The sequence below is a fragment of the Heptranchias perlo genome, chromosome 3, assembly GCF_035084215.1.
Source record: "Heptranchias perlo isolate sHepPer1 chromosome 3, sHepPer1.hap1, whole genome shotgun sequence".
NCBI lineage: Eukaryota > Metazoa > Chordata > Chondrichthyes > Hexanchiformes > Hexanchidae > Heptranchias > Heptranchias perlo.
The window spans coordinates 85871135-86361096 of NC_090327.1; the positions used below are offsets into that span (position 1 = coordinate 85871135).

Below are 489962 nucleotides of genomic sequence, written 5' to 3' on the forward strand. Positions count from 1 at the left end.
TCTAAAACAGTACAATACCTAAGCATCCTTTCAAATCAAAAGCACAGTGCCCATAGGAGCTGAGAGGTATCGCTGGTGGAGCGCAGGCGACCATGCCAGACATCTGTGGTAGGCCGGAGGCTGCAGGAATTGAGAAGCATCTATGTGGGGCCAAAGCAGTGAAGTGGGCCAAGGTAGAAATTGATGGTGCGAAGGAAGAATCAGGTAGCAATGGGACACATTGATGGTGGGTTGGGCAAAGCTGGTGTGAAGATTGATGACAGAGCAGAGGATATGGGATGCAATACTGATAGAGCGGTCAAGGCTTCGGATAGCACTGATCAACCAGTGAAAAATTTAAATACACTCATCAAAATCTATTTGTCAAAAATATAGGTGAAATTCTAGATGCAGAAAGTAAAGAAAATTTATACTTGTTTTGGAACTGAAATTGAAGCAGGGAGTGGGAACAGTGGGATTGCTGACAATGACAAAACCGGAGCCAAAAAAAGAGCAAACTCAATTCATTTTAAACAGCAAACATTTGACAGATTCTCAAACTTTATGAGATTTGTACCTAACAATGGATGTTCATGACTTTCCTAAGTTGATTTTGGTGCCCCAAATATGTACCTAGATTTAATCCATTCCTGATTTGAAGCATTAGTATTTTTCAAAGTATTTTATTTAATCTGTGAATGTTGTTTATATATATATATTCATGTTTTATTCATGAGCTTTTCGTATATTTTTGTTTTTTTATTTTGTGCCACTTGTATTCTCTACCTTTATTTTTCTGCTGATTATAATATTCTGTATTTTGTTATATTTATAATATAAGTAAAGGATATAAAAGTCATGATATATAACAAACAGCACAAGTGAGTCTGAGCAGATAACATGACTGACAAAGTTATCGTGAATGCTCTTATCGTGAATGAAGTGATTTTTGTGATTTTCATTGCTACTTCCCCACACAGATGGGTTATGCACTGGGGATGGCAGTATTTCAGAGCTCTAAATACAGTGCCACTCAGTGCTAGGATGTAGGCTTGTACCCATGATCTCAAGTGTGCCACCACAGGGAGGTGCCTTAGTCCCTGCTCCCATCCCCTTTCCTGGATGCCCACTCAAACTCAACATGATGATGCACAACCTGTGTGTCCTGCTCAACCCTAAGCTAAGTTTCAAACCCCACATCCGGTCTATCATCAAGACCATCTACTTCTACCTCCATAAAATCGGTCATCCCCATCCTCACCTCGCCCATCACTGAAACTCTTGTTCATGCTTTCGTCACCTCCAGACTCAATTTTTCCAATGCCTTCCTTACCTGGTTCTAAACTCCAATTCATTCAGATCTCCACTACCTGCATTCTACCTGCAGAAAGTTCTGCTCAGCTGTTACCCCTGTCCTTGCCAAGTCCATTCTTCTGTGTACTGACTTCAAAAATGTCATCCTTGTCTACAAATCTCTCCATGGCGTTGCTTCTTTCTACCTCTGCAAAGTTCTCTAGCCTTGCATCCCTGATTGATTGTGTGTTCCCCTTCCTACTTTCTACCATCGGTGGTAGAACCTTTAATCATCTTGCTCCACATCTAGAAGTCCCTCCTTAAACCCCTCTACCTTGCTACAACCCTCCTCTTCAAAAGTCTCCTTAAAACCTACTTCTTTGACCATATCGCCTCCGTTAACCTCAATCCTACCCCTGCTTGGGTCTGATCCCCAACTATGAAGCACTTTGGGACGTTTGGCTACATTAAAGACACTGTAGAAATTTCAGTTATTGTTGCTATAGCCTGCCAAGCAATAGTGAATAGTGAAGTTAAATGTTTGCCGTTCAAAAAAGGATTCTACTGATCTTTTGTGAATAGTATGAAAATACATCATTGAATAATACAGTGGATCAATACACTGCCCTACACTGCTCTATATGCCATTTAGCTTATGCCTGTTCTGTACAGCATGCTCTGCCAAAGTTGATTTACTTAGAGGTCAATAAATCTGCTTTGGCTGAACGTGCAATGTGGAAAAGACAGGATCCAAAATAGCACGAAGCAAGATGGATGATTAGCTCTGGACATAAGAGCAACAGTGACTCAGCAGAAAAACCACTGAAATATGGATTCGCCAGAATGTAGTCAGTCGGAAAGATGGTGGTCACCTTGGTATAATTTGGAATTTTGTCCTCAACAAAACTGCATCCCTGAGGTTGTCTTATTCATTTATATAAATTTTTTAAAATTTAAATTTACTATCTGACCAATTGGCTTCTTGCAAGGTTAGGTATAAACCAATTGAACTTTAGATAGGTAGTTACTGATTTTGATACTTAGGGATAGTTAATATCAGTTTTTACTGATTTCCACCAATAAATTCACAGGTCTTTTTGTCAGGTGGTGCATCAACGGCTCACCATCAGGCTCGCACCTAACCCCTAGGTAGTTTAAAAAAAATTAAAAGTAAATTGAAGAACCTGGCACCAAATATTTCGTTAATTTTAAATAATATTACGTGCCTCTACTTTCAGAATCATTTACACACCCTTTTTGTTATCTAGCATCGTTAATGACTTGCCATCAGGTTACAGAAAAATAGTACAATAGAGTGAATAATCAGAAATGAAGGTGCATGGAAGAGATGAGGAATGGTGCAGAGGCACATTTTCCTATCTCCTCACTTGTGCTGATTTCTTCTCTTTACAGATACTGACTGACTTGTTGTGTATTAACCAGTTTTTAGTTTGTCAGAATTAGAAATGGCTAAAAATGTGATCTCTGCACTTCAAAATTAAAAATTGAGATTGTGAAAATATAAACAAATCATTCAAATATGAATAACCTAATTTAAAAGGCATAAGCTCTAATTTGAAATCATTCTCAAGTAAAATTGTGAATCTTACAGACATTACACAACTGTCCCTAGTGTGCTAAAAAAAACTTTTGTGAATCATGAGCTCGCTCTTGACTAATCAGGAGCATTTGTTGTCTCAAATTACTGGGAAATAGAAGTAATGACTTGATTCAAATTGCTTTGTTCAACAGTATACGGAAGGGAGCTTGCAGAAACAGGCTTGATTATGTCCACTGCAAAGTGATCTGCAGCATAATATGTGCCCTGGGCTACATTCACTGATAAATTCCTTTTCCTTATCTCTCTAAACTGCTTCTGCTTGTATCCAACTGTGTACAGCATTATTTCAAACCTGATTACAAAATTTGAGTCAATTTACCCTGGATAGAAGTTGTGGTAGAGACTAGGTGGACTGCTTCCCTCCCCCGTCACCTCAATGCAATTTAGGAAAAGGATTCTCCCCCCTTCTCCACACCCAATTATAATTATCATGGGAGGAAAAGGGAAGACAAAAAAACTTTATGACATTGGTTGGAGGGTGTTCTCTCCCTATTGAGAGTACATGATAATCTCTTGACTTTGTCATAAACTATAGGACTGCCCACTAACTGCTAAATTCTAGTACAAGTGACAGAATCTCCCATTGAGACTAGCCTGTTGATATGGTGATAATTTTCTCCAAATCAATGTTACATGATAAACATGTAACTTTTCATTCTTTAGTCCTTGATATATAAGTAGGTATATTTCATATAGATGATCCTACATATTAAAGCTTTAGATTTGATTGTTTTACGTTACATGTAATCCTAACTACAAAACTTAGTACTGAGCAATGAAGTATTTTTATAATTTATATAAATCAAGATTTTAATTAAATTATCAGCATATGGAAGGAATGTTGTGATTCACTGATATCACCACAATTAACCAGCAGCAAATTGGACCAGAGGCAAAAGTTTTATTTTATATTAATAAAAGTCAAATTCATTTTGTTTTAAATTACACAACTGTGCAAGAATGGGAACATACAATGACAAAATTTCTCTCCACACTCCTAGTGTAGATGTAAATTTAGGCAGAAGAGAATTACACATTTGTATATTGGTCTGAGTTTATCATGGGCCAGTATATGCATGAGGCCCATACAGCTGCAACTCATCCCTGATGCAATAAGTACTTTTATCTTTTATTTCCATCAGTGGTTGACTGAATAGGTGAGGAGTTTTTAGTAATGAAAACACTGAATGTGTGATGTCACAGACACAAGGTGACAATGGATGTCTGACAGAGCATTAACACAAAAATAATTTATAAATTCTGATTTATGAACATGCAGTTGACAGAGGTTTTCAGAAAGCACAAAGGGATAAAACACACAGGTATATTACAATGAGGATAGCAGAAGGCTGACTACATGTTTCAAGTTGTAACGCACAGCAAGGGGTTCACCTATGTCCAGCATTTTACAGTCATCTAACTTCCAAGGGTGTGTTGTAGCTTTGAACACATTCCCAGTCATCTTTTATGTGTTTACAATATTATAAATACATGTTTTTCCCTTTTCTTTAGTGAAAGTAGTTCACTCTGATTTAGAGATTTTTTTAATATACTAAATAGTAATACAACAAAATAACACAAAAATAAAGTTTGATTGACCATATATGTGACTTGAAACTGTAAATCTTAATTTGGATATTGTATATAAACATGAATAACATTCATAATATTTCTACATTTGCAAGACAGTTTAGTAGTTTCCTTAAGTTTTAATTACTATCTTAATTTAAAATGCAAAAGGTTTATACTATCTGCAGACTAGCGCCACTAATTATATTTTTTTGTTGTTGAAACATCAAGATCTACCTTTCCCCATTTTATTGATGACATCTGAAGCAGCTGGCTAAGTCTCTCCGGTCTATGGATTACTGTGTCTTTAATAATTTCAAATAAATATTTTTTAAAAATAAAGGCTTAAAAACCTCAGAGCATGTAATGGAAAATATAATTTTGATTTTGGCTTTTGTGGTCATTTCTAACATCATTTTAATAAATCTATGTAAAATAGATTTAGAGGGAGCAGCAGCTGTTGAGTTGATGATCCCTAAAAACGATGGGGACAGACATGGAAAAAGAGAGCGTAAACTGGGTCCACACACAGGCAACAAATGCAGTGGTGTTAGTTTTGCTTGTTATTTCTATTTTTGCCACTTTTAAATTCTCTTCCACTGTTTTTCTTGCCTCCAGGCCTTAGCTGCTATATCAATTAACCAGCAGAAAGTTAGGTCCACAGGCAAAAATGTTATTTTAATTTTTTTTAAGCCTGATAGAATACCACTAATTATGCTTCCAAATATGCTTTCCATCACTAAGATGCAGTAATGTTACTTCAGTTGGCTTTCCTTTCTTTACATCCACCTTATAGTCTTTCTACCTGTCTCTAAGATGTTTATGGCTTGCATGCCTTCAGTACACACACAGCAGGCAATGTGCAAGCGAGTTGATGAACTTTACCTTTATTTTCCCAAAGCTGTGAACTCTTGAGATGGGTGGTCGAATTTCAAGTACACTGTAAGCGGAATTATTTCTGGGTGAGACTCAATATTACACTATCATTTGTTTCCTAGTGATAAATTTGTATATGCATAACTAAAAATATACACACATATACATATTAGATTTATGGACCCTCAGGCACATGCACAGATTATATACTTAGAATGGGTGCATGTTTCACACTGAGTATATTCAACACTAGGTCACTCAGTGAAGAACAAGATAGTTTTATTTTCAAGAAATTAGGGACGTTTGAGTTTGCATAATTTTTGAAAAGGGAACTAATGCTAATACCAAATCATTGTTGATATTTATAATACCACCTAGAAGGACAAGAGCAGCAGGTACATGGGAACAACACCACCTGCACGTTCCCCTCCAAGTCACACACCATCCCAACTTGGAAATATATCGCCGGTCCTTCATCGTCGCTGGGTCAAAATCCTGGAACTCCCTTCCTAACAGCACTGTGGGAGAACCTTCACCACACGGACTGCAGCGGTTCAAGGCGGCGGCTCACCACCACCTTCTCAAGGGCGATTAGGGATGGGCAATAAATGCTGGCCTCGCCAGCGACGCCCAATCCCATGAACGAATAAAAAAATGCATCATTACCTTCAGTGGGGGTAAACAAACTGTCCTGACAACAAAATTCTGGCTGTCAATTAAGTGAGAGCCTGTGGCTTTGCAATGAATTAGTAAGCAGTTTCTAGCCTCTTCTACGTGCTGCAAAATAGCAGACATTTGAATAAATGCAGAATGCTGTATTTCAAGTGCATACTCTGTAAAAATGCAGACTTTAAACAGAAAATAATTACTTTGTGTTTTACATTCTCTTCTAATAAATTGGGTCAGTAGAAATTTTCAAACCTCTGATAACAACTCGATTTGGTCTTTAAAAGATAATCCAATGAATATAGAGATATGTTTTCTATCTCAGTTTATCAACATAGATATCAAGCAGATCCAACTCCTGTTTATGTCTGGTCAAGCACATTTACATAAAATTATATTTATTATAAAAACAAATTGATAAATAATAGGATTTTTTTTCCAAAAATCACTTTCTTAGTTAAGTTTTAGATTTAGATTCTAGTTTGTTTGTACGTTTATGTCTGCTGTGCCTTTTAAACGTTGAACGACGACACTGGGGACATCAGTTACAGATGCATTTGGCACGTATGTTATGTTTACCGTTTGTTGACTTGTTTTAAATCTTTTATTTGAAAGCGTATGGTAAAACAGCAACAATTTTAATATGGACTGATGGCAATTAAAACAAATTTGTTACGATGTTACCATTGTAAATAATTTTAGGCAATTTAATGAAAGTGAAAACCTCTACGAATTATCCCCGTACATATTTTAAACAGTAAACACTCCGTAAACGATGATAAAAACAGTTAGAGCACCAAACTCGATCACTTTTTTATGCGTATGCACGATGAAAATATCTGATTTGAAGCTCACCTCCCCCAACACCCCTCTTCCCCCCCCCCCCAAAAAAAAATAATAATATTGTGCTCCTAAATTGTCACATCCAGAAAAGAATTGATTGAACTTTGGAACAGAGAGAAAAAAAACACACATATTAGCAGAGGCTGCTGTCAGTAAACTCACTCTTCAAAATGGAGGCAACCGCGGCCATCAAGGCTCCCACTTACCCGGGAAGACCCAAGGGGTCCAGGTCTCCAGAGTCGAGCGGAGAGGGTCGGAGTGAGCCTCCAGTCGGGGAGATTTGAATGCCTGTCAGAGCCGCACATTGCGATGCATGGTCCTTCCGGCAGAGCTGGCGATCCTCACCGTCTCCTTCACACACCCGCTGGAGCTGAGGCAGGTCTTGGCCAAATCCGGCGGGCTTCCCATCTTTCGGTGGTCAGAAGAGAAATAATTTAAAAGTAGATGTTATCATCTGAGTAGATTTTTTTTTTTCGCATGCTGTCCTTGGTCCAAAAAAAATAAATTTATAATTCTAGGTTGTCACCTTGTGTTCTGTTTTTATTTGGGGGGGTGGGGGGAAGGGTTGTCCCAGCTCAATGACCGTGTGCGGTTGCTGACAGTCTGATGTGGCTGATGTTACCCTGATTCTGCGGTTGCTACGATACCAGCCCGTGTCACGCTCAATTGCTGCAGGATGTGCATAATTGCCTTTTAAACTCTCCTCTTCAGTAACAACCCCCCCCCCCCCCCCCCCCACTCTCTCTATCTGCACATTGCCACCTCGTTCGCCACCACTTGAAAAAGCAGAGGTTTTTTTTTCTTGTTGTACAGGATTAACCAAGCCAGGTAGGGAAATTGCCCACACCATTTTTGATTCGTAGTCATGATGTGGAGATGCCGGTGATGGACTGGGGTTGACAATTGTAAACAATTTTACAACACCAAGTTATAGTCCAGCAATTTAATTTTAAATTCACAAGCTTTCGGAGGCTTCCTCCTTCGTCAGGTGAACGATGTTTCACCTGACGAAGGAGGAAGCCTCCGAAAGCTTGTGAATTTAAAATAAAATTGCTGGACTATAACTTGGTTCACCTGACGAAGGAGGAAGCCTCCGAAAGCTTGTGAATTTAAAATTAAATTGCTGGACTATAACTTGGTGTTGTAAAATTGTTTACATTTTTGATTCAGCAGTTTCAAACAGAAACGCTACACCAGGCAGATCTGTGAGTGTCCCACAAAAATATCCCAAACATAAACACTGTATGACAAACACGCCATCATATGTATTGATGGCAAACTGTCCTATAGATGAACAGGAACTTCATTAAACAAAATATACACCTGAGTTTGTACTGGTAGAGTTACAGTGAATGGCAATATCTTTGGTAAATGGAGAGAAAAAAACATTTGTTAGAAAACCCCATTTCCTAACTCACCGAATTAAAACCATGCTTACACTAAATCTTTCATAGCATTTGTTTATGCCATGGGTCTTACAAAGATAAAATGCATATATATAGCTGCTGCCACAGGCTTTTTGTGTGCTAACTTGTCATACTGTGTCCAGGAAGACACTCATTACCTTCTCATTGCATTAAAAATCCATAATCAGCAAACAGAATGACACCCAAATGCATTAAATCCTTCTCTGATCTGTTTATTCCACGGATGTCATCAGTGCCTAATTTGCACTTTTACTTTCACCACCGTCTGAGCTTCCCAGTGGAAAACGTTACCTTTATCTAAGAAAAATCCCTGTTGTCAAATCATTGTGAATCATTTTCATGCTGTGGTTCAAATGTCTTTCTGTAACATCTGCTAAAAAGCTTCAGATACCTATGCACAGTAGAAAGATCATTTAGCAACTGAGCTTTTGAGCACCTCATAACTTACAAGGGAGCTCATCAAAGCTTTTAGCCTGCAATTCATTCATTTGCCTTGATAATTATTTGAAAAGTTCCTAATTTTATCTTCTCTAATTCCAGAGTTTATTTTATTACTGAAGCCTATCTGTCATTTCATTCATTCTTCATTTTTATTTTATATGGCATCTCAAAACTCATTATTCCAGAACTTACTTCACAAAGCCTGTCAATAATATGCAATGGAAGATACAGTTGGTTTAGGTTACCCATCCCTTCAACAGCAACTGAAAACAGACAAACACAAAAATAAGAGTCAGATTTTTAAAGAAAAAATGTATATTTTTTAATTATTTTGCATTTGGCAAAGCAAATTTTTTTTTCCCCATCCTTAATTGTCGTGACAAAGTGGTGCTGGTCCTTTTCCTCGAACTGCTGCAGTCATTGTACTAATAGTGCTCCCACAATGGTATTAGGTAGGGAATTCCAGGATTTTGACCCAGCGATGATGAAAGAATGGTAGTACATGTCCAAGTCATGATGGTGCATGACTTGGAAGTGGCGGTGTACATATGATCTTGCTGCTGTTGTCCTTTTTGATGGTAAAGGTTGTGGGGCTGTTTAATATCTCATCTGAAAGACGACACTGTCAATAGTGCAGCTCTCCCTTTGTGCTGCAGTGAAATGTCAGACTAGATCTAGACTAGAAGTCCTGGAGTGTGGCTTTAATCCATGCCCTTCTGACTCAGATAGCAAGAGTGCTATCATTGAGCCAAGGCTGACACCCTATTGTAAGTAGCAGGTGGGAAAGCAGTGGTCCCATTGTAAATTCACGTCAGGCAGGTACAGTAAGCCTCACTGCCCGATTTTGGCCCCTTTTCCAGTGGTATCCTGCCTGATTTTGGACAGGATAGGAGAATAATATCCACCACCTAGGATTCTTTATTCATTTAAATAAGGGAATTCACAACATGTCACAGTTTTTAATACATTTGGTAATTTGTCTCTGTATTAATTCCCTTTATGAACATTTCAACTCCACTTGAACTCGTTTAAAAAGATACAGCACCTTCAACATGGTAAGAATGGCATTCCAACCATTTATAACTTACAAGTGTAAAAAAATCACAGAGCTTTGTGTGTTGTGCCTGCTCTATAAGACCTCAGCTACTTGAATCATATTCGTGCTGTTTTCTTAATTCAGTGCTCAATAACCTTGTTGCTTTTGGTGTTTTTGTTGAGATAATTAATAGTTAAGCTCTCAAAACTCAAACATGGCTCAACTGCTGCAGACAAAGCCTGACCTTGAATAAGGTTTTGAGCTTCCTGTAGGTGTTTGAGCATTGGATGGCTATAAAGTGAAATCCCACTTTTGTAAATAAACACTGAAGGTCCTTTTTCTTTTTAACAATAGTTCTTGAAATCTGTACTAATGCACAAAGTTCCATCAGTGTAATGCATCAGTGGAGGCACTGAGAAATTTACAGGATTAGGGATCTCAAAGACCATTACAGTTCCCAGCATATGCAGAATAGTTTTAAAATGGCAGATGATATTAAAGTCCATAATTAAACACAAATGCTCTTATAATTTTTAGTGGTATATTAATAAATGATGGTAACTAGACATAATGAATTATGTTAATTAGAAAATACTTTACCTAATCATTCAACATTTTTAAATCCTATTTTTATTGAAGTTGAAAACATAATTGTCATAATTTAGTGGCACATGTATAAACAATTGTGCTATTTAAATATAATTCACATGGCCGTTCTTTATTCACAGGCTACACAGATTTCATGCAATCAGCAAAGCCCAGTGAATGTGAAAAATATTAAGAGCCTGTACTTGAAATTGTGCACGGGTGTTGCAGGATTTCAGTTGGAGCAGCTGCAGTTTGACTTCAGGTGAGCAATTTGTACACATTATTAAACAGCCACAGAGAATAAATGAAGGTTTCTGTAATTTAATTTCCCCATTGTTTAGCAACAGATCCACTTCTGTTCAGTGTGCCTTTATGGGTTTATTGTACATCTTGGGAAATATGTTTTATATTGAATAATTTAAGAGAAACTTGCTGTCAGTCACTTTCCTTTATCTCCTGTCTAAGAGAAAGATAATATTGATTTATTTTTGCCTTGTTGGTGATATTCAAAGATAAATATTATGGCCTTTTATACAAGGAAATTCACAAGTGTGTCAGTGAAATTTTGCTGATATATTAATGTATATACGTTAGCCTTATGTTCAAATAAAAAAAATTATAAGAATCTAAATGAACACGTTGCTAGGAATTGTGCATAATGAATACATCAACTTTAATTTATTTTATTTTAATTAAGTCATAGGAACACAGGAATTGCTAGATGAAAAAAGACCAAGGTTCATCTAGTTCACCTTCTACCATCCTGGTAGTCACATGATCCAATGATAATGGAGTTGTTGCCTAATCGTAGCAATCAGTCTCTATCAATTAGTCTACAACAGACCCAGAGATGAGGCAAACAAACCCCCAGTGGTGAAGGGCTTTGAGAACCATAGGTTCCAAGTCACCTGTCCATCCCAAGCATTCTACACTAACCATATGTCAAATTACTCATATACTGTATCCCAAAATGTTATTTTCTGAAGGAAATCTATCTAATTTGCATTTAGATTGACCATTCGGTCACTGAAATATTGTTTCCACAGATTAGTTTTGAATTTACCTCCCTTCAAGTACAGGCCATGTCCTCTGGTTCTACTGTTCTGGACAAGGTGAAATGGCTGGTCATGGTCTATACTTTCTAGTCCCTTTTGAATCCTAAAGACAGCCATCATATCACCTCTCAAATTTCTCTTTTCCAATGAAAACTTGCCCAATTTACATAATCACTCCTAATAATCCATTTCTTCCATCCCCTCAATCATTCTGGTTGCTCTCTTCTGTATCCTTTCAATAGCTGCTGTGCACAGTATTCTAAGTGCGGTCCCACCAATGTTTTAAAGTGCCAGGATTACCTCACTATTTTGGCTTAATATTGACTTTTTATACATCCCAACATCTGATTTGCTTTACTCACTGCCACCAAGCATCATTGCAATAGCTTCAATTTATTGTCAATCAAGAGCCCAGATCGCTTTCATTTTCCATGCACATTATTTTCTTTTCATTTAAGTAATAGTCCCTTCCTGGATTTATTGTCCCCATGTGAAGCATTTGCATTTCTCTACGTTGAATTTGATTTGCAACCTGTCTGCCCAATAATCTCAGAAATTTGTCTTTTCCGATCATGTAAACACCATGAAATTGAATTAAAAATTGTTGTAGAGTAAAGAAACAGCCCTACAAATTCATAAATGTTAACTTGGTCAAATGAAAAGCAAACTATTCTGTTGCCTGTTTGGACTGAGAGATTGTGCTCCCTCACCGCACTGCCAAACAAATGGATGAGTTCGGTTGATGGCTCAGTGGATAGATGAGAAGGGCTCTTTCCCACTTTTCTTTCTCCTGCAGGAAAGCATTGAGGGGATAATAGGTACTTTCCCATTTTTACATGGTTATGGCTTAGTGGAGTGGTTATTTTTGCTAGTTTTCTCTCCTCCTCTCCTGAAACCACTGGCATTTCCTGGGATATGGTTCCATGGGTGCTGGCAGCCCTCCTCACCCAAGTGCCCATTTTTTATGTGAGAGCTTAGACAGTCAGTGATGACAGGCTATTCATCTTTGGTAGTATCAAAGTCTAGCCCAATCCTATCCTCACTCAGCATCCATACATGCTCACTTTCCACCAGGAGACACTGGACAGTAATCTAGAGTAGGAACTCTGGTTCACATTTCTCTACCCTAGCCCAGGGACAGAGGCCAGTTGTTCCACCACTACTGCCCCCTTTACCCTGGCATGCAGCCTGACCCACTGGGAGTACATAATGAGAAATTGCAGGTGTGTTCCCCACAATTTTCCATCCATTAAAATTTATGGATGAAACATTATGGAAAGCATGCCCATGATTGCCCAAGTGTGATCCTAGCAAGTGAGGAGAATTGCTCCTAATGGGTTTGTCTGAAATTTCTTTCTTTGCTATTTAGTGAAAGCGCCACTAAAATAGTAGAGAGAGAGGAATTTACAACAAAGGAGCTGACAGTCGCTCACATTTTAGTATCCCCTCAGTATAATTTCAGAGCTTTGGCATTTGAAGCTATGGGTTGTGTTCCAATCAGAAAGTCTATGGTGACCTGTGGAATCACTCATAGAGCTAGTAAGGATGGTAGATATAGGCACAGAACCTACTCTAAGGCCTCTGTAAATGGGGCTCTGTGAATAATTCTGACTCAGTTCCTATGGAGAAGCACCTAGCCCCTGCTCAGTGCTTTCCCTGAACAGCACAGCTGAAATTCACACACAAACCAGTCATCAGGGCCGTCAACTCTGGGAAATCAGTAGTGACATTTATTATTAAGCAAGAGTGACTCAGATCGCAATTACATTTACCATCTAAATATATTGAGCTGTGTTAAATGATAAAGCAAAATAGATCAGAAGGGTAATTCTGATATCTGGTGCTCCAAATGGGGAATGGTGCTTGCATGAAGCACATCTTGGGTAATAGCAGGCTTGCAGCCTGTGATCTTCTGTCTGCTGGATTGCAGACTCACCCCTTGATCCAAAGTGAGTATTGAATAATCCTGGGCAGTCTGCCCACTACTCAATGGCACAGTGCGATGACGTGCAATGCACTATGCCACTGACACATAGAATTTGTTAATCAACATTTAAGGTGCTTTCACCTTTAAAAACAGCAGCCCGATGGCACTTTTACCACCCTGGAGATGCTCTGCTGACCCCAGCCACATTTTTGTCCCTGGGATCATTACCGTATGGGAGGAAGGTTCCCTGGCCTTTGCCTGGGAGTTGTGTCAGTTTGGGGGCAGAAACATACTGCAACAGTCCACAAGGAGCTGCCACAATGAAAGAGGGAGGCCAGAGCAATAAAAAAAAAATTCTAAATCTAACTTTTTCTTGCTAGGGCCTATAAGTGGCAGTGCTCTGAAAATGGTTGCATAGGCCTCTCTTCTACATTTGGACTGAAGCTGCCTCTGAACATATCTGAACACTGGATACTGGGGATCAACAGGAGGCCTCAGCATCCACTGTTGGAACTGTGCAAGTGGAGGGAAACATGGCAGATCTAAATAAGTGTCTTACCCATTACTGCAAGATACTTTTTCTCTGCTACGCAGAAAGGGGTCCGGACTCTATTTTGCACCTCCTCTATTGGCATGGCCAGGATTGAAAACTCACTTGGCAGGGAATTGCTGATATGAATCTGTGACCCACCAATGTGATTCACCATGATTTGGTGTGCTAACACTGTCCCATCAAGAATCGCAGCACCCAAAAACAAGAAAAAAACATAGACATAATATAGAAAGCCATTTCTAGGAATTCTTCAGAATATTTCCATTTCAAAGAAGTCACGCTGGCTCTGACAATCTGCAGTTGTTCTGGTCTCCCACCATAACTTTGGCTGAAAACAACAGTTTCCTTTGGATACTGCCAGTTTCCCGCCAAAAGTTATGGCAGGAAACGAGGAGAACTAAATGGAATTTCAGGAGTAATGTAAATGTTTGCAGTCTTTATGATTCTGTGCCAGCTTTTCGGTCACTGAGCCTCTTGTCATTCCTAACTCTGTTCCTGGCATTGTATGATGGAGAAACACCGTGAACCATTAACATAACATTTGTTGCTGTCAAAATCTTTCATAGTTTAAAGTTCAGCCCACTTGAATTATTCTGTGTTCAAAATTGTAAACAATTTGAACTTTTTGCTTTCAATAAATTATTCATTCCCCTCCCCCCGCATTAAACTACCAATTGTTGGAATGAAGAAAGAAAAATTCAGGATTCTTATATACCACCTTTCTACAAAATAGACAAAGTATTGTTGAGATACCGAACAGAATAGTCAATCTTGGTATTGGCCCTTTGGAAATTCAGAACAGTGCGGAATTTTAAAAAAAAATCTGATTCTTCTTCTAATTTGTGACTGATAAACTTCATAATACCTAACAAATGGCCTTTTCATTTTAAAGAGACTGTTGAATATAAATTATTAGATTGTCCTCAGGTAGAAACTTGCCCATTAACTGCTTGAGCTAGTCGTTTGTATCTATTGCTCTGATTGCATTGCTACATATCGATTAATTTAGTTCAGTGTCATCTCCCTATCAATGTTGTCAGTAGATGGCCTAGTTTCCAATTGGCATTTGAGCTTAGGATTCTGATGAATAATGGAGCAGAAATCGGATGGACCTGCAGCAGAGAGGGTAAAAATTGGGGCAGAACCCATTTCCATTGCATCCTTTACTTGATCCCAGGGTAACTTCTGACTGGGGGAAGGTGCTTCTTTTGCTAGCTCCCCTTCCATCCCAACTTCACTTTTGTGGCATGTCTGGCAGGATCTTAGCCTCATCCACCACTTACATCACCAAATGACCAGCAGTAAGTACACCTGGATGAAGTAAATGTACTTTGACGTACATGACTGTATGTGAGGCTCACAATGCCTTGTTCAAACGGTAATCGATCCCAGTGAGATCGACAGCTGTTTTAACTGGGGCCCTGAAAGTAAAAGAGCAGCAGCAGTGCACGTTTGGGCCCGAAAAATCTTTGGCCAGACCAACCTGTGCAATCACTAATGGAGCGGCAAGTCTCCGCTCCAAGTTCCCAACGGGTCTGTGGGGTGGAAACCGTCATGGTGCTGGCATCCAGCCCTTATATGTAAAGGATCCTGTCCCTGGGATTTGGGACTGGATCGTGCTGAGGATGGGTGGACGTCCCGCCCCAACACACTAATGGCAGCTCAATGGTGCTAGCGGAATTTTTAGGTTTAGTTTATCACTAGTGGAGGCACATTTAAATCATACTCAACATGACTCAGTTGGTTAGTGAAATACTAACTGCGGGAAGTGAGGTATACTGACTTGAAGGCTCCAGTACTGTGTTGAGTTTGCTGATTTCAACTGGAGCAGCTGTAGGGCCATTATAATTGACCTCAGTGACACTGCACAGTGACCCTGGACAGAGATAGGATATCATCCAGGGCTCCCTCTACTGATTGCTATTCAGTGATTCCTGATGGAAAAGTGCACCGTCTGGATACTGGGTGAGGTCAGGATCAGACTCGTCTGTGATACCCTTCCTGGTAAAATAACCTGCTGACATTCACTGTCTCATCCAAAATTCTGCTGCCTGTATGTTAACTCGTACCAAGTCCTGTTCACCTGTCATCCCTGTGCTCGCTGACCTACATTGGCTCCTGGTCTGGCAGCGCCTTGATTTTAAAATTCTCAAATCCTTGTTTTCAAATCCTTTCATGGCCTCGCCCTTCTCTATCTCTGTAACCTCCTCCAACCCTACAAACCCTTGAGATCTCTGCTTTCCTCCAATTCTGGCCTCTTACGCATCCCCAATTTTAATCGCTCCACCATTTGTGGCCGTGCCTTCAGCTGCCTAGGCCCTAAGCTCTGGACTTCCCTCCCTAAATCCCTCCGTCTCTTTATCCTCCTTTAAGACGGTCCTTAAAACCTACCTCTTTGACTAAGCTTTTGGTCACCTGTCCTAATATCTCCATTTGTGGCTCGGTGTCAAATTTTGTTTGATGACGCTCCTCTGAAGCGCCTAAAGATGTTTTACTATGTTAAAGGCGCTATATAAATGCAAGTTTTTGATGTTGTCTAGGCTGCTGCATGAAGGATGGGCACTTGTTTGAGGTACTGGAGGGCGCTGGTGCTCCAGCATGAGTGAGCACTTTCAGGAGAGGAAAGGTGGGAAGAAAATACAGGGGGGAAAAAAAAAATTGGATAGGGCCTATTATTGGGCGGGGGTAGCGGGATCCACTATTACCCTGCACCCAATGGCCCCTGCGCAGGCAGGATGAAAAATTTGCACTTTCCCTACCGGGGGAGGTCCAATCTCTTAAAGGCAGGCTGTCTGTTAAAAATCTCTTACAGGTAGCTGGTACCTGTTATTTGCCGAAAATAACAGTCTGCTGTCTGCACAGAGTGTGAACGGTGATCGGACATTGCACATGCAAAACACAGATGCTGCTCCCGTCCCTTTGTTTACAAACTGATGAGTTATGTTAAAACATTGAATAAAGGTTGTGCACTAATAAATCCCACATCCTCCAATCTGCACGCCAGACCTCACCAATCTGCCGATCTGAGTTTGGACCAGGCCTGCGAGAGTGCATGCATCAAGGTTCTCTGATGATGCACTAGAGACCTTGGTGCAAGAGGTGGACAGAAGGAGGGACATCCTATATCCGCGGGGGGTGGGCAAGAGACCCTCCAGACATATACCCAAAAGACAGTGGGAGGCAGCGGGGACGCAGTCAATGCCAGGAGCATGACATTATGAACATGGATGCAGTGCAGGAAGAAATTCAATGCTTTGACGTGAGTGGTCAAGGTGAGTGAGGTCAATTGTCAAGTGAGGTCAATTGTCAAGTGGCGTCTCCTACCAACTACACCACTAGCCGCATCCACTGCTCCACACACTACACCCCATCACCCACATACCAACAAACTCTTTCCATCAGTACTCAATTCTTCCAATCAGATGCTTCCTCTCACCCTTACACATTACCACTGTTGCAAGCCCCACACCCACAACTCACAGGCCAAACACACTGGCAGCTATTCAACCATGACAGGCGCATCACCCAGACACACGTCCCGCTTTCTTGCAGATGGTGGCGCATATCAGGAGGCAGCAAGCGGCAGTGGCATTTAGCCCCTCGAGCCTGTTCCGCCATTCAATGAGATCATGGTGGACCTGTGACCTAACTCCATATACCCACCTTAGCCCCATATCCCTTAATACCCTTGGTTCACAGAAATCTATCAATCTCAGATTTAGAATTCACAATTAAGCTAGTATCAACTGCCTTTTGCAGAAGAGCGTCCCACCCTTTGTGTGTAGAAGCATTTCCTAACTTCACTCCTGTACGTCCTGGCTCTGAATATTAGGCTATGTCCCCCCTGGTCCTAGTATTCAAGTATAGGAGACCTCCAAAAACAGTTACAAATGTCTCGGCAGCCAGAAGCAATAATCCAGCCACTAACCTGTAAATCCTGCATGGTCACTTCAAATAGCGCTGGCACTCTAAGACACGTTCAGATGGTCGGGTTTAAGACTGTGCGTTGAGTTGAGCGCTAAGTCCCAAAATGGTGTCTTATCACTTTAAATCAGCCTTGCGCACTGATTGTATCCATTTTCTCCTTACTTTACATGCTTCTGCCATTCAGTATTTGCGCATGCGCTAACTCCTATTCCAATATGGCGTCCGCGCATGTCACCCTGGAAACGTGCATGCGCTGCCAAGATGCCATCTTGGATGTTGAAGAGGCCGTGTAGCACTGAAACAACAGGCACTACACGGCCCAATTTAGTGCCCACAGGGGTTCTCGGTCTTTCAGTGGAACCCCAGGAGAAAACGGCACCAACGGCTATTTACATTATTTCTTTCGAGATTCCACTGGTATCCCCTCGAAGTTACGGTGGCAGACTGGAACAACCCTGTGGAATTTCAGGGCCAAAATATTGTTAGCTCAGAGAAATAAACTGTGAAGTTGGACACGCTATACATCAATTCCACTAAGATTTCTTTGTGTTTTATATGTTCAGTTAAAACTAGAACACCATGGAAAGGAGATCAGAGCATAGTAGGACGTCTGAACTTAACAGGACTTTATTTAAAAAAATTACAAGCTCACTTTTGATAAACATCACAGTTAAAAAAAGTATCCAATTGAAGGTAAAATACAGCATGCCAGAATAAGAGAATTTATTTTTAAACATTCCCTGCAAAACAGTTAACTTTTTTAATACTGAATTTCAACATTTAAATATGTAAATAACAAAACACCGTATAACAAATATAACAAATTCTTTCCATGAACTGAGGAGTTTTGGACTTAGTAGTACAGTGTATTAAAGTTTATGGCTCTGTGTTCACTGAATGGGAAAAATGTGGTTTGTTAATAACGACAATTTTACTCAGTCACAGTATAAAAAGCATTCAGTGCCATTTACCATCTCTTCCTAACCATGTAAGTTGAAGCATTTGAGGTTTTTTGTTGAAGCCTTCATTGTCAGCACCAATACTGAAGGGCAATATATAGTCGCTGGTGATGTTAAAGTAGAAGTATCCTCAGGTTGTCACATCAGTTATCGTATTTCATATAAACTTTATAAAAGATGTGCTCTGTCACCGTAAAAAAAACTTCCCTAGGTGTAAACTTCAGCGATGCCTGATTGATAATTTTAGTAAATGAATATTCAATGGTATTTACTGATTGATGATTAAATAGCCAGATCTATGTTTTCTATATCCATCACATTTCTATCTAAAATGTAAGAATTCTTTTGAATTTCCCTATGATTTTTTATAATTGTTACTTTACTTGCCAAATTCCACAGAAAATGCCAAGGCACAAATTCTGAGTCAGAGAAATAACTTTCTCTTCTAGATGATGCGAAGGAAGGAGAAAAGCTAACTTACAAAACTTTTTTCAGAATCACATCCATTTTTGATTTTTTAAAATAAAAACCTTAAAATGAGTTTTCCATAAAAATAGATGTTACTGTTTAAACTGGTCTTTTTTTTTATTCCAACAACTGTATTGTGAAATAGTACAAAATCAAAACTATCCACTAAGCTTCTTCTCATACCTCAGCTCTCTCATAAAGTCCTACATACTTCTGGATAATTTAAACAAACACAACAATAACAATGTTGGCTGTGTCCTACATCATGAGCTATTAACAAACAAACACTGAGACTGAAGGAGAGGTTGTGTAGAGTTGATTCCTGATATAGAAAACCATCAAATTATACCAGAGTTATATATGCACCATATTGCATTCCTGCTCTGTAAGACATTTATTTTTAAAATTAATGTTCCATCTTTGTAAGATACTCTGCAGTTTATAATTAACCATTAGTATTAAGACTAAACATGCCCTAACCCATTATAGATATTGCATATATTACTTATACAATATATAATAAACACCTTATATATCAGAGAAAATCTTTTTAAGGTAAAGTATAACATTTTGGAATGATCAAATTCTGTGCAAACATAAATAACAAACACAATATCAACTGCAATTCACCGTTAACTATACTAAAAATGTAATATACAAAACAGCAAAGCCCTACAACTTGATGATACAAATCATAAAACAACCACTGCAAAAAAGCAAGCAACATGTCACTGTAGCATATTTCCATCACTTCAAAACACAATTATCGTTCTAAAAAAATCACTAATTTATTAATGAGCTGACGGCCTATTTGGAGCACCTATTACTTATGGCAATAGTGCATTTTGTCCCTTCAGGGTTTAGTTTTCAATACCATAGGAATTCATCATGAATAGGTTATGAAAACTGTAATAAAGCTCCATGGAACACTAGAGAACAGCAGAGTTTCATAATTTATCAAATCATAATGGTATAAACTCATTCTGAGTCTCTGCAATATTGCTTTCTTCCAAAGATATGTGCTTTCTTCCAAAGATATGAATTGCAGATGTAGGGAGGGTACAAGCTACAGTCCCAGTGGAAATTATATTTATTCTACAGACAGCACAATGCATAATTAAGGAAAGTTAATTCTTGCATTATCCTGTCAGGTCAGCTTTTTGGCCAAATATTGCATTTGGAACAGCATTCTCTTGTGTTTTTGGTTTGTACCATAGTTCACAGTAATTTTTAAATAAATATTTTAATTTTTTTTGTGTGTGTGGAAGAGATTGGCTTAAGTTTGTATTGTGGGGTGTAAGTGTGGAAGAGGATGTAAGAACTTTTGCAATCTTATGGTAACATGGCTACCCATTGTTCTGTGTGTGTTGGAGTGCCAATACCAGAGGGAAGAGGTGCTCTGTGTAATGCTGGGCTGCAGTCAATGGGGAGGACCAATTTGCTCATCTGGCAGCTCATTTACAAGGTTTTGGTCACATGATCATATGCAGCAGTAAAACGTGCATAAAAAATCTGATCTAAAGATACGAACTATGGTATAAACAATCAACTACATTTGCAACAATATTTCGCTACCGAAACATGTCCGAAGATAAATAATGGTATGCTTAAATATAGTTGTGATTGAAAAGCCTATATTTTAGTTTATTTCAATATATACTTTAACGTGATTACTTTATTGTGCTCTATTTGCAGATTATCTCCCGCCATGCTCAAAGTTTTGGGTAACATCCATATACTCAACACTTTTAAAGTGCGTAGATCCATTTTATACTTTAAACATGTCATCTCACAGGCAGTCAAGTACTTTTGCCCAACTCTATTGTTTTCAATTTTTCAAGTTGTACAATTGTAATTAGATCTCAATTGCATGAGAAATGTATTACATATTTACTGTACAAGTGCAGCTTCCAAATGTATCTTCATGTTCTATTACCTCACAATTTAATGACTTCACCATATTTTATTAACAAGCATTTATAACTGAAATTTCTTTAAATCAACAATATCTCAAAATATCTCCGTATATCCTGTTAATCTTGCTGTTAAATTGATCTACAGTTTAATGTGCCATTCATCATGACTAGAGATTCATCTTATTAGTAGTTGGCAGAAAAGAATAGCATCACTTAGCAGCTGCCCTTTCCAATCCTCAATGTTTATTCCAAATTATCTTCAGAATTCTTAAACATTAGAATGGAGTTGTAAATCTTCAGTGCTGGGCCTAATTTGATGCTCATGATCTTAACTATGTCTGTCTGTGTCAGCAAAAGAAACGCTTCTCCATCAATCTGCTGTAAAACAAAACAAAAGTTGCTGGTGAAAACGACATAACATCTAATTTCATTAAACTCAAAATAGTAGAACTTCATCATCTGCTTTTATCATATTTGTGAGCCATTATTTATAAATATACCCTGATGCACCAAATGTAATTACCACAAGTAAATTATTTGTGATGGGCTGTCTAGCCTGACACTTCAATACAGTACTGAGAGAATTCTTTTTAGCCCCTTATAAAGTGACGCAGGTGTGTGCTATTGACATACTAATGAGGGAAACTGCCCCTAACCAATGAAAGTCTGGAAGGGTCAGCAGCAGACGTTCCAGTGGGCTGATGATCAAAGGCCCATGGATTTGTGGCCCCAGGATAGGTCAATTTCTGAGCATTGTGCTAACATCAATGGATTGAAGCAAACAAAGCTCCTGCCAACTGTGTATGTAGCATGCTCACCTTGCATGATTTCTCAAGATCAGCCAATTTAAGCGTGACTGTGAGCTTCCTGTGCAGATTGGACCAGGCACAGGAAGGTTGCTGATTTTGAGGGTGGGATATACAGTGCAGGAGTTCTTAAAGGGCTGTTGCTGCAATTTAAAGGAGAACAGCATGCAGTGTGGAACTTTAAAATCTTCTCTGCTGAAATGGAACAAAGAAAGGATGTCATAGGATAGCACATTTTTAAGATGCTGCCCTTGAGGTGCTGCTAGACCAGATGCAGCAAAGGAGGATTGCCCCCTTTGGGGCTGAGGGCCACTCCAAACATCTGCCAGCAATGTGTTGAGAGAAGGTGACAGAAAGATTGAAGACCATCTCTCATCTCCAGAGCTTTTGGGAACAAATAAGATTAGCAGCCTCAGGAAGATTGCCAAGGCAACAGTACCTAGCATTTGCCTACACAGTATATGGCTACAGTATGCATGTCACAAAGAGTTTACTCTAAACTTAGTGCAGTTTCACTGGCACAGCATGCAAAGCACTCAGGCAACCTTTCAGCTCTTTTACACAATCACAAGCATTGCTGCAGGACAAATTTTGTAGATGGCACTGAAATATAGAACACCTGTTGCACAGAAATCCTGCAAATTGTGTCCACAAAGCATGTTTCCAACAAAAGATAGCTCACTAACTTATACTAGTTGGGATGTAGGGTGAGCACTTGGCTGTCGCTGTTCCTGCTCCTAATAATTCCAGTATCATTACACTTTCTATCTGCTTGCAGGAGAAAGCAGCACATAACAACATGAGGGGGATAAGGGTAATCTTCCTTTGGTGTCAGGCCTGCCGCTGATCCCTTCTCAGGTCCTTCTCTTGCTCCTCCAACACAAACAGTCAGAGAGGATAAACCAGAAGGAATTCCAATCTTCTAGATTTTGGTTGTTCCAACCAGAATTGCAGCTCTCAAAAAGCCCTCTGGGGTGGGGAATTCCAAAGATTCACAACCCTTTGAGTGAAGAAATTCCTCCTCATCTCAGTCTTAAACGGCCGACCCCCTTATCCTAAGGCTATGCCCCTTAGTTCCAGACTCTCCAGCCAGGGGAAACAACCTCTCAGTATCTACCCTGTCAAGCCCCCTCATAATCTTATATGTTTCAATGAGATCATCTCTCATTCTTCTAAACTCCAGAGAGTATAGGCCCATTCTACTCAATCTCTCCTCTTAGGACAACCCTCTCATCCCAGGAATCAAACTAGTAAACCTTCGTTGCACCGCCTCCATGGCAAGTATATCCTTCCTTAGATAAGGAGACCAAAACTGCACACAGTACTCCAGGTGTGGTCTCACCAAAGCCCTGTATAATTGTAGCAAGCCTTATCTATTCTTATTCTTAATTATTCTTAATTGGGGCTTTTGTAGTCATGAATGCAAAAGTCAATGAACTGAATAGACTCAATCATTTCAGCAACATTAAAGTCAAATAAACAATTCAGTGAAATCCAATAATTTCACAAAAATCTACATTTTATGTTACACATGTTGAACAGATAACCATATCACATTGTCAAAAAAAATACATTATATTTATCTTAATGATTTGTAAACAGTAATTAAGTGGAAAACAGCCATAGTGCTTGTAGTGTTTTTCATTTCATCACTAATTTTTTTCCCTCTACTCTCTTGAAGGCACTAATTCCATGCAGGGGCACAGTTCCACAGGTTGTGGATGCTTTTGAGTCCATTGCTTAAGTGACGATGATTCATGTGTGCACCTAAAAATGAGTGGGATGAAATCTGGCGGGTTCTACAATGGGTGGACAATCCGCTCTGCCAGATTACCGCCCAAAGGGTAAAGTTAAAATTACTCACCGAGTATTTTTCTTGATGGAACACAGAATTCTCTCACTCAGATATCAGGGTTTAATCTCTTTACTATCTATGTTAGCTATCTTACTGTATATGCTATAACCAGGACACAGTTACATTTTAGATGAGAAAAAAAAATTGCTCCGAAATGAAAAATACTGGACATAAAACAATCTTTATTTTTGGCACTTGGAAGGGACATTTCTGTCTGCCAAATTATCCATCCGTTGCCACATCCAATTCCACAATAACACAACAAATTTTAAGTTAAATCATATATATCTTGCAGAAAGTCCTTTTTCTCCTACAAATTTATATGCATAGTAGTAACTAAAATAAATCCAATGATCTGAATTGCACCAGGCATTCGTATGTTCTCACATATTTCCTCACATCCATTTCAGTCATCCTGTTGCCTCTGGCCTTACTGATTCTATTTCCCATGCTTCCAAATTCACCTACGTAAATGAATGTATTAAAAAGCCTAAGAATCTTTGATGAATTCTGAATCATTTACTCACAATTATGACACATGGCATCGCTCCCACTCAAAATGTTTTGAATCAGAAAATCCATCATGGAACATTCACATCCCAGTTCTAATCTTTGATTTAGAGAGTACATTTACCTTGTTGCAAGACAGGTAACTGGAACTCACTTCGGCAAAGTACCAGGTGCTGCCACGATTGTCTGATCCTCACTTGTGGTAGCCACGTATCTTGCCACAAGTGGAGACTTGGAAGATCTACCTTTTTATTTCTTAGTTAAATATCAGATGATGCTACACTATGCATCAGATAATAATATATAGGTTGTATAAATTTATGCTTCTGACCAGCTAGAAGAACCTGTGGTCTGACATTTTGTTTTGTTCCTTTAAACTTTGATTTCCAAGTGCTGATCCCACTGATGCAAGGCTCTTGGCATTAAAATGATTTGATCACAAATTGCAACCAATGCTTAAAATGAAGCTGCAAATAGAAAAATGCAGCCACATTTGCAACTAAAATACATACTTGTTTACACCTTTGCTATAAGTAATATTTTCCATGAGAAAGCCAAATGAAGAGGTATCAACCCCGGAGTTTCAATCTGTCTTATACTGGAACTGCACAATACAGAATATTACAGCAGCCATGCCGGCTCAATATTATGATATATAGTGATGCAATAATTGTTAGAGGATTTCACAGTCTGTGAAATTGTAGGAGATGGAGGTTTCGTTATTTCTTACCTCTTCTTTAAAGATCTTTGCCTGTTCTTCACAACCAGGTAGAGTCTGTACAAAGTTTTCTACCTGAAATATATAACAAAAAAACATTTTTTTTGAAATAAAAGAAAGAACTTGCATTTATATAGCGCCTTTCTCGACTTCAATATGCCCCACAGCAGCTTTATAACCAATTAAGTACTTTTGAAGTGGTCACTATTGTAATGTAGGAAATGTTACAGCCAATTTTCACACAGCAAGGTTTCACAAACAGCAGTGTAATAATTACCAGATAATCTGTTTTTAGGTGTTGGTTAAAGTATAAATATTGGCCGGGACACTGGGGAAAACGGTCTTGCTCTTCTTCGAAATAGTGCCATGGGATCTTCTATGTTCATCAGAGAAGGCAGACAGGCCCTTGGTTTAATGTCTCATCCAAAAGACGGCACCTCCGATAATACAGCACTCCTTCAATATTGAACTGGACTGTCTGCCTAGATTTTGTGCTGATGTGGGACTTAAACCCACAACCTTCTGGCGCAGAGGCGAGAGTGCTACCACTGAGCCACGGCTGACCCCTCTCTCAAGATAACAGCATGTCTTCACCCTTGCTACTCCCTCAACCAATGTCCGCCTTGGTGCCATAAAACCAGCTTGGCTAGACTACCCTGGTAGCTGCTTAGATGCTGCAGACTGCAGCCAAACTATCTCAGGTCTAAGCTCCTAGAAGCTCTGACCACAAGAATCTCATTGGCCCTCATCTGAGCCACAGAAGCCTTCCACCTCCCATGCTGAAGTCTATGACTAGAGTCGGTAAGAGGCTGCTTGAGAAAGGCACTGTGGGTTCACACATGGGTGATAATTAGTCTGTAGGCAATAAAATTATAAACCGTTCAGAAATCTTTATGTGCAGAATGTTCCTGTTGTAGTTAATGGCCCTGCAATGTCATGTAAATTAATGTTGGTCATTAGGCAGTAGTTTATTGGAGGATGGAAGGACTGGGACAGCTGTTTGATATAACTGTTAATGAAAGTGAGGGCAACGGGGACAGTGATTGTTCCGCTGACGCAGTGTTCAATGAACTGCTGACCAAGACCTGTGGCTGCAGGGTGGTGTTGGTGTCCTCGTTATCCTCAATGTCATCTGTTATTTTTTCATCTGGTTAAAGGTCCTCATCCAATGGTTGTTCTTGTTGCAGACCAAAGTTAAGCAGCAAACCACTATGGCACTCTCTTTGAGCAGTATTGGAGGAAGCCATTAAACCTGACCAGGGAGCAGAATGGAGAGGATATACTTACCAGTTAAGGCTGAACAGGCTGGGGCTCTTCTCTCTAGAAAAGAGAAGGCTGAGGGGTGACCTGATAGAGGTCTTTAAGATAATGATAGGGTTTGATAGGGTAGATATAGAGAAAATATTTCCACTTGTGGGGGAGTCCAAAATTAGAGGTCATAAATATAAAATAGTCGCTAATAAATCCAATAGGGAATTCAGAAGAAATTTCTTTACCCAAAGAATGGTAAGAATGTGGAACGTGCTACCACAAGGAGTAGTTGAGGCAAATAGTATAGGTGCATTTGAGGGGAAACTAGATAAGCACGAGGGAGAAAGGAATAGAAGGGAATGCTGATAGGGTTAGATGAAGTAGGGAAGGAGGAGGCTCGTGTGGAGCATAAACGCTGGCATAGACCAGTTGGGCCGAATGGCCTGTTTCTGTGCAGTAGCGTTGATGTAACTTGATGTAATTGTTGCTTGAGTACTCCCATGGTCTGCTCGATGAGGGTTCTTGTCAACCCATGGATCTGATTGTAGCACAGGTTGGCTGGTGAGCATGGGTTTCTGAAATGAGTCATGAGCTAAGTGTGCAGGGAATAGCCTTTGTTCCCAAGCAGCCAGCCTCTCACTGTGCAGGGGCAAAGAGTTGGGTGGTGGAAAACTGACACAATATAACAACTGCCAGGAAAGCTGGTACAGACCTGCATGATATGCTGCTGGCCATCATATATCAGTTGCCCATTAATGGAATGGAAGACAGCGGGCTCGTCTGCAGGAGACTGCATGGTGATATGTGTGCAGTCAACGCTGCCTTGGATATGGGATAGTTTGCAATCCGCATAAACCCCACAGCCCTATCCTGCTGTTTCTGGTTGTCCATGGGGAACATGCTGAAATTGTTGGCATCAGTCACCTGCTTAATGTATGCGCAAACCACATAAGAAAAAGAAGCAGGAGGCGGCCATCTGGCCCCTCGAGCCTGCTCTGCCATTCAACCAGATCATGGCTGATCTTTTACCTCAACGCCATTTTCCTGCACTACCCCCATATCCCTTGATGCCTTTAATATCTAGGAATCTATCGATCTCTGTTTTGAATGTACTCAATGACTGAACCTCCACAGCCGTCTGGGGTCGAGAATTCAAAAGATTCACCACCTTCTGAGTGAAGAAATTTCTCCTCATCTCAGTCCTAAATGGCCTACCCCTTATTCTGTGACTGTGACCCCTGATTCTAGACTCCCCAGCCAGGGGAAACATCCTCCTTGCATCTACCCTGTCGAGCCCTGTAAGAATTTTGTATGTTTCAATGAGATCACCTCTCATTCTTCTAAACTCTAGAGAATACAGGCCTAGTCTACTCAATCTCTCCTCATACGACAATCCTGCCATCCCAGGAATCAGTCTGATGAACCTTTGTTGCACTTCCTCTATGGCAAGTATATCTTTTCTTAGGTAAGGAGACCAAAATTGTACACAATACTCCAGGTGCGGTCTCACCAAGGCCCTATATAATTGCAGTAAGACATCTTTACTCCTGTGCTCAAATCCTCTTGTAATAAAGGGCAACATACCATTTGCCTTCCTAATTGCTTGCTGCATCTGCATGTTGACTTACGTACAAGGACACCCAGGTTCCTTTGAACATCAACATTTCCCAATCTCTCACCATTTAAAAACATTCTACATTTCAGTTTTTCTGAATAATGCTGAATAATGTTGCTGATACCCCCTATTGCAGCCTGGAAAAAGCCAGAGGCAAAGAAGTTTAGGGCTGCAGTGACCTTGACTGCAAAAGGCAATGCTGTGGCAGCTGTGACAGTGGGTTGCAGGTCTTGTTGGTGGAGAAGACAGAACTCTGTGACAGCCTCCCTGGAAAAGCGCAGCCTCCTTATGCAGTGCTCCTTTGAGAAATTTAGGTATGTAACTCTAGGCCTAAACACCCTGTTGGGACAGTGAGGATGCCTGTGAACTCTCCTGCTCTGGCGTCTCCCTGCAGCTATATGTCCATATGGTCCTTCCTCCTTTTGCTGCTGCTGGAATGGAACGGAATCAAGGCCCACTCAGAAACTGAAACGGGCAGGCCTCTAGCTGAAGCCTGACCATACATTTCTATGTAATTCTATGTAAATGAACTGACTGAGCCTTTATTTCTTTAATCTTCTCTGAATAAACATACACAATGCAAAGCTGAGTCTAGGACAAAGGCACTGCAAGCTATATCATGACTGGCAGCTGGGAGAAAGTTTTTCTTGCAGTTGATGTAAATGTTTTATCCAGACCGTGAAAATAAATGAAATTTCTAAGTAAATAATTCAAGAAAATCCTGACACAATCAACATTTTCAAGCCTACAGGACAAAAATGGATATAATTCTAGAGAAATATGTTTTCTGTTTCTCATGGGAGAAGTACAGATGTGACTGATGCCAATGATTGGAGAAAAAAAGAACTGAAGCTGACCTCCAGTTGGGACACTCTATACAGAATACAGAAAGCTCATGTGATTCAGAGTGAAATTAAATGGATAGGCATCCCTAGAGGCTTTCACACCATTGATATGCTGACTTTATACTCATGGTATGTGGAGGGGAAACAACAGAATAAACACTCTTTCAAGGACCTGTGATTCTTATCTGTTGCTGAAAAATTGATTTGTTTTTGTGTCTGGCTTTGCAGTGCTACTGGCACTGCATTAATTCCTGTTGCAAGCACAAAATTGCACTTTGACAGTTAACTAAAATTGAACAGAATGTGTTTGTAGCAGAACATTTCTATCTTAAGGAGTGACATTAACAATAAGTGGCTTTCAGTTTACCACTGACTGTAATTGGGGTTTAGTTCATTTGTATGCTTCTTAATGAACCAAAACTGCAAGAATTAACATGCCAGTTTTATCATTGTTACTGTAATACTGATCAAACAAAGTAATGACCACTGTTGTAAATTTATGAAAAAGTTTGGCTTTCAAAACAAATTCTACATATAATGCTAGCTTATTAAACATATTCTTTAAAAGCAGGGTTACAGTTGTGAACCTGTCAGTGGTCATTCATATTGGTTCAAAAATGTGAGGAAAATATGAACACAGCTCTTAAATTCACTCACCTGCATTATAAATCTCATTCCTAATATTGCTTGATGATGATACTCTCCTATATCTATAGCTCTTGCTTCAAAACATCAGATAGATTGTTTTAGTCTGGCTCCGAACCCTTGCTGTCATTTACACTGTAAGGGGTAGATGGAGGTTCTACCCCTTACAAGGCAAAGAGGAAACTCCTGGAAATGGTGAAGACCCAGCACATCTAACAGGTCTCTTGTTTTCTGGCAAGGCTCTGCCGGTCTCTCGCTTGAGTTATAGATGACCAGCAGAACCAGAGGAATTTCGGCCCCAATATTTTCGAATTTTTAAAAACAAAAGCAACTAGTTGGCCAGCAATAGCAGGTTGGCATTCGATGATAAGTGCAAAACTAACATCAACTGGCTCACTGAGCTCCTTAACCTCCTGTTGTGAATATTTGAATAGAGCAAATACATTTAAAAATCTGATCAGATACTGGGGACCATCTGGGAATACAAGCAGATGACCAGCAGTTTTCCCAGTGGATCTAATAAAGCACTATTTTCAAATATATATATATATTCTGCTCCAACTTTGACTGCAAACTGAATTAGCTACGAAGGCAAACATTAAACATGATCAAATAACCTGTTGCCACTCAGTGTAGGACTTACACAAAAGAATACCCATTAAGCAAGATAATGAAGGGCTGCAGGTGTTCATGAAACCATACTCCCAATGATTCAGTGCCTTCAGGAGAAAAGCAGATTTTAGAAAAGGAGATGGAATACCAATTTTGAACACTTCTTCTTCCCTGTCTTCCCCTTCCCCACATGGTCGCATCTCCATTCTCTCTCTTCTATTTGTATTGTTTTAAGTTTATAATTACTTTATAACTAGTAAAAATTGTTATATTTATTCTACAACTTATTTTTAAAAATTTCCTCCTAGTTCAACTGCCCATTTTAAGTTGGGATCTGTAGGGAAAATATTGACTTCTGATTGGCTGAAGTTAGCTTCGAAGGCTATTTCAATCAATTGAGTGACTAAAGGTCTAAAGATGGACTGGATCACAGTGATTAGATTACCATCTGATGAATGTTTTCTGTATCAAACACATAAAGACTGCTGCTGAACAAGTTAGCCTGGTTTCTCCTCTTCCAGGCAGTTTCAGCAGGATGGCACTTCCACCTGCCCCTGCATGTCCTCCCCAGCCCTGACCTGTTTTCCTAGGTTGGGGCTCATCAGAGATGCAGAGTGGACTTCTGCAAGATTCCTCCTGTCAAGAGGGAGCCCATCAATGAAGAGAGCAGAATCCCAGTGGTGCTGAAGCGGGGACGCCCCTGCAACACCAGAAGATCCAACGAAGGACCTTAAAGGAACAGAAGATATTTGCAGCACCAGAAACCCAATCTAGTGTTCTGGTGGTTAAATAGCTTTAAATGTTTTAGAACGGAGTCCATTGTCTCGCAATTTATTCAGCAGCATATCTGCTATGGCTGTGAAAGAATGGATCCTGGTCCTTACATATAAGTGTGTTAAACACGTTGATCCTGGAGGTGTGAACACATTGTTGGCTAGAGGCTGCAGAAGGTAACCTGAGACGTCAGTTACTGATACACAGTCAGGAACGACTTTTGAACTAAAGTAACCTGAGTTCAGTCCTGGCCTCAGCTGGCTGGAACCGGCTTGAATTAACCATGTTTTGTGAAAGACAAAGGAAATGTGATAAGACACAAGTCCTTATTTAGAAAAGGAGTAATGAGGTAATGCTACCTAAGTCCTTGGGACAGAGCCAATGAGGAGAAGACACAGGCAAAAGCGAGCAGGCCTAAACCAAAGGGAGAGAGACAGCAAGCTTGAAGAGATAAAATTCGGAATAAGAATGAAGGATCTGGGGCGTGGAGGCAGAGCGAAGACTCCAGAGACCAACCATCGCAGAAGTGGAAGACCCTACGTCAGGGACGTAGAGATGACGTCGAAAGAGAGAGAGAGAACGGAACGCCTGGCCAGCGTCAGCTCTCCCTTTTCGGGTATTATCCTTTATATTCTGTGACCACTCAGAGAGTGTCAGAGAAACCTAGTGGGTGTGCGTTTAGATCCTAGTTTGGATATAAGACTGTATAACCTGGTGTAAACTGTATGCCTATATCTAACCAGATGTATAAGCTATATGTATATGATCTAACGGCGTGAATAAAGTGAATTGAGAGTTAAGAGAGAATTGACTCTTCTCCTCTGTGTACTAAGCCAGTAACCGTAACCGGTGACCTCCGGTCAACATATTTGGCGTCCCTGGGTGGGCCTCGAGGATAAATCTCTCTGTTGAGTCAGCGGGAGACTTGAGCCGAACCAAATTGACAAAGAGTGGGCCTCGAGGATAAATCTCTCCATTGAGTCAGCGGGAGACTCGAGCCGAACTGAATTTGGCAGGGGGTGGGTTCGAGGATAAATCTCTCCGTTGAGTCAGCGGGAGACTCGACCCGAACCGAATTGGCAAAGTACACAGAGAACAGGAGTTTGGGTTCATTCATAGCTATTAGCATAAGATGACGAATAAAGGTTTGTCCTTGAATTTACACTGTGCAAATATTAGCTTACAAAGACTTAATTTATTTGCAGGTAATCGTTTTACCTACTATTGGCCACCTCCAGTATGAAGTTTCACACCATTTGCAGTTTGCACGGTGTGCAGTATAATTCCAGCCTGGTGCAAAGTCCCATTTTAAAATTGGTCCACAGGACCTCCTAGAGACGTCATAAACTTATTTTCCCAACTTTCTGATGTTATGAAAAAGTGAGCGTTCCCATCCACGTTCTCCTAACATTAACAATTTGTCGCCCAAGAGCAAAGCTTTGTGCATGAATCTAAACATACACGCACAGAGGTCCTTTGACATAGTTGGCACAGCTGGCACTATAACTCAGTATGACTGAGTCTCAGACTGTTATCTGTAGTATAACTGCACCCTAAGATATTAATGTAGTCTGACAATGTTTGTACAAAAATCCTCAGCTTGACATTAATGAAATTGCCAACTGTACCTTCTACAGAAATTGCCATCAGCCAATGATATGTAGCAATTGAAATATCCCTCGTATCACTGTCAAAATGTCAACCTAATGCCTCAGACTTCTTTTCATTTGCTAATATTGCGAAATATTTCAGAAAACATCAGACACAATGATGCAAGTTGCATACTACCAATGGAAGTCCACATTTGATCCTCAAATGACCAATGTGTTGACATGTACCATTATGTAATACTGAGTAGTGAGATTTTGATGAGATGTTAGCATATTAAAACATTTGAGATTTAGATTTAGCTGCAAGCTTTTACATTAAGCATAAGCTGGCTGCATACTAGGCTTAAAAATGATTATAGAAGCTTTTGATCTCTACATAGGTCTGTACATGCTGTCAATTTGTGGTTGACTGAACTGAGCCTTGAGGGAGATTCATCCATTCATTGTTGACAATGGCTCCGTATTTCTTATCTGTCATGAATCGGGGAACTTAGAACCCTTTTGTAAGTACTGTCCTTTCATCAATCAACACTGAGGGAACTACATACCCGCAGGAACCATGGAGAGCAGCAGTTACTGTTTGCATCCTTCACATTCTTAACTTATTAAATCTATTTTGTACTCCTTCAGATGATCCACTTAATAAATGCACAACATGAGTGTTTTTTACTTTCCAGCGTAAAAAAAATAAACAGTAGGTGTCCATACCTAATGGACACCTGTGGAGACTAGCTGTGTTTTCAAGGCCCACACTACTTCTTGGACTGTTTTGTATGAGAAACAGTACATTCTATCTTAGCTTCGGGTTGTCATTCTCAACTGAGTGAAGGGAGGAACCCAAACAACAGAAATATATTTTGGTACCTCAAACTTGCTGAACATAATAAAATCACCAGAAAATCCAGTCCATGGCAATCAATTATTTGGTGCCATCGGGAATGTATTTTTAGCTTAGGAAACACAGTGTTGTAATCAAATTACAGCCAAAAAGGAAAAAAAAATGTTTTCTTCCATAACAATAACTGTTGCACACCAAATGGATGATTTTCTCCCAGTGCAGAGCCTCGGGAACAGTGAGCGTGGGTCAGAAAATCAGGCTAATGTTGTAGCCCCATCTCCCTACCACACTCACTGCTCGCGAGGCTCTGTACAGGGAATGGAGCCTTGCGGAATTACACCTTAAAAGTAATGCATTGTCACCCGATCTGGATGGGATGCATCCTAGGTTGCTGAGGGAAGTAAGGGTGGAAATTGCGGAGGTACTGGCCATAATCTTCCAACATCTGTAGATACGGGGGTGGTGCCAGAGGACTGGAGAATGCAAATGTTACACCCTTGTTCAAAAAAGGGTGTAAGGATAAACCCAGCAACTATAGGTCAGTCAGCTTAACATCAGTGGTGGGGAAACTTTTAGAAATGATAATCCGGGACAGAATTAACAGTCACTAGGACAAGTGTGGATTGATTAGGGAAAGCCAGCATGGATTAGTTAAAGGCAAATCGTGTTTAACTAAACTGAGAGAGTTTTTGATGAGGTAACAGAGAGGGTAGATGAGGGCAATGCAGTTGATGTGGTTTATATGGACTTTCAAAAGGCTTTTGATAAAGTGCCGCATGGTAGGCTTATCATCAAGATTGCGGCCCATGGAATAAAGGGGGCAGTAGCAACATGATACAGAATTGGCTAAGTGACAGGAAACAGAGAGTAGTGGTAAACGGTTGTTTTTCGGACTGGGGGGAGGTGTACAGTGGTGTTCCCCAGGGGTCAGTGCTGGGACCACTGCATTTCTTGATATATATTAATGACTTGGACTTGGGTGTACAGGGCACAATTTCAAAATCTGCAGATGACACAAAACTTGGAAGGGTAGTAAACAGTGAGGAGGATAGTGATAGACTTCAAGAGGATATAGACAGGCTGATGACATGGGCGGACATGTGGCAGATGAAATTTAACGCAGAAAAATGCGAAGTAATAATATTTCGGTAGGAAGAACGAGGAGAGGCAATATAACTAGAGGGCACAACCCTAAAAGGGGTACAGGAACAAAGAGATCGGGGTATATGTGCACAAATCGTTGAAGGTGGCAGGGCAGGTTGAGAAAGCGGTTAAAAAAGCATACAGGCTCCTGGGCTTTATAAACGGAGTGCAGAAGTATGGAAGTCATGATGAACCTTTATAGAACACTGATTCAGCCACAACTGGAGTATTGTGTCTAGTTCTGGGCACCACACTTTAGGAAAGATGTGAAGGCCTTAAGAGAGGGTGCAGAGGAGATTTAATAGAATGATTCCAGGGATGAGGGACTTTAGTTATGTGGATAGACTGGAAAAGCTGGGGTTGTTCTCCTTGGAACAGAGAAGGTTGGGAGGTGATTTGATAGAGGTATTCAAAATCATGAAGGGTCTGGACAGAGTAGATAGAGAGAAACTGTTCCCATTGGTGGAAGAGTCAAGAACCAGAGGACTTAGATTTACGGTGATTGGCAAAAGAACCAAAGGTGACATGAGGAAAAACTTTTTTACACAGCGAGTGGTTAGGATCTGGAATGCACTGCCCGAGGGGGTGGTGGAGGCCGATTCAATCATGGCTTTCAAAAGGGAACTGGATAAGTGGTTGTTGGAGGCCAATCATCTCAGCCCCAGGGCATTGCTGCAGGAGTTCCTCAGGGCAGTGTCCTAGGCCCAACCATCTTCAGCTGCTTCATCAATGACCTTCCCTCCATCATAAGGTCAGAAATGGGGATGTTCGCTGATGACTGCACAGTGTTCAGTTCCATTCGCAACCCCTCAGATAATGAAGCAGTCCGAGCCTGCATGCAGCAAGACCTGGACAACATCCAGGCTTGGGCTCATAAGTGGCAAGTAACATTCGCGCCAGATAAGTGCCAGGCAATGACCATCTCCAACAAGAGAGAGTCTAACCACCTCCCCTTGACATTCAACGGCATTACCATCGCCGAATCCCCCACCGTCAACATCCTGGGGGTCACCATTGACCAGAAACTTAACTGGACCAGCCATATAAATACCGTGGCTACGAGAGCAGGTCAGAGGCTGGGTATTCTGCGGCGAGTGACTCACCTCCTGACTCCCCAAAGCCTTTCCACCATCTACAAGGCATAAGTCAGGAGTGTGATGGAATACTCTCCACTTGCCTGGATGAGTGCAGCTCCAACAACACTCAAGAAGCTCGACACCATCCAAGATAAAGCAGCCCGCTTGATTGGCACCCCATCCACCACCCTAAACATTCACTCCCTTCACCACCGGCGCACTGTGGCTGCAGTGTGCACCATCCACAGGATGCACTGCAGCAACTCGCCAAGGCTTCTTCGACAGCACCTCCCAAACCCGCGACCTCTACCACCTAGAAGGACAAGGGCAGCAGGCGCATGGGAACAACACCACCTGCACATTCCCCTCCAAGTCACACACCATCCCGACTTGGAAATATATCGCCGTTCCTTCATTGTCGCTGGGTCAAAATCCTGGAACTCCCTTCCTAACAGCACTGTGGGAGAACCGTCACCACACGGACTGCAGCGGTTCAAGAAGGCGGCTCACCACCACCTTCTCGAGGGCAATTAGGGATGGGCAATAAATGCCGGCCTTGCCAGCGACGCCCACATCCCGTGAACGAATAAAAAAAAAAAAAAAAAATTTGCAGGGTTACGGGGATAGGTCGGGGGAGTGGGACTAGCTGAATTGGTGTTGCATAGAGCCAGCGCAGACTCGATGGGCCGAATGGCCTCCTTCCGTGCTGTAACATTTCTATGATTTTATTGTTCCAAGGGCTTTGAGATGCTATATAAATGCAAATGTTATAGGACAAATTCTAAGCGATTAACATGAAATACTCCAGAAATACTCAGTAATTACAAGTCAGTGCAGAGTTTTAAAAGAGCAATAAAAATATTTTATTTTAGGGATTCGGAAATGGATCAATACATTCTCACCTAGCAGTGAGAAATGTACATTTGCATTAATACCACTTTTTCAATTCAGCTGAATTTTTCTCTTATTTATCAATTCTTTATCTGAGATAAATTATTTGTTGACATCTAAACATAGTGCAGGATGTCTTCATATTAATTCAGATTTAGTGCTTAGAAATAAAAGTACATGCTCATTTTTTCTATTAGAATAAACTCCTGTTGAGAATTTACAGATTCCCAATAAATAGCTATATTAATATTTTATGAACCATACATATATCTCAAAGTCTCACTTTCTTCCACTTTTAGAGAATATGATGAATATATTATGTATGTTAAAATTAGCCCAGTACCAGTGTTGTGGTTTACCATTTTTAGTCTGACAGTGGTTTAGAGCATTAATAACTGGGCTGGATGTTTCTGAGATTCTTTCTGTCTACTGCAGGTTGTTCCTTTTTAGTTCCAAAAATGGCATCCTCCTGTATATATCGACATACTCCTCCTCCCCCCTTCATCCCCACTATGTTGTAATAAAAAATTTACTGTACTCTAACTCATTCGGTGGAATGTCTTACCTCCCTCAGTCTTTTCCCTCCTCAAGCAATTTCCAGGCTATTGAAACTCAGCTTGTCATCACCTGATCACTACTTTCTGATTCAAGTTTTTTTCTTTTACTCTTTTCCACCATGGCGGTGTCCTAATTAAAGGCAATGGCCCATCACTGTGGTTTCTTAAGAAAAAAAAAGTATATGCTGAAGTTCACAACATGCCTATCTATATAACAGATACGTACTTCGCTTGATGTTCAATTTTTACTTATTGAGAAATCAAGGAGAACAACCAAGACAGTGGTAAAAAGCAAAGGGTTTGGAAAATTTCTCCCCCCCCCTCCCCATTCCAGGGCATTGGAACATTCCTGTGGGACTTAGCAATGAACCTTAAAATGTGGTAGTGCTACTACTCCAGGGCATACCTGTTAAATGTCCTTGGAACAAAGGGTGGCCAATACCTAGCTCACAATGGGCAGGTGAGAGATACAATACAATCCAGAAGACCATAAATCCGGGGAAGAATTATGGAAGCCCTGACAGTTTACAGTACTACTGATAGTATGGGGGCAATTTGCATCTAGTTACCACCCCATCTGCATTCAAAAACAGAGTCGGGGCAGTAGCAGCCTAAATATAAAGCGATTGTAGCCCAACCCACTTACTGCTGCTGTTATGTGTGGTGTAATATTCGGGCGGATATGAATCTTAGCGGTTCGAGCTCCCATCTGAAATATGCAAGTATGGGTCAAATGATGTCATTTAGGCCTTTTCCAGTTTGCACTGCCAGATTACCTCAATTCCAACTCCTGCCCACCAACCATGAGCAGTATAAGTTGGGATACTCAGCTGCTTTCAGGTAAAGCTGTCCAGAGATTTTGGAGACATTTTTCTCCAGTAGTTTGTGGGTTTTTTCACCTTAAAGGATTTGAAAGTGCTTGTAGCTGCTGCTGTAAATTCTGAACTCATGTTGCCTGCTGCTCCACAATGTTGCTTCTCTGTGTGTCACACACAACATGCACCTCCCCTTTAAGCAATTGCTCCAGGCCTTGAGAAGCAGCCTGCTGCCCGATTTCCCACCTCCAAATCAATGAACTACCTATGGGGAGCAGGTTTTGTGCCTTTCGCATGTTAATGAGGGGCTACCCATAAAGTTACATGGTCTCCCTCCGACTCTTCTGGTAGCCATCGTACTAGCCCTGCTCATTTGTTTACTGTTTGCTCATGAAAATCGCCCCCTATGTGTGGACTTGGGGCTTGCTGTGACTGATGACGCTGGCCTCAAGTGAACCACAGCTAATATGAACAGGACTACTTGAAGCAACATGTGTGTTTTAGTCAGAGCTTCCACTGCTGGTTGCAAGAAGCACTTTTGCTGCCCCATGCCTTCTGGGAAAGGACCTCAGGATGCTGTCCTCTTCCTGGGTTAGTATAGAAGCTGTGGCCAGCCAGACACTGGCAGTTCAGTCACAGCTCCTTCTGACTTTCTGTGAGTAACTTGTTTGCTGCCCCTAGCCTTATGGGAATGGTCCTCAAAGCACTTATTTTCATTCAAGAAAAGAAGATGAAAGAGGACATATTCAAGATGATCTTATAATCGAGCATATCTGACACACAACTGCTTTAGCCATCCATCACCAGATATAGCTTGACCACGTCAAGCTCTACCAGGCCTTGCCTGCCCTCTGCTCTAGGATCATCCTATTGGGCAAAGATAATCCCAGGCTCCTTTTCTCTATTAATAACATCCTCCTTAAACCCCTTTCTCCTGTCCCCTCTACCCTCACCTCTAGCAACAAATGTGAGGAGCTCATGGATTTCTTCATCATTAAGATAAAGACCATCCATTCAGCTGCCTCTGCTGTTTCCTGGCCAGCCTCCCGTCTTGATTACCCCAATGCCCTCCTGGCCAGCCTTCCATCTTTCACACTCCATAAACTTCAGCTCATCCAAAACTTTGTTGTATGTGTTCTATTCCGCACCAAGATTCATTTGCCCATCATCCCCATTCTTGCTGACCTACATTGGCTCCCGGTGCCCCAGCACCTCAAATTTTAAATTCTCACTGTTGTGTTTAAATATCTCAAGTGCTTCCCTGTAACCTCCTCCAGCCGTACAACTCTCCACAAACTCTCCATACCCCCAGCTTCTTGTGCATCTCATTTGCACAACAATTGATGGCCGTGCCTTCAAAGCCTAGGCCTCACTCTCTGGAATTCCCTCTCTCTCCCCTTTTAAGAACTTTCTTAAAAGCCACCTCTTTGACTAAGCTTTTCCTAATCTCTCCTTCTTTGGCTCAGTGTCCTTTGTGAAGTGCCTGGGTACATTTTCTACATTAAAGGCACTATATAAATGCAAGTTGTTTAAAATATTGAGAAGCAAGATTAAGATAAATGTTGACTTAGAATGTAGGATGAACTTAGCTCTGGATGGGAGCATGAGTCAGAGGTAAAGCAAAACACTGTAGCCCTAATTCTCTGACCTGCGATCTCATGTAGCAAGGCTCCACTCCAAGAGCATTTTGAATTTTCCTTCCAAAATTACAGCACTAGAAGATATAAGTACAAAATTAATAAGCCTCAAATAATACTAGTGACTTGAAGAATTTCTCCTCCAATACACAGTATTGTACATGGAGATACATAGAAATTGCAACACCAAACCAGGATATTTTGCCCAACCAGTCTGTGTTGGTGTTTATACTCCACACAAGCAGCAGTCCTAATCCCATGGGCCTGTTCTATTCCCAGGACCTTTTACTGCCTTTTCCTTCAGCTACCTATCTAACCTGCTCTTAAATGTTGACATGGGCTGGGAAATTCCTCAGAGCTGATCCCGCTTCGCTGCCATAAATTCACCAGCAGTGCGGCAGAAACTCCATTTACAATTGCAAGTTTTTGTTGTTGTTGGAGTAGTGCCATGGATCTTTTATGTTTACTTGAACAGGCAGATCGAACTTTGGTTCAACTAAAAGATGTCTCTAACAATGCAGCACTCCCTCAGTCATGCACTGAAGTGTCAGTTTAGATGCAATCTAAATTAAATAAGTATACAATACTGTAGCAGCAACCATTTTGAAAGAAATTGCTTCATGAGTGTGAGATAAATGTAGGTGTTGAAAATGCAAACTTTAGCTTGTGTGAAGGATCCTTCATAATGTACCATTTATGGTATTATGCTTTATTATATGAGTATCTTTGGATAGGGTTTGGGGCATGTCACACAATTTAAACTGATGCGATAATTAATTCCAGTGAGAGGTATCTGTCAGTGCTTTGTCAAATTAAGTCTAGTTTCTAATTCAAATTATATCTTGTCATTTTTTTTTACAGTGAAGAAATTGTATAATTGTCTGAAGGGTGTGTATTTTTTGGATCAGTCGTGGGCAATGAGTGAGGATTGTAATGTCACTTTTGGTTTTTCATGTCATCATCTGTGACTAATTTATCATTCATTTTGAAGTATATGGATGTCTGTTTTCCATGGGTTTCTGTCAGTCGCAGAATTTTGTTGTTCTTCCGTAGTGTTTTACTGTGGAGGTTGGTTGTGTTGCTCCATGTCCAGAGGATTTAATTCCACTTCTTATATCTCGTACCACTGAATTCCATTCTTCAGTGTTAGCAGAAGACTCAAGTAACTCAGACATGTTGATTTGAAAGCTGATACGATTTAGCCATTTGATGTTTTGTAAAGAAAGAACCTACATCTATATAATACCACTCACGTTCTCAGGCAGTCCAAAGTACCTTGCCACCAATGAATTACTTTTGAAAAGTAGTCACTGTTGTTTTGTAGGCAAACATGGCAGTCAATTTGAGCACAGCAAGGTCCCACAAATAGCAATAAGATAAATAATCAGATAATCTGCTATTGATGATGGTGGTTGAGGGATGGATGTTGGTCAGGACAATGGGAGAACTCCCTATTCTTCTGTGAAATGTGCTACAGGATTTTTATATCCTCATGAACTGTTAGACAGGGCTTCAGTTTAATGTCTCATCCAAAAGCCTTCCTCAGTGCTGCATTGAAGTATCAGCCTAGATTATGTCCTGGAGTGGATCTTGAACCCACAACATTCTGACTCAAATCAGAGTGCTACCACTGAGCCAAGCTGATACTTATATATGGACAATAATGTTTCTTCCCCCATCCCATCCCAGGCACCAACCTTGCAGATGTTGCTATACATGCTGTTTCCTATTTCTGAATCAGCATGGAAAATCAAAATGACATCACCAACTTAGAAAAGGGGTGACATTCCAATCCATCCAATTGATTTCCCCATTCCTACAAAATAAGTTTGCATGCAATTGCATATATTGCTTTCTTATGCCAATGTTTGAAGGTTTGATGTTAAATCCTGTTAATCATTTTTTGTGCTTTCTGTTAATGTTTAGGAAATTTATTACAAAGGAATTTCAAGCTTTACAGCTTTTTAAAAACTACGATTTTAAACTGGGTGAGGAATTTCTGAACAATATTTTCATTGGGAGGTAATTTTAACTTTGGGCAATATGGGATCCACTGCCCGTTATACATCTCTCCCGATGGGATGACTTCAATGGAATTGAAAATCGGGAGAGTCAAAATTACCCCAATTGTTTTAAATATTTCAAGAATGTGCAATGTTACTCACATTAAACAAACCAACACTAATGTATTTTGCAGCTATGCCTGTTATCCATCACACTGCTGCACTGTCATAAAGAAGTTCTGTTGGTTGCTCTTGAGAAGTATCAACTGGTGATTTAGAGTTCATGGGGCTGAAAATATATGGCTGTTCTGGTGAACTCCCAGTGTAACTTTTCAAGAGTTTGCTGGAGTGGCCACAAACTAAGCTGGGACTTGGAAACACCTGGTCCAGGCTTTGTGCCAATGTTTCATGTATGGCTTTGGCCACCCACCCCAGCCTCCACCCAACCCCTAAGTCAGGAATTCCTGCAACCCTGTCCTCAGTTGTGACTTGATGTAGGGTTGACACAGGTAGATCTCATTGACAGAAGCCCACTTGGGGTTCCAGGATTAGGGCCCGGATCCCTGAAGATGAAGATCAAAAAGTATTTTATTAAAAGCAGCAAAGGGTACATCAAAGATTTCTTTCAGGGGTGGGAGAAACCTCTGACCAGCATAGTTCCGTCAGACGTTTTAGCCACTTTGGCATGGGAGCACCCCAGATGTGCTGCCAACCTACCAAAGGCCTGCTACTTATGGCCCGTCTGTGAGCTTAAGTGGGGTCAGTGGTGGAGGCTACTGGAAGGTGCATCCTGGCACTAATGCAAGCTTCCCCTTCCCATGGACTTTCGAGGCCCGAACCACTGCATAAAGTACAAAATGTTAGAGTGCTTCATGTATTCCTGAATATTTTTCAGGATTAAATAGTATACTGTTTCTAAATAGTAGCTTAAGTGATATTTCATACGTGCCAACAATTTATTTTTCTTGATATTGTGCAGAGTCTATAATTTTTCCTCATCTTCCTTAGTAAACCCGATTGTGCCAGCTCTTTGTACCTCATCAATACTCCACTTGGACACCTTGCTGGCTTGAAAGTTCACCACACCGGGCAGTAGTTTGCAGTGTTGCTCCCAGCAAAGTGGGAGATCACGAACTGGGTGAGCAGACATGGCTGACATGAAGACGGACTGGTGGAGAGCTTGCTGCATACTGTCAACAGAAAGATCTGGAAAAGAAAGGCAAGAAGGAATGACTCACTTTTCCAGAAGCAATCTTTTTTGCACTTTGAATAAATATATAATAAAATACTTATATTTTCAGCGACACTATCTAAAAAAAAAGAATTTTCTGCCAGAAAGCTCATTTTTGTAATTGAGGTAGCTTGCTGCATAATTGATAAGAATTAGTGTCAAAGATTCAGCCAGTCATTATTTGAAGAGAAATAATTTAGAGAATGGGTCATTTGATGTGATAATGCTGCAGTGCATTTTTATGATCAACTGCCTGGAAGGAAAGAAAACTCATTAATTGCTGATCAGCTGAGTAATATTGTATCCATGTGCCTGAGTGAAAACCACATGAAAAACATTAATTTGAAATTTTAATATACTTGTGGAAGTCAGTCATATGGGCATCTGGGCTTGATTAGATGAACACTATATACTGGATTTTCAGAACACACACACACACACACACTCTATATATATATATAAATATATATATAGATAGAGAGAGAGAGAGAGAGAGAGAGCGAGCGAGAGAAAGCAGATGTTCTGTTGTGTTACCTGGGTGAGTTGGAGGATTCGCTGCTTTACGTTAATCAATGTGCATTATATCATCAGGGCCACTGATTTGCATTGAATGTGTAAAATCCATTTTATTACACAGTATTTTGGGAGTGATGGGTCAAAATTACATGATTATGTCCATTTTTTCTTGTAAATTATATATCAGAGGCCTTGATTATCATTATAAATTTGCTTAGTACTTTATCCTATCTCATCTTTTTTTTAAAGCACATGATACACAGGAAGATAGTAATGAACATATTCCTGGCTGATAGGAGGTATCTTTTCCCCAGCTTCCTCCTCTCCCCCTTTCCTTCACTCCCTCCTCCCATCTTCTCTCCTCTCTCCCCATTATTTGGCCTGGTTCCAGTTATCCCCCCACCCTCTAACCCTGTTTGACCTGAGCATTGCCCTTGGTCTTGACTCCACATATGCAACACCAGTTTGATCAACACTTCTCCACCTTCTTCCAAGACCTCCAATCCTCCTCTACCTTTCAATCCTCCATCCTGCTGTATCTTCCCCTTCTGCTGCCTCACTCTACCATCCGCTGCCTCACACTTGTACCTAACTGACTAAAACTTTATATTCATAAAACAGCAACAAATCACATCAGTACAGGTAGAGAATGTTCCAAACTGCAAATAGTAACAAAAACTACCAATCGTGAAATCCAATAAAAGTGAATAAAAAATGGGCAGTCTGCAAACAGCTACCAATAAAAAAAAGGGAAGGGTAACCAATGAAATTGCTCAAAATATTTTTTTTAAAATTCTTTTTGGCCGCCATCTGTTGCAGCTGCACCCATCCAGGCAAGTGGGGAGTATTCCATCACACTCCTGACTTGTGCCATGTTGGTGGTAGAGAGGCTTTGGGAAGTCAGAAGTGCACCACTCAATGCAGAATACCCAGCCTCTGGCCTGCTATAATAGCCAGATAAATATATTAAACAGATAAATGTAGATATATATATATATAAAAACATTTATGTATATAATAGATGTGAATTTTCTTGAGAAAATTGGCATTTCCTGAACATTCTGCCAATTTGATACTGTAGCTGCCAGCTCTTCGAAACCACCTTCGTGGTTAAATAAAAGTAGTTGGTTTAACCACAGCGGTTGATTCCTGGGTTTAATTTACACACGAGAGAACGAAATAATAAAAGACTTACAGAAACTCAAGTCAAACACCTGGATCTGTAGTGAAAAGTGAAACTGCCATCTCCCTCTGTAAAACACACAGAACCAGACTGATTCCTGGGATGGCAGGACTGACGTATGAGGAGAGATTGGGTTGACTAGGCCTATATTCACTTGAGTTTAGAAGAATGAGAGATGATCTCATCAAAACGTATAAAATTCTAACAGGACTAGACAGACTAGATGCAGGGAGGATGTTCCCGATGGCTGGGGAGTCCAGAACCAGGGGTCACAGTCTCAGGATACGGGGTATGCCATTTAGAACCGAGATGAGGAGAAATTTCTTCACTCAGAGGATGGTGAACCTGTGGAATTCTCTACCATAGAAGGCAGTGGAAGCCAAGTCATTAGATGTATTCAAGAAGGAGATAGATATATTTCTTAATGCTAAAGGGATCTAGGGATATGGGGAAAAAGCGGGAACAGGGTACTGAGTTAGACGATCAGCCATGATCGTTTTGAATGGCGGAGCAGACCTGAAGGGCCAAATGGCCTACTCTTGCTCCTATTTTCTATGTTTCTATATATGTAACTGTGGTGTGTGACGGAAACAAACCTATGGGGTGGAATTTCTGTTGGGGTTCTCACCATTTCCTGTCCTAACTTTGACAGGAGACTGATGAAGCCCCGTAGAAATTCTACCCCCATTTATTTATCTACCTTGCAATAGGTGAGGAAAACACTATGGACCTGAAATTCCAGGGTGCCTGCTACAAGTCTAGTGGGGTTTGATTTAGGAATGCTGACTACCAAGGACATTGACTCCATCCTAAACGCCAGGGATGGGGTCAGTTTAATAATCAGGCAGATGGCTCGCACCTGTTATGGAGTAAGAGAGGCACCCATCCCAAAGAAGTGCTGGAAAATTGGAGCGGCACCCCTCTGGGATTGATTACCTTTGCTGCCTCAGACATTTGGGGCCAAGAGGAAAGTTCAGTATGCACGCCTGCTCTCAGCCTTAGGAGGGTATATTGGGCAGGGTAGCCCAGTAATGTCACCCAGACTCACCCTCAACGTGGAGGGAGGTTGGGGTCAAAAGACTCGTCACTCCGGTTGATCGGGATTTCTAAAGGACCATAAATAGGGTGGAAACCTGACAGATTCAGGTTTTGCCCCAAATTCCTGCCATCCTGCAGGCAATACTAATAACTTGCACCCTCCCCCACTCCAGGAGTTTCCAATTTATTTATTTTCCAAGTGCTGTGTGAAGAAAATAGGAAGCTTCATAGCCATCCATTTCCAGTGGTGCCATAAGAGGCTGGTGGTGGAATCGGCATCTGGTAACGCCTCGGATAGGAGGATCTGAGGTGGCCAGGCAGCAAGGTAATTAAGTACAAACAGGTAAGCGGCCTTCCTTTTCTTACAGGACCTATCAGATTTTTGGGGTTGGAGGTCTTTTAATTGCTGTTCTCCAAAAGCAGCCAAAAGGCCCTGGTGGTCAATCCCACTCCTGCATGCCCATCAGGTGTGCAGCTGCACCTTTCTTTCTGCCCTCAACTTCCAGTGCAAGGCCCTACCAGGGGTCAGACCTGCGTCAGGGAACGATTGGGCCCAAATGATGACCCGGTCCATCAAACCAGGGCGTACCTCGGCCTGCACGGGGGAGTGAACTTCTGAGGTGCTCCACCTATCTAATGCCAGGGCAAGATCGGGGTGGAGGGGGGGGGGGGGGAGGAGGGAAAACCATATCAGGACCATACAATCTTCAGAGCGAGGACACCTTCATTCTATAAACCTGGGCTAGAATGGAACCCAGGTCCCTGTGATGAAAGGGCAATGATTTAACTCATTGTATCAACCAGTCTCCAGACAAAACACCTTTAATTATTCAATGCAGATATGGATACATAAAACTAGATAAGAAAAATAAATAGAAGATGATGGATACACAGAAGTATTCATTAAGCAGTCGTCTCACGGAAGAGTTCAGATGATATAAAGCATAAGTGAAGGTCTAAGAAGAGATTACAGGCATGAAATCACACACTAATATATCTGTCATTTTTCTTATATTTAATATATACTATTTTTATGTGGCAGTTTTATTTAGTTGGAGATCAGTTTTTGTCATATAGCAGCTGTCAGCGTGCTCCATGTTGTTGATGTGAAATTAAGTTTATATTAACAAATTAAAGACTGTGAAGATTGTGGTATAATTTCTGCAGGTTTATTAAGGAATGATTGGTAGTTGGTTATGAGGAAATTTTATGTCCAGCATATATTACATAAATAATTCAAGGGTAAACAAGAGATAATTTCCACATTAATCATAACATTCAATACTCTCTTCAGCCAATCACAATTAAAAATGGGCTTCCATCAGTCCAGTGATTCCAGGAAGCTGACTGTGAACTGGCTCAGCTCTAAATCATATGGCCTGCCTAAGAAATATTTTTCTTGCTGAATGATTATTATGACCCACATTTAGCATGATTGCTCTCTCTGCTGCCAAGTATCCTGTAGAAATTTCAATAAGGTTACCAATTATGTGGCCATGAAACGTGCAATTTAACACAGAGTATTTTCAATGGTTTCTGACAGCCCATTAACTTTTCTAAAAGCCATACAGTTCCACCACGTGAGTCTGTTCCATTATTTTACACATTATGAATCTGTACTGATTATTTGTTCCACAAATAATGTACATCACAATTATATAATGGAGTACTATACAGCAGAATATTGGACTGTAACTTTTAAATAAAAGATTCAGATTTTGTTAAAATTCAGAAGTGCTTCATTTTCTTACAGTACACTGGTTTTATGGAAAGCACACGTGTAGCATAATGATTCTTGTTTCTTAACTGTATTTATTTGTATCTATTACAAATGCTCTTTGCAAGATGCAGAAATTTGTGCTTCAAGTAATAGTACAAGAAATTAGCACATGCTGCTAATTAGCACAACTAGCTACTACAATTATTCAAAATTGACTTTTATTACCTATAAAGCCTCTTTTTAAACAAAATCCTTTTATCAATTATGTTTTTGGATGAAACTCATACTTGTCAAGATTACTCCCAGCAGGGAGACTTGCCTGCTGGGAGCGCATACTAAAAATTTGGATGCACAATGCCTACGATAATCCAACCATTATTTTTAATAAAATTGCCCCCTTCATGGAAATCATGCTGGATCAATGGTGAGGCAGGCTTTGCGTCCGCCCATCTTGGTGAGTGCTGAACCAAAGTCAGGCTTATTTGCATGCTAGCAGTTGGTTCCTAGCAGTACTTGCACTGCTGTGTCTTTCGCCTCAAGCGGGAGTGGGGAGGAGTCAAATGGCTGCAGCGTCATTTTGGGTATTCAACATCCACCGTCACCTCCGGTGGAAGCTCTCCAGAGTGATGATGGATGCTAGCAACCCAAAATTGGTAATAGCAGGACACAAAATCCAGTCCTAGGAGCCCACTTTTAGCAGAAATCAGTCATGTTTTATGCTCTATTACTGTCACAGCCACAATTGGACATATTTTCTGCTATTCATTAATATTGGTATAGTTACAAAGTGGGGAAACTGGCTTCATATTTGTGGAATTTTTTTTGTAAAATTAGTATATGGAAGAAACTGCAATGTCTTTGAAGATGTATTAGGGTGAAAGTAGTTGACAGACAAGCAAACAGAAAGTAGTGCAGGGCATAACATTTATTAGTACTTAGGATCATTTGCATGGCATTGTCATTTGCCTGCGGCAGTCATACTTCATGGTCAATAGCTTGTACAATTTAATGTAATTATCCTCTATACAGTGGTTACCACTGTATTCTATACTACAGGCACTTAGTCCAGCCAATTGTGGACATTCTGTGACAATTCCACTTGTATAGAAGAGTTAATCATCATTAACTGCTCCCATCATTTGCGATTCCTGGTTAATGTAGAGAATGACAGTACCATTGATTTAAAATGTCAGAGCTATCAATCAACGACCCTGTGTTAACAGATTTGTACGTGAACTTTGACCCAGATATGTTCAAGTGGAGGATGGGATAAATTGCCTTATAAAAAAATAGCAGATCAGTAAGAAATGTCACTGTATTGAAATAGTGAACTGGAGGAAGCAATTCATTAAATTATTTAAATCATTCGTGTTGGATCATTACATCAGCTCTCATTACATCAACTGTCAGTCAGACATTCCATCTATACATAGTGGTCACTTGTGAATTACTGCCAATTCAGCCAGTTCAGCCACATACGTGCCAATGTAGAAAACTAACAAACCAATAGCTTCAAAAAAAATTGACACAGCCCCCAAGAAGTTGACAACTCTAGAACAGTCCTCATTATGTACGTATGACACCTGAAAACGACCTTGTAACTTAAGCTGTTGGTGTACCCAATGTTCCTTCAATGTATTGGAAAAATACATAACTACATGAAAACCAGTAGGGGGAAATCCGAATGTGGAAGGCATAAAATGGGTAGTGCATTTCCAGAAGATCCAGGCTCAAGGTCTCCTGAAATATTTGGAATTTTTAAAATTAAAATTGATGCATTCTGGTTACTTTAAGCATTTCTTTTACTTCACAATCAATAGATTTTCGCTCTTAAAAAAAATTAAAAAGTGACATTTTGATTTCAACACAGCAACCAGACCACCACTTGTCCAAAAGTTACTTCAATAGTTACACTCCCACATCTAACATCCAAACAGTTCACAGAGACACTGTGTCCCATCTGACTTCTTAGCCTCCCTTTACACAGTCGCTGGGCCTGAAAGTCCGTGGGCAGTTATGCTGGGATTGGTGCCCGCTGGTGCTCTCCTGCGCTGACTCCACTGGAGGATGCGGGGTCAGTGGGATGCCATCTCATTTGTATGGGGTGAGTAGGTACTTGTACCACAACCGGTCAAACTCAGGCACCTGCCAGCACCACACTGCTGGAAACTGCAGCACTGGTATCTTGCTATCCTGGTGACTGTTTGCTGGACAGCTCTTTTGATTCATATTTGGGAATATGCTTACTGGGGTGAAATCCAGACAAGGGGGTAGATTTTTGTCTTCACCCCCTGGACAGTAATTTGGCAGAGTAGATCACCCACCCATCATAGAATGTGCCTGATTTTAATTCCATTCATTTCAGTTGAATGAAAATCAGGCGGGTTCTATAACGGGCAGGCAAGTGGCTCCACCAGATTACTGCCCAGGCGGTGAAGATGAAAATCTACCCCAAAGATTCACGAGATTATTGTAGGCTGATAAAGAGAATTGTAAAAGGTTATCTAGAACTCTGTGCAATCTATCAAACGTCCGTCAAAGTCATACACATAAAGCAGCACAGTACAGTGAAATCTGTACAAACGGACACCTCCAAAAAAGGGACACCTGCAAAAAAGGGACATTCATTGACAGTCCCAAATAACATATATTGTAAAATATACAAGCTGCACCTTGAAACAACGGACACTCACAAATTACGAACGATGGACAGCCTTCAATACACTGCGTCTGTTTACAACTTGAAACACCGGACACGCATGTAAGTGTTAGGCGGCAGCGGGTGAAAAAAAACAGCTTTTGTGGAATAGAGATCTTTTTACCCTGCATCCATAGTGGCAGAGAAACCACTCACTCTCTGGGAATGAATGCTTGCACAGCTCTATCCCAGGGATGGAGCGGTTTCTCTGCTGCTATGGTAATGAACTCCCCATTACACAAAAGGCAGGCACTGTACTGGACAATGTCAAATCTCACTGGAGGAGTTGGGAATCGGGGGCTCTGAAATCGTTGGGGGTGGGTGGGGTGGGAACCTGAAATTGCGGGACGGGGGAAAGCGGCCTGAAATCAAGGGGGGGGGGGTCAAAAGTTGGGGAGGGGCTCAAAAGTTGGGGAGAGAGGGAGACTGCGGAATGGGGATGAGATGGGGAACGTGGGGGGAAGAGATGGAGACTGGGGGGAGAGAAGGACACTAGGGAATAGGGGAGGGAGAGATGGAGACTGGGGGGAGAGATGGAGAGAATGGTTTCCCCTCTTTGTCTGCTCATGGATGGCCTCCTGGTTCTTGAAACTTCTCACACAATAGTTGCTGGCCGAGATACGCAAATGCAGGGGACCCAACCTTTATACGGTACAGTATATCCAATAACATTTGTAGAAGTCATGTGATCAGATGTCATTTGATCCAATGTCATGTGACCTGATGTCACGCGATCCAACATCACATGGTTAGATGTCGTGGTCAGAACATCAAGTGATCATGCCTCTAACCAGTTGGCAACTCTACTCCACCAGTACATCAAGTATTGATGAGCTGTTAACAGCCCCCTACCCATCTCCTAGCACTTCAAACATTAACAGCTACAGCACACGGAGGGAGGGGGTCCTGGACAGGGGTCTGCAGGACATTAATCCCCCCCCAATTTGGCTGAGATCTCCCAGGCACTGCGGCCCTACAGCTGCCATCTCGCCCTGTGCAGGCTGCCAACATAGCTGATCTCAGGAACAGGACACAATAAATGGTAGGATACTGAGAAGTGTAGAGGAACAGAGGGACCTTGGAGTGCATGTCCACAGATCCCTGAAGGTAGCAGGACAGGTAGGACATTTACTGTGGCACATAACTTAGTGTCGTTAGCAAACTTGGATATTATGGCTCTCTATTTCTTTGGCTAAGTCATCTATAAATATATAAAAAGCTGAGGCCCCAGTACAGATCCCAGGGGGACACCACTAGTAACATCCTGCCAATTGGAGTACATATCCTTACTCTCTGTCTCCTACCTCATAACCATTTCCCTACCTGTGTCAATAGGTTGCCTCTAATTCCATGTGCTCTCATTTTTGTTAATCGTCTCTTATATGGAACCTTATCGAATACCTTCTGGAAGTCCATATAAATTGGGTGAGGAGCAGAGAGATTTAGGGGTCCAAGTACAGGTAGATAAGGTGGTTAAGAAAGCATACGGGATACTTTCCTTTATTAGCTGAGGCATAGAATGTAAGAGCAGGGAGGTTATGCTAGAACTGTATAAAACACTAGTTAGGCCACAGCTAGAGTACTGCGTACAGTTCTGGTCACCACATTACAGGAAAGATGTGATTGCACGAGAGATTGCACAAGGGAGATTTACGAGGATGTTGCCAGGATTGGAGAATTTTAGCCATGAGGTGAGATAGGCTGGGGTTGTTTATTTGGAACAGAGGCGGCTGAGGGGAGATTTAATTGAGGTGTATAAAATTATGATGGGCTTAGATAGATTGGATAGGAAGGACCTATTTCCCTTAGCAGAGTGGTCAATAACCAGGGAGCATAGATTTAAAGTAATTGGTAGAAGGATTAGAGGGGAGTTGAGGAGAATTTTTTTCACCCAGAGGGTGGTGAGGGTCTGGAACTCACTGCCTGAAAGGGTGGTAGAGGCAGAAACCCTCATTGCATTTAAAAAGTACTTCGATATGCACCTGAAGTACCGTAACCTACAAGGCTACGGACCAAGAGCTGGAAAGTGGGATTAGGCTGGATAGCCCTTTTTCGGCTGGCACAGACACGATGGGCCAAATGGCCTCCTTCTGTGCCGTAAATTTCTATGATTCTAGGGTCCCTCCCTCAATGGAAAAGGACCCCGGGATGGCAATGAACTGGGAAACCCAATGAACAGAAAATGAATTGAAATCATATCCTGCTGGCAGGGCTCCAGAATTAGGCACGATCCCAGGTGAGGGCGAAAAAAGTAGGAACGCTGCAGGAGATACAGTCAATCCCGGGATATTTGGCTCATCCAGTTTACTGTACATACAATGACCATTTTGAAAATAGGGATACCTGCAAATAAACGATACCTCATGCAAGTCCCTTAGGTGTCCCTAATTTACAGATTTCACTGTGCAGCTTTTACGACAGCAAAGTCACTTTTTCATCAGCTTAAACACTGTCTGCTGTATTTTCCTTCACTTTATACACATGCTGACTTTTTCACTAAGATTAGCGAGCAGAGGAAAATATTGTTCTTTGAAGTACCAAATATGCTTACCTGCATGTTCTTCTTGCTTCCTGAAATTCAGACTTATTGGGGTAATTTTGACTGTGCGATAGTGTAAAATGGATGATAGCGAACTGGTAGCCCGTTTTACATCTCTCCCGATTTTTATTTCTATTGAAGTCAATGGAAATAAGAATCGGGAAAGATGTAAAACAAGCTACCGAATCGCTGTCACCCATTTTACTCTATCGCACAAAGTCGAGATCTACCCCATCGTCCTGTCTCCTACTTATCCTTTCCCAGAACACCAAAACTGTGCAACTCCTTGGGTTGGATTCTCCTCTTTTGCGTGAAGTTCTGGTGGGATGGCACTTCTGCCCGCCCCTCCGAATCCGCCCCGATCCCAGCCTGTTTCCCTGGGTCGGAGCAAGTTCTCGACAGGATTCCCACCACCAGGTGGAAGCCCTCCAGAAAGGAAATCCCAGGGGTGCCGCTGTAGCACCAGAAGAGGCAGGAGCATCGCTTAAAAGGGAAGAAGAGTCCCAAAGGCTCCATCAAAGCTCCCACTGAAGGCCGCAGCCGAGAGTGAGGCCTTCAGCTGGTTTGCTGAGTCCAAATTGGAGGGAGAGGTGCCCTTTACTAGGTCCTTCCAGTCCCTGACCATAAGACCATTACTGATGCTTCCATATGGCCCCAGGAAACAGCAGTAAGTGGGGCAGATGCCAAGAAAATCTGCTGGGGACCTGGGCCCTGCACCCATGCCGTCATTTGCATGCGGGGGTGGGGGAGGAAAGAGCGGCCTGCGGCGGTCCAGGCAGGAGCGGGAAATCCTGGTCAGGGTGGTGACGTAGGCTTCAACACTAAAATTTTCCCTCATTCTCTCAGCGTCCAGCCTCATATCTCCATCATTCTTCCCTTTCTCCTACAATCTACAAGTTTTTAAAACCGAAAATTTGTGTCACCTAGTTTATCCTGCCTTCTCCAACTCTTTTCAAGCATGGTGACATCCATTACTCTGAGTCTTGCCCTTCCCCTAAGTTTTCCAATAAAGAATTCTAACACATCTCAGATTCAGATTCTATTCATCACTCCTGAGGCACTCGAAACATTTCACTGTGCTCCTTGCCATCACCTACTGTCAATGTACGTTTATTAAAATGAATGAACAGGGAAAAAAAAGCAGTGTCTCAAATTGTAGCATTAAAATAAATTGTTTGGGAAACCAACTCATTTAATTATACATTTAATTACTGAGCTGCATTGCAGAAGCTATTTGTTAAGAGGTAAGGTCTGAACCTGATAGATTCAAATAACATTTATCATGCCCTATTCACCTGTAAGATTGATTGCACTCAAGTATCACAGCAATTTCTCAAAAGGTTTTCTGTGTCTGGCAGAGACAGAACAGCAACCTCTGGAGAAGACACATCTAGTCATTCCGCTTGACTTTGATCAGGCTTTTCTGATTATTTGCTCAAGGTTCCTGAGACATTTCTATACTCATGTTGAAGCCTCAATGCAGAGAAAAAAACGGCAAATTAGTGGGTCATACATTTTTATTGCTCTAGTCTGTTGAGTTGCCAGTTTAAATAACAATATTAAATAGTGTGAAAGTCTTTACTCAGCCATAATATTTCATGGTAGAGATCAAACCCTCATTACGTCGAAATGTTTCTGTAACCATCCCCACTTAACATACCATAGGAAAGAAATTAACACAAGGTTAATTGGTTACATGCTATCTGAGTCTCCGCTAAAATGCTTATATCACTACAAGGTTAAACAATGTCAGAATAGTCAATCATCTATAAATACTCCAAAATTAAGATCTAACATTTATTATAATAAACATCTTCAAAACTATTTTCACTCGATTCTTACATTGTTTAATCCTATGATTTAAGCAGGCATTTCACTACTGTCCAGCAACAAAATATATGACCCTGCTGAAATTCTGATAAAAGGTCTCACTCGAACACCAACCTATCCTTCTCTGTAAGATGCTGACTGACTCGGTGTGCATTTTCCAATACTCTATTTTTATTTATGATTCTCGTAAGTTGTGCTTTTTCTTTTTATCTTTAAAATATACGACCCGATAGCTTGGTTTTTGTTTCCACATTTGAGCTTCCCAACATGAGTAAATTTTAGTTACTTTTAGCTACAGTCACCTTGAGCTAAACAATTAGGAATTAATTTCTCCACTGCTGCAACTGTTGCCACTAATAAGACAAATAATTAGTGACCACCAGCACAACTCAGTTGTGGCCTGACCCCTGTGCTAGACAATAATTAAATCCCTGCATCACTCAGATTAACAGCTAAAAAAAAGCTGATTCAGCATGGGGACTGTAAGACACCTACAAACAGTTTTAATAATTATCATAAAAGAGCTGTGACCATTTAAACAACTGTGAAGAACTGAAGAACAAGAGAAATTATAGGGATAATTTTCTGAATGTATGCTCCCAGCACAATGCCTCATCACCTTTGCACATTGGGAATTTGCAGGGGCACTCTCCACGATTTTCCATAGTTTTGTGGGTGGAAAAGATAGGCACGTGTTGACCCTCACAGACAGCTAGGGCTTTAAATTGGGCCGCATATTGTAATAAACTGGGTAGCCAGGTGGTGAAGTATAGAATACTAGAGCCTGGTCTTCAATTGTTTCCAAGCCTTTATTCACAGAACTCCACATTACACCCACACCACACCCTAGATCAGCTCTCTTATAAATGGATATGAAAATCCCCAATTGATATGCACCACCTGAATACAATTAACACTAACTGATATAAATCATACGGATACAATTAACACGTAGCACCCATTGTGTAGACGCTACGCAAACTACTAAGGACCCAAAATGGTATCCGGAATGTGTGCGCACACTTCTAACGTGACGTTCGCTGGATGCAATCTTGGTTAAGGCGTTCGCACACCCGCAGGTAACGAATGCTGGCACCATGTAAAGTAGGGAGAATATGCGGTAGATCAGTGTGCAACCCTGATCTAAAGGGACAGATGCGATTTTGGATCTCAACACTCCAGCCAACGCACTGTCTTAACCTGGCACAGTCTGAACAGGTCTTAAATGGCATGGAGGACCCTCTCCCACCACCAACGCTATTTTAAGGGATCATCCAGGAGTTACAGGTTTGTTGGTGGATTATTACTTCTGGCTGCTGATGCATTTGTACCTGTTTCTGGAGGTCTCCTATAGTTGAATACGAGGACTAGGGGACATAGCCTAAAAATTAGAGCCAGGACTTGCAGGAGTGAAGTTAGGAAATGCTTCGACATGCAAAGGGTGATAGAAGTTTGGATCTCTCTTCCGCAAACAGCAGTTAATGCCAGCTCGATTGTTAATTTTAAATCTGAGATTGATAGATTTTTGTCATTAAGGGATATGGGGCTAAAGCGGGTATATGGAGTTAGGTCACAGATCAGCCATGATCTCAATGAATGGCGGAAAAAGCTCGAGGGTCTAAATGGCCTACTCCTGTTCCTATCTTCCTATAATAAAGTTTCAATACTCTACAGGGGGTGGGCTGGCTCGCTGACAGGCAACAAGGGCACTGGCGGACTGGCAGGGGTGGGTCAGGAATTCTGTCATCCTGAGAGAGGACAGCAGGTTCATGTTCCATGGAGCCACTGCCACTTGCTGCCTCCTGTTATGCGTCACCTTCTCCTGCACGAAAGCGGGATGTGTGTCAGTGAGTGTCCTGCAAGATGTTTGGGTGATGTGGCTGTCATGATTGAATAGCTGCCAGTATGTGTGGCCTGTGAGTTGTGGGTGTGCAACAGTGGTAATGTGTGAGGGTGAGAGGAAGCATCTGATTGGAAGAGTTGCGTACTGATTGAAAGAGGTTGTTGGTAGGTGGGTGATGGGGGGTGTCGTGTGTGGACACTGTCTTCGATTGGTGGAAAACAGCTGGCAGCTACCTAGTGAAGAACCACAGCTTTGCTACGAATTGCAGGGCGCCATCATTGACCCCATGACATTTCAACAATAACAGCTGCAGCTAAGCTGAAGAATGTGGTAATGATCAGCTGATGCTACTGACTCATGCACATCAGCCACATTGGTCAATCTGTCTTCATCATGCTCATTTATTGAAAGCTGCTGTTTATCAGTCTCCTGCATGTTCACACCTCTCTCGATTATGAAGCAAGCAGCACACCATCACTATTTCGGATGTTTTCTTTGCTGCACATTGCAAGGTGCTCCCTCAACAGAAGGGTGCTTCAAAACACCAAAACACTGCTCACAATCCTGATTTTGGCATGAGCTTCACTGCAGTGCTCCTTTGCCCAGATGATTACCCTCACCTAAGGTCAGAAAAGATAGTTGGAATTCCCCAGAAGGCATCCATCCAGCCTGCTGTCTCCCTGGAACCGATCTTGCATGTTGGAATGTCACAAAATGTAAGAGTCATAGCACCTCCTAGGATACCTTGCATTAACGTGAAATATGCTCAAATTGACATCATACACTGTTGTACATTGTCTGAATAATATTCTTTTCTATTTGTATGGCATGACTTGGCCTGCATGGGGACCTTTGTGCAATCAGTGATGACCTGAACCCTTAAGAAGCTGCCAATATCAAAGAAGCCTTGCTGCTTGTATCCCTGTCTGGTGCAAAAGTGTACATAGTGGGGTGCATGCCTTAGCAAGGTCTCAGTAACATTTTGAATGCAGGGGTGCACTGAGGAATGGATCACCGCTGTCACATCCTCGTGGATTCTTAAGGATAAAATGTTATGCCTGGTCACTTTAGGAGACAGAAGCAGAGCTACGCTCATGGTGGACTGCCCTTCTAGCTGAAAAGCCATTGGGTGGCACAACTGAGTAACTACCTCCCTGGGTAACCGCAGGTATTATGTGCACTGCTCTATAACCATATCCAGGTAGTTGGTGCTGAGGCAGTAGACACATTGCAGTAAAGCCTGGTGTTAGCGTCAGGTTAAACTGTGCAGTGCTTGCTGCATGCTAGTTTTACTCTGGTTCAAAGTAAAGGCAAGCAGTAACTGGAGTATTTAATCAGTATATTTAAATCAGTGGAAGGCATTACTGGTGGAACCAGTAGAGCAACAATACCTTAATAATCTGTGCCCGTAATGCCTGCGGTTATCCAGACAAAAGAAAAAAATCCTGTTAAGAAATTTAGCCTTAAAGTTCTGCAGGGGTTCTCCCGCTGTAACTTCAGTGGGAAAGTGGTAGAATTCCCACAGAAATGGTGTAAATGGCCGTTTCTCTGGTGGTTTGGTCCCTCTCAAACTTTTCTCCACATGAGCCATCTTGTCTAATCCCACTCACTTGTTTCCTTGCCATTTCCTTTAATATTCAGTTTTTTCAAACAACTATCATTACTTTTAAAGGAATTTATGAACTCTGCTTCAACAACAGTTTGTGACAAAGAGTTCCACACACTAAGACCAAAATTCCTCAGGGATTCTGCTGGTCTTCCACCACCAGTTGTGGTGGGAGACCAGTGGAACCTCACTGAAAACAGTTAGAGTTACTTAATGAATACTCTGCTTCAGTATTGGCAGAGGATAGTGAAGGAAGTCTTCAAAGGGATATGGATGAGGGAGTAGAAGGACAAGCAATAGATTTATGCATAAAAGGTAATGGTTATTAAGGGGCTATGGGTGCTGAACATTGATGAGTGTCCAGGACCAGATGACATGCATACCAGAACATTGAAGGAGATGAGTGATGTTGTGAAAGGGCTAGCCATGATTTTTAAAAATATATTAGAGATTGGAGCTACGCCAAAGGACTAGGGAGTGGCAAATGTTGCATTTCTATTCAAAAAGATGAAAGGGTTAAACCAGGGACCTATCAGTGGTAGGAAAATAATTGCAGACCATAATTAGAGACTGATCAGAGATTATGAATGCTAGATTATGTTTGATTAACCTAATGGAATATTTTGAGAGATTGAGAATGGAAAGCATAGACAGGGAGATGCAGTAAATGTAGTTGATAAGCATTTGATAAAGTGCTGGATAAGAAATTGGTTGGGCAAGTTAGGGCCCATGGCATAAAATGGAAAATTGTGGTATGGATAGAAAGGTGGCTGAAGGGTAGACATCAAAGAGTTACAGTAAATAGATATATCTCAGTCCAACAGGTATTGGGTGGTGGAACGTACCAGGGCCAGCGTTGGAATCACTTTTGATCCCCATGTCTATAAATGACCTAGATTTATACATAAAAGGGTGGCTATCAAAGCTAAGAGGAATGCAGGAAGCATAAAGGAGGCCATATATAATTTAGAATAGGCAGCTAAGTGGCATGCAGTTTAGTACAGAAAAATGTGAGGTAATACATTTTGGAAAGAAGAAATAAAGAATGGAAGTATACCTTAAATAGAAAAAATCTCAAAGCAGAGGAGAAGAAAACTGACAAACCGAATTTTTTTTTGCAGCCAATGAACAAAAAATGTGAGTGCAATTGTTACAATTGCTTAAATTCATATTATATACTGTAATTATGACTGCTACATGCTGCCAAAACTTAACTTTTAGATTCCTAGCAGGTCCAGGGAAATTCTAGTCTCCTTGGGCAGATATGTTTCTTAAGTTTTCAGCTTACATATTGTCATGAAAAATGAACAGTAATATTGCAGTAGTGAACCTACTCAAATATTAGCAATAGCATCATTATTGTAATATAAACTATATGCCACGAGTGTTAAAAATTAAATGTAAATAAAAATAAAAAAACACTGACTTCATACCTCATCTTCTCCTTTCCTCATTCTCTCCCATATATTTTTATTATTTTAACTTCAAGTTTATTTTTCCTTATCCAATCGACCTGTTCTTATCCTTTTTTCTCTCAAACGCTATTTTAAAAATTCTTTTCTTACCTTATATTACTCCTTTCCTTGCTCCGAATGACTACATTTGAGGTGGAAGCAAATTGCAAAAAGCTTGGTTCTGGTTTGCTAAAAACGAGCTCTATTGGTCATTTTTTAACCAATCAAAAGACAAAAGATTGACCCGGTCACATTTGAGGTTGTCTACCTTTGATCCATAAAAATGTTCAAAAATAGGAAGGGCTGACAATGACTAGGTAAACTAATTGTTAGCAATTCAGAGGTCATGAGTTCAAAACCCACCAATTTATTGAAACTGAATTCAATAAATTTGGTAATTTGTGGGATAGCATCAGAAAAATAACAATGAAAGTTGCCAGGTTGTCAGTGATTCACTAATTCCTTCAGGTAAGGGAACCTGCCATCCCTACCTGTGATTGCAACGTGATTGCCCTCTTAAGTCGCTTAGGAAGCCATTCAGTCATCAAGCCAACTATGGATGGGAAAAAAAGCAGCGTAGGCCAACAGATAAATAAACAAACAACTCAATTGCATCTGGACAAATAAACTCATCTGTGGCATTGTAATGGTGAGCAAAAGATATTTTTTCACAAAAGATAGACTTTTTCTGTGGAGAACAATAACTGAAAGATGCGGGGTAGGGATAATGGGTAGGTACTCACATTGGCAGGATGTGACTAGTGGAGTCCCGCAGGGATCTATCTTGGGGCCTCAATTATTCACAATATTTATTAACGACTTAGATGAAGGCATAGAAAGTCTCATATCTAAGTTTGCCGATGACACAAAGATTGGTGGCATTGTAAGCAGTGCAGATGAAAACATAAAATTACAAAGGGATATTGATAGATTAGGTGAATGGGCAAAACTGTGGCAAATGGAATTCAATGTAGGTAAATGTGAGGTCATTCACTTTGGATCAAAAAAGGATAGAACAGGGTACTTTCTAAATGGTAAAAAGTTAAAAACTGTGGATGTCCAAAGGGACTTAGGGGTTCAGGTACATAGATCATTGAAATGTCATGAACAGGTGCAGAAAATAATCAAGGCGGCAAATGGAATGCTGGCCTTTATATCTAGAGGACTAGAGTACAAGGGGGCAGAAGTTATGCTGCAGCTATACAAAACACTGGATGGACCGCACCTGGAGTACTGTGAGCAGTTCTGGGCACCGCACCTTCGGCAGGATATATTGGCCTTGGAGGGAGTGCAGCGTAGGTTTACTAGAATGATACCCGGACTTCAAGGGTTAAGTTACGAGGAGAGATTACACAAATTGGGGTTGTATTTTCTAGAGTTTAGAAGGTTAAGGGGTGATCTGATCGAAGTTTATAAGATATTAAGGGGAACAGATAGGGTGGATAGAGAGAAACTATTTCCGCTGGTTGGGGATTCTAAGAGTAGGGGGCACATTCTAAAAATTAGAGCCAGACCTTTCAGGAGTGAGATTAGAAAACATTTCTACACACAAAGAGTGGTAGAAGTTTGGAACTTTCTTCCGCAAACGGCAATTGATGCGAGCTCAATTGCTAAATTTAAATCTGAGATAGATAGCTTTTTGGCAACCAGAAGTATTAAGGGATATGGGCCAAAGGCAGGTATATGGAGTTAGATCACAGATCAGCCATGATCTTATCAAATGGCAGAGCAGGCACGAGGGGCTGAATGGCCTACTCCTGTTCCTATGTTCCTAGAAGGACCATCAAACATTATGTAACTTTCTGATAAATATGTTAACCTCCATATAAAATAATTGTTCAGAATGTTGTAGTAGAAGGAAAATATTTTGAAGATTACTGTGGAAAATCTACTCCAGTTGTTATATTCACAGAAGATCTAGCAGGAGCACTATAATATATACCATGTAATAATAAATCCTGATTAATTATGTACAAGTATATTGCGTTGTTACAAGGCTGTAGCACCTGAGGCGTGGAGATGTCATTAACCCAGTGAGTAAAGATTTATATTTCTGCTTTTTCTAGTGGGGTTGTCATGGTAGACAGTTGTAAACAATTTTACAACACCAAGTTATAGTCCAACAAATTTATTTTAAATTCCACAAGCTTTCGGAGGCTTCCTCCTTCCTCCGGTGAATGGTGTGGAAATGAAATTTTAGAATCCTTCGCATAATGCGAAGGATTCGAAAATTTCATTTCCACACCATTCACCTGAGGAAGGAGGAAGCCTCCGAAAGCTTGTGGAATTTAAAATAAATTTGTTGGACTATAACTTGGTGTTGTAAAATTGTTTACAATTGTCAACCCCAGTCCATCACCGGCATCTCCACATCATGGTAGACAGTGACAGTCATCTTTTACTTATGTACCATGTAATTAGGCTAGAAGTGGCAGTGGGATTTATTTTACTGGCTAATTCAAAGAGTACCATAGCTCTTATAGATAGTAAAACCCTTTTATTGGCCCTACACAAATGGTAACAAATAAGGTGAAGAAATATCTCAGTAATCTGATTCAGGGTTCTGATGGAATCACAACTGCCATTATCAACTCAACTGCCATTTGAAATTAACAGGTTAACACCTCCATTACTATAGTGGACAAAGAAATTTAGAACAAACACATTAAGTGTTTGCATACCAATAAATTAAGAGCCTAAGCTCAAGAAAAAAACATTAGATTGCTGTCTTGAAATCTTTATGACATATTCTGTTTATTTTTATGTTCAGCTTTTGAATCCATTTTGTACCACCTTTGGCTGCCAGCACATTCTGTGCAGCCAATGGGGTACATTGTAACCTTGGACGATGGTGTAAAACAGGTGTTAGTGAATCGACAGCCCATTTTACTTCTCTCCTGATTTTATTTCAATAGAAGCCAGTATATGTTATACATTATAAGGTACTCATTTTGTTTCAAGGACATATACATTTTGCACAGTACTTGTACCCTCCACTCACCCACACCTGGAAATGGTATTTTCATTTCAATCACATTTTAGCTTTTAGCAATTATCTCTTGATAAGATACTTAGTGTCACAGTATTGTATTTGAATTTTAGAGCATAAGGTCTATGTAATTAGAAACAAAAAGATGGAATAAAATCAAGTCAAGGATTATTACTAATAAGAATGTCTGTGGGTAATAATGCAGCCAACACGAATGATAGTCATAGCTTGAATAGTATTTGATAGCATCATTTGAATAGGTAAATTAAAAAGTGTTATCATCAAATATGCAGTAAAATGAGAATTGAAAATATCAGTCCCATTAAACCTTTTAAGCTGTCTTTTAGGGCTCCCATATGAATTGGTACTAGACAGAGGCAGCAACAAACATATTAGTGTGCTTGTCTTTGTAACTTTACATAACTGCATACCATCACACTTGCCTTTAATATGAGTTAAGAACAATTGCAACAGTACTGCTGGAAAAGTGAACTCAGACAATAAAATGGTGGTAGAATATGTGCAATATTTCCAAGTAGGAAATCCTTTCCTGGAATGTTTTGCTGGAATGTGCTCATAAAGGTGAAGAGTGACTGTGTTGGGGAATAAACATAGGATCAGGGGTAGGCCATTCAGCCCCTTGAGCCTGTTCCGCTATTCAAATAGATCATGGCTAATCTGTATCTTAACTTCATTTACCCATCTTGGTTCCATATCCCTAATACCCTTGCCTGACAAAAATCTATCAATCTCATGTACATGGACTCCTAAACCTCTCCATTCCTCCACAATTCCTAGCTTCTCACCATTTATAAAATACTTTGATCTATCTTTCTTAGGTCTAAAGTGTATGGCCTCGCACTTCCCCACGTTGAACTCCATCTCCCAATTCCCTACCCATATCAAAACGTTGCCTCCAATTCCATGCGCTTAGAATTTTGCTAATAGTCTGTTGTGTGGAACCTTATCGATTGTCTTCTGGAAGTCCATGTAAGTTACATCTATAGACACTCCCTTATCTACCATGTTAAAGACCTCCTCAAAAATTCAACTTGGTTAGTTAGACATGACATACCCTTTACAAATCCATGCTGGCTCTCTGATTAGTTTATATATATCAAAGTTCTCAGCCACTCTGTCCCTAATAACAGATTCTAGTAACTTCCCCACAACAGACGTTAGACTAATAGGTCTATAATGTCCTGGTTTATCACTCCCACCCTTCTTAAATAATGGAGTGACATTGGCAATATTCCAATCCAAGGGGACAATTCCTGAATCAAGAGAGTTTTGGAAGATGATGACTAAAGAGTCTATAATTCCCTCATCTACTTCTTTTAATACCCTGGGGTGGAAACCATGAAGTCCTGGAGATTTGTCTATCTTCAGTCTCATTACTTTCTCCATTACCATTTCTAAACTTATATTAAATCTACTAAGTTCCTCCTCTTGATTTATTTTTAGTTTTCCTCGTATCTCTGGTACTTTATCCTCTTCCTCTCCTATGAAGAATGATCCAAAGTAATTATTTAGCAAGTCTGCCATTTCCTTATTTTCAATTACAATATCACCTGCATCTGCCTTTAAGGGGCCCACATTATCCTTAGCCACAATCTTTCTCTTAACATACTTGTAAAAACCTTCAGTATTGTCCATTAATATTCCTTGCAAGTTTTTTCTCGTATTCCCTTTATGCAGCTCTTACTACTTTCTTTGTATCATTTTGTTAAAACTTTATGCAAGTTTTGGTGGTTCTTGCTAGACCATTAAACGACGCAGTGCTACTGTTGTGAAGCATCGGCGTGCTCTATTTCACATTCCACACATGAACGTTTCCTGATTTTACAAAAAAAAGTAATACCGACACATGTAATATGTCCTTATTTTCTGAGGGGTGTGCACCATTTTAAAAATGGCATCTATAGTTGTAATATAAATGGGCAAAAATTGGTGGTGCTGCATTTGCTTTTGTTTTACAATGGTTTTTATGTTCCTGTGTAGGCAAATGAGTTCTGCAGGAAATTTCAGCGTAATTTCTCGTTGGCAAGATCAGCACAGAAACCATTGTAAATTTCAGCACAATTTCTGTGTAACTGAGATCCAGGAAATTTGGGGCCTTTCTGTATTCAATTTAATTCAATACTTTTCCCAGTTTAAGCCAAAGTCAGTCATAAAGTACTAATTAAAAACAGAATGGTACACTATTGTATGTACTTCAGTTGCACGCTGCAGCATCCCTTCTTTTTTTCCTTTTCCACCAAATTCCAACAAACAATTGTTGTCAGGAAAAGATGTGAAATTCTTTACGACCAATGTGTAATGTGAATTAACAACGAACCTCCCCTTTTAAAAGTAACATGAAAACCCAAATACATAAAATTACTGTGATTCAAAAAGAAAAACATATTAAAATGGGCCAAAATGATATCACATAGTCAGTAGCAATACAGACTGCTTTGTAGCAGTTTCAGTTATTCTGATCATCCATTTTAAAGCTAACAGATAAAACTCAAATAGCTACAAACACAGCTCAACGTACATGTAATTCACTGAAAATAGATCACACAAAATTATGTAGCATAAGAAAAACTAATAATAATGCACAAATAAATAATTACTGATACTGAGATGAAGTGTAATTAATATATAAAGACAAATGTCCAGTTATGAGTTTGTTATGAGGTTGTAACACAGCAAAGTTTGAGTGACTAATAACAACAATTAATAAAGTTATCAAAAACAGACACTGTGTGATAGCCTGTAATACCCATTCCCTGATAGCTGTTTTACATAATAACAAAAATCTCCCATAATGTGCTTTTATTTTGCTGTTCACCCTCAGTGACTTTTGCCACATGGATCTGTACCATCTGCAGTTATTGCCTGTTTTATCACTTGGGTTATTGCCTTCCATTGCCACTACTGAGTTTGTTGACTGGGTGAGACAAGCATTGTGTACATAAAAATATCAGGAGAGACAACATAATGCAAGAAGTAAAAAGCACAATACTGCAGCTGCTGCAAATCTGAAACAAAACAGAAAATGCTGGAAACACACAGCAAGATAGTCAGAAACTGTGGCGAGAACAGAAAAGTTAATGTTTCAGGTGCAGACCCCTCTTCAGTTCTGAAAATGGGTCCCCACTGCAACATTAGCTTGTCTGTTATCTCCACAGATGCTGACTAAATGTTTCCAGCATTTTTTGTTTTTATAATGCAAGTACCACCAGGATGCTATTTGTTTATAATGCTTTCCTAAGATTTTAATTATCTTTATTGAGAAAAGGGCCAAGCCCTGTAAAGCATGGAACTACAAAGGTTTCAAAAGAGTTAAAGAAAAGATGCAGTAAATCAGAAAATTGTGATTAGTTGATGCCAAGATTGGGTTTTAAAAGCTTGGTGATGCAGGAGGAAGAGAAGCCTTTTTAATAACTTTGTACGTATTATGCGATATTAATTCCAACCACACTCAAGGTTCAAGGACCATATTCAATTGATTTGGTTATGTTTAAGGTTGTAACTTTGTCAAGGGAATCATAGATGCTGTGATTTTTCACTTTCGCCTGTGATTTTCATTCTCCGTGGTTCTATTTTACTTTCCAAACTCAGCACTTGACAGAGAAGTGTGTGTATATGATAATATGCTCTTCTGCTGTCAATACAAAGCCATGGCTGAGCACTAGCAATGGAAGTGTTCAGCTCTTAAAACCCTGCCAGCAAATTCAATGCTCGGAAATAATGGCTGATTTGCTGAATGAGAAAGAAACCAGGAAGGGAGCAACAAAACCAGTACCTACAGTGGGAATGTACCTGGTGATGCCACTGCTCCTGGCTCCTGCAGTCATCTAGTATCAATATTTTATGTTGCACTGTCTGCTTTCATAAATTATACAAGAAAAAAACTCTTTATATTATTACTCTTTATCTCTTGAATATCTTTCCTTCAATGAATACAAAGTATACATTTGTTCTTCTCTAAAGTGTATTCATGATATTGCTTGGAATCTTTTTTCAGCATTTGAGAGTCATCAACTTACCCCCTCCTTCCCATCTTAAAGCATCCCATCCCTAGCTGACTGCACCAACATCTGGAGAACACTACCGAGGATACACCTGCCCATCTCCCCAAATACAGAACAGCATCTCATCAAGCCCATGGACTAAGCTCCACATCCAACAGCTATCTGAAGCAAACAGGATTTACTGCCACCAAATGCAATGCTCCAGGATGACAAATTATTGCTCTATTTGTATACAACATAGTGCAAAATAAGGGTACTTTGGTTACCATAAAACAAGTCTGTGAATTTGCATATTTTTCATGATTTAATGATCATTGATATTTTTACTGTGATTAATCCATGAGCATTTCAAAACAATTACCATGGCATCATTATGGCTCTAGTCTTCATTATGAATTTTAATAGAAAAAGGGTGTTGATTCGCTCTGGATGTCTTACTTTAAATGTACTCCACATAGAACAAGAATTGTCAGAAATAACAATTTGCAATTTTTTTTCAATCGACAGTGTTCTTTAGTATATTCATAATAATGGTGAGTGGAATGTCAAACTAAGTGAACAGAGACAGCAGTGCATTCCCCAAAGAAAATTTCTATTTTCGTTGTTCTCTCCACTAACGTAAGTCTGAATTTGATTTGTATCTGCCCTTAACAAGATGGCTAGTGGATATCGCATGCAGTTGGATACATTCTTGCCCTCCAACAGTAATATTTTACGTGCTACTTATAACAATGACAGCTAAAATTATTTTTTGTCCTCTCTCTCTATAATACTTTATACTATTAATATAATTTTGTAAGTCCAATATTTTATTAGGGTGCATTATAGAAACATAGAAAATAGGAGCAGGAGTAGGCCATTCGGCCCTTTGAGCCTGCTCTGTCATTCAATATGATCATGGCTGATCCTCTATCTCAATACCATATTCCCACTCTCTCCCCATACCCCTTGATGCCTTTTGTGTCTAGAAATCTATCTAGCTCCTTCTTAAATATATTCAGTGACTTGGCCTCCACAGCCTTCTGTGGTAGAGAATTCCACAGGTTCACCACCCTCTGAGTGAAGAAATTTCTCCTCATCTCAGTTCTAAATGTTCTATCCCGTATCCTGAGACTGTAACCCCTCGTTCTGGACCCCCATCCAGGGGAAACATCCTCCCTGCATCCAGTCTGTCTAGCCCTGTCAGAATTTTATATGTTTCAATGAGATCCCCTCTCATTCTTCTAAACTCGAGTGAATACAGGCCGAGTCGACCCAATCTCTCTTCATACGACAGTCCTGCCATCCCAGGGATCAGTCTGGTGAACCTTCGCTGCACTCCTTCTATGGCAGGTATATCCTTTCTTAGGTAAGAAGAACAAAACTGCACACAATACTCCAGGTGTGGTCTCACCAAGGCCCTGTATAACTGCAGCAAGACATCCTTGCTCCTATACTCAAATCCTCTTGCAATGAAGGCCAACATACCATTTGCCTTCCTAATTGCTTGCTGCACCTGCATGTTTGCTTTCAGTGACTGGTGTACAAGGACACCCAGGTCCCTTTGAACATCAACATTTCCCAATCTGTCACCATTTAAATAATACTCTGCCTTTCTGTTTTTCCTTCCGAAGTGGATAACTTCACATTTATCCACATTATACTGCATCTGCCATGTATTTACCCACTCACTCAACTTGTCTAAATCGCCTTGAAGCTTCTTTGCATCCTCCTCACAACTCACGATCCCACCTAGTTTTGTGTTGTCAGCAAACTTGGAAATATTACATTAGGTTCCCTCATCCAAATCATTGATATATATTGTGAATAGCTGGGGCCCAAGCACTGATCCCTGCGGTACCCCACTAGTCAGTGTCTGCCACCCCGAAAAAGACCCATTTATTCCTACTCTCTGTTTCTTGTTTGTTAACCAATTTTCAATCCATGCCAGTATATCACCACCAATCCCATGTGCTTTAATTTTGCACACTAACCTCTTATGTGGGACTTTATCAAAGGCCTTCTGAAAATCCAAATAAACCACATCCACTGGTTCTCCCTTATCTATTCTACCAGTTACATCCTCAAAAAACTCCAGTAGGTTTGTCAAACATGATTTCCCTTTCATAAATCCATGTTGACTTTGTCTAATCCCGTTGATATTTTCTAAATGTCCTGTTATCACATCCTTTATAATAGACTCTAGCATTTTCCCTACTACTGATGTTAGGCTAACCGGTCTGTAGTTCCCTACAGACCGTAAATGTTTATTTCCCTTCATTATTTTTAAAAAATTATATATTTTCACATATATATCGATTCTTACCTCTTGAACACATCGTGCTTACCAGTTTATTACTTGGAGAATGCCAAAAAGCTTTTAAAAAATCACAAAGTTCCTGTTAATTTCTGTAAATGATATGAATAAAACAATAAAACTATTCTCAGGATAACTTTAGCAGTTCTTAGATCATATAGAAATCTGCATGTCTTTTGCAGTCATGCTCCTAACAGTACAAAACTAAATTAGGTTTTATTGCCAGTTCTGTCTCAAAGTAATTGCTTTGGCTGGTATGTCAAACATGACAATAATTCGTGGCAGTGGACTACTATTTGGCTTGAACAATGTCAGAACCTTTAATCAAGCTGCCACTCAGAAGAGGATTTATATCCAGACTGAAAGTAGGAAACAAACTTAAACACATTAGATTCACTCTACAAAGGCTGTCTTTGTGAGCCAGACAAAATATTGTTATAGTGAGGGCCACAGGTCCTATTCAGTTATTGCTGGCAAGGTACGATCTTCTCAACTTTTTCAGGCTTTTATTCAACATCTTTTTCTCATGTTAATGGCTTGATGATAGTTTCTGTAAGTAGACCAAGTTTACAAATTGGAACATGCATTTTTATTCTCTGCTGCACTATCGCAGGTCAAACAATTAATGCTGATTGTGCCATATTACTTACTGGAGAATATGTAGAATGCCTACTATACCTTCTGTTGATTCAAAGTACAGACTTCTTTCTAGTTAAATTAATTGTCCAGGTTATTTACAAATAAAATGGTGATTCACAAAGCAAATACATATTTTAAAATACTATACAACACAAACGGCAAATTACGCCGTACATAGTTGTGAGTCTGTAGTTCTTCCAGCTTCTCTCTGCAAACTCTTAAAAAGACACTGGAGCAAATTTTCTTGTTGTATTTGGGTGCAAAAGGTTGCCTGGACACAGCGCAGAGAGGTAAACTGGGTGGAGAGGCTCACATATGTGCATTAGAGCTCCGCAATCTTTCGTCCATTAATTTAAGTTGACTGAAAATTGAGCGGGCTCAACTATACACACACAATTCTCCCTGCCCAATTTTCCTCTATGTGATGCACCCAGGTAGTCCTTTACACCCAAGTACAGTAAGAGGAAAATTTGCCCCACAATGAACCGAAACTGATTAGCACTAGAAAATTACTGGTGTTATAAGAATGTTTTCCTTTGAGATTCAAATGATTTCTTTGAAACAGGCAACCAAAAAGTCAGTAGTCTTAACACCATAGTCAATAATGGAATAACGGACTGCAATTGGCTGAATTTCCTCACACAACAGCCTGCTTATTTTAACATCTAACAATAATCAGAAACCACATTGTCATCTGCCCCATCAAGATCCCATTAGATTAGAGAACTCTCTACCAATTAGTCAGATGAAATGTCTCTGGTTGGTCATTTCATTTTTCAATAGTGTTTAGAAACCATTTTAGCACTGGGTTACCGTCACTTTTAAAATACATGTACAGAAAAAATACAGTCTAGCAGGATAAAAGTTATATTTATGTCAGAATGGAATATTCATTTACAATCCCACTAAATAGAGTACAATGAAAAATACTTTCTACTCTTGATTCACTATTGTTCCATATCTGCAGAGTCCTCCAAAGATGTCATCAATTAAGTGGTTATGAACTGCAAATCAATGAGGACTGATTAGCATAGTAAGAACTTCTATACTGAGGAGGTCCACTTTCAATCTTCATTGGAATTAATAAAAAGAGATCACCAATCTGGTTTATAGTGGACCACAAACTAGAATACAAATCTATCCTCAGAATTCTGCACCAACTGATGGGAATTAGGTAGTCTCATTCAGGGAGACGGTAAGGATAGAACGTGTGCAAGGCAGAAGTGTCATGCTGGTCCAAGTCAGAGATCGTAGTTGAAGCATGATATTAATATAAGCTTTTGTTTTCAACTATTACATGACATATCCGACCTATGAGTGCTTGATGCTATGCAAGAATAAATCAGAAAAACCTCCATTTTGTTGCGATAACATCCTTCACCTTGATGAGCACAATACAATCCATGAAACAAAAAGTCAATATTCCCAGAACTATCAAAAAAGAATTTGTTGGTATTATTTATAAATACATTTATTTCATTATAAAATGGTGCATGTATATTAGTGTCAGTAGTGGTAGAGCTCTTGCCCATGAGTCAGAAGGTCATGGGTTCAACTCCTCCTTCAGCGGCCTTAGCACATAATCCAGGTTGATACTTACAGTACAGTGCTGAGGGAGTGTTGCACTGCTGGAGGTGCCATCTTTTGAATGAGACGTTAAACTGAGGCCCTGTCCGTGCTCTCGGGTGGACATCAACGATCCCACGGCATTCAACCCAATTACTGGTGTGTCTGCTAATTCTCTCTTCCTTCCCCTATATATTTTTTCCAACCTTACTAAAATGCCTGTTTATTTTTCATTTCTCATTTCTGATGAAGGGTACACATCCAAAACATCAAATCTGCCTTTTCTCTTTACAGATGCTGACTGACCTATGGTCTATTTCCACCACTTTCTTTTTATTTCAGACTTCCAGCATTTGCAATTTTCTTTTTTTATTAATCTTGTGCAAAGTGTTCTGAATCATACAGGATACTATGTTGAGGAGATTCATTTTTTGTTAACTGCAGTTTTTTTTAAACCAGCAGATGGAATGAAGCTATGTCTTCTTCCTGTAGTGACCTCTGATCAGGATAGCACTATGGCCTGCTGTGCTCTGTAGCTTTTTTAAAGAACTACCATTTTAAATATGGTAGAGAACCTCCTTTGGTGCACTGCTATGAAAACACCATCATTTTAATTTCAATTTTAAAAACCCGTTTCTTCAAAATACATTAAATGGTCCCTCACCTCGGTCACTACATGAGTAATAAGCATTTTCCATTATTCCTTTTACTATGCACTGGACTTTACAATTTTGATCCTATTCTGAATTGCTCCCTATTTCTGCAGGTGTGGCATGAGACAGTAATCTAGCTTTTAATTGTCTTCCCTGATTAACACAATATCAACATGTTCACTCAGCCCTGGGGCCCTACATTTTACATTGCTGTCGACAGGAGAGATTTACAATGTGTTCTCATTAGTTTTATTTTAGCCGTAATAATTCAAATTTATGTTTTCTGTCATAAATATCTGATGGCAATGCTGATGTTATATTGCAAATAGATATAAAATTATGACGAAAACACATAGAAGCAAGAACAACCCAATGTCAATACTGACAGCTTTCTTTATAATCCAATTATGCACATGTTAGGAGCTGCTGGCCAGAACATGAACAGAACAGCAGAGTAGCGTGGTCAAAAATTAATTTAGAAGGAAAACAAAACATTTACTGTCCATTCTTCAAATCAGTTCAAACTGTAATACAATGACAACATGCCAGTTGCTGAACTAAACAGGGCCTGACAATCAACCCCCGAGGAGGAGGATCTGTCAGTACTAATATTGTGCAGCTCACAGACACACAACTTGCTCAAAGAGGTTTCTTTTCTCTATGGAAGAGCAAGACTGATGCTAAGAACTGACAGCTAGGTATATATCAGCCAAAGCAGCAGAATAACACCAAGAGAACGGTAATAACTCCTGCAGTCAAATTTTATTACATGGAAGCCCATGGGAAAAAAAATACCAAACAGCTTGTGCTTCAGACTTTCTGTTATTCTTCCACTACATACATCAGTATCTTCAGAGGCAGCAGTTGTCCTCTTCCGGTTGCTCTAAGGATGCAAAAGGCTAATTTGTGGTGTCCACTGTGAAACCATAGTTTATTATAATTGCCAATCAACTGCCTATGGTGTTTTTAATGTATCAACAGAGCAGGGCATCTTATGAGCATGGAAACTATATAGCTATCTATTGAGTGCACACTTTAAAACTTGACTTGGAAGCATAGGATATCAAGTTATGGTAAGTGGAACTCTGAGCCAGAAATGTAAACAAATTTGATATCAAATGGTTAGGTAGGGGCACGTCTCACTTCAGGTCTTGATTGACTCTCCTTTAAAAAGTAGCCTATGTTAAAAATTTGGCCAATTTACAACAACAACTTGCATTTATAAAGCGCCTTTAACGTAGAAAAATGTCCCAAGGCACTTCACAGAATTGTAATCAGACAAAAATGGATACCAGCCAAAGAAAGAGATATTAGGACGGGTGACCAAAACCTTGCTCAAAGAGGTGAGTTTTAAGGATGATCTTAGAGAGGAGAGAAAGCTGGACAGGTGGAGGGAATTAGGTAGGCAATTCCAGAGCATGGGCCTAGACAACGATGGGGTGAAGGGATGGAGTGATGCACAAGAGGCCAGAGTCGGAGGAACACAGAGTTCTGGGGAGGATGTGGGGCTGGAGGAGGTTACAGAGAAAGAGAGATAAGGCAGGTAAGTAGTGGGATCAGTTGCTGGGCCGTCCCACAGGAGTCCCATGATTGAGGTGGGGGAGGAAGTCTAAGCTTGGCAGGGGGATGTCTTGGTGGAATCATAAATCTTTTACAAATTAGGCCACAGGCCTCAAACGATAACGATACATTAATCCATGGGGCTATTCATAACACATTGACAAAGGCTCGTCTTATTTGACAGATGAACTTACAATTCGTAACTTCACACGATAACATATATCTTAGCATAAATTCACACAAGCTCAAAACTGAATAGATTAGCTTGATTGCATAAATTGTAAAGTTGCAGAATTTAATTTAAGCGATTCTTTAATGAACAAATTAGAGTGTATGTGCAACCTAGTCTGTTCTAGTGCAGGCCTGCAGGCTTAAAATCTTTTTTTAATAAAATTGCAGTGTATGACTATTACAGATTTATTAGTATTAAATCAACCTGAGAAATTATATTAAGCTCTCAAAGAAGATGGGCTGCTCCTAGCTTAGGGCCCCCTCAAGAATTTTGATGATGACTAACCTTTTTATGTTTTCTTGATTTAAAACTCCTAATGAGCCTTTATGATGAGCACACATATGCGAGTGAAAGGAACAGGTGGAAGATGAAGTTCCAACATTCTGAAAGGTGGGGGGGGGTGTGTGTGTGTGTGTGTGTGTGTGTGTGTGTTTGGTAAGGAGGAGGCAGATGGGCAAGTAAACCTTTGATAGAACTTGCTATCGTGGGATTGAAATTGGACCTTGTAGCACCCGGTTTATGGGCGTAAAATGAGAAGAAGGGTCAATTTCGGGGACTAACGTCCTGCACTCCAAGGTCGTCTGAAAGATGACCGACCCGATATTGTGTCGAGCTATTTTTCAGGCGTACGAGACGGCCGGCTAAAACAGGCGTTAGGCACCTTGTATGTGCTAATTATACATACGATACAAAGCTAGATGGGAAAGTAAGCTGTGAGGAGGACGCAAAGAGTCTGCAAAGGGATATAGACAGGTTAAGTGAGTGGGCAAGAAGGTAGCAGACGGTGTATAATGTGGGGAAATGTAAGGTTATTCACTTGGGTAGAAAGAATAGAAAAACAGACTATTTTTTAAATGGTAAGAAACTATTAAATTTGGTGTTCAGAGAGATTTGGGTGTCCTTGTACATGAAACACAGAAAGTTAGCACGCAAGTACAGCAAGCAATTAGAAAGGCAAATGGTACGTTGGCCTTTATTGCAAGGGGGTTGGAGTACAAGAGTAAGGAAGTCTTACTGCAATTGTACAGGGCTTTGGTGAGACCACACCTGGAGTACTGTGAACAGTTTTGATTTCCTTACCAAAGGAAGGATATACTGCCTTAGAGGCGGTGCAATGAAGATTTACTAGATGCAAAGAAGCTTCAAGGCGATTTAGACAAGTTGAGTGAGTGGGCAAATACATGGCAGATGCAGTATAATGTGGATGAATGTGAAGTTATCCACTTCACATTCATCCACGGAAGGAAAAACAGAAAGGCAGAGTATTATTTAAATGGTGATAGATTGGGGAATGTTGATGTACAAAGGGACCTGGTTGTCCTTGTACACCAGTCACTGAAAGCAAACATGCAGATGCAGCAAGCAGTTAGGAAGGCAAATGGTATGTTGGCCTTCAGGAGCAAGGATGTCTTACTACAGTTATACAGGGCCTTGGTGAGACCACTCCTGGAATATTGTGTGCAGTTTTGGTCTCCTTACCTAAGAAAGGATATACTTGCCACAGAAGGAGTGCAGCGAAGGTTCACCAAACTGATTCCTGGGATGGCAGGACTGTCGTATGAGGAGAAATTGGGTCGACTCGGCCTGTATTCACTCGAGTTTAGAAGAATGAGAGGAGATCGCATTGAAACATATAAAATTCTGACAGGGCTAGACAGACTGGATGCAGGGAGGATGTTTCCCCTGGCTGGGGGGGTCCAGAACAAGGGGTCACAGTCTCAGGATACAGGGTAGGACATTTCGGACTGAAATGAGGAGAGATTTCTTCACTCAGAGGGTGGTGAACCTGTGGAATTCTCTACCACAGAAGGCTGTGGAGGCCAAGTCACTGAATATATTTAAGAAGGAGCTAGATAGATTTCTCGACACAAAAGGCATCAAGGGGTATGGGGAGAGAGCGGGAATATGGTATTGAGATAGAGGATCAGCCATGATCATTTTGAATGGTGGAGCAGGCTTGAAGGGACGAATGGCCTACTCCTGCTCCTATTTTCTATGTTTCTATGTTTAGATTAATTCCTGGGATGAGAGGATTGTCCTTTGAGGAGAGATTGAGTAAAATGGGCTTATATTCTCTGGAGTTTAGAAGAATGAGAGGTGATCTCAGTGAAACGTATAAAATTCTTGAAGGGCTTGATAGGGTAGGTGCGAGAGGCTGTTTCCCCTGGCTGGAGAGCCTAGAATTAGGGGGCATAGTCTCAGGATAAGGGGTCGCCCATTTAGGACTGAGCTGAGGAGGAAGTTCTTCACTCAGAGGGTGGTGAATCTTTGGAATTCTCTACCCCAGAGGGCTGTGAATGCTGAGTCGTTGAGTATATTCAAGACTGAGATCGATAGATTTTTGGACTCGAAGGGAATCAAGGGATATGGGATCAGGCGGGAAAGTGGAGTTGAAGTCAAAGATCAGCCATGATCTGATTGAATGGCGGAGAAGGTTCGAGGGACTGTATGGCCTACGCCTGCTCCTTTTTCTTATGTTCTTATTAGGAGTGTAACATCTGTTAGAGCACCCCTCAGGGAAATTGAGCTGCCCTGAGTGGGAAAGGTGTCGGGCCTGCTCTGCTCAGGTTTTCCAGGCGTGGATGCAGCCTACCGAGCAGCCACCACCAAATAAGCTGAGTATTTTTTTAGGTTTGATGTGGAGCCAGAAGAAGCATAAATAACCAGATAATCTGTTTCAGTAATGTTGGTAGAGGGATAAATGCTAACTAGGACACCGGGAAAACTCCCTGCTCTTCTTTCAACGGCGCTATGGGATCTTTTACATAGACTTGAGATGGCAGACAGGGTCTTGGTTTAACATCTCATCTGAAACACAGCACCTCCAAGAATGGAGTACTTCTTCAATACTGCATTGAAGTGTCAGCCTAGATTATGTGTTCAAGTCCTGGAGTAGGGCTTGAACCCACAAACTTCTTTCTCAGGAGCCAAGACTGAAACTGGATATGCTGAGCACAGGTCTTCATTGCCAGTTTCCAGAAGTAGGGTGCCTTGTTTTGGGGCAGAACATGTGTCCACTCCAAACAAGATCATATGCGTCACAGGAATGGAAGTTTCCTTGATCCTGGCCTGGGATCTACTGGCAGCTCTGTACCCTTAGTGGTAATGAAACCCACCTGAGGGTCCAGGTCTGGAATGTAGCCTGGACCCTTGAAGATTTTGGACAAATTTTCATTGAGTTCCTTACAAAGCGATTAGCTGGGGGCTAACATTTGCCCTCTTCTGGACTGATGGTGCGGTGAGCGACTGGCCAGTGCCACAGTTCCCGTCCCTTTCTTCTGGCAGGCACCTGAGATACACAAAGTGGTGTTGGTAACTGCCTTTAAATGCTAATGACAGAACCTCTCCCTGACCCCGGCATCCGATGGAGTCAGTGATGAAGGTTCCCAGCAGGTTCATCCCGGCACTTAGATCGTATGTTGAGCCCATAGACTCTTGGCCCCATTAGATAGGAATTGGTAGCATTGCAATCCTGGCAACTATCCATAGTATGGGGAACTTGTTAAGGGCCCTGGCAAACCTGTGAGAGAGATGTGATGGAGATCAAAAATGGAGTTGTATGGAGCTGGTCACGTGGGATTTGGGTACACTCAGAAGCCACAAAGAAGATCTTTTCCTTCATTTTTGCTGATCTGAGAAAGTGTTTCTGATAAGTTGTCATCTAATCTCCCTTGCAGCTGGTAATGATTGCTCATTTGCCTCTTCATCCTGCTGCTGCTCCTGTTCCTCTGAATGACGTGGCCCCAGTCGTGCCTCACCTTCCTCCTCAGGGCCATAAAGGACCAGCCCTTTCTGCAGGACATAATTGTGAAGAAAATAGCATGATAAGACTATCTTTCAGATTCCACCGGCAGTATACTGCAAAGCTCCTCCAGAATAATCCATGATGTGGAGATGCCGGTGATGGACTGGGGTTGACAATTGTAAACAATTTTACAACACCAAGTTATAGTCCAGCAATTTTATTTTAAATTTACAAGCTTTCGGAGGCTACCTTTCGGAGGTAGCCTCCGAAAGCTTAGAGGCTGAGGCAGAAACTGTGTCAACATTCAAGATTAGATTGTATAGGTGGATGAAGCAAAAGGGGTTGAAGGAATTTTGGAACAGGGTTGGTAAATGTGATTGGAATTTTTTGCTCGCATGGAGGATAAACGCCAACATGGACTGATTGGGCCGAATGGCCTGTTTCCGTGTTGTAACTTCTATGTATTTCTTTGTATACGTGCCCCTTATATCTTGGGAAAGCTAACGATGTGATAAAAGTTTAAAGCTCTCTCATTTTGCTGTAAGGAGGGGAACATCCCAAAATTTATAAACTGGGCAGGCTTGTTAAACAAGACATCGGGTACCTGATGAATGCAACAATGCACAGCAAACTGACTAATATTTCAGTAGTGTCCTGTGGTGGAGGTGGGGTTGGCTGAGGCACAGCTCATTCAGAGGTTCTTTGGTGAGGTGTAGTCTCCTCTTGTGTATCTCCTGACAGGCATCTTGGAAGGAGTGCTGGAGTCTGTAAAGTCTTGCTGTTGGGTAGTGGTGAGTAGGTCTTATCATCCTCCTATGATGCTTTTGTTCTTCCTCCTCTGATATTGTAAACAGAGGGATCTTCCAATATGTTGAAGTTTGCATGAGGGCTAAAAAAAAATTTAAAAAATAGTCCAGGAGACTATACTCACACAGGTTGAAGCCTCTCTTGAGAGCTTCTGAGCAAAAATCAAATCAAATCGTTGCTCACACACTAAGATTATAAGTAGTTGCTTGGGCTTCAAGTTAAAGTACTGTAATCACGTCTGCCTTGATCCACTGCTCAAAGCTGCAACAGTTGCTTTATGCAGGCGAGAGTTAAGTTTTTTTTATTCGTTCATGGGACGTGGGCGCCGCTGGCAAGGCCAGCATTTATTACCCATCCCTAATTGCCCGAGAAGGTGGTGATGAGCCGCCTTCTTGAACCGCTGCAGTCCGTGCGGTGAAGGTTCTCCCACAATGCTATTAGGTGGGGAGTTCCAGGATTTTGACCCAGTGATATATTTCCAAGTCAGGATGTTGTGTGACTTGGAGGGGAACGTGCAGGTGGTGTTGTTCCCATGTGCCTGCTGCTCTTGTCCTTCTAGGTGGTAGAGGGCACGGGTTTGGGAGGTGCTGTCGAAGAAGCCTTGGCAAGTTGCTGCAGTGCATCCTGTAGATGGTACACACTGCAGCCACGGTGTACCAGTGGTGAAGGGAGTGAATGTTTAGGGTGGTGGATGGGGTACCAATCAAGCCGGCTGCTTTGTCCTGGATGGCGTCGAGCTTTTTGAGTGTTGTTGGAGCTGCACTCATCCAGGCAAGTGGAGAGTATTTCATCACACTTCTGACTTGTGCCTTGTAGATGGTGGAAAGACTTTGGGGAGTCAGGAGGTGAGTCACTCGCCGCAGAATACCCAGCCTCTGACCTGCTCTTGTAGCCACAGTATTTATGTGGCTGATCCAGTTAAGTTTCTGGTCAATGGTGACCCCCAGGATGTTGATGGTGGGGGATTCGGCGATGGTAATGCCATTGAATGTCAAGGGGAGGTGATTAGACTCTCTCTTGTTGGAGATGGTCATTGCCTGGCACTTGTCTGGCGTGAATGTTACTTGCCACTTATCAGCCCAAGCCTGGATGTTGTCCAGGTCTTGCTGCACGCAGGCACGGATTGCTTCATCATCTGAGGGGTTACGAATGGAACCGAATACTGTGCAATCATCAGCGAACATCCCCATTTCTGACCTTATGATAAAGGGAAGGTCATCGATGAAGCAGCTGAAGATGGTTGGGCTTAGGACACTGCCCTGAGGAACTCCTGCAGCAATGTACTGGGGCTGAGATGATTGGCCTCCAACAACCACTACCATCTTCCTTTGCGCTAGGTATGACTTCAGCCACTGGAGAGTTTTCCCCGATTCCCATTGATTTCAATTTTACTAGGGCTCCTTGGTGCCACACTCAGTCAAATGCTGCCTTGATGTCAAGAGCAGTCACTCTCACCTCACCTCTGGAATTCAGCTCTTTTGTCCATGTTTGGACCAAGGCTGTAATGAGGTCTGGAGCCGAGTGGTCCTGGCGGAACCCAAACTGAGTTGGCAATCATTGGCAAGGCTTACACATGAAGAATGGCCACTTGGTTGAGCCACCAGAGGGCATATCACCTTCAGCAGAGGAAACATAAGAGGAGAAAAATTGGAAGGAAAAATTGGAGGATTAAAAGAAAGCAATACAATAGGATAAAATCCCCATGATAATCTTTCAAAGAATTAGCAATCTGGCCTCATATTTGATTCTTTGCCTTTACAAATGTTCATCTTGGAGATTAAGGAACTAGCCATGCATTTGAATAAGTTAAGCAATATTGGAAAATAGTGCAAGCAACACTATTCTCTAGGAGATGATTTTCGATGGGATCAGATTGTTCTAAAGATTCTTACAGTTCCCCAATGAACAATGGCCTTGGAAGAAGCCAAACATATTGAGCTTGTGGGGTCAGGCAACAAATGAAAAAACAATGAACTTTTGTCTGCTGCCATTGCAAATCATTTATTCATGAAAGGTGGATGTATTCCACCCAAACTACAAGTTTCCTGACACAAGCAGAATCATTGCAGCCACAAGAACACAAAGACTAAATATCTATGGCAATTCCATTGGTCAAAGGAAACCAAAAGGACTGCTCAACTCCAGTCACCTAGCCCGAGCAATTTATGAAGCCTTCATTGCATGCAGAACAGAGGCAGTGATGAATCTGTTGCATGAAAACAACATTGCTACCATTTCCAGCTGGGTGTACTGGCGATTTCCAACTCCTAGATAATACAATTAATGAGCAGTTCAAAGTTGTGTTAAAGGAAGAATTAATGTATTGATATGCAAGCAAGACACTAATATGCTGACTGGTTGAACACTTTCTGAACTGGAAAGCGATCTATGTTTGTCCATTAAACTGATCACATGGCTGATCGTCATAAAGGGATTTGAAAAGACTGCCATTAAATCTTGTATTGGAAGTATTAAAATTTAGCTTATTTTATGCTTGTAAACTCTCCACTTCCCAAACTCCTTTTAAACAATTGTAAACAATTTTACAACACCAAGTTATAGTCCAACAAATTTATTTTTAATTCCACAAGCTTTCGGAGGCTTCCTCCTTCGTCAGGTGAACCGTTCACCTGACGAAGGAGGAAGCCTCCGAAAGCTTGTGAATTTAAAATAAAATTGTTGGACTATAACTTGGTGTTGTAAAATTGTTTACAATTGTCAACCCCAGTCCATCACCGGCATCTCCACATCCTTTTAAACACACAGCCAGAGTCTTGGCTGAGTAAATGTTGCCCAACCATTAGGCAATATACAGAAAACATTTTTATCTGTTCACTATTTTTGCAAAAAAGTACATGCTAGTATAACGTGGAGAACCTGGTACCTTACTGTTCCGAGGTATCGGTATTTTGCTGCTCTCTCTGCTGTTTGAGATCAGTAAGTGTAAATGAAACATTTTTAAGGAAAGCTGTTGACTAGTCACTTTCTTCAGTGAGAAACCTCATTAATTGCTTGTACATATTACCTATAATCTTCCACTGTAATCCTTTCACCTAAACGTCGATGAATATTCTGAACAAAATACATGAAAATGGAATAAATGCAGGAGAGCTTTTTTAAAATTTTGAAATGCCATGAATTACCCTGGGATCAAAAGTTCTAGGTACATTAATTTCCCTGATAGAAACTGCAATGCCACAGCTTGCTTTAAAATTTAAGCAATTAAATTTCCAAGAGAACACACTCTTCTTGCACAAGAAAAAGTTGCTAAAATAACACTTCTTCATTATAGCAAATCTGAACAGATAATAAGTATGTTAGACAAACCAGAGAAATATTTGTGATGGACATCTACATGAGAGCTTAAAGCAGTAGTGATTGCCCGAGAGCAAAGCCCTAACTACTCCATGCTTCTTCTGATTTTTGTAAACTCTAAATCCACTCTACCATCAGCATACATCTGGTGAGGGCAAATTCATGGGGCACGATTTTAAAAGAGATCTGTGCGTGCATTGGGGGCAAAGAATATTGCGTTTTTGAGGAATGGGCAGAAATCCCATCTCCAACACGTGGAAGAATGTGCACGACCCAGAACCATCTGGGTGCGCACACCATTCCTGAACCCGGAAGTCCCGCTGGCAATTAAAGCTGGTGGGACGATATTTAAAGCATCAATTCAACTAGTTAACATCATTTAAAAATCCAAAAATACAATTAACTATGAAGGCAAGTGATTTCAATGCTGCCTCAGCGTGTTTCCCGTGCTATGTGAAACACGCCGTGGTGAACGAGTCGTGTCTCAGCCGGCAGCCATTTGGACATTTAAATGCCTGTTTGACAGATGGGGATTAAAGGTGAATTATTGCAGCAGGGCACTCAGTTCTCTCAGACAAACTTTTGGCTGGGAGATCTTTGTGTTTAGACTGAAAATTCTTGGTTTCCACTCAGAATTGTTCTGTTTACGCAGATTTACCAACTTTTCGGACCCCCTCAAACTGACACCATCAGGATGGGGGGCGCATTGCTGCATTCACCACGACATCCGAGGATGAGCAACATCATCATCCTTGCCAGGCACGGCGTGCACTTCCGCCACTTGGAGCTCCACAACACAGTGCTGCACCACAGGCACCTGCACAAGAGCACAGAGGGGAACAACAGAGGGAGTGATGTCACAGGAGGTACTACCCTCGTCAGAGGGTCTACAGACCGAGGCTCAGCTTCCTGGACCTCTCTGAGCAGCAGTGCATACGGAGGCTGAGAGTGAGTCGCCAGGTGGTCGCAGACATCTGCAGCCTCCTTCAAGCTGAACTGCTCCCAGCTCGGCCTGGTGGCATCCCATTACCCGTCGCAGTTAAAGTGGCCACTGCCCTCAAATTCTTCACCTCCGGATCATTCCAGGGTGCCACTGGTAACATGGGGTCTCTCAGTTGCCTGCACACAAGTGCATAAGGCAGGTCACCGACGGTTTATTTCGTAGGGCCTCGAAATATGTCAACATCCCCATGGATGACCTTAGCCAGTCGAAGAGGGCAGTGGGATTCCACTCTGTGGCTGGCTTCCCACAGGTACAGGGTGCAATCGATTGTACGCATATAGCAATCCGAGCACCTCCATACGAGCCAGGACTGTTCATCAACAGAAAGGGGTATGACTCCATCAACGCTCAGCTCGCTTGTGACCACCGCAAAAGATTTCTTCATGTGTGCGCCAGATTCCCTGGCAGTTGCCACGATTCCTTCATTCTGAGGGAATCCAACATCCCGCCCCTCTTCCACGCACCGAACACCCTTAAGGTCGAGCTGCTCGGGGACAAGGGATACCCCCTGCACACGTGGCTCATGACACCTCTGAGGAGCCCCATTGGTGAGCAACACCGTCGATACAACGACAGCCACATCACCGCCAGGTCTACAATTAAACATGCTATAGGGCTGCTCAAGATGCGATTTTGGTGATTTGATCGTTCTGGGGGAGCGCTTCAATACGCACCAGCGAGAGTGGGTCGTATTAAAGTAGTGTGTTGTGCCCTGCACAACAGGGTGCAACAGAGAGGGGTACCAGTTGAAGAGGCCCTGTGTCCTCATCCACCATCCACATCTGCCATCCACATTGAGGAGGAGCAGGAGGGGGAGGAGGACGAACCCATTGGCAGAGCAGCGGCTCACCTGGCTGCTTGTGAGGCCAGGGAGTCATTCATATGTGAATGGTTCTCACAAGAAAATGAGAAGAGTCCAGTCCTCACACCACCTGGAGAGACCAGCGCCAACACCAGCACCACCCCCACCACCGCACAAAACAGTCCTGCAACTACACATACACTCACTGTAAAGTGACCCACTGGATGGCATCGACTGTCGCCATTCATGATGAAGCACATGAAAGGGCACTATCACAAAAGCCAGTCACGAATGGGCAAGACGTGGCAGTAGTGGTGAGAATGATAACAGTTAATGTGACTTTAACAGAAACCAAATATAAATGAAAAACATGACAGTCTGTCAGACACCCTTGTGTACACCCTTCGTGAGTACAAATCCTTAGCCTGTCTCTTCCTACCGTTTCTACGTGGTGCATCCCCTGTGCCTGCAGCAGAGGTAGTGGCAGATTGCTCATGTCCATGGCCAGACTGCTTAGATGCTTTCGGCCTACACCCTCTGGGTTTTGGAGCCCGTGAAGGCCCCTCCAAAGACTGCTCCACTTGCAGCTGTGCAGGTGCTGACTTGGCCACCTGGAGAGTAGGCTGCGTTGCGGGTACTGGTTGAGAGGGGGGCAATGGGTGAGATGTGAGAGCGCTTTGAGTGGCATCGCCACTTCCATGTCCCTTTTCGCCATCATCCCTCTCCTAGGCCAGGCCCACATCACTCCTACCACCCTGCTGGAGAACAGTTTGGAGGTCATGTGTGATGCCTTTGAAGCCCAGTTGTAAAGTTTCTGTCTGCCAGTTTAAGGCGGCAGAATGTTGCTCACCGCGAGTCCGAACGGCCACTGTCAGGGGCCTGATTGGACTCATTTGTGAGCAGTGCTTGAAGCTTAACGGAGGCTAGCCTTCTCTCCATCGCTTACATTCCTGCACTTACCTGCGACACTATCTCAGACATTCCCGCACTCCTCCATCCTCTGGCCTATTGCGGAGAGTGTGCGTGGCACCTGTTCCAGTACCTCGCAAATGTGCTGCTGTTTCTCGATCATCCTCCTTTTAAAGGATGGCCCTCGGGGTTCAGCACCTGCGTCCAGCTGAGCAGAGCCTGGAGAGGTGTGTGCCCACCGACACGGACTCTCCACAGCTGCCCCTGCCACGGTGTCTGCTCGTGCTCAATTGTGTGTGGTGACTCACCAGGTGCCAACCAAACTAACTGACTACTAGGACCCACCGAGGTGTGATTATCTGCACTGGTGGATGGCTCACAAAGATGTGATGGTGCACCCTCAGAGGCCGGCAGGTCCTCTGAGGAATCGCCCTCTGCCAACACTGCGGTCGTTGAAGGGCCTTTAAGAGAACAGAAGGCAATATTAAGCATCGTCACAGATGTGTCATGTTGCGATGAGCATAGTGAGGTGTTCAACATGCCAATCATTGTTAACAGCAATTCATGTTGTGTGTGATGAATGTTAAAGTTGTGTCACCAGACCTTTGTGGGGTGCCAGTCTCGGCTTCCCCGACGACAGGCACTCGACAGGGCTGATCTACAGGGCCTCCTCCTCTGCGTCTGTGAGGACCACTATTTCTTGTGGCCCACTCCGGTCCTCGTCCTCTCGTGTGCATTTTGAGCTCTCTTCTCTTAGAAGGGGAGAAAGTACAGACGTGTGAGTGAGCGATGAAGTGGCCAACTGATGAATGCGTTGTTTTGGGTGAGGCTGACTGTGAAAGAGGTGCATCAAAGGGTTAGTATGAGACAGAGGCATCACATTGGATCAGAATTGGGGTGAGTGGTAGTGGTGGGGTTACAAATGGGGAGGTGAGGAAATGCTCAGGAAGTTCAGGTAAGTTGAGGATGAGCCTTAAGTGGGTGTGAGGAGTGATGTGATGGAGTAGTCTTGGCAGTGCAGAATGAGTTGAGGGGGGGGGGTGACGGTGATGTACACACTTTTGCTGACCTAGTTAGGTCATTGAAACGCTCCCTGCACTGGACCCAGGTGCGGGATATGTTGCTCCTGCTGGTGACCTCCTCTGCCACCTCGAGCTAGATCTTCTTGGTGGCAGAAGCAGGGCACTTACTCCTGAAGGCAAGGTAAAATAGTTCCCTCCTCCTCCTCACCCTGGCCAGTAGCACCTGAAGTGAAGCATCGCTGAATCTAGGAGCAGCCTTGCCCCTGTGCTGCTCCATTGGGTCTCCTTGCTCTTTGCTCCAGCAAAATCCATTGCAGCAATGACCCTTTAAATCTAGATGCTCCAGCTGACAGCTTGTCATCTGGGTGCGCAGTCCGCCCAATGCGCAGCTTTCGGACGGCAAACCCGGAAACAAGATTAATGGCCACCAATTAAGTCGCGATCGTGTGGGGAACAGTAAGTTTTTATTGGTCCGGTTTGCCGCGCGCCTATTGACACCCCCTGTTGCCATCCCGCTGCCTTTTTAAAATCGAGCCAATTAAGTTCAACTGTCTCGTGAAATAATCTGCCTGTAATAAGTCGGGACCATCAATATTTATTTCTTCTGCTTTACCCAATCCGACCTCTTGGGGCAGAAGCTGCAGCTATAATTAAATCAGTCAACCATATGAGACCACAATACAAACTCTACTGCTGCAACCTTACATTTCATAACGATTGCATTCCTTTGTGATCCAGTTGGATCTGGAGGAACAGAAATGCTGAAAATACTGCTATAGATCTACATTGCACCATTATCAATATTACAGTGATAATTGGCAAAGGTATCCCTATGTATTCATGAATGATGGAAAATAGTAATCTTTTTGGCTTCAAGTATAGGTTAGTAACAAAACAATGGCCATTTTTATTTCATATACGGATGCTGGATAATATAGGAGGTAAAAAGCAGGGAATTGAAACATTCAAAACCCATGAAATCGACAGCTCAAACAACTAAAATTACTCTATCTTGAAGAAAAATATAAAAGGAAATAGTAAAATATTTTCAGGTACTGCTAAATCCTGTATCTAAATCACACCAATGAATAGGTTCCTCCCACAATTTAATGGAAGCTTTCGTGGTATAAATGATTAAGTAGTCTAAACTTGCTACAGGATTCCTGATAGTCATTACTGAGCTTGTTTAAATAATTTGCATCTGGATCTCCATAGCTGCAAATTGCTCTATGAGGGATGTTTTCCAATTGGGTTCAACTAATCGGAAAAGTGGATGGAGATGCGTTGGGTCTTTACCTACATCACATCACAGGCAAATTTCTGGGCACCAAAATATTGGGGGTAGGAAGCCCTGCCTAAAAAAGGAGGCAAGAGCTTAGTTTAAACTTAAAAATGTGGATGCAGAATGTCCATTCATAATTCTGATCATGTGAAATGATCATCCAGGGTTGCTATGTAATGAGAAGTTTACGGAAGTTTATTTAAAGGACAGGGCAATATAACTTACGTGTATTTCAGGGCCAGCTTGCTGGACAGTGAGGTCGCACACTAGTTCTGCTGTAGACGAGTCAGATGATGACTTTGATGGGCCAGCTACAGAAAAAGGCTGATGGACGTACACAACCAAATGCTTGGTGCACTGGAAAGCCTGCGTACAATGTCAAGGGGCATGGAGGAGTCCAGCTCCAACTTGGCACAGGGCTTTGTGCAGAGCTTGGACCCCATTCTTTCCCACGTGGAACAGGTGGTCACCTCCATCAGCACACCTGTAGCACCCACCATGATGCAGTGTCTCTTGACCCATGTCACAGCTTCCATTGCAGCACACACATCTGCCATCAAAGGCCTGATTGCTGCTTTGGAAGCTCAGACTGCTGCTATTGTGTCTCTGGGTTCCAATATGGAATGGGGCTTCCAGGCCATCACAGCAGTCCAGTAATCTGTTCTCTAGCAGATCACCAGGAGTGCTGAGGCGCCGCCCCGGGAGAGTGGCAGTGGCGCCATGGAAGACGAACCTGCTGTCCTTTCTCAGGATGACAGCATTCCTGCTCCCACCTCTGCCACACCGCCAGTGACCTTGCTGTTGCCTGTCAGCCAGCCAGGCCAGACTGCTGCAGCCTAGGCCGAGATGGTGCAGTCTGAAGCCAGGCCCTCTCCGCCCAGAGCTGCTTGAGGTCGTCCTTCAAGCACATCAGCCTTCCACCACCCATGTTCCAGCCACTGGGGATGCACCTCTTGGAGCACTAGGAAAGATAAAGGCACACGAACAACAGGCATTAAGGGAATGCACAAGGATGAATCTGAATTTTAGAAACAGAAAATAGGAGCAGGAGTACGCCATTCGGCCCTTCGAGCCTGCTCCGCCATTCAATATGATCATGGCTGATCCTCTATCTTAATACCATATTCCTGCTCTCTCCCCATTCCCCTTGATGCCTTTTGTGTCTAGAAATCTATCTAGCTCCTTCTTAAATATATTCATTGACTTGGCCTCCACAGCCTCCTGTGGTAGAGAATTCCACAGGTTCACCACCCTCTGAGTGATGAAATTTCTCGTCTCCTAAATGTCCTACCCCGTATCCTGAGATTGTGAACCCTCGTTCTGGACCCCACAGCCAGGGGAAACATCCTCCCTGCATCCAGTCTGTCTAGCCCTGTCAGAATTTTATACGTTTCAATGAGATCCCCTCTCATTCTTCGAAAATCTAGTGAATACAGGCCGAGTCGACCCAATCTCTCCTCATACGACAGTCCTGCCACCCCAGGAATCAGTTTGGTGAACCTTCGCTGCATTCCCTCTGTGGCAAATATATCCTTTCTTAGGTAAGGAGACCAAAACTGCACACAATACTCCAGGTGTGGTCTCACCAAGGCCCTGTATAACTGCAATAAGACATTCTTGCTCCTGTACTCAAATCCTCTTGCAATGAAGGCCAACACACTATTTGCCTTCCTAACTGCTTGCTGCACCTGCATGTTTGCTTTCAGTGACTGGTGTACAAGGACACCCAGGTCCCTTTGAACATCAACATTCCCCAATCTATCGCCATTTAAATAAATACTCTGCCTTTCTGTTTTTCCTTCCGAAGTGGTTAACTTCACATTTATCCACATTATACTGCATCTGCCATGTATTTACCCACTCACTCAACTTGTCTAAATCGCCTTGAAGCCTCTTTGCATCCTCCTCACAACTCGTGATCCTACCTAGTTTTGTGTCTTCAGCAAATTTGGAAATATTACATTTGGTTCCCTCATCCAAATCATTGATATATATTGTGAATAGCTGGGGCCCAAGCACTGATCCCTGCGGTACCCCACTAGTCACTGCCTGCCACCCCGAAAAAGACCCATTTATTCCTACTCTCTGTTTCTCGTCTGTTAACCAATTTTCAATCCATGCCAGTATATTACCACCAATCCCATGTGCTTTAATTTTGCACACTAATCTCTTATGTGGGACTTTATCAAAGGCCTTCTGAAAATCCAAATAAACCACATCCACTGGTTCTCCCTTATCAATTCGACCAGTTACATCCTCAAAACACTCCAGTAGGTTTGTCAAACATGATTTCCCTTTCATAAATCCATGTTGACTTTGTCTAATCCTGATGTGGAGATGCCGGTGATGGACTGGGGTTGACAATTGTAAACAATTTTACAACACCAAGTTATAGTCCAGCAATTTTATTTTAAATTCACAAGCTTTCGGAGATTTTCTCCTTCCTCAGGCAAATGTTTCAAGAGCTCCTTGAAGCCTACGCATTTATACATATTGAACAATACATGGTGTTTACAGACTGCCCCTGCAACTGCCCGTTGCCAAGGCAATCACCGTGTTCAGACAGAGAGGTGTCACCTGCAGAACCCCCGAATACACATTCAACAAAAAAACAAACAGGGAAAAAAAACAGAGAAAAAAAAACACAGAGAGAGGCAGAAACATCCGGAAGGCAGAGAGAGCCAGCAAATGACCCATTATATTAAAAACAGATAACATTTGTTCGCTGGTGGGGTAACGTGTAGCGTGACATGAACCCAAGATCCCGGTTGAGGCCGTCCTCATGGGTGCGGAACTTGGCTATCAATTTCTGCTCGACGATTTTGCGTTGTCGTGTGTCTCGAAGGCCGCCTTGGGTTCATGTCACGCTACACGTTACCCCACCAGCGAACAAATGTTATCTGTTTTTAATATAATGGGTCATTTGCTGGCTCTCTCTGCCTTCCGGATGTTTCTGCCTCTCTCTGTGTTTTTTTTTCTCTGTTTTTTTTCCCTGTTTGTTTTTTTGTTGAATGTGTATTCGGGGGTTCTGCAGGTGACACCTCTCTGTCTGAACACGGTGATTGCCTTGGCAACGGGCAGTTGCAGGGGCAGTCTGTAAACACCATGTATTGTTCAATATGTATAAATGCGTAGGCTTCAAGGAGCTCTTGAAACATTTGCCTGAGGAAGGAGAAAATCTCCGAAAGCTTGTGAATTTAAAATAAAATTGCTGGACTATAACTTGGTGTTGTAAAATTGTTTACAATTGTCTAATCCTGTTGATATTTTCTAAGTGTCCTGTTATTGAGAATCCCTACGTGGTCAGTTTTCAGTAAAATATTAAAATGCCTATGTGGCAAAGAAGCAGAATGCAAAATGGTTAGAAAGGGTTAATTAGTTAGTAACTGAGATTGGTACAGGTGGCCTGGCCTCCTGCTGGGCCATATGTTTACGTAGTCAGCAGGTTTGCATGGTCTTAGCAATGTAGAGTCTTTGATGTGATTCAAGGACTGGTCTGAATGTCTCCATGTTTATGGCAGATCAATATAGGTAACGAGCTTAGCCAAAGTTGAAAGACATTCCAGGTTGGGAGATAAGGAACAGAAGGGACAGGGAAGAACATTCCAAGTTGGAAGGTGAGGAAGTATCCCCTTTGATGTCTAACAGCAACATGGTCAGCACATGATGATTTATGATTGGCCGGAAATAATGTAACCTCGCATGGCAACCTGTGCCCGGCTTATGATTGGTGTTGACCCTCGTTAAGTATGTTCCAACCCTATTAATTTGTATAAAAACGTGTGGATTTCTGTATGTTTTTGTTCTTGCTCTGCCAGCATAGAGGGACTCTATCAGGAGTCCAAATCAATGCTGCAGACTAAGAACCCTGCTATTAAAGTTGTGCTGAACTTTAAAATGTATTCGACTTCAGTTTTTACTGAACCAGACTGAGGGGAAAGAATCCGGATCGTCATTATCACATCCTTTATAATAGACTCTAGCATTTTCCCTACTACTGATGTTAGGCTAACCGGTCTGTCGTTCCCTGTTTTCTCTCTCCCTCCTTTTTTAAATAGTGGGGTTACATTTGCCACCCTCTAATCTGCAGGAACTGTTCCATAATCTATAGAATTTTGGAATGTGACAACTAATGTATCCACTATTTCCATGGCTACCTCTTTTAGTACTCTGGGATGCAGATTATCAGGTCCTAGGGATTTATCGGCTTTGAGTCCCAATAATTTCTCCAGCACTCTTTTTTTACTATTACTAATTTCCTTTAATTCCCTTCTCACTAGTCCCTTGGTTCCCCAGCATTTCTGGGAAGTTATTTGTGTCCTCTTCCGTGAAGACAGAACCAAAGTATTTGTTTAATTGCTCTTCCATTTTTGTTTGAATTATTTGATGTGTAAATCTCTAAATGTGGTTATGAATTTGTATTTGATGTTGGTTTTCATTTCTGCGATGAGCTGAGGGAGGAACCAATGTGTAATCATAAGGGGGACGATTTGATGGTCACATGGGAGAGGAAAAGTAAGAAGTGTGGGACTGTTGGTGAATGGAGAGGTGTCATTGAGGTTATTGTTATCACTTATTAATTATCTGATCACGCCGAGCCCTTGCAGACAGGGCCTGTCCAACTTGTTGCCTCCCTGCCTCTTCCTCCACTTCCTCCTCCTCCTCCTCCACCTCCACTTCGTCTTCCATCTCTTCCTCCTCCACCTCTTCCTCTGGTTCTCGCCAGACAGGCAGTGGCAAGGGCTGTCCCCTCATAATGGCCAGGTTGTGCAGCATGCAGCATACAATGACAAATCTCGATATCCACTCAGCTGAGTACTGCAGGGCTCCTCCAGAGCGGTCCAGGCAGTGGAAGCGTTGCTTGAGGACGCCTATGGTGTGGTCTCATGTTCCGTGTGGCAGCATGGTTCTCGTTGTACGCCTGCTGTGCACGTGTGCGTGCGTTCCTGACCGGAGTCATGAGCCATTTCATGAGAGGATAACCCTTGTCGCCCAGTAGCCAGCCTTTGACTTGCCGTGCTGGTTGGACTGCCGCAAAATGAAGGAATCATGACTGCTGCCAGGGTAGCGGGCACTGACCTGCATGATGTGCTGCATGTGGTCACACACCAGCTGCACATTGAGGGAATGGAATCCCTTTCATTTCGTGAATATGGCCGAATTCAGATGTGGAGCACACATGGCAATATGCGTGCAGTCAATGGCACCCTGCACCATGGGGAAGCCTGCAATGCGAGCAAACCCTCATGCTCACTCATGCTGCTTGTCTCTGTCAAGAGGGAATGTGATGAATCTGTTTTTGAGTGCGTACAGAGCCTCAGTGACCTCCCTTATACAGCAGTGCACTGCAAACTGAGATGTTGCTGATATCGCCAACAGCAGTCTGAAAGGAGCCAGAGCCGTAAAAATTAACAGCCACGGTTACCTTGACAGCCAGAGGCAATGCTGTCCTAGGCCTGCTCTGAGGCTGCAGTTGTGGCTGCAGCAGTTGAAAATCTCAGTCACGACCTCTTTAGTGAATCGCAGCCGTTGGATGCACTGGTCGTCACTGAAGTTGAGGTAAGAGAATTGGTCCCTGAAGGCCCACGTTGAATATGGTCTTCTGCTGAGTGCCCGCTCCTCCTCCTCTCCCTCTCTAGCAGCTTATCCTGCTCTAAGTGGCCTCTCTGTATGCTCCTAGTCATGTTCAATTCCCAGAGGTAGCCCTAGCAGGCCACCCATGTGTGGAAACAACCTTTTTTTTATTCATTCATGGGATGTGGGCGTCACTGGCGAGGCCGGCATTTATTGCCCATCCCTAATTGCCCTTGAGAAGGTGGTGGTGAGCCGCCTTCTTGAACCGCTGCAGTCTGTGTGGTGACGGTTCGCCCACAGTGCTGTTAGGAAGGGAGTTCCAGGATTTTGACCCAGCGACGATGAAGGAACGGCAATATATTTCCAAGTCGGGATGGTGTGTGACTTGGAGGGGAACGTGCAGGTGGTGTGATTCCCATGTGCCAGCTGCCCTTGTCCTTCTAGGTGGTAGAGGTCGCGGGTTTGGAAGGTGCTGTCGAAGAAGCCTTGGCGAGTTGCTGCAGTGCATCCTGTGGATGGTACGCACTGCAGCCACTGTACGCCGGTGGTGAAGGGAGTGAATGGTAAGATGGTGGATGGGGTGCCAATCAAGCGGGCTGCTTTGTCCTGGATGGTGTCGAGCTTCTTGAGTGTTGTTGGAGCTGCACTCATCCAGGCAAGTGGAGAGTATTCCATCACACTCCTGACTTGTGCCTTGTAGATGGTAGAAAGGCTTTGGGGAGTCAGGAGGTGAAATGCCACAAACAGTACTGCGTGACCACCCAGACCTCTCTCTATATAATATTGCAACTTTCACCAAGTATAGGAAACTTCCATAAACACGCACAAGTGTACCAGCAGCCAGAATAACTAATCTAGCAACTAACCTGTAACTCCTGCATGCGCCCTTTAAATAGCGCTGGTTAGGGGTCCTTCATGCCTTTTAACTCCTGTTCAGCTGTGCGAGGTTAGGATAGTGCGTTGGCTGGAGCGGGGAGTTTGAAAATACCACTGGCTGCTTTAAATCAGTGTTGCAAATCTCCCTACTCTATACGCTTCCGGCGTTCGTTAGGCAACGACCTTTACCAAGAAGGCACCCTGTGCACGTCACGCAGTAAGTGTGCGCGCGCAACCCGGATGCCATTTTCGGGGTTAAGATGTCCATGTAGTGCCTACAAAATGGGCACTACACAGCCCAATTTAACCCCCCTAGTTTCATGCATGCTATTCCTTAATTTGTTATTCATTTCTCCTGTTTTTTTTCCTGACCTTTTCATACTGCAGTCTGGAAGGGAAAAGGAGAGTGATTCTGAGTTTGGGAGGAAGCTGAAAGATTTGCTCTGGGGCCCAAAGGGAAAGGGATGAGAGGGCAATCTTTTGAGCTGTGAAGCAGAGGAAGTGGGAGTGTGGTTTTGAGTCTGGGAGGAAGAGAGAACTTGGCTTTGTGATCCAGAAAAAGAAGAGGCAGCATAGCTTTAGGACCTGCCAGAAGTATCGAGTGCACCAGTCCTTAATTTTACAATAGGCTGCACAGTTCTGTACCATTATATTCTGGACAGCAACCCTCCTCAAAACCCTTCGCTGAGTATGGAAATGGTGCATTTTTCATCACTCTCTTCTAAAACATATCCTTGATTTTCACAGCAAAAACTACATATACTATCATTATACATGATGTGGAGATGCCGGTGATGGACTGGGGTTAACAATTGTAAACAATTTTACAACACCAAGTTATAGTCCAACGATTTTATTTTTAATCCCACAAGTTTTCGGGGGCTTTCCCCTTCCTCAGGCGGTGTGGAAATGACAATTTCGAATCCTTCGCATTTTAAGATCACATAACAATGCCTGGTGATTACTGCCCATTGCCAAGGCAATCACAGTGAGCAGACAGAAAGGTGTCATCTAAAAGGCCACTGAATATACAACCCCCCAAAAAAAGAGAGAGAGAGAGATAAGGAAGACAGTCAATGACCCGTTATATTAAAAACAGATAACATTTGTTCGCTGGTGGGGTTACGTGTAGTGTGACATGAACCCAAGATCCCGGTTGAGGCCGTCCTCATGGGTGCGGAACTTGGCTATTAATTTCTGCTCGACGATTTTGCGTTGTCGTGTGTCTCGAAGGCCGCCTTGGAGTACGCTTACCCGAAGGTCGGTGGCTGAATGTCCATGACTGCTGAAGTGTTCCCCGACAGGGAGAGAACCCTCCTGTTTGGCGATTGTTGCGCGGTGTCCGTTCATCCGTTGTCGCAGCGTCTGCATGGTCTCGCCAATGTACCATGCTCTGGGGCATCCTTTCCTGCAACGTATGAGGTAGACAACGTTTGCAGGAAAGGATGCCCCAGAGCATGGTACATTGGCGAGACCATGCAGACGCTGCGACAACGGATGAACGGACACCGCGCAACAATCGCCAAACAGGAGGGTTCTCTCCCTGTCGGGGAACACTTCAGCAGTCATGGACATTCAGCCACCGACCTTCGGGTAAGCGTACTCCAAGGCGGCCTTCGAGACACACGACAACGCAAAATCGTCGAACAGAAATTAATAGCCAAGTTCCGCACCAATGAGGACGGCCTCAACCGGGATCTTGGGTTCATGTCACACTACACGTAACCCCACCAGCGAACAAATGTTATCTGTTTTTAATATAACGGGTCATTGACTGTCTTCCTTATCTCTCTCTCTCTCTTTTTTTTTGGGGGGTTGTATATTCAGTGGCCTTTTAGATGACACCTTTCTGTCTGCTTACTGTGATTGCCTTGGCAACGGGCAGTAATCACCAGGCATTGTTATGTGATCTTAAAATGCGAAGGATTCGAAATTGTCATTTCCACACCGCCTGAGGAAGGGGAAAGCCCCCGAAAGCTTGTGGGATTAAAAATAAAATCGTTGGACTATAACTTGGTGTTGTAAAATTGTTTACTATCATTATACAGGTAGTTCTGGTGTACCTGTAGTTGCAACGTGTCTGTAATGGAAGAAGTTTTGCAGCTCCCTCAAAATCCCACTGCAAATTTCAGTACTATCCCTACACATGTTCCACAACTGCTTTAATATCTGGAATAAAGAGACCTCAGATAAACCACCTTTCTTTCAGCAAGCAACTTAAATTCTTCCTTAAATCTATTATTTCGGATCTAGCATTTTCTCACAACTGAATCATTATCCTTACAATGACACAAGTACCAAACCCTCTCCAAAAATTTGAAAGACACTAATAAGCATGTTCCTTTCTTGCACACTATTACAATGCCACAAGAGAGGCTCAGGAAAGCGTGGGAGACAAACCTGTATCATCTGCTAGAAGATGAGAAGTCGGAGGCAGTTTGGAAAATAGATTGTTCACGTCTCTACTTACAACAGAATGAAAAAGGGATCAAAATACCATACCAAATACACAGCACACCTGATAACCAACACAAATTCAACAAAGCCATATCATACAAACATATGAATTAAGAGCAGGAATAGGCCATTCGGCCCCTCGAGCCTGCTCTGCCATTATTAAGATCATGGCTGATCTGATTGTGACCTTAACCCTACTTTCCCGTCTACCTACTATAACCTTTGATTCCCTTGTTAATCAGGAATCTATCTAACTCAGCCTTAAAAATATTCAATGACCCTGCCTCCACCGCTCTGGGGAAGGGAGTTCCACAGACTCACAACCCTCAGAGAAAAAATTTCACTTCATCTCCGACTTAAATGGGAGACCCCTTATTTTTAAACTGAGGCCCATAGTTCTAGTCTCTCCCACAAGGGGAAACATCCTCTCAGCATCTACCCCTTCAAGACCCCTGTCGGGCTTAAGCTGGAGAGGATCTGGCCAATTAAACTCTATTACAACAACAACATACATTTATATAGCGCCTTTAACATGGTAAAATGTTCCGAGGTGCTTCACAGGAGCGTTATCAAACAAATTTTGACACTGAGCCACATAAGGAGATATTAGGAAGGTCAACAAGATAGGTTTTAAGGAGCATCTTAAAGGAGGAGAGAGAGGTGGAGAGGTTTAAGGAGGGAATTCCAGAGCTTAGGGCCTAGGCAGCTGAAGGCACGGCCGTCAATGGTGGAGCGATTAAAATCAGGGATACGCAAGAGGCAAGAATTGGAGGAGCGCAGAGATCTTGGAGGGATGTAGGGCTGGAGGAGGTTACAGAGATCGGGAGGGGCGAGGCCATGGAGGGATTTGAAAACAAGAATGAGAATTTTAAAATTATTACATAATTACATAAATTTATTACATGAATTCTGGTCTTGTATAAACTGAAGGCCTTCCAGGCCATAATCCTTTATGTTAAAACAATCCTGACGAGCCTTATAATTTTTAAGATAATTGTACATGCATAATTTTCACGTATTTCCCAAAAATGGTAAGAACTATGTCAGTTATTATGCTGAGAGGTCAAAGCAAAATGATGGAAAGAAACACTGGATTAACCCTAACTAAGCTGACAACTTCAGACCGTAGCTACAGCTCCCATTTTCTCTCTGACAGTAGCTGCTAGTAATGTAGCATGGGGTGTAGCAGTGCTTCCAGGGATAGGTTTGGGAGTGGGTTAGTGCTTGAGACAGGGATCCTCACTACACTGCCAGTGGAGTGATCTGCACCCCTAGTGCGACCTGCCTTTTACTTCCACCAGACTCGTGGACTGCTGAAGCCTGCTCAGCTTTGATGGTTTTTCATGCTTCCCTCTCCACTCAGCTAACCTACTTTAACTATTCACACATTTTCGAGGTCTTGTATATGTGTTTTATTTCTCTAGTTTCTCTCATCGTGCCTGCTTTTGTCTTACGCTATTATCATTTCTGTTACTTAACCATTTCCCCTTCTACACCTAATCACTTCGTTCTTTCTTTTTCTTTTCTTGTGTATGTGGTCTTCCCCTTGCTCTGTTCCTTCTTATAAGCTGTTCATCTGTAATATCTTCCAGTTCTGACGAAGGGTTATACCTGTAACGTTAACTTTTTTCCTTTCTCCACAGATGCTGCCGTACCTGCTTAGTGATTCCAGCATTTTCTGTTTTTGTTACAAACTCAGCTAACTCTTTTTAAAATAAAAACCTAATCGCTTGCAATTATCAGTTGCAGTCAAAAACTGCCTTTTAAAATAAATCAGATTGCACTTAGTTTTGCTAATAAAATTTTACAAAAGTTGCTCTGGCTGCAGTTATAAGGAAATCTCAAGAATTTTTCATTTCTCTTCCAGCATAGCTGCTATTTTTGCCTATCTCACTAGGGTATTCACACTGAGTTGCAATCCCTTTCAATGTATTAAGGGGTGCCTCTTTACAAATCGTGTGATTCAGAGTACCTTCAGCATTTTAGCATTGTAGCTAGGTGTCATTAAAGCTATCAAATATTTCAAGAATCGATATAAAACATTTAAAAAACTGCAACAAAATTGCATTTAAATTTCAGCAATGGTAGAAAGTAAAAAAATCTTTTCTTTAAATAATATTTGAATAAAATCAACATAATGAAAGGATTTTAAACATTTGCAAATTACTAAATTTGTGTGCTACAGTATAATCATTTGGCACAAAAGTAATTCTCACAGGCTTTTCTGACCTCTTCTCCCCCCCACCCCACCCATTAAATACATTTGGACAGAGTGAAAGGAATAAGTCTCTTAGCCTTTTTTCCATTAGTATATTCCTAACGAAACTAGAAATAAATCTAACCAATACCATGATTAATGCAGAAAACTGCAGATTCAGACTGGCACTGTGTATTTCAATGATAGTATTTCTTATAAGGCTATTTTTTGTCATTTCTCTCATGAACATTATCATTCTATTATTGGTTATTCTCATGGTTTGCATGTGCATCATGATGAATGCACATTCAGTTTCTCAGTTGGTTAATCTTTACATGGATAATAAAAGCTAATTTCCCAAAGTAATTTGTTGACATTTTTGGTGTTATCTGTATGCTGTATTTTCAAAAGTTAACCGCAAATGGCGAGAGACTGGAAAGTACTGCAGTACAAAGGGATCTGGGGGTCCTAGTGCAAGAAAATCAAAAAGTTGGTATGCAGGTGCAGCAGGTGATCAAGAAAGCCAACGGAATGTTGGCTTTTATTGCTAGGGGGATAGAATATAAAAACAAGGAGGTATTGCTGCAGTTATATAAGGTATTGGTGAGACCGCACCTGGAATACTGCATACAGTTTTGGTCTCCATACTTAAGAAAAGACATACTTGCTCTCGAGGCAGTACAAAGAAGGTTCACTCGGTTAATCCCGGGGATGAGGGGGCGGACATATGAGGAGAGGTTGAGTAGATTGGGACTCTACTCATTGGAGTTCAGAAGAATGAGAGGCGATCTTATTGAAACATATAAGATTGTGAAGGGTCTTGATCGGGTGGATGCAGTAAGGATGTTCCCAAAGATGGGTGAAACTAGAACTAGGGGGCATAATCTTAGAATAAGGGGCTGCTCTTTCAAAACTGAGATGAGGAGAAACTTCTTCACTCAGAGGGTGGTAGGTCTGTGGAATTTGCTGCCACAGGAAGCTGTGGAAGCTACATCATTAAATAAATTTAAAACAGAAATAGACAGTTTTCTAGAAGTAAAGGGAATTAGGGGTTATGGGGAGCGGGCAGGAAATTGGACATGAAGCTGAGTTCGGATCGGTCAATGCCCTGTGGGTGGCGGAGAGGGCCCAGGGGCTATGTGGCCGGGTCCTGCTCCGACTTCTTGTGTTCTTTAGATTTGTGGTTGGGATCAGATCAGCCATGATCTTATTGAATGGCGGAGCAGGCTCGAGGGGCCGATTGGCCTACTCCTGCTCCAATTTCTTATGTTCTTATGTTCTAAACCAAACTTATTTGAGCAGTGCAATACAGACACAAAAACTGGATTCAATCTAATACTACAAAGCCTTCACTTTCAAAAGCTTTTGGCGCTGCAAAGGATTAATCCACTGAAAATTAATTTATGCTACTGTATGCTTGAAGTTCTTTCAAAGACCCCGAAGGAACAATAAAAAAAAATGTCAAATGCATTTGAAAAAGAATTTATTGAACCTGTCTGAGAAAGTAAGTGAAGTAATTATATTTCCTTTTCCCTGGATCTTTCCTACCATTTCTGCTCCATCCCTTATCTACCATCCTCCCATTTTGTTCCACTGAGAAAAGGCTGGCCTCGCTTCGTTTTTCTTCATAGGTATATGATCTAGGATTTAAAGCCATTCTTCCTGTGTTTCTTTAAATTATTTCCAATGCACCACTTTTTGCAAATACATTGACTAAAAGTGGACATAGTTTTCTGTGTGAATTTTCATTTAATTTCCTTTAGAGAATGTTAGTGTAATTTCTTGGATTTATATTCTATGGATATATTTAAACACTCTGGCTTTCTTTGTCTCAGAAAAGACAACCGTACAGAGTAATGCCATTATTAAAAGTTGGTGTATTATAGCCCAAATCTTTTTCCTGCTCCATTTTATTTAACAATATACCATTCATTGTGTAAACTTGCTTGCCATTTTCAGCACCAATCAGCACTACCTCAGATTTGATTATATGTGCTATTTATCAGTTGACAGGTTGTCCTCCGCTTTACATCTGGGGACAAAGATGAGGAAACAGAGGTAAAGACCTGCAGTGTCAAGTCCTTGTCCCCTTTGCACTACTCATATTTCTGGGGGTTTCCTTGGAGGGGCAGAGCGCTTATGCTGAAGCAGCTGCAAACATGTAAATGTGTTGTTAATGGGGCAGCAGTGACGTCACCACGCCTCCTGCCTCACTTTCCCCTGACATCGCCCACATAAGACCCAGGCCATTCTAACCCTGGGGCTGCATTACAGTATTCCTGGGCTGACTCCAGCTCAAAGCTGGTGGGAATGATGTGGAGGCCGGTGGGTAAGAATAGGATATCACATAGTCACAGGCCGCTGGGGACCAAGGAACCGGACTCCGGCAGTCAGGTAAGTACATCAGGAGGAGGGGGTGTTCCTCCGGGCATTGCGATCGGGAAGCAGGGAAGCCCGGGGTGGGGGAGGTCCAAAAAACTTTTAAGTAACTTACCTTATTAGCCCTTTTCTGGGCATGCTCCTGAGTGGCGCCAGTCTTCCCTGGTGAAGCTGGCACCGGGCACCGAACGCAATACTGCTCATTATAATTAGGACCTCGACTTTTGATTATTTTGTGGCAAGGTCCTCACACACCTCCCGAAACCTAGGATTTAAAATTACAGCCAGCGAGAGTGCGGTGTCAAGCCGGAGGGCAGGACGCTGCATCTGTTTTAACTCCCTGCATGCTCCGTTCTCGTTGCGTTGAAATCATCTCCTCTATGTGATGATTTCTGTAGCTTCGAAACATTTTTTTAAACCCTTTTTTTTTGGATTTATCTCCACAAATGCCTGCACTTGCATCTGACTGCATCTCACAGGGTCAGCCCACTGGAACCCTAGTCAGGACACCTCAGGAGCAGGCATGTCTTTCAGCATACTACCATTATCATGGAGGAGGAGGAGCAGCAGCACAGGCTGGAACAAAGAAGAATCAGGCACCATTTCAAAAGGATGCAGTCCACCAGGTAGTCCCAGCCCCCCAAAATAAAGAATATAATGGCAGCATAGGTCATATCAGGACCTCTCTGAGGAGCTCTGCATAAGAAGTGCCTTGGGTTGTTTTTCTATGTTAAAGACATTATATAAATGCAAGTTGTTGTTGTTGCTGTTCTTTTGCATTTGAATCACATTATTTCATGGTTGAAGTGGTACAAGATGAAAGCAAGTATGTCAAGTAGATCAGCAGGCATCGGAGCCAGATTGCTTTTATGTCACCAACTATATTTCCAGGCACTGGCACACTTGGCTGGCGATTAATTTGCTCTGGGTTAACATAGAGCCATTTGCAGATCTATGCCATTTGTTGCAAAGACACCTGCAACTAACCTGTACCATAAAGGCAGCACTACCAGTGGCAATCAAGGCTACCTCCTCCCTCAACTTTTTTCTGTTACCTCATCAGTCATGCTGCACTTCTGTACTTGGGGAGAGTGCTCTGGAGTGCTACTCAACAGATTAGTTGAAGAGATGGGTCGAACAAATTTTTGACAAACAATACTGAGAGAGATAATGGGGTCCAATTTGTTCTTTAGTTAAACTGGTGTAACATTGGCAGCCTGGATTGGAAATTTGGATGGCAGCCATTTTGCCTTCCTCCCGTCATCACAATGGAAATGAAAATGAGGCAATTTCTTTAACAGGCAGCTGATTCGCAACGCCAGTTTTACCCCTGGGCGGCAAGTTGAAAATTTACCCCACTGTTTCTTGCCTCCACATTTATTTTACCAAATACTTTAAGTGCACCACAGAATCATAGAAAGGTTACAGCATGGAAGGAGGCCATTCGGCCCATCGAGTACGCGCCGGCTCTATGCAAGAGCAATCCAGTTAGTCCAACTCCCCCGCCCTTTCCCCGTAGCCCTGCAAATTCTTTCCTTTCAAGTACCTATCCAGCTCCCTTTTGAAGGCCATGATTGAATCTGCCTCCACCATCCCCTCGGGCAGTGCATTCCAGATCCTAACCACTCGCTGTGTAAAAAAGTTTTTCCTCATATCACCTTTGTTTCTTTTGCCAATCACCTTAAATCTATGTCCTCTGGTTCTTGACCCTTCCGCCAATGAGAATAGTTTCTCTCTATCCACTCTGTCTAGACCCTTCATGATTTTGAATACCTCTATCAAATCTCCTCGCAACTGTCTCTGTTCCAAGGAAAACAACCCCAGCTTCTCCAGTCTGTCCATGTAACTGAAGTCCCTCATCCCTGGAATCATTCTAGTAAATCTCTTCTGCACCCTCTCTAAGGCCTTCACATCCTTCCTAAAGTGTGGTGCCCAGAACTGGACACAATACTCCAGTTGTGGCCGAACCAGTGTTTTATAAAGGTTCATCATGACTTCCATACTTCTGTACTCTATGCCTCTATTTATAAAGCCCAGGATCCCGTATGTTTTTTTTAACCACTTTCTCAACTTGCCCTGCCACCTTCAACGATTTGTGCACATATACCTCCAGATCTCTTTGTTCCTGTACCCCTTTTAGAGTTGTGCCCTTTAGTTTATATTGCCTCTCCTCGTTCTATCTACTGAAATGTATCACTTCGCATTTTTCTGCGTTAAATTTCATCTGCCACGTGTCCACGCATGCCACCAGCCTGTCTATATCCTCTTGAAGTCTATAACTATCCTCCCCACTGTTTACTACCCTTCCAAGTTTTGTGTCATCTGCAAATTTTGAAACTGTGCCCTGTACACCCAAGTCCAAGTCATTAATATATATCAAGAAAAGCAGCACCAAACAGCCTTTGGAAAGGTTGAAATCATTTACAGCCTTTTTAAAAGCTAAGAAGTGTTTTGCACCTATATGCGGCCCAAGGATAAGTGGCTGGATCCTTTTAGTGTTTCCAGCAGATCCAATCCTTTGGTGAGCTTCCAACGCTAGGAACAATAGGGGCCTTGAGCTTGCTGTGAATAAATAATGAGTGCCATCCAGGGAAATTCTGGGACATCAGCTCGGCTAGAAAACGGTGAGCAATGCGCTTGCTGTGCAGATGCTTCACCTATTTGTTTCTTAAAGGAAAAACTGTGCCCATTAAAAAATTTAGAAGAACTTTCAGCAGTCAAACGGTTAATAAGTCTGATACTAATAAAATCTACAGCTTCTGGCAACTCAATTATAAATGCACATTGGCCTAAATTCTAATGCAATCATTTGATAAGTATATACATCCCTTGTTAAAGATATTAGTATATTGTATTTTGATGGCTTTTGATGGCTGTGTCCTTGACTATTAACAATGCAAAACACAGTAATTGTTAAATATAAATAACAAGTACTACACAAGTCAGGCTCTTTTCACAAGATGGGAACCATTACCATAGCAACAGCAGTGGTAGCTGTGTGATCAGTTCAGGATCTTCAAACTAAATATGTAGTGGCAGAGCTGTATTTATAATTAGTGCTTTAATTTGAACTAAAGAATTTGAGTTCATTATGTCGAGAGTATTAAGCTATGTCATTAAGAGTATTAATCAGCCTGCTTTTTCCTCCTCATTCTTCAATGCAATCATCTGAACAAAAAATCTTTCTTTGTTTGCATTTAAATGATGCTCTAAACTTTACTTTATGAATGTTTAGTTCTATAATGGACCATATCTATACATCCTGTGCTAATTTAATGCTCCACAATAGACCTTAACTAAATATTCCATGATAATTTTGTTGCATCTAATAATAGTTTTGTGGAAAAAATCTTGTGGGATTGCAAAAAAATAGCTGGCTCAAAGTTGTGTGGGTGGACAATGAGCTAAGTTGAACTCCTTATTAAACCAGAAGTTTGGTGCTGAATTTATGCATCATGAATAAAGCTTTAAAATCCTGGTATAAAACAGCCAAAACTTGGGGCAAGTATCAAAGTATACAGCAATAGTTATATTGCATTCTGGTCTGGCTGCTCAACGTCTGGTGAGATTATATAAATTAATAGTCATATCCTGTATAACCAATGTAGCCAGTACAGAACCCCAGAAGTAATGTGTCTCATCATAGCACCATATTGCACACTGTGAAACTGCCCCTCCAACTAGACTCATGTTAGTAAGTAATTTTAACCTTGTGCACAAAAGTAAAAGCAGGTTGCATACAGCATTCCAGTTTCCTCTGAATCACATGTATGATTTCACATGCAAATGTGCACATTTGCAGTTTCAGTTGTGAAGAAAACATATGGAGACGATCATCCAATAAACCTTGCCTGTGCAAGTAACGTGTGTTATGTACACTGATTACACAGAATTACATAGAACGTACAGCACACAAGTAGGCCATTCGACCCAACTGGTCCATGATGGAGTTTATACTCCACACAAGGCTCCTTCCACCCTTCTTCATCTAACTTTATCAGCATAACTTTCTATTCCTTTCTCCCTCATGTGTTTAACCAGATTCCCCTTAAATGCATCTATGCAATGTTGCCCTATCTTCGACCCGCGCTATCTGCATGCATTGGAAGCATGGGATCACAGAGTTACCTATTTAGATCAGGACACCCTTACTAATTAATCACTGGTGGCAAGCATTAAGCTTTATTTTCTAGCAAATTAATTTACATTTATAGTATAAAACAACTATTACTGGAACATTCCTTTATTACAATACTAACACCTGTTTAGCTGGAAAGCTGTATCATCCTGATATTTTGCCCTATTTCATTCAATGTGGCAAAATGGAAATCTCTGAAGCAAACCGAGCAGACACAGGAATAACAGAATAAAAAGTGGGGAACACACAGCACGACTTTAGAAGTCATCTGCATGGCTGTTTTAAGTAGCAAATATTACAAAAAAGCCTTATATCATACAGGCTATGGTAAGTACTGGCATGATAGGTCTATTAGTCTAACGTCTGTTACAGGGAAGTTACTAGAATCTATTATTAGTTACAGAGTGACTGAGCACTTGGACAAAAATGAACTGATCAGAGAGAGCCAGAATGGATTTTTATAGGGTAAGTCACGTCTAACGAAACTAGTTCAATTTTTTGAGCAGGTAACTAATGCGGTAGATAAGGGAGTGTCTATGGATGTTATTTCATAGAATCATAGAAATTTATGGCACAGAAGGAGGCCATTCAGCCCATTGTATCTGTGCCGGCCGAAAAAGAGCTATCCAGCCTAATCCCACTTTCTAGCTCTTGGTCCGTAGCTTTGTAGGTTATGAAACTTCAAGTGCATATCCAAGTACATTTTAAATGCGTTGAGGGTTTCTGCCTCTACCACCCTTTCAGGCAGTGGGTTCCAGACCCCCACCACCCTCTGGGTGAAAAAAATTCTCCTCAACTCCCCTCTAATCCTTCTACCACTTACTTTAAATCTATGCCCCCTGGTTATTGACCTCTCTGCCAAGGGAAACAGGTCCTTCCTATCCACTCTATCTAGGCCCCTCATAATTTTATACACCTCAATTAAATCTCCCCTCAGCCGCCTCTGTTCCAAATAAACAACCCCAGTCTATCCAATTCTTCATCCTGGCAACATCCTCGTAAATCTCCTCTATAGTGCAATCACATCTTTCCTGTAATGTGGTGACCAGAACTGTATGCAGTACTCTAGCTGTGGCCTAACTAGTGTTTTATACAGTTCTTGCATAACCTCCCTGCTCTCATATTCTATTGTAAACAATTTTACAACACCAAGTTATAGTCCAGCAATTTTATTTTAAATTCACAAGCTTTCGGAGGCTTCCTCCTTCGTCAGGTGAACGATGTGAAAATGAAAACCTCGAAATGAAATCGCATTTATAATTCACAGAACAATGCTTGGTGAGTACAGACAGTTTTTTCAACTGCCCGTTGCCAAGGCAATCAGTGTGCAGACAGACAGGTGTTACCTGCCAGGTCTCACAGAATATACAAATCACCAAAAAAAAACAACAAACAAAAAAAAGAGATAGAGAGGTAGAAACATAGAAAAGACAGCAACTGACCCGTTATATTAAAAACAGATAACATTTGTTCGCTGGTGGGGTAACGTGTAGCGTGACATGAACCCAAGATCCCGGTTGAGGCCGTCCTCATGGGTGCGGAACTTGGCTATCAATTTCTGCTCGACGATTTTGCGTTGTCGTGTGTCTCGAAGGCCGCCTTGGAGTACGCTTACCCGAAGGTCGGTGGATGAATGTCCATGACTGCTGAAGTGTTCCCCGACTGGGAGGGAACCCTCCTGTTTGGCGATTGTTGCGCGGTGTCCGTTCATCCGTTGTCGCAGCGTCTGCATGGTCTCGCCAATGTACCATGCTCTGGGGCATCCTTTCCTGCAACGTATGAGGTAGACAACGCTGGCCGAGTCACAGGAGTATGAACCATGCACCTGGTGGGTGGTGTCACCATCACACAAGAGGACACCACCCTCCAGGTGCATGGTTCATACTCCTGTGACTCGGCCAACGTTGTCTACCTCATATGTTGCAGGAAAGGATGCCCCAGAGCATGGTACATTGGCGAGACCATGCAGACGCTGCGACAACGGATGAACGGACACCGCGCAACAATCGCCAAACAGGAGGGTTCCCTCCCAGTCGGGGAACACTTCAGCAGTCATGGACATTCATCCACCGACCTTCGGGTAAGCGTTCTCCAAGGCGGCCTTCGAGACACACGACAACGCAAAATCATCGAGCAGAAATTGATAGCCAAGTTCCGCACCCATGAGGACGGCCTCAACCGGGATCTTGGGTTCATGTCACGCTACACGTTACCCCACCAGCGAACAAATGTTATCTGTTTTTAATATAACGGGTCAGTTGCTGTCTTTTCTATGTTTCTACCTCTCTATCTCTGTTTTTTTTTGTTTGTTGTTTTTTTTTGGTGATTTGTATATTCTGAGACCTGGCAGGTAACACCTGTCTGTCTGCACACTGATTGCCTTGGCAACGGGCAGTTGAAAAAACTGTCTGTACTCACCAAGCATTGTTCTGTGAATTATAAATGCGATTTCATTTCAAGGTTTTCATTTTCACATCGTTCACCTGACGAAGGAGGAAGCCTCCGAAAGCTTGTGAATTTAAAATAAAATTGCTGGACTATAACTTGGTGTTGTAAAATTGTTTACAATTGTCAACCCCAGTCCATCACCGGCATCTCCACATCATGACTCATATTCTATGCCTCTGCTAATAAAGGAAAGTACCCCATAAGCCTTATTAACCACCTTATCTACCTGTACTTGGACCCCTAAATCTCTCTGCTCCTCACCCAATTTATATGGACTTCCAGAAGGTATTCGATAATGTTCCATATAAGAGGCTGTTAACAAAAATGAGAGCACATGGAATTGGAGGCAACCTGTTGACACAGGTATGGAAATGGTTATGAGGTAGGAGACGGAGAGTAAGGATAATGGGTATGTACTCCAATTGGCAGGATGTTACTAGTGGTGTCCCCTTGGTATCTGTACTGGGGCCTCAGCTTTTTCTATATTTATAAATGACTTAGCCAAAAGAATAGAGAGCCATAATATCCAAGTTTGCTGATGACACGAAGTTAGGTACCACAGTAAATAGTGTAGATGGGAGCAGAAAATTGCAAAGGGATGTTGACAGATTAAGTGAGCAGGCAAAACTGTGGCAGGTGTAGTTCAATGTGGGGAAATGTGAGGTCATCCACTTTGAACCTAAAAAAGATAGATCTGAGTATTTTCTAAATGGCGAGAAACTGGGAACTGTGGGGGAGCAGAGAGATTTAGGGCCAAGTACAGAAATCACTAAAAGCTAGTGGACAGGTACAAAAAATAATTATAAAAGCTAATGGAATGTTGGCATTTATCTCAAGAGGGCTGGAATACAAAGGGGTGGAAGTTATGTTACAGTTATATAAAGTTCTGGTTAGACCCTATTTAGAGTACTGCCTTTAGTTCTGGGCACTGCATCTCAGGAAGGATATACTGGCCTTGGAGGGGGTGTAACGCAGATTCACCAGAATGATACCGGGGCTAAAAGGTTAAATTATGAGGACAGGTTGCATAGACTAGGCTTGTATTTCCTTGCATATAGAAGATTAAGGGGTGATCTAATTGAGGTGTTTAAAATGATTAAAGGAGTTGATAGGGTGGATGGAGAGAAACTATTTTTTCTGTTGGGAGAGTTCAGAACCAGGGGGCATAACCTTAAAATTAGAGCTAGGCGGTTCAGGGTTGATGTCAGGAAGCACTTCTTCACACAAAGGGTATGGAAATCTGAAACTCTTTCCCCCAAAAAGCTGTTGAGGCTAGGTGAATTGAAAATTTCAGAACTGAGACTGTTAGATTTTTGTTAGGCATGGGTATTAAGGGTTATGGAATCAAGGTGGGCAGATAGAGTTAAGATACAGATCAGCTATGATCTAATTGAATGGCGGTACAGGCTCGAGGGTTTGAATGGCCTAGTCCTGTTCCTATGTTTCGGGGGCACAAGCAATGTCAATTGGCCATTGTGATTACTAGAATTAGGTTCTTTACATTTAGCATCTGCCTAAAATGACTGGAAGGATGACACAGAACCAGTATTTCAGATTTACAGCATTTGTTTAGTCATCCAGATAGCTGATAAATGCAAAAATCGATCACCATGCTCAATAGTCTACTAACTATTGACTCAGCAAGTTGGTTGGAAACGTGCCGCTAGAACTTTGATATTACCACTCACTGGCTGGCAACCATTAGGTGCAGGAAAACAGTGCAGGGTGATCAGACCGCTAATTTTCTTTCTATCCCTGTAGGGAAGTGCATAAACCTTGAAATAACTATTGATAATGTTAGTGGATGAATGCTTAACTTGTTCATGTGACATTCCTTTGACTGCTGTTAAGATAAACATGGAAAGTGTTCTTCTGCTAATATCGCCAATAGCAATTTCTAGGTTATTGTCTCTGCTTAGCACTTCTCCCTGGGGTATTGTTAAGATCAAGAACTTATTTTGCGGGGAATATTAGTCAACTAATTCCCAGGAGTCCATGGCGAAGTGCATAGGAGCCCCAATGTGCTTTTTAAATTATTTCAGATAAATGGTAGTAATTTACAGACTGACAACATCAATCTCAATGTAAAAGTCAGTTTAATTCTAACACATAAAACAAACATGTAATTAGAGTTTAAAAAGGGACATTATAGTGTATAAACAGCTGCAAGTTTCGAGTGCCACTGATGGTGGATGACATGTAAGCCTTCTATTTCTGAACTATTTCAAAGGAACACTGTATAGAAATACTTTTCTGTGAAGTTGTACTTTTGAAACTGTTCAAAAGTGTCTATTTACCATACACATTGCATTGACAGTTAACTCAGGAAAAATTAATAACTTTGATATAATTGAGGTGAAAGTCCTAAAAGGGCTAAGAAACAATTCGGCAATTTTTCTTCTTCACCGCAGGGGCAGTAATCGGGTGTTAATTGCCCACCCGTTATAGAACCCATCTAATTTTCATTCCATTGAAATTAATGAAAAAGAAAATTTGCTCTGTCAGATTATCACCCATGCGATGATGATGGAAATTTACTCCAATAAATCCCCATAAATGGATGGTATTTATCCCAGAGTTCTATAGGAAAGAGATTTGTGAGGCATTTACAATCATTATGAGGGAGTCACTGGATACTGAGGAGGCACCAATGCATTGGAAGCAGGCCAACATGGTGCGCATGTTCAAAAATGGGGACAAATCAGAAGGCACCTGACAAAGTTCCACACGAAAGGCTATTACCCTGTGGATATTTAGGGTAAATCTTGGGTATTGATAAGAAATTGATTGAAGGATAGAAAACAACAGACACTTGTTCAAGGATTAGATGGGAAGAAATACTGAATGAGGTACCTCAGGGATTGGTGTTAGAACCGCTACCATGTCTAGTGGACTCAGAAAACCAATGCAAGCTGGTCAAATCTGCAGCTGATACTAAATGAGGAAGGGCAAGGGAATCAGTTTTACATGATTAACTGGACAAAATATGTAAGTGGGCAGAACAATGGCTGGTAAAATTTAATGCAGGCAAGTGCGCACAGAAGGAAAAATAAGTAACACATGTATTCCACAAAAGGTATTGAAATAGCTGAAGATGAAGTTGAATGAGACCTAGGAGTATTAGTGTTACAGCACGGAAGGAAGCCATTCGGCCCATCGAGTCCATGCCGGCTCTGTGCGAGAGCGATCCAGTTAGTCCCACTCCCCTGTCCTTTCCCCATAGCCCTGCAAATTTTTTCCTTTCAAGTACTTATCCAGTTTCCTTTTGAAGGCCATGATTAAATCTGCCTCCACCACCCCCTCAGGCAGTGCATTCCAGATCCTAACCACTCGCTGTGTAAAAAAGTTTTTCCTCATGTCACCTTTGGTTCTTTTGCCAATCACCTTAAATCTATGTCCTCTGGTCCTTGAACCTTCTGCCACTGGGAAGAGTTTCTCTCTATCTACTCTGTCTAGACCCTTCATGATTTTGAATACCTCTATCAAATCTCCTCACAACGTTTCTGTCCCAAGGAGAACAACCCCAGCTTCTCCAGTCTATCCGCGCAACTGAAGTCCCTCATCCCTGGAATCATTCTAGTGAATCTCTTCTGCACCCTTTCTAAGGCCTTCACATCTTTCCTGAAGCGAAGTGCCCAGAACTGGACACAATACTCCAGTTGTGGCCGAACCAGTGTTTTATAAAGGTTCATCATGACTTCCATACTTTTGTACTCTATGTCTCTATTTATGAAGTCCAGGATCCCATATGCTTTTTTAACCACTTTCTCAACCTGCCCTGCCACCTTCAATGATTTATGCACATATACCCACAGATCTCTCTGTTCCTGCACCCCCTTTTAGAGTTGTGCCCTCTAGTTTATATTGCCTTTCCCCATTCTTCCTACTCAAATGTATCACTTCGCATCTTTCTGCATTAAATTTCATCTGCCACATGTCCGCCCATGCCATCAGTCTGTCTAGATCTTCTTGAAGTCTATCACTATCCTCCTCACTGTTTTCTACTCTTCCAAGTTTTGGGTCATCTGCAATTTTTGAAATTGTGCCCTGTACACCCGAGTCCAAGTCATTAATATATATCAAGAAATGCAGTGGTCCCAGCACTGACCCTGGGGGAACACCACTGTACACCTCCCTCCAGTCCAAAAAACAACCGTTCACCACAACTCTGTGGGGGTAAAATTGGACAGGGGCCGTTTTTGGCCGCAGGTAGAGTGATGCACTATTACCCTGCGCCCAATGGCCCCTGCACAGGCAGGACGCAAGTTTTGGCCCACCCAACGACTTACCTGCAATCAGCGTTCCATTCCAGGACTTGCACGTGGAATCAATGCAATTCCCACTCTCCACCACCAGGGGGAGCTCAATCTCTTAAAGGGAGAATGTTTCTTAGAAATCTCTTAAAGGTCGCTGGTACCTATTATTGGCTGAATATAACAATCTACTGTCTGCACGGAGTCTGAAAGGAGATCAGACATCGCACATGTAAAACACAGATGCTGGTCCCATCCCCATGTTTACACACTGATGAGTTACATTAAAACACTGAATAAAGGTTGCACACTACTACATCCCACGTCCTCCAATCTGCACGCCAGACCTCACCAATCTGCTGATCTGAGTTTGCAACAAGGTTCTCTGCTGATGCGCCAGAGGCCTTGGTGCAAGAGCCGGACAGAGAGAGGGAACATCCTATATCTGCTGTGGGGGGGAGGGGGGGGCAAGAGGCCCTCCAGACATATACCCAAAAGGCAGTGGGGACGAAGTCAATGCCAGGCTCACAGCATCATGAACATGGATGCAGTGCAGGAAGAAGTTCAATGATTTGACACGAGTGGTCAAGGTGAGTGAGGTGAACAGTGAAGTGGTGTCTCATATCAACTGCACCACGCACTACACCCCCCATCACCCACATGCCAACAAACTCTTTACATCAGTACTCAAATCTTCCAACTAAATGTTTCCTCTCACTCTTACACATTACCACTGTTGCAAGCCACCCACCCACAACTCACAGGCCACTCACACTGGCAGCTATTCATACATGACAGGCACATCACCCAGACACACGTCCCGCTTTCTTGCAGGAGATGGTAGCGCATATCAGCAGGCAGCAGGTGGCAGTGGCATTTAGCACCTCGAGCCTGTTCCGCCATTCAAGGAGATCATGGTGGACCTGTGACCTCACTCCATAAACCCGCCTTAGCCCCTTATCCCTTAATATCCTTGGTTCACAGAAATCTATCAATCTCAGATTTAGAATTCACATTTGAGTTAGCATCAACTGTCGTTTGCAGAAGAGCTTCCCAAACTTCTCCCAACCTTTGCATGTAGAAGCATTTCCTAACTTCACTCCTGCATGTCCTGGCTCTAAATGTTAGGCTATGCCCCCTAGACCTAGTATTCAAGTACGGGAGACCTCCAAAAACAGTTACAAATGTCTCGGCAGCCAGAAGCCACTAACCTGTAAATCCTGCATGGTCCCTTTAAATAGCACCGGTGGGGGGTCCTCCAGGCACTCTAAGAGACTTTCAGATGGCCAGGGTTAAGACTGTGCGTTGAGTTGAGCATTACACACCATTTTGGGACTTATCACTTTAAATCAGCGTTGTACACTGATTGAAGCCATCTTCTCCCTACTTTTACATGATTCCAGTGTTCATTATCTATGCCTGTGCTAACTCCTATACCAAGATGGCATCAAGCGCACGTCTATTTCCTGTCCCTTAGCCAATTCTGTATCCATGTTGCTGCTGCCCCCTTTATTCCATGGGCCGCAATCTTGATGATAAGCCTACCATGCGGCATTTTATCAAACGCCTTTTGAAAGTCCATATACACCACATCAACTGCATTGCCTTCATCAACCCTCTCTGTTACCTCATCAAAAAACTCTAAACATGATTTGCCTTTAACAAATCCATGCTGGCTTTCCCTAATCAATCCACACTCGTCCAAGTGACTGTTAATTGTGTCCCGGTTTATCATTTCTAAAAGTTTCCCCACCACGTGGTAGCGGGATGGCAGCTGGGGGGGGGGGGGGGGGGGCAGGTGAAGGTGCGTGTGGCAAATCCAAATAAAAAAAATTACCTTTTCTGATGCGATCGCGATGTAATTGATGGTGATTAAAGTTGTTTTCGGGTTTCGCACCCGGCAGCCAGCCTGATTAACAGATCAGGGGGAGGGGGGAGAGGGGAAGATCGGGGGGGGGGGGGTGGAAATCAGGAGATTGGAGAGGGAGACATCAGGCGGGACAGGGGGACATCAGAGAGGGGGACACAGGTGACATTGGTGGAAAGGTAGGTTTATTTCGTTTTTTTTAAACTTTGTGCAATGGTTTTTTATTTAATTTATTTTGTTTATTTTTCCCTGATCCAGTCCTTCGGATGCTGTGGGAAAGCCGCCCAGGTAAGTTTAAAATTGTTTTAACTATCTACTATGTCATTAATAAAGTACCTTAGGTACTTCAATGAGGTACATTTGGTTCTTTAACTATCATCCTGCTGGCTTTAATTGCCGGCGGTACTTCCACGTTCGGGAAGTGCACGCGCGTACAGGCGCGTCTGTGGGAAACCCGGAAGTTGGTGGATTGGGGCCGGCTTCCTCACCCGCTCAGGATTTTCTGATTTTCGCAGCCCCCACCCCGGCCCCAATGTACCCGTAATTTGATTTGAAAATCGGGGCCAATATGTCCAACCAATGCAGAGCAGCAATCAACAAAGCCAATAGAAAGTTGAATTATATAGCAAAAATAGTGGAAAATAAGTCAGTGTCATGATCAAACTGTACAGTACTCTAGTCAGAGTGCACCTTGAATACTGCATCCAGTTCTGGTTGCCAGGAAACAAGGGGGACATTCAAGCGATGGAGACCGTGCATAGAAGAGCCACAAGGCCAAATGACAATGTCAGAAATATTAATTATTAAGAAAGACTGGAGAGATTCAGGGAGGAGGGAGAGAAATTCAACTCACGGCTGGCACGTTTTTCCGGTGTAAAATTGGCACGAAGCCTCCAAATTTCGCAGCGCGATCTGTTGTGTCGGAACTACACCGCAATTATGCTGGTCACCATATTGACTTGGGCAACTTTTAGTCATTCAGGGCGCCCGCCTGAAACAGGTGTTAGTCCATTTAAATATGCAACTTGGGTTCCTACACCACTTGTAGGATCTCGAAAGCAAATTTTCAGTTTTTATTTTTGTGGAAGCAGGGGTACTGCCGGTGCATTTGAGTCCTCTCCTCCACAGGATAGCCAACCCCCGCACCCAGTCCTGACCTGCCAGACGGCTCAGCGTAGGAAGAGGCTGGTTTCCCACCCTCCCCGACCGACGAGCTGCAGAGGGGCACACATTTCTCAGCCTTGGACTTTTCATCTCTGAAAAGAGGTGTCAGAGAGGTGATCTTATAGAGATATATAATATAGTTAAAGGAATGGAACTAGGTAAATTCTGAAAATTACTTAAAGTTAAATTGCAAGAGTAGAATAAGGGGCCTTAGCTTCAAATAAATATAAGACAAATTTAGGATTGATATCAGTAAGTTCTTCTTTACACAGAGTGATCAACACTTGGAATGGACTCTTGGAAAGAGTATTGGGGGCAAATATGTTAAGAAACAATTGTACGCTGCAATGGGGGGACTTCGGGGGCGCTGGATGAATGAACTAAGAGGGGCCGAATGACCTTTACATCCTTAATTATCTTGTGATCCTGTATTTCATCTGTTGCTAAATTCTAAACTTTTCAATGTTCATAAATGCAAGAACTGTTGGATTGTGTGCTAGAAGTTCTTAATTCAGTACAAATGAGATATTTTTCCCATGTCCTTTTGATTGACAAGCAAGGCTCTGCTGACGTGTTTTATAAAAATATCACCAATATAGTCAAAAGATTTTGCATGCTTTGATTTGAAAGGAAACCACATCATAAAAATCGGGATTATTTTTGCACACAGGAATGAATGATATCTGAACTTATGTAGCTAGCATAGCCTATCTTCAATTTCCAGCAACATATTGGGCCAGAATTTACTGTGAGTGGCGAACGAACGGTTGCTCTTGACCGTATACTCTCCATGAGCTTACGCGCTGGAAGTTACTGTAAATTAGAGACCATTCAGTGCAGTGCCCTCTACAGGGCATCTGGGACGTGAACACGGCAAGCAACTGTGTATCTCCTTAACCAATTAGATTGAAGAATCGTTAATGAGCAGCGCAGAGTCTGAACCAGGAAGTGTAAGTTAGAATAGTGAATTCAATGTCAAATCAGGTACAGAAAGTGAAATAAAGAGAGGGAAAGAAAGATTGGATTAAGTGATAGAGATAAAAGAAACAGAAAGAAAAAGTTACATTTTCTTCTTAAAAAAAATCTCCAACAATTAAAAGCTGAAGGAATGAGACTCCACACTTGTAAAAATTAATTTTCAGCGCCAAAGAGGTTGTTTGGCAGTAATTGAAACTTACCACGTCATTAAAAGGGTGCTTAGACTGGAATGGACAAGCCCTAACTTTTTTGGCGAGTTTAGTCTGTATCTATGAGTTAAGTACAGGAACTTCACGCCGTTCATTGTATTTGAATAGTGAGTCAGATGGTGAGATTCCATTTTTGTGAAGCTGATGGAGGGGCAGTGCCTCTCACACAGCAACGTCCGGATTTTCGTGTTTAACTGCGCATGTGCACTTGCCGGAAGTTGCATGTCCAATTTGGAAATAAATAATGGTGACACTGTTAGCCTCACTGCTATTTTCACAGTAAATTCTTTACTGTGAACTTTACTTAAAAGGGTTAATTTTCTGAGTCTGAGTCCTTGCTCATTGTGAGTATGGATCAGAAAATTGCTGAAGCGCTGCCTAATATATTTTGACCCATGTTCACAGTGGGCTAGGTATCTTGACATGATTTAGGACTTGGACAAACTACCATAAAATCTCTAAATTAGAAGAAACTGCTTTAGGGCAGTTAATTTTTGGTTACTTGTCATGTCCAACAACCAGCTTTAAAACAGATTTTTCAACCTGGAATTAGAGACAACTGACAGCAAAGGGCAGATTTTCTGAATCTTCACCTATGGCAAGGTACCTCGCGCGCACAAGAAAATCATGGGATTTTCCAATGCATGCCTGAGGTACCTCACCACAGGTGATGTCTCAGAAAATCTACTCTTAAGAGTACAATCTTAATTTTTTCATCTCTTCCATCTGTCCAGGATATTTTCCCAATGGCAAAATCAATGATTGTGTCAACCCATGTTACTCTAGCACACCACCTAGCAGCTATTTCAAGAGTAGCAGAAGTCTTGGAGTAAGTTGTCTGTCTTCTCAGTGCGAAGGATCTGAAGAAGGGATAACTTCAAGATGGTGGAACATCATCATACATATTATACACAATATACATTCATAGCAGAACAAAACCAACTGACTGGAGAACTTCACGAGAAACATATAAAATAACCAAGGCTGCAGGTAAAAATGGGATTAGATGGACAATTGGGATGGGCTCCCAGGTAATGTTGTGTTAGTAACACCTTAAAAAAGAACTAAACAAATATCTGATTAGGAAAAGGATTGAGGGTTATAAGAATGGGGCAAGTATGATTGGCACCTCATCGTTTTTTTTTAGTTGCCTAGTCATCTTTTTCAAATTGCTACCAGTTGTCAGTTCTTAACCGAGTGTACTACAACTACGTTGTAGTTTCAATAGCATATGCAAGCAAAGCAGTTCTAGAAAAGTTATTACCTTTGAGTAGACTGTGCAGGTCAATATCATCTGCTTCCTCTTTGATTTTCAAGTATTTTGCTGGTCGAGCTAGCCTAGCAGAAAATAAATTAAGATTCAGACTGATTATCCTGTGCATTGAACCTAAATCACAACAGCAATACTATGGTGACCATCCGTAAGTGTCAACTTGGCTCAGGTGGTAGCATTCTCACCTTTGATTCAAAAGCTTGCAAGTTCAAGGCAGTGACACATAAACTAGGCTCGCACTCCAGGGCAGAACTGAGTGAATTGTGCATTGTCAGAAGTGCTGCTCTCCACATGAAAAACAATTCAGTAAGCTGATGTCCTGGAACAAAGCCTTGCTAGATGGCAGTACGAGTTGCAGATAAACTATGGACGTGATTCTTTGACATGTCTTTCTGTGTGCGAAATGGCTGTTCTGTTCACCTACGTAACAGTAGTGTACTTTATTGTATATGAATGTAAGGAATCTTAAACACCAGGTTATAGTCCAACTGTTTTATTTGAAAATCACAAGCTTTCGGCGGCTTTCTCCTTCGTCAGGTGAGCGAGTGTGGGATTCCATGGAAGGTTACCGCATTTATATTCAGAGAACAATACCTGGTGATTACAGATAATCTTTCCAACTGCCCGTTGTCCAGGCAATCAAAGTGCTCAGACAGAGTGATGTTACCTACAGGACCACCGGATACACAAACGGCCAGAACACAAAACAGAGAGAGGGAGAGAAACATCCGAAAGGAAGAGAAAGACAATGACCCATTGTGTTAAAAAAAGATAACTTTTTTTCGCTGGTGGGGTTACGTGCAGCGTGACATGAACCCAAGATCCCAGTTGAGGCCGTCCTCATGGGTGCGGAACTTGGCTATCAATTTCTGTTCGACAATTTTGCGTTGTTGTGTGTCTCGCGGCCTTGGCGAACGCTTACCCGAAGATCGGTGGCTGAATGTCCTTGACTGCTGAAGTGTTCCCCGACTGGGAGGGAACCCTCCTGTCTGGCGATTGTTGCGCGGTGTCCGTTCATCCGTTGTCGCAGTGTCTGCATGGTCTCGCCAATGTACCATACTCCGGGGCATCCTTTCCTGCAACGTATGAGGTAGACAACGTTGGCCGAGTCACAGGAGTATGAACCATGTACCTGGTGGGTGGTGTCCTCTCGTGTGATGGTGGTGTCTGTGTCGATGATCTGGCATGTCTTGCAGAGGTTGCCGTGGCAGGGTTGTGTGGTGTCGTGGACGCTGTTCTCCTGAAAGTTGGGTAGTTTGCTGCGAACGATGGTCTGTTTGAAGTTGGGTGGCTGTTTGAAGGCGAGTAGTGGAGGTGTGGGGATGGCCTTAGCGAGGTGTTCGTCGTCATCAATGACATGCTGAAGGCTGCGGAGAACATGGCGTAGTTTCTCCGCTCCGGGGAAGTACTGGACGACGAAGGGTACTCTGTTGGTTGCGTCCCGTGTTAGTCTTCTGAGGAGGTCTATGCGATTTTTCGCTGTGGCCCGTCGGAACTGTCGATCGACGAGTCGAGCGTCATATCCCGTTCTTACGAGGGCGTCTTTCAGCGTCTGTAGGTGTCCATCGCGTTCCTCCTCGTCTGAGCAGATCCTGTGTATTCGCAGGGCCTGTCCATAGGGGATGGCCTCTTTGACGTGGTTAGGGTGGGAGCTGGAAAAGTGGAGCATCGTGAGGTTGTCCGTGGGCTTGCGGTAGAGTGAGGTGCTGAGGTGACCGTCTTTGTTGGAGATTCGTGTGTCCAAGAAAGAAACCGATTCTGAGGAGTAGTCCATGGTGAGCTTGATGGTGGGATGGAACTTGTTGATGTTATCGTGTAGTCTCTTCAGTGATTCTTCGCCATGGGTCCATAGGAAGAAAATGTTGTTGATGTATCTGGTGTATAGCATTGGTTGGAGGTCCTGTGCAGTGAAGAAGTCCTGCTCGAACTTGTGCATGAAAATGTTGGCGTATTGGGGTGCGAATTTGGTCCCCATGGCTGTTCCGTGTGTTTGGGTAAAGAACTGGTTGTCGAAGGTGAAGACATTGTGATCTACTCTACACCAGTATCCCCCACGATGACGGCATCGCTGCAACAGCCTCAGTACTCAACACCAACAACAGCCAATCTCCAGACGCCATCCTACAACTCATCCGCTTCATCCTGGATCACAATGTCTTCACCTTCAATAACCAGTTCTTTACCCAAACACACGGAACAGCCATGGGGACCAAATTCGCACCCCAATACGCCAACATTTTCATGCACAAGTTCGAGCAGGACTTCTTCACTGCACAGGACCTCCAACCAACGCTATACACCAGATACATCAACAACATTTTCTTCCTATGGACCCATGGCGAAGAATCACTGAAGAGACTACACGATAACATCAACAAGTTCCATCCCACCATCAAGCTCACCATGGACTACTCCTCAGAATCGGTTTCTTTCTTGGACACACGAATCTCCATCAAAGACGGGCACCTCAGCACCTCACTCTACCGCAAGCCCACGGACAACCTCACGATGCTCCACTTTTCCAGCTCCCACCCTAACCACGTCAAAGAGGCCATCCCCTATGGACAGGCCCTGCGAATACACAAGATCTGCTCAGACGAGGAGGAACGCGATGGACACCTACAGACGCTGAAAGACGCCCTCGTAAGAACGGGATATGACGCTCGACTCGTCGATCGACAGTTCCGACGGGCCACAGCGAAAAATCGCATAGACCTCCTCAGAAGACTAACACGGGACGCAACCAACAGAGTACCCTTCGTCGTCCAGTACTTCCCTGGAGCGGAGAAACTACGCCATGTTCTCCGCAGCCTTCAGCATGTCATCGATGACGACGAACACCTTGCTAAGGCCATCCCCACACCTCCACTACTCGCCTTCAAACAGCCACCCAACCTCAAACAGACCATCGTTCGCAGCAAACTACCCAGCTTTCAGGAGAACAGCGTCCACGACACCACACAACCCTGCCACGGCAACCTCTGCAAGACATGCCAGATCATCGACACAGACACCACCATCACACGAGAGGACACCACCCACCAGGTACATGGTTCATACTCCTGTGACTCGGCCAACGTTGTCTACCTCATACGTTGCAGAAAAGGATGCCCCGGAGTATGGTACATTGGCGAGACCATGCAGACACTGCGACAACGGATGAACGGACACCGCGCAACAATCGCCAGACAAGAGGGTTCCCTCCCAGTCGGGGAACACTTCAGCAGTCAAGGATATTCAGCCACCGATCTTCGGGTCAGCGTTCTCCAAGGCGGCCTTCGAGACACACGACAACGCAAAATCGTCGAACAGAAATTGATAGCCAAGTTCCGCACCCATGAGGACGGCCTCAACCGGGATTTTGGGTTCATGTCACGCTACACGTAACCTCACCAGCGAAAAAAAGTTCTCTGTTTTTAACACAACGGGTCATTCTCTGTCTTTCTCTTCCTTTCGGATGTTTCTCTCCCTCTCTCTCTCTGTTTTGTGTTCTGGCCGTTTGTGTATTTGGTGGTCCTGTAGGTAACATCACTCTGTCTGAGCACTTTGATTGCCTGGACAACGGGCAGTTGGAAAGATTATCTGTAATCACCAGGTATTGTTCTCTGAATATAAATGCGGTAACCTTCCATGGAATCCCACACTCGCTCACCTGACGAAGAAGAAAGCCTCCGAAAGCTTGTGATTTTCAAATAAAACAGTTGGACTATAACCTGGTGTTTAAGATTCCTTACATTTGTCAACCCCAGTCCATCACCGGCATCTCCACATTGTTGTATATGAAGCAGTTTGAGGGTTTATTTAGCAGTATGATAAAGAGGTTTATAAATGTAAATCATTTTTCTTTCAAGTGACAAAGAACAGTGTAATTGGAGGCAGTCTGTTGCACTACTTATCTTCAAGTTGAAAAACTGTAAGAGGACTTTGTCAGAATCATCTGTTAAGATGGTGAACTTGCACAAGATTTTTGCTTGGCCACAGTTGGAGTATTGTGTACAGTTTTGGGCACCCTATTACAGGAAGGATATGAAACCATTTGGAAAACATGAAGCTTGGATCCACCAGGATATTACCAGGGATGAGGAGATAAAGTTATAAAAAAACGTGAAAAATTAGAGCTTTTCTCACCAGAGCTGAGAATGCTAATGCGGAAGAGCTGATAGACAGCTTCAAGATTATGAAGGGTTATGATCATGTAAATAGTGATAGATTGTTTCTACTGCATCAATAAAACAGTACCAATGTGTAAAAAAATTAAAATCATGAACAAGAGGTTAGAAAAAATGTTTTGAAGTTCTTGTACAAGTTCATCTCTTTGTTCTTGTATTTGTTATTCTAGATACAAAAACTAGGATTTTGTTTGTTTTTTTATGACTGTGTATATTTAGAGTTCCGACTTTAATGACGCCATACTAAGGTCCCTTGACTCCTCTAGACTATTAAAAATCTCACCATTTAAAGTGTACTTCTTTTCCCTACTCTTACTTCCAAAATGTATTAATTCTCATATTTCTACATTGAACTGCATCAACTACCTATCTTCACACAGAGGATAGTTAGAATGTGGAATTCTCTGCCACAAACCATTGATTAATGAGTCCATAGTACTTTTAAATAAATCTTAATACTTGCTTGAAAAATAGGAATATTAACGGGAATGGGAAGCTAGCAGGAGAGTGGAATTAGAGGAATTAAGTGACACCTGTGGAGATGAACACTGGCTCAGGCCTGATGGACCATATGCCTGATTCTATGCTGTGACATTCTATGAATCAATGCTCCAAAACAAAGAAACAGTTTGAAGTCTTAGCATTTTTTTCAGTAACTTTTCAACATGACTCTCTAATGAAATACCTTATGTGACAAATGAACCTTATGGAACCCTTATAAGCCCTGAATCATTTAGTGGTACAGCAAATAGGAAACTGAAGGTCTGTCTCACTTTGTTTGATGTCCAAGCCAGCATAAAGAAGATAAAAAAAGCATTCTTCTGAACTAATCAAACCGACCCACGCTGAATTATTTCTTCAAGTGGCAGATCAGAGATTAAAGGGAATCCACAAGAATAATCAACTTCAACCAACAAGATTTGACTTAATTAGATTTATGTATGAGACAGTTTGCTTGTGGTTTTGGTTTTATGATTCAGAAATCAATCACTTCTTTTTAACAATACACCTAACAAGCCCAATTTAAATTTTCGTTAATATACAGATGATGCTAAAGAGGAATATTTGCCCACAATGTTCCCAGAGATGTATATTATGCCTTCCTTGCGGGTTCTGAAGCCAAGACAAAAGGACCAGGATTGTTCTCCCAGCAGTGGTGTTCTTCCTGTCCCTCTGACACCACCAGAACTCCAACCCAGTTTCCTCAGTTTGGAATCGTCAAATATGCATGGCAGGCTCCCAGCAGGATTCCCACTGCCAAGAGATTGTCCAGCATTGCCTGGCCACAAAATCTTGGCGGTGCTATAGAGGAATCAATGTTGCAGTACCAGAAGAGGTGACCAGGAAGCTAAAGGGGCAGAAGCACCCTATGGATCGGAAGATCAGCTGCCTTATACCGAGGCATCTACCAGAAAGTAAGTGGGGCCAGAAGTGAGGGAGGCAAGGCTGCTACAAGAGCCTCGCCCTCCATGGGGGACCTCGAGGCTCTTACTGCCGCTTCCTGCGACCTACTGTCATTTTCCCCATGGTGGTCCTGGGATGTGACAGTAACATTGTCACTAGGGAGGGAAATTCATTCGGGGCCCAGGCTCTGCCTCCCCCACTGCCAGTTACATGTGCTGAACATGGACTGAGAGGCCAGCGGCAATCCCAGGGGTGTGAAGGAAGGGAAATAGAGTTTGACCGGTGAGGCAGCAGTTTGCCTCACTACGTGCACCTTCCACAGGATGCACGTGATTTTGGATGAGATCTTGGAGGAAAATCCCAGGCAAGAACTCTGAGCTATCATAGCAGCAATAGCTTCCATGTGCCTATTCCAGCCCTACAATGTCATATATACCTTGGGTATGCAATTCCAATAGTTTTGCCAGCTTCGCACCTATTGAAGTTAGCAGGGTCAAAGGAAGGGGCCACAAGGAGCATGATTTTAGTGGGTTTGGGTGGGGGGGGGGGGAAGAGGTGGGGGTTGCATCTCCAACAAAGATGTTGGAATTGTCATTCTCGTTAAGGGAACAAAGGGAAGCGTCTGTGCGAGGGTGCCATTTGTAATATTTATTAAAAATAATTTTCTCCTCCGATCTTCAGGGGTCCAGATGGACCCTAATTCTACTGGGTATTGGGGAGCTCTTCTTGGTGAGACCGATGCTTTGTCGGGTCCCTGTCCCTCTCCCTGTCCATGCTTCCATTCTTTAATGGCTTCGTAGGGCAGGGCGGGTTACTGTAAAAAGGGAAATGAAGTGAGGTAGGGGTCGCCTTCGAGGTGTCACTGCAGTCAAGGGGGTTAGGAGAGTGAATGGATTTGCAGCTAGTGGTTGGGTTGGTACAGGAAATGTAGCCAACCCCTCCCTCTCCTCCCTTGTGGCCTGAGCTCCCTTCTCCCTCCCAGTCATGCCCCAAACCAAGCCCATTGCTTGCTTTCAGCACTAGGCCCAAGTCCTTTCCACGTCCTTTCACCCTGCACCATGGTCAACAGCTCCCTTGAGGCCGCAGTTTCTCTGTCACCTGTGTGTGTTGCAGCAGCTTCTAGCTGTCTCAATACCGGTAGAAACTGTGGCTCCAGATCCAACATGAGAACTATAGCGACACGATTCAGTGTTGGGCAAAGGAAACAAGGAAAGTGTCTGAGAGTCATACAGAAAGAGGGAGACAGAAAGAATGCAACACGGAGAGAGATGCAACGAGAATTATGTGGGACACAAACAGATAAACAATTACATAACAAAAGACACACAATTGTTTTAAAAATGTCCATGGACACTACCAAGGAAGATCAAATGGCATTTACGAAGGTTAATACTGAACAGTATTAGAGATAGAGTGACCTGGGTCTCTGACAATGTAGCACTTCCTTGGTACAGCTCTGGAATGTCAGCCTAAATTATGTGCTCAGGTCCTGGGGTGGCATTAGAACTCACAAACTTTTGACTCAGAGGTGAGTGCTACCACTGAGCCAAATTGATACATAAGAAGACACATCTATTTTAAATATACACATATCACTTAGTGTAGTTCATCTACTTGGCTTCTAAACCCAAATACCAATACATGCATATCTTCCCAAAATGTCTGTTTCCTGCACCCATACAATTTTCTCCCCTGAAAACTGCATCTCATATTGGGGTATGGTTCCAAAGATGCTTTGTTTCTTGGTTTCTTGCCCAAGTGATCCCTCTTTTTGTCTAAGTCAAGACAATGAATGTCAGCAGGCAGTCCACAGTCGAGGGCATCAGCTTAATTTGTTCTCATCCCACCCCAAAGTGTCTGCTTGGGCGGAGTGCATAACAAAATTAAAATTGGACCTGAAAGCAAATTCTAATCACAGAGAATTTACCAACATTCCTAAAACATGTATTGATTTTTAAAAATATGTATATTTTAGATGTAAAGGTAAACACTGGAGGCATGGTGTTAATAAATATGTGCATATAATAAAATGTTTATCATAAGGCTTCAAACATAGTTATGTTAAGACATAATCTAGGTATATCAGGTAACAAAGAGTGCATAACAGTTGGACTATTAAACTATGGTACTTTCTTGTGGTCTTCACAGTGCTATTTAGTAAGCAGTATAACCTCAGATTTATGTTAATGATAAGCACTGCTGGAATCTAGCAGTGAGTCAGTTCTATTTTGATATGTACCACAGAAAGTAGGTCACTTAGGTCTTGTACCAAAGTGCTGTGATGAAGTGCCTATACAACAGTTCCAGTTTATTTTATGCTCATTACATTAAAGTTACTTGGGTTGAAGTGGCGATTATATTCAAATTTTTAGAAGCCTATGATATCCTATTGAATTTTATGAGTTAGGCAGCATGGTGGCAGTGCATTTCAGTGCCATGACTTCTTGTCACAAAATGGTGGGTTACGGTACATATTTGATTCTCCACACTCTACTGAGTTCCTCCGATTCAGGGACCATTTCTACTGATTTTCTACTAATCAACCAACAGCAGCACTGGGCAGTTTTGGGGAGCATGGTCATTTGCCTTGCCCCATTGGAAGCGGAAGGTGCTTTGACAAGGAGGGACTAGTGAGGCAAGAAATTTGTGGGAAAGAATGTGGAAGCATGCCCAACAGGAAACAGTTTGCCTACTAATGACTTTACCTTTTTGTTTCCTTTGAAAAACACTTTTACCACTTCAAATCATTTGAGGTAGCAAATTTGTGCAATTGATTCTTCCCATCATTTGAATGAAAAGTTCCACCAATTATGTAAAGGAATTGTAAACTCTGATATAATTTGAGGAACAATGTGAGGCAGCAAATAAGCATGTTTAAAACATTACTGGTGTATAATTCATTGATTATAACATTGCTACAGCCTGGAAATTGCTGTTGGTACGTTATTCAGGGATAAACTGTGGCTTACTAAAAGTTTTTGGGAGTACTAAGGTCTGATGGTATCTTCATGATTTTGGTGTTTTCTGTCTTTGGATTAACTCGTGGACTGGATGAGTAATGGTCCGACTTCACAGCCAGCCAATGAAACGGGAAAAACACTAATCCTGTAAATCAGCAGCGAACTGCAAACAGAAAACTTTTCAGCACCTGAAATTGCATTGGGAAAGCAAAACCAGATGTTTACTTGGTAAAATTACTGTAGAATTGGGTGTTCCAGAGTGAGGAAAGACAGGTTGATAGGCTAGACATTGCAATCTCTACTGCAAGAAGTCAGAGAAATGAGACACACAATTCATGGGACTGATATTCCTTCCCAAAGAACCTGCTATGTCAGGCACGGCTGAAAGCAGGCAGCACCAATCGACCATCACAGTTCCAAATGTGGCTGACTCCCAATCTTTAGTCAACTATACTGATACATTGCAGTGGAAAATCAATGCAGAGATGGTCGATGGACAAAATATCAACATGTCAAGGCAGCTTCCTGGGTATCAGGCACTAATATGCAAAATTATGTAATTGCATCACACACTAGCTGCACGTTAATTGAATGGAACTGCTTCCGGTTTATAAAATTGAGGGGGTGCAATGCTGCATCAGTAACAATCAATAGCACCCTCCACCTGGGGGAATTCCTGCTAGCCTATAAAAGTTGATTGTTTGCTCTCTTTGTTTTTAGAGCCCATTGAGAATGTGATCATTTGAGATGCCTACATGAACAGAGCATTCACAACTTGCTTGATACAATGGTGTATACCTCACTTACTGATGTGACTGAGCTTACTTAAAGCAACATTAAATGACCCATTTGTATAAAAAGGCTGTGGTTACTTTTAAAGCCGCTGATAAGACTGTGCTCCTTGTTGATGTGAGCTGCAAATTTTTGGACAGCAGCTGGCATAACTCCCCAATAGCCTCTAATGGAAACACAGCCTTCTAAATCATAATGGGCAGAAAATTCAACGGCCCTGAAAATCTTCAGGGGAATACATCCTGGCATAAGTGCTGTGATACGCCCACCCACACCCTCTGCCGCTGAGACCACCAAAACTTGCAGGGTTGGGTTGCAGTCCTGAATAGTGGGCCTTTGTCAATTTGCTGGAAACACTTGCCAAAGCTTGCTGGCCAGGGGTTGGGGTGGTGATGCTGTGTTTTCCCCCCTCCCACAAGAGGAAGAGGCTGCCTCTTGTGTTAGGGACTGCGTGTTATATATAAAACATTTAGCTCATCATCTTCAGGGGTCCATACGCCAGTTCCTGCCTGGACCCCCAGGTGGGCCCACGTCCGTCCATCAGCAAGGTATGCCTGGTCTCACCAGATGTACCTGCACCAATCCAACGCTGGGTCACCATAATACTGAGGCCTTTTTTCAGCATAAGTTATGGACCATGCAGCAGACAACAATTATTCTGAACACCCAGGAGAGGGGGGTGTATTGAAAGACTGTCTCCATTTGATCAAGTTCTATCTGTGTTACGCTTCTGTTTTTGGTTGCCACACGCATGCCATGAGTCATGGCTGCATACGGTCTCACTGGAACCATCCTTCTATTCTTCATTCCCCAAAAATAAGGTACATGGGAACTTCTGGGGAAGCTGGTGGTTGCATACTAAGTTCACAATGAGACATTAAAAAATCCTTTTTGGATAATATAGGGTACAGGATTGTGCACAGGCCCAAATGACAGCATAAGTACAGTCAATGATCTTCTGAACTCTGGGAAAGCCAGCAGTTTTCTGTAGAAATTTGCTACCTTCCTATATTGCTCCTTTTGGTCAGTGGTGAAAGTGATAAAGCTTTTTGCCCTGTTGAATAATCTGTCACCTCCTTGATATATCTGTTGGCAGTACAATGGCCAATAATGCAAATGTTCCCAGTGCTGGTCCAGAAAGAGCCCAATGCATAAAAATTGGGGGACATGCTGATGGCCACTGGTAGCAACATAAAGATGTTACACATTGTGAGGAGATCTTCCTTCAGGAAATAGCACAACTCTGTCAATGACATCCCATTAAGTCTCAGCCTCGTTAGGCACATCAATACTGTCATTACCAGGAAGCTGTGCCTAGTAAAGGAAACCTGATGTGTAGTGGTGAGATCTGACAGTATGCCTGATATCACAGGTAGCTCTTAGTCATTCTTGCTGGTCTTCCTCTGCCAAGTCCAGTATTGGTGGAGCACTGAATGCAATCCCTATAGTTCATTAAAACTTTGAAGCAACTCAACTATAAATGAAGATTCAAGCTTTTTCATTGCAGCCTCTTCAGTAATGTCTGTTCCATTTGTGCAAGATGAACACATCATGCTCTCCTAAGTGCTCAATCTGCTGACCTAATTGTCCTAATGCACAAACTGAGTGCATTAGCCCTTGCACTGCAAGATCTTCATTCAGTAATTTTGTTAGTGTTGGGAAATGGACTGTATGTGAGCACTAGACTTAACTCCCAAAATTTCTGGCCACTATCACACAACTGCCACGGCTGTAAAGGTTTACACTAATAACAAGTTCCAAGCTTATAAAACTGAAGTTTTTTTACTCGCCTAGAATCATCCATCTGTAGTCAGGACACGGTTTAAACATTAGTGAGACTGCAACTGGCTGCTTGCTGGCAGTAATAAAATTAGTTCCACCAGGATGTATTTTTTTCTATTTAAACACCTGCTCTGGGATAGCACTGAGTGTGTAACAGTCTTGGATAATATCCCAGAAGTACAGAAAGCATGATTTTGAATAGTACAGCATAATGATAGTAGGTAACATCTGTCAAATTAGTGGTAAGGTTGTGGTGGTGTTAAAAATCAAATACGCCATGAATTTTTATTATCTCTTTCCTCCCCCCTCCCCCAACCACTCCCCCACAACTAACAACTGAACAAAATGATCACAGCAAGGCTCTGCTGTCAACCTTGACAGGGATGCATGGTCCCCAGAATGATCCTACGGTATAAAAGGGCGATTCATTCCAGGTTGAGGATGGCCTGGTCTGATGCTGTGCCTGTCATGGCAGTCCCCAGGCCAGGAGTGGCTCATAGGCTTTGGCTGTGCTGTTTTAAAGTTCTCCATGGTGGCTTCCCCCTTGGTCTCTAAATAAGCTGCTAACAAATGGCAGCTCCACCAGCCTTTTCTGCAAATCTGACAGGATTTTGTCAGTTATGTAAAGAGGTGGAAAACAATACTATGGGCAGCGCTCCTAGGCCCTGTTACCTGACTCGTAGCTTCAGAAGAAGCATGAGTGGTACCCAAGTCAATTGGGGTAGACAAGCTCTGTACAAATTTAAAACCTTGTATAACCTGCCTAAAATATTTTGAGCATTCCCCACGAATAAAGCTTTCTTCTCTATGCACCCAATTGCTACTGCTCCTGCTGTGAAGGAACTGCAGCTTTCCCTTAAGATTTGAAACATTTCATATGTTCTTGGCAGGTGACAGGGGAATCAGCAGGCAGCTGAATGCACAGTAACCCTTTGGAATCAGATTGATCCTGGTCTGACTGCAGAGAAAAAAACTTTCCCAAATAATGTTTTTATGCAATCCACATGGGGGCAGCAGGAGAAACTCTCTGAAAATATGACCAGCAAGAAATGTCTCTATTGTCAATCATGACATCATAGCTCATCCATGGTCTGCACTGAGAAGCAAGTCTTGCACTATGCTCATCAAATTATCCATGTTCAGAACTAGGACCTATGTCCAGGCCCTGTCCATGAGGCCTGGGGGTATTCTTCTATTGGAAGGGCTTCCCTCATACCCTCTCCTCCTTCCTTTTCTTCTTCCATAGTGAAGCTGGCGAAGTCTGTTTGCCCTTCTGCAAACCAACTATTTACCTTGGGTAACTCATTGAAATCATGAGGCACCTTGACTTGGTGATACTGAAGCTGCCATGGTATCTATTGATGCCTGTGCCATCACTGGGAGTTAAGGCTCTACAAGTGCTTGATTGGGTTGATATTGTGACCAGCGTGATGGACCATTTGCTGGGATAGCTTTTCAATGGCAGAGGACATAGCACTAAAAATAAGTCTTTAAGAAAATCCCCCATCACTGGCATTCTTTTTGCAAGACAAAGAATATGGGGGATAAATTGGTATGCGTTACCCCTGTCTATCGGGTATAAAACGGGCGCAAAGCATACCAATTTAGCAGTGGGTTGGCCTGCACCTAATCTTCAAAGGCATTGGTCCCACTGCCAAATTCGTGGGGCCCATTTTTTAGGCATCCCCTGTTGGACCCCTTAAATATGTAAATAAGCTTGTTAAAGAACCCCTTTCAGAAATTAATGGCCGATGAGCGGGGTAAGTGGCCGCCAATCAAAGGTAAGTTTTTAAAATTTTGTTTTTTTGAAAAACACCTTCCTGTGGTGGCAGGAGGACCAGGAGTGCTCCCCCGACTCCACAGGAGTCGCGATCGGCCCTCCCCCGTAGCCCGCTCCAACTCCCTCCCTTGCTTCGGGATGCCTTTGCAGCACCAAGTCTAGGATTGAGAAAGGGGCAAGACGAACTTATACCCATGTATGTTAGCTTCTTGGCTGACACATGTGCCAGCAATTTCTGCGTGGATTCTCCTGCTGTAACTTCAGCAGGAGATTGGTGGAAACACCAAACAGCCACTTACGCTGTTTCTCTGGGGTTTCTGACGATCTTCCGTCGAAGTTGCAGTGAGTAATCAGGAGAACCCTCACAGAAATTCCACCCAATATCTTGCAAGTGTAATGCCAGTGATGGGAGAATGGATTTTGTTTTGTGCAACACCCTGCTGGGGTTTATTATAAAAATTCACTGTGATTAATGTCAGTTCTGCAGATTAGGCTTTGCTGAAATTGTCTGAGTGGCTGTCATTTGTCTGGATGCTTGTTCATTAAACTAGAACCAATGGTAGTTCACATCATGCATATTGGGCCAATTTTATAACCAATGCTGTAGGAGCTTGAGTAGGGCTAAATCTTCTGACATCTTCTCACAGCCATGCCAGCCAAGAAGGAACACAACTTAGCTGGTATAACTTTGTGGGAATGATCCCTGCTCTATCTGACCCTGGGATGCTGGACTGTATCTGTGCTGAGCTGGACCCTAATAAGAATGCACCAGTTTCAATATCTTTGCAATCTGGATTTCCTTCCAGCAAATGACTTAACTACATCCTTATGTCGAGCCTTGAGCAGTCTTTGCACTTCAAAAAAGAACGTGTCAAATGAAACACAGCAGGGAGGTTCATGAGAGTTAGCCATTTGGAAGAATTAGTGATTTTAGCCAATGACTGAGGTGCAGTTAACCAGAGTCATTCTGATTGGGAAAGGCCACTGCGGACCACTATGCAGGATGGCATTCATTTAAAAAAAAATTTTGTGAATTTTGCAAGCTAAGTTACAAATAAAACTGAAGAAACCTGTTTATAATTCAAAGGAAACACCTCTCAAGGACTGCAGGATAAAATTTGGAGAATCACTAAATAGGGAAAGTAAGCTTTTTCTGGCGTGCAAAATAGAACAGGAAGATGCTGCTGACAATTGAAGAAAAAAACTAAGTGCATTTTCCAGAACTTGCAGAGGGTGAAGATCACCTGACCACTCAGATTGTAAACTTCTTCAAAGGGCAGTTCCGTACATGGTATGGGCTGACAGCAATTCCTAATTCTATGAGAAGGTTGATTGAACAAGGAAGAGTTTCTATATCAAAAAATGATCATGCCTGCATGTATCATTAACAAAACTGCTTTCGTTTTCAGAAATTATATTTGCTTAAAGTTCTACGCAAATTAATTTCTAAAAACATGTTTTTTTCATGAGTTCAGGACGATGAACAGCTGCTTCTACACATCAATATCATATTTTCTTGACACGTATCAGGTGGTTGTAATTATTCTGAGATGCCTTAATGTAAGTGGAATTAAAATGTAGTTTAACATTAAGAGTTTAATTATTTTCACAGCCTCTGAAGGATTATTTTGAAATTACTGACAAAATATGCAGATAAATAACCTGAATGGCAGTTTAGGAAGATTTCTGCAGCAATTTATAAATGTGTTAGCTTGTATAAAAGGTTAATCTGTACAAGGATACAGTTCTGTAAAGACCATTAATGGTGCTTTCTCTTTTTTTATTATTCGTTCATGGGATGTGGGCGTCGCTGACAAGGCCAGCACTGATTGCCCATCCCAAATTACCCTTGAGAAGGTGGTGGTGAGTCGCCTTCTTGAACCACTGCAGTCCGTGTGGTGAAGGTTCTCCTACAGTGCTGTTATGTTGGGAGTTCCAGGATTTTGACCCAGCGACGATGAAGGAACGGCGATATATTTCCAAGTCGGGATGGTGTGTGACTTGTGTGCAGGTGGTGTTGTTCCCATGTGCTTGCTGCCCTTGTCCTTTTAGGTGGTAGAGATCGTAGGTTTGGGAGGTGCTGTCGAAGAAGCCTTGGTGAGTTGCTGCAGTGCATCCTGTAGATGGTACACACTGCAGCCACAGTGCGCCAGTGGTGAAGGGAGTGAATGTTTAAGGTGGTGGATGGGGTGCCAATCAAGCGGGCTACTTTGTCCTGGATGGTGTCGAGCTTCCTGTCGGAACTGTACTCATCCAGGCAAGTGGAGAGTATTCCATTACACTCCTGACTTGTGCCTTGTAGATGGTGGAAAGGCTTTGGAGAGTCAGGAGGTGTGTCTCTCGCCGCTGAATATCCAGCCTCTGACCTGCTCTTGTAGCCACAGTATTTATATGGCTGGTCCAGTTAAGTTTCTGGTCAATGGTGACCCCCAGGATGTTGATGGTGGGGGATTCGGTGATGGTCATGCCGTTGAATGTCAAAGGGAGGTGGTTAGACTCTCTCTTGTTGAAAATGGTCATTGCCTGGCACTTGTCTGGCGCGAATGTTACTTGCCACTTATCATCCCAAGTCTAGATGTTGTCCAGGTCTTGCTGCAGCGGGCACGGACTGAGGGGTTGCGAATGGAACTGAACACTGTGCAATCATCAGCGAACATCCCCATTTCTGACCTTATGATGGAGGGAAGGTCATTGATGAAGCAGCTGAAGATGGTTGGGCCTAGGACACTGCCCTGAGGAGCTCCTGCAGCAATGTCCTGGGGCTGAGATGATTGCCCTCCAAAAACCATTACCACCTTCCTTTGTGTTAGGTATGACTCCAGCCACTGGAGAGTTTTCCCCCGATTCCCATTGACTTCAATTTTACTAGGGCTCCTTGGTACCACACTCGGTCAAATGCTGCCTTGATGTCAAGGGCAGTCACTCTCACCTAAGCTCTGGGATTCAGCTCTTTTGTCTATGTTTGGATCAAGGCTGTAATGAGGTCTGGAGTCGAGTGGTCCTGGCGGAACCTAAACTGAGCATCGGTGAGCAGGTTATTGGTGAGCAAGCCACTTGATAGCACTGTTGACGACACCTTCCATCACTTTGCTGATGATTTGTCCTGCTTTTTGTGGGCAATTTTCCACATTGTTGGGTAGCTGCCAGTGTTGTAGCTGTACTGGGACAGTTTGGCTGGAGGCGCGGCTAGTTCTGGAGCACAAGTCTTCAGCACTACTGCCGGGATGTTGTCAGGGCCCATAGCCTTTGTTGTATCCAGTGCACTCAGCTGTTTCTTGATATCATGCGGAGTGAATCGAATTGGCTGAAGACTGGCTTCTGTGATGGTGGGGATATCGGGAGGAGGCCGAGATGGATCATCCACTCAGCACTTCTGGCTGAAGATGGTTGCAAATGCTTCAGCCTTGTCTTTTGCACTCACGTGCTGGACTCTGCCATCATTAAGGATGGGGATGTTTACAGAGCCTCCTCCTCCCGTTAGTTGTTTAATTGTCCACCACCATTCACAACTGGATGTGGCAGGACTACAGAGCTTTGATCGGATCCATTTGTTGTGGAATCGCTTAGCTCTGCCTATAGCATGTTGCTTCCGCTGTTTAGCATGCATTTAGTCTTGTGTTGTAGCTTCACCAGATTGGAACCTCATTTTGAGGTACGCCTGTGCTGCTCCTGGCATGCTCTTTTACACTCCTCATTGAACCAGGGTTGATCCCCTGGCTTGTTGGTAATGGTAGAGTGAGGAATATGCCAGGCCATGAGGTCACAGATTGTGCTGAAATACAATTCTGATGCTGCTGATGGCCCACAGCGCCTCATGGATGCTCAGTTTTGAGCTGCTAGATCTGTTCTGAATCTATCCCATTTAGCACGGTAGTGCCACTCAATACGTTGGATGGTGTCCTCAGTGTGAAGACGGGACTTCATCTCCACAAGGACAGTGCGGTGGTCACTCCTACCAATACTGTCATGGACCAATGCATCTGCGACAGGTAGATTGGTGAGGATGAGGTCAAGTAGGTTTTTTCCTCGTGTTGGTTCGCTCACCACCTGCCGTAGGCCCAGTCTGGCAGCTATGTCCTTCAGGACTCGGCCAGCTCATTCATTAGTGCTGCTACCAAGCCACTCTTGGTGATGGACATTCAAGTCCCCCAACCAGAGTACATTCTGTGCCCTTGCTACCTTCAGTGCTTCTTCCACTGTAGTGGTCAACATGGAGGAGGACTGATTCATCAGCTGAGGGAGGGCGGCAGATCGTAATCAGCAGAAGGTTTCCTTGCCCATGTTTGACCAGATGCTATGAGATTTCATGGGGTCCGGAGTCAATGTTGAGGACTCCCAGGGCCACTCCCTCCTGACTGTATATCACTGTACCGCCACCTCTGTTGGTTCTGTCCTGCTGGTGGGACAGGACATACCCAGGGATGGTGATGGAAGAGTCTGGAACGTTGATAATGTTCACATCATTCTGTCAATCCAAATGCAATGCTGCTACTTGTTATTTGTCCCAATCAAACAGGTAACAACTTTATTATTGACCACATAAATATGATATGATTTTTTTGGTTCCTGTCAATAAAGTGCAGCACCTCGTTACCTATTAAACTGTTAATCTGTTTGCTCACCTGCCTTGTTGCTTTGTCCTTTTGCGCTGAACGAATGATAATACTGATTTATTTTCTGTCGACCCTTCTTCATCCTGTGGCTCTATTTTGACCTTGATCTGGTTTTGTTCAGCAAGAGGGCAACCTGAGAGTCGGTGGTGTGCAGTGTACTTCCCAGTTATGTGACCTGATCCATCACAGCCAGGAGTGGGACATTTTCTATAACATATGATACAGGAAAAGTTCAATGAGATTTCCAACGGAACCTGCCAGGATTATTTTATTTTCTATATATTAAAATGTTTTACTCTACAGGGTGAGTTCAGTAATTACAATGCCCCATTGTGGAGCCTTGCTCAATGGGACAATGAGTCAGCAAACTGTCGCTACATTGTTATAGACCAACCTTCAACCCATACTCCTATTGAGTGAGGCTCTCCACAGGGAGTCCAGAATCACTGAATTTGCTCCGAAATTTCAAATATGCTTTTGCTTCTTTTTATTTTTGAATTTTAACATTATAATAAGCACAGCAGCATTGTTTTTATTGGTAATAATATTATATTAAACTTGATCATTTCACCATAACAAAGACAAATAAATCATGGAACAATAATCATGTACCCTCTATGACGACTGCCCAAAGACATCACCATGCAATGTAGCAGCCTCTTTGCTTTTAAATTCACTTAGTTCACGATTATCAGAAGACTAATCTATAATGAAACAAAAATCTTACATCTTCATGCACTTCCTGTCTACAAAACCTTACTTCCTGTTGTCACACTTTTGCCACATTTTTGTGTTAACTTTTTCCCATTATAAATTTCTATCTCCACAATTATAACGAAAACTGCCTATGTAAACTTGTCACATTGTAATTACACTCTCCCACCAGTGGTGGTGCTCACCACAGTTTTGGCCATCTCCTAGTTCCTCAACCTGTACTGAAGACAAACTCCAATGCGCAAACCAACTCTTTTTCTCTGCTTCCCAAATTGCCATAGGTTTGCTATTTAACTGTAAATAAAAATATAAAATCCAAGCTTTGTATAAAAATAAGGACAGAATGTATGACTTTAAAATGGGGAGTTACGCATGTCTGAGAGCTCTGGTCCAATTATTCCCAGCCCTCTAACCCCCTTCACCTGAAGGCTACACTTGGGGGTTACGTGTAACTTAACCCATCCGGCAGGAAAATTACGGGATCCGATTGACCGCCTATATTACACCATGCCCGATTTTATTTTCCTTTGAAGTTGATGGAAATAAAGTCGGGTGGGGTGCAAAATGCACAGCCAATCCGATCCAGTCAGTTGGCCGCTTGGCAGGTTAGGTTAAAATTACCCCCTTAGTCTTGACTCCCCATGTGCAATGCCACAGGACATCGTCTAGTACTTGGTAGATTGTCACTTCTTGAGTTAAAGAAGGGATCCTCAAATTTCCTGTCTTGTTGCGCCAGTTTACGTGGATGTATGGGGAAAAAAATCATGTCAGGAGCTGGAAGTGGCATGAACATATAATGCATTCGCCCAAATATGGGTAGGTGTATTACAATGGGATGCAAATAGTGAGAATGATGTCATATGAAGTATATTCTGTTATCTGTGCCCTAGCAACACTGAGTATTCATGACGTCCAGCGTTTCTAAGAGCTGCAGGGGCAATTTAAAATTTTCATGGTTGTTCTGACTAAGGTAAAACAACCTACCCTCTAAGTGGTGCTGTAAACGATGCCGTCAATACATTGCTGATCCTGACCCTAGTAAAATGAGCACCTGATGGCAGCTGAAAATCCCAGCTCACTGCACTTCTGGAGGTTTTGCAGTTCAACAGGAGAATCCAGGCAGTGATCTTGAATGTGTATCTTTCTTTATGCTCATTAAGGTGAGGACTGTTAGTACTGGGGAATGGAACTCTTCCCATTTCAGGCACACAGTGTCAGTGCCAAGCAGTCACAAATCAGCCAAATGCAGAGTAAAGCTCCCTCTAATCTGCCCCAGTGTGTTCAGTCTTCAATGTCAGAAGAGTACTCCTTACAGCGCCAGTGTGATGCTTTCTCCATTTCCCACATCAGCCACCTATGAGATTGCCCAAATTAGGAACAGTTTTGTGCTGTCGGCCCATGCCCACTTGGCATTGGGCTGGTTTGGAACCAAGTCACAGAAGTGAAAGCCCAGTGTTTAACCCACTGCATAAAAGAGCAAAGCCAAAGACTTTGAAATAATAATACCCCCTTGGTCACTTATTTAACATTAGCGAATATTTGACTTCTGCGGACAGCTACAGTTAATTTCTTTACACCATAGCACTAGTCTGCACTATTTTTCAACTCAGAATAGATTATACAGTCAAAACCATTTTAATAAATTTTGAAAATACAGACATTCAGTAAATACAAATTTTCTCTCTAGTGTAATTAAAGCTCCATTATAGTCAGTAAAGGAGCTTGAGCCTTGCTAAGGTGATAATAACACTGTTCTGTCAGTCCTGTACAACTATACTTATTTCTGCTGATTTACATAAGTAGCTTTCAAAAGCATTAGCTACAGTATCTAAATTTACAAATGCTGTATTACACCTGTTGCAAAAAAAAAATCACACAAATAAGTCCATCAGAAGAATGATCTTAAAGAAACACCATAATATTATATTACTACTATCACTTACAAGGCACAAATAGAAATGCCAATAACATTCCTTTTATCAGGTATGTCACCTTAAAGGAGCTATTGCATCTTTGTACAGAAATTTACACTTAAATAAAAAGCCCAGAACAGGTTTCAGTTTGTTCCAAACATCTTACAAAAGGCACTGACCTTGTTTCACTAACACACCCCTCTGGCTTTCCACTTGAATCATTACTATCAAGACGTTTAGTTCTTGAAGCAAGAGGAATTGGCACCAGGGTCATTTGTTTCTCTCCTCCCAGTCTGTCCTGAATTGTTGACTCTTTCTTCATGTTGAGCTCTGAATAGGGGCAGCCAAAAGCACTAAATTCACAAGAGAACAAAGAATATTGTGTTATTTTTATGACAAGGGCAGCAGGTACATGGGAACACCACCACCTGCACGTTCCCCTTCAAGTCACACACCATCCCGACTTGGAAATATATCGTTGTTCCTTCATCATCGCTGGGTCAAAATCCTGGAACTCCCTATCTAACAGCACTGAGGGAGAACCTTCACCATCCGAACTGCAGCGGTTCAAGAAGGCGGCTCACCACCACCTTCTCAAGGGCACTTAGGGATGGGCAATAAATGCTGGCCTTGCCAGCGACGCCCACATCCCATGAACGAGTTAAAAAAAAACTTAGACGATAACCTGTCAACCCCCAAAATCACACATCAAATTGTTTTATCTTCCATTCCTCTCAAAAACTAAATACAATTCATACAGGATGGTGCACATGAACAGGCCAATTACAACAAAATCCAAAGCATAAAAAATAACTTATCCATCAATCAAGAAAATGATCAATTGAATGTATTCTGAACTATAGAAGGGACTAATCAAGCCAAGTCTGATGCTGAGATAACTGAAAGCAATAAGTCTAAGTCCATATCAAGAGGTAATTGTTTTCTCGATGGCCTAATAGATTATCTGTATGCTCATCCATCTTTTACTAGTGCTTTTGCAAGCAAATCTCAGAATCCACTCTTACTATATTTTCCTTTCAATTACATTTTGTAACAGACTGAAAAGCGACAAACTGTGAACTTTATTGCAGTTCTTTTTGAAACTTGCCTTTTTCAAATGTGGTTATCACCTAAATATTCCCTTTGACCTGTCTCCTCAAAATTCTCTTCCCTCCTGTCCTCAATCAACTTCTCAGTGGACATTAATTCCTCCAGCTGTACACACGACCTCATTCTTGCAATCACAAGGCCTTGTGACCTCTTGAGTTTTTGATCATTGGCAAAACCATTTCTGATCAGTTGCTTGTCCCTCTCACCATCCACATCTCCCTACCGACCTCCAATCCCACTGCCCTCACCCTCTATCCCTGAAAACAACTTCCGCCCAGCTACCTCACCAGTACACTCCCTAATAAAGAAAGCACAATGGGACCTTTTACAGTCACCTAAACAGCAGATTGAGCAGATGGTTTAACGTCTCAACTGAAATATGGCACTTCTGACAATACAGTACAGCATTGAAGTATCAGCCTAGATTATGTGCTCAAGTCCTGGAGTAAGGCTCAAACTCACAATCTTTTAACTCAGAGGCAAGAGAACTACTGCTGAGCCAATTTTATAGTTAGCATGCACTGTAACGTTATATAAATGAAAATTATAACCATTTAATAAAATCACATAATGGTTTACGCACAATTTTGATTCTCATTTGAAATAGTTGTAAAACTTTGTGGGACATGTTTTCTGCTACTGCTGCCCATGGCAATTGGTGTTAAAAGGGGCAGTAAATTGGAAAACAAATTATAGCAGTGTTGGCTGGGAGATTTAGCACTAGTTCAAGTTTTCTGCCCTATAGTAAAAAATAAATTATTAGCGTTATCTACTCCTAAAAGGATCTCATTGCTATAAACTCAACTCAGTTGATCTTCTGGGTAGAGAGATCTTCCCTTGGAAGCTTCGCAGTTTTGATTCTGGTATTATAACAACAACTTACATTTATACAGTGCCCTTAATGTAGAAGAAAACATCCCAAGGTGCTTCACAAAAGCCACAAGGAAAAAATGGACACCGAGCCAAAGAAGGAATATTAGGAGGGGTGACCAAAGGCTTGGTCAAAAAGGTGGGTTTTAAGGAGAGTCTTAAAGGAGGAGAGGGAAGTATAGAGGTGGAAGAGCTTATGCAGGGAATTCCAGAGCGGCTAAAGGCACAGCAGACAATGGTGGGGTGAAGGGAGGGGGTTGCACAAGGGGCCAGAGTCAGAGGAATGGAGAATTTGGGGGGGGGGGGGGTGGGATTGTGGAGCTGGAGGAGAATACACATAGAGGAAGAGGCAAGGCCACAAATGGATTTAAACATGAGGATGAATGTTTTAAATTTCAGGCATTGGGGGACCAGGAGCCAATGTAGGTTAGCAAGGACAGTGATGAGTGAACGAGATTTGGTACGGTATAGGATACGGGCAGCAGAGTTTTGGATGAGCTGAAAGCTAAGGAAGGTGGTAGATGGGAGGTTGGCCAGGAGAGCCTTGGAATAGTCAAATCTGGAAGTGACAAAGACATGAATGAGGGTTTCAGCAGCAGATGGTACAAGGCCAAGAGTGGAGAAAGGCGATGTTTTAGAGGTGGAAGTAGGGAGTCTTTGTGATAAGGGGATATGAGGTTGGAAACTCGATTCGGGTTTGAATAGGATGCCAAGGCTGTGAACAGTCTGGATCAGCTTGAAACAGGGAGAAATATGGAATGGGTGGCAAGGGTACAGCTTTTGTGGTGGGGCCAAAAATGATGGCTTCAATCTTACCAATGTTTAACTGAAGGAAATTGAGGCTCATCCAACACTGAGTGTTGGACAAGCAATCTGATAACACAGAGTTAGTGGATGGTATTGAGATAGGTGGTGCAGAGGTAGAGCTGGGCATCATCAGCATAAATGCGGAAGCTGACCCCATGTTGTGGATGTTGTTGCCAAGGGACAACGTGCAGATGAAGAAAAGAAGGGGGACTCTGGAGGTAGCAGTGCGGGAATGGGAAGAGGAGACATTGCAGGAGTTGCGCTGGCTACGATCAGATAGGTAAGAATGGAGTAATTTCCAACTTCCTGCTTCTGCCTTGCCTGCCAGCTGTGCACATTGGAAATTCAGGCATAGACTGCGCATAATTTTCTGAATGTTTATTTTAACTGGTGGAAAAATCATGTGAAGCACGCTCAAATTTCTCATACGTACTGTTTGCAGGCAAAACTCCTGACGTGCAAAGACAGAAAATGAGCCCTTATATACTTTTAATCAACAACAAGAGCTTGACCAAGTGTAAGAGCTCTTTGTATGTCACTGCATTTGGTCCCATCAGGGTCAAAATTCCTACCTTTCGAGCAAAAAAGTAAATATAAGTAAAAAGCATTAGACTATTTGCTCATGTTTTGTGTTGTTCTGAGCATTCCTGCCCCAAAATGGATTAATAAACATTCATGGACATTAGGGAAAATAGCATTCCATAGCTACACAGTGAGATCGGAAAGTGAATATTTGACTCCAAGTCAGACCTGACGTCAGTACGTTGAATAAATGAAAAATTTCAAAGGATCACCACATGAGCTGTAGTAGTAAATCGTACATGGGAGTTATTGGGGACGATTTTCGGATGGCGGAACGTGTGCTTTGAGGCTGGGGGGGGGGCTCCTAAAATGGTGGAATCCCAGAGAAAGTTCGGAGCCCGGCTCCAGCATGCTGTTTTCCGGGTTCCCCAGTGACGCGTTTGGGTGCGCGCGCAGCTCCTGAATGCGGGACTCTCACCGGCAATTAAAGACAGCGGGATGCTGCTTTACATAGCTAGATATTTGAGGTACTTGAGAGGCCTCATTGAGTGGAGATTTTGGCAGGGGTGCAATTTTGAAGGATCGTCAGCGTGTTTCCCGTGCTGTGGGAAACACTCCCTGTTGAAGCAGACGTGTTTCAGCCAGCAGCCAGTGGGAGATGCAGAGGATTATTTGACAGGTGGGGACAAAACCTCATTTATTGCAGCAGGGCACTCTGTTGCTTCAGATAAAGTTTTGGCTGCAACACCTTTGTCTTTCCACTCAAAATTCTTAATTTATACCCAAAACTCTGCTGTGCAAACACATTTGCCTACTTTGCGGACCCCCTCAAACTCACTTCGTCAGGATGGGGGACACCATGACTGCATTCATCACTTCATCCGAGGACGAGCAACATCACCAGCCTCGCCAGGCACACCATCCACCTCCACCAGATGGAGCTCCACAACACAGTGCTGCGCCACAGGCACCTGCACAACAGCACGGAGGGCAACAACAGAGACAGCGACGTCGCAGGGGGCACTACCCTCGCAACAGGGTCTACAGACCGAGGCTCAGCTTCCTGGACCTCTCTGAGGAGCAGTGCATACGGAGGCTCAGAGTCAGTTGCCAGGTAGTTGCAGACATCTGCAGCCTCCTTCATGCCGAGCTGCTCCCGGCTGGCCCGCGCAGCATCTCTTTACCTGTCGCTGTCAAAGTCACCACTACCCTCAACTTCTTTGCCTCCGGATCGTTCCGGGTACCACCGGGGACATTGCCGGGGTCTCTCAGTTGTTTGCACACAAGGCAGGTCACCGATGGCTTGTTTCGTAGGGCCTTGCACTACGCCAACTTCCCCATGGACGACCTCAGCCAGACGGAGAGAGCAGTGGGATTCCATGCTGTGGCTGGCTTCCCACGGGTGCAAGGTGTAATCGATTGCACCCATATAGCAATATGAGCACCTCTACATGAGCCAGGACTGTTCTTCAACAGGAAGGGCCATCACTCCATCAACATGCAGTTCATCTGTGACCACCGCAAGAGATTCCTTCACGTGTGCGCCAGATACCCTGGCAGCTGCCACGATTCCTTCATCCTCGGGAAGTGCAACATCCCGCCCCTCTTCCACCTACCGAAAACCCGCAAGGGCTGGCTCCTCGAGGACAAGGGATATCCCCTGCACACGTGGCTCATGACACCTCTGAGGAACCCCACCACTGAGCAATAGCGCCGATATAACGACAGCCACATCGCTATTAGGTCTACAATTGAGCATGCTATAGGGCTGCACAAGATGCGCTTCAGGTGCCTTGATCGTTCTGGGGGGAGCGCTTCAATACACACCAGACAGAGTGGGACGCATTGTGGTACACAACATGGCACAACAGAGAGGGGTGCCACTGGAGGAGGCCCCATCCACATTTACTGCCCACAGCGAGGAGGAGGAGGAGGAGGCGGAGGAGGAGGAGGATGAGGATGAGGAGGCAGAGGAGGAGCAGCAACCCATGGGCAGAACAGCGGCTCACCTGGCTGCTCGTGAGGCCAGGGAGTCACTGATATGTGAACGGTTCTCCTAACATCAGACAGTGTGACGAGTCCAATCCTCGCCCCCTGGACCGAGCAGCGGCCACAGCAGCCCACCCCCCACCCCCCTGCACAAAATAGTCGTGCAACTACACACACACCCACTGTAGAGTGACCCAATGGGTGGCATCAAGTGTCGGCGTTCATGGTGAACCTCATGAAAGGGCCTTATTACACAAGCCAGTCAAGAATGGCCAAGACGTGGCAGTAGTGGTGACAGTAATAATATTTAATGTGCCATTAACAATAATCAAATATAAATAAAAAACATGACCAACCGTCAAACACCCTTGTACATCCCCTTTGTGCTTACAAAACCTTCGCCTTTCGCTTCCGACTACTCCTACATGGTGCATCCCCTGTGGCTGCAGCAGAGGTAGTGGCAGGTTGCTCTTGTTCATGCCCTGATCAATTAGATGCTTTGGGCCTATGCCCTCTGGGTTTCGGTGCCCGTGAGGGCCTCTCCAAAGACTGCTCCACCTGCATCTGTGTAGGGGCAGACTCGGCCACCTGGAGAGGAGGCAGCATTGTGGGTACTGGTTGAGAGGGGGGCAACAGGTGAGACGTGGGAAAGCTTTGAATGGCGTCCCCACTTCCATGTCCCCTTTCGCCATCTTCCCTCCCCTGGGCCAGGTCCACACCACTCCTACCACTCTGCTGGACGACAGTTTGGAGGACATGTGTGAAGCCTTGTAAGGCCAGTGCCAGCGTATCTGCCTGCCTGTTTAAAATGGCAGAATGTTGTTCACCCTGAGTCCAAAGGGCCGTTGTCAGGGCCTCAATGGACTCATTGGTGAGCTGTGCTTGAAGGTCCATGGAGGCTAGCCTTCCCTCCATCGCAGACATTCCCGCACCTACCCGCGACACTATCTCAGAGATGTCCTCACGTCCCTGTGACAGTATCTCAGAGATTCCCTCCTGTACCTGTGCCACCATTCCACTCATGCACGAGTTGGACTCCTTCATCCTCTGGGCGATTGAGGAGAGTGCACGTGGTACCTGTTCCAGCACCTCGCAAATGTGCTGCTGCCCCTCGATCATTATCCTTTTCATGGATGGTTCAGCATCTGTGTCCAGCTGAGCAGAGCCTGGAGAAGAGTGCTCCCACCAACGCAGACTCTCCACAGCTGCCCCTGCCACCAGTGTCTGCTCGTGCTCACGTGTGTGGTGACTCACCATGTGTGACCCCAACTAAGTAAGGACTGGGACCCACCGAGGTGTGTGAATCTGTGCTGGTGGATGGCTCGCTCAGATATGAAGGTGCCCCCTCAGAGGCTGGCAGGTCCTCTGAGGAATCGCCCTTCGCCGTCACAGCGGTCGCTGAAGGCCCTGTAAGAGAACGGAAGGCAATATTAAGCATGATGACAGATGTTGAGGTGCTGAAGATGGCAAGGCATGTTAACATCAATTGATATTGTGTGTGCTGAATGTTAAAGTTCTGTCACCAGACGTTTGTCAGGTGGCAGTCGCTGCGTCCCCGATGGACAGGCACTCAAGGGTGCAGCTCAGTTCCAGAGCCTCCTGCTCCGCATCTGTGAGGACGACTAGATGTTGCGGCCCCCCTCCGGTCCTCGTCCTCCCCCATGCATTCTGGGCTGTCTTCTCCTAGAAGGGGAGAAAGTAGAGAGGCGTGAGTGAGTGATGGTGACGTGGCCAACTGCTGAATGCATTGGTTTGGGGTGAGGCTAACCGTGAAAGAGATGCATCAGAGGGTGAGTATGAGACAGAGCCATGACATTGTATGAGGATTGGGTTGAGTGGTAGTGGTGGGGTGAGTACTGGGGAGGTGAGGAAGTGCAGGTAAGTTGAGGATGAGGTTTCAATGGGTGTGAGGAGTGATGTGATAGAGTAGTGTTGGCAGTGCAGAAGGAGTTGTGGGGTGGGGGCAGTGTAGGAGAATCAGTACGTGTACTCACTTTGGCTGACCTAGTTAGCTCATTAAAGTGCTTCCTGCACTGGATCCAGGTGCGGGAGTCATTGCTGCTGCTGGTGACCTCGTCTGCCGCATCGAGCCAGGCCTTCTTGGTGGCAGAAGCAGGCCGCTTCCTCCCGTCTGCCGGGTAGAATATATCCCTCTTTCTCCTCACCCCATCCAGTAGCACCTGGAGTGAGGCATCAGTAAATCTGGGAGCAGCCTTTCCCCTGGTCTGCTCCATTCTTTCATTTTGGGTGTTTGCTCCAGTAGCAGCATTGGAGGACTGTCCCTTTAAATAGAGCTCCTCCAGCTGACAGCCTGTGATGCGGGTGTGCAGTCCTCCCGTTGCGCAGGTTTACGACGGGAAAGCCAGAAGCCACGTTAAGTGGCTCCAATTTACCCGTGATTACGTGGGGAACGGACGGATTTTACTGGGCGGGTTACCCACGCGCCCAGTGGCCCCCTCCCCCTGCTGCCATCCTGCCTCCCTAGTAATACCGGGGCCATTTTGTCAAATAGTATGGTCACTGCGGGTCTATCAGGAGGAAAGGGTAGGCTGGGAGGGCTGAACGCATAGCATATGCATAATCTGCAGTGGGTACTATCCTATACAGTGGTCTATCACAAGAATTAGCGACATGAGCATGACATGGCAGACTAGCAATGCATGTGGAGGCTCAGTCTGACCAGGGAACCTGACTGTGACGTGCCACCTGCAGATCCACAAAGACCATAGGCACAGTCAGCCCTCTGCAATGCACTACCAATGACAGTCATGGTCACCAGTGCCCTCAACATTAATGTTACAGTGCCTTTCCAGAAGACGTGATGTGGAGATGCCGGTGATGGACTGGGGTTGACAATTGTAAACAATTTTACAACACCAAGTTATAGTCCAGCAATTTTATTTTAAATTTAAAATAAAATTTAAAATAAAATTGCTGGACTATAACTTGGTGTTGTAAAATTGTTTACAATTTCCAGAAGACATGACATGAGTAAGCCATTTTTTTGCATTTTGGACACCATACAGTTTTCTTCAAAATAAAAAAATTAAAGATATGGTGAAATGAATGAACTTTATTAATTTGCACAGTACTGTACATGTTTAATATGTCTCTGGCTGCTCTTAGCCCTTCTATGTCATTAACTTTTCTGTTCTAGTAAACTAGGTTTTTGCCATACTTCCGGAGACGTAATGCTGGCAGAGCTAGATCAGCTCCAAGGAATTTCCCTGCCATAGTTTTGGTTTCAGCAGTAGTTACTTCAAATTTACAATTGCAGATTTAAGGAGCTTTGGATTAAACATCATAAAACTCAGGAAATTGTATCTAGAGGCTCCACCTCAGTGTTTATCTTCTTTTATTATAATGCAGCTCTGACCATCTGTCTAATAAGAAATCAGCTTGCACTGGCTACATAAACAGACAAATAGATGATCTGTCCTTTTGAGCTCCAACAACGACAATCAATTTAATTTCCAATAGTACTTCATAAATACCTCAATAATATAACTTTATATTAATTGTTAGCTTATGTATATTTAATCAAATTCCGCCATTAAACTGTGACATAAATAAATAAGAAATAAATATGATAAATGTTGTTCCAGTTACTTATGCCCAAGAATTAGATTGCATGGAGAAAAGCTGCCACGGTTTACTCTAATGATTATCACTAAGATGAACATTTGACCTGCCCTTCGTAGCATAAAGTGACCGTGGAGTAGCTCAGAGGAGGAGATGACCACCATCTGGGCTGCAAAAGCTCATTGATGCCTGAAGGATGAAATTGTATCATGAAATCCATTTTATATTGGGCTGAAAGCATAGCAACTGTTGTAGTGGAGTTAAAGATGTTTATTTCAGAGAAAAAAATAGCATTCAATCCACGGCTCCATGGGTGAGCATTTTTACCTGTTTTACCTCACTGTGCAACTTCTTCCAAGGTTAATACTCCAGTAACTTCAAATCTATTGTGATTTTATCCAACAAAACAACTTGATTTATATAGCGTCTTTAACATTGTAAAATATCCCAAGACGTTTCACAGGAGCGTAATCAGGTCAAATTATTGAGACCGAATCAAAGAAAGCAACATTCGGACAGGTGACCAAAAGCTTAGTCAAAGAGGTAGATTTTAAGGAGCATCTTATAGGAGGAGAGAAAGGTGGAGAGGTGGAGGGTTTACGAAGGGAATTCCAGAGCTAAGGGCTAATACAGCTGAATGCACAGCCCTAATGGAGGGGTGAAGGAAGTCGGGATGCACAAGAGGCCAGAACTGGAGGCATGCAGAATTCTTGGAGTGCTGTAGGGCTGGAGGTGGTTACAGAGATAGGGATGGACAAGGCCGTGGAGGGATTAGAACACAAGGATGAGAATTTTAAGTTTGAGGCATTGATGGACCGGGAGCCAATGTAAGTCAGTGAGCACTGGGGTGTTGGGTGAACGGGACATGGTGCGAGTTAGGATGCGGGCAGCAGAGTTTTGGATGAGCTCAAGTGTATGGAGGGTGGAAGATGGGAGGCCGGTCAGGCAAGCATTGGAATAGTCGAGTCTGGAGCTAACAAAAGCATGGATGAGGGTTTGAGCGGCAGATGGGCTGAAGAAGGGGCGGATAGAGGCAATACTAAGGAGGTGGAAATAGTCGGTCTTAGTGATGGAAAGGATATGGGGTTGGAAGCTCAGCTCACTGTCAAATAGGACGCCGAGGTTGCGAACAGTCTAGTTCAGCCTGAGACAGCGGCCAGGGAAGGTGGCTAGGGAACAGAGCTTTGTGGCAGGGGCCAAAGACATTGGGCCGGAATTTGCTGGAGCAGGGCATCTCCTGGTTAGTTAGATGTTTTCCTGCGCCCTTCAGCTCGAAAAATTTTTGCCCACAGAGTTGCTGGAAGCGCTGGAGGAGCGGTGAGAGCAACGAGACACCAGGGAGCTTGGTGAACGATCGCACCAACAATGTATCTCCTAACCAATGAGATTAAAGGAATGAGAAATAAACTGAGCACGTTTTATCTCCTGCATTATGTAACATATTCTCACCTAAATTACATGGAAATTTGTTTGTAACTCATTTTGGAAGGTGGGTGAATTAGAGTGGGTGAATTCAATGTTAAATCAGGTACAGAAAGAAATAAAGAGAGGGAAAGAAAGATTGGATTAAGTGAGAGAGAAAAAGAGGAACAAAAAGGAAAAGTAAGAAAAAAATTTAAACATTTTAAATTTGACATTTTTAAAATCTCCAACTACAATTCATTATTCCTGAAGGAATGAGACTCCACACTTTTAATTGTTCACTTTCTGGACCAAAGAAGTTGATTGGCAGTAATTAACAATTACCACGTCGTTAAAAGGGTACTTACGCTATTAAGTACTAGATTTAACTTTCTGTGGGGAGTTTAATAGGCAATTAATGTGCAAATGCAGCAACTTCATGAAGATCACGGGAAGGTTAAGTGCGAAATGCCATTTTCGTGAAGCTAACGGCGGAGTGGCATAAATTGTCCAGCAACTTGTGGCGATTCGCAATTCAAGGGGCATCACTTTCTCGCTACAAATTGCTGGCTGATTTGCGCATTAATAACGGCATGCGTCATTCACACTCTGTTATTTTTCAGCAAATTCCGGCCTGATGGCTTTGGTCTTCCCAATGTTTAATTGGAGGACATTTCTGTTCATCCAGTGGAAATTTGTTTCCAAAACCAAGGATCAGATTTTTCACAAGTTCTGATTTCTAGGATACATCTCTCACAGCTCATGATGTGATTTGATCTTACATAGTATATATTTGCTTTTGAGATATGACAAACTTGTAAAATTCAGAACAATGCTTGAAAACCAAGACAACTAATCAATTATTCCACACTGACACTTCCAAAATGAGTTACAACAGATTTCTATGTAATTTAGGTGAGAACATGTTACATAATACAGGAGATAAAACATACTCTGAATTTCACAGAGGAAAAGCTGTCAATGTATACATGACAATAAACATGATCTCTGAGTAATTAGAGATGTAATAATATAATTACTGAAAACTAGTAGGCAGTGTCAGAAAAAGATGCTCTACTCAGCATCATTCAGCTGTAGGATGATTACTTCATTCTTATACACGTGTCATAACCAAAAAATAACTTTTTTGTGACATGTTTTGTGACAGTCAGATGGGTTACATGCCATTTTTCAGACTCCATATAATTTACAACATTTAATTATGTTACTTCTTGAGCAATAACATAATTAATATCAGGGACAGAAATTATAACACCACACATTTGCTTTCATTCTAATACCATTTATCAATAGATCAAGTTCTTGAATCAGCAGGAAAATAGTGCTGCTTTCTCAAAATAACAGGAAAAATGTCAATTATAATGTATGTGAATTATACCACAATATCATTGGTGAATGCCACTTACCACAGATGGGGAAAATAATGTTGTGGAATAATAAAAAATTGTGAAGTTCCATTCTTTGTTACATTTGCAACAAATTGAACCTGGAGGCAATAATTTGTAGTGAGGAGCCAGATGTGGTAGGAATTACTTAAACATGACTACATAAGGAACATGACTGCAGTTAAATATTACAAGATATAATGTATTTAGAAAGGATAGAGAAGGAAGGAAGGGGGTGAGGTAGTGAGGGACAACATGATGGCAATAGAAAAAAGGGACATAATTAACATTAAGATAGAAACAGAATCCATATGGATTGAGACAAAGGATAAGAAGGGATCGATCATGTTAATAGGTATATTCTACAGACCACCTAATAGTGGAAGGGAAGTGGAGGATGAAATATATCAGCAAATCTGTGAAATGATTAAAAAATATCGAATAATAATCATGGAAGAAATCAACTAACCCCAAATAAACTGGCAAGAGGTAGGGAAAGGACTCCTTTCTTACCCAGTATATGAAAAGCTCAACAAGAGAGGAATAACTGCTGGATCTGGTAATGGGAAATGAATCAGAGCAGATAAGAGAAGTAAGTGTAGGAGAAAATCTAGTCAATAGCAATCATAACATGAAAAGGTTGAAAATAATGATTGAGAAAGACATAAATAAGATAAAGACCAAATTTTAACCTAACCCGCTCGGTGAGAAACTGACACGATCGGATTGGTCACTCGTTTTACACCCTACCCGATTTCACTTTCCACTGCATTTGAGTTAAAATGACACCCTTTGATTTGTAATCAAGCTGATCTTTCACAGTGATTTTTGGCAGGAGGATAGTCACTCCTAAAATTCACATAATGTGCTCCTTCTAAAAAAAATAGACATAAGCCTAGAAATTATCGTTAGTGAAATTAGTAGACTAATGCTCAGCAGATTTAGATGAGGTTTTTCTGTCCGCTATTTTAGTGGAGGCATTATCCCATTTAAAATAAAAACAGAAAATGCTGTAAACACTCAGCAGGTCAGGCAGGATTTGTGGAGGGAGAAGCAGAGCTAATGTTTCAGGGCATCGACCTGAAACATTAACTCTACGGCAGGACCTCATTTAAATTTTTTTGCTCCGTTTCCCAGCTGGCAGCCAGCCAGATTGAGAAGCCTGTGCTGGTAGGCCGCAGCCGGGGAGCGGAGAGGAGGGAGGGAGAGATCGTGGAGGCCGGCGGGGAGATCGGAGGCCAGCGGGGAGATCGCAAAAGCCGGGCGGCGCGATCGCAATGGCCGGGAGGAGGAGATTGGAAAGGCCGAGAGAGGGAGCGGTGGGGAGATTGGAAAAGCCTTGGGGGAGATTGGAAAGACCTTGGGAGAAGATCGGAGGCCGGGCAGGAGGTCGGAAAGGTCGGGAGTGTGGAGATCGGAAAGTCCTGGGGGTGGGAATCAGAAAGGCCTGGGAGAAGGGGGAGGGATCATGGGTCGGGCGAGGAGAGATCATGGATGGAAGGTCGGGGGTGAGATCATGGTAACTGTGATAAAATTTGAGGCACACAGCCTCATTAAAATATTTAAATTACGGACACGCCTCTGGAGAGCAGGTAAGTCGCCCACCCTCCAACCCGCCTCCATTAAGACCGGAAGTGAGCACATTGGAGGTGGGCTGGGGTCGGGTTTCCGATTTTTGAAATTTTAACCACCGCCCGTCCTGGGGGGTTAAAATTCCCTCCTCTGTTTCTCTCTCCACAGATGCTGCCTGACCTGCTGAGTGTCTCCAGCATTTTCTGTTTTTATTTCGGATTTCCAGCATTGTTTTTTTTCTGCATTTAAAATAAATGGTTTAATACCTGTGTTTAAATAGCAGCAAAAGAAATATCATTTAAATGCTTTATATGTTCGCTACTAATATCACTAACAGTAATTTCTAAGTAAGCTCCACATGACAACATTGCTTCATTTAAAAAAAAATTATATTGTAGTCAAAAAACTGCAGCATAGTCAAAAATGAACCACAAGGAGCTGACATGACAAATCTGTTGAAATCAGCCGCAAAGTTTCCACTGTAAATAGAATTAGAGGAATGCAGTGCTCTTGTTTACGTCATAATGAACATTAAACAGTGTGAGTGGAATATACTTCGTGAGTATTTTCATAAAATGTCTTTGTCCTGTGTAAAGATTTGAAATACAAAATATTATTGACGATTTCATGGCAGGTAACCAAACCGCAAGCCTAGTATCAGCCTGTGATAAGTTGGTGGCTCCATGTCTTAATCAATGATCAATCACTTTGACATATGTCTGCCCCACAGCCGTATTGCAGATTTCTACTATCCAGTAAATACAGGAATTCCTGCAGAACATTCTCATAGCTGTGGAGACAGATATACTTAATATTCGTAAACTGTCGATGAACCAGTTGTTTGAACAGAATACTGGAGTTATGAAATTTTATTTTTAATTTCATTATCACTTGATCATCAACACATGCTAAGTGTTATATGCACATGAATAGCTTGATACGTGTGCGAGGAGGTGACGGTTATTATAAGTGTGCACACTAATTGAGAAATTGTACTGGAACTGGGATGTTACGATAGGCTTATTCATGTAATGAAAAGTTAGCAATCCGTTTAATGGAAACATAATTTTGATAACGGCTCTTGAAAAAACAGGCTCATCTATTAGTCCATATTCTTACAATCTGGTTTCAGGGTAAATTATATAAATATTTTGGGTAATTATCTGTGTTCATCACAGTAATAATGTCATTACACGAGAAAGGTATATTTTTCTGCTTCTCTTCCTATTATCACTCCCAGGTTGGTCAGAAGGAAGAACTCTCTTTACTCTGACTCAACAATATGCCTCAATTCCAACCTCCAAAGAACACCCTTCAACCCACAGTGTGATGTTTCTGTTCTGCATGACATGATTGTCAACTCTCTGAATACGACTAGCAATTAAGTACCTGTCACTGACAGTTTATTGGCTGCATCTTCTAGGAACTGTGTTGAGCCTTCCCAAACTAATTCCAGTTCCTGTTGGCAGACGCTTTCATCTGATCAGCCTGGGTTACATTCAAGCACAAGTCCTTGCAATGAAACAATAGCATTTGTTTTCCTTGCCAATTTTCTCCCCCACACCCAAACTCCTTGCTGGTTATAGTAGACTTTATCAAGGCGATTTATGTGGCAAGTCCACCAAAAACTGCACCATGAGAACGTGCATTCTGCAGCTGCTGTCATGGATGCAGAGAGTCCAGTCCTCTTTAAAAAAAAGTAGCAAAAACAATTATTATGACAATGTTACCTGCATGTTCCTAGCTTTTAAATGTATCTCATATTCAATTACATAAGGACAAATTATTTCTTCTATTGTTTTTCAATAGTGTTGAAAATAACTGCTGAAACTCTGTAATTGATCAAGTGGGATTCTATATACAATACAAAATAGAAATGCAGAATTTCCATCCTTCGTCAAGTAAAATGTTTTGTTTGAATTGGCCGAGTTCATTTTAAGATTATAATAAACTGTCCAGTCTTACAAATATAAATGCTGCATTATTTTTCCAAACTCAGAACCTAAGATCACCTCACTTGCGTCAACGGGAAGCAAAAATACATCTTGGGGTTCGGCTCTCACTCTGTGTGCTCGCCAAGTCTTCCTGAGATTGCCAACTGTAATAGTCACAAGTACAGTCGGCAAGTGCAGGCACAGTCAGCATCACAGGTATAGTCAGCAAACACACTAAGCATGACCCAAAGACACAGCAAGTCCCAACCATGGAACCTGCAGCACAATAAGGGGGGAAAAAAACAGGAGAGAACAGCAGTGGAGAAATACTGCAGCAGTTTCTATGGACAGAGAATCGGGTAATACCAGGGGCCTCGGGTATGGTTCCACAGGCACCCACTGGTATCTCTCCCAAATGACCACTTTATTCATGTGTCAGGCTAGACAGTGAACATCAGCGGGTTTTTCAACCTCAGGAGCTAAGCCCAATTCTGTCCTCAACTGAAGAACGTGTACGATTTTTCAGCCAGGATACTGGTTAGCAATCAGGAGTGAGTACCTTGGTTGGTTTTTCCTTCTGTAACCCAGGGACGTTGGGGTCAATTGCAGTACCCCCACCCCGTCTTGACTGAGATCAAGTAATCCGTCACTGAGGATCAAACTCAACACTTTGCTGGTCTGTATAGATCAGTTACTTGGATAAATTCACTGAGCTATCGGGGAGCCCAAGGAAAATGTCCTGATCCATTCTACAACACAGATCCACCAAATGTTCATCAGTTCTTTCACAGAATAACTGATTGTAATGAGGCAATTTCATCAGATCTAAGCAAAAGCCACTTACTTTAACTAACCATAACAAGCTTTGATATGATGTACAAGACAGCACATTTTTATAATCGTGTGATGATACAGCAAAGTTGCAGTAATTCTAATTAATTAGCTATACTATTATCACACTTGAAAATGATGAATGCCTTTTACAGGCCATCTGTTCTGCTTGCTAAATTTGTGCATTCCCTGAAGACATCACTAATGCCTTCCTGTGCCTCAATCACAAAAAAAATCTCTCTTCTGTTTGAATATTTTTAAGCTCTCATGGTTTTGCGAAATCCTTTTTTCAGCTGGCCACTAAGAAATGTTCATGAACACTGTTAGTGTTCATAAGTTAACAGTGAAGTGCATGGGCTAGAAATTGGGCCATATAGCGCCCCTTCTTTCGGCGCTATGCGGCCTCCCGAACATCCAAGATGGCGTCTTGGCTGCACAATCACGTTTCCAGCGTGAAGTGCGCCGGACACTATCTTGGTATAGGTATTAGCGCATGCGCAAATACTGAACGACAGCAGCATGTAAAGTACGGAGAAAATGGATACAATCAGTGTGCAACGCTGATTTAAAGTGGTAGTCATCATTTTGGAACTTAACGCTCAAATCAACGCACAGTCTTAACCATGACCATCTGAACATGTCTTAAGAGTCCGTGGAGGACCCCCACCAGAGCTATTTAAAGGGAGCATGCAGGATTTACAGGTTAGTGGCTGGATTATTGCTTCTGGCTGCAGATACATTTGTAACTGTTTTTGGAGGTGCCTTATACTTGAATACTAGGACTAGGGGACATAGCCTAACGTTTAGACCCAGGGCGTGCAGGAGTGAAATTAGGAAATGCTGCTACTCGCAAAGGGTGGGAGAAATTTTGAACACTCTTCTGCAAACGGCAGCTGATGCTAGCTCAATTGTGAATTCTAAATCTGAGATTGATAGATTTCTGTGAACCAAGCCTATTAGGGGATATGAGGCTAAGGCCGGTATATGGAGTTAGGTCACAGATCCGCCATGATCTCATTAAATGGCAGAACAGGTTTGAGGGGCTAAATGCCACTGTCATTTGCTGCCTCCTGATATGCGCCACCTTCTCCTGCAAGAAAGCGGGACATGTGTATGGGTGATGTGCCTGTCATGGCTGAATAGCTGTCAGTGTGTGTGGCCTGTGAGTTGTGGGTGGGCGGCTTGCAACAGTGGTAATGTGTGAGGGTGACAGGAAGCATCTGATTAGAAGAGTTGATACTGATGGAAAGAGTTTGTTGGCATGTGGGTGATGGGGGGTGTAGTATGTGGAGCAGTAGATGCGGCTAGTGCTGCAGTTGGTAGGAGACGCCATTTGGCAGTTGACCTCACTCACCTTGATCACTCATGTCAAAGCTTCTTCAGAACTTCTTCCTACACTGCATCCATGTTCGTGGTGCTGTGAGCCTGGCATTGACTTCATCCCTCGCTGCCTCCCACTGCCTTTTGGGTATATGCCTGGAGGGCCTCATGCCAGCCGCCCCCCTCACCCCCCTGTGGATATAGGACGTCCCTCCTTCTCTCCACCTCTTGCACCAAGGCATCTAGTGCATCAGTAGAGAACCTTGGTGCACACACTCTCGGAGGCCTGGTGCAAACTCAGATTGGTAGGTTGGGGACGTCTGGCATGCAGATTGGAGGATGTGGGATTTAATAGTGCACAACCTTTATTCAATGTTTTAACATAACTCATCAGTTTGTAAACATAGGGACGGGAGCTGCATTTGTGTTTTGCATGTGCGATGTCTGATCTCCGTTCAGGCTCCGTGCGGACAGCAGACTAGTATTTTCAGCAACTAACAGGTACCAGTTAACTTGAAGACATTTTTAAGAGGCAGCCTGCCTTGAAGAGATTGGGGCTGGTGGAAAGTGCGAATTGCATTGAATCCTCGTGTCAACGCTGATTCGGAATGTTGCTTGAAGGTAAGTCCTCAGGCCTCACGAAAGTCTCATCCTGCCTGTGCAGGGGCCATTGGGCGCGGAGTAATAGCGGATCACGCTATCCGCCCTATCTAATTTATACCCCCATGAGTTCACTTTTGCTCTTACTCTAAGATTCACAAAGATAATTACAGATGCGGGAAGACATTCAGATGATCTAGCCCATCTTCCCACTGAAACCTACAGTTCCAAAACAGCTTCAAACTGCCTCTAACAATTCCACAGTATTGTTTTCTCCACCATCCTACCCAGACGACCATTCCAGGTATTAACCACTCTTTGCACGGAGATTTACTTCCTGACATCAGTCCCTATCTTGCCTTTTAGCAATTTGTACCTATATCCCCCTTGTCCTGCAGCTGTGATTCAACTTGAAGTAGCACCATTGGGATTAACCTTTTCTATCTCACTTAGTATCGTAAACTTTTATAAGGACCTCTCTCATTTAGCTCCTTTTAAGGTTGAAGAGTTTTTACTCGTAACTCAGTCACCCGACTCCAGGGATCAACCGTGTGGCTTTTCTCTGCACCACTTCCAGGGCTTGGGTGTTTCTCTTGTGCCTTGATAATGAAAACTGAATACAGTATTCAAGGTGCAGCCTGAGCAGAGCACTATTCAGGTTCAGCAACATTGAAGCCAATGGAAAGGAAAATCAAGCAGGGTGTAAACAGGCTACCGATTCGCTATCACCCGTTCTGCGCTACCTCCCAAAACCAATTTCACGCCTGTGTCCATACGGAGAGGATGCTCTGTAGGTAACAGGCAGACTGACAGGAGAGGCTGTGAGAGATGGCGAGGATGGAGGAAAGAGAAGGCTGGTAAAGGCTCACGATTGGTAGTGTCAGCTTCACGTGCTTTCTCAAAGTATTACAATGCACTTATAGGGTGCTGTTACTTCTAGGCTGTTCTTGCAATACTTTTCAAAAAGGGGGCCCCTCCGCTCCATAAAGGAGAACTCTTCTCTGCAGCACTTCCTGCAGGAGAAAATTCAAATTTCCATTCTAGAAAGATGCTATGCATCATTCTGGTCTTGCTTTGGTCATTTCTATCCCTCAGTAACTTTAAGAGCTGCTTGCTCCAGTTAATGCACCTCTCTGCTTCAGGTATTGGGAGCACTGCAATATTATTCAAAGGAGCTGATTTCATATTAAAACTCAATCATCTCATAGCACAACAGGCTCACACAGCACACAAAGAGCAGTGCTCCAACTGCCAACATGCATTATCTGGGCATAAGGTTTGTCACTGGTTTCATTATAACTTGATTATCAGCACTGTGCCATATCTCTTGTGACATCAAATTCAAGAAGTATTTTCAGAAAATGCTGGAGAAGCTCAGCAAGTCAGGCACCATCTGTGGACAAGGGGGACCCTATCATGGTTCTGGGAGGGAAGGGAAGGGATGAGGGCAGAAGTGCAGGAAATAGGACGGACACGGTCGAGGGCTCTGTCAACTACAGTGGAGAGGAATCTTTTGTTTCTTGACCTGTCCCATTACCACCTTCTGTGCCTTGTACCATCATCCCTTTTGTTATTTAATGACTCGTGCCCTCTACCCTATCACAGACATTCCCTTTTGTTCTTTCCTCCCCTCCCCTCCCTCCCCCCCTTTCTCTTTTAACATCTTCCAGTTCTGATGAAAGGTCTTCGACCTGAAACATTAACTCTGTTTCTTTCTCCACAGATGCTGCCTCACTTGCTGAGCTTCTCCAGCATTTTCTGTTTTTATTTCAGATTTCCAGCATTCGCAGTATTTTGCTTTTGTTCAAGAAGTATTTTCTTTAATGCACAGAGGTCACCATAATTAATTCCAAACTGCCACATTGCATACATTCATTAACAGTTAGAAGATCAACTGAAAGTACATGCTTTGGTTCTAATTTGCTTAATGTGCTTAATTTTAAATAGAATTCCTGAAACAATAACAAATCAATAATCCATTATCAACAGCCTCATATAATCACATAAAACTATTTTTTATTCTGAGATTGCTTCCAATTCAGATTAACTTGATGCTATCTGAGTACAATCTGTTAGCATATACTTGTGTCTTTCTGCTGTCCCTGTCCATACTCTATGCACAGAAGAGGCTGCCCCAAGATATCAAAAACACTATGCAAAACAAAAAAAGGCATTGAGAATTGGATTACTAACTCCACAATGAAATGAAGTACTTGACATCCAAGAGGAGCCTCTGTTTATGCAAAAGGACTTCAAATGTAGTATGTTGTGATGGAGGTTCTTACTTCCACTTTCATAGTTTTTCTCTATGCTTTTTGAACTAACTTCAGAGCACCAGTCAAGCTATTTATTACAGCTTGGTAGCAAACTGGGGAAAAATTCTCAATAATATCCAAAGATATATAGAAATCAATGCAATAAAAATAGGATGGGTTCTATAATGGGCGGGCAAGCAATCCACTCCGCCAGATTAGCACAAATGGGATGAAGATGAAAATCTACCCCAAATCTTTTTTCTGAATCACCAGCTTCTGCTTAAAAAAATACAATTATACACATGATATTTTACATATCAAATTGATATTGAAATGAAAGGTAATTCTTTCTGGAATTTGTGTTTAATTTACTTTTTGTCACAGTACACTATTAATATGTATGTTAAAAATGTCTTGTGATTAAAAGTCCTGTAGTCCTAGTGGTGAAGCATTAGATTCTCAACTAGAAGGAGTGAGTTTGAATCCCATTGTAAACTGAAATTCCAGCCTGACAGACCTCACTGAGCTTTGTGCTCAGTAACTAGAGGGAATTTTACCAGTTTTGTTGAGCCACTAGATGAAAGGTTCCAAAGCGGGGAAGTGCTCCTTCATGAAAATGGGAGGAGGAGACTTCCACAAGTCTGTTTGAGTGATGATGTTTGGAGCAGAAGGCTGACTACAGTCTGCTCTGAAGAAGATTGTTGTGGTGAAAAACATTATAATACTCTAGATGGTTTGGATAATTGCTCCTGGAGGAAAATGTAATAGTCTACTGGAATGGATAATGGGGAAGGATACCAGAGCCTATTTCCATGATATTCTACTTGGGCTTCTGAGATTACCAGACTCTCCAAAGCTGAAAGTTGAACAGGCACATAATTCACTGGAATTATGGCCAAACCTATAAGAGAGACCAAATGCAATCATCTTTAAAATGCTCAGGTTCGAAGACAAACTGAAGATTCTTGGGGCAATGATGGCAAGTGATCATTTAAAGGCTTTTCTTGAAGCATCCTACAGCTGAAAAACCACTGGGCTCTTTAACAGAATCAAGAGAATTCTTTCTGTTGGTGGTATTCAGTATGAGCATCTCTGCCCCGCCCTTTGGATGGTTGACTGAGCCTTACTATATCACGTGCGTGCATGTACAATATCAGCAGGTTTTCTCTAATTGCTGGATGGTGAAATCAACCCATATAAGTTGGGTGATTTCATTATCCAGCAGGAATACAAATGTTGAATTCCTAAATCAATTCCTATATTTGTGTCCATACTACTGAGTTTTAAACTAGCAATGTAACTACAAATCAGCTGTGTAAATTTACAACAAATACAAATTAACAGCCACAGTGTGAATGGAAAATTATACTCCCGTGGAGCTTTAGTATCCCTCTTTACAGGACAACATCAAGAAATTAAACTACTCTATAAAACATATCCACATTGGCACAAATATGAGACAGAATTTCTAATGTTCTCCCAATAGCTTATCTCACCAAAGATTAAACATAACTAAGGTAATAGCAGCAAATTGTATAAGAACTGAGAGAAAATCAATATTCTATGAGGTATAATTTGTCTCACAAGTGCAGCGTGTCAAATTAAATTGCACAGAATTAACCAGACTTCATCAAACAGAAATTGCTATGAATATTTAAAATGCATGTTAATGAATGACCCAAAGCTGTTATGTTTATTTGTTGACTTGTTGACATCTGGAATCAGGAGCAGAACCAAGAGAAGCCTCCACTAAAACACATTATAATTCAGATCCATGCACAATAAAACACAATTAAATGATTAATAAGCAGCAGACAAGAAATGAATGCACGTTTCAAGTTTCAAGGCCACATCACTTAGGCAAATAGTGCAGGTATGGACATGAACCAGCAACACAAGAGTAATGTCCTAACTGTCCAATGAACTGGTACTAGTCGCTACCAGCGCAGCACAATAGCAATGTTGAATCCATCTATATTAAATGTCTTTTGCACTAGGGTGCACTTCTTGTAAGGTTCTTGTAACACTTTCCCTGTCACAAGTTGTTCATTTTACAGAATAAAATTTGACTTATTCAGCCACCAGAAGTCAGTGGCTTTGATGATAATACATTGTGCGTAACATGACACAGCACTGCTATTGTTATAAATAAGCATCTTCTCTGACTCATTCTCAGTAATATCACAGGAGGTTTATTGCTGGTAATATATTAAAAGCCTTGTATATAGCACGCACTTCCTGTAAGTGTAACATTTCCATCCTGTAACAATTCCTCTCAAGTTTTCCTGTCACACCTTTTTCATCATGTTAGTCTATCACAATAAAACTTGCTATTTCAAAGCCGATGTGATAAGCTCATTCATTCCACATGACTAGTGCCAGCTCTGAGACCTCTGAGTACTTGACTTGCATCTGCAAGGCTGATGGTACTGATCTTCACAGCATCACACATCTAAGGGCGATAAAAATCTGGTCTCTGAAATTGGCACAAACTCCTGCTGCCTGTCCTCACTGCTTCTCCCTGTTCCTGACCCGCCCTCCCTGTCACCTCTTGCTGCTCCCGCCCTGCCTCTATATACCGCCAGCACCCTGGCTTTCCCCCACTTCACTTCCTCTTGTTGCAGGTCTTGCTACACCTGCCCACTGGTGCTCTTTCCCTTCTCTCTGCAGATGAACTGCTCCTACATCATGAAATGGAGCACTGCCATGAGCTTACACACTACCAGAACATCATTCCCAGTAGTTCCAGACCATGGAATCCCTCTCCCACTGTTCCCAGACTCAAGAACCCCTGCATTTCCTTATAGTCCCAGATCCCAACACCCACCCCCCCATCCCGCTCCTTTCACACCTCCCATATCACCCAGACCTGTGGAGTACTGTCCCAAAACTGCTAAACCATGGGATCTCTCTCCTTCTAGAAAAGAGAAATTGGGGGTGATGTTCAACTGCCGGCTGCCCATTTTTCACCCAAAAACGGACGGCCAACAGTTGAAAATGGGGGTGGAGGGGTCACCTCAGCCCCAGTGATGCAATTTTCAGGTGGGCCTGTAAATGGGTAAGCAGCCCCGCTGCCTAATTCCGGCAGGAGGCTGCTTAAATATCCAAATTGGGGTCCTACAACAGTTCATCTCTTTGGTTTATACGGTAAAGGAAATTGGGTCTTGCTGCTCTGCACACATTTTGAAAACATCAAGAAACATTCAAAATGCTGTCCAATGTCTGAAAGAGCTGTAGCATTTATCACTCACCTATGATGACCTGTGTGTCGGGCACCTTTGATGTGGCCAACACCTTTGCATCCAGGTGTTGGACATCCTCCCGGACTCGGAGCTGCAACAAGGTCTTGTGAAGCTGAAAAGGAAAGAAAAAGGCAAAAAAAACTGATGCAAAAATGTTGTAATTTATGTAACAAATATTAATCTCCTGGCAATTCAGGCCATATAATAAACCTGAAGAGCATGTTTTGGAAGGTTTTTAGCTGTCAAGATCAAAGCCTTGAAATTGTTGCCTGATAGCTCTTTTGCTTTTTTTTAAAATATAGATTGTTTTAATTTTCTGTGGGGGATTAATTTGGTTTAGGGCCTGAGTGTAACTTAGGAGTGAATGTCAGTGCTGGCAATGACACGTCATGATGTTGCTACAAGAGGATTAATGATTGTGACATTGATACTGCAGGTTTATCAGGCAGTGAGCTGCAGATTAGGAAATTCCAAAGTTTGTTAAGTAAATGTAAAGCATAATGATGTAAAGCAACTACAGGATGGTAACCACAACAAGGGGTTCTGATGACATCACGAAGTGGAAATAGAGCTGAACACTTTGCTGCCAACATCTGAACTTCGAGATTACAGTCTGAAATCCATCCCATGTATCTATTATTTTTGATAATGTTTAATGGGTATTTTATTGCTTTTTGGTTTATTTTTCTCAAGTACGATGGATGTCATGACAGACAGAGATGGATGGTTTACTATGTTTAGTTGATGCACATTGACGTGCCCACACTAAGCAATTAACGATTGCGATTTAGGCCTGGAAATTCTTGGGTCCCCGACACAGCGGTATAAGTGTGGCGGAGTTGGACTTATGCCCACTGAAATCAGATCAGGCTGACCCCATCAGAAATCCCATGATGGCTGATGGCATGGATAGAGTTACTATCTAATTGGGGAATGTAAGGAGTCAGCAGATGGTGTTTGGCCTGGGAAACAGAAATTGATTGACATCCGGGTACAGGCTTAATGCAGCAGATCTTAATGTTTGATTGTGGGTATATAAGAGTGTAAAACGTATTTGTTAGAATATTCTGACAGCAAAGACTGGGTCACTCAATAATTTATCACAAGGGCCTTCAGGACTGATCAATCCGGAACCTTGTCGATGTAAACCTTTGCCAGGTTGTATTGCAACGTCTTATTTAGTATGTTATACAGTATACTTGTATTTTAACATCTTTACCACTTATCTTGTAACTTCTTAATAAATCCCTTAAACTTTTGGAACAAGACATACTCGCAGCCTCTTAGTACACGAGACTGACCCGTTGAGAGATTACTTACAGATGATCTTAGGTGTCCTGCCATGAAGAGAAGGATGCCAGAAGAGACTCAGACACAGATGGAGATTCTGAATGTCCTCTCCCAAAATATGCAGCAAATGGCTGCGCAGGTGCAGTCCACTGCCCTGCTGTGCATTAACATCCAAGAGAAGTTCAACTCATTTCTGGGCAGCCTGGAGAAAGTGGCAGCTGCAGGAGCATCTACAAATCTTCCCCTGCTTCTTGAGAGATCCAGGTACATCAGTGAACTCCATTTGAAGGCACTGAATAATGGACTGCAGGTCTTGGGGGACCAATCTGGCAAAGTCGCTGTCAACTGGATTGCAAAGTTCACAGGGCAGCTTCACAAAGGATCTAAAGGATATTTGGTTGAATCACTCTCAAAGATTTAATGATATTCATGATTCCGTGAGGTCCGTTCTCCCACTGATCACTGGCACCAGAAAACTGTTCCTTGTCAAAGTGGAGAAACTGGTGTGCATGCCTCAGAGACTGCATACCCTCATGCCAACAGGAAAGGAGAGCAGAAGTCCCCCCAGAAACATAGAAAATAGGAGCAGGGGTAGGCCATTCGGCCCTTCGAGCCTGCTCCGCCATTCAATATGATCATGACTGATCCTCTATCTCAATACCATATTCCCGCTCTCTCCCCATACCCCTTGATGCCTTTTATGTCTAGAAATCTATCTATCTCCTTCTTAAATATATTCAGTGACTTGGCCTCCACAGCCTTCTGTGGTAAAGAATTCCACAGGTTCACCACTCTCTGAGTGAAGAAATTTCTCCTCATCTCAGTCCTAAATGTCCTACCCCGTATCCTGAGACTGTGACCCCTCGTTCTGGACCCCCCAGCCAGGGGAAACATCCTCCCTGCATCCAGTCTGTCTAGCCCTGTCAGAATTTTATATGTTTCAATGAGATCCCCTCTCATTCTTCTAAACTCAAGAGAATACAGGCCGAGTTGACCCAATCTCTCCTCATACGACAGTCCTACCATCCCAGGAATCAGTCTGGTGAACCTTCGCTGCACTCCCTCTATAGCAAGTATATCCTTTCTTAAGTTAGGAGACCAAAACTGCACACAATATTCCAAGTGTGGCCTCACCAAGGCCCTGTATAACTGCAGCAAGACATCCTTGCTTCTGTACTCAAATCCTCTTGCAATGAAGGCCAACATACCATTTGCCTTCCTAACTGATTGCAGCGCCTGCATGTTTGCTTTCAGTGACTGGTGTACAAGGACACCCAGGTCCCTTTGTACATCAATATTTCCCAATCTATCACTATTTAAATAATACTCTGCCTTTCTGTTTTTCCTTCCGAAGTGGATAACTTCACATTTATCAACATTATACTGCATCTGCCATGTATTTGCCCACTCACTCAACTTGTCTAAATCGCCATGAAGCCTCTTTGCATCCTCCTCACAACTCACGATCCCACCTAGTTTTGTGTCGTCAGCAATCTTGGAAATATTACATTTGGTTCCCTCATCCAAATCATTGATATATATTGTGAATAGCTGGGGCCCAGGCACTGATCCCTGTGGTACCCCACTAGTCAATGCCTGCCACCCCGAAAAAGACCCATTGATTCCTACTCTCTGTTTCCTTTCTGTTAACCAATTTTCAATCCAAGCCAGTATATTACCCCCAATCCCATGTGCTTTAATTTTGCACACTAACCTCTTATGTGGGACTTTATCAAAGGCCTTCTGAAAATCCAAATAAACCAAATCCACTGGTTCTCTATTATCTAGTCTACCAGTTACATCCTCAAAAAACTCCAGTAGGTTTGTCAAACATGATTTCCCTTTCATAAATCCATGTTGACTTTGTCTAATCCTGTTGATATTTTCTAAGTGTCCTGTTATCACATCCTTTATAATAGACTCTAGCATTTTCCCTACAATTGATGTTAGATTAACCAGTCTGTAGTTCCCTGTTTTCTCTCTCCCTGCTTTTTTAAATAGTGGGGTTACATTTGCCACCCTCCAATCTGCAGAAACTGTTCCATAATCTATAGAATTTTGGAAGATGAGAACTAATGCATCCACTATTTTCATGGCTACCTCTTTTAGTACTCTGGGATGCAGATCATCAGGTCCTCGGGATTTATCGGCTTTGAGTCCCATTAATTTCACCAGCACTATTTTTTTTACTCATAATAATTTCCTTTAATTCCTCCTTCTCACTAGTCCCTTGGCTCCCTAGCATTTCTGGGAAGTTATTTGTGTCCTCTTCCGTGTAGACAGAACGAAAAGTGATTGTTTAATTGCTCTGCCATTTCCCGTTTCTGACTGTAAGGGACCTACATTTGTCTTCACTTATCTTTTTCTTTTCACATACTTGTAGAAGCTTTTACAGTCCACTTTTATGTTCCTTGCAAGTTTACTCTCATACTCTATTTTTCCCTTCTTAATTAATCTCTTGGTCCTTTTTTGCTTAATTCTAAACTGCTCCCAATCCTCAAGCTTGCTACCTTTTCTAGCAACTTTATATGACTCCTCTTTGGATCTAATACTATACTTAATAAGTCTTCATCTTTACAGAACCAGGATGTCAAGGAGCCCAGGACAAAAAGTCAGCATATCCAGCTTCCATCACAGGATTTGGGGGCCTTGAGAAGGGGGCCACCTCCATCCCAATAGGCTCACAATATGTGACATGTACATCTCAGTCCCTAGGTCCTCAGGTGGCATGTAGATCATAGTAGGTACAGCACAGGAGGAAGTCATTTAGCCCATCATGACTGTGCCGGCTCATCTCACTACTTAACGTGGACTACAAAATTCTGTCCAAGGTCATCGCCAATCGGGTCAAGTCAGCCCTGGAGGTGGTGATCCACCCCGATCAGACCTGCGCCGTACCCGGCAGGAAGATCTCTGATAGCCTGGCGCTACTCAGGGATACAATTGCCTACGTACAGGACAGGGGGGGTGAACACCTGCCTGATCAGCCTGGACCAGGAGAAGGCCTTTGACAGAATATCCCACACGTACATGATGGACGTGCTCTTCAAAATGGGGTTTGGGGAGGGAATCCGCAATTGGATCCAACTGCTCTACACAAACATCAGTAGCGCAGTTTCAATCAACGGGTGGGAATCAGAAAGCTTTCCGATCAAATCTGGAGTCAGGCAGGGCTGTCCTCTCTCCTCCGTCTTGTTCGTGTGTTGCATCGAACCCTTTGCCGAGTCCATCAGGAGGGATGCGGGCATAAGAGGGGTGACGATCCCAGGCAGCGGAGGTACTCAGGTCAAGGCCTCCCTGTACATGGATGAAGTCACCGATTTTGCTCGGATCAGCTCTCGGTCCACAGATTGATGAGCATCTGCGACCAGTTCGAACTGGCCTCGGGGGCCAGGGTAAATCGTAGCAAGAGCGAGGCCATGTTCTTTGGGAACTGGACCGACCGATCCTTTGTCCCCTTCACTGTCAGGTCGGAATGCCTGAAGGTGCTGGGGATCTGGTTCGGGGGGGGCCGGGGCGTGCACCAAAAACTGGGAGGAGCGTATTTCCAAGGTTAAGCAGAAACTGGGACTGTGGAATCGACGATCCCTCTCGATCGTGGGCAAGAGCCTGGTCATCAGGTGCGAGGTGCTCTCGGTGTTGCTGTACGTGGCGCAGGTCTGGCCCATACCTCACTCCTGCGCCGCGACAGTCACCCGAGCCATCTTCCGCTTTGTCTGGAGATCAAAAATGGACCGTGTCCGCAGGGTCACGATGTACAAATCTCCAGAGAAAGGGGGGAAAGGCGTGCCCAACGTGGCCCTCATCCTGATGGCCACCTTTGTGTGTGGCTGCATCAAGCTGTGTGTAGACCCTCGGTACGCAAACACAAAGTGTCACTACGTGCTGAGGTTCTACCTGTCCCCGGTGTTGAGAAGGATGGGCCTGGCCACGCTGCCACGGAACGCTCCGTCCAGTTGGACCGTTCCGCCCCACCTGTCCTTCGTGGAAACGTTTGTGCAGAAAAACACCTTTGACCACAAGGCGATCAGCAAGTGGTCCGCACGTAACGTCCTCGAGACCCTGCGGGAAAAGGAGATGGTGGATCCTGTCGGTTGGTTCCCCGAGCAGACTGTCAATGTCATTTGGCAGAACGCCTCATCGCCAGAGCTTTCAAACAAGCACCAAGACCTAGCTTGGCTGGTGGTGAGAAGGGCCCTTCCCGTCAGATCTTTCATGTACTCCCGGACTCTCAGCGCCACCGTGCGCTGTCCCAGAGGAGGCTGCGGTGGAGACGAGACCGTCACCCATCTCCTTCTGGAATGTGCCTTTGCAAAGAAGGTCTGGAGAGAGACGCAGTGATATCTGTCCAGGTTCGTCCCGAGCAGTTCCGTAACACAGGTTTCTGTGCTCTACGGGCTGTTCCCGGGGACGCACACTGAGACGGACATCAGCTGCTGCTGGATGACCATCAACTCGGTGAAAGACGCCCTTTGGTCTGCCCAAAACCTTCTGGTCTTCCAGTACAAGGAGCTGTCCTCGACCGAGTGTTGCAGACTGGCACATTCCAAGGTCCAGGACTACGTGCTGAGGGGCGCACTGAGGATGGGTGCGTCCGCCGCAAAGGCTCTGTGGGGAAAGGCAACCGTTTAGAGCCTTCCCGCCATTGTATACCGAGGGGCTGCAATCAGGGAAAAACCCCCTCGGGCAGAATGTAAAATTCAAAATTGATGTAATGTACCCACAATAAATCAGCAATGAATCTGTAATGAATCACCTGTATTGAGTGTCATGAACTGTAATGATGTCCAATGTGTTTCATTGAACTGTACTTGATGTAACCTGCAAATTGCATAATCGATATTGTGTATGTTTGGAATGTGATATGAGAACTGTATTGTATGAACTGCTGCAAATTTTATGAATAAAGTATATTTTTTGAAAAAAAGACTGTGCTGGCTCTTTGAAGGAGCTATCCAATTAGTCCCATTCCCCTGCTCTTTCCCCATAGCCCTGTAAATTTCTTCCCTTAAGTATTTCCTTTTGAAAGTTACTATTGAACCTGCTTCCGCCACTCTTTCAGGCAGTGCATTCCAGATCATTACAACTCGCTGCGTAAAAAATGTTTCCTCATGTCGCCTCTGGCTCTTTTGCCAATCAACTTAAATCTGTGTCCTCTGGTTACCGACCCTTCTGCCACTGGAAACAATTGCTCCTTATTTATTCTGTCAAAACCGTTCATAGTTTTGAACATATTTATCAAATCTCCCCTTAATCTTCTCTCTTCTCCAGTCTCTCCACATAACTAAAGTCTCTGAACCCTTGCATCAGGCCTTGACATCGTTCGTAAAGTGTGGTGCTCAGAATTGAACGCAATACTCCAGCTGAGGCCTAACAAGTGTTTTATAAAGGTTTAGCATAACTTACTTGCTTTTGTACTCTATGCCTCTATTAATAAAGCCCAGGTCCCCATATGCTTTCTTAGCAGCCTTCTCAGCTTGTCCTGCCAACTTCAATTATTTGTATATGTGCACCCCCAGGTCTCTCTGCTCCTGCACCCCCTTTAAAATTGTACCATTTAGTTTATATTGCCTCTCCTCATACTTTCTATCAAAATGCATCACTTCACACTTCTCTGCCTTAAATTTCACCTGCCAAATGTCTGCCCTTTTCACCAGTCTGTCTATGTCCTCCTGAAGTCTGTTACTAACCTCCACATTGTTTAATACATTTCCGAGTTTCGTGTCATCTGTAAACTTTGAAATGATACCCTCTATACGCAAGTCCAGGACATTAATATATATCAAAAAGAGCAGTATCCTAATACTGACCCCTGAGGAACACCACTGTATACTTCCCTCCTGTCTGAAAAACAACCGTAAACCATTACTCTCTGCTTTCTGTCTCTTGGCCAATTTTCTATCCGCACTGCCACTTTCCCTTTAATCCCATGGGCTTTAATTTTGCTAACAAGTCTATTATGTGGTACTTTATCAAATGCCTTTTGAAAGTCCATATACACAACATCAACCACACAACCCTTCTTACTTCATCAAAGAACTCAATCAAATTAGTCAAACACGATTTTCCTTTAACAAATCCGTGCTGACTTTCATTTATTAGCCCATACTTTTCCAAGTGGCAATTAATTTTGTCCCGGGTTACTGTCTCCAGAAGTTTCTCCACCACCGACGTTAGGCTGACTGGTCTGTAATTGCCGGGTTTATCCCTCTCCCCTTTTAGCATTAGAATAGGGTGCTCGCAAGGCCGACATTTATTGCCTTTCTGTAGTAATTTGCCACACAATGTCATTTGCTGGTGGTGGTGCCACGGCAGTTAGTGATGCATAGTGATAATGCAAAACATATTTGTTCCTGTAAATATGAAGTGAAATGTAATTTGAAGATATTTTGAAAATCCCCTTACTAAGTGGTGGCTGCAGTGGGTGATTTGTCTTGGCACACCATCCAGCAGGGTGAATATCAGGGTGATCTGCATCAAACCAGTAGTTGTAATTGTGACTCCACCCATCAAAATGGATCTGAAAGGAAACAAGGAAAATGTATTCAATATTTACTTTTATTATACTTTTTAAAACCAACAGTGGAGCCATAAAAGTTTTTAAATCCCTAATTATTTTAAAGAGGCAATCTCACCATTACTAACCCATTTAAAAATCAACAGTTGAAAAGAATAGCAATTCCATTTAATAGGGCTGAAATTCATCGGTACTGTGCCCACCAGTACCCTCCAATGTGGGCAAATTGTTCAATGTACCTCAATTGCAGTTCTGAAGGTATGTGAATGATCAGTTATGTTCTATTATTAAATTGTTTTAGGAGGGAAAGATTTTGTTGACAGAAAGACCTTACTGTTTAGTTGCTCATTCTTCATTTCACAAAAGGAAAACCTAAGCTAGTTTTTACCCTTATATAAATTGTTGTTTGTTTATTTATGAATTCACTAGTTTGAGTTGTTGAGTATCTTTTATGTTCATTCCATTAGGACAATATTTTCCCCTTCACAAAAAAACTCGGGGAGTTTGAACAATGTGCTATACAGATGAAGGAAGTGCAAGGAAGTCGACAGATGTATTGTATATCTTGATTTGAATACAGGCAACTGTTTCAATTCCATGTAGAATAATGGAAACGATTATCAGGAGTAAATGTGAGGATTATCTGTACAACAACAACGGTTGTTAACAGTGATTTAGACGGGGAATAACTTGCCTGACCAGCCTCCTTGATTTCTCTGAGGAAGTGACAACCCAAAACGACTGTGATAAACTCTACAATCTACTGGTTAGAGGGGTAATGTCAGTACGGGGGAGGGATAGGGGTGAGTACTGATTGGGGTGGCCCAGGGCTCAGTGTTAGGACCATTACTGTGTTTACCATTACATCAGCTACTTGCATTCTGAAACAATGCAAATTAGTTACATTTGCAAATGATACCAATCGAGGCGAAGCAATGGAATCAAAGGAGGTAGTCCAGAAACTACAGAATGAAGTAAACAAAATATGCATGTGGACTGAACAATGACAAATGAAATTGAATGCAGACATATTGCACATAGGAAGGAGAAATGGGCAACGTACATACTTGATGAATGGTGTTGAAATAACTAAGCACGAAACTGAAAGGGACCTAGGTGTCTTAGTATACTCAACAATAAACGGGATAGATTTTCACTTTCAGTGGGGGCGGAAAACTGGTGGTAGTGGATCGACCGTCCGTTATACATCCTGTCAATGGAAAGGAAAATCAAGTGGGGTGTATAATGGGCGGATGATCCACTACTGCCAGTTTACTGTCCCCATTGAAAGTGAAAATTACCCCAACATGTCCAACCAATACAAAGCAGCACTCAACAAAACCAACAAAAGTTGAACTACACAGCCAAAACTGTAGAATACAAGTCAGAAGAAGTTGTGATCAAACTGTACTGTGCTCTGAGTACAATGTCCAGTTCTGGTCATTGAGAAACAACGGAGAAATTGAAGTGCTGAGGAGGTACAGAGAAGAGCCACAAGATTAAACGGTGTGGAAAGGAGGCATCGGAGAGATGATCTTTTTGAGGTATGTAAGATATTAAATGGTACGGAAAAGGTTAATCTGGAATACTACTTAAAATTAAACTGTAGGATTAGGACAATAAGGGGAACAAGTTCAAACTAGTACTAGGAAGTTTTTCACACAGAGAGTGGTCACTCCTGCTCCTCGTGGCCCCACTAAAATAATTAAAAACTTCCCTTATTGGGTCTCCTTCGGCTGGATCGCGAGGTAAAACTGGGTGGAATGTCGTGCATGGTGCACGCTCCGCCCAGTTGTGTTCCAAAATGGCAAACAGGGTCCTATGTGCGTCATAGAATCCTAATTTGCATAGTACCGGCTGAATCAGGCGGGCACTCCGGCCCTTCCAAAAATGGCGTAGGCCAGATTGGGAGCGGGAATGCAGCGGTAAGCCTTTCCCTACCATTTTAGGGGTGCTACGGTCCTGTTACCACCCAGTGGAATCTGTGAAAATCTCCCCCCAATCTCTAGAATAAGTAATTTTTAAAAAAGATCAAATAGATAATTAAAAATGTTACATTTGGACACAATTCATTTTAATGGTTTGACTTTTAAACAGGGGAGAGATGATGAGATTATTGTTTCAGATTGACTAATACCAACACGAGGAGCAACATGATAGAACTTGCTAAAGCAACTGAGTTAACTTACTGCTCAAACAGAGTCAGTGATTAAATGGCAGCAGATGGAACTTTACTGCAATTCTCAATTCTCCACTGTAGCAAGGTGAAGCTTTGCAAATTTAATTAACTGTAAAGAAATTAAGTTGTGTTCCTTAGCTTATTTTAGATGAGTTTATTTCAACATGTTTTGTCCAAATATATTAAATTCTAATATTTCAAGATCCAACTCAACTGACAGATTTGAACTCATTAAAACAAATCTACAGAATATTTGGCATGTGGGAGCCACAGTGTCCTGAAATAAACTGAGGCTGAGATCTGACTAAGCTGTGCGATGCCCCGACTGAAGAAACTTCAGAAGTCTTGTGATTTCCAAACAATGGGGGAGAAATTGGCCCAATTTCTGGGTGCTAACAAGTTTGGAGGAGGTATTTCGGATGGCAGCATCTCGTGCCCAATACCCCTCCTGGAAGTGCACCGGCTGCAAAATTGACAGCTGGTGACTTCCGAGTGTCCAGGGCACTCATTTGAAATAGGCGTTAGGTGCCTTGAATGTGCTAATCAGGGGCCTAACACCTGTTTTAGGAACCCACTCCCAAATTTGGCAGAAACTGGGTGAGCATGCGCTTAAACAGACCGCTGGAGGCTGCTGACGAAAAAGTTAGTAATTTTTTTAAACTTACCTTAATGTGGAGCCAGGAAGAGCAGTTTGCCACCCCTCCCTTCCAGGACCTATCTGTGTGCCGCCTCAGTGTCCAAGCCGACTGATTTTGCAAAGGCCTCAACTGGCAAACTGCCCCATTGTCATCTGCAGTTCACCAGTGTTATGGAAATGAAGCCCGAGGAGTATGCCTCGGGCTGGTGTCCCAAAGCGCTTTACAGCCAATGAAGTACTTTTTTTTTGAAGTGTAGTCACTGTTGTAATGTAGGATAGCAAATATTGCTTTTGTTCCCTAGAAGTTTCTCCATGCGTCACATACATTCCATGAGCAAAGTGAGAATGGGTACATGACTTTCCCTGTGAGATAAATTTAATGCATAGGCATCTCCGTGGTAACATTCTAGTCTCTCAGTCAGAAGGTCATGGGTTCAAGCCCCACTCGAGTCCTTGAGCACAAAATCTGGGTGTCCTAGCCAATATTTATCCCTCAACCAACATCTCTAAAACAGATTGTCTGGTCATTAACTCATTGCTGTTTGTGGAACCTTGCTGTGCACAAATTGGCTGCCCCATTTCCTACATTACAACAGTGACTACATTTAAAAAAAAATGTACTTCATTGGCTGTAAAGTGCTTTGGAACGTCCTGAGGTCGTGAAAGGCGCTGTATAAATACAAGTCTTTCTTTCATATGACTTTTCATTTTTCTCTTTATTGATGCAACTTCTAGCTTAAGTTCTGGCAACAACAAATTCAAATTTCATATAAGGGTAAAATTGGATGCAAATAAGCATATGGTAGAATATGGAAGTGCTCTCTGCCAAATTAGAAGCCTGGAGGGTTAAAATAACAATCTTTCTGTATTTTTAAAATAAGCATTTTTGCAAAAAATACACATATTTTAAAACTTAAAGCATGAATCACAGTTTCACACTGGTTTTTATGACCTTCAAACCTTTGGGAAGATTTGTGTATCAGGATAGCATGGGGGACCTTTTCCAGCTCAGCATGCTTAATATGAATATCGTACAAGAATATGACTGATTCTAGCATACTTGTATATCTCGACTCCAGACCAGTGGAACTAGGTGTGCACGTGGTTGGATTAAAAATTGCGGCACTACATAGTGGTATAATGCGCCACCGTATGTAGTGGTAGAAGTTTGTTCCTAAAACTCCACAATTAGCAAGGTCATACTCTCAGCTGCACTGTCAGCGACCCACACTGAACAGAGACTGTACATTTCTTCACAAGAAGTTTAGTATAGCTAATGTTAAGTCACTAATGCTGTGCACCTCCCAGGAGCCAGTTACAGAGCGGCATTGACAGAGGCTGGGACAAGGTTCTCTGACCGTACTTTTAACGAAAGGTGTATATAAATGAGGGTGGGGAGGAGAATAATACATTTCCTGCTTCCTTTATTTTATTTGATCTTTTTCAGCAGTGTACTTTTACTTCCCCAATTCAAGTGTGTTTACCCTATTCAAGAAAAAAGGAAAACAGGATGGAGGGGTATTCAAAGCGTGTAGCAAGTTTGACGTGAACCAACTTACCCCTTTCCCTGTGCCCTGCCTGTCCCTTCTTACTACCAGTACTTAATAGGAGGTTGGTAAAGTGAAATTTTAACCAGACTGCACCAGAACATTTTACATTGGTATAACCAATGCTTCTGCCAGTGTGAGAAAATTCAGTTCCATGTGTAAAGAGAATGGAATTGTATTTTGACTTCAATTTTTAATTGTGGTTAATCTTCTAATTGGACCCACAACTGCAAATAATAGCTGAAGCAACTATGTATTAACAGTGTGGGGTGCAGCAAGTGACATTAAGTACATACATCTTTTTTGTTTCATTACTGATGGTATGCTTTGTTAATGCTTCTGGCTATTATTAAATGTGTCAATTGATTTGCAAAATTTTACTAACAGAGTTCATGCCAATTTGACCTGAAATTACTTTTGCCTTAGACTGCATGAACATTTTGTGTAAAATAATTGAAAGGTTGGTAATTAAAATGCTACATGGGCTACAAAAGCATTCATACAAAAGCTGCATTTTCTATTCCATCTAATTAGGTCAGCTAAAGACTGTTATCATTTACAACAGACTCCCTTCTTATGTCTAGCAATGGGTCTTTTGATCTTGAGTTCTGTACTTTGATTACTGATTTGTGATTCCAATTTTAATGTTTAGTAATACGAACAGGTCAGGTGTCAAAACCTGCTACCGTAGACGGTACTTCCAATGACTGCTCAACACCGAGTGTCGGGTGGCTGTTAAGTAATCAGGCCGCCTCCAGAAAGTGCCAACAGTTTTGGGTGGATGAGTACTTGGAAGAGTACTAATGTTAAGTCACATCGTTCACCTGACGAAGGAGGAAGCCTCCGAAAGCTTGTGAATTTAAAATAAAATTGCTGGACTATAACTTGGTGTTGTAAAATTGTTTACAATTTATACTTGGTAGAGGACAGAGGACGATGGAGGAAATGCCATCAAAAGGCGAATGAGATGACCCATGAATTAGCCAAAGTCATCTCTCCAACCTGCAAACCGTGACGCGGCTGCAGCACAGATCAAATCAATGTTCCCCGTGATGCTGTTCCAGAAATGTGCACAATACTCAAGGTGGGGAGAATCAATGCTTTATACATATTAACTACCATATCCTAGGACCTGTACTCTATCTATCTATGCGATTTTTCGCTGTGGCCCATCGGAACTGTCGATCGATGAGTCGAACGTCATATCCCGTTCTTACTAGGGCGTCTTTCAGCGTCTGTAGGTGTCCATCGCGTTCCTCCTCGTCTGAGCAGACCCTGTGTATTCGCAGGGCCTGTCCATAGGGGATGGCCTCTTTGACGTGGTTAGGTTGGAAGCTGGAAAAGTGGAGCATCGTGAGGTTGTCCGTGGGCTTGCGGTAGAGTGAGGTGCTGAGGTGCCCGTCTTTGATGGAGATTCGTGTGTGCAAGAAAGAAACTGATTCTGAGGAGTAGTCCATGGTGAGCTTGATGGTGGGATGGAACTTGTTGATGTTATCGTGTAGTCTCTTTAGTGATTCCTTGCCGTGGGTCCATAGAAAGAAAATGTCGTCGATGTATCTGGTGTATAGTGTTGGTTGGAGGTCCTGTGCAGTGAAGAAGTCCTGCTTGAACTTGTGCATGAAAATGTTGGCGTATTGGGGTGCGAATTTGGTCCCCATGGCTGTTCCGTGTGTTGGGTAAAGAACTGGTTATCGAAGGTGAAGACATTGTGATCCAGGATGAAGCGGATGAGTTGTAGGATGGCGTCTGGGGATTGGCTGTTGTTGGTGTTGAGTATTGATGCTGTCGCAGCGATGCCGTCATCGTGGGGGATACTGGTGTAGAGTGCCGAGACATCCATCGTGGTGAGAAGTGTTCCTGGTTCAACTGGTCCGTGGGTACTGAGTTTTTGTAGGAAGTCTGTAGTGGCGCGACAGAAGCTGGGGGTTCCCTGTACGATGGGATTCAGGATGCCCTCGATGTAGCCAGAGAGGTTCTCACACAGGGTTCCGTTGCCTGATACGATAGGACGTCCGTGTGTGTTGGCTTTGTGTATCTTTGGGAGGCAGTAGAAGTCTCCCACGCGGGGAGTACGTGGGATGAGAGCGTGTAGGATGCTTTGAAGGTCTGGATCGAAGGTCTTGATCAGTTTGTTGAGCTGGTGGGTGTGTTCTTTGGTCGGATCTGCGGGTAACTGTCTGTAGTGTTCCTGGTTGTCCAGTTGTCGGTATGCTTCTTTGCAATAGTCCGTTCTGTTCTGTACGATGATGGCTCCTCTTTTATCCGCTGGTTTGATGACAAGCTCACCATGGACTACTCCTCAGAATCAGTTTCTTTCTTGGACACACGAATCCCCATCAAAGACGGGCACCTCAGCACCTCACTCTACCGCAAGCCCACGGACAACCTCACGATGCTCCACTTTTCCAGCTTCCAACCTAACCACGTCAAAGAGGCCATCCCCTATGGACAGGCCCTGCGAATACACAGGGTCTGCTCAGACGAGGAGGAACGCGATGGACACCTACAGACGCTGAAAGACGCCCTCGTAAGAACGGGATATGACGCTCGACTCATCAATCGACAGTTCCGACGGGCCACAGCGAAAAATCGCATAGACCTCCTCAGAAGACTAACACGGGACGCAACCAACAGAGTACCCTTCGTCGTCCAGTACTTCCCCGGAGCGGAGAAACTACGCCATGTTCTCCGCAGCCTTTAACATGTCATCAATGACGACGAACACCTCACTATGGCCATCCCCACACCTCCACTACTCGCCTTTAAACAACCACCCAACCTCAAACAGACCATCGTTCGCAGCAAATTACCCAGCTTTCAGGAGAACAGCGTCCACGACACCACACAACCCTGCCACGGTAACCTCTGCAAGACATGCCAGATCATCGACACAGATGCCACCATCACACGAGAGGACACCACCCACCAGGTGCATGGTTCATACTCCTGTGACTCGGCCAACATTGTCTACCTCATACGTTGCAGGAAAGGATGCCCCAGTGCATGGTACATTGGCGAGACCATGCAGACGCTGCAACAACGGATGAACGGACACCGTGCAACAATCGCCAGACAGGAGGGTTCCCTCCCAGTCGGGGAACACTTCAGCAGTCAAGGACATTCAGCCACCGACCTTCGGGTAAGCATACTCCAAGGCGGCCTTCGAGACACACGACAACGCAAAATCGTCGAGCAGAAATTGATAGCCAAGTTCCGCACCCATGAGGACGGCCTCAACCGGGATCTTGGGTTCATGTCACGCTACACGTAACCCCACCAGCGAACAAATGTTATCTGTTTTTAATATAACGGGTCATTTGCTGTCTTTCTCTTCCTTCCGGATGTTTCTATGTTTCTGCCTCTCTCTCTCTGTTTTTTTTTGGTTGTTTGTATATTCGGTGGCCTTGTAGGTAACACCTCTCTGTCTGCACACTGTGATTGCCTTGGCAACGGGCAGTTGGAAAGACTACCTGTAATCACCAGGTATTGTTCTGTGATTTATAAATGCGAAGGGTTCGAGGTTTTCATTTCCACATTCACCTGAGGAAGGAGGAAGACTCCGAAAGCTTGTGAATTTCAAATAAAATTGCTGGACTATAACTTGGTGTTGTAAAATTGTTTACAATTGTCAACCCCAGTCCATCACCGGCATCTCCACATCATAAGATGTGACAGACACAGACTAGATGCACACTAAATGTAAGACTTCTTTACAAGTTGATAAAGGATTATCTGGTCATTGAAATAATACTTTATTCTTTACAGGAAGTGCAGCTGGTCAGTTCCCACCTGCTACTTTTATAAATGTTGCATTCTTTTAGAAACCGATGATGACAGGTCAATAAGTTTGGCAATGAAATTCCAAAAAAAATGTTAGTGACATTTAGGAACAAGATGACAACTCAAAATTCACTGGCACGACGACAGATAAAAGGATGATTCAGAATATAGTTATGGTTTGGTGAAATGAAACAGTTCAAGGTTGGTTAATTTTCAGGAGATTTCTAAGTTAGAAAACTGAGCAGTTAGTCTCTAGGAGTCCACTGACAGTCAAGCTCACAGCATGCCTACTGCACTTTAGAGAAAATCACCTAATTTCTGGTGAAAATTTGATTAATCATTTTTAAAATTACCACAAAGTCAAGGTGGATAAGACAGCACTGTAAAAAACCTCTCTGTGCTTTTTGTGACATGAGGGATAGAAAGAAACACTAAGGCGGTGGAGGAGTGAAATAAAAATTAAGGAGGCTTAGAATTAAACTCGGGCTGCACAGTGGAACAGTGCCGAGGAACACCAATACACTGAAGCATGGGGCTAATTTTAACTCACCAGGACTAAAAATTATAATATGAGCAACCCGACCCCAGTATGCCCACTTCCGGTTTTAACAGAGGTGGGTCGGGGGCGGGCGACCAATCTACTCTCAGGAGGCAGGTTGGTCAGTGAAATCTTTTTAGGCTGCTTGCCTCTGTTTTAAGTAAAGTTTTATTTTTATGTATAGATATATTTTGATATATATCAATGGCCTCGGCTTGGGTATAGAGGCTATAATTTCAAAGTTTGCAGATGACACGAAACTCGGAAATGTAGTAAACAATGTGGAGGATAGTAACAGACTTCAGGAGGACATAGACAGACTGGTGAAAAGGGCAGACACATGGCAGTTAAAATTTAACGCAGAGAAGTGTGAAGTGATGCATTTTGGTAGGAAGAATAAGGAGAGACAATATAAACTAAATGGTACAATTTTAAAGGGGGCGCAGGAACAGAGAGATCTGGGGGTGTATGTACACAAATCTTTGAAGGTGACAGGACAAGTTGAGAAGGCTGTTAAAAAAGCATATGGGGTCCTGGGCTTAATTAATAGATGCATGGAGTACAAAAGCAAAGAAGTTATGCTAGACCTTTATAAAACACTGGTTAGGTCTCAGCTCGAGTATTGTGTTCAATTCTGGGCATTACACTTTAGGAAGGATGTCAAGGCCTTACAGAGGATGCAGAAGAGATTTACTAGAATGGCACCAGGGATGAGAGACTTTAGTTATGTGGAGAGACTGGAGAAACTGGGGTTGTTCTCCTTAGAACAGAGAAGGTTAAGGGGAGATTTGATAGAGGTGTTCAAGATCGTGAACGGTTTTGATAGAGTAAATAAGGAGAAACTGTTTCCAGTGGCAGACGAGTCGGTAACCAGAGGACACAGATTTAAGGTGATCGGCAAAAGAGGCAGAGGCGACATGAGGAAACATTTTTTTATGCAGCGAGTTGTTATGATCTGGAATGCACTGCCTGAAAGGGTGGTGGAAGCAGATTCAATAGTAACTTTCAAAAGGGAATTGGATAAATACTTGGAGGGAAAAAATTTACAGGGTTATGGGGAAAGAGCAGGAGAGTGGGACTAATTGGATAGCTGTTTCAAAGAGCCGGCACAGGCATGATGGGCTGAATGGCCTCTTCCCGTGCTGTACCTACTATCATCCTGTGATAGACACCTGATGGCCAGGTTTCCCGGGCCACGGAAAACCTGACAGAGGAAAGGAGGTGAGAAGGGCCGGATTCTTCAGGTAAGTGCCTTTACAGCACTGCTTGAGGGCAGGAGGAGCAGGAGTACTTCCCCCCGGTCCACTAAGATCCTCCCCCGCAACGAGGCCCCCACGATCAGCCGACTCCCCCACCACGATGTCCAACTATCCCACCCCTGCGACCATTGTCTGACCCCCTCTCCGCCCCAACCCCTGCGATGTCGGACTTACCTCTGATCGCCACCCTGCCTTAAAAATCGGCAGGACCTGCGGGAAATCCTTACTTCCGGGTTTTCTATCCGCAAATCCTCCCTACAACCCCCCCCCCCCCCCAACCCCACTCTCTTCCCACCTCTGAGTTATTATCAGGGTCATGGAGTGGTCCCATACAAGTTTCATCTCTCACTTCACTTAGTTTGCAATCCATTCACATCATTATGTGGAAAGAAGATCAGTGGAAGAACTGTCCCCAGTTTGCTCTTGCACATCTCTTCCCTGTTGCTTTAAAGAGGTTTCAACAAAGGCATGGGTGCTATCTGCCCACAAGCACAACTGCAATTAGTAAGTAGCCCAAGGAGATTGAGACTTATCCCAGTTGAAAAAGAAGAATGAATTCAAAGGAGTTGTGCTTTCCAGTAACAAGTACTCCGACACATAAATGCTTACTCCTATATGTGTGCTGAAGTTTTTTTTAAGAAAGTCAATTCATTTTATCGATATATATATATATATATATATATATATACGCACACATTGTCCTTGATGCTCAGCATCTTTATTTGGCTGAGTTCCTGGTGCACTGTTAATCCATACATTTGAGGTCCTTGTGTGCTCCAGTTTGTTTATTCAATGAAGTTTTATGCTGCTCTATGGAGGTTTATCTTGCTCGTCTACTAGCTGTAATGGAATTCAACTTTGGTTAATCTGAATTTAGGAGGGAAAAGGAGGAGGAAGGAGAAGAGATTCCAAATTCACAACCGAATTTATCGGAAAATTGATCCCTATCACTTATATTACTAAATTTCAACCTAGTTTTGAGAATGTTAGCAAATCAATGAAGTTAATAGCCAAGGTTTCTTACTAAGCTAAACGCCATCACCAAAACTGAAGTTTTGTAAGGATTACAACGCTTAGAGAATGGAATGAGCCTGAAAACGCCAGTGAAGGTTAACAGTGTCAAAGGAATGAATGATCTTAGAAATACAGCAAAAATGTGTGAATGTTCAAATATAGCATGTTAGAATCTGCAAAAAGACAGTACCTTTATCCTTTGATCGTCAATATCTACAGTTGTGGCAACACGAATCAACATTGGGTTACGTTTGTCCACAGCTTCAAGTTTCATATTCACCTGGAACCCATGCGGTGGCCTCTGTGGAATGTAAAATACAAGAGAAATGACAGCTTACCCTCATGAACCTATACACCAAAGTTAGTGGTGAAGATTACATATAGACATGTATTATAAACAGTTATCCCCCAATATAAATTATTTTAGACTATTAAGTACTGGAATACTTAATAGACTATTAAGTACTAGAATAAAGTACTGGATTAATGATCCGAGGAAGCATCAGCTCTATAATAACTTTTTCGTACCCCTACATAAAGCAGAAATAATGAATGTAAATTTATGGATAATCAGTGAACCATCAGTTTTATCATGTGTTTGTTTTCCAAAAATATATTTCACAATTCATTAATTCCTATTACAGTATACTCAAGAGATTTTACCAGCGATTTATGGGCAGATTGAAATGACTCCTACATATACAAATTAGGGGCAACTGATCAAATCGAGATAGTTTGGGATTCAATCAGAAATCTGAAACAGAAGGCAGGAATTTGACCAGAAATATGACTATATATGCGTATGTGTGTATATATAGTATATGTGCACTAGAAGGAAATTAGGTGGGAAGCTGAATAAGTGGGGTCCAGTCTTTACCTTGAAGATTCCAGGGGGCCTTGTAATAGCCAGAGCCTCCGACCACCATTTACATGGGGAGTGACACAGAAGGGTATGGGCTGTGGGCAGGAATGCCCAACACCAGGAGTTCTCGCATCAGCAGCTTCTCATTAGCTTAGCGATTCAAACTGAGGGCCGTGGCCTGGACCCCTGAAGGTTTCCTGGTCGCTATTTTTTTTTTGATTTGTACAGAGGCCAAGGGACCAACTAATGTATCTTTCCAGGGTTCTGGCACCCCCACTGTGGAACCAGAAACGTGCACCACAGCATGTAACATCTGGAGCAAGGTGAGTGCCCTCAATATTCACCAGTGACCTGGGTGCCTGTCACCATTATGATTATTAAGGGTCTTTCCCCTGACCCTGCAAACTTTGGTAGAGTCTATGGCAGGTGTCCTTGGCAGGCACCTAGTATCATAGTAGGTACAGCTCAGGAAAAGGTCATTCGGCCCATCATGCCTGTGCTGACTCTTTGAAAGAGCTATCCAATTAGTCCCATTCCACTGCTCTTTCCCCATAGCTGTACTGATTTTTTCCCTTCAAGTATTTATCTAATTCCCTTTTGAAAGTTACTAATGAATCTGCTTCCACCACCCTTTCAGGCAGTGCATTCCAGATCATAACAACTCGCTGCGTAAAAAAATGTTTCCTCATGTCGCCTCTGGCTCTTTTACCGGTCACCTGAAATCTGTGTCCTCTGGTTGCCAACCCTTCTGCCAGTGGAAACTGTTTCTCCTTATTTACTCTATCAAAACCATTGATGATTTTGAACACCTCTATCAAATCTCCCCTTCTCAGGAGAACAACCCCAGTTTCTCCAGTCTCTCCACATAACTGAAGTCCCTCATCCCTGGTACCATTCTAGTAAATCTCTTCTGCACCCTCTGTAAGGCCTTGACACCCTTCCTAAAGTGTGGTGCCCAGAATGGAACACAATACTCCAGCTGTGGCATAACCATTGTTTTATAAAGGTTTAGCATAACTTCCTTGCTTTTGTACTCTATGCCTCTATTAATAAAGCCCAGGATCCCATATGCTTTTTTAACAAGTCCTGCCACCTTCAAAGATTTGTGTATGTGCACCCCTAGATCTTCCTGTTCCTGCAACCCATTAAAATTGTAGAATTTAGTTTATATTGCGTCTCCTCATTCTTTCTACCAAAATGCATCACTTCACACTTCTCTGCGTTAAATTTCATCTGCCATGTGTCTGCCCATTTCACCAGTCTGTCTATGTCCTCCTGAAGTATGTTACTATATATCAAAATATTAATATATATCAAAAAGAGCAGTGGTCCTAATACTGACCCCTGGAGAACACCACTGTATACTTCCCTCCTGTCTGAAAAACAACCGTTCACCACTACTCTGCTTTCTGTCCCTTAGCCAATTTTCCATCCACGCTGCCACTGTCCCTTTAATCCCATGGGCTTTAATTTTGCTAACAAGTCTATTATGTGGTACTTTATCAAATGCCTTTTGAAAGTCCACATACAAAACATCAACAGCACTACCCTCAGCAACCCTCTCCATTAATTCATCAAAGACCTCAGTCAAGTCAGTCAAACACTATTTTCCTTTCACAAATCCGTGCTGACTTTCATTTATTAGCCCATACTTTTCCAAGTGCCAATTAATTTTGTCCCAGATTATTGTCTCTAAAAGTTTCCCTACCACCAACGTTAGGCTGACTGGCCTGTATTTGCCGGTTTTATCCCTCTCCCCTTTTTTGAACAGGGGTGTAATATTTGCAATCCTCCAATCTTCAGGCACCATGCCCATATCTAAGGAGGTTTGGAAGATTGTGGCCACAGCCTCTGCAATTTCCACCTTTACTTCCCTCAGTAACCTAGGATGCATCCCATCGGGACCAGGTGACTTTTCGACTTTGAGTGCTGCCAATCTTTTAAGTACCTCCTCTTTATGTATTTTTATCCTATCCAGTATCGCTACTACCTCCTCCCTTACAGCTGCTTTTTGACTTTTTCTTGATTTCTGATTCTTCGCGCAGCTCCCTTCATGCTCTGCTCAGTCTTAGTCTTAGTATTTAAAAAAAATATATTTGGTCATGTTTAAAAGTTGATAGATTAGTTTATAGTTCCTTGATTTTTAGTTCCTTGGCTTAAATCACTTAGCACCTACATTAATGACTTGGATATGAATGTAAAAGGTATGATCAGTAAGTTCGCTGATGATACAAAGATTGGTAGGGTGGTAAATAGTGAGGAGGATAGCCTCAGTCTGCAGGACGATATAGATGGGTTGGTCAGATGGGCGGAACAGTGGCAAATGGAATTTAACCCGGAAAAGTGCGAGGTGATGCACTTTGGAGGGACTAACAAGGCAAGGGAATACACAATGAATGGGAGGACCCTAGGCAAGACAGAGGGTCAGAGGGATCTTGGTGTGCAAGTTCACAGATCCCTGAAGGCGGCGGAACAGGTAGATAAGGTGGTAAAGAAGGCATATGGGATACTTGCCTTTATTAGCCGAGGCATAGAATATAAGAGCAAGGAGGTTATGATGGAGCTGTATAAAACACTGGTTAGGCCACAGCTGGAGTACTGTGTGCAGTTCTGGTCGCCACACTACAGGAAGGATGTGATCGCTTTGGAGAGGGTGCAGAGGAGATTCACCAGGATGTTACCAGGGCTGGAGCGCTTCAGCTATGAAGAGAGACTGGGAAGATTGGGTTTGTTTTCCTTGGAGCAGAGGAGGCTGAGGGGGGACATGATTGAGGTGTACAAAATTATGAGGGGCACAGATAGGATGGATACTAAGGAGCTTTTTCCCTTCGTTGAGGGTTCTATAACAAGGGGACATAGATTCAAGGTAAAAGGCGGGAGGTTTAGAGGGGATTTGAGAAAGAACTTTTTCACCCAGAGGGTGGTTGGAGTCTGGAACTCACTGTCTGAAAGGGTTGTGGAGGCAGGAACCCTCACAACATTCAAGAAGCATTTGGATGAGCACTTGAAATGCCATAGCATACAAGGCTACGGACCAAATGCTGGAATATGGGATTAGAGTAGACAGGGCTGATGGCCGGCGCGGACACGATGGGCCGAAGGGCCTCTATCCGTGCTGTATAACTCTATGACTCTATGACACCTCCTTCCCCCTCTGCACCTAATTCTCACACTCACCAAATTCCCAGTTGAAAGTCCTCACTCTGTTAGCAATTCACTGCATTAGAGGTTTACTCTCTGTCTTTGCCAACCTCTGTGCTCAAGCTCTTACGTCTGGATGCCGCCGCACAAATTTTCAGCTGCATTATATATTGTTTATTTCTTTTTATATCTGACTCAAGCATCATTTTGTTTTTCCTATCAAACATAAGGGTGCCGATTTTCCAGTTAGGCTCACATTGGATGGGCGGTGAGCAAAGTGACCACACTGCCAGCCCGAAGGCACCAGCGAGAGGCTCAAACCATTTTCTTGATCATCCCTCTCAAGGGCAATTAGGAATTGGCAATAAATGCTGGCCTTGCCAGCGACGCCCACATCCCATGAATGAATAAAAAAAAATGATTAACATAATTTCGACGAGCTGCCAGCACTCAATGAGTGCTGAGAGACAGCTTGCCGATCGGGGGGACGGAAACCTGGCCAGTGAAGCTGAGCCATGAGTCAAAAATGAAATGGGCAGGAGATAATTCCGGGAGGCCAATGAGCGGCCAGCGGTGGGTGCAAAGATTTATGTACGGCCAGGAGGAACATGAGTGGTCTACCTGGCCCCATTAAAATCACTGAAAAATCATTTTCGGAACGGCCACCAACAATCCTTTTAAGGACTGCTGTTTAGGCCATTCTTATGTCCAGTACCAATAAGCGGAATGTGCACAGTTTTCATGTTTGCACCTAAAAATTACACCGGGGTCCTACAAACTGCATAGGAACCCAATTTAAATATCTTAATAAGGATCTTTTCTCTCTTGGGCAGGAGTGCTGGCTGCCCATTTCAAAGCCCCCTTAAAAAATCGAGTCGGGAAGGCTGCGGGTGGCAGTTTTTAAGAACAATTTTGTTTGCCTACCGCCTCACTGTCCAGTGTAAATGGGGTGGTAGGAAGATGGATATCGCCCCCCGCCCCCAGACCTCTGAACAATAATTCAATAAAACATTTCGACTTATAAAGTTTGTCTGTGCCTACTTTCAGGCGCAAAGGTGGCGATGGGGCCGCAACACATCGTGTTAATATTTGAGCTTAGTGACCATAATAATGGATATATTTGTAGCATCATATATTAAAGACATCAGGCTGAATTTCTGCAGGGTTTATCCCGATCATCCACTGTAACTTTGGTGGAAGATCTGTGGAAATGTTTATGTTGTTTCTCCGGGATTTCCAGAGATATTCTGCCAAAGTTACAATGGACGATCGGGAGAACAGACGCAGAAATTAATGGTGCTCATATTTATTTTACATTTAATCTCAGATGCCTAAGTAAAAGAGGAATTTTGCCCCACTAATTATGTAAATACATTGCATTATTTTGGGGCTACTCTCCTAGCAAATAATAATTTTAGCATCATCTTCATGAAACCAAGTTTACTGGGAAAAAGTAAGTCTCTTAAAAAGGGTGAAATCAGGGGAGAAAGCGTTAATGGACTATTTGGTCATGTTTAACACTTCCCTGATGATTTATGTTAATACATAAAAGAGCTGTTGTGTGTTTATTAAGGCTTCAAGGTTATTAATGAAGAACTCATGCAACTTTCCACTCCTGTACAGTCAAATTCAAAGTATTTTCATCCAGGTAAGATGGGATGCTACCAGTCATTACTCCCCTGTCGTAGTTAATATTTTTTCAAATTTTTTTTTTGCAGGAATCGCCGCCAATCACAAAATTGTGAAATTTTTGTGCAATGTTGTTAAGTGGTTCAGCAACGTCAGGAAAAAGCAGGCCTTGCCTATGTTCCCAGGAAAAGAGGAATTCTAGCCCCCTAAATATGAAAGCACGTTACATTTTTTTGGAGCAACCCTCTTAGCAAGTAATAATTTTGGCATCACCTTCATGAAAGCAGATTTCCGTGATAGAAGAATTTAGATATGCTGCAAATCTTTTCCTAAATACTGAGATCTCAAGCATAATGTAAAATGAGATACAAGTGTACTTTGGAGAGAAGCAGAGATGAAGGGGTAAATTCCTAATTTTTAAAAAAATAATCTAAACATTTACAAAGGTAAGGGCTAGTGCTCAATAAGAAAGGAAAACAAAGCAAAAGCAAGAAGCAGAAACTGAAATAAAAAATAAAAATAAGCAGAAAATGAAAACAAAATCATTACATATACAGCATCTACAAGAGAACAGCAAGCATGGAGCAACATCTCCAAAGGAAGTAATTTGTCTTAAACCTGCAAAGGAAGGAAATACCCCATATAAAACTTTTAGTTGTGTAATCAATTGTTCAATGTTCTCGCAAATTACTAATGCAAATTTTCCATATATTTACCCGTAATGAAAGGGTTTGATTTCTCCCCCTTTTAATCTGCATGGTATGCTATAGGCGCACAACCACAGTGCTGGAGCCCCTACTTTTCCTAATCTTGGATTCAGTAACCCAATGCAAATTGTTATTAAACTAGGCACTAGTTGAACTGGAAGTAGCAGCCAGAGACCTACAAAAGGAGTTAAATAAAATCTTTAAATGGACAGAGGAGTGGCCGATAAAAATTAATGGAGGCAAGTATAAGACACTGCACAATGGGAGGGAAAAATGAGCTTCATACAAACACTATGGATGGTATAGAAGTAACTAAAGGTAAAGTTAAAAGGCATCTGAGGGTGTTAATAGATGCAGCACTTAACAGGTCAAATCACCATGGAGCAGCAATAAACAAAATAAATAACAGGCTGAACTATATTGCTAAATCAGTAATTATAAGTCAGAGAATGTCACGCTAAAACTGTATAGTTCTGTTATCAGACTGCACTTTGAATACTGTGTTCAGTTCTGGTCACCAAGGCACAAATGAAACATTCAGATAATGAAGGTGGTGCAGAGAAGAGCCACACTGATCCTTGGCATCAGACAACTGAAGAAACTGGGGCTGTCCAGCTTTGAAAAGAGGTGACTGGGAGGGGACCTTAATGCAAGATATGAATTGATATAGATGACGTAAATCTGGAGCACTACAAGATAAGCCAAGATATTAAAACAAGGGAACGTGAACTAAAGCTGATGAAAGGACAACTTAGATCACGTCAGGAAGAACTTCTTCACCCAAAGAGTGATAAACACATGAAATGGTCTTCAAGGTAGAATAGAATAAAGTAGAATTATTTAAGATACAGTTAGATGGCATGATAGGGGTACTGCAAGTTGTTTTTCCTTGATGAGTGAACAAAGATAGTCTCCATTATCTATAATTATCTTGTGATCTCTGAGATGGCAAAGGCTTGAAGTATTATGCATTTTGATGCATATTACCTAAAATTATCTCCAGGATTACCCGTGGGACATCTTTCCCTATTCATTGCTACAGACCAGCCCGAAGGTAAATGTAGAAACAAATAGAGGAATGAGCTATGTTGTTTACAATAAATATGAGACATGTTAATAGATGTGTGAGGTCATCCATTTTAGACCTAAGAAAGATAGATCAGAGTATTTTTTAAATGGTGAGAAGCTAGGAACTGAGGATGAGCAGAGAGATTTTGGGGGCCAAGTACAGAAATCACTAAAAGCTATTGGGCAGATACAAAAAATAATTTAAAAGGCCAACATAATGTTGGCCTTTATCTCAAGAGGACTGGAATACAAAGGGTTAGAAGTTATGTTACAGTTGTACAGAGCTCTGGTTAGACCCCATCTGCAATAGAGTCTTCAGCTCTGGGCATCGCACCTCAGGAAGGATATATTGGCCTTGGAGGACATGCAGTGCAGATTGACCAGAATGATACCTGACTAAAAGGGTTAAATTATGAGGACAGGTTGCATCAACTAGACTTGTATTTCTTTGAATATAGAAGATTATGGGGTGATCTAATTGAAATGTATAAGATGATTAAAGGATTTGATAGGGTAGATAGAGAAAAACTATTTCCTCAGGTGGAAGAGTCCAGAACAAGGAGGGCAGAACCTTAAAATTAGAGCCTAGGCTGTTCTTGGGTGATGTCAGAAAGCACGTCTTCACACAAGGGGTATGGAAATCTGGAACTCTCTCCCCCAAAAAGCTGTTGAGGCTAGGTCAATTGAAAATTTCAAAACTGAGATTGATAGATTTTTGTTAGGTAAGGATATCAAGGGTTATGGAACCAAGGTGGGTAGAAGGAGTTAAGATACACATCAGCCATGATCTAACTGAATGGCAGAACAGGCTCAAGGGGCTGAGTGGCCTGCTCCTGTTCCTTTGTTAGGTTTTATATTAGTTAAAGGGCATTTCAGAATGTTCTGCCTCCCACTAGAAAATGTGAACATTTTTAGGTGCAATTAGCAAAATATTCTCACTTATTGTAGCCCCGCATTGTGTTACTGCATGAGATAGTGCAATTGTTGTGGGCGAAATACATATATGTTATACATACAAAGAAAACAAATAGGTAGGAGTGCGTTACAAAGCAAGTGACACATCAAATGACCTCAAACTTCAAAAGCAAGAATAAGAATTGAATTTGTCTGAAATTGAATCTTTTTTTATTCAACGATGTCAGCAAAACTTTGCCAATCAGAAAATACTCATAGCATATGTATTTTTAGATAGAAATTATTAGTGGTTATTTAAAATCACTAGCATTACTTCATACAGACATTATAATTTGCTATTCACTACTATCTGACAAAATCTAGTGCGATTATTTGGAAGAACAATCACGTACCACTTTGAAAGCCCGGGCTGGAGCACAGATAGCGCCCATCTCCTCTAAATATTTCTTCCAGGAGAAATTTTCTGGATCAGAATACCCTAAAATAAAAAAGTTAATAAATTGGATTGAGCTGGACACAGACGAGCTCACAACGTGTGGAAAGTGCAACTACAACTTGCTGTAGAAAACAAAAAGGGTTAAGCTCAGTTTGTAACAAATTTAAACTTGTTAAATCTGAAAGTTGTATTGGACTGTCATGTCCAAACAGATTGAAATGTCCTGAAGTAATTACATTTCAAAAATAGAGACAAGAATGTCTGAAATCACAGAAAATTCCCTTATATCACGAACCTCATCTTATGTACCAGGATGCCTAGATCTCTCTGTTCCTCCACTTTATTGAGACGTATAAGGAGTGAATCTCTGGTGGGGTTCTCTTGCTCGTCCACTGTAACTTGGGCGGAAGAGTTGCAGAAACCCTGGAAAAGCAGCACGTCTTTCCAGGTTTTCCAAATTCACAGCGGATGAGGAGAACACCACCCCACCATGGATATTCACCCCTTACTATTTAAGGTATACTTTCTTTCTTTTGCTCTTTTCCCAACCTGTACTACTTCACCTTTCTCTGAAATGAATTATATCTGCCCATCCACCCATCTGTTCATTCCTGTGTCCTCCTGCAATCTCCTGCATTGTTCTTCAGTTTGTCAAGCTCCTGATTTGATATATTCAGCAAACTTCGATATCATTCCTCTTATGCCTGTGGCCAAATCATACATATAAATGCAAAAAGAAAGAGGTTCCAGCACAAATCCCTGGACAAATCGTTACTTACGTTCTATCAATCCAAAAAAACATTCACATTTACCCCCTATTCTGCTTTTTATCCTCCAGCTATCCATTTATCCATGGGACTACATTCCTTCGAATAAGATGTGCATTCATCTTCATGGCACCGCACCAAGCATCTTCTGAAAATTCACACATACTACATTCACCACATTCCCTTTATTTTTATATTTCTGACTAAGATTACAATATTGTGACTATTTTTCATAAAATCATATCCCTATATATTGACTTTTGCAATTTTAGTACAAGATAATCCGACAATAATCCACACTGTGTATTTACACAAAGAGCACAATCAACATTATACATCCCCAGTTCATTACCAAAAGCCTCCCCATCTGTGCAGTCACTGCCACCAAATCCACCAGGAGTTATTTAGCAGGAAGAGAACAATATGCAAACATATAGTTTTTAAAAATAACAGAATAAGTACATTCAAAGAAAAGAACAGGCTACTTGGGTTCAGGCTCATGTCATTCCCAATTACATCCATTTGATAGAATAATCTCATTTGAACTGGATGTCACATGACTAATTAAACTTTCCTTAGGCTAACTAACAAATACAAACAACTGTAAACCTCTATATCGGCTGTTTGAGTATGCAAAGGATAAACATGCATAACTAGATTCTAAGTTTCGCTTTTGTAGATATGTGCAATTGGAGAATTGGACACATAATGCAAAAGGTGCGAAAGGAATGTCTACATCACTCAATATGAACAAAAAAGAAAAATACTGCATGTGCTGGAAATCTGAAACGAAAACACTGGAGGTACTCAGCAGGTCAGGCAGCATCTGTCGAGAAAGCACAAGGCAGTTGACATTTAAGGAATAAGACATTTCTTCACAACTAGAAGATAATACAGATGAACAGCATTTAAGAAGGAACAAAAAAACCCTATGCTAAAGAGTAATAGGTAGGTAGAATGAGAAGTATGAAAAATTAGCGAACTGCCTCCTTTTGTTTCCTCTGTATCTCATTTCCGCCCTTTAACCATTTCCTGATCCCCACTATAGCATTTTACAAGTCATTCCATGTCTTTTCCTATGTGTATGGTCTTTGTGTGTGCGTGTGCTTTTCCCCCTTCCCCTTGTTGTGTTCCATCTTAAATGCTGTTCAACTGTATGATCTTTCAGTTCTGAGGAAAGATTTTATACCCAAAACTTAGGTTCATAGAAACACAGGCACAGGAGTAGGCCATTCAACCCCTCAAGCCTGTTCTGCCATTCAGTTAGATCATGGCTGCTCTGTACTTCAACTCCATTTACGCATCTTTGTTCCATATCCCTTGATACCCTTACCCAACAAAAATCTATTGATCTTAGGTTTGAACTTCAAACATCTCGTGTTTTCTTAACGGATGCTGCCTGACCTGCTAGCCTAGACCCCCTCTTTACTTAGCTTGCCTGGGACCTGCCCCATGGGTTCCCAGTACGGTTGGCCTCCCGCCCAATTTCCCGCTCCAGCCCACAAGATTTTACATTACTCCCGCTAGCTTCAGGTGGGAAACATTGCAGAGAAATGTAAATGAGGCACGGAAATTAAAATGGCTCAGGCCTCATGCTGAGGAGTCTACAGGGGTTTCTGTCCCGCCCTGCAACCCACCCTCCACGAATACTCCCCGAGTTAAAATCGGGGCTTATATTTCAGCCTTCTCTTAAATCACTTGAACATTCCACTGGGGGACGACCACAGTGCTCTTTTTTTGAAGTCATTAAAGTGGAAGAACAGATAATGGTAATCTATAACTACATTAAACAGATTGTATAAACACGATGTATGAAATGGAAACAACCTGTATATGGAGTAATGGCATGAGGGATTGCTTAGGATTCAGGTCTTTTGGAGGTGACTTTTTTCTCTTAAATACTATGATTTGTGTTGGGAGCCAACAGTAGTATACAATGCAGGGAGAACAATACCCAAAGTGACAAACTGAATAGAGTATTTACACCCAGTAACAATATTCATACAGTATTTACACTAGTGACAAAGTTCACACAGTATTTATACCCAAAGAGAAAACATCCATACAGTGTTTACACCCACAGTGACAAAGTTTATACTAAAAAAAATTGCATTTACATGGCACCTTTCACAACCTTAGAACATCCTAAAGCAGTCCACAGCCAATTACATACTTTTGTGTAGTCATTGCTGTAAAGTAGGGAAACTTGGCGGCCAATTGCATAAAGAAAAATCCCACAAACAGCAATGAGATTAAAGATGAAATAATGGGGTAGATTTTGAGTTTGTGTCATAGTGTAAAGCGGTTGATAGCGAATCGGCAGCCCGTTTTACATCTCTCCCGATTTTTATTTCCATTGAAGATGGAAACCAGGCTGTAAATTCACTATCACTGTTTTACATTATTGTACAAAGTCAACATTTACCCCAATCTGTTTTAGTGATGTTGGCTTAGGGGTAAATGTTGGCCAGGAGAGTGGGAGAACTTCTTCAAATAATGCCATGGGATTTTTTATGACCACAAGAGAGGGCAGACAGGGCCTCAGTGTAATATCTCATCTGAAAGACAGCACCTTTGACAGTGCAGCACTCAAGTTTCAGTTGGATTATGTGCTCAAGTCCCTGGAGTGGGGTTCGGAGGTGAGGGTGCTGAGCTAAGGCGGACACCAAGGATCTACCCAGGAGCCTGAGTGTATGCATCACTAGTGTTTATATTAAGAGAAGGAGATGGAGGCTGAGAGAAAAAATAAAAGAGCAAAAACACCACAAAGACACCCATGGCTTCATAAAGTATTAATAAGGAGAAACAGTATGTTGAAAAGCTGATTACATATACTATGCTACATATAGTATAACAGATAGATATGAATAAGTCACAGTTAAGTCATATAAGAATTCAGTTAGGTTTATAAATTGAGCCAGAAATAGGCTTTTCTAACAGCTAATTTATGCAATGAAACTACTTCTACAAACAACAGAGGGCATTCAATAGTGTTTTAATATCCAAGATAGCGAAACCTATTATTACATTATATAATTTACAATTATCTTTTACTTAAAACAAATAAATATGAAATGTTCTATTATTTAAATTTAGTAATGAGTTACATACAAGGTTTTTCATTAAATAATTGAAACCAGAATTAGGAGAAGTTTAGTGTAGTTCATAGAATCATACAGCACAGAAAGAAGACACTGAATCATAGAAAGGTTACAGCATGGAAGGAGGCCACTCGACCCATCGAGTCTGCGCCGGCTCTATGCAAGAGCAATCCAGCTAGTCCCACTCACCCGCCCTATCCCTGTAGCCCTGCAAATTTTTTCCTTTCTAGTACTTATCCAATTCCCTTTTGAAGGCCATGATTGAATCTGCCTCCACCACCCCCTCAGGCAGTGCATTCCAGATCCTAACCACTCGCTCTGTAAAAAAGTTTTTCCTCATGTCACCTTTGGTTCTTTTGCCAAACACCTTAAATCTAAGTCCTCTGGCTCTTGACTCTTCTGCCAATGGGAACAGTTTCTCTCTATCTAATCTGTCTAGACCCTTCATGATTTTGAATACCTCTATCAAATCTCCTCGCAACCGTCTCTGTTCCAAGAAGAACAACCCCAGCTTCTCCAGTCTATCCACATAACTAAAGTCCCTCATCTCTGGAATCATTCTAGTAAATCTCTTCTGCACCCTTTCACATCTTTCCTAAAGTGCAGTGCCCAGAACTGGACACAATACTCCAGTAGTGGCCGAACCAGTGTTTTATAAAGGTTCATCATGACCTCCATGCTTTTGTACTCTATGCCTCTATTTATAAAGCCCAGGACCCCATATGCTTTCTTAACCGCTTTCTCAAACTGCCCTGCAACCTTCAACGATTTGTGCACATATACCCCCAGATCTCTCTGTTCCTGTCCCCTTTTAGAATTGTGCCCTCTAGTTTATATTGCCTCTCCTCGTTCTTCCTACTGAAATGTATCACATTCGGCCCATCGTGCCTGTGCCGGTTCTTTGACAGAGCTATCCAATTAGTCCCACTCCCTTGCTCTTTCCCCATAGCCCTGCAATTTTCTCCCATTCAAGTATTTACCCAATTCCCTTTTGAAAGTTACTATTGAATCTGCTTCCACTACCCTTTTAAGGCTTTGCATTCCAGATCATAATGGGCTGGAACTTGTTCCGACCAGCATGGCAAGGCTCTCCGCACCTCCTGCGGATAAAAAGTACGAATGTACTTACTGCATGGTCCACAACGTAAATTTGCTGGATTCTGAGATCTTCCTCAGTGGTGCGTTCCAATATCAGTGCAGGCCATTTGCGCATGGAAACACCGTGGGACTGCAAACCCAGCCCACAATCAGGCAAGTTAAACTCATCAATTTAAAGTGACATTCCCTATGTTAGTCTAAATAAAAATTTAACATAACATACCTCCTTATTATAAAAAGGCAAGTAAATGATTTATAATGTACTGAAATATATGGAAATTAAAAGTTAAAAAAAATAAAATTTTTATTTTTTAATAAATTTTGTTAATGATCAAAAAATATTAAAATAGGAATAATTAGACATTCCACATTTTTAAAATTTAATTTTTTGTTGTTTTGCAGTTATTATAAGTCTCCGTGCTTTTAAAAGGTAGTGTAGGGCTGGTATTTTCAAGCGTACCTTCTCGTGGCGTAAGTATTTTCGTTCCAGCTAGGCAGATGGATAAGTTTATGATTGTTTGGTGATTGTGTTTGAGTGTATTGACTATGGAGTAGTTGGCCCTTTAATTAGGGACTGTCAAAACGCCGTTGAACCAATCAGAGCAAGTTCACGATTTCTGGGTTTTAATGCACATGTGCGCATTCGCGAACTTGCTCCGATGGATTTGACGGCGATTGGGATGGACGTCATTACGGAGTGCGTCCAAGTAAGTTCTGGGTCAATAACTCACTGCGTAAAAAAAACTCTCCTTATCTCACCTCTGCCTCCTTAAATCTGTGTCCTCTGATTACCATACCTCCACCACTGAAAACAGTCTCTCCTTATTTACTCTATCAAAACCCTTTGTGATTTTGAACGCCTCTATTAAATCTCCCCTTAACCTTCCAAGGAGAACAATCCCAGATTCTCTAGTCTCTCCACGTAACTGAGGCCCCTCATCCCTGGTACCATTCCAGTAAATCGCCTCTGCCTTAACATCCTTCCTAAAGAGTGGTACCCAGAATTAGACACAATGCTCCAGCTGAGGCATAAAGGTTTAGCATAACTTCCTTGCTTATGCGCTCTATGCCTCTATTTATAAAGTCAAGGATCCCATATGCTTTCTTAACAGCCTTATCAGTTGTCCTCCACCTTCAAAGATTTCTGTACACAAATCCCCAGGTCTTTCTGTTCCTGCAACCCGTTTAAAATTGTACCATTTAGTTATATTGCCTCTCCTCATTCTTCCTTCCAAAATGCATGACTTCACATTTCTCTGCCTTAAATTTCATCTGCCAAGTGTCTACCCATTTCACCAGTCTGTCTATGTCCTCCTGAAGTCTGCTACTATCCTCCTCACTGTTTACTACTTCTCCGAGTTTCGTTCCAATCATCTTCCAAAATTCTATAGACTCTGGAACAGTTCCTACAGATTGGAGGTGGCAAATGTAACCCCATTATTTAAAAAAAGAGGGAGAGAAAAAACAGGGAATTACAGGCCAGTTAGCCTAACATCAGTAGTGGGGAAAATGCTCGAGTCTATTATAAATCATGTGATAACAGAACACTTGGAGGACATTAACGGAATTGGACAAAGTCAGCATGGGTTTATGAAAGGGAAATCATGCTTAACAAATCTACTGGAGTTTTTTGAGGATGTAACGAGTAGAATAGATAGGGGAGAACCAGTGGATGTGGTGTTTTTGGATTTTCAGAAGGCTTTTGATAAGGTACCACACAAGAGGTTAGTGTGCAAAATTCAAGCACATGGGATTGGGGGGAATATACTGGCATGGATTGAGAATTGATTGACAGGCAGGAAACAGAGAGTAGGAATAAATGGGTCTTTTTCCGGGTGGCAGGCAGTGACTAGTGGGGTACCGCAGGCATCAGTGCTTGGGCCCCAGCTATTCACAATATATATCAATGATTTGGATGAGGAAACTAAATGTAACATTTCCAAGTTTGCAGATGACACAAAGCTGGGGTGGAATGTGAGCTGTGAGGAGGATGCAAAGAGGCACCAATGTGATTTAGACAAGTTGGGTGAGTGGGCAAGAACATGGCAGATGCAGTATAACGTGGATAAATGTGAGGTTATCCACTTTGGTTGTAAAAACAGAAAGGCAGATTATCTGAATGGTGATAGATTGGGAAAAGGGGAGGTGCAACGAGACCTGGGTGTCCTTGTACACCAGTCGCTGAAAGCGAGCAGTCAGGTGCAGCAAGCAGTTAGGAAGGCAAATGGTAGGTTGGCGTTCATTGCAAGAGGATTTGAGTACAGGAGCAGGGATGTCTCACCGCAGTAATACAGAGCCTTGGTGAGACCTCTTCTGGAATATTGTGTGCTGTTTTGGTCTCCTTATCTGAGGAAGGATGTCCTTGCCATGGAGGGAGTGCAACAAAAGTTTACCAGACTGATTCCTGGGATGGCAGGACTGACGTATGAGGAGAGATTGGGTCGACTAGGCCTATATTCACTAGAGTTTAGAAGAATGAGAGGTCATCTCATCGAAACATATAAAATTCTAACAGGACTAGACAGACTAGATGCAGGGAGGATGTTCCCAATGGCTGGGGAGTCCAGAACCAGGGGTCACAGTCTCAGGATACGGGGTATGCCATTTAGAACCGAGATGAGGAGAAATTTCTTCACTCAGAGGATGGTGAACCTGTGGAATTCTCTACCACAGAAGGCAGTGGAGGCCAAGTCATTAGATGTATTCAAGAAGGAGACAGAGTTATTTCTTAATGCTAAAGGGATCAAGGGATATGGGGAAAAAGCGGAAACAGGGTACTGAGTTAGATGATTAGCCATGATCATTTTGAATGGCGGAGCAGGCCCAAAGGGCCGAATGGCCTACTCTTGCTCCTATTTTCTCTGTTTCTATGTTCCTGAACAAATATCTTTAAAATTTAGTATAATAGTACTTCTAGACTGTTTTCTACTTAGATATCTTATTCTATCTGTACCTTAAACCAGCAAAAATTGCACAGCTTGTCTCATAATGCACGGCATGAAAGAGGTGTTCATGTCTTTATGCAGTAAAGAGTTATTGTTGTTATGATACCAAATCCCAGGGTAATAGCTGTGTTACACTTTCAGGTTTTTAGAAGAAGCTGTTCTCTCTCTGTCTTTTTTTAATCCATTCTCAGGATGTGACAAGGCTGGCATTTATTGCCCATCCCTAGTTGCCAGGTTTGATACAACTGAGTGGCTTGCTAGGTCACTTCAGAGTCAACAACGTTGGTGTGGGACTGGAGTCACATATAGGCTACACCTGATCAAGACAGAAGGTTTCCTTCCCTAAAGGAAATTAGTGCACCAGTTGGTACCCTACGATAGCTTCAAGCTCATTTTATTTACCCATACCAGCTTTTTATTTCCAGATTTTTAAAAAACTGAATTCAAATTCACAAACTGTTGTGGTGGGGTTTGAACTTACATTCTCTGGATTACTCGTCCAGTAACATAGCTACTACACAGCCGTACCTAACAGTGGTTCTCATAAATGGTTATTATCCCTTACAATCCAGAAATTGTACCTTTTCTATTCTCTGCAGAAGTGTATATGCAAGAGTTAACAATTATCCTACTTTCCGATTTAATGCAGTCTTGTGGCAAACTACTGAGTTCTCTTTCAAATGGCAGATATTATACAGAGCAGCAGGCAATTACAATTCAATAGTGGTATGGAGAACAAAACATTTTTCAAAAACTAGAATATATGATAATAGATACGCCAGATGAGATAGTCTGTCATCGGTCAATTACCCTTTATAAAAATGTCTGCAGATTGAATGTAAAGCTCTCTTTATTTTCAATCAACAAAGTCTGTTCTCTCCACAGATACTGCCTAATCAGCATTTTCTGGTTTTGTTTCATATTTCCAGCATCTGCAGTATTTTACTTTTTGTCCATTTAATCTTGTGATTATTAAATAAATTAAACAAGGAGTTCACACTTTGCAAGTTGTGCAGTCATTGTATTCGCAGAATTTTATGACATTTTAATCACCCCATTTAATGCATTAACTGTGTTGGTGCGTAGCAACTGGATGTTAAAATCAATGGTTTGCTCATTAAGCTAATACATGGAACATAGGAAATATATTCTGGTCATGTCACTATTAAATTGCCTGTTGATCTTTCCTATCTTGGGCATATTCTAAGAAATATTACTATAAATGTTCAAAATCAAAGAAAATAGCTAAATTCTACATGCTGTAAAACTTCTTTTTACATTTTGGAAAGGCACGCAAGTACATAATGGGCATTCTGTAATTGCTTCAATCACTTGTGTTCTCTCCTTTTCCTGAGCTGTTTTTTGCTTACAGTGTAGGTTGATCCAAACTGTGCATGCCTCTGAAGCTGTCACTTCATTGATGCTCCTGAGGCATGTGCTTTCCCCAGCCAGCGGGGATAATTTTGATCTTGGGCGATAGTGTAAATCCGATATCGGATCAGCCCGCTGTTACACCTCTCCCGGTTTCCATTTCCATTGAAGTCTCATTTCTATTTGGCCTCACCATTCAGGCGCAGAGATTGTACCATGCGCCCCCCTCCCTCACCCTCAAAAATGGGCACGCCCAAATTTCTACCACCCCCTCTTCCTGGTTTGACATGTCATGCAGGTAACGTACCCCTCTTTTCTACAGGCTGAAATTAAGTCAGACACAAATCTGGAGTAAATGGCAGTATTCCTAGGAAAACAGGTTTTGTCCTCATAATCCTGTCATTTGCAGACATGCACCACTTTGGGGGTGGTAGCATCTTCGGGCAGCACCCAGTTCCAGCAAAATTTAGGGTGTAACTCTGGCATATCTGACTTACACACCAAATTCCAGCCGCCTATGCAGGAACCACACACTTTTGCCCTCCCAAAAATTGGCAAATTTCAGGCCCATAATTTCTTCATGTCGCACGCAAGTCTAACCAATACCTACTATATCTCAGCTTTGATGGCTCCATCCTCAGTACTTCTTGGCCTTATCATTCTTGGCCTCACTATCTCCTCTGACCTGAAATGGAACTCTCACAGGACCTCCACTTTACTTTGGTAAGGTCACCATGTTCTGGTTAACCCTGAATGTTTTACGCTATCCAAAAACATTTTTCCCATTAGCAGCAACCTTAAATTAGCTTGACACATGGCCTAAAAATTGGTTTGCGCCGGCAGAGGGTGATCCCTGCTCTGGAACAGGTAGGCCCAAGGCACACCCGATATTGGGCCTTGGCCCTCATTTAAATGAGACCGGCGAGCTGTGGACTCATGCTGGGCATCCCCAGGCAGATTGTCCGATTGGATTTCGTGCTGATGCAGCCCTCAGGTAGGTCCTGAGGAAGGGGGGGGGGGCGTGGGGGAGATCAAGAGGGAGGCAGCGATCATGAGGGAGGGGCCGAGTGGAAGCAGGCAACGGTCTTCGGCACTGCAGTGCAGCCGGGAGGAAGAAAGCGTATTGGATAATTAAGCGCTCAATTTACGTCTGGAAAACGGGCGTGGCACCAGTTCATTTGTAGGCCTATCACTTTTGAATATAAAACTGACACGTTAAATGTTTTATACATGCTTTTTAAATAATTAAAGTATCAGGATTCAAACCACAGTAACAGAAGTAGAATTTCTGACTGAATATTCAACCGAATATATCAATAAATCAAATTGATTTTTTTCTGCACTATACATTAATAGGTTCCTGTCAAACAAGTGATGTTCTCATCAGGCACAATGCGACAGAAAGAACAGACAGTGAGATAGCATAGCTATTCAGCAGGGCTGTAATGTTCTTTTCTAAAAGGCACTAATGATTAAATATGTAACAGGTCAGTGATGTTATCAAAAGCTTTGTATAGAGCTTTCACTTAAGAGCTGCAAGAACACTTTTTGTTGACCTCCGTGGGCTTACTTCAAATCCAGTCAAACACTGAAATCTGGGGTTGCTGCATTAAGTCAAGAGACTGATAAACGTTGCACTTCATTGTCACCTTACTTAGAATCCAAGAATTTTGTGGCAAGGCTATTGTCGAACACTGGGAACATGAAGCATTGTCTATTTTTGACAATTCTAAAACTCGGGCTGCATAGATCCACAGCTGGGAATACAAGAGCAATTATCATTAAGGTTTCTCTCCAAGTCTGTCACTCTTCATGATTTGGTGTGTCTCTTCCTTGTTGATTTCCATCTTTTTATTTCATTCTAATTCTTGCTGTTCTGCAAGTCTCTCACAGTCAAGGTACCTGTCTCATCCTTTGTCCTGATTATGCTCTCATTTCTGAAGCTACATAATGTCAACAGTAAGCTGTGGAAACACCAACTCATGCCCAATATTTAACCGATCTTCATTATCATCTTATTACGCTGCCGACAATTATATCTCACCAAAGCAACAGAAAACGCATTGGTCTTCGGCAGGAGCGCCTAACAGGCAATAGTGAATCGGCAGCCCATTTTACAGCCGGCCCAATTTTCTTTTTCACTACCTTCAATGGAAAAGAAAATCAGGCGGGATGTAAAATGAGTTGCCAATTCACTATCGCCCATTTCACATTACCGCCGATGACCAATTTCACTCCGAATTTAACAAAGGGACAAATTTTCATTTAAATTTTGAATTTAAATTGAAGAGTATTGATGTGTAGTATAAATAGAATATATCAGCTGATCTCCATTGGAGTTGCTGATGATGAATTGGGGGATACATTATTTTATAATAGGGATGTTTATGCCACGCAAGGCATTACATCAGGTTCACTGATTATTACATGGTATTCTGTAATTTTTACCAGAATTTTAGGGATCAAATTCTGCAAATCTGTCCATTATTCTGTGAAAAGCATGAATGAGTGCTCATTATTATATATACTTTTACCAATGTATCTAAAAAAAAATCCCTTACTATTTTTAAACCTGAAGGTACATGGCAAGATTGTATGCCAGATAAAACAGTTGGAGGTAGTTATCTGCTATTGAGCAGTAGTGCAAAATTGCAACCATTTCAGACCCGCCCATTTCTGGTTTTCAGCAGGGCGGGACGAAGGGCAGGCCTCCATTTTCCCACAGTTTCCGATTTCAACCCCGGGGGGCCGGGATTCCCGGGCCTTCTCTTTCACGCCACGTGAAAGGAGGCGTGAAGGCCCAAGACTAACAGGTAGGTGCCTTTCTGGCACAGCTTGTGGGTCCGGAGGAGCAGGAGTGCTTCCCCCAGGCCCAACAAGCCTACCTGCAGTGACCCCCCAATGATCGCAGACCCCCAACCCTGATCCCTCCCCCTAACAATCGAGGACCTATGACCCCGACCCCCCACAACGATCGGCGTACCCCCCAACGATCAGGGACCCCCGATCCCGGCACCCCCCACCTGTGACTGACCCCCGATCCCTCCCCCCCCCAATGACTGACTCCCCCCGTGTCAACCCATGCCCCCATGCCAACCCATACCTGTGCCCCATTCCCTATGCCAACCTATGCCCCGTGCCCCATTTCCCCCACACGTACCCACCCCCCCCATCCATACAAACAAAGACTTACCTGAACATGTCCTCTCCCTGGCTGGTCTCCTCTCCGACTGAGGCCAGCCTGTCAATAAGGTTGGTCAGTCGGACAGCAAACCGACAAAAAAAATTAAAAGCCGTCCTTAAGTCAAAATTGTAAGGACATCCAGGAAGCCCGTACTTCTGGGTTTCCTGTCCGTAATTTGACCCCCCCCCCGCCCCCTTCCCAGCTCGGAGTCAAAATCATGTCCACTGTATCAGTTGAGCCAACTAATGCATCCAGTGTAACTGCGCACACTACAAATGATTTGACTTCAGAATCTGCCTTCAGCTAACAGACTCAAGCTCTGGGCAAAATGATTAATTCCAAGCACTTGCTTTTAAGAGAGGACTTCAAGTAAAAACTTTAATGAAGGTATTAGAAGACACAAAAGACAACTCAATGAGTAAGAGTAGTCATGTTGTTGTGAAATATATAAATTTCTGATATTTTATTTTGTTTACAACCTTATTTTAAGCATCACAGCACTAAGGAACAAAAAGAGTGATACTCCTTGAGTCTAATTTTTTAATGCTCTTCTGTCTGCAGAAATATAGTACAAAAGGGTAGATGTTACAAATTTGTGCTCCCAGAGCAGAGCTTCAGGCAGTGGGAATATTTACTGGGAATTTGGGCATAGAGGTCAGGGTATCCCACAAGAATTTCCATACATTCATTTTAAGTGAAAATCCTATGGGGCCCACAGACTTTCATGCCTGATTCTAGGTACTGGGAAAACAACTTCATAGAATCTAAAAACCATGAAGAGGGGCAAAGTATGGATTTATTTAGCTGTCCTTCCATTATGTTTGGCATGAGTCCTGTATGGTAATCTGCTTCAAAAGATCCACTACTGTGTTTTTAATATAAATATTAGGATGCAATAAATAAATGGCAAAAACATCTATCTATCTACACATAAAAACAGTGTGTGTGTGCACTCTTTTTGTCCATCACACTTTGTAACAGATGCAAAACAATATTTATTTAACAAGGAACCCAGTCATTTAATACTGGTGCTCTGACCTGCAGTCTGAAACTGAGAAGTATTTTCCAATCTCCACAGTTCTTTTATCAAACAACAATTCAATTCTGATTAACCTTAAGTTGTATTTATTTAATAACAAAAACAACACAGCTTCATCTCAGCAGCAGAATAATACATTGTGTATTACATGGTATAGCACTCTTGTCCTTATAGAACAACGTATCTTCCAACTTACCATCAGCAATCCCAAGAAGCTCCCCAAATAGTAAAATGAATTTGATTTGTAATACTGTTGAATTTGATGCTGGGACATTTTATAACATGTTGAAATGAATGCTCTGTAGATTTCTGGTAGTTGCTAATGTGTTCTTTAGGATACTAAAGAATGGTTTTTGATTCGATTTGGCTAGCTCTAGGGCTCCTGGGATTGAAGTAATGTGCTAAGATTAGGCAAATATGTTTACGTTAAAAGTAACAAAATTCATGTGTGAGATGTGATTGGCAATTTGTGCCTGAGCCACATCAGAGCCTCAGCAGAATGCTGAATCCATATTTGCAAAATATTGTTAATTTAATTTCTTGTCTAACCTGCACTGCTTTATTAGCAAGCCTATTGTCATAAATTTGTACAAGATTTTGTGAACCGGGAAATTGTTCTTATTTGGTTGTAGTTAAGCACAGCACTGTCTATCAGTGTTCTAAGTTCAACAAGGTATAGTACAAATACAGTCTATAGTCCTGTTACTTGCGTATAAAGCAAGCACGTCTTCCTTAGGGGACAAGCTCAACTAAAGCATTCTTTCAATCATCCTGACAAGTATAAGGTAGTAATGATATATTCATATATATATATTCCACTATGTTGATAAATTAATGTTCCAAAAATTAGTCTCCTTTTATTGTCTTAATGATATTTCAGAGATATACTCTGGTTGTAGGCTGTTTGAACATATTTTAAAACAATGTTGAAAGGGAAAAACCATTAAGATCACAGGCAAGTCACAGGCCAACTATGAACAATTTTTTTTTGCTTCTTTTTCCCAACAGAGGGTTTTTTAAACATTTGTTTTTAAAATATTGGGTAAGTTTTGTGCTCATAAGGCAAAGAATAATAATGTAGAACAAGAACAATTTCCTTCTTACATCCTGCTTGTATTCAGGGATAGTGCTGAGAACTTTCAATTCAAGTACAACATGGGTTAGGCAGAGTTCAAAACTTCCTCTGTACCAGAGCTGTCAACATTGGGAAAACATTAGTGATCAAATTATGATCAGATCAGATCAGATTATGATCAAAGAGCAACATGGATTGTAAGCCATTTATACGTGAAATGCTATTCAATTTTTAAATCACCTCAAATGACTGTTCTATACTGTCCCAATAATTATGCCTCAACCCCAATCTCAGAAGCACTCCCTACTGCATCAGTCTGGTTCTTCTATTTCTAACACCAGCCATCTTTTTAATGTTTGAGAGGTACAGGATAATTAGTGGTAATTACTGCTGAATCACCAGCAGCTTTTGCCTTGTATTAATGTCCATTGGGAACAATAGTAAGACTGCTAAGACTATATATTAAAGCAGATTAACTATTTGAAAGCATCAATATAGCTGGTTTTGCATCAAATTAAAAGAATGATCTAGAATGGCATTTATAGGAGTAATCTGGTGTATAGTTATATCTTCAAATGAACTACAAATCTATGCAAAAATCATTAAAAATACCCTACGAAAAGCACTGGTACTTAGCTTGTGCAAATTATTACCAAAGCAATTGGAATGTAACAAGAAGTACAAACTGACACGCAAACGGAAGTGGCCAGTTTTCACAAATCTAAATAATGTTTCCTGAGCGTCAGTGCTAGCACATTTTGATGTACTTTCCACAGCGAACCAAATCTGATGAATGAAATGTTGACAGCTAATCATACACATACAAATTGAGGGGATCAAACACATCAATTTTTTAAAAATTACAATGTTCAGTCAGAAGTGCTATCTTATAAATTTGGTTAAAACTTAATTAAATCTAAGTTACATAGATTGGAAGGTAATACTTGTAGGTAGTTAAACATACATAAGTACAGCTTCCAGCATTAAAACAAAGCAAGATATTGCACTTATCATTACTAGGAGCAGAGCATTCCATGAAGCTATATTTCTCTAATTTCTGTTGTTATTACTGCTAATCTAATGCCAAATTTAACCAAACATAATTTCCCACTTGGACTATGAACCCAGCATTATCATCACTCTGGATGGCTTATTATCTTCACTTTAGTGGGTGTAACAGCCATAATAGGTTTGATTTTCCTAGGTCAGTGCTCTGGCAGAGGGCACAGTATGTAGCAGGCTATGTACCTGCCTGTGTTTCACACAGCAGTTCCTGCTGCAAATTCTGTGGTCAGGAGTGATTTCTTATGCAAAGAAAGCACATTCCATTCAAACTGCCTACCACTAGAAGGTCCATGATTTAAAGGTGGAACTTCTGGCATTGTTGCAGATATATAAAGGGCTGCAACAGCCATTTAAAGGCAAGTGTACCTGTGGCAGTAAAAATAGTATTGATGCCAAAATTTATTGCTAGTCAACTTATGGAGCAGCACTTGAGAAAAAGACTACACTTTATAGATACAAAAGGAGAGGTGGGGATGTGGAGTGCTGCTTCAGGATGTGGCCAAAAGGAGGGTTGTCATGTGTGACATTCCAGGCCACCCTCAAAATTGGTCTAGAGTCCCTGAGGGGAGGTTGTAGAGAAACTGATCACAGTCTCGAAAACCCAGAATTCATTAGAACAGGTGAGAAAAAAAGTTTGCTGACCTGCAGAAATCTACTGAGGTAAGGCTACCCAACAGTACCATACAACAAAAATAGAAAATGTTGGAAACACAGGTCAATTCTGAAGAAGGGTCTACACCTGAAACGTTCATTTCTCTGTTCTCTCCACAGATGCTGAGTGGCATGTGTATTTCCAGCATTTTCTGTTTTTGTTTCAATTTTCCAGCATCTGTAACATTTTAGTTTTTTTACTAATACCTGACACCAAGTAGATAGGTAAAATATGCAGGTCACAAACATTTTTCTGTTACACATTGACTGGTGCCCATGCAAAAGACTCAGAAAATCTTATAACTTTTTAATTGCTTGACAGACATGGCCATACTACAGCACGGCACACTTTTCAACTGCAACTTACAACTGGAACTTTAGTCATACTTGCATCTTTAAAGTTGTGCACGCAAACAATTCTTCCAACCAAACCTAGCTGTATGATGCATGTTGATTTACCAATACAAATGCTGTGCAGCAGGGTAGGCAATTGAGCGTCAAAAGATAGCACATAACAGGAGAGAGCAAATCACATAGAAGAGACAAACAAATTAAATCAATCTGTTACAAATTCAAGTCTGCCATACATACTTTTGCGGACTCAGTGGCATCACTCGCTCCTGTAAGCAATCTGTGCATGTTACTTTTATGGGAATGACTCACACTGCTCTATTTCTACTTGCACAATCGTATAACCCAAGAACATAACAATAGTATCCGCTTGTGATCTGAAATGGATATTCGAGTCTTTCACATGGATGCTTTTTCCATCTCTTCAGAACACTTGGTAGCACAAGGCTGAATAGGAATCATTAAGCTGCTTTATTTCACACTGAATGAACATATAGATGATTAGATCTACTTAGTTCAATCAGTACAACTAGTCTTTGCCTAATAACTCAAATTAATGAACACGCTACAATTCCCAACACCAGCGAGTCATCAATAGAGAGCTGCAAAAGCTTTGGAGTAGTGATAACTGGGGACTTCAACCACCCTAATATAGACTGGGATAACAATAATAAAAAGGGGCAAAGAGAGGGAGGAATTTTTGAAATGTGTACAGGATAACTTTCTTAACCAGTACTTGGAGGAGTGTGGATTGATTAGGGAAAGCCAGCACGGATTTGTTCAAGACAAATCATGTTTAACTAACCTGATAGAGTTTTTTGATGAGGTAACAGAGAGGGTAAATGAGGGCAATGCAGCAATGCAGTTGATGTGGTGTATATGGACTTTCAAAAGGTGTTTGATAAAGTGCCACATGGTAGGCTTATCATCAAGATTGCGGCTCATGGAATAAAGGGGGCAGTAGCAACATTGATACAGAATTGGCTAAATGACAGAAAACAGAGAGTAATGGTGAACGGTTATTTTTCGGACTGGAGGGAGGTCTACAGTGGTGCTCCCCAGGGGACAGTGCTGGGACCACTGCTTTTTTTGTTATATATTAATGACTTGGACTTGGGTGTACAGGGCACAATTTCCAAATTTCCAGATGACAAAAAACTTGGAAGGGTAGTAAACAGTTAGGAGGATAGTGATAGACTTCAACAGATATAGACAGGCTGGTGGCATGGGCGGACATGTGGCAGATGAAATTTAACACTGAAAAATGCGAAGTGATACATTTCGGTAGGAAAAACAAGGAGAGGCAATATAAACTAGAGGGCACAATTCTAAAAGGAGACAGGAACAGAGAGATCTGGGGATATATGTGCACAAATCGTTGAAGGTGGCAGGGCAGGTTGAGAAAGTGGTTAAAAAAGCATAAAGGGAGACACACGAGGAATCAAAAATCAAGAAAAAGTCAAAAAGTGACGTCACAAGATCAGGAGGAGCATCGAGGGTAAGTCAGTAAGTATTTAGTTCATTGGTTCATGTTTTTACTGGGTAATGTGGTTATTAGGGATAAAAGGAATGAAAGTGGAGTCCCGAGAGCAGAAGGAGCGAGATCAGTGACCGAGAGCAGAGCAGGGATATAAAGCTGAGACCAACTTAAACACAGGCAGAAATTTGAAAGAGTGGCATCAAAGGTCAGCAGGTTGGTGAGCAATACATTTATTTGCTCTCTAAGCTAGGGGAGTGGTTTAAACTAGGAACCTATAACTTGCTAATATATTATTAAATTAATAATTTAAACTAGATATATTAATTAGTTTTAAAAAAAACTAAAAATAAACCAAGCGAATTCATTACATAAAAAACTTTAAGTAAATAAATAAAACAAGGTTAGATAGAGATGGCAGTGCAGGTAGTGTGCCATAACTGCAGCATGTGGGAGTTTGTGGAAAGCAATGTGATCCCAGGCAACCACATCTGCAGCAAGTGTCTGCAACTCGAAGAACTTTGGCTCAGAGTTGTTGAGCTGGAGTCTGAGGTGCAGATATTGCGATGCATCAGGGAGGGGGAGAGTTACCGGGACACTTTGATCCAGGAGGCAGTCACACCCCTTAGGTTAGGTAGTGGTTTAGATTTGGTTAGTTGTCAGGGACAGGAGGATGTGACTGCGAGTCAGGCAGGTAAAGGGGCCCCAGATACAGCGGTGGAGCAGGCTCAGCTTTTGCCCATGTCCAACAGTTACGAGATACTTGCTATCTGTGTGGATGAGGACAAAGACTGCAGGGAGGATGAGCAAATTTTTAAAAAATTTGTCCATGGGATGCGGACGTCGCTGGCGAGGCCGGCATTTAGTGCCCACGGCACCGTGGTTCAGGAGGCCGTTCAAGTGCGGGGAGCGAAAAAGAATGTGGTAGTGTTGGGGATAGTATAGTCAGGGGATAGCTGGGAGTTTCGAAAGCTGTGCTGCCTGCCCAGTGCCAGGGTTAAGGACATCTCCTCGCGGCTGGAGAAGAACTTGAAGCAGGAGTGGGAGGATCCAGTTGTCGTGGTCCATGTAAGAACCAACGACATATATAGAACTAGGAATGAGGTTCTGTTGAGGGAGTTTAAGAAGCTATGGTCCAAATTAAAAAGCAGAACCTCATAGGTAATAATCTCTGGATTACTACCTGAGCCACAAGCAAATTGGCACAAGGACAAACAGATTAGACAGTTAAATGCGTGGCTGAAAGAGTGGTGTGGGAAGCAGGGCTTTCAATTCATGGGGCACTGGCACCAGTACTGGGGGAAGAGGGAGCTGTTCCGGGCTGGGACCACGGTCCTGGCAAATCAAGTAATTAGGTAGACAGGGTTTTAAACTAATAAGAGGAGGGAGGGTTCAGGTAAGTGTAAATTTATAAGTCTAAAGAGAAAAGTCAAGGTTGTAGGGCAGAGTAGTGGTTTGGGTAAAAACAAGTAAGTGTGTTAGGAAGGGACAGAGAGTTTAACAAAGGTAATAGGGCATTGGTGACTAGGATCATATCAGGGAAAAATAGTAAAAAGTTAAAATTAAAGGCGCTATATCTGAATGCATGAAGCATTCGTAACAAGATAGATGAATTAATGGCACAGATAGAGATAAATGGGTTTGATCTCGTAGCCATTACTGAGACGTGATTGCAGGCTGACCAAGGTTGGGAACTAAATATTGCAGGGTACTTGACTTTTAGAAAAGACAGGCAAAATGAAAAAGGTGGGGGGTGGATAGCCCTGATAATAAAGGATGAGGTAAAGACATTAGTGAAAAAAGACCTTAGCTCAGAAAATCAGGATACAGAATCATTATGGGTGGAGTTAAGAAATAACAAGGAGTAGAAAACACTGGTGGGAATAGTTTATAAGCCCCCTAACGGTAGCTATAGTGTTGGACAGAGTATAAATCAGGAAATTAGAGGAGCATGTAACAACGGTAATGCAACAATCTTGGGGGACTTTAATCTTCACATAGGCTGGGCAAACCAAATTGGTAAAAGTAGTTTGGAGGACGAGTTCATGGAATGCATTCGAGACAGTTTTCTAGAACAATATGTCGAGGAAGCAACTAGGGAACAGGCTATTTTAGATCTAGTATTGTGTAATTAGTAATCTTATAGTTAAGGATCCTCTGGGGCAGAGTGATCATAATATGATAGAATTTCATATTGAGTTTGAGAGTGATATAATTAAGTCCGAAACTAGGGTCTTAAATTTAAACAAAGCCAATTATATAGGTATAAGGGGCGAGTTGGCTAAGGTAGTTTGGGATATTAGATTAAAAGATATGACAGTAGATAAGCAATGGCGAACATTTAAAGACATAATTCATAATTCTCAACAAATATACATTCCGTTGAGGAATAAAAACTCCACAGGAAAAGTGATCTAACTGTGGCTAACTAGAGAAGTTAAGGATAGTATTAGGTTCAAAGAAGAGGTTTACAATGTTGCCAAAAAGAGTAGTAAGCCTGAGGATTGGGAGGGTTTTTGAAATCAGCAAATGACGGCCAAGAAATTGATAAAGAGGGAGAAAATTGAATATGAGAGTAAACTAGCAAGAAATATAAAAACAGATTGTAAGAGCTTCTACAAGTATGTAAAAAGGAAGAGATTAGCAAAAGTAAACGTGGGTCCCTTAGAGGCAGAGAAAGGAGAAATTATAATGAGGAATAAGGAAATGGCAGAGATGTTAAACAAATATTTTATATCTGTCTTCACAGTAGAAGACACCAAAAACATACCAGAAATAGTGGGGAACCAAGGGTCTAATGAGAGTGAGGAACTTAAAGTAATTAAGATTAGTGAAGAAAAAGTACTGGAGAAATTAATGGGACTAAAAGCCAACAAATCCCCTGGATCTGATGGCCTACATCTTAGGGTTTTAAAAGAGGTGGTTCCAGAGATAGTAGATGCATTGGTTGTGATCTTCCAGAATTCCCTAGATTCCAGAATGGTCCCCATGGATTGGAAGGTACCAAATGTAGCCCCGCTATCAAGAAAGGAGGGAGAGAGAAAACAGGGAACTATAGGCCAGTTAGCCTGACATCAGTAGTAGGGAAAATGCTAGAATCTATTATTAAGGACGTAGTAACAGGGCACTTAGAAAATCATAATATGATTAGCCAGAGTCAACACTGTTTTATGAAAGGGAAATCGCGTTTGACAAATCTATTAAGAGTTTTTTGAGGGTGTAGCTAGCAGGGTAGATAAGGGGGAATAGGTGGATGTAGTATATTTGGATTTTCAAAAGGCATTCGATAAGGTACCACACAAGAGGTTGTTACACAAGATTAGGGCTGATGGGATTGGGGGTAATATATTAGCACAGATTGAGGATTGGTTAACGGACAGGAAACAGAGAGTAGGAATAACCGGCTCATTTTCAGGTTGTAACTAGCGAGGTGCTGGAAGGATCAGTGCTTGGGCCTCAGCTGTTTACAATTTATATCAATGACTTAGATGAGGGGACCGAGTGTAATGTATCCAAGTTTGCTGACGATACAAAGTTAGGTGAAAAAGTAAGCTGTGAGGTGGATGCAAAGAGGCTGCAAAGGGATATAGACAGTTTAAGTGAGTGAGCAAGGAAGTGGCAGATGGAATATAATGTGGGAAAATGTGAAATTATCCACTTTGGTAGGAAGAATAGAAAAGCAGAATATTTTTTAAAAGGTGAGAGACTAAGAAAGCCAGTTGGTAGCCAGAAGGATTTGGGTGTCTTTGTACACAAATCACAGAAAGTTAACATGCAGGTACAGCAAGGAATTAGGACGGCAAATGGTATGTTAGCCTTTATTGAAAGGTGGTTGGAATATAAGAGTAAAGAGGTCTTGCTGCAATTATATAGGGCTCTGGTGAGACCACACCTGAAGTACTGTGTACAGATTTGGTCTCCTTATCTAAGGAGGGATATATTTGCCTTAGAGGGGGTGCAACAAAGGTTCACTAGATTGATTCCTGGGATGAGAGGGTTGTCCTATGAGGAGAGATTAAGTAGAATGTGCCTATATTCTCTGAAGTTTAGAAGAATGAAAGGTGATCTCATTGAAAAATATAACATTCTTAAAGGGCTTGACAGGGTGGATGCTTCTGAGTATATTCAAGACTGAGATCGATAGATTTTTGGACACTAAGGGAATCAAGGGATATGGTGATAGGGCTGGAAAGTGGAGTTGAGGTAGAAGATCAGCCATGATCTTATTGAATAGCAGAGTAGGTTTGAAGGTCTGTAAGGCCTACTCCTACTCCTATTTCTTATGTTCTTATATCCCAGGGGATCCTTGCACTGCTTCCTGACTCCTGTTCCGATCCGAATGGATGGTTATCCTTTTCCCTATAACATTAACTTCTCCTGCTGGAATGTGCATTCCAGGAACACAAAGTGTCCTGAGCTCCTCCTCAAGCTCAGAAGTTTTGAGTTCAAGCACAAGCAGTCAGAGACACTTCCTACACATGGTCAACCCAGACACATATCGCCTAAATAGCCCAGCTGTCCCGTCTTTTAAACTAAACTGTTTTCTCTTAAAAGTTTAATTAATTGATCCACAGCATCTTAGCGATTTAACCCCTCAAATGTAACTACAGGCCAACTGTATCTCAATGCTGAACTGTGTCTAAGGCTGAACTCTCTTTGAGGCTGAACCCCTGCTGATGCTAAATTCCATGCTCGACTAACTCTTCACACTCTACTGATCACGTGCTGATCAAGTTTAATCTCTTACCAGTATCTCATGTTTCTCCTCACAATTATAGGTTCTCTTTCCTGATATCATCCTTACATACGATGTCATGCTGTCATCACCTCAATTTCATGCGCTCGCCTGTATTTGTGCGGGTGCTTCCAGAATCTGGCAGAAGTGATTCTGGAAAACCAGAACTGAAGCAAAAATGGTCAGGGATCCGGCATAAGGCGTCTCCACCCAATTTACTGTCCCCGCCTGTTCCAGTACGATTGCTAAACTGACAGACACGTTGCAAGTTGAAAATCCGCCCTACATCGTTAATCCTGTTTAAATTCTTGCCGAGCTATTGAGAAGGCTTCATAACGGTCTGAAAGAAAAGCTAGGCTCCGATTTTAACTCCAGGCCAGTTTTCATCGGTGAGTTTTTGTGACAGTTCAAAACTCACCCCCTTCTGCCAATAACAGACCCAGCGTATTTTAATTCCCGAGCCTCATTATAATCTCACAGGCGGATTTTCCATCTGATTCGTTGACCCTCCGGGAAACCCTCCCACTTCCGGAGTACAATTTCAGCCAAATAGCCAAAGGACTATTTAAAGCGAGAAAGCACCTCTTAAAGCAGGTTGCATTCCCTTCTGCAAGATTTTGCTGTTGGAATGGTGCAGCAAGAAACTGAGTTAGCACGGGTCACAGGCAAGTGCCTAAGTGCACCAGGCATGGAGACAGATTGCTGGGTTCGCCAACTCCAAGAGTATCACTTCAGGACCTGGATCCAGTGCAAGAAGTGCTTCAATGACCTCACAAGGGTAGAAAAGGTGAGTACATCTCTTCATTTCTCCAGCTCTCTTGACAACACATGACAACAGTCCTTCCTCTCCACCACTCTCATCAATTCTCTCCCTCCCCTTCGTCACATCCTTCACCACCCAGCAGAAGGCCATATTATACCACTTCTCATTCTCATTACAAACATTCGCCCCTTCCTCGCTTTCTTCACAGCACATACTAGCATCATTCTCCTCAAGCTTGCTAGCCTTTGCACAATCACCAACTTCTCTCATGGCTCCTTCCACACTTCACACTCCACACACCTGCTTTCAATTCAACACCTCCCCCATCTTGATCACCTCTTGCGTCTTCTCCCTCTCAGCATCCCGAACAACAAGCAGAAGACTCATATCTTCACTCTCCATTATACGAGACACTCACTAACTCTTGCTCTTTATCTCTCTACAGGTCAAGACAGCGTACAACAACAGGGAAAGGAGTAAGACTCAAGAAGGACCCCCAACCTCATGGTGTTGTCAGAGCTGGATCAGCAAGTGCTTAAGATCAGTGGCCCTTCAAGAGCTGTCAGGATAGGACAATTCAAAGCTAGGGGCTTTTGTGAACAGGGTCTCTGACAATTACTTGCACTCCTTCATGAATCTCTGAAAAACACACAAGCACGCAGCTTGACTACATTGAGCTGCATTGTGATGCCTGTCATCTGCTAGTCTCTCAGTGCCAACCTAACTCGGCCCTTTTCGCTTTCCTCTAAGTCCTTCTCAACAGCCACAGCACCCTGAAAAAGACACCTCAAAGGAGAAGAATCCTTCTGAGGAGGAATCATCATGTGTTCCATAACTCCCAAGCACCAGAACAGAGATTGACACCCTGGCTGAGTTAGAGAGTGAGGTAGAGGGATCTACATGTGGTGAAACCCCCAGCACTAGTGAGCAGCAACAAGGGCTGGTGGCAGGGACAGCCCAGGAGACAGCTTGCCAGAGAGCGATATCCTTTCTCAGCTATGCTGAGAAGGACAGAGGAGGACTTCAGGGGCCCAGTGATGAGATGAAAACTGCTTGATTCACACAAGCAGTTGTATAAGGTATTAGCATAGCCTGGAAAATGGGCACAATTAGGTCCAATTTTCACTCTCAATTGCTCTACTGAGGGCTTCTTTGTTCTATTTTTATTATAACCATTCATAGTATAGAACAATCCTCTTCTCAATGAATGATAGCTATCTTCTACACAATTGAAGAAATGATGACAAAGTATACAAGGTTTGAATGACTGGTATGATTACACGGTTCTTACAGCCCAGAATTATTCTGATTCCAGAAAACTGCACTGATCTATGAAGCATGTTGACTCACCCACCTTGAGGAGGAGTAAGTGGTTTGCTTTGTTCCAGACACCAGCCCACTGGATGGATGTATGGGCTACTAGCATCACACCTATCAAACAGATAATTATCACATTAATAAATGAAAACATTAAACAATCTGTTAAATACAGCTAGCCTACTAAAATGGTGCATCTACCATAAATGCAGGGAAACCAATTTTGTTAAATTATCCACAGACGGTTTTTCTCATTATTTGAAACAAATTACCGTACACAAACAGGATTATCCATCAGCTCACTGCAAGGGAACCACCTTAGAGCACTGTCCTTCAAAAAATTTGTGCACGCATTTTATCAGGTGATCCTTGCAGAAATACTGTTCAGAAGGCCTTGTTTGAACTGTGCACTTATTTCTTTAACTGAAGGAGGCAGCGAAGAAATATCAAAACTAGATTCATCCAATCATACCAGATCAGTAAGAGAATCCAGTTGTGGACTTGACAGCTTTGCATGTGAAGATTGAACTCTTTCAAAGAATGGGGAAGACCATAATGACTGTTGGTAATCAAATATTCTTCCTCATTCATTCAAACCACACATACATGCAGATTATGACAAGCTGTTGCACCTTGTCCAGAACAGTAGAATCAGAGGACACGGCCTGCGCTAGAAAGGGGTAAATCCAAATTTAATCTGTGGAAACAATACTTCAGTGAGAGAGGGGTCAACCTATGGAACAGAATCCCTATGGAGACAGTGGAAGCAGTTAGTACTGATTCATTCAAATAAAAATTAGATTGATTTCTTTCAGAAAATAACTTTTTGCGATACAGTATATCAGTAATTTGAGACATGAACATATGGTTCCCAAAGCTCTCCACCACTGGGGTTTTCCTCATGTTATGTCTGAGTCTGTTGTAGACTAGTTGATAGAGATTGATTACTATGATTAGTCAACAACTCCATTATTATTGTATCATGCGACTATCAGGATGGTAGACGGAGAACTAGATGGACCTTGGTCTTTTTTCATCTAGCAATTCCTATGTTCCTATGTACACAAAAGATTATAACAAAACTGCAAAAATAAGCAGTGGGTCTCTGAATATCCAAATATCAAGGCTAGCACTGAAATATTTTGTCATCCTGAGCTGTCAGATCAAAGGCAGTAATATTATTGGAAACATGTAAGTTACTCCATGTTGATACCTCACAGATAGCAGTTAGAGCAACCATGCAGTAAATAGTCTTTAAGGTGACCACAGCACAGACATGCTCTACCAGGCAGGGAATAACACCAGGATATACATTCTACTGTCCATTTGCTAATCTCTAATTAATGATGGCTTTTTAAAAGTTATGTCCCCAAAGGAAACAAACAGTTCTTGGTTCTTGTTCAAACACTCTCCCAAACCAGGATTTGAATGCATAATTTAGGCTGGCATTCCAGTGCAGTAATAAAGGAGCACTACACTGCCTGAGGTGCCATCCTTTAATTAAAACACGAAAAAGGAGATTCTCTGTCTTTTAGGGCTCGATTTTCGCACCCGCAATCGGGTGCGTTCGTGGCGGGGGTGGCTGTGAAAATCGGGGATTCCTGGGGTGGGTCCGGAGCCCGGCTCCAACCCACCCCACTTCCGGGTTCCCCACTGACGCGCTCACATGCGCGTGCAGCCCCCGCATGTGGGACTCCCGCCGGCAATTAAAGCCGGCGGGGTGCCACTTAAAGTACTTGAACAGGTACTTCAGGTTGTTTACAGACCTGATTGACCTGTTATTTTAGCAGCTGACTGAGACAGGCTCCCGTACTGGGGGAAACACTCCCCGTTCAAATGGACGTGTTGCAGCCATCAGCCTGTGGCAGCTGCAAAGGTCCATTGGATAGATGGAGGGGGGGGGGGGGGGGAAAGGAGACCCTCACTCATTGCAGGAGGCCACTCTGTCATTTTGGACAAAGTTTGGCTCCACCACCCTCCTCCTAAGAACAAAATTCACCAACTTGCACACTTACCCCGGTGTCCAGACACATTTACCTACCTTGTGGACCCCCTCAGATGTACATCTTCCGGATGGGGGCCGCCGTAGCTGCAGTCATGACCTCCTCGGAGGGCGAACAGCATCACCAGCCTCGCCGTCTACCTCTGACACGTGGAGCTCCACAACACAGTGCTGGGACACATCCACCTGCACAGCAGGAGGGAGGGCAACCTCAGAGAGAGATGCGTCGCAGGGGGCACTACCCTCGCCACAGGGTCCACAGACCGAGGCTCAGCCTCCTGGACCTCTCTGAGCAGCAGTGCACACGGAGGCTCAGAGTCAATCGACATGTAGTCGTGGACATCTGCAGCCTCCTTCATGCCGAGCTGCTCCCGGCTGGCCCGAGCACCATCTTCTTACCTGTCGCTGTCAAAGTCACCACTGCCCTCAACAACTTCTCCTCCGCATCCTTCCAGGGTGCCACCGGGGACATCGCCAACGTCTCTCAGTCGTCTGCATAAAAGAGCCCTGCAAATACACCTACGCCCACTCTGCAGTGACACAATGGGTGGCATCAGTTGTGGGTCTTCAATGTGATCAGTAGTGGTGCCAATATATGTAAAGTGAGCTGATCAGAAATTAAATATAAGTAAAAACCATGACAAACCCTCAAACACCCTTGTGCATCCCCTTCATGCTCACAACATGTTTGCCTTACGCTTCCTACTGCCCTATGGCTGCAGCACAGGTAGTGGCAGGTTGAGTGAGGCTGACTGTGAAAGAGATGCATGAGAGGGTGAGTATGAGATAGAGCCATGAGATTGTATGAGGATTGGGTTGAGTGGTAGTGGCGGGATGAGTATTGGCGAGGTGAGTAAGTGCAGGTAAGATGCGGATGAGCTTTGAGTGGGTACGAGGGGTGATGTGACAGAGTAGTATTGGCAGTGCAGAAGGAGATGTGGGGTGGGGGCGGTGATGTGGCAGACGGAGTGTAGGGGAATGAGTAAGTGTACTCACTTTGGCTGACCCACTTAGGTCATTGCAGCGCCTCCTGCACTGTATGCAGGTGGGCGATATGTTGGTGGTGCAGGTGACCTCCTCTGCCACCTCGAGCCAGGCCTTCTTGGTGGCAGAGGCAGGCAGCTTCCTCCCGCCCGCCGGGGGGGAAGATCTCTGTCCTCCCCCTCCTCCTCACCCCATCCAATGATACCTGGAGTGAGGCATCATTAAACCTGGGAGCAGCCTTCCCCCTGGGCTGCTCCATGCTGTAATTTTTCCTATTTCTTGCAGCATCAGTCAGTGGAGGACTGCCCCTTTAAATAGAACACCTCCAGCTGACAGACCTTACTGTACATGCGCAGTCCGCCCGCCGCGCAGCTTAGCAGCGGGGAACCCGGAAGAACAGGTAAGTGGATCCAATCAGCCTGCAATTTTGTGCGGAGCAGACTGATTTCACCGGGCGCGTTACCCACGCGCCCAATCTACCCTCCACCGTGAACCCGCCGCCATGGTAACATCAGGCCCTTAAAGTGAATTCCAGACAATAGGGTTTATTCTGGATGGATCAGTTCCTGTGGGCTGAAAGGTCTTCTTCATGTGAACTTCTCTTATGACACATAATAAAAATGGTCATTAATGTGCATTGTATATTGGCATATGAAGCCATTGCTAACTAGCCATGGCTCTACCCGACAATGTGGAAAATTGCCCAGGTATGCCCGTCCACAAAAAGCAGGACAAATCCAATCCGGCCAATTAGCGCCCCATCAGTCTACTCTCAATCATCAGCAAAGTGATGGAAGGTGTCGACAGTGCCGTCAAGCGGCACTTACTCACCAATAACCTGCTCACCGATGCTCAGTTTGGGTTCCGCCAGGACCACTCGGCTCCCGACCTCATTACAGCCTTGGTCCAAACATGGACAAAAGAACTGAATTCCAGAGGTGAGGTGAGAGTGACTGCCCTTGACATCAAGGCAGCATTTGACCGAGTGTGGCACCAAGGAGCCTTAGTAAAACTGAAGTCAATGGGAATCAGGGGGAAAACTCTCCAGTGGTTGGAGTCATACCTAGCACAAAGGAAGGTGGTAGTGGTTGTTGGAGGCCAATCGTCTCAGCCCCAGGACATTGCTGCAGGAGTTCCTCAGGGCAGTGTCCTAGGCCCAACCGTCTCTAGCTGCTTCATCAATGACCTTCCCTCCATCATAAGGTCAGAAACGGGGATGTTCGCTGATGATTGCACAGTGTTCAGTTCCATTTGCAACCCCTCAGATAATGAAGCAGTCCGGCTTGGGCTGATAAGTGGCAAGTAACATTCGCGCCAGACAATGACCATCTCCAACAAGAGAGAATCTAACCATCTCCCCTTGACACTCAACGGCATTACCATCGCCAAATCCCCCACCATCAACATCCTGGGGGTCACCATTGACCAGAAACTTAACTGGACCAGCCACATAAATACTGTGGCTACAAGAGTAGGTCAGAGGCTGGGTATTCTGTGGCGAGTGACTCACCTCCTGACTCCTCAAAGCCTTTCCACCATCTACAAGGCACAAGTCAGGAGTGTGATGGAATACGCTCCACTTGCCTGGATGAGTGCAGCTCCAACAACACTCAAGAAGCTCGACACTATCCAGGACAAAACAGCCTGCTTGATTGGCACCCCATCCACCACCCTGAACATTCACGTCCTTCACCACTGGCGCACAGTGACTGCAGTGTGTACCATCCACAGGATGCACTGCAGAAACTCGCCAAGGCTTCTTGAACAGTATCTCCCAAACCCGCAACCTCTACCACCTAGAAGGACAAGGGTAGCAGGCACATGGGAACACCACCACCTGCACGTTCCCCTCCAAGTCACACACCATCCCAACTTGGAAATATATCGCCGTTCCTTCATCATCAATGAGTCAAAATTCTGGAACTCCCCACTTAACAGCGCTGTGGGAGAACCTTCACCACACGGACTACAGCGGTTCAAGGCGGCTCACCACCACCTTCTCAAGGGCAATTAGGGATGGGCAATAAATGCTGGCCTTGCCAGCGACGCCCGCATCCCATGAATGAACAAAAAAAGATTGTTTCCTATGCTATCTATCATAGCCATCTTTCGTTTTGAAGTGACTTTAAATATTATTAGTTCGCAACCAGTGGTCTGATAGGAGTACTAAGAATTGGAAACAACCAACAATAGCATAGAAATCAAAAGAGAAAGTACCCAAAATTCTAATATTTTGGGGAACAGAAATGGTGTAATGTCCAGCATTTATAGAGGACCAGAATTTGGGGTGTGGGTCAAATATGCCGAATTTATATCTGTTCTAAAGTAAACATTAAATTTTGGTGGAATCGGCTGTTGGCAGATGATACACCTGCTCCCCAAGGTGGTGCATAGGATCACAGGATAATGAGGGCCAAAGCTGCAGACACAGAAATACCTATATTTATGCCAGGATTGCACCTGACTTAAGCTAAGATTGCAGAAAAGAACGATAAGTTACCTGCATGACATGTGAAACAGGGAAATCGTTCACAACTTTGGCTGAAACAGCAGCCCCAATTTTAACCTCGGGCAAGTTCGGGGCGAGCAGCATGCAGGGCGGTGGGAGTCGATTTCGGCGTGAGACCCGGGCCATTTTAACTCCCAAACCTGATTTAAATGTGTCTGCATCGTCTCTTGCTTGAAGCTGTAGGATCCTTTCTTAACAGCACAGCTGAGAAAAGATTTTTGTGATAACCTTATTCTGAGGACCGTTCCCTTGGGTCCGCAGCGGCGTCAGCCTCCCGCCCAATTTTCCACTTCTGCCCGTCAGCTCTGACATCATTCCCACAGCTTCGAGAAAGAGACAATGCAGACACATTTAAATCAGGTTTGGGAGTTAAAATGGCCTGGGTCTCATGCCGAAAAGTCCGTTGGGGACTCCCACCGCCCTGTATGTCACTCGCCCCAAAAATTTGCCCTAGGTTAAAATTGGGGCTGCTGTTTCAGCCAAAGTTGTGAACATTCAAAGCCTGTGAGTTCAACCATTTCCCCATTTCACTCATCATCATTCTCTCAAAACATGAACTGACTGATCTGGAGGCCTCACTGTCAGGGGTGATGGATGCAGATGTTCCTGGTGCTATCACTGATTCTAGGTAGTGCTGCATTGCATAGAAACCTTCTCCGATATTGGCACTGAGGATGGCATTGGATTGCTCCATGACCCTGCCATTTATGTCAGGTCCTCCAAAATGGTCCTCAGTGCCCCCAGGCAGGTGTGATGTTCATCCAGCATCCTTCTTTTTAGAGCAGGACCCAGAGAACAGAGTCCGCAGGCCTGGGAGTCAGGGACTGACTTCTGCAAGGCCTCCACTCCCCACTGTTGGATCCCACTTTCATCTCTGACTCCTCTGGCAAAATTGAGGGTAACGAATGGAAGAGCCACACATATAAAGGGATTGCAAGGAATGGTTAGGGGGAGCAAGGCCGCTCAGGTGAGTTCAGTAAACTTCCTCTTGTACTGCAAAAGATACTTGGGGTTCAACAAGGTAACAAAGCCACCTCCCTTCACAAAATGCATACCACATTCTTGGTGGATCTCCCGCCCCTGACCCCAAACACATCGTTCCTCCTGTTCTGTATCTCCATTACAAGGACACAGCAGTTCTGGCTTTGTGTAGTTTGGCATTGTTTCTTTGATCTGACTGCCATCCTTGTCGCCCAGATTCTGTCACTGCCTCTGTAAGCAGCAGCAGGTTTTATATCATACTGTTGCATCAAGTCTCTCCCTCTCCAAATATTTTCCTACCTGCCCATTATCCCTCCCACGTCCTCACCCCTGCCTCATTCCTCCTCCCCATCTCACTCCCTCCATCCCCTACACCCACCTCAAAGTAATTTATTGCCCTCCTCTCTTCATAGTCCATTTGGGGCCTAACCCGCATTATTTTCTGTGCCCCTTCCCCTCATGTAGCTGAAGCAATGCAAATTGTATTTACACAGCCTGTATGCCTCTGCTTATTTAAATGGACTGACCCCACTACCTGCGTTTTTCCAAGATCTCCGTTACCAATGTATCAAAATTCCACATGGTAATACAGTGCTGAGAATGATTATAGAGAACAACTTCTCACCAGTAATCGTATGTGTCATCCCAGTTATCAAAATGCACCAAAAAGCGATTGTCTATTATATCTGTCACTGAAGCAACACAGATCAGGGAAGGATTCTTTCTGTCAACAGCCTCCAGCTTCATACCTACTCGAAATCCTGAAGGAGTAACAGTCTGTGAGAGACAGATAATGGTGTATGTTAAAAGCAATGGAAAATGGCAAAGTTTGATATTGTAAAGTAATTACATATCTTGCCAAAAACATGTTGTACGATATTTAAAAATAGATGTCTGTGGATGTGAATACTTAGCAAGCTGGACAAGAGCCAGTCTGCAGTGAAACTTGTTACTACAGGCCTTATTATTTTACATTTATACTTCTGTTTGAATGTAACTCCATTCTCTCATTTCCTTGCAGAAGTTGCTATTTCCAAACATAAATCATTATAGAACCAATCACCAAATACAGGACATACTGCCATCATTTCACTTCCTCAAACTATTGCTGACCAGCTGTTGCTCCCCTACCACTAAATTAGAGAATTTACTCTACATTTTTAAATATTATAGAAAAAGTTCTTCTCCCAAAATAAATCATAATGCCCCGAATTTCCCTAGGAATGCCGATCTACCGGAAGTATTATCAGGGCAGGCAGATGTTAAAATTGACATGCGATGTGGGATCATTGGGTCTCATCCTCATTCGTCCTGTGCTGGGGGTTGCATTACACAAAATGCGGTGGGTGCTACTTGCTACCACCCCCTTTTCAGGCGACCTAAAAAAAAATGCGGTTCTGGCAGGACGATGTCACTCACCAGAATTCCCGCCAGTCTCTCCTCTGTCCCCAAACGTACAGTTCAGGTGATGCAGGAGTACAGTACTCTTAGCCATTAGTAGTAGCCACCAAAGTGGGAATGGTTCTGGTTTCTTTGTGGTGTATATTCACACAACTGGCTGCTCTAAGGAAATCTGCCTTACAAGCAAGCAAAGGGCTCATTTGTGATAGTGTGTTGTTCTCTGCAGGATCTGCTAACACTTATTCAGCAGATGGCTAGCCTCGCTATTTACGTCCCTCCCCCCACAATCTAGCAGGCACCCCAACTGCACCACTTCTCACATGGGCACCCAGCCTCATTAAGTAGCCAGACCATGGGAATTCTGATATGTACGTCCCTCTCTGCCAACGTTATAGCAGTGGATCAGGATCATGGGTTTTCAGCCCCATGGCCTTTAGTTTCAAATGTTTTTACTAGGTTTGTTTTAATGCATTTCTTTAATATGCGAACAGTACACCACTATGCCACAGCTTATAAATACAGACAAAAGTGACTTAGAAGAGATTCTTTTGAGACTTCACTAAAGGCACCAAAAATCTAGAATATTTTCAGTATATTACATTACTGTGCAGCAAGACAGATCTATCATAATACAGCTTCAAGACTGTAAGCTACTTTATTTCTGTTGAATTGTTGACATTTGCTGTGCCAGTATTCTCTCACATCCAAGTACGTCAGTCATGCAGAAATAATGAAAATCTAGATTTACTTTATGCACAACCTTTTTTTTTATCAACTGAAAGTAATCCAATCCTTTATAATCTTACATGAATATACATATCTTGTAATTTGCTGCAAAATCCTGGCTGAATTACAACAAACTAGGTCAAAATGTGCTTTTTGTAAATATTGCTCTGTTCACAGCAACATGTACTCAAATTAATTTCTATCATGCCAGCAAAAAAAAATCAACTCTATTTCTGAGGTTCATCAAAAGTAATAATAAAGCTGGGTTATGAGAAAGTCATGCTCAAACTGTATAGTGCTCTAGTCAGATCACAACTTGAGTACTGTGCCCAGTTCTGATCTGTAAGGCACAAGGAAGGCAGTTCAAAGAGGCATGAGACTGATTCCGAGTATCATAGCACTGAGTTGTGAGGAAAAACTACAGAATCTTGGGCTTTCCTCTCTTTAAAGGAGGCAACCAAGTGGTAATCTTCTGGAAGTATATAAAATATTAAACGGTATAGGGCAGATAGCTCTGGAACGTGACTTCAAACTAAATCGTGAGTGGGGCAAGATTCAAACTAGTGAAAGGAAAGTTTAGGATTAATGTCAGAAAAGGATAGAGTGGTCGAGCCAAAAATCCTGGAATCATTAAAGAAACAGTTAAATGCTCGGATGGCGGAACTGTGAGGGCCCTCCTGGACAGATGAGTTAAGATGAATCAAATGTCCTTTCTTATCTGTATCTAGCTTATGATTGTATGACTCCTGTTGTAAGCATCTATCATGTCTGAATAATCAGCTATATGATAGATATCTTCCTTCAGTGTGGTGGAAGGAACTACACAGGACAGATGGTGGCAGGCCAACCACACTGATGTTCGAGACATCCAAGTCCATTGCACCAAGCTCACTCATCACCAATTGCTTTGTCTAGACCTTCTTGCAGGGTACTTTTGCAAAAATGGCACACTCTCCATTAGGCTAACTCCACCTCTATGGTGCTCAGTGACAGGTCAGTCTGGATAAAGTCTCCCTTCCTGCACAAACAACCATTCTATATTAATACTTTTTTTGCATTTTTGATGGACAACAATAAAAGGAAAGGGAACAGCACTGAATCCTGGTTTCATCAACATCCACAACTGGGCAACCCAGAGGCACATGGAACAACAAATCTGCCAAAGGCCAAAGGGGAGTCAGGTCACATTACAGCTCAAATGTTCCCACCTGTACCAGAGTGATAGCAGGTAAAGGTTAAATTATGAGTACAGGTTGCCTAAACTTGGCTTGTATTCCCTTGAGTTTAGAAGGTTGAGGGGTGATCTAATTTGTTTAAAATAATAAAGGGATTCATTAAGAACACTTTAGAAAAGATGTGAAGGCTTGAGAGAGGTGCAGAAAAGATTTACTAGAATGGTACCAGGGATGAAGGACTTCAGTTACGTGGATAGACTGGAGAAGCTGGGGTTGTTCTCCTTAGAGCAGAGAAGTTTGAGAGGAGATTTGATAGAAGTGTTCAAAATTATGAAAGGTTTAGATAAAGTAAATAAAGAGAAATTGTTCCCATTGGCGGAAGGATCGAGAATCAGAAGACACAGATTTAAGGTGATTGGCAAAAGAACCAAAGGCGACACGAGGAAAAACTTTTTTACTCAGTGAGTAGTTATGATCTGGTATGCGTTGCCTGAAAGGGTGGTGGAAGCAGATTCAATCGTGGCTTTCGAAAAGGAATTGGATAAATACTTGAAGGGAAAAAATTTGCACGGCTACGGGGAAAGAGCGGGGGAATGGGACTAGCTGGATTGTTCTTACAAAGAGCCGGCATGGGCTCAATGGGCCTAATGGCCTCCTTCTGTGCTGTAACCATTCTATGATTCTAATAGGGTAGATACAGAGAAACTATTTCTTCTGCTGGGGGAAACTAGAACAAGACAGCATAATCTTAAATTTAGAGCTAGACCATTTAGGAATGAAATCAAAAAGCAATTTTCATGTAAAGGATAGTGAAAATGTGGAATTCACTCCCCTAAAAGGTGGTGGATGCTGGGTCAATTGAAATTTTCAAGACTGAGATCGCTAGATTTTTGTTAGGTAAGGATATTAAGGGATATGGCGCAAAGGTGGGTAAATAGAGTTGAGGTAGAGATCAGCCATGATTTACTTGAATGGCAGAACAGGCTTGAGGGACTGAATGGCCTACTCCTGTTCCTATGTACCAACCTAATTTTTATGTACTACCAAGGCAGCTGGATGCAGAAAATGAGCGGAAGGCCTGACCTGCCAGAAATGCCAATGCATTTTCCAGTGCACAAGAAGTGCAGCGTTGGAAATGTGCACCTCAAACAGGTGCTTGCTTCATCTGAATATTAATTTGGGGCTTGTCACTCCTGCTGCATACCACTTCTAGTAGTTCTGATGTGCAGGACACCTGCCGTAAAGAACACCTATTTGAAATGGGCATCCACAATTGCTATATAGCACTACATATCCTGGAGATCATAGAAAGAACACAGTAAGTGGATTTTAGGCACTTAACTACTTTTCCTTACTTTTTGAGTTTTTTTTCCTGTTTGCACTTAGCCTTTGTGCCGAAAGGGGTGAATTATTTATTTCCCCCCCCCCGCCTCGCACAATTACTGGCAGCAATGAGTTTCCCAATGGGGTTCCACCTATGATATGCTTGGAAGAAGAGGATCTATGGAGGATTACCAAGCAGGTCAGGTTGCACGAGAAATATTCTCTGCCCACCTGCTGGTGCCCACACTCTCTCGTCTGCAGACAGAAGTGTAAAATATCTCACCTTGACAGATGATCAGTGGAGGTGGAGGCTTCTTGTCAAAAAAGGAAGCTGCGACAACAGGCCCACAATCGCATCAATAAGATAAATGGATGCTTGACTAACCACAATGTTGGATCCTTCCTTGGAAACACTCCAATCACAGCATGTCCCATTTTCAGAGGTACAGCATACCTTTTTATCCCCTATTGTGAAACTTCCCGTTAAAGAAGGCATATCAGAGTGGTCAAGAAGGACTTTGCCTGACTGACCGCACCTGCAAGATGTCACCAATCACTTCTGCAGGACTTGGCAAACCTACCTGGCAATGACCACAGGAAACTGTTTTTTCAGTCTTTCACAGTTTTCTCAGGTCTGGGTCAGTAGACAGGCAAATGTAGTGCTGTCTCATCCAATGCAAGGACATCAGTAGCTAACATGCAGCATGGGGTTGGCACATGCAGTGGCCTGAAGCTTTGCTCCATCTCCTTGAAGGCATGCTACAACGTTGACTTATATGGAGTGGCACTCCCCTCACAACCACCTCAGTACAATACCTCCTCCACATCAGCAACCATCAAACATGGTGGTCAGGTGCTGGGCTGTTCTATCACTTTCCTGCAGACTTATGCATGCACCTTGGGCTTCCTTTTTGCTCGTCTCTTCCGCTTTAGTAAAGGCTGTTCATAGGTTGGGATGTCTTCTGAGCTCTCCGAAGGTCTTTAGAATTTTTATCCCCTATTGTGACACTCCCCTTCAATTGTCCCTATCTCTTTAAATTTGAGGTACACAAAGTTTTCCAGTCCCACTATTTGGATCCATGCAAATTTACATCTGAAATTATGCTAATGAGCTGAGTTGGGAAATTTGGGTGTAAATAGTCGACTGCCATTTGAGTCTTTGTAAAACTTTTCGATGGCCATTCTGGCGATAACTACACAAAAAGAGGGAAATTTAGGCATATGATCATGGGAAATAATCTTCTTAGGGTCTGGATAAGTAAAGACCTAGATAGTGTTTCTCCATCTACTTTTTAAAAATTCATTCTCGGGAGGTGGGTGTCGCTGGCAAGGCCAGAATTTATTTCCCATTCCTAGATGCCCACGAGAAGGTGGTGGTGGGCCTTTTTCCTGAACCGCTGCATTCCATGTGGTGAAGGTGCTCCCACGGTGCTGTTAGGTAGGAAGCTCCAGGACTTTGGCCCAATGACAATGAAGGAAAGGCGATACGTGTCCAAGTCACGATGATGTGCGACTTGGAGGGGAACTTGGAGCTGATGATGTTCCCATGCATCTGCTGCCCTTGTTCTTCTAGATGGTGGAGGTTGTGGGCTTGGGAGGTGCAGCCAAAGAAACCTTGGCCTGTTACTGCACTGCATCCTGTAGATAGAATACAATACAGCCACAGTACGCCGATGTTTAAGCCAGTGGATGGGGTGTCAATTTGCTTTGTCCTGGAGAGTGTCAAACTTCTTGAGTGTTGTTGGAGTTGCACCCATTCACTACAAGGACATGTACTGTGTGATTATGAGTAAAATTGCATTCAGTCCTATTTTGTACATTTTATACTGTTACCAAACTCCTTAAAGTCTGGCGCACTCCAGGAGCACATATCAAGAAATTGCCCATGATTTTCTAAGCATTAGTTTTAATGGAATGGAAAATCCTGGCCAAGATATCCGACTGCAATAACTTTTGGAAAGTTGAGAGAACAAAGCTTTTAGATGGCAGTGGGGATAAGAACAGTTTTTATCTGGTTTTATCTCTGTATACATTACCCAAAAATTGGAAATGAAACTAAGCAGCAGGTAGCAGTCTTCCATGACTGTGGACCACATATACATGATAACTCCCCATGAATAGTGTTCATAGGAAAATTGTAAAAGTTCTTATCATCTTAAGCAGACAAGTCAAAATAGTGACACTCAGTAAAAGTGGCATATTCTCACATGTAGACGCAAAGAGATAAGTACAGAGAAACCTTTTCTGTGAAGTGGACAACGGCAAATGAGCCTTCATCCTGCCTGGAAGTTTACCTAGTTTTTTTTTATTATTAAACACAATAAAAATTGCCTAGACTGGTACATGTCATTGGTTTGGTCCATATTGTGGACCAAGGTTCTCAGGCATCTCTCATAAATCTGGATACCATCAATGTTCTCTACCATTGATTCCTGTTAAAGATGGATGATAAGCTACAATGGCTGCTGCATGAACCTTACAAATTAGGTAGGTGACCTTGAGAGAGTATGGATTACAAATGAAGAAAAGTCGAAACACCTCCCCGTCAGCTTTCTAATCCCTGTTGCAGCTCCATCAGCATCGCGCTATGCATTTTTCTAAATTCCAAATGTTCTTGGTCATAAAGTGTTGATTTTGAATCCATTACAAGATTGTTTTTCCATCAACTAAAACAGAAAAAAAAGTCTGCTTTTTTGTAAAAGAAAAGGTATGAGACATAGTGGGAGAAAAAAATTGGATAAGGGCCATTTTTGGGCACAGGTAGCACGATGTGCTATTACCCCGCGCGCAATGGCCCCTGCGCAGGCAAGACGTGAGTTTCGGCCAGCCGAGGACTCACCTGCAGTCAGCGTTCCATTCCAGGCCTTGCACTTTCCACCACCTGGGGGTGATCAATCTCTTAAAGGGAGGATGTTTCTTAGAAACCTGTTATTTGCTGAAAATAACAGTTTGCTGTCTGCACGGAGTCTGAACGGAGATCAGACATCGCACACGTAAAACATAGATGCAGGTCCCATCCCTATGTTTACACACTGATAAGTTATGTTAAATCGTTGAATAAAGGTTGCACACTACTAAATCCCACATCCTCCAATCAGCACGCCAGACCTCACCAATCTGCCCATCTGAGTTGGCGTGCACCAAGGTTCTCTGCTGATGCACTAGAGACCTTGATGCAACAGGTGGACAGGAGGAGGGAAATCCTATATCTGCGGTCGGGGGGGTGGATAAGAGGCCCTTTAGACATATATTCAAAAGGCAGTGGGAGACTAAGTCAATGCCAGGTGCACAGCATCATGAACATGGATGCAGTGCAGGAAGAAGTTCAATGCTTTGACATGGGTGGTCAAGGTGAGTGAGGTCAACTGTCAAGTGGCATCTCCTACCAATTGCACCACACACTACACCCCCCATCACCCAAATACTAACAAACTCTTTCCATCAGTACTCAACTCTTCCAATCAGATGCTTTCTCTCACCCTTACACATTACCACTGTTTCAAGCTGCCCACCCACAACTCACAGGCCACACACACTGGCAGCTATTCAATCTTGACAAGCACATTACCCAGACACACGTCCTGCTTTCTTGCAGGAGAAGATGCCGCATATCAGGAGGCAGAAAGTGGCAGTGGCATTTAACCACTCGAGCCTGTTCCACCATTCAATGAGATCATGGTGGACCTGTGACCTAACTCCATATACCTGCCTTAGCCCCATATCCCTTAATACCCTTGGTTCACAGAAATCTATCAATCTTAGATTTAACATTCACAAGTGAGCTAGCATCAACAGCCGTCTGCAGAAGAGCGTTCCAAACGTCTCCCACCCTTTGCGTGTAGAAGCACTTCCTAACTTCACTCCTGCACATCCTGGTACTAAATGTTAGGCTATGCCCCCCCCGTACTAGTATTCAAGTCTAGGAGACCTCCAAAAACAGTTAGAAATATCTCGACAGCCAGAAGCAATAATCCAGCCACTAATCTGTAAAGCCTGCATGGTCCCTTTAAATAGCGCTGGTGGGAGGTCCTCCAAGCACTCTAAGACATGTTCAGATGGTCGGGGTTAAGACTGTGCGTTGAGTTGAGTGTTAAGTCCCAAAATGCTGTCTATCACTTTAAATCAGCGTTGCACACTGATTGAAGCCATTTTCTCCATACTTTACATGATTCCAGCTTTTGTTACCTGTGCCTGCGCTAACTCCTTTACCAAGATAGTGTCCAGCGCACATCACGCTGGAAATGTGCATGCGCATCCAAGACGCCATCTTGGATGTCGGAGAGGCTGCATAGCGCTGAAACAACTGGTGCTATACGGCCCAATTTAGCACCCAATATGTTTAAGATAAGTAAATAAGGCATTTCTAAAGATAGTATATATTGAAATAAGAAGCATATTTTTTTAAAAATGTGTTAAACTCGTATATTAACCTGCAAGGTACTTAATGTTATGTGAAGATACTCAGCAGGAGGGAGAGGCCAGCAAAAAGTAACTGTACAAAGAGTGTAAAATAAATTGATGCTCAAGCTAGAGGCCAACTGAGTAAAAAGGTGACAGAGCAAGTTTGTGCTGAAAGATAAGGGGCAGAATATGACACTAAGGAGTGAGACTGAATCTAAAAGACCAAGCATGAAAATTAGTTCTAGTTAGGTGCATGCGAGCAGCGCAGCAGCTGGATGTACAGAAATGGTAGGATCAGGAACTAGACCTGTGATGTGTGCAACATGCATGATCTGGTATATCCTAGAATGGCAAAGCATCTAGGAGAAGTAGACATGCATGAAGTGTCAGAGTGTGATGTTTGAGCAGAGAAATGTTGAACACAAGGGCCAACTGGCTATTCTGTGCAAGTCATAGCCAGAGAATCACCTGCAAAGGCTTCGCTTCCTGCTCCCGCACCGTTACCTCTGGAGTCCCCCAAGGATCTATCCTTGGCACCCTCCTATTCCTCATCTACATGCTGCCCCTCGGCGACATCATCTGAAAACACCATGTCAGGTTCCACATGTACGCTCTACCTTACCACCACCCCTCTCGACCCCTCCACTGTCCCTCATTTGTCACACTGCTTGTCCGACATTCAGTACTGGATGAGCAAAAATTGCCTCCAACTAAATATTGGGAAGACCGAAGCCACTGTCCTTGGTCCCCACCACAAACTCCATCCCTCTCCCTGGCCACTGTCTGAGGCTGAACCAGACCGTTCGCAACCTTGGCATCTTATTTGACTCCGAGATGAGCTTCCGACCACATATCCTCTCCATCAATAAGACCGCCTACTTCCACCTACGTAACATCGCCCGTCTCTGCCCCTGCCTCAGCTCATCTGCTGCTAAAACCATCATCCATGCCTTTGTTACCTCTAGACTTGACTGTTCCAATGCTCTCCTGGCCAGCCTCCCATCTTCCACCCTCCACAAACTTGAGCTCATCCAAAACTCTGCTACCCATATCATAACTCGCACCAAGTCCGTTCACCCATCACCCCTGTGCTCGCTGACCTACATTGGCTCCTGGTCCGGGAACGCCTTGATTTTAAAATTCTCATTCTTGTTTTCAAATCCCTCCGTGGCCTCGCCCCTCTCTATCTCTGTAACCTCCTCCAGCCCTACAACCCTCCGAGATCTCTGTGTTCCTCCAATTCTTGCCTCTTGTGCATCACCGATTTTAATTGCTCCACCATTGGAGGCCATGCCTTCAGCTGCCTAGGCCCTAAGCTCTGGAATTCCCTCCCAAAACCTCTCCACCTCTCTATCCTCCTTTAAGACGCTCCTTAAAACTTACCTCTTTGACCAAGCTTTTGGTCACCTGTCCTAATATCTCCTTATGTGGCTTGGTGTTAAATTTCATTTGATAATCGCTCCTGTGAAGCACCTTGGCACGTTTTACTACGTTAAAGGTGCTATATAAACACAAATTGTTGTTGTTGTTACTGGAAAATATGTTCAAGGTGGTATTCAATCTATTGGTATTCAGGAATAGTGAAGCAGAGGGGAGGAAGTCAGTGACCATTCAAAGGGAGAAACAGCACAGGGAAACCCTGTGGCTCTGGACTTGTGCATCATGCATATAATTCTTGACAATTATGATGAGGATAAGAACAGCAACTCCAGGCCACCGTAGGGTAAGGGATTACCAATGGAAAATAGTGTGACACATTCCATGACAACAGTTGCATGTAGGAACTTTCATAATATGGGGAATACACAAACTGATTTGCAGCCATGACCGAGAGTCCCGATTGGTATGATCCTCGCAATGTCAGAACTACGGGACATAACTGAATGAAAAAAACTTCTGAAAAGGGAAAGGAAAGCAGCCAAAAATCATGATTCATTTAGAAACCAAAGACATAACAAAGAGTAGAATGCAGGTCTTGCAGAGGGAGTTTGAAGAGTTCGGTTCTAAATTGAAGTACAAGTCAAGCATAGTAATCTCAAGATTACTCTAAGTGCTGGAGCAGTTCAGCAGAAACAAAATAAATTCGTCAGAACACAATTAGGCAAATGGGGTGGGATTTTCTGTGCTGGTTCTGCCACTTTTGTGGCAGTAGCAGGGAAGGGTTGGAAAATTGGGCAGGGATCTGTTACACTGGATCGCTGCCCATTTTGGCCCCAGATGTATCTTCTGGCATCACGTCTGCCGAAATATGGGCGGGTGATAATGTGATAATGATGGAATAACAAACGTCACATTTTCCAAGCTACATGCTAGAAAAACTGGAAGAGAATAGGCAGTGACATTTGCTAGGAGAGGCACAATGCCTTCAAGCATTTAAATCTCACAGCGGTGAGTGCAATGGATGTAGGAGCCATTGTTGTATTCATCCACTGCAGCAGATTTGTTCATGCAAATGGAGACTCCAAATTTTTCTTTCCAGCAAGGCTGCCTCCTCCTTTAAGCTGCCACAGGCATCCAACTGCTGTCACAGCAGCCATTTGCAGCGGCGAGCTCCCCAGCGCAGACAGAAATGGCACCGGAGGCCAACCCAAAATATTTAAATAAAGATGACTCCAGAAACTTTTCCAGGGTCAGTGCCGGGCCACTTGGGCAGCGTTTGACAAATAGCAATCTCTTTGAGTCCTTGAAGGCCTCAGAAGGATAATCCAGCTTTGTGTTCAGAGTTTATCTCTAAAGTCAACATTATGAAATGAAGAATAAACTACTTAAACAATTGGGTGATATCATGAAAAAAATACTTACTGTATTCTGAATTTTAAATAAATTCTTTGGGGCTGCTTGAGCCTTACAGGTCTTCAGGTAGTTTGCCCAGTTAAACTCCTCTTCTTTATAGCCTGAAAAAGAAACGAGAATCCTGTCAATAATGAGAAAGTTGATGGGGCAATTTAATTACTAGTATCATACATCAGGCGAATTTATTTCATAACATCACAAATCAAAATACTGTACAGTGGAATTTTCTCTATGTATGTCAAGAATGTGAATGGGATAGTACCTTTGTTTCGGTGACAGCCAGTTTAGGTTCTGTAATTGCTTGACCAAACTAATCTTTATTCTTGCATGGTATAGCACGCTAGGCTGAATTTGACTGTCCAAATTAATTCAGAATTGCATGAGTACTTTTCACATTTTAGGACTTGCAGAGGCAGCTGTCACTAAGATGGCTTTCAAATGTGATATGTGCATATTATATGTTCTGCATTGTCTTTTCAACTTTCTGTTAACAAATATTTATATTTTTCTCTAGTTGAGACTTTCAGACCTTTGGGAGGATGCAATTTGTGGCTGGTCTTCTCGCACCATCCCACATTATGGATATCAGGTGAGTCCATGTTAATCCAGAAATCAAAGCACTCAGAATATCCGTCAAAGTGGAGCCTCAGGCGAACTCCACACACCTAATGGGAGGAAACAGTCAAGCTGAAGTTGTTTGCATTAATAATGCAGTAAAATTGGGTTAGTAGTCACTGATGTTTATCTTGTATTATATTATGTATTAGTAAATGTTTCACCAGTAGAAATCATTTTGTGGTCTCTGACCGTTTACTGGAGGCCATGTTTTTTAATGTAGCTGTTTGGGACTCGCAGTGGGTACAGATTAATACCGTGCTATTTTAAAAGTTACATCTAATTTGGGTATGAATAACGGGCAGATTTTCCACTTTTGCACCTGGGAGTTAAATAATAGCCGAAGTGGAAATTTGGAAGGGGAGGAACTCATGTTGGAAAATCAGGAGGGCTCCATTACAGGTGTGCGATCCTCCTCACCCAATTTTTCTCAATCGCTCTGCCCAGATGATTATTTAATGCCTTGCACAAAAGGAGGAAATTAGTAATATACTAATGTTTTGGGCGGGAGAAAGCCATTCATCCATCTAGCCTACTGATCCAAAAATCCTACTAGCTTCTTTACTGTGACTCTGGAACTTATAGCGCTGTATCATGGACCAGCTGGTCTTTTTCTGTCTTTTGTCTTCATATGTACACAGCAAACCACCCAGACCACTCAATCTCACGGGTCTGATTCGGTCTCTGGCCATTATGTTACGCAGATGGTGTGAAGATGTCAGCACCAAGCCTAGACACAATCCTGGCACGGAGAATACCCATGCTAAAAATCAATCACAACACGAGGCAATTGCTGCACAGATCAAACATATTCAACAACCAATTACTCATGCACATAAAATCTTACCTCTGCCACTGACAGCACACAGAACATGGAGGGATGCCGAGGGTCGATGCCTTCCAATCTCATGCCTACTTTAAATCCATTTTTATTCTGGGGAACTAATTGAAACTGTAAGAAAAAAAGTGTATTATAAGTATTTCCTCTCCACAACTGTCTTCAAACCTGGACATTGATTCATAAATACTCCAAGCTGACTTTCCACTGTTTACAGGTCAACTTCATCCCACCATTGGACCACTGGCTTTAACTTTGGACTCTCAGGTATTTTGCACCCCAATCCCTACTCAAACCATCACTATTCCTCTGCCCCTTCCTACTCTTCTGCTGACCTCCCAGGCCTGAATTCCTGCTTGAATAACCCCACAGCTACCCTCTGTGCCTCTCTCAGCATCCTCCAAAGGGCCCACCTAGGCACCCATCGCTTTATCCTTATGAGCGGCAATCCCAATTGACCCATCCTCCTCTCTCAATGACCTTCCCACCCGGCGTGAAAGCTGGGGGCTAATCTCAATAACATCCTTCCCGTCCCGTCCACCCCAGCAACCAATGCCTCATTGGTCTCTTCCAGCATTTCCCTCCAGAATGTCCGTTCACTTATTTTGGGGACAGGACATCTGGCCTAACAGGACTCACCGCAGTGCAAGTATCTGCGCTGGTGCATGGTTGGATGTGATGTGATGTGATGGTGTGCCCTCAGAGGAATGGAGCTTCTCTGAGGAATCGCCGTCTCCCATGGCCCATGCCTGTTGCACACCTCAGTATGCTCATTACAAACTAACTTCTGCGACGATTGTCAATATTGCTTTATGTTCTCTTCCAGGGCCTTCAAGGATTGATGATGAGGCATGGGCCATGGGAGACGGCGATTCCTCAGAGAAGCTCCATTCCTGATGTCAGTTTGAGGAGGCCCAAAATGTAGGTAAATATGTCTGAACACAAGAATTCTGAGTGTGAACAAAGAAATCTCAGTCTAAACGAAAAGTACCCCCAGCCAAAGGTTTGTCTGAGAGAACTGATTGCCCAGCTGCAAAAACTCACTTTTTTTCACGTTTTAATCACTGGTTTGAAGGGCCAAAGAATGGTCGGCTGCAAATCGCCTCTGTTTCCACAGCGTGTTTCAGCGGCCATGGAGACACATTCAAGAGAAGTTAAAATGGCTTGTGTAACTCAATGCACAAAAAGTTAATTGCTTTAAGTGCTATAAATACCTAAACTGGCCCTTTAAATATTAGCCCGCCGACTTTAAATGCCAGCGGGGCTTCTGGGAGTCAGAAGTGCGCGCGCATCCAAACCCAACTGGGTCAAACCCGGAAGTGGGCGCATTGGAGTCAGGAAGCGGTCCCGCTCCGAAAATTGACTATTTTCACAGCCCACCCGCCCACCCATTCTTGGGGGTTAAAATTTACCCTGGCCTAGATAAGGCTATTCATCATGACCTTACTCCAAGTAGATTGGCAAAGTATGCATGCCACAAAGTGTCCCTCCTATTCAGACTACCTTACTGCCCTTTAAATGCTTACCATGCATGCCCATTTTGTAGCAGGGCACACACTGCAGCTGCAACTTTACAATCTTGACATCCTAAAAGGACTTCACCAGAAAAATCCTTCTAACAAAATCTGGTTACATGATACGTGCATGTGTACAAATACCTACGATGGACTGCAGCATAGCCACTTAGGTTTCCTTTTAAGTGTTCCTGACACTTACAACATCTCAATACTGCTTCGCTGTTTGTAGAACAAAGTAGCAAATAATAGAACAAAGGAAACACGTACAGGGGGACCCTGTAACGTTACGCCCTTGATGTGTTCATAGAGGCCACATCTGATGTTATAAAAAAAGCATATATCGTGAGTGGAGAGGGTAAAGTTAGAGGCCTGCCTCATGCTCAGGGTTGGTACCCCCTTTTTCTGATATGATTGTGTTCTTTCTTTTCTCTCTATTCACTCTTTACTCACTCAGTGTCTCCCAATATATGCTTACGCACACCATGTCATACTGTATGTTGCCAATGAAGTAATACTGGAAGGGATGTTGTGCAACCAACATTCTAACGTATGTTCTCTCTTTTTATAGGCATTTCACAAGAACCAGCCACAGGCCCCAGTGCTTCCCAAGAAATCAGCGTATTAAATGGATGATGAAGTCACTGGAGACCTAGGGCCCGATGTTAGCAGGGCTGCGGGTTCTCGGCGGGGGGGCTATTGGGCGCGTGGGTAACGCGCCTGGTGAAATTAGTCAGCTTCCCGCCCGATCGTAGCATCCAATCCACTAATTGGATCCACTTACCTGGTCCTCCGGGTTCCCCACTGCTGATCTGCGCGTCGGGCGGGCTGCGCATGCGCAGTAAGATCTGTCAGCTGGAGGAGCTCTATTTAAAGGGGCAGTCCTCCACTGACAGATGCTGCAACAAATAGCAAAAATTACAGCATGGAGCAGCCCAGGGGGAAGGCTTCTCCCAGTTTAATGATGCCTCATTCCAGGTATCAATACATGGGGTGAGGAGGAGGGGGAGGACAGAGATCTTCCTCCCGGCGGGCGGGAGGAAGCGGCCTGCCTCTGCCACCAGGAAGGCCTGGCTCGAGGTGGCAGAGGAGGTCACCAGCGCAACCAAGATATCACCCACCTGCATACAGTGCAGGAGGCGCTCCAATGACCTCAGTAGGTCAGCCAAAGTGAGTATTCGTAGTCTTTCCCCTACACTCCGTCTGCCACATCACTGCCCCCACCCCACATCTCCTTCAGCACTGCCAACACAACTCTGTCACATCACCCCTCATACCCACTCAAACCTCATCCTCATCTTACCTGCACCTACTCACCTCGCCAGTACTCATCCCGCCACTACCACTCAACCCAATCCTCATACAATCTCATGGCTCTATCACATAACTCACCCTCTAGTGCATCTCTTTTACGGCCAAGCCTCACTCAACCTGCCACTACCTGTGCTGCAGCCACAGGGCATGCATCACATATGTGCAGTAGGCAGCGTAAGGCAAACGTGTCGTGAGTGTTAGAGTAAAATTTAAGCTGTTGGGTTAAAGGCAAAGATGAAGTGACTATTGTGTGCATGGCTGCGGTCACTGCCCCAAGACCACACTGAAATGTGCTTTGCGCAGACCAGACTAACCCTAATTAAAAGCTTAAACATAACATATGACTACTAACATAATGGACTCTACTAAACAAAATGGATTCTGCGACTGTGGGAAAAGACATTTAAAAATGCTGAGTTTGTGTATTCAGAAAACTGACTTACAGTCTGGAATTACAAAAGACATTTCACAACGAGCTGATAAAAACTACAGAGCCAGACTGAATAGACAAAGACCATACTGTCTTAAGTTGATAACAGTTGTTTTAATGTGATTGGAGGTCATATGTTGCTGTGGGGGCCTAATTGACTAATGTGTAAACTAATCAAGACTAATAATGTAATAGCTGCTGAAAGTCTGTATTTGAAAGGTATAAAAAAGCATGACAACCATTTTGAAGTTGAGAAGGTGGCTGCGTGCGCTGCAGAGCGTCCAGTTCTTCTCCCAAAGTACTTTGTCCAATAAACTGCATGTTGAATCTTTAAGTCTGACTCCGAGTGGTGATTTTCCCACAACATGAGCATGAAGGGGATGCACAAGGGTGTTTGAGGGTTTGTCATGGGTGTTACTTATATTGAATTTCTGACCAACTCACATTACATATTATATTGGCACCACTACTGCCATGTCTTCGCGAATCCTATCTGGTTTGTGCAATAATGCCCTCTCCTGAGGATCATTATGAGGACCCACCACTGATGCCACACATTGTGTCACTGCAGAGTAGGTGCAGGTGTATTTGCAGGGCTCTTTTGTGCAGACGACTGAGAGACATCGGCGATGTCCCCAGTTGCACCCTGGAAGGATGCGGAGGAGAAGTTGTTGAGGGCAGTGGTGACTTTGACAGCGACAGGTAAGAAGATGGTGCTCGGGCCAGCCAGGAGCAGCTCGGCATGAAAGAGGCTGCAGATGTCCACAACTACATGTCGAGTGACTCTGAGCCTCCGTGTGCACTGCTGCTCAGAGAGGTCCAGGAGGCTGAGCCTCGGTCTGTGGAACCTGTGGCGAGGGTAGTGCCCTCTGCGACGCATCTCTCTCTGCGGTAGCCCTCCCTCCTGCTGTACAGGTGGATGTGTCACAGCACTCTGTTGTGGAGCTCCAGGTGTCAGAGGTGGACGGCGTGGATGGCAAGGCTGGTGATGCCGTTCGCCCTCCGAGGAGGTCATGACTGCAGCTACGGCGGCCCCATCCGCAAGATGTACATCTGAGGGGGTCCGCAAGGTAGGTACATGTCTCTGGACCCTGGGGTAAGTGTGCAGTTTGGTGACTTTGACTGTCAGGAGGAGGGTGGTGGAGACCCAACTTTGTCCCAAGTGACAGAGTGGCCTCCTGCAATGGGTGAGGGTCTCCCCCCGGCACCTGTCAAATGGACCTTTGCAGCTGCCACAGGCTGACAGCTGCAACACGTCCATTTGACCTGGGAGTGTTTCCCCCAGTGTGGGAAACAGTCCCAGTTTGCTCTAAAATCCCACCCCTCCTCACATAATCCCTTAATCAGGTCAGTTAATGACCTGAAATACCCAAATAAATACTTTCAAGTGGCATCCCGCTGGCTTTAATTGCCTGCGGGATTCCCACCGGCGGGGGCTGCGCGCGCTCGCCGGCGCGTCAGCGGGGAACCCGGAAGTGCGCGGGTTCGGGGCGGGCTCCGGTCCTGCGCCGGGATTCTCCGATTTTCGGAGCCCCCCCGCCAGGAACGCACCCGATAGCGGGTGCTAAAATGACGCCTCTACACTTCAGACCCCACATACCCAAATCCCACCAGCAGGAATGATGATATTCATCAACGAACCATGAGCAACAACATGGGCAGCATACCAGTACTGTACATAAATAATTATTATTTTGATGCATAAATGGTCTCCAGTCTTTAAAGGATTCACTGGTTGCCTAACAGTCCATAAATATTGGCTAAAATATCAACCTACTACAACCTACCATTGCCATGAAATAAGTTCTAATTCCATGTACAAATAGGATATCAGCACCTGTTAGACAGTCAGGCAATCCTCCTCCATTCTACCACATGTAAAGCCCTTGTTTGGATCCATGCTCTTAGTCATTTGATTGGAGTACCCAAGTAATGCAAGAGCATAGAAACATTAGCATGCTTAATTTAACAGATTGGAAACAGAAGTGAATGTTAGGTCATGGGGAAGATTTGTTAATAAAGACTGAACTTTTTTCAGATAATGAGGAAGAACATAACTGATGTGGGTAGTCTAATATTGTTCCTCATTTGTTAACCTGGAGTATGAACTGGAGTATACCAGAAGAGTACAGAAACTGGTAGTGGGGCACTAAGGATCTGCACCTTCAGATCAACTTGTAACACAGCACTGGCAAAATGCTTGTCTTCCTCAGCTGCCAAGATACTAATGCTTAGAAAAATAATACAAACCATTCCATGCAGTAGTGGACTCCAACATCAATGAATAATACCAGGCACCCAATTTGTCAACCTTTGTTGAGTAATAAGATTACACAAAGAAATCAAAAAGGATGGGTGAGTCCTAAGGACAGCCCTACACAAATGCTAAGCAACACAAGTCTACCACCAAAGTGTGCAGCTCATTAATCCTGTGTCATAAGACAAAGGCCACCGATGTAATTATTTTCAGTGGAAGTGACTTAAGCTAACAATAAAACAATCCGACATCAATTTATTCAGAACCAGATTGAAGCTCCAATTATGAGACACAACTCTGAGAACACTTAAAGGGACCGTTTGCCACTAGCGGGAGGCTTTAATTGCAGTGTGACAAGTTTACATGAGCAGTTTCCATTATAAATGTGGGCATAGGAATTTATAACAGAAATGCAAAAATAAGGGCAGAATGTATGTGACTTTTAAGTGGGGACTGAATTACCTCTATGCATCTGGTCCAAAAACACCCCAGCTGCTAACTCCGCTTCTTCAGAAGACATCTTAGCTCCTCTTGAGCTACACAGTAATTCTCAACTAAAAAGGTAAACATCCATTGTCAGTCTCTGTTTATGCTACTTTTGAGCCTACCACTAATACATGTGCATGCTTTGACTTGCCCAACAATTTCTCTTCCTTGCTGTCAGGAAGCAACATGCCTCTGCTATGCATCCTGCTGTTTGCTTGACTGAGGTTAGGATTTTTCTATTTGAGGAATCGAAAGTAATCTATCGCAGTTACACACCAGACAATACTTTAAGTAAAGTATATTAACAGTGGCAAGTACTTCAAATAAAATTTTCTTAGAAAATGTCTTTCAATTAAGCTGGTGTTGATAGATTTAATAAAAGACGTCAAAGGATTTCAATCCCTCTGTGGGATTTTTCTATTTGTGCCTGGACTGAATGCATAAAGGAGTTTTCTGGCTTTAAAAAAAAACTTAATACATTCATGTGTGATGCAACAAACTGGCTTCTTATCAGTCAGACTAAATGTTGTATTATTGCATTTGATTTGGCAAGTGTTATTTTAGTGAATGTCTTTTCTAATGTGAACATACATGGAAAGTGCAGAACATTTTACAGCTGCTGGAATAATATTAGATTTCCATTTTCTGCATTCTTGTGCAAACAGGAAAATCGTATTTATGTATATGAAAGATCCAGTGCCAAACACGGATAGCATTACCTATACAGAAACAATTTTTGTTACTTCCCTGCACTTGAATTTCAATGAATGTAGCAATGTTCACCCAGACTTTATTTGCTACATGACTGCTGGTTGCTATGGAAACTGTGAGAATGATTAACTGAAAATCATCTGGGAATGCAAAACGGCAGAGAAGTTTTCAGCTGTGAGTTTTAGGTCACAATAATGTGAAATGACAAATGATGATCATCCTTTTTATGTTATGTTACAATAAAGCCATGATTACATGGCATTACTAAGGGAACATGCCTTTGGACAACTAGCTGAAACAAAAAAAAGTTATTGAGCTATAATAATATTTAAAATGCAATTACATTCTTTAAAAATACAGTAATGATTTCCTTTGGTCACAATGTGTTAGTGATATTGAGGGTAAAATTGGTCTATGCCAGTAGTGCGAAACAGATTTGTGGCAAATCGGCAGCCCGTTTTACACCGCTCCTGATTTTCTTTTCCATTAAAGTCAAGGCCTCAGATTGTCATGTAACAAACACACAAACTCTGAATCCAGGACTCAACAGAGAGGGAAGAGCAAGAACCAGACAGAACCCAGGACTTAGCAAGGAGGGAGTAGTGGTAGCTGGGGCTGAACTCTAACAAACCACTCATAGACTGCACCTGTGCAAAGGCCCGAAAGAGACAACGAGGGGCACAAAACATACGCATGCACAAAGCCCAGAATACATCAAGATGGATAGTCCAGGAAAAGTGTCAATGCTATGGAAAAGGAGCAGTACTAAAGCCCCAGGCCCCTGAAAAAAAGGTAGACTGCTGGGACAAAACTTATTGAATGAATTTTCAACAGAAAGTGTGCAATTTATGGGGAAATTGAAAGATCTTGTATGTATTATTTGTGTTTTTCATGTTATAATTTGAATTTAATACTGTGTGAAGGTCACTACATGCCTGTTTTGCATCACTGGGGGTCAGCCAGCTAAATTTTGTGCTAGGAGTCCCTTCCCCTAATTTGACTTTGCTACTGGCACAGGAAGACATTGCTTAGTGATCTTGGTCTTTAGCACGTTTGACTGGGTCACTCAAAGACTGGTGAGGCAGCAGCTCTTAAAGGGCTGTAGTTCAACATAAAAGGGGAAGCTGCAGTGGGAAAATGCATTCATTCTTCACACTGGCCCAGCTGAGACATGTGGCTAGCACCGCTTGCTTTGATCCTGTAGAGTCACTGATTGAGGCAACAGAGTCACCCAGCTTGGTTGCAAATATGGAAGACGGTTACTAGAAGCAAAGTTAAGGTAAGTGTGCTCCTCACCCTTCCACATATTTCTTGTGGGGCCATTAACCATTGCACAAACCTAAATTGAGAGCTGCCACACCATCAGGAAGGTACCATTTGAAACACTGTTACTCTTTTGCACATACTCTTTCATTGTGCCTAAGCTGCATGGCTAACTTTTCTTGAAAATGGAGGTGGCAACTAAGAAACACCAAATAGGTGCTGAGGCATCCAGGCCGAGGTGCTCCTCTGCTGTTGGAGGTTTTCTCAGCCATTAATGCAGAGGATAGACCTGTTCTTCTAAGAGCCATCCCTCCCCTCCCCCCCCCCCCCCCCAGTGCTTCTTCTTCAAATAATACAGGCGCCATTAAATGTTGCACAAAGCATTGTAGCTGCTTCCTGGATAACGGCCACTGGCTTGCAGAATAATGTTTCCGTGGTCAGATACACCTGAACAGTAACTAAGTGCAAACTTTACATTCACGAAGACCATGGACTTGATTTGAAAAGCTGCAATGCCCACATGGGAACAATGTGCAAAGCTCTGCACTCAAGGGAACCCTGCTACTCAATGAAAGCTCTTTGTTCTATCCAACAGATGTCTCCTTTCCACAGAAAAAAGTAATGAAGGTATTACTCCCTTGCAAACATAGAAGTTTCACTTGCTTTATACATTTATTCATTGCAGGCTGCTTGATGTGGCAGATGTCTCCCGAAATGGCTTGAAAGAATCCTGTAGCATGAAAGCTTCATGCTGTAGTAACCTTTCCTTGTACAGGAAAAGTGTCCCTAATCCAGATGGTATGTACAGGTCAATGTACAGCAAATAGCACTCTGTGGCAGCATGCCTTGGAAAGCAGAAGCAATGAAGACCGGTCTCTTCTGACATGTCTCGGGTACGCGAGTGGGGGGTCTATTAACACAGGCCCTGCGGTAGTGATGGTTGTGACCAAATCACTTCGGGCAAATTGCACCTGCATTTTTTGGTCCTTCACAAACTTGTCCTCCTCATCTCAATTCTGCAATGTACTCACTAAAGGAATGCTAATCCTCTCTTTTTTATATAATGAGACTTAAAAGTATCAGCTGGTTGGCACCCCATCCACCACCCTTAACATTCACTCCCTTCACCATTGGCGCACAGTGGCTGCAGTGTGTGCCATCCACAGGGTGCACTGCAGCAACTCGCCAAGGCTTCTTTGACAGCACTTCCCAAACCCGCGACCTCTACCACCTAGAAGGACAAGAGCAGCAGGTACATGGGAACAACACCACCTGCACGTTCCCCTCCAAGTCACACACCATCCCGACTTGGAAACATATCATCGTTCCTTCATCGTCGCTGGGTCAAAATCCTGGAACTCCCTTCCTAACAGCACTGTGGGAGAACTTTCACCGCACAGACTGCAGCGGTTCAAGGTGGCTCACCACCACCTTCTCAAGGGCAATTAGGGATGGGCAATAAATGCCGGCCTCACCAGCGACGCCCACATCCCATGAACGAATAAAAAAAAAGCTGTGGCTCAGTGGTAGCACTCTTGCCTCTGTGTCAGAAGATTGTGGGTTCAAGTCCCACTCCAGAGGCTTGAGCACAAAATCTAGCCCGACCCTTCATTGCAGTACTGAGGGAGTGCTGCATTGTCGGAGGTGTTGTCTTTCAAATGAGACGTTAAATTGATGCCCCATCTGTCCTCTCAGGTGGACGTAAAAGATCCCATGGCACTATTCGAAGAAGAGCAAGGGAGTTCTTCCCAGGGTCCTGGACAATGTTCATCCCTCAACCAACATCACTAAAAAAAAGAGATTTATTTGGTCATTATCACATTGCTGTTTGTGGCCTTGTGCAAACTGTCTGCCACGTTTTCTACATCACACCTCTTTATATGATGTGACTTAAATGTGTCAACTGTGGCTCAATGGTAGCACTCTCGTCTCCGAGTCAGAAATTGTTGGTTGAAGTCCCACTCCAGAGAGCTGAGCACAAAATCTAGGCCGACACTCCAATGCAGTACTGAGGGAGTACTTCATTGGCTGTAAAGTGCTTTGGGACGTCCTGAGGTTGTTAAATTCCAGCAAGAATAATAAAGAAAAGTAATGCCAGGGAAAAGAACCCAAAAAATAAAATAAACCCAACAAAACTAACTAATGCATGGAGCAAATTGCTGCATAGCGTTCATGAAAATGCAAAAGAAAAATCATCAAAAACCTTTTGCTTTAAGAAGCCTGCTTCCAGTGGTCAGGATACACCCAGTTTTTATGAGTAAGGCTTGTGTTGTGGGCAGAGCCTCACCCAAAGACATAAAATTTGCCATTAAAGGCTTCATCATTACCATTTAAATATTAAAACAAAACCTCATTATTCAACCCCCAAATTGCCTATTGGAAAAATCGAGCACTGGTCACACACCCGACAGAGACTCAAAAATCACGTTACTGATGATGGTTATTTGGATCAATCACAATGTTTTGGTCACTGGATGAATGACACCTTTGAGGTGTGACGCATTTCAGAACTGTGACTCTACAGTTACAAAACTTTTAATTATATTAGTAGATAAACAGATGGATAAATAGACAGATTAAAACATAGGAAGGTAGACTGATAGAAGGAATTTATTAAGCATTCTGAAATCCAGATATCTGTACCTCTTTAAACAATTTGGGGGGTGCTGCTAATGCCTTCTCTTCTTCTAGGTACTGTACCCACGACCAAGCCTTTTTCTTTCCGGTAGGTGACATGGCTAATGAGAAAGAAAAAGACATTTTGTTACAGCAAAGTGCAAAGAAAAATTCAGGATTAGGATACACAAGTCCCGAGATGTTAGTAGAATTTAATTTCATCAGTTTATCTCAGATGGTCTCCACTCGCTAGATAACTGATAAAATCAACATCATGCCTTACATACTATTATATTTTCTTGTTTGTCTTTTAAAGTTTTGGCCAAAATTTGCAGCCCTTCTTCTGTCGATTTTTCAATGGAATTGAGGCACGTGGGACCAGGAAATGGGTTGGGGACCCATTCCATTGTTTCCCTGTTCATTTTTACGGTCCTCCATTTTCTGCCAAAAGTGGTGGGGTATATGCAATATATCCATCCACACATCGGCAGGCACATTCTAATGATATTCAAATAACAAAAGTACACCATCCAATGTAATTTCTGCCATTTACGCCACAAAACTGGACATGAGGGACACCTGTTTGGACATGGCATCTAGCATTGCTTTGGTGGTGGGAGGGGTTATTGAATTTTGAAGACTGGAAAGCCTGTGCAATTAATCACAGGACTAACTTTGGAAAAAAAATGTAAAACTTTAACTGGCAGCACAAAGGCCACCGGTGACAGTACACTCCATCCCCGGCCAGAAAATGAGCTGGGTCATGGATAAATCTTTGTAGTTGCCGGAAGTCCGACCATGCCAAACATGCACTGAACTCCACAATAGTGGAAAATATAGACCCTTCTTTTTTGCTTCTCACAACAATTTCACAGGTCCAGTGTGGTGAATTAATGAATGATCAGCAACTGTTTTGTAATTATAATTAAAATATGTTTTAGGCAGAAGAAGCAATTGGTCGAACCAGTTACCCTTCCAAACCTCCCCATCAGTTTCTGACCTGTGCTTTTAGAACTAATGGTCCTGAATCCTACTTGGCTAACAGAAATTTGTCTAATCCTTTCTTAAAATGAGCCGTGCTTTTCTGTTCCACCATCCCCACTGATAATCTATCATAATTCTATATTTTTTTACTAAAAGAATGTTGGCTAACTTCCTTATTTTCCTTTGACACCCTTAACTTTAAACTGAGTCTCCTAGTCCTCAAACCCTGTGCCCAATAGAAGAACTTTCCTGGATACAAATTCCCATTCAAATGAAAATCTTAAAGATCTCCATCAAGTCCCTTACCCTCCTTCTTTCCAACAAGTACCAGGTCAACAATTTTTCCTTAAAACTCACCCCTCTAAGTTCTGAAATTAACTTCATAACATTTCACTGGACTCCCTCCAATAATTTTATATTTTTTTCTGTAATTAAACTCAGTGCTCTAGATGTAATCTCACCAAAGCCAAATAAAACTTCAACATCATCTTCTTCGACTTATAAGTCACACCCCTAGCCGAACATTATTTGCTTTCTTGACCACCAGCAAACAACAGATAGTGATAATGACCTATCCGCCAAAACCCTCAAATCCCTTTCCACTTTGTTATCTCATGCATGTTAACATTTAACATGTGGTCCTTACTCTTGCTTCTTCTACCTAATTTCATGACTTTACACTTATCTGTGGTGCATTTCATCTGCCACCTTCTGAACCTATGCTCGCTCCCTTTAATCAGACTCTCAGCCTTGAACACTTTCCTCACAATCACAGGTCTGTAATTCAAGAATTCATCCCTTGCCCCTTTTTTCAAGATGGGGTCACATTTGCTACTTTCCAATCCATTGCAATGTTATCCCATAAATTAAGGCAGACTGTGTAGATTTTCGCCTTCAACGTTTGGACTGTAATTTGGTGGAGCACATCGCCCATCTTTTATCGAACCCATCCGAATTTTCATTCCATTTATTTCAATCATTTCAGGTGAAATCAGGTGAGTTCTATAAAGGCAAGCCCAATTAATTCAGGTTATAACCAAAAATGAATTGATGATCCTTAATATTACAAAACCATTTCAAGTAAAAAATATTTAATTTCTGATCACTCGGCCTTGCCTGAGGGCTGCAGAATGCCCTTTTAGCTGAGTATTTAGCACACCATAAAAGAAACAGCAGTTAGAACCATCAGCTACAGAGTCTGTACCTACGACCAGCACTTTTAATACTTATGCTCTAGATTTGTCACAAAGATGCCACAAATTAAGTAACAAACCAGAATAAATCGTATGTAACATACTGCTAACAGAAAATAATAATGCAATATGTTTCAAATAAAAAATATTGAATACCCTGTTTAGAGAGCTTGGAATCTGGGTCAGAAAGTCGACTGTTTTTGAAGCTACTGTGGTTAGTCAGCACTGCAGACATTTTTATCTTCATTTTTCCATCACCTTGCACTTCCTCCTGCAGCACAATCAAGTTAATAATGTTCCACTCGTGAAATGCAGCTCAAAAGGTGTCAAGAGTCTGTCTTGTTAAAAGTTGCATTTTGCACCTTGTCTGATAATATCACATGTGACATGTCTTCAGTTTCTGTGGCTGCATAAAATGATCCCTTCTACACTCGATCAAAAATTATTAACACCCTGGGTATGCCAGATGCATTTGCAATTTGCACCACAGTAATGTGTTTTTGTTACCACATAATAACTTATTTTGTTCCAAATTAAAATGACCCACTAGGGCTTTTGATTTTAATAATACTGTTCTGCCAATCATTTTAATATGCTAAGATTACATTTTCCTACCGAATGCTAATGTTGCATTAAATAAATTGATTATGTGCAAAAATATCTCATGCAACATTAAGCATGAAGGCTTTCAAAGCAATACAGCCCAAACAAATGAGGAAAATGTGGTCAGTCTGAAGCCTGTTAATTCTTTACCAAAGCTCCTAGAATACTGATCTGCATAATTCTCGTTGTAGTTCATAGTAATCATTTCCCTTCACTGAAGATTAGGTTTAACCTAAAATTGATCATTGCAAGCACCTGCACAGTTCTCACATTTGTCTGACATTAATTTTTTTTAATCCTTTCTGTTTATATTGCAGATTTTATTACCAGTGTAGATCTGCTTTTCTTCACTTAAGTATTCCTTCCTTCTGGGTTCTTTGCTTACATTAAATTGTATAACGCAAATAAAATTCCGTTCTTCAAATTTATATTACTGCAATTATTTATCTTTTAAGCATCACAAACATTTATTACAGTACTCTGCTACAGTACTTTTGCTTCTCAAGTTATCCTGCATGCACAGATAACATAAGTTCAATAATTTTGGATGATAAAATTGATGTTAACAGATCTGAGCATCTCTGTATCTCTTTTAGTTACTCCATGTTTGCTGATTTCTCATCATTTTTGATGCAGCATTTGTTATTGCATCCAGGGCTCTCATCCTCCCTTCCCCTACGCTCAGCTCACCCACAGCATTATTGCTCTCCCCTTCTACCAGGCACCAACGCAGTGACACCCACCCGCAAAGGATTGCTTAGTGTTAGTGAGGGCAGAGCACAAGTTCGGGCACAGAGCACAAGTGGTGAGAAGAGTGATGAAGTTGCTGATGAGAAGTCAGGTATAGCTTTCCAGCAGGACAGATGATGACTGCCCTTGGTTGAAGAGCCATGGGACCTGGATCTCAGAGGTCTGGCATTTAAAAGAAGAATGCTCACAAAGTATCCTAACAACGTTCAGGCTTTCAATGAGTTGTCCAGGCATGTATGGCAGATGGTGGCTCAGATGGTGGAATCCACTACCTGCATTTGGAAAGCCATGATAGATGTCTGCACAGGTCTGCAGTCCAACATGGAGCGTGTGGCAGTTTCAGTATGAACTGCACCAGAGTAATCTCAGTCATCATGTTGCTGGGAAGTTTTAGGCGGCTAAGCCTGCTGGCCTTGGTGTTCCTCTGCCTCAGCAAGACAAAGAACCTTTCTAACGGCAAGATTGCGAAGTATAGCAACCATGATTATTCGGGAAACCCTCGTATGACTATACCAGAGTGCGCCACAGTGGAACCAATAAATAAATAAATAAACAATAATAAGTCTAACTGTGCTCGCCACTTCTCAGAGACAACAAAAACTGATACATTTACTCTGTGTTTGTTTGAAAGAAATGCTCCCACGTATACCCTGTGCCAATAGCGGTGCCAGAGGACTGGAGATTTACAAATGTTACACCCTTGTTCAAAAAAGGGTGTAAGGATAAATCCGGCAACTACAGGCCAGTCAGTTTAACGTCCATGGTGGGGAAGCTTTTAGAAATGATAATCCGGGACAAAATTAATAGTCTCTTGGACAAGTGTGGATTAATAAAAGAAAGCCAGCACAGATTTGTTAAAGGTAAATCGCGTTTAACTAACTTGATTGAGTTTTTTCATGAGGTAACAGAGAGAGTTGATGAGGACAATGCGGTTGATGTTGTGTATATCAACTTTCAAAAGGCGTTTGATGAAGTGCCACATAATAGGCTTGTCAGAATTGAAGCCCATGGAATAAAAGGGGCAGTGGCAGCATGGATACGAAATTAGCTAACTAACAGGAAACACAGTAGTTGTGAATGGTTTTTCGGACTAGAGGAAGGTATACAGTGGTGTTCCCCAGGGATCGGTACTAGGACCATTGCTTTTCTTGATATATATTAATGGCTTGGACTTGGGTGTACAAGGCACAATTTCAAAATCTGCAGATGACATAAAACTTGGAAGTGTAGTAAACAGTGAGGAGGATAGTAATAGACTTCAAGAGGACGTAGGACAGGCTGGTGGAATGCGCAGACACATGGCAGATGAAATTTAATGCAGAGAAGTGCAAGGTGATACATTTTGGCAGCAAGAATGAGGAGAGGCAATATAAACTAAATGGCACAATTCTAAAGGAGTTGGAGGAACAGAGAGACCTGGGGGTATATGTGCATAAATCTTTGAAGGTGGCAAGACAGGTTGAGAAAGTGGTTAAAAAAGTTTACGGGATCCTGGGCTTTATAAATAGAGGCATAGAGTACAAAAGCAAGGAAATTATGTTGAACCTTTATAAAACACTGGTTCAGCCACAACTGGAGTATTGTGTCCAATTCTGGGCACCGCACTTTAGGAAGGATGTGAAGGCCTTAGAGAGGGTGCAGAAAAGATTTACCAGAATGGTTGCAGGGATGAGGGACTTCTGTTAAGTGGATAGACTGGAGAAGCTGGGGTTGTTCTCCTTAGAGCAGAGAAGGCTGAGAGGAGAATTGATAGAAGTGTTCAAAATCATAAAGGGTTTAGATAAAGTAAATAAAGAGAAACTGTTCCCATTGGCGGAAGAGTCGAGAACCAGAGGACACAGATTTAAGGTGATTGGCAAAAATACCAAAGGCGACATGAGGGAAAACTTTTTTACGCAGTGAATAGTTATGATCTGGAATGTGCTGCCTGAAAGGGTGGTGGAAGCAGATTCAATAGTGACTTTCAAAAAGGAATTGGATAAATACTTGAAGGGAAAAAATTTATAGGGCTACGGGGAAAGAGCGAGAGAATGAGACTAACTGATAGCTCTTACAAAGAGCCGGCATAGGCTCGATGGGTCGAATGACCTCCTTCTGTGCTGTAACCATTCTATGACTCCATGAATAGGAATTGCTGTCTTCACCAACAGGAAAACCTTTTCAAAGCAAAAGCACCATTCAGATCACTGATCTGTGCCAACTACCAATGTTCAGATGAACAGAGCTCTGCCGTAGCTGTATAAAAGAAAATGCAATTACAAGAATGTCATTAGATTCAAAGCAACCATGGTGGGCAAACTTAGATTAAATGTGGGGTCTCAGCAGTAAGAGGCTGTAGTGTTATTGTAGTATTGTATAATCAATGCAGCATTATTTGTTGATAGCCTCTGCTTTTCATTTGACTCAAGAACACAGTTTAACAATCACTTAATACTGAGTTTGTGCACTTGGCCTGTAAATGATGCTGCATTTACACTGCAGTTACCAATCTCAGATGGAAAATGAAATGTCTGTTTCAACCAAGCATTACTCTGTTTGCACATCTGGCTGAAAGGGTAGATTTTCTGTTTCATTTCACCTTGTTACTCAGTTCCCAGATGCCGTGAAGAAAAAATTGGAGGGGGCAGGGGAGAGACCCATTACATCAGGCCTCTGCCCCCACTGTGCTGCTCCAGGATCTTTGGGTAGCCCAAAATGGTTGGGACTAGGCCTGCATCTGCAGTAGGCACAGAATCAGCATCAGGATGCAGATGAGGTGAGGGGGGTACTTCTGGCTCTTCCATTTTACTTTTCTATGAGTGCACCCAAGGGGCTCCAATCGAAAGGATTTTGAGACCGCCTGGCTGCTACAGGTCGGGCCATGACCAGATTTACACTACAAATTTAACAGCAGTTTCCACTTCCTGCCAACATCAAAATTGTCAAGTAAACACAACATGGGATGCAGCCCACTGCAAAATGAAAACTTCAGGCTTAAGTAAATGTTACTTCTTAAAAATATGCCACTGTGTAACAATGTAAATATCTACAAACATCAACAAACCATGTAGCCATCTTCAAAATCTTCATCAGAGTCTTCCTTTGGGTTCACACTCACTTTCCTCTTCCGCTTTTTGATTCGTTTCATTATTGTTCCAGCATTTCGCTTCACAGGTGCACTGTCCACAATGGGTTGTCTGTCAAAGAATCTTACAATGAAATATGACTTAGCTATCCAAGCTCCGAAAATATCACATGCATGTTTAAATAGTTCACTTAGGTTACATTATTTAATATTGTGAACTTTGACCTTTGATGTGTCAAATAAGTCTGATGTTTTTAAATTGATATCTTTTATAAGGATGCCACTGAAATCAAAAATAAGGTAAACATGTTATGGAAACATTAAGCAGCAAAAAGTTGCAACCCAGATTCATAGCTTGTCAAGTGCTGCATTAACATGCGACATAGATATAAGATTTCATGCTGTGCTTTTTCTTCAGTTTCGAAACAAAATGCAGACTCACATGTCTGACAGTGAAATCTGGATATTATTTCAATCATGAGAAAAGCTGGGTTAGCACTGTGCGTTATGCAGTCTTAAAGCATGAAATAAATTAAAACTAAATTAAAATATTTCCTTTCTAATCTACAGTATCTTGAACTGTTGATAACCGCGATGATCAAACTATGGTGTAATGTCTTCCAACAGAAATTACTGGGTGCCCTGCATTGAGGCACTCAGTTAACATTCTTCAAAGAAAAGAAGGTGCCTTATCTGCATGGGATCGTTGGGCCTACACCTACTGCAGGCGCGGGCCCAGCTCCAGCTCCACTCCATCCCTGGAAACCCTGGGGAATGTAAAACTGAAAACTTGAGACATAAAAAGGTAGGTGGTAAAGTAAGTTGTGAAGAGGACATAAGGAGTCTGCAAAGGGATATAGATAGGTTAAGTGAGTGGGCAAAAATTTGGCAGATGGAGTATAATGTGGGAAAATGAGAACTTGTCCACTTTGGCAGGAGGAATAGAAAAACAGTATATTATTTAAATGAAGAGATTGCAGAACTCTGAGGTACAGAGGGATCTGGGTGACCTAGTACATGAATCACGAAAAGTTAGTATGCAGGTACAGCAAGTGATTAGGAAGGCAAATGGAATGTTGTCATTTATTGCAAGGGGAATGGAATATAAAAGTAGAGATGTTTTGCTACAGTTGTACAGGGCATTGGTGAGACCACATCTAGAATACTGTGTGCAGTTTTGGTCTCCTTATTTAAGAAAGGACATAATTGCTTTGGAGGCGGTTCAGAGAAGGTTCCTGGGATGAGAGGGTTATCTTATGAGGAAAGATTGGACAAGTTGGGCCTGTGTACAGTGGAGTTTAGAAGAATGAGAGGTGATCTTATTGAAATACATAAAATCTTGAGGGGACTAGAAGGGCAGATGTTGAGAGGATGTTTCCCCAGAGAGCGGTGGAGGCAGGATCATTGAATATTTTTTTAAGGCTGAGTTAGATAGATTCCTGATTAACAAGGGAGTCAAAGGTTATAGTAGGTAGATGGAAAAGTAGGGTTGAGGTCACAATCAGATCAGCCATGATCTTATCAAATGGCAGAGCAGACTCGAGGGGCCGAATGGCCTACTCCTGCTCTTAATTCGTATGTTGAGCGGAATCTGGTAAGAAGGCGGCACTATTGTGCCAAGCAGTAGGTGGAGGAACAGAGCAAATAAGTGAAGGTATGAAGAGCAATGGTGCAAAAATAAGGAGGGTGCTGGATCCACTGTGAGGCTTCTCTTTTTTTTCCTAGGGAACTTGGGAATTTACCCTAAGTCCCCCAACTACTCAAATTTAAAATTCTCATCCTTATGTTTAAATTTGTTCATGTCCTTGGCACTCCCTAATTCTGTAACCTACTCCATCCCAACAACCCCCCACTCCCAAATTCTCCATTCCTTTGACTTTGGTAAAAAAAAGTAACCCACAATGAGAAGGCAGAAGAATGTGGAGTTTGGCTTTTAAAGGAAGTTCATCTTTCAGGTGCAACTGGACAGGATTCTTTTCCTGTTAAAATTAATGTTTGTGTGAGGTGAGTAAGAGGAGTTTAATAACTGTGAGATTTTAGTGCTCGTGGGAGTTAAAGCTAACACAGGATCTCGGTTTAATATCTTATCTGAAAGATGGCATCTCCAACAGTACAACACTCCCTCAGAACTACAGTGAAGCGTCAACAAGATTATCTGCTCAAGTCTATGGAGTGGGGTTTGAACCCACAACCTTCTCGTGTGGAAGTGAAAGTGCCACCGCTGAACCAAGGCTGGCACCACGGGAGTGGAGAGTAGCCAATGTAACATACTTGTTCAAAAAGAGAGAAGGATAAACCAGGTAACTATTGATCAGTTAGTGTAATGTCAGTTCTGGGCAAACCCTTAGAATCCACATTTTGTGATAAAATTAGTGAGCATTTAGAAAGGCATGGGTTAACCAAGAACAGCCAGCATGCTATCCATGCTGTTTGCCAAACCCACAACTTTTGTATTGTCAACAAATTTCAAGACTATGTTCCCTATATCCAAATTCATATTAGATACGGTTGATGAGGGCAGCGTGTTTAATTTAGTTTACATGGATTTTAGTAAGGCTTTTGACAAAGTCCCACATGGCAGACTGGTCAGGAAAGTAAAAGGCCATGGGATCCAAGGGAAAGTGGCAAGTTGGATCCAAAATTGACTCAGTGGCAGGAAGCAAAGGGTAATGGTTGACTGGAAGGCTGGTTCCAGTGGGATTCCGCAGGGCTCAGTAGTAGGTCCCTTGCTTTTTGTATCATTTTTATATCAATGATTTAGACTTAAATGTAGGGGGCATGATTAAGAAGTTTGCAGATGATACAAAAATTGGCCATGTGGTTGATAATGAGGAGGAAAGCTGTAGACTGCAGGAAGATATCAATGGACTGGTTAGGTGGGCAGGTATGTGGCATATGGAAATCAATCCGGAGAAGCGTAAGGTAATGCATTTGGGGAGGGCAAACAAGGTAAGGGAATACACAATAAATGGGAGGATACTGAGAGGTGTAGAGGAAGTGAGGGACCTTGGAGTGCATGTCCACAGATCCCTGAAGGTAACAGGACAGATAGATAAGGTGGTTAAGAAGGCATTCGGGATACTTTCCTTTATTAGTCGAGGCACAGAATATAAGAGCAGGGAGGTTATGCTGGAACTGTATAAAACACTAGTTAGGCCACAGCTGGAGTCCAGCATACAGTTCTGGTCGCCACATTACAGGAAAGATGCGATTGCACTAGAAAGGGTACAGAGGAGATTTACGAGGATGTTGCCAGGACTGGAGAATTTTAGCTATGAGGAAAGATTGGATAGGCTGGGGTTATTTTCTTTGAAACAGAGGAGGCTGAGGGGTGATTTAATTGAGGTGTATAAAATTATGAGGGGCCTGGATAGAGTGGATAGGAAAGACCTATTTCCCTTAGCAGAGAGGTCAATAACCAGGGGGCATAGATTTAAAGTAATTAGTATAAGGATTAAAGGAAAGTTGAGGAGAAATGTTTTCACCCAGAGGGTGGTGGGAGTCTGGAACTCACTGCCTGAAAGGGTGGTAGAGGCAGAAACCCTCATCACATTTAAAAAGTGCTTGGATATGCACTTGAAATGCCGTAACCTACAAGGCTGCAGACCAAGAGCTGGAAAGTGGGATTAGGCTGGATAGCTCTTCTTTGGCTGGCACAGACACGATGGGCCGAATGGCCTCCTTCTATGCCGTAAATTTCTATGATTCTATGAAATCCAAATCATTTCTGTATACCAAGAACAAAAGTGGGCTCAGCACTGACTCCTGGGGTTCTCCACATACAATCCTTCTCCAGTCCGAGCAACACCCATGTACCCTAACTCATTGTTTCCTGTCCGTTGACCAGCTTTCTATCCATACTGCTAAATTTTCTCTTATAACACGCACCTGAAATTTTCTACCAAGCCTCTTATGAGACAAATTATCAAACCGGTTCTGAAAATTCATATGCACCACATCTACTGCATTCCCATTATCTATCTGCTGCATTCAGCCCTTGCAGCCTTTCCCTTCAAACGACAGATGTGGCAGGTCAATACTGCCAATGTAGCATTGGATGTGGTGCGAACAGTTTCAGAGCCGTTTCACTATCCAGAACAAATAGGCGGAGGGCCACCTGACTCCTAAGATACTCCCAGAGACCCTGCAGCCAGACATTTCACAGTGTTTCGGCCGTTTTTCCAGGGTTTCTGCGGCTCTTCCACCAAAGTTACGGCAGAAGAATGGAAGGAACCCAGAGGAAATTCACCCTCACCGAGCGCACGTGCATTTAGCACTTGCAGCACAACAAATTGGGTTTAATTTATCACTTTGTCCAGATGGAAAATCATGCAAAATGTATTGTTTTCTGCACCTGAATTTTCAATATATGCTCTTGTCACACAAAGCTCTGCACCAGAAGCACTAATTCACAATATTTACTTCAATATTCGAAGTGTGTTTGCACCAATTCTTCAGAGTCTCAATATTACTTCCTCAGAATTGTATCCTATGGACAATTTACACTTTAACATTCTATTTGCCTTGAGAATAGTCATTATACAGCGTGGTAATAGTTTAGGTGTTTAAGATTCTGTTCCCAAGTAACAGGCCTACATCCAATAAAAATAGAAAGCTTGTTATTTTAGCATTAGATTTTGCTGAGTCTCTCGAAGTAGCTTTCCACTCCTACTTACTTATCTTTGTATAGCTGCTGACAGTTTGTGCCACAGAAACGGCCACTTCGGTTGAACTCCTCCATTGTCCCATACCTTCCACAGTTTTCACAGCAGCAGATGCCTTCCACGTGGGACAAGTCATTTGTGCAACCATCTTCAGTAATGCCTTCTGTTGTGACGCACAATAAGGAAGCTGAACAAATCAATATGATAATGACTATACAATAGATACACTTCATTACTGCATCAATGCCTGCACCCGCATCATTACCAAATTTGAATGGCTCCACATGCTCCAGCCAACTAACTTTAAGATCTTTGACTTCAATGGCCTTGTCCCACTCTACTTCAGCGATCTCCTCCAGCCATGCGTCCCTCTATACACCCACGAATTCTCTGACACTGGCCCACTCTTTGTTCCTCACTCCCTTCACTCCACCATCAGTAGCTGCTCCGATAGTTACTACACCCACCCATGGCACTCTTTCATGTAACCTCTCTCCCTGTCTTCAAAAGCCTCCTTAAGACCGACCTCCTTCACATTTTTCCACCTCAACACTTATTCGCTCCTTCCCCCTCCTCCTACTATTTGTCCATCGTGCTGTAAAGCATTTTGATAACGCTCAATGCAATTAAAATATTCACTTTTTTCATTCATATATTTGTAAAATAAATGACCTAGCCAACATCTATCCCTCAACCAATATCACTAAAACAGGTTATCTGGTCATTTATCATATTGCTGTTTATGGAACCTTGTGCACAAATTGGCTACCACGTTTCCCTACATTATAACAATGACTACATTTCAATAGTAATTGAGTGCCTGGTGCTTTAGGACATTATGAGGTTGTAAAAGGCGCTATATAAATGCAAGTTCTTTCTTTCTTTAGACTTCTACCCATTCTTTCCTAAAGCCTCAAAATGGCCTTCAGTTTATTCTTCCTACTATCACCAAGTTTTTAAACTAGATGTATAACTTAATCCATAATATTTTTGAAGGAATTAAAACATTGTGATCCTGTATTACTTTGATGCTGTGTTGCTACTCTAAGCTTAAAAAGGTTAGATTTAGAAATGTATGTAATTCCCCAACCTACAAGTAAAGTAATATTTCAAACACTTTCCTTTGAAATACTTAATATATTTTTTCTTATCTAAAAAATTATTCCTCTCCTCCTCTCATTTGGAAATATGTCTTTATTTATATTAGAGAGATGACTGAGATCAAAAATGCTCCATGACTGATGTCAATGCCAATCCTTGATTACCCTCAAAGAGAAAACAAACAGAATGAAGCACTTTCTTTTTCTTGCTTCTTTTTATGTATCTTTTCCCTTTTTACAATTATGCACTATTCCTCACCAAAACATGGTCACAGACTTCTGCTAATGACACTATGAGTCACACAATCTTTATTTGAGGCAATTCTCCCTCCAATTTTTCTTCTTTCCTGTGAGAAGTACCTACTCCTGACATCACAAACTAGACCTGAAGCTTGCTGTGTGAAGTCCTCAAGCAGAGATCTATTTTATGCACTGTCCTTTTCCCACAAGCCTTAGAGATTGAATCCAGTCCATACTGGTGGGAATCAAGATTCCTCTGTTTAACCGCAAATTCCTACATGAAACATGTTTGGCTAATCTCAACCCATTTACCGGGGATGTTAATGCACAGCAAAAATTGCCCATATTTCCAGTGCTGAGCTTGGCATAAAGCTGGCTGGTGCAGAATATGGAATAATTCACACTGGTGATGTAGGAAACTGGGGTTAAGCAATGTTATTGGGGCAGAGTGTTCTACTGTGCATCTGGCCACGGTATAACTGACCTTTTTTTTTATTCGTTCACGGGATGTGGGCGTCGCTGGCGAGGCCAGCATTTATTGCCCATCCCTAATTGCCCTCGAGAAGGTAGTGGTGAGCCGCCTTCTTGAACCGCTGCAGTCCGTGTGGTGACGGTTCTCCCACAGTGCTGTTAGGAAGGGAGTTCCAGGATTTTGACCCAGCGACAATGAAGGAACGGCGATATATTTCCAAGTCGGGATGGTGTGTGACTTGGAGGGGAACGTGCAGGTGGTGTTGTTCCCATGTGCCTGCTGCTCTTGTCCTTCTAGGTGGTAGAGGTCGCGGGTTTGGGAGGTGCTGTCGAAGAAGCCTTGGCGAGTTGCTGCAGTGCATCCTGTGGATGGTACACACTGCAGCCACAGTGCGCCGGTGGTGAAGGGAGTGAATGTTTAGTGTGGTGGATGGGGTGCCAATCAAGCGGGCTGCTTTATCTTGGATGGTGTCGAGCTTCTTGAGTGTTGTTGGAGCTGCACTCATCCAAGCAAGTGGAGAGTATTCCATCACACTCCTGACTTGTGCCTTATAGATGGTGGAAAGGCTTTGGGGAGTTAGAAGGTGAGTCACTCGCCGCAGAATACTCAGCTTCTGACCTGCTCTCGTAGCCACAGTATTTATATGGCTGGTCCAGTTAAGTTTTTGGTCAATGGTGACCCCCAGGATGTTGATGGTGGGGGATTCGGCGATGGTAATGCCGTTGAATGTCAGGGGGAGGTGGTTAGACTGTCTCTTGTTGGAGATGGTCATTGCCTGGCACTTATCTGGCGCGAATGTTACTTGCCACTTTTGAGCCCAAGCCTGGATGTTGTCCAGGTCTTGCTGCATGCGGGCTCGGACTGCTTCATTATTTGAGGGGTTGCGAATGGAACTGAACACTGTGCAGTCATCAGCGAACATCCCCATTTCTGACCTTATGATGGAGGGAAGGTCATTGATGAAGCAGCTGAAGATGGTTGGGCCTAGGACACTGCCCTGAGGAACTCCTGCAGCAATGCCCTGGGGCTGAGACGATTGGCCTCCAACAACCACTACCATCTTCCTTTGTGCTAGGTATGACTCCAGCCACTGGAGAGTTTTCCCCCTAATTCCCATTGACTTCAATTTTACTAGGGCTCCTTGGTGCCACACTTGGTCAAATGCTGCCTTGATGTCAAGGGCAGTCACTCTCACCTCACCTCTGGAATTCAGCTCTTTTGTCCACGTTTGGACCAAGGCTGTAATGAGGTCTGGAGCCGAGTGGTCCTGGCGGAACCCAAACTGAGCCTCGGTGAGCAGGTTATTGGTGAGTAAGTGCCGCTTGATAGCACTGTCGATGACACCTTCCATCACTTTGCTGATGATTGAGAGTAGACTGATGGGGCGGTAATTGGCCGGATTGGATTTGTCCTGCTTTTTGTGGACAGGACATACCTGGGCAATTTTCCACATTGTAGGGTAGATGCCAGTGTTGTAGCTGTACTGGAACAGCTTGGCTAGAGGCGCAGCTAGTTCTGGAGCACAAGTCTTCAGCACTACAGCTGGGATGTTGTCGGGCCCCATAGCCTTTGCTGTATCCAGTGCACTCAGCCATTTCTTGATATCACGTGGAGTGAATCGAATTGGCCGAAGACTGGCTTCTGTGATGGTGGGGATATCGGGAGGAGGCCGAGATGGATCATCCACTCGGCACTTCTGGCTGAAGATGGTTGCAAACGCTTCAGCCTTGTCTTTTGCACTCACGTGCTGGACTCCGCCATCATTGAGGATGGGGATGTTTGCAGAGCCTCCTCCTCCCGTTAGTTGTTTAATTGTCCACCACCATTCACGACTGGATGTGGCAGGACTGCAGAGCTTTGATCTGATCCGTTGGTTGTGGAATCGCTTAGCTCTGTCTATAGCACCTGGCAGTGCTTGATGCCAACACTGGGCGTCAAAAGTAGGAAGATGTTCCACTTTCCAGCACTGGCACCCTTTCTGGCTGTCACCCCCCACCACGAAGAGTAATTACCCTGCGAACAAATGATGAGGTCCGAGGAGCCCCAGATATTGGGCCTCGGACCATAACAGACTGAAAAACGGTGCTGCAGGAGGAGGCCACGCAGGTGAGTAATGGAAGTTCGGGCCACGCTGTGGCAAGTGATCCTTTTGGGCCTCAGGGGAGCGGGAAGAAGCTCCTGGTGCCTTCTCCAGGATTGAATTTTGGGCCGCTTGCCTTGTCAGCAGCATCCCTCAGATGGGTTCTGGGCTTCAGGAGCAGGCATCGGGAGGTTGGGGGGGGGGGAATAGTGAAGGGGGTGGGAATCGCTAGGACTGTGAAGTCAGAGGGAGCACTCCTGGTCCTCCTGGCTCTACAGAAGGGTTTTTAAAAAAAATAAACCTACCTGTAGTTGGTGACTGTGGGGATTATTGAAGAATCCTGAGCGAGGCAAGCCTGGCGCCTTGCCCCGCTCATTAATGACTAATTTTGTAAAGGGGTCCTTCAATAGGCGTTGGGCCCCTAATTTACACATGCAAGGGGTCTAACGAGTGTTTTAGGGGACTCCACTAAAATTGGGCCTACTGCTAAATTGGTATGCTTTGTGCCCATTTTACTCCCAAAAAATGAGCACAATGCAAAACCATTTCTAACCCAGTATGTTTTTATTATTATTTACTCATCTTGTAATCACAGCAAACTGACGTAACGAGCACGATTTTTACCTGGAGCCGGGAACTCAGCAGATGGGTAGATAATTGCGTGGGAAACCCGGAGTTAGCGCGTCGGAATCTGCGATCGCAACTAAATTGAAGGCAATTAATTTTACTTCTGGGTTTCGCATCTCCAAGCTGTGCAGCGGGGGGAACTGCACACCCGCAGGACACGATCTGAAGTTCACTATTTAAAGGGACAATGCAAAAATGGATTTTGGAGGAGAAATGAGGAAGTGAGGAGATGGATGCACATAGAAGAAAGGCAGCACCCAGGTTCTCGGATGCGTCACTTGAAGTGCTGCTGGGTGCTGTGAGAAGCAGGAGGGAGGTCATCTAACCCAGCAAAGGGAGAAAGAAACCTGGTTCTGCCACCAAGAAGGCGTGGCTGGAGGTGGCAGAAGAGGTGAGCAGCAGGAGCCCAGGTCTTGGCTACAACGCAGGAAGCGTTTTAATGACCTCACCAGATTAGGGAAAGTGAGTGCATTTGCTGGTTCACCCACATCCTAAGTTGTGCAAGACCCCTGTCCCCCCCCACACCCACAACTCTGCATTACCAAGCCTACTCCATCACATCACTCCTCACAACCACTTAAGTTTCAGGATCAATCATCCTTCACTTTCCACGCACTTCCTCACCTCCCCATTTGTGAACCCACCACTGCCACTTACCTCAATCATAGAATCATAGAATCATAGAAGTTACAACATGGAAACAGGCCCTTCGGCTCAACATGTCCATGTCGCCCAGTTTATACCACTAAGCTAGTCCCAATTGCCTGCACTTGGCCCATATCCCTCTATACCCATCTTACCCATGTAACTGTCCAAATGCTTTTTAAAAGACAAAATTGTACCCGCCTCTACTACTGCCTCTGGCAGCTCGTTCCAGACACTCACCACCCTTTGAGTGAAAAAATTGCCCCTCTGGACCCTTTTGTATCTCTCCCCTCTCACCTTAAATCTATGTCCCCTCGTTATAGACTCCCCTACCTTTGGGAAAAGATTTTGACTGTCTACCTTATCTATGCCCCTCATTATTTTGTAGACTTCTATAAGATCACCCCTTAACCTCCTACTCTCCAGGGAAAAAAGTCCCAGTCTATCCAACCTCTCCCTATAAGTCAAACCATCAAGTCCCGGTAGCATCCTAGTAAATCTTTTCTGCACTCTTTCTAGTTTAATAATATCCTTTCTATAATGGGGTGACCAGAACTGTACACAGTATTCCAAGTGTGGCCTTACTAATGTCTTGTACAACTTCAACAAGACATCCCAACTCCTGTATTCAATGTTCTGACCAATGAAACCAAGCATGCCGAATGCCTTCATCACCACCCTATCCACCTGTGACTCCACTTTCAAGGAGCTATGAACCTGTACTCCTAGATCTCTTTGTTCTATAACTCTCCCCAACGCCCTACCATTAACGGAGTAGGTCCTGGCCCGATTCGATCTACCAAAATGCATCACCTCACATTTATCTAAATTAAACTCCATCTGCCATTCATCGGCCCACTGGCCCAATTTATCAAGATCCCGTTGCAATCCTAGATAACCTTCTTCACTGTCCACAATGCCACCAATCTTGGTGGCATTGTGGACAGTGAAGAAGGTTATCCTGATGCATCATATAACATCAGGATGTCCACAATGCCACCAATCTTGGTGGCATTGTGGACATCCTGATGTAATATGATGCATCTGTCCGATAGTCACCCTCTGATGCATCTGTTTTGTTGTCAGCCTCACCCATTGCACTGCATCCATTGGGTGAATACGTCACCTTCAGTCAATCACAGGACTGTTCTTTCTCCCCTTGTAGGAGGAGAGTGCAAAATGCAAGGGAGAGGAGTAGAACTGGAGATGGTCCATCACAAATAGTCCAGTTGACAGATGCAGAGGAGGAGGCGTTGTGCATCAGTCGCACCGTTGTATGCCTGGCCGTCAGAGATGTAGAGACTGGCAACCCGCAGATGGCTGGTGACAGAACTTTAACGTCTTTCATACACATCATGAATTGATTTTATCAATGATTGAACTGTTCCAGATCTCAGTATGGTCATTGGAAAGATTGTCACTTTTCCAATGAATAATTAATATTGGCTTCTGTTGTCTTCCAGGGCCTTCACGTCTTCAAGAGGAAAGAGCCAGATGGAAGAAGGCGATTCCTCAGAGGAGATCAATCCTTCTGAGGATGCACTATCACATGACATACAGCCATGCACCTGCGCAGATACTGGCACTTTGGTAAGTCCTGTTAGACAGTTAGTTGAGTTATCACCTGGTGATTCACCACTCACAGGTGAGCACGAGCAGACACTGGTGGCTGGGACAGCTGTGGAGAGTCTGCGTTGGGGGGGGGCACACTCCTCTCCAAGCTCTACACAGCTGGACACAGATGCTGAACCCCGGGGGCCATTGTTAAAAATGAGAATGATCGCACCTTTGCGAAGTACTGGAAAACGTGCCACACACTCACTCCACAATAGCGGAGAGGATGGAGGAGTCCAACTCCATCACTAGTGGATTGTTGTCGCAGGTGAATGCGGGAACGTCTGCAGTGGATGGAGTGGCAGCCTCCATTAAGCTCCATGAACGGATCTCAAATGAAACCAGGCAGGCCATGACACCGGCTGTGCAGACTCTAGATGCCAATATGTCTGCCAACTTAAACAGGCTGACAGGTACCTTATCCATGGCCTTAGAACACGGCACTGTCCAGCAGAGCGGTAGGAGTGATGTTGTGCTATCCCAGGAGATCGATAATGGCGAAAGGGGACATGGAAGTGGGGACTCCACTCAAAGCGTTCCCACGTCTCACCCATTGCCCCCTCCTCCAACCAGTACCCGCAATGCTATCTCCTTTCCCGATGGCCGAGTCTGCTCCTGCACAGGTGCAGGTGGAGCAGTCTTTGGCAGGGCCCTTATGGGCTCCAAAACTCAGAGGTCAAAGGCCAAAAGCATCTCAGCAGTCAGGGCAGGGATCTGAGCAACCTGTCACTACCTCTGCTGAAGCCACAGGGAATGCACCATGTAGAAGCACTAGGAAGAGAAAGGCTAAGCAATCGTAGTTCACCAAGGATATGCACTAGGGTGTGTGATGAGATGTCATGTTGTTCATTTATATATTTTGTTTGTTAAGGCACATTATATGTAATCATTATCACCACTGCCATGTCTTGGCCATTATTGCGTCGCGTGTGTGAAATCGCCATTTAATTTACTTGACCATGAACCCCAAGACATGACGACACCCCTTGGGCGGGTATGCAATGGATGTATGCGTGGTTGAAGGATTGGTTTGTGCAAAGGGCTGGGGGGTGGGGGTTGGTTGGTGGTTGTTCTTCCAGGTGACCTGAGTATTTCAAAGTCTTCAATTTGCACATCTCATTATTAGAACCTGTTAGAGATGAGGGAACCCCTGGCATCAGCAATGACACCGGCTGTGCAGACTCCTGACGAGGGGTTCCTCATCTTCATTTTCCTCCTCCACCTCATCCTCTTCTTCAATGTTGCCGCCAGATGAGATTGCTTAATGAGCACATTCAAGCTCCTCCAACTGTAACCCTCTCTGCTGAGCGATGTTGTGCAGGACGCAGCACACAGCGATTATTCTGTACACCCTCGCTGGCAAGAACCAAAGGGCTCCCCCAGATCGATCCAGGCACCTGAAGCATATCTTCAACATTCCTATGGCTTGTTCAATGACAGACCTGGTGGAGACATGGCTCTGCTTGGTGGGGTTTCTCACAGATGCCATGAGCCACGTTTGCAGGGGGTATTCCTGGTCTCCAAGGAGCCAGCCCTTAAGTCTGTCTTCTGTGTGGAAGAGGGCTGGGATGTTGGACTCGCACAAAATGAATGAATTATGGGAGCTGCCAGGGAATCTGGCACACACTTGCAGAAACCTTTTCCGGTGGTCGCACACCAACTGTGCATTGACCGAGCAATATCCCTTTTGGTCAATGAACAGTCCTGGCTCATGTGGAGGTCCTCGGATTGCTATGTGTGTGCAATCAATTGCGCCCTGCACCCGCGGGAAGCCAGCCAGAGAATTGAAGCCACTGCCCTCTCAATCTGGCTGATGTCATTGTGGGGGAAGTTCACGTAGTTGGAAGACCTGGCAAACAAGCCATCCATCGCCTGTTGTATACACTTAAGTGCAGACGACTGATACACCCTGGAGATGTCACCAGTGGCACCCTGGAAGGATCTGGAAGCAAAGAAATTGAGGGCAGTGGTGACTTTAACTGTGATGGGCAATGCGTGGCCACTAGGCCCAGCCAGGAGCAGCTCTTCCTGAAGGAGGCTGCAGATGTATGCGACCACCTGTTGACTCAATCTCAGCCTGCGTAGGCTCTGCTCCTCAGAGAGGTCCAAGAAACACAGCCTCTGTCTGTAGATCCTTTCACATGGGTAATGCCTCCTGCGACCTCGGCCCCTCCATTGGTCCTCTCCCTGCTCTTTTCCTCAAGTCCTTGTTGCACACTTCTGTCTTGTGCCTGCCGCGGATGGTGAAGTGCCTCCTCCTCAGATATACTGTGGAATACATCCATTGTGCCCCCATCCTGATTTTGTCAGTTTGAGGGGCTCCAAAATGTTGATAAATGTGTCTGAACATAAGAATTCTCAGTCTCAACAAGGAACCCTCAGTCTAAACATAAAGAACTCCCAGCCAAAGATTAGTCTGAGAGAACTGAGTGCCCAGCTGCAATACCTCACCTTTTATTGAGATGTGTCAATCACTGGTTTGAAGGGCCAAAAGAACTTCGGCTGTGACTCGCCTCCATTTCTATGGCGTATTTCAGAAGCCACTGGAGACACATTCAGGAGAAGTTAAATCAGTTTCTGTTTCAGAATACACAAAAAGTTAAGTGCCTCAAATGTTTAAAGTACCTAAATTGTTCCTTTAACTATCGGCCCTCTGGCTTTAAGTGGGAGCGGGACTTCCGGGTTCCTGTTGCGCGTGCGCGTCCTAACGCGCCTGGGTTAAGCCTGGAAGTAGGCGCATTGGAGCTGGGATGCGGTCCCACTCCAAAAAGCAACTATTTTTATTATTGGGAGTGAAATTACCCCCAATGCCTTTGAGGAAATCTAGGCCGTGTCCCTATACCCTACTTAGCTGCACACTGGTACAAAATTGCCAGTACAAACGCATACCTGACAAACATATAAATTACGTTTTATACATTCACCCAGCTGTTCACAGCACTGGATACTGCCATTTCACACTACATCATTTTTGAATAATGGAGAACATGACCATTCGTAACACTGACAATGTCCTCTACGATAACAGCAAGTATAGAATCAGGCTAATAAATGTATTGAGTTGTACTGGTGACCCTGACATGTATAATATGGCTTGGATTTAGGAAAGTGTGCACCACTATGTTTTAAAACCTGACCCTTCGATCCATGGTTTGTGCTGTGTTAGCTAATCTCTATCACTGTAGTGGCAGAGATATGAATGTTGGGTCAGAGAGCAGGGAAAAATAGCTAATGCAGTGACCCCTGGTGGGAAATGTTGGAGGTTGACATTGGCTGAAGAGAGGATCAGGATTGACTGTGATAGCCCCATGATCTAATAGCCAAAACAGACAGTAGCGCCCTGAAAATCATGAGGAAGAACTTACCGACCAATCACTGTGGTCCTTGCCATTTTGCCAGGATCCTTAGAATAGATGGCCTGGGCTGCCGCCTGAAGCAGGCACATAGTTAACTTAGGCATTTAAATTGGAGTCCTGTGACATCAATAGGACCCCAATGCCATTTTGGGACTCAACTGGGCGGAGCTTGTGCCATGCATTCTGCACCCAGTATCAGCTGGCAGTCCAGCCAAAAGGGAGCCCAAAGGTAAGTACTTACTTATTTTTGTAGGGACAGTAAGAGCCGGAGTGCTCCTCCAGGCTGCTGTTGCACCGGGTTCCCCACCCCCCCCCCAAGAAGGGAGCCCCCCTTCCAACCTATTGCGGCGACCCGGAGCCTACAGTGTGTTTCAGAGTGCTCTTTTTCTGCCTGCATCCCGCCGGCCCTTTCTTAATGAGGCCCAGCCCTCAAAATGGACCAGGTCTCCTGCTGGCCGCCCGAAAAACGCACGGAGGGAAAATCTATCCCACTGTCTCACATGGAGAATGGCCACTTGGACACAGTTAGAGGATGGTTCATGTTTATAGAACCATAGCCCAGCATGAATTAGTGTCCAAGAGCAGAGCCAGAAAACTGCATTCTATCCTTACATGTTATTGTTACATTTCTAATATATTCTCTCATTGTTGACTCTATCACATTGAAATTCTGTGAGTACTTTGTTTATTTGAAATAGTATAATAGATTCAATAGCAGGAGGAGTTTTTATGTACAGCTTTCCATTTAATTGGTATTCTACATTGTTGCTGTATTATTATAGCTATAAAAGACTGCACTAATCCAGCCTAGTGAATTAGAATGAGCACCTTCTCTCCTTGATGGCTTCTACAAGTCATTGGGCCAGCGAACGAATGGTGCCAGCCGATTGTTAGACTTGCACTTGCCCGTAGACTTTTTGTGGGGTTTTACACGGCAATTAGCCAAACATCCAAACAGCGCAGCGCCCTCTACAGGGCATCTCGGACCTGTGTGAACAGGGCAAGCAACTGTGTATCTCCTTAACCAATCTGATTGAAGTATCGTTAATGAGCAGCGTGGAGTCTGAACCAGGAAGTGTAAGTTAGAATAGTGAATTCAATGTCAAATCAGGTACAGAAAGCGAAATAAAGAGAGGGAAAGAAATATTGGAATAAGAGAGAGAGATAAAAAAGAGACGGAAAGAAAAAGTTAAAAATCTCCAACAATAATTAAAAGCTGAAAGAATGAGACTCCACACTTGTAAAAGTTAATTTTCAGCACCAGAGAGGTTGTTTGGCAGTAATTAAGACTTACCACGCTGTTAAAGGGCTACTTAGAATGGAATGGACTGGACAAGCTCTAACATTTTGCAGCGGGTTTAGTCCGTATCTATGTCAGTACAGGAACTTCATGCCATTCAATATATTTGAATGGGGAGCCAGACGGCACGATGCTGATTTCACGCAGCTTATGGAGGGGCAGCACATCTCGGAGAGCAACTTCCGGATTATCGCGATTAACTGCGCTTGTGCAATCGTTGGCAGTCGCTGTCTGATTTGTACATTAATAACAGTGAGCGCCGTTAGCCTCATCGTTATTTTCACAGCAAAATCCGACCCATTATATCATTCCTCACCAATCAGATTCATTCATTCAATGGACAGGATTATATGGATACAAATGTTGCAATATGATCATGTCACATAATATTTTCTAATGGCTTTTGAACAGGAGATAGCCAGTTACATTCAAGTCACATGGAATAATCTTTTAGTGTTTCACTGTTTCTTCTAAATAAAAGTGAATTTATGAGAAATTTATAGCATGTCAGCTCCAGGATTCTTATGTGCATACACAGTAATATCTGGGTGCTTTGTTACATCACAGATAAATCTTTTGAAAAGCGCTATCAACAAAGGTAAGTACACACTTCTGCTTCAAATTGATGTGTTTTTGGGTAATCTCAATTCAGGTTCTAGTGCCAATCAGCACAAAATTGCAAACAAAAGTTGCCATCAGCAATTATTAGGCACTCCTGTTCTAAAAGGCCACTAGAGGGGAATGCCTCAAACAGAAAAAGCACATTGGTACAGGTGCTCCATTGAAAGTGGAGATAAGAGTGGTGATTCCACAATCCAACACTACCAGCAGGGGAGTGCATCTAGGGAATTGCAAGCATACAAACCATCATTTTCACCCATTAAAATTAATAGACGGAAAATCACAAACTATACGCCTAAAATTTCCTAAGATGCATTCTCTGCAAGTTCCCTGGGAGTATCAAATCACAGAATTACCCAGAAGCTCAGAGCAGTTCTGCCTTTCACCCAGCTAATGCCTGGATGTACTTGGTGCTACAACCGTACTCAAATTGGAAAAAATATGCTCCAATTAGCAAGTCATTCAATTCTTTGATGATGCCCAAGAATATGTTTACAGGTTAGAAACACAGCATGGGTTCATCACCTAAAAATAAGAAAGGCCTTTAATTGTGCATCCTTTTAATGATAATTACACGCAACAGAAGTACAATCAGCAAAATTAATAGGTTTAATTTTCAGCTTGAAAATCACTATCATTATTATTCAGAATTCAGGGGCACAAAACTTTCTCTGAAACCCTTCTGATTAATCCCCCACAGGCTGCTCTATTATTAGTTGTTCCTTCATTTCCTCAACTCTAACTCTTCACTTTCTTCCGCCTTCATTCTGTTATGTAGCACCCTGGGGATGCATTTCCACAGGGATTCTTCCTATTGGCCGCCATAGCTTTGGTGGAAGAGCCATAGAAACCCCAGAAAAACAGCATTGTTTTTCAAGGTTTCCACAGCTCTTCCGCCGAAATTATGGCAGACAATCGGGAGAACACCCACCACGTCTTTCCTGGTATGTCTCATAACATTTTCTCTGTAATTCTTGCATTGTTATCTGCCTCAGTTTCCCTTTCTTCCTCATTCAGCACATGTTTTTTTTGTTCTCTAAGCCTCATCTGATTAACTTTCTTTAATACTAATTCTGTTATTAATTCCTTCCAAATCTTTGTTACTGATCTATTGTTTTTCTCCTTCCAAAAATGGTTATGTATTACCATTTATTGAGAAACTGTGATCATTTCACAGAGGCTAACAATTTATACAGCTTAAATATAAATGTTTCCTTCTTTTCTACATGAGAAACTCTGATCACTAAATACAGGTATTTCTCACTTGTGAGTTGAAGGGTTTGTCATTTAGTATTGTGTTGCATTTTGCTGTATATTTTCTAGTTTTTCTGTTCTATCAATCAATCATAATGACCCGCCTACATACAGTCCCCTATTCACTTTCCCTTTCTTCAGAAAAAATGCATTCTCTTTCAGCTAACCCTGAACCTCAGGTCCATACATTCCTATTCAGCCAGTGCAGATTAAATAAAAGAAAGACTTGCATTTATATAGCACCTTTCACAATCTTAGGACATCCCAAAGCGCAATTACAATTAATGAAGTAATTGTGAAGTGTTGTCACTGTTGTAATATAGGAGACATGGCAGCCAATTTGCGCACAGCAAGGTCCCACAAAAAGCAATGAGATAATGACCAGATAATCTGTTTTAGTGATGTTGGTTGAGGAATAAATATTGGCCAGGACACTGTGCAGAACTTCCCTGCTCTTCTTCGAACAGTGCCATGGGATCTTCTATGTCTACCTGAAAGGGCAGACAGGGCCTCGGTTTCACGTCTCAGCAGAAAGATGGCACTTCCGAAAGTGCAGCTCTCCCTCAGTACTGCACTGAAACGTCAGCCTAGATTTTGTGTTCCAGTCTTTGAAGTGGGACTTGAACCCACGTCCATTCTGACTCAGAGGCCAAAGTGCTACCATTGAGCAAAGGCTGGGGACCTAAATGCCACCAAGCAGAATACACAAGGTCAGAGCTCTTATTTGCCAGAATATGGGGCAGCGCGGAGCCTGGCAGTATAATTCTGCTGTGCTGGTTCAAACTGTTTTAAAGCAAGTGCCAATGTCAAACCAATACCTACAGTATAACAACAAAAATAGTTCACCCTTAGCTGAAAAATCTGTACCCCCATAACATACTTTGTCACAACACCATGGTTCTTTCTTCTTAAAAATAAAAAAACAGAACAGGGGACTGGATAAGACTGTAAGTCTGGCCCAGACTGCTAGGGTGAACAGGTCCAAAATTCCATGGGGCCATTTGTCCCAATGTTGCGCTGCTGAGCTGGGACTTCCATCCACCAATTCTCTCCCACCATGAATCACACAGTTAGCTCATTTAAGTATCCACTAGTGTTGGCTGAGCGCAACTCTCGTGTACCACAGGAGTACTTCGCTGAGGGGGTTGGAAATCGACAATAGTAGCCTTTAAAAAGTACTGAATGGCTGAAGATACGTAGCAGTTGGGGGAGCAGCAGGTCTTCATCCATTCTATACTTTTTAAAGGCGACTATTGTCGATTTCCAAACCCCTCAGCGAAGTACTCCTGTGGTACACAAGAGTTGCGCTTGGAACACTGAGCAGACTATGAGGTAGTTGTAATAGATCACTCATATGAGATTTTGAAGCACTTTTTAAAAATGTCTTCAAGTAGAGGAATAGACAGAGGTACTAAAAGGGAGCAGGGCACTGGAAGAAGGTAGAGATTATCCCAAAATTGTAAAAGGGCCAATCTACAGACATTCCTGGATGAGACGCAGCAAAGGAGGAAAGGATTGTTGGGTGTCTGTAAGAGGAAACCTCAGAAAAATGTCTAGGGTGCCACAAGGAGGGAAGTGGCAGCACCTGTCTCACCCCAGAACTGCAGGCCAGGGCTAGAAAATTGACCTGACAAGGCAGGCAAAGTAAACATTAGCCATTCTCCCTTTTTTTCCTTGGGCACTATTGGCACTATCTTACTGTTTACCTTCTAAAATAACAGCTGCACAGGTAACCCTTCACACTGCATTGTGGTTAACTCTGTATCTTACAATATGTATTTACACCTCCATTAACAGGAACTACTTGCATGCAGAGGCTTCAGACACTTGCTTTTTCATTCCCATCCGGTAGTTCCGATAGTCACCCAAGAACTCTCTCCAGATATGACACAAAAAAACTGCTCCAAAACCTCTCTGATAAGTCTTAAGAGCATAAGAAATAGGAGCAGGAGTAGGCCATCCGGCCCCTCGCGCCTGCTCTGCCATTTAATAAGATCATGGCGGATCTTCGACCTCAATTCCACTTTCCCGCACAATCCCCATATCCCTTGATTCCCTTAGAGTCCAAAAATTTATCGATCTCAGTCTTGAATATACTCAACAACTGAGCATCCATAGCCCTCTGGGGTTGGGAATTCCAAAGATTCACCACCCTCTGAGTGAAGAAATTCCTCCTCATCTCAGTCCTAAATCGCCCACCCCTTATTCTGAGACTATGACCCCTAGTTCTAAACTCTCCAGCCAGGGGAACCAGCCTTTCCACATCTACCCTGTCAAGCCCGCTAAGAATTTTATACATTTCAATGAGATCATCTCTCATTCTTCTAAACTCCACAGAATATAGGCCCATTCTTCTCAATCCCTCCTTATAGGACAGCCCTCTCATCCCAGAAATCAATCTGGTGAACCTTCGTTGCACTGCCTCTAAGGCAAGTATACCCGTCCTCAGGTAAGGAGATCAAAACTGTACACAGGTGTGGTCTCACCAAAGCCCTGTACACTTGTAGCAAGACTTTCTTATTCTTGTACTCCAACCCCCTTGCAATAAAGGTCAACACACCATTTGCCTTCCTAATTGCTTGCTGTACCTGCATGATAACGTTCTGTGTTTTGTGGAGAAGGACACCCAAATCTCTCTGAACACCAACATTTAATAGTTCCTCACCATTTAAAAAATATTCTGTTTTTCTATTCTTCCTACCAAAGTGAATAACCTCACATTTCCCCACATTATACTTCATCTACCACCTTCTTGTCCATTCACTTAACCTGTCTATATACCTTTGCAGGCTCTTTGTGTCCTCCTCACAACTTACTTTCCCACCTAGCTTTGTATCCTCAGCAAACTTGGATACATTACACTCGGTCCCTTAATTAATATAGTCAAGTAATCACTCTTCAAAGCTTCAAAGTAAAGCCCTCTTGCCAGTATCAGATGATACTGGCAACATGTATGCTTATTTTTACTTCATTCTAAATTACCCTTAGTGCATTTTGGCACAATCCATCCGTGGGCATTGGCCACTCCTATACCAATCATCCATATTTGCATTTATTACAATAGGCTCTATGTAGCATTGAATGTGCATTGTGGGAAGTCCCAGATCCGATCAGAAACGGCAGTGCCATCATTACGGGGTGGAAATGGGATCCACTCGAATTTGCAGACCTCGAAAAAAAATTGCCATTCCAGTGCCAACGACGCACTGGAAATGGCATGCAAATTTGAGGCCACCAAAAGCTTTCCTACATTGCTTGCAGTCTTTAATGTTTCCTTACCTTGAACATTAGAAGCAACACTGCTGGCATTCCTCTTTACATGTGTAGTCTCAGCAGCAATATGTGCAATGGGTTCTCCATCCTGTTCTTCAGTAGTAATAATCTCTAGGGCCCCAAACTCATTCATTTGAAACTAATAAGAAAATTAAAGATTTATTACCAATTCAATGTAAGAAAACATCACTTGGTAACCCTACAAACAAGAGCAGTTAATGAAGCAAAATGGTTGTCTATATGGTAAAGTGTTGGCACTAGTTCACTTAATTTAATGTTTGAAGAGTGAATGGACAACATTTGATTCCACAGTGAACAAGAAAGAAAGTGTTTATAAAGCAATGACTTATGGCTGCAGTAGGAATCCATTTACCATGAAAGTTAAACTCAATTCTGCCTTTACCTAACAGTGGGCTGTTCAAGAAATGTTTATTCTAAGTAACGATGTTATTTAACCATCAAAAATGTTGCATAGAAATACATTTCTAATTATACTGAACATTTCCTCCCTCTGCTATCCCCGTTTCCTATTTGTTTCCCTCAAAGAGATTTTGTTTGCTTTAACATTCAATTTGTTTATTTTCAAAAAAAATCAAATTATAATAAGGAAATAAATTAGCTGTCTGTTTTGCTTTCTATTTATGGCTTGCTCCCTCTCTCTCTCCCCCTCGGTCTCATAGGTGTTAGAAATGAGAATCCAAGTCTCATATGTGCAAGCAATTAGCATTGATCTTTTCTAACTTCCAACAAAACACAGATGAGATAAATAGTTGGCTTCAAAGTTCAAATGGTACCTTTTTTTGAAAATTGAAGTAACACTACATGAAGAAAGATACACAAGCCCCAAAATTCCTGTGTACTCCCACTGTAACTTTCAAGACATAGATATGCTTTGGCTTTGCGCTGCAGAAATTGAGATGTCCTTGTAGAGGCAGAGCCTCTACCCGCCCCAAACAAGGCCATTGGCATAAGGGGCAAAAGGTTCATGGCAGGGACTCTCTACATCAGGAGTTCCCCATTCCCAGCTTATGATTAACAGAGGTGTGCATGGTCAGATCAAGCACATCTCATCAACAAGCAGCTGAAATAGGACCCACCCGGAGTATCGGGTCTGACCTAGACCCCTGACAGAAAACACTTCTTAAAAATTGCATTAAAGCATTTCTCTTACAAAGAGGACCACAGGGAGCAGCTTATGGTTGTTCTGGGAGCTTAGTTGGCACAGTGCACATCATTGGCAGGTTAATGAGGGATCCTTCCCTGACCCCTGAAAGTCAGCGACAAATGTTCTTGGAGGGTGCATCTCAGCACTTACTTTGGGATGCGCCCCATCATGGAATTTCAAGGCCGCTCCCCCCTTTCTATTACCCTGGTCACTCTGTGGGTTAAATTGGATACGGCATGAAACCAGGCAATCCGCGATTAACCCGTGCCTGGTGCTTCCGTCGCAGGCAGGATGAGACATTCGTCCTGCCTCAGCATTCACCTCAGCCAAGCTTTAAAAACGTGCGTTGACACAAGGATTCAAGGACATTCTCACTTTCCACCAGCAGGGGGAGCCCGAATCTCTTAAAGGCAGACTGTCTCTCTGACAGCCAGACAAAATCTCTCAAAAGGTAGCCAGTACCTGTAATTTGCTAAAAATAACAGTCTGCTGTCTGCATGGAGTCTGAACAGAGATCAGCCATCGCACTCGTAAAACGGAGATGCAGGTCCCGCCCCTATGTTTACAAACTGTTGTGTTATTTTAAAACATTGAATAAAGGTTTGCCTATCACTAAATCCCACATCTTCCAATCTGCAAGCCACACCTCACCAATCTGCTGGTCTGAGTTGGTACCAGGCCTGTGAGAGTGAGTGCATCAAGGTGCTCTGCTGATGCACTAGAGGCCTTGGTACAAGAGGTGGACAGGGGGAGGGATATCCTATATCCGCAGGGTCGGGGGGGGGGGGGGGGTGTGGGTGGTAAGAGGCCCTCCAGACATATGCCGAAAAGGCAGTGGGAGGCAGCAGGGGACGCAGTCAATGCCAGGCACATAGCACCACGAACATGGATGCAGTGCAGGAAGAAGTTCAATGCTTTGACGAGTGGTCAAGGTGAGTGACATCAACTATCAAGTGGCATCTTCTACCAACTGCACCACTAGTCTCATTCACTGCTCCACGCACTACCACACCCATCACCTGGATACCAACAAACTCTTTCCATCAGTACTCAACTCTTCCAATCAGATGCTTCTTGTCACCCTTACGCATTACCAAGCCGTATACCCACAACTCACAGGCCACACACACTGGCAGCTGTTCAAACATGACAGGAACATCACCCAGACACACGTCCCACTTTCTTGCGGGAGAGGGTGGCGAGTAACAGGAGGCAGCAAGTGGCTGTGGCATTTAGCCCCTCGAGCCTGTTCCGCCATTCAATGAGATCATGGTGGACCTGTGACCTAACTCCATATACCTGTCTTAGCCCCATATCCCTTAATATCCTTGGTTCACAGAAATCTATCAATCTCAGATTTAAAATTCACAAGTGAGCTAGCATCAACTGCCGTTTGCAGAAGAGCATTCCAAACGTCTCCCAACCTTTGCATGTAGAAACGTTTCCTAACTTCACTCCTGCACGTCTTGGCTCTAAATGCTAGGCTATGATCCATCGTCCTAGTATTCAAGTATAGGAGACCTCCAAAAACAGTTACAAATGCATCACCAGCCAGAAGCAATAATCCAGCCACTAACCTGTAAATCCTGCATAGTCCCTTTAAATAGCACTGGTGGGAGGTCCTCCAGGCACTCTAAGACATGTTTGGATGGTCGCAGTTAAAACAGTGTGTTGGGTGGAGCGTTAAGTGCCAAAATGGCATCTATCACTTTAAATCAGCGTTGCAAACTGATCAAACGCATTTTCTCCCTATTTTACATGATGCTGACGTTCGTTATTTGCGCTTGCGCTAAACCCTTTACCAAGAAGCCTGCGTGCGCATCCAAGGCACCATCTTAGATCCCCAGAAGGCTGCGTAGCGCTGAAATAACAGGCACTAGACGGCCCAATTTAGTGCCCTCTCTGTCATCCCCATTCTCTCTGATCCTAGTCTTTCTCTCCCTACTTCAGCTTATTACATTTTTTGAAATTTTCCCTCTCAAACACGCAGTGTTTTTAAAAACACTTAATATAAATCTTACATCAATAAAACTATTGAAATTGGTCCTCTTTTTTTTCATAACAGAAGAAAAATTAGAGTGGAAAGTGCTAGAAACTAAATTAAAATACTCCAATTAGTTCAGCTGACTGAATGGTACTGAGGAATCCTGAAAAATCAGGCACAATATGCTCAGACTACAAAATCCACATTCAGCTCACAGATTCAATGGATAAATCTAGACATGTTACTGTGAAATATGTTTTTTTTATTTTGTTTAAACCCTTATTTTGAACATTAGAAATGACAGTTACTAAGAAAAAAAAGGCAGATGACAAAATTTGTGGCGACCTAGTGGCCAGACTGTGCAATCTGAATAATGAGTTTACATACGCAAAACCCATTATAAATTTTGACATAAAAATTTATAATGGGAAAAAGTTGACATCAAGCTCTGCAGATAGAAAGCGTGTGCAGATGCAAGATTTTTAATATATTATAGATAGATTAGTCATAAGAACATAAGAAAGTACACAATGAAATAAAGTCATCTAACCCATTCCTACAAACAATTTGCCCTATCATTGAGTCCTCACAACATACTTAAGGAGCGAAATTCCTCGACACTTAGAGCTAACGTACAGAAGAGTGCATTAATGTCCAGTAATTTTATGGTGAATTCTTCAAACCTGCGCTTTTAAGTGGAGCTAAAGGGAGCGCAGACAGAGACAGATCTACAACACGGGACTACCGAATCTCCAAGGCGCCCTCCGTTTAAGAACAGCTGCCCACTGGGAGTGCAGGATTGATTAATTTCCCTTTTCTGCATTAACAGTAACAGAGGCCCCGATATTTATGGGGAGCGGGGACTCGTATCAGTGGCCTGAAATCCTGGGAGGGCAGAGGTCCTGCCGACTGCAATGGAAGCACCACATTAGAATATTTTTAATCCATCTTAGTTTGGTGGGGGGGTTGCAGACGACATCGCCGGGAGGGGGGGTTGCAGACGACATTGCCGAGAGGGGGGGGGGTTGCAGACGACATTGCCGAGAGGGGGGGGGGTTGCAGACGACATTGCCGAGAGGGGGGGGGTTGCAGACGACATCGCGGGGAGTGGGGGGTTGAAGACAACATCGCGGGTGGTGGCGGGAAAAAGACATCGCTGGGGGGGGAGATGACATCACCAGTACAGCGTAAAATCTTAGTGAGCTCATTATGCCTGCAATGTCATGACTTTCTCCGGATTACTTGAATTTCGAATATTAATATATGTTATGTTATCTTATTGCAAGTTTTCATAGTTGCAAAAGCTACGTTTTTCAATTATTTAAGATTTAAAGTCAGTATTTTGGGTGCACTTCCATCACAGCTCGAGTGGGAGTGCGCTGGTAGGTAAGTAAATTAGGCTGAGGCCCGGATACGTCGGGCCCTGACCTAATATGTCAAAGTTCCTGGAAGCCTTGTTTGGGGAAGAGCCTCTGCCGGCCCCAAAAAAGACCATCATCACAGAAACGTGCGAAGTCGAGGCAGTGACTCCCAACGCTGGGAGTTCCCATGTCCCCAGTTCTCAGAGGAACCCAGCATAGGATCAGCGGGGGTATGACCCGCTAAATGGCAGCAATGGGCCCCACCTGGGAGTTGGTTTGGCCCCCCGAAGGTTGTAGATTCAAATCCTGCTACAGACTTGAGCACATAAACTAGGCTTCAGTGCAGCCCTATTGGAATTCTGCACTGACAGAGGTGCTGTCCTTCAGATGAGAGGTTAAACCAAAGTCTCGTCTGCAGGCTCAGATTTGGGTTGCCAACCCTCCAGAATTGTCTGTGAGTCTCCCGGAATGTAAGATTAATCGCCTGCACACAGCTGCGAGCAACCTGGAGAAAAAAAACAGTAAGGATGTAGAGTTCACACTTCAGGATTCGGACTTTCTTTTCCAAACCTTTTTGTCCCTATTTGCAGTTTCCCTGCATATTCCATGAGGTCCAACTCGGTTATTCTTTATTTGAAATGAATGAGCGATTCATCGTCACTCTCAGCACCTGGCTCGAGCTTGCAGAATCATGCGTGTGCATGCTGCCCAGCTGGAGACCTCAGTCAAAGGGCAACCCCGACTCTGATTGGCCGTGGCAATAGGTGAGGACTCAACCTTTGCAGGTAGCTGCTGTTCCCACCCTGGACCACGGTATGTCCAGCAGACCAGAGGCAAGAACAGATAAGGGAAAATAAATTGCATTTGCTGATCCGCTCTGAGTGGAGAAAAACAGCACATCAGGGAACATTTCACAACAAGATCCAATCAACAGAAATGATCAGCATCAGAAATGGTCGAAGTAAATCAATTCATCAAATGACATTGATTTATAACATCACAAATAACGCACTCAATTCATGAGAAATGTCTGGCAGTTTATAGACACAGCCTAATGCATCTATAGGATTATCAAGTCGCACGTATTACTTTCATTAGAGGCAGAACCACAATTTAGCTTTAATTGTTGTAATAAACCACGCTAATAATCAGGCATTAATAATGTTTTCAAAAGAAAATAGTTTACTCGCTATACTATTTAAAAACTGAAGCCAGGCCTTTGAGATGCCATAATTCAGTCAAACACTGATAATTTAGGGCATTACGCAATAGCAGAGATGCAACCACTGCTGAAGTGATGACATGAGTAATGTCGCTTTTTTGACCCTCAGGCTGCAGCCTCTCTGCGTGATTCCTTCGATCTAATTCAGGAAATACTGTAACAAAGGATCACTTTATGCTATCACACAGGAAAATGCCACATTCAGCTCTATACATTATACGTGTTGGAATGTAAGTGGCAGTTAAAGAGTCATGGGTCAGAGGAAAAAACAAATAATAAGGGGCTAAAAACAGACACAGTGACATAAATATGACAAATCAGAGACTGAATTACATAAGAAAGTGGCTCTGTCAACAGTGTGACTGACAAAAGAAGTGGCAGAATGGAAGAAATAATTGGAGTGATGGGGAGGGTGAAAATAAATAGGAGTAGAGACAGAGAGAGAATGTAAGGGATTGGTATTATATCCCCATTATATTATAGAGAGGTGCCTGCTCCCAATATATGGCACACAGATGCATCCACAACATACTGCATTTAGATTTCTGAAATCTTAGGAAAGTGTTTTTTGTATTGCAGTAAGTTATCAATCTTATAAAATGCTATTGTGGAAATAATTATTTTTGACAATTGACTGTACACTATTCTAACTTTGTAGTGATACTATTGTTGACTTTCAATATAACTAATCAAAAATGTTTTCTTAATTTTTTTTCTATATATCTGTGAAACTCCTAAGATAAGTGATGTAACACAAGAACCAGAAAATTGCACAAATCATATAGCTTTTAGTATATTCTATTTTTTAACAAATAGAATACAAAGGTTCCTTATAATGCAATGACCTTGAATCTCTATTCAATACAAACTTGGATTTTATATACAAAGATAAAATTGTGGTACAGTATTTTGAGATTTTTGTAATTATCAACCTGTTATTTCATGAAAAATAAGTTAAAACATAATGGGTTCAATTTTGAAATGGTGGCGGGTTGGCAGGTGAAGGTGCGCATGGCAAACACGAATAAAACAAACTTACCGTTTCCGTCGCGATCGCAATGTAATTGATGGGATTAAAGTTCTTTCTGGGTTTCACACCCAGCAGCCAGCCTGATTGACAGGATGACAGGAGCTGCAATGCCGAGGGGTGGTGGGGGGGTGGGGGAAAGAGAAAGAGAGCGAGACATCATCTGACGCTGGAACGCAAGATCGGGTTGGGGAGAGTGGAAGATGGGCGGGGGGGGGGGGGTTGGAGTGGTGGGGAGAGGGGGAGATCGGAGAGGGAGACATCGGACATCGGAGCAGGGTGGAAAGGTAGGTTGGTTTTGTGTTTTAACTTTGAGCAATGATTTTTTAATTTAATTTATTTAGTTTATTTTTCCCTGATCTGGCCCTTCACGTCTGGTTTCACCAGGCGTGAATCAGAAGCCGTGGAAAAGCTGCCCAGGTAAGTTAAAAATCATTCTAATTACCTAATATGTCACAAGTAAAGTGCCTTAAGTACCTCAATGAGGTACATTTGGTTCTTTAACTACCATCCCGCCAGCTTCAATTGCTTGCGGGACTTCCGGATTCGGGATGCCCACGCGCACAGGTGCGTCTGTGGGAAACTCAGAAGTCAGCGGGTTGGAGCCGGCTTCTGAACCCGCTCTGCATTTTTGCAATTTTCATGGCCCCCCCGTCCCCAACGCACCCGCAATTTAAGTTTAAAATTGAGCCCAATGGCCTAGAAATTCAGACGCGACCATTTTGGGGAGCGCAGAGCGGCCAAATTTCTGGGCCAATTGGTTTAAAAAGAAATCCTATCTTTGCCCAGGTCTCTATCTAACTGAAGGACCGCCAGAATCTGCTTGTACAGTACAGATGCTGCATTACTACTTTTTTAAAGAAAGAAAAACTCAGTAGTCCAAGAATTCTGTATGAAAGTGCCACAGATGTACAGTTTCAAATACATGGCACTATTCAAAAAAGAGCAGGATAGTTCTCCCTGGTGTCCTGGCCAATATTTATCCCTCAACCAACATCACTAGAACAGGTTATTTGGTCATTATCTCATTGCTGTTTGTGGGAGCTTGCTGTGCACAAATTAGCTGCCATGTTTCCTATATTATAACAGCGACTACACTTCAAAAGTACTTCATTGGCTGTAAAATGCTTTGGCAGATCTTGAGGTCATGAAAGGCGCTACATAAATGCAAGTTCTTTCTTTTTATTTCATTCAGTTCATGACTATAGGACCTGAGGGTTCAAATTTGCTTTTTTATCCCTATTCTTTCTTTTTTCTCCCTCCTTGAGGACACTAACTCTTGCTGGGTATGGTTCTGTGGGTGCAGAGACTCAATTACAGGGGACCCAACTTTTATAAGGTAAATGCAATAATATTTCAAACTGTGATCAATCATCGTAATCAATCGTGACGTGATCAAGCCTCCAGGAATCCGTCCAACCACAATCGGCAACCCTAGCTCAAATGGATTTGAACTATATAACTTTACAGCCCTGAATAAAGCTATTTGGCTCTTTAAGTCTTAGCTCTCCTCATAGCCCTCTATATTCCTGACCTTCAAATATTTATCCACTTTTCCTTTGAAAGATGCAATTGGCTCTGATTCAACTATTCCCTGTGGCAAAATATTCTATTCTCAAACAACTCTCCCCTAACCTCTCTCCTCACAATTGAGGACACCTAGTTACTAAACCATAAAGGGTCTCATAGCACCAAAGAAGAGGAGGGAGTTCTCCTGTTATCCTGGCCAACATTTATTCTTCAACCAACACCACTAAAAACAAATTACCTGGGCATTCATTCATTTATTTGTTGTTTGGGAGCCTTCTTGTGTACAAATTGGTTGCTGTGTTTGCCCACATAATAACAGTGGATACACGTCAAAAAAAATCCACTAGTTTTAAGTCACTTTGGGATGTTCTAAGGACATAAGATGCTATACAAATGTAAGTTCTTTCTTATTTCAGTTTAAAACACCACTTGCTGCCCTTTATAGCAGACAGAGGCAATGGTTTTCTCAGGAAGGAGATTTTGTGCATTTAAAATGGATATACACATTTAAAGGGAAAATTAAAATGTGGTTGCTAACTGTATTTCTATTGACAATATCTCTACAGCCAATCCAGAGTGAAGTCAAGCCAGAAATCACAATCCTAAGTTTTGTATTGCAAAGGAAAATCAGTACTCAAATAGTTAATGCAATTTGGAAATGAGAAAGCTGGTTTGTTGTGTATTTTCACAACTTCAAACAGCTAGTTATCTCACAACCAAAGCATTCCATTCTTGAATTAACAAATGCAATGAATATTTAATACCTTCCAGTCCTTCATGTTTCATGCAGCATATTAGCAACATTTTACAATTTAAAAAAACAGACCAATCAAAAAGTAGAACTGGAAATGACTACTACTGACTTCAACTTACTAAACCCAGAAATAGCCTGCAATAAACCAAATGAATAATGTATTGTGTGTAATCACAACATTTCATGATTGTATAAAATAATATCTACAGTATGGAATGCTTTACAAGGTTCAATCAATTTGGTGGCAGTGTTTCAGCAAATAATTTATCATGGTATGCCTCAAAATCCGTACAAGGCTTTTCCATTGTTCATTTATAATTAATTCATTTTTTATCCTGAGTGCAGAGAAAATTGAAAACAAAAATTAATAAAAATAGAGGGTAGCCATCGATGGGGACATTGCAGGCTTGTAAGAAAAATCTGTAAGTTTGAAGATGGTGCCAATGAAGAACAATCCAACCAGCTTTAGAAGGATTTAGATATTTTAGATAACAGGGCTATAGTTGGCAGATGCAATTCAATGTGCATAAACATAATGTAATTAGTATGGAAGCAACAAACAAAAAGACAGAGTATGTTTCCAATCAAATGGCAGATGAAATTCAATGTCAGTAAGTGTGAGGAGGTACATCTTGGTTAAAAAAAAATTAAAGCAATAATTATACTTTGAATAGGGGAAGGCTGGGTGATGTGAACGAGCAAAGGATTTGGGAATTCAGGTTCTCAAGATACTAAATGCAACATCTCAAGTGGATAAGGCCATTTAAAAAACTAATACTGGATCTTATGGCAAAAGGTATAGAATAAAAAAGTCAAGGGCCTAGAAATTTGATAATGGCATTCTATTTTTTTTTAACAGGCATACAACAGGTGTCTAAGCATCCAAGACGGTGGGTGGAATGTGCGTGCGCATTTCGAGCTGGAAGTGTGCCACCTGCCATATTGGTGTAGGCATCAAAAGAGATATTCAGAACCTGAGCCTGAAACAGGCATTAGGGCCTTTGCGTATGTAAATAAGGCCACATTCAGGAAAACCAGGCCTACATACGGCCTAACCTGCAGGCCTTAAAGGGACCGCTGAAATCCGTCACCAAAATGGTATGTTTTTCAAAAGTACTTACCTGAATGTGGAGCCGGGAGATGCAGGAGTGTTCCATCTGGCTCTACAGTGAAACCACGGGCCACTGTCAATCGCTGCCTCAACCCTCCCTATCGCTACCTCGACTTTACCTAGCAGGGGAGAGTCCGTGATCCAGTAGGCGCATCTCCCAGGACGAGTAGAAGCAGCTTTAACCAGTTGGAGCTTTGCGGATCCTAATGCTGGCCGGAGACTGGTCTAACACCTTTCTCGAGTAAGGTGAAAACTATTTTTTTGCAGCAGACATGGTGGCCAGAGCTTCCCAAGCACCTGGGCACGGGGTGCACAACACCGTCAGGTTGACCACAAGGATGGGTGAAGGAACCTCGCCGTGGCAACAAAACGTCTTCGTGAAGAAAGTACTTCTCGAAGCCTGTGGATTCACGGCCGCAGACACCTTCTGCCCGCAGGACTTCCCGAGGAGCGGATACTTCAACGTGACCTTCAGAGATGTCGCAGGATGCCTAAAGATACTCCAGGCCTTCAAGGAGAAAGGGAAGGAAGCGCCATTGTCACTTCTCACTGCGGAGATGCTCTTCACGCTCCCGCAGGGGATGGAACGGATGCTGACAGCCCACACATTCAACCCGCATGTGCCCGTCATGGATGTGCTGATGCTCCTCAAGAGCTATGTGGACGGAGCAAATCGGAGCATCGACATCGCGGACATGTTCGGGATCTGGACCAGCAAGAGGAGCATCAAGGCAAAGCTGAGGGTGGATGCCGATGGAAACATCATCCACCTTCCGTCAAGTTTCGCGATTGGGTCGAGTCGCGGGTACGTGGTGTACAGGGGCAGCCCAGAGTGTGTCGATCCTGCGGTAAACTCGGGCACCTGCAAGGCAATGATCTGCAGGAACTGCAGGAAGGAGGGCCACCAGAAACTGGACGGTCAGGTAGCCAAGTGCTGCAACCTGTGTGGAGAGGCTGGTCACCTATACAAGACCTGCCCAAACCGAGGACACAGCTACGCACAGGCAGCGAGAGGCGAGGTGATGCAGAAGAGAGCAGCAGTCGTGGCTGCCCCAAAGGAGGCCAGATCCCTCCTCACTGCCGTGGACCCCCGTGAAAGAGCCAATGAGCAGGAGGAGGACGAAGAGCAGGAAGCGAGCATCGAGAAAACCAACCAAACCCTGACACTCAGCCCCGAGACTCTCCCTGAGCACCAGAGCTGATGGAAAGTGGCCCGGGGCGGAAGAAGGATCGATAACACAGGGAAAGAGAAAGAGGAAGTCTCGCAGGACCAGAGGAACGAACGACAAAGGTGGGACCAGCAGCAAGAGGAGCTTAGAGTCCTCACGACCACTCCTCGGCCGATGAACAAGGAAAAGGGGGGGAGCTCCACCTTCATCAAAGGAAGCGGCAAAACGCAACGGTGACCAGTGACACTGACAACACGCTCCAGCTCCAGGAATTTGGGAGCAGTAACACCCAGTTCCGGGGCACTGGGAGCATCGACGCGCCCAGCGTACCCCAACTCCGGGACGCTGGGAGTAGTGACGCGGAGAGCGAGGTTCCCCCAACTCTGCGAAACCGGGAGCAGCACGATGGTCGCGGACAGCGAACCACCAGTGACGTTGAGGAGCCAGACCGCATGGCCACAAATCTCACAGATACCACCCCACGAGACCCCGCCATCGACCACCGAATGTGGACCCTCCCCCATCGGAGGACAGGCCTCCTTCCTCAACCCAAGGATCGTTCAGAAGTTCCTGCACACCACACACATGTAGAATCAGGACTGGGGTTTGAAAATGGACAGTAACATGAAACCCAGAATGATGCAATTGTAAGACCTTAATTGTTGTTCTTGTATTTTCAAAATGGCTTTAAAAATTGCATCATTAAACTTGCGTAGTATTAAATCGACTACGCGATGTGCTGCGACCCTGAACTACCTGTCCAGGGTCAAGAGGGACCTGCTGTTCTTGCAGGAGTGCGGGATCACCTCAGCAACTATCGGCAGTGGTCATGCATGTGGACCCACGGGCAGTCGAACTGGTCGGGAGGCAACGATTGTCATTCTCGGGTCTGGGGATTCTACTGCGAGGAGGCCAATTCACCATCACCCAGGTTAAGGAGGTGGTGGGGGGCCGCCTGCTTGTAGCTGACATTCTATACAAGAATGGCCCGCACCGACTGATCAATATGTATGCCCCGACCCTCAGGAGCGAGCCGGAAACTTCAAGTGAAGCATTGATGCGGCTGGGTCCAACTCCTGATGGAAGTGGTGAAAGGCGCAAAGCTTCGCGATGTCTTCAGAAACCCTGCAGACGGAGCGCCGCAGAGATACACCTGGTCCAGGCTAGACCAGTCCATCCATTCCAGGATAGACTTCCTATTGGTGACCCCAACGCTCAAGGTCAGATCCACCAACGTCCAATCGGTGTTCTTCTCTGACCACTGCTTCCTACTGGCCGACTGTCAATTGCAGGAGGACCAGAGGACGGGCAGGGGGATATGGAAGCTGAATGTGAGACTTGACCCCGGTGAACATCGAGAACCAAGGTGGGATTACATAGGTTGGAGGACTGTGAAACCCCTCTTCGACTCCACGGTGCACTGGTGGGAAGCGATCAAGACCAACATCCAAAGGTTCTTCATCCTCAAAGGTGTTCAGAAGGCGAGAGAGAGACAGAGGGAAGTGTCGCAACTCCAGAACAGCATGCAGGATCTGCTTCAGCTGCAGTCGATGGAGGTCGATGTCGGGGAGGAACACAGAGAGGTGAAGGGCCAGAAAGCCTCGCTCTTCATCTGCGAAGCCTCAAAGATCATCTTCCGGTCCAGAGTCCACTCCTTGGAGCAGGACGAGAAGTGCTCGCGCTTCTTTTTCCAAAAGCTGCACAGAGAGACCTCTGCGATCAGCAGCTCGAAGGAGGAAGACGGATCGGTGACGTCTTTGCAGGCCGACATACTGAGGATCAGCAAATCCTTTTATGCCAGGCTTTACGATGCGAAACCCACAGACAGCACGGCCTCCCAGTCCTTCCTGTCCTCTATCACAGAAGTCTTAGAGGACAGCAATCGGGAGAGCATGGATCGGCTGCTGACCTTGAATAAGCTGAGAAAGGCCGCCCGGTCCTTTGAGGAGAGTAGAACTTATAGGCCCAGACCTACTGGAAGTATACGAGGGTATGCTTCTGGCAGGCAGTGTGTCAGAGTTCATGAGGAAAGGCATCATCGCCCTCATCTACAAGCGGAAGGGGGAAGAGGGAAGAAATCAGAAATTGGCGACCCATTTCCTTGCTAAATGTCGACTACAAGATTCTGTCTAAGGTCATCGCCAACAGACTCAAGTCTGCTCTGGAGCAAGTGATCCACCTCGATCAGACCTGCGCCGTACTCGGCAGGAAGATCTCTGATAGCCTTGCGCTGCTCAGGGATACGATCGGCTACATGCAGGACAGGGGAGTGAACACCTGTCTCATCAGCTTGGACCAGGAGAAGGCCATTGACAGAATATCCCACACGTACATGATGGACGTCCTCTCCAAAATGGGGTTTGGGGAGGGAATCCGCGATTGGATCTGACTGCGTTACACGGACATCCGTAGCGCAGTCGTAATCAACAAGTGGGAGTCGGAGAGCTTCCCAATCAGATCTAGAGTCAGGCATGGCTGTCCTCTCTCTGCAGTCTTGTTCGTGTGTTGTATCGAGCCGTTTGCTGCGTCCATCAGGAAGGATGCAGGTATCGGGGGTGATGATCCCAGGCAACGGAGGCGCTCAGGTTAAGGCCTCCCTGTACATGGATGGTGTCACCGTCTTTTGCTCCGATCAGCGATCGGTACACAGATTGATGGGCATCTGCAACCAGTTCGAGCTGGCCTCGGGGACCAGAGTGAACCGAAGTAAGAGTGAGGCCATGTTCTTTAGCAGGTGGGAGACCTGATCCTTTGTCCCCTTCACCGTCAGGTCCGACTACCTGAAAGTGCTGGCGATCTTGTTTGGGGGGCCCCAGGCCTGCACCAAGAACTGGGAGTAGCGGTCGCCAAGGCTAAACAAAAGCTTGGTATGTGGTGGGGGGGGGGGGGGGGACACTCCCTCTCCATAACCGGCAGGAATCTGGTGATAAGGTGTGAGGTACTCGTGGTGTTGCTCTACACGGCCAGGGTCTGGCCCATTCCCCACAACTCCGCCGTCACAGTCACCCGAACTATCTTCCACTTTGTCTGGAGGTCCAAGGTAGAACACGTCGACAGGGCCACCATGTACAAGCCCCCAGACAAAGGGGGGGGAAGGGCGTTCCGAATGTCGCCCTGACCCTCCGGTCTTATATAAATGAGGCCTGAGGCCCAATATCAGGTGGACCTTAGGCCTACCCATTCCATGCCAGCAGGCTGGTATGAACCAATTTCTAGGTCAAGATGTCATAGAGTCATAGAGTTATACAGCACGGATAGAGGCCCTTCGGCCCATCGTGTCCGCGCCGGCCATCAGCCCTGTCTACTCTAATCCCATATTCCAGCATTTGGTAAATTCTATATAAAACCTAAGTAAGACCACAGCTGGAGTACTGTATACAGTTTTGAGCTCCACACTATAGGAAGGATGTTGAAGTAAGAGCGTAAATTTAGCTGAGATTCACTAAGATGCTGTTTGGTATGAGGAAATACAAATATGAAGAAAGTCTTGAAAAATTCAGGCTGTTTTTATTTGAACAGTGAAGATTAAGGGGTGATTTGATGTTTAAAATCATGAAGGGGTGGAGGAGAATAAACAGAAACAGATTGTTTCCAGTGGCTGAGAGGTCTAGAACAAGGGGACACAAATATAAGATTAAATGTAAGAGATTAAGGACAAAAAGCAAGAGAAATGTTTTTACACAGACTACGGAATGCACCACCAGATTTAGTGGCTGAAGCAAAGACAGTGTCAATATTTAAGAATAGATTAGATAGGCAGTTGAAGGAAATGGGGATAAAGGAATATGGGATATGAGAACAGGGTAGGCTCAAGGGATTAGGACTATTGCTTATGTAGAGGAAAACCATCAACACAGACTGGAGGCCCAAATGGCCTGTTTCCGTGTTGTAATTTCTGTGCAATTCTATGGATAGTCTACATTTTGTTGACTAGGAATTGAGCTCCATTAGTGGAGGAACAGAATACGAAACCAAAGAGATTGGATTGTTGGTGTATGAGTGTTGGTCAGCCCCAATCTGGAGTAATTTATGTGGTTCTGGTCACAAGATAGATAGAGATGAGGAAAGTCATTCAACCCATCTTAGCATATTACATGGAATTACATAGAACGTACAGCACAGAAACAGGCCATTCGGCCCAACAGGTCCATACCAGTGTTTATTCTCCACACGAGCCTCCTCCAGAAAGACCCTACAGCCCTCCAACTTTTTTTAATAATTGATTCCAGGGTTTTCACCTGCACTCTACCCTTAGTCCATTCCATATGCTGATCATTCTTTATGTGAAGAGGAACTTTCATAAGAAGAATATTAAGGCCCTTGAAAGAGTGCAGAAGTGAGCAACAAAAATGATTCACTGAATGAGGAATTTAAATTATGAGCAATGGTTAAGGATTTGAGCTTCTTCTTTCTTACAGAAAATTGGAGACTTAGGGCTCAATTTTGAAATGGTGGCAGGTTGGCAGCGCAGGGGGGGGGGGGGGGTGGGGGAGGTGGTGAAGGTGCGCGTGGCAAACCTGAATAAAAGGGGAGAGGGGGACATCGGGGGGGAAGAGGGAGACATCGGGGGCTGAAAGGGACATTGGAGAGAGAAACATTGGACATCGGAGCAGGGTGGAGAGGAAGGTTTATTTTGTTTTTTTAAAACTTTGTGCAATGGTTTTTAATGTAATTTATTTTGTTTATTTTTGCCTGATCCGGTCCTTCACGCCTGGTCGTGAAAGCCGTGGGAAAGCCGCCAGGTAACTTTAAAATCGTTTCAACTATCTACTACGTCAGAAATAAAGTACCTTAAGTACCTCAATGAGGTTCATTTGGTCCTTTAACTATCATCCCACCAGTTTTAATTGCAGGCGGGACTTCCGGATTCGTGAAGCGGGCGCTCACACAGGCGCATCTATGGGGAACTCGGAAGTCGGCGGGTTGGTGCTGGCTTCTGAACCTGCTCGGGATTTTCGCAGCACCCCCCCCCCCCCAACCCGCCCCCAACGCACCCGCAATTTGATTTTAAAATTGAGCCCTTAAAGATAATTTAAAGGAAGTTTTCAAGATTTTGAAGGGAATTGACAAAGATGAGCCAGGCACATTGTTCGCTATGGCAGAAGACTGAAATATCGGGGAACACAAGTTTAAAATGAGTACGTTGGGAGTAGGAAGGTAAGTCAGGCAAGTCAGGCAGAATTTTTCCTTAAAGGATAACAAACTTGTGGAGTAAGTTACCAAAGGAGGCCAGCATAAATGTGTTCAAGACAAATCAATGTATTTCTGTAGGTAGGGGAGTTTGAAGGATAAGGTAAGATGGATGTAGGTGGGATTGATCTCTGAACAAGAGATGGGCTTGTTGGGCCTAATAGTCTTTTTCTCTTCCCAAAAATTTTTGTTTTATGTTGTTTTGCAGGGGATATATCTAAATATAACCAGGCTTAGTCTGTTTGGTCATATCATACTGAACCAAACAATTGATAAACTTACATCCCAGCGAAGTTCAATATGGTAGCACAGAAACAGTACTGAATAAATTTTTAAAAACAAATTGCATATAGTGCTAAACAGAAAATTATGGAATTATGCAGCAGGTCAATTTGCATCCATAAAGAGAAAAGACAAGTTAACATTTTGGGTATAAGCCTTTGTTGTAACTGAAAACTGAAAAGTGAGGAGAAATTCTAGTAAGGCTGGGAAAAAAGGAAGGGAAGACAAGAAAAACAGAGGGGTCAGTTTTGACTTTTGTGCAACCGACCGGCGGAATCTGCTGGTCGGCCGCCCTTTCCGGTGGCAAAGAGGCCCCGCTATTTTGATGCCCCGGGCTAATTTCTGTTTGGCAAGCGAGCTGAGGGGTGTCAAGCAGGCATCCCGATGCAGCTCACTGGATTGAAGCTTCAACGTCGGGCTGCGGCAGCTGCCAGCAAGGTAAGTTGCAGGTTGGGGGGGGTCATGATTGCGGAGTGTGGGAGTCCCGGGATGGCAGCAACCCAAAATATTTTTGTGAGCCCCGGAGGAGAACTCTTGCCCCTCCAGGGCCCACAAAAATAATTCGACACTTACCTTTGGACACCTACCTCCATCACCCTTGGAATTGGTCGAAGTGTGCACAGCGCAGGCTCCGACCAGATTTGAACTAAAGTGGAAAATGGGGTCCTATTTAGGTCATAGGAGTCCGATTTCCATATTAAAAGGGGTCTATCGCCTGAAACAGGACGGTGCTTTGGACAACTGGGCAGTAGACCGCTTTCAAAATGGAGCCAGTCGCATCGGCGGTGTTAATAGGGTGGTAAGGCTATCAACCCTATTTTAAAACCATTGCCACCCTTTAATGCCAGGCAAAGGCAATAAAAATCAATCCCAGATACTCTAATCAAAGAGAGGAAATTAATGGGTTAAATAGCATGCAGGCTGCTTAATAGAAAACTATTGTAAGGAGTCTTACAACACCAGGTTATAGTCCAACAGTTTTATTTGAAATCACAAGCTTTAGGAGGCTTCCTCCTTCGTCAGGTATATATGCAGTTATAACCACACAAAAGAAAAAATCCAGGTTTAACTTCGCTTTAGGATAAAGAAAAATTCCCACTAAACACACTTATATGGCATGGTACTGACTCGCCCAGGCCAGGAAGGGCCCAGGTTTGATCACTGCCAGGTAATCTTAGTAGTGGAGCGTTACTGATGGCCTCAATAACTCCAAGCTAGGAGCCATGATGTGGAGATGCCGGTGATGGACTGGGGTGGACAAATGTAAGGAGTCTTACAACACCAGGTTATAGTCCAACAGTTTTATTTGAAAATCACAAGCTTTCGGAGATTATCTCCTTCGTCAGGTGAGTGAGTCAGGTGAATGATTATCTCCTTCGTCACTCACCTGACGAAGGAGATAATCTCCGAAAGCTTGTGATTTTCAAATAAAACTGTTGGACTATAACCTGGTGTTGTAAGATTCCTTACATTTGTCCAAGCTAGGAAGCAAGGAGCGAGGAAAAATCAATGCGGAATCCCAATGTTAATCACTATCTCTTCCTCGAAGTTCGCATGTGTGGACATTGAGTAAGGATAGGAATGGTCTCGGTCGTCATGCTCCCATTCCCACTGACAAGTTAAAACAACCTGCGAACATTCACTATATAGGCTCACACATAACACTCTCTTTACACGGAGAGTAGTGAGAATGTGGAACTCGCAGATAAAGTTAATGCATTTAAAGGAAGGTGTGATGCATACATGAGGGAGAAGGGACCAGGGGGATATGGGAGCAGGGTGGGAAGAGCTAATTAGAGTGGGAGGAGGCTCGTGTGGAGTATAAACTCCCAGCATTGATCAGCTGGGCCGAATGGCCTGTTTCGGTGCTGTAGATTCTATGTAATTCTAAGTAACAAAGAATTGCTGCTTGGGTGCTAGTCCTCGTGTAACTGTACCCATGCCTGAATCACAACCTTCAGAAAAAGAGAAAATTGTAGGGAAAGGGGCAGGAGCAAATAAAAATTTTGAAAATGCCCGTTTCTACCACAGAATGCTGTTCTGTTCTCTTTGTGAGAAGTTTTTCATTAAAAACAGGTCTCATAAGGGAGCAAATAATTCATAAAATAACTGAACCATTTTTCTCTGGTCTGTGATATTATTAGCTAGGGGCTCAGTGAAATAATCTGCACACTACTTCTGAAGACAGTAAATATCTTGTACAGACTACTTCAACAGGCTTTCGGTCCAACAACATCGCTGACCTGCAAGTCCTGGGTGAGTGCTTGGCTAACTGAATAATTTCTACCACCAATCATCTCCTCAATAAAAACTTTCCTTAGAAAGTGAACAGAACAAGAAACATGGCAATTCATTAATCTCACAAAACATATCAGACTTGAGAAATGGAGCAAATTTAGAGATTTATACATCGCTTATTTTAGCACTCCACATCTAGGATCTTACTTCCTTTGCATAAGAATTATTAAACTTCACAACATTTATTATTCAAAGTGAAATATCTATATAAACAAAAAGCAAAATACTTCAGATGCTGCAAATCTGAAACAAGAATCAAGAATGCTGGAAACCATCAGCAGGTCAGGCAGCAACATATTAATGTTTCGCATTCAGGCGCTTTGTCAATTTTTTTAACTGGAAGATATTACCAATGTCATTTGAAAAGGAACAGAACAAGGGTAGGGGGAGGGAAACACACGTGCACATACAAAAAGAAATGGAATGGCCTGTAAAGTGCTTAAGTGGAAAACAGGAGATGCTTAAATGGCAGAAGTGATATTAGCATGAGACAATAGGAGGCATAAATGAAAGAAATCAAAGAAATGAAGAACATATACAGTGGAGAGAACTTGTAAATAGCTTAAAGAGGTGGGGGATACGTAGAAAGGCGAGCGTGAAAAACTGGCAAAAGCAGGTCAATGCCAAGTGTGCAGGTCACCTCGCCAGCACGTGTTCTAACAGAGGATCTCCATCCCAAGTACCAACCCACTCCTTCTCCCGAACCCCGCAAGCACCAGCACACTCACCCCACATTGTCGGCACATCCTGCCCAAGAGAAAGTGGGAGCTATCGTTAAAGTATGAAGTTATTAAAGTCAATATTAAGGCTAGTGGGACAAGGAATAGAAGTGGCAAGCGATAGGGAGCTTGAGGTCACATTTGTTGACAGATCGGCGGTGTTCAGCAAGCAGTCACCTAATATGCGCTTGGTCCCCTCGATGCAGAGGAGCCACATTGTGAGCAGCGAGTGCAATATACTAAATGGGAGGAAGTACAAGTAAATTGTTGTCTCGCCCAGGAGTGTTTGGAGCACTGGACAGTAGTGTGAAAGGAAGTGAATGGATAGGTGTTGCATCTCCTGCGCATGCTTGGGAAGGAGAGTGGATGAAAGCGTCCAAACCTTAAATGTCAACTTGTCTGTTATAGAATCATAAAATCATAGAAATTTACGGCACAGAAGGAGGCCATTCAGCCCATCTTGTCTGTGCTGGCTGGAAAAAAACCATCCCGCCTAATCCCACTTTCCAGCTCTCAGTCCATAGCCTTGTAGGTTGCGGCACTTCAAGTGTATATCCAAGCACCTTTTAAATGCGATGAGGGTTTCTGACTCTACCACCCTTCCAGGCAGCGAGTTCCAGACCCCGGGTGAAATTTTTTTCCTCAGCTCCCCTCTAATCCTTCTACCAATTACTTTAAATCTATGCCCCCTGGTTATTGACCCCTCTGCTAAGGGAAATAGATCCTCCCTATCCACTCTATCTAGGCCCCTCATAATTTTATACACCTCAATTAAATCTCCCCTCAGCCTCCTCTGTTCCAAAAAAAACAACCCCAGCCTATCCAATCTTTCCTCGTAGCTAAAATTCTCCAGTCCTGGCAACATCCTCCTAAATCTCCTCTATATCCTCTCTAGTGCAATCACATCTTTCCTGTAATGTGATGACCAGAACTGTGTGCAATACTCTAGCTGTGGCCTAACTAGTGTTTTATACAGTTCCAGCATAACCCCCCTGCTCTTATATTCTATGCCTCGACTAATAAAGGAAAGCATTCCGTATGCCTTCTTAACCACCTTATCTACCTGTCCTGCTAACTTCAGGGATCTGTGGGCATGCACTCCAAGGTCCCTCTCTTCCTCTACACCTCATATTATCCTTCCATTTATTGTGTATTCCCATGCCTTGTTTGCCCTCCCCAAATGCATTACCTCACACTTCTCCGGATTGAATTCAATTTGCCACTTTTCTGCCCACCCGACCAGTCTATCAATATCTTCCTGCAGTCTACAGCTTTCTCCTCATTATCAACCACATGGCCAATTTTTGTATCATCTGCAAACTTCTTAATCATGCCCCCTACATTTAAGTCTAAATCATTGATATATACCACAAAAAGCAAGGGACCTAGTACTGAGCCCTGCGGAACCCAACTGGAAACAGACTTTCAATCACAGAAGCTACTTAAAAGGTTGGCAGTACTCAAAGTAGAAAAGTCACCCGGTCCAGAAATGTATTCTCTCCACTGGTACTGCCTGACCTACCCAGAGATGACTGTTCAAGTAGGCAACACAATTAGGAGGCTCAGGTAGAGGATACGGTGGTGTGAGCAATTTATCATTTGAACCATGAGATTATAACATTTTTAAATTACATAGATACAGAAGGATATATGCGGCATTTTGTTAACCTGGGCTCGAAAATCCGCTGCCATTCTGGCAGACTCCCACTGAATGTCCGACGGGACCGAGCCGGAACGGCCGCAAACTCGGATAACCAGGTCCCAACCGTATGCCATTTCTGGGATGGCCTTGGGAGGGTAGAGCCTCTGGCCACCCTTACAGGGTCATTGGCGTAAGGGGGCAAAAGCCAGAGGTGGTGTATAACATCAGCGCAGGTTTGCCTTGCCTTAAGTGGAAGTGGGCTCACCTGGGGTCAGGTCTGGGCCCCCAAAGATTTGGGGGGGGGGGGGGGTGGGCGGTGGGGGGTAGTTCATAGTATCATAGTATGTTATAACACAGAAGGAGGCCATTTGGCCCATCATGCCTGTGCCTTGAAAGAACTATCCAATTACTCTCATTCCCCTGCTCTTTCCCCATAGCCCTGTAAAATTTCTCTTCAAGTATTTATCCAATTCCCTTTTTAAAGTTATTACTGAATCTGCTTCTACCACCCTTTCAAGCAGTGCATTCCAGAGCATAACAACTGTGTAAAAAAATGTTTCCTCATGTCGCCTCTGGTTCTTTTGCCAATCACCTTAAATCTGTGTCCTCAGTTTACCGACTCTTCTGCCACTGGAAACAGTTTCTCCATATTTACTCCATCAAAACCATTCATGGTTTTGAACACCTCTATCAAATCTCCCCTTAAACTTCTCTGCTCCAAGGAGAACAACCCCAGCTTGTTCAGTCTCTCCAAATAACTGAAGACCCCCTCATCCCTGGTACCATTCTAGTAAATCATTTCTGCACCCTCTCTAAGGCCTAAAGTGTGGTACCCAAAATTGAACACAATACTCCAAATGAGGCCTAACCAGTGTTTTATAAAGGTTTAGCATAACTTCCTTGCTTTTGTACTCTATGCCTCCATTAATAAAGCCAAGGGTCCCATATGCTTTTTTAACAGCCTTCTCAACTTGTCCTGCCACCTTCAAAAAGTTGTGTACCTACACCTCTAGGTCTCTGTTCCTGTACCCACTTTAAAATTGTACCATTTAGTTTATATTGCCTCTCCTCATTATTTCTACCAAAATGTATCACTTCACACTTCTCTGCCTTAAATTTCATCTGCCATGTGTCTGCCCATTTCACCAGTCTGTCTATGTCCTCCTGAAGTATATTTTACTACATTCCTGAGTTTCGTGTCATCTGCAAACTTTGAAATTATACCCTCTATACTCAAGTCCAGGTCAGTAATATATATCAAAAAGACCAATGGTCCGAATACCGACCCCTGGGGAACACCACTGTATACTTCCTTCCAGTCTGAAAAACAACTGTTCACCACTATTCTCTGCTTTCTGACCCATCGGCAAATTTGTATCCACGCTGCCACTGTCCCTTTAATCCCATGGGTTTTAATTTTGATAACAAATCTATTATGTGGTACTTTATCAAATGCCTTTTGAAAGTCCATATTCACAATGTCAACCACACTACCCTCATCAATCCTCTCCGTTACTTCATCAAAGAACTCAGTCAAGTTAGTCAAAAACGATTTTTCTTTAACAAATCCATGCTGACTTTCATTTATTAGCCCATACTTTTCCAAGTGCTAATTAATTTTGTCCTAGATTATTGTCTCTAAAAGTTTCTCCAACACCGACGTTAGGCTGACTGGCCTGTAGTTGCCTGATTTATCCCTCTCCCCTTTTTTGAACAGGGGTGTAACATTTGCAATCCTCCAGTCCTCCGGCACCGTCCCCATATCTAAGGAGGATTGGAAGATTGTGGCCAGAGCCTCCACAATTTCTCCCTTACTTCCCTCAGTAACCGAAGATGCATCCCATCTGGACAGGGTGATTTTTCTACTTTGAGTACTGCCAACCTTTTAAGTACCTCCTCTTTATCTATTTTTATCCTATCCAATATCGCTACTCTCTCTTCTTTTACTACTACATTTGTAGCATCCTCTTCTCTAGTGAAGACCGATGCAAAGTATTCATTTAGTACCTCAGCCATACTGTCTGCCTCCACAAGATCACCTTTTTTATTCTTAATCGGCTTCACACTTCCTTTGACTACCCTTTTACTATTGTTATGTTTAGAAAAGACTTTTGGGTTCCCTTTTATGTTAGCTGCTAATCTAGTCTCATACTCGCTCTTTGTCCCTTTTGTTCCCTTTTTAGATCTCCTCTGTACTTTCTGTATTTAGCTTGGTTCGCTACTGTATTATGAACCTTACATTTGTCGTAAGCCTCCTTTTTCTGTTTCATTTTAATCTCTATATCTTTAGTCATCCAGGGAGCTCTAGCTTTGGATGCCCTTCTTTTCCCCTCACGGGAATGTGTCTACTCTGTACACAAGCCATCTCCTCTTTGAAAGTCTCCCATTGTTCAATTACTGTTTTACCTGCCAATTTTTGATTCTAATCCACCTGGGCAAGATTCCTTTTTAACTCACTGAAATTAGCCCTCCTCCAGTTCAATATTTTCACATGTGATTGTTCCTTGTCCTTTTCCATAACTAAAACTAATGATATTATGATTACTGTTTTCCAAACGTTCCCCCACTGAAACATACTCCACTTGCCCCACTTCATTCTCCAGAACTAGATCCAGCACTGCTTCCTTCCTCGTTGGGCTGGAAACACACTGATCAAGAAAGTTCTCTTGTATACATTTCAGGAATTCCTCCCCCTCTTTGCCCTTTACACTGTTACTATCCCAGTCTGTACTGGGATAATTGCAGTCCCCCATGATCACTACTCTATAGTTCTTGCATTTTTCTATAATTTGCCTGCAAATTTGCTCCTCTATCTCATTCCCACTATTTGGTGGCCTATAGTATACACCCAGTAGCGTAATAGCTCCTCTATTGTTCCTTAATTCTAACTAAACAAAGATTCTGTCTTTGACCCCTCAACTACATTATCCCTTTCCAGTGCTATAATAGTTTCTTTCCTTCCCTTTCTTTCCTGAATACCTTGCCAGCCAGGAATATTAGGTACCCTTCTTTGAGCCAGGTCTCTATTATTGCCACTATATCATAGTCCCATGTGGCGACTTGTGCCTGCAGCTCACTAACTTTATTTACCACGCTACATGCATTTACGCACACGCACTCCAAACTCATCTTAGACTGCCTCGCATTTGCCTCCTGTTTGATCCCTCCTATTTCTGAACTATTCTTTACTCTAGTACTATTTGTCTCTCCCAGTCCTCTGTGCACCTTGTTTCTCCTTTCTAATGTTTCATCCTGGTGCCCATCCCCCTGCCAAATTAGATTAAATCCTCCCCCACAGCAATAGTTAACCTCCCCACGAGGACATTGGTCCCAGCTCTGTTGAGGTGCAGCCTGTCCCTCCTGTCCCAGAACTGGTCCCAGTGCCCCAGGAATCTGAAGCCCACCCTCCTGCACCATTGCTCCAGCCACGCATTAACCTGTCTTATCCTACTATTCCTATACTCATTAGCATGTGGCACTGGGACCAATCCAGAGATTATTACCTTTGAGGTCCTGCTTTTTAACTTCCTCCTTAGCTCCTGAAACTGACTTCAGGACCTCAACACATTTCCTTCCTATGTCATTGGTTCACACATGGGCCAGGACTTCTGGCTGTTCCCCTCTCAGTGATATCCTTTATCCTGGCACCAGGGAGGCAGCACACCTTACAAAACTCACGATGGCATTTGTAGGGCATTTGTAGAAACACCTGTTTATCCCTCTGACTATCGAATCCCCTATAACAGCTGCATTGCTACACTTTCTTGTGCCCCACTGTCTCCCATGGTGCTGTGGATTTGCTTCTGACTGCACTCCCCTGAGGTGTCATCACCCTCACTGGTACTCAACACTGAATTGTGTTGAAATTGTGGGTGCCACACTCCCTGGGGATTCCTGCACTGCCTGCCTGTTCCTTCTAGTGTGCCTGGTGGTCACCCACACCCTCTCCTCCTGAACCTTCCGTAGCTGCGGGGTGACCACTTCCTGAAATGTGCTATCCACGAAACTCTCAGTAATATTTCTTGGAAAGTTTTTAAAGCAGTACCCCAGTTGGACGAACTTCGATAGGGTCAGCCGCAGAGTCCCACAGCAGGCGCATTCTGGCACTTATGCTGGTATGCACTTGCCTGCTGATTTTCAAGGCCTTTATATTTAAATGTGGATATAATAGAACCAATTTTCTGCCTAAAGTGCCTGGAGAACGCTTAATTTCCAAGTGCAAAGAAGAGAAAAAGAAAGCAGAAATCCATGACATCAGGTATCCATTCTTTTCACATTGCCCAAAGAGGGGGAACATTAATGAGGCAGGAGGGACATAGCCAGCCCTCCACCTCCTTTTCCTCCCCCAATATCAAAAGAGTCCTCATTTTGAGGGGCATCTAGAACAAATGGGCCTTAAACCCAGCCTCTAGCACCTCCTTGATCAGAGGATCAGAGAGGGGCAGGCAGCAAACATCAGTAGACAAAGGAAGGTAAGTTCCTTTTTCTTTGAGGGACAGCAGAACAGGAATTGGCACAGAACAGTAGTCAGAAGGCCACAATATTGTCAACCATTACTATTGCTCCAGACCTCTTGTGGATGCATTTTCACTCCCTAGTCCAGGTTCGAGGATCTGCGGAGGGGCAGGCCTGCACCTGAGGTACAGTGGGTCTAGGCTAATGATCTGAACCCACGAATACAGGCAGGTTAGGGTCAGGTCAGGCAGAGCACATCAGGAAAATCAGTTCTTTAGTTCCTCAGTGAGCATGCTGAGCTGAATGAAATCAATGAAGGTACAATATTTGGTGACAGAACTGTATGTTATCATGACATGACTGATATATCACGTGGCAATAATGCAGAAATTTCCTCCACCCACGTAATTTTACGTTATAAAGTTAAGTATCTATTACAGCGTATGGTCAGCATTTTCTTCTTTGACAGAATCCCAGCACATCCTGGTTGGGGAGGTGGGGGGGGGGGGGGGGGGAGGGAGTTTTATTATTTGTTTGCAGGATGTGGATGACTCTGGTAGGCCATAATTACTGTCCATATCTAGTTGCCCTAAGAAGGTAGTGTTGGCCCTTTTCATTTAATCGATGCAGTGTTCTGTTCTGAAGCAACTGTTTTATAACTGAGTGGTTTACTAAGCTACTTCAGAGGGCATTTATAGTCAACCACGCATTGTGGGGCTGGAGTCACGTATAGGCCAGACTGGGTAAGCATAGCAGGTTGCCTTCCCTGAAGGCCATTAGTAAACCATTTGGGTTTTACATAAATTAGCAGTTTTTGATGATTAGTTTGCTTGATGCTAGCCCATAAATTACCAGATTTATTGAATTCAAGTTCACAACTTGCCATAGTGGGATTTGAATTCATGACCTGAGTTGCTAATCCTGTACCATAACCACCAAGCTACGGTAACAAATAGTAAAATTGGAGTTTAATGTCATTCTATTGTCCACCAGGAACTGCAGGTTTGGAAAGAAGTATACTTGAAAGTGGCACTGTGGCTTTTTCTCAAATCACCTCTGGATTAATCTAGAGCTGCCAGCAGCCCTACCTATGTCAATTAGGAAGCAGGTAAGCATCTAAAATAGCTTTGGGAAGTCAAAGAGAGATGTTTATTCAGCAGAATTAATGCAGAATTGGGCCTTATAATAGTCAAGAAAGCCAGATTTACAGGTTAGAAACTGCAAGAAGTCAGAGAAAGGAAGTACATAGCTTATGGGACTGCTGCCCCGCTCCCTTTTCTCCGACCTTTCCCCGCTCCCCCACCCCCTTCCGAACACAGAGCATTGAGTGCATCAGGCATGAAAGAAGGCAAGTGAAAGTAAGCAGCAGCAGTCGGCCACCACAGCCTCAAACACGACTGACTCACATGTAATCTCCTCACAGTGTACAGTAAAAGGTGGTCTCTAGGGCGACCAGAATCCTAGCAGACTGTCAGTGAAACTCTGCAGCCGCTTTCGACAATGAAATCATTTAGAAGTGGGAGGTTAGATGTCACATATCTGAAACAAAGCACAAGCACCAAGAGGCAGAAAATGGAGTGCACTTTGTATGAAGACTGTGCTGAGTATGAGCTGGTCATTGGTCACAATATAGCAGGAATCCAGAATAAGATGGCAATAGATTGTATTTGAAGACCTGAGCATGAAAATGTAAGACAAAGCGGTTTGGGCACTGTTATGTGGCAGCAGTGCTTGCCCCATAAAGAAAGAAAGATTTGTATTTATCAAGTGCCTTATCACATTTCTGTGCAATGTCTCAAAGTGCTTTATACAAATTACTCTGAACTGTTGAGGCAGCCAATTTGCATAAAGGAAGATCCTACAGACAGCACTGAAATAAATAACCAGTTAATCTGCTTTTTTCTGGTGGTGCTGGGTGTGGGAAGAATGCTGGCCATGATACCGAAATAACTCCTTTCTCTGCTTTGAAAAGTGTCATAGGATCTTTAATGTCTGCCTAAACAAGCAGACTAAGCCTCATTCAAAGGACAGCACCTGTGATGATGGAGCATTCCCTCAGTATTGCATTGCAGTGCAGCTTAGATTATGAGTTCAAATTCTAGTGTGGCGATTGAATGCATCACTTTCTAAGAAGTGAGACTGCTACCAACTGAGCCAAGATAACACCTCACAGAAATTACAGCATTGAAACTCATTTGGCCCATCATACTGTTGTGACTCTTCAACTGGAGCCATCTGCTGTAATCCCATTTCCCTGCCCTTTCCCTGTTTCCTTTCATATTCTTTTCAAATACTTATTCATTTCCCTTTTAAATGATGTTATAGTCTCTGTCTCAATAGCCATTTGTGGTAAAGCATTCCATATTCTAATTACCCTTAGTGTAAAATAAATTCGAACTTTTCCCTTCAATTTTCTGGTGATAATGCTCAATGTTCTAGTTACTGATTTTTTCATGATTCATTTTCTCAAAACCATGTAAACCTCTATCCGATACCATTCTAAGCTTCTCTATTTGACTGAAAACAAGCCTAATTGTTCCAGCCTTTCTCCATAACAATAACTTTTCATTCTTATTATCATTCTGATGAACCTTCACTCTACCCTTTCCATAGCTCTAATATCCTTCCTATAATGTAGTGCCCAGAACACAATATTCCAAATGTGGCCAAACCAATGTCCTCTATAAAGTTAACATTACTTCACTGCTTTTATATTCAATACCCCTATTTATGATACCTAGGATCTCATTTGCCTTTTCTACCTACACTCCCACCTTTAAAGATCGATAGATGTGTGTACCCACTGTTAAGAATCTTAAATTCAGGGTATACTTACTTTCACTGTTCACTTTTCTGCGTTGAACTATATCTGCCCACTCGGCTGACCTGTCTGTGTTCTACTACTAACTCCTGCATTCTTCCTCACAGTTTGTCATACCCTCTAATTTTGAATTATCACCAAACTTTATCATTCTGTTTATCCCTATATCAAATGTGCTTCTATAAATGAAAACATAGGAGGTCTCAGCACAGATTCTTGAAGTACAGCACTACCCACTAATCAGGAAGAAATATCTACGGTGTAGTTATGACATCTAGTATTAGTAGCTGGCTCACTAGCCTTCTATGTTGGATGACTCATACTATTGCTAATTCCTCGTTAAAATTTTCACTTTTACTCTGCCTTGGCTTTACTATCCTGGTCACTGAGTTGTATGCTGAAGTCTCAAGGTTATGGAGTATGCATCATGCAACAAATATTGTGGGAATCCTGGTTGGGGTAGTGGTTATACATTAAGGCTGATCCATCCAGAAATGGGAAGCGCAGTGTCAAGATATCAATGGGATGTTTGAAATTAATTCTGTTTGTTGTATGAGATTCAGTGCACCTGTGCTTTGCTTTTTCATACCCCAATGACCTTCCCCTGACCCCAACTGATTTTCCAGAGTCAGACTATTTTGCATTTTTTTAGGCAGGCTCCCCAGCCCTCGCCAGGAGCAGGTGGAAAATGGCTGCCACCCTAAACCTTCAATAAATAAAAAAACATCAACTTTTTTTTTTAAATAATGCCTTAGCCCATGCAATTGACTGCCCTGCAATTAACAGAATTTTTAAAACTCTCTCCGCACTGGCATAGCAACCCTGGGTGTCAGGGCGCACATTCCTAGTGCCTACCAATGCTAAGGTGCAAATGACACAAAATACATTGGATAATGCAAATCTTTTATTAGCGTACAATTGTAATATGCCCACCCATAGTTGGTGGGGCAGCTCCTGAAGAATTTCCCGCTGCATTGTAGCAGGGAGCCAATGTAAAATTATAATTAATAGTTGAAATACTGCAGATGCCAAATTCCCAATCTTAGCCATGATATGGGAAGAAGGCACAAGCAGCAACCAGGCAGACAGGGAGGGAGGGAGGGAGGGGGAAATCTAAGGGCGAGCTGCCCTGGGCTACACTCTTTCAACTAATAGTGGCCAGCATGAAATGAATTGGCAGAAACCTTGGAGTAAGTCACACACCTGCATTTTCAGCCAGTGAACACTATCTCCAGGGAGGAAATCAAAATTAAAATGTTGGGGGGAATGGGGGAGCAACAGAAAAGGAAAGAAAAAATTACAATGGGGGTCATTTTTAACTTTGGTTAGTAATTTTTTTTAAAGTTATACCAGAACCCATAGTGCTGCAAGCCCTATTTATATATAGATCCAAGGGGTCATTTTTACCTTCACCGCCTAGGTGGTAATGTGCTGGAGCGGATCACCTGCCCATTGTAGATTTCACCTGATTTCCATCCCACTGATTTCAAAATCGGGTAGGCTCTACAATGGGCAAGTGATCTGCTCTGCCAGATTACCACTCAGGCAGTGACAGTAAACATTTACCCCATGAAGTCTATTTTGAATAGGAGTCATCGTGCCCCCAGGGTTTATAATTCGAGTTAGCCCAATTCTGTTCGTGCTTAGGGAGGTACTAAACAACCTGTCTGGCAAGTATTCTGATTTTCGCTCCTAGCAAAAACAGATGAGTACTTGCATCAGGCAGTTTATGTCAGCCTCGTGAATGTGAATCTCTTGCTCTGTAGCCCAAACCAACATTGATATCGAGCAGTGGAAGTTTTATTCTAAACTACTCAAATTAATAACTATGCTTTTTAATTTGACCAGTTTCTATAGTTCAGTTACAAGATTTTAACGGCAAATCTGTAGTTGTACTATACACAAGAGTAACAGAAAGGCCAATTCCACGCATATATGGCTTCTCAAGCTACAGTATGTGGATCATGAATGTACTACCTACAATTAGTTTACATGGTAAAGCTCTGCCCAGCACACAGCAACTAATGCAGTTCAATGGTATAACAATTCACTGTTCCTGTAAACCGCCAAGTTCAAAGTCAATCGCAAATAATTTTCTTGCAAATGGGTAAAGCTTTAAGTTTAATCCGTATTGATGAAATTTTGCAGCTACTAGTCACATTCAGCTACAGACACAGAAAAAGGTGCTGGAGTATTTAGCTCTTTGAGTCCTCACTACAAATCATTTAAACAATAACTGAAGTCAATTGTAACTCTTTACCAGCTAAGCCTATTTGCCAGGAATTGTTCAATGCACCCAGCTGCAGGGTCAGTGCATGGGTGACAGTTTACATCCCACCCTCCTCTACAGTTTCAGTAATATTTGAATGAGGCTCTTTCCTTACTTAATACAGCATAATATATTTTAGCTGAATAAACTTGCCAACAAATTCAAAAATGTAAAATAAATGTTTTTTTAAAACTGATTGTCTATGTAGCAAATTAAACTGTTTGAGTTTGTGTAATGATGATTGCATATTTGGAGGGTTTTTTGAAGGGGGCAGTTTGTTGTTACTGTACTTAGTATGCAGCAGAGGAACTTGAAAACTCATAAATTAAAGTTACTGATGCATACCTTTAGGTCACTGCCAGGCAAGGTACCCACTCCATTTTTCCATTCCATGGCACTATATATATCAAAGTCCCGCACATCAGCTGCATTGCTTGATTCAGCTTCTTCATCTATTCTTTCAATTTTGATTGGTACAGCTTGCCAGCCTTTTTCTTCAGACATCTTCCTCCCTCCTTCTGAATTGCTTACTTAAAGGTCATGGAGAAATAAAGGAAGGAATCATTACAAACTACTCATAAAGCTATTTTATTTCTGTTCAATTTCTTTAAATAAAAAGGACTGAACATTTTAAATATTTTAACCATACTGCTGAATTATTATTGATGCAGGAACAATAAAATTAGAATGAAGCAAAACATGCTTATGAAAATACAGATATACTGTGATAACTACTTTTATGATTTACAACTCTCGGATTAACTAGTACTATATAAAAGTCTGTGGGGAAAATATGCAGAAATTGTTTGCAGGTTGAAATTAAAAGTGATAAATTAAACAAGAGATTCCGCATTTTTTTTAGTTTACACTTGTCTGGGATGTACAGTGATACTGTATAGTAAAAAGAAGCTGATTTATACAGCAAAATAACCAGAAAAATCAGTTGAGCCAGACTGTTGTATATTCTGACGTCTAGTGTGACTCAAAATTGATCACAAGCCAAAAACATTTAATTTTGAGATATATCACAATTGTGAAACATAGCAAAGGTTTCATGGTTGTTGAAAAACTCAGAGCATGCCAAGGCTGGAAATCTTGTATGCATATTTTTTCGATCTAATGATTCAACTTTAATCAAATGAAATGTGACAATAAATTAACATTCCTGTAAACTCCAATCTCTCTCACTCACAGAGATAAGTTTATCAAAAAATAAGTTTAGAGCAGTTGAAGCTTACATTTTGTGTAAACACAGCCCTGCTAAACAGAAAATAATTAATAGGCCAGCAGCTACAAAAATGAAAGAGAGTCCAGTGTTAGTATGTATTGAAAATATATTGCAAAGTCCTATGCTTGAATGGAAATTATTCATTATATACTAAACAGAACAGGGTGCAGCATAAGAGATTAGGATTTGAGCTTTTAAAGTTGCATTTCCATTGCAGCTAAACTTTGGCGCCAGGGCTGTAATATGAATGAAATGGTGCTATTGTCACCAGTGGCAAAAGTGCCACCTCAAAAAGTGTTTCCCTCTCACACTACTGGCAGGCAGAGAGCTGGTGCAGCAATATAAACACACCACCACCAGTTGTAATGATTTCCAATCACAGCCAGGCTGAGTGCTTAGCTAGCTCAAACAGACCAGCTGTGCAGCAACTACATTGCAAGTCTACACTGACATTCTTCAATCACTGGGCAAGGTATACAGGCAGAAAATAAAAGTTGCCATTCTGACTTTTTCTTAAAATAATATACACACAACCATTTAGAATTTTACAGCACAGAAACAGGCCATTCAGCCCAACAGGTCTATGCCGGTGTTTATGCTCCACACGAGTCTCCTCCCAGCTTACTTCATCTCACCCAATCAATCTATCCTTCCATTCCTTTCTTCCTCATGTACTTATCTAGTTTCCCCTGTAGTTACTGTACTGTAGTTATCATGGAAATGTAATTTACATCCTTTGTAAAGCCCTATCTTTAACCATTTCAACATAGCAGATATGTTGAAAATCATGGGGGGCAAGAAATTTCTTTGCAGCATATCTCATTAATAACAATGGGTGCCAATGGGAATGGGCTCTAACAGACCAATTACGTACCTTTCTATTTTGTTGTTACTGAATGGAAGAACACATGGTCACATCTGCATTCCCCACAAAGTAAGGTTACAGCATATCTATATTCAGTTTGCCAGCAACTCCACCTCCAAATCGGCCACAAACTATGAATATAAAAGGAGTGCATATTTTGCCAAAAGCAGTGCGCATCAGCAAAACAGGAGCTTTCAATTCATGCCTGCAATAGCAGTGCTGCCACTGACTGACAGCAGCATAAATGCTAAGCAACTTGCTATTCAAGGCAGCTGTATTTTAGGCAACCAGGGAACTGAGATGCAGAACTATTTGAGCCACCTTTCCACAGGCCAGCAAAGTGGTTTCACAATGGCTAATTTTGCATGGACCTTCCACAGCCATAGGGGAAGGGCCCAGCCATAGCCAACTAGTTACAGCTTGTGACTTTAATGCAACTGTTTTGGATGCAGTTACTGTAGGCACAACCTAACAATATAAAACAAGGCAATTTCTGCGGCTATGAAAATGGCAGTCAGCATTCGAGATCTGCTTGAAGAAGTCATTCTCTAATATAAATTCAGCATTGGTTGATCATTGGGGGAGGCGCCAAGTGAAGTTCAAGTGTTTCCTACATTACAACAGTGACTACACTTCAAAAGTACTTCAATGGCTGCAAAGCGCTTTGGGATGTCCTGAGGTTATGAAAGGCAGTATATAAATGCCAAGTGTTTCTTTCTTTCTTATAAGGGTTATAAAATGTCTGAATGCAAGTTATTCTGGGTTGTTTCTGTGAATTTCCTGGTAACCACTTACACATGTGTGTAAGGTAGATCATATGCCTGCCTTCTTCAGCAGGAACTGATGTGTGGAGACCTAAAGAATGGGAATGGAAGAAAATGTAAAAATATCTTGCAAACAAAACACAAATCCACTTTGAGCTCAATCAACCAAAACTTCAAAGCTCAGTCACAACCCTCGGTTGCAGTAACCTAATTTAATTACAATACTGTATATCAAATTGATAAAATCTTTCTACCCAATATTTGGTACATTCAGTTAACAGGAGAACCTTCAATGAATCTTTCAGAATTTAGCAAGCTTGATTTCATTTTTGTGTTGCGTGTTCATGCTCATGGTGTAAAGAAAAATAAAGGTTGATTCTCGTCTGCAACATGACACGCAGGTTGCCCCTGCAATAAATATTAATTTTATACTGTGAACAGGCTTCCAAATTATTTTTGTATTGGTCTGCTAGAAATTCTGCACACTGCGTAGAAAATGGCAGCTGAATCAACCGTTCAGAGGAAGGGAAAAGGAGTCACTTCTTCCTCAGTCATGAAGTGAGCAAAACCAAAAATGATTGTTTTTCTATTGATTTTGATTCAAACTTTAATAAAATGATGGCATTGTACCATTTTTATGCCACTCCTAGGTGGCAGACTGAGGCCCAGGTAACCTCTAAAGAAAAATTACATAGTGATGCCTCATGATTGACCCTAATCCACAGTGATTTACTAAAAAACATCATGTGCTGTTTTAATACAGAAAGAATGAACACAATGCATGGTTTACATGCCTCAATAACATTTATAAGCCATTGACTGTGGTGCTAGTGCAATTTCATGTCGGCAAAACAGCAACAAAATATAGACCGAAATGTTACCAAAAGACGTATTAATATTAAACATTGCTTTATGATATATTACTCCAGTTATTACTCAATACATAAGACAGGACCATTAATAGTGCAATTTCACACCAATTGTTTTGTCAATAGCATCTGCATTAAATAAAGCAGATAAAATACATCACAGGTGTATTTGTATTATAGATGAGTGAACGGCTTTACATCAAATATAAGCCAAATGAAATGAAATCCACGCCAAATCCAAAGCAATGAAATCATTACTCCCTACCTCCAGCTTAATGGCAAACTGAAAAGTTGACTCAGCTCCAAGTTTCCATTTTCTACTGAAAATATAAACCTAAAAAAACCTCAAAAATAAGCTTATCCAAGCTCAACCCTAACAAAACTTTAGGCTCAGCTCTACTCCACTATCCAAATTCAGATTCCACTGTCCAAATATCTATCATCTGTAATATGTATGTGTGTATTATTATAACCATGTTCTACTGTCTTTGAATTTTAAAACGTAGCAGTGAAGGTTTTAATCTGTTTTGCAACTGCAACTTTGGTACCAATACAAAAACACTAAAGACAGTGAATTTTACATGTGCTTTCTATAACTAAAGGAGCCATATCGTAAACAGTGAGATAAAAAGAAAAATATTCAATGCTGGAAATCTGAAATAAAAACAGAAAGTGCTGAAAATGCACAGCAGGGCAGGTAACATCTGAAAGAAAATGAATGCTTAGAATTTTGGGTGGAACCCATCAGAACCCCTTCACCAGCTACCTGCTCTATCACTTTCAGATGCTGACTGACTTGCTGCGTATTTAAATATTTCCTTTTTTATATATTTCTGTAAACAGTGAATCAGGATGAGATCAGTTCCAAAAGATGCCGAAGGTACAGGGACTACTGAAAGTTTTTCTTTTTAATCAAGCATAATCAAAGATCGATGGCAAAAACTGGGAGCCATAACAGCATCTGTAATGGAAATTCAGGCTCCAATGACAAAGCGCAGTGGAAGAGCTCACAAAAAAATCCTGCAGACCACAAATTATGAAAGTTAAAAGAAGTCTGGGAAAATATACATGGGGTTTGGATAATGCTATGACAATGTTGTGCTGATGTACTGACATCACTAGCACATGCATTTGCAAAGGAAGAGATGGATTTTAAAAGATTATGATGCTAGATCAGTGCTGTTATAAAATCATCTTTCAGCAAAAGTAAGTGTTTTTTTTTGATAATTCCTGAGCTGCTGGTGTTTTCTCATGACTCAGGCGGCTCCAGATCAGTGCCTTAGGCCTGTATGAAGCACCAGCTGCTGTTAGAATCAATGAGACCACTCCAGGAGGCACATGGGCCAATCAGGTAACCTGCATTACTGCGGCAACCTGGAAAAGGAGTGCAAACTGCAATTGACTGGTGTCCATGAGGAGAAAATACAGCAAAGTGTCAATATACAATAGATAGGAAGCATTTTGATTTTTAAAAATATTTTTAAGGGGAGAGATGGGGTAGCACTTTAAACAAAAAGACCTCCCCTCATTCTTTGCTTCTTTTACTATTCAGGAGGACTGCATATTACAAAATAAAATAAAATGACTTCTGAAAGCAGTACAAAGTAGAATATATGAAAATGTCATATAAAACACAGCTTTTTATCAAGGAGACAGGCTACAGGATCACTCTGCAATTCCAATATGTCAGTTCCTGCTCTGATTCAGACCACCGGAGACTATGCCAAGCAGAAGTGAAGTACTTCCTCATAGTTTTCTTTAATTCGTTCATGGGATGTGGGCGTCGCTGGCAAGGCCAGCATTTATTGCCCATCCCTAATTGCCCTTGAGAAGGTGGTGGTGAGCTGCCTTCTTGAACCGCTGCAGTCCCTTGGTGAAGGTTCTCCCACAGTGCTGTTAGGTAGGGAGTTCCAGGATTTTGACCCAGCGACGATGAAGGAACGGCGATATATTTCCAAGTCAGGATGGTGTGTGACTTGGAGGAGAACGTGCAGGTGGTGTTGTTCCCATGTCCCTGCTGCCCTTGTCCTTCTAGGTGGTAGAAGTCGCGGGTTTGGGAGGTGCTGTCGAAGAAACCTTGGCGAGTTGATGCAGTGCATCCTGCAGATGGTACACACTGCAGCCACGGTGCGCCGGTGGTGAAGGGAGTGAATATATAGCGTGTTGGATGGGGTGCCAATCAAGCGGGCTGTTTTGTCCTGGATGGTGTCGAGCTTCTTGAGTGTTGTTGGAGCTGCATTCATCCAGGTAAGTGGAGAGTATTCCATCACACTCCTGACTTGTGCCTTGTAGATGGTGGAAAGGCTTTGGGGAGTCAGGAGATGAGTCACTCGCTGTAGAATACCCAGCCTCTGACCTGTTTTTGTAGCCACAGTATTTATGTGGCTGGTCCAGTTAAGTTTCTGGTCAATGGTGACCCCCAGGATGTTGATGGTGGGGGATTCAGCGATGGTAATGCCGTTGAATGTCATGGGGAGGTGGTTAGACTCTCTCTTGTTGGAGATGGTCATTGCCTATAGTGTGTACCATGTCATGGCACTTGTGTGGCTTGAATGTTACTTGCCACTTATCAGCCCAAGCCTGGATGTTGTGAAGGTCTTGCTGCATGCGGGCACAGACTGCTTCATTATGTGAGGGGTTGCGAATGGAACTGAACACTGTGCAATCATCAGCCAACATCCCCATTTCTGACCTTATGATGGAGGGAAGGTCATTGATGAAGCAGCTGGAGATGGTTGGGCCTAGGACACTGCCCTGAGGAACCCCTGCAGCAATGTCCTGGGGCTGAGATGATTGGCCTCCAACAACCACCACTATATTCCTTTCTCCTAGGTATGATTTCAGCCACTGGAGAGTGAGGGGCAGAAAAATCATAGGAATGGAAAGTCAGCGAGTGCGGCTTTCAATCACCTTCTAAAGAGTAAGCACAATTTTTTTTTGCTGTCCGATAGCTCATTGTGTGTTACCAAAGGTCCTCTGTTGGACCTATGGTCAGTGGTAAATCAACTGATTTCAGCCAAGGTGACAGTGGGAATGCAGCTATTGTCCTCAGTGTCCCTGAGCTGGGGAAGGAAATTTCGGTGGGAGTTCACACTCTTGATCACCGTAAAAATTAATTGGTTGAAATTCCATGTGCATGTGTTTGGACTTTAGATGAGAGTATCATGCTCAGCTGCGACGCATTCCACAGTTATAATCTGCTGACACTCACTATCTGGATTCACATTCATACATGAAGAATGACAATCAGGAAAGGCACTAGAAGGCAGTAGTTGCCCACAGAACCAATTCTCAGTAAGGGTCAGGTTCATCAGGAGAGGAGGAGAGAAAAGAGAAGATTGGAAGAGGAAGAAAAAGTTTTTGAAAGACACCTAAGAATAGGCAATTTCAAGTGCACTGTGGTGTGAAGGGATCTAAAAAATAAGAGGAAGGGAAAAAACATTTTCCAAAAAGAGGAAATAGGTAAAGAAAAAAAAATCCTTTTAACATCTGCTTTATGGGATTGTTCCAATTTTGTTTTATTAAAGCAGGCAAGTTAAAAAAAAGTTTTGCAATTAATAATTTTTAAATAAATGCCAACCTTGCCAGTCTCACCCACTTGCTGAGAATGAATTTAAAAAATAGTTGGGGTTTCTTACATGTTTTTCTATTCATACTTCATGATTACACCTGTATAATTATACTGTTATTCATATTTAACTTCAAGCTGTTCAAACATGTACAAATGGGGCAGCTATTAATTATTATTGGGAAACTTAGTACTTGGATATAAACAGAACTTTCCCAGCAACATTGAGAGTAACAAATACATGGGGGTACATTATAATTTCCAATTGATTTGCATGTAAGATGATTTAGTGGTTCTCAGATTTGCATATGTTACACAGTAAATGGGTTTCAACGTATGTACATATTGAAAATGGCAATCCTCTTTCCTTTAAAACTCTGCATTAAAAGTGAAATATTAGACTTTTGAAACAACTTCAAAGCTTGAAAGGAAAATGTATACAACTGAATTATGACGTAGTCCTAACTGTAATCTGTACACCTGTCAATGTCTCCCATAGCTCGTAATTTATATTGGAGAATTGCTCACTGAACATCAACTGGAGTTGTTTTGAAATCAATCTTTACAACTATTTTCTTCAGTACTGATACCATCCCCCAAGATCTGGGAAAATTACATATAGTCGAGCATTAGTGAAATAGCTGTGCAGAAAAGCATTTCAGCCAGTCAGCTCAGGCCATGTCTTTTGGCAGCCTTTGCTTCTGACAGCAGTGCCTCCTGGGGCATGACTTTAACATGGCGGCAGTATCTCAGCAGGGAGTATCAATAATTGGGTGGGAAACCCAGAGAAAAAAACACGCAGTTTCCTGAGCGATCACGGCTCAATTGAAGCCATCTTCAAGGTGCGCAGCAGACGGACTGCGCACCTGCAGAACATGTTTAAAGTCCACTATTTAAAGGTCCACTCTAACAATGCATTTTGAAGGAGAAAGGAGGCTACAATGACTGCAACATTCCAGAGCCAAGCCAGCATCTTGGTTCTCCGACACTGCCCTGGAGACATTGCTGGGCGCAGAGAGAAGCAGGAGGGAGGTGCTTTATCCACCAGACAGGAGTGGAACGCTGCTTTGCCCATCGTCATCCTCCTCCTCTTCTTCTTCAATATTGATGATAGGTGCGACTGCTTCTGGAGCGCATGGGACCTCATCCACCAGTAACCCTCTCTGTTGAGCGATGTTACGCAGGACGCAACACACGATTATTATTCTACGCACTCTCACTGGCGAGTACTGAAGGGCTCCCCCAGATTGATCCAGGTTCCGGAAGCGCGTTTTCAACATTCCTATGGCTTGTTCTATGACAGACCTGGTGGTGATGTGACCGCCATTGTTCCGCTTCTGTGCCTCACTGGTGAGGTTCCTCACAGGTGTCATGAGCCATGTCTGCAATGGGTATCCCTTGTCTCCAAGGAGCCAGCCCTTAAGTGTGACCTGTGCATGGAAGAGGGCCGGGATGTTGAATTCGCGCAGAATGAAGGAATCATGGCAGCTGCCCGGGAATTTGGCACACACCTGCAGAAACCTCTTCCAGTGGTCGCAAGCCAGATGTGCAATGATAGAGTGATATCCTTTTCTGTTGATGAACATTCCTGGCTTACGTGGAGGTGCTCGGATTGCTACGTGTGCAATCAGTTGCACCCTGTACCCGCGGGAAGCCAGTCAGAGAGTGGATCATGTCATCGATGGGGAAGTTGACGTAGTCGGATGCCCTGGCAAACTAGCCATCTGTGACCCGTCGTATACATTTAAGGGCAGACGACTGAGAGATCCTGGTGATGTCACCGGTGCACCCTGGAAGGATCCAGAGGCGAAGAGGTTGAGGGCATGGTGACTTTAATTGCGACGGGCAATGTGTGGCCACCAGGCCCAGTTGGGGGCAGCTCTGCATGAAGGAGCAGGCAGATGTTTGCAACCACCTGGCCCCTCAATCTGAGCCTGCATAGGTACTGCTCCTCAGAGAGGCCCAGGAAGCTCAGCCTCTGCCTGTAGACTCTCTCATGAGGGTAGTGCCTCCTGAGACGTTGGGCCCTCCGTTATTCCCCTCTCTACTCTTCTGCAGGTCCCTGTGCCGTACCTCTGTTTCGTAGAGCTGCAACTCCCAGGACTGCACGCCATGCCTGACGCGGACGATGATGTGTCTCCTCCTCAGACGTAGTGCTAAATACATCCATTGCACCCCCCATCCTGATAGTGTCTTTTTGAAGGGGTCCAAAATGCAGGGAAATATGTGTGAACACAAGAATTCTGAGTGTGAACAACGAAATCTCAGTCTAAATATTAAGAACTCCCAGCCGAAGGTTTGTGTGAGAGAACTGCTTGCACTGCTGCAAAAACTCACCTTTAATCCCCATTTGTCAATCACTGGTTTAAATGTCCCAAATGTTCAACTCGTCTCCGTTTCCATGGTGTGTTTCAGAGGCCACGGGAGACACATTCAGGCAGTGTTAAAATCGTTTGACTGCCTCAATCCCCACAAATTTAATTGATTTAAGTTCTTCAACGATGTTAATTCCCCCTTTAAATGTCATCATGCTGGCGGGACTTCCGGGTTTCCAAAGCGTGCGCACACCCAGATACGTCTGGGTGAAACTCATTTTTCGGCGCGTTGAAGCCGGGACTCGTTCCCACTCCAAACCTTTAAAATTTTACTGCCTCCAACCCACCCGTTCTTCGGGATTAAAATCATGCCCCTGGTGTTTACATCAAAAACCAAACTGCTGTCGGATGCAAAGCTGAAAAGCACCAACATTGGTGGTGTCCGTCACCTCCAATGATAGCAGCTGGTGTAGTTAATTAGGAGTTTGCAACAATGCCGTCAACGATGGCAAACTGGTATTGTAATATAAAAGTGGTATTAGTTGCTCCTTGTTATCATACTTTTGCATGAACATTGCTGCTTAGAAATTTCCAGCAGCAAATACTTTGTGTAGATTTTCCTCAATCTTGAAACATGAATTTCTACTCAAGTGACATTGTGAATAAGAACAGCAAGCTGTAGGCAGAAAATTACAGATACAGTACCGTCCTTTGCAACACTTTGTATAACAATTCAGTGGACAATACCCCATTTAATGTTTTCCTATAACTATGTTATGGTGTGCATTTTAAATATCTCTCAGAACACTAGTTGCTTATTAATTATGACATATATTTAGATATTTTTATCATCTACAAGTTAGAGTTGTTGAGCATAAATACAGTTAATAACAAAGGGCTCAATTTTCAAACGGAGCCAGGAAGGGGGCCGGGGAGGGGTAATTTGAGGTCGCAAACCCATTAGTACGGGTTTCCCGGACGTCCTTATGATTTTGACTTTAGGACGTCTTTTTTTTTTGTCGGTTTCCCGTCCGACTGACCGTCTGATTGACAGGCTGGTCTCAGTTGGACAGGAGACCAGCCACGGTGAGGACGCCTGCAGGTAAGTCTTTGTTTGCATGGATTGGGGGGGGGAAACGTGGATGGGCACGAGGGCATGGGCCATGGGCAGGCCAGGGGCACAGGCAGGCATAGGTGGGCACAGGGGTCGCGAGTCATGGGGGATGGGATCGGGGGTCATCGCGGGGGTCCGTGATCATTGAGGGGGGGGATCGGGGTCGGGGTCGGAGGATCAGGGGTCAGAGAGGGAGGATCAGGGTCGGGGTGGGGGGGGTGTGTCCGCGATCGGGTTGGGGGGGTGGGGTTGGTGCTGGTAGTCTTGTTGGGTCTGGGGGAACCACTCCTGCTCCTCCGGGCCCATATGCTGTGCCTTTCTAGGCACTTACCTGCAGTCTCGGGCCTTCTCGCCTCCTTTCATGAGGTATAAAACAGAAGGCCTGGGAATCCCGGCCCCCCGGGGTTGGAAATGGAGGCCTGAAGCCTCCTTGAAAGGTTTTGAGGCCCGACCCGCCTCCTGGGAGTGGGTTAGCCGCCCGCCCCTTGTCCCGCCCCCGTTAAAACCGGAAATGGGCGGGTTGGAGGCAGCTCCGAAATGGTGGCAATTTTCAATGCCCCCCCCCCCCACCCACCCATTTTTTACTTTTAAAATTGGGTCCAAAATATTTACAGTGGAAAATGAAAAGATAGACTTGCATTTATATAGTGCCTTTCACGACCTCAGGATGTCCCAAAGCGTTTTACAGCCAATTAAGTACTTTTGAAGTGTAGTCACTGTTGTAACGTAGGAAACATAGCAGCCAATCGGCACACAGCGAAGTCCCACAAACAGCAATGTGATAATGACAGATATAATGATGATATAATGATAACGTTTGAGTGATGTTGGTGGAGGGATAAATAATGGTAAGAACACCGGGAAGAACTCCCTTACTCTTCTTCGAAATAGTGCCATGGAACCTTTTACGTTTCAACCGAAAGACGGCACCTCCGACAGTGCAGCGCTCCCTCACTACTGCACCAAAGTATCAGCCTAGATTTTGTGCCCAAGTCTCTGGAGTGGGATTTGAACCCACAACCAGCTCAAACTACAATGGACTCTTCCTTCTTTTCATTCCTGACAATCACTTATAAGTTGTATGTACAAGCTCTAAATTATTACATTCTTATCCATTTAATTTTTTTAATTGATGCAAAAAAAGTTAAATGCTTTCCTAATGTGGGCAAATTGTCATTTATGAATACCCAGCATAGATTTTTTAATAGTATGGAAATGAATATATTGTTCACTATATTAGTTCACAGAGGACAGGTTTTTACTCAGGTTATTCTCTTCCTTACCATGTTATAATTTAAACCATTGACTTACATTTATTGCTGATTCTGTTCAGTAAAAGCTATAGTACAATTATTGCCCACACAGTGTAACACATTTTATTAATATAGTGAATGAGCTATTTGATTTCTATGAAAAATACTGTATATCATTTTCCTTATCTTATTTCAAATCAACAAATCCACTCTGTATAATCCCATTGTGTGATTTACTGTCGGCCTTTTACCAAATGCACTCTTTAATAGCCTTTGAAGCTAGACTTCATATGTTGCCTGGCCTACCTAAGCTGTAAAGCACTTACCTTATGGAAACACAAATTTATGAATTCAGTTATGTTATGTTCGAAGGACTTTGATTTTTTTTGTATTAATTTTTTCATATATTCTATTCAGAAACACCAGCACTTAAGTGAAATGCTATTTATTCACAAGAAGGAAAATAGAGATTCAAGCCACAATAAGTATTTGATCCTGTCCTCAAAGCTTTTTGTCCACACCTAAATGTTTAAACAATTAAGTTTACACATGAGGAAGCATCAACTTCAAACATATCTTTGAAGAAGGAGATTCGGTTAGTAAATATATTTATAAGATTTCACAACCTATTAAGTCATGCATTGTAAAAAAGACATTTGTAGCATTCACGATGAGAGTTTTTTTTTAACCCTCTTGGGGTTGAACAATATATGTAAGAAAGAACTCCTCCCACCTGTCAGGTTGAGGGGTTGGCCAACTTCTGTCATCATTTCTGTGGAGATGGCATTAGATCCGATTAGTAGACTTCCATCCGCAGCTCTATTTCTTACGGTCCCCTCCAGCATATCACTAGCATTCATCCTGTTCCCTCCTCTTGAGGACCACTCACTGTTATGAGAATCAAATTAAAGAATTTCCTTCTGTTTATTGAATCACACAACAAATAGGTGCTAGACATTGTTCAGCTTATTCTCAAGAACTTAATTAAAGTTGATGTGGAGATGCCGGTGATGGACTGGGGTGGACCAATGTAAGGACTTGCACAACACCAGGTTATAGTCCAACAGTTTTATTTTAAATCACAAGCTTTCGGAGCTTACCTCCTTCGTCAGGTAACGAAGCTTACCTCCTTCGTAAGCTCCAAAAGCTTGTGATTTAAAATAAAACTGTTCGACTATAACCTGGTGTTGTGCAAGTCCTTACATTAATTAAAGTTGATCGCACAGATCAGTTATTAGTCACAGATGCAGTATTCATTTCCTGGACCTTTTATAAGAAAACTTAAGATGTTTAGGGAACAAAATGTTAAAAGACACTGAAACTGCATATCTGACAAATATGTTTGCTGATATGCCTCCAAGACACAGTCCATCCATTAAATATTAGCTTAATCTGAACGTGAAATTTGATACACAACTGACAAAAGGACCACTGATGAACAGAGAGAAAAAGCAAATGATAACTATTTACTATAAATTGAAAAGTTGTATTTCCGTTCACTGAATACCTTAAAACGGTTAATTAAATAACATTCCTTCCAGATACCATGTGCATTATGTACAACATCAGTTTGTCTCAAATACATCAGTTCAGCAAGTGTTAACTAATTAACATTTCACAATTTTTTTATTGCATTTCAACAATTAATTTTTCTCCGAAACACATGTTAATATCCCAATGAGAATTCCTGCCTGTACCAAGTCCAATATTCCTAACAAAGGTAAGTTAATATTTGGTGACAAGAAGTTGTTCACATAGTAGAGACTGACTCTGTCAGATGTCCAATAATCCAATTGACTGGTTTAAAAACATATATGACTTCAATGATAATTTTACACAGTGCAGTGTGATTTAACTACACACAGGGTGAAGAAGCTTGCACTGTAATTGTAACGCTGCGTTTTGTACAATCTTTTCAGATCAGCTCGATTAACAGATAACCATACACTATATCACTAATGCAACCTGCTAAACACTGACTCAATATTTAACTGTTCTTACTATTGTTATATTCAGAGAATCGCCAATTTGCATTTCGCCAAATTCTTTCCTCCACCTGATCCGTTTATTCAATATAATGGCTTAACCATCAGCTAAACATTTCCACAGTTAAAAAAATCTGTGTTTAAAAAACAAACCCCTAGATCGAGACAAAACTAAAATAAATGCAACTTTAATCTACATATGTAAAAGTGCTTCCGTTCCCCTACAACATGTTACTTCCGTATTCAGCAAACTGCGGGAAAAGAAGCAAAAAACCAACATCGTTAACATTTCCCAACAAATTTCTTGCTCCCCACGCTGGAAGCAAACACACTCGGTGATCCAAAATGCACCAACATCTTTCATGCAAACGTCTAAAATATTATTGAATGAAGCATCTTGTCAGATGCGGCAGCTCGAGAAGAAAACTGCGTGAAGCAAAAAAAAATAGCCGGCACCAGTTTCAAACAAAAGAGAGCCCGTGCAATGTGTTAAATTAAACCAGCGATAACTGCTGACAGACTGGATAATTAAACAAAATACCTCAAAACAAATGCAAACTCAGGTTAACGCGCTGGAGCAGCTTCTCTTCTTTTTTTGCTTCCACAGCGCAGCTAAACAGTTAACAGTTTACGTTCCGTCCTTTCGCTCCCGGTGTGTTAAAAAAAAAACACTTTATAATTTGTCTTAATTGACTTTTTTCCAGTGGCCAAAAATACATTTTAAAAACTAGGGAAAGATTTTAAAAGAAAACATTTGCAGGAACAGGAATATTTATCAAAATGGCGGAGCAAAGAATATTTACAGCACAACGATGTTCAATGGACTATTATATATAGATATAAAAAATAGGTGAAAACTGCAACAGAATTCCAAAACACTGGAACTTTAACGGGTAAATATCTGCAAAGTGACATTTCCGAAGGTATCACGATGCAAACGCGCAGTTATTCTGCAAAGCGGGTGACTTTTTCTTGTTTATGTGCAAGTACATTAGAAATGCAATGTGAAGTGTTATGGAGGAATGTTGTGTGTGTGTGTGTGTGTGTGTGGTGTTTTTATATAAAGAGCTTAAATATAGAAACCGAAACAATCAGGAGGAGGAGGGGGGGGGGAGAAAAAAAAACAACTGCTCGAAAACGGTGCATTTTTGCACCTCTCGACCCTGAAAGATTTTTATTTTCCTCGCAAAATTCCGAAATTTTCCAAACCCCACAAAAAAAAAAGATAAATTGTTGAAGTAGTTTCAATTGCAAAGCAGTCAACAGCAATTCCGCATTGAACGTCATTAAAACTAAAGAATATCTGACAGTCGGTGCATCTGGAAGCGGAAAACTGTCAGAAAAGTGTGAAACAAAGTCTGTTGCATTATTGAAGTCGGGCGCCTGGCCGCGCCGGCAGAGTTTTCCTGTTGGGGGATTTTTTTTTTTCTTTCCATATTTTTCTAAAAAAAAAATGAGAGAGATAAATTTCAGGTTGAATTTCCTTACCAGTGAGAGCTGTGACACTAGGCCCTTCTCAGCTGGGAGAGGGAGGGAGGGAGGCGGGCAGGGCGAGAGCGCAGGCGCGGAGAGCACCCACTGCTGGAAGGCAGCAAAGCAACAAACTTCCACCTGGCACGGTGCAGAAAGGATGAAAAAAAAGGGGGCACAGATGTGAGGGCTCCACCTGGCACGGTGCAGAAAGGATGAAAAAAAAGGGGGCACAGATGTGAGGGCTCCACCTGGCACGGTGCAGAAAGGATGAAAAAAAAGGGGGCACAGATGTGAGGGCTCCACCTGGCACGGTGCAGAAAGGATGAAAAAAAAGGGGGCACAGATGTGAGGGCTCCACCTGGCACGGTGCAGAAAGGATGAAAAAAAAGGGGGCACAGATGTGAGGGCTCCACCTGGCACAGTGCAGAAAGGATGAAAAAATGGGGAAAGATGTGAGGGCTCCACCTGGCACGGTGCAGAAAGGATGAAAAAAAAGGGGGCACAGATGCGAGGGCTCCACCTGGCACGGTGCAGAAAGGATGAAAAAAAAGGGGGCACAGATGCGAGGGCTCCACCTGGCACGGTGCAGAAAGGATGAAAAAAAAAGGGGCACAGATGTGAGGGCTCCACCTGGCACGGTGCAGAAAGGATGAAAAAAGGGGGAAAGATGTGAGGGCTCCACCTGGCACGGTGCAGAAAGGATGAAAAAAAGGGTGCACAGATGTGAGGGCTCCACCTGGCACGGTGCAGAAAGGATGAAAAAAAGGGTGCACAGATGTGAGGGCTCCACCTGGCACGGTGCAGAAAGGATGAAAAAAAGGGGGCACAGATGTGAGGGCTCCACCTGGCACGGTGCAGAAAGGATGAAAAAAGGGGGCACAGATGTGAGGGCTCCACCTGGCACGGTGCAGAAAGGATGAAAAAAAGGGGGCACAGATGTGAGGGCTCCACCTGGCACGGTGCAGAAAGGATGAAAAAAAGGGGGCACAGATGTGAGGGCTCCACCTGGCACGGTGCAGAAAGGATGAAAAAAAAGGGGCACAGATGTGAGGGCTCCACCTGGCACGGTGCAGAAAGGATGAAAAAAAGGGGGCACAGATGTGAGGGCTCCACCTGGCACGGTGCAGAAAGGATGAAAAAAAGGGGGCACAGATGTGAGGGCTCCACCTGGCACGGTGCAGAAAGGATGAAAAAAAAGGGGCACAGATGTGAGGGCTCCACCTGGCACGGTGCAGAAAGGATGAAAAAAAGGGGCACAGATGTGAGGGCTCCACCTGGCACGGTGCAGAAAGGATGAAAAAAAGGGGTAAAGATGTGAGGGCTCCACCTGGCACGGTGCAGAAAGGATGAAAAAAGGGGGAAAGATGTGAGGGCTCCACCTGGCACGGTGCAGAAAGGATGAAAAAAAGGGGCACAGATGTGAGGGCTCCACCTGGCACGGTGCAGAAAGGATGAAAAAAAGGGGCACAGATGTGAGGGCTCCACCTGGCACGGTGCAGAAAGGAAGAAAAATGGGTAAAGATGTGAGGGCTCCACCTGGCACGTTGCAGAAAGGATGAAAAAAGGGGGAAAGATGTGAGGGCTCCACCTGGCACGGTGCAGAAAGGATGAAAAAAGGGGGAAAGATGTGAGGGCTCCACCTGGCACGGTGCACGATAGAGGGAGAAGCAAGTGGATGCAAGGAGTCAACTTTGGCATCAAAGCAGACACAGATAGTAGAAGCAACCCGTGTCAGGGTCTGCCATGGCCGCGAGCAGAGAAGGAAAAAGTAAAGATGTGAGGATTTAGCACGCGTTAATTCATCTCGCAGTGGCAAAAGGAGAGAGAGAAAAGAAAGAAAGAGGCATTCCAATGAAAAGGATGTCACGGAGCAGCTGCAGGGCATTCTGGAGGGGGAGGGTGAACAGCCAGTAGTCGTGGTCCATATTGGTACCAACGACATAGCTAAAAAAAGGGATGAGGTCCTGCAGGGTGAATTTAAGGAGTTAGGAGATAAATTAAAAAGCAGGACTTCAAAGGTAGTGATCTCAGGATTACTACCGGTGCCACGTGCTAGTGAGTATAGGAACAGGAGAATAGACAGGATGAATGTGTGGCTGCAGGGATGATGGAGGAGGGAGGGATTTAGATTCCTGGGACATTGGGACCGGTTCTGGGGAAGGTGGGACCTGTACAAGCGGGACGGGTTACACCCGAGCAGGACCGGGACCAATGTCCTCGCGGGGGTGTTTCCTAGTGCTGTTGGGGAAGGTTTAGACTAGAGTGGCAGGGGGATGGGAACCTGAGCGGGGAGTCAGAAGGGAATAAAGTTGAGAGCAGCAAGAGAGGGGAAGACCCAGGGGAAATCTACAATACAAATAGTACAAACAGTTATTCAAGAACAAGTGAAAGGGAAAAGCGTAGAGCAGCGGAAAGAAAGTGTACTTTAGGCATGACAGATAAAATAAAAACTAGAAGGCGTAAGGGGATTAACCCAGCATCAAAGCTGTGGTAGGGGGTTGGGAACCTGAGCAGGGAGACAGATGAAAGCGTGTCAGGAAGGGACAGAAGGTAAGGAGTAAAAGGTAAAGTGTTAAAAAAGGAAAAAGCAGGAACGAAGTGTCACAAAACATATTTGAAAGTTCTTTATCTGAATGCACGTAGCATTCGTAACAAAATGGACGAGTTAACGGCACAAATAACTACGTATGGGTATGATCTTGTGGCCATTACAGAAACATGGCTGCAGGGTGACAACGACTGGGAATTAAATATGCCAGGGTATTTAACAATCAGGAAGGAAGGGGAGGTGGGTGACTATGTTAATAAAGGAAGGAATCACTGTAACACAGAGAAATGATATTGGGACAAAGGATCAGGATAATGAAACAGTTTGGGTAGAGATAAGGAATAATAAGGGGAAAAAAACACTAATGGGCGTAGTATATAGGCCTCCTCATAGTTGCAACTCTGCTGGAAGAAGTATTAATCAGGAAATAGTTGGGGCATGTAATAAGGGAACAGCTATAATTATGGGGATTTTAACTATCATATTAACTGGACAAATCAAATTGGGCAGGGCAGCCTTGAGGAAGAGTTTATTGAGTGTATTAGGGATGGATTTCTTGAGCAGTATGTAACTAATCCTACAAGGGGGCAAGCAACCTTGGACCTGGTCCTGTGTAATGAGCCAGGATTAATTAATAATGTCCTAGTTAAGGATCCCCTTGGAATGAGTGACCACAACATGGTTACATTCCATATCCAATTAGAGGGTGAGAAGGTTGGTTCTCAAACAAGCGTACTGAGCTTGAATAATGTAAACAATCTTACAACACCAGGTTATAGTCCAACAATTTTATTTAAAAATCACAAGCTTTCGGAGGCTTCCAAAGATACACAAAGCCAACACACCCGGACGTCCTATCGTATCAGGCAACGGAACCCTGTGTGAGAACCTCTCTGGATACGTCAAGGGCATCCTGAAACCCATCGTACAGGGAACCCCCAGCTTCTGTCGCGACACTACAGACTTCCTACAAAAACTCAGTACCCACGGACCAGTTGAACCAGGAACAATTCTCACCACGATGGACGTCTCGGCACTCTACACCAGTATCCCCCACGATGACGGCATCGCTGCAACAGCATCAATACTCAACACCAACAACAGCCAATCTCCAGACGCCATCCTACAACTCATCCACTTCATCCTGGATCACAATGTCTTCACCTTCGATAACCAGTTCTTTACCCAAACACACGGAACAGCCATGGGGACCAAATTCGCACCCCAATACGCCAACATTTTCATGCACAAGTTCGAGCAGGACTTCTTCACTGCACAGGACCTCCAACCAACGCTATACACCAGATACATCGACGACATTTTCTTTCTATGGATCCACGGTGAAGAATCACTGAAGAGACTACACGATAACATCAACAAGTTCCATCCCACCATCAAGCTCACCATGGACTACTCCTCAGAATCAGTTTCTTTCTTGGACACACGAATCTCCATCAAAGACGGGCACCTCAGCACCTCACTCTACCGCAAGCCCACGGACAACCTCACGATGCTCCACTTTTCCAGCTTCCACCCTAACCACGTCAAAGAGGCCATCCCCTATGGACAGGCCCTGCGAATACACAGGATCTGCTCAGACGAGGAGGAACGCGATGGACACCTACAGACGCTGAAAGACGCCCTCGTAAGAACAGGATATGACGCTCGACTCGTCGATCGACAGTTCCGACGGGCCACAGCGAAAAATCGCATAGACCTCCTCAGAAGACTAACACGGGACACAACCAACAGAGTACCCTTCGTCGTCCAGTACTTCCCTGGAGCGGAGAAACTACGCCATGTTCTCCGGAGCCTTCAACATGTCATCGATGACGACGAACACCTCGCTAAGGCCATCCCCACACCTCCACTACTCGCCTTTAAACAGCCACCCAACCTCAAACAGACCATCGTTCGCAGCAAATTACCCAGCTTTCAGGAGAACAGCGTCCACGACACCACACAACCCTGCCACGGCAACCTCTGCAAGACATGCCAGATCATCGACACAGATACCAACATCACACGAGAGGACACCACCCACCAGGTACATGGTTCATACTCCTGTGACTCGGCCAACGTTGTCTACCTCATACGTTGCAGGAAAGGATGCCCCGGAGCATGGTACATTGGCGAGACCATGCAGACACTGCGACAACGGATGAACGGACACCGCACAACAATCGCCAGACAGGAGGGTTCCCTCCCAGTCGGGAACACTTCAGCAGTCAAGGACATTCAGTCACCGATCTTCGGGTAAGCGTACTCCAAGGCGGCCTTCGAGACACACGACAACGCAAAATCGTCGAGCAGAAATTGATAGCCAAGTTCCGCACCCATGAGGACGGCCTCAACCGGGATCTTGGGTTCATGTCACGCTACACGTAACCCCACCAGCGAATAAAAGTTATCTGTTTTTAATACAACGGGTCATTTTCTGTCTTTCTCTTCCTTTCGGATGTTTCTCCCTCTCTCTCTCTGTTTTGTGTTCTGGCCGTTTGTATATTCGGTGGTCCTGTAGGTAACACCTCTCTGTCTGAACACTTTGATTGCCTTGACAACGGGCAGTTGGAAAGATTATCTGTAATCACCAGGTATTGTTCTCTGAATATAAATGCGAAACGTTCAAGGATTTCCTGACATTCACCTGACGAAGGAAAAAGCCTCCGAAAGCTTGTGATTTTTAAATAAAATTGTTGGACTATAACCTGGTGTTGTAAGATTGTTTACATTTGTCAACCCCAGTCCATCACCGGCATCTCCACATCAGAGCTTGAATAAAGGAGACTATGATGGTATGAGAGCGGAATTGATTAAAGTGGACTGGGAAAATAGATTAAAGGGTAAGATAGTACATGAGCAGTGGTGTTCATTGAAGGAGTTATTTTACAACTTTCAAAAAATATATATTCCACGAAGGAAAAAAGGGTGTAAAAGAAATGACAGCCATCCGTGGCTAAGTAAAGAAATTAAGGATAGTACCCGACTAAAAACAAGGACATATAATGTAGCCAAACTTAGTGGGAGGATAGAAGATTGGGAAGACTTCAAAAGACAGCTAAAAGAAACTAAAGGATTGATTAAGAAAGGGAAGATAGATTATGAAAAAAAATTAGCAAAAAATATAAAAACAGATAGCAAGAGTTTCTATCGTTATATAAAAAGAAAAAGGGTGGCTAAGGCAAACGTAGGTCCCTTAGAGGATGAGACCGGGAAATTAATGGTGGGAATCATGGAGATGGCAAAAATGCTGAACAAATATTTTGTTTCAGTCTTTACGGTAGAGGACACTAAGAATATCCCAACACTGGACAAACAGGGGGCTCTGGGGGGGGGGGGAGGAGCTAAATACGATTAAAATTACTAAGGAATTGGCACTCAGTAAATTAATGGGACTCAAGGCGGATAAATCCCCTGGATCTGATGGCTTACTTCCTAGGGTCTTGAGGGAAGTGGCAGTAGGGATTGTGGATGCTTTGGTAATAATTTTCCAAAATTCTCTGGACTCGGCAAAGGTCCCGGCAGATTGGAAAACTGCTAATGTAACACCCTTATTTAAAAAGGGTAGTAGGCAGAAGGCTGGAAATTATAGACCAGTTAGCCTAACATCTGTGGTGGGTAAAATTTTGGAATCTATTATTAAGGAGACAGTAGCGGAACATTTGGATAAACAAAATTTAATAGGACAAAGTCAGCATGGCTTTACGAAGGGGAAGTCATGTCTGACAAATTTGCTTGAGTTCTTTGAGGACATAACGTACAGGGTGGATAAAGGGGAACCAGTGAATGTAGTGTATTTAGACTTCCAGAAGGCATTCGACAAGGTGCCACATAAAAGATTATTGCTCAAGATAAAGAATCACTGGATTGGGGGTAATATTCTGGCATGGGTGGAGGATTGGTCATCTAACAGGAAGCAGAGAGTTGGGATAAATGGTTCATTCTCGGACTGGCAACCAGTAGCCAGTGGTGTTCCGCAGGGGTCGGTGCTGGGTCCCCAACTCTTTACAATCTATATTAACGATTTGGAGGAGGGGACCGAGTGTAACGTATCAAAGTTTGCAGATGATACAAAGATGGGAGGGAAAGTAGAGAGTGAGGAGGACATAAAAAACCTACAAGGGGATATAGACAGGCTGGGTGAGTGGGCGGAGATTTGGCACATGCAATACAATATTGGAAAATGTGAGGTTATGCACTTTGGCAGGAAAAATCAGAGAGCAAGTTATTATCTTAATGGCAAGAAACTGGAAAGTACTGCAGTACAAAGGGATCTGGGGGTCCTCGTGCAAGAAAATCAAAAAGTTAGTATGCAGGTGCAGCAGGTGATCAAGAAGGCCAATGGAATGTTGGCTTTTATTGCTCGGGGGATAGAATATAAAAACAGGGAGGTATTGCTGCAGTTATATAAGGTATTGGTGAGACCGCACCTGGAATACTGCATAGTTTTGGTGTCCATACTTAAGAAAAGACATACTTGCTCTCGAGGCAGTACAAAGAAGGTTCACTCGGTTAATCCCGGGGATGAGGGGGCGGACATATGAGGAGAGGTTGAGTAGATTGGGACTCTACTCATTGGAGTTCAGAAGAATGAGAGGCGATCTTATTGAAACATCTAAGATTGTGAAGGGACTTGATCAGGTGGATGCAGTAAGGATGTTCCCAAGGATGGGTGAAACTAGAACTAGGGGGCATAATCTTAGAATAAGGGGCTGCTCTTTCAAAACTGAGATGAGGAGAAACTTCTTCACTCAGAGGGTAGTAGGTCTGTGGAATTTGCTGCCCCAGGAAGCTGTGGAAGCTACATCATTAAATAAATTTAAAACAAAAATAGACAGTTTCCTAGAAGTAAAGGGAATTAGGGGTTATGGGGAGCGGGCAGGAAATTGGACATGAATTTAGATTTGAGGTTAGGATCAGATCAGCCATGATCTTATTGAATGGCGGAGCAGGCTCGAGGGGCCGATTGGCCTACTCCTGCTCCTATTTCTTATGTTCTTATCCTGAGGGGACTAGAAGGGGTAGATGCTGAGAGGATATTTCCCCTTGTGGGAGAGACTAGAACTAGGGGCCACAGTTTAAAAATAAGGGGTCTTCCATTTAAGACAGAGATGAGGAGAAATTTTTTCTCTCAGAGGGTCGTCAGTCTGTGGCACTTCCTTCCCCAGAGAGCGGTGGAGGCAGGGTCATTGAATATTTTTAAGGCTGAGTTAGATAGATTCCTGATTAACAAGGGAGTCAAAGGTTATAGTAGGTAGACAGGAAAGTAGGGTTGAGGTCGCAATCAGATCAGCCATGATCTAATCAAATGGCAGAGCAGGCCGGAATGGCCTACTCCTGCTCTTAATTCATATGTTCGTAAGTTGGGCCTTTCTCTTATCCCCGCACTTAAACATTATTTTCCTTTTAAAAGTACAAGTTTCAATATTTAGGAATGCAAATCATTTGCAATCTGTGTACCTTATAAGGCCTATTATCCCTTATGTACTGTCAAAGATGATTTTACCAAGGTAGGCTATGACACAGGTACATAAAGACTTCGGGCCCAATGTTAGGAGGGAGGCGGGTTGCCAGCCGGGGGGGGTCGACTGGCGCGTGGGTAACGCACACTGTAAAATCGGTGGGTTTGGCACGCAATCGCAAGTAAATTGAAGCTGCTTACCTTGGCTTCCGGGCTTCACGCTGGAAAGCTGCGCAGCGCGCGGACTGTGCACCCGCATCATAGGCTGTCAGGTGGAGGAGCCCTATTTAAAGGGGCAGTCCTCCACTGACTGATGCTGCAGAAAGGTGCCAAAATTACAGCATGGAGCAGCCCAGGGGGAAGGCTGCTCCCAGGTTTAATGATGCCTCACTCCAGGTTCTACTGGATGGGGTGAGGAGGAGGGGGAGGACAGAGATCTTCTCCCCGATGGACGGGAGGAAGTAGCCTGCCTCTGCCACCAGGAAGATCCTGGCTCGAGGTGACAGAGGAGGTCACCAGCACCACCAACATATCACGCACCTGCATTCAGTGCAGGAGGCGCTTCAATGACTTAACCAGGTCAGCCGAAGTGAGTACTCTTACTCATTCCCCTACACTCCATCTGCCACATCAACGCCCCCACTCCACATCTCCTTCTGCACTGCCAACACTATCACATCACTCCTTACACCCACTGAACCTTATCTTAATCTTACCTGATCTTCCTCACCTCCCCAGTACTCATCCCACCACTACCACTCAACCCAATCCTCATACAATCTCATTGCTCTGTCTCATACTCACCCTCTCATGCATCTCTTTCACGGTCAGCCTCACCCAACCTGCCACGACCTGTGCTACAGCCACAGGGCATGCATCACGTATGTGTAGTAGGAAGCGTAAGGCAAATGTATTGTGAGCATGAAGTGGATGCACAAGGGTGTTTGAAGGTTTGTCATGGTTTTTACTTATATTTGATTTCTGATCAACTCACATTACATATTATATTGGCACCACTACTGCCACGTCTTGGCGATTCTTGACTGGCTTGTGCAATAATGCCCTTTCATGAGGTTCTCCGTGAACACCCTTGATGCCATCCATCGGGTTACCCTACTTTGTGCAGGTGCCTGTTGTGCAGCACTGTGTTGTGTAGCTCCACGTGGCGGAGGTGGACGGGATGCCTGGTGAGGCTGGTGATGTTGCTCGTCCTCCAATGGAGTGATGAATGCAGCAATGGACCCCTCCCCCCCCCCCCCCCCCATCTTGACGGTGTGAGTGTGAGGGGGTCCGCAAAGTAGGTAAATGTGTTTGGACAGCAGAGTTTAGGGTATGATTTAATAATTTGGAGTGTGGAGACAATGGTGTGGCAGGCAAAACTTTGTCTGAGGTGACAGAGTGCCCTGCTGTAATGAATGAGGGTTTACCCCGCATCTGTTAAATGGACCTTTGCAGCTGCCACTGGCTGCTGGCTGCAACACGTCTGTTTAAACAGGGAGTGTTTCCCCCAACATGGGAAACATGCCCTGGGTGGTCCAAAATCCGAATCCTCCTAAAATCTCCAACTTATGAGGTCTGTGAACCACCTCAAGTACCCAGATAATGATCTTAAGTGGGATCCTGCTGGCTTTGATTGCCGGTGGGAGTCCCACATGCGGGGGCTGCGCGCGCACTGATTAGCGTCATTAGGGAACCCGGAAGTGGGCGGGTTGGAGCCGGGCTCCGGACCCGCTCTGGGAATCCCCAATTTTAGGAGCCCCCCCCCCGCCCCCTTCAAGAACACACCCGCTCTGCCATCCGAAAATTGACCCCTTAGAGAGGCGATCATCTATCTGCTTTGCACTACCAGTGGCAGTAAAAGTCACCACAACCTTCAATGATTGTTCTATGGGTTACTTATTCATGTGTCAAAATTGTACTTTCTGTGCCATCACAGAGATCATTCATTATTCAAATCAATTTTGTGTGAATCTTGCCATGTTCAAAAATTTTGAAAGGGTCCGTCTGCTCAACTGATCTGTTATGTTAGTAGGGACTTGTCTGTCCAAACTATCTGACAAATGGTATTGGTTAGTTTACTGCTCAGATTTTCAGTGGCTTGCATCATTTCAGCATGGCAACTACAGCACAAATTTGATTCTTTATTATATTTGTTCCAACCTCGTTAAATTGTGTTTGTTGCCACAATACATTCATAGCAGTCTTTTCTATATGTAGATGACACACGTACAAGCCATTAAACTACTTTCTCTATTATGGTCACTTCTCATTCTTTGCTGTCAGCATGTTATGGCTCTTGTCCTTAATTGTTGATCATGTGGGACACTGTTTACTCTGCAATCTCCTTCATTGTAGAGTCTGTCTGAACAGTTATTCCTGCTCCTCACATTGTTTTGAAATCCATTATTCTTTACAACTGGTAACTTTGTCTTCAACCAACTATATTTATACTCATTTTATTTGAACCCAAATGATACAGCAGTATACATTTTTAGGGTTGATCTAAACAGAATTTTATCCAGGTTAGTCACGGATATACATAAATCAGCATCAGCAATATTTGAAAATTAAAGTGCTTTTCAGAATAAGGATGAAGTTATGACAATACTTCTAAGATTAGTTGCTAATCATCTTTTATATTTAAACCACCCAAATCTGAAATATTATTCACAATTATTTAACTTTTTTCAAAACCTTTTATCAATGATCAAACTACTTTGCAACAAAAATTGTCCAATTAGTAAAACAAACTTTAAAAGTTAGGTTTGCAGTGAGGCCATTGCCAAAATGATTGCCTTTGAAAACATGAATGAATAATTACAGCAAATGATTGCAGATGCTTCACAGAATTAACATCTAGATGTGTAGCTCATCATCATTAAATACAAAACTACTTAAGTAAAGTATCTTCCTTTATCCTTTTTTGTTATATGACTGCATAGTTGTTAGCAGGCCTATAGTACCTGAGTAGAATGATCATTCTTCACAGATGTTTCTGGACAGTACAGACTTTCCACTGCCAGCTGTGTATTGTGATGATGCAAATCAGGCAACTGGTAGCCGAAAATTGACGGGACTTCTGTCCCACTGGAACTATGGCTTTGTGCCGTAGTTTCCAGATGTTGCAGGGACCAGCAGCGTCGGAAGTGCCTAACTCAAAGAGGCAGGCACCTTTAAATATTGATCTGGGTCAGAAACAATGCAAATCTCCATCTTAAATGTTTGAATGAAGAAGAGGAGGAACTACAGAAGATGCCAGGCAGATGAGGCATCACAATTGCTCTGCAATTACCCACTGGGACCCTCACACCCACATTCGTAGACAGAGATGGTGAGACTTGTTTTGGCAGACAATTGTGGGGGCTCCCCTGGCCAAAGCAAACTTGGACAGCAGACCCAATGGCATCACCAACATACGTGAATACCTGACTACAATTAGCCTCCTCGAATCATAGCTTGCCATACCATCAGTGGAAATGCATGAGAGAAGATTACCAGGGTGAGCAATGGGCAGCATTCTCTGATTGGCTGCACCTGGCAACCCATATCTGTGGACCCTTAGCTGACAATGACCATGACATATTGTCTTTGCAGAGTCCAGATCAGTAGAGAGCCAAACAGGATACCTGCAGTTACCAAGCAACATTGGGTTGAAACACGCAGTTACAGTAATGGCCTGAAGCTTGGCTTCACCTCCATACAGGCATACTTCAGTACTGAACTATGAGGTGGTGTCATGGAGTGGCATAGAAGGCCACTTCCCAAACAACCACCTCATGGAGCACCAGCTCCACTTCAGTAGCTATCAAACAGGGGTCAGTTGTTGGACTGCTCCACCATTTGCCTGCACTAGAAAGGGATGATGTACTTGACAGTTCAAAGACAGAATCTATTTGGTTAGAATTAAGGAACAATAGAGGAGCTATTATGCTAAGCATGTATACTATAGGTCACCAAATTGTAGGAAGGAGATAAAGGAGAAAATTTGCAGGCAAATTGCAGAAAGATGCACGAACTTTAGAGTAGTGATAATGGGGGATTTCAATTATTCTAATATAGACTGGGAAAATAGCAGTGTAAAGGGCAAAGAGGGAGAAGAATTCCTGAAATGTGTACAAGAGAACTTTCTTGATCCTGCCCAACGAGGAAGGAAGCAGTGCCGCATCTGGTTCTGGGGAATGAAGTAGAACATGTTTAAGTGGAGAAGCATTTGGGAAACAGTGATCACAATATTATTAGGTTTAGAGTAGTTATGGAAAAGGATAAGGAAGAATCAAATGTGAAAATACTCAACTGGAGGAGTTTCAATGAGTTGAAAGGGGATCTGGCCCGGTGGATTGGAATTAAAAATTGGCAGATAAAACAGTAAATGAGCAATGGGAGTTCTTCAAAGAGGAGATAGTTTGGGTACAGACTAGAACATTCCCACAAAGGGAAAGGAAGGGCATCCAAAGCTAGAGCTCCCTGGATGACTAAAGATATAGAGATTAAAATGAAACAGAAAAAAGAGGTTTATGATAAATGTCAGGTTCATAATTCAGTAGAGAACCAAGCTGAATACAAAGAGTACAGGGGAGAACTGAAAAAGGAAATAAGAAGGGTAAAGAGAGTGTATGAGAATAGATTAGCAGGTTACATAAAAAGGAAACCAAAAGTCTTTTATAAATATATAAATAGTAAAAGGGTATTCAAAGGAAGGGTGGGCCGATTAGGGACCAAAAAGGAGATTTTCTTGTGGAGGCAAAGGGCATGGCTAAGGTACTAAATGAATACTTTGCATCTGTCTTCACTAAAGAGGATGCTACCAATGCCAGAATAAAGGAGGAGATAGTAGAGAAATTGGATGGGATAAAAATAGATAAAAAGGTTGGTAGTACTCAAAGTAGAAAATTCACCTGGTCCAGATGGGATGTATCCTAGGTTGCTAAGGGAAGTAAGGGTGGAAATTAGGTAGGTTCTGGCCACAACCTTCCAATCCTCCTTAGATATGGGAGTGGTGCCAGAGGACTGGAGGATTCCAAATGTTACACCCCTGTTCAAAAAAGGGGATATGGATAAACCTGGCAACTACAGGCCAGTCAGCCTAACGTCGGTGGTCAGGTAACTTTTACAGACTATAAACTGGGACAAATTTAATTGGCACTTGGAAAAATATGGGTTAATAATTGAAAGCCAGCCCAGATTTGTCACAGGCAAATTGATTTTGACTAACTTAATTGAGTTCTTCAATGAAGTAACGAAGAGGGTTGATGAAGGTAGTGCAGTTGATGTTGTGCATATGGGCTTTCAAAAGGCATTTGGTAAAGTACTACATAATAAAATTGAAGCCCATGGGATTAAAGAGATAGTGGCTGTGTGGATACCAAATTGGCTAAGAGACAGAAAGCAGAGAGTAGTGGTGAGCGGTTGTTTTTCAGACTGGAGGGAAGTGTGCAGTGGTGTCCCCCATGGGTTGGTGTTGGGATCACTGCTCTTCTTGATATATATTAATGACCTATTGTTGGGTATACAGGGCATAATGTCAAAGTTTGCAGATGAAACGAAACTCAGAAATGAAGTAAACAGTGAGGAAGATAGTAACAGACATCAGGAGGAGATAGACAGACTGGTGAAATGGGCAGACACGTGGCAGATGAAATTTAACGCAGAGAAGTGTGAAGTGATAGATTTTGGTAGGAAGAATGAGGCGAGGCAATATAAACTAAATAGTACAATTTTAAAGGGGGTGCAAGAACAGAGAGACCTGGGGGTGTATGTACACAAGTCTTTGAAGGTGGCAGGATGAGTTGATAAGGCTGATAAAAAGGCATTCGGGATCCTTGGCTTTATAAATATAGGCATAAAGTACAGAAGCAAGGAAGTTATGCTCAACCTTTATAAAACAATGGTTAGTCCCCAGCTGGAGTATTGTGGCCAATTCTGGGTACCACCCTTTAGAAAGGATGTCAAGGCATTAGAGAGCATGCAGAGGAGAAATACTAGAATTGTACCAGGGATGAAAGACTTCAGTTATGTAGAGAGACTAGAGAAACTGGAGTTGTTCTCTTTAGAGCAGAGAAGGTTACGGAGAGATTTGATAGAAATATTCAAAATCGTGAAGGGTTTTGATAGAGTAAACAAGAAGAAACTGTTTCCAATGGCAGAAGGGTCGGTAACCAGAGGACACAGATTAAAGGAAATTGGCAAAAGAACCAGAGGCAACTTGAGGAAAATAATTTTACGCAGCGAGTTGTTATGATCTGGAATGCACTGCCTGAAGGGATGGTGGAAGCAGATTCAATAATAACTTTCAAAGGGGAATTGGATAAATACTCGAAGGGGGAAAATTTGCTGGACTATGAGGAAGAGCATGGGAGTGGGACTAATTGGATTACTCTTTCAAAGAGCCGGCACAGGTACGGTGGACGACCGGTCTCCTTCTGTGCTGTACCATTCTATGATGCGATGAATTTATGCTTGCACCTTGGGTTCCTTGCCTTTCATTTTTGTCTGTCGCTTCTTAATCCTCTCCTCCTTCAACCTTGGCTAAGGCTGCTAATGGATTGAGATGCCTTCTGAGCCTTTTTGAAGGTCTTTCAGAATTTTTGCTCCACAACCGCCCCCCCCCCCCCACACCTAACACTTCCCTTTAATTTTCTCCTTCCCTTTAAATTTCACTTACACGCAATTTTCTGCTTCCACCATGAGTGTAACCCCTTCCTCCGTCCAAATCTGCACCTTGCATTAGGCAAATGAACTAACTTTGGAAAATTAGGGAAAAACAGCACATTTCCATTGAGTCGATCTAAAAGCTGCCACTAGCCATTTGGATCTAAACGCCGACCATATTGGAAAATCAGCAGGTTGGAGCATCACAGCCAATGCTGATCATATCCCATCCTCACCCAATATTAACACAAGTATTTTCATCCAGAATCACTGCACAGTGATCAGCACCTGGAACCCTGGCTGAATTTTCACCTCCCCAGTCCAGGCAACATAGGGGCAATTTACCTGACTGGGATCAGCTAACCTAGTCCAGATGTTAGTGGCCTAGCAAGCCAATCAATTGTGGACAAATGCTATGAAGTTCAATAATAAGAAAAAAAAATCAAACAGACTTTTCAGCAACTACCCATCCATCATATTAGGACAAGACTCTGCCCAGTGAACCCTGTTAAGTCCTCCCCACTAACATCTGGGGACTGGTACCCAGGTTAGGAGACCGGTCCCACAGATCAGTCAAGCAACATCCTGTTATACTCACAGAGTCATATCTATCAGCTAACATCCCAGACTCCTCCATCGCCATCCCTGGTTATGTCATGTTCCAGCAGCAGGATATACCCACCAGAGCTGGGGGTACAATGGTATACAGTCTGGTGGGAATGGCCCTGGGAGTCCTCAACATTGACTCCAGACCTCATGAAGTCTAATGGCTTCAAGTCAAATAAGACCAAATAAACCTGCTGATCACCACCTACCACTTCCCTCCAGCTGAAGTGTAGATAGGCTTACCTGGAGCAGCATACCTTAGAATGAGGCACTAACCTAGTGAAGCTATAATACAAGGCTATTTGTATGTTAAAAGGTTCCACAAACACCCCCATCCTCAACCATGGTTGAGCAAGGCATGTGAGTACAAGAGATAAAGCTAAAGCGCCTGCAAATGTCTTATGCCGAAAGTGCTGAGTAGATGATCCAACTTGGCCTGCACCCAAGATACACACCATCTAATCATACTAATATCCAGACAATTTGGTTCACTCAACATGACATTAAGAAGTGAAAGAGTGCACTCGACAGAGTGGGGATAATTTTAACTTTGGGCGATGGTGTAAATTGGCCAAAATTGAATTAGCCGCCCATTATAGTCAAATCGATATCACTCATTTTACAATATTGCCCAAAGTTAAAATTACCCCCAGTGAAGGCTAAGGGTCCTGACAACATCCCAGCTATGGCGCTGAAGTCTTGCACACCAGAACTAGCCACCATGCTAGTTCTGATATTCCAGTGCAACTATGACACTGGCAGCTACTTTACAATGTGGAAAGTTGACCTGGTATGTCCTATTCATAAAAAACAAAGTAAATCCATCCTGACCAATTACCCACATATCAGCCTCCTCCCATTCATCAGTAAAGTAGCTGAAGAAGTAATCAATATTGCCATAAAATGGCAAATATTCTCTAATAACCTGCTTATCATTGCTCAGTTCGGGTTCCACAAGAACTGCTCGGCTCCACACCTCATTGCAGCATTGATCCAGAGTGCTTGCCAGAGCTTTATTTTAATTCATTCATGGGATGTGGGCGTCGCTGGCAAGGCCAGCATTAATTTCCCTTCCCAATTACCCTTGAGAAGGTGGTGGTGAGCCGCCTTCTTGAACCGCTGCAGTCCGTGTGGTGAAGGTTCTCCCACGGTGCTGTTAGGTATGGAGTTCCAGGATTTTGACCCAGCGATGATGAAGGAACTGCAATATATTTCCAAGTCAGGATGGTGTGTGACTTGGAGGGGAACGTGCAGGTGGTGGTGTTCCCATGCGCCTGCTGCCCTTGTCCTTCTAGGTGGTAGGGGTCGCAGGTCTGGTAGGTGCTATCGAAGAAGCCTTGGCGAGTTGCTACAGCGCCTCTTGTAAATGGTACACACTGCAGCCACAGTGCGCCGCTGGTGAAGGGAGTGAATATTTAAAGTGGTGGGTGAGGTGCAAATGCTGAATGGCAGAGGAGAGGTCAGTGTAACTCCTCTTGACATCAAAGCAATATTCGAGCAAGTATAGCACCAGAGAGTTCTAGCAACACTTAGGGCAATAGAGGTCACAGGGTAAACCGTTCTGTGGCTGGCGTCATACCTGACATGCAGAAAGATGGTCATGCTGTTGGTGGCCAATTGTCACAGCCCCACGGCATCATTGCAGGAATTCTTCAAGGTAGCGTCTTTGGTCCAACTTTCTTCAACTGTTTCATCAATGGCCTTTTCTTCATCATAAAGTCAGGAGTGGGACTGTTCACTGATGATTCCACAGTGTTCATCTCCATTTACAACTCTTCTGATAATGTAGCAGCCCATGCCAACCTACAGCAAGATGTGGACATCATCCAGGCATAGGATGAGAAGAGGCTAGTAACATTTGCACCACATGAGTTGCTAGTAATTACTATCTCCAGCCATAAAGAGCCCAACCATCTCCCCCTGACCTTCAACAGTGCCACCATTGCCATGTCGTCCACCATCAACATCTTCGGAGTTACCATTGAACAGGAGCTTAACTGGGCCTATGATTTGGCTACAAAAGCAGGACAGAGGCTGGATACTTGCCAATGAGTGGCATGCCTCCTGACCTCTTTACCATCTACAAGCCTCAAGTTAGGAGTGTGATGGAATACTCAGCACTTGCCTGGATGAGTGCAGGTCCAACAACACCCAAGAAGCTCATCACCATCCAGGACAAAGTATTTGATCGCGCCCTTACCACTGGACTCAATATCCACCACCAGCATACCATGAGTGCAGTATGTACCATCAAAAGGATTAACTGCAGCAATTTAGCTCAAAGGAACCTTCCAGACCTGCAACCTCATCACCAAGAAGGATGAGAGCAGTAATATCGTGGGAACATCCTCATCTCCAAGTTCCCCTCGAAATCACATACCCTCCTGACTTGGACACACACCGTTGCTTCTCATTGTTAATGGGTCAAAATCTTGGAATTCCCTACCTAGTATCGTATTGGCAGCAGCATCACCACAAGGACTGCATCAGTTGAAGAAGAAGACTCACCAATACTGCCTCAACTAGTGATGAGCAATAAAATGCAGCCTTGTCAGTATCGCCCATATCCAGTGAATAAAATAAATGGCCAGTGATAGAACCTAGTAGATTCTTGGCTTCTATGGTTCAACGCTACACAATGCAGTGAGTCTACCCACTAAATGCTCAGAAGAGGTTTTCTTTGTTCTGAAAATTAAATTCAATGGAGGCAATGAATACTAAGGAACAAACAACCATCAATCACTGTGCCTGTGAGAGCTTTTTTTCTGGGGCATTCTGTTACCAGTAACGTGAAAAAAATAGAAAGAACTCTCCAGCTGTGAGAAGTCTATGAATACAATTGTTATGACACGTTAAAATTAAACTCCACAGAGGTTTCATGTAAATTTGTCAAAAGTTCAGAAGTAGCTGGACTAGATAAATAAAACACTTTTGAGTTTGATTTGTACAGCTTTAGATCTACAAAGGAAGGATAGATTGCAAACCTGTTCTGTATATGTTACAATAGAACCAGAGCATTAGTAGGAGTATAAATAATACTTTGAGATGACATGCTTTTTATTGATGTGGAGATGCCGGTGATGGACTGGGGTTGACAATTGTAAACAATTTTACAACACCAAGTTATAGTCCAGCAATTTTATTTTAAATTCACAAGCTTTCGGAGATTTTCTCCTTCCTCAGGCAAATGTTTCAAGATCTCCTTGAAGCCTACGCATTTATACATATTGAACAATAATACATGGTGTTTACAGACTGCCCCTGCAACTGCCCGTTGCCAAGGCAATCACCGTGTTCAGACAGAGAGGTGTTACCTGCAGAACCTCCGAATACACATTCAACAAAAAAACAAACAGGGAAAAAAAACAGAGAAAAAAAAACACAGAGAGAGGCAGAAACATCCGGAAGGCAGAGAGAGCCAGCAAATGACCCATTATATTAAAAACAGATAACATTTGTTCGCTGGTGGGGTAACGTGTAGCGTGACATGAACCCAAGATCCCGGTTGAGGCCGTCCTCATGGGTGCGGAACTTGGCTATCAATTTCTGCTCGACGATTTTGCGTTGTCGTGTGTCTCGAAGGCCGCCTTGGAGTACGCTTACCCGAAGGTCGGTGGATGAATGTCCATGACTGCTGAAGTGTTCCCCGACTGGGAGGGAACCCTCCTGTTTGGCGATTGTTGCGCGGTGTCCGTTCATCCGTTGTCGCAGCGTCTGCATGGTCTCGCCAATGTACCATGCTCTGGGGCATCCTTTCCTGCAACGTATGAGGTAGACAACGTTGGCTGAGTCACAGGAGTATGAACCATGCACCTGGTGGGTGGTGTCATCTCGTGTGATGGTGGTATCTGTGTCGATGATCTGGCATGTCTTGCAGAGGTTACCGTGGCAGGGTTGTGTGGCGTCGTGGACGCTGTTCTCTTGAAAGCTAGGTAGTTTGCTGCGAACGATGGTCTGTTTGAGGTTGGGTGGCTGTTTAAAGGCGAGTAGTGGAGGTGTGGGGATGGCCATAGCGAGGTGTTTGTCCTCATTGATGACATGTTGAAGGCTGCGGAGAACATGGCGTAGTTTCTCCGCTCCGGGGAAGTACTGGACGACAAAGGGTACTCTGTTGGTTGCATCCCGTGTTAGTCTCCTGAGGAGGTCTATGCGATTTTTTGCTGTGGCCCGTCGGAACTGTCGATCGATGAGTCGAGCGTCATATCCCGTTCTTACTAGGGCGTCTTTCAGCGTCTGTAGGTGTCCATCGCGTTCCTCCTCGTCTGAGCAGACCCTGTGTATTCGCAGGGCCTGTCCATAGGGGATGGCCTCTTTGACGTGGTTAGGGTGGAAGCTGGAAAAGTGGAGCATCGTGAGGTTGTCCGTGGGCTTGCGGTAGAGTGAGGTGCTGAGGTGCCCGTCTTTGATGGAGATTCGTGTGTCCAAGAAAGAAACTGATTCTGAGGAGTAGTCCATGGTGAGCTTGATGGTGGGATGGAACTTGTTGATGTTATCGTGTAGTCTCTTTAGTGATTCCTTGCCGTGGGTCCATAGAAAGAAAATGTCGTCGATGTATCTGGTGTATAGTGTTGGTTGGAGGTCTTGTGCAGTGAAGAAGTCCTGCTCGAACTTGTGCATGAAAATGTTGGCGTATTGGGGTGCGAATTTGGTCCCCATGGCTGTTCCGTGTGTTTGGGTAAAGAACTGGTTATCGAAGGTGAAGACATTGTGATCCAGGATGAAGCGGATGAGTTGTAGGATGGCTTCCGGAGATTGGCTGTTGTTGGTGTTGAGTATTGATGCTGTCGCAGCGATGCCGTCATCGTGGGGGATACTGGTGTATAGTGCCGAGACGTCCATCGTGGTGAGAAGTGTTCCTGGTTCAACTGGTCCGTGGGTACTGAGTTTTTGTAGGAAGTCTGTAGTGTCACGACAGAAGCTGGGGGTTCCCTGTACGATGGGTTTCAGGATGCCCTCGATGTATCCAGAGAGGTTCTCACACAGGGTTCCGTTGCCTGATACGATGGGACGTCCGGGTGTGTTGGCTTTGTGTATCTTTGTGTATCTTTGCCTCCCAAAGATACACAAAGCCAACACACCCGGACGTCCCATCGTATCAGGCAACGGAACCCTGTGTGAGAACCTCTCTGGATACATCGAGGGCATCCTGAAACCCATCGTACAGGGAACCCCCAGCTTCTGTCGTGACACTACAGACTTCCTACAAAAACTCAGTACCCACGGACCAGTTGAACCAGGAACACTTCTCACCACGATGGACGTCTCGGCACTATACACCAGTATCCCCCACGATGACGGCATCGCTGCGACAGCATCAATACTCAACACCAACAACAGCCAATCTCCGGAAGCCATCCTACAACTCATCCGCTTCATCCTGGATCACAATGTCTTCACCTTCGATAACCAGTTCTTTACCCAAACACACGGAACAGCCATGGGGACCAAATTCGCACCCCAATACGCCAACATTTTCATGCACAAGTTCGAGCAGGACTTCTTCACTGCACAAGACCTCCAACCAACACTATACACCAGATACATCGACGACATTTTCTTTCTATGGACCCACGGCAAGGAATCACTAAAGAGACTACACGATAACATCAACAAGTTCCATCCCACCATCAAGCTCACCATGGACTACTCCTCAGAATCAGTTTCTTTCTTGGACACACGAATCTCCATCAAAGACGGGCACCTCAGCACCTCACTCTACCGCAAGCCCACGGACAACCTCACGATGCTCCACTTTTCCAGCTTCCACCCTAACCACGTCAAAGAGGCCATCCCCTATGGACAGGCCCTGCGAATACACAGGGTCTGCTCAGACGAGGAGGAACGCGATGGACACCTACAGACGCTGAAAGACGCCCTAGTAAGAACGGGATATGACGCTCGACTCATCGATCGACAGTTCCGACGGGCCACAGCAAAAAATCGCATAGACCTCCTCAGGAGACTAACACGGGACGCAACCAACAGAGTACCCTTTGTCGTCCAGTACTTCCCCGGAGCGGAGAAACTACGCCATGTTCTCCGCAGCCTTCAACATGTCATCAATGAGGACAAACACCTCGCTATGGCCATCCCCACACCTCCACTACTCGCCTTTAAACAGCCACCCAACCTCAAACAGACCATCGTTCGCAGCAAACTACCTAGCTTTCAAGAGAACAGCGTCCACGACGCCACACAACCCTGCCACGGTAACCTCTGCAAGACATGCCAGATCATCGACACAGATACCACCATCACACGAGATGACACCACCCACCAGGTGCATGGTTCATACTCCTGTGACTCAGCCAACGTTGTCTACCTCATACGTTGCAGGAAAGGATGCCCCAGAGCATGGTACATTGGCGAGACCATGCAGACGCTGCGACAACGGATGAACGGACACCGCGCAACAATCGCCAAACAGGAGGGTTCCCTCCCAGTCGGGGAACACTTCAGCAGTCATGGACATTCATCCACCGACCTTCGGGTAAGCGTACTCCAAGGCGGCCTTCGAGACACACGACAACGCAAAATCGTCGAGCAGAAATTGATAGCCAAGTTCCGCACCCATGAGGACGGCCTCAACCGGGATCTTGGGTTCATGTCACGCTACACGTTACCCCACCAGCGAACAAATGTTATCTGTTTTTAATATAATGGGTCATTTGCTGGCTCTCTCTGCCTTCCGGATGTTTCTGCCTCTCTCTGTGTTTTTTTTTCTCTGTTTTTTTTCCCTGTTTGTTTTTTTGTTGAATGTGTATTCGGAGGTTCTGCAGGTAACACCTCTCTGTCTGAACACGGTGATTGCCTTGGCAACGGGCAGTTGCAGGGGCAGTCTGTAAACACCATGTATTATTGTTCAATATGTATAAATGCGTAGGCTTCAAGGAGATCTTGAAACATTTGCCTGAGGAAGGAGAAAATCTCCGAAAGCTTGTGAATTTAAAATAAAATTGCTGGACTATAACTTGGTGTTGTAAAATTGTTTACAAATGCTTTTTATTGGTTCAATTCGGCTGCCTGCCCTAGGGTCTTGTTCTCACATTCCTGAGTCATCTTTCACCACCCAAATGTGAAGCACCAATTCTAGCCTGAGAGGGCAGACATGTAACTTGTTGCTTGGTTTCCATCTGTACTTCATTCACATTGACCATTAGGAGATATATAAGATCAGCACATCTTGACTCCTCCTTCAGTCTACCCATTCATAAATTTCCCTGGTGAAACATGGAATTTCCATCCTCCACTTTCTCAGATAAAAGCATTTAGATTGAGAACTTAAAAGGTGAGAATTATGTGGTAAAACATATATATGACACCACTTGAGTGTAATGTTGCTGAACTACTAGATAGAATTACTTTGTGGCCTTTAATTATTTTAATTTTTGAATTAACTTTTTAATTGAGAAACCAAGGTAATGAGCCAAGGCCAAAAAGAGTAAATAGATCTAGCAGATTAATTAACATCTGAACGTCATTTTGTATTTTTATTCATTCATTGGTATAAAAAGATACAATGTGTCCTCAATCATGAAACTGTACATAGAAGATAACAGCAATAGCACACTATAGTGAATGGGTTAATAGGCACGAATTAGAGAGCTAAAGCATGTTACAAAAGTAAATTACATCATGTCTTTTTTCAGTCTTTGATATTTTAAGTTACCATCTTTCAATGCTTAGTCATCTGGGAGAATGTGCAACAAAAACAGATGACAAATTAAAGAAAGTCATGTCAGTGGTGAAATTTAAGTATTAAAATATTGTGTTATTTGTACATGTGAGTTATTTTTGCTGGGCTGTAAATAACCACCATAACGTTTCCAAATTCCACTTCTGGGAACTAAATATAGCTGCTACCTAAGTTAAGCTTTTAAAATACTGAACTGTATTCAGTACTATGGAGTTCGAAAAAATGGAGAAAATTGAAAGTAGGCTGCAAGAACTCAGGGAATGTTTTAGAAGCGATGCCAGTAGACTTCAAGGAGGCGTCAAACTTGCCAGCTAATGCAATGTTTGAGTTGGAGGAACAAATTTTCCTGGCTTTGTTTTATAGTGAAAAAGACTATTACTTTGAGGAAACAATCTATTCACCTCTGTAACAATAGTGATATCTACCCTGTGTAAAGATATCAATACACATAATAACAAGAAAAGATATATAAAAAAACCTACAAATGTTGGAATCTGAAATAAAAACATAAAATGCTGGAAATACAGAGTAGATCCACCAGTATCTTCAACGAGAAAAGATTGGTCAATGTTTTGGGTTGTAGACCCTTCATCAGAGCCAAATATACAAGAATTGATATAAATAGTATTGGAAAATAAACTCCACACAATGTGATATTCTTTAGAAGAAAAAATATTAATAACTCAGTAGCTTTATAAGTTCAAGATACTTCAAAATATCAACAAACGTCCTTGTAAAAAAATTTAAGGCACTTCATAAAATTATAAATAAATCAGCATTCTCATAAAGCACAAGATACTATTCAAAATTTAGATAAATCAACACTTTTATAAAGCTCAGCATACTGTGAAAAAGCAAGTGGGTTACAGTAACCTTCTTACACAATGCGTTGACTTTGGGGGCTTACCACTGCTGTCTCAGTGCCTTTCTCCTGGTCGTCCCAGGGGTTGGCAGAGACAATGGTGTTAAGTAGGGAAATGACGTGGTTTGCTGTGCCCCGCTTGCATTCACATGCAGTAGATGAGGAAAGGGAAATGAGCTCAGGATGGGAATGCGGCAGTAGGCATCACTGTCCGATTTGCCCCATTTTCTGCTGCTATTCTGCCTGATTCCAGACGGGGTATTGGAGGAAAATCCAGCCCGAGATATTTTCTCAACATTGACCATATCACACCATCTGTCAGCCTACTGTTTAGTTCTGTATACAGTGATTCTGTTCAGACTGTCCTACAGATAGAGGTTAACTACTCAGTAAAGGGTAGTGTCATCAGTAAATAGTACATCATTATAGATGAAGATAAGGAACAGTGGGCGTGCTTCCGGGAAGGATTTCTTCCACAACAGAAAGGTTGCAATAAGAACTTGAATTCAATGAATCATTCTTCCAGTACCTAAACTCTTTGAGGAAGTAAAAAGCTGAGCCATATAGACAAGGAAAGTCCCAAATTTGACCCCCCAGCTGTGTTGAGTTAACAGATCTCAGCCAGAGTTGCAGGAGGGGTGCTACAATGAGCATAACAACCCTAAGTTACAGAGGGCAAAATCAGCCATTGTTCCCACTCCTAATTGCCCTCTGGTAACCTCTACCAGAAGTGTTTGTGTGTGGACATCTGACAAGGACAGGATTGGGATCAGTTATGATGCAGCCCCATCATCAAACAGCTTGCTGACCCTGACTCTCTGAGCTCACATTCAAAGAATATCCCCTCGGGTAAGGTAGCAGAGGGCGACCAGCATCCATGGAATCATTCACCAGCATGGAATCAATAGAAGAAAGTTGGCAGGAGGGAAAAATAAATTTATCATAGCCTGATGTTTGCCTCTTCAGAGGAAGTCACATATCTGATGCCATAGCGAAATACATCACCTAAAACCAGCAATTGGATAAAAGATTTCTATGATTAAGATGATGCAACACCCTATCATTCATTATGATTCCCATCTTGTTGATACAACCAGCACTAGTCCACCGTGGTTGGGATCGAACTTTGATTTTGTCTGGACAGGAATTATATTTGCTCTTCTTTCACATCACTGGGACAACAGCAGTTGGCGGGGGGGGGGGGGGGGGTTGAAATGGATGGCAAGAGGAACAGTTAGTTCCTCAGATGGGTCTTTGAGAACCAGTGTTCCTATGACTCAGAATCTTTAATGAGATCAATCTTTTGAAGATCGCATTAGGTTATATTGTGAAAATAGAGTATTTTTGTCTATACGTTATAGTTTTCTCTCTCTGTACCATGTTTTGTTCCTTAAAAACAAATTCCTTTAAGAAAGCTATTACCCTCGAACTAGCTTCTGCAACTGAATGCTGGGAAATTGGCTTTTTTTTTGGTTTTGTATGAGGTATGGCCGAAATAAGCCAGTCAAACCAATATTGTTGATAACTATTAGACGCATGTATCTAGGGAAACAATCACCAAACACACCCAAGTGCTAGAAAGAATAAATATGTATCACCGGACTATAAAGCAAGATAATTTAATCAGGACAGCCCCAGCCTAGAAAGCACATGACAGACACCTTAGATGCTTATCGGTGCCTTTATAAGAACATAAGAAATAGGAGCAGGAGTAGGCCATACGGCCCCTTGAGCCTGCTCTGCCATTCAATAAGATTGTGACTGATCTTCTACCTCAACTCCATGTGGTATGGAACTGGATGATCTTTGTTTAAGTAGTGTGCTGAGTCTTGCAAATTGACTTCTCAAAGATGGAACGGTATTTTAAAAGGTTTTAGGGAAAATGGATCAAACACTTTTAATATACTAGTTAGTTATGGTTTTGACTGAGCTGTCATAGTTGTTGAGGCAAATAAAGCATCTGTGGGTAAAACACCCATATAATTTCAAGGAAGACTGTAATTGGTAGGAATTGAGCAGCTACTCCCCTTTCTAGATATGTTTGTTCCTTGTTTATTTGAAAGATCTCCAAAGAAAGACATTGAAAGGAGCTCAGTTGACCAAGTTATTTATTTATCCTTTTCATGAACACCTAAACATGTAACTGAAGGTCTTCCTCTGGCCCATGTGCAAGATCTAGAACCAACCTGTGAGGTGGATTTGTGGCAAAAAGGGAACATGGCTGCAGAGAAGAAGGGTTCCTGCCTACACAGACCTTTCACTGAGTACCATGAAGCAGTGTTGCCAACTGTCCATATCTACAGCTTTTTCAACCCCCGTCTGCCCTGTTCATATTGTAGTTCCCCCAGCAGCATTTTTTGATTCTTGGCTGACTCCAACTCTACAAAGTTTGTAATTTGCCACTCCTGTGCATGTGCAGATTTCATTATCTTCTCTTTCACACAGACAATGTAATCTCACTGACAGTGCCAGAACATTTTTTTTAAGTATGATGCACAAATTTGCTTGAGTTCTTCGAGGATATAACGTATAGGGTGGATAAAGGGGAACCAGTGGACGTAGTGTATTTAGACTTCCAGAAGGCATTCGACAAGGTGCCACATAAAAGATTATTACTTAAGATAAAAAATCACGGGATTGGGGGTAATATTCTGGCATGGGTGGAGGATTGGTTATCAAACAGGAAGCAGAGAGTTGGGATAAATGGTTCATTTTCGGACTGGCAACCAGTAACCAGTGGTGTTCCACAGGGGTCGGTGCTGGGTCCCCAACTCTTTACAATCTATATTAACGATTTGGAGGAGGGGACCGAGTGCAACATATCAAAATTTGCAGATGATACAAAGATGGGAGGGAAAGTAGAGAGTGAGGAGGACATAAAAAACCTGCAAGGGGATATAGACAGGCTGGGTGAGTGGGCGGAGATTTGGCAGATGCAATATAATATTGGAAAATGTGAGGTTATGCACTTTGGCAGGAAAAATCAGAGAGCAAGTTATTTTCTTAATGGCGAGAGACTGGAAAGTACTGCAGTACAAAGGGATCTGGGGGTCCTAGTGCAAGAAAATCAAAAAGTTGGTATGCAGGTGCAGCAGGTGATCAAGAAAGCCAACGGAATGTTGGCTTTTATTGCTAGGGGGATAGAATATAAAAACAAGGAGGTATTGCTGCAGTTATATAAGGTATTGGTGAGACCGCACCTGGAATACTGCATACAGTTTTGGTCTCCATACTTAAGAAAAGACATACTTGCTCTCGAGGCAGTACAAAGAAGGTTCACTCGGTTAATCCCGGGGATGAGGGGGCGGACATATGAGGAGAGGTTGAGTAGATTGGGACTCTACTCATTGGAGTTCAGAAGAATGAGAGGCGATCTTATTGAAACATATAAGATTGTGAAGGGTCTTGATCGGGTGGATGCAGTAAGGATGTTCCCAAAGATGGGTGAAACTAGAACTAGGGGGCATAATCTTAGAATAAGGGGCTGCTCTTTCAAAACTGAGATGAGGAGAAACTTCTTCACTCAGAGGGTAGTAGGTCTGTGGAATTTGCTGCCCCAGGAAGCTGTGGAAGCTACATCATTAGATAAATTTAAAACAGAAATAGACAGTTTCCTAGAAGTAAAGGGAATTAGGGGTTATGGGGAGCGGGCAGGAAATTGGACATGAAGCTGAGTTCGGATCGGTCAATGCCCTGTGGGTGGCGGAGAGGGCCCAGGGGCTATGTGGCCGGGTCCTGCTCCGACTTCTTGTGTTCTTTAGATTTGTGGTTGGGATCAGATCAGCCATGATCTTATTGAATGGCGGAGCAGGCTCGAGGGGCCGATTGGCCTACTCCTGCTCCAATTTCTTATGTTCTTATGTTCTTATTAACTATGTATAATTTATAATATATAATTGTGGGGAATCTGGCTGAGGAGTTTAAGAGTAAGTGAAGGGAAGAGGTGCTTGTACTATTTTAGGGACTTCAGGGATTACATAATTGCATATAGTTTTAATACCTCTATCTAAAGGGGTTGGAATTATTGTAACTAATGTTTTTAGCAATCTGTTCATCTGTATTGCAAGGGGCCATTTTAGTTGGGATATTTTCTTTTCAGGTTTCATTTGAAGGCTACACAAGGTGATGGAAAATAGAGAACAACCACAGGACATGTTTAGAGAAGGGGACAGCAGCAATTGTATTGACTGCAACTGTAACATAACAGGCATCGACCAGTCTACTATGTATCCCTGCACCATTCAGATGATCAACCATGTCATTACCTTTGTTTTTTCATGAGCAATATATATTAACAGCACGCTGCACTGTACTTTATACTACTGCTGGTTTCCACATAGTCTTGGCCCAATAAATTGCAGACATGCAAAATTTTCACTTCTTCAGTCGATTAAAATGTTTTCTGCAATGCAGAAGGGCACCATTCAGTGTAAATAGCTACTGTGCAGCTAAAAATATTAACTAATGTGTATTGACCAATTTTCATGGATCCTGCAATGATCCCAATTAATCTCACAATTTCTTCTACAGGAAGTTTGGAATAGCCCTGAGACTTGATAGCTGAAAGTGATAATGGTTACCACCTGAAGCATTGCTGAGGATTCTCAAAACCAACAATGCTCAAGAGACAGGTGATTGGATACATTGTACTATTTTTAAATAACCTTTGGCTATTTGAAGATATGTTCAAATACTTTGACAGTTCTGGTTGTGTGGTGCAATATAGTCCACTAAACCTTTACAGCATCTGGTAATCCCAGAATTTTTCCAATCGCTGTGGTTTTCTGTTGCAAGGCATCAATACTGCAGTCTGCCATGGAGCATGTGATCATCTCTATGAATGATGCAGCTGGACCCTCCGTCCTGGAGTCAAGCATCTTTGATCAAAGTTCAAACTGGTGCTATTCAGTCTCAGGGCTCCACCAACCCTACCACCTTCAAAAGGCTGGGGGAACCCACTGACAGGGGATACAATCACATCACAGATTTCCTACAGTCTGCTCTCCCACAGTTCAGTGAGAGTGCTGAACTGAAGCCCCATGGGGGTGGCAGTGGGGCAATGGGAGTCACACATGTTGCCCTCTCTCTCGATGAGAGGGCGCCTGCTCCCCTGCCTTCCCCTCAACCAATACACATCATAGTGACAGAAGGAGGCTGCACATCACCACTATCCTTGACACTCTCCCAGGACTGTACTGCAGGGAACCCTCAGACTGGTCCAGGTAGTGATATCATTGCTTCAGCACCCATATGGACTGCTCAATGACTGTTCTGGTTGAGCTATGACTGCTGCTTTATCTGACCTCCACAGGTGTCCTTAGATTTCAGAATAGGGTCATCAGCCAAGTCTGCAGAGAATATCCCTTGTCTCCTAGCAGCAAGCCTGGTGCACGTTGCTCCTCGTCAAAATGTGGGGGAATGCTGGAAAACAGCAGGATGTAGGCATCATGAAAGCTGAATAGAAAGTGGGCACACACCTGCATGAACAGCTGCCTGCCATCACAGACCAGCTGGAGTGAAACCTTTTGTGGTTGATAAAGATGCCAGGTTCATTGGCAGGAGCCCTAATAGCCACAAGATAAAGCAGCCCGCTTGATTGGCACCCCATCCACCACCCTAAACATTCACTCCCTTCAACACCGGCGCACTGTGGCTGCAGTGTGCACCATCCACAGGATGCACTGCAGCAACTCGCCAAGGCTTCTTCGACAGCACCTCCCAAACCCGCGACCTCTACCACCTAGAAGGACAAGAGCAGCAGGCGCATGGGAACAACACCACCTGCACGTTCCCCTCCAAGTCACACACCATCCCGACTTGGAAATATATCGCCGTTCCTTCATTGTCGCTGGGTCAAAATCCTGGAACTCCCTTCCTAACAGCACTGTGGGAGAACCGTCATCACACGGACTGCAGCGGTTCAAGAAGGCGGCTCACCACCACCTTCTCGAGGGCAATTAGGGATGGGCAATAAATGCTGGCCTCGCCATCGACGCCCACATCCCGTGAACGAATAAAAAAAAAAATGTTTGCAATTGATGGCACCCTGCACTTGTGGGAATCCTGCGATGGCTGCAAAGAACACAGCCATTTCCTGCTGGCTCCTGGAGTCCATGGGGAAGATGATGAAATCATTAGCAGTAGTAAACAGGATCATCCCTGGCTTCTTTTCTGGCTTTCTTTTCACTAGCAATCATCTCCTTAAACCCTTCTCCCCTGTCCCCTTCATCCTCACCTTCAACAAGTGTGAGGAGGTCAAGGATTTCTTTGTCTCTAACATTAAAACCATCGTTCATTGGCTGTGCTGCTTCCTTACCTTCCCCTTGGACACCAATCCATACCTCCCCTCAGATACCTCGATCCTAACCCTGAACCTGCATGTTTTTCTAGTTTCCCTTCTATCTCCCCTCATCCAGTTACATCGAGTCTACAGCATAAAAACAGGCCATTCGGCCCAACTGGTCTATGCCAGCGTTTATGCTCCCCACGAGCCTCCTCCCTCCCTACTTCATCTAATCCTATCAGCATATCCTTCTATTCCTTCCTCCCTTGTGTGCTTATCTAGCTTCCCCTTCAATGCATCTATGCTATTTGTCTCAACTACTCCTTATGATAGCGTATTCCACGTTCTTACCACTCTTTGGGTAAAGAAGTTTCTCCTGAATTCCCTATTGGATTTATTACTGACTATCTTATATTGATGACCTCTAGTTTTGGACTCCCCCACAAGTGGAAACATCTTCTCTACGTCTACCCTGTCAAACCCTTTCATTATCTTAAAGACCTCTAACAGGTCACCCCTCAGTCTTCTCTTTTCTAGACAAAAGAGCCCCGGCCTGTTGTATCTTTCCTGAGAGGTATAATCTCTCAGTCCTGGTATCATCCTAGTAAATCTTCTTTGCACCTTCTCCAGTGCCTCTATATCCTTTTTATAATAAGGAGACCAGAACTGTGCACAGTACTCCAAGTGTGGTCTAACCAAGGTTCTATACAAATTTAGCATAACTTCTCTGCTTTTCAATTCTATCCCTCTAGAAATGAACCCCAGTGCTTGGTTTGTTTTTTTATGTCCTTATTAAACTGTGTCACTACTTTTACTCGCTAGTCTCTGTTCCTCCAACTCTAATCTCTTGTGCATCCCCTCCTCCCTTTGCCCCACCATTAGTGGTGGAGCCGTCAGCCATCTGGGCCACATGCTCTGGATTTCCCCTTTTAATACTCTCCTTAAAACCCACCTCTTTGACCAACCTTTTGGTCACCCCACCATGGAGAGCTCCTGGAACTTGCTGTCCACCTAGCAAAGGTCAAATCTGCATCGTCAGTTATAGAAGTTTACAACATGGAAACAGGCCCTTCGGCCCAACATGTCCATGTCGCCCAGTTTATACCACTAAGCTAGTCCCAATTGCCTGCACTTGGCCCATATCCCTCTATACCCATCTTACCCATGTAACTGTCCAAATGCTTTTTAAAAGACAAAATTGTACCCGCCTCTACTACTGCCTCTGGCAGCTCGTTCCAGACACTCACCACACTTTGAGTGAAAAAATTGCCCCTCTGGGCCCTTTTGTATCTCTCCCCTCTCACCTTAAATCTATGCCCCCTCGTTATAGACTCCCCTTTGGGAAAAGATTTTGACTATCTACCTTATCTATGCCCCTCATTATTTTATAGACTTCTATAAGATCACCCCTAAACCTCCTACTCTCCAGGGAAAAAAGTCTCAGTCTATCCAACCTCTCCCTATAAGTCAAACTATCAAGTCCCGGTAGCATCCTAGTAAATCTTTTCTGCACTCTTTCTAGTTTAATAATTTCCTTTCTATAATAGGGTGACCAGAACTGTACACAGTATTCCAAGTGTGGCCTTACTAATGTCTTGTACAACTTCAACAAGACATCCCAACTCCTGTATTCAATGTTCTGACCAATGAAACCAAGCATGCTGAATGCCTTCATCACCACCCTATCCACCTGTGACTCCACTTTCAAGGAGCTATGAACCTGTACTCCTAGATCTCTTTGTTCTATAACTCTCCTCAATGCCCTACCGTTAACGGAGTAGGTCCTGGCCCGATTCGATCTACCAAAATGCATCACCTCACATTTATCTAAATTAAACTCCATCTGCCATTCATCGGCCCACTGGCCCAATTTATCAAGATCCCGTTGCAATCCTAGATAACCTTCTTCACTGTCCACAATGCCACCAATCTTGGTGTCATCTGCAAACTTACTAACCATGCCTCCTAAATTCTCATCCAAATCATTAATATAAATAACAAATAACAGCGGACCCAGCACCGATCCCTGAGGCACACCGCTGGTCACAGGCCTCCAGTTTGAAAAACAACCCTCTACAACCACCCTCTGTCTTCTGTCGTCAATCCAATTTTGTATCCAATTGGCTATCTCACCTTGGATCCCGTGAGATTTAACCTTATGTAACAACCTACCATGCGGTACCCTGTCAAAGGCTTTGCTAAAGTCCATGTAGACCACGTCTACTGCACAACCCTCATCTATCTTCTTGGTTACCCCTTCAAAAAACTCAATCAAATTCGTGAGACATGATTTTCCACTCACAAAACCATGCTGACTGTTCCTAATCAGTCCCTGCCTCTCCAAATGCCTGTAGATCCTGTCTCTCAGAATACCCTCTAACAACTTACCCACTACAGATGTCAGGCTCACCGGTCTGTAGTTCCCAGGCTTTTCCCTGCCGCCCTTCTTAAACAAAGGCATAACATTTGCTACCCTCCAATCTTCAGGCACCTCACCTGTAGCTGTCGATGATTCAAATATCTCTGCTAGGGGACCCGCAATTTCCTCCCTAACCTCCCATAACGTCCTAGGATACATTTCATCAGGTCCCGGAAATTTATCTACCTTGATGCGCGTTAAGACTTCCAGCACCTCCCTCTCTGTAATATGTACACTCCTCGTGACATCACTATTTATTTCCCCAAGTTCCCTAGTTGCCAAGTTGTCTGACAACTAGTGACTATCCTTCTTGGAGGGAGGTAAGTGGGGTCTCTTTGGGGTTAAAATGACAGAACCAAGTCAAATAAATCTCTGTGGCAGATTGTAACCTGATACCTTAACCAGGCAGCACTGCAGTACTCCAAAGCACTGTTAATAGTAGACTAGCCAGCTTGGCTCATTAATGGAACCTGGAGGAGTAGATCTATCACTGGGGATCAGAATTCTTTCCGCTCAGCTCCAGATAACCCTGCAAGCCAATGCCCCAATGGGTAGTGGTCCTCGCTGGATGAGCAGCAGGAAGCAGTCTTAGTAAGCACAAGTTTAGCTGATTAAACTCCAGCAGTACCCCTCTGCACTCTTGGGGCTTGCTGAGCTTTGAATCTGCCAACCTATGCCTAGGCTCTTTGGACTTTGGAAGTGAGATGTGTCCTTTCGGAATGCGAGTGTGCGCTCCATATTTCTTAGTCACTTGTTTTGGAGATTCTTAAATATGGTGATGATTTTCCACATGTCAGACATTTGGCTGACCCAAAAAAATGAAATGGTTCAAAGCTGCTGTGTAATTTGTACTGATGTCAATATCTAGCTGCGATTGCTTGTATCTTATATAACCATGAGTGGTTAAATCTGTTTGGTAGTTTAGTCTGTTACAAAAAGTGTCTAGCATTGCTGATATATTTATCATCTCCTGAAGTGACATTAGCATGTAGTGGAAATCCTACGTGTAAATGCAGAAATACCGATGGCTGCACCTCTCCAAGGATGCCATTGGGCATCTCTGCCAATTTCAGCATGAAGATTTGCACATTAGCTCCACTGTCACAACTGCTCTGTCTGTGGCAATTAGAGTGACAATAACCCTCAACTTCCATGGCTCTGGATGCTTCCAGGCTGTCACAGGGGATCTGTGCAACATTAGCCAGGAAGCTGTCAGGGCATGCATTTGGCAGGCGATGAATGCCCACTTACATAGAACAGCCAAATTCATCCACTTCAGCATCACCCCTAGGCAGCAGAGGCATAGAGTCAGGAGTTTGTACAGGATAGCTGAATTTCCCCAGGGTGCACAATGGCACCAACCGAGCAGCCACTGATATATATGAATAGAAGGAGATCCATTCCCAGGTCATCTAGCTCATCTCTGGTGCAAACCAAGCCGTGACCTTACTTGCCACTCCAAGGGGCATCAGAGGGCAAAGTCTGCAGGATGTCTTCATTGAGTGGTTGTCTTCAGTGGCAGCACCTCAGCCATACTTTCTTCTACAACAAGGCAGATATCTTCGGCACAGAAGTTCCTTGCCAGGAATCCTCATCTGTGTGAAGAAGTCAAAGCCTAATGAGTGGTCAATTTCCTGATTTGCTGTAATGTTCATAAATCATAAAACAACTGCCTAATGTATTTCAAAACAAATATTTATTTTATTGCGAGCGGTGGGGGAATAGGTTATGCGTGTGAGGATAAGGCGATCAGTTAAGGAGTGTATGACAATTGTGATGGCAGAGGTTAAGTGAGAGATGTTGGGGTGTGAGGATGTTGGAGTGGAGAAAAGTGTTTTGGGGTTGTACAAATCAGTTGGTGTGTGTTAGGGGAGTTGTAGTTGCTCTCACCCAGAGTGTAGTGTGAAGGGTTAGCAGTGTGAGTGTTGCTTTAAGAGGGTGAAGAGTGTAGTTTTGCCCAGGGTGGGTGGGGAGGAAAGGGAGAATGTGGTGACATGTTGCCTTTACCTGACCTCACAAAATATTTCCACATCTTTCAACAGTGTTGATCAGTGCCAGTATCAGCTCCAAAAAGCAATTATACTTTCCTGTATCATTCATAGAATTACACTGTGAATGTACGGCCCTTTTTGCATTAATGTAAAGCAGTTTCAGGCATACATCTGTGCGAAAGTTGCAGCATAACTCAGGAGTCAGGTCTTGAACTGTCTGCTGAGTGCACTAAAGCTATGCAGTGTGAGACCCCATCTCACTGCTTGGACTTCATACTGATTGGAGCATAACTGCACTCCAATGTGAATCTAGGTTTAAAAAGTGCTCAGGTGACCTATTGGATAAGAACATAAGAACATAAGAAATAGGAGCAGGAGTAGGCCAATCGGCCCTTCGAGCCTGCTCCGCCATTTAATAAGATCATGGCTGATCTGATCCTAACCTCAAATCTAAATTCATGTCCAATTTCCTGCCCGCTCCCCATAACCCCTAGGTACATTATAAACTTAGCTCTGAGTCTTCTTAATGTTATGAGCAAATGGATTCTGTCACTACCCTCTACTGACATTTAAAAAAATTACTGGGGAGCAGAACAGGCACATAATTCCCTCTACTCGGGAGATTGGGAATAATTGGTTTGTATTTGTGAGACATTTTCTTTTAGCTTTTCTTTTAGGAAGGTATTTTATGATCATTTTTCTCCAGGAAAACCTCCTTACTGCCTTTATCTTTCTATCTGCCTCTTGGGATGGAGGTGACCTTGTAACTGGGTCAAGAGACACCCTGCAACTGCTGGCACCACGTCCAATACTGTAGTGGTCCTGCCACTTTTCCAGTGCAGCTTGTGTTATCTGAGTGGGTCGACTGAGTGGCATGGATGTGGTGTTGCCTTGAGAGACAGCTCCCTCATCTGTGCCCACTCCTGCCATGCCCTGCTGCTGGGCACTCCCTCAGCAGGTCCAGTGATCTGTGTGGGAGCAGACCACAGGGCTGCAATGAGATTTGGGAAGCCGTGATTCAAGATTTTGTTCAGTATTGTGAATCTAGAGTAGACAACCCCCCTGTACATCAGAGTCCAAGATCTCCATTGCCTCAGTTTGAACATTCCTAAGAGAACTACTTAGGACCGCTGTTGTGTAGCTCTGCTACAGATGGACCTGACACACACTTCAGGGTGGACTGCAGCTCTGTGAAGCAGTCAATGACCACTGCACAGATGCATCTAGTTGACTTCTCCACAGTAGTTATCATGCTTTGCAGGGTGCTTTGCATGCTCTGAGATGATTGCATAAAGTGATTGTCCTCAGAAAGCACGGTTCTTTTGTAGCTCTGTGCAGTACCAATCTGTGGCCCTCTGGTCAACAATTTCCTGCCCCTGTATTATTCCTGTTCACTTATACTTTACGCTACATCCAGTACTCCCTCAAGAATCCCACTCTCTCTATCCCTGGATTGGATATCACTGTGCTGGTGCTTGCACAGGTGGAGTAAATGACATTGGTGCTGTGAAGTGTTTGGTTGTTTGCTATCTGTGAACTTGGTTGTTGATTCCTTGGGAACACCTATGGTGAAACAAGAGAAATATGTGTTGCAATGCTAATATTGCCATGGTACTACGGTGTGTGAAATGTTTTAGGATGATAGAGTGATGGAGTGTGTGAATGAGCAGGGGGAGGAAGAATAATCAGTATTGATTGGTTCTAGCCTGGAGCTTGGTAAATCCAATCTGCAGTACCCACCCAACTTGCTATGTAGACTCAGGGCCACAATCTTGAGGTTAACTCCTCCAGTTAACTTAAGGGAATAGCTGTTGATGGAAGCTTCATTGGTAGACATCATTTTTCTGATTAGTGAGCAACATCAGTTGAAGATTTCCTTGGTAGTTGGAAGATGCGCCATGCATTAATATGGGTAGCATGTGAATGTATGAAAGAGGATAAAGGGTTCAGAAGTGATTAGGATTACATTCACATTCAAGGTCAAGCCAGCTGAGGTAAAAAAAATCTTTATTTCCAGGTTGCCATGCCCTTGATGCAGGTAAATGCAGTGGAGTCTGACCTTGGCAACCTTCCACAAACTTCTTTCCACCCAGACATGGGCGATGGCATTAGCTTATGCTGCGACTTTCTCACAGGCAGACTGGACTGCTGCCTTTTGAGGGGTGTGTTCCTCTGCCCCAAAGAGAGCAACTCTCCTTTATTGTAACTCTTCCAAAACAACTTGCAAGGTTAAATCAAATAGGGGGTATTCTCATTCTTGACCTAGGCCTACTTCCAACCTTTACTTGCCTTGAACAAACTTCAACCATCAAAAACAGCATACTTCTAATGCCAAGGTACCGCTTTAAAAAGGAGCACTGGAATAGGTTCTAGAAGACACACACAATACATGGTCACCAAGGGGAGCACCAGAGGAAAGCACTTAGCAAACATGCACTAATCGCTTTTAGAAAAGGAAATTTGTTGTATTTTATTTCAACTTTGTCCAGTTTATTTTTGTTGGTGCAGAATAAGGTAGCAGCATTTGCAAGGATGGGTGTCTTACAATAGTTCAAGTAATGCAGAGGGCAATGTTAGGGATAATGTTTTGGGCCACTGTTTAGTCTACATGTAAACAATTTTACAACACCAAGTTATAGTCCAGCAATTTTATTTTAAATTCACAAGCTTTCGGAGGCTATCTCCTTCCTCAGGTGAACGATGTGGAAATGAATTTCCACATCGTTCACCTGAGGAAGGAGATAGCCTCCGAAAGCTTGTGAATTTAAAATAAAATTGCTGGACTATAACTTGGTGTTGTAAAATTGTTTACAATTGTCAACCCCAGTCCATCACCGGCATCTCCACATCTAGTCTACATGTGGTTGTGGTTCTTCAAACCCTCATAAAAAAAAGTTTTCTTTGACTTTGCCTTTAGCCTCTTAGCTTAAAAACTCTGATGTTGCTTTTACAAGGACCATTATACCAACTGACCATGAAGGATCCTGCTGACCAGACTAGCACAATCATGGTTATAATGTGGAACAAGAGGAAAAAGATACCATTCATTGACTGCTGGAGCCAGCTCATAGAAAAAAACAGGGCTTTTCAATAAGGATGGGATTCATCTGAGCAAGATAGGTGCGAAACTTTTCACTGCCAATACGGATAAAACACACAGGGCTTCTTTAAACTAATCAGGCCAGGGAACAAAATACACATTCTACAAAATAACAGTCTGATTCCAATCACAGATGGTGCCATTTTAAACAATGTAAGTAGTATCTCACCTGTTCAGTTGGACCAACCAGAAAATGTTGGAATCAGGGGAAAAAATTGCATCAAATTGTCAGGATATTTTATTAAGTGCTTTTATGCAAACACTAAAATCATTAGAAATAAACTGACAGATCTACAGCTGTATACTGCAACTGAAAACCCTGATCTGATGGACCTCACAGAAACATGGCTGGGTTTTGAGGATGGGCCTGAATTTCACATTCCAATATACATTGTTTAGAAAGGATGTGGAGTGGCCATGTTTGTTAGGAAAAAAATAAAAGTAGTGGAACGAGATGATATTGCAAGTGGAGCAAATAGTGTGGAAACACTGTAGCGCCAACTGGACTTAATCAGAAATACCAGTGTGCTTCCAATTCTGTGTTATATACCACTGAACCAAGAGAGCAAAATAGATCTGCAGCTATTGTAATCAAATCACGAAGATAGTCAATGAAGGCAAGATAGGGGTGCTAGGAGATTTCAATTATCCACATAAGGTGGAGAAACGAGAGATAGGTATAAGAGATTGGAGGCCCATCCAGGAAGTATTTGTTGATGCTTCTTAATTAAATCTGTGAGAATATGCAATCGAGAGGATATTATTTTAGATTTGCTGATTCTGTCTTCAAGCATGTGAACAGCAAAAAAGTACAATTTTGAAAATGCCAGTGGATACTCAAGAATTGAGACCAATTCTGTTGATAAAAGTGGAATTTATAATTGAGACTCTGGGGCCATTGTATGAGGTGCAGAAGCTACTGGAATTCTTTTCTTCTTCTGCAGACACAAAGTTCATGAATGGTGATGTTTATCTTATTCTGGTTGTCAAATTCCTTGGCTGAACTTCAACACCAGAGCAGAAGTGCACAAATTCCAGAACAAATGACATTTTTGCTGTTAAACATTGTCATTATCTGTACAGGGGATTCTTTTTCTCAGGAAGGATCAGAGAAGTGGAGTAGCATTATGGCTTGTTATTTGTTCCCTGTGTTCAATGATGAACCTTCATTCTGGAAGGTTATTGTGCGGTCTGATCCCCATTAGAAAAATTTTGCCTCATCTACTAAATTTAACAACTTTTTCCACATGCAGCTTAACTGTGCCTCATACAACTGGTCCAGAGTTAAATTAATTGTGTCATCAATAAAGCAATGGCTTTTTTTAGTCACTGGCTTTTTTTTAGTTTTAGTGATATTCCAGATAAATAATAATTTTAACAATTTTCTCCAAATCTACCTGCATTTTTTGAGATCCAAATTTGTTCCATTGATTTTCTTTCATTTTTTGATGTTACATATAGAACCTGAAAAAAAAAAGTGTTTTTAAATAGGCAATAAAACACAACATTAATGATCCTTACCCATTGACCATTTATCTAAAAGATTTCACCTTTTTGTATCTGGTTACATTGTTCCTCGTTATTTTCCCTGCTTCCTGATTTGGTATCATCTGAAAACCTGGAGATTCTGCTTGCTATGCTTGTGTCAAAGTAATTGATATACATTAACAATGCTAAAGGTCTCAAAACTGACACCTGAAGGACCCCACTTAATGCCACTTCCCAGCCTGAAAAGTTTCTATTGATTGCTGCCATCTCTTTCCTGGGTTTGCATATATTATATGCCCTATTTTACCTCTTATTACGTGACTCCTTGGGAGTGAATATCTTCAGGTTTCTTCTGCACTGCCATCCTAACTTTGGAGGAAAACCCATTTCTGCCATTATAGTGACAGAGCAAATGAAGCCCTGAGGAAATTCACTCCCCAAATCTTACCCATTAATTGCCAACGTGAAACCATGTCAAAAGCTTTCTGAAAATCTAAGTGCACCTCATAATATTTTCCACCACAAATGGAGGCCGATTAACCCATCGTGTCTGTGCTATCTCTGAAAGAGCTCTCCACTTAATGTTATTTCTCTGCACTTTCCCAATACCCTTTCATATTTGTCTTTATCAAGTATTTATCCACTTCACTTTTAAAAGCTATTATGAATTCTGCTTCCACCACTGTTACTGGTAGGACATTCTGGGGTAAATTTTCATCTTCACCGCCTGGGTGCATTGCTCACCTGTTATAAGAACCTGCCTGATTTTCATTCCATTGACCTCAAATTTAGTAAAAATCAGGTGGGCTCTGTAACGGGCTGGTAGGCCCATCTGCCAGATTACCACCCAGGCAGTGAAACCCGAAAAGTACCTCTCATGTCCTAACAACCCACTGTGAGCAAAAAATACCTTCTCCTAACTTCTCCCTTTGTTCTTGTGGAGATCATCTTTAATTTATGCCCTCTAGTTATCAACCCACTGGCAAGTGAAAATAGTTTTTGCTGCTTTACTGCACCAAAAACCTTCATAATATGTTTAAGGAGCTCCACCAAGTCAGTTAAACATGACCTCCCTTGCCTCAATTCATAATGACTGTCTTTCAACAAGGGGTAATTTTTCAAGTTCATCCACTAAGTTTCTCAAAATAGTTTCAAAGATATTCTCTAAAACATATATTAAACTTAACACGTTACTGTCTTTAAGTATGTCTTTTTGACCCTTTTCACAAAATGTCAGGTAGAGTTCAGCCAGGCAGAGGAGAGTGGTGGTGGATGGGGGCTGGTTGGGCCTGTGTTGAAGGAAAAAGTGGAGAGCCCACAGGCCATGCTTACGAGGGATGGTATTGGAAAGGGGCTGTATATCCATAGAAAGAAGGAGACGGTTAGGGCCGCAAAACCAAAGTTTGTGAAAGAGTAGAGGACATCAGAAGTGTCACAGTTGTAGGTTAGTAGGGACTGAACGGGGGGAGGGGGGGTGGAGGTGGGGATAGAGTTAAGATAAGAGGAAATTGATTTGAATTTGTTTTCTTTCTTAACCCAGGAATGTTGAGGCTAACTGTAATGTCCCCACTGTCACCCCAATTGAAATCATCTAATTCTGCATAGGCCAGGGCTCGAACATGGCATCTTCCTGCCTGTGTTGTTCAATACCACCGTGAGTGGTGCATTTACCCAGTAAGTTCTTATGGGGAGTAAATATTTATTTCTAGTTGCTAAACAAGGTGGTGGGGGGGGGGGGGGCGGGGGCATGTGGAAGGGCTGGAAGTGAGCTGGAAGATTTCTGTGGAAGATTTCTTTTAAAAAAAGCTAAAACTTTTTTTATTTCAAAATATACTTTATTTCATAAAATTTAAACATACAACAATTCCAAGGCGATACAATTCAAAACAATACAACATGGATCGTACACAATACGATTCCAATATTACAATTTAAACACAGTACGTATCTTATAATACATGCTGTACAATACAAGGTGGGATGGTCTTACATGGTGGTCTTTTCCCATAGTGATTTTGCTTAGGGCGCACCTCACTTCAGTGCGTCCCGTAACACGTACTCCTTGACTTTGGGGCATGCCAGTCGGCAACACTCGGTCGTGGACAGCTTCTTCAGCTAGAAGACCGCCAGCAGGTTTTGGGCGGACCAAAGGGCCTCCTTCCCCGAGTTGATGGTCTTCCAGCTGCAGGTGACATCTGTCTCGGTGTGCGTTCCAGGGATCAGCCCATAGAGCACAGGGTCCTGTAATACCGAACTGTTAGGGATGAACCAGGACAGATACCAACGCATCTCTCTCCACACCCTCTACCGAAGGGGCAGTCCATCAGGAGGTGGACGATGGTCTCCTCCCTGCTGCAGCCTTGTGGGCAGCTCGCGGTGGCGCTATGATTCCGCACATGTTGGAAGGACCGCACTGGGAGGGCCCTTCTCACCACCATCCAAACTACATCCTGGTGCCTGTTGGTCAGTTCTGGCGATGAGACGGTCTGTCAAATGGCATCGACCGTCTGACCAGGGAACTGCCCGATCGGATCCACCCTCTCTTTTCTTTGCAGGACTCTCAAAACGTTCCGTGCTGACCACTGTCTAACGGCCTTGTGGTTGAAGGGGTTCCTCCTCCGGAACTTCTCCACTAGGCACAGGTGGGGGGAGCAGTCCAGCTGGATGGGACGTCCTGCCTCTGCTTGGCCAGCGTGGCCAGACCCAACCATCTCACTGTGTTCGACAGGTAGAAACTCAGCATGTAGTGGCACTTGGTGTTTGCATACTGGAGCTCTACACATATCCTGAAGCAGCCACACACAAAGGTAGCCATCAGGATAAGAGTGGCATTGGGGACACTCATCTCCCCTTTGTCTGGGAGCTTGTACATGTTGACCCTGCGGACACGTTCTACTTTGGACCTCTAGACAAAGTGGAAGATAGCTCGGGTGACTGTGACGGCAGAGTTGTGGGGGATGGAACTCACTGCCAGAAAAGGGTGATAGAGGCAGAAACCCTCAACTCATTTAAAAAGTACTTGGATGTGCACTTGAAGTGCAGTAACCTACAGGGCTATGGACCAAGTGCTGGAAAGTGGGATTAAGCTGGATTGCTTTTCTTCGGCCGGCACAGACACGATGGGCTGAATGGCCTCCTTCTGTGTTGTAACTTTGATTCTATGAATGGGCCAGACCCTGGCCACGTAGAGCAACACCGTGAGTACCTCACCAGGTTCCTACCGGTTATGGAGAGGGAGCACTCCACCCACATACCAAGCTTTTGTTTGGCCTCGGCGACCTGCTCCTCCCAGTTCTTGGTGCAGGCCTGGGGCCCTCAAACCAGATCCCCAGCACCTTCAGGTAGTCGGACCTGATGGTGAAGGGGACAGATGATTGGGCCTCCCACCTGCCAAAGAAAATGGCCTCACTCTTACTTTGGTTCACTCTGGCCCCTGACTTTTTCAGGAGTGGCCTGCAGCGGTCAGTGCTAGGTACCAAAGGGTGGAACGTGTGCAGCGCACACTCAGCCCATCAGTACCTTAAATTTGTGTTGGACTTTTACGTACATCAGAGAACCCCGATTAGCATATTACAAACATGCGCTACTGTTTTACTGAGCGCAATTCACTGAGATAGAAAGGAAAGCGAGATCACTTTTCTCAGTCTCTCTATTAGAATCATAGAATAGTTACAGCAAAGAAGGAGGCCATTTGGCCCATCGAGCCTGTGCCGGCTCTTTGTAAGATCAATCCAGTTAGTCCCAATCCCCCGCTCTTTCCCTGTAGTCCGGCAAATTTTTTCTCTTCAAGTATTTATCTAATTCCTTTTTGAAAGTCACAATAGAATCTGCTTCCACCACCCTTTCAGGCAGTGCATTCCAAATCATAACAACTCACTGTGCAAAAAAGTTTCTCCTCACGTCACCTTTGGTTCTTTTGCCAATCACCTTAAATCTGTGTCCTCTGGTTCTCGACCCTTCCGCCAATGGGAACAGTTTCTCTTCATTTACTTTATCTAAACCCGTCATGCTGTACCTTCTATTGTTGTGCAAAACCAGTAAATAGCAAACGAAAGTGCAAGCGTTGACAACATTGCAGATGGTTTAGATTTTAGAACTTGTTATTTGGTCCAAGTTCGGCCTTCACAAAAATGCTATTGTCCACAGATTAGATTGAATCTAAATTAAACAGAACTACCCCAATAACTCGCTAAGTTGTCAGATTTTACAACTGTACCCAAAAACGTATTTACCCCGATTAATATGGGGTGGACAATTGGAACGGACAGAAATACAACAATAAACCATATTTTTTCCCTAAATACTGCAGAACTGTTTAATTGTGTTCAAACGAGGGATGAACAAATGAACTACGACAAGACCTCTGCCAATCTTGCTCTTAAACTTGCATATTTCTGTGCTAAATTTAAAATTGTGAAACAACGTCTGCTTCATTGCAATTCTATGTAATTCATTATTTTTGCAGTAATTATATTTTCATCATCTACCAGCCTGGGAAAATCTAATTTTTAATTTGATGGAAACTACGAGGGGAATTTACTGATGCCCCATAGCATTGCTTAATTTCTGCTAAACTAGAAAACTAGCAAAAGGTGACAATAGTTTCAAAAAAGCTGGTGCCATATTTAAAATGCATCTGCCATTTTGTTTTAGGATCTAACTCGTTGCACACTGAGGGAAGCAAAGATGCCTAAAATGCAATGTATTATTCAGTTCAGCAGAGTACATTGTCTCAAAAACAGCATTGCATGAATTTCCAAGTCGCAGAAACTTTTATTTGTCTCTGGCTGCATCCAAAACACACTCTGCATTAAACACACAGCATTAGCACCAGGACCACAACTGGTACAATGAGGCCTCACAACTGGACAATGATCTAAGCTATGCAAAATTAGGTTTAAAAATAAATTGCACTTCAAGTCCTTTGCTTGTAATTTCTTTCCTGGTGTGGTGTTTTATTGAGGGAACGTAGTATCGTAAAGAACATAAATTTCAATTTATTATAGGTGGACTCATGTCAAATAATCAAAGAATACAGCATGCCATATCATTCCAATTATAACTGCACCATTATCGCAAGATCAGTGTCAATTATTTTTTCATAACACTACTGAAAAACACAATGGGCATGATTTTGACTCTGAGCCGGGAAGGGGGAGGGAGGGCCAAATTGCGGACGGGAAACCTGGAAGTACGGTTTCCCGGACATCCTTACGATTTTGACATGAGGACATCTATTTTTTTGTCTGTTTGCCATCCGACTGACCGGCCTGATTGACAGGCTAGTCTCAGTCGGTTGGGAGACCAGCCAGGGAGAGAACGTGTTCAGCTAAGTCTTCAGGTAAGTCTTTGATTGTATGGATGGGGGGGGGGGGGGGGAATGCATGGGGGGCATGGGTTGGCATGGGGTCATGGGTTGGCACGGAGTCATGGGTTGGCACGGGGTGTGGGTTGACCATAAGATACCATAAGACTATAAGAGATAGGAGCAGGAAAAGGCTATTCGGCCCCTCGAGCCTGCTCCGCCATTCAATGAGATCATGGCTGATCTCATTTTTACCTCAACTCCACTTTCCCGCCTTTTCCTCATATCCTTTGACTCCCTCGCACAGGGCATGGATTGGCATGGGGGTCATGGGGAGAGTCAGTCATGGGGGGAAGGGATCGGGGTAATCGGGGGGGTCCGCGATCGTTGAGGGGGGGCGATCGGGGATCAGGAGCGGGGGTTCACGATCTTTGGGGAGGGTCGGAGATTAGGCAGGAGTCTGCGATCATTGGGGGGGTCACTGCAGGTAGGCTTGTTGGGCCTGGGGGAAGCACTCCTGCTCCTCCGGACCCACAAGCTGTGCCAGAAAGGCACTTACCTGTTAGTCTTGGGCCTTCATGCCTCCTTTCACATGGTGTGAAAGAGAAGGCCCGGGAATCCTGGCCCCCCCACCGAGGTTGAAATCGCAAACTGCAAAAATGGAGGCCTGCATCCTCCTTGAAAGGTTTTAATCACCAACCCGCCTCCTGGGAGTGGGTTGGTCGCACGCCCCTGGTCCCGCCCTGGTCAAAATGGAAATGTGTGGATGGGAGGCGGGATGGGGATGGGTTGAGGGCGGGTCTGAAACGGTTGCGATTTTGAATGCCCCCCCCCCCGCCCCCAACCCACCCGTTTTTCCATTTTAAAATCGTGTCCAATTAATCCGATCATTTATTTTATGGAACTAATTGCTGCAAATCTACCATAACTTTTACACTGTGTGACCATGCATGGAACAATCAATCGAACTGCTGTAGAAGCCATCCTGCCAATTTAGCAGCTCATACAAATGTGAGAGGCAGCACAATTTATTCACTATTGTATGGTAATGTTGCAGCAGAGTTAATGAGATGCACAAAAATCCAGGCTCATGATTACTGTGCTACAGTTAAAATTAGGTCACTGAAAAGCCGCTGTGTGGTAGATTGGGCTGGGGCACTAACATGCAGTAGGACCTGATTTTTCACACAAATAAGTTCCCATTCTTCAGAAGGACTGTTGGGATGTGGGAAGGGAGTATGCATAAAGTTTGTAAAACAGCTTCCCAATGGGAGGGAGAGAAAATCAGAAAGTGACTTGAGTATCTCTTTAGCAGTCAGTTTAAGAGTGAGATTTGGCAGAGTTCTGACAGCAGTGTATTAGCTCATCCAGTAGGCAATGAAATGTTGCATACTGTGAGAAGACCTAAAATCAGAAGGGAAATAAACTATAAATAGAGGGGTTATATAGAGATTAATGGATAACTGAAAGTGATTATTTAATTGTAATCCTACCAAGGTTTCAGAGAATGTCATAAACCACGTAAACAAAGCATGTAGCTATAAATTTCAACACTAACTTGCATTTATACAACTGCCTTAATATAAAAAAAACGCCAAGGTAAATCTTAGAAGTGAAAAATAAGGCTAAGAATTAGTTGGAGAAGAATTAGGTCAGGTGACCGAAGACAAGATCAAAGTTCCAGAGTGTTGGGTCAAGATGGCTGAAGGTTCTGCCACGAGAGAGAGGTGAGATGCAAAGGAGGCTGGAGTCAGGAGAATGGAGGGTGCACATTGGGATATAGAGCTAGATGAGATGCAAAGATAGAAGGGGTGAGACCATGAAGGGATTTGTAAATGAGGATGAGGATTTTGAATTTAATGTGTTGGAGGTGGGGAGCTAAAGGAGGTTGTTGAGAATATTTCTGACAGGGGAGCAGGACTTAAGTGCAGGATAGGATGTGGGCAGCAGAGTTTTGGATCAGTTACAGTTTATGTAGCTTGGAGCACAGGAGGCCAGCAAAGAGTTTGCAGAAGTCAATTCGTGGTTGAGAATTTCAGAAGCAGTGGGGATGACGTAAAAGATAGAAGGAGGCAATGAAGAGGTGGAAATAGGCCGCCTAATTTTGAAATAGAGTTGCTGTCCAGCAATCCCTCAGTATATCCCTTGTCTTTCACAGAATATCCTTTGGAGTTGGTGGGGACAGTTTCATTTAGTCTTTGTTACTTTCCTCAGGGTCTGATGTCAAGCTGGCGATTTCGATGGCCAGGAATTTCCATGCAGTTAATGTTTGATGGTACCCTTACTGAATAATTCAAACTGTGCTAATAATCATAAGAAGTTTGCTGGAATGTAATTTATAGTTGATTACTGACTATTATTATGTAAATTTAGAGGAATGAGATGACAATAAGTAACAATAAAGAGCCTGGTTTATAACTTTTAAAAGACTAAATTCAAAGAGATGAGGGAAGATTGAAACAAGTGGATTGAAGGAGGGTGTTTGTCAACTTTTCAGTAGAAGATAAATGGAACAATTTTAAAAGAATAATGCTGGACAAGTACATGCCTAAGATCAACAAGCTCAAACTAAACAAGCATAATCCTAACTAAATTAACAAACAACTTAAAAGTGAAATAAAAGGGAAAAATGACCTTCACAAATCTTGCAAGAAAGGAGAAGGGGCTTACTAGGATGAATATAGGTGCACACCTAAACAAGTTAAAAGGATGATCAGGGGGTCTCAGAGAAAACTAGAAAAGAAATTCTATAGAGGCAAAATATAACAGTAAAATATTCTTTCAGGACTACAATAGCAAGAGGGCTGTCAGAGAACAGGTGAGAACATTAAAATATGCAAATAGACTTGAAAATAATTATGAGAACAAGATAGTAAATATTCTGAATAATTACTTCCTCAAAGTATTCACAAGGGAAGACACAAACAACATACCCTCCCCTAAAAAGGTATGAGTCAACCATTGATATAAGTAGCCAAGACAATTTAAAAGGGTTTAAAACAAATAAATCCCCAGCATTAGATGGTATATTTGCTAGAGTGTTGAGAAAGACTAGTGAGAAGATTTATGCAGCCCTGGCAATCATCATGAGAGAATCAATGGACCCTGGGGAAGTAGATTGGAAACAAGCTAACGTGGTGCCCATATTCAAAAAGGGGGTCAAAACAAACTCAGCACTACAGACCCATTAGTCTGTTTATCCAGAGTAATCTAGTTGGCTTTATTATAATCAGGAGTAATCTAGTTGGCTTTATTATAATTGATTATCAGGAGTAATCTAGTTGGCTTTAGATGGGGAAGATCCTGTTTGACCAACCTTTTTGGTTTCTTTGAGGAAGTGACAAACCAAGTTGACTGTAGTTCTGTACTTAGACCTGCAAAAGGTATTTGATAAAGTTCCACATGAAAGATTACTAACTAAGCTCAAAACTGTGGGAATTCAAGGCAAATCTTGGCTGCGGATAAGAAACTGGCTCAAGGGTAGAAAACAATAGGCATTGGTTAGAGCCTAGGACTTAGTGTTGGGACCACCACTGTTCTTAATTTACACCAATGACTTGGATTCTGAAAATCAATGTAAATTGGTTATATTAGCAGATGATACCAAACCAGGAGGGGCAGCGGGATTGAAGGAGGCAGCTCAGATACTACAAAATAATCTAAACAAAATATGTGAGTGGCCTGAATAAGGGCAGATTAAATTTAAAGCAGACAAGTGTAAAGTATTGCACTTGGGAAGGAGAAATGGAAGAGATGCATACTTCATGAATGTTGTTGAAATAGCTAAGGATGAAGTTGAAAGAGACCCAAGAGCCTCCATATACTCAACATGTTCAACTAATGCAGAGCAGCAATCAACAAATCCAACATAATATTGAACTATATAGTGAAAACAATAGACTACAAGTCAGAGAAGTCATAATCAAACTGTACAGAGCTCTGGTCAGACCATACTTTGAGTACTGTGTCCAGTTCTGGTTGCCGAGGATCAAGAGAGACATTCAAGTGCTGGAGACGCTGCACATAAAAGCTGTGATGCTGATCCCTATTGTCAGAGGTCTGAGTTATGAGGAAAGACTGGAGAAACTTGAGATTTTCAGCCTATAATGGAAGCATCTGAGAGTTGATCTTATTGAGGTACATAAGACAGTAAATGGTATGAAAAAGATTAATCTGGAAATGACTATTTTAAATTAAACTGTGGGAGTAGGACAAGGGGACATGGGTTCAAACCACAAAAAGGTAACTTTAGGACTGATAAAAGGAGGTTCCTCTTCATGTAAAAAGTCAACACTTGGAATGGGCTTCAGAGCAGAATGGTGAAGATACAAACCCTGGAAAGAAACAACCAGATGGATGTATTAAGACAGACTGAATGTTTTTCCTTATCGGTAAGAATTTCTGCAGGGTTCTCACAATCTCCCACTGTACCTTCAGTGGAAACTCTGAAGAAATGGTTGTTTTTTGCCATTTCTCCAGGAATTTGGTCGACCTTTTGTTGGAGCACCCCTGCGAAAATCCCAGGTAATTGTGATGTTGAGTATAAGCTTTTCACGTGATTGTCAAAGTGCCACATCAAAGGCTACTACACAAAATAAGAGCTCATGGTGTAGGGGGTAATATATTAGCATGGGTAAAGGATTAGTTAGCTAACAGGAAACAGAGAGTAGGCATAAATGGGTCATTTTCAGGTTGGCAAGATGTAACGAGTAGAGTGCCACAGGGATCAGTGCTTGGGCCTCAACTATTTACAATCCAAATGTATGGTTGCTAAATTTGCTGATGACACTAAGTAGGTGGGAAAGTAAGTTGTGAAGAGGACATAAGGAGTCTGCAAAAGGATATAGATAGGTTAATTGAGTGGGCAAAAATTTGGCAGATGGAGTATAATGTGGGAAAATGTGAACTTGTCCACTTTGGCAGGAAGAATAGAAAAGCAGTAGATTATTTAAATGGAGGGGAGATTGCAGAACTCTGAGGTAGAGGGATCTGGGTGCCCTAGTACATGAATCACAAAAAGTTAGTATGCAGGTACAGCAAGTGATTAGGAAGGCAAATGGAATGTTGTCATTTATTGCAAGGGGAATGGAATATAAAAGTAGAGATGTTTTGCTATAGTTGTACAGGGCATTGGTGAGACCACATCGAGAATATTGTGTGCAGTTATGGTCTCCTTATTTAAGAAAGGACATAATTGCTGTGGATGCTGTTTAGAGAAGGTTTACATGACTGATTCCTGGGATGAGGGGGTTATCTTATGAGGAAAGGTTGGAGAAGTTGGGCCTGTATACATTGGAGTTTAGAAGAATGAGAAGTGATCTTATTGAAACATGTAAGATCCTGAGGGGACTTGAAGGGGTAGATGCCGAGGGGATGTTTCCCCTTGTGAGAGAATCTAGAACTCGGGGCCACAGTTTAAAAATAAGGGGTCTCCCATTTAAGAAGGAGATGAGGAGAAATTTTTTCTCTCAGAGGGTTGTGAGTCTGTGGAACTCCCTTCCCCAGAGAACGGTGGAGGCAGGGTCATTGAATACTTTTAAGGCTGAGTTAGATAGATTCCTGATTAACAAGGGAATCAAAGGTTACAGTCGGTAGATGGGAAGGTATGGTTGAGGTCACAATCAGATCAGCCATGATCTTATCAAATGGCAGAGCAGACTCGAGGGGCCGAATGGCCTACTCCTGCTCTTAATTTGGATGTTCATATGTCATTTGACCAGCAGATGGTGCTCTTGTATATATAAACATGGTATTCACCTTTTATGGAGGCAACTCATAGAAAGCTTTTTGCCTTCTAATTTTGTTTTTTTCTTTCTCTCTGATATTACATCTTCCATTTTTACAGAAATGCGATAGCAATAATAATGAAAGTTGCATGGACTAAATCATCTTTACTTGTTCTCATGTTCTCATCTTCTGAATTCATGTTAGCTGAGGCTGGCAAATTGAATGTAATTTGCAAAAGATGGGAATATAAATAAGTTAAGTATAATATATTTTATGTAATATAGTTTATGCCAGGGATGTTATTAGAATTTGAAATTTTGTATACAAAGCACCCTCAGATGTACCACCCTCTGTACAGACCATGATTCCTCACCATGAGCACTTGACCTTAGACCAGCTGCCATAGGAAACTGCTAAGAAGGCAAGGGAAGAACAGATGAGCAATCACCATAAATCACTCACATATTCCTCCGACTGACTGGGTAAAAAGTGCCTTATTTTCCTTTGTTCAAGAAAAATGGGAAAAACGAGGGTACAAATTCTGCAATCTTCATAGCGCAATGGCAGCACAAACCTGGCGGGGATCAGAAAGCAGGACGGAACCTGGATCCACCAGCTTTCCACCCCATTCATAAAAAAATGGCAAATTACAATCCCGAGGAGTGGGTGATTCTTCCACTTGTCCCACTTATGTTCCAACAACAGTTTGGGGGCATGTATAGGGGACATTCCTGGGATAGTCCAGGAATCCCATAGATGTGCCCATGACAGGCCCAGTGATACCTACATCTACTGAGAGCAAGCATATGTTTTGTTCTGGTCCTACGGTAGGCCTCATCACTGAGGAAGTGAACTATAATTGATCCCAGAGGGATTGATTATTGTATCAACTGGGCCTTCTGACTTGTCAAAGAACAAAAAAAAATTACAACCCTTTCTTTTCGGCCCGTTTCAGGCTTCTGGTTTTCCATTCTCGGAAGACGGTGCTACCCCAAGATTCCAATGTCTCTGCATACGCACATTTAATTTACTCCATTACCATGTTCCCTGGTCCTCCCTAATCTATCTAACTCAAATAGTCCATCCACATGAACAAAGTCTAATCCCTTCATTATTTTAAAGACATCAATCAAACCTTCTTGTAACCTAAAGTAAATGACCCAGCTCTCTAAGCCTATCAAGGTAGCTAAGGGCCTTTTAGCTAGATATCAGTCTAGTGGTCCTCCTCTGAACCTTTTCCAGAGCCTCCATATCACCCACCATGTGAGGGAACCAAAACTGGACATTCGAGATACGACCTATCGGGTGAGTTAGAGTGCATAGCTGTAAAGGAAATTGACCAATTTTTCTTCCAACTATTTTCCAATATTCATTGCGCCCAGGTGATGTATTGTGCTTGGGCAAAGACCTAGGAAAATCTCCCTTTATATCTCTTGAGCTGCCTGTATCTGTGCTGATGTTTAATGGAAGTATTGATGTTTATGATTGGTGCTCTGATGTATGTTGGCTGCCAGGTTCTGTCAGAGAGTGAAGGGAGCAGATGGTAGAGTTTAAGTACATAAGCCCACATACCAATCAACGTGATTTATGCACTGTTCCCTAACCTCCACAGACCCCACACCTTCTATGTTCTCTCTGCCAAACAGCTTGATTATGACCTCTTCACAAGGTGCCAGCATTTTGAGCTGTCTAGGTATTTCTGGTCCCAAAGACACTGTTCTTTATCACACTCATCAGTTCTTATGCCTGATACATGTGTTCCTCATTGGGGGGAGAGGACTTTCTTGCCCTTGGGAAATGTCCCTGCAACACTATTACAGTGTGGAAGAGAATTTCCAGCATCTCACTGCTAATGTGGACTTCACAGTGTTGTTGCTCTTCAATTATTCTTTAGAACTATGCACTTTACTGATGGATTAATAATGTTAATTCAGTGTCTTGTTGCCTATTTGCGGTAGGTGCCTTGTAATTGAAGAATATTTTGTTGTTACTGATAACAAGATTAATTTCCCCATTAATTTTCAGGAGTCTGGGATGTTGGCTATGTAAAGCTGTTGCAACTTAAGCATCAGCCCCATATATTGGTGAGGAGGACTTTGCAGAGTTGACTGAGCTGAAATTGTCTTAGCCTTATCCTATCTGGGTTGTTACTGATAGGTCTGTCCAATTTATCAGCATTGGTTTAGCCCTGGGATCTAAGAGTACAATGAAGGGGGCTCAGTACTGGGAGAGGGCCCTGGGATGTGTAAAAGGGGGTGAAGTTCTGGGGAGAGTCCAGGAGGACTGAGGAGGGGAAGTCTGGGTGCACGAGGCAAGGGTCTGGCAGTATTAGATGGATACCTAGATCTGGAATTATTGGGGGAGACAGAATCTAGCAACCTCATGGGGGAGGGATGCCTATGAGAATAGGATTCAAACTGTCCTTGGTCCTTTTTGGACTACCAGGCACCCCAGTATCATCATGATTCCGCCCCCCCCCCCCATTCATCTCCTCCCCTAACCCATTCACAGCATATTTTGATCCATGAAGCACTTCCTTCTTTGTTGCTGGCCAGTCGCTGCCTTTATACTTAAAGTTCTATTAGTGAATTTTCCAACTTGAACAGTGTTTAAAAAATACTTTCATTGTAAAGAAACAAAAATGACCTCAAAAAATGTTTAAAAGTGCATCATCTATGCAGTTTCCAAATTTTAAACAGAGAAAAGTTAACTTTAAAACACAAAAAGTGGTTTGCTCTCTGATGAGAAAGATTATTTAAATGATTTGGAGCCAAAGTAAAGAGGGAAAGTTCTTGTCATGTAGGGTAACACGTTGGATCATTTTTGTTGCTGGTTACTGGATCATATTTTTCACTGTCTTGCCAATAAATGGAGGATTCCTCACTTTATTTTTGTTGTAATAGTATTGGAATCAGGTACAGTTTCATTAGGATTTTGGTAAAGCCTGACATTTGAAATGCTTGCTTCAATTCACTGTACTTTATTTTTCTTTCTCATTTTGATTTTTTTCCTCTCTTCTGTTTAACAAATTCAGGATCAAGACCTAGGTCGTGAGCAGCCTATCCAGCAATTCTTACAGGACTGGCGGAGGCTGCTCAAAAACAGCCAAAAAAGTTGTATTTTTGTGCAGCCAGATGCAGCAGGAGTGCTCCTTTTGGCCCCACAAAATTATGGCCTGGGCACACCCCCCTGGCTTTGCCTGCTCCCACCCCAGGACCTACCTGTGGATGGCTCAGTATTGGAGCCGGCCAGTATTTGACCAGCAAGCTGCATCGGGAGGCCTGTTTAGCATCCACAGCTCGCCACTTCCATTCAAAGGTCTGATGCTAAATTTGGCTTGGATCTCAGGCCAGCATGGAGCGGTGCACAGAGTAATCGCTCCAGAAGCTTGCCGCTCATTTTGGCCGTCAGTTGAATTTCTCCCCCACTGTGTTGAAGTCTTTTGTTGCGGCATATCGTCACGGGTAGTGCCAAGTCACATGGCACAGATGAAAACATCAAACCGCCTGGGGATGATTTTCATAGACCGTTGTGTCTCAGGCCTGTGGGAAGGGGCAGTGTCAATGATTGGGTATAATCCTTTGATGAATATCTCTATGGCCAGGCTGAAGATGGTGGTGCTCCTATGATATTGCTGTTCTTGTCCTTCTTGGTGGTTGTGGTCATAGGGCTGGATGTTCTGTCAAAGTAAGCTTGGTGAATTGCTGCAGTGCTTTTTGTATACAGTGCATGCTGCAGCTACAGTACGCCAGTGGTAGAGGGGGTGAGTATTGAGTTTATTGACAGGAACCCTGATCAAGCAAACTGCTCTGTCCTGGATGGTGTTAAGTTTATTGAATGTTGTTGGGGCTCCATTCATTCAGGTGAGTGGTGAATATTCCATTGTACTCCTGATTTGAACCTTGTAGATGGTGGCGAGGCTTTAAGGGGGCAGGAGGCGAGCCATTCGGCGCAGAATAATCAGTCTCTGTCCTGCTTTTGTAACCACCTTGTTGATATGGTCAATGGTGGCCCCAAAGATGTTAATGATGGAGGACTCAGTTATTTTGATGCTGTTGAAGGTTAGTGGAGATGGCAGGGCTTTCTCCTGTTGGGGATGGTCATGATTTGGCACTTATGTGGCACAAATGTTACCTGCCATTTGTCAACCTGAATCTTGTCATGGTCCTGCTGTAGATGAGTTGCAGTGCTTCATTATTGGAGGAGTTGTAAATGGAACTGATCACTGTAAAGTATCCCCACTCCTGACTATATGACAGAGGGAAGGTCATTGATGAAGCAGCTGAAGATGGTTGGGCTGAGCAGGCTTCACTGAGGAACACACGCAGTGTTGTCCTGGAGCAGTGATAATTGGCCTCCAACAACCACAACCATCTTCTTTCGTGTCAGGTACAATTCCAGCTACTGGAGATTTTTCCTTTTACTCACACTGACAGTTTTAGTCAACCTCACTTCCCCTAGAGCAGAACCCTTTAGCCTAACTGGGGAATGATCCCTGCTGAGATCAAAATGGATGGAATTATCACTGGAGTAATGAGTGACATATCAATCTATTGTTCATTGTTTTTAAGGACACTGATCCAGATGTCCAGTATGAAACCTAATTTACACCCTCAAGTCCAGCTGTCCTGCAAATTTAACTCTGAGAACTAAGTTTAACTCAATAGTAGCATTTTTAACAAATATCCATATATCACACATATATCTGGCAGCATGGCCTGAAATCCCAAAATCCGACAGTTACCAAGTGTTTATAAAAAACATTATTGGTATAAAAGTTTACCTAATGAACACACACTGTGAAGTCATCTTAAACTTAAAATGCTATTGTTTAGTTTTTGTGTTGAAAATCCCTTTTAGTAATATTACTGCCATATATATTTTAAAAATATCTGGACTAGTGTATACCAGGGATTGCAAATGTTTTTTCCATCAATTCTGTACAAAATATTAGTCATGAAACCTGATGCAAAGCAGCGCTCAAGGATTTCCTGTGTTTGTTGACAGGTCATTGTGATTACTGAACTAATGCATGAGATGTTTGCACAGGGAATTCTCTAAGAGAATCTAAGGCTTATGTGTTTTGACCCACTTCAAGACATTTTCATTCTCTTAATCCTTACCATCCCTTTCCCTCATACAACAATGTAATAAATATGATGTCTAAATCTCCATCATCGCTATGAGTGTGTTGCAATACTAGATTTCTGCAGTAGAAATCAGTTAAGTCACACTGCATGTTTGACACTGGTATCATTTTTGGAGATGTTAGAGCAGTGGCTTTCAAACATTTGTGTGTGAAGGAGCCCCTGCAAATATTGACACACTCCTGGAGATCTCCTGCAAATACTAGTAAGCTCCCAGGATCCCCTGTAAATATTGACATGAATAGAAGCACTCTTTTTTAACTTCCAAAATACAGTATCAGCTACCCTACACCCCCGACCACCACCCTACCACCCCCCACCCCTGCCTGCCCCAAAAACCAGTGCTATCATTGCAGAAAAAAGAGGTTTTTTTTGTTACACAGCAAAATAAACAATATGCTAGTAAATTAACAAGTAGCAGAAAGTAATGGAAATCTGATGACAAACGGAAGTCTGATGAACTGTGGATCTGCTAGGGTCAAAAGTTTGAAAAACTATGTGCGAAAGAATAATGTGGAGTTCTGCAGACCATTCACAATGCTCTCTGATCAGACACAAGGTTTGGACGTGTACTTAAGCATCTGCAAAATGCTGAGTGTGTATTTAAACATATGTGCAAGGAACTGGGTGACTCACTGATTAAGGCATAAGCTTTTCACCTCTGGGATCTGACTTCAAATCCAGCCGTGACTGATGGATGAAGATCTCCTTTCTTTGCTGACTGTAAGGATCCTTCGTGAAATCACTATGGGCAGTCTCAATCCTAGCTGGAAAAGGCCTAAAACACAAAACTGTTCCTAATTGGCAACCTTACTCAGAGAGACCATAGGATGGCTAGCATAGGAAATGAAACAAAATTGTACACTGGTGCAATAGGGAGCGCTCATTTGAGTTTGGGACAGAGGCACAATGGCGACAGAGGTGACAGAGCTTTACGCCGCATCTAGCTGTGCTATACCTGGGAGTGCTTGATGCTGAATTTTGGTCTCTGGAGTGAAAAGTGTTCCATTCCTCAACACTAATATCCCTCACCTCAATGAACACAAATTAAAAAAATAACACATGGCTAGAGCTGTGTTTACTGGCATCCAGCTGCTAGTGAAATTTCTAAAGTTAGGAAAAAGCATCCCATCTTTTATCTGCTTTCTAACATTAAAAGCATTAATCGGGAATTTCCTTGGCGCTACTCCCACTCCGCCGTCGTAATTTCGCTGGAAGTGCGGCAGAAACCCTGTTGATGTGTGTAAACAGGGTTTCCGGCGAAGTTACAGCAATGAAGGCATTTGATAAAGTACCAAATAACAGACTTACTCAGAAAATAGAAGCACATGGTATTAAAGGGACGGTGGTAACTTGGGTACGTAATTGACTAAAGGATAGGCGGCAGAGAGTAGCGGTGAACGGATGTTTTTCTGACTGGTGGGAAGTAAGCAATGGGGTTTCCCAGGGGTCGGTATTAGGACCACTGCTTTTCTTGTTATATGTAAAGCACCTGGACTTGGGTATAGGGAGTACAATTTCGAAGTTTGTGGCTGATACAAAACTTGGCAATGTAATTAGTGAGCAGGATAGTAGCGGACTTCAGGTGGACATAGATAGACTGGCGAAATGGGCTGTCACATGGCAGATGCGATTTAATGCGAATAAGTGTGAATTGATACATTTTGCGAGGAACAACATGGAGAGGCAGTATAATCTAAATGGTACTATTTTGAGGGGGATGCAAGAGCAGAGGTACCTGGGGGTGCAGATTCACAAATCTTTGAAGGTGGCAGGGCAAGTTGATAAGGCGGTTAGGAAAGCATATGGGATACTTGGCTTTGTAAATAGGGCATTAAATACAAAAACAAGGAAGTCATAGTAAACCACTACAAATCACTGGTCAGGATTCAGCTGGACTATTGTGTACAATTCTGGGCAACATACTTTAGGAAGGATGTCAAGGTCTTGGAGAGGGTACTTAGGTTTACCAGAATAATACCAGGGATGAGGGACTTCAGTTATGTGGAGAGATTGGAGAAGCTAGGATTGTTCTCCTTAGAGCAGAGAAGGTTAAGAGGAGACCTAATAGAGGGATTCAAAATTATGAGAGGTTTTGACAGAGCAAGTAGGGAGAAATGGATTCCTCTGGCAAATGGGTTGGTAACCAAAGGTCATAGATTTAAAATAACTGGCAAAAGAACTAGAGGGGAAATGAGGAGACATTTTTTCACACATAGGTTTGTTAAGATCTGGAACACACTATCTGAAATGGTGGTGGAATCAGATGCCATAGGAACTTTCAAAAGGCAATTGGACATGTACTTGAAGAGGATTAATTTGCAGGGTTATGGGGAAAAAGTTGGAGTGTGGGAGTAAATTGGACAGCTCTTTCAAAGAGCCGGCACATCCCTCTTCCCCCTCCTATCCATCTCTCATATATAATATCATATAAAGGTTACAGCATGGAAGGAGGCCATTTGGCCCATCAAGTCCGTGCCGGCTCTACTCAAGAGCAATCCAGCTAGTCCCACCTCCCCTGCCCTATCCCCGTAGCCTTGCAAAAATTTTTCTTTCAAGTACTTATCCAGTTCCCTTTTGAAGGCCATGATTGAATCTGCCTCCACCACCCCCTCAGGCAGTGCATTCCAGATCCTAACCACTTGCTGTGTAAATAAGTTTTTCCTCATGTCACCTTTGGTTCTTTTGCCAATCACCTTAAATCTATGTCCTCTGGTCCTTGGCCCTTCTGCCACTGGGAACAGTTTCTCTCTAACTATTCTGTCCAGACCCTTCATGATTTTGAATACCTCTATCAAATCTCCTCGCAATCTTCTCTGTTCCAAGGAGACCAACCCCAGCTTCTCCGGTCTATCGACGTAACTAAATCCCTCATCCCTGGAATCCTTCTCTCCCACCTCATCTCTGCCCTCCCCTCTCCACTCCTCATCTTCCACCTCCCCTCTTTCTCTCCCTCTCTGTCCACCCTTCTCCCTGTCTTTTTTCTCCCCCTCACCCATCCATGCCCTCCCTTTCTTCTCCCATCCCCTTTCCCTCCTCTCTCCATACCCTCTTCTTCTGTAATCCTGTCCTCTCCTCTGGCTTTGTTTGATTCTCTCCCTGCTCTCTAACTCTGCTGGACTTGAAAAGTGCGCTTGGTCTTGACTCCTTGCGTGCAGTGTCCCAGGAGATCGACTAGTAAATTTTTTAATGTGAGAACATAGGTACAAAAGACCATAAAACCGGCAAATAGGATTCTGGGCCGTATACATAGTAGAAGTAAAAGCAACGAAGCAAATTTTGAATTTATAAAAGGCAGTGGCTAGACCACAGTTGGAGTTTTGTGTGCAGTTCTGGGCAGCCCATGATAGGAAATAGAGCCAAGGCTAAACATTAGCGAGCAGCAGGCTACAGGCAGAGCTAAATGGTCCCAAAATCACGTCATAACCTTGATTCAGACATTGATGCACAAGCTGAATGAAAGAGGAGAGTCAGAGTAACTGTCGTTGACATCATGGCAACATCTGACTGAGTATGGCACGAAGGAGCCAAAACTTCGTTAATGGAGGGTCAAAGGAAAAACCCTCCATTGGCTGGAGTCATACCTGACACAAAGAACAATTGTGGTTGTCGGAGGCCAGTCATTACAGCCACAGGACTTCATTGCAGGAGTTTCTCAAGAAATGTCCTCAGCCTATCTATTTTCAACTGCTTCATCAATAACCTTCCCTCCATCCTAAGGCCAGGAGTGGGGGTGTTAGCTGATGATTCAACGGTGTTCAACTTCACTCGCAACTCCTGCGATAACGAAGCAGCCCATGCCAGCCTACAGCAGAACCTGGACAACATCCAGACGGGTTGACAAGTGGCAGGTAACATACACATCACATAAATGATGGGCAATGACCATCTCAGACAGGAAAAAGCCCAACTACTTCCCTCAATCTTCAATGGCACTACCTTTGCTGAATTCCACCCCCCACCTCCATCAACATCTTGGAGTTCACCATTAATCAAAAACTTAACTGGATCAGCCATATCAACACCATGGCTACAAGAGCTGGGAAGAGGCTGGGTACTCTGCGATAAGTGGCTCACCTCCTGACTGCTCAAAGGCTCTCCACCATCTACAAGGCTCAAGTCAGGAGTGAGCGCAATACCCACCATTCACCTGGATGGGTGCAGCAACAACAACACTGAGGAAGCTTGACAGCCTTAGGGCAGAGCAGTTCACCTGATTGGAGCCCTTGCCATTGAACTCAAAATTCACCCTTTCCAACACCAGTGTACTGTGGCTGCAGTATGTACGATCTACAGGATGCACTGCTGCAACTCACCAAGCTTACTTCAACAGCACCGCCCAACACTGTGATCTCTACCACCTGAGAAGGACAAGAGAAGGACAATGTCATGGGAAAACCATCTCACCTCCTGGTTCCCCTCTAAGTCACACATCATCCTAACTTGGACATATACCATTGTTCATTTATAGTCACTGGATCAAACTTCTAAAATTCCCTACCTAACATCATTGTGAGAACACCAATCAAGGAGAAGGCAAATGACCACCTATGTAATGATAATAGGGAATAGGCAAAAAATATAACATTGGCAGTATCACCCACACCCTGAAAAGAAATAAGAAAAGTACATTGAAGATTCATCATGATACCAGGAATGAGAGGTTATAATTATGAAAAAAGTGTCAAAAATGGGGTTATTTTTCACTGGAATAGAGAAAGCTTAATCATGATCTAATAGAGATTTAAAAAAAATTATGACAGATTTTGAGATAGTAAATAGCGAAAGATTGTTTCCAATGCTTGACAATTTGGTGACCAAGGGACATAAAAACATGATTATCGATAAGAAGGGAAATTAGAAGAAATTTATTTCACAGAGGTATTAGAAATAAGAATGTTTTACCACAATTTGTTATTGAGACAGAGACTATAAGGTCATATAAAATAAACTAGATAAGTATTTGAAAAGGAACAATATAAAAGAATATGAGGAGAGGGGAGGAAAATAAGGTTGAAGTGATGACTGCAGTTATGTTATGAGCTGAATGGTCTCCCTCTATACTGTAATTTCTATGAAGCTGAAGTTGTGTGAAATCAATTAGAAGAGGTGGTCTCACACAACCACCACAACAACTCGCATTTCTATAGCGCTCCTCACATCAGAAAGATGTCTCAATAGTACAGTTAGGAAGACAAGAAACAATGGACGACGAACAGGAGGGAGAATTGAAAAACGTAGAGGGTTGATTTGAGGGTGATAAGACATGAACAAAGATAAAGATTTTGAGGATGTCTTTGAAAACAGGTGGGAAGTGGCAAGTTGGAGGGAGCTAGGTCAAGAATTCCAGAGGGTAGGAGTGTAGTAGCTAAATGAACAGGTATCAATGGGGGAACGGAAGCAAGAAGTAGTCCTGTGTTAGAGGAGGGGAGAGTGTGTGTGGACGCAAGGCTAGAGAATATTGCTAAGGCAGAGTGGGGCGAGGCCATGATGAAATTTGAAAGTGAGAATGAGAATTATGAAGTCAACACCCCGAGGCATAGGGAGTCAATGGAGATTAGAGAGGACAGGGGAGTGATGGGAGTGTGGGATTTTGTACTGGTGAAGATTTGGACTGTGACATTTTGGACGCTTTGAAACTAGTGCGGGATTGAGGCAGGGAAGTTGGCTAAGATGGTGTTAAAGAAATCAGGACACAAGGTAATGAAGGTATGATCTAGATGTCTGCAATGAAGGAAAGAGGTGGTAAAATAAGAGTGGAGGCAGGCAATGTTGTGGAGGTGGAAGAAAACAGTCTTCCCGATGGAGCAGATCCAGGGAGGATGCTAAGCTCAGAGTCAAGCAGTACACCAAGGATCTGGACCTCCTGACTAAGTTTGAGATGGTAGCTGGGAGGTTGATGGAGTCAAGGCCAGAGGCACATAGGTGCTGGCAGGAACTAAACCAAATCAGAAATGTCAAACTGAATTGACTTTAGCAAAAAACACTTTGTACTGATGCAAGATTTGAAGTATAACATACGAAAATAACTGGCAGGAAAAGACCAGTTGTTCCAGCAAGCCTGCCCCACACTCATGATGGTCGGAACATCTTGACTAGACACTACGTACTCCCCCCCTCCCACAGACATGTAATCTCCTGGGAGAAATTCCTCTGCGGCCCCCTCAGACGATCAAAATCAGTCTAGGAGATCACATGGACCATAACTGTTCCCAACAATTAATGAGATATTAACACATGACACCAAGCACAGAATATTGGCAAGTGGTGAAACGTAAGAATTTCTTAAATGTTGTGAAATTGTATTGTCTATTAAAGCTGCCTTGCTCTGCTCACCTAATAGCTCAGCGAATAGCTGAGCCATACCGAGTAGGAAAATCCCAAGTTCAATCCATGGTTACAGTTGAGTTATCTGATCTCAACCAAAGTTGCAATAGTGCCCCTACAATTGACTCAGCACCCCTGCTCCTGATTGCTGTACAATGACTCCTTCTGGAAATGTGCATTTGTAGACATTGGGCGAGGGTAGCCTTGGCTCAACTGTGAATGCCCCGATCATTCATATAATTTGTCAACATTTACCACCAAGGCTCATACATGAATAATGGTAACTTGGGTGAAGTACATCAGGTTGTTCAGTTACCTGTGCAACCATACCCCATTGTAGCTGCCCTGGCTGCCATTTTTTCATGGACAGGCTGAGTGTTCAGTCTGAATGTATAGACCACTTATGTGATTTTCACATTGCTGGTCTGTCCAGATCTTTCCTAGCCATTGGGAAAGGTCCATTGGCTAGAAATTAAAATTAATATTGTGACTTTCATACAACTGTGCATGGTTTGTTGATAGTTTGCTTTTGTGTTGCTATTGGTGCCATAATATAAACAGTGCAAACACCACTGTACCAGAAGCCAAGATAAATAGAATCACTTCTGTTTGAATTGTCTTTCTATTATTGTCTTAACTTGTTGTGATGAAGGGTTTTAACTAGTTCTTAGCTTCTTTTTTTATATTATTTTATGAAATTTAAAGATACCACAGTTCCAAGGCAATACAATTCAAAACAATACAATCGTACACAAAACAATTCCAAAATTACAATTTAAAATATAGTACATATCTTATAATACATGCTGTACAATATAAGGTAAGGTGGCCTTACACGGTGGCCTTTCCCCATAGCATATCAAAGTAAATACTATTGTGCCTGTTGGTTAACTATGGGATTGTGAACTTTATTGGCATTCAAAGCAAGGGATGGTTTCACCTTTGAATTAATTGTCCTTGCCAGTACAATGAAGGGGTTTAGTTACTTCAAAAGCACCCAGAAAAACAAAACCATTGTCAGGTACACTTCTGGGCTTCATTCACAAATGTAACTTGGCTAACAAAGAAAATATACCAAATACATTGGTATTATATAACACCTACATTTTATATGTAAATATCAAAATAAATAACTCTCCTATTTTATAATTAACATTTTGACACCAATTATTATTGTTTTCCCCACAGCAGCTCATAGAATTGAATCTACCACTGAGATTACTACCCTCTTGTAGCTTTTTGGACAATAATGCAAAACAGAATGGTTTTTCTGATATTGGATTAGTCGGCTGATGCATTTAGATTGTAGGATCCAGATGCGAAATCTAGGTAAAAAATCTCCTGGCTATTACTGAAAACAATTCTGAAGCATTTATTCTCAAAATAAAAGCTATTACACCATATTTGACCAATAAAATATTCTTTTGTAATTTCTCAGATTTCTGCACAGTCTCTTCAGAACACCAGAGAACCCAAAAAATAAAGTGAGTAGCTGAATTTCTAGTCTATGTGTGACTGGAGATTGTGAGGTAAATTTTAACTTGGAGCCGGGAAGGGAGCTGGGATCTGTGATCACGACCTTAATGACGCCAATCAATTTTACTTCCGGGTTTCGCGCCCAGCAGCCAGCCTGATTGAGAGACTGGCTGGCCGTCGGGCAGGAAGGCATGCGGCAGCAGGCCGCAGACGAGGATCGGAGGGAGGGGGGATTCATGGGCCGGGGAGAAGGTCAGGGGGCCGGGGAGAAGATCGGGGGAGCCAGGAAGAGAACGGGGGTTCCGGGAAGAAGATCGGTGGACCGGGGAAGAGACCGGAGTGTGAGGGAAGATCTGGTGGCCCGGAGGAGATCGGAGGGCCACCTCAGCCTCACCACATTCTACTTTTACATCTCATCCTGCACTGTGACTCCAACCTCTGTGCATCACCCTTCTTCCTCTGCCCCACCACTGGCGCATGAGCCCGACTCAAATCAGTTTTACAGCACAGGAGGCCACCACCCTGCCCACTTCTGCCAGTTATTTGAAAGACGCACCACTTAGTTCCAAAAATTTCAACATTTAACACATTGCGATTACAGAATTTATCCAAAACCTAATGAACCTGTGGGTAACTCACCACAATAATAATAATAACTCTAACAGGACATACCTATAACATATTTAAAACTAAAGATAAATCTTTCTTTCAATAACAAATCAGCCCCACAAAAGCAGGGCATCAAAAAATTATTTAAAACTCCAAATACTCCTCTCCACGGAAATCTTTAGTAAAAGGCGAAAGATTTATACGATTTGAAGAGAAACCAGAGTGATGTAAAGACTCAGCCTCAGCTCCTCACTCCTAAGCGGTGACATACCTCTTTAACATTGTACTGAGATGCTAGAACTACCATCCAGAGAAAACATATTACCACAGATCAACACAGCAAGTGGAAAAGTAACGACAATCTTCAATCTCCGTGAAAACCACGGTTAAACCTGAAGTTTATTTTGCTTTTTTGCAAAGTACTATGTAGAACATTATGGGTATGTAAATGAGCTCTGAGCTTTGTGTGGGTTGGGTTTCCAGTGACGTGTGAAATTCTTACTTGGGTACAAGTTTAGTTTGTATGTTTATACTGTCTCTGTGTTTCAACTTTCAGATGAGAAATTTTAATCAGCAGTTTCCGTTAGTGAACAAACCGTATTTTGGTTCATACAAGAAGCCATTGATTTAATGAGAGCAGAGACAGAGCTCAGAGCCGTGCATGGAAAGGAGGCAACTGAGGGATTCACTCCAAAATCTAGTATCCATTTCACTGCGCTCAAATGTTTAAACTTAAATGTATATTTGACATAGAAACTAGACTTGTTGATGTATTCCTGGTGTTAATTTTAACTGCTGATCCATTAAATATCTGTATTTCGCTTTCATCCGGATTGGAGGGAGGTGTACAGTGGTGTTCCCCAGGGGTCATTACTAGGACTGTGCTTTTCTTGATATATATTAATGACTTGGACTTCGGTGTACAGGGCACAATTTCCAAATTTATAGATGATGCAAAACTTGGAAGTGTAGTGAACAGTGAGGAGGATAGTGATAGACTTCAAAAGGATGATGAAATTTAAGATGAAATTTAACACAGATAAATGTGAAGTGATATATTTCGGTAGGAAGAATGAGGAGAGGCAATATAAGCTAGAGGGCACAATTCTAAAAGGGGTACAGGAACAGAGAGATCTGGGGGTATATGTGCACAAATTGTTAAAAGTGGCAGGGCAGGTTGAAAAAGCGGTTAAAAATGCATACAGGATCCTGGGCTTTATAAATAGTGGCATAGAGTACAAAAGCAAGGAAGTCATGATGAACCTTTATAAAACACTGGTTCGACCACAACTGGTGTATTGTGTCCAGTTCTGGGCACTGCACTTTAGAAAAGATGTGAAGGCCTTAGAGAGGGTGCAGAACAGATTTACTTGAATGATTCCAGGGATGAGGGATGTTAGTTACATGGATAGACTGGAGAAGCTGGGTTTGTTCTCCTTGGAACAGAGATGGTTGTGAGGAGATTTGATAGAGGTATTCAAAATCATGAACGGTCTAGACAGAATAGATATAGAGAAACTGTTCCCATTGGCGGAAGGGTCAAGAACCAATGCACCAATAGATTTAAGGTGATTGAAGAAAGAACCAAAGGTGACATGAGGAAAAACTTCTTTACACAGCGAGTGTTTAGGATCTGGAATGCACTGCCTGAGGGGGTGGTGGAGGCAGACTCAATCATGGCCTTCAAAGGGGAACTGGATAACTACTTAAAAGGAAAAAATTTGCAGGGCTGCGGGGATAGGGCGGGGGAGTGGGACTAGCTGGATTGCGCTTGCACAGAGCCAGCACGGACTCGATGGGCCAAGTGGCCTCCTTCCATGCGTAACCTTTCTATGATTCTATGATTTACGGAATTTATTTGGAAATGACCAAGGGCAAGCAATGAAGGTGGCGTTTATTCTTTCGGGGTGAAACAAAGCAAACCAAAATATTAAAAATACTTCAAACTTGGGTATGGGGGCAAAATTTCAAAATTTCCAGATGACACAAATTTTGGAAATGTAGTAAACAGCGTGAGGATAGTAAGAGACTTCAGGAGAGAAAGGGTAGAGAGTGCTTAGACACCCAAGTGGCAATGGGAGTATAGAGCATGGTAGGAGGCTGGGAAATGGTGTGAGGTGTGATGTTTGATCAGGGTTAGAGGCCGGGAGAAGGGGAGCATAGTAACAGGCTGGAGGACAGCTCTAGAGGCCGGTGGGGGAGGGGGGTAGTGTCTTTTTTATTTCAAAATAAATACATCTTTCTGCAACAATATGCCTTAGAATCAACAAGGGGACAGGCCACATTAGATTTAATAATGAGTAATCAGCCAGATTTAGTTAACAGCCTAACGATGCATGAACATTTATCCAAAAGTGATCATAATATGATGGTGTTCAACGATGTGTGTAAAAGGGAGAAACCCATATCAGCTACTAAGATTCTAAATTTAGGTAAGGCCAACTTCAACAGGATGGGCAAATCTGTTAATGGGTAAAACGAAGAACAGTGGGAGGTGTTCAAAAAAGAATTTAACGTAATACAGTACCAGTTTATATCCCCAAGGGGCAGGAGCTCTTCTTGCCAAAAAAACCCAGCCAAAACAACAAAAGAGGTAAGGGACAACATAAAACTAAAAGAAAAAGCATACAAAAATGCAAAAAATAGCACAGATCCTGGCAACTGGGAGAGATACAAAGAACAGCAAAGGGTGACAAAACAGACAGTAAGAGCTACAAAAAGAGAGTATGTAAAGAAACTTGCAAGGGATATCAAAATCAACACAAAGAATTTTTACAATTATATTAGGAAAAAGAGAGTGGTCAAGAGCAATGTGGGCCCCTTAAAAACTGATAATGGTGATATTGTAAATGAAAATAAGGAAATGGCGGACATGTTAAGTAATTACTTTGCATCAGTATTTATACAGTAGAGGAAGAGGATAGCACCTCAAGGAAACTAATTTTGAATCAGGGACGGGAATTCACCATAATTAACGTAAGCAAATTAACAGTAATGAAGAAAATAATGACAGGTGAGAACATTGCAGAAGCCCGAACTATAATCTTCCAAAGTCCTCTTGATTCAGGAACCGTTCCTTTAGATTGGAAAATTGCACATGTCATTCCACTATTTAAGAACGGTGAGAGAGGGAAACCAGGGAATTATAGATCAGTTAGATGAACATCTGGGGGTAAATTTTAACCCGGAAGAACAGGTGTGATGTGGGCGGGGGCAGTAAAAATTTTCACCCAGATGTGTCTGGGTGCGCGTGTGCTTCAGAAACCCAGAAGCCCCGTCAGCTCTTAAAGGGGCAATTAAGATAGTTGAAGTAGTTAAGTGAATAAAATTTTACTGTACTGAGACAGACAAACGATTTTAACTCGGAGCGGACTCTCGACCAGAAGATGCTCTTTGATGCCTCGGAGGTGAAGAGCGAGGCTTGCTGGCCCTTCACCTCTCTGTGTTCCTCCCCGACATCGACTGCAGCTGGAGCAGATCCTGCATGTTTTTCTGGAGCTGTGACATTTCCCTCTGTCTCTCTCTCTCATCTTCTAAACGTCTTTGAGGATGAAGAACCTCTTGATCTTTTCCCACCAGTGCACCATGGAGTCGAAGAGGGGTTTCATGGTTCTCCAACCTGGGTAATCCTTCCTTAGTTCCTCGATGTTCCCCGGGGTTAACAGTCTCACATTCAGCTTCCATATCCCCCTGCCCACTTTCTGATCCTGCTGCGATTGACAGTCGGCCAGTAGGAGGCAGTGGTCAGAGAAGAACACCGGCTAGATGCCGGTGGATCTGACTTTGAGTGCGGGGACACAAATAAGAAGACTATCCTGGAATGGACGGACCCGCCTGGCCTGGACCAAGTGTATCTCCGTGGTGCTCCGACTGCAGGGTTGCTGAAGATGTTGCAAAGTTTTGCGTCTTTCACTGCTTCCACCAGGAGCTTGGACCTGGTGTCCAGTATTCCGTCGGCCCTGCTGCATCATCCAGCCGCATCAATGATGCAGTTGAAGTCACTGACAAGAACGACCGGCATGGAGATCACCAGCAGCATCGGGGTTAGGTTGGTTTCCTCGACGCTCGCTTCCTGCTTGTTGGCTCTTTCACGGGGGTCCACGGCAGTGGGGCGGGATCGGGCCTCCTTTGGAGGAGCCACAACTGCTGCTCTCTTCTCCTGCGTCACGTCACCTCTCGCTGCCTGTGCTTAGCTGTGTCTGCGGTTTGGGCCGGGCTTGTAAAAATGACCAGCCTCTCCACAGATGTTGCAGCACTTCGCCTCCCGACATTCCAGTGTCTAATGGGCCTCCTCCCTGCAGTTCCTCGCGTTGCAGGAAGCCACCTTGTGCCCGAGTTTGCAGTAGGATCGACACACTCTGGGTTGCCCCTGTACACCACATACCCATGACTCGGCCCATTGGCGAAACTTGACGGGAAATGAATGATTTTTCCCTTGTCTTCCACCCTCAGCCTTGCCTTGATGCTCCTTTTGCTGGTCGAGATGCTGAACATGTCCGCGATGTCGATGCTCCAATCCGCTCCGTCCGCTTATCTCTTGAGGAACATCAGCACATCCATGACGGGCACATACGGGTTGAACGTGTGGGCTGTCAGCATCCGTTCCATCCCCTGCGGGAGCGTGAAGAGCGTCTCCGCAGTGAGAAGTGACAATGGCGCTTCCTTCCCCTTCTCCTTGAAGGCCTGGAGTATCTTTAGGCATCCTGCGACATCCCTGAAGGTCACGTCGAAGTATCTGTTCTCGGGAAGTCCTGCGGGCAGGAGGTGTCCATGGCCGTGAATCCGCAGGCTTCGAGAAGTACTTTCATCACGAAGGTGTTTCGTTGCCACGGCGAGGTTCCTTCACCTGTCCTTGCGGTCAGCCTGACGGTGTTGCACACCCCGTGCCCAGGTGCTCGGGAAGCTCTGGCCGCTATGTCCGCCGCAAAAAAATACTTTTTACCCCACTGGAAAAAGGTGTGAGACCGGTCTCCGGCCAGCCTTAGGATCCAGCTCTACATCAGCAAAGCTCCAACTGGTTACAGCTGATTTTACTTGCTCGTCCTGGGGCCCAACCTTCGTGATCATTGAAGCGACCCTGCTCCCATTTTTTTTGGACAGCAGGTGCTGGTAATGGTTCTGATGTTTCCATTTACAGCTCCTCTAGACCCATCTTTTGTTTCTTTACTTGTCCCATTACCACCCTCCTTGTCTTGCACCATCATCCCTTTGTCATTTAATCACTCCTGCCCTCCACCCTATCAGAGACCTTCCCTTTTGTTCTTTCCTCTCCTTCCTCTCCCTCCCCAACTTTCCCTGGCTCTGTACTTGCTTAAAAACTGTTTAATCTTCAACTTCTTCCAATTCTGACGAGGGGTCATCGACCTGAAATGTTAACTCTATTTCTTTCTCCACAGTTGCTGCCTGGCTCCCTGAGTATTTCCAGCATTTTCTGTTTTTATTTCAATCATATTATGATTGCTATTAAATAAATGTTCACCCACAGTTAGACTGTTAACTAAATCTGGCTAATTTCTCATTATTAAATCGAATATGGCCTGACCCCTTGTTGATTCTAGGGCATATTGTAGCAGAAAGCTGTATTTTTTTGAAATAAAAATGATACTACCCCCCTCCCCCACCATCCTCTAGAGCTCTCCTCCGGCCTGTTACTATGCGCCCCTCCTCCCGGCCTCTAACCCCGATCAAACATCACACCTCACACCATTTCCCAGCCTCCTACCATGCTCTATACTCCCATTGTCCCTTGGGTGTCTAACCACTCTCTACCCTTTCTCTCCTGAAGTCTGCTACTATCCTCATGTTGTTTACCACATTTCCAAGATTTGTGTCATCTGGAAATTTTGAAGTTTTGTCCCCTATACCCAAGCCCAGATAGTGAATTGTGAATGTTGTAAACATGTACGTTTGAAGTATTTTTTTATTTTGGTTTACTTTATTTCACCCTGAAAGAATAAATGGCGCCTTCATTTCTTGCTTTTTGTTGTTTTCAAATATATTCCGTAAATGAAAGTGGAATACAGATGTTGAATGGATCAACAGTTAAAATTAACACCACAGATACATCAACAAGTCTAGTTTCTATGTCAAATATACATTTAAATTTAAAAATTTGAGAGCAGTGAAATGGATACTAGATTTTGGAGTGGATACCTCAGTTGCCTCCTTTCGATACACGGCTCTGAGCTCTGTCTCTGCTCTCATTGTGTCAGTGGCTTCTTGTATGAACTAAAATACGGTTTGTTCACTAACGGAAACTGCTGATTAAAATTTCTCATCTGAAAGTTGAAACACAGAGAGAGAATAAACATATAAACTAAACTTGTACCCAAGTAAGAATTGCACACGTCACTGTCAACCCAACCTCCACAAAGCTCAGAGCTCATTTACATACCCATAATGTTCTACATAGTACTTTGCAAAAAAGCAAAATAAACTTCAGGTTTGACTGTAGCTTTCACGGAGATTGAAGATTGTCGTTATTTTTCCAACTTGCTGTGTTGATCTGTGATAATACGTTTTCTCTGGATGGTAGGTCTAGCTTCTCAGTACAATGTTAAAGAGGTATGTCACCGTTTAGGAGCAATTAGCTGAGGTGACATCTTGACATCACTCTGGTTTCTCTTCAAATCGTATAAATTTTTCGCCTTTTACTAAAGATTTCCGTGGCGAGAAGCATTTGGAGTTTTAACTAATTTTTTGATGCCCTGCTTTTGTGGGGCTGATTTATTATTGAAAAAAAGATTTATCTTTAGTTGTGAGTATGGTATAGGTGTGTCTTGGTAGAATTGTATTTGTTGTGATGAGGTGGCCTGATGTGTATCAGTCAGGCAGCAAGTGTTTGGATTTTGGATAAATTGTGGAAGTGCAATGTGTGAAATATTTACATTTTTAGGATTAGGCAGTACGTGTTTCAAATAACTGGCACACATGGGCTGAGTGGCAGCCTCTTGTGCTGTAAAACTGACTTTAGTAGGGCTCATGTTGCAGTGGTGGGGCAGAGGGAGGGGGGTGATGCACAGAGATTGGAGTCATAGTGCAGGATGAGATGTGAGGCTGGAGGAGTTGTAAAAGGTGGTGAGGCTGAGGTGGATTTTGAAGATGACATTAAATTCACATCCTCATCTTTGAATCACTCCATACATTGCCCCCCTCCCTATCACCATAACTTCCTCCAGCCATAAAACCCTCCGAGAACTCTGCTGCTCCAACTCTGGCCTTTTTGCATCCATCACTTTCTGCGCCCACCATTGCTGGCCATGCCTCAGCCATCTAGGCCGTAAACTCTGGAATTTCCTCCATAAAGCTCTCCACCTCCCTTCTCCTTTATGGCGTTCCTTAGAACCTATCGCTTTGAATAAGCTTTTGGTCACTTGTCCTAATGTCTCCTTCATTGACTTGGTGTTAATTTTTGTCTGTTTACACTCCTGTAAGCCCATAGGGACGTTTTATTATGTTAAAGGTGTTATAAAAATGTAAGTTGTTGTCCCAAGGCCCTTCACAGGAGCGTTATCAAACAAAATTTGATACCGAGTCACATAAGGGGATGTTAAGACAAAGCTTGGTCAAAGAGGGAGGTTTGAAGGAGTGTATTAAAGGAGGAGAAAGAGGCGGAGAGGTCTAGGGAGAGAATTCCAGAGCTTACCGCCTAGGCAGCTGAAGGCATGGTCACCAATGTTGGAGCGATTCAAATCGGGGATTTGCAACAATTTGGACGTAGGGGGCATGATTAAGAAATTTGCGGATGACATAAAGATAGGCCGTGTGGTTGATTGTGAGGAGGAAAGCTGTAGACTGCAGGAAGATTTCAATGGACTGGTCAGATGGGCAGAAAAGTGGCAAATGGAGTTCAATCTGGAGAAGTGTGAGGTAAAGCATTTGGGGAGAGCAAACAAGGATTACACAATAAATGGGAGGATACTGAGAGGTGTAGACGAAGTGAGAGACCTTGGAGTGCATGTCCACAGATACCTGAAGGTAGCGGGACAGGTAGATAAGGTGTTAAGAAGGCATATAGAATGCTTTCCTTTATTAGCTGAGGCATAGATTATAAAAGCAGGGATGTTATGCTGGAACTGTATAAAACACTAGTTAGGCCACAGCTTGAGTACTGCGCACAGTTCTGGTCACCACATTACAGGAAGGATGTAATTGCACTACAGAGGGTGCAGAAGAGATTTACGAGGATGTTGCCAGGACTGGAGAATTTTAGCTATGATGACAGATTGGATAGGCTGGGATTGTTTTCCTTGGAACAGAGGAGGCTGAGGGGTGATTTGATTGAGGTATACAAAATTATGAGAGGTCCAGATAAAGTGGCTAGGAAGGACCTATTTCCCTTCCAGGAGGGGTCAATAACCAGGGGGCATCGATTTAAAGTGATTGGTAGAAGGATTAGAGCAGAAATGAGGAAAAAAATTTTGACCCAGAGGGTGGTGGGAGTTTGGAACCCACTGCCTGAGAGGGTGGTAGAGGCAGAAACCTTCAACTCATTAAAAAAATACCTGGATGTGCACCTGAAGAGCCGTGACCTGCAGGGCTATGGAACAAATGCGGGAAAGTGGGATTAGGCTGGGTGGCTCGTTTCTCATCCGGTGCGGACATGATGGGCCGAATGGCCTCCTTCTATGCGTAAATTTTCTATGATTCTATGATTCCATTTAGTTGGAGGAAATTTTTGCTCATCTGGATGTTGGACAAGCAACGTGACAAATCAAAGGCAGTGGGGGGCGTAGAGCGAGGTGGTGGTGTGGTAGAGCTGGTTGTTGTCAACGTACATGTGGAACCAGACATGTTTTCGGATGATGTTGCTGCGAGGCAGCATGTAGATGAGAAATAGGAGGGGGACAAGGATAGATCCTTGGGGGACTCCAGAGGTAACGGTGTGCGAGTGTGAGGAGAAGCCATAGCAGGTGATTCTGTGTCAATGACTGGATAGATAGGAATGGAATCAGGCAAAGGCAGTTGAACCCAGATGGCCGATGGAGGAGAGGCGTTGGAGGAGGATGGTGTGGTCAACCGTGTCAAAGGCTGCAGACAGTTCGAGAAAGATGAGGTGGGATAGTTTACTACAGTTACAGCCACATGGGATGTCATATGTGACTTTGATAAGGGCCATTTCAGTGCTGTTGCAGGGGCAGAAACCTCATGTAAAGTTGGAAATGTAGTAAACAGTGAGGAGGATAGCTGCAGACTGCAGGAGGACATAAACAGACTGGTGAAATGGGAAGACACATGGGATATGAAATTGAACGCAGAGAAGTGTGAAGTGATGCATTTTGGAAGGAAGAATGAGAAGAGGTAATATAAAGTAAATGTACAATTTTAAAGCGGGTGCAGGAACAGAGAGATCTGTGGCTTCAAATACACAAATCTTTGAAGGTGGCAGGAAAAGTTGATAAAGTTGTTGTAGAAGCATACAGGATCCTGGGCTTTATAAATAGAGACAAAGAAGTTATGCTAAACCTTTATAAATAACTGGTTAGGCCTCAGCTGGATTATTGTATCCAATTGTGGGCACCACAGTTTCGGAGGGATGTCAAGGCCTTGGAGAGGGAGCATTGATTTACTAGAATAGTACCAGGGATAAGGAACTTCAGTCGTGTTGAGAGAACAGAGAAGGTTAAGAGGGGATTTAATAGAGGTGTTCAAAATTATGAAGGGTTTTGTTCGAGTCGGGGACCTGGAGAAGAGATCAGGGTGCCGGGGAGCACATACAGAGAATAAGCATACGACGTAAACTTGTACCCAAGTAAGAATTGTACATAAATAAAAACAGAAAATGCTGGAAATATTCAACAAGTCAGGGTGCATCTGTGGAGAAAGAAAGGGAGTTAACGTTTCAGGACAATGACCCTTCGTCAGAACTGGAAGAAGTTGAAGATTAAACAGTTTTTAAGCAAGTACAGAGCCAGGGAAAGTGGGGGGGAGCGGGGTGGGAGAGGAGGAAAGAACAAAAGGGAAGGTCTCTGATAGGGTGGAGGGCAGGGGTGATTAAATGACAAAGGGATGATGATGCAGGACAAGGAGGGTGGTAATGGGACAAGTAAAGAAACAAAGATGGGTCCAGAGGAGCTGTAAATGGAAACATCAGAATCATTACAAGCACTTGCTGTCCAAAAAAATGGGAGCAGTGGTTATGGTCTGAAATTATTGAAATCAGTGTTGAGTCCAGAAGGTTGTAAAGTGCCTAAACGAAAGATGAGGTGCTGTTCCTCGAGCTTAGGTTGAGCTTCAATGGAACAGTGTAAGAGGCCGAGGACAGAGAGGTCAGAGTGGGAGTGGGACGGGGAATTAAAATGGCAAGCGACCAGCAGGTCAGGGTCACACTTGCAGACTGAGCGGAGGTGTTTAGCAAAGCGATCACCCAGTCTGGGTTTGGTCTCCTCAATGTGGAAGAGACTATAAGACCATAAGACCATAAGAGATAGGAGCAGGAGTAGGCCATTCAACCCCTCGAGCCTGCTCCGCCATTTAATGAGATCATGGCTGATCTGATTTTTACCTCAACTCCACTTTCCCGTCCTTTCCCCATATCCCTTGCTGATCAAAAATTTGTCTAACTCAGCCTTTAATGTATTCAATGACTCAGCCTCCACAGCTTTTTGGGTAAGAATTCCAAAGATTCATGACCCTCTGGGAGAAGAAATTCCTCCTCATTTCCGTCTAAAATGGGCGACCCCTTATTCTGAGACTATGCCCCCTAGTTTAAGATTCCCCCATGAGGGGTAACATCCTCTCAGCATCTACCCTATCGAGTCCCCTCAGAATCTTGTATCTTTCAACAAGATCTCCTCTCATTCTTCTAAACTCCAATAAGTATAGACCCAACCTGTTCAATCTTTCCTCATAAGACAACCCTTCCATACCCGGAATCAACCTAGTGAACCTTCTCTGAACTGCCTCCAGTGCAAGTATGTCCTTCCTTAAATAAGGGCACCAGAACTGTACGCAGTACTCCAGGTGAGACTGCAGCGTGAGCAGCGAATACAGTATATTAAATTGTAAGAAGGACAAGTAAATCGCTGTTTCACCTGGAAGGAGTGTTTGGGACCCTGGGCGGTGAGAATGGAAGAGGTGAAAGGCAGGTGTTGCATCTCCTGCGCTGGCACGGGAAGGTGCCATGGGGAGGAGAGCGGGTGTTGGAAGAGTGGACCAGGGTGTCGCGCAGGGAGCGATCCCTTTGGATTGCTGAAAGGAGAGGGGAGGGGAAGAAATGTTTGATGGTGGGATCGCGCTGGAAATGACGGAAATGGCGGAGTATGATATGTTGAACGTGGAGGCTGGTGGGGAGGAAGGTGAGTATAAAGTACTATGTAGAACATTATGGGTATGTAAATGAGCTCTGAGCTTTGTGGAGGCTGGGTTTACAGTGACGTGTACAATAAAAGGTGTCGCTGTGGGAACCCGTATGGGTCCTAGTTATGCCTGCCTTTTTGTGGGATATGTGGAACATTCCTTGTTCCAGTCCTGCTCAGGTCCCCTCCCTCACCTCTTTTTCCGATACATTGATGACTGTATTGGAGCAGCTACATGCTTTTACCCCGAACTGGAAAATTTCATCACCCATGCTTCCAATTTCCACCCTTCCCTCGCCTTCACATGGTCCATCTCTGACTCTTCCCTTGCCTTCCTCAACTTCCTTATCTCCATTTCTGGGAGGGAGGGGAAGGGGTGAGGGCCGAAGTGCGGAAATAGGACGGACACGGTCGAGGGCTCTGTCAACTACAGTGGAGGGGATTCCTCAGTTGAGGAAAAAGGAAGATGTATCGGAAGCACTGGTGTGGAAGGTGGCATCGTCAGAACAGATGTGACAGAGACAGAGAAGCTTGGAGATGGGAATATAATCCTTACAGGAAGCGGGTTGGGAGGAAGTGTAATGAAGGTAGCTGTGGCAGTCGGTGGGCTTATAATAGATATTGGTTGACAGTCTAACCCCAGAAATGGAGATAAGGAAGTTGAGGAAGGCAAGGGAAGAGTCAGAGATGGACCATGTGAAGGCGAGGGAAGGTTGGAAATTGGAAGCATGGGTGATGAAATTTTCCAGTTCGGGGTAAAAGCATGTAGCTGCTCCAATACAGTCATCAATGTATCGGAAAAAGAGGTGAGGGAGGGGACCTGAGCAGGACTGGAACAAGGAATGTTCCACATATCCCACAAAAAGGCAGGCATAACTAGGACCCATACGGGTTCCCACAGCGACACCTTTTATTGTACACGTCACTGTAAACCCAGCCTCCACAAAGCTCAGAGCTCATTTACATACCCATAATGTTCTACATAGTACTTTGCAAAAAGGCAAAATAAACTTCAGGTTTGACCGTAGCTTTCACGGAGATTGAAGATTGTCATTACTTTTCCACTTGCTGTGTTGATCTGTGGTAATATGTTTTCTCTGGATCTTAGTCCTAGCGTCTTAGTACAATGTTAAAGAGGTATGTCATCGCGAAGGAGCAATGATCTGAGATTGAGTCCTTACATTACTCTGTTTTCTCTTCAGATCGTATAAATCTTTCGCCTTTTACTAAAGATTTCCGTGGAGAGGAGTGTTTGGAGTTTTAAATAATTTTTTGATGCCTTGCTTTTGTAGGGCTGAGTTATTGCTAAAAGAAAGATTTATCTTTAGTTGTGAATATGTAGTAGGTGTGCCCTGATTGTTATTGTGATGAGGTGGCCAAAGGTTCATTACTCAGGCTGGCAAGTGCTTGGGTTTTGGATAAATTCTGGAAGTGCAATATGTTATATATTTACATTTTTGGGACTAAGTCGTGCGTGTCTCAAATAATTGGCGTAGATGGGCCTGGTGGCGGCCTCCTGTGCTGTAAAACTGATTTTAGTAGGGCTCATGCACGAATGGTGGGGCAGAGGGAGAAGGGTGATTCACAAAGGTTGGAGTCATAGTGCAGGATGAGATGTGAGGCTGGAGGAGTTATAAAAGTCGAGTGTGGTGATGCTGAGGTGGAGTTTGCAGATGACATTAAATTCTCATCCTCGTGTTCCATGGTCTCACCCCCTCCCTATCACCATAACTTCCTCCAAATATACAATCCTCCGGGAACTCTGCGTTGCTCCAACTCTGGCCTTTTGCGCTCTGGAATTCTCTCCATAAACCTCTTCAACTCTCTCTTCTTTTAAGGTGCTCCTTTAAACTTACCTCTTTGACCAAGCTTTTGGTCACTTGTCCAATTGTCTCCTTCTTTGACTTGGTGTCTATTATTGTCTGTTTACGCTCCTGCGAAGCACATAGAGACGTTTTCCTAAGTTAAAGGCACTATATAAATGTAAGTTGTTGTTGTGGTTGAATTTATTGTTTTTTAAGATATGATTTGTTTTAAAAGTGCCTGTATTTCACTCATTGTGAATGAAGATCGGAGGGACGGGAGGAAAATCGGGGGGCCGTGGAAGAAGGTTGGGGGGCCAGGAGGAAGGTCGGTGGGGCCAGGGAAGAAGGTTGAGGGCCAGGAAGAATATCGGTGGGGCCAAGGAGGAAGGTCGGGGGCCCGGAAGAAGGTCGGGGGCCGGGAAGAAGGTTGGGGGCCGGGAAGAAGATCAGAAGGTTGGAAAAGAGATCATACGGGGGGCCGGGAAAAATCCCGGGGGCCGGGAAGAACACTTCGGGGGTCAGGTAGGAGATCAGGGGGCCGAGGAGGAGATTGGGGGGCTGGGACTTGGATACCTGAGGCCGCTGGAGGTTGGGTGAAGAGTCTGAGTTAGGTGGGGGTCCACAATGGTGCGGGGGTGGGGCGTGGGGGTTGTCCAGTATCGGGGAGAGGGGGGCTCGTTTGATCACGGGGTTCCAGGTGAGCTTGTTGGGCTTGGATGAAGCATTCCTGCTCCTCCGGGCCCACAAACAGTGCAATAAAGGCACTCACCTCATGGATCCAGCCCTTCTCTCCTGCTTTCCGGTCACGTGATTCGGAAGGGATGCGAAACCCGAACAGGTAAGGTTAAATTCATTTTAATGTTGTAATACATGATCTATTAAGTACCTCAAGTATCTCAATGAGGTAAAATGCCCTTTTAAGTATCGGTCTGCTGGCTTTCGGTGGCTGGCTTTAAGTGCTGGCTCTATCCCGTCATCTAAGTCATTGATAAATACAATGCATAGTTGAGGTACCAACACAGATCACTGTGGGACAACACCAGTCACATCCTGCTAATTTGAGTACCTGCCAATTTTCCCTACTCTCTGTTTCCTGCCCCTCAACAAATTTCCTAATCGGATCAACAATTTGTCCTCAATTCAACGAGCTTCAACTTCAGCTAACAGTCTCTTATGAGGGACTTTATCGAATGCCTTCTGGAAGTCCACATAAACAACATCCATAGACATTCCCCTGTCCACTACTTTAGTCACCTCTTCAAAAAATTCAATCAGGTTCGTCAGGCATGACCCACCCTTCACAAATCCATGCTGGCTCTGTCTGATCAGCTGAAATTTTTCAAGTTGTTAAATTACTCTATCCTTAATTATAGACTCTTGTAATTTCCCGACAACAGATGTTAGGCTAACTGGTCCATAATTCCTTGGTTTCCCTCTCTCACCTTTCTTAAATAGAGGAGTGACATGCAATTTTCCAATCTAAAGGAACAGTACCTGAATCAAGAGGACTTTGGAAGATTATAGTTCGGGCATCTGCAATGTTCTCACCGACTTCCTTTACAATCCTGGGATGGAAAGCACCTGGTCCTTGGGATTTGTCACTTTTTGGTGTCATTATATTCTTCATTCCTGTCAATTTGCTTATGTTAATTATGGTGAGGCCCCATCCCTGTTTAAAATTAGTTTCCTTGGGGTATGTGGCATGCTATCCTCTTCCTTACTGTAAATACTGACGCAAAATAATTACTTACCATGTCCACCATTTCCTTATTTTCATTTACAATATCACCATTATCAGTTTTTAAGGGGCCCACATTGCTCTTGACCACCCTCTTTTTCCTAATATAATTGTAAAAATTCTTTGTGTTGATTTTGATATCCCTTGCAAGTTTCTTTTCATTCTCCCTTTTTGTAGCTCTTACTGTCTGTTTTGTCACCCTTTGATGTTCTTTGTATCTCTCCCAGTCACCAGGATCTGTGCTATTTTTCTTCATTTTTGTATGCTTTTTCTTTTAGTTTTATGTTGTCCCTTACCTCTTTTATCGTCCATGCCTGTTTTTTTTTGCAAGTGGAGCTCTTGCCCCTTAAGGGTATAAACTGGGGTTTTGTATCACATTAAATTCTTTTTTTAAATTTCAAAATATACCTTATTTCATGAAATTTAAGGATACACACAGTTCAATGTAAATGCGCAATTACAATTCAAAATAATACAATATGGATCATACAACCTCCGATCCCATCATTACAATTCAAAACAGAGTACATATCTTATAATACATTCTGTACAATACAAGGTGGGGTGGCCTTACACGGTGGCCTTTCCCCATACAGCCTTTGTGTAGGCCTCACCATGCTTCAGTGCATCCCGCAGCATGTACTCCTGGACCTTGGAGTGTGCCAATCGGCAACACTTGTTCTTGGGCAGCTCCTTCAGCTGGAAGACCAACAGGTTTCGGGTGGACCAAAGGGTCTCCTTCACGGAGTTGATGGTCTTCCAGCAGCAGTTGATATCTGTCTCTGTATGTGTTTCGGGGAACAGCCCGTAGAACGCAGCGTCGTGTGTTACCAAGCTGTTTGGGATGAACCGGGACAGATACCAATGCATCTCACTCCACACCTTCTGCGTGAAGGGGCAATCCATGAAGACGTGGATGACGCTCTCGACCCTGCCGCAGCCTCGAGGGCGGCTCGCGGTGGCGCTGTGATTCCGTTTGTTTTGGAAAGACCACACTGGGAGGGCCCTTCTCACCACCACCCAAGCTACTGGTGCCTGTTGGTCAGTTCTGGCGACGAGACGTTCTGCCAAATGGCATCGACTGTCTGGTTGGGGCACTGCCCGATCGGATCCACGCTTGGGGTCCACATGCATGACCACTGCCGATAGTTGCTGAGGTGCGGGATTCCACATTCCTGCAAGAACAGCAGGTCCCTCTTGACCCTGGACAGGTAGTTCAGGGTCGCAGCGCATTGCGTAGTCGATTTAACACAATGCATGTTTATGGATGCAAATTTTAAAGCCATTTTAAAAATACTAAAAGGACAAACATTAAGGTCCTATAATTACATTAGTCCGGGTTCGACATTACTCTCCATTTCCATCCATTGGTCCTGATTCTGCATTTGTGTGGTGTGCACGAACTTCTGGACAGACCTAGGGCTGAGGAATGAGGCATGTCCTCCATTGGAGGAGTGTCCGCACTCGGGGGTTGTCGACGGGGCCTCGTGGGGTGGTGCGTCTGTGAGATCCATGACCAGGTTCGGTTCCTCGGCCTTTGCCGGTTGTTCGTTCTCCGCGACTGTTGTGCTGCTCCTGGTTGCCCAGAGATGGGGGACATTGTTCTCCATGTCGCTTCGCCCTGTTGCCCGGAGTTGGGGGACTTCGCTCTCCATGTCGCTTCTCCCGGCGTCCTGGAGTTGGGGTGTGCTGGGCTCATTGCTGCTCCTGATGCCCTGGAGCTGCCAAATTCCTGGAACTGGAGCCTGCTGTCTGTGTCACTGGTTTCAGTTGTGTTTTGCCTATTCCTTTGAGGGTAGGTGGGACTCTCCCCTTTTCCCTTTTCGTCAGCTGAGGAGCAGCCACTGTCGTCCGTTGGTGGCTCGAAGCACCTGTTGCCGCTGGTTCCACCTTTGGCCGTCAGTTCCCCTGATTTCCGGGACTTCTTTTTCTTTTGCTGTATATAAGACATAAGGAAAGGGCAAACAAAAAGGCAAAAAATGGCACAGATCCTGCCGAATGGGAAAGATACGAAGATCAACAAAGGGTCACAAAACAGATAGTAAGGGCTACAAAAAGAGAGTATGAAAAGAAACTCGCAAGGAATATCAAAACCAATACGAAGAACTTTTTCAGTTATATTAGGAACTGACCCTGACCTGCCGGTTGCTTGCCATTTTAATTCCCAGTGCAACTGCCACTCTGACCTCTCTGTCATCGGCCTCTTACACTATTCCAATGAAGCTCAACGAACAGCACCTCATCTTTCGATTAGGCTCTTTACAACCTGCTGGACTCAACATTGATTTCAATGTATTTTTTTGAAATAAAAAAGAGACTACCCCCCTCCCCCACCAGCTCCTAGAGCTCTCCTCCGGCCTGTTACTATGCTCCCCTTCTCCCGGCCTCTTACCCTGATCAAACATCACACCTCGCACCATTTCCCAGCCTCCTACCATGCTCTATACTCCCATTGCCCCTTGGGTGTCTAACCACTCTCTACCCTTTCTCTCCTGAAGTCTGCTACTATCCTCACGCTGTTTACCACATTTCCAAGATTTGTGTCATCTGGAAATTTTGAAATTTTGTCCCCTATACCCAAGCCCAGATAGTGAATTGTGAATGTTGGAAACATGTACGTTTGAAGTATTTTTTATATTTTGGTTTGCTTTATTTCACCCCAAAAGAATAAACGCGCCTTCATTTCTTGCTTTTGGTTATTTCCAAATAAATTCCGTAAATGAAAGTGGAATACAGATATTGAATGGATCAACAGTTAAAATTAACACCACAGATACATCAACAAGTTTAGTTTCTATGGCCAAATATAAATTTCAGTATAAACATTTGAGCACAATGAAATGGATACTAGATTTTGGAGTGGATCCCTCAATTGACTCCTTTCCATGCACGGCTCTGAGCTCTGTCTCTGCTCTCATTAAATCAATGGCTTCCTGTATGAACCAAAATACAGTTTGTTCACTAGCAGAAATTGCTGATTAAAATTTCTCATATGAAAGTTCAAACACAGAGACAGTATAAACATATGAAGTAAACTTCGACCCAAGTAAGAATTGCACACGTCACTGTAAACCCAGCCTCCACAAAGCTCAGAGCTCATTTACATACCCATAATGTTCTACATGGTACTTTGCAAAAAAGCAAAATAAACTTCAGGTTTGACCGTAGCTTTCACGGAGATTGAAGATTGTCATTACTTTTCCACTTGCTGTGTTGATCTGTGGTAATATGTTTTCTCTGGATCTTAGTGCGAGCATCTCAGTACAATGTTAAAGGGGTATGTCATCGCTTAGGAGCAAGGAGCTGAGGTTGAGTCTTTAGATTACTCTGCTTTCTCTTCAGATCGTATAAATCTTTCGCCTTTTACTAAAGATTTCCGTGGAGAGGAGCATTTGGAGTTTTTATATAATTTTTTGATGCCCTGCTTTTGTGGGGCTGATTTGTTGCTGAAAGAAAGATTTATCTTTAGTTGTAGATGTGTCTTTAGGTTCATTAGTTAGGTTGCCAAGTGCTTGGGTATTGGATACTCTCTGAAATTGTAATCTGTTAAATATTTAAATTTTGGGGATTAGCTGTTGCGTGTTTCAAATAACTGGCCGAGATGGGCTGGGTGGTGGCCTCTGTGCTGTAAAACTGACTTTAGTAGGGCTCATGTGCCAGTGGTGGGGCAGAGGGAGAGGGGTGATGCACAGAGATTGGAGTCACAGTGCAGGATGAGATGTGAGGCTGGAGGAGTTATAAAAGTCGAGTGTGGTGATGCTGAGGTGGAGTTTGAAGATGACATTAAATTCTCATCCTCGTGTTCCATGGTCTCGCCCACTCCCTATCACCATAACTTCCTCCAAATATACAATCCTCCGGGAACTCTGCGTTGCTCCAACTCTGGCCTTTTGCGCTCTGGAATTCTCTCCATAAACCTCTTCAACTCTCTCCTCTTTTAAGGCGCTCCTTTAAACTTACCTCTTTGAACAAGCTTTTGGTCACTTGTCCGAATGTCTCCTTCTTTGACTTGGTGTCTATTATTGTCTGTTTACGCTCCTGCGAAGCCCATAGAGACGTTTTACTAAGTTAAAGGCACTATATAAATGTAAGTTGTTGTTGTGGTTGAATTTATTGTTTCTTAAGATATTTTTTGTTTTAAAAGTGCCTGTATTTCACTCATTGTGAATGAAGATCGGAGGGACGGGAGGAAAATCGGGGGGGCCGTGGAAGAAGGTTGAGGGGCCAGGTAAGAAGGTTGGGGGCCAGGAAGAATATCGGTGGGGCCAAGGAGGAAGGTCGGGGGCTGGGAAGAAGGTCGGGGGCCGGGAAGAAGATTGGGGAGCCAGGATGAAGATCAGAAGGTTGGAACACAGATCATGCGGGGGGGCCGTGAAAAATCCCGGGGGCCGGGAAGAGCATTAGGGGGGTCAGGTAGGAGATCAGGGGGCCGGGGAGGAGATTGGGGGGCTGTGACTTGGAGACCTGAGGTCGCTGGAGGTTGGGTGAAGAGTCTGAGTTAGGTGGGGGTCCACAATGGTGTGGGGGTGGGGCGTGAGTGTTGACCAGTATCGGGGGTGGGGGGCTCGTTTGATCACGGGGTTCCAGGTGAGCTTGTTGGGCCTGGATGAAGCATTCCTGCTCCTCCGGGCCCACAAGCAGTGCAATAAAGGCACTCACCTCATGGATCCGGCCCTTCTCTCCTGCTTTCACCTCACGTGATTCAGAAGTGATGACAAACCCAAACAGGTAAGGTTAAATTCATTTTTATGTTGTAATACATAATCTATTAAGTACCTCAAGTATCTCAATGAGGTAAATTGCCCTTTTAAGTATCGGTCTGCTTGCTTTAAGTGGGGGCGGGACTTCCTGGTGTCTGCTGGCTGCACACATACAAGCCTGCCTGGATTAAACCCGGAAGTGGGCGAGTTGGAACCAGGATGTGGTCGTGCTCCAAAAAACTGTTATTTTAAACTCCCACCCGCCCCCAACCCACCCGTTCTTGGGGGTTAAAATTTACTCCTATATCTCTTTCCTCATAAAAAATTGCAGTTAAATTAGGTTAAAATTATATTACTATCCTAATTCGGAACATCGGAACAGGAGTCGGCCATTTAGCCCCTCGAGCCTGTTCAGCCACTCAATGAGTTCATGGCTGATCTGTGACCTAACTCCATATCCCTTAATACCTTTGGTTAACAAAAATCTATCAATCTCAGATTTAAAATTAACCATTGAGCTACATCGACTGCCACTTGCGGAAGAAAGATCCAAACTTCTACCACCCTTTGTGTGTAGAAGTGTTTCCTAACTTCACTCCTGCAAGTCCTGGCTCTAATTTTTAGGCTCATTCCCCTAGTCTAAGACTCCCCAACCAGCGCAAATATTTTCTCTCTATCTACCCTATCAGTTCCCCTTAATATCTTGGAAATTTTGCTCAAATCAACCGTTAATCTTCTAAATTCCAGGGAATACAACCCTAGTTTGTGTAATGTCTCCTCGTAATTAAACCATTGGAGTCCAGGTATCATTCTGGTAAATCTACGCTGCACTCCGTCCAAGGCCAATATATCCTTCCTAAGGAGCGTGCCCAGAACTGAACACAGTACTCCAGGTGGTCTAATCAGGGCTTTGTATAACTGTAGCATAACTTCTACCCCCTTGTATTCTAGTCCTTTAGATATAAAGGCCAGCATTCCATTAGCCTTTTCGATTATTTTTTGGACCGGTCCATGGCATTTTAATGATCTGTGTACATGGACCCCTAAGTCTCTTTTGACCTCCACTGTGTCGAGCTGTTCATCATTTAGAAAGTGCTCTGGTCGATCTTTTCGGCCCAAAGTGGATGACCTCACACTTGCCTACATTGAAATCCATTTGCCATAGTTTTGCCCATTCAATTAATCTATTAATATCTCTTTGTAATTTTATGCTTCCATCTAGACTGATTACAATGCCGCCTAACTTTGTGTCATCGGCAAACTTGTTAATGTGGCTCTCGACCCCATCATCTAAGTCATTAATAAATAGAGTGCATCGTTGAGATCCCAACACAGATCCCAGTGGGACACCACTCGTCACATCCTGCCAATTTGAGTACCTGCCAATTTTCCCAACTCTCTGTTTCCTGCCCCTCAACCAATTTCCGAATCGGGTCAACAATTTATCCTCAATTCAACGAGCTTCAACTTTAGCTATCAGTCTCTTATGAGGGACTTTATCGAATGCCTTCTGGAAGTCCACATAAACAACATCCATAGACATTCCCCTGTCCACTACTTTAGTTACGTCTTCAAAAAATTCAATCAGGTTCGTCAGGCATGACCCACCCTTCACAAATCCATGCTGGCTCTGTCTGATCAGCTGAAATTTTTCAAGCTGTTATGTCACTCTATCCTTAATTATAGACTCTAGTAATTTCCTGACAACAGATGTTAGGCTAACTGGTCCATAATTCCTTGGTTTCCCTCTCTCACCTTTCTTAAATAGAGGAGTAACATGCAATTTTCCAATCTAAAGGAACAGTACCTGAATCAAGAGGACTTTGGAAGATTATAGTTCGGGCATCTGCAATGTTCTCACCTACTTCCTTTACAATCCTGGGATGGAAAGCACCTGGTCCTTGGGATTTGTCACTCTTTAGTGTCATTATTTTCTTCATTACTGTTAATTTGCTTACGTTAATTATGGTGAGTCCCCATCCCTGTTTAAAATTAGTTTCCTTGGGGTATGTGGCATGCTATCCTCTTCCTCTATTGTAAATACTGACGCAAAATAATTATTTAACATGTCCATCATTTCCTTATTTTCATTTACAATATCACCATTATCAGTTTTTGAGGGGCCCACATTGCTCTTGACCACCCTCTTTTTCCTAATATAATTGTAAAAATTCTTTGTGTTGATTTTGATATCCCTTGCAAGTTTCTTTTCATTCTCCCTTTTTGTAGCTCTTACTGTCTGTTTTGTCACCCTTTGATGTTCTTTGTATCTCTCCCAGTCACCAGGATCTGTGCTATTTTTCTTCATTTTTGTATGCTTTTTCTTTTAGTTTTATGTTGTCCCTTACCTCTTTTATCGTCCATGCCTGTTTTTTTTTGCAAGTAGAGCTCTTGCCCCTTAAGGGTATAAACTGGGGTTTTGTATCACATCAAATTCTTTTTCAAATTTCAAAATATACCTTATTTCATGAAATTTAAGGATACACACCGTTCAATGTAAATGCGCAATTACAATTCAAAGTAATGCAATATGGATCATACAACCTCCGATCCCATCATTACAATTCAAAACAGAGTACATATCTTATAATACATTCTGTACAATACAAGGTGGGGTGGCCTTACACGGTGGCCTTTCCCCATACAGCCTTTGTGTAGGCCTCACCATGCTTCAGTGCATCCCGCAGCATGTACTCCTGGACCTTGGAGTGTGCCAATCGGCAACACTTGTTCTTGGGCAGCTCCTTCAGCTGGAAGACCAACAGGTTTCGGGCGGACCAAAGGGTCTCCTTCACGGAGTTGATGGTCTTCCAGCAGCAGTTGATATCTGTCTCTGTATGTGTTTCTGGGAACAGCCCGTAGAACGCAGCGTCGTGTGTTACCGAGCTGTTTGGGATGAACCGGGACAGATACCAATGCATCTCACTCCACATCTTCTGCACGAAGGGGCAATCCATGAAGACGTGGATTACGCTCTCGACCCTGCCGCAGCCTCGAGGGCGGCTCGCGGTGGCGCTGTGATTCCGTTTGTTTTGGAATGACCACACTGGGAAGGCCCTTCTCACCACCACCCAAGCTACTGGTGCCTGTTGGTCAGTTCTGGCGACGAGACGTTCTGCCAAATGGCATCGACTGTCTGTTTGGGGAACTGCCCGATCGGATCCACGCTTGGGGTCCACATGCATGACCACTGCCGATAGTTGCTGAGGTGCGGGATTCCACATTCCTGCAAGAACAGCAGGTCCCTCTTGACCCTGGACAGGTAGTTCAGGGTCGCAGCGCATTGCGTAGTCGATTTAACACAATGCATGTTTATGGATGCAAATTTTAAAGCCATTTTAAAAATACTAAAAGGACAAACATTAAGGTCCTATAATTACATTAGTCCGGGTTCACCATTACTCTCCATTTCCATCCATTGGTCCTGATTCTGCATTTGTGGAGTGTGCATGAACTTCTGGACAGTCCAAGGGCTGAGGAATGAGGCCTGTCCTCCGTTGGAGGAGTGTCCGCACTCGGGGGTTGTCGACGGGGCCTCGTGGGGTGGTGCGTCTGTGAGATCCATGACCAGGTTCGGTTCCTCGGCCTTTGCCAGTCGTTCGCTCTCTGCGACTGTTGTGCTGCTCCCGGTTGCCCAGAGATGGGGGACATTGTTCTCCATGTCGCTTCGCCCTGTTGCCCGGAGTTGGGGGACTTCGCTCTCCATGTCGCTTCTCCCGGCGTCCTGGAGTTGCGGTGTGCTGGGCTCATTGCTGCTCTTGATGCCCTGGAGCTGCCAAATTCCTGGAGCTGGAGCCTGCTGTCTGTGTCACTGGTTTCAGTTGTGTTTTGCCTATTCCTTTGAGTGTCGGTGGGACTCTCCCCTTTTCCTTTTTCGTCAGCTGAGTAGCAGCCACTGTCGTCCGTTGGTGGCTCTCAGCACCTGTTGCTGCTGGTTCCACCTTTGGCCGTCAGTTCCTCTGATTTTCGGGACTTCTTTTTCTTTTGCTGTGATATCCAACCTTCTTCTGCCGCTGGCTCACTTTCCATCGGCTCTGGTGCTCAGGGAGAGTCTCGGGGCTGAGTGTCGGGATTTGGTTGGTTTCCTCAACGCTCACTTCCTGCTCTTTGTCCTCCTCCTTGTCGTTGGCTCCTTCACGGGGGTCCACGGCAGTGGGGAGCGATCTGGCCTCCTTTGGGGCAGCCACAACTGCTGCTCTCTTCTCCTTTATCACCTCGCCTCTCGCTGCCTGTGCATAGCTGTGTCTGGTTTGGGCAGGGCTTGTACAAATGAGCAGCCTCTCCAAACAGGTTGCAGCACTTGGCTTCCTGACAGTCCAGTGTCTGATGGCCCTCCTCCCTGCAGTTCCTGCAGATCATCGCCTTGCAGGAGGCCGCCTCATGCCCAGGTTTGCCGCAGGATCGACGCACTCTGGGCTGCCCCTGTTACACCGCGTATCCATGACTCATCCCAATCACGAAACTCGATGGGAAATGAATGATTTTGCCCTTGTCATCCACCCTCAGCCTCACCTTGATGCTCCTCTTGCTCGTCCAGATCCTGAACATGTCCACGATGTCGATGCTCCGATTTGCTCCTTCCGCTTATCTCTTGAGGAGCATCAGCGCATCAATTACTGGCACATGCGGGTTGAACGTGTGGGCCGTCAGCATCCGTTCCATCCCCTGCGGGAGCGTGAAGAGCATCTCCGCAGTGAGAAGTGACAATGGCGCTTCCTTCCCCTTCTCCTTGAAGGCCTGGAGTATCTTTAGGCATCCTGCGACATCCCTGAAGGTCACGTCGAAGTATCTGTCCTCGGGAAGTCCTGCGGGCAGGAGGTGTCCATGGCCGTGAATCCGCAGGCTTCGAGAAGTACTTTCTTCACGAAGATGTTTCGTTGCCACGGCGAGGTTCCTTCACCCGTCCTTGCGGTCAGCCTGACGGTGTTGCACACCCTGTGCCCAGGTGCTCGGGAAGCTCTGGCCGCTATGTCCGCTGCAAAAAAAAACTTTTTACCCTCCTGGAAAAAGGTGTTAGACCGGTCTCCGGCCAGCCTTAGGATCCAGCTCTACATCAGCAAAGCTCCAACTGGTTATAGCTGATTTTACTTGCTCGTCCTGGGGCCCGACCTTCGTGATCATTGAAGCGACCCTGCTCCCACTTTTTTTGGACAGCAGGTGCTGGTAATGGTTCTGATGATTCCATTTACAGCTCCTCTAGACCCATCTTTTGTTTCTTTACTTGTCCCATTACCACCCTCCTTGTCTTGCACCATCATCCCTTTGTCATTTAATCACTCCTGCCCTCCACCCTATCAGAGACCTTCCCTTTTGTTCTTTCCTCTCCTTCCTCTCCCTCCCCAACTTTCCCTGGCTCTGTACTTGCTTAAAAACTGTTTAATCTTCAACTTCTTCCAATTCTGACGAGGGGTCATCGACCTGAAATGTTAACTCTATTTCTTTCTCCACAGTTGCTGCCTGGCTCCCTGAGTATTTCCAGCATTTTCTGTTTTTATTTCAATCATATTATGATCACTTTTTTTTCAAAAAATATACTTTATTCATAAAATTTGCAGCAGTACATACAATACAGTTCTCATATCACATTCCAAATGTACACAATACAGATTATGCAATTTGCAGGTGACATCAAGTGCAGTTCAATGAAACACATTGCACATAATTACAGTTCATGACATTCTAGGGTGCCTCATTGCATCACAATCAATACAGGTGATTCATTACAGATACATTACAGATTTATTACGGGTACAATGGCGGGAAGGCTCTAAACGGTTGCCTTTCCCCACAGAGCCTTTGCGGCGGACGCACCCATCCTCAGTGCGTCCCTAAGCACTTAGTCCTGGACCTTGGAATGTGCCAGTCTGCAACACTCGGTCGAGGACAGCACCTTGCACTGGAAGACCAGCAAGTTTCGGGCAGACCAAAGGGCGTCTTTCACCGAGTTGATGGTCTTCCAGCAGCAGTTGATGTCCGTCTCAGTGTGCGTCCCCGAGAACAGCCCATAGAGCACAGAATGCTGTGTTACGGAACTGCTCGGGACGAACCCGGACAGATACCACTGCATCTCTCTCCAGACCTTCTTTGCAAAGGCACATTCCAGAAGGAGATGGGTGACGGTCTCGTCTCCACCGCAGCCTCCTCGGGGACAGTGTGCGGTGGCGCTGAGAGTCCAGGAGTGCATGAAGGATCTGACGGGAAGGGCCCTTCTCACCACCAGCCAAGCTAGGTCATGGTGCTTGTTTGAAAGCTCTGGCGATGAGGCGTTCTGCCAAATGACATTGACAGACTGCTTGGGGAATCAACCGACAGGATCCACCATCTCCTTTTCTCGCAGGGTCTCGAGGACGTTATGTGCGGACCACTTGCTGATCACCTTGTGGTCAAAGGTGTTTTTCTGCACAAACTTTTCCACGAAGGACAGGTGGGGTGGACCGGTCCAACTGGACGGAGCGTTCCGTGGCAGTGTGGCCAGGCCCATCCTTCTCAACACCGGGGACAGGTAGAACCTCAGCACGTAGTGACACTATGTGATTTTTGTACAGAGGGTCTACACACAGCTTGATGCAGCCGCACACAAAGGTGGCCATCAAGATGAGGGCCACGTTGGGCACGCCTTTCCCCCCTTTCTCCGGACATTTGTACATCGTGACCCTGCGGACACGGTCCATTTTTGATCTCCAGATAAAGCGGAAGATGGCTCGGGTGACTGTCACGGCGCAGGAGCGAGGTATGGGCCAGACCTGCACCACGTACAGCAACACCGAGAGCACCTCGCACCTGATGACCAGGCTCTTGCCCACGATCGAGAGGGATTGTCGATCCCACAGTCCCAGTTTCTGCTTAACCTTGGCAATACACTCTTCCCAGTTTTTGGTCCACGGCCCGGTCCCCTCGAACCAGATCCCCAGCACCTTCAGGTATTCCGACTTGACGGTGAAGGGGACAAAGAATCGGTCGGTCCAATTCCCAAAGAACATGGCCTCGTTCTTGGTGCGATTTACCCTGGCCCCCGAGGCCAGTTCGAACTGGTCGCAGATGCTCATCAATCTGTGGACCGACAGCTGATCTGAGCAAAAGACGGCAACGTCGTCCATGTGCAGGGAGGCCTTGACCTGAGTGCCTCCGCTGCCTGGGATCGTCACCCCTCTTATGTCCGCATCCATCCTGATGGACTCAGCAAAGGGCTCAATGCAACACACAAACAAGACGGAGGAGAGAGGACAGCCCTGACTGACTCCAGATTTGATCGGAAAGCTTTCTGATTCCCACCCGTTGATTGAAACGGCGCTACTGATGTTTGTGTAGAGCAGTTGGATCCAATTGCGGATTCCCTCCCCAAACCCCATTTTGGAGAGCATGTCCATCATGTACGTGTGGGATATTCTGTGAAAGGCCTTCTCCTGGTCCAGGCTGATCAGGCAGGTGTTCACTCCCCTGTCCTGTACGTAGGCGATCGTATCCCTGAGTAGCGCCAGGCTATCAGAGATCTTCCTGCCGGGTACGGTGCAGGTCTGATCGGGGTGGATCACCACTCTCCCGCTTGCTGTCGTCTAGAACCTCCGTGATAGACGACAAGAAGGACTGGGAGGCCGCGCTGTCTGTGGGCTTCGCGTCGTAGAGTCCGGCATAAAAGGATTTGCAGATCCTCAGTATGTCGGGCTGCGAGGACGTGACCGAGCCGTCCTCTTCCTTCAGGCTGCTGATCACAGAGCTCTCTCTGTGCACCTTTTGGAAGAAGAAACGCAAGCAAGTCTCGTCCTGCTCCACGGAGCGGACTCTGGACCGGAAAATGATCTTGGAGGCCTCGGAGGTAAAGAGCGAAGCTTGCTGGTCCTTCACCTCTCTGAGTTCCTCCCCGACATCGATCCCCATCGACTGCAGCAGGAGAAGATTCTGCATGCTTTTCTGGAGTCGGGACGTTTCCCTCTGCCTCTCTCTCGCCTTCTGAACACCTTTGAGGATGAAGAACCTCTTGATGATCGCCTTGATGGCTTCCCACCAGTGCACTGGGGAATCAAAGAGGGGCTTCCATGTCCCCCTGCCCACTCTCTGATCGTCCTGTAGGTGACAGTCGGCCAGGAGGAGGCAATGGTCAGAGAAGAACACCGGTGTGACCTTGATGGATCTGACCTTGAGCTTCCGGGACACAAACAGGAAGTCTATCCTGGAACGGACGGACCCATCTGGTCTGGACCAGGTGTATTGATGCGCCGCTCCATCTGCAGGGTTGCTGAAGACATCGCACAGCTTGGCGTCTTTCACCGCTTCCATCAGGAGTTTGGACGTTGTGTCCAGTTTGTTGTTGGCTCTGCCGGATCGTCCAGCCGCACCGATGATGCAGTTGAAGTCACCGCCGAGAATGACCGGCTTGGACGTCGCCAGCAGCAGTGGGAGCTGCTGGAAGACGGCCAGCCACTCGCTCTTCAGAGCCGGGGCGTACACGTTGATCAGCCGGAGCGGAGCGTTTTTTGTGATCACTATTAGATAAATGTTCACGCACCATAAGGATGTTGACAAAATCTGGCTCATTTCTCATTATTAAATCTAATGTGGCCTGACCCCTTGTTGATTCTAGGGCATATTGTAGCAGAAAGATGTATTTTTTTGAAATAAAAAAGAGACTACCCCCATCCCCCACCAGCCTCTAGAGCTGTCCTCCGGCCTGTTACTATGCTCCCCTTCTCCCGGCCTCTAACCCTGATCAAACATCACACCTCACACTATTTTCCAGCCTCCTACCATGCTCTATACTCCCATTGCCCCTTGGGTGTCTAACCACTCTCTACCCTTTCTCTCCTGAAGTCTGCTACTATCCTCATGTTGTTTACCACATTTCAAGATTTGTGTCATCTGGAAATTTTGAAATTTTGCCCCCTATACCCAAGCCCAGATAGTGAATTGTGAATGTTGTAAACATGTACGTTTGAAGTATTTTTAATATTTTGGTTTGCTTTATTTCACCCCAAAAGAATAAACACGCCTTCATTTCTTGCTTTTTGTCGTTTTCAAATATATTCCGTAAATGAAAGTGGAATACAGATATTGAATGGATCAACAGTTAAAATTAACACCACAGATACATCAACAAGTCTAGTTTCTATGTCAAATATACATTTAAATTTAAAAATTTGAGAGCAGTGAAATGGATGCTAGATTTTGGAGTGGATCCCTCAGTTGCCTCCTTTCCATACACGGCTCTGAGCTCTGTCTCTGCTCTCATTGTGTCAGTGGCTTCTTGTATGAACTAAAATACGGTTTGTTCACTAACGGAAACTGCTGATTAAAATTTCTCATCTGAAAGTTCAAACACAGAGAGAGAATAAACATATAAACTAAACTTGTACACAAGTGAGAATTGCACACGTCACTGTCAACCCAGCCTCCACAAAGCTCAGAGCTCATTTACATACCCATAATGTTCGACATGGTACTTTCAAAGCAAGCTTCAGGTTTGACTGTAATTTTCACGGAGATTGAAGATTGTCGTTACTTTTCCACTTGCTGTGTTGCTCTGTGATAATATGTTTTCTCTGGATGGTAGGTCTAGCATCTCAGTACAATGTTAAAGAGGTATGTCATCGCTTAGGAGCAATTGGCTGTGGTTATATCACTCTGCTTTCTCTTCAGATCGTATAAATCTTTCGCCTTTTACTAAAGATTTCCGTGGAGAGAAGCATTTGGAGTTTTAACTAATTTTTTGATGCCCTGCTTTTGTGGGGCTCATTTATTACTGAAAGAAAGATTTATCTTTAGTTGTGTATATGGCATAAGTGTGTCTTGGTAGAATTGTATTTGTTGTGATGAGGTGGCCTTATGTGTATTAGTCATGTAAGGAATCTTACAACACCAGGTTATAGTCCAACAGTTTTTTTTGAAAATCACAAGCTTTCGGAGGCTTTCTCCTTCGTCAGGTGAGTGTCGGGTTCCTTGAAAATTAAAGCATATACAGTCACAGAACAATGCCTGGTGATTACAGATAATCTTTCCAACTGCCCGTTATCAAGGCCATCAAATGAATTGAATAGTGTTCAGACAGAGAAACATGAGATACCAGACTACTGAATATACAAACAGCCAGAACCAAAGACAGAGAGGGAGAGAGAGAGAGAAACATCCGAAAGGAAGAGAAAGAGAGAGAATGACCAGTTGTATTAAAAACAGATAACTTTTTTTCCGCTGGTGGGGTTACGCGCAAAATCGTCAAGCAGAAATTGATCGCCAAGTTCCGCACCCATGAGGACGGCCTCAACGGGGATCTTGGGTTCATGTCGCGCTACACGTAACCCCCCCAGCGGAAAAAAAAGTTATCTGTTTTTAATACAACTGGTCATTCTCTCTCTTTCTCTTCCTTTCGGATGTTTCTCTCTCTCTCTCCCTCTCTGTCTGTGGTTCTGGCCGTTTGTATATTCAGTAGTCTGGTATCTAATGTTTCTCTGTCTGAACACTATTCAATTCATTTGATGGCCTTGATAACGGGCAGTTGGAAAGATTATCTGTAATCACAAGGCATTGTTCTGTGACTATATATGCAGTAATTTTCAAGGAACCCGACACTCACCTGACGAAGGAGAAAGCCTCCGAAAGCTGTGATTTTCAAATAAAACTGTTGGACTATAACCTGGTGTTGTAAGATTCCTTACATTTGTACACCCCAGTCCAACACCGGCATCTCCACATCATGTGTATTAGTCAGGCAGCAAGTGCTTGGATTTTGGATAAATTGTGGAAGTGCAATGTGTGAAATATTTACATTTTTAGGATTAGGCAGTACGTGTTTCAAATAACTGGCACAGATGGGCTGGGTGGCAGCCTCCTGTGCTGTAAAACTGACTTCAGTAGGGCTCATGTACTATTGGTGGGGCAGAGGGAGGGGGGTGATTGGAGTCAGAGTGCAGGATGAGATGTGAGGCTGGAGGAGTTGTAAAAGGTGGTGAGGCTGAGGTGGATTTTGAAGATGACATTAAATTCTCATCCTCATCTTTGAATCACTCCATACATTGCCCCCCTCCCTATCACCATAACTTCCTCCAGCCATAAAACCCTCCGAGAACTCTGCTCTGCTCCAACTCTGGCCTTTTTGCATCCATCACTTTCTGCGCCCACCATTGCTGGCCATGCCTCAGCCATCTCGGCCGTAAATTCTGGAATTTCCTCCATAAAGCTCTCCACCTCCCTTCTCCTTTATGGCGTTCCTTAGAACCTATCGCTTTGAATAAGCTTTTGGTCACTTGTCCTAATGTCTCCTTCATTGACTTGGTGTTAATTTTTGTCTGTTTACACTCCTGTAAGCCCATAGGGACGTTTTATTATGTTAAAGGTGCTATAAAAATGTAAGTTGTTGTCCCAAGGCCCTTCACAGGAGCGTTATCAAACAAAATTTGATACCGTATCACATAAGGGGATGTTAAGACAAAGCTTGGTCAAAGAGGTAGGTTTGAAGGAGTGTATTAAAGGAGGAGAAAGAGGCGAAGAGGTCTAGGCAGCTGAAGGCATGGTCACCAATGGTGGAGCGATTAAAATTGGGGATGTGCAAGCGGCGAGAGATGGAGGAGCGCAAAGGTCTTGGAAAGTCATAGGATTGGAGGAGGTTACAGAGATAAGGAGGGACGAGGGCAAGGAAGGATTTGAAAAGAAGAATGAGAATTTTAAAATCGAGGCCTTGCCGGACTGGGAGCCATTTTAGGTCAGCGAGCACAGGTGTGATGGGTGAAGGGGACTTGGTGCGAGTTACGATACAGGCAGCAGAGTTTTGAATGAGCTCCAGTTTACGGAGGGTGGAATATGGGAGGCTGGCCAGGAGAACATTGGAATAGTCAAGTCCAGAGGTAACAAACGCATGCATGAGGGTTTCAGCAGCGAATGCGGTGAGGTAGCGGAGGAGACGGGCGATGTTACGTAGGTGGAAGTAGGCGGTCTTGGCGATGGAGTGGATCGGGGTTTGGAAGCTCATCTAAGGGTCAAATAGAACATGAAGGTTGCGAACGGTCTGATTCAGCCTCAAACTGTGGCCAGGGAGAGGGACAGAGTTGGTGGCGAGGGAACGGAGTTTGTGGCGGGAACCGAAGACAATGGCTTCGGTCTTGCTAATATTTAGGCTCAATACGAGGTCCTTTGCTTTTTGTGGTATATGGTAACAATTTGGACTTAAACGTAGGGGGCATGATTAAGAAATTTGCGGATGACATAAAGATAGGCCGTGTGGTTGATAGTGAGGAGGAAAGCTGTAGACTGCAGGAAGATATCAATGGACTGGTCAGATGGGCAGAAAAGTGGCAAATGGAGTTCAATCTGGAGAAGTGTGAGGTCAAGCAGTTGGGGAGAGCAAACAAGGATTACACAATAAATGGGAGGATACTGACAGGTGTAGACGAAGTGAGGGACCTTGGAGTGCATGTCCACAGATCCCTGAGGTAGCGGGACAGGTAGATAAGGTGTTAAGAAGGCATATGGAATGCTTTCCTTTATTAGCTGAGGCATAGATTATAAAAGCAGGGATGTTATGCTGGAACTGTATAAAACACTAGTTAGGCCACAGCTTGAGTACTGCGCACAGTTCTGGTCACCACATTACAGGAAGGATGTGATTGCACTACAGAGGGTGCAGAAGAGATTTACGAGGATGTTGCCAGGACTGGAGAATTTTAGCTATGATGACAGATTGGATAGGCTGGGATTGTTTTCCTTGGAACAGAGGAGGCTGAGGGGTGATTTGATTGAGGTATACAAAATTATGAGAGGCCTAGATAAAGTGGCTAGGAAGGACCTATTTCCCTTACAGGAGGGGTCAATAACCAGGGGGCATCGATTTAAAGTGATTGGTAGAAGGATTAGAGCAGAAATTCGGAAAAAAAATTTCACCCGGAGGGTGGTGGGAGTTTGGAACTCACTGCCTGAGAGGGTGGTAGAGGCAGAAACCCTCAACTCATTTAAAAAATACCTGGATGTGCACCTGAAGAGCCGTGACCTGCAGGGCTACGGACCAAATGCGGGAAAGTGGATTAGGCTGGGTGGCTCGTTTCTCATCCGGTGCGGACACGATGGGCTGAATGGCCTCCTTCTATGCGTAAATTTTCTATGATTCCATTTAGTTGGAGGAAATTTTTGCTCATCTGGATGTTGGACAAGCAACGTGACAAATCAAAGGCAGTGGGGGGGCGTAGAGCGAGGTGGTGGTGTGGTAGAGCTGGTTGTTGTCAACGTACATGTGGAACCAGACATGTTTTCGGATGATGTTGCTGCGAGGCAGCATGTAGATGAGAAATAGGAGGGGGACAAGGATAGATCCTTGGGGGACTCCAGAGGTAACGGTGTGCGAGTGTGAGGAGAAGCCATAGCAGGTGATTCTGTGTCAATGACTGGATAGATAGGAATGGAATCAGGCAAAGGCAGTTGAACCCAGATGGCCGATGGAGGAGAGGCGTTGGAGGAGGATGGTGTGGTCAACCGTGTCAAAGGCTGCAGACAGTTCGAGAAAGATGAGGTGGGATAGTTTACTACAGTTACAGCCACATGGGATGTCATATGTGACTTTGATAAGCGCCATTTCAGTGCTGTTGCAGGGGCAGAAACCTCATGTAAAGTTGGAAATGTAGTAAACAGTGAGGAGGATAGCTGCAGACTGCAGGAGGACATAAACAGACTGGTGAAATGGGAAGACACATGGGATATGAAATTGAACGCAGAGAAGTGTGAAGTGATGCATTTTGGAAGGAAGAATGGGAAGAGGTAATATAAAGTAAATGTACAATTTTAAAGCGGGTGCAGGAACAGAGAGATCTGTGGCTTCAAATACACAAATCTTTGAAGGTGGCAGGAAAAGTTGATAAAGTTGTTGTAGAAGCATACGGGATCCTGGGCTTTATAAATAGAGACAAAGAAGTTATGCTAAACCTTTATAAATAACTGGTTAGGCCTCAGCTGGATTATTGTATCCAATTGTGGGCACCACAGTTTCGGAGGGATGTCAAGGCCTTGGAGAGGGAGCATTGATTTACTAGAATAGTACCAGGGATAAGGAACTTCAGTCGTGTTGAGAGAACAGAAAAGGTTAAGAGGGGATTTAATAGAGGTGTTCAAAATTATGAAGGGTTTTGTTTGAGTCGGGGACCTGGAGAAGAGATCAGGGTGCCGGGGAGCACATACAGAGAAGAAGCATACGACGTAAACTTGTACCCAAGTAAGAATTGTACATAAATAAAAACAGAAAATGCTGGAAATATTCAACAAGTCAGGGTGCATCTGTGGAGAAAGAAAGGGAGTTAACGTTTCAGGACAATGACCCTTCGTCAGAACTGGAAGAAGCTGAAGATTAAACAGTTTTTAAGCAAGTACAGAGCCAGGGAAAGTGGGGGGGGAGCGGGGTGCGAGGGGAGGAAAGAACAAAAGGGAAGGTCTGTGATAGGGTGGAGGGCAGGAGTGATTAAATGACAAAGGGATGATGATGCAAGACAAGGAGGGTGGTAATGGGACAAGTAAAGAAACAAAGATGGGTCCAGAGGAGCTGTAAATGGAAACATCAGAACCATTACAAGCACTTGCTGTCCAAAAAAATGGGAGCAGTGGTTATGGTCTGAAATTATTGAAATCAGTGTTGAGTCCAGAAGGTTGTAAAGTGCCTAAACGAAAGATGAGGTGCTGTTCCTCGAGCTTAGGTTGAGCTTCAATGGAACAGTGTAAGAGGCCGAGGACAGAGAGGTCAGAGTGGGAGTGGGACGGGGAATTAAAATGGCAAGCGACCAGCAGGTCAGGGTCACACTTGCAGACTGAGCGGAGGTGTTTAGCAAAGCGATCACCCAGTCTGGGTTTAGTCTCCTCAATGTGGAAGAGACTATAAGACCATAAGACCATAAGAGATAGGAGCAGGAGTAGGCCATTCAACCCCTCGAGCCTGCTCCGCCATTTAATGAGATCATGGCTGATCTGATTTTTACCTCAACTCCACTTTCCCGTCCTTTCCCCATATCCCTTGCTGATCAAAAATTTGTCTAACTCAGCCTTTAATGTATTCAATGACTCAGCCTCCACAGCTTTTTGGGGTAAGAATTCCAAAGATTCATGACCCTCTGGGAGAAGAAATTCCTCCTCATTTCCGTCTAAAATGGGCGACCCCTTATTCTGAGACTATGCCCCCTAGTTTTAGATTCCCCCATGAGGGGTAACATCCTCTCAGCATCGACCCTATCGAGTCCCCTCAGAATCTTGTATCTTTCAATAAGATCTCCTCTCATTCTTCTAAACTCCAATGAGTATAGACCCAACCTGTTCAATCTTTCCTCATAAGACACCCCTTCCATACCCGGAATCAACCTAGTGAACCTTCTCTGAACTGCCTCCAGTGCAAGTATGTCCTTCCTTAAATAAGGGCACCAGAACTGTACGCAGTACTCCAGGTGAGACTGCAGCGTGAGCAGCGAATACAGTATATTAAATTGAAAGAAGGACAAGTAAATCGCTGTTTCACCTGGAAGGAGTGTATGGGGCCCTGGGCGGTGGGAATGGAAGAGGTGAAAGGCAGGTGTTGCATCTCCTGCGCTGGCACGGGAAGGTGCCATGGGGAGGAGAGCGGGTGTTGGAAGAGTGGACCAGGGTGTCGCGCAGGGAGCGATCCCTTTGGATTGCTGAAAGGAGAGGGAAGGGGAAGAAATGTTTGATGGTGGGATCGCGCTGGAAATGACGGAAATGGCGGAGGATGATATGTTGAACGTGGAGGCTGGTGGGGAGGAAGGTGAGTATAATTGGTCCCTATCATGGTCTGGGAGGGAGGGGAAGGGGTGAGGGCCGAAGTGCGGGAAATAGGACGGACACGGTCAAGGGCCCTGTCAACTACAGTGGAGGGGATTCCTCAGTTGAGGAAAAAGGAAGATGTATCGGAAGCACTGGTGTGGAAGGTGGCATCGTCAGAACAGATGTGACAGAGACAGAGAAGCTTGGAGATGGGAATATAATCCTTACAGGAAGCGGGTTGGGAGGAAGTGTAATGAAGGTAGCTGTGGCAGTCGGTGGGCTTATAATAGATATTGGTTGACAGTCTAACCCCAGAAATGGAGATAAGGAAGTTGAGGAAGGCAAGGGAAGAGTCAGAGATGGACCATGTGAAGGCGAGGGAAGGGTGGAAATTGGAAGCATGGGTGATGACATTTTCCAGTTCGGGGTAAAAGCATGCAGCTGCTCCAATACAGTCATCAATGTATCGGAAAAAGAGGTGAGGGAGGGGACCTGAGCAGGACTGGAACAAGGAATGTTCCACATATCCCACAAAAAGGCAGGCATAACTAGGACCCATACGGGTTCCCACAGCGACACCTTTTATTGTACACGTCACTGTAAACCCAGCCTCCACAAAGCTCAGAGCTCATTTACATACCCATAATGTTCTACATAGTACTTTGCAAAAAGGCAAAATAAACTTCAGGTTTGACCGTGGTTTTCACGGAGATTGAAGATTGTCATTACTTTTCCACTTGCTGTGTTGATCTGTGGTAATATGTTTTCTCTGGATCTTAGTTCTAGCGTCTTAGTACAATGTTAAAGAGGTATGTCATCGCTTAGGAGCAATGATCTGAGGTTGAGTCCTTACATTACTCTGTTTTCTCTTCAGATCGTATAAATCTTTCGCCTTTTACTAAAGATTTCCGTGGAGAGGAGTGTTTGGAGTTTTAAATAATTTTTTGATGCCTTGCTTTTGTAGGGCTGAGTTATTGCTAAAAGAAAGATTTATCTTTAGTTGTGAATATGTAGTAGGTGTGCCCTGATTGTTATTGTGATGAGGTGGCCAAAGGTTCATTACTCAGGCTGGCAAGTGCTTGGGTTTTGGATAAATTCTGGAAGTGCAATATGTTATATATTTACATTTTTGGGACTAAGTCGTGCGTGTCTCAAATAATTGGCGTAGATGGGCCTGGTGGCGGCCTCCTGTGCTGTAAAACTGATTTTAGTAGGGCTCATGCACGAATGGTGGGGCAGAGGGAGAAGGGTGATTCACAAAGGTTGGAGTCACAGTGCAGGATGAGATGTGAGGCTGGAGGAGTTATAAAAGTCGAGTGTGGTGATGCTGAGGTGGAGTTTGAAGATGACATTAAATTCTCATCCTCGTGTTCCATGGTCTCGCCCCCTCCCTATCACCATAACTTCCTCCAAATATACAATCCTCCGGGAACTCTGCGTTGCTCCAACTCTGGCCTTTTGCGCTCTGGAATTCTCTCCATAAACCACTTCAACTCTCTCCTCTTTTAAGGTGCTCCTTTAAACTTACCTCTTTGACCAAGCTTTTGGTCACTTGTCCAATTGTCTCCTTCTTTGACTTGGTGTCTATTATTGTCTGTTTACGCTCCTGCGAAGCACATAGTGACGTTTTACTAAGTTAAAGGCACTATATAAATGTAAGTTGTTGTTGTGGTTGAATTCATTGTTTTTTAAGATATGATTTGTTTTAAAAGTGCCTGTATTTCACTCATTGTGAATGAAGATCGGAGGGACGGGAGGAAAATCGGGGGGCCGTGGAAGAAAGTTGGGGGGCCAGGAGGAAGGTCGGTGGGGCCAGTGAAGAAGGTTGGGGGCCAGGAAGAATATCGATGGGGCCAAGGAGGAAGGTCGGGGGCCGGGAAGAAGGTTGGGGGCCGGGAAGAAGATCAGAAGGTTGGAAAAGAGATCATACGGGGCGCCGGGAAAAATCCCGGGCCCGGGAAGAACACTTGGGGGGTCAGGTAGGAGATCAGGGGGCCGGGGAGGAGATTGGGGGGCTGGGACTTGGAGACCTGAGGCCGCTGGAGGTTGGGTGAAGAGTCTGAGTTAGGTGGGGGTCCACAATGGTGCGGGGGTGGGGCGTGGGGGTTGTCCAGTATCGGGGAGAGGGGGGCTCGTTTGATCACGGGGTTCCGGGTGAGCTTGTTGGGCTTGGATGAAGCATTCCTGCTCCTCCGGGCCCACAAACAGTGCAATAAAGGCACTCACCTCATGGATCCAGCCCTTCTCTCCTGCTTTCTGGTCACGTGATTCAGAAGTGATGTGAAACCCGAACAGGTAAGGTTAAATTCATTTTAATGTTGTAATACATGATCTATTAAGTACCTCAAGTATCTCAATGAGGTAAAATGCCCTTTTAAGTATCGGTCTGCTGGCTTTAAGTGGCTGGCTTTAAGTGCTGGCTCTATCCCGTCATCTAAGTCATTGATAAATACAGTGCATAGTTGAGGTCCCAACACAGATCACTGTGGGACAACACCAGTCACATCCTGCCAATTTGAGTACCTGCCAATTTTCCCTACTCTCTGTTTCCTGCCCCTCAACAAATTTCCTCATCGGATCAACAATTTGTCCTCAATTCAACGAGCTTCAACTTCAGCTAACAGTCTCTTATGAGGGACTTTATCGAATGCCTTCTGGAAGTCCACATAAACAACATCCATAGACATTCCCCTGTCCACTACTTTAGTCACCTCTTCAAAAAATTCAATCAGGTTCGTCAGGCATGACCCACCCTTCACAAATCCATGCTGGCTCTGTCTGATCAGCTGAAATTTTTCAAGTTGTTATGTCACTCTATCCTTAATTATACACTCTAGTAATTTCCCGACAACAGATGTTAGGCTAACTGGTCCATAATTCCTTGGTTTCCCTCTCTCACCTTTCTTAAATAGAGGAGTGACATGCAATTTTCCAATCTAAAGGAACAGTACCTGAATCAAGAGGACTTTGGAAGATTATAGTTCGGGCATCTGCAATGTTCTCACCTACTTCCTTTACAATCCTGGGATGGAAAGCACCTGGTCCTTGGGATTTGTCACTTTTTAGTGTCATTCTTTTCTTCATTACTGTTAATTTGCTTACGTTAATTATGGTGAGTCCCCATCCCTGTTTTAAAATTAGTTTCCTTGGGGTATGCGGCATGCTATCCTCTTCCTCTATTGTAAATACTGACGCAAAATAATTATTTACCATGTCCATCATTTCCTTATTTTCATTTACAATATCACCATTATCAGTTTTTAAGGGGCCCACATTGCTCTTGACCACCCTCTTTTTCCTAATATAATTGTAAAAATTCTTTGTGTTGATTTTGATATCCCTTGCAAGTTTCTTTTCATTCTCCCTTTTTGTAGCTCTTACTGTCTGTTTTGTCACCCTTTGATGTTCTTTGTATCTCTCCCAGTCACCAGGATCTGTGCTATTTTTCTTCATTTTTGTATGCTTTTTCTTTTAGTTTTATGTTGTCCCTTACCTCTTTTATCGTCCATGCCTGTTTTTTTTTGCAAGTAGAACTCTTGACCCTTAAGGGTATAAACTGGGGTTTTGCATCACGTTAAATTCTTTTTTAAATTTCAAAATATACCTTATTTCATGAAATTTAAGGATACACACCGTTCAATGTAAATGCGCAATTACAATTCAAAATAATACAATATGGATCATACAACCTCCGATCCCATCATTACAATTCAAAACAGAGTACATATCTTATAATACATTCTGTACAATACAAGGTGGGGTGGCCTTACACGGTGGCCTTTCCCCATACAGCCTTTGTGTAGGCCTCACCATGCTTCAGTGCATCCTGCAGCATGTACTCCTGGACCTTGGAGTGTGCCAATCGGCAACACTTGTTCTTGGGCAGCTCCTTCAGCTGGAAGACCAACAGGTTTCGGGTGGACCAAAGGGTCTCCTTCACGGAGTTGATGGTCTTCCAGCAGCAGTTGATATCTGTCTCTGTATGTGTTTCGGGGAACAACCCGTAGAACGCAGCGTCGTGTGTTACCAAGCTGTTTGGGATGAACCGGGACAGATACCAATGCATCTCACTCCACATCTTCTGCACGAAGGGGCAATCCATGAAGACGTGGATGACGCTCTCGACCCTGCCGCAGCCTCGAGGGAGGCTCGCGGTGGCGCTGTGATTCCGTTTGTTTTGGAAAGACCACACTGGGAGGACCCTTCTCACCACCACCCAAGCTACTGGTGCCTGTTGGTCAGTTCTGGCGACGAGACGTTCTGCCAAATGGCATCGACTGTCTGGTTGGGGAACTGCCCGATCGGATCCACGCTTGGGGTCCACATGCATGACCACTGCCGATAGTTGCTGAGGTGCGGGATTCCACATTCCTGCAAGAACAGCAGGTCCCTCTTGACCCTGGACAGGTAGTTCAGGGTCGCAGCGCATTGCGTAGTCGATTTAACACAATGCATGTTTATGGATGCAAATTTTAAAGCCATTTTAAAAATACTAAAAGGACAAACATTAAGGTCCTATAATTACATTAGTCCGGGTTCTACATTACTCTCCATTTCCATCCATTGGTCCTGATTCCGCATTTGTGTGGTGTGCACGAACTTCTGGACAGTCCTCGGGCTGAGGAATGAGGCCTGTCCTCCATTGGAGGAGTGTCCGCACTCGGGGGTTGTCGACGGGGTCTCGTGGGGTGGTGCGTCTGTGAGATCCATGACCAGGTTCGGTTCCTCGACCTTTGCCGGTGGTTCGTTCTCCGCGACTGTTGTGCTGCTCCCGGTTGCCCAGAGATGGGGGACATTGTTCTCCATGTCACTTCACCCTGTTGCCCGGAGTTGGGGGACTTCGCTCTCCATGTCGCTTCTCCCGGCGTCCTGGAGTTGGGGTGTGCTGGGCTCATTGCTGCTCCTGATGCCCTGGAGCTGCCAAATTCCTGGAGCTGGAGCCTGCTGTCTGTGTCACTGGTTACAGTTGTGTTTTGCCTATTCCTTTGAGGGTAGATGGGACTCTCCCTTTTCCTTTCTCGTCAGCTGAGGAGAAGCCACTGTCGTCCGTTGGTGGCTCGAAGCACCTGTTGCCGCTGGTTCCACCTTTGGCCGTCAGTTCCTCTGATTTCCGGGACTTCTTTTTCTTTTGCTGTGTCTAAGACATAAGGAAAGGGCAAACAAAAAGGCAAAAAATGGCACAGATCCTGGCGAATGGGAAAGATACAAAGATCAACAAAGGGTCACAAAACAGATAGTAAGGGCTACAAAAAGAGAGTATGAAAAGAAACTCGCAAGGGATATCAAAACCAATACGAAGAACTTTGTTAGTTATATTAGGAACTGACCCTGACCTGCCGGTTGCTTGCCATTTTAATTCCCAGTGCTACTGCCACTCTGACCTCTCTGTCATCGGCCTCTTACACTATTCCAATGAAGCTCAACGAATAGCACCTCATCTTTCGATTAGGCTCTTTACAACCTGCTGGACTCAACATTGATTTCAATGTATTTTTTTGAAATAAAAAAGACACTACCCCCCCTCCCCCAACAGCTCCTGGAGCTCTCCTCCGGCCTGTTACTATGCTCCCCTTCTCCCGACCTCTAACCCTGATCAAACATCACACCTCACACCATTTCCCAGCCTCCTACCATGCTCTATACTCCCATTGCCCCTTGGGTGTCTAACCACTCTCTCCCTTTCTCTCCTGAAGTCTGCTACTATCCTCATGCTGTTTACCACATTTCAAGATTTGTGTCATCTGGAAATTTTGAAATTTTGCCCCCTATACCCAAGCCCAGATAGTGAATTGTGACTGTTGTAAACATGTACGTTTGAAGTATTTTTTATATTTTGGTTTGCTTTATTTCACCCCAAAAGAATAAACGCGCCTTCATTTCTTGCTTTTGGTTATTTCCAAATAAATTCCGTAAATGAAAGTGGAATACAGATATTGAATGGATCAACAGTTAAAATTAACACCACAGATACATCAACAAGTCTAGTTTCCAGGACCAAATATAAATTTCAGTATAAACATTTGAGCACAATGAAATGGATACTAGATTTTGGAGTGAATCCCTCAGTTGCCTCCTTTCAATACACGGCTCTGAGCTCTGTCTCTGCTCTCATTAAATCAATGGCTTCCTGTATGAACCAAAATACAGTTTGTTCACTAGCAGAAATTGCTGATTAAAATTTCTCATATGAAAGTTCAGACACAGAGACAGTATAAACATACGAAGTAAACTTCTACCCAAGTAAGAATTGAACACGTCACTGGAAACCCAGCCTCCACAAAGATCAGAGCTCATTTACATACCCATAATGTTCTACATAGTACTTTGCAAAAAAGCAAAATAAACTTCAGGTTTGACCGTAGCTTTCACGGAGATTGAAGATTGTCATTACTTTTCCACTTGCTGTGTTGATCTTTGGTAATATGTTTTCTCTGGATCTTAGTGTTAGCATCTCAGTACAATGTTAAAGGGGTATGTCATCGCTTAGGAGCAAGGAGCTGAGGTTGAGTCTTTAGATTACTCTGCTTTCTCTTCAGATCGTATAAATCTTTCGCCTTTTACTAAAGATTTCCGTGGAGAGGAGCATTTGGAGTTTTTATATAATTTTTTGATGCCCTGCTTTTGTGGGGCTGATATATTGCTGAAAGAAAGATTTATCTTTAGTTGTAGATGTGTCTTTAGGTTCATTAGTTAGGCTGCCAAGTGCTTGGGTATTGGATACTCTCTGAAAAGGTAACCTGTTAAATATTTAAATTTTTGGGATTAGGTGTTCCGTGTTTCAAATAACTGGCGTACATGGGCTGGGTGGTGGCGTCTGTGCTGTAAAACTGACTTTAGTCGGGCTCATGTGCCAGTGGTGGGGCAGAGGGAGAGGGGTGATGCACAGAGATTGGAGTCACAGTGCAGGATGAGATGTGAGGCTGGAGGAGTTATAAAAGTAGAGTGTGGTGATGCTGAGGTGGAGTTTGAAGATGACATTAAATTCTCATCCTCGTGTTCCATGGTCTCGCCCCCTCCCAATCACCATAACTTCCTCCAAATATTCAATCCTCCGGGAACTCTGCGTTGCTCCAACTCTGGCCTTTTGTGCTCTGGAATTCTCTCCATAAACCTCTTCAACTCTCTCCTCTTTTAAGGCGCTCCTTTAAACTTACCTCTTTGACCAAGCTTTTGGTCACTTGTCCGAATGTCTCCTTCTTTGACTTGGTGTCTATTATTGTCTGTTTACGCTCCTGCGAAGCACATAGTGACGTTTTACTAAGTTAAAGGCACTATATAAATGTAAGTTGTTGTTGTGGTTGAATTCATTGTTTCTTAAGATATTTTTTGTTTTAAAAGTGCCTGTATTTCACTCATTGTGAATGAAGATCGGAGGGACGGGAGGAAAATCGGGGGGCCGTGGATGAAGGTTGAGGGGCCGGGAGGAAGGTTGGTGGGGCCAGTTAAGAAGGTTGGGGGCCAGGAAGAATATCGGTGGGGCCAAGGAGGAAGGTCGGGGGCTGGGAAGAAGGTCGGGGGTCGGGAAGAAGATTGGGGAGTCAGGATGAAGATCAGAAGGTTGGAACACAGATCATGCGGGGGGGCCGTGAAAAATCCCGGGGGCCGGGAAGAGCATTTGGGGGGTCAGGTAGGAGATCAGCGGGCCGGGGAGGATATTGGGGGGCTGGGACTTGGAGACCTGAGGTCGCTGGAGGTTGGGTGAAGAGTCTGAGTTAGGTGGGGGTCCACAATGGTGTGGGGGTGGGGCGTGAGGGTTGACCAGTATCGGGGGGAGGGGGGCTCGTTTGATCACGGGGTTCCAGGTGAGCTTGTTGGGCCTGGATGAAGCATTCCTGCTCCTCCGGGCCCACAAGCAGTGCAATAAAGGCACTCACCTCATGGATCCGGCCCTTCTCTCCTGCTTTCAGCTCACGTGATTCAGAAGTGATGACAAACCCGAACAGGTAAGGTTAAATTCATTTTTATGTTGTAATACATAATCTATTAAGTACCTCAAGTATCTCAATGAGGTGAAATGCCCTTTTAAGTATCGGTCTGCTTGCTTTAAGTGGGAGCAGGACTTCCTGGTGTCTGCTGGCTGCACACATACAAGCCTGCCTGGATTAAACCCGGAAGTGGGCGAGTTGGAACCAGGATGTGGTCGTGCTCCAAAAAACTGTTATTTTAAACTCCCACCCGCCCCCAACCCACCCGTTCTTGGGGGTTAAAATTTACTCCTATATCTCTTTCCTCATAAAAAATTGCAGTTAAATTAGGTTAAAATTATATTACTATCCTAATTCGGAACATAGGAACAGGAGTAGGCCATTTAGCCCCTCGAGCCTGTTCGGCCACTCAATGAGTTCATGGCTGATCTGTGACCTAACTCCATATCCCTTAATTCCTTTGGTTAACAAAAATCTATCAATCTCAGATTTAAAATTAACCATTGAGCTACATCGACTGCCACTTGCGGAAGAGAGTTCCAAACTTCTACCACCCTTTGTGTGTAGAAGTGTTTCCTAACTTCACTCCTGCAAGTCCTGGCTCTAATTTTTAGGCTCATTCCCCTAGTCTTAGACTCCCCAACCAGCGCAAATATTTTCTCTCTATCTACCCTATCAGTTCCCCTTAATATCTTGGAAATTTTGCTCAAATCAACCGTTAATCTTCTAAATTCCAGGGAATACAACCCTAGTTTGTGTAATGTCTCCTCGTAATTAAATCCTTGGAGTCCAGGTATCATTCTGGTAAATCTACGCTGCACTCCGTCCAAGGCCAATATATCCTTCCTAAGGAGCGTGCCCAGAACTGAACACAGTACTCCAGGTGGTCTAACCAGGGCTTTGTACAGCTGTAGCATAACTTCTACCCCCTTGTATTCCAGTCCTTTAGATATAAAGGCCAGCATTGCATTAGCCTTTTCGATTATTTTCTGTACCTGTCCATGGCATTTTAATGATCTGTGTACATGGACCCCTAAGTCTCTTTTGACCTCCACTGTGTCGAGCTGTTCATCATTTAGAAAGTACTGTGATCTATCTTTTCGGCCCAAAGTGGATGACCTCACACTTGCCTACATTGAAATCCATTTGCCATAGTTTTGCCCATTCAATTAATCTATTAATATCTCTTTGTAATTTTATGCTTCCATCTACACTGATTACAATTCCGCCTAACTTTGTGTCATCGGAAAACTTGTTAATGTGGCACTCTACCCCATCATCTAAGTCATTAATAAATACAGTGCATAGTTGAGATCCCAACACAGATCCCAGTGGGACACCACTAGTCACATCCTGCCAATTTGAGTACCTGCCAATTTTCCCAACTCTCTGTTTCCTGCCCCTCAACCAATTTCCTAATCGGGTCAACAATTTATCCTCAATTCAACGAGCATCAACTTTAGCTATCAGTCTCTTATGAGGGACTTTATCGAATGCCTTCTGGAAGTCCAGATAAACAACATCCATAGACATTCCCCTGCCCACTACTTTAGTTACCTCTTCAAAAAATTCAATCAGGTTCTTCAGGCATGACCCACCCTTCACAAATCCATGCTGGCTCTGTCTGATCAGCTGAAATTTTTCAAGTTGTTATGTCACTCTATCCTTAATTATACACTCTAGTAATTTCCCGACAACAGATGTTAGGCTAACTAGTCCATAATTCCTTGGTTTCCCTCTCTCACCTTTCTTCAATAGAGGAGTGACATGCAATTTTCCAATCCAAAGGAACAGTACCTGAATCAAGAGGACTTTGGAAGATTATAGTTCGGGCATCTGCAATGTTCTCACCTACTTCCTTTACAATCCTGGGATGGAAAGCACCTGGTCCTTGGGATTTGTCACTCTTTCGTGTCATTATTTTCTTCATTCCTGTCAATTTGCTTACGTTAATTATGGTGAGTCTCCATCCCTGTTTTAAAATTAGTTTCCTTGGGGTATGCGGCATGCTATCCTCTTCCTCTATTGTAAATACTGACGCAAAATAATTATTTAACATGTCCATCATTTCCTTATTTTCATTTACAATATCACCATTATCAATTTTTAAGGGGCCCACATTGCTCTTGACCACCCTCTTTTTCCTAATATAATTGTAAAAATTCTTTGTGTTGATTTTGATATCCCTTGCAAGTTTCTTTTCATTCTCCCTTTTTGTAGCTATTACTGTCTGTTTTGTCGCCCTTTGATGTTCTTTGTATCTCTCCCAGTCACCAGGATCTGTGCTATTTTTCTTCATTTTTGTATGCTTTTTCTTTTAGTTTTATGTTGTCCCTTACCTCTTTTATCGTCCATGCCTGTTTTTTTTTGCAAGTAGAGCTCTTGCCCCTTAAGGGTATAAACTGGGGTTTTGTATCACGTTAAATTCTTTTTTAAATTTCAAAATATACCTTATTTCATGAAATTTAAGGATACACACAGTTCAATGTAAATGCGCAATTACAATTCAAAATAATACAATATGGATCATACAACCTCCGATCCCATCATTACAATTCAAAACAGAGTACATATCTTATAATACATTCTGTACAATACAAGGTGGGGTGGCCTTACACGGTGGCCTTTCCCCATACAGCCTTTGTGTAGGCCTCACCATGCTTCAGTGCGTCCCGCAGCATGTACTCCTGGACCTTGGAGTGTGCCAATCGGCAACACTTGTTCTTGGGCAACTCCTTCAGCTGGAAGACCAACAGGTTTCGGGCGGAGCAAAGGGTCTCCTTCACGGAGTTGATGGTCTTCCAGCAGCAGTTGATATCTGTCTCTGTATGTGTTTCGGGGAACAGCCCGTAGAACGCAGCGTCGTGTGTTACCAAGCTGTTTGGGATGAACCGGGACAGATACCAATGCATCTCACTCCACACCTTCTGCGCGAAGGGGCAATCCATGAAGACGTGGATGACGCTCTCGACCCTGCCGCAGCCTCGAGGGAGGCTCGCGGTGGTGCTGTGATTCCGTTTGTTTTGGAAAGACCACACTGGGAGGGCCCTTCTCACCACCACCCAAGCTACTGGTGCCTGTTGGTCAGTTCTGGCGACGAGACGTTCTGCCAAATGGCATCGACTGTCTGGTTGGGGAACTGCCCGATCGGATCCACGCTTGGGGTCCACATGCATGACCACTGCCGATAGTTGCTGAGGTGCGGGATTCCACATTCCTGCAAGAACAGCAGGTCCCTCTTGACCCTGGACAGGTAGTTCAGGGTCGCAGCGCATTGCGTAGTCGATTTAACACAATGCATGTTTATGGATGCAAATTTTAAAGCCATTTTAAAAATACTAAAAGGACAAACATTAAGGTCCTATAATTACATTAGTCCGGGTTCGACATTACTCTCCATTTCCATCCATTGGTCCTGATTCTGCATTTGTGTGGTGTGCACGAACTTCTGGACAGTCCAAGGGCTGAGGAATGAGGCCTGTCCTCCGTTGGAGAAGTGTCCGCACTCGGGGGTTGTCGACGGGGCCTCGTGGGGTGGTGCGTCTGTGAGATCCATGACCAGGTTCGGTTCCTCGGCCTTTGCCGGTGGTTCGTTCTCCGCGACTGTTGTGCTGCTCCCGGTTGCCCAGAGATGGGGGACATTGTTCTCCATGTCGCTTCGCCCTGTTGCCCGGAGTTGGGGGACTTCGCTCTCCATGTCGCTTAACCCGGCGTCCTGGAGTTGGGGTGTGCTGGGCTTATTTCTGCTCCTGATGCCCTGGAGCTGCCAAATTCCTGGAGCTGGAGCCTGCTGTCTGTGTCACTGGTTTCAGTTGTGTTTTGCCTATTCCTTTGAGGGTAGGTGGGACTCTCCCCTTTTCCTTTTTCGTCAGCTGAGTAGCAGCCACTGTCATCTGTTGGTGGCTCTAAGCACCTGTTGCTGCTGGTTCCACCTTTGGCCGTCAGTTCCTCTGATTTTCGGGACTTCTTTTTCTTTTGCTGTGATATCCAACCTTCTTCTGCCGCTGGCTCACTTTCCATCGGCTCTGGTGCTCAGGGAGAGTCTTGGGGCTGAGTGTCGGGATTTGGTCGGTTTCCTTAACGCTCACTTCCTGCTCTTTGTCCTCCTCCTTGTCGTTGGCTCCTTCACTGGGGTATACGGCAGTGGGGAGGGATCTGGCCTCCTTTGGGGCAGCCACAACTGCTGCTCTCTTCTCTTTTATCACCTCGCCTCTCGCTGCCTGTGCACAGCTGTGTCTGGTTTGGGCAGGGCTTGTACAAATGAGCAGCCTCTCCAAACAGGTTGCAGCACTTGGCCTCCTGACAGTCCAGTGTCTGATGGCCCTCCTCCCTGCAGTTCCTGCAGATCATCACCTTGCAGGAGGCCGCCTCATGCCCAGGTTTGCCGCAGGATCGACGCACTCTGGGCTGCCCCTGTTACACCGCGTATCCATGACTCATCCCAATCACGAAACTCGATGGGAAATGAATGATTTTTCCCTTGTCATCCACCCTCAGCGTCACCTTGATGCTCCTCTTGCTCGTCTAGATCCTGAACATGTCCGCGATGTCGATGCTCCGATTTGCTCCTTCCGCTTATCTCTTGAGGAGCATCAGCACATCAATTACTGGCACATGCGGGTTGAACGTGTGGGCCGTCAGCATCCGTTCCATCCCCTGCGGGAGCGTGAAGAGCATCTCCGCAGTGAGAAGTGACAATGGCGCTTCCTTCCCCTTCTCCTTGAAGGCCTGGAGTATCTTTAGGCATCCTGCGACATCCCTGAAGGTCACGTCGAAGTATCTGTCCTCGGGAAGTCCTGCGGGCAGGAGGTGTCCATGGCCGCAAATCCGCAGGCTTCGAGAAGTACTTTCATCACAAAGATGTTTCGTTGCCACGGCGAGGTTCCTTCACCCGTCCTTGCGGTCAGCCTGACGGTGTTGCACACCCCGTGCCCAGGTGCTCGGGAAGCTCTGGCCGCCATGTCTGCTGCAAAAAAATACTTTTTACCCCACTGAAAAAAGGTGTTAGACCGGTCTCCGGCCAGCCTTAGGATCCAGCTCTACATCAGCAAAGCTCCAACTGGTTATAGCTGATTTTACTTGCTCGTCCTGGGGCCCGACCTTCGTGATCATTGAAGCGACCCTGCTCCCACTTTTTTTGGACAGCAGGTGCTGGTAATGGTTCTGATGTTTCCATTTACAGCTCCTCTAGACCCATCTTTTGTTTCTTTACTTGTCCCATTACCACCCTCCTTGTCTTGCACCATCATCCCTTTGTCATTTAATCACTCCTGCCCTCCACCCTATCAGAGACCTTCCCTTTTGTTCTTTCCTCTCCTTCCTCTCCCTCCCCAACTTTCCCTGGCTCTGTACTTGCTTAAAAACTGTTTAATCTTCAACTTCTTCCAATTCTGACGAGGGGTCATCGACCTGAAATGTTAACTCTATTTCTTTCTCCACAGTTGCTGCCTGGCTCCCTGAGTATTTCCAGCATTTTCTGTTTTTATTTCAATCATATTATGATCACTTTTTTTTCAAATAATATACTTTATTCATAAAATTTGCAGCAGTACATACAATACAGTTGTCATATCACATTCCAAATGTACACAATACAGATTATGCAATTTGCAGGTGACATCAAGTGCAGTTCAATGAAACACATTGCACATAATTACAGTTCATGACATTCTAGGGTGCCTCATTGCATCACAATCAATACAGGTGATTCATTACAGATACATTACAGATTTATTACGGGTACAATGGCGGGAAGGCTCTAAACGGTTGCCTTTCCCCACAGAGCCTTTGCGGCGGACGCACCCATCCTCAGTGCGTCCCGAAGCACTTAGTCCTGGACCTTGGAATGTGCCAGTCTGCAACACTCGGTCGAGGACAACTCCTTGCACTGGAAGACCAGCAAGTTTCGGGCAGACCAAAGGGCGTCTTTCACCGAGTTGATGGTCTTCCAGCAGCAGTTGATGTCCGTCTCAGTGTGCGTCCCCGAGAACAGCCCATAGAACACAGAATCCTGTGTTACGGAACTGCTCGGGACGAACCCAGACAGAGACCACTGCATCTCTCTCCAGACCTTCCTTGCAAAGGCACATTCCAGAAGGAGATGGGTGACGGTCTCGTCTCCACTGCAGCCTCCTCGGGGACAGTGTGCGGTGGCGCTGAGAGTCCAGGAGTGCATGAAGGATCTGACGGGAAGGGCCCTTCTCACCACCAGCCAAGCTAGGTCTTGGTGCTTGTTTGAAAGCTCTGGCGATGAGGCGTTCTGCCAAATGACATTGACAGTCTGCTTGGGGAATCAACCGACAGGATCCACCATCTCCTTTTCCCGCAGGGTCTCGAGGACGTTATGTGCGGACCACTTGCTGATCGCCTTGTGGTCAAAGGTGTTTTTCTGCACAAACGTTTCCACGAAGGACAGGTGGGGCGGAACGGTCCAACTGGACGGAGCGTTCCGTGGCAGCGTGGCCAGGCCCATCCTTCACAACACCGGGGACAGGTAGAACCTCAGCACGTAGTGACACTATGTGTTTGCGTACCGAGGGTCTATGCACAGCTTGATGCAGCCGCACACAAAGGTGACCATCAGGATGAGGGCCACGTTGGGCACGCCTTTCCCCCCTTTCTCTGGAGATTTGTACATCGTGACCCTGCGGACATGGTCCATTTTTGATCTCCAGATAAAGCGGAGGATGGCTCGGGTGACTGTCGCGGCGCAGGAGTGAGGTATGGGCCAGACCTGCACCACGTACAGCAACACCGAGAGCACCTCGCACCTGATGACCAGGTTCTTGCCCACGATCGAGAGGGATCGTCGATCCCACAGTCCCAGTTTCTGCTTAACCTTGGCAATACACTCTTCCCAGTTTTTGGTGCACGGCCCGGTCCCCTCGAACCAGATCCCCAGCACCTTCAGGTATTCCGACTTGACGGTGAAGGGGACAAAGGATCGGGCGGTCCAATTCCCAAAGAACATGGCCTCGTTCTTGGTGCGATTTACCCTGGCCCCCGAGGCCAGTTCGAACTGGTCGCAGATGCTCATCAATCTGTGGACCGACAGCTGATCTGAGCAAAAGACGGCAACGTCGTCCATGTACAGGGAGGCCTTGACCTGAGTGCCTCCGCTGCCTGGGATCGTCACCCCTCTTATGTCCGCAGCCCTCCTGATGGACTCAGCAAAGGGCTCAATGCAACACACAAACAAGACGGAGGAGAGAGGACAGCCCTGACTGACTCCAGATTTGATCGGAAAGCTTTCTGATTCCCACCCGTTGATTGAAACGGTGCTACTGATGTTTGTGTAGAGCAGTTGGATCCAATTGCGGATTCCCTCCCCAAACCCCATTTTGGAGAGCACGTCCATCATGTCCGTGTGGGATATTCTGTGAAAGGCCTTCTCCTGGTCCAGGCTGATCAGGCAGGTGTTCACCCCCCTGTCCTGTACGTAGGCGATCGTATCCCTGAGTAGCGCCAGGCTATCAGAGATCTTCCTGCCGGGTACGGTGCAGGTCTGATCGGGGTGGATCACCACCTCCAGGGCTGACTTGACCCGATTGGCGATGACCTTGGACAGACTTTTGTAGTCCACGTTAAGTAGTGAGATGGGTCGCCAATTTTTGATTTCTTCCCTCTCCCCCTTCCGCTTGTAGATGAGGGTGATGATGCCTTTCCTCATGGCGTCTGACATGCTGCCTGCCAGGAGCATACCCCCGTACACTTCCAGCAGTTCTGGGCCTATCCAGTCCCACAGAGCTGAGTACAACTCCACCGGTAAGCCGTCGCTTCCGGGAGTCTTACTCTTCTCGAAGGAACGGACGGCCTTTGTCAGTTCGTCCAGAGTTAGCGGGTGATCCAGACTCTCCTGCTTGCTGTCGTCTAGAACCTCCGTGATAGACGACAAGAAGGACTGGGAGGCCGCGCTGTCTGTGGGCTTCGCGTCGTAGAGTCCGGCATAAAAGGATTTGCAGATCCTCAGTATGTCGGGCTGCGAGGACGTGACCGAGCCGTCCTCTTCCTTCAGGCTGCTGATCACAGAGCTCTCTCTGTGCACCTTTTGGAAGAAGAAACGCAAGCAAGTCTCGTCCTGCTCCACGGAGCGGACTCTGGACCGGAAAATGATCTTGGAGGCCTCGGAGGTAAAGAGCGAAGCTTGCTGGTCCTTCACCTCTCTGAGTTCCTCCCCGACATCGATCCCCATCGACTGCAGCAGGAGAAGATTCTGCATGCTTTTCTGGAGTCGGGACGTTTCCCTCTGCCTCTCTCTCGCCTTCTGAACACCTTTGAGGATGAAGAACCTCTTGATGATCGCCTTGATGGCTTCCCACCAGTGCACTGGGGAATCAAAGAGGGGCTTTACGGTTCTCCAACCTTTGTAATCCCTCTTCAGTTCCTCAATGTTTCCCGGGGTCAACAGTTTCACGTTCAGCTTCCATGTCCCCCTGCCCACTCTCTGATCGTCCTGTAGGTGACAGTCGGCCAGGAGGAGGCATTGGTCAGAGAAGAACACCGGTGTGACCTTGATGGATCTGACCTTGAGCTTCCGGGACACAAACAGGAAGTCTATCCTGGAACGGACGGACCCATCTGGTCTGGACCAGGTGTATTGACGCGCCGCTCCATCTGCAGGGTTGCTGAAGACGTCGCACAGCTTGGCGTCTTTCACCGCTTCCATCAGGAGTTTGGACGTTGTGTCCAGTTTGTTGTTGGCTCTGCCGTATCGTCCAGCCGCACCGATGATGCAGTTGAAGTCACCGCCGAGAATGACCGGCTTGGACGTCGCCAGCAGCAGTGGGAGCTGCTGGAAGACGGCCAGCCACTCGCTCTTCAGAGCCGGGGCGTACACGTTGATCAGCCGGAGCGGAGCGTTTTTTGTGATCACTATTAGATAAATGTTCACGCACCATAAGGATGTTGACAAAATCTGGCTCATTTCTCATTATTAAATCTAATGTGGCCTGACCCCTTGTTGATTCTAGGGCATATTGTAGCAGAAAGATGTATTTTTTTGAAATAAAAAAGAGACTACCCCCATCCCCCACCATCCTCTAGAGCTGTCCTCCGGCCTGTTACTATGCTCCCCTTCTCCCGGCCTCTAACCCTGATCAAACATCGCACCTAACACCATTTCCCAGCCTCCTACCATGCTCTATACTCCCATTGCCCCTTGGGTGTCTAACCACTCTCTACCCTTTCTCTCCTGAAGTCTGCTACTATCCTCATGCTGTTTACCACATTTCAAGATTTGTGTCATCTGGAAATTTTGAAATTTTGCCCCCTATACCCAAGCCCAGATAGTGAATTGTGACTGTTGTAAACATGTACGTTTGAAGTATTTTTAATATTTTGGTTTGCTTTATTTCACCCCAAAAGAATAAACACGCCTTCATTTCTTGCTTTTTGTCGTTTTCAAATATATTCCGTAAATGAAAGTGGAATACAGATGTTATAGAGTTATACAGCACGGATAGAGGCCCTTCGGCCCATCGTGTCAATGTTGAATGGATCAACAGTTAAAATTAACACCACAGATACATCAACAAGTCTAGTTTCTATGTCAAATATACATTTAAGTTTAAAAATTTGAGCGCAGTGAAATGGATACTAGATTTTGGAGTGAATCCCTCAGTTGCCTCCTTTCCATCCACGGCTCTGAGCTCTGTCTCTGCTCTCATTAAATCAATGGCTTCTTGTATGAACCAAAATACGGTTTGTTCACTAACGGAAACTGCTGATTAAAATTTCTCATCTGAAAGTTCAAACACAGAGAGAGAATAAACATATAAACCAAACTTGTACCCAAGTGAGAATTGCACACGTCACTGTAAACCCAGCCTCCACAAAGCTCAGAGCTCATTTACATACCCATAATGTTCGACATGGTACTTTCAAAGCAAGCTTCAGGTTTGACTGTAATTTTCACGGAGATTGAAGATTGTCGTTACTTTTCCACTTGCTGTGTTGCTCTGTGATAATATGTTTTCTCTGGATGGTAGGTCTAGCATCTCAGTACAATGTTAAAGAGGTATGTCATCGCTTGGGAGCAATTGGCTGTGGTTACATCTTTACATCACTCTGGTTTCTCTTCAAATCGTATAAATCTTTCGCCTTTTACTAAAGATTTCCGTGGAGAGGAGCATTTGGAGTTTTAACTAATTTTTTGATGCCCTGCTTTTGTGGGGCTCATTTATTACTGAAAGAAAGATTTATCTTTAGTTGTGTATATGGCATAGGTGTATCTTGGTAGAATTGTATTTGTTGTGATGAGGTGGCCTTATGTGTATTAGTCATGTAAGGAATCTTACAGCACCAGGTTATAGTCCAACAGTTTTTTTTGAAAATCACAAGCTTTCGGAGGCTTTCTCCTTCGTCAGGTGAGTGTCGGGTTCCTTGAAAATTGCTGCATAAGATAGTCACAGAACAATGCCTGGTGATTACAGATAATCTTTCCAACTGCCTGTTATCAAGGCCATCATATGAATTGAATAGTGTTCAGACAGAGAAACATGAGATACCAGACTACTGAATATACAAACAGCCAGAACCAAAGACAGAGAGGGAGAGAGAGAAACATCTGAAAGGAAGAGAAAGAGAGAGAATGACCAGTTGTATTAAAAACAGATAACTTTTTTTCCGCTGGTGGTGTTACGCGCAAAATCGTCAAGCAGAAATTGATCGCCAAGTTCCGCACCCATGAGGACGGCCTCAACGGGGATCTTGGGTTCATGTCGCGCTGCACGTAACCCCCCCAGCGGAAAAAAAAAGTTATCTGTTTTTAATACAACTGGTCATTCTCTCTCTTTCTCTTCCTTTCGGATGTTTCTCTCTCTCTCTCCCTCTCTGTCTTTGGTTCTGGCCGTTTGTATATTCAGTAGTCTGGTATCTAATGTTTCTCTGTCTGAACACTATTCAATTCATTTGATGGCCTTGATAACGGGCAGTTGGAAAGATTATCTGTAATCACAAGGCATTGTTCTGTGACTATATATGCAGTAATTTTCAAGGAACCCGACACTCACCTGATGAAGGAGAAAGCCTCCGAAAGCTTGTGATTTTCAAATAAAACTGTTGGACTATAACCTGGTGTTGTAAGATTCCTTACATTTGTACACCCCAGTCCAACACCGGCATCTCCACATCATGTGTATTAGTCAGGCAGCAAGTGCTTGTATTTTGGATAAACTGTGGAAGTGCAATGTGTGAAATATTTACATTTTTAGGATTAGGCAGTACGTGTTTCAAATAACTGGCACAGATGGGCTGGGTGGCAGCCTCCTGTGCTGTAAAACTGACTTTAGTAGGGCTCATGTACTATTGGTGGGGCAGAGGGAGGGGGGTGATGCACAGAGGTTGGAGTCATAGTGCAGGATGAGATGTGAGGCTGGAGGAGTTGTAAAAGGTGGTGAGGCTGAGGTGGATTTTGAAGATGACATTAAATTCTCATCCTCATCTTTGAATCACTCCATACATTGCCCCCCTCCCTATCACCATAACTTCCTCCAGCCATAAAACCCTCCGAGAACTCTGCTCTGCTCCAACTCTGGCCTTTTTGCATCCATCACTTTCTGCGCCCACCATTGCTGGCCATGCCTCAGCCATCTAGGCCGTAAATTCTGGAATTTCCTCCATAAAGCTCTCCACCTCCCTTCTCCTTTATGGCGTTCCTTAGAACCTATCGCTTTGAATAAGCTTTTGGTCACTTGTCCTAATGTCTCCTTCTTTGACTTGGTGTTAATTTTTGTCTGTTTACACTCCTGTAAGCCCATAGGGACGTTTTATTATGTCAAAGGTGCTATAAAAATGTAAGTTGTTGTCCCAAGGCCCTTCACAGGAGCGTTATCAAACAAAATTTGACACCGAGTCACATAAGGGGATGTTAAGACAAAGCTTGGTCAAAGAGGTAGGTTTTAAGGAGTGTATTAAAGGAGGAGAAAGAGGCGGAGAGGTCCAGGGAGAGAATTCCAGAGCTTACTGCCGAGGCAGCTGAAGGCATGGTCACCAATGGTGGAGCGATTAAAATTGGGGATGTGCAAGCGGCTAGAGATGGAGGAGCGCAAAGGTCTTGGAAAGTCGTAGGATTGGAGGAGGTTACAGAGATAAGGAAGGACGAGGGCAAGGAAGGATTTGAAAAGAAGAATGAGAATTTTAAAATCGAGGCCTTGCCGGACTGGGAGCCATTTTAGGTCAGCGAGCACAGGGGTGATGGGTGAAGGGGACTTGGTGCGAGTTACGATACAGGCAGCAGAGTTTTGAATGAGCTCCAGTTTACGGAGGGTGGAATATGGGAGGCTGGCCAGGAGAACATTGGAATAGTCAAGTCCGGAGGTAACAAACGCATGCATGAGGGTTTCAGCAGCGAATGCGGTGAGGTAGCGGAGGAGACGGGCGATGTTACGTAGGTGGAAGTAGGCGGTCTTGGCGATGGAGCGGATATGGGGTTGGAAGCTCATCTAAGAGTCAAATAGAACATGAAGGTTGCGAACGGTCTGATTCAGCCTGAAACTGTGGCCAGGGAGAGGGACAGAGTTGATGGCTAGGGAACGGAGTTTGTGGCGGGAACCGACGACAATGGCTTCGGTCTTGCTAATATTTAGGCTCAATACTAGTTGCTTTGCTTTTTGTGGTATATGGTAACAATTTGGACTTAAACGTAGGGGTCATGATTAAGAAATTTGCGGATGACATAAAGATAGGCCGTGTGGTTGATAGTGAGGAGGAAAGCTGTAGACTGCAGAAAGATATCAATGGACTGGTCAGATGGGCAGAAAAGTGGCAAATGGAGTTCAACCTGGAGAAGTGTGAGGTCAAGCATTTGGGGAGAGCAAACAAGGCAAGGGATTACACAATAAATGGGAGGATACTGACAGGTGTAGACGAAGTGAGGGACCTTGGAGTGCATGTCCACAGATCCCTGAAGGTAGCGGGACAGGTAGATAAGGTGTTAAGAAGGCATATGGAACGCTTTCCTTTATTAGCTGAGGCATACATTATACATTATAAAAGCAGGGATGTTATGCTGGAACTGTATAAAACATTAGTTAGGCCACAGCTTGAGTACTGCGCACAGTTCTGGTTACCACATTACAGGAAGGATGTAATTGCACGACAGAGGGTGCAGAGGAGATTTACGAGGATTTTGCCAGGACTGGAGAATTTTAGCTATGATGACAGATTGGATAGGCTGGGATTGTTTTCCTTGGAACAGAGGAGGCTGAGGGGTGATTTGATTGAGGTATACAAAATTATGAGAGGCCTAGATAAAGTGGCTAGGAAGGACCTATTTCCCTTACGGGAGGGGTCAATAACCAGGGGGCATCGATTTAAAATGATTGGTAGAAGGATTAGAGCAGAAATGAGGAAACAAATTTTCACCCGGAGGGTGGTGGGAGTTTGGAACTCACTGCCTGAGAGGGTGGTAGAGGCAGAAACCCTCAACTCATTTAAAAAATACCTGGATGTGCACCTGAAGAGCTGTGACCTGCAGGGCTACGGACCAAATGTGGGAAAGTGGGATTAGGCTGGGTGGCTCGTTCCTCATCCGGTGCGGGCACGATGGGCTGAATGGCCTCCTTCTATGCGTAAATTTTCTATGATTCTATGATTCCATTTAGTTGGAGGAAATTTTTGCTCATCTGGATGTTGGACAAGCAACGTGACAAATCAAAGGCAGTGGGGGGGCGTAGAGCGAGGTGGTGGTGTGGTAGAGCTGGTTGTTGTCAACGTACATGTGGAACCAGACATGTTTTCGGATGATGTTGCTGCGAGGCAGCATGTAGATGAGAAATAGGAGGGGGACAAGGATAGATCCTTGGGGGACTCCAGAGGTAACGGTGTGCGAGTGTGAGGAGAAGCCATAGCAGGTGATTCTCTGGCAATGACTGGATAGATAGGAATGGAATCAGGCAAGGGCAGTTGAACCCAGATGGCCGATGGAGGAGAGGCGTTAAGAACATAAGAACATAAGAAATTGGAGCAGGAGTAGGCCAATCGGCCCCTCGAGCCTGCTCCGCCATTCAATAAGATCATGGCTGATCTGATCCCAACCACAAATCTAAAGAACACAAGAAGTCGGAGCAGGACCCGGCCACATAGCCCCTGGGCCCTCTCCGCCACCCACAGGGCATTGACCGATCCGAACTCAGCTTCATGTCCAATTTCCTGCCCGCTCCCCATAACCCCTAATTCCCTTTACTTCTAGGAAACTGTCTATTTCTGTTTTAAATTTATCTAATGATGTAGCTTCCACAGCTTCCTGGGGCAGCAAATTCCACAGACCTACCACCCTCTGAGTGAAGAAGTTTCTCCTCATCTCAGTTTTGAAAGAGCAGCCCCTTATTCTAAGATTATGCCCCCTAGTTCTAGTTTCACCCATCTTTGGGAACATCCTTACTGCATCCACCCGATCAAGACCCTTCACAATCTTATATGTTTCAATAAGATCGCCTCTCATTCTTCTGAACTCCAATGAGTAGAGTCCCAATCTACTCAACCTCTCCTCATATGTCCGCCCCCTCATCCCCGGGATTAACCGAGTGAACCTTCTTTGTACTGCCTCGAGAGCAAGTATGTCTTTTCTTAAGTATGGAGACCAAAACTGTATGCAGTATTCCAGGTGCGGTCTCACCAATACCTTATATAACTGCAGCAATACCTCCTTGTTTTTATATTCTATCCCCCGAGCAATAAAAGCCAACATTCCGTTGGCTTTCTTGATCACCTGCTGCACCTGCATACCAACTTTTTGATTTTCTTGCACTAGGACCCCCAGATCCCTTTGTACTGCAGTACTTTCCAGTCTCTCGCCATTAAGAAAATAACTTGCTCTCTGATTTTTCCTGCCAAAGTGCATAACCTCACATTTTCCAATATTATATTGCATCTGCCAAATCTCCGCCCACTCACCCAGCCTGTCTATATCCCCTTGCAGGTTTTTTATGTCCTCCTCACTCTCTACTTTCCCTCCCATCTTTGTATCATCTGCAAATTTTGATATGTTGCACTCGGTCCCCTCCTCCAAATCGTTAATATAGATTGTAAAGAGTTGGGGACCCAGCACCGACCCCTGTGGAACACCACTGGTTACTGGTTGCCAGTCCGAAAATGAACCATTTATCCCAACTCTCTGCTTCCTGTTTGATAACCAATCCTCCACCCATGCCAGAATATTACCCCCAATCCCGTGATTTTTTATCTTAAGTAATAATCTTTTATGTGGCACCTTGTCGAATGCCTTCTGGAAGTCTAAATACACTACGTCCACTGGTTCCCCTTTATCCACCCTATACGTTATATCCTCGAAGAACTCAAGCAAATTTGTCAGACATGACTTCCCCTTCATAAAGCCATGCTGACTTTGTCTTATTAAATTATGCTTATCTAAATGTTCCGTTACTGTCTCCTTAATAATAGACTCCAAAATTTTACCCACCACAGATGTTAAGCTAACTGGCCTATAATTTCCAGCCTTCTGCCTACTACCCTTTTTAAATAACGGTGTTACATTAGCAGTTTTCCAATCTGCCGGGACCTCTCCTGAGTCCAGGGAATTTTGGAAAACTATCACCAAAGCATCCACAATCCCTACTGCCACTTCCCTCAAGACCCTAGGATGGAAGCCATCAGGTCCAGGGGATTTATCCGCCTTGAGTCCCATTATTTTACTGAGTACCATCTCTTGAGTGATTTTAATCGTATTTAGCTCCTCCCCCCCGAGAGTCCCCTGTTTGTCCAGTGTTGGGATATTCTTAGTGTCCTCTACTGTAAAGACTGAAACAAAATATTTGTTCAGCATTTTTGCCATCTCCATGTTTCCCACCATTAATTTCCCGGTCTCATCCTCTAAGGGACCTATGTTTGCCTTAGCCACCCTTTTTCTTTTTATATAACTATAGAAACTCTTGCTATCTGTTTTTATATTTTTTGCTAATTTCTTTTCATAATCTAACTTCCCTTTCTTAATCAATCCTTTAGTTACTTTTTGCTGTCTTTTGAAGAATTCCCAATCTTCTATCCTCCCACTAAGTTTGGCTACCTTATATGTCCTTGTTTTTAGTCGGATACTATCCTTGATTTCTTTACTTAGCCACGGGTGGCTGTCATTTCTTTTACACCCTTTTTTCCTCAGTGGAATATATTTATTTTGAAAGTTGTAAAATAACTCCCTAAATGAACACCACTGCTCATGTACCGTCTTACCCTTTAATCTATTTTCCCAGTCCACTTTAATCAATTCCGCTCTCATACCATCATAGTCTCCTTTATTCAAGCTCAGTACGCTTGTTTGAGAATCAACCTTCTCACCCTCTAATTGGATATGGAATTCAACCATGTTGTGGTCGCTCGTTCCAAGGGGATCCTTAACTAGGACATTATTAATTAATCCTGACTCATTACACAGGACCAGGTCCAAGGTTGCCTGCCCCCTTGTAGGATCAGTTACATACTGCTCAAGAAATCCATCCCTGATGCACTCAATGAACTCGTCCTCAAGGCTGCTCTGCCCAATTTGATTTGTCCAGTTAATATGATAATTAAAATCCCCCATAATTATGGCTGTTCCCTTATTACATGCCCCGACTATCTCCTGATTAATACTTCTTCCAGCAGAGTTGCAACTATTAGGAGGCCTATATACTACGCCCACTAATGTTTTTTTTCCCTTATTATTCCTTATCTCCACCCAAACTGTTTCATTATCTTGATGCTTTGTCCCAATATCATTTCTCTGTATTACAGTGATTCCTTCCTTTATTAACATAGCCACCCCACCTCCCCTTCCTTCCTGCCTGTCCTTCCTGATTGTTAAATACCCTGGCATATTTAATTCCCAGTCGTTGTCACCCTGCAGCCATGTTTCTGTAATGGCCACAAGATCATACCCATACGTAGTTATTTGTGCCGTTAACTCGTCCATTTTATTACGAATGCTACGTGCATTCAGATAAAGAACTTTCAAATCTGTTTTGTGACGCTTAGTTCCTGCTTTTTCCTTTTTTAACACTTTACCTATTACTCCATACCTTCTGTCCCTTCCTGTTACGCTTTCCTCTCTCTCCCTGCTCAGGTTCCCAACCCCCTGCCACTTTAGTTTAAACCCTCCCCAACAGCACTAGCAAACACTCCTCCTAGGACAGCGGTCCCGGCCCTGCCCAGGTGCAGACCGTCCGGTTTGTACTGGTCCCACCTCCCCCAGAACCGTTTCCAGTGTCCCAGGAATTTGAATCCCTCCCCCTTGCACCATTCCTCTAGCCACGTATTCATTTGAAATATCCTCCTATTTCTACTCTGACTAGCACGTGGCACTGGCAGCAATCCTGAGATTACTACCTTTGAGGTCCTATTTTTTAATTTACCTCCTAACTCCCTATATTCTGCTTTTAGGACCTCATCCCCTTTTTTACCTATATCGTTGGTGCCTATGTGCACCACGACAGCTGGCTGTTCGCCCTCCCCCTCCAAAATGTTCTGTAGCCGCTCCGAGACATCCTTGATCCTTGCACCAGGGAGGCAACACACCATCCTGGAGTCTCGGTTGCGGCCGCAGAAACGCCTGTCTATTCCCCTTACAATTGAGTCCCCTATCACTATAGCTCTGCCACTCTTTTTCCTCCCAGCCTGTGCAGCAGAGCTACCCGTGGTGCCAGGAAGTTGGCTGCTGCTGCCTTCCCCTGATAAGTCATCCCCCCCAACAGCATCCAAAGTGGCATATCTGTTTGAGAGGGGGATGGCCACAGGGGACCCCTGCACTACCTGCCTGCATCTCTTACTCTTCCTGGTGGTCACCCATTCACTTCCTGCCTGTATACCCTTTACCTGCGGTGTGACCAACTCGCTAAACGTGCTATCCACGAGTTTCTCTGCATCGCGGATGCTCCACAGTGAGTCCACCCGCAGCTCCAGCTCCGAGATACGATCGGTCAGTAGCTGCAGGTGGACACACTTCCCGCACACATGGTCGGCAGGGACACTGGTAGTGTCCATGACTTCCCACATCTTGCAGGAGGAGCATATCACGGGTGCGAGGTCTGCTGCCATGACTTGCCTTAGCTGAGTTGCCCCTTTTAAATTACGTTGGAGGAGGATGGTGTGGTCAACCGTGTCAAAGGCTGCAGACAGTTCGAGAAAGATGAGGTGGGATAGTTTACTACAGTTACAGCCACATGGGATGTCATATGTGACTTTGATAAGGGCCATTTCAGTGCTGTTGCAGGGGCGGAAACCTCATGTAAAGTTGGAAATGTAGTAAACAGTGAGGAGGATAGCTGCAGACTGCAGGAGGACATAAACAGACTGGTGAAATGGGAAGACACATGGGATATGAAATTGAACGCAGAGAAGTGTGAAGTGATGCATTTTGGAAGGAAGAATGAGAAGAGGTAATATAAAGTAAATGTACAATTTTAAAGCGGGTGCAGGAACAGAGAGATCTGTGGCTTCAAATACACAAATCTTTGAAGGTGGCAGGAAAAGTTGATAAAGTTGTTGTAGAAGCATACGGGATCCTGGGCTTTATAAATAGAGACAAAGAAGTTATGCTAAACCTTTATAAATAACTGGTTAGGCCTCAGCTGGATTATTGTATCCAATTGTGGGCACCACAGTTTCGGAGGGATGTCAAGGCCTTGGAGAGGGAGCATTGATTTACTAGAATAGTACCAGGGATAAGGAACTTCAGTCGTGTTGAGAGAACAGAGAAGGTTAAGAGGGGATTTAATAGAGGTGTTCAAAATTATGAAGGGTTTTGTTCGAGTCGGGGACCTGGAGAAGAGATCAGGGTGCCGGGGAGCACATACAGAGAATAAGCATACGACGTAAACTTGTACCCAAGTAAGAATTGTACATAAATAAAAACAGAAAATGCTGGAAATATTCAACAAGTCAGGGTGCATCTGTGGAGAAAGAAAGGGAGTTAACGTTTCAGGACAATGACCCTTCGTCAGAACTGGAAGAAGCTGAAGATTAAACAGTTTTTAAGCAAGTACAGAGCCAGGGAAAGTGGGGGGGAGCGGGGTGGGAGAGGAGGAAAGAACAAAAGGGAAGGTCTCTGATAAGGTGGAGGGCAGGAGTGATTAAATGACAAAGGGATGATGATGCAAGACAAGGAGGGTGGTAATGGGACAAGTAAAGAAACAAAGATGGGTCTCGAGGAGCTGTAAATGGAAACATCAGAACCATGACCAGCACTTGCTGTCCAAAAAAATGGGAGCAGTGGTTATGGTCTGAAATTATTGAAATCAGTGTTGAGTCCAGAAGGTTGTAAAGTGCCTAAACGAAAGATGAGGTGCTGTTCCTCGAGCTTAGGTTGAGCTTCAATGGAACAGTGTAAGAGGCCGAGGACAGAGAGGTCAGAGTGGGAGTGGGACGGGGAATTAAAATGGCAAGCGACCAGCAGGTCAGGGTCACACTTGCAGACTGAGCGGAGGTGTTTAGCAAAGCGATCACCCAGTCTGGGTTTGGTCTCCTCAATGTGGAAGAGACTATAAGACCATAAGACCATAAGAGATTGGAGCAGGAGTAGGCCATTCAACCCCTCGAGCCTGCTCCGCCATTTAATGAGATCATGGCTGATCTGATTTTTACCTCAACTCCACTTTCCCGCCCTTTCCCCATATCCCTTGCTGATCAAAAATCTGTCTAACTCAGCCTTTAATGTATTCAATGACTCAGCCTCCACAGCTTTTTGGGGTAAGAATTCCAAAGATTCATGACCCTCTGGGAGAAGAAATTCCTCCTCATTTCCGTCTTAAATTGGCGACCCCTTATTCTGAGACTATGCCCCCTCGTTTTAGATTCCCCCATGAGGGGTAACATCCTCTCAGCATCTACCCTATCGAGTCCCCTCAGAATCTTGTATGTTTCAACAAGATCTCCTCTCATTCTTCTAAACTCCAATGAGTATCGACCCAACCTGTACAATCTTTCCTCATAAGACAACCCTTCCATACCCGGAATCAACCTAGTGAACCTTCTCTGAACTGCCTCCAGTGTAAGTATGTCCTTCCTTAAATAAGGGCACCAGAACTGTACGCAGTACTCCAGGTGAGACTGCAGTGTGAGCAGCGAATACAGTTTCCTGAATTGAAAGAAGGACAAGTAAATCGCTGTTTCACCTGGAAGGAGTGTTTGGGGCCCTGGGCGGTGGGAATGGAAGAGGTGAAAGGCAGGTCGTGCATCTCCTGCGCTGGCACGGGAAGGTGCCATGGGGAGGAGAGCGGGTGTTGGAAGAGTGGACCAGGGTGTCGCACAGGGAGCGATCCCTTTGGAATGCTGAAAGGAGAGGGGAGGGGAAGATGTATTTGATGGTGGGATCGCGATGGAAATGACGGAAATGGTGGAGGATGATATGTTGAACGTGGAGGCTGGTGGGGAGGAAGGTGAGTATAATTGGTCCCTATCATGGTCTGGGAGGGAGGGGAAGGGGTGAGGGCCGAAGTGCGGGGAATAGGACGGACACGGTCGAGGACCCTGTCAACTACAGTGGAGGGGATTCCTCAGTTGAGGAAAAAGGAAGATGTATCGGAAGCACTGGTGTGGAAGGTGGCATCGTCAGAACAGATGTGACAGAGACAGAGAAGCTTGGAGATGGGAATATAATCCTTACAGGAAGCGGGTTGGGAGGAAGTGTAATGAAGGTAGCTGTGGGAGTCGGTGGGCTTATAATAGATATTGGTTGACAGTCTAACCCCAGAAATGGAGATAAGGAAGTTGAGGAAGGCAAGGGAAGAGTCAGAGATGGACCATGTGAAGGCGAGGGAAGGGTGGAAATTGGAAGCATAGTTGATGAAATTTTCCAGTTCGGGGTAAAAGCATGTAGCTGCTCCGATACAGTCATCAATGTATCGGAAAAAGAGGTGAGGGAGGGGACCTGAGCAGGACTGGAACAAGGAATGTTCCACATATCCCACAAAAAGGCAGGCATAACTAGGACCCATACGGGTTCCCACAGCGACACCTTTTATTGTACACGTCACTGTAAACCCAGCCTCCACAAAGCTCAGAGCTCATTTACATACCCATAATGTTCTACATAGTACTTTGCAAAAAGGCAAAATAAACTTCAGGTTTGACTGTAGCTTTCACGGAGATTGAAGATTGTCATTACTTTTCCACTTGCTGTGTTGATCTGTGGTAATATGTTTTCTCTGGATCTTAGTTCTAGCGTCTTAGTACAATGTTAAAGAGGTATGTCATCGCTTCGGAGCAATGAGCTAAGGTTGAGTCCTGACATTACTCTGTTTTCTCTTCAGATCGTATAAATCTTTCGCCTTTTACTAAAGATTTCCGTGGAGAGGAGTGTTTGGAGTTTTAAATAATTTTTTGATGCCTTGCTTTTGTAGGGCTGAGTTATTGCTAAAAGAAAGATTTATCTTTAGTTGTGAATATGTAGCAGGTGTGCCCTGATTGTTATTGTGATGAGGTGGCCAAAGGTTCATTACTCAGGCTGGCAAGTGCTTGGGTTTTGGATAAATTCTGGAAGTGCAATATGTTATATATTTACATTTTTGGGACTAAGTCGTGCGTGTCTCAAATAATTGGCGTAGATGGGCTGGGTGGCGGCCTCCTGTGCTGTAAAACTGATTTTAGTAGGGCTGATGCACGAATGGTGGGGCAGAGGGAGAGGGGTGATTCACAGAGATTGGAGTCACAGTGCAGGATGAGATGTGAGGCTGGAGGAGTTATGAAAGTCGAGTGTGGTGATGCTGAGGTGGAGTTTGAAGATGACATTAAATTCTCATCCTCGCCCACTCCCTATCACCATAACTTCCTCCAAATATACAATCCTCCGGGAACTCTGCGTTGCTCCAACTCTGGCCTTTTGCGCTCTGGAATTCTCTCCATAAACCACTTCAACTCTCTCCTCTTTTAAGGTGCTCCTTTAAACTTACCTCTTTGACCAAGCTTTTGGTCACTTGTCCAATTGTCTCCTTCTTTGACTCGGTGTCTATTATTGTCTGTTTACGCTCCTGCGAAGCCCATAGAGACGTTTTCCTAAGTTAAAGGCACTATATAAATGTAAGTTGTTGTTGTGGTTGAATTTATTGTTTGTTAAGATATTATTTGTTTTAAAAGTGCCTGTATTTCACTCATTGTGAATGAAGATCGGAGGGACGGGAGGAAAATCGGTGGGCCGTGGAAGAAGGTTGGGGGGCCAGGAAGAATATTGATGGGGCCAAGGAGGAAGGTCGTGGGTCGGGAAGAAGGTCGGGGGCTGGAAAGAAGATTGGGGAGTCAGGATGAAGATCGGAAGGTTGGAAAAGAGATCATACGGGGGGCTGGGTAAAATCCCGGAGGCCGGGAAGAACATTTGGGCGGTCAGGTAGGAGGTCAGGGGGCCGGGGAGGAGATTGGGGGGCTGGGACTTGGAGACCTGAGGCCGCTGGAGGTTGGGTGAAGAGTCTGAGGTCGGTGGGGGTCCACAATGGTGTGGGGGTGGGGCGTGGGGGTTGTCTAGTATCGGGGAGAGGGGGGCTCGTTTGATCACGGGGTTCCAGGTGAGCTTGTTGGGCTTGGATGAAGCATTCCTGCTCCTCCGGGCCCACAAACAGTGCAATAAAGGCACTCACCTCATGGATCCGGCCCTTCTCTCCTGCTTTCAGCTTACGTGTGATTCGGAAGTGATGAGAAACCCGAACAGGTAACGTTAAATTCATTTTAATGTTGTAATACATGATCTATTAAGTACCTCAAGTATCTCAATGAGGTAAAATGCCCTTTTAAGTATCGGTCTGCTGGCTTTAAGTGGCTGGCTTTAAGTGCTGGCTCTATCTAAGTCATTGATAAATACAGTGCATAGTTGAGGTCCCAACACAGATCCCAGTGGGACAACACTAGTCACATCCTGCCAATTTGAGTACCTGCCAATTTTCCCAACTCTCTGTTTCCTGCCCCTCAACCAATTTCCTAATCGGGTCAACAATTTATCCTCAATTCAACGAGCTTCAACTTTAGCTATCAGTCTCTTATGAGGGACTTTATCAAATGCCTTCTGGAAGTCCACATAAACAACATCCATAGACATTCCCCTGTCCACTACTTTAGTCACCTCTTCAAAAAATTGAATCAGGTTCGTCAGGCATGACCCACCCTTCACAAATCCATGCTGGCTCTGTCTGATCAGCTGAAATTTTTCAAGTTGTTAAATCACTCTATCCTTAATTATAGACTCTAGTAATTTCCCGACAACAGATGTTAGGCTAACTGGTCCATAATTCCTTGGTTTCCCTCTCTCACCTTTCTTAAATAGAGGAGTAACATGCAATTTTCCAATCTAAAGGAACAGTACCTGAATCAAGAGGACTTTGGAAGATTATAGTTCGGGCATCTGCAATGTTCTCACCTACTTCCTTTACAATCCTGGGATGGAAAGCACCTGGTCCTTGGGATTTGTCACTCTTTAGTGTCATTATTTTCTTCATTCCTGTCAATTTGCTTACGTTAATTATGGTGAGTCCCCATCCCTGTTTAAAAATTAGTTTCCTTGGGGTATGTGGCATGCTATCCTCTTCCTCTATTGTAAATACTGACGCAAAATAATTACTTAACATGTCCACCATTTCCTTATTTTCATTTACAATATCACCATTATCAGTTTTTGAGGGGCCCACATTGCTCTTGACCACCCTCTTTTTCCTAATATAATTGTAAAAATTCTTTGTGTTGATTTTGATATCCCTTGCAAGTTTCTTTTCATTCTCCCTTTTTGTAGCTCTTACTGTCTGTTTTGTCACCCTTTGATGTTCTTTATATCTCTCCCAGTCACCAGGATCTGTGCTTTTTTTTTCATTTTTGTATGCTTTTTCTTTTAGTTTTATGTTGTCCCTTACCTCTTTTATTGTCCATACCTTTTTTTTGGCAAGTAGAGCTCTTGCCCCTTAAGGGTATAAACTGGGGTTTTGTATCACATTAAATTCTTTTTTTAAATTTCAAAATATACCTTATTTCATGAAATTTAAGGATACACACAGTTCAATGTAAATGCGCAATTACAATTCAAAATAATACAATATGGATCATACAACCTCCGATCCCATCATTACAATTCAAAACAGAGTACATATCTTATAATACATTCTGTACAATACAAGGTGGGGTGGCCTTACACGGTGGCCTTTCCCCATACAGCCTTTGTGTAGGCCTCACCATGCTTCAGTGCATCCCGCAGCATGTACTCCTGGACCTTGGAGTGTGCCAATCGGCAACACTTGTTCTTGGGCAGCTCCTTCAGCTGGAAGACCAACAGGTTTCGGGTGGACCAAAGGGTCTCCTTCACGGAGTTGATGGTCTTCCAGCAGCAGTTGATATCTGTCTCTGTATGTGTTTCGGGGAACAACCCGTAGAACGCAGCGTCGTGTGTTACCAAGCTGTTTGGGATGAACCGGGACAGATACCAATGCATCTCACTCCACACCTTCTGCGCGAAGGGGCAATCCATGAAGACGTGGATGACGCTCTCGACCCTGCCGCAGCCTCGAGGGCGGCTCGCGCTGGCGCTGTGATTCCGTTTGTTTTGGAAAGACCACACTGGGAGGGCCCTTCTCACCACCACCCAAGCTACTGGTGCCTGTTGGTCAGTTCTGGCGACGAGACGTTCTGCCAAATGGCATCGACTGTCTGTTTGGGGAACTGCCCGATCGGATCCACGCTTGGGGTCCACATGCATGACCACTGCCGATAGTTGCTGAGGTGCGGGATTCCACATTCCTGCAAGAACAGCAGGTCCCTCTTGACCCTGGACAGGTAGTTCAGGGTCGCAGCGCATTGCGTAGTCGATTTAACACAATGCATGTTTATGGATGCAAATTTTAAAGCCATTTTAAAAATACTAAAAGGACAAACATTAAGGTCCTATAATTACATTAGTCCGGGTTCGACATTACTCTCCATTTCCATCCATTGGTCCTGATTCTGCATTTGTGTGGTGTGCACGAACTTCTGGACAGACCTAGGGCTGAGGAATGAGGCCTGTCCTCCATTGGAGGAGTGTCCGCACTCGGGGGTTGTCGACGGGGCCTCGTGGGGTGGTGCGTCTGTGAGATCCATGACCAGGTTCGGTTCCTCGGCCTTTGCCGGTTGTTCGTTCTCCGCGACTGTTGTGCTGCTCCTGGTTGCCCAGAGATGGGGGACATTGTTCTCCATGTCGCTTCGCCCTGTTGCCCGGAGTTGGGGGACTTCGCTCTCCATGTCGCTTCTCCCGGCGTCCTGGAGTTGGGGTGTGCTGGGCTCATTGCTGCTCCTGATGCCCTGGAGCTGCCAAATTCCTGGAACTGGAGCCTGCTGTCTGTGTCACTGGTTTCAGTTGTGTTTTGCCTATTCCTTTGAGGGTAGGTGGGACTCTCCCCTTTTCCTTTCTCGTCAGCTGAGGAGCAGCCACTGTCGTCCGTTGGTGGCTCTAAGCACCTGTTGCTGCTGGTTCCACCTTTGGCCGTCAGTTCCCCTGATTTCCGGGACTTCTTTTTCTTTTGCTGTGGATAAGACATAAGGAAAGGGCAAACAAAAAGGCAAAAAATGGCACAGATCCTGGCGAATGGGAAAGATACGAAGATCAACAAAGGGTCACAAAACAGATAGTAAGGGCTACAAAAAGAGAGTATGAAAAGAAACTCGCAAGGAATATCAAAACCAATACGAAGAACTTTTTCAGTTATATTAGGAACTGACCCTGACCTGCCGGTTGCTTGCCATTTTAATTCCCAGTGCTACTGCCACTCTGACCTCTCTGTCATCGGCCTCTTACACTATTCCAATGAAGCTCAACGAACAGCACCTCATCTTTCGATTAGGCACGTTACAACCTGCTGGACTCAACATTGATTTCAATGTATTTTTTTGAAATAAAAAAGAGACTACCCCCCTCCCCCACCAGCTCCTAGAGCTCTCCTCCGGCCTGTTACTATGCTCCCCTTCTCCCGACCTCTAACCCTGATCAAACATCACACCTCGCACCATTTCCCAGCCTCCTACCATGCTCTATACTCCCATTGCCCCTTGGGTGTCTAACCACTCTCTACCCTTTCTCTCCTGAAGTCTGCTACTATCCTCACGCTGTTTACCACATTTCCAAGATTTGTGTCATCTGGAAATTTTGAAATTTTGCCCCCTATACCCAAGCCCAGATAGTGAATTGTGAATGTTGGAAACATGTACGTTTGAAGTATTTTTTATATTTTGGTTTGCTTTATTTCACCCCAAAAGAATAAACGCGCCTTCATTTCTTGCTTTTGGTTATTTCCAAATAAATTCCGTAAATGAAAGTGGAATACAGATATTGAATGGATCAACAGTTAAAATTAACACCACAGATACATCAACAAGTTTAGTTTCTATGGCCAAATATAAATTTCAGTATAAACATTTGAGCACAATGAAATGGATACTAGATTTTGGAGTGGATCCCTCAATTGACTCCTTTCCATGCACGGCTCTGAGCTCTGTCTCTGCTCTCATTAAATCAATGGCTTCCTGTATGAACCAAAATACAGTTTGTTCACGAGCAGAAATTGCTGATTAAAATTTCTCATCTGAAAGTTCAAACACAGAGACAGTATAAACATATGAAGTAAACTTCGACCCAAGTAAGAATTGCACACGTCACTGTCAACCCAGCCTCCACAAAGCTCATAGCTCATTTACATACCCATAATGTTCTACATGGTACTTTGCAAAAAAGCAAAATAAACTTCAGGTTTGACCGTAGCTTTCACGGAGATTGAAGATTGTCATTACTTTTCCACTTGCTGTGTTGATCTTTGGTAATATGTTTTCTCTGGATCTCAGTGCTAGCATCTCAGTACAATGTTAAAGGGGTATGTCATCGCTTAGGAGCAAGGAGCTGAGGTTGAGTCTTTAGATTACTCTGCTTTCTCTTCAGATCGTATAAATCTTTCGCCTTTTACTAAAGATTTCCGTGGAGAGGAGCATTTGGAGTTTTTATATAATTTTTTGATGCCCTGCTTTTGTGGGGCTGATTTATTGCTGAAAGAAAGATTTATCTTTAGTTGTAGATGTGTCTTTAGGTTCATTAGTTAGGTTGCCAAGTGCTTGGGTATTGGATACTCTCTGAAATTGTAATCTGTTAAATATTTAAATTTTGGGGATTAGCTGTTGCGTGTTTCAAATAACTGGCCGAGATGGGCTGGGTGGTGGCCTCTGTGCTGTAAAACTGACTTTAGTAGGGCTCATGTGCCAGTGGTGGGGCAGAGGGAGAGGGGTGATGCACAGAGATTGGAGTCACAGTGCAGGATGAGATGTGAGGCTGGAGGAGTTATGAAAGTAGAGTGTGGTGATGCTGAGGTGGAGTTTGAAGATGACATTAAATTCTCATCCTCGTGTTCCATGGTCTTGCCCCCCTCCCTATCACCATAACTTCCTCCAAATATACAATCCTCCGGGAACTCTGCGTTGCTCCAACTCTGGCCTTTTGCGCTCTGGAATTCTCTCCATAAACCTCTTCAACTCTCTCCTCTTTTAAGGCGCTCCTTTAAACTTACCTCTTTGACCAAGCTTTTGGTCACTTGTCCGAATGTCTCCTTCTTTGACTTGGTGTCTATTATTGTCTGTTTACGCTCCTGCGAAGCCCCTCGAGACGTTTTACTAAGTTAAAGGCACTATATAAATGTAAGTTGTTGTTGTGGTTGAATTTATTGTTTCTTAAGATATTTTTTGTTTTTAAAGTGCCTGTATTTCACTCATTGTGAATGAAGATCGGAGGGACGGGAGGAAAATCGGGGGGGCCGTGGAAGAAGGTTGAGGGGCCAGGTAAGAAGGTTGGGGGCCAGGAAGAATATCGGTGGGGCCAAGGAGGAAGGTCGGGGGCTGGGAAGAAGGTCGGGGGCCGGGAAGAAGATTGGGGAGCCAGGATGAAGATCAGAAGGTTGGAACACAGATCATGCGGGGGGGCCGTGAAAAATCCCGGGGGCCGGGAAGAGCATTAGGGGGGTCAGGTAGGAGATCAGGGGGCCGGGGAGGAGATTGGGGGGCTGTGACTTGGAGACCTGAGGTCGCTGGAGGTTGGGTGAAGAGTCTGAGTTAGGTGGGGGTCCACAATGGTGTGGGGGTGGGGCGTGAGGGTTGACCAGTATCGGGGGTGGGGGGCTCGTTTGATCACGGGGTTCCAGGTGAGCTTGTTGGGCCTGGATGAAGCATTCCTGCTCCTCCGGGCCCACAAGCAGTGCAATAAAGGCACTCACCTCATGGATCCGGCCCTTCTCTCCTGCTTTCAGCTCACGTGATTCAGAAGTGATGACAAACCCGAACAGGTGAGGTTAAATTCATTTTTATGTTGTAATACATAATCTATTAAGTACCTCAAGTATCTCAATGAGGTAAAATGCCCTTTTAAGTATCGGTCTGCTGGCTTTAAGTGGGGGCGGGACTTCCTGGTGTCTGCTGGCTGCACACATACAAGCCTGCCTGGATTAAACCCGGAAGTGGGCGAGTTCGAACCAGGATGCGGTCGTGCTCCAAAAAACTGTTATTTTAAACTCCCACCCGCCCCCAACCCACCCGTTCTTGGGGGTTAAAATTTACTCCTATATCTCTTTCCTCATAAAAAATTGCAGTTAAATTAGGTTAAAATTATATCACTATCCTAATTCGGAACATAGGAACAGGAGTCGGCCATTTAGCCCCTCGAGCCTGTTCAGCCACTCAATGAGTTCATGGCTGATCTGTGACCTAACTCCATATCCCTTAATACCTTTGGTTAACAAAAATCTATCAATCTCAGATTTAAAATTAACCATTGAGCTACATCGACTGCCACTTGCGGAAGAGAGTTCCAAACTTCTACCACCCTTTGTGTGTAGAAGTGTTTCCTAACTTCACTCCTGCAAGTCCTGGCTCTAATTTTTCGGCTCATTCCCCTAGTCTAAGACTCCCCAACCAGCGCAAATATTTTCTCTCTATCTACCCTATCAGTTCCCCTTAATATCTTGGAAATTTTGCTCAAATCAACCGTTAATCTTCTAAATTCCAGGGAATACAACCCTAGTTTGTGTAATGTCTCCTCGTAATTAAACCATTGGAGTCCAGGTATCATTCTGGTAAATCTACGCTGCACTCCGTCCAAGGCCAATATATCCTTCCTAAAGAGCGTGCCCAGAACTGAACACAGTACTCCAGGTGGTCTAACCAGGGCTTTGTATAACTGTAGCATAACTTCTACCCCCTTGTATTCTAGTCCTTTAGATATAAAGGCCAGCATTCCATTAGCCTTTTCGATTATTTTTTGGACCGGTCCATGGCATTTTAATGATCTGTGTACATGGACCCCGAAGTCTCTTTTGACCTCCACTGTGTCGAGCTGTTCATCATTTAGAAAGTGCTCTGGTCGATCTTTTCGGCCCAAAGTGGATGACCTCACACTTGCCTACATTGAAATCCATTTGCCATAGTTTTGCCCATTCAATTAATCTATTAATATCTCTTTGTAATTTTATGCTTCCATCTAGACTGATTACAATGCCGCCTAACTTTGTGTCATCGGCAAACTTGTTAATGTGGCTCTCTACCCCATCATCTAAGTCATTAATAAATACAGTGCATAGTTGAGGTCCCAACACAGATCCCAGTGGGACACCACTCGTCACATCCTGCCAATTTGAGTACCTGCCAATTTTCCCAACTCTCTGTTTCCTGCCCCTCAACCAATTTCCGAATCGGGTCAACAATTTATCCTCAATTCAACGAGCTTCAACTTTAGCTATCAGTCTCTTATGAGGGACTTTATCGAATGCCTTCTGGAAGTCCACATAAACAACATCCATAGACATTCCCCTGTCCACTACTTTAGTTACGTCTTCAAAAAATTCAATCAGGTTCGTCAGGCATGACCCACCCTTCACAAATCCATGCTGGCTCTGTCTGATCAGCTGAAATTTTTCAAGTTGTTATGTCACTCTATCCTTAATTATAGACTCTAGTAATTTCCTGACAACAGATGTTAGGCTAACTGGTCCATAATTCCTTGGTTTCCCTCTCTCACCTTTCTTAAATAGAGGAGTAACATGCAATTTTCCAATCTAAAGGAACAGTACCTGAATCAAGAGGACTTTGGAAGATTATAGTTCGGGCACCTGCAATGTTCTCACCTACTTCCTTTACAATCCTGGGATGGAAAGCACCTGGTCCTTGGGATTTGTCACTCTTTAGTGTCATTATTTTCTTCATTACTGTTAATTTGCTTACGTTAATTATGGTGAGTTCCCATCCCTGTTTAAAATTAGTTTCCTTGGGGTATGTGGCAAGCTATCCTCTTCCTCTATTGTAAATACTGACGCAAAATAATTATTTAACATGTCCATCATTTCCTTATTTTCATTTACAATATCACCATTATCAGTTTTTGAGGGGCCCACATTGCTCTTGACCACCCTCTTTTTCCTAATATAATTGTAAAAATTCTTTGTGTTGATTTTGATATCCCTTGCAAGTTTCTTTTCATTCTCCCTTTTTGTAGCTATTACTGTCTGTTTTGTCGCCCTTTGATGTTCTTTGTATCTCTCCCAGTCACCAGGATCTGTGCTATTTTTCTTCATTTTTGTATGCTTTTTCTTTTAGTTTTATGTTGTCCCTTACCTCTTTTATCGTCCATGCCTGTTTTTTTTTGCAAGTAGAGCTCTTGCCCCTTAAGGGTATAAACTGGGGTTTTGTATCACATCAAATTCTTTTTCAAATTTCAAAATATACCTTATTTCATGAAATTTAAGGATACACACCGTTCAATGTAAATGCGCAATTACAATTCAAAGTAATGCAATATGGATCATACAACCTCCGATCCCATCATTACAATTCAAAACAGAGTACATATCTTATAATACATTCTGTACAATACAAGGTGGGGTGGCCTTACACGGTGGCCTTTCCCCATACAGCCTTTGTGTAGGCCTCACCATGCTTCAGTGCATCCCGCAGCGTGTACTCCTGGACCTTGGAGTGTGCCAATCGGCAACACTTGTTCTTGGGCAGCTCCTTCAGCTGGAAGACCAACAGGTTTCGGGTGGACCAAAGGGTCTCCTTCACGGAGTTGATGGTCTTCCAGCAGCAGTTGATATCTGTCTCTGTATGTGTTTCGGGGAACAGCCCGTAGAACGCAGCGTCGTGTGTTCCCAAGCTGTTTGGGATGAACCGGGACAGATACCAATGCATCTCACTCCACATCTTCTGCACGAAGGGGCAATCCATGAAGACGTGGATGACGCTCTCGACCCTGCCGCAGCCTCGAGGGCGGTTCGCGGTGGCGCTGTGATTCCGTTTGTTTTGGAACGACCACACTGGGAGGCCCCTTCTCACCAACACCCAAGCTACTGGTGCCTGTTGGTCAGTTCTGGCGACGAGACGTTCTGCCAAATGGCATCGACTGTCTGGTTGGGGAACTGCCCGATCGGATCCACGCTTGGGGTCCACATGCATGACCACTGCCGATAGTTGCTGAGGTGCGGGATTCCACATTCCTGCAAGAACAGCAGGTCCCTCTTGACCCTGGACAGGTAGTTCAGGGTCGCAGCGCATTGCGTAGTCGATTTAACACAATGCATGTTTATGGATGCAAATTTTAAAGCCATTTTAAAAATACTAAAAGGACAAACATTAAGGTCCTATAATTACATTAGTCCGGGTTCACCATTACTCTCCATTTCCATCCATTGGTCCTGATTCTGCATTTGTGGAGTGTGCATGAACTTCTGGACAGTCCAAGGGCTGAGGAATGAGGCCTGTCCTCCGTTGGAGGAGTGTCCGCACTCGGGGGTTGTCGACGGGGCCTCGTGGGGTGGTGCGTCTGTGAGATCCATGACCAGGTTCGGTTCCTCGGCCTTTGCCGGTCGTTCGCTCTCTGCGACTGTTGTGCTGCTCCCGGTTGCCCAGAGATGGGGGACATTGTTCTCCATGTCGCTTCGCCCTGTTGCCCGGAGTTGGGGGACTTCGCTCTCCATGTCGCTTCTCCCGGCGTCCTGGAGTTGCGGTGTGCTGGGCTCATTGCTGCTCTTGATGCCCTGGAGCTGCCAAATTCCTGGAGCTGGAGCCTGCTGTCTGTGTCACTGGTTTCAGTTGTGTATTGCCTATTCCTTTGAGGGTCGGTGGGACTCTCCCCTTTTCCTTTTTCGTCAGCTGAGTAGCATCCACTGTCGTCCGTTGGTGGCTCTCAGCACCTGTTGCTGCTGGTTCCACCTTTGGCCGTCAGTTCCTCTGATTTTCGGGACTTCTTTTTCTTTTGCTGTGATATCCAACTTTCTTCTGCCGCTGGCTCACTTTCCATCGGCTCTGGTGCTCAGGGAGAGTCTCGGGGCTGAGTGTCGGGATTTGGTTGGTTTCCTCAACGCTCACTTCCTGCTCTTTGTCCTCCTCCTTGTCGTTGGCTCCTTCACGGGGTCCACGGCAGTGGGGAGGGATCTGGCCTCCTTTGGGGCAGCCACAACTGCTGCTCTCTTCTCCTTTATCACCTCGCCTCTCGCTGCCTGTGCATAGCTGTGTCTGGTTTGGGCAGGGCTTGTACAAATGAGCAGCCTCTCCAAACAGGTTGCAGCACTTGGCCTCCTGACAGTCCAGTGTCTGATGGCCCTCCTCCCTGCAGTTCCTGCAGATCATCGCCTTGCAGGAGGCCGCCTCATGCCCAGGTTTGCCGCAGGATCGACGCACTCTGGGCTGCCCCTGTTACACCGCGTATCCATGACTCATCCCAATCACGAAACTCGATGGGAAATGAATGATTTTGCCCTTGTCATCCACCCTCAGCATCACCTTGATGCTCCTCTTGCTCGTCCAGATCCTGAACATGTCCGCGATGTCGATGCTCCGATTTGCTCCTTCCGCTTATCTCTTGAGGAACATCAACACATCAATTACTGGCACATGCGGGTTGAACGTGTGGGCCGTCAGCATCCGTTCCATCCCCTGCGGGAGCGTGAAGAGCATCTCCGCAGTGAGAAGTGACAATGGCGCTTCCTTCCCCTTCTCCTTGAAGGCCTGGAGTATCTTTAGGCATCCTGCGACATCCCTGAAGGTCACGTCGAAGTATCTGTCCTCGGGAAGTCCTGCGGGCAGGAGGTGTCCATGGCCGTGAATCCGCAGGCTTCGAGAAGTACTTTCTTCACGAAGATGTTTCGTTGCCACGGCGAGGTTCCTTCACCCGTCCTTGCGGTCAGCCTGACGGTGTTGCACACCCTGTGCCCAGGTGCTCGGGAAGCTCTGGCCGCTATGTCCGCTGCAAAAAAAAACTTTTTACCCTCCTGGAAAAAGGTGTTAGACCGGTCTCCGGCCAGCCTTAGGATCCAGCTCTACATCAGCAAAGCTCCAACTGGTTATAGCTGATTTTACTTGCTCGTCCTGGGGCCCGACCTTCGTGATCATTGAAGCGACCCTGCTCCCACTTTTTTTGGACAGCAGGTGCTGGTAATGGTTCTGATGATTCCATTTACAGCTCCTCTAGACCCATCTTTTGTTTCTTTACTTGTCCCATTACCACCCTCCTTGTCTTGCACCATCATCCCTTTGTCATTTAATCACTCCTGCCCTCCACCCTATCAGAGACCTTCCCTTTTGTTGTTTCCTCTCCTTCCTCTCCCTCCCCAACTTTCCCTGGCTCTGTACTTGCTTAAAAACTGTTTAATCTTCAACTTCTTCCAATTCTGACGAGGGGTCATCGACCTGAAATGTTAACTCTATTTCTTTCTCCACAGTTGCTGCCTGGCTCCCTGAGTATTTCCAGCATTTTCTGTTTTTATTTCAATCATATTATGATCACTTTTTTTTCAAAAAATATACTTTATTCATAAAATTTGCAGCAGTACATACAATACAGTTCTCATATCACATTCCAAATGTACACAATACAGATTATGCAATTTGCAGGTGACATCAAGTGCAGTTCAATGAAACACATTGCACATAATTACAGTTCATGACATTCTAGGGTGCCTCATTGCATCACAATCAATACAGGTGATTCATTACAGATACATTACAGATTTATTACGGGTACAATGGCGGGAAGGCTCTAAACGGTTGCCTTTCCCCACAGAGCCTTTGCGGCGGACGCACCCATCCTCAGTGCGTCCCTAAGCACTTAGTCCTGGACCTTGGAATGTGCCAGTCTGCAACACTCGGTCGAGGACAGCACCTTGCACTGGAAGACCAGCAAGTTTCGGGCAGACCAAAGGGCGTCTTTCACCGAGTTGATGGTCTTCCAGCAGCAGTTGATGTCCGTCTCAGTGTGCGTCCCCGAGAACAGCCCATAGAGCACAGAATGCTGTGTTACGGAACTGCTCGGGACGAACCTGGACAGATACCACTGCATCTCTCTCCAGACCTTCTTTGCAAAGGCACATTCCAGAAGGAGATGGGTGACGGTCTCGTCTCCACCGCAGCCTCCTCGGGGACAGTGTGCGGTGGTGCTGAGAGTCCAGGAGTGCATGAAAGATCTGACGGGAAGGGCCCTTCTCACCACCAGCCAAGGTCTTGGTGCTTGTTTGAAAGCTCTGGCGATGAGGCGTTCTGCCAAATGACATTGACAGACTGCTTGGGGAATCAACCGACAGGATCCACCATCTCCTTTTCTCGCAGGGTCTCGAGGACGTTATGTGCGGACCACTTGCTGATCACCTTGTGGTCAAAGGTGTTTTTCTGCACAAACTTTTCCACGAAGGACAGGTGGGGTGGACCGGTCCAACTGGACGGAGCGTTCCGTGGCAGTGTGGCCAGGCCCATCCTTCTCAACACCGGGGACAGGTAGAACCTCAGCACGTAGTGACACTATGTGTTTTTTGTACAGAGGGTCTACACACAGCTTGATGCAGCCGCACACAAAGGTGGCCATCAAGATGAGGGCCACGTTGGGCACGCCTTTCCCCCCTTTCTCCGGACATTTGTACATCGTGACCCTGCGGACACGGTCCATTTTTGATCTCCAGATAAAGCGGAAGATGGCTCGGGTGACTGTCACGGCGCAGGAGCGAGGTATGGGCCAGACCTGCACCACGTACAGCAACACCGAGAGCACCTCGCACCTGATGACCAGGCTCTTGCCCACGATCGAGAGGGATTGTCGATCCCACAGTCCCAGTTTCTGCTTAACCTTGGCAATACACTCTTCCCAGTTTTTGGTGCACGACCCGGTCCCCTCGAACCAGATCCCCAGCACCTTCAGGTATTCCGACTTGACGGTGAAGGGGACAAAGAATTGGTCGGTCCAATTCCCAAAGAACATGGCCTCGTTCTTGGTGCGATTTACCCTGGCCCCCGAGGCCAGTTCGAACTGGTCGCAGATGCTCATCAATCTGTGGACCGACAGCTGATCTGAGCAAAAGACGGCAACGTCGTCCATGTGCAGGGAGGCCTTGACCTGAGTGCCTCCGCTGCCTGGGATCGTCACCCCTCTTATGTCCGCATCCATCCTGATGGACTCAGCAAAGGGCTCAATGCAACACACAAACAAGACGGAGGAGAGAGGACAGCCCTGACTGACTCCAGATTTGATCGGAAAGCTTTCTGATTCCCACCCGTTGATTGAAACGGTGCTACTGATGTTTGTGTAGAGCAGTTGGATCCAATTGCGGATTCCCTCCCCAAACCCCATTTTGGAGAGCATGTCCATCATGTACGTGTGGGATATTCTGTGAAAGGCCTTCTCCTGGTCCAGGCTGATCAGGCAGGTGTTCACCCCCCTGTCCTGTACGTAGGCGATCGTATCCCTGAGTAGCGCCAGGCTATCAGAGATCTTCCTGCCGGGTACGGTGCAGGTCTGATCGGGGTGGATCACCACTCTCCCGCTTGCTGTCGTCTAGAACCTCCGTGATAGACGACAAGAAGGACTGGGAGGCCGCGCTGTCTGTGGGCTTCGCGTCGTAGAGTCCGGCATAAAAGGATTTGCAGATCCTCAGTATGTCGGGCTGCGAGGACGTGACCGAGCCGTCCTCTTCCTTCTGGCTGCTGATCACAGAGCTCTCTCTGTGCACCTTTTGGAAGAAGAAACGCAAGCAAGTCTCGTCCTGCTCCACGGAGCGGACTCTGGACCGGAAAATGATCTTGGAGGCCTCGGAGGTAAAGAGCGAAGCTTGCTGGTCCTTCACCTCTCTGAGTTCCTCCCCGACATCGATCCCCATCGACTGCAGCAGGAGAAGATTCTGCATGCTTTTCTGGAGTCGGGACGTTTCCCTCTGCCTCTCTCTCGCCTTCTGAACACCTTTGAGGATGAAGAACCTCTTGATGATCGCCTTGATGGCTTCCCACCAGTGCACTGGGGAATCAAAGAGGGGCTTCCATGTCCCCCTGCCCACTCTCTGATCGTCCTGTAGGTGACAGTCGGCCAGGAGGAGGCAATGGTCAGAGAAGAACACCGGTGTGACCTTGATGGATCTGACCTTGAGCTTCCGGGACACAAACAGGAAGTCTATCCTGGAACGGACGGACCCATCTGGTCTGGACCAGGTGTATTGATGCGCCGCTCCATCTGCAGGGTTGCTGAAGACGTCGCACAGCTTGGCGTCTTTCACCGCTTCCATCAGGAGTTTGGACGTTGTGTCCAGTTTGTTGTTGGCTCTGCCGGATCGTCCAGCCGCATCGATGATGCAGTTGAAGTCACCGCCGAGAATGACCGGCTTGGACGTCGCCAGCAGCAGTGGGAGCTGCTGGAAGACGGCCAGCCACTCGCTCTTCAGAGCCGGGGCGTACACGTTGATCAGCCGGAGCGGAGCGTTTTTTGTGATCACTATTAGATAAATGTTCACGCACCATAAGGATGTTGACAAAATCTGGCTCATTTCTCATTATTAAATCTAATGTGGCCTGACCCCTTGTTGATTCTAGGGCATATTGTAGCAGAAAGATGTATTTTTTTGAAATAAAAAAGACACTACCCCCATCCCCCACCAGCCTCTAGAGCTGTCCTCCGGCCTGTTACTATGCTCCCCTTCTCCCGGCCTCTAACCCTGATCAAACATCACACCTCACACTATTTTCCAGCCTCCTACCATGCTCTATACTCCCATTGCCCCTTGGGTGTCGAACCACTCTCTACCCTTTCTCTCCTGAAGTCTGCTACTATCCTCATGTTGTTTACCACATTTCAAGATTTGTGTCATCTGGAAATTTTGAAATTTTGCCCCCTATACCCAAGCCCAGATAGTGAATTGTGAATGTTGTAAACATGTACGTTTGAAGTATTTTTAATATTTTGGTTTGCTTTATTTCACCCCAAAAGAATAAACACGCCTTCATTTCTTGCTTTTTGTCGTTTTCAAATATATTCCGTAAATGAAAGTGGAATACAGATATTGAATGGATCAACAGTTAAAATTAACACCACAGATACATCAACAAGTCTAGTTTCTATGTCAAATATACATTTAAATTCAAAAATTTGAGAGCAGTGAAATGGATGCTAGATTTTGGAGTGGATCCCTCAGTTGCCTCCTTTCCATACACGGCTCTGAGCTCTGTCTCTGCTCTCATTGTGTCAGTGGCTTCTTGTATGAACTAAAATACGGTTTGTTCACTAACGGAAACTGCTGATTAAAATTTCTCATCTGAAAGTTCAAACACAGAGAGAGAATAAACATATAAACTAAAGTTGTACCCAAGTGAGAATTGCACACGTCACTGTCAACCCAGCCTCCACAAAGCTCAGAGCTCATTTACATACCCATAATGTTCGACATGGTACTTTCAAAGCAAGCTTCAGGTTTGACTGTAATTTTCACGGAGATTGAAGATTGTCGTTACTTTTCCACTTGCTGTGTTGCTCTGTGATAATATGTTTTCTCTGGATGGTAGGTCTAGCATCTCAGTACAATGTTAAAGAGGTATGTCATCGCTTAGGAGCAATTGGCTGTGGTTATATCACTCTGGTTTCTCTTCAGATCGTATAAATCTTTCGTCTTTTACTAAAGATTTCCGTGGAGAGGAGCATTTGGAGTTTTAAATAATTTTTTGATGCCCTGCTTTTGTGGGGCTCATTTATTACTGAAAGAAAGATTTATCTTTAGTTGTGTATATGGCATAGGTGTGTCTTGGTAGAATTGTATTTGTTGTGATGAGGTGGCCTTATGTGTATTAGTCATGTAAGGAATCTTACAGCACCAGGTTATAGTCCAACAGTTTTTTTTGAAAATCACAAGCTTTCGGAGGCTTTCTCCTTCGTCAGGTGAGTGTCGGGTTCCTTGAAAATTGCTGCATATATAGTCACAGAACAATGCCTGGTGATTACAGATAATCTTTCCAACTGCCCGTTATCAAGGACATCAAATGAATTGAATAGTGTTCAGACAGAGAAACATGAGATACCAGACTACTGAATATACAAACAGCCAGAACCAAAGACAGAGAGGGAGAGAGAGAGAGAAACATCCGAAAGGAAGAGAAAGAGAGAGAATGACCAGTTGTATTAAAAACAGATAACTTTTTTTCCGCTGGTGGGGTTACGCGCAAAATCGTCAAGCAGAAATTGATCGCCAAGTTCCGCACCCATGAGGACGGCCTCAACGGGGATCTTGGGTTCATGTCGCGCTACACGTAACCCCCCCAGCGGAAAAAAAAGTTATCTGTTTTTAATACAACTGGTCATTCTCTCTCTTTCTCTTCCTTTCGGATGTTTCTCTCTCTCTCTCCCTCTCTGTCTGTGGTTCTGGCCGTTTGTATATTCAGTAGTCTGGTATCTAATGTTTCTCTGTCTGAACACTATTCAATTCATTTGATGGCCTTGATAACGGGCAGTTGGAAAGATTATCTGTAATCACAAGGCATTGTTCTGTGACTATATATGCAGTAATTTTCAAGGAACCCGACACTCACCTGACGAAGGAGAAAGCCTCCGAAAGCTTGTGATTTTCAAATAAAACTGTTGGACTATAACCTGGTGTTGTAAGATTCCTTACATTTGTACACCCCAGTCCAACACCGGCATCTCCACATCATGTGTATTAGTCAGGCAGCAAGTGCTTGGATTTTGGATAAATTGTGGAAGTGCAATGTGTGAAATATTTACATTTTTAGGATTAGGCAGTACGTGTTTCAAATAACTGGCACAGATGGGCTGGGTGGCAGCCTCCTGTGCTGTAAAACTGACTTCAGTAGGGCTCATGTACTATTGGTGGGGCAGAGGGAGGGGGGTGATTGGAGTCATAGTGCAGGATGAGATGTGAGGCTGGAGGAGTTGTAAAAGGTGGTGAGGCTGAGGTGGATTTTGAAGATGACATTAAATTCTCATCCTCATCTTTGAATCACTCCATACATTGCCCCCCTCCCTATCACCATAACTTCCTCCAGCCATAAAACCCTCCGAGAACTCTGCTCTGCTCCAACTCTGGCCTTTTTGCATCCATCACTTTCTGCGCCCACCATTGCTGGCCATGCCTCAGCCATCTCGGCCATAAATTCTGGAATTTCCTCCATAAAGCTCTCCACCTCCCTTCTCCTTTATGGCGTTCCTTAGAACCTATCGCTTTGAATAAGCTTTTGGTCACTTGTCCTAATGTCTCCTTCTTTGACTTGGTGTTAATTTTTGTCTGTTTACACTCCTGTAAGCCCATAGGGACGTTTTATTATGTCAAAGGTGCTATAAAAATGTAAGTTGTTGTCCCAAGGCCCTTCACAGGAGCGTTATCAAACAAAATTTGATACCGTATCACATAAGGGGATGTTAAGACAAAGCTTGGTCAAAGAGGTAGGTTTGAAGGAGTGTATTAAAGGAGGAGAAAGAGGCGAAGAGGTCTAGGCAGCTGAAGGCATGGTCACCAATGGTGGAGCGATTAAAATTGGGGATGTGCAAGCGGCTAGAGATGGAGGAGCGCAAAGGTCTTGGAAAGTCAAAGGATTGGAGGAGGTTACAGAGATAAGGAGGGACGAGGGCAAGGAAGGATTTGAAAAGAAGAATGAGAATTTTAAAATCGAGGCCTTGCCGGACTGGGAGCCATTTTAGGTCAGCGCGCACAGGTGTGATGGGTGAAGGGGACTTGGTGCGAGTTACGATACAGGCAGCAGAGTTTTGAATGAGCTCCAGTTTACGGAGGGTGGAATATGGGAGGCTGGCCAGGAGAACATTGGAATAGTCAATCCTCGAGGTAACAAACGCATGCATGAGGGTTTCAGCAGCGAATGCGGTGAGGTAGTGGAGGAGACGGGCGATGTTACGTAGGTGGAAGTAGGCGGTCTTGGCGATGGAGTGGATCGGGGTTTGGAAGCTCATCTAAGGGTCAAATAGAACATGAAGGTTGCGAACGGTCTGATTCAGCCTGGAACTGTGGCCAGGGAGAGGGACAGAGTTGGTGGCGAGGGAACGGAGTTTGTGGCGGGAACCGAAGACAATTGCTTCGGTCTTGCTAATATTTAGGCTCAATACGAGGTCCTTTGCTTTGTGTGGTATATGGTAACAATTTGGACTTAAACGTAGGGGGCATGATTAAGAAATTTGCGGATGACATAAAGATAGGCCGTGTGGTTGATAGTGAGGAGGAAAGCTGTAGACTGCAGGAAGATTTCAATGGACTGGTCAGATGGGCAGAAAAGTGGCAAATGGAGTTCAATCTGGAGAAGTGTGAGGTCAAGCAGTTGGGGAGAGCAAACAAGGATTACACAATAAATGGGAGGATACTGCGAGGTGCAGACGAAGTGAGGGACCTTGGAGTGCATGTCCACAGATCCCTGAGCTAGCGGGACAGGTAGATAAGGTGTTAAGAAGGCATATGGAATGCTTTCCTTTATTAGCTGAGGCATAGATTATAAAAGCAGGGATGTTATGCTGGAACTGTATAAAACACTAGTTAGGCCACAGCTTGAGTACTGCGCACAGTTCTGGTCACCATATTACAGGAAGGATGTGATTGCACTACAGAGGGTGCAGAGGAGATTTACGAGGATGTTGCCAGGACTGGAGAATTTTAGCTATGATGACAGATTGGATAGGCTGGGATTGTTTTCCTTGGAACAGAGGAGGCTGAGGGGTGATTTGATTGAGGTATACAAAATTATGAGAGGCCTAGATAAAGTGACTAGGAAGGACCTATTTCCCTTACGGGAGGGGTCAATAACCAGGGGGCATCGATTTAAAGTGATTGGTAGAAGGATTAGAGCAGAAATTCGGAAAAAAATTTTCACCCAGAGGGTGGTGGGTGTTTGGAACTCACTGCCTGAGAGGGTGGTAGAGGCAGAAAACCTCAACTCATTTAAAAAATACCTGGATGTGCACCTGAAGAGCCGTGACCTGCAGGGCTACGGACCAAATGCGGGAAAGTGGGATTAGGCTGGGTGGCTCGTTTCTCATCCGGTGCGGACACGATGGGCTGAATGGCCTCCTTCTATGCGTAAATTTTCTATGATTCCATTTAGTTGGAGGAAATTTTTGCTCATCTGGATGTTGGACAAGCAACGTGACAAATCAAAGGCAGTGGGGGGGCGTAGAGCGAGGTGGTGGTGTGGTAGAGCTGGTTGTTGTCAACGTACATGTGGAACCAGACATGTTTTCGGATGATATTGCTGCGAGGCAGCATGTAGATGAGAAATAGGAGGGGGACAAGGATAGATCCTTGGGGGACTCCAGAGGTAACGGTGTGCGAGTGTGAGGAGAAGCCATAGCAGGTGATTCTCTGGCAATGACTGGATAGATAGGAATGGAATCAGGCATAGGCAGTTGAACCCAGATGGACGATGGAGGAGAGGCGTTGGAGGAGGATGGTGTGGTCAACCGTGTCAAAGGCTGCAGACAGTTCGAGAAAGATGAGGTGGGATAGTTTACTACAGTTACAGCCACATGGGATGTCATATGTGACTTTGATAAGGGCCATTTCAGTGCTGTTGCAGGGGCAGAAACCTCATGTAAACTTGGAAATGTAGTAAACAGTGAGGAGGATAGCTGCAGACTGCAGGAGGACATAAACAGACTGGTGAAATGGGAAGACACATGGGATATGAAATTGAACGCAGAGAAGTGTGAAGTGATGCATTTTGGAAGGAAGAATGGGAAGAGGTAATATAAAGTAAATGTACAATTTTAAAGCGGGTGCAGGAACAGAGAGATCTGTGGCTTCAAATACACAAATCTTTGAAGGTGGCAGGAAAAGTTGATAAAGTTGTTGTAGAAGCATACGGGATCCTGGGCTTTATAAATAGAGACAAAGAAGTTATGCTAAACCTTTATAAATAACTGGTTAGGCCTCAGCTGGATTATTGTATCCAATTGTGGGCACCACAGTTTCGGAGGGATGTCAAGGCCTTGGTGAGGGAGCATTGATTTACTAGAATAGTACCAGGGATAAGGAACTTCAGTCGTGTTGAGAGAACAGAGAAGGTTAAGAGGGGATTTAATAGAGGTGTTCAAAATTATGAAGGGTTTTGTTCGAGTCGGGGACCTGGAGAAGAGATCAGGGTGCCGGGGAGCACATACAGAGAATAAGCATACGACGTAAACTTGTACCCAAGTAAGAATTGTACATAAATAAAAACAGAAAATGCTGGAAATATTCAACAAGTCAGGGTGCATCTGTGGAGAAAGAAAGGGAGTTAACGTTTCAGGACAATGACCCTTCGTCAGAACTGGAAGAAGCTGAAGATTAAACAGTTTTTAAGCAAGTACAGAGCCAGGGAAATTGGGGGGGAGCGGGGTGCGAGGGGAGGAAAGAACAAAAGGGAAGGTCTGTGATAGGGTGGAGGGCAGGAGTGATTAAATGACAAAGGGATGATGATGCAAGACAAGGAGGGTGGTAATGGGACAAGTAAAGAAACAAAGATGGGTCCAGAGGAGCTGTAAATGGAAACATCAGAACCATTACAAGCACTTGCTGTCCAAAAAAATGGGAGCAGTGGTTATGGTCTGAAATTATTGAAATCAGTGTTGAGTCCAGAAGGTTGTAAAGTGCCTAAACGAAAGATGAGGTGCTGTTCCTCGAGCTTAGGTTGAGCTTCAATGGAACAGTGTAAGAGGCCGAGGACAGAGAGGTCAGAGTGGGAGTGGGACGGGGAATTAAAATGGCAAGCGACCAGCAGGTCAGGGTCACACTTGCAGACTGAGCGGAGGTGTTTAGCAAAGCGATCACCCAGTCTGGGTTTAGTCTCCTCAATGTGGAAGAGACTATAAGACCATAAGACCATAAGAGATAGGAGCAGGAGTAGGCCATTCAACCCCTCGAGCCTGCTCCGCCATTTAATGAGATCATGGCTGATCTGATTTTTACCTCAACTCCACTTTCCCGTCCTTTCCCCATATCCCTTGCTGATCAAAAATTTGTCTAACTCAGCCTTTAATGTATTCAATGACTCAGCCTCCACAGCTTTTTGGGGTAAGAATTCCAAAGATTCATGACCCTCTGGGAGAAGAAATTCCTCCTCATTTCCGTCTAAAATGGGCGACCCCTTATTCTGAGACTATGCCCCCTAGTTTTAGATTCCCCCATGAGGGGTAACATCCTCTCAGCATCGACCCTATCGAGTCCCCTCAGAATCTTGTATCTTTCAATAAGATCTCCTCTCATTCTTCTAAACTCCAATGAGTATAGACCCAACCTGTTCAATCTTTCCTCATAAGACACCCCTTCCATACCCGGAATCAACCTAGTGAACCTTCTCTGAACTGCCTCCAGTGCAAGTATGTCCTTCCTTAAATAAGGGCACCAGAACTGTACGCAGTACTCCAGGTGAGACTGCAGCGTGAGCAGCGAATACAGTATATTAAATTGAAAGAAGGACAAGTAAATCGCTGTTTCACCTGGAAGGAGTGTATGGGGCCCTGGGCGGTGGGAATGGAAGAGGTGAAAGGCAGGTGTTGCATCTCCTGCGCTGGCACGGGAAGGTGCCATGGGGAGGAGAGCGGGTGTTGGAAGAGTGGACCAGGGTGTCGCGCAGGGAGCAATCCCTTTGGATTGCTGAAAGGAGAGGGAAGGGGAAGAAATGTTTGATGGTGGGATCGCGCTGGAAATGACGGAAATGGCGGAGGATGATATGTTGAACGTGGAGGCTGGTGGGGAGGAAGGTGAGTATAATTGGTCCCTATCATGGTCTGGGAGGGAGGGGAAGGGGTGAGGGCCGAAGTGCGGGAAATAGGACGGACACGGTCGAGGGCCCTGTCAACTACAGTGGAGGGTATTCCTCAGTTGAGGAAAAAGGAAGATGAATCGGAAGCACTGGTGTGGAAGGTGGCATCGTCAGAACAGATGTGACAGAGACAGAGAAGCTTGGAGATGGGAATATAATCCTTACAGGAAGCGGGTTGGGAGGAAGTGTAATGAAGGTAGCTGTGGCAGTCGGTGGGCTTATAATAGATATTGGTTGACAGTCTAACCCCAGAAATGGAGATAAGGAAGTTGAGGAAGGCAAGGGAAGAGTCAGAGATGGACCATGTGAAGGCGAGGGAAGGGTGGAAATTGGAAGCATGGGTGATGACATTTTCCAGTTCGGGGTAAAAGCATGTAGCTGCTCCGATACAGTCATCAATGTGTCGGAAAAAGAGGTGAGGGAGGGGACCTGAGCAGGACTGGAACAAGGAATGTTCCACATATCCCACAAAAAGGCAGGCATAACTAGGACCCATACGGGTTCCCACAGCGACACCTTTTATTGTACACGTCACTGTAAACCCAGCCTCCACAAAGCTCAGAGCTCATTTACATACCCATAATGTTCTACATAGTACTTTGCAAAAAGGCAAAATAAACTTCAGGTTTGACCGTGGTTTTCACCGAGATTGAAGATTGTCATTACTTTTCCACTTGCTGTGTTGATCTGTGGTAATATGTTTTCTCTGGATCTTAGTTCTAGCGTCTTAGTACAATGTTAAAGAGGTATGTCATCGCTTAGGAGCAATGATCTGAGGTTGAGTCCTTACATTACTCTGTTTTCTCTTCAGATCGTATAAATCTTTCGCCTTTTACTAAAGATTTCCGTGGAGAGGAGTGTTTGGAGTTTTAAATAATTTTTTGATGCCTTGCTTTTGTAGGGCTGAGTTATTGCTAAAAGAAAGATTTATCTTTAGTTGTGACTATGTAGCAGGTTTGCCCTGATTGTTATTGTGATGAGGTGGCCAAAGGTTCATTACTCAGGCTGGCAAGTGCTTGGGTTTTGGATAAATTCTGGAAGTGCAATATGTTATATATTTACATTTTTGGGACTAAGTCGTGCGTGTCTCAAATAATTGGCGTAGATGGGCCTGGTGGCGGCCTCCTGTGCTGTAAAACTGATTTTAGTAGGGCTCATGCACGAATGGTGGGGCAGAGGGAGAAGGGTGATTCACAAAGGTTGGAGTCACAGTGCAGGATGAGATGTGAGGCTGGAGGAGTTATAAAAGTCGAGTGTGGTGATGCTGAGGTGGAGTTTGAAGATGACATTAAATTCTCATCCTCGTGTTCCATGGTCTCGCCCCCTCCCTATCACCATAACTTCCTCCAAATATACAATCCTCCGGGAACTCTGCGTTGCTCCAACTCTGGCCTTTTGCGCTCTGGAATTCTCTCCATAAACCACTTCAACTCTCTCCTCTTTTAAGGTGCTCCTTTAAACTTACCTCTTTGACCAAGCTTTTGGTCACTTGTCCAATTGTCTCCTTCTTTGACTTGGTGTCTATTATTGTCTGTTTACGCTCCTGCGAAGCACATAGAGACGTTTTCCTAAGTTAAAGGCACTATATAAATGTAAGTTGTTGTTGTGGTTGAATTCATTGTTTTTTAAGATATGATTTGTTTTAAAAGTGCCTGTATTTCACTCATTGTGAATGAAGATCGGAGGGACGGGAGGAAAATCGGGGGGCCGTGGAAGAAAGTTGGGGGGCCAGGAGGAAGGTCGGTGGGGCCAGTGAAGAAGGTTGGGGGCCAGGAAGAATATCGATGGGGCCAAGGAGGAAGGTCGGGGGCCGGGAAGAAGGTCGGGGGCCGGGAAGAAGATTGGGGGCCGGGAAGAAGATTGGGGAGCCAGGATGAAGATCAGAAGGTTGGAAAAGAGATCATACGGGGCGCCGGGAAAAATCCCGGGCCCGGGAAGAACATTTGGGCGGTCAGGTAGGAGATCAGGGGGCCGGGGAGGAGATTGGGGGGCTGGGACTTGGAGACCTGAGGCCGCTGGAGGTTGGGTGAAGAGTCTGAGTTAGGTGGGGGTCCACAATGGTGCGGGGGTGGGGCGTGGGGGTTGTCCAGTATCGGGGAGAGGGGGGCTCGTTTGATCACGGGGTTCCGGGTGAGCTTGTTGGGCTTGGATGAAGCATTCCTGCTCCTCCGGGCCCACAAACAGTGCAATAAAGGCACTCACCTCATGGATCCAGCCCTTCTCTCCTGCTTTCTGGTCACGTGATTCAGAAGTGATGTGAAACCCGAACAGGTAAGGTTAAATTCATTTTAATGTTGTAATACATGATCTATTAAGTACCTCAAGTATCTCAATGAGGTAAAATGCCCTTTTAAGTATCGGTCTGCTGGCTTTAAGTGGCTGGCTTTAAGTGCTGGCTCTATCCCGTCATCTAAGTCATTGATAAATACAGTGCATAGTTGAGGTCCCAACACAGATCACTGTGGGACAACACCAGTCACATCCTGCCAATTTGAGTACCTGCCAATTTTCCCTACTCTCTGTTTCCTGCCCCTCAACAAATTTCCTCATCGGATCAACAATTTGTCCTCAATTCAACAAGCTTCAACTTCAGCTAACAGTCTCTTATGAGGGACTTTATCGAATGCCTTCTGGAAGTCCACATAAACAACATCCATAGACATTCCCCTGTCCACTACTTTAGTCACCTCTTCAAAAAATTGAATCAGGTTCGTCAGGCATGACCCACCCTTCACAAATCCATGCTGGCTCTGTCTGATCAGCTGAAATTTTTCAAGTTGTTATGTCACTCTATCCTTAATTATACACTCTAGTAATTTCCCGACAACAGATGTTAGGCTAACTGGTCCATAATTCCTTGGTTTCCCTCTCTCACCTTTCTTAAATAGAGGAGTGACATGCAATTTTCCAATCTAAAGGAACAGTACCTGAATCAAGAGGACTTTGGAAGATTATAGTTCGGGCATCTGCAATGTTCTCACCTACTTCCTTTACAATCCTGGGATGGAAAGCACCTGGTCCTTGGGATTTGTCACTTTTTAGTGTCATTCTTTTCTTCATTACTGTTAATTTGCTTACGTTAATTATGGTGAGTCCCCATCCCTGTTTTAAAATTAGTTTCCTTGGGGTATGCGGCATGCTATCCTCTTCCTCTATTGTAAATACTGACGCAAAATAATTATTTACCATGTCCATCATTTCCTTATTTTCATTTACAATATCACCATTATCAGTTTTTAAGGGGCCCACATTGCTCTTGACCACCCTCTTTTTCCTAATATAATTGTAAAAATTCTTTGTGTTGATTTTGATATCCCTTGCAAGTTTCTTTTCATTCTCCCTTTTTGTAGCTCTTACTGTCTGTTTTGTCACCCTTTGATGTTCTTTGTATCTCTCCCAGTCACCAGGATCTGTGCTATTTTTCTTCATTTTTGTATGCTTTTTCTTTTAGTTTTATGTTGTCCCTTACCTCTTTTATCGTCCATGCCTGTTTTTTTTTGCAAGTAGAACTCTTGACCCTTAAGGGTATAAACTGGGGTTTTGCATCACGTTAAATTCTTTTTTAAATTTCAAAATATACCTTATTTCATGAAATTTAAGGATACACACCGTTCAATGTAAATGCGCAATTACAATTCAAAATAATACAATATGGATCATACAACCTCCGATCCCATCATTACAATTCAAAACAGAGTACATATCTTATAATACATTCTGTACAATACAAGGTGGGGTGGCCTTACACGGTGGCCTTTCCCCATACAGCCTTTGTGTAGGCCTCACCATGCTTCAGTGCATCCTGCAGCATGTACTCCTGGACCTTGGAGTGTGCCAATCGGCAACACTTGTTCTTGGGCAGCTCCTTCAGCTGGAAGACCAACAGGTTTCGGGTGGACCAAAGGGTCTCCTTCACGGAGTTGATGGTCTTCCAGCAGCAGTTGATATCTGTCTCTGTATGTGTTTCGGGGAACAACCCGTAGAACGCAGCGTCGTGTGTTACCAAGCTGTTTGGGATGAACCGGGACAGATACCAATGCATCTCACTCCACATCTTCTGCACGAAGGGGCAATCCATGAAGACGTGGATGACGCTCTCGACCCTGCCGCAGCCTCGAGGGAGGCTCGCGGTGGCGCTGTGATTCCGTTTGTTTTGGAAAGACCACACTGGGAGGACCCTTCTCACCACCACCCAAGCTACTGGTGCCTGTTGGTCAGTTCTGGCGACGAGACGTTCTGCCAAATGGCATCGACTGTCTGGTTGGGGAACTGCCCGATCGGATCCACGCTTGGGGTCCACATGCATGACCACTGCCGATAGTTGCTGAGGTGCGGGATTCCACATTCCTGCAAGAACAGCAGGTCCCTCTTGACCCTGGACAGGTAGTTCAGGGTCGCAGCGCATTGCGTAGTCGATTTAACACAATGCATGTTTATGGATGCAAATTTTAAAGCCATTTTAAAAATACTAAAAGGACAAACATTAAGGTCCTATAATTACATTAGTCCGGGTTCTACATTACTCTCCATTTCCATCCATTGGTCCTGATTCCGCATTTGTGTGGTGTGCACGAACTTCTGGACAGTCCTCGGGCTGAGGAATGAGGCCTGTCCTCCATTGGAGGAGTGTCCGCACTCGGGGGTTGTCGACGGGGTCTCGTGGGGTGGTGCGTCTGTGAGATCCATGACCAGGTTCGGTTCCTCGACCTTTGCCGGTGGTTCGTTCTCCGCGACTGTTGTGCTGCTCCCGGTTGCCCAGAGATGGGGGACATTGTTCTCCATGTCACTTCACCCTGTTGCCCGGAGTTGGGGGACTTCGCTCTCCATGTCGCTTCTCCCGGCGTCCTGGAGTTGGGGTGTGCTGGGCTCATTGCTGCTCCTGATGCCCTGGAGCTGCCAAATTCCTGGAGCTGGAGCCTGCTGTCTGTGTCACTGGTTACAGTTGTGTTTTGCCTATTCCTTTGAGGGTAGATGGGACTCTCCCTTTTCCTTTCTCGTCAGCTGAGGAGAAGCCACTGTCGTCCGTTGGTGGCTCGAAGCACCTGTTGCCGCTGGTTCCACCTTTGGCCGTCAGTTCCTCTGATTTCCGGGACTTCTTTTTCTTTTGCTGTGTCTAAGACATAAGGAAAGGGCAAACAAAAAGGCAAAAAATGGCACAGATCCTGGCGAATGGGAAAGATACAAAGATCAACAAAGGGTCACAAAACAGATAGTAAGGGCTACAAAAAGAGAGTATGAAAAGAAACTCGCAAGGGATATCAAAACCAATACGAAGAACTTTGTTAGTTATATTAGGAACTGACCCTGACCTGCCGGTTGCTTGCCATTTTAATTCCCAGTGCTACTGCCACTCTGACCTCTCTGTCATCGGCCTCTTACACTATTCCAATGAAGCTCAACGAACAGCACCTCATCTTTCGATTAGGCTCTTTACAACCTGCTGGACTCAACATTGATTTCAATGTATTTTTTTGAAATAAAAAAGACACTACCCCCCCTCCCCCAACAGCTCCTGGAGCTCTCCTCCGGCCTGTTACTATGCTCCCCTTCTCCCGACCTCTAACCCTGATCAAACATCACACCTCACACCATTTCCCAGCCTCCTACCATGCTCTATACTCCCATTGCCCCTTGGGTGTCTAACCACTCTCTCCCTTTCTCTCCTGAAGTCTGCTACTATCCTCATGCTGTTTACCACATTTCAAGATTTGTGTCATCTGGAAATTTTGAAATTTTGCCCCCTATACCCAAGCCCAGATAGTGAATTGTGACTGTTGTAAACATGTACGTTTGAAGTATTTTTTATATTTTGGTTTGCTTTATTTCACCCCAAAAGAATAAACGCGCCTTCATTTCTTGCTTTTGGTTATTTCCAAATAAATTCCGTAAATGAAAGTGGAATACAGATATTGAATGGATCAACAGTTAAAATTAACACCACAGATACATCAACAAGTCTAGTTTCCAGGACCAAATATAAATTTCAGTATAAACATTTGAGCACAATGAAATGGATACTAGATTTTGGAGTGAATCCCTCAGTTGCCTCCTTTCAATACACGGCTCTGAGCTCTGTCTCTGCTCTCATTAAATCAATGGCTTCCTGTATGAACCAAAATACAGTTTGTTCACTAGCAGAAATTGCTGATTAAAATTTCTCATATGAAAGTTCAGACACAGAGACAGTATAAACATACGAAGTAAACTTCTACCCAAGTAAGAATTGAACACGTCACTGGAAACCCAGCCTCCACAAAGATCAGAGCTCATTTACATACCCATAATGTTCTACATAGTACTTTGCAAAAAAGCAAAATAAACTTCAGGTTTGACCGTAGCTTTCACGGAGATTGAAGATTGTCATTACTTTTCCACTTGCTGTGTTGATCTTTGGTAATATGTTTTCTCTGGATCTTAGTGTTAGCATCTCAGTACAATGTTAAAGGGGTATGTCATCGCTTAGGAGCAAGGAGCTGAGGTTGAGTCTTTAGATTACTCTGCTTTCTCTTCAGATCGTATAAATCTTTCGCCTTTTACTAAAGATTTCCGTGGAGAGGAGCATTTGGAGTTTTTATATAATTTTTTGATGCCCTGCTTTTGTGGGGCTGATATATTGCTGAAAGAAAGATTTATCTTTAGTTGTAGATGTGTCTTTAGGTTCATTAGTTAGGCTGCCAAGTGCTTGGGTATTGGATACTCTCTGAAAAGGTAACCTGTTAAATATTTAAATTTTTGGGATTAGGTGTTCCGTGTTTCAAATAACTGGCGTACATGGGCTGGGTGGTGGCGTCTGTGCTGTAAAACTGACTTTAGTCGGGCTCATGTGCCAGTGGTGGGGCAGAGGGAGAGGGGTGATGCACAGAGATTGGAGTCACAGTGCAGGATGAGATGTGAGGCTGGAGGAGTTATAAAAGTAGAGTGTGGTGATGCTGAGGTGGAGTTTGAAGATGACATTAAATTCTCATCCTCGTGTTCCATGGTCTCGCCCCCTCCCAATCACCATAACTTCCTCCAAATATTCAATCCTCCGGGAACTCTGCGTTGCTCCAACTCTGGCCTTTTGTGCTCTGGAATTCTCTCCATAAACCTCTTCAACTCTCTCCTCTTTTAAGGCGCTCCTTTAAACTTACCTCTTTGACCAAGCTTTTGGTCACTTGTCCGAATGTCTCCTTCTTTGACTTGGTGTCTATTATTGTCTGTTTACGCTCCTGCGAAGCACATAGTGACGTTTTACTAAGTTAAAGGCACTATATAAATGTAAGTTGTTGTTGTGGTTGAATTCATTGTTTCTTAAGATATTTTTTGTTTTAAAAGTGCCTGTATTTCACTCATTGTGAATGAAGATCGGAGGGACGGGAGGAAAATCGGGGGGCCGTGGATGAAGGTTGAGGGGCCGGGAGGAAGGTTGGTGGGGCCAGTTAAGAAGGTTGGGGGCCAGGAAGAATATCGGTGGGGCCAAGGAGGAAGGTCGGGGGCTGGGAAGAAGGTCGGGGGCCGGGAAGAAGGTCGGGGAGCCAGGATGAAGATCAGAAGGTTGGAACACAGATCATGCGGGGGGGCCGTGAAAAATCCCGGGGGCCGGGAAGAGCATTTGGGGGGTCAGGTAGGAGATCAGCGGGCCGGGGAGGATATTGGGGGGCTGGGACTTGGAGACCTGAGGTCGCTGGAGGTTGGGTGAAGAGTCTGAGTTAGGTGGGGGTCCACAATGGTGTGGGGGTGGGGCGTGAGGGTTGACCAGTATCGGGGGTGGGGGGCTCGTTTGATCACGGGGTTCCAGGTGAGCTTGTTGGGCCTGGATGAAGCATTCCTGCTCCTCCGGGCCCACAAGCAGTGCAATAAAGGCACTCACCTCATGGATCCGGCCCTTCTCTCCTGCTTTCAGCTCACGTGATTCAGAAGTGATGACAAACCCGAACAGGTAAGGTTAAATTCATTTTAATGTTGTAATACATAATCTATTAAGTACCTCAAGTATCTCAATGAGGTGAAATGCCCTTTTAAGTATCGGTCTGCTTGCTTTAAGTGGGAGCAGGACTTCCTGGTGTCTGCTGGCTGCACACATACAAGCCTGCCTGGATTAAACCCGGAAGTGGGCGAGTTGGAACCAGGATGTGGTCGTGCTCCAAAAAACTGTTATTTTAAACTCCCACCCGCCCCCAACCCACCCGTTCTTGGGGGTTAAAATTTACTCCTATATCTCTTTCCTCATAAAAAATTGCAGTTAAATTAGGTTAAAATTATATTACTATCCTAATTCGGAACATAGGAACAGGAGTAGGCCATTTAGCCCCTCGAGCCTGTTCGGCCACTCAATGAGTTCATGGCTGATCTGTGACCTAACTCCATATCCCTTAATTCCTTTGGTTAACAAAAATCTATCAATCTCAGATTTAAAATTAACCATTGAGCTACATCGACTGCCACTTGCGGAAGAGAGTTCCAAACTTCTACCACCCTTTGTGTGTAGAAGTGTTTCCTAACTTCACTCCTGCAAGTCCTGGCTCTAATTTTTAGGCTCATTCCCCTAGTCTTAGACTCCCCAACCAGCGCAAATATTTTCTCTCTATCTACCCTATCAGTTCCCCTTAATATCTTGGAAATTTTGCTCAAATCAACCGTTAATCTTCTAAATTCCAGGGAATACAACCCTAGTTTGTGTAATGTCTCCTCGTAATTAAATCCTTGGAGTCCAGGTATCATTCTGGTAAATCTACGCTGCACTCCGTCCAAGGCCAATATATCCTTCCTAAGGAGCGTGCCCAGAACTGAACACAGTACTCCAGGTGGTCTAACCAGGGCTTTGTACAGCTGTAGCATAACTTCTACCCCCTTGTATTCCAGTCCTTTAGATATAAAGGCCAGCATTGCATTAGCCTTTTCGATTATTTTCTGTACCTGTCCATGGCATTTTAATGATCTGTGTACATGGACCCCTAAGTCTCTTTTGACCTCCACTGTGTCGAGCTGTTCATCATTTAGAAAGTACTGTGATCTATCTTTTCGGCCCAAAGTGGATGACCTCACACTTGCCTACATTGAAATCCATTTGCCATAGTTTTGCCCATTCAATTAATCTATTAATATCTCTTTGTAATTTTATGCTTCCATCTACACTGATTACAATTCCGCCTAACTTTGTGTCATCGGAAAACTTGTTAATGTGGCACTCTACCCCATCATCTAAGTCATTAATAAATACAGTGCATAGTTGAGATCCCAACACAGATCCCAGTGGGACACCACTAGTCACATCCTGCCAATTTGAGTACCTGCCAATTTTCCCAACTCTCTGTTTCCTGCCCCTCAACCAATTTCCTAATCGGGTCAACAATTTATCCTCAATTCAACGAGCATCAACTTTAGCTATCAGTCTCTTATGAGGGACTTTATCGAATGCCTTCTGGAAGTCCAGATAAACAACATCCACAGACATTCCCCTGCCCACTACTTTAGTTACCTCTTCAAAAAATTCAATCAGGTTCTTCAGGCATGACCCACCCTTCACAAATCCATGCTGGCTCTGTCTGATCAGCTGAAATTTTTCAAGTTGTTATGTCACTCTATCCTTAATTATACACTCTAGTAATTTCCCGACAACAGATGTTAGGCTAACTAGTCCATAATTCCTTGGTTTCCCTCTCTCACCTTTCTTCAATAGAGGAGTGACATGCAATTTTCCAATCCAAAGGAACAGTACCTGAATCAAGAGGACTTTGGAAGATTATAGTTCGGGCATCTGCAATGTTCTCACCTACTTCCTTTACAATCCTGGGATGGAAAGCACCTGGTCCTTGGGATTTGTCACTCTTTCGTGTCATTATTTTCTTCATTCCTGTCAATTTGCTTACGTTAATTATGGTGAGTCTCCATCCCTGTTTTAAAATTAGTTTCCTTGGGGTATGCGGCATGCTATCCTCTTCCTCTATTGTAAATACTGACGCAAAATAATTATTTAACATGTCCATCATTTCCTTATTTTCATTTACAATATCACCATTATCAATTTTTAAGGGGCCCACATTGCTCTTGACCACCCTCTTTTTCCTAATATAATTGTAAAAATTCTTTGTGTTGATTTTGATATCCCTTGCAAGTTTCTTTTCATTCTCCCTTTTTGTAGCTATTACTGTCTGTTTTGTCGCCCTTTGATGTTCTTTGTATCTCTCCCAGTCACCAGGATCTGTGCTATTTTTCTTCATTTTTGTATGCTTTTTCTTTTAGTTTTATGTTGTCCCTTACCTCTTTTATCGTCCATGCCTGTTTTTTTTTGCAAGTAGAGCTCTTGCCCCTTAAGGGTATAAACTGGGGTTTTGTATCACGTTAAATTCTTTTTTAAATTTCAAAATATACCTTATTTCATGAAATTTAAGGATACACACAGTTCAATGTAAATGCGCAATTACAATTCAAAATAATACAATATGGATCATACAACCTCCGATCCCATCATTACAATTCAAAACAGAGTACATATCTTATAATACATTCTGTACAATACAAGGTGGGGTGGCCTTACACGGTGGCCTTTCCCCATACAGCCTTTGTGTAGGCCTCACCATGCTTCAGTGCGTCCCGCAGCATGTACTCCTGGACCTTGGAGTGTGCCAATCGGCAACACTTGTTCTTGGGCAACTCCTTCAGCTGGAAGACCAACAGGTTTCGGGCGGAGCAAAGGGTCTCCTTCACGGAGTTGATGGTCTTCCAGCAGCAGTTGATATCTGTCTCTGTATGTGTTTCGGGGAACAGCCCGTAGAACGCAGCGTCGTGTGTTACCAAGCTGTTTGGGATGAACCGGGACAGATACCAATGCATCTCACTCCACACCTTCTGCGCGAAGGGGCAATCCATGAAGACGTGGATGACGCTCTCGACCCTGCCGCAGCCTCGAGGGAGGCTCGCGGTGGTGCTGTGATTCCGTTTGTTTTGGAAAGACCACACTGGGAGGGCCCTTCTCACCACCACCCAAGCTACTGGTGCCTGTTGGTCAGTTCTGGCGACGAGACGTTCTGCCAAATGGCATCGACTGTCTGGTTGGGGAACTGCCCGATCGGATCCACGCTTGGGGTCCACATGCATGACCACTGCCGATAGTTGCTGAGGTGCGGGATTCCACATTCCTGCAAGAACAGCAGGTCCCTCTTGACCCTGGACAGGTAGTTCAGGGTCGCAGCGCATTGCGTAGTCGATTTAACACAATGCATGTTTATGGATGCAAATTTTAAAGCCATTTTAAAAATACTAAAAGGACAAACATTAAGGTCCTATAATTACATTAGTCCGGGTTCGACATTACTCTCCATTTCCATCCATTGGTCCTGATTCTGCATTTGTGTGGTGTGCACGAACTTCTGGACAGTCCAAGGGCTGAGGAATGAGGCCTGTCCTCCGTTGGAGAAGTGTCCGCACTCGGGGGTTGTCGACGGGGCCTCGTGGGGTGGTGCGTCTGTGAGATCCATGACCAGGTTCGGTTCCTCGGCCTTTGCCGGTGGTTCGTTCTCCGCGACTGTTGTGCTGCTCCCGGTTGCCCAGAGATGGGGGACATTGTTCTCCATGTCGCTTCGCCCTGTTGCCCGGAGTTGGGGGACTTCGCTCTCCATGTCGCTTAACCCGGCGTCCTGGAGTTGGGGTGTGCTGGGCTTATTTCTGCTCCTGATGCCCTGGAGCTGCCAAATTCCTGGAGCTGGAGCCTGCTGTCTGTGTCACTGGTTTCAGTTGTGTTTTGCCTATTCCTTTGAGGGTAGGTGGGACTCTCCCCTTTTCCTTTTTCGTCAGCTGAGTAGCAGCCACTGTCATCTGTTGGTGGCTCTAAGCACCTGTTGCTGCTGGTTCCACCTTTGGCCGTCAGTTCCTCTGATTTTCGGGACTTCTTTTTCTTTTGCTGTGATATCCAACCTTCTTCTGCCGCTGGCTCACTTTCCATCGGCTCTGGTGCTCAGGGAGAGTCTTGGGGCTGAGTGTCGGGATTTGGTCGGTTTCCTTAACGCTCACTTCCTGCTCTTTGTCCTCCTCCTTGTCGTTGGCTCCTTCACTGGGGTATACGGCAGTGGGGAGGGATCTGGCCTCCTTTGGGGCAGCCACAACTGCTGCTCTCTTCTCTTTTATCACCTCGCCTCTCGCTGCCTGTGCACAGCTGTGTCTGGTTTGGGCAGGGCTTGTACAAATGAGCAGCCTCTCCAAACAGGTTGCAGCACTTGGCCTCCTGACAGTCCAGTGTCTGATGGCCCTCCTCCCTGCAGTTCCTGCAGATCATCACCTTGCAGGAGGCCGCCTCATGCCCAGGTTTGCCGCAGGATCGACGCACTCTGGGCTGCCCCTGTTACACCGCGTATCCATGACTCATCCCAATCACGAAACTCGATGGGAAATGAATGATTTTTCCCTTGTCATCCACCCTCAGCGTCACCTTGATGCTCCTCTTGCTCGTCTAGATCCTGAACATGTCCGCGATGTCGATGCTCCGATTTGCTCCTTCCGCTTATCTCTTGAGGAGCATCAGCACATCAATTACTGGCACATGCGGGTTGAACGTGTGGGCCGTCAGCATCCGTTCCATCCCCTGCGGGAGCGTGAAGAGCATCTCCGCAGTGAGAAGTGACAATGGCGCTTCCTTCCCCTTCTCCTTGAAGGCCTGGAGTATCTTTAGGCATCCTGCGACATCCCTGAAGGTCACGTCGAAGTATCTGTCCTCGGGAAGTCCTGCGGGCAGGAGGTGTCCATGGCCGCAAATCCGCAGGCTTCGAGAAGTACTTTCATCACAAAGATGTTTCGTTGCCACGGCGAGGTTCCTTCACCCGTCCTTGCGGTCAGCCTGACGGTGTTGCACACCCCGTGCCCAGGTGCTCGGGAAGCTCTGGCCGCCATGTCTGCTGCAAAAAAATACTTTTTACCCCACTGAAAAAAGGTGTTAGACCGGTCTCCGGCCAGCCTTAGGATCCAGCTCTACATCAGCAAAGCTCCAACTGGTTATAGCTGATTTTACTTGCTCGTCCTGGGGCCCGACCTTCGTGATCATTGAAGCGACCCTGCTCCCACTTTTTTTGGACAGCAGGTGCTGGTAATGGTTCTGATGTTTCCATTTACAGCTCCTCTAGACCCATCTTTTGTTTCTTTACTTGTCCCATTACCACCCTCCTTGTCTTGCACCATCATCCCTTTGTCATTTAATCACTCCTGCCCTCCACCCTATCAGAGACCTTCCCTTTTGTTCTTTCCTCTCCTTCCTCTCCCTCCCCAACTTTCCCTGGCTCTGTACTTGCTTAAAAACTGTTTAATCTTCAACTTCTTCCAATTCTGACGAGGGGTCATCGACCTGAAATGTTAACTCTATTTCTTTCTCCACAGTTGCTGCCTGGCTCCCTGAGTATTTCCAGCATTTTCTGTTTTTATTTCAATCATATTATGATCACTTTTTTTTCAAATAATATACTTTATTCATAAAATTTGCAGCAGTACATACAATACAGTTGTCATATCACATTCCAAATGTACACAATACAGATTATGCAATTTGCAGGTGACATCAAGTGCAGTTCAATGAAACACATTGCACATAATTACAGTTCATGACATTCTAGGGTGCCTCATTGCATCACAATCAATACAGGTGATTCATTACAGATACATTACAGATTTATTACGGGTACAATGGCGGGAAGGCTCTAAACGGTTGCCTTTCCCCACAGAGCCTTTGCGGCGGACGCACCCATCCTCAGTGCGTCCCGAAGCACTTAGTCCTGGACCTTGGAATGTGCCAGTCTGCAACACTCGGTCGAGGACAACTCCTTGCACTGGAAGACCAGCAAGTTTCGGGCAGACCAAAGGGCGTCTTTCACCGAGTTGATGGTCTTCCAGCAGCAGTTGATGTCCGTCTCAGTGTGCGTCCCCGAGAACAGCCCATAGAACACAGAATCCTGTGTTACGGAACTGCTCGGGACGAACCCAGACAGAGACCACTGCATCTCTCTCCAGACCTTCCTTGCAAAGGCACATTCCAGAAGGAGATGGGTGACGGTCTCGTCTCCACTGCAGCCTCCTCGGGGACAGTGTGCGGTGGCGCTGAGAGTCCAGGAGTGCATGAAGGATCTGACGGGAAGGGCCCTTCTCACCACCAGCCAAGCTAGGTCTTGGTGCTTGTTTGAAAGCTCTGGCGATGAGGCGTTCTGCCAAATGACATTGACAGTCTGCTTGGGGAATCAACCGACAGGATCCACCATCTCCTTTTCCCGCAGGGTCTCGAGGACGTTATGTGCGGACCACTTGCTGATCGCCTTGTGGTCAAAGGTGTTTTTCTGCACAAACGTTTCCACGAAGGACAGGTGGGGCGGAACGGTCCAACTGGACGGAGCGTTCCGTGGCAGCGTGGCCAGGCCCATCCTTCACAACACCGGGGACAGGTAGAACCTCAGCACGTAGTGACACTATGTGTTTGCGTACCGAGGGTCTATGCACAGCTTGATGCAGCCGCACACAAAGGTGACCATCAGGATGAGGGCCACGTTGGGCACGCCTTTCCCCCCTTTCTCTGGAGATTTGTACATCGTGACCCTGCGGACATGGTCCATTTTTGATCTCCAGATAAAGCGGAGGATGGCTCGGGTGACTGTCGCGGCGCAGGAGTGAGGTATGGGCCAGACCTGCACCACGTACAGCAACACCGAGAGCACCTCGCACCTGATGACCAGGTTCTTGCCCACGATCGAGAGGGATCGTCGATCCCACAGTCCCAGTTTCTGCTTAACCTTGGCAATACACTCTTCCCAGTTTTTGGTGCACGGCCCGGTCCCCTCGAACCAGATCCCCAGCACCTTCAGGTATTCCGACTTGACGGTGAAGGGGACAAAGGATCGGGCGGTCCAATTCCCAAAGAACATGGCCTCGTTCTTGGTGCGATTTACCCTGGCCCCCGAGGCCAGTTCGAACTGGTCGCAGATGCTCATCAATCTGTGGACCGACAGCTGATCTGAGCAAAAGACGGCAACGTCGTCCATGTACAGGGAGGCCTTGACCTGAGTGCCTCCGCTGCCTGGGATCGTCACCCCTCTTATGTCCGCAGCCCTCCTGATGGACTCAGCAAAGGGCTCAATGCAACACACAAACAAGACGGAGGAGAGAGGACAGCCCTGACTGACTCCAGATTTGATCGGAAAGCTTTCTGATTCCCACCCGTTGATTGAAACGGTGCTACTGATGTTTGTGTAGAGCAGTTGGATCCAATTGCGGATTCCCTCCCCAAACCCCATTTTGGAGAGCACGTCCATCATGTCCGTGTGGGATATTCTGTGAAAGGCCTTCTCCTGGTCCAGGCTGATCAGGCAGGTGTTCACCCCCCTGTCCTGTACGTAGGCGATCGTATCCCTGAGTAGCGCCAGGCTATCAGAGATCTTCCTGCCGGGTACGGTGCAGGTCTGATCGGGGTGGATCACCACCTCCAGGGCTGACTTGACCCGATTGGCGATGACCTTGGACAGACTTTTGTAGTCCACGTTAAGTAGTGAGATGGGTCGCCAATTTTTGATTTCTTCCCTCTCCCCCTTCCGCTTGTAGATGAGGGTGATGATGCCTTTCCTCATGGCGTCTGACATGCTGCCTGCCAGGAGCATACCCCCGTACACTTCCAGCAGTTCTGGGCCTATCCAGTCCCACAGAGCTGAGTACAACTCCACCGGTAAGCCGTCGCTTCCGGGAGTCTTACTCTTCTCGAAGGAACGGACGGCCTTTGTCAGTTCGTCCAGAGTTAGCGGGTGATCCAGACTCTCCTGCTTGCTGTCGTCTAGAACCTCCGTGATAGACGACAAGAAGGACTGGGAGGCCGCGCTGTCTGTGGGCTTCGCGTCGTAGAGTCCGGCATAAAAGGATTTGCAGATCCTCAGTATGTCGGGCTGCGAGGACGTGACCGAGCCGTCCTCTTCCTTCAGGCTGCTGATCACAGAGCTCTCTCTGTGCACCTTTTGGAAGAAGAAACGCAAGCAAGTCTCGTCCTGCTCCACGGAGCGGACTCTGGACCGGAAAATGATCTTGGAGGCCTCGGAGGTAAAGAGCGAAGCTTGCTGGTCCTTCACCTCTCTGAGTTCCTCCCCGACATCGATCCCCATCGACTGCAGCAGGAGAAGATTCTGCATGCTTTTCTGGAGTCGGGACGTTTCCCTCTGCCTCTCTCTCGCCTTCTGAACACCTTTGAGGATGAAGAACCTCTTGATGATCGCCTTGATGGCTTCCCACCAGTGCACTGGGGAATCAAAGAGGGGCTTTACGGTTCTCCAACCTTTGTAATCCCTCTTCAGTTCCTCAATGTTTCCCGGGGTCAACAGTTTCACGTTCAGCTTCCATGTCCCCCTGCCCACTCTCTGATCGTCCTGTAGGTGACAGTCGGCCAGGAGGAGGCATTGGTCAGAGAAGAACACCGGTGTGACCTTGATGGATCTGACCTTGAGCTTCCGGGACACAAACAGGAAGTCTATCCTGGAACGGACGGACCCATCTGGTCTGGACCAGGTGTATTGACGCGCCGCTCCATCTGCAGGGTTGCTGAAGACGTCGCACAGCTTGGCGTCTTTCACCGCTTCCATCAGGAGTTTGGACGTTGTGTCCAGTTTGTTGTTGGCTCTGCCGTATCGTCCAGCCGCACCGATGATGCAGTTGAAGTCACCGCCGAGAATGACCGGCTTGGACGTCGCCAGCAGCAGTGGGAGCTGCTGGAAGACGGCCAGCCACTCGCTCTTCAGAGCCGGGGCGTACACGTTGATCAGCCGGAGCGGAGCGTTTTTTGTGATCACTATTAGATAAATGTTCACGCACCATAAGGATGTTGACAAAATCTGGCTCATTTCTCATTATTAAATCTAATGTGGCCTGACCCCTTGTTGATTCTAGGGCATATTGTAGCAGAAAGATGTATTTTTTTGAAATAAAAAAGAGACTACCCCCATCCCCCACCATCCTCTAGAGCTGTCCTCCGGCCTGTTACTATGCTCCCCTTCTCCCGGCCTCTAACCCTGATCAAACATCGCACCTAACACCATTTCCCAGCCTCCTACCATGCTCTATACTCCCATTGCCCCTTGGGTGTCTAACCACTCTCTACCCTTTCTCTCCTGAAGTCTGCTACTATCCTCATGCTGTTTACCACATTTCAAGATTTGTGTCATCTGGAAATTTTGAAATTTTGCCCCCTATACCCAAGCCCAGATAGTGAATTGTGACTGTTGTAAACATGTACGTTTGAAGTATTTTTAATATTTTGGTTTGCTTTATTTCACCCCAAAAGAATAAACACGCCTTCATTTCTTGCTTTTTGTCGTTTTCAAATATATTCCGTAAATGAAAGTGGAATACAGATGTTATAGAGTTATACAGCACGGATAGAGGCCCTTCGGCCCATCGTGTCAATGTTGAATGGATCAACAGTTAAAATTAACACCACAGATACATCAACAAGTCTAGTTTCTATGTCAAATATACATTTAAGTTTAAAAATTTGAGCGCAGTGAAATGGATACTAGATTTTGGAGTGAATCCCTCAGTTGCCTCCTTTCCATCCACGGCTCTGAGCTCTGTCTCTGCTCTCATTAAATCAATGGCTTCTTGTATGAACCAAAATACGGTTTGTTCACTAACGGAAACTGCTGATTAAAATTTCTCATCTGAAAGTTCAAACACAGAGAGAGAATAAACATATAAACCAAACTTGTACCCAAGTGAGAATTGCACACGTCACTGTAAACCCAGCCTCCACAAAGCTCAGAGCTCATTTACATACCCATAATGTTCGACATGGTACTTTCAAAGCAAGCTTCAGGTTTGACTGTAATTTTCACGGAGATTGAAGATTGTCGTTACTTTTCCACTTGCTGTGTTGCTCTGTGATAATATGTTTTCTCTGGATGGTAGGTCTAGCATCTCAGTACAATGTTAAAGAGGTATGTCATCGCTTGGGAGCAATTGGCTGTGGTTACATCTTTACATCACTCTGGTTTCTCTTCAAATCGTATAAATCTTTCGCCTTTTACTAAAGATTTCCGTGGAGAGGAGCATTTGGAGTTTTAACTAATTTTTTGATGCCCTGCTTTTGTGGGGCTCATTTATTACTGAAAGAAAGATTTATCTTTAGTTGTGTATATGGCATAGGTGTATCTTGGTAGAATTGTATTTGTTGTGATGAGGTGGCCTTATGTGTATTAGTCATGTAAGGAATCTTACAGCACCAGGTTATAGTCCAACAGTTTTTTTTGAAAATCACAAGCTTTCGGAGGCTTTCTCCTTCGTCAGGTGAGTGTCGGGTTCCTTGAAAATTGCTGCATAAGATAGTCACAGAACAATGCCTGGTGATTACAGATAATCTTTCCAACTGCCTGTTATCAAGGCCATCATATGAATTGAATAGTGTTCAGACAGAGAAACATGAGATACCAGACTACTGAATATACAAACAGCCAGAACCAAAGACAGAGAGGGAGAGAGAGAAACATCTGAAAGGAAGAGAAAGAGAGAGAATGACCAGTTGTATTAAAAACAGATAACTTTTTTTCCGCTGGTGGTGTTACGCGCAAAATCGTCAAGCAGAAATTGATCGCCAAGTTCCGCACCCATGAGGACGGCCTCAACGGGGATCTTGGGTTCATGTCGCGCTGCACGTAACCCCCCCAGCGGAAAAAAAAAGTTATCTGTTTTTAATACAACTGGTCATTCTCTCTCTTTCTCTTCCTTTCGGATGTTTCTCTCTCTCTCTCCCTCTCTGTCTTTGGTTCTGGCCGTTTGTATATTCAGTAGTCTGGTATCTAATGTTTCTCTGTCTGAACACTATTCAATTCATTTGATGGCCTTGATAACGGGCAGTTGGAAAGATTATCTGTAATCACAAGGCATTGTTCTGTGACTATATATGCAGTAATTTTCAAGGAACCCGACACTCACCTGATGAAGGAGAAAGCCTCCGAAAGCTTGTGATTTTCAAATAAAACTGTTGGACTATAACCTGGTGTTGTAAGATTCCTTACATTTGTACACCCCAGTCCAACACCGGCATCTCCACATCATGTGTATTAGTCAGGCAGCAAGTGCTTGTATTTTGGATAAACTGTGGAAGTGCAATGTGTGAAATATTTACATTTTTAGGATTAGGCAGTACGTGTTTCAAATAACTGGCACAGATGGGCTGGGTGGCAGCCTCCTGTGCTGTAAAACTGACTTTAGTAGGGCTCATGTACTATTGGTGGGGCAGAGGGAGGGGGGTGATGCACAGAGGTTGGAGTCATAGTGCAGGATGAGATGTGAGGCTGGAGGAGTTGTAAAAGGTGGTGAGGCTGAGGTGGATTTTGAAGATGACATTAAATTCTCATCCTCATCTTTGAATCACTCCATACATTGCCCCCCTCCCTATCACCATAACTTCCTCCAGCCATAAAACCCTCCGAGAACTCTGCTCTGCTCCAACTCTGGCCTTTTTGCATCCATCACTTTCTGCGCCCACCATTGCTGGCCATGCCTCAGCCATCTAGGCCGTAAATTCTGGAATTTCCTCCATAAAGCTCTCCACCTCCCTTCTCCTTTATGGCGTTCCTTAGAACCTATCGCTTTGAATAAGCTTTTGGTCACTTGTCCTAATGTCTCCTTCTTTGACTTGGTGTTAATTTTTGTCTGTTTACACTCCTGTAAGCCCATAGGGACGTTTTATTATGTCAAAGGTGCTATAAAAATGTAAGTTGTTGTCCCAAGGCCCTTCACAGGAGCGTTATCAAACAAAATTTGACACCGAGTCACATAAGGGGATGTTAAGACAAAGCTTGGTCAAAGAGGTAGGTTTTAAGGAGTGTATTAAAGGAGGAGAAAGAGGCGGAGAGGTCCAGGGAGAGAATTCCAGAGCTTACTGCCGAGGCAGCTGAAGGCATGGTCACCAATGGTGGAGCGATTAAAATTGGGGATGTGCAAGCGGCTAGAGATGGAGGAGCGCAAAGGTCTTGGAAAGTCGTAGGATTGGAGGAGGTTACAGAGATAAGGAAGGACGAGGGCAAGGAAGGATTTGAAAAGAAGAATGAGAATTTTAAAATCGAGGCCTTGCCGGACTGGGAGCCATTTTAGGTCAGCGAGCACAGGGGTGATGGGTGAAGGGGACTTGGTGCGAGTTACGATACAGGCAGCAGAGTTTTGAATGAGCTCCAGTTTACGGAGGGTGGAATATGGGAGGCTGGCCAGGAGAACATTGGAATAGTCAAGTCCGGAGGTAACAAACGCATGCATGAGGGTTTCAGCAGCGAATGCGGTGAGGTAGCGGAGGAGACGGGCGATGTTACGTAGGTGGAAGTAGGCGGTCTTGGCGATGGAGCGGATATGGGGTTGGAAGCTCATCTAAGAGTCAAATAGAACATGAAGGTTGCGAACGGTCTGATTCAGCCTGAAACTGTGGCCAGGGAGAGGGACAGAGTTGATGGCTAGGGAACGGAGTTTGTGGCGGGAACCGAAGACAATGGCTTCGGTCTTGCTAATATTTAGGCTCAATACTAGTTGCTTTGCTTTTTGTGGTATATGGTAACAATTTGGACTTAAACGTAGGGGTCATGATTAAGAAATTTGCGGATGACATAAAGATAGGCCGTGTGGTTGATAGTGAGGAGGAAAGCTGTAGACTGCAGAAAGATATCAATGGACTGGTCAGATGGGCAGAAAAGTGGCAAATGGAGTTCAACCTGGAGAAGTGTGAGGTCAAGCATTTGGGGAGAGCAAACAAGGCAAGGGATTACACAATAAATGGGAGGATACTGACAGGTGTAGACGAAGTGAGGGACCTTGGAGTGCATGTCCACAGATCCCTGAAGGTAGCGGGACAGGTAGATAAGGTGTTAAGAAGGCATATGGAACGCTTTCCTTTATTAGCTGAGGCATACATTATACATTATAAAAGCAGGGATGTTATGCTGGAACTGTATAAAACATTAGTTCGGCCACAGCTTGAGTACTGCGCACAGTTCTGGTTACCACATTACAGGAAGGATGTAATTGCACGACAGAGGGTGCAGAGGAGATTTACGAGGATTTTGCCAGGACTGGAGAATTTTAGCTATGATGACAGATTGGATAGGCTGGGATTGTTTTCCTTGGAACAGAGGAGGCTGAGGGGTGATTTGATTGAGGTATACAAAATTATGAGAGGCCTAGATAAAGTGGCTAGGAAGGACCTATTTCCCTTACGGGAGGGGTCAATAACCAGGGGGCATCGATTTAAAATGATTGGTAGAAGGATTAGAGCAGAAATGAGGAAACAAATTTTCACCCGGAGGGTGGTGGGAGTTTGGAACTCACTGCCTGAGAGGGTGGTAGAGGCAGAAACCCTCAACTCATTTAAAAAATACCTGGATGTGCACCTGAAGAGCTGTGACCTGCAGGGCTACGGACCAAATGTGGGAAAGTGGGATTAGGCTGGGTGGCTCGTTCCTCATCCGGTGCGGGCACGATGGGCTGAATGGCCTCCTTCTATGCGTAAATTTTCTATGATTCTATGATTCCATTTAGTTGGAGGAAATTTTTGCTCATCTGGATGTTGGACAAGCAACGTGACAAATCAAAGGCAGTGGGGGGGCGTAGAGCGAGGTGGTGGTGTGGTAGAGCTGGTTGTTGTCAACGTACATGTGGAACCAGACATGTTTTCGGATGATGTTGCTGCGAGGCAGCATGTAGATGAGAAATAGGAGGGGGACAAGGATAGATCCTTGGGGGACTCCAGAGGTAACGGTGTGCGAGTGTGAGGAGAAGCCATAGCAGGTGATTCTCTGGCAATGACTGGATAGATAGGAATGGAATCAGGCAAGGGCAGTTGAACCCAGATGGCCGATGGAGGAGAGGCGTTAAGAACATAAGAACATAAGAAATTGGAGCAGGAGTAGGCCAATCGGCCCCTCGAGCCTGCTCCGCCATTCAATAAGATCATGGCTGATCTGATCCCAACCACAAATCTAAAGAACACAAGAAGTCGGAGCAGGACCCGGCCACATAGCCCCTGGGCCCTCTCCGCCACCCACAGGGCATTGACCGATCCGAACTCAGCTTCATGTCCAATTTCCTGCCCGCTCCCCATAACCCCTAATTCCCTTTACTTCTAGGAAACTGTCTATTTCTGTTTTAAATTTATCTAATGATGTAGCTTCCACAGCTTCCTGGGGCAGCAAATTCCACAGACCTACCACCCTCTGAGTGAAGAAGTTTCTCCTCATCTCAGTTTTGAAAGAGCAGCCCCTTATTCTAAGATTATGCCCCCTAGTTCTAGTTTCACCCATCTTTGGGAACATCCTTACTGCATCCACCCGATCAAGACCCTTCACAATCTTATATGTTTCAATAAGATCGCCTCTCATTCTTCTGAACTCCAATGAGTAGAGTCCCAATCTACTCAACCTCTCCTCATATGTCCGCCCCCTCATCCCCGGGATTAACCGAGTGAACCTTCTTTGTACTGCCTCGAGAGCAAGTATGTCTTTTCTTAAGTATGGAGACCAAAACTGTATGCAGTATTCCAGGTGCGGTCTCACCAATACCTTATATAACTGCAGCAATACCTCCTTGTTTTTATATTCTATCCCCCGAGCAATAAAAGCCAACATTCCGTTGGCTTTCTTGATCACCTGCTGCACCTGCATACCAACTTTTTGATTTTCTTGCACTAGGACCCCCAGATCCCTTTGTACTGCAGTACTTTCCAGTCTCTCGCCATTAAGAAAATAACTTGCTCTCTGATTTTTCCTGCCAAAGTGCATAACCTCACATTTTCCAATATTATATTGCATCTGCCAAATCTC

At 43.8% G+C, this 489962-nt stretch overlaps 1 protein-coding gene and 14 non-coding genes across 18 annotated transcripts; 13 read left to right on the plus strand and 2 right to left on the minus strand.

Moving 5' to 3' along the window:
* Positions 1–18427: 18427 nt before the first annotated feature.
* Positions 18428–316359, minus strand: LOC137317063 (lethal(3)malignant brain tumor-like protein 4). Of its 4 annotated transcripts, none has more exons than XM_067980723.1 (23): positions 316312–316359; positions 313572–313726; positions 301208–301392; positions 269870–270002; positions 253294–253444; positions 248597–248729; positions 244357–244471; positions 242051–242145; positions 231442–231546; positions 230509–230644; positions 229989–230080; positions 218786–218937; positions 211722–211798; positions 186702–186787; positions 178178–178288; positions 166922–167036; positions 159236–159338; positions 135965–136138; positions 133168–133365; positions 115650–115723; positions 42382–42551; positions 25046–25108; positions 18428–21522 (listed from the first exon to the last, which is right to left on the minus strand). In XM_067980723.1, the coding sequence occupies exons 2-23, from the start codon at positions 313696–313698 to the stop codon at positions 21388–21390; spliced, it is 2730 nt and encodes a 909-aa protein (XP_067836824.1). In that variant the 5' UTR covers positions 313699–313726; positions 316312–316359; the 3' UTR covers positions 18428–21387. The 4 variants fall into 4 exon arrangements, with proteins under 4 accessions (XP_067836824.1, XP_067836822.1, XP_067836823.1 ...); XM_067980721.1 differs by having other exon boundaries at positions 253294–253468; XM_067980722.1 differs by lacking the exon at positions 316312–316359 and adding an exon at positions 315365–315629 and having other exon boundaries at positions 253294–253468.
* Positions 316360–380101: 63742 nt separating this feature from the next.
* Positions 380102–380215, minus strand: LOC137320331 (U5 spliceosomal RNA). Its single transcript, XR_010962488.1, has one exon. It is a non-coding gene; the product is annotated as a U5 spliceosomal RNA (small nuclear RNA).
* A 6383-nt stretch (positions 380216–386598) lies between these two features.
* On the plus strand, positions 386599–386712 carry LOC137320285 (U5 spliceosomal RNA). The gene has a single exon (XR_010962447.1). It is a non-coding gene; the product is annotated as a U5 spliceosomal RNA (small nuclear RNA).
* Positions 386713–392468: 5756 nt separating this feature from the next.
* LOC137320340 (U5 spliceosomal RNA) lies at positions 392469–392582 on the plus strand. Its single transcript, XR_010962496.1, has one exon. It is a non-coding gene; the product is annotated as a U5 spliceosomal RNA (small nuclear RNA).
* A 5569-nt stretch (positions 392583–398151) lies between these two features.
* Positions 398152–398266, plus strand: LOC137320309 (U5 spliceosomal RNA). Its single transcript, XR_010962468.1, has one exon. It is a non-coding gene; the product is annotated as a U5 spliceosomal RNA (small nuclear RNA).
* Positions 398267–409139: 10873 nt separating this feature from the next.
* Positions 409140–409253, plus strand: LOC137320326 (U5 spliceosomal RNA). The gene has a single exon (XR_010962483.1). It is a non-coding gene; the product is annotated as a U5 spliceosomal RNA (small nuclear RNA).
* Positions 409254–416109: 6856 nt separating this feature from the next.
* On the plus strand, positions 416110–416223 carry LOC137320341 (U5 spliceosomal RNA). The gene has a single exon (XR_010962497.1). It is a non-coding gene; the product is annotated as a U5 spliceosomal RNA (small nuclear RNA).
* Positions 416224–421771: 5548 nt separating this feature from the next.
* On the plus strand, positions 421772–421886 carry LOC137320310 (U5 spliceosomal RNA). Its single transcript, XR_010962469.1, has one exon. It is a non-coding gene; the product is annotated as a U5 spliceosomal RNA (small nuclear RNA).
* An 11354-nt stretch (positions 421887–433240) lies between these two features.
* LOC137320320 (U5 spliceosomal RNA) lies at positions 433241–433354 on the plus strand. The gene has a single exon (XR_010962478.1). It is a non-coding gene; the product is annotated as a U5 spliceosomal RNA (small nuclear RNA).
* Positions 433355–444396: 11042 nt separating this feature from the next.
* On the plus strand, positions 444397–444510 carry LOC137320342 (U5 spliceosomal RNA). Its single transcript, XR_010962498.1, has one exon. It is a non-coding gene; the product is annotated as a U5 spliceosomal RNA (small nuclear RNA).
* Positions 444511–450017: 5507 nt separating this feature from the next.
* LOC137320311 (U5 spliceosomal RNA) lies at positions 450018–450132 on the plus strand. The gene has a single exon (XR_010962470.1). It is a non-coding gene; the product is annotated as a U5 spliceosomal RNA (small nuclear RNA).
* A 10869-nt stretch (positions 450133–461001) lies between these two features.
* On the plus strand, positions 461002–461115 carry LOC137320338 (U5 spliceosomal RNA). The gene has a single exon (XR_010962494.1). It is a non-coding gene; the product is annotated as a U5 spliceosomal RNA (small nuclear RNA).
* Positions 461116–467972: 6857 nt separating this feature from the next.
* LOC137320343 (U5 spliceosomal RNA) lies at positions 467973–468086 on the plus strand. The gene has a single exon (XR_010962499.1). It is a non-coding gene; the product is annotated as a U5 spliceosomal RNA (small nuclear RNA).
* A 5587-nt stretch (positions 468087–473673) lies between these two features.
* LOC137320312 (U5 spliceosomal RNA) lies at positions 473674–473788 on the plus strand. The gene has a single exon (XR_010962471.1). It is a non-coding gene; the product is annotated as a U5 spliceosomal RNA (small nuclear RNA).
* Positions 473789–485141: 11353 nt separating this feature from the next.
* On the plus strand, positions 485142–485255 carry LOC137320322 (U5 spliceosomal RNA). Its single transcript, XR_010962479.1, has one exon. It is a non-coding gene; the product is annotated as a U5 spliceosomal RNA (small nuclear RNA).
* Positions 485256–489962: the final 4707 nt, after the last annotated feature.

Coding starts and splice junctions, on each gene's coding strand:
- LOC137317063 (XM_067980721.1), bottom strand. CDS start 313,698: ATGAATGCTAGTGATATGCTGGAGGGGACCGTAAGAAATAGAGCTGCG. Junction 253,469..269,869: donor TGTTGCTTCTAATGTTCAAG/GTAAGGAAACAT, acceptor TGATTTGTTCAG/CTTCCTTATTGTGCGTCACA. Junction 136,139..159,235: donor CGACACACAGGTCATCATAG/GTGAGTGATAAA, acceptor TTGTGAATTTAG/TGCTTTTGGCTGCCCCTATT.